At 38.5% G+C, this 522,939-nt stretch overlaps 7 protein-coding genes, 3 long non-coding RNA genes and 1 pseudogene across 28 annotated transcripts in view; 4 read left to right on the top strand and 7 right to left on the bottom strand.

Moving 5' to 3' along the window:
* Positions 1–22,434: 22,434 nt before the first annotated feature.
* Positions 22,435–60,443, bottom strand: LOC131500318 (zinc finger protein 570). Of its 3 annotated transcripts, none has more exons than XM_058709402.1 (5): positions 60,273–60,443; positions 51,061–51,144; positions 44,883–45,009; positions 44,462–44,557; positions 22,435–24,418 (listed from the first exon to the last, which is right to left on the bottom strand). In XM_058709402.1, the coding sequence occupies exons 2-5, from the start codon at positions 51,091–51,093 to the stop codon at positions 23,061–23,063; spliced, it is 1,614 nt and encodes a 537-aa protein (XP_058565385.1). In that variant the 5' UTR covers positions 51,094–51,144; positions 60,273–60,443; the 3' UTR covers positions 22,435–23,060. The 3 variants fall into 3 exon arrangements, with proteins under 3 accessions (XP_058565385.1, XP_058565383.1, XP_058565384.1); XM_058709400.1 differs by lacking the exon at positions 60,273–60,443 and adding an exon at positions 58,549–58,566; XM_058709401.1 differs by lacking the exon at positions 60,273–60,443 and adding an exon at positions 51,956–52,088.
* A 26-nt stretch (positions 60,444–60,469) lies between these two features.
* ZNF569 (zinc finger protein 569) lies at positions 60,470–94,779 on the top strand. The gene is made up of 6 exons (XM_058709380.1): positions 60,470–60,627; positions 62,110–62,265; positions 73,086–73,143; positions 85,812–85,938; positions 86,251–86,346; positions 91,662–94,779. Exons 3-6 carry the CDS (start codon positions 73,129–73,131, stop codon positions 93,485–93,487), a joined length of 2,064 nt encoding a protein of 687 aa, XP_058565363.1. The 5' UTR covers positions 60,470–60,627; positions 62,110–62,265; positions 73,086–73,128; the 3' UTR covers positions 93,488–94,779.
* Positions 94,780–116,557: 21,778 nt separating this feature from the next.
* Positions 116,558–148,373, bottom strand: LOC131500343 (uncharacterized). The gene is made up of 2 exons (XR_009256248.1): positions 146,699–148,373; positions 116,558–117,284 (listed from the first exon to the last, which is right to left on the bottom strand). It is a non-coding gene; the product is annotated as an uncharacterized LOC131500343 (long non-coding RNA).
* Positions 148,374–162,431: 14,058 nt separating this feature from the next.
* Positions 162,432–193,875, bottom strand: ZNF527 (zinc finger protein 527). 3 transcript variants are annotated; one of them, XM_058709396.1, is made up of 5 exons: positions 193,663–193,875; positions 190,127–190,201; positions 185,280–185,406; positions 184,357–184,452; positions 162,432–164,598 (listed from the first exon to the last, which is right to left on the bottom strand). In XM_058709396.1, the coding sequence occupies exons 2-5, from the start codon at positions 190,157–190,159 to the stop codon at positions 163,025–163,027; spliced, it is 1,830 nt and encodes a 609-aa protein (XP_058565379.1). In that variant the 5' UTR covers positions 190,160–190,201; positions 193,663–193,875; the 3' UTR covers positions 162,432–163,024. The 3 variants fall into 3 exon arrangements, with proteins under 3 accessions (XP_058565379.1, XP_058565380.1, XP_058565381.1); XM_058709397.1 differs by lacking the exon at positions 193,663–193,875 and having other exon boundaries at positions 185,290–185,406; positions 190,127–190,203; XM_058709398.1 differs by lacking the exons at positions 184,357–184,452; positions 185,280–185,406; positions 190,127–190,201; positions 193,663–193,875 and adding an exon at positions 168,026–168,130.
* Positions 193,876–203,533: 9,658 nt separating this feature from the next.
* On the bottom strand, positions 203,534–377,990 carry LOC131500199 (uncharacterized). Its single transcript, XM_058709017.1, has 23 exons — positions 377,600–377,990; positions 373,882–374,006; positions 306,302–306,614; positions 305,414–305,481; positions 292,515–292,575; positions 290,229–290,355; positions 289,825–289,920; positions 283,371–284,564; positions 280,239–280,300; positions 271,984–272,160; positions 271,075–271,324; positions 268,553–268,675; positions 264,368–264,687; positions 253,524–253,630; positions 253,127–253,305; positions 252,003–252,192; positions 242,235–242,271; positions 232,647–232,962; positions 232,180–232,326; positions 231,696–231,784; positions 218,663–218,789; positions 217,885–217,980; positions 203,534–209,224 (listed from the first exon to the last, which is right to left on the bottom strand). The coding sequence occupies exons 5-23, from the start codon at positions 292,521–292,523 to the stop codon at positions 207,462–207,464; spliced, it is 5,409 nt and encodes a 1,802-aa protein (XP_058565000.1). The 5' UTR covers positions 292,524–292,575; positions 305,414–305,481; positions 306,302–306,614; positions 373,882–374,006; positions 377,600–377,990; the 3' UTR covers positions 203,534–207,461.
* On the top strand, positions 275,948–276,323 carry LOC131500336 (large ribosomal subunit protein eL33-like; annotated as a pseudogene).
* On the top strand, positions 356,667–357,877 carry LOC131500329 (zinc finger protein 345-like). The gene is given in 2 exon segments (XM_058709477.1): positions 356,667–357,150; positions 357,152–357,877. Coding segments are annotated over 2 exon segments (1,053 nt in total). The 5' UTR covers positions 356,667–356,712; the 3' UTR covers positions 357,767–357,877.
* A 144-nt stretch (positions 377,991–378,134) lies between the features above and the next one.
* Positions 378,135–489,920, top strand: LOC131500309 (zinc finger protein 585A). Of its 15 annotated transcripts, none has more exons than XM_058709336.1 (7): positions 378,135–378,241; positions 381,075–381,290; positions 384,618–384,654; positions 384,905–384,954; positions 391,997–392,123; positions 392,383–392,475; positions 394,204–397,466. In XM_058709336.1, exons 4-7 carry the CDS (start codon positions 384,907–384,909, stop codon positions 396,537–396,539), a joined length of 2,604 nt encoding a protein of 867 aa, XP_058565319.1. In that variant the 5' UTR covers positions 378,135–378,241; positions 381,075–381,290; positions 384,618–384,654; positions 384,905–384,906; the 3' UTR covers positions 396,540–397,466. The 15 variants fall into 15 exon arrangements, with proteins under 15 accessions (XP_058565319.1, XP_058565317.1, XP_058565320.1 ...); XM_058709341.1 differs by lacking the exons at positions 378,135–378,241; positions 381,075–381,290; positions 384,618–384,654; ... (2 more) ...; positions 392,383–392,475; positions 394,204–397,466 and adding exons at positions 416,736–417,430; positions 419,599–419,675; positions 423,716–423,796; ... (2 more) ...; positions 438,331–438,426; positions 459,009–462,782; XM_058709349.1 differs by lacking the exons at positions 378,135–378,241; positions 384,618–384,654; positions 384,905–384,954 and adding exons at positions 380,089–380,261; positions 459,305–462,782 and having other exon boundaries at positions 394,204–396,506.
* LOC131500342 (uncharacterized) lies at positions 390,155–400,407 on the bottom strand. Its single transcript, XR_009256247.1, has 2 exons — positions 399,366–400,407; positions 390,155–390,620 (listed from the first exon to the last, which is right to left on the bottom strand). It is a non-coding gene; the product is annotated as an uncharacterized LOC131500342 (long non-coding RNA).
* LOC131500340 (uncharacterized) lies at positions 466,936–469,496 on the bottom strand. The gene is made up of 2 exons (XR_009256244.1): positions 469,191–469,496; positions 466,936–469,160 (listed from the first exon to the last, which is right to left on the bottom strand). It is a non-coding gene; the product is annotated as an uncharacterized LOC131500340 (long non-coding RNA).
* Positions 489,921–511,891: 21,971 nt separating the features above from the next.
* LOC131499327 (WD repeat-containing protein 87-like) overlaps positions 511,892–522,939 on the bottom strand; it is a 19,795-nt gene continuing 8,747 nt past the window's right edge. The window contains exons 3-6 of the mRNA XM_058707255.1: positions 522,427–522,594; positions 519,140–522,015; positions 518,418–518,677; positions 511,892–517,892 (exon numbers count right to left, since the gene is read on the bottom strand). Coding sequence (XP_058563238.1) covers positions 512,062–517,892; positions 518,418–518,677; positions 519,140–522,015; positions 522,427–522,594 — 9,135 coding nt within the window. The 3' untranslated portion in view covers positions 511,892–512,061. The remainder of the gene's footprint in view (positions 517,893–518,417; positions 518,678–519,139; positions 522,016–522,426; positions 522,595–522,939) is intronic.

The raw sequence follows: 522,939 nt of genomic DNA, 5'->3' as shown, positions 1-522,939 counted from the left end.
CGAGAAGTTTGGCGTTCAGAAGAAAAGAGATATGAAATAGTCACCAAAGTGAGACATTTAATGTAAAATATGATTGCCTGGCAACATTAAAGGGACAGAAAAATGAAAGCACAAAGGGGTCAGAAAGCAAAAGAAATTAGGCTTAAAACTATTCACACAAAATCTTTGACATCGTAATTAAACAGTAACAAATATTTTAAAAGCCCCTATAGTTTTTAAAGGAAATGTACTACCGCTAATGAAACCCAATCCTAGCCTGCAACCGCCTACAACTCAAATCCCCCAAACAATTCCCAAGTTGGAACAAATCCATCAGGAAATGACCCATTAATGTAATTTTTCCAAGGCTATATATATAAAACTGTATATGTTCGTATGCCTATGTACATGTATAGATCTATGTACATATGTACCTATATACACATATCTATATAGCTAGAGTATAGTTTCTCTTTTCATTTGCTTTTTAAAAATATGTATATTAAGCCAAGTTTTGGAGTGATTGTTATGCAGCAATAGACTGGAATGATTGCCAATATATGTAAATAAAAAAGTAAGGCAGGGTTTTTTTTCACTTACATGTTTTGGCAATCATTCCAGTCGGTATTGCTGCATAACAGTCACTCCAAAACTTGGCTTAAGATACAATTAATTTATTTAGCTCACACATCTATAAAAATTTGGACAGGGCCTGGCAGCAATAGCTCATCTCTGATCTACACAGCTTCAGATGGGGTGGTGTGAAAGGTAGGGGGTCACTTGATGGCTGAAGGCCGGAATCATGTGAAGACTCAAAAGCTCAGATGTCTGGCAGTTGATTCTGGCTATCTGCTGGACCTTAGTGTGGGTAGTGAGAATAGCTACATGTGATATCTCTTTGTGGCTGCTTAGCATGGTATCTTGGGTTCCAAGAGTGTGTCCCAAAGAACAAGGTAGAAGTGCATGTAATTTTAATGATCTAGCCTTGGAAATCATATAACCTCACTTGTGTCATACACCATTAGCTGAGGCAATTACAGCTCTATGAAAGAAGTGTCACATTTTAAGAAGAGGTTGCAGGATAGGATATATTGTGACCATGTTTGGAAAATGCAGTATGCCGTAAAGATGCTTCCATACCTAGCCTGGGAAGTTACATAATCTTGCTTCTGCCATTCTCTACTTGTTTAGGCAGCTACATCTTTTTTTTTTTTTTTGAATGTTTATTTATTTTTGAGAGAGACAGAGACAGAATGCGAGTGGGTTGGGGCAGAGAGAGAGGGAGACAGAATCTGAAGCAGGATCCAGGCTCTGAGCTGTCAGCACAGAGCCCAATGCGGGGCTCGAACTCAGGAGCTGCGAGATCATGACCTGAGCTGAAGTTGGACGCTCAACCAACTTCAAAAGATGCCCCATCTTTTTTTTTTTTTCAATCTTTACTTATTTTTGAGAAAGAGACAGAACATGGGCAGGAGAGGAGCAGGGAGAGAGGGAGACAGAGAATCTGAAGCAGGCTCCAGACTCTGAACTGTCAGCACAGAACTCAATGCAGGCCTTGAACTCATGGGCTGCAAGATTATGACCTGAACTGAAGTTGGACGCTCAACTGACTGAGCCACCCAGGCGCCCTAGGCAGCTACATCTTGATGGGAGAGTGTCATATTGTAAGTAGAGCATATGGGGTAGGCTATATTTTGGTGGGACTTTTGGGGAAATATATTCCGTCCCAGAGATCCTCTCCTATGTGAAGTTGCCTTGTTTTTATGGTGGCATATTATTGTTATAGCTATATATTCTTTGAGTGATATGCCATAATTTTGGTAGACTGCCAGAATTTTCCTTCTTTCTTTCCCTTCCTTCCTTCCTTCCTTCCTTCCTTCCTTCCTTCCTTCCTTCCTTCCTTCCTTTCTTTCTTTCTTTCTTTCTTTCTTTCTTTCTTTCTTTCTTTCTTTCTTTCTTTCTTTCTTTCTTTTTCTTTCTTTCTTTCCTCTCACTTAGCTGCCCTGATATGTACCAAATCTCCCATTCTCCCTTGACAGTCATGGCTCTGTGACTAAGTGAAACATCAGAAGTGATACATAACTTCCCTCTCATAGGCTCAACAATTTCCATAGGAGTATAGAAATAACTCCCAGTATACTGTTATTTACAGTTAGTATAAATATTTAATGTGGCTATTAAAGGATATATTTTACTTCCAGTTCTGGACCAAGATGGAGTATAAAGAAATATGAAGCTGTGGCAAAAGAGTTATGGTAAGAGAACTCTGAAGAGTACCCAAAGACTGAAGGAGAGTATCCAAGAAAGGATAAATTTTGAAAGTGGGCCTCATCTCTAAGTCTGGGGTTCAGATTTCATCATAGAAGGCGTGGTTTCAGCCCCACTGAATGGTGAATCTTGGTGGGGGTGCCAGGGCTAGAGCTATCTATACTTGTTGAGCAAGCAGGAGGCAAATCTTTGAAACACAAATGAGTTACAACAATAATAGTAGGGGACCTTAATATACCTCTTATATCAATGGATAGATCATCCAAACAGAAAATCAACAAGGAAACAATGGCTTTGAAAGACACATTGGACCAGATGGAGCTACAGATATATTCAGAACATTCCATCCTAAAATAGTAGAATACACGTTCTTTTCAAGTGCACTAGGAATATTATCCAGAATACATCACATATTAGGCTACAAAACAAGTCTCAACAAATTCAAAAACATTGAAGTCATTACCATGCATCTTTTCTGGCTACAACACTATGGTATTAGATATCAACCACAAGAAAAAAAAGGCCACAAATATATGGAGGTTAAATAACATGATACTAAACAATGAATGGGTCAACCAAGAAATCAAAGAGGAAATAAAAAAAAATACATGGAGACAAGTAAAAATGAAAATACAACAGCCACAAATCTTTGAGATGCAGCAAAAGCTGTTCTAAGGCAGAAGGTTATAGCAATACAGGCCTACTTCAAGAAGCAAGACAAATCTCAAAACAGCCTAACCTTCCACCTAAAGGAGCTAGAAAAAGAAAAACAAAACCCCAAACCAGCAGAAGGAAGGATATAATAGAGCAGAAGTAAATAGAAACAAACAAAAATAGAAAAGATCAATGAAACCAGGGCTTAAAACACTAGTCCCTCCATTGGTACATACCATAGAATACAGCCTATAGCTTCACAAATAAGTTCTTGATAGGACTTCCCTAATGGTCCTTGTAATAAACAGTTTCCCCTTCTCCCCAGAGCCTTCCCTTGGGTTACCCTTCTATAAGACCCCCATGAATTTTATGCAAGCCTCACCCTTTTGATTTGAATTAACCAATCTTCCCTTAGCATTAGGACCCTAAAACACACCACCTGCAGCCCCTAATAAAAGCATGTGCCCTAGGTCCTGCTGCACTGTCTGCATTCTGCCTGGACCTCCCTGCGTGGCCGCTGGACACGTGCTGTGTAACTCTTCCTGGACCTGTGAGTAATAAACTCTATTTCAATTCTTTTTTGACCTTTTGTTGAACTCCCACTCACCATCCAACACTGCGGTGCTCTACTTTACAAATACTAATTTAGCAAAGTTAAAACAGAGGTGTGCTAGTAACTTTCCCAGCTTTTATTTACCTGGAATATCATAATTGCTCTTTCATTTTTGAAGGTGAGTTTGGCTAGATACAGAATAGCTGTCAGGATTTTTTTCAGAACATTAAATATGTAATCTAATTTTTTTCTGTCTTCCCTCGTTTCTGATGAGTAGAAACTTACTCATCAGAGTAACAGTTAATTTTATTGAAGTACCTTTGTATGTAGCAAATTGATTACCTCCTACTGCTTTCAAGATTCCTTGTATTTGCTCTTCAATGATTTAATTGTGTAACATGTCTCAATGTTGATCTCTTTGAGTTTATCATCCTTGCAGTTGATTGAGGGTCTTGAAAGTATATATTTCATGTCTTTAAGTTTGGGAAGCTTTTGGCAGTCATTTCTTCAAATATTTTTCCTGCTTCTTCCTCCTTCTGGGCTCCTGTTATACATATAATGATATGATTGATGGTGTCATATAGCCCTCTCAGGCCCTTTTTTTTCCATTCTTTTTGCTTCTACTCTTCAGGCTAGATCATTTCAATTGCCTTACCTTTTAGTTCATGAAGTTTTCTGCCTCCTCATACCTGCCATTAAACTCCTCTAATAAGTTTTTCATTTCAGCTATCATACTGTTCAGCCTCAGAATTTCTTTTTCGTTCCTTTTTATAATTTCTATTTTTATTTATTTATTTTTTTATTTTTTTTATTTTTTTAACATTTTTTATTTTTTATTTTTGGGACAGAGAGAGACAGAGCATGAACGGGGGAGGGGCAGAGAGAGAGGGAGACACAGAATCGGAAACAGGCTCCAGGCTCCGAGCCATCAGCCCAGAGCCTGACGCGGGGCTCGAACTCACGGACCGCGAGATCGTGACCTGGCTGAAGTCGGACGCTTAACCGACTGCGCCACCCAGGCGCCCCAATAATTTCTATTTTTTGATCAACATTCATTTTTGGAGGCACCTGAGTGACTCAGTCGTTAAGCATCTGACTCTTGATTTTGGCTCAGGTCAGTTTGTGAGATCTAGCTCCATGTCAGGCTGTGTGCTATCAGCACAGAGCCTACTTCAGATTCTCTCTCTCCCTCTCTCTCTGCCCCTCCCCCACCTGCATGTGCACTTTCTCTCAAAAATAAAGAAATATAAACATTTTTTAAAAACCTTCATTTTTGTTCATATATTATTATCTTGATTTCCTTTAGTCTTTTCTCCAGTGTTTTACTTAGCTCATTTAGCATATTTTGGATAGCTGCTTTAATGTATTTGACTAGTAATTTCAATGTCTGGGTTTCCTCAGTGATAGTTTCTATGAAATTCTTTTTTATTGGGGCGCTGGGTGGCTTAGTTGAGCGTCCACCTTCGGCTCAGGTAATGATCTCTTGGTTCCTGAGTTTGAGCCCCACATCAGGCTTGTTCCTGTCAGCACGGAGCCCACTTCAGATCCTCTGTCCCCACCTCTCTCTGCCCCTTCCATGCTCTCTCTCTCTCTCTCTCTCAAAAATAAATAAAACATTTTTTATAAAATTATTCTTTTTATATATGAATGGAACATGCTTTCCTTTTTTAGTGCTTTGTAATTTGTTACTGAGATCTAGACATTTTGAGTAGTATAATGTAACTCTGGAAATCAGATTTTTCCCTCCTTGGGGATTGCTGATTTTTGTATGTTGCAGACTGAAGCCATCCATTTATTTAGTGAAAGTTTGTTATTTATTTATTTTGCAAAGTGTATTTCCCATGTTGCACGTTATCACCAACGTTTCTGTTACATTATCTCTGAGGTCAGGCAGAGATATTGATTAAAACTTCAATCTAGGGGTGCCTCGGTGGCTCACTCATTAAAGCATCTGACTTTGACTCAGGTCATGATCTCATGGTTTGTGAGTTTGAGTCCCATATTGGGTGAACTCAACCCCTGCTTCAGACAAGCTCAAGCCTCACTTTGGGTGAGCTTGTGCCCCGCATTGGGTGAGCACAAGCTCCACTTCAGGTGAGCATGAGCCCCCCTTTGGGTGCACTCAAGCCCCACTTTGGGTGAGCCTTGCTTCTCTCTCTCTCTCTCTCTCTCTCTCTCTCTCAAAAAAAAAAAATTTTTTTTTTTCAATCCAAACTTGAGAAACAAAATAGGTGAACATAAGGAAATGTGGGAGAAGAGAAAAGAAAGAAACAAACCACAAGAAAGTCTTAACAATAGAGAACAAACTGAGCATTGATAGAAGGAGATGGGTGGGAGATGGGCTAGATGGGTGATGGGAATTAAGGAGGGCACTTGTGATGAGTACTCGGTATTGTATGTAAGTGATGAATCACTGAATTCTCCTGAAACCAGTAATGCACTGTATATTGGCTAAAATTTAAATGAAAAAAAATAAATAAAGCCACTTCCCATAGTCAAAAAAAGAACTTCAATCTAAGTAAATATAATAATTATTAATAGAACAATTATAATCATATACACTGTCTTAGATTGGGCTTCTATAAAACAATACCATAGACTGACTGTCTTAAGCAAGAGAAATTTATTTTTCTTAACAGTTCTAGAGGCTGGAATTTGGAGATCAGGGTCCCAACATGGTCAGTTTCTGGTGAGAGCTCTTTTTCGTAATGAGAGCTCTTTTATTGGATTGCAGATGGCTGCGATCTTGCTGTGTGCTCACATGACCACTTCTTTGTCCAAGTGCAGAAATAGTAAATAAGCTCTCTGGTGTCTCTTACAATCAGACCACTAATCCCATCATCAAGGTTTGTCCCTCATGCCTTTTTCTAACCCAAATTATTTTCCAAAGGCCGCATCTCCCAATACCATCACATTAGGGGTTAGGGCTTCAACATATGAATTTGGGGGGCACACAGTCTATAATATGCATCTAACAACAGAGCTGCCAAATATTATGAAGCAAAAAGTGACAACACTGAACATTAGAAATAGTTATACAATCATACCTACAGCCTTGAATACTCCACTTTCAATAATGAATAAAACAATGAGTCCCTAAATTCTATACCTGAAGCTAATATTACAGTGTATGTTAACTAACTGGAATGTAAATGAAAACTTGAAAACAAAACAAAATAATGAATAAAACAATGAAATAGAAGATCAATAAGGAAATAGAGGACTTGAACAACACTGAGTCAACAGACATACAGAATACTCCACCCCTGACAGCAGAACACTGATTTTTTTCTTAAGTGCCCATGGAACATCCTCCAGGATAGATCATAAACCACAAAGCAAGTCTTAATACATTTTGAGAGAATGAAAATATGCCATATATCTTTACCAGTCACAATGGAAAGAAACTAGAAATAATAGTAGGACAGAGGGAAAGTCCACAAATATGTGGAAATTAAACAACACACTTCTTTTGAAGTGTAATTAATATGCAGTTAGTTTTGTTAGTTTCAGGTGTACAACATGGATTCAGCAATTCTATATACATTTCTCAGTGCCCACCATGGTAAGTGTATTAACCATACATTATTATAATAGTATTGGCTGTATTCCTTATGTTATACTTTTCATCTCTGTGACTTATTTATCTTATTACTGGAAGTTTATACCTTTTAATTCCCTTTATTTTGTCCACCCCCATCCCCACACCAACCTCTACTGTAGCAACCACAAGTTCCTTCTCTGTATTTAAGAGTCTTTTTTTTTTTAAACAACACACTCTTTAAAGAACACTGGATTATATAAGAATTCCAAAAATTAAAATTATAAAATAGCTTGAGATGAATGAAGATGAAAACACAACATACCAAAACTTATAGGATATAGTGGACCCAGTGGAATGAAACTAGAAATCAATAGCAGGAGAAGTGGAAAATCCACAAATATGTGGAAATTAAACAGACTTTTAATCAATGCATCAAAGAATAAATCACAAAGGAAATCAAAATATCTTCAGACAAACTGAAAAACAAAATGCACCAAAACTTACAGAATGCATCCAAATCAGGCTAAGAGAAATTTATAGCTGTAAATATTTACATTAAAAAAAGGAAAGATCTCAAAACAATAACCTAACTTTACTCCATATGATATTAGAATAAAGAATAATCTAAACCCAAAGCTGTAAGAAGAATAGAAATAATAAAGATTAGAGCACAGATAAACAAAACAATATTAAATAAAGATCAGCAAACCCAGAAGTCAGTTCCTTGATAATAACAGCAAAATTGACAAACTTTTGGCTAGGTTGACTATGAAAACAGACAAGAGAGAGAAGACTCAAATTACTAAAATCAGAAATGAAAGTAGGACATTACCAATTTTATAGAAATAAAAAGGATTATAATGTTATAAACAATTGTAGGCTAAACAATCTGATAACCTTGATAAAATGGGCAAACTCCTAGAAATATACTCCTAGAAATACACAAACTACATAAACAACCCAAGAAGAAATAGGAAATTTGAACAGACCTATAACCAAAAAGGAAATTAAATCAGTAAGCAAAAGCCTCTTAACAAAGGAAAGCCCAGGTTCAAATGGCTTCATGGTGAATTCTTACAAAAATTTAAAGAATTAACACCAATACTCCTCAAACTCTTCCCAAAACTTGTATTAGAGGGATCACTTCCAAACTCATTCTGTGAGGTCAACATTACCTTGCTACTAAAGCCAAAAAATAAATAAAAAAACAAAAAACAAAACAAAAACAAAAACAAAAAAACTACTGTAAGGAAATTACTATAGGCCAGTATCCTTTGTGAATATAGATGAATATAGATGCAAAGATCCTCAACATGACACTAGCAATAATAATACGCTAGTGAACTCAGTAGCCTAGTAAAAGAATTACATACTATGATCAAATGGAATCTATCCCAGTCCTTTGAGGGTGGTTCATTCAACCTATGAAAATCAATGTAATGTGCTACATTAATAGAATGAAGAGAAAAACTATATGATCATATCAATTTCTACAGAAATATGTCAGAACAAAAACTAAATCTCTTAGAACAAAATATAAGTGTAAATCTTTGTGACCTTTGAGTAATGTTTTCTTAGATCTGATACCAAAAGCATAAGCAACAAAAGATAAAATAGATACATTAGAAATTTTTGAAATTTTTTGTTTACAAGAGACAACCTACAAAATGGGAGAAAATATCTGCAAATAACATATCTAATAAGGGACTTGTCTAAGTCCTTCTGGCTACTATAAAAATTACTATAGTAGGGGCACCTAGGTGTCTCAGTTGGTTAAACATCCAACTCTTAATCTCAGCTCAGTGTCTTGATCTCAGGGTCATGAGTTCAAGCCCCCTGTTGGGCTCCATGCTGGGTGTGGAGTCTACTTAAAATTAAAAAATAAAAATAAAAAATAATTACCATAGCTGGGTGGCTTATAAACAACAGAAATTTATTGTAGTTCTGGAGGTTAGGAGGTCTAAGATCAAGATGTCAGCAGGTTGCATGTCTAGTAGGACCTGCTTTCTGGTTCATAGTTAGAGGCAAGGGGTCACTCTGGGGCCTCTTTTATAAGGGCATTAATTTCATTTATGAAAGATCGCCCTCATGACCTAATCATTTTCCAAAGCCTCCCATCATCCAATTACCATCACATTGGGCTTTAGGATTTGATGTATGAATTTGGGTGGGCTGGGATAAGGGGGGGCAACACAAACTTCAAACCATAGCAGAAGGTATGTTCAGAATATATAAAGAATGAATATATGAAGCTCAACAAAATGAGAACCCAATCATTATAGACTGAATATTTGTGTTCTCCCCAAATTCATATGTTGAAATCCTAACCTCCAATGTGATGGTATTGGGAGGTACAGGACTTGTGAGGTAGCTAGATCATGAAGGTAGAGCTCTCATGAATGTAATAGTGCTTTTATAAAAAGAAACATGGAGATGATTTCTTTCTTTTTTTTTTTTTTTTGAGAAAGATGATTTCTTTCTTGACCATGTGAGAATACAACAAGAAGATGGCCATCTACAAACTAGGGCCTTGGTCTTGGACTTCTAATATCCATAACTGTGTAAATATGTGTTTAAGTCACCCAATCTATGGTATTCTGTTATATCAGCCTGAACTGAGACATCAATTTAAAAATTGGAAAAAAGATTTGAATAGACATTTCTTCAAAGATATACAAATGGCCAATAAACATGTGATTTGTTTATTTATTTTTGTTTATTTATTTGAGAGAAAAAGCGTGTGCAATCAGGAGAGAGGAGTTGGGGGGGCAGAGAGAGAGAGAGAGAGACAGAGGATCCAAAGTGGGCTCCCTGCTGACAGCAGAGAGCCCCACACAGAGGGAGAGAGAGAGAAGGAGAGGGAGGGAGAGAGAGAATCTTAAGCTGGGTCCATGCTCAGTGCAGAGTCCAATGTGGGGCTGGATCTCATGATCCTTGGATCATACATGAGCTGAAATAAAGAGTCAGACACTCAACCAACCTAGCCATCCAGGCATCCCCCTTTTTTTGCCAATAAAGAAAAATGATTAAAAGATCACATGAAAAGAGGATTAAGGAAATGCAAATCAAAATCATAAGTAGCACTTCATACCCACTGGGATGGTTATACTCTAAAGGATGTACAATAACAAGTGTTGGTGAAGATATGGGGAAGTTGGAACCATTATACACTGGTGTTGAGAATGATGTGGTCACTTTGGAAAACACTTGGCAGTTCCTCAAAAAATTAGACATGGAATTACCATATGACCTAGCAGTTCTACTCTATGTTATATATACAAAAGAAATGAAAACATATGTCCATGTAGAGCCTCATACACAAATGTTCACAGCAGCAATATTCATGTAAGTCAAAATGTGGAATTAATTCAAATGTCCATCCATTGATGAATGGATAGATAAAATGTGTCATAGCCATAAATGGAATATTTTTTTTAGCAATAAAAAGGTATAAAGCTTTTAGCATATGATGCAGCAATCATCGTATGGTAGTGTTTACTCAAAGGAGTTGAAAACTTATGTACACCCAAAAACCTGCTTACAGTGTTTATATGAGCTTTATTCATTATTGCCAAGACTTGGAAGTGATCGAGATGTCCTTCAGCAGCAAAATGAATAAATAAACTGTCATACATCTAACAATGGAATATTATTCAATGCTAAACAGAAATGACATATCAAGCCTTGAAAAGACATGGAGGAAACTTAAATGCATGTTACTAAGTGAAAGAAATCAGTCTGAAAAAAACACACTATATTATTCCAACTATATAACATTTTGGAAAAGGCAAAACTTTGGAGACAGTAAAAAGATCTGTGGTTGCCAGTGGTCAGTTGGGCAGTGATGGATAAATAAAAGGAACACAGGGAAGTTTTAGGGCAGTGAAACTACTCTGTATAATGTAATGGTAAAAACATGTCATCATAAATTTATTCAAACACATCGAATAAACAATACCAAAAATGAACCCTAATGTAAATTATGTACTTGGGATGATAATGATATGTCAATGAAGATTCATAAACTATAACAAATGTACCACTCTAGTGGGGGATGTTGATAATGGGGCAGGTACATGTGTATGGGGACAGGGGATATATGGGATATCTTTGTACCTTTCAATCAATTTTGCTCTGAACCTAAAACTTCTCTAAAGCATAAAGTATTTTTGTATAAAAAGGAAAATGAATTTAAATGCTGCATGTTACATGCTACAGCATGGATGGATTTTGAATATATTATGCTAGTGGAAAGAAGCCAATCATAAAAGACGACATATTCTGTGATTCCATTTATATCCAGAATAGGCAAATTCATAGACTCAGAAAGTAGATTAGTGGTTGCCAGAGCCTGGCTGCCGTACTGTGTATGTGTGTGCATGTGTGTGTGTTTAAAATGCTGGATTGTATTTTTTTTTTTTTTAGTGTATATTTTTGAGAGAGAGAGAGAGAGAGAGAGAGCATGGGGTAGGGGCAGAGAGAGGGAGATAGAGGATCCAAAGTGGGCTCCATGCTGACAGCAGAGAGCCCCAAGCAGAGCTTGAACTCATGAACCCTGAGATCATGACCTGGTCCCAAAGTTGGACCCTTAACAACTGAGCCACCTAGGCGCCCCAATGTAAGACTTTTAAATGAGGCACATTGTTTTCTTCTAATCTACTTTTATTAAGATATAATCCACACACAATAAAATTCACCCTTTAAAAAGTACAATTCAGCAGGCGCCTGGGTGGCTCAGTCAGTTAAGTCTCTCTTCAGCTTGGGTCATGATCTCGCAGTTCATGAGTTCGAGCTCTGTGTCATGCTCTGTGCTGACAACTCAGAGCCTGGAGCCTGCTTCAGGTTTTATGTCTCCCTTTCTCTCTCTGACCCTCCCCTACTCATGCTCTGTCTCTCTCTCTTTCTCAAAAATAAATAAAAACATTTTTAAAAAGTCTTACAGCAGTTTACTAATTATCTATCTATAAAAACACAGCTTAAAGAATTATATAATCCTTTCTCCTTATTCCAATATCCTCTCATATCCTTGACATGATCCCATCACATTCACAAAAGATAATGGTAGCAATAAAATAATTTTATTCTTGTATTTTCCATCAGACTTCTAGTATTTCATTTTGAAAATTGGCATTAAAGTTTTAGGAACAGCTTTGAGCCTCAGATTTTTCTTTGTATAATAGGGATGTGAATGAAATCCCTTTCTCACAGCATTATTATAAACACTAAATGAGAATATGCATTTGCTTATCTCTTCTCCACAGCACTAAAGTGTTGAAATTCAGGAATCAGACTAGTAATGGCACATCACTTCCCTTGCTGCACAGGTTAATCAGCATTAATACCTCCTATGTATTTGTCTCTGTGTTAGAGTATGGATGATTTTCAGTGTATGGGTTCTTCATGAGAATCTACTCAGATCAGGAGACAGATATTGATAGTCATTTACTGGAGGTTTTTAAACGTGATTTACCCATATTCAATATATAAAAATCACCGTGGAGTGAGAAGACTATGGGCCTAATGAATACACAAAGTTATTTTTCCATGTAAGAGAAAGAAAGAGAGAGGGAGGGAGAAAGCTTCAATTTCAGACCAGGTTCCTCATAAACAAATAAATATATTTAATATCAACGTTTGAAGTGCTCTGGAGGAAAGAAATATGCATAATAAATAGTGGAATAATAACTAGTTAGAAAAACAGTGGGAATAATAACTGGTCAGAAAATAAAACTTTTTTTTTTTTGAGAAAGTAAAGGCCAGTGTGTTAGAAATATAGTCATGCTCAAAAACAAGAAGACAAAGTATCACCACTCACAAAACTGAGAAATCTTTGAGAGATTGAATGAATATAAAATGATATTAAAGAAAGGGATGCCTGGGTGGCTCAGTTGGTTAAGCATCCGACTCTTGGCTTTGGCTCAGGTCATGATCTCATGATTTCGTGGGTTCAAGCCTTGCACTGGGCTCTGTGCTGGCAGTGCAGAGCCTGCTTGGGATTCTCTCTCTCTCACTCTCTCTGTCCCTCCCCCACTCATGCGGTCTCTGTCTCTCTCAAAATAAATAAATAAACTTTAAAAATGTGTATAAAATTAAAGAGGTAAATGGCAGCTCAGACTATCTTCCTTCATACTATATTAACACCACAAAAGGCAGGCCCTGAGGAGTATCCCATAACCAGAATGAGTGGAAGCTGAAGTAGGAGGTGGCTAAATCCAAAATCAAGGGAAGGATTAATTTGGAAAGCACAGCAAGTGTATCCTGGCCTGCTGACCTCAGTGTATGTATCTGTTCACAAACACACTTAGATATAGATAGCAGCCCACTCAGAATTGACAGAAGTGTCTCTTCCCAGAGTTAAAGAAAACTAAAAATAGAAGAAAGAAAATAAAAGTAAGTTTAAAAATTAATGAACTAGAAAGTATAGCTACAAGAATGGACCGATACAGACAAAAGCTTTTTAATTAAGAGACTATTGAAGCATAGTGACCCTTGTACAAAATGGGTTTGAACTGTATGGGTCCACTTATACACAGATCTTTTCAATAACTAGGGTAAACTACTGTTAAAATATTTTCTCTTCCTTATGATTTTCTTCTTTTCTTGGGGCACGTGGGTGGCTCAGTCAGTAGAGCATCCAACTCGTGATGTCAGCTCAGGTCATCATCTCACGGTTCATGAGTTTGAGTCCTACGCTGTCAGCATGAAGCATATTTGGGATTCTCTCTCTCCCTGTCTCTCTGTCCCTCCCCCACTCACGTGCATGCACTCTCTCAGAAATAAATAAATTTTCTTTAGCTTACTTTATTGTAAGAATATGCTATGTAATACATATAACATAAAAAATATGTTAGTTGAAGGGCGTCTGGGTGGCTCAGTTGGTTGAGCGTCCGACTTCAGCTCAGGTCATCATCTCCAGCTCCAGCCCTGCATGGGGCTCTGTGCTGACAGCTCAGAGCCTGGAGTCTGCCTCAGATTCTGTGTCTCCCTCTTTCTCTGCCCGTCCCCTGTTTGTACTCTCTCTCAAAAAATAAACATTAAAATTTTTTTAAATATTACAAAAAAATAATGTTAGTTGATTATGTTATGAGTAAGTCTTCTGGTTAGTAGTAGGCTATTAATAATTAAGTTTTTGGAGAGTCAAAAGTTATACACAGATTTCTTTCTACACAGAGGGGTTGGCATTCCTAACTCCTGTGTTGTTCAAGGGTCAACTATGTAAGATCTGTTGACAGGGTTTTTGAAAACTAGAACAAAGCTACAAATACTTTTAGGAGTAAAAGTAGGGACACAACAAGAGATGCTGTAGAGATACACAAAATAAGAGAATATATGAAAAACTCCACACTAATAAGTTGGAAAATATAGTTGTTATGAAAAATTTCTCAGAAAAATAACTTCCCAAAGCTACAAAAAATAGAACATTTAAATAGATAATAAAGAATTTGAAAAACTACTTTAACACCTCCAAAAAGAAACATCAGGCCAGTTTTACTGTTGAGTTTCCCCAAGCTTTCAAAAAACAAATAATTACATTTATGTTCCAAATTTTCCAAAGAATAGGAGTAAATGCCCATCAGCTAATTCACTGTATAAAACCAATAATACCATAAAGGCAAAAATGGGGAGAAAAGTAAAGGAAAATTAAATATCAGTCATATGATTATAAACTCAAAAATAATAGCCAAATATTAGAAAATAAGTATGGCTTAAAAAAATTTTTTTATGTTTACTTATTTTTGACAGAGACAGAGACAGAGCAAGGAAGAGAGAGAGAAAGAGGGAGACTCAGAATCTGAAGCAGGCTCCAGGCTGTCGACACAGAGCCCGATGTGGGCTCGAACTCACAAACCATGAGATCATGACCTGAGCTGAAATCAGATGCTTAACCTACTAGGCCACCAGGCGCCCCTAAATATGGCTTTTATACACATATGTACACACATTACAACCAAGGTGGTCTGTCCTAGGAATGCAAGGCTAGCTTAATATTAGAAAAATCTGTTAACAGACTTAACCATATTAATTGCTTAAAGAATAAAAACCATATTAAGAATCTCAGAAAAAAATATTCGTTGGAGTTCAAAACTGTTCTTGTTTTTTTAAATTAAACCAGAAAGAGTGTAAATTTCTTAATCTGATAAAGGATATCTATCTTTAAAAACCTACAGTAAACATCATACTTAAAGTGTAACATATTAGAATTATTTTTCCTTAAAAATTAAAAATAAGACAAGGATATCTAGCAATACTACTTCTATTCACCATTATACTGAGGTTCTAGCAAAGCAAATAAAATATAAAAGGAAGAAGGGAAGAGAGGAAGAAGGGAAGGGAAGGCCAGAAGACACAATAGAAAGATTACTAAAAGAGAAGTTGTCATTATTCAGAGAAGATACAGAAAGCCCAAGAGAATCTAAATCAATAGAAAAAATATTAGAACTAAGAGAGGTGCAGAATATAATACTAAACAAAAATCCATTGTATTTTTATGTATCAGCATAAAAACTTTAAAAAACACAATTTACAAGGACACCTGCCTGGGTGGCTCAGTTGGTTGAGCCTTTGACTCTTGATTTTGGCTCAGGTCATGATCTCACAGTTCATTGGTTCAATCTACCTGAGAGCGTGGATTCTCTCTCTCCTTCTCTCTCTGCCCCTGACCCACTTGTGTTCTCTCTCTCAAAATAAATAAACTTAAAAAAACCCACAATTTAAAATGTAGCAAAGATGTGCTTGATCTTTATGGAGAACATTAAACTTGATCAGAAATTTCAAATATTGCATAAAATAATGGAGAATAATAATATTTCCATGTAATATTATTCACATAAGTTTCCAACAATAAAGGATACTATAGATGACAGCCTAGAAAACATTTGAAATTTTAGCTTTAAGCTTGATTGGAAGGGAAACTGTGACATTTACATACATATAAAGGGACATCAGAAGTGTTGGTTTGGTAAATACCTACACACACACACACACACACACACACACACACACACACACACACAATGTAATTGGCTTGGGAAACTTAAGGTTTGAGATTTTGAGATTTAGGGGCAAAATTGAAGTGGATAATTGAGACTGAATATCAAAACATCCTCAGGATTACAGATATGATTGTGGCATCAACCACATGCTTGACATTTTGGGAGGTAATGAGGTCAGTTATGAAGAATGAATACTGAGAGAAAAGACTTATGGGTGTCTAAATAAAATAGAAGAACTAAGACAATATGATTTTAGCTATTAAGAAGAAAGAAGAGAATAGTATATGAAAGGGAGTTAGAAAAGTACCAAACTCAGAAAAAGGGAAAGCCTAGACCTTTGGAATTACAAAATAAATGGTCCTTGGTGACAAATATTTCAAAGTAAAGTGACAAGACCAGAAGTTAAGAGTGAAGGTAGGAATGATTGAAGGCTTCTTCTTTGAGAAGTGAAGTGTTAATGAAAAAATTTTATTTTTAAAAAATAGTATTTTAATCATATTTTGTTTCCTATCCACCTTTCTTTCCATGCCTTTTATACTTATATTTCATTTTCACTACTCAGGGTGAATTTTTCTTATGTTTATTTGTAATGTACAAGGTAGATACATACATGGGCATGAATTGGGGTATTTGCATTTTATATTTTTGAAGATCCTACCAAGTTACTCGTCAAAGAGGTTTTATTTACACTCTCACCTTTAAGAGACAGTATCTTTTACCCGTTCCTGGTTTCAGTTCTTTTAGTGGTTTCTCACACAATAAATATTAAGGAATCCAGAGAAACAGTGAAAGAGAGAGGGAAACACAAGGATCCTGCACCATTGTTGGTTTGTGTCCCTCTTTCCCTTCTGCAGAGTATCTGATATTTTACTTCTTCAAATGAGGTTATTGGTACTCCTGCCATTTGATATTTAGTTTTTCAGAAAGTCATTAAAATAGCTACAATATCTATTCCGATAATCATTTTCTTTCTTTTTCCTTCTTTGAATCATCTTCGATTTAAAAAAAAAAAATTTCAGAACGCTCCCTTTTTAGTACACTGAGAATACAATTAGAGCTTTAGAAAAATTCTCTCCCTTTTTTTCTTTCAATTGTGTTTCATTGAGTATCATTTTTTCTATTTGGTGTCCTTCTGTTAGATTCCTGGAGTGTTTTTATATATTTAGCAGTTTTTCTCTACCTGCCTGTTCCTTCTGATAAAGGTCTAGTTCTAGCTATCCAATATGGTTACACTGGTCACATGGTTATTGAGCACTTGAAAGGTGGTCAGTCTGCATTAAAGAATGTAAAATGTCACACTATTTTTTTTATTACATGTTGAAATAATATTTTAGATATAGTTTGTAAAATATCTTACTATTAAGTTCACCCATTTCTGTTATGTTTTTGATGTGGCAACTAGAACATTTGACATTACATTTATTGTTCTATTGCTCATAATATATTTTTATTGGGCAGTGCTGATCTAGTTACTTCAGTATAGCTGAGAAGGAACCCATCAGAAATTGAAAAGACTCCTTGGGCGCCTGGGTGGCTCAGTCGGTTGAGCGTCCGACTTCGGCTCGGGTCACGATCTCGCGGTCCGTGAGTTTGAGCCCGCGTCAGGCTCTGGGCTGATGGCCCAGAGCCTGGAGCCTGCTTCCGATTCTGTGTCTTCCTCTCTCTCTGCCCCTCCCCCGTTCATGCTGTCTCAAAAATAAATAAATGTTAAAAAAAAATTTTTTTTTAAGGAAATTGAAAAGACTCCAGATAAAAAATGGCGAGAGCTTAGACTTATTTTAAGTATTCTCTGACAATTAGTAATGCAGTATTTTTTTTTTTTTTTTTTTTTTTTTTTTTTGTAATTCAGTAGGGCTAGAGATATATGGAGAATTGCCTTAGGAACTGGGAAGTTTAAATTTGGATTCTCTCTTTTGTATCTACTTGTCAGTCTAAAAACTTAGGAGTATATTCCTTCCTGTTCAATATCTGGCTGCCTGGTGAACATAGCCCACCTCAGAGCTGTTTATGAGCACAGACTATAAGAAGCACAGTGACATTCCAGATCCTAGGGACCTATGACAAAAGTATTTAAGTACAGTATTTCTTTCCTAAGCTACTATAAGGGACTGAGCTATAGTGCTGTGCATCTATATATTTCCATCTAAAGGTTATTAATGAGGTAATAGACATGAAATGAGGGCACTTTATTTTTTAACTGCTTTTACTAATTTTCATCCCCTGGACTGTGGTAGATAAGTGTTCTGCTTCATTCTGTCATCCTATCCCCTGTTAATATTCCCAATCATGCAGGCATATAGGTCTGGGGCTTCTTTTAAGTTCTGACAGTGGTAAATAAGTTCTTTGATATTTTAATTGCTTATGTTTACATTTGACTTATAAATAAAAGTATAGTGAAAAAATATAAGTCACAAGAAATAAAAATTATGCTGGACAGTGATTATAAACATAGTGACCAAGTTAATTTAGTCATACATCTTTTAATCCAGAGTTACTACATATCTTTGTTCCTGTGTGCTACATACCTGTCTTAAGTGAATTTCAATCTCCTGTTTCTACTATAATGACTTCACACCATTTCCCTTCTCCAGTTCCTTTTCCACTGCCCCCATACATTTTATAGAATAGTAACAGCTAACATTAAGCATTGCTAGGCATTAATATGTGTGATGATAATTCATACAACAATCCTATGAAAAAGGTATTATCTCCTTTTAACATCTGAGAAAAAGTTCTGAAAGGATAGTAATTGGCCTATGAAAAATCTAGACATTTAAAAATGTTGGAAAGAACAGGGAATTAATAAATCATGGTGCATACAGAAAGGTTCTCTGTAAATGTTAAGAATGATGATGGATTTATTTCTGCATATACAGTCAACTAGTTTTTTACTAAGTCACCAAGAATGCAATGAGGAATGGATAATCTCTTTAAAAAATGGTATTGGGGAAACTGGTTACCCATATACAAAAGATTAAAATTAGATCTTTATCTCATACCATACTCCAAAATTAATGCAGAATGTATTAGACTTTCATTTGGACCTGGAATCATTAAACTCCTATAAGAAAACATAGGGAATAAGCTCACTAAAATTGGTCTTGGCAATGATTTTTGTATTTGACACCAAAGCACAGGCAACATAAAGCAAAAATAAACAAATGGAACTACAACAAACTAAAAAGCTACTGCACAGCAAAGGAATCAATCAAGAAAATTAAAGGCAATCTATGAAATGGGAGAAAATATTAACCCCTTACCAGATACATAAAATATGATTCTACATATCTGGTAAGGGATTAATGTCCAAAATATATAAGGAACTAATGTAACTTAATGGCAAAAAAAAGCACAATAACAAAAATGGGCAAAGGACCCAAATAAACATTTTCCCAAAGAAGATATACAAATGGCCAGCAAGTACATGAAAAGTGCTCAACATCATTAATTATAAGGGAAATGAAAATCAAAACCACAAAAATGTCAACAAGTTATCACCTCACACCTGTTAGGATGGCTGTTATCAAAAAGGCAAAAGATATCTGTTGGTGAGGACATGGAGAAATGGAAACCCTTGTACGCTTTTGGTCAGTATGTGAATTGGTACAGGCATTAAGGAAAACAGTATGTAGTGTTCTCAAAAAATTAAAAATAGAACTGCTATATGACCCCACTTCTGCGTATATATTCCAAAGAAATGAAATCAGGATCTCAAATTTATCTGCATGCCCATCTTCATTGCAGCATTATTTACAGTAGCCAAGATATGGAAAAACCTTAGTGTCTGTAGACGGGTAAAGAAAACACACACACACACACACACACACACACACACACACACACACACATCCAATGGAATGTTATTCAGCCTTAAAAACAAAGAAAATCCTGCCATTTACAAAAACATAGCTGAACCTGGAGGACATTATGCTAACTGAAATAAGCCAGACACAGAAAAACAAATATTGTATGATCTAACTTACATGTAGACTATAATAAGTTGAACTCACAGTGACAGAATGGTGGTGATGAGTGGCTGGGGAGTGGGGGGATAGGGAGATATTGATCAAGAGGTATAAACTTTCAGTTATAAGGGTAAGTTCTGAAGACCTAATGTAAAGCATGGTAACTTATAGTTAATGTATACTTGAAATTTGCAGAGACCTCAAGTGTTTTTCACCACACACACACACACACACACACACACACACGATAACATGTAAGGTGATGGATATGTTAATTAGCTTGATTGTAGTAATCATTTCACAATGTATAAATGTATGAAAACATCACATTGTACACCTTTATACATACAGTGTTGTCAGTCACAACTCAGTAAAGCTGGGGAGGAAGAAAAAGACTGATGGGGGAAAATGTGTAATAAGTAGGCCACAAAACCGTCAGCATAAGAATACAGTCATTGTCAAAACACTGATATACCAAATTGTTAACAGTGATTGCATCTGAAATCAATTATGTGTCAGCTTCTTTCTGAAGAGAATGATGAATATGGATGGGAACACCAGTGGCATGCCTGAGATATAGTAAGGAAGTAACTTGACAAAAGCAAATACTTAAATGTTATTTTTTTATTATGAAGTAGTTTAAATATACAGAAAGATATAGAGAATAAGAACCTACCTATAAACCAACAACCAGCTTTATCAATTTATAAGAATTGGCTATGTTTGCTTATTTTTTAAAGAAGTGAGTGATTAACAGATATCTCCTTTTGCATCCTTTTCTCAAGCTTTTTCTCCCCCTCCAGAGGTCACCACTGTTTTGGATTTAATTATTATTTCCATGAATGTTGTTATACTAAATCTATATTGTATTTAGCCATGGAAAATACACACAGCATCAATTTGCATATTTTCAAACTTTATATAAATGGTACCGTATAATACAAAATACTGTCTAATTCAATTTCATTAATATTGTTTTAAGATTTATCCATGCTGACAGAAATATCTCTACTTCATTCTTTTTAACTTGGGATCTAACTTCTATTCACCCTAATGGTTATTTTGGTTGCTTTAAGCTTTTCATTCTTAAATAATACTGAAATAGACTTTCATGTATACTTCTCTAGACACATGAAGAGAGGAGAGACTATAAGAGGTTTAAGTGCGGAACTGCTGGGTCAGAGAGTATCTGCATTTTCAACTTTACTAGATATTGCTAAATTATCCTAAATACAACTACTTCCAATAGCACTGTATGAACATTCGTACTGCTCCACATCTTTCCAGTAATTGGTACTATGATGCTTTTGCCAATGTAATGATTTTGAAATAGTTCACTATGATTTTGTTTGCTTTTCCCTTACTGTAATGGATATAAACAATTATTCTAATAACCCCAAATCCATCTTTTCTCTATGGGTCTAAGCCATCTTAATCATATGCAGAATTTCTAGACATAGGTCAGACTCGACAGCTGTCTTGCTTAAGAGTTCACACTTCATAGATGAATTTAGAACAAAGCTGTGAAATTAAAAGGAAAAAAGACCTGAGGAATTTTGGTTCTAATTGGAGTGAATTTGTGAATTAGGAATAGCTGACAACTTTTATTAGGCTCTCTCTTCAGCTTAGACCATATAATACTCCTCAGTTGATTATTTTTCATTTTGCTAGGTCTAGAAAATCTATTGTTTTATATTTAAGTGTTAATGATTTTAGCCTTTGAAATTTAATTCCATGAAGACATAGTCTTATCATTGATCACTATTGTCTCCTTGTGTCTAAAACCATGTCCAGCAAACAGTAGGTACTCAATATTCACTGAAGGAGAAATTATATACATAATATATATATCATATATATATATGATATATATATATATCATATATATATATATCATATATATATATATAAAATATATATAGGAAACCCTATATATATTTGTCTGTAGCTTTTTACCCTCAATTCCTATTTGGTTTAAATTTTACAACCACTGGCTAAAACATTCACAAACTTTGTACTTTTCTGTGGTGTAGAACAATTTAAATGCTTCTTAAATTACTTAGATTCACCCATACAATTGCGTGGGCCTGGTGTATTTTTATGGGACAGTATGAATTTCTATGTTTATTGGTTTTTTGGAGTTGTGATCCTCTATTCTTTTCTTGATCTATATGTGAGTTCTGTATTCTTCTCAATCATCATTCTCCTTATATTGTTTATCCAATTCTCTTTAGAAACTTCCTAAAACTGGTTGTAGGTGTTAGTAGTTCTACTACTTGTCTATCCTGATTACATATCTAGAGTGCAAAGACTCCCACTTATGTTTCTAAAATGTTTAGGTTTTCTTAATTCTGACCTGCTGCTTCCCAGGGATGTTCTACTTTGTCCACTGAAGAATTTTGTTCTAGCTGTGGAGTAAGTAACTTAACATATGCTGAGTATGTAGAACAGTGCCTGGTGCAGAGTAGACACTCAATACACGTTAGCTATTATGATTTATTGAATATCTGCTATAATTGATGTGCTACGTGAAGCACTTTACATGCAAATTTATTCCTTTATATGCATCAGTCTACAACAGACACTATATCATTTAATAATCACAGTTCTACAATACAGTATCCTTTATTATCCCTATTTTAAGAATTAAAGAAAACCCTGAGGTTTAGATAAGTCAAACAAATTACTCAAAGTCGTACAATGCCACAGCAGTTGTAGAGCTGATTTTCCAGAATCTAAGCTCTTAGTCCTGGGAAGTGCCTAGTGCTCAGTGAAGGAGACTGGAATAAATAAAATAAGACTGAAAGGTATGTAAGAGCCAGATAATGAAGCACCTCATAGACAGTTTAAAGACTGAGGATATTAGCTTAAGAAAATAATAAGCCAAAAAAGAAAAAAAGTTTTAACTGGAGGCAGTGATGTATTCTTATACTCAAAAAAATCAGTTTGGGGCATGGTGGGAATGAATTTAAGGGGATCAAAAGTTGATATAAGAAGACCTCTTGGAAAGCTACAGTATGGTGATTGAGGTGAGATGAATCTACGGTGACTTTAGAGATAGAAAAAAAAGAATATAAATTCTGGATATATTTATGAGATAGTGTCTAGAGAACTTGGTGATTGACTGGATTGGGTGGTGAAAGTGACTCCCCAAGATGGATTCTCTGATGATGAGCAAGGTGTGCATGCTGCCTGAAAGTTTTCTTGCATTCCTTACATTCATAGGGTCTCTCTCCAGTATGAATTCTCTGATGTTGTGCAAGGGATCCACAGTAACTGAAAGCCTTTCCACAAACGTTACATTCATAAGGCTTCTCTCCAGTATGAACTCTCTGATGCTGAGTAAGGGATGAGTCATTGCTAAAAGCCTTCCCACACTTAATACATTCATAGGGTTTCTCTCCAGTATGAACTCTTTGATGTTGGGCAAGGTAGGCAATCTGGCTGAATGCTTTCCTACATTCTTGACATTTATAAGGTTTTTCTCCAGTATGAATTCTCTGATGTTGAGCAAGATGTGAATTCTGGCTGAAAGCCTTCCCACATTCCTTACATTCATAGGGTCTCTCTCCAGTATGTATTCTCTGGTGTACAGTAAGGTATGCACGAAGGCTAAATGCTTTCCCACAGACACTACATTCATAAGGTTTCTCACCAGTATGAACTCTCTGGTGTTGAGCAATGGATGATCTATTGCTAAATGCTTTTCCACATTCAATACATTCATAAGGCTTCTCTCCAGTATGAACTCTCTGATGTTGAGCAAGGTAAGCAAACTGGCTAAAGGCTTTCCTACACACTTTGCATTCATAAGGTTTTTCTCCAGTATGAACTCTCAGATGCTGAACTAGGTGTGCATTCTGACTGAAGGCTTTCCTACATTCCTTACATTCATAGGGTTTCTCTCCAGTATGAATCCTCTGGTGTTGAACAAGATTTGATCTCTGGCTGAAGGCTTTTCCACATTCTACACATTTATATGGTTTCTCTCCAGTATGAATTCTTTGATGAAGAGTAAGAGATGAGCTCTGGCTAAAGACTTTTTCACAGTCATTACATTTCAAAAGTTTTTTCTCTGTATAGATACTCTTGGGCTTAATGGCCATTAAATTTTTTTTAAAGCTTTTCTTATGTGTATCATGTTTATGCACTTTCTCCTCTTTGGTGGTTATCTGTTGTGTATGAAGCAGTGTGTTCAGATGGAAATTTCCCCAAGATTTGTTATATTCTTGTGCTCTTTTATTAACAAGGGGTTCTTCATGAGTGATTGTCTCTTCCTTGAAACATGCCTTCTGATTTACTGGCTGTGTCTCAAAATGGTCCTCACATTTCCATTCTTCTCTTAAACTGGAATACTCAAGGCCACAGCTTGTAAGTTTTTCTAGAATCTTCTGGGATGACTGTGCTTCATAAATATCTTGCTTTGAGGTTAATTCTTCAGTCTCACACCTAGATTCCCAGCCTGAAAAATAATTTAAAAACATGTCTCCTCTATGATGTACCAGAAGAAACATTTCTGAATTTACATTCATAAAGTGAAGTATGTGTATTTAATAACAAATAAAACCCATAAGAACATTGGCTTTTGTAGTTCTGATGTTTGTAAGAAACTGAAAATAGATCATACAGAAACTTGAAGAGGAATGATTAGAAATTATAAGAAAATTAGTAAGGTAGGGGTGCCTGAGTAGCTCAGTCGGTTAAGCATCCAACTTCAGCTCAGGTCATGATCTCGCGGTTTGTGAGGTCAAGCCCTGCATCAGGCTCTGTGCTGATAGCATGGAACCCACTTTGGATCCTCTGTCCCTGCCCCCCTCTCTGCCCCTCCCTCACACTTTCTCTCTCAAAATAAACATTTTTTTTAAAAATCAGAAAGGTAAATCTCATGTCAATAAGGAATTATGGAGATGGATGGACTTGGTTATAATTTTACGCATGTATGAATAATACAAGCACTGAAATAACATCCATTATTATAGTTGTTTCTTGCAAGAATATTTATCAAACCTTGTGCCAAAGTCTTCTAATGCTTTTGATATTAAACAAAACAAAGATCCTTACCTTTATGGACCTTATATTCTTGGGGGAGATAGGAAATAAATGCTAAATGAGTAAATTTTATTATATGTTAGAAGGTACTAAGTGCTTCAGAAGAAGAAAAGCAGGGTAAAAGAGATTAGGAATGTTGGTAAAGTCAGTCAAATGTTGGTAAATTAGGAATAATTAATAAATTAACATTTAAGCAAAGATTTGAAATAAGTGAAGAAGTCAGTCACTTAGATATTGAGAAACAGCACTGTGGGCAGAAGAAATAGCCTAAAAGTAGAAGCACATATGATATGTTTAGGGAATAGCAAGAAGGCCAGTGTGTCTGGAGAGGTGTTGTAGGAGATGAAGTCAGGAAATAAAAGATAAGATTATTTAAGGTTTATATACTTTCTAAGGAATTTGGTTCTTATCCTGAGTGGGATGGAAAGCCACTGAAGTGTCTGTGGAGTAGAGGAGTGATACTTATGTACAGTTCAATGAAAATACTGAATGGAGGCAAATATGGAAGAAGTAAGGGGACCTATGAATGTAGTAATCCAGGTGAAGATGATGAGGACCCAGACCAGAGAGCTATCAATGGAGGTATAGTGAGGTGGCCAGATTCTAGATGTATTTTGTAGGAAATGCCAAGAGGATATCCTGACAGATTGGATATGGAAAGTAACAGTAAAAAGAGATGAGCAAGCCTTCAAAGTTTATGTTCTGAGCAATAGAAGAATGGATTAGCCATCACCATTGATGGGAAAGGCCATGGGCACAGCAGGTTTAGGTGGGGATATATGTAAGATCTGGAGTTCAGTTTTGAACATAATAAACTTAAAGTGTTTTTAATTTTTATTTTTAAAAATATTTATTTATTTTGAAAGAGAGAGATGGCATGAGCGGGGAAGGGGCAGAAAGAGAGGGAGAGAATCCCAAGCAAGCTCCACACTGTCTGCACAGAGCCTGATCCAGAGCTCGAACTCACGAACTGCAAGATCATGACCCAAGCCGAAATTAAGAGTCAGACGCTTAACTGACAGCCACCCAGCCAAGTTGATTTTAGACATTGAAATGGAAATGCTGAGAAGGCAGCGTTATGGACCCATAAGACTGAATTTAAGATAGAAGTCTGGACTAGAGATTTTAAACTAGAAATTGCCAGCATATACATGGCAGTTAAAGAGAATATATTACCAAGAGAATGAGTATAAAGAGAAGAGAAAGGAGCAAGTAATGAACCCCAGAGCACTCCATCCAACATTAAGATATTTGGGAAAAGAGAACAAACCAAAAGAGATTAAGAAGGAACAAATGTAAACCAAAAAAATCATGGCTAAGAATATTAATATCACATGATATGAAATTAAATGTAATGAAAATCAACTTGTTCTGGGGTGCCTGGGTGGTTCAGTCAGTTAAGTATCCAACTTCAGCTCAGGTCATGATCTCACAGTCTGTGGGTTCAAGCCCCGCGTTGGGTTCTGTGCTGACAGCTCAGAGCTTGGAGCCTGCTTCAGATTCTGTGTCTCCTTCTCTCTCTGCCCCTACTCCACTCATGCTCTGTCCCTTTCCATCTCTCAAAAATGAATACATGTTAAAAAAATTTTTTTTGAAAATCAACTTGTTCAATGATTTATACTGAAAAAGATTAAAATACAGAATCACAAAACACACACAGTACTGGAATATTAGTCAAGAAATGTCACAAAAGTAATAATAACAACAGCTAATAATAGTGACCATTAAAAAGAATTATGAATATGTTGTGACTTGCAAAACACCAGAAATGAATCATACCATAAATAAAAGGCAAATAGAATGTAGAAGCTATGTAGAAGAAGGGAGATTACTATACTATTTATACTTATTTTTTTCAAATAAGATTGTATCATTTTGCAACTTCTGAATCAATTTTAAAAAGCAATAGAGGAAGGCATAAAGAAAATAACATCAGGAGATAACTAACATTGACAACAACAATGAAGAGGGAAAATACCCTAAAAATAAACTTTGCAAGAAATGAGCAAAAAGCCTTACAATTCTAATGAGGGACCTGGCCCCCCCCCTTAAATTTGAATAAAGGGAGAAGATGCATACTTGGTTTTTCTATATGAAGAACCAAAATGTAAAGCCATTAATTCTAAAATTAACCTATTACTTTCATTCAATTACAGTCAGAGTGTCATAGTGAATTTTTTAAAAAACTGGGTAATAAAGAATTTGGCAGGGTTTTGTCCATAGTTCCAAGAGGTAACCCTCTAACCACTCTAAGTTACTGGAAGGGGTATAATTGTGAGGCCTTGGACCATACCTGATAGTTTAATATTTTATTTACTTTTGAGAGAGAGAGAGAGAGCGAGCACGAATGGGGGAGGCAGGGGGCAGAGAGAGAGGGAGACACAGAATTTGAAGCAGGCTCCGGCCCTGAGCTTCAGCACAGAGCCTGATGCAGGGCTTGAACTCACGAGTTGTGAGATCATGACCTGAGCTAAAGTCAGACACTTAACTGACTGAGCCACCCAGGTGCCCCCATACTTGATAGTTTATAGCTATAGTTTATGACTCATGGCATGCCCCTAGATGGTTTTTGCTAATGTGATGACTTAGGATGGAGGCTAGCCATGCCAGAAAGACCAACCATGTGATTAAAGGGTTGGTGCTTTGAGCTATCATGGTATCAGTCTGGGAAGGGAAGGAGGATGGAGACTGAATCACATTGTGCATTGGGCAATGATCCACTCAATCATACCTACCTAGTTAAACCAAAACACAAACAAACAAATAACTCTGTAACACTGAAGCTCTCTTGAAAGCTTATTCTTTTGAATATTGAGATGTCTGGAAGGCCCTTTCATGTTTGCAACTCTGCCAGACCTTGCCATTGGTGGCTCTGCTTTTGGCTGGTTCTTTGTTATCTTTTGTTACAATAAAACTGTAATCATAATATGGTTCTTTCCTGACCTCTGGAGGTCACTGTTGTGAGTTATCAAACCTGAGGGTGACTGTGGGCACCCTCTTATCTGTAGCCAGCTAGTCAAATGAGAGTGGCCCTGAAGATCCCCAAACTTGCAGAAACTATCTGAAATAAGCACAGTCTTGTGGAGCACCATTCTCTCAGATTTTTCAGTTTGGCAAACTGACTTCAAGAATTTTTTTTTTAAATCCTAAAGTTTATCAAAATAGTAAACATGTATCCAGGATAAGACTATATGCTGTCCATAAAACATGCATTAATAAATTTAAAAAATTTTTAATGTTTTTATTTATTTTTGAGAGAGACACAGAGCGTGATGGGGGAGGGGCAGAGAGAGACAGGGAGACACAGAATCTGAAGAAGGCTCCAGGCTCTGAGCTGTAAGCCCAGAGCCCAACATGGGGCTTGAAGCTGTGAACTGCGAGATCATGACCTGAGCCGAAACTGGATGCTCAACCAACTGAGCCACCCAGGTGCCCCCGTGCATTAATAAATTTTAAAAGACTGAAATCATACAAATTATCTTTCTCAATCATAATGAAATGAAACTAGAAATCAATAGCAAAATAATACTGGAAAAATCCACAAATATGTGGAAATTAAACAACACACACTTAAACAACCAATGGGTCAAAGAAGAAATCACAGGGTATCTTGAAACCAATGAAAAGAAAAATATAACATACCAAAAATTATGGGAAATTATGGGAAATTATCAAAAGCAGTGCTAAAAGGGAAATGTAAAGCTGTTAATGCTTACATTAAAAAAGAAAGATTGCAAATCAACAACCTAACTTTACATGTGAACAAACTAGACAAAGAGCAAACTAAACCCAAAGCTAGGAAAAAGAATATACTGAAGTAGAGATCAACAAAATACATAGAAAAATAATAGAATCAACAAAACCAAGAGTTAGTTCTTCAAAAAGAGTGACAAAGCTGACAAACTTTTAGTTGGACTGACTAGGGGAAAAACAAGACTCAAGTAACTAAAATCAGAAATGAAAGGGGCCACATTACTACCAATTATAGAGAAACAAAAAGGATTATAAGAGAGTAGTATGGACAACTGCATGCCGATAAACTGGATAAAACGGACAAATTCTAAGAAACACACAACCTTCTAAGACTGAATCATAAAGAAAGAAAACCTGAACAGACCCATAACTAGTAAGTTGACTGAATCTGTAATCCAAAGCCTTCCAACAAATAAAGGCCTAAGACCAGATAGTGTCTGTGGTGAATTCTATCACAGGTTTAAGAATTCACATAATCCTCCTCAAACTCTTCCAAAGAAATGAAGAGGAGTGAAGACTTCCAAACTCATTCTATGTGGCCAGCATTACTCTGATACAAAAGCCAAAGTAAGATACCATAAGAAAACTAGAGACCAATATCCCTTACGAGCACTGATGTAAACCTCATCAACAAATACTAGCAAACTGAATTCAACAGCATATTATAAGGCTTATACACCATGAGCAAGTTGAATTTGTTGCTGGAATGCAAGGATGGTTCAGCAAAAATTAATGTAACACACATTAACAAAATGAAGGAAAAAACTCAAATGATGCAGAAAAAGCATTTTATAAAATTCAACACCCTTTTATGATAAAAACACTGAACAAACTGGCAACAAAAGGAAACTACTTCAACATAATAGAAGCCATATATGAAAAGCCAACAGCTAACATCATATTCAATGGTGAAGGACTGAAAACTCTCCTTTAAGATCAGGAACAAGGCAAGAATGCCCACTTTGACCACTTTTAGTCAGTATAGTACTAGATGTTCTAGCCAGAGCAATTAGTCAAGAAAAATACATTTTAAAAATCCAAATTATAAAGGAAAAACTAAAATTTGTAGATGATATGCTCTTATATGTGGAAACACTAAAGACTCTACATCACCCCCACCACTTAGAATTAACAAATTCAGCATAGTAGCAAAATACAAAGTCAACACACCAAAATCAGTTGTATTTCTATGCACAATCAACAATCTGAAAAGGAAATTAACAAAACAACTCTATTTACAATAGCATGAAAAAGAATAAAATAGGAATTAACGAGATGAAAAACTGGTACAATGAAAAAACTACAAAACTTTGCTGAAAGAAATTAAAGAAGATGTAAATAAATGGAGATATCCTGAATTCATGGTTACAACATTAATATTACTAAGACAGCCATACTACCTAAAGCTACCTACAGACTCAGTGCAATCCATATCGAAATTCCAATTATGTTTTTTTCAAGAAATAAGAAAAATTCATATGGAAACTCAATGGACCCTGAATAGTCAAAACAATCTTGAAAAGGAAGAAGAAAGTTGGAGATCTCACACTTCCTGACTTCAGAACTTTCTTCAAAGTTCTACAGTAATCAAAACAGTGTGGTACTGGCATAAAGAGACATACAGACTAATGGAATAGAAAACAGAAAGTCCAAAAATAAACCCTCACATGTATAGTCAAATGACTTTTGATAAGGGTGCCAACAAATAGGAAAAACCCACAGCTAATCTTATTCTCATTGAGGAAGAACTGAGCACTCTTCCACTATGGTCAGGAACAAGACAGGAATGTCCACTCTTACCACGGGTATTTAACATAGAACTGGAAGTACAAGCCACAGCAATCAGAAACCACAAGAAGTAAAAGGCATCCAAATTGGCAAGGATCTACTATTTGTAGATGACATGATACTCTATACAGAAAATCCAAAAGACTCCACCAAAAAACTGCTAGAATTGATACATGAATTCAGTAAAGTTTCAGGATACAAAATCAATGTACAAAAATCTGTTGCATTTGTATAAACCAATAATGAAGCAGCAGAAACAGAAATCAAGGAATCAATCCCATTTGCAACTGCACCCAAAACAATAAGATACCTAGGAATAAATCTAACCAAAGAGATGAAAAGACCTATACTCTGAAAACTATAAAACACCGATGAAAGAAATTGAAGACGACACAAAGAAATGGAAAAACATTCCATACTTAAGAATTGGAAAGCAAATATTGTTAACCTGTCTATACTACCCAAAGCAATCTACACATTTAATGCAATCCCTAGCAAAATACCAATAGCATTTTTCACAGAGCTAGAACAAACAATCCTAAAATTTGTATGGAACCACAAAAGACCCTGAATAGCCAAAGCAATCTTGAAAAAGAAACGCAAAGCTGGAGGCATCACAATTCCAGACTTCATATTATATTACAAAGCTGTAGTGATCAAGACAATATGGTACTGGCACAAAAACAGACACATAGATCAATGGAACAGAAAAGAAAGCCCAGGAATGAACCCAAAACTATATGGCCAAATAATCTTTGACAAAGCAGTAAAGAATATCCAACAGAATAAAGTCTCTTCAACAAATGGTATTGGGAAAACTGGACAGCAACACGCAAGAGAATGAAACTGGACCACTTTCTTACACCATACACAAAAGTAAATTCAAAATGGATTAAAGACCTCAATGTGAGGCAGGAAACCATTAAAATCCTAGAGGAGAACACAAGCAGTAACCTCTTTGACAGTGGTCGTAGCAACTTCTCACTAGATAGGTCTCCTGAGGCTAGGGAAACAAAAGCAAAAATAAACTATTGAGACTTCATAAAAATAAGAAGCTTCTGCACAGTGAAGGAAACAATCAATAAAACTAAAAGGCAACCTACAAAATGGGAGAAGGTTTTTGCAAATGACATATCTGATAAAGGGTTGGTATCCAAAATCTGTAAAGAACTTATAGAACTCAACAGCCAAAAAACAATCCAGTTAAGAAATGGGTAGAAAACATGAATAGACATTTTTCCAAAGAAGACATACAGATGATAAGGGTGCCAAGACCATTCAATGGGGAAAGGACAGGCTTTTAACAAATGCAGTGAAAATTCGATATCCACATGCAAAACAATAAAGCTGGGCTCTTGCTTTACATCATATACAAAAGTTAACCCCAAGTGGATCAAAGACCTAAATGTAAGACCTAAAACTGAAATATTTTTAGTTGTTAACATAGAGAAAAAAAAATCCTCATAACATTGACTTTAGCAATGATTTATTGGTTATAATACTATAAAACATAGACAACAAAAGAGGAAGTAAAAAAACGGAATTTCATAAAAATTAAAAACTTCTATGCATTAAAGATTAAAATCATCAAAGTAAAAAAGCAACCCACAAAATGGGGTGAAACATCTGCAAATCATGCATCTGAAAATGCATATATATCCAGAATATATAAAGAACTCCTACAACTCAGTAAGAAAACAATTTAAAAATAGACAAAGGTCTTGAATACACATTTTTCCAAAGAAGAGATACAAATGTCCAACAAGCATGAAAAGATGTTCAACATCACTAATCATTAGGGAAATGCAAATCAAAACCACAAAATGCCACTTCATACTCATTAGGATGGCTACTGTTAAAAAAAAGAAAGAAAGAAAAGGGTGGCTGGGTGGCTCAGTTGGTTGAGCATCCAACTCTTGATTTCAGCTCAGGTCATGATCCTAGGGTTGTGGGACTGAGCCCCATGTTGGGCTCTGAACTGAGTGTGGAGCCTGCTCAAGAGTCTCTCTCTCCCTCTGCCCTTCTCCCCTGCTCGCGCGCTCTCTAAAATAAAAAAGGGAAAAAAAAAGATTAAAAACAAACAAGAAAAGAACAGGTGTTGGTGAAAATGTGGGGAAACTGGAACCCTTGGCACTGTTGGTGAATGGTGAGAAATGGGAGAGCCTCTGTGGAAAACAGTATAACAGTTCCTCAAAAATTAAAAATAAAATTACCATAAGATCCAGCAATTCCACTTCTAAGTATATACCCAAGAGAACTGAAAGCAAGGTTTCAAACAGGTATTTTTACCCATATGTTCATAGGAGCATTATTTATAATAGCCAAAAGATGGAAGCAACCAAAACATATGTCATTAAATGGATAAACAAAATGTGATATATACATACAATAGAATATTATTTCACTTTTAAAAAGGAAAAAATTGTGGGGCACCTGGGTGGCTCAGTTAGTTAAGCATCAGACTCTTGATTTTGGGCTCAGGTCATGATCTTATGGTTCATGAGTTCAAGTCCCGTGTTGGGCTCTGTGCTGACAGCGTGGAGCCTGCTTGGGATTCTCTCTCCTTCTCTGCCCCTCCCTGGCTTGCTCGCTCTCTCTCTTTCTCTCTCAAAATAAATAAGCAAACATTAAAGAAAAAGGAAACTGTGACACATGCTACAAGATGAATGAACTTTGATTACCCCATGTGAAATAAGCCAGTCAAAAGAAGACAAACGCTGTATGATTCTACTTATGTAAGGTACTTACAGCTGTGCAAGTCACAGAGAGAAGGTGGAATGATGGTTATTGAGACTGGGGAAAGGGAGAATGGAGAATTACTGTTTAATGTGTATAGTTTCAGTCTTACAAGATAAAAAGAGTTCTATGGCAAGATGCTGGTGATGGTAGCACAACACTATGAAAGTACTTAATGATAGTGAATAGACAGTACTTTAAAAACAGTTAAGAGTAAATTTTGTTATATGTGTCTTACCATAATTAAAATAATTTTAATCTGTTTTTAATGTGAGACAAAAGAATAAAATCCTGAATAAGGAAGAGACCTTATAGATAAGTAAAAAGAACTATGGTCCATTAAAAGCAGACAAATGAGGGGCGCCTGGGTGGCTCAGTCGGTTGAGCGTCCGACTTCGGCTCGGGTCACGATCTCGCGGTCCGTGAGTTCGAGCCCCGCGTCGGGCTCTGGGCTGATGGCTCAGAGCCTGGAGCCTGCTTCTGATTCTGTGTCTCCCTCTCTCTCTCTCTGCCCCTCCCCTGTTCATGCTCTGTCTCTCTCTGTCTCAAAAATAAATAAACGTTAAAAAAATTTTAAAAACAGACAAATGATGTGAAGAGACAATTTTAAAAATAACTGGGTAATAAAGGCATGTAACAAAATCAATCTCATGTGTTCAAAGAAAACTAAGAAAACACATTATGATATTATATTTCATCTACCACGTTACCAAAAGGTGTAGATGCATCCTTTCTCATTCAGAGGGCGTGTATATGGGTATAAAATTAGAGCAACATGGTAGTGAGTAACTAGATCCTTTAACAGTACACAGGATCCCTGTCCAGCAATACAGCAGGCTAGTTAAAATGACAAACCAGACATATTAAAACAAACAAACTTAAGATGTTGTGTAAAAGAGAGAAAATATCTTTTTAGATGTGTTGCAAATCTGGCAAAAAATTAAGGTAAACTCCCAGAGGTCAAAAAGACTTCAAAAGTTACTTTTGAGTCAGTAAGGGGCAACTGTTTAACCTGGATCGGTTTAAAGCATCAGTTTAACCTGCATGAGAAAGAAGGTCATAGGCACATCTAACTGGAATTTTAGGAAAAGAAAATACAGTGAATAGGGGAGTAATAATATGTGAAGAAATAACCATTGATCATTACCCAGAAACTGTTAAGGCCAGAATGGTCAGATACAAGAATCATAATAAATCTTAAGTAGAGCCATTAAAATGAAATATGGGGCACCTGGGTGGCTCAGTTGGTTGAGCCTCCAACCTCACCCCAGGTCATGATCTCATGGTTCACAAGTTCGAGCCCCACGTCAGGCTCTGTGCTAACAGCTCAGAGCCTGGTGCCTGCTTTGGATTCTATGTCTCCCTTTCTCTCTGCCCCTCCCCTGCTGACACTCTGTCTCTCTCTGTCTCAGAAATAAGTAAAAACATTAAAAAAAATTTTTTAATGAAATCTACATTTAGGGGTGCCTGGGTAGCTCATTCAGTTAAGCATCTGACTTTCGCTCAGGTCATGATCTCACGGTTTGTGAGCTGGAGCCCCACACAGGGCTTCGCACTGACAGTGCAAAGCCAGCTTGGGATTCTTTCTCTCTCCCTCTCTCTCTTCCCCTGCCCCCACTCTCTCTTTCTCTCAAAACAAATAAATAAACTTAAAAAAATTACATTTAGATAAACCACAGTGAAAATATACAGTAACATGAACAAAGAGAAGGAAGTTTTTAACAGAAGCAAGGAAGAAAATATTAACAGAACTGACTTCTCAATAGTAACAATAGAAGGCAGAAAAGTATAGAGTGTTATCTTTAAGGTGCTGAGAAAAATAACTGTCAATTTATGAATGCATATATAAAAAGATTCTTACATGCATGATATCAAAATAAATATACAAAACAAATGAATAAATAACAAAATAGTTTATATAGTGTATTTATTGATAAAGGATTTGACACAGGTAAAAGTTCTGGTATATAGAGAAGAATGGTGAATGAAGAAAATGAAACATAGGTAAATCTAAACAACACTAAAATTAATGGTCTACTTTTGTAACTTCATAAAACAAAATAACCATTTATGAGATTAAAAGAAATAAGAACTGAAATGAGAGTAAGTGAAGTTAAAACATTCTAAGGTTCTTATATTTTTAAGGGAGGAAAAAATTAAGGTAAAGAATGATTTTAGACTTTGTTAAGATGATTATAGAGTTAAATTTTTTTAAAGATTTTATTTTTAAGTAATTGCTAACCCAATGTGGGGCTCTAACTTACAACTCCAAGATCAAGATTGAAGGCTCTGCTCACTGAGCTAGCCAGGTGTCCCATAAATGTTAAATTTTCTAAGCTAATCAATACAAGGAAAAAAAATAGACTGTATAACTTTCAAATTAGCAGATGGAGAAAAAGTCAAGAAACAAGAAAAAAATGGAAAAAGAATTTATTAAAAGAAAATAAGATGGTAGAAATAAGTCCAATTCAATTAGTAATACCAAAACATGTAATTGACTGCCATCATTTAGTTAAAACACAGATTATCATAGAATAAAAAACTTTTTAGCTATATATACTGTTTACAAGAGAAACACAGAAAATAAGAGAAAAAAGGGATAGAAAAACTACATCAAGTATTAACAAAAGAAGACTAATATAGCTACACTAATATCAAGCAAAATAATTAAGAGAAAAATCATCAGTAGATTTAAAAAGGGTAACAATAATATATGGAAGAATTTACCAGAAAGATAGAACAATCCAAAAACATATGACCTAATAAAATATTTTCAAAACAGAAAGAACCAATTGTCAGAATTCTAAAAAAATGTATATATTCATCATCAGAATTTTTTAAATAATTTTTTAATGTTTATTTATTTATTTTGAGAGAGAGAGAGAAATAGAGAGAGAGAGAGAGAGAGCGTACGTGCATGGCGAAGAGCCAGAGAGAAGGGGAGAGAGACAGAATTCAAAGCAGGTCTCCACAGGGTCACTGCACAGAGCCTGACATGGGGCTTGAACCCATGAAACCATGAAATCATGACCTCAGTCAAAAATCAAGAGTTGGATGCTCAACCAGCTGAGCCATCCAGGTGCCCCTCAGAGATTTTTTTTAAATCAATAAAGACACAGAAGATTTGATCAGCAAAATTAATGAGCTTAATCCAATGAACATATATCAAATGCTGTACACTCCACAACCAGAAACAGATAACATTTTTTAGGACACAACAACCACTTAACCACTAAGACATAAAATAAGTTTTCAAAGAATTTGAATTAAATAGACCATCTTCTGTAACCACAATGCAATTAAAAAATTTTTAATTTGGAACTTAAAAATTCTACTTAATTCATGGGTCCAGAAGAAATCAATGGAAATTAGAAAATGATTAGATATACATGACAACAAAAAGATGACATATCAAAACATGTGGAATATATCCCTAATATAGTCTTAAGTGCTTATAATAGAAAAAAGAAAGCCTCAAAAATAATGAATTATCTAACTTTAAAACTTAAGAAAAGAAGGGCACCTGGGTGGCTTAATTGGTTAAGTATCCAACTTAAGCTCAGGTCATGATCTAGTAGTTTATGAATTAAAGCCCCGCATCTAGCTCTATGCTGACAGCTCAGAGCCTGGAGCCTGCTTCAGATTCTGTGTGTCTTTCTCTCTCTGCCCCTCCCCCACTTGTACTCTGTCTCTCAAAAATAAATAATAAACACTAAAATTTTTTTTGAAAAAACCCAAAACTTAAAAAAAGAGAACAGCATAAATAAATGCAGGAGGAATTAACTAATAAAGAGGAGGAATAAATGAAATTTTTAAAAAGATAAATTAGAGAGCGTCAGTGAAGAGAAAAATGACTGAAAATACTAAAAAAAAATGATAAATCCATGGAAAAATTTGTTTCTCCCTTTTTGGGAGGAAAAAGAGGTCATAGTTACATATACTACCAACTTTAGATAAGAGAAGATAATGGACAACTTTAATAAATTTGAAAGTTTACATAGGACATAAAAATTCTCAGGAAAAAATGCTGTAACTTCATTACTATAGGAGAAACAGAATCTTAGAACAAACTGAATTAGTCTTTTCACAAGAAATTCTTTTTACAAGAAAATCACAGGACAAGATGAACAAAGTTCTACCAAACATTCAAAAAACAAAGAATTTTGATTTTACACAAATTATTCTAAGGAAGAAAAAGAGGAATACTCACCAATAGATTTTATGAGACTAGTATCTTGATTCTAAAATCTGACAAGAAGAGTTCATGAAGGAAAAACTGAAGGTCAACTTCACTGATTAACATAGATGCAAAAAATATTAAATATATTGGCAAAGAGCAAGTAGCCATGAATGAAAAAGCTGTAAAAATGGATTGGTATCAGGACTACAAAGTTGGTTCAACATTAAAAATGTAATATGTAATTCACCACATTAACAGATAAAAAACTAAAAACCATCTAATCATCTATGGATAAAGAAAAACATTTATTGAAACTCAAAAGCTTTCCACAATGAAACTCTAGCAAACAGGAACAAAAAGGTATCTACCAAAAACCTTTAAACATCAGAATTATTAATAACAAAATATGAAAGCACTCTCATTAAGACCAAAGGGGAAAAGAATGCCTGCTATCATCACACAACAAAAAGAAATAAAAGGCATCCAAATAGGCAAGGAAGAAGTCAAATTTTCACTATTTGTAGATGACATGATATTCTATATAGAAAATCCAAAAGACTCCACCAAAAAATTGCTAGAACTGATACATGAATTCAGTAAAGTTGCAGGATACAAAATCAATGTACAAAAATCTGTTGCATTTCATACACCAATTATGAAGCAGCAGAAAGAGAAATTAAGAAAACAATCCAATTACAACTGTACCAAAACCAGTAAGATACATTGGAATAAACTTAAGCAAAGAGGTAAAAGACCTATATTCTGAAAACTATAAAACACTGATGAAAGGAACTAAAGATGACATAAAGAAACAGAAAGATATTCCATGCTCATGGACTGGAAGAACAAATACTGTTTAAGTGTCTGTACTACCCAAAGCAATCTAAACATTTAATGAAATCCATAGCAAAATAACAACAACATTTTTCACAGAAGAAGAGCAGATAATCCTAAAATTTGTATATGGAACCAGAAAAGACCCCAAATAGCAAAAGCAACTTTGAAAAAGCAAAGCAGAGCTGAAGGCATCATAATTCCAGACTTAAGTTACATTACAAGGCTGTAATAATAAAAACAGTATATGGTGCCAGGGGTGCCTGCCTGGCTGACTCAGTTGGTGGAGCCAACTGACTCTTGATCTTGGGGTTGTGAGTTTGAGCTCCACATGTGGTGTAGAGATTACTTAAAAGTAAAATCTTTAAAAAAAAACAGTATGGTACTGGCACAAAAATAGACATATAGATCAACAGAATAGAATAGAAAACCCAGAAATAAACCAATAATTATATGGTTATCTAATCTTCAACACAACAGGAAAGCATATCCAATGGAAGAAAGATAGTCACCTCAAAAAATGGTGTTAGGAAAACTGGACAGCAACATGCAAAAGAATGAAACTGGACCACTTTATTACACCATACACAAAAATATTTGCAAATAACATATCTGATAAAGGGTTACTATCCAAAATTATATATAAAGGACTTATACAACTCAATAGCCAACCCCCAAATAATCCATTTAAAAAATGGGCAGAAGACATAAACAGACATTTCTCCAAAGAACATATACAGGTGGCCAACAGACACATAAAAAGATGCTCATCATCACTCATGATCAGGGAAATGCAATGGAAACTACAATGAGATATATCACTTCTTACACCTGTCAGGATGGCTAAAATCAACAGCACAAGAAACAACAGGTGTTGACAAAGATGTAGAGAAAAAGGATACCTCATGCACTGTTGGGAATGCACACTGTTGCAGCTACTGTGGAAAACAGTATGGAGCTTCCTCAAAAAGTTAAATATAGAACTACCTTATGGTCCAGCAATTGCATTACTGGGTGTTTACCAAGAATACAAAAACACTAATTCAAAAGGATACATGCACCCCTATGTTTATAGCAGCATTATTCACAATAACCAAATTATGGAAGCAGCCCAACTGTTCATTGATTGATGAATGGATAAAGACAATGTGGTATATATATACAATGGAATATTATTCAGTCATAAAAAAGAATGAAATCTTACCATTTGCAATGACATGGATAGAGTTAGATAGTCTTATGCTAAGTGGAATAAGTCAAAGACAAATACCATATAATTCATTCATGTGGAATTTAAGAAACCAAACAAGCAAAGAGGAAAAAAGAGAGAAAAAGAGACAAACCAAGAAATAGACTTAAATACAGAGAACTGATGGTTACTGGGGGTAAGGGGGGGTTGGAGGATGGGTTAAATAGGTGATGGGGATTAAGCAGTGCACTTGTGATGAGCACTGGGTGATGTATGAAATTTTTGAATCATTTACTGTACACCTGAAACTAATACATGATATGTTAACTAACTAGAATTAAAATAAAAACTTTAAAAAAAGAATGCCTGCTATCACTACTTTAGTTCATACTGTACTGGAGATCTAAGAGGGCAATAGGAAAAAGAAATTAAAGGTATAAGAATTTAAAATGATTCACAGATAGCCTGCCCATAGAAAAAAATCCAAAGAAATCTAAAAACTATTAGCATTAATGAGAAAGCTTGGCAGCATTGCTGGATATAAGGTCAATGTATAAAAGTTAAGTTCATTTTAAAACATAACCAACAAATATAAATATATATATATATATATATATATATATATATATATATATATATAATATTTTAACATAGTAACAAAACTAAGATGCCTAGGAATTATTCTAACAGAAGATATGCATGGCCTTTATGAAGAAAATTATGAAACATACCAAAGGAAAATTTAAAACCTAAATAAATGGAGAGATAAACTACAGAATAAAAAATTTACAAATAGAAAAATTTACAAAACTGATATAGAGTATAAGTAAAATTTCAATCAAAGCCAATCACTTTTTTTGTTGTTTTCTGGTGGAAATTGACAAGTTGGCTCTAAACTATTCAGATGGCCAATGGGCAAAGAAGAAATTCTGAAAAACATAAAACAAGGTGTAGGGGACTTGCCCTAACAGATATCCTGTTCTTTTTTTTTTTTTTTTCATGTTTATTTATTTATTTTGAGAGAGAGGGAGAGTGTACATGAGTAGGGGAGGGAGGGAGGGAGAGAGAGAGAGAGAGAGAGAGAGAGAGAGAGAGAGAGAGAGAGAGAGAGAGAGAGAGAATCCCAGGCAGACTCCATGCTCAGCATAGAGCCAGACATGGGGCTCCATCCCACAAATTGTAAGATCACCACTTGAGCTGAAATCAAGAGTCAGATACTTAGCTGACTGAGCCACGCAGGTGCTCCAGATATCCCATCTTATAATAAAGTATTTTAATTAAGAAAGTGTGGTACTGGCATAAGGAAACAGAGATCAATGAAATGGAATAGAGCTCAAAATCAGACCCATAAATATACTATAATCCGATACATTAAGATGCTTAGTCAGTTAAGCATTTGATTCTTGATTTTGACTCAAGTCATGTAACATTCTGAACAATGAGCAAAGAGAGCTCATTTCTTCAATAACTCTAGGACATTTGGTTTTCCACTAAGGCACAGAAATTAAATTCTTACTTCAATCTCAAAAATCAATTTCAATTGATTCAAGCCCTAAATATGAAAGGAAAATCTTTAGAAGACAATTTGAGAATATCTTTATGATTTTAGAATACAAAGTTTACTTAAAACAAAATACCAAAATCAAAAATATAAACTACAAGCATATATACAAAAGACAACCTTCCCCAAAATGAGCAAAAGACTTGAGCAGGCACCTCACAAAAGTGGAAATCCAAATCCAAAAGATGCCCAATTTATTTTGTAATCAAAGAAATTCAGATGGCAAGTATAGCAGATAATATTTCACACTCATCAAATTGGCAAAAAAAATTTTAATTGGTCAATTTTGAGTATAGAGCAGTGAGTACTCTCACACACAACTATGAGAAATGTAAATTAATACAAGCACTTTGGAAAGTAAATAGCATTATTTAGTAAATTCCTGGCTATGTTCTCTATACAAACTCCAGCATTTGTACACCAATAGTCACGTATAAGGTTCACAGCACTTAACATTTATAATAGCACAAAATGAAAACAACTCAAATGACCTTCAATGGATAAATTATGGTTTACATGGTGGAATACATTACATTTGAGCAGACAAAAATTCAGGAAACCATAGCTACTAAAATTAACACAGATAAATCTCAGGAATATAATTTTGAGTTTAAAAAAAGTCAGAATTACATGCATAATATATTTCCACATGTAAAAAGTTGAAAACACAAAAATATAATATTTTGTTTAGGAATATATGGTATACTAAAGAAAAGGCAAGAATGGGGCGCCTGGGTGGCTTAGTCAGTTAAGTGTCCAATTTTTTATTTCAACTCAAGTCATGATCTCACAGTTGTGAAATCAAGCCCTGAATAGTGCTCAAGCTGGGCATGGAGCCTGCTTAAAATTCTCTCTCTTGCTCTCCCTCTGCCCCTCCCCCATGCTCTGTCTCAATCTCTCTCTCTTTCAAAAAAAAAAAAAAGAAGAAGAAGAAGAAAAGAAAAAGAAAGAAAGAAAGAAAATGCAAGAAAAGATAACAAAATTGTAGAATAATGGTTTCTCCAGTGAGGGTTGGGGATGGATCATAGGTGGGGAATAGTATACCATTAGGCAGGGGCCCTCATGAGTCTATAATAACATTGACAATTTTCTATTTCTTTTTTTTTTTAAAGATTTTATTTTTTTTTTTACTGAGCCAGTCAGGTGCCCCAACAATTTTCTTTTTTTTTTTTTTTTTTTTTTGTTTTGTTTATTTATTTTTGAGACAGAGAGAGAGCATGAACAGGGGAGGGGCAGAGAGAGAGGGAGACACAGAATCTGAAACGGGCTCCAGGCTCTGAGCTGTCAGCACAGAGCCCGACACGGGCTCGAACTCACACACCATGAGATCATGACCTGAGCTGAAGTCGGACGCTTAACCGACTGAGCCACCCAGGCGCCCCCTCCCCAACAATTTTCTATTTCTTAAGCTAAGAAGTATGTACCTGGGTTTTTGTTCTATTAATATTTAAGCTATATACATATATTAATATACATTCCTGTGTGTGTGATTTATTTAATAATAATTAATAAATAAAATTTAACCATATATTCCTTGAAACTACAGTTCCACATCAAATATTTTTCTTAAAAAACTGAACAAGGACATAAAAGACTGGAGAGAGGTAGCGGGGGGTGAGGTGAGTTGGGGAGTGGTAGTGACAAGAGATGTTTACAATGTCCCTAATTTTCTTTTGAACTTTAGTCCTCCATTTTACCTTAATGCTTCCTATGTCTATCTAAAAATCCTTCCTTTTTTTTTTAAGTTTTTATTTATTTAATTTAAGAGAGAAGGAGACAGTGTGAGCAGGGGAGGGACAGAGAGAGAGGAAGAGAATCCTAAGCAGGTTCCTCACTGCTAGCACAGAGCCTGATGTGGGGCTCAAACCCACAAAACCAAGAGATCATGACCCCAGCCAAAACCAATAGTTGGAAGCTCAACAGACTGAGCCACCCAGGTGCCCCTAAAAATCCTTCCTATGCCACAACCCTAAACTCTTTAGTCTCTTCTCTCTGCAATGGTTTCTAGCTTCTGCCCTGTGTTTTTGTTGTTTTTAATTTGTTTTTATTTCTATTTCTATTTTTTATTTTTTGAGAGTCAGAGACAGAGCACAAGTGAGGTTGGGGCAGAGAGAGAGAGACAGAATCCGAAGCAGACTCCAGGTTCTGAGCTGTCAGCACAGAGCCCAAGGAGGGGCTTGAACTCCCTGGCTGTGAGATTATGACCTGAACCAAAGTTGGATGCTTAACCAAATGAGCCACCCAGGTGTTCCTGACCTGTGTTTTTGTTAGAGACCATCATCTTCTCAGTTACCCAGGTTCCTTGGCCTCTCACCTTTTTGTCTGATCGTCCTTATACCAGCTTTCTTTTCAAATATGCTATTTATAGTTAATACTGTATCTCTGCTACTAGTCTATCAATTGTTTGATTACTTATACAAATATGAAGCGCTCTAACATCTTGCATGTACTTTGTTTAAAAATTCAGTAAATGTTGGAGCACCTGGGTGACTCGGTCGGTTAAGCATCTGACTTCAGCTCAGGTCATGATCTCACGGTCTGTGAGTTCCAGCCCTGTGTCAGGCTCTGTGGTGATAGCTCACAGCCTGGAGGCTGCTTCAGATTCTGTGTTTCCATCTCTCTCTGCCCCTCCCCCCCTCAAAATAAACAGTAAAAAAAATTTTTAATTCAATAAATGTTGATGAAACAATGAATGAACTGACCACTGAGAGAAAAATGAGGCATTTGGAGATTCACTACTACTACAGCAATAGCAAGTAACAGCCTTTGAGTTCACAGTATGAGACAGGAACTCTTCAAGTACTTTAAAAGAATTATCCTATTTTATAGAAAGGTTAAGTAACTTGCCCAAAATTTTACTGCCTGTAAGTGTCAAGATCTGAACATGGCACTTGAGTTACAGGTGTCTGTAAAGTTCAAAAGCTTATCAGGTTAGGAAAAGATTTTTTGAAGACTGGAAGAGTTCTTAGAAAGGAGAGAGCAAAGTATTAAAGGAGAGATAGTTAAGAATAACAAATTCGGGGGTGCCTGGCTCAGTTGGTTAAACATCAACTCTTGATTTTGGCTCAGGCCATGATCTCACAGTTTGTGAGATCAAGCCCTGTGTCAGGCTCTGCGCTGACAGGGTGGAGCCTACTTAGGATTCTCTCTCCCTCTCTCTGCCCACTGCGCCCCCCTCCCCACCCCAGGTCTTGCTCTCTCTCTCCCTCTCTCCCAAAATAAATAAATAAACAAACATTAAAAGGAAGAAAAACAAATTTGTGAGAATGCTCTAAAAGGTACCAGTGTCTAGTAAAACCTAGAACATCCAAGAACATGCCACCAAAGAAGAGTGAAGGGGTGACACCTCTATGTCCAGCAGAGCTGTCACCTGCAGAGGTTTTTGCCTGCCTATTTCTATTTCCTCTTCACTCACCTGAGCACAAGCCTTTGGCCAGCTCTCTCGTCACCATCCAGGGCTCTTTCCCTTGTTCCAATAATAATATCACACTTGGCTTAGAAAAGCAAAGTCCTGCATATATGAAAAGAAACAATTTGGTCATGCTGTGATATCCCAGAACTCATAACCAATCCTTTGATTAACGGGGAAGAGGAAGCTTACAGTAAGTTGGAGACAAATGTGTAAAGACATGTGTTCAAAGTACAGGAAAGCTAAAGCTTCCAACACAGATTAATAATAGACCCATCCACTGGCAACTCCACAAATATTAAACCATTACTTTGGCACAGCAACAGATATTCTGCCAAGCACTGAGGATGCTATCCAAAGATTCATAATGGTGGTAGCAAAGAGGCCCTTATGAGTAGAAACTCAATTTTGGAAGAAATATTCTTACCTAGGGACACCAAGATCCTATAATTCTCCAACATCACATTACTGTACAGATGCCTTTGAGAAGAATTTAGACAATCCCACTCTTCTCTGGAGAAGTCTACAGCCACATCTCTGAAGGTCACCAACTCCTGAAATGAAATCAATAAATGAAGTGAAATAAGTTCATCTGTTAACATACTCACTTTATTTGTTCTGCCCCAAGCATACTGGGCTCTCCTTTATATTACATCCTCAACTATATGTCAAGCATGTTCCCCCTCAGGCCTTTTGTACTTCTCAGATCGTTCTGTATAAAAATAGCAAACTCTTACCCCTGTTCCCCATTTCCTAGCCCTCCTTTATTGTTCTCCATGGCACTTAATTATTTTGTTATTGTCTGCCCCAACCTCCACTGACATGTGAAGTCCATAAGGGTAGAGTACATTTTTGCTTTGCTCACTGCTATATCCCTAGTTATAGAAGAGTATTTGGCACACATGAGGCATTCAAATATTTGCTGGATAAATTGAATTAATGAAAGAATGGTTTGAAAAGTTGAAGAAACTATGAAAGGATCAAAAATGAGACCAGAAAGTGCTTGCTATATCTCTGAAAATTGTGCTAGACCAAGCAGAGAAAATCACCAGTTCCATTAAAATTCAAATACTTTGGGGTGCCTGGGTGGCTCAGTCAGTTAGGTGTCTGACTTCGGCTCAGATCATGATCTCACGGTTCATGAGTTTGAGCCCTGCATTGGGTTCTGTGCTGACAGCTCAGAGCCTGGAGCTTGCTTTGGATTCTGTGTCTCCCTCTCTCTCTGCCCCTCCCCTGCTCACACTCTGTCCCTCTCTCTCAAAAATACATAAACATTAAAAAAAAATTTTTTTTTATCGAAGGAAACAATCAGCAAAACTAAAAGGCAACCAATAGAATGGGAGAAGATATTTGCAAATGACATATCAGATAAAGGGTTAGTACCCAAAATCTATAAAGAACTTATCAAACTCAACACCCAAAAAACAAATAATCCAGTGAAGAAATGGGCAGAAGACATGAATAGGCACTTCTCCAAAGAAGACATCCAGATGGCCAACCAACACATGAAAAAATGCTCAACATCACTCATCATCAGGGAAATACAAATCAAAACCACAATGAGATACCACCTCACACCTGTCAGAATGGCTAACATTAACAACTCAGGCAACAACAGATCTTGGCGAGGATGTGGAGAAAGAGGATCTCTTTTGCATTGCTGGTGGGAATGCAAGCTGGTGCAGCCACTCTGGAAAACAGTATGGAGGTTCCTCAAAAAATTAAAAATAGAACTACCCTACAATTGCTCTACTAGGTATTTATCCAAGGGATACAGGTATGCTGTTTCAAAGGGGCACATGCACCCCAATGTTTATAGTAGCACTAACGACAATAGCCAAAGTATGGAAAGAGCCGAAATGTTCATTGATGGATGAATGGATAAAGAAGATGTGGTATATATATACAATGGAGTATTACTCGGCAATCAAAAAGAATGAACTCTTGCCATCTGCAACTATGTGGATGGGACTAGAAGGTATTATGCTAAGTGAAATTAGACAGTCAGAGAAAGACAAATATCATATGACTTCACTCATATAAAGACTTTAAGATACAAAACAGATGAACATAATGGAAGGGAAGCAAAAATTATATAAAAACAGGGAGGGGGACAAAACATAAGAGACTCTTAAATATGGAGAACAAACAGGGTTATTGGAGGGGTTGTGGGAGGGGGGATGGATTAAATGGGTCAGGGGCATTAAGGAATCTACTCCTGAAATCATTGTTGCACTATATGCTAACTAATTTGGATGTAAATTAAAAAAATAAAATTAAAGAAAATTTTTAATTCAAATACTTTAATCCAGAGTACTTAAAATTTTGTGCAAAGAAATGGGTGTTCTGCTTATAATACTGGTTCTACCTACAGGGCCTGGGCAAAGTTCTTAAAAACTTGGGCTATGCTGTGATTAAGCTGGATTCTGGATTTCTAGATGTCTATAATGTGACCACCTGCTGATGAAAACTAACATATGTGTTTGTGTGCATGTATGCATACATTTATATATAGGTAACTATGTATTACAAAATTAAAAGAGGTGAATCTGTCAAGGCAAGAAAATATTTATTGGGCATTTGATAAAATTTTGTCATAGTTAAACTGTCTCTACAGAATAAAAATTATTGAAGTGTTTTACAACACTCAATAAGTTTTTTTCTTATTTAATTATATGAAGTAGATTGTGAGTTTCTTCATCTCTGCTCTACCAACAATAACATCCCTCATATGTTACATATATGCTTCCAAAAACATTTTCCTTACCTTATATAAATATATATAATAAATGTATAATTATTTTTAATATATGACATACATGTTTTCAATGATTCTGTTTTTTATTATTTTTTTTTATTTTAGAGAGAGAGGGAGAGAGGTGGGAGAGAGAGGGAGGGAGGGAGGGGGAGAGAGGGAGAGAGAGAGAGAGAGGGAGAGAAACTTAAGCAGGCTCCACAGTCAGCGTGGAGCCCAACATGGCTTGATCCCACAACCCTGGGATCATGACCTGAGCCGAAATTAATAGACGCTCAACCAACTGAGACACCCAGGAGTTACCCCTCAATGATTCTTTTGATGAAATTTAATGAAAATAATGACAATGTCAATATAATGAGCTTAAAGTATTACTTTCAAATATTTGACCTCTAACAAATGATCTCTTAAAATATTTGACCTCTATATATACAATGGAATATTATTTAGCCATAAAATGGAATGAAATCTTGCCATTTGCAGCAACATGATAGATCTAGAGAGTATAATACTAAGCAAAATAAGCCAGTCAGAGAAAGACAAATACCATATGATTTCACTCATATGTGAAATTTAAGAAACAAAGCAAATGAACAAAGGGAAAAAGACAAACCAGAAAACATTTTATTTTATTTTATTTTATTTTATTTTATTTTATTTTATTTTAATCCAAGTTAGTTAACATATAGTATAATAGTGATTTCAGGAGTAAAATTCAGTGATTTATCACCTACATATAACACTCAGTGCTCATCCCAACAAATGCCTTCCTTAATGCCCATCACCCATTTAGCCTGTCCCTCCACCCAACACCCCTCCAGCAACCCTCAGTTTGTTCTCTGTATTTAAGAGTCTCTTAAGGAAAAACAGATTCTTAAATATAGAAAACAAAAAGATGGTTACCAGGGGAAAGGTGTGGGAGGTAGGTGAAATAGATGAAGGGGATTAGGAGTGCACTTGTCTTGATGAGCACTGAGTAATGTGCGGAACTGTTGGATCACTATATTGTACACCTGAAACTAAGCACTGGAAGTTAACTACACTGCAATTTAAAAAAATAAATAAATGAAAATAAATAAATTTAACCTCTAACCAAATACGTGTGGTTTCAAAATCCATTCATAATTATAATCAAGCCAGTATGAAGAAAGTCAACAGTTCCCTTCACCTTTTTGCCTTCATAGAAACATGGCTCCCACCTGAGAGGACCTACTACTTCCCCTGAAGCCCTGTCATGTGGTGACTGTTTTATCTCCCACACTCCTTGTACCACAGCACCCGGAGACCTCTTTGCTCCTTAAATTTGTTTCTAGACCATTACCCCTCCCACCTACCTAAAAGCCACCTAGTTTTAAACATTCATGAAATCAGACTCTATCATCCCTGTTTTAGTTACCTACCAATTCCTGGTAGATACCAATAGTCTGTCATTCCTTTAACACCTCAGCACCTGACTCACTGTCACTCTCTCCAGCACTACTCCTATCATATATAATCTTTGGTCCTTTCAATATCTATATAAATAATCCTCCCAACATCCAGGGCTCTCAGCTGTGTCGCTTCTCTTCTCCAGTAGTCTTGTCTTCCACACTTGTATAGTCATTCACTTCTATTGCCATGCCCCAGACTTTGTCATTACCAATAAGTAGCAAACCCTCCATAATCTCAACTCTCCTACCCTGACTTCTTCCTCCTATATTCCAACTTTTGCCCTCTAGTACCCCAATTAGGAAAATTCTCTGACCCCACTAGAACCTACAAATCACGTTCTACTTACCACATTTTCAATGTTTCTCAACCCCACATTCCCTCACTTCCTACCACAACCATTTGTTATGGATATACCCTCAGTTTCCCTGCCCTTAGTCACCTGGTTAAACCACAGCCATCTCTCAGAATACTCTACTTCTGTACCCTGAACAGCTGAACTTTGCTGGAGAAAGTCACACCAATCATGCTATCTGGTCTCACTTTAAATTCATGACACTAACGTCAAGTGGACCAAAATGCTACCTATGTGATACATTTCTCTAGTCCATTCATTTCCCCACTCTCCTAAATGACCATTACATACGTTTTCCTCTCTCCTCAAGTCTTCAATATCTCCTTCCTCATCCTTACTAGTGATCTTGCTGTTTCACTAGAAAAACCAAAAGCCATTCAAAGAGAATTTCCAGAAATTCCTACAACATCTACACATATTTCTGCATCTGTCCTACATACTCTAACTTGCTCCTATTACTACTCTATATGAACAGCCACTCTCCTAATAAAGGCCAACCCTTCCACTTGTCCACTAGACCTCAGCTCCTCTCACCTACTCAAGCAGTGTTCCATCACTCCCCTCTTTGCTTCTCTTCATCTTCAAATTTCCCTTTCTACTGAATCTTGAACATCAGCATACAGATATAAACCCATCTTTAAAAAACCTTGTTGTTGGGGCACCTGGGTGGCTCAATTGGTTGAGTAACCAACTCGTGGTTTTAGCTCAGGTCGTGATCCCATGGTCATGGGATAAAGCCCACACTGCGCTCCATGCTGAACATGAAGTCCGTTTGGGATTCTCTGTCTCCTCTCTCTTAACCCCTCCCCAACTCACTTGCACATGTACACTCTCTCTCTCTCAAATAAACATTAAAAATTACAGTTCAAATTAAAAACCTTGTTGACCAGTTTATCCTTCAGATACCACCCATCTCTCTTACTTCCTTACAGCTAAATTATTTGAAAGAGTTGTCTATATTTTCCATTATTTCTATTCCTGCAAGAATCACATAACAGAACATGGGTAACAGAATCACTTTGACTGCTTTGTTGAGAATAGACTAAAAGAAGGGTGGAAGCAGACATAAAAGTTAGAAGACTATAGCAGTAATCTAGGTAGGAGATGACAGTTCAGACCAGAATGGAAGCAGCAGTAAAAGTCGTCAACCTCTGGATACATTTTGAACATAGAACAAATAGAACTTCACGATTGGAAGACTTTTAAGTTGAGCATCTGAGATAAGGAAGTATGTGAGAGTTTCCTAATTGGTTTCCCTGTTTCTATCCTTGTTCCATTTGGTTAATTCTCAATAGTAGCCAGAGTGATTTTATTAAATGAGAGTTAGATATGTCACTTCTATGCCCGCAAACTTACAGTGGCTTGTTTCACCAAGTTTGAGACGTTTGAGTTTGACATATCTACTATATAACCAAGTGAAGATACTAAGTCTAGTTGGTTGGATATAGAAGTCTGGATTTCAGGAGAGAGGACTGGGCTGTATATAATTTGGTGGTTGTTAGCATATAGATGGCATTTAAAGCCATAAGACAGACTGAGATCTCCAAAGGAGTGAGTGTAGATAGAGAAAAGAAGATAGAGGACCAAAGACTAAGACCTTTTACTTAATAGGTGCTTAATAAAAAAATGTTGAGTGAATGAATGTTTGGACAGAGACTAATGAAGAAGCTGGTCTGTATCTTGGGGAACAGCATTCCAGGCAGAGGAAACAGCAAGTGCCAAGGTCATGAGTCATGAGTTAAGAACGTACTCAGCAAAAAAAAAAAAAGAATGTACTCCGTTCACTACAAGGAAGCTAGCTAGTGTGGCTAGAACTGAGTAGATGAGTTGCAGAGTGACAAAATGAGGTCAGAAGGATAGTCAGGGACCAGATTATGTATGGTCTTGCAGGCCAAGGCAAGGACTTCAGCATGTATCCTGAATGAGGTGGGAATCAACTGCTGGAGAGTTTTAATAAGTGACATGAGATTAGTTACTCAGTAAAGTGTCAGCATAAGCAAAGTTAATGTCTGCTTTGACATCTGAAGAGCAGGAAAATCATTCAGGAAATAGAAAACACCAACTCACCTGGTACATGGCTTTAAGAAGTCCAACAGCCATTCTTTCCTCTTCTTGGCTCTTCTCTTGGGAAATGGCAGTGTCCTTGGATGACTGAGATGGGGAAAAGAACAAGAAAAGGTAGGGTTTCCCTATAGCATCCAGAATCACCAGCCTAGAATTTTTCGGCTTCTCTTTCCTCTGTTACACCCTTCCTTCCAATAGAAAGAAAGCATACTGGAGACCTAGAAATTTGTTTGCATACAAGTTAACCCATGCCTAAATCACTTCCTTATTATTTTAACGGTAGATTTTCTCGATTTTTACAAATAAAGACTCTGAGGAATGTAATCATTTACATAAAGGCACACAACTAATGACTAACTGTACCAAGATCAAATAAAGGTCTTCTTGACTCCACACTCTCTCTCCTCTCCAATAGACCAGTGGTTCTGAAACTTGGTGGCACACCGGCATCACCTGGCTGGCTTCATAGTCTCAATCAGTCCCCCCACATACTCATTCTTAAAAACTATAGCGCCAACCACCGTCTGCTGACACAGAACAGTCAGCGGCCACGACCGTCACGCTCTCCCAAAGCTTGAAGTCTCAAACACTAGAGTATCGCAACCGACGTTCACTCTCACAACCCCAGTCACAAAGAGGCCGAGGGTACTGGAACAAACGGGGGACACAATACCCTCCACCACCACCACCCCCCACCCCCCCACTTACAGTCTCACTCTGTAGCATCAACTATCGACTCACTCGCACCCACAGTCACAGATACGACGTGCACAGGCACATCGGATGACAGTCTCACATTGTATGACAACCAACCACGATCTCGCACCTAGAGTCACGCCGAGGGCCCGGAAACCGACGACCGGGTGACCCACAAGCCATTCCTCAGCCCATTCCCTACCTGCAGAAGTAACTGCGGGAAGATCCCGTCTCCGCCCTGAATGCTCAGGCAATCTCTACCCCGGCCCACCTCCTGCCCTAAGAGTCTGATGGAACCCACCCCCGCGGGCCCGGAAAGAAGCTACTGGGCCTCCGGAGGACACAAAGGGGCCGCCGGCCCAGTAATCGCAGGGGCCACTGGGAAATGTAGTCCGGACCAGAAAAAGCGGCGCTGCAGAGTCCGACTACACTGGCGCGTCTCCGCTGGGGGATTCGTAACACCGCCCCTCTGCCCTGGGTCCTCCCACGCTGACTTTTTCCTGGCCCTACAGTGGGAGCCCAGATCTCACTTCGGAGCCTGGGTCCGCCGCGGGAACGGGGTAGAGTGTCAACTAGATGGCCTACGATTGAAGTGCGCAGACACAAGTGCTCCGTCCACCTCTCTTAGCAACCAGGCGCAGAACTTAGAGTCGCGGAGCAGCCGCAGGGGGTGCGGTTCGGGAGCGCGCGCCCACACAAACGGAGTGAGGGGAGAGCACCTACAGTTGTGCTGGGGTACCCGAAAAAGTGTGTGGGACAGGGAGGGCAGGGAGTAGAGTGTGCAGGTCCCGACTTCCCTAGAGCGTTTCAGCTTCGGAAATGGTTACCTCGAAGATCAGAGGGAAAGGGTCGGGGTATAAAGTGTCACCCTTGCATACCGTTCTTGTATTTGTGATTTGGTGATGATGGGTGTGAATGTGTCCTCCCTTCCTAAAATGGCTCTTCTACCGGGTGTCTTCCAAGTTCTCTTATTCTGTCCATTCAGATACAAATGTCACATCTCCAAAAATGCCTTCCCTGATCACATCACTCTGACCACTTTAATCTGACTCTATACTCCCTTAGAATGGTGTTTAAATTTGAACAAGTTCTGTAACCTGGCTAATTTTGTGAGTGGTGCCACGACCCTCTGATTCTGTCATTGTGTGTCCGTGTAAAACCCTAGGTGTTGGGGCGGGCATGCTGTTTTTCTGTGACCATGTGTGAGATTGTGTTGTGTGTGAGAATGTGCTATAATAGAAAGGGACTGCCTGGTGTAAAGTGGAGTAGAAGTGTGATATAATAGTGTGTGTGGACAGATCCTGAGGATTATACTAGTGGATGTGGATGATGTGTGGAATTTTTCCTTGTGGTATCAAATTAGCACCTAGTGGGTGCCAGATGCTCTTGGAGGTGCTGGGATAGACATAAACAAAATAACCTTTTAAAAATAGCAAATAGAGGGGCTCCTGGGTGGCTCAGTCAGTTGAGCATCTGACTTTGGCTCAGGTCATGATCTCATGGGTGTGGGTTCAAGCCCAGCATCAGGCTCTGTGCTGACAGCTTGCTCAGAGCCTGAAGCCTGCTTCAGATTCTGTGTCTCCTTCTCTCTCTGCCCCAACCCTGCTCATGCTCTGTCTCTGTCTCTAAAAAATAAATGTAAAAAAATATATATTAATACAAAAGTAAAGATAAAAATAGCAAATAGAAAGTGAGTAGAAGGGTAACCTCAAGAGGCTTAATACATGTGTAATTTTGTTTTAATGTTTACTTATTTTGATAGAGAGGGCAGGGAGGGGCAGAGAGAGAGGGAGAGAGAGAGAATCCCAAGCAGACTCCATGCTACCAGTGCAGAACCATGAAACCATGAGCCCCTAACTGTGAAACCAAGAACCGTGAAACCATGACCTGAGCTGAAACCAAGAGTTGGATGCTTAACTGAGCTACCCATGGGTCCCTACATGTATAATTGAGTAACAAATAGAAATCTGGATCCAGGGACGCCTGGGTGGTTCAGTTGGTTAAGCATCCGACTTTGGCTCAGGTCATGATCTCACGGTTTATGAGTTCAAGCCCCGCATCAGGCTCTCTGCTGCCAGCGTAGAGCCCGCCTCAGGTCCTCTGTCCCCCTCTCTTTCTGCCCTTCCCCCACTTGTACTCACTCGCTCTCAAAAATAAATAAACATTTAAAAACAAAAATCTGGGGGCACCTGGATGGCTCAGTCGGTTAAGCATCAGACTTTGGCTCAGGTCATGATGTTGCAGCTCAGGGGTTCGAGCCCCACCTCAGGCTCTGTGCTGACAGCTGTGAGTCTGGATCCTACTTCGGATTCTGTCTGTCTCTCTCTCTGTCCCTCTCCCGCTCACACTCTGTCTCTCTTTCAAAAATAAATGCACATTTAAAAAAATTTTTTTAAATAAATAAAAATCTGGATCTACACAAGGAATGAAGAGCATCAGAGATAATAACTACTGGGTAAATATGTAAGACTTTTTTTTATATTATTTAAATCTTGTCCAAAGATAAATTATTGTTTAAACAAAAATATAAACAATGTAGTTTAGGATGTGAATGTAAATCATATGACAACAATTGCACAAAGACCAAGAGAAGAGAAGTAAATGGAAATAAACTATTGGAAGTTTCCTCTGTTCTGTGTGAAGTAATATCACTTGAACAAACACTATAAGTGAAAGATGTATACTCTAAGTCCTATAGCAACTACTAAACTAAGAAAACAAAAAGTTATAGCTAATAATCCAACAAGGGAGATAGAATGGAATCATAAATTATCATAAATCACTCAATCCAAAAGAAGTCAGATAGAGAAAGGAACAAAAAACAGATGGGAAACAAATTGCAAGACGGAAGGTTTGTATCAATAATCAGATTAAATATAATTTATCTGAAAATCCAATTAAGAGGCAACAGAGTGTCATAGGGGATAAAAAAGCATGACTCAACCATATATTGCCTATGAGAAACTGAATTTAACTCCACCAATAGGTTAAAGGTACAAGGATGGAAAAAGATACACCATGCTAATGCTGTGTAGAGAAAGCTGGAATGACCTTGGATTTGGCAATGGATTCTTAGATGCGACACCAAAAGCACAAGCAACCAAAGAAAAAAAGAGATATCAGACTTCACCAAAATGAAAAACAGGGGTGCCTGGGTGGCTCAGTGAGTTAAACGTCCCACTCTTGATTTGGGCTCAGGTCATGATCTCACAGTTCGTGGGTTGGAGCCCTGTGTCTGGCTCTGTGCTGACAGCTCAGAGCCTGTGTCTCCCTCTCACTCTCTGCCCTTCTTCCACTTGCGCTCTGTCTTTGTCTCTCAAAAATGAATAAATATTTTAAAAAAATTTTTAAAGAAAACAGTTTGGCAATTCTTCAAAAGCTTAGCATAGTTTACCATATGACCCAGCAATTCCACTCCCAAAGGCAGTAATAGCAAGAACTTGAACAGATACTTGTATTCTAATGTTCATTATACCATTATTCAAAATAGCCACTAGGTGGAAACAACCCATGTCCATCAACAGATAAATTGACGAACAAAATGTAGTACATATATGCAATGGAATGTTATTCAGCCATAAAAAGGAATAAAGTTCTGATAATATGGTACTACATGGATGAATCTTGAAAAAATTATGCAAAGTGAGCTGAACCTACACAAAGGACAAATATTGTATTCTGCTTATATGAAATATTTGGATTAGACAAATTCATAGAGAAAGAAAATAAGAGGTTACCAGGGGATGTGGGGAGGGAGGAATTGAGAGTTGATTGCCTAGTGTGTTTAGTGACTACAGAGTCTTCATTTAAGTTGATAACAATTTTGGGAGCGCCTGGGTGGCTTAGTCGGTTAAGTGGCTGACTTCGGCTCAGGTCATGATCTCATGGTCCGTGAGTTGGAGCCCCACATCGGGCTCTGTGCTGATAGCTCGGAGTCTGCAGCCTGGAGCCTGGAGCCTGCAGCCTGGAGCCTGGAGCCTGCTTCTGTTTCTGTGTCTCCCTCTCTCTGCCCCTCCCCCGTTTGCGCTATGTCTCTCTCTGCCTTTCAAAACTGAATGTTAAAAAAAAAAAAAAATAAGTTGATAACAATTTTGGAAATAGATAGTATTGGTGATTGTACAACACTGTGAACATACTTAATGCCACTGAATTGTACACATAAAAAAAATTCTTAAAATGACAAATTTTGTGTTATACATTTTATGGTCATATAAAAATTTAATAATGTAACATACCACAAATGGAAGTGTATACTTTAAACGGGTGGATTGTATGACATGTGAGTTATATCTCAATAAAGCTATTAAAAAAAAAAACTGGAGTAGGTGTATTGATATCTACAAAGAAGATTTCAGAACAAACAATAGGGATAAAGTTAATTTCATAATAATACAGTGGTCAGCTCATCAAGAGGAAATAACAATTGTAAATGTTTAATGCACCTAACAATAGTTTCAAAATACATGAAACAACAACTGATAAAACTAAGAAAAGAGAAAATCCACAGTGGTAAGTCAGAGATTCCAATACCACTCTCAGTAAATAAGCTAAAACACAGAAGATTTGGAAAACACTGTCATTGAGCTAATTGATATTTACAGAGCAAAATCAAAAATAGCAAAAAAATACTCATTTTTTTCAAGTGTACCTGGAGCATTTACAAAGGTAGAACATATACTGGACCAGAAAACAAGCCTCTTTCCACAATGAAACTGAATTAGAAATCAGTAACTGAAAAATATGTGGGTAATTCTCTAATATTTGGAAACATATACATTAAAATATTTTTAATGTTTATTTTTGAGAGCATACAAGCAGGTGGGGGGGGGCAGAGAGAGGGGGGAAAGAAGAACCAAAGCAGGCTCTGTACTGACTGACAGCAGACAGCCCCATGTGGGGCTCAAACTCAAGAGCCACAAGATCATGACCTGAGCCAAAGTCAGAATTCAGACGCTTAACCAACTGAGCCACCAAGGCACCCCAGAAACATATACATTTCAAAATAACCCATGGGTTGAAGAAGAAATCAAAAAGGAAATTAGAAAGTATTTTGAACCAAAAGAAAATGAAAACTATATAAAAATTATGGAAGGCCACTGAAGCAGTATTCAGGGAGAAATTTATAGAAACAAATACTATATTAGCAAAGAAGAAATCAAAGTCTCAAATCAATGACTTTTCCATTTTGACATACTAGAAAAAGAAGAGCAAATAAAACACAATGTAAGTAAAACAAAGCAAATGATGAATATCAGAGCAGAAATTAGTGAAATAGAAAACTGACAAATAAAATAAATCAATGGAACCATAAAGTGGTTCTTTGAGATTAATAAATATGATAAAACTAGCCAGACTGATGAGGAAGGAAAGGGAAATAACATAAACTACCCATATCAGGAATGAGAGAAGTGACATCTCTACAGATTCTACAAATATTAAAAGGAAAACAAAGTATATCATACCAACCTTAATCCAGTAAACACAGAGCCTGCTTCAGGTCCCTGGTCCCCTTGTCTCTCTGCCCCTCCCCTGCTCTCTCTCTCTCTCTCAAGAAAATAAATAAATATTAAAAAAAAAAAAAACCCTCCCTGCCAGTCTCCTTTCCTTCCTCTTGCAAACCATTTGCAGACTTTCTTGGGAAGCCTGTCCTGCTTTTCCTAGGAAGCTTCATTATGTGAGTAATAAAACTTTTCATACCCTCTTGGTGTGTGTATGGCATCAAGAGTCTCAACACCCCACCCAAATTTTGTGGGTGGTACCTGCATACTGGAAAATAAATGGGTATCACAATTCACAACAGATAGGAAAAGGTACCAATGTCTTTTTTCACAGGTGACAATCATTTAATGTAGAAAATCCAATGGAATCTCCAAAATTCTAGTAGAAACACTAAGCGACTTTAGCAAATTAATAGGTTCCAAGATCAAGGTACAAAAATCAATTGTGTTTTTATATGAAATACAAGGTACAATCAGAAATTGGCAAGGAACAATTGGAAAGTGAAATTTTTAAAAATTCCATTTAAAATAGTATCAAAAACTATTGATACTTAGGGGTAAATCTGACAAAAGATTTCATTACTTTTATGTCAAAAACTACAAAATATTGCTGAGAGACATGAATGAAGATCTAAATAAATGGAGATATATACTATGTTCATGGGTCATGCGATTCACCATTTGAAAGATGGCACTTCTCCCCCGATTGATCTGTATTTTCAACACAATCTCAATCAAAATCCCACATAGTTTTTTTTTTTCATTTGTGCTTTTGGTATACATTGACAAATTCCTTCTAAAATCCTTCCTACGTGTTTACCTAAAAGAAATGAAAATTTATGTTCACACAAAAAACTGTACATGAATGTGTACAGCAGCTCTAGTTATAACAGCCAAAAGTTGGAAACAACTCATGTTCTTCAGTGAGTGACTGACTAAACAATGTGTGGTATATCCACATGGAATACCACTCAGTAATAAAAATGAATTACTTATACATGTAAAAACATTTATGAATCTCCAGGGAGTTATGCTGCATGAAAAAGCCAATGCCTAAATTACACATTATATCATTCCATTTATATAATATTCTTGAAAGGTAAAATTACAGAGATGGGAGAACAGATTAGGGTTGTGGGGCCTTAAACAGGGGGCTGTGGGCAGGAAGGAAGTGGGTGTGGCTACAAAAGAACACATGAACTATCTTTGTGATGATGTAAATATTCTAAGCCTTCACTGTATCAACGTAAATACCCAGGTTGTGACACTATATATAATTTTGGAAGATGTTACTTACCATTGGAGGAAACTGGATAAAGGGCACACAGGATCTCTGAATTCTAGATAATCTAGAATTATCTCAAAATAAAAAATTAATATTAAAAGCTAGGCCAAAAAAGAAAATATATTCTAAGGTGGTAGACCAAAATCCAATTACATTAAATGTAATTCACTAAATATGTCAAATTAAAGATTAAGATTGTCATTATTGATCTTAAAATAATGCTGTTTAATAACAGACATGCTTTAAAAATAAAACAGGTTAAAAACAAAAGGATAGAGATAAACCATGCACTAACCAAAAGAAGGATGGTGAAACTATAGTAATATCAAAATAGACCAAGAATTTAAAAAAAAAAAGCCATTATAAATAAAGAGTAAACTCCAACAGGACTGATCCAACAGGAAATTATTACAATTCAAACAACTCAAAATGTATACCATCCAATAAGAGAGCTTCAAAATATATAAGGCAAAGTTAACAGAAATAAAAGGAGATCTAGACAAATCTCCAAGTATAAAAAATCAGGAAGCTGGATGGACATAGAACACCCAATTCTGTTCTTTTATCATCTCTTAACAAAATGATAAGCAAAAATAATTCTTACAGAAGACAGGAAAAAATTTACTACTGGTAAAGACAAAATACAAACAAAACTCATTTGGAGGGCACGTTCCTTTTATGTAGTGTTTGGGAGTTTCTTGTCCCTTCCCAGACCAATTCACACTCTCTGAAACAGCGCCCAATATCATCTAGTGAAAGGAAGACATCCTAGAGGTACCATAGTCCTACGGGCTTTATATAGCTTCATGGTAAGCTTATGAGTCAGTAGCCTCTCTGATAATCTCCAACAACTACAAGTTCCTGATATTTAGCATGCTGTAGTCTGCAGCATTTTGTTCTCATTGCCAGCCTATCATAGCAGAAAAGCATTGGGCTAGTGTTTTCAGAGGCATTTTCTCCATTTTAGTCTCTTCTGCAAAATTACTGCAGTCTTCAACTTTCATTGTCAATGGTTTTTTATTTCTTCTCAAGTCAGAGCCTGACCCATATGAAATGCTGGAAAAAAAGGAAAAATCTTTAGGGCAGTAGTGGAGTAACAGAGAATAAAAAAGCATGGGTGTTTCAGTTACATGGATTCACAAACGTTTAAAATTCCTCCCATTTAATATCTTGGTGACTGTGGTTTATAAACGGAACCTTGTAAGTTTCAATATTGTAGCAGGCTCGAGTCCGAAAAGCAGAAACACACAAAGAATTGACAAAAGCACACAGTATCTGAAAAAACTGCAGGGTCAGAATCAAACGGTCACAAGAACATACAACGCGACCATTGTCATACAAATGGTCGCAAATTCGCACGACCCTCAGTCACTGGACCTGAGAGTCTCTGGACTCCATAGACGCCCTACCACCAGGTCCACGGCCTAAATCTGCCACACACGTTGACAACACCACTCCCCTCTTCTGCCTGCCAGGAACTTGAGGGTCAAGCTGGTCCATCTCGTCCCGCCACGGGCCCCTGACTTTTCCCAGTCTTCACCCTGCTGAAGTCCGTGTGGGGCCCGGACAAGACGGAACTAAACCCACTCAGCGGAGCTTCCTTCACGTATCAGGCACCGTAACACCGGGAAACCGGCGACCCAGCCAACCGTAAGAAGGCAGGCACTTTGCGCAGAAAATAGACTTGGCCGTGAAGGCCTCTGGGAAAGGTAGTCCTCGGCCGAAAAGTTGCTAACCTTTTCAGATTCTTTTCAACACCAACTTGCACTTCCAGGCTCCTAGTGGAGTGCCGGGCTCAAGTGAAGCAGCTGCAGCAAAACTGTTGAGCCTCCAGGGCAGATCTTGGCGCCCTTAAACGCAGCGGTACGCTAATTACCGCTACTCGCCAACAAGAAAGCCGGCCCGCCCCCACCCTCGTGAGCCGCGGGGGCCTCTGGGAAGTGTTGTCCGGCGTCTAACGGACCGAGGCTTGTGCTGCCCTCAGTCACAGCCGACGCTGACCTTACAGGAGCCTCCGACTCAGCCCGCAGGGGTTGTGCCACTTGGGCGGCATTGAGTTGTGGGATTGGGCCTGTATCCGCGGGCGCCTTGGTGAGTCTTCGGGAGGCCTCGAGCTCTGAGCCCTGGACCCTTTGTGCTGGTTGGGAGTAGGGGCCTGCGGACCCCGTGCCTGTGTGCTGGAGGAGGATGCCGGCAGGGCTGTGCAGGTGCGGGTGGTTCCCTGCGGCCGTGGGAGTGGCGCGTGATAGAACTGTTTGCCAGACATTTGTGACTGAGTGTGGCCGTGAGAACGTGTGTGTAAGCGGATTTTGTGGGTGTGCTTTTCCTTTTACGTTTCAGTATGAATGTGGGTGCGAACGTGCGTGATTGTGGGATCGTGAGTGAATGATAAACTCGGTGGATGAAAGGTAGAGCACGGTTGTGTGTGTAGGTTTGTGCGACTGTATCAGTGCCTCATTTCTTTGGTTATGGTAATTGAAAATGTGTTTTTATGTGAGATATCGATAGCCCCAACACTTGGTATTTATTTACGTTAAATTTTATTTTTGTGTATTAGCCTCGTTGTTTGCGTACCAACTTCATGCTCCTTGCCCCCGACTCCCCGCCCCAAATCGCAAAATACAGAAAAGGTCATGGAAAACAACGTTCATAATTCTGCCAGCCACCGTCAAAATTTACTTCTCATCTTTTCACTCCTCTGTGAATACATTCATGCATTGCTATATTATTATATATGTCCATAATAGCTAAGAAATTGGTATCACACTACACATACAGTTCTGTAACCTGCCTTTGTCATTTAACAATACACAATATCTTCCCATTTAAACATTTACAAATGTATGTCGTCATTTTAAAGTTTTTCATGCTCTACAGTTTAATACATTTACCCCTGTTGATGGGTAATTTGTTTTTTCCAGTTTCTTGCCATTATGAACAATGTGTTTATCACAACTAGTTGTCATATGTTATAATGCACTTACTAATTTGGGGGAGGAGGTGGAGGGGTAGGCTTCTAGAAGGGGAACTGACAGGTCAAAATGTATGTGGTTATTAAAGGCTCCTTAAAGCTATCCAATTATTCTCCTGTAAGGTTCCAATAATTTACAGTATTATTGGCATAGTATAAGATTGCTGTATTCATACACCCTTGATAACAATGGTTATCCACTATTAGTAATCTTTGCTAACCTCATAGATGTAAAATTTCATTAATTTGCAGTTTGGTTACATTTTATTTATTTTTATTTATTTATTTTTAATTTTTTTTAATGTTTATTTATTTTTGAGACAGAGAGAGACACGGCATGAACGGGGGGGGGGGGGGGGGGGAGGGTCAGAGAGAGGGAGACACAGAATCTGAAACAGGCTCCAGGCTCTGAGCTGTCAGCACAGAGCCCAACGCGGGGCTTGAACTCACGGACCACGAGATCATGACCTAAGCCGAAGTCGGCCGCTTAACCGACTGAGCCACCCAGGCGCCCCTGGTTACATTTTAAAAATCTTTGTGAAATAGGTGTTTTCTAAAATATTTTTCTGAAGCAGTATTCTCTTTTCAAATTTATTTTCTAGATTCTTCAGGTACTAATTCATTTATCCATCAGCACTCCCTTTATTGAATGCTGTCTATGTGAAAGGAATAATTCTAGATGCTTGGGATATAGCACTGAACAAAAGAGAAACTCTCTGCTGTCATGGTACTTACATTGTCGTGGACCAGATAATAAGGTAAGTGAGTTAAGTATAACATACATTCAGTAGTGAAAAATATTAAGAGAAAAAGTAAAACAGAAGGGTATATACAGTGAGAGAAGGGAATTCAAGTTTTAGATGGTATGGCTAGGGAAGGCATCCTGAAAAGGTAATAAAGATATGATGGAAGTGGAGCACCGGGGTGTCTTAGTCAGGTAAGCATCCAACTCAGTTTTGGCTACTCTCATGGTTCATGGTTTCGAGCCCCAAGTCAGGCTCCATGCTGGCATTGCAGAACCTGCTTGGCATCCTCTCTTTCCCTCTCTCTGCCCTTCCCCTGCTTATGTGGGGGAGAGCTTATGCTCTCTCTCTCTCAAAATAAATGTAAAAAACAAAAGATATGAAGGAAGTAAAGGAGCTATTTATGCATGTAATTGAGGGAAGGTTATTCCAGGCAGAGTGAACAACAGTTATAAAAGTCCTGAGGTGGGAACCTGCTTGTTAACAGCAGAGAGGCTGGTATGGCTGAAATAGAGCAAATGAGATGGAGACTAGTGGGAAATGAGAGAAAAAAGGTAAGTGGAGGGAAGAAGGGTAGATCAAGTTCATAACATGGGCCATATTATGATTTGGCTTTTACTATGAATGAGGTGGGAAGCTGTTGGAGAGTTTTGATCATGGGAGTGACATTATCTTGGCCTACAATGTAAGAGTATCACTTTGGCTGCTCTGATGAGGAACTATACGAAGAAGGATGGGGGTGGGGGGACAAGGGTAGAAGAGACCATTCAGGAAACCTTTACAATAATCTAGGGAAAAGATGTCCGTGACCTGGAACAGAGTAGTAAAAATGGCGAGAAGTAGTCATGTATTGGATATAATTTAAAGATAGAGCTGATGGGGTTTGCTGAAGGAACTGATGTGGAGTATAATTGTGACAAGAGGACACAGTATTTTTCAATCTGGCACACTTGAAGAACAGAGTTATTAACTGAGAAAGGAAAGAAAGGAAAAACTGACTTGGGGCAAAGGGAGATAGTGAGATTTCAGTTTGGAATATAGTATATGAAGCATGAGATGCCCATTGGACATTCAAGTAGAGATATTAAGTTGGCAGTGGGATATACAAGTCTGAAGTTCAAAAGAAGAATCTGAGGGGTGCCTGGGTGGCTCAGTGGTTAGGTTAGCACGGAGTCTGCTTGGGATTTCTCTCTGTCTCTCTCTGCCCCACTGCCGCTCTCATGCATATCTGTGTGCTCACACGTGCACACTCTCTCTCAAAAAATAAATAAACATTTTTAAAAAAAAATTATGTGAGATCTAGGCTAGAGACATAAATTTGGGAATTACCAATATGTAGATATTTAAAGTGAATAGACTGAATGAGATAGAAAAAGATAGAGGTAAAGGACTTATATCTGGGTCACTCCAACAAAGCCTGGGAAATGAGAAGGAACAAGCAAAAAGGACTGGAAGGGACTAGCTAGAATGGTTGGAGGGAAGCTAAGTGAGTTTGATACCCTGGAAACCAAAGGAAAAATGTGTGTTAACAAGAACTGTGTCAGTGCTGCTGATAGGCCAAGTGAAAAGACGACTGAGAAAGGAATGTTGACTTTAGCAACATGAAAGTCATTGGTGACCCTGAAGAGGAGTTTCAGTGGAGTATGGGGCTAAAGAGAGAAATAGAGAAAAAAGTTTGGAGATACCTGTTATAGATAACTCTTTAAGTTTTTCTTTAAATGGAAGAGGAGTGAAATAGAGGGGTAGATGGAGTTGGATTTAACCAGAGTGTTGATTTCATGAACTAATTAGGAGTAATGTGAGGCAAGGGTGTCTAAGTTGGCAGGAATTAATTATATTGATTGACTGAATTTTAGGCCAGGTAAGTAGAAGAGTGAGGATAGGAAGGAGGTGAGGGACAGTGAAAAATTGGTAGAATGAACGAAGTTCCTGATGGGGTTGAAGGACTGTTGAGTTGAAATATTAGAGGAAGTAAGGTAGAGAGATGGGATATTTTTCCTTTACTTGTCAAATGTTTTCAAAATAGAACAATCCCTCTTTTTACCACTGTATCAGTTTAAGAAAACATGGAAGATTACCAGCTATATTTCAGTAGGGGTTACAAAATGATATTTGGTATAAATGGTGTTTGAGTTCTGCATTCCTTCTTCATTTACTGGCTGGAATATTGTAAAGAAAAAAATTTCCCTCATCAACCCTTTGGTTACCTTGAAGAAAGTTTTTATAGGAAAAGCAGAATAAACTGATTCTTTCCCTTTATAGGTTTTCAGGCTATTGAATTGGTTCCTTAGCATTTCCCAATGAGTTGTTATTTTTACTGTTATGTACTCATAGATTTTAGCATATTTGATGTAATTCAAACCATTGTGCTTATTTTCTCTGTTAAGCTCAAATTTTCCCATCTTTGGTTGTCTTTTCAAGATGTCTTTTAAGTTGTTGTTGTTGTTTTTTTTTTTTTAACACATCTCTGGAAGTCTTTGATAGTGTCCTACATTTCTGGTATGAAGGTTATCCCAAGATCATTTTGGATATTTCCTGCCTTAGGCATGGAATCAGGCATTTTTTTTATGGTGCTCTGGTTCCTTTTATTAGGAAATGATATTTTGAGACTACCGTTACAGTGCTTATTGTTATTGGCAGGGTCATTGTTTCTAGAGGTTTTTTTTTTTTTTCCTTTTTGGTGGACAGAGCTAGGAAATACACTCTTTTATTTTTTAATAGTTGATAATATTTTATCCATTTAAAGTGTACAATTCAATGTTTGGTTTTTTTTTACTATATTCACAGGTATACCCATCATCATAATGTAATTTTAGAACATTTTTGCCCCTCCTAAAAGAAATACATATTAGCAATCAGTCTCCTATTCCCCTTCTTCATCCCAGTGTAATCAACCATAATCAGCTTTCTGTCTCTATAAATTTGCCTTTTCCAGACATTTGGTATAAATGAAATCATACAACATATCATCTTTTGTGACTGGCTTCTTTCAGTTGGCATGTTTTCAGTGTTCATTAATGTTGTAGCAGGAAGTATATTCTTTTTTTTTTTTTTTTTTTAATTTTTTTTTTTTTTTTTTAATTTTTTTTTTTTCAACGTTTTTTATTTATTTTTGGGACAGAGAGAGACAGAGCATGAACGGGGGAGGGGCAGAGAGAGAGGGAGACACAGAATCGGAAACAGGCTCCAGGCTCCGAGCCATCAGCCCAGAGCCTGACGCGGGGCTCGAACTCACGGACCGCTAGATCGTGACCTGGCTGAAGTCGGACGCTTAACCGACTGCGCCACCCAGGCGCCCCAGGAAGTATATTCTTAACAGAATGGACTTCATGAGTTCATATTGCTATTTCCAATTTTAAAAATTCAGAATTACCCACTTTTTACTTTGGTTTTATTAATGTATCTTCTGTTTGCTCATTTATTCATCCATGTTTGTATTTCTGTGGTGTTAGTTATTTCTCTTCTCTCATTTGTGATTTTATTTATTTGGGTCCTGTCTCTTTTTTTCTTGATAAGTCTGGCTGGAGGTTTATAATTTTACAGTTTTTTTCAAACAACCAGCTCCCGGTTTCATTGATCTGTTCTGTTGTCTGGTTTTTATTTTTGTTTTTAACTTTAGTTAACATACAGTGCAATATTGGTTTCAGGAGTAGAGTTTCTATATCATTTATTTATGCTGTAATTTTATTATTTCCTTCTTTCTGCTGGCTTTAGGCTTCATTTGTTTTCCTAGCTCCTTTAGGTGATTGGGTTGTTTATTTTAGAGTTTTCTAGCTTCTTAAGATAGGCTTGTATAGCTATACATTTTCCTCTTAGGACTGCTTTTGTTGTATTCCATAGGTTTTGAACTGCCATGTTTTCATTTTCATTTGTTTCCTTGTATTTTTTTCTTTATTTCTTCTTTGATTTCCCATGTTGACCCGTTCATTGTTTAGTAGCATGTTGTTTAACCTCCCTGCATTTGTGGTTTTTCTTGTGACCCATTTCTGGTTTCATAGCATTGTGGTCAGATAAGGTAAAGAGGTCTTGTTTATATTATATTTGTGCCTCTATTACCTTGTTTCTCTCTACTCCTATTAGTAACTTTAAAAATTTTTTTAGTTTTTTTGGGTTCTATTCCGTTTTTTAATATGAGTAAATATGCTTGATATGTGTATATTCATATCATCCCTCTTAGATAAATTTTAGGGTTATTTTTAATCTCACTTTTCTCAGATCATCTTAAATAAATTTGAAGATTGACTTGACAAGTTGAATGAAAAGTGTTTTTTGAAAGGTTACTGGAATTATGTTAATTTTATAGATAATATTGGGAAAGGTGTCATCATTACCATGCTCACTTCTATTTTAAAGCATGATATTTATTTAAGCCCACTTTTTTTTTTTTTCAACGTTTTTTTGTTTTTTTTTTGGGACAGAGAGAGACAGAGCATGAACGGGGGAGGGACAGAGAGAGGGAGACACAGAATCGGAAACAGGCTCCAGGCTCCGAGCCATCAGCCCAGAGCCCGACGCGGGGCTCGAACTCACGGACCGTGAGATCGTGACCTGGCTGAAGTCAGACGCTTAACCGACTGCGCCACCCAGGCGCCCCAATTTAAGCCCACTTTTAATGAACATCAGTAAATCGAATAAATGGCTCTTACACAGCTTTTGTTTGCATTATTCTTAGTACCTTAGTGTTTTTCTTGCTTTTGTGATTGTGAATAGGTTAGTTACAATACCACAGAGATCTCCTACTGTGTTTAATTCACCTCTCTCCTGATTAAGCATTTACTTGTTTGTATCCTTTGACTGTCTTCCAGAGTTACTATCAGGCTGATCCTGACAGGTTTTGCTAGTTTTTTCAGTTTCTGAACAGACATGGACCCCTAGAATTTCCTACTCTTTTATTTTTGCTGATGTCACTCCTGTTCCTTTGCTTTTAACCTATCTGATGTTTATATTTAACATGTGTTTCTTGTAGGCACATATAGTTGGGTCTTGGTGTTTTTACCCACTGGTAACAACCTGTTTTTCCATTTTTGAATTTTGACCATTTATACTTCATATTATTTATTTATATATTTATTTGTTTATTTATTTATTTTTAATTTTTTTTTAACGTTTTTATTTGTTGTGAGACACAGAGACACAGAGCATTAGCAGGGGAGGGTAGAGAGAGGGGGAGGCATAGAATCTGAAGTAGGCTCCAGGCTCTGAGCTGTCAGCACAGAGCCCGACACAGGGCTCAAACTCACAAACTGTGAGATCATGACCTGAGCCAAAGTCGGTCGCTTAACCAGCTGAGCCACCCAGGCACCCCCATATGATTATTTATATAGTTGAATTAATATCAGTCATCTTTGTAACTCTTTTCTGTTTGTTCCATTTGCTGTTTCTTTTTTTCCCTTCTGGACTTCTGTCTTTCACTGAGCATGTTTCCATTTTGTCCACTCTTTTACTGTATCATTTATCCTTGTGAAAAGAAAATTGGTATTACTCTAGAGTTTATATATATTTTTATCATTCTTTTTTGTTTAATTTTTTAATGTTCATTTACTTTTGAGAGAGAGACAGAGCACAAGCAAGGGAGGGGCAGAGAGAGAGACAGACAGACAGACAGACAGACAGACGCAGAATCCGAAGCAGGCTCTAGGCTCCGACCTGTCAGCATGGAGTCCGATGCAGGGCTCGAACTCAGGAACTGTGAGACCATGACCTGAGCTGAAGTTGGACACCTAACCAACTGAGCCACCCAGGTGCCCCTACAATATATATTTTTACCTAATCTGAGTTCACTCTCAAAAAATGCTATAGTGCTTCAGATAAAGTGCAGGGAGCTTTATAACAGTACAGTTGACCCTTGAACAATATGGAAGTTAGGTGTGTCAAACACTGTGAAGTTCAAAGTCCACCTATAGCTTTTAACTCCCCCAAAACTTAATTACTAATAGCCTGCTATTAACTGGAAGCCTTACTGATAATGTAAACTATTGATTAACATGTATTTTTTTTAAGTTATATGTATCATATACTGTATTCTTACAGGAAAGTAAGCTAGAGAAAAGTTATTAAAATCATGAGGAAGAGAAAATACATTTACAGTATTGTACTGTATTTTTTAAACTTTTTTGTTGTTTTGTTTATTTTTGAGAGACAGAGATAGACAGAGCACAGCAGAGGAGGGGCAGAGAGAGAGGGAGACACAGAATGTGACGCAGGTTCCAGGCTCTGAGCTGTCAGCACAGAGCACGACGCGGGGCTCAAACTCATGGACCGCGAGATCATGACCTGAGCTGAAGTCGGATGCTTAACCAACTGGGCCACCCAGGCGCCCCAGTATTGTACTATATTTATTTTTAAAAATCCCCGTATAAGTAGACCCAAATAGTTCAAACCTGTGATGTTCAAGGGTCAACTGTATTCCGAAGTCCTCCCTCTCATTCTTGTGACATTCCTGTCATTCATTTTACTTGTGCATGTGCTATAAAATCACCTAATACATATAATCACCTAATATAATTATTTCTTTAAATAAACATTTCTCTTTTAAAAAAATTAAGAATGAAAGAGCCAGAAGATTTTGTTTTAACTTCATTATCCCTTCTCTGATACACTACTTTTCTTTATGTAGGTCCAAGTTTCTGACCTATATCATTTTTCTTCTGCCTGAAGAACTTCTAACATTTTTTGCAAGGCAGGTCTACTGGTGATAAAGTTCAGTTTCTGTTCATTTGAGAAAGTCTTTATTTCTCCACTTTTTTTTAAAGTTTTAATTTAAATTCCAGTTAGTTGACATACAGTGTAATATTAGTTTCCTTTGCTTTTGAAGGATAATTTCCCAGGTTAGAGAATTCTATGTTGGTAGGATTTTCTTTTAATACTTTAAATATTTTACTCCACTGTCTTTTTGTTTGTATGGTTTCTGATGAGAATTCTGTTGTAATTCTTATTCTTGTCGTGTTATACATAAGGTGTTTTCTTTTTTACTGGCTTCTTTGAAATTCTTTTCTTTTTTGATTTTCCATGAGTATGATATCCTTATGTATGGATTTTTGCTGTTTAGCCAGCTTGGTGATTTTTGAACATCCTGAATATCGGAGTAAAGTAGATCCAGATAATATCCAATGGGATATTATTCAGCCATAAGAAAGAATAAAATCTTGCCATTTGTGACGATATGGATGGACCTCGAGGGCATTATGCTAAGTGAAATAAGCCAGACAGAGAAAGACAAGTACTGTATGATTGCATTTATATGTGAAATCTAAAAAAAAATTAAAAATGCCTCCCCTCCCCAAAATACCAAGGTCATAGGTAAAGAAAACAGATTGGGGGTTGCCAGAAGCAGGGGTAGGGTAGGGGATAAGACAAATAGGTGAAGGTGGTCAAAAGGTACAAACTTCTAGTTACAAGTCCTGGGATGTAATGTATAGCATAATGACTATAGTTTGCAATACTCTACTGCATATGTGACAGTTGCTAAGGGAATAGATCTTAAAAGTTTTTATCACAAGAAAAAAATTGTAAGTATGTAAGATGATGTATATTAATTAGACTTATTTTGATGATCCTTTCACAGTGTACCCAGATATCAAATCGTTATATTGTACACCTGAAACCAATATAATGTTATATGTCAATTATACCTCAGTAAACAAAAAAACTTTCTAAAAAGGAAACTATACACCCAAATAATTTCACAAGTGAAATAGCAAACATCTAAGGAGGAAACTGTAACAATTCTATATAAACTCTCCCAGAAAGTAGAAGAAGCAGAACACTTTCCAACTCATTTTATGAGACCAGCCTTACCCTGATATCAAAACCAGACAAAGACATGACAAGAAAAACACAGACCAGAATTTTTCACGGACTTAGATACAAAAATCCTTAACATTGAATTGAAAAATTGAATCTAGCAATATAAAAAGGATAATATAACATGACTAAATGGATTCATGTTGGGAATACAAAATGAATTTTAAGTTCATTATTTGAAAATCAGTGACTGTACTTCACCAAAAGAGAGTAAAGAAGAACCATATGATTATCTCAATAGATGCAGAAAAAGCACGACAAAATTCAACATTTATTCATGAAAAAATAATTCTCAGCAAATTAGGAGCAGAAGGGAATGTTCTTTACTAAAGGTCATCTAAAAAAACCTGAATACTGGAGTTTGCATTATACTTAGTGGTGAGATAATGCTTTACCTCTAAGATTAGCAACAAAGTGAAGATGTCCTCTATCACCACCGTTATTTACCCTTGTATTGCAAATCCTAGCCAGTGCAATAAAGCAAGAGAAAAACAAAGATATAAATCGGAAAGGAAGAAATACGGCTGTTTCTATTTGCGGGCAACGTGAGTATCTAGATAGAAAACCCCAAGGGGCGCCTGGGTGGCTCAGTCGGTTAAGCGTCGGACTTCAGCTCAGGTCATGATCTTGCGGTTCATGAGTTGGAGCCCTGCATTGGGCTCTGTGCTGACAGCTCAGAGTCTGGAGCCCGCTTCGGATTCTGTGTCTCCCTCTCTGCCCCTCCCCCGCTCATGCTCTGTCTCTGTCTCTCTCTCAAAAAAATAAACATAAAAAAAAAGATATGTATTTACATAGTTTGAAACTAAAAAATTAAAAAAAGAAAACCCCAAAGAATCTACAGAAAAGCTCCTAGATCTCTTCAATGAATATAGCATGGTTGCAAGATACATAATCAGTACATGAAGTCAAATCATTTTTACATTCCAGCAATGAACAGTTGGAATTTGAAATAAAAAATTTAGTAACACTCCCCAAAATAAGATACTTAAAAATAAATCTCACAGAATATGTGTAGACACTGTATGCTGAAAACGAAAAAAAAAAAAAATACCGTGATGAAAGAAATAAAAAATAAGTGCAGAAATATACTACATTCGTGGATCGGAAGACTCATGTTTTCATGTCTCTTTGATCTGTAGGTTAAATGCAATCCCAATCAAATTCCTAGCAATCTTTTTTATAGATATCAATGAGGATGGAAGTAGAACCCAAAATGCGAGGCAGAATGAGACAAATATATTTACCTGTACTGTAATATAAATGTGGCATAACTTCATTGAAGGTGATGGGGAAGAAATCCTCTTTAAATAAGAGCTCTCATTTCTTTTCATCATTTGTAAGTCCTTAACAATATATAAAGTCGTTTTTGTTGAACCATCCTTCCAGTTCACATACTGCTATTAGAAATTCTACAATGAAATTCATCATAAGGTGCCTCAAAGAAATTTTGGAGTTTTCTCTCCACTTTCCGTTTCTTGCCTGTACTTGAGAAATTTGATGATTCAGAGAAAGAAGAGAGACAGTAGGAGGGAGTCCTGATTGGGGTCTTCTGTCTGGCTAGTTGACGACTTCAGTTCACCTTAAGCAAATGCCCTTAATATGATAATTCCTCTTTTAACCTATGCCCACATAGACCCACGTCCACTACGAGAGCCAGAACTGTCTGGACAACAGAATGTGCTGGTATGCACCCTCAGGCCAAAGGGGCTGTGTGCAAGAGATATGTGCAGGGGGGAAAATATATATATATATATATATATATATATATATATATATATATATATATATATATAATCTCACAAATTTTTCCATAACCCTTCTCCTCTTAGCCAATATTTTTGTCACATTGTAACTCATAGCTGCAGGGGATGCTGGGAAAGTGAGTAACTGGCAAAGGGAAGTAGGATTGCCCTCATTGACCTAGATCAATCATGATTCATCCTTGGGAGAAGGTATATTGGCATGTGAAAAAATTAAGGTTTATTTTTCAAGGAATAAGATGAGGGCAATGGCTGTTGTTAGTAACATTATCTGCCACATGTGGCCTTTCAGAGTATGCTGGTTCTCTATGCTTAGCGAAGTATCAAATTTTCTTTCCAGAATTTTGTACTGTTGGTGCTGGGAAACTACTGAGATACCATCTTATTCTGTCCTCTCTTTTTTTTTGTTTGTTTATTTTGAGAGAGCACGTGCATGAGCGGCAGAGGGGCAGAGAGAGGAGAGAGAGAACCCTAAGCAGGCTCTGTGCTGTGAGTGCAGAGCTTGACGCAGGGCTTGAATTCTTAAACCGTGAGATCATGACATGAGCTGAAATCAAGAATTGGCCACTCGACTGACTGAGCCACCCAGGCACCCTAATATGAATTTTATTTAAAAAAATGAAATAGTGCTACTAGACTTGAAATAAAAACAAGGAAAACTGTACTGTTTTTTTTTTCCCATCCCTAATTCCTATTGCCAGAAAAAAACACTTTCACCTTTTTTTAAACCTCTTTCAGCTCTTGTGTGATTTCTTATATATTTTTTTTACTATGGCAAAAAAGAAATTCTCTTACCACCACCAATCTCCAATAAATATCACACAGACACAAACTTCTCCTTACTCCTTCCTTGAAAGGATATAATTATATTACCATTTTGTTTAAATTCTCATTCAGTTGGTAATGTCTCAATACATTAAAATACCTTAGGTGTTTTGTCAGTTTTCTGATTTTCTTGGTTATGTGTGTTCATGAAGCTGTGTGTCTTCCTGCTTCCTGTGAACTATTTATTTTCTGATGCAGAGCTATTGACAGATTCATGGGACATCCCCCACATGTGAAATCGTATTCTTATCCACCTTATGCCTAAGCTATACATGATCTTACCAGTCATCCTTATACCTCTCAGCACCTCTGGTGTGAATATTCTTGGCCTTTCTGATGGATCCAAGAATCATTTTGCTACAGGTTGACCTTTAATCCACCTTGTGGGTACAGGTTTCTGAAACCACAAAGCACACCTGGTCTAATGGCTTTTCTTCTCTTTCCCAGCTCTGCCTTTTTAAGCCCTGTCCATTACCAGACAGAAGAGGAAATGACTGAGTCCCAGGTAAATTTTAAATAGTATATTCTCTCCTTTATTCTACAGTGTAGTTTAAGGGGATTACAGTAATCCATACAGTAAATTGGAAAATCGTATATACATAAGCATTTTCAGAGGAAACAGAGTTGGAAGTTTAAGACCAGGAAAGAGTGAAAATGGTAATACTAACATTCATTCAGAGAGATTAAAGTTGGGCTTCAACTTTCAATTTCATTATTATTACCAAACCAGAGCAGAAATTCATTACATACTTTGCATTGTAAATAAGAATTAAAATGAACATTTCTTAGAAGTATGTTTGTCATTGGCACCTATTGTTGTAGGTCAGTGAATATATTATAGTGTGACCTCTTGTAGTTGAAAAACCCAGCTATTTTGATGGTCTGTTTTGATGAAGGAGAAAACAAAGAATGTACGTTAAAATAGCCAGCAATGGAAAGAATGGAAATGAAGAGTATCAGGAAAAATGATAAATTATCTCTTCCATGCAAAGGGAGACCACACAACAATAAAAAAATGGCAGATACTGGTTAGTCACAACAATATAGGTAAATTCACAAACCAAAGATATGGTTCCATTTATATGAAGTTTAAAAGCTGGGAAAACTAATCCCTTGTGATAGAAATCAGAATAGTAGGTACCCCTACGATATTTACTGGGAGGGGATATGAGAGAATCTTCTGGAGTGCTGAAAATGTTCTTATTTTGACCTAAGTACACAAATATATAAATGTATAAAAATGTATCAGGTTATGCACTTAAGATTAGTATATTTGCCATTTGTTCTATATGTATCATACATAATAGTAAAGAAGAATACTAGAATATCCTAAGAAATAGACAAGATGTGTGTCTTTCAAATGACCCTACATAATTATATCTTTCAATGGGTATTTGCTATAGATTGGGCCACAGTCTAATAATTTCTTGTAAATTCTTATAATTTTAGTCCACTGAAATGTGAACAGAGAGTATTTTTTATTTGGCTACTTATATATCTCCAGCCCCTAGAACATTCTATGCCTGGTATACATAGTTTTTGTGAGTATTTATGGTTTTAGTGAATTGAATCCATGTTTCCTTGTTTCTTCTTTATTTTACTCTTAGAATAAGTGATGTTTGCCTCCTCTTCAAGGATAATTCCTTTTCCTCAAAACTTCATCTTTTTCTTTATACTTCCTTTGGAATCTTTCTCTTTCAGGTTTATCCTGCACTCTTAGCTGTTAAACATATCTCACTTGACTGCCTTTTCACCCTCAGCTCAAAGCTTTCCTATACTGACATGTACCTTTCTTTGACGGTGTGTCCCTATCTCGCAGTTTCTCTGTATATCTAGTTTTTTCCTGAAACTCAGTTAATTTTCAGTGAACACACTGTGTAACCTGCATAAGCAGTAGATCAAGAAATAGATCTAACAAACCATGAGATTCCTTCTGCACATTTCCAAGGCATTACTCCCACCCCAGGGTAACCACTATTCAACTACTGTCACCATAGATGATTTCTATTATTCATCTATATACTTTGTGTCTGATTTCTTTTGCCTAATACTATGTTTGTCAGGTTCATGTTGAATTATTGCATGTAGTTGTAGTTCAGTTAATTTCAGATTGCTGTATATTATTCAGTTATGTAAATAAACCATAATTTTATTTATCCATTCTGTTATTGATTGCCATTTAGGTAGTTCTTATTTCAGGACAATTACAAATACTATTGCTATGAATTGTCTTATAGATGTCTTTTGTTGCATATATGTACACATTCTTTTGTATATAAACCAAAACTAGAATTGCTAAGTTATAGACTATATATATATATATGTCACCTTTTATTGATACTGACAAACAGTTTTCCAAAGTGGTTGTCCAGGGGTCCTGGGTGGCTCAGTTGGTTAAGTCTCTGACTCTTGATTTTGGCTCAGGTCACGATCCTCAGGGTTTAGGAGTTCAAGCTCCACATTTGGCTCTGTGCTGATAGTAGAGAGCCTGCTTGGGATTCTCTTTCTCCCTCCTCTCTCTCTCTGCCCCTCTCCCACTCACACATGCACATGCTGTCCCTCTCTCTCTCAAAATAAATAAACTCTAAAAAAATAAAATGATGAGTGCAATAGCTAATAAAGATAAATGGCTTAGGACTGCTTCTTTATCAAGTAACCTGCAGCAAAATTACTATAAAGAACACTGAAAATAAGAAGATACATATCCATAGGAAACTTTCATTGATCTGTCTTAGCTCATGCTAGATAAACTAGACCAAGAAAAGAATGTATTTACCAATAATAATTTGATAGAGTTGGGGCACCTGGGTGGCTCAGTCATTTGAGCATCTGACTTTGACTCAAGTCATGATCTCACAGTTCGTGGGTTCAAGCCCCAGATTGGGCTCTGTGCTGACAGCGCAGAGCCTGCTTCAGGTTCTTGCTCTCCCTCTTTCTCTGCCCTCCCCACCCCACGTGCACATACTCTGTCTCTAAAAAATAAAAAGTTTTTAAAAAATGGTAAAAAAAAATTTGATTGAGCTACTAGATTAAGATAGTTTATAGCCTGGAAACAGTTACTATCCCTTATTTGGATATGTAGTAATCTGAAAACTGACCATGTATTAGGCCTGAATAAAATTTAATAAATTTCAAACATAGAAACTATACATGTGATAGTTCTACAATACAATTAAATATGAAGTAAATAATAAAAGATTCAAAAAGAAAAACATTCACATAGAAATTTTTAAACTAAGATAAGCAACTCAAATCAACAGAGACATAAAACTTTATGTTACAGAACATCTTAAAAAATAAAACAATACATGGAGCGCCTGGATAGTTCAGTCCGTTGAGCATCCGACTTCGGCTCAGGTCAAGATCTCACCACTTGTGAGTTCGAGCCCCGCATCGAGTTCTGTGCTGACAGCTCAGAGCCTGCTTCAGATTCTATGTCTCGGGCTCTGTCTGCCCCTATCCTGCTCGTGCATGTGCGTGCGTTTTCTCTTTCTCTCTCAAAAATAAAACATTAAAAAAAATTTTAATAAGTAAAGCATTGCACAGGCTGAAAACAATATGTTAATAAACAAAAGAATGAAAGAGCAAAATACACAGTTCTGGTAATTGGAAACAAAATAAGAAAATAAAGGAATTGGTAAGAATAAAATACAAGTCAGTTAGAAAAACACAAAATAGTATAACTAATAAAGAGCTGCTTCTTCCTCTGTCTCTCTCTTCTCTTCCTTTCTTTATTATTTGAAAATCTATGGGGCAGCTCAGTTAGTTGAGTGTCCAGCTCTTGATTTCAGTTCAGGTCATTATCCCAGAGTCATGGGATTGAGCCCCACTCAGGCTCTGCACTGAGTAGGGAGCCTGCTTAAGATTCTCTCTCCCTCTGCCCCTGTAGCCCGCTCACGCACGCTGTCTCTCTCTTAAAAAAGAATCTAGGAAGAGGGAGGGAGAAGTAGAATAAATGGCCACATACCCAGCTCCCCAAATTAGCATATTTTAGTATTTTGTCCTTTTGGCCTCAAGATCTTTTTCAACAGAATAATTAGAATATTACAGATACTTTGTCCCCAGATGCACTCTCATGAATGTTACCTATATCCGTAGAGTTCATGGGTTTTTTTGTTTTTTTAATTTTTTTTTTTTAACGTTTATTTATTTTTGAGACAGAGCATGAACGGGAGAGGGTCAGAGAGATAGAAAGACACAGAATCCTAAACAAGCTCCAGGCTCTGAGCCGTCAGCACAGAGCCTGACGTGGGGCTCGAACCCACGGACCGCGAGATCATGACCTGAGCTGAAGTCGGACACTTAACCGACTGAGCCACCCAGGCGCCCCCATAGAGTTCATGGTTTTATATTCTTATCACACAGATTTGTATATGTGAACACTACATATGTTGCTCTGTGTTTGAGATTTTTAAATAACTGAGAACATAATGGGCTTACAGTTCTGCAGTTCCTTTTTTTTCACTCCACATTGTGTTTTCAGACCTATTCATGTTAATATATGTATCTCTGACTTTTATGTCCTTTTCCATTGTTTTGATTTCCTTATGTCACTCCCACTGTATCTTAATTACCATATATTATAAATCCTGATCTGATAATGCAAATGAGTCCTCCATCTTTGTTCTTCTTCGGCATCACCTTAGCTACTTGTAGCTATTTATATTTTTCATATAAACTTTAGAATTGCTCTGTTTCCATAATTAAAACTACTGAGGTATTGACATTGAATTGAATTAAGTTTACAAATATGTCCATTAATTTCTTTTATGTATTTAGGTGCTCCTGTATTGGGAGCATAGATACTTAAATTGTTATATCCTCCTATTGGACTTACCCCTTTGTCACTATGTAGTACCCTTGCTGCATTTGTCTTAAGCCAAGCCAGTTGCAATGACCTGCCTTGCTTGTTGTGGGCACAGTGGGCAGGGTTTGCTCCCTGATTTGTTGAGAGGCCTGGCTGCCACCAGCATGGGCTTGTTGGTGAGTGGGGCCAGCTTTTAGCCTGTCGACCTACAATTAGCCTCTCTAAACTGCAGGTGCACTCAAGGGCAGGTTTGCTCCCTGAACAAAGGGCTAAGAGACTCTGCTGCAGAACCTGATGTGCACTGATATGCGGGGGCAGGAGTCCATTGGAGTGGCACCAGTCTGTTCAGAGCTGCCTGCGAGGATGGGGAAATAGGAGCTGCTTTGGAGGGATGCCTTCTGAGGTAGATGAGTTGGACGGAGAAGGTCAGTAGGGGAACATTGTGTTGGGGCACCAGCGCTAGCAGGTAGATGGAGAATGTTAGTGTTGGCTTTTGCCAGCCTCTGGCTTATCTAGGTTGGGAAAGGGGAAGAGAAATGGCTCCCACCGGCACTTTTGTTCCTGTCCCTCAAGCACTTCCTAAGATTAGTCAGTAATCTTCTTCACATATACCCAAGGTGCTTTTTAGACTGCTGTTTCTGTGCTTTCTCTCAGACCAACTTATTTAGTATGCTGCCTCTTTAAGGGCAGTTTCCTGTTGCCCTCCAGCTTTCCCAGAGTTAATCCCACTGATTTTTAAAGATCCCGGAGTTAAGCCTTCCCGGTTTTCAACACAGGCCTTACTAGGCCTCATGTTCGCAGTGCATGTCTCCAGTGTCTGGTGTGTCTGGTGTGTCTGGTGTGGTGTCTGATCCTAACGCTTCTCTGTGCTTATGACGTCCCTCCATTTTGCGGTTAGTCACACCAGGGGTTTGGTTCTCAACCACATCTCCACCTCTCTTATCCTTTTGAAAGTGGCCCTCTCTCTATGTGATTAGCTGTGGAAGGCTTGTTCTACCAGTCTCTACCAGTCTTCAGATTGCTTTCGGTTAGTTGCATAAATGTATGTAGCTGTTACCTCAGTGTGTCTGTGTGACAAAGTGGTGAGCTCAGGATCATCTTACTCTGCCATCTTTCCTCCTTCCTCCCAAATTACCTTTGAAATTATTCATTTCCTTGAAATTTTTCATTGAGATTGTTTCTGTATTTATTTTTAATTATGTTTTTAAACATCATTAAACGTGTTTCTGTCATTAAACTTGTTAAACATTTGCTGCCTGTATTATTTATGCTTAAAATATCAACTTTTAAATATAGAGATTTATGTATATAAGTTCTGGACTTCTAATTTTAAGACATTTATATTTTCACATTTACTAAATTTTTTCTTAAATATTTTTTAATTTTAATAATTTTTTTTGAGTTCTCTCACTCTTGAGCAGTTAGAATTTTCTTGCCAAATCTGTGGTGTTGGTTTTAAAACTTTATTTACTAGTTTATTGATCCATCTTCCTGAGGAGAAATCTGAGACTGAGGCAGTGTTAGCAAGAATTCATCTTATATGCTCCTGTCCTTCAGTGTGATTAGTGAAGTTACTAGGACCAGCTTTCTACATTTTGTTTTCTCTTCAACCCTACTTCTTAACCAGGTGCTTTGTTCAAGCTTAGTTTGGTCTTTATCCCAATTAAGGGGAATTCCCAACAACTCCCTGAATTTTAGGGTCTTAAAAATTTGACAGTTTTCTTTCTTTCTGCAGCTTTATTGAGCTATAATTTACATATAATACTGTGTTGTTTTAAATTACAATGATGGGTCAAATGGCTGGCTCAATTTATAGAGCATGTGACTCTTGACCTCAGGGTCACGAGTTCAGTCCCCACACTGGGCACAGGGATTCCTTAAAAAATAAAGTATACAAAAGTGTCGATTTGATATATTTGTATATTACAAAATTATTACCACCACAGGATCAGCTAACATCTCCATTCCGTCACATAATTATTTCTTTTTTGTGTTGAGAACATTAAGACCTACTCTCTTAGCAACTTCCAAGTATATAATATAGTATTCTTAACTATAATCACCTTGCTGCACATTAGATTTCTAGAAATTGTTTTATAATTAGAAGTTTGTACCCATTAACCAACATCTCCCCCATTGCCCCCAGTCCCTGGTGCCACCACTCTGTTTCTGAGAGTTGGCTTTTTAAGATTTCACATATAAGTGAGATTATAGGGTATTTGTTGTTCTCTGTCTCATTTATTTCACTTAGCATAATACCCTCAGAGTCCACCCATGTTGCAAATGGCAGGATTTCGTTTTCTCATGGCTGAGGCTGAATAACACTGTGTGTGTGTGTGTGTGTGTGTGTGTGTGTGTGTGTACCACATCTTTATTTATTCATCCATAGATAGGTTGTTTCTATATCTTGGCTGCTGTGAATAATGCTGCAGTGAACATGGAAGTGCAGATATCTTTTCAAGATCCTGATTTCTTTTCCTTTGGATATATGCCCAGAAAAATATATGCTGGGTCATATGGCAATTCTATTTTTAATTTTGTAAGGAAGCTTCATGCTCTTTTGCATAGTGGCTGTACCACCAACAGTGCACAAGTGTTGCCTTTTTTCCACGTCCTCATCATCTCTTATCTGTTGTCTTTTTGATGACAGCCATCCTAACAGGTGTGAGATAAACCTCATAGTTTTGAGTTAATCATCATTTCCCTTATGATGAGTGATGTCATATATCTTTTCATATACCTTTTGGCCATTTGTAGGTTTTCTTTGGAAAAGTGTCTTTTCAGGTCCTCCAATCATTGTCTGATATATATATATATATATATATATATATATATATATATATAGAGAGAGAGAGAGAGAGAGAGAGAGAGAGAGTATATATACACACACACACTCTCTCTCTATATATATATATGTGTATATATATATATATATACATATACATAAATGTTTATTTTTACTTTTGAGAGAGAGAGTGTGTGAGTGGGAGAGGGACAGAGAGAGGGGAGGACAGAGGCTCCAAACCGGCTCTACCCTGACAGTGGCGGGCCCGACGCAGAGCTTGAACTCATGAGCCATGAGATCATGACCTGAGCCAAAGTCGGACACTCAACCTACTGAGCCACCCAGGCATCCCAAGAGATTGTTTGATTTTTTTGATATTGAGTTGTATGAGTTTTGTGTATTTTGGATGTTAACCCCATATCAGATACATGTTTTGCAAATAATTTCTCCCTTATTCTACTGATCCCCTTTTCACTTTGTTTATTGTTTCCTTTGTTTTTTTGTAGAAGCTTTTTACTTTATTGTTATCTCAATTATTTTTGCTTTGGAGGTCATATCCAAAAAAGTCTTTGTCAAAACTGATGTCAAGTTTTTTCCTTATGTTTTCTTTGAGGAGATTTATAGTTTCAGGTCTTATGTGTAAGTTTTAACCCATCATGAGTTAATTTTAGTGGCTGTTATACTAGGGGTTCAATTTCATTCTTCTGCATGTGATTATCCAATTTTCCTAACACCATTTGTTGAAGAAACTGTCCTTTGACTCCCTTGTCAAATATTAATTGACCTTGTATACATGGGATTATTTCTATATTCTTGATTCTAATTGGCCTATATGTCTATTTTTATGCCAGTACCATGCTGTTTTGATTATTCTAACTTTGTATTATAGTTGGAAATCAGGAAAGGTGATGTCTCCAGCTTTGTTCTTTCTCAGGATTGCTTTGGGTATGTGGGGTCTTTTGTGGTTCCATACAAATTTTAGTGTTTTTTTCTTTTTCTATTTCTGTGAGAAAAAAGCTGTTGGAGGGGCGCCTGGGTGGCTCAGTCAGTTAAGCGTCCGACTTCGGCTCAGATCATGATCTCACGGTCTGTGAGTTCAAGCCCTGCGTCGGGCTCTGTGCTGACAGCTCAGAGCCTGGAGCCTGTTTCAGATTCTGTGTCTCCCTCTCTCTGACCCTCCCCCGTTCATGCTCTGTCTCTCTCTGTCTCAAAAATAAATAAACGTTAAAAAAAAAAATTTAAAAAAAAAAGCTGTTGGAATTTAATAGGGATTTAATTGAATCTGTAGATGATTTGGGGAAGTATGGACACTTTAACAATATTAATTCTTCTGATCCATGAACATGGGATGTCTTTCCATTTGTGTCTTCTTCCATTTCTTTCACCAAAGTGTAATATTCACTATACAGATCTTTCATATCCTCAGTTGAATTTATTTCATAGTATTTTATTGTTTTTGATGATATTATGGATAGGGTTTTCTTTCATACTGTTACAGTTGCTTTGTTGTTAGTGTATAGATGTAGCTGAGTTCTGTATGTTGATTACTGAATTCATTGATTAGTTCTAACAGTTTTTTGTTGGAGTCTTTGGGAGTTTTTTTATATGTAAGATCATATCATCTGCAAAGACAGTTTTACTTCTTTCTTTTCTATTTGGATACCTTTAATTTCTTTTTTTTTTTTTTTCAACATTTTTTATTTTTATTTTTGGGACAGAGAGAGACAGAGCATGAACGGGGGAGGGGCAGAGAGAGAGGGAGACAGAATCGGAAACAGGCTCCAGGCTCCGAGCCATCGGCCCAGAGCCTGACGCGGGGCTCGAACTCACGGACCGCGAGATCGTGACCTGGCTGAAGTCGGACGCTTAACCGACTGCGCCACCCAGGCGCCCCGTCTTTTTTTTTTTTTAATGTTTTATTTTTATTTTTGAGACAGAACATGAGAGGGGAGAGGCAGAGAGAGAGGGAGACACAGAACCTGAGGCAGGCTCCAGGCTCCAAGCTGTCAGCACAGAGCCTGATGCAGGGCTTGAACTCACGAACTGCAAGATCATGACCTGACCGAAGTTGGATGCTTAACTGACTGAGCCACCCAGGTGCCCCATGATACCTTTTATTTCCTTTTCTTGCCTGATTGCTCTGGTTAGGACTTCCAGGACCGTGTTGAATAGGAGTGGTGAGAGTGGGCACCTTCACCTTGTTACTGACCCTTTACCATTAATTATTGTGTTACCTGTAGGCTTGTCATTTATGTCATTTATTAAGTTGGTGCTCTTTAGTGCATTTTTCATTTCATTTTTTTGTATTCTTCTTCAGAATTTGTTTGGTTCTTTTTAATGATTCTTTCTGAAATTTATCATTTTGTTCATGTATGTTTTTCTGATATCAAATTCTGTTTCTGTGTTTTCTTATAGCTCTTTGAGTTTCCTAAAAACAACTATTTTGAGGGGTGTCTGGGTAGCTCAGTCAGTTAAGCATTTGACTCTTGATTTCGGCTCAGGTCATGATCTCACTGTCTTGAGATTGAGCTCCATGTCAGGTTCTGCACTGAGCACAGAGCCTGCTTGGTATTCTCTCTCCCTCTCTCTTTCTCTGCCCCTCCCCTACTCATGTTCTCTCTCTCTCTCTCTCTCTCTCTCTCTCTCTCTCTCTGTCTCTCTCCTTCCCTCTCTCCCTCCCCTCCAAATAAATAAATATTAAAAATAAATAAATAATGGGGCACCTGGGTGGCTCCATCTGTTAAGTGCCTGACTTCAGCTCAGGTCATGATCTCACAGCTTGTGAGTTCGAGTCCCGTGTTGAGCTCTGTGCTGTCAGCTCAGAACCTGGAGCCTGCTTTGGATTCTGTCTCCCTCTCTCTCTGTCCCTCCCCCACTCATACTCTCTCTCTCTCAAAAAGAAATAAAAATTAAAAATAAATAAAAATCAAAAATAAATAAAACAGCTATTGTGAATTCTTTATTGAGTAAATTGCATGTTTCCATGTCTTTGAGATCAGTTTCTGGTAGATTATTGTGATTCTTTTGTGGTATCATGTATCCTTGAGGTTTTCATGTTCCTTAAAGTTTTGCATTGCTGTCTTCACATTTGAAGTAGCAGTCACCTCCTCCAGTCTTTACGTTCAGGAGAAAAATAACTTCTGTCAGCACTGCTGGGATTTTGAGGCTTTCTCAGATTCTATGGATGTACCTGCTCCGCTCTTCTTGCTCCTCCTTGTGGCAGAATTCTGAAGCTTGGATGCCTTCTCTTGATCTGCCAGCACACCACACAGGGTGCTTGCTGACAGCTTCTTTTTTGTTTTCCCAAAGGTGGCACTGAAGCTCATGTTTGTGGTCTCTCCCTGGTCTGCACTCAGATTGGGGCTCTCTGCTACAAGCTAGGAGTGGGAGGGGGGTGAAGCCTACAGAATTCTGAGGGTGCCCATGGGGGAGGAGGATCTACAGGCAAAGTACATGCAGCAGTTCATGAGTAGGCTTCTTAGTGGAGTTTGCAACACAGTGAGATCTGGATCCCTTTTTTTTTTAATGTAATTTTTTAAATGTTTGTTTCTTTTTAAGTGAGAGAGCAAGCATGAGCAGGAGAGGGGCAGAGGGAGAGGGAGAAACAGAATCCGAAGCAGGCTTCAGGCTCTGAGCTGTCAGCACAGGGCTCAGTGCGGGACTTGAACCCACGACCGTGAGATCATGACCTGAGCCGAAGTCAGACACTTAACAGATGGAGCCACCCAGGTGCCCCAGATATGGATCCCCTTAATGCCCTTTGAGACTCCTATCTGTCGCTTTCCCATACTCATTCTACCCTTTAGTCATGTAGCCCAGAATTCAGTATTCTGGATGGGGTAAGAGAGAGATGAGCCACTCTGGCACTGTCCCACATAGCTAGGAAACCAAGTCACTCATACACACTCCACAGATGAATTCCTTGGCCAAGAAAATCCCTCATGGTCCTAAGCTGTGCAGCCTTGAGGGAAGAAAAACTCTTCCTCTTACCCTCTGTGATGAGTCCAAACTCCTCCAGTTTTTGCTCTGACAATATGCTGGAACTTCTCTGCTGCAAACCTGGATTTCCACAAAAGTTCTGTTCTCCATGGGTGATTGTTTAAGACAGTTTTTTTCCAGGAGTCCTGGACCACAGCCAAGAGGGGCTAGAGTTGGTTCATGGGTCACTACAGGGTCCACACAGGGGCTGAGGTCTTGTATGCCTGTTACCCAATGCATAAGTAGGCGAGTCTCCCCCTGAGTCTCTTGACATATGGTGCTCTACCCAACAGCTCCCGCAAAGGTACTTCATGTCCATAGATGGAAGCCAGATTGTTGCAGAGGCAGGGAAACAAATGAGGGATGTCTTATTCAGCCATATGGCCTTTGGTTTCTTAAACTTGTTTATTTCAAAGGCCTTGATACTTATTAGGAAGGATTCCAAAAGAGGATTTGTATCAATCCCACAGCCTACTCTGAACCCTTAGTGTTAGTAGATGTTCATATTCACTGGGTCCTTTTAAACCTAGAAATAAAATGCTAGAAACACTGATTGTGAATTAGCTCCCTTTTTATCCCACCCAGTCTCTCAGAAATTCTTCAAAGGGCAGGAAATTTAGACAGCCCTCTTTGTTCTATTGCTGTTGAAGATTTTTTTCCTTATGTTTATACTCTTCTGAACATTTCAGTTATTGCTCTCAAGAAACTTGTCACCAGCATCTCATTTCTGGAAAGTATTCTAAAGCTTTCTTGATACTATTTTCTCATGGTTTTAGTTGTAATTCCAGTTCAGACTATTTAAAAAACTTTTTTAATGAGTTTTTAAATTTATCTGTTGGTATTTGTATGATGCTGTCTATTGTCCTCTTTTTTTCAATATATGTGAACTTTGTTAGCAATCATATCCCGTTTTCATTCCTACAGGCACTTATTTTAGGCTTATGAACAATAAATCCTAATTTTTCTAGATTTCTCCTAATGAACCATACTTTCGGCTACTACTGTACTTCAAATTGTGCATACCATTCTCTCCCTGCTTCTGCTTCCATCCAAACAAGTTTTCATTTTCTCTTGCCTCAGTGAGTCACAGGCATCCAGTGAGTTCCCAGACCAGTTAAGTTTTATATTCCCCCATTTTCTATACTCAGTTATAAATTGGTCCCCCGGATCTCTTTAACCCATGGTAGGTATTAAAGATACGTGCTTGTTGGGGTGCCTGGATGGTTCAGTTAGTTAAGCGTCTGACTTTGGCTCAGGTCATGATCTTGCAGTTCGTGAGTTTGAGCCCTGGGTTGGGCTCTGTGCTGACAACTCAGAGCCTAGAGCCTGCTTCAGATTCTGCCTCCCTGTCTCTCTCTCTGACCCTCCCCTGCTCGTACTCTGTCTCACCCTCCCTCAAAAATAAACATTAAAAATTTTTTTTTGTGAATGAACATAAACTGACAGAATGTTGCTAATGTTTTTTCTTTTAGAAAATAGCAAAACCAGGAAAATTTTTAAATAACATCTTACCTTTGCATACTGTGAGAACATGGTTCAATTTGTTTTGTCCACATCATTTAAGATGGATGACTTCAGGTTGAGTAGGAGTATGTTGTTACAGGGGACAGTGACATTCAGAGATGTGGCTATTGACTTCACCCAGGAAGAGTGGCAACAGTTGGATCTTGCTCAAAGGAACCTGTACCGGAATGTGATGCTAGAAAACTACAACAACTTAATCACAGTGGGTAAGGGTAGTTTCCTGTATAACTCAAATTCTGGGAGTGAAGTACCTTTTTTTCTCCAAATTTCTGAAATTTGTGGAACCTTTAAATGTTAGAGTGAGTTTGGCCTTTAGGTGCCTTTGCTCGTATGAGTGTGCATGCTGCAGCTTTTAAAATAAAATGTCATCCTTGCTTATGTTTCAGAGGCAGCATCCCCAAAACCACACTTTTCTTGTCCTTCAGAAAGCCTGGTTTGTCTGGGCTAGCCTCAGTTCTTGAATGATTTTTTTGTTCCTGGTATTTGTGCCCAAACATTATGTTACTTCTCTTTGATAGGCTGTCCATTCACCAAACCTGATGTGATTTTCAAGTTGGAGCAAGAAGAAGAACCTTGGGTGGTGGAGGAAGAAGTGTTAAGGAGACACTGTCCAGGTTAGTCAGGGAGGGAACCAGACAGGTGAGAAGGGGCCATGCCCCTTTAATGGTTAATCCATGACCCTCTGAAATATTCTTCAAAAATATTTTCTTAAAGATTGTAGACTTTAATAGAGATAATTTCTGTGAACTTCTGAATTCTTTACTAATTTAAGATGTCTTTTCTAGATAACATTCTTCTTTCCTCAGAACTTAAAGGACCAGTTGGCCTTTTTACTTGTGTGCTAGATATCAATATTTCCTAACTCATTTCCATCTTTAGTTAGACAATCATTCTATTATTAGCATCTTCAGTCTCTGCCCACCTTATTACATAGGATCCTTTCCCTTTGCATTCAGATATTCACAGAATTGTAGTTGTTCGGATACTGTTGACGTTCATAGCCCTTTCTACTTTATCTTCTCCTTTCATTGTAAATGCCATAGCATTATATTTTGTACTCATAGGCACATTTCCCAGTGTATTTTTAGCTTTTGCTCTCATACTTTAGTAATGGCTACAACCCTTTTACTCAGTAAGTTTTTAAAGTCTGTGATACTTTTCTCTTAGCTTCCATTTTCTGCTACATTTGTCATGTATTTGTGCACACATTTGTTATACACACATGTATACATACATACTTCTATATACATGCATCACATGTAGACAATGCATACATACATTTATACATATATTTCTAGTTTGGTAGATATTGCCAAGTCTTTTTTTGCCCTCCAAGGAAACGTTTTTATTTCTACCAAAAATTTCTGCCAACACAGTCTTAGAATTTTAAAAATTTTTGCCAATTTAATAGGTGAAAAACAATTTATTATAGTTTAAATTTGTATTTCCTTTATTATGGTATTGTCAAGGATGTTTTCATATGCTTAAAAATGGTTTCTTTATAAATAGTTTGTCTTTTGCCCTTTTTTCTGTTGAATTCTTAATTTGTATGAATATATTGATGTGATTAGCCTTTTATTTGTTGTATGTTGTTCCAGTGTTTTTTCACAGTTGGTCATTCCTCTTTGAAGTACTCTTTGCCACCCTAAGTTTCTTTAATGTTCATTTAGTTAAAATAACAATTTTTTTACAGATTATCCTGTGATCTTTTCCTTTTATGTATATGCGTGAATTATGTTTACACATTGCTTAGTAATTACTCATCCTCACATATTTGCCATGAATTTAAATAATTGTTCTAACTTTTTCAGGCTTTGAAGTCAATTTTACTCTGGTTTCCTAAATAGAATTTAGAACCATTTCTTCTTGTTCTGGAATACTTATAATAGCACTGGTGTATAACTCCCTTAAAGTTTTGGTTTATCTTACTTGTTTGCCCATTTGGACCTTTTGGATTATCAAGGGAAAGTGCTTTGACGGCTTTTTTCCATTATTACTTTATAAATTGTACGCAGATGTTTTGTCTCTTTTGGCATTAGTTTTTGACATAATAGGTTGTATTGTTCTAGAAAATTACTTAATTCTGGTTTTCAAATTAATTTTCACAGAATTGAACAATATAATTTCTATAAATATTTAAGTTTGTTCTCTATCTGTAAAGGTTTACCATATACTAAAGTTCCAGGGTAGTCTGTATAACAACTTATTTTATCTGTATTCTCCAATCTGTTGGTATAAAATTACCATAGTATTTTCCTGTTTTGTCCTCATTAATTCTGCACATTCCTCAGCTAACATCATCAGATATTGGCTTTTCTTCATTTTCTCAACACTCTCATTCTGGGACTCCTAAAGATAGAAGCTAGATCTTTTTTCCTCCATATTTTTGTTTCATTTCCTTTATTATTTTTTGCCTCCTTATTTCTCTATGTGGCCTTCTCAGTAATTACTTCGGATATATCTTCCAAATTACTCTTCCCTCTGCAGCTCCCTATTAACTCATTTGCTTTAAAAAAAAAAAATTCGGTAGCAGTATTTTGTATTTTTAGAAATTCTCCTTTATTTTGTTTTTGGCTTTTTTTCCCCTACATCTTTCTGGCCCTTTCACTTCTGTTGGGATAGTACTTTGGCAACCTAATTGTACCTTCTTCAAAATCTTTTGCTTAATTAAGCTCTTTTTTCCCTAACTGAAGTGACCCAAAAGCTTAGTATTCTGCCTTCTTTTCTACATTTGTAATCTGCAACCAACTCTCTAACTTTACCTGCTTTACAATTTCACAGTAATTTTTCCCTTCCTTTATTATCAGTCTGGCAGAGAGAGAGAAAAATCTCCATTTTCCCATCTCGGATCTAAGAAGCAACAGGGAACTGAATGTAATCCTTCAGTACGTAGACTTGCACTTATTCTCTCTATGCTGAGCCAGTTCCTTTTCTCTGTATTCCTCTGCCTCATGTCCCTGACTCTACAGCATGTCTGCTTCGTTTTTTTTTCTCTTTTAAATGTTTGTTTAGTGTGTGTGTGTGTGTGTGTGTGTGTGTGTGTGAGAGAGAGAGAGAGAGAGAGAGAGAGAGAGAGAGAGAGAGAGACTGAGCAAGCGGGGGGAGGGGAATCCCAAACTGAGCATGGAGCCTGTCACAGGGCTTGGCTCGATCCCACAACAGTGAGATCATAACCTGAGCCTAAATGAAGAGTTGGATGCTTAACCTGACTGAGCCATGCAACCGCCCCTCTGCTTTCATTTCTTAAGAGATCCTCCATCTCCTTTAGGGTAGAGTGGTCTTTGTCTTTGTTAGTTGATATGTTTTTCCTTCTTTATCTCACATTGGTGTGCTTGGGAGTGCGATGAGATAAATTCATGTATTTCTTCTACCGTATTTAAGCTCAATTTTTCACTCTTTGTTTTCCCTTCTGCTCACAGTACATATGTATTCCCTATCCAGTCATGCTAAGTAGGCTCTTCCAGTTTTATGTTCCAGCTCTCTGATCCAATTTTAACCTGCCCTTTTTTTTCTCACTTTATTACTGCAGTATTCAGAACAACTTTATTTACTTTTTAAAATACATAATACATGCTTATAGTACAAAAGGACACATTGAAAAGTAGTTATTCTCTTATACATTTCCTCTCTAAGGTGACAACCGCTATCTTCATTTTCCTTTGAGCTGTTACTTACCAGTATTTTCAAACATTTTTATTGAAATTAGGTTAGCCTGTGAGTAAGTGTTATTTTCGGTATTGAATGTTCTTTTCCAGCAATGTGATAATGCCTTTATTCTTAGCTTCCTAGAGCTGCCATAACAAAGTACAACAAATTGGGTGGCTTAGAATGACAGGAGTTTAGGGGCATCTGGGTGACTCAGTCAGGTTAAGCATCTGACTTCTGCTCAGGTCAGGATCTTGTGGTTCACGAGTTCGAGCCCCACATTGGGCTCTGTGTTGACAGCTCAGAGCCTGGAGACTGCTTCAGATTCTGTGTCTCTCTCTCTGCCCCTCGCCTGCTCACACTGTCTCTCAAGAATGAATAAACATTAAAAAAAAATAATTAAGAAAAAAAAGAATAAGAGGAATTTATTCTCACAGTTCTGGAGGCTTAAAAATACTAAATCGAGGTGTTGGCAGGCCATGCACCATCTGAAGCCTGTAGTGGAAGGACCCTTCCTTCGTGTCTTTCACCTTCCAGTAGCCCCAGACATTCCTTGGCTTGTGATACCGTAACTCCAGTCTGTCTTTATTTTCACATGGTGTTCTGTGTTTCTGTCTCTTCACATTGAATCCTTTTTTGCAAGAACACCAGTCATAGTAGATTGAGTCACCCTAACTCCAGAATGACCTCATTTTAACTAATTGCATCTGCAGTGATCCTCTTTCCAAATAACTTCACATTCTGAGGTATGGGCATTAGGAGTTCAATATATCTTTTTTGTGGTACATTCAGTTCAGCCCATAACACCTTTCCATTTGGTCACATCTGTGTGTGCATTTTAGTTTTCTGTAATTTTGCAACATTTCTTATTAAATTTGTTCACATATTTTTCATATTTTTTGTTGTGATTATGATTCTTATGTTTTCTAAATAGTTGTGTATATATGAATGTTATTGAAACTAAATATTAATTTCCTATATATAGTGAATATAATGAAGTTTTTATATTTTATAATGATTTTTCACTCTTGATTTTGTAGGTAAATTGTTTTATTGTTGACCAAAATGTTAATTTTATACTTTCCTTTCCAAGTTTTTATACCTCTGATTTCTTCTTCTGTTAATGCACTATCCAGTACTGTAGTGGTGGTAGTACTAACTTTAATGTTAATACTTTGGGATTTTCCTTTTTGTGGAGGGGGGGATTTTTCTTATTAAAAATTGTGATTTAAGTGTACTGTAAGTGTTTAAGCTGTACTGTACTTTTTCTGAAGTTAAATAAGTAGTCCCATTTTTTGAAGGTTTCTTTATGGAAAATAGATACTTAGTTTTATAACTTTTAAATATACCTTTGGAAATGATTACTTGATTTTTTACTTTTGACCTATTAATGTATTTGCTGATTAGAAACAGATTTTTCTAGTAGCAAAACATATGTATGTACTTGGAAAAAAACCTACTCAATTATGATGTATCTTATATTTAATGTGCTCTAGGTCACTTTTTTTTCCTTCTGGGTCATTTTGATATTTTAGGTAGAATTTTTACATTGATATTCATAAGTAAAATTGGTATATAGTTTGCTTTTTTGGTTGTCATCTTTGTCAGATTTTGGTGTTAATGTTATGTTTGTTTCACATGCACAAAAATGGGAATTCTCCTTTTTTTTTCTTTTATAACATTCTGCAGAGCATGAAAGCAAATGTCCCCTAAATGTTTGTTCAAATGCCCATGTGAACCTCTCTGGACCTTTTGATTTGTTTTGTTTTTGAGGGATTGCTTTTTTGTATTTTTCTGTTCATTTTGTGGAAGTTGGTTTATATAGGTTTCTACCTCTTACAGGTACAGTTTTGGTAATTTGCATTTTCCAGAAAATTACTTATGTCAAGCAGTTTATAAAGTTATATTTTAATAGAGTCCTGCAAAATAGTTTTATGATTTTTAACTTCCTGTTTTTGTTTTTTCCTGTGTCATTTCTAACTTTATTTGTACATCTGCATTCTTCCTTTTATTTATGCAACAGTTTATCTGTTTTGTTTCAGATCCCATTTTTAAACACAATCAAAGCTATTTGTATTCCTAACTATCTTCCTCCACTCGTATTTTTCCTGGAATTTCCTAAAGCTAAGGAAATAGGAGATATATGCACTTGGAATTTGCTTTATAATGGGAAACTACGTCTTAAACCAAGAATCAATCCCATGATAGCATATTTTCTGAAATTTTCTTCACGTTACAATACTGGAAAATACTTCGAGTGATATTTATTTGCAATCTGTTTTAGGAGAAGTATGGGGAATTGATGAGCGTCAGAAAATCCAGGACAGACTTTTGACACAATTTGAAGATAAATTCACAAAAACACTGACTGAAGAAAAAGTCATTGAATGTCATAAGAAATTTGCCAATGCATTTCCTCTTAACTTGGACTTTTTTCCTTCCAGTCACAATCTCTATGAATATGACTTATTTGGAAAGTGTTTAGAACATAATAACTTTGACTGTCATAATAGTAATAGAATCTTTATAAGAAAGGAACATTCTGAATATAATGAACCTATGAAATCATTTGTCATTAATCCATCCCATCTTGTAGTAACCCCCTTTAAATGTAATCACTGTGGGAAAGGATTCAGTCAAACTTTGGACCTCATCAGACACCTCAGAATTCATACTGGAGAGAAACCCTATGAATGTAAAAACTGTAGAAAAGCCTTCAGCCACAAGGAAAAACTCATTAAACATCATAAAACTCATAGTAGGGAGCAGTCTTATGAATGTAATGAATGTGGGAAAGCTTTCATTAAAATGTCAAATCTCATTAGGCATCAAAGAATTCATACTGGGGAGAAACCCTATGCATGTAAGGAATGTGGGAAATCCTTCAGCCAGAAATCAAATCTCATTGATCATGAAAAAATTCATACTGGAGAGAAACCTTATGAATGTAATGAGTGTGGGAAAGCATTCAGTCAGAAGCAAAGCCTCACTGCACATCAGAAAGTTCATACTGGGGAGAAACCTTATGCATGTAATGAATGTGGTAAAGCCTTCCCTCGAATTGCATCCCTTGCTCTTCACATGAGAAGTCATACAGGAGAAAAACCTTATAAATGTGATAAATGTGGAAAAGCTTTCTCTCAATTTTCCATGCTTATTATACATGTAAGAATTCATACGGGTGAGAAACCCTATGAATGTAATGAATGTGGAAAATCCTTCTCTCAAAGTTCAGCCCTTACTGTACATATGAGAAGTCATACTGGTGAAAAACCTTATGAGTGTAAGGAATGTAGAAAAGCCTTCAGCCACAAGAAAAACTTCATTACACACCAGAAGATTCATACTAGAGAGAAACCTTATGAATGTAATGAATGTGGGAAAGCTTTCATTCAAATGTCAAATCTCGTTAGACACCAGAGAATTCACACTGGAGAAAAACCGTACATATGTAAGGAATGTGGCAAAGCCTTTAGCCAGAAATCAAATCTCATTGCACATGAAAAAATTCATTCTGGAGAGAAACCCTATGAATGTAATGAATGTGGTAAAGCCTTCAGCCAAAAGCAAAACTTTATTACACATCAGAAAGTTCACACTGGAGAGAAACCTTATGATTGTAATGAATGTGGTAAAGCCTTTTCTCAAATTGCATCCCTTACTCTTCATCTGAGAAGTCACACAGGAGAAAAGCCTTATGAATGTGATAAGTGTGGGAAAGCCTTCTCTCAGTGCTCATTGCTCAACTTACATATGAGGAGTCATACTGGTGAGAAGCCCTATGTATGTAATGAATGTGGAAAAGCTTTCTCTCAAAGAACTTCTCTTATTGTGCACATGAGAGGCCATACAGGTGAGAAACCCTATGAATGTAATAAATGTGGAAAAGCCTTCTCCCAAAGCTCATCCCTTACTATACATATACGAGGTCATACAGGTGAGAAGCCCTTTGACTGTAGTAAATGTGGAAAAGCCTTCTCTCAAATCTCATCTCTTACACTTCATATGAGAAAACATACAGGTGAGAAGCCTTATCATTGTTATGAGTGTGGTAAGGCTTTCAGCCAAAAGTCACACCTTGTTAGACACCAGAGAATTCATACTCAGTAGAACACTATGAATATTGTGAATATGGAAAAGCCTTTAGAGAGAATTAGCATCTCCTTTCACATAATCAGTTCTAGAACAGAAAACTATGACTGTGGAAAGCCTTTTTGAAGAAGTCACACATGTATGAAACAAGGAGTATTTTTACCAAGGTGACAAATTGTGAAACAAGCTGAACATCAAAAACCTTCACAGATATCTAAAGATACTTATTCAGCATTCTTATTAAAATGTGAAACAAGATATCTACTATCAGCATATCAATATTACAATTGAGCTCCTAGCCAATGTGTTAAGTAAGAAGAAGATTGGGGGGAAAGAGAAGCTATAAAAATAACCTCTTACACAAGAAATATTTGATTCAAAAATATGTTGATATAAAATGTCTAAGGATAAACACAACAGTGAATTACCAGGCACACATATATACATATAAAGTTATAAAACATTTTCAAGGGCACAAAATAACACCTGAAATTTTGAGAAAAATAACATTGTCTGAAAAAGGTGACATTTTTAAAAACAAAAATTCTCTCATCTCTAAGGTATTTCCACTCAGAGTTTTCGCTAATTATATTTTAAGAATTTCGCAAACTGATTTAAAGTTTTACATAGGAATATAAAGGACCACAAATAGCAGAGACAACAGTGAAAAAAGAGAAGGCACAGTCTACTAGATAGCATCACGTACTTTTATTTAAAGCTGGTGTCTAAATGTGTTCTTGTTAAGTAAATTAGCAGATACAAGGATTGGAGAAAGGAGATATGGAAATTTTGTGTATGATAGTGCTACTGAAGTCACTGGAGAAAGAATGGCCTATTCAATAAATGGAAGATTCGTATGAACAAAAAATGATAGCTCTCTATACCATATACAAAAATAAACTCCAGATAGATTGAAGACCAGAATATAAAAAGCAAAATTCTAAAACTATGATGAAAGTAAAATAGATTTATTATTTTAGAGTAAAAGGATTACTCTAAGAACACATAAATATGAAGCTGTCATTTCTCTTTTGGTGTATTGGCCTCAGAGGCACACATACAGAGGCACGAGATACACATCTCTGTTCACTGCATTGTGGTTTGTATTACACTAAATTGGACATAAATTCTCAGTAGAATGATAAATTAATACCATGTAATTATTGCTATGATAGAATACAATATTTAGAAGGTATAAATGTGACATATAGTTACGTAGATCACAGTATATAATATTGAGAGGAAAAAGCAAAATGTACAATGAGAAGATGTAACATTTGTATAAGTTTAATAAAATAATGCAAAGAACAGTACTGTGTATTGGTCATAAATCCACATATGACATTGGTTGCCTTTCAGGAAATGGGAGAGTTTCAGATGGAATTGTTATATTTACCTGTAACATTTCTTTAATAAAAAGGAAAGCAAATATAATGGTGGTAACAAATCAGGTTGTCAAGATTATGTTGCTATTTTTGTATTCTTTTTTGCCTTTCCTTATTTTCCTAATTTCTCTAAAATAAGAACCAAATGGGACACGACCTATAGAAACAACTTAAAAATGGATTCTTTATGGTCAAAACTAAAATTTGTAGGAAATTCTCTTTACTGATACACAAAACCTGAATTACGATGACACTTTGCTTACCCTCTCCTCACAATGTTGATTCAGTGTGTGTGTGTGTGTGTGTGTGTGTGTGTGTGTGTGTGTGTTTGTGTGTGTATTGATGCCAATTTTAAAATTGCTTATTTCAAACACAAATTCTTCCTTAGCTGAAGGCAGTGAAGAAACTAAAGAAATAGTTAATTGTTGGAATAACTGGCTCTCCACTTGGGGAAAAAAACCCAAAACCTGTATTTGGCTTGGTTTCAGATTGAGTAGGGGCCATTCATACCTACTGTAAAATGTGAATAATGTTCTGACATGTCAAGCAAGCCAAGGATAGATGCCTGCATCAGACCAGAGGGAATTTTCGCATATCTCAACAAAGCTTTATTTGGTTTCTGAATCCTTAAATGGTCATGCACATGCTGGTGATTTTATATGTGTGACGTACGTGCCCGGTGGGTGTGAAAGCTCTTCTTGTACCACATCTAAAATGTTATATATTCAGACCTTTCAAATATATGTGGAACTCAAATTAACTTTTCTGTGAATAGCTCATTCATATATTTTGTCTATTTGTTTTCTACTGGGACTTTCAAAAGATGTTTTTATTTAGAAATACAGGTTTATAGGAAGTTGCAGAAACAATACCCTATAGTACTGTTTAGCTTGTGTGCCCTATGTCCGATTTTCCCTAATGTTAAATCTTACATAACTACAGTGCAATATCAAATTTAACAGTGGCACAATCTGTACATTAGTAGATTTCACTGGTTTTGCATGCACTTGTGTGTGTTAATGTAGTTCTATACAATTTTATCTCCTAACTACCACTCCAATTTTTTCTCTGCCACCACAATCAACATACAGAAGTTCTGACACCACAAATATTCCTTGTTCTGTCCCTTTGTAGTCACACCCATAACCCTTTTCCCCTTCGTGCTTCCCACTCCTTACTTTTGGCAAGCACTAATATATAATCTCAAGATTATTATATTCTATAATATACCGTTTAATATCAAGAGTGTTTTATAAATGGAACCTACACTATATAACCTTTTGAGATTGGTGTTTTTTATTCAACCTGATGCCCTGAGATAAATCCCAGTTATTACAGATAAAATTTTTCTGGTTTTAAAATTTCTCAAGTAGTTTTCCATGGTATCAATATACCATGGTTTCTCTAACCATCGAGCCTTTGAAAGACATTTGCATTTCCAGTTTTGGGTTATTACAAAAACCTGCTATGAACATTGATCTGCCATTTGGTTGTTTTGTTCTGTCTATTTTGTTCCTCTGTCACTTTTCATGCCTTACTGTGGGTTACTTCATATTTTTTTAGAATTCTACTTTAGAGTTCTTGAGTGTATCTCTATGGATTTTTTAGTAGTTGTTCTAGGTATTAACATCATACATATATAACTTCCACAATCTGTCATTTAACCAGTTCAAAACCTTATCTCAACTAAGATTCTTTATTTTCCCCCTTTATTATTATATAATTGTACCAGGTATTTCCCCTATATACCATAAGAACTATATGAGACAGTGTTAACCATTTTTTGCTTTAACCATCTAGCATAATTTAGGAAACCACAGGAGAAAGGTATTCTATTAAATGTACCCATATCTTTACTGTTTCTGTTCTATCCTCATTCCAGATGTTCTATACTCCTTCATCATTTCTGCTGAAAGAATTTCCGTCAGCCACTCTTTTAGTATAGGTCTCCTGGCAACAAAAAGACTATCTTAGTTATCCTTTGTCTGAGTATGTTTTCATTTCACCTTCATTCCTAAAGGATGTTTTTTTGCTGGTAGAGAATTCTGGTTGACAGATGTTTCAGTACTTGAAAAAGGGACCACTTCACTTTGACCTTTTTTTTTCTGATAAGAAACCTCTTATCTGAACCATTCCTCTATAGGAGGAATGTGTCATTTCTAACTGCTTTCAAAAATTGTTTCTAGTCTTCAGTATTCTTAAGTTTGATTATCATGTATCTCAGCATGAATTTCTTTGGGTTTATACTGTTTAGGGTGTGCTCAGCTTCTTGAATCTGAAGACTTAGGTTTATTGCCACAGTTGAGGAATTTTCCGCTGTTATTTCTTTTACTGCTTTTCCAGCCTCACACTTTTTATCCTTCCCTTGTAAGACAACATGTTTTTCCTCTTGTTGTTCATATTAGGTAATTTATTTTGTTCTATCTTCAAGTTCACTGATACTTTCCTCTGTACTCTCCATTCTACTCCTGAACACATCCATTGAGTCTTTTGGTTACTGTAATTTTCATTTCAAGTTATTTCATGTTCTTTATATTTTTCTTTGTTGAGCTTTTTTTTCATTTGTTTCAAGTGTGTACATGATTTGTTCACCTGAAGCACTTTTATGATGGTTGCTTTAAATTCCTTGCCAAATAACTCCAGTTACCTTAGTATTGATGTCTCTTGATTGTCTTCTCATTAAGCTTGAGATTTTCCTATTCCTTGATATGATGTATGAATGATTTTCATTTTTATCCTGAACATTTTGTGTGTTGTGTTCTGAGACTCTAGCTCCTACTTAACCTCCTGTCTGCAGGTAAGTTTAGGCATAGCTTTAATGTACAGGTGGGTGTGGATGTTCCTGCTGAGCCCCACTGACTCAACCCAAGCAAAAGTGGAGCACTGATACCCACTTCATATTCAGTGGGAAGGGATAGAAGTTCAACCTCCCCATTCAGCCCAGCTAAAACAGAGGTGTGGAGGATGGAGAGGAAACAGTGATAACACCACACCTTGTTGCTAGACCTTGTTGGGTAGGAATAGAAACTTAATTCTGCACTGGGCTCTGATAAAGGGGAGGGTGAAAAGCTGATTGCTTTTTTTTTTTTTTTCTTAATTGAAATGACCAGAGCTACAACCGAGCTGAGTTGTTAGGATTTGAATCCCTTGTGCAGAAGATACATGAATGTCCCAACAGGTACATGAAAAGATGCTCAACATCACTAGTAATTAAGGAAATGGAAATCAAAACCACAATGAGATAATACTTCACTCCTGTTAGAATGGCTATCATCAAAAAGACGAGATAAATGCTGGCAAGGATGTGGAGAAAGGGGAACACTTGTGCACCGTTGGTGGTATCATAATTGGTATAGCCACTATGCAAAACAGTATGCAGTTTCTTTAAAAAAACAACAACTGTATAATCCAGCAATTCTATTTCTGGGAATATATCCAACGGAAACAAAAACCCTATGTTGAAGTATGTGCACTCCCATGTTCATACCAAGATAAGGGAACAAACTAAGCGTATGGATTGGATGGATGAACTGGATAATGAATTTGTGGTGCGTGCACACATACGCACAGTGGAATACTGAGCCATAAGAAAGGAAATCCAAAAGAAGGAAATCCTGCCATTTGTGACAACATGGATGGACCTTGAGAGCATTTTGCTAAGTGAAGTCAAATGAGAAAGACAAATACCATACGATCACACTTATCTGTGGAATCTAAAAAATAAAAACAAAAAAACTCCTAGAAAAGGAGGTCAGTTTTGTGGTTACCAGAGGCGAGGAACAGGGCAAAGAGGAATTGAATAAAGGTGGCCAAAAAATACAAACTTCCAGTTGTAAGATAAGTACTAGGGATGTAATGTACATGAAGACTACGGTTAACACTGCTATATGGTTTTATTTTTAAGTCTGAGAGAGTGGCAGAGGGGCAGAAAGAGATGGAGTGAGAGAGAATCCCAAGCAAGCTCTGCACTGTCAGTGCAGAGCCTGATGTGGGGCTCAAATTCATGAACTGTGAGATGAGGACCTGAGCCGAAGTCAGACAGTTAACCAACAGAGCCACCCAGGCTCTCCTGCTATATATTTTAAAGTTAAGAGCGTAGATCCTAAAAGTTCTCATCGCAGTTTTTTTTTTCTTACCTATAGAAGTGTTGTTTCACAACATAGGTAAGTTCATTATGCTTTATATCTTATACGTGCAGTGTGCTGACTGTATCACAATAAAATGGAGGGGGAAGAATTTCCATTTTCTAGTTAATAATCTGGGTAAGTAGATATTTTCAGTAGATACTTTTAATTCAGCTTCATTTCCCTGTTCTTTATCAAAATCAAATAAAAAGCCAACCAGAAGACAAACCAAATGTATGATTTGCAAACATTTTCTCCTATTCTGTATGTTTTCATTTTGATAAAGTCCTTTCATAGACAAAAGTTTGTAGTTTTTATGAACTCCAATTTGTCTTTTTTTGCTTTTGGTGTCAGATCTAAAAATCAATGGACAGATCCAACATAAGGAAGATTTACTTCTGTTTTCTAAGAGTTTTATACTTTCATTCTTTTTCCCCTTCTGATTAAATTGAAGAATTGACATACAATGTTAGTTTCAGATGTACAACATAGTGAATCAATATTTATATACATGACAAAATGGTCACCCCTGTAATCTAGTTATTATCTGTCACAATACAAAATTCTTACGGTATTATTGACTATGTTCCCTATGCTGTACATTACATCCCATCTTATTTTATAACTGAAAGATTGTACTTAAGACCCTTCACTATTTTGTCCAAACTACATTCTGCCCACTAACCATCAGTTCTCCATATCTGAGTGTTTATTTCTATTTTTTGTTTTTTTATATTTCACCTAGAAGTGAAATAATACAGTATTTTTTTCTGTCTGACTTATCTCTCTTAGCATATCATCTAGGTTTGTCCATGTTGTCACAGTTGGCAATTTTGTTCTTTTTTATGGCCAAGTAACATTCTGTTGTATACAAACCATGATCTTTATCCATTCCTCCATCAATAGACATTTAGGTTATTTCCATATTATGGCTATTATAAATAATTCTGTGATGAGCGTAAGGGTACAAATATCTTTTTGGGTTGATACATTCATTTTCTTCAAGTAATTACCTACTACTAGATTTTATGGTAGTTCTATTTTTAAATTTTAGAGGACCTACACAGTATTTCCCATAGTGACTACACCAATTTACATTCCCACCAACAGTGCATAAGGGCCCCCTTTTCTCCATATCTTTACCAACACTTGTCATATATATATATATATATATATATATATATATATATATATATATATATATATGCCATTCTGATAGGTAGATACAAAGTAATATCACATTGTGGTTTTTATTTGCATTTCCCTGATGGTTAAGTGATGTTAAGCATGTTTTCATGTGTCATCTTCCTTGGGAAAATGCCTATTCAGATTTTCTGCTCTCTTTTAATTGGATTATTTTTATACTGAGTTGTATGAGATTTTTAGATATTTTGAATGTTAACTGTTTAATGGATATACTACTGACAAATAACTTCTTCCATTCAGTAGGTTGCTTTTTCTTTTTATTGATGGTTTCCTATGCTATGCAAGAGCTTTTTGGTTTGATGTAGTCCATTTTTATATTTTTGTTGTCCTTGCCTAAGGAGATCCAGAAAGGGATTGCTAAGACTGGTGTCAGAGTTTACTGCCTGTGTTTTCTTCTAGGAATTTTATGGTATCAGGTCTCAAATTTAAGTCTTTAATCCATTTTGATTTTATTTCTGTATATGGTATAAGAAAACTGGTGCAGTTTTCCCCACATCACTTATAAAAGAGACTTTTTGCCATTGTATATTCTTGCCTCCTGTATCATAAATTAATCGACAGTATTAACCTGGGTATATTTCTATCTATCTGTTGTTCCACTGATATATATGTCTGTTTTTGTGCCAGTATCATTCTATTTTGATTACTATAGCTTGGTAGTATAGCTAGAAATCAGTATACCTCCAGCTTTCTCAAGATTGCTTTGGATGTTTTGGGGTGTTTTGTGGTTCTTCTCAAATGTTAGAATCATTTGTTCTAGTTTTGTGCAAACCACCATTGACATTTGGGTATAGATTCTTCCAATCCACAAGCATAGTATTTTCCCCTTGTTTGTGTCATCTTCAGTTTCTTTTTTTTCTTTTTTAATGTTTTTAATTTATTTTTGAGAGAGAGGGAGACAGCGTGCGAGCAGGGGAGGGGCAGAGAGAGAGGGAGACAGAGAATCTGAAGCAGGCTCCAGGCTCTGAACTGTCAGCACAGAGCTCGACACTCAGGAGCCGTGAGATCGTGACCTGGGCCAAAGTCAGACGTTGAATTGACTGAGCCACCCAGGCACCCCATTTTCAGTTTCTTTCATCAGTGTCTTACAGTTTTCAGAGTACAGGTCTTTCATCTCCTTGGATAAATTTATTCCTAGGTACTTTATTCTTTTTCATGCAATTGTAAATGAGACTATTAATTTTTTTCTGATAATTAGCATATAGATAGCCAACAGATTTTTGTATATTCATCTTTTTTTTTTAGGTTTTTGTATATTCGTTTGTATCCTGCAACTTCACTGAATTCATTTATTAGTTTTTTGGTGGAGTTTTAGGATTTTCCATATGTAGCATAATGTCATCTGCAAGTAGTGATGGTTTAACTTCTTCCTTTCTGATTTAGATGCCTTTTAGTTTTCTTGCCTAATTACTGTGGCTAGGATTTCCAATATTATCATGAATAAAAGTGGTGAGAGTGGGCATCCTTGTCTTCTTCCTGATCTCAGAGGAAAGCTTTTAGCTTTTCACCACTGAATATGATGTTAGTTGTGGTCTGTCATATATAGCCTTTATTATGTTGATGTCCATTCCCTGTATAATAAACACTTCGTTGAGAGTTTTTATCATAAATGTATAATGAATTTTGTCAGATGCTTTTTCTGGATCTGTTGACAATCTCATGATTTTTATCCTTTGTTTTCTTAATATGGTATATCACATTGATTTGCACATATGGAACCATCTACTTGATCATGGTGTATGATTCTTTTAATGTATTTTTGAATTCAGTTTGCCAGTATTTTATTGAGGATTTTAGCATCCTTGCTCATCAGGGAAAATTGCTGCTAACTTCCTTCCTTTCTTACTTCCTTCCTTCCCTCCTTCCCCCCACCCCTTTCCCTCCTGACTGGTTTAGGTATCAGTATAATGCTGGTTTCATAGAATGAGTTTGGAATCTTTCCTTCCTTTTGTTTCTTGAGGTGGGCCTGTATTGATATAAACTTTTCTTACAACAGTTTTTGCTGCATTCCACAGATTTTGAGTACTGTGTTTTCATTTCTATTTGCCTTAACGTATTTTTAAATTTCCTCTTTGATTTCTTTGTTGATCCATTGGTTTAATAGCCATGTTGTTTTGTCTCCACATATTGTTTCTTCAGTTTTCTTCTTCTACTTAATTTCTAGTTTCATACCATTGTGGTTGGTAAAGATGCTTCATATGTCTTCAATCTTTTAAATGTACTGGGACTTGTTTTCTGCCCTCAAATGTGATTTATCCTGGAGACTGTTCCATGTGCACTTGAGAAGAATGTGTATTCTGGAGTGGCATATCCTGTATGTATCTGTTAAATCCATCTGTTCTAATGTGTTTAAGGCTAATGCTTGGGTTTTTTTTTTTTTGTAATATATGAAATTTATTGTCAAACTGGTTTCCATACAACACCCAGTGCTCATCCCAAAAGATGCCCTCTTCAATACCCATCACCCACCCTCCCCTCCCTCCTACCCCCCCCCCCATCAACCCTCAGTTTGTTCTCAGTTTTTAAGAGTCTCTTATGCTTTGGCTCTCTCCCACTCTAACCTCTTTTTTTTCCTTCCCCTCCCCCATGGGTTCCTGTTAAGTTTCTCAGGATCCACATAAGAGTGAAAACATATGGTATCTGTCTTTCTCTGTATGGCTTATTTCACTTAGCATCACACTCTCCAGTTCCATCCACGTTGCTACAAAGGGCCATATTTCATTTTTTCTCGTTGCCACGTAGTACTCCATTGTGTATATAAACCACAATTTCTTTATCCATTCATCAGTTGATGGACATTTAAGCTCTTTCCACAATTTGGCTATTGTTGAGAGTGCTGCTATAAACATTGGGGTACAAGTGCCCCTATGCATCAGTACTCCTGTATCCCTTGGGTAAATTCCTAGCAGTGCTACTGCTGGGTCATAGGGTAGGTCTATTTTTAATTTTTTGAGGAACCTCCACACTGTTTCCCAGAGTGGCTGCACCAGTTTGCATTCCCACCAGCACTGCGAGAGGATTCCCGTTTCTCCACATCCTCTTCTGCATCTATAGTCTCCTGATTTGTTCATTTTGGCCACTCTGACTGGCGTGAAGTGATGTCTGAGTGTGGTTTTGATTTGTATTTCCCTGATGAGGAGTGACGTTGAGCATCTTCTCATGTGCCTGTTGGCCATCTGGATGTCTTCTTTAGAGAAGTGTCTATTCATGTTTTCTGCCCATTTCTTCACTGGATTATTTGTTTTTCGGGTGTGGAGTTTGGTGAGAGCTCTTTATAGATTTTGGATACTAGCCCTTTGTCCGATATGTCATTTGCAAATATCTTTTCCCATTCTGTTGGTTGCCTTTTAGTTTTGTTGTTTCCTTTGCTGTGCAGAAGCTTTTTATCTTCATGAGGTCCCAATAGTTCATTTTTGCTTTTGATTCCCTTGCCTTTGGGGATGTGTCAAGTAAGAAATTGCTACAGCTGAGGTCAGAGAGGTCTTTTCCTGCTTTCTCCTCTAGAGTTTTGATGGTTTCCTGTCTCACATTCAGGTCCTTTATCCATTTTGAGTTTATTTTTGTGAATGGTGTGAGAAAGTGGTCTAGTTCCAACCTTCTGCATGTTGCTGTCCAGTTCTCCCAGCACCATTTGTTAAAGAGACTGTCTTTTTTCCATTGGATATTCTTTCCTGCTTTGTCAAAGATTAGTTGGCCATACTTTTGTGGGTCTAGTTCTGGGGTTTCTATTCTATTCCATTGGTCTATGTGTCTGTTTTTGTGCCAATACCATGCTGTCTTGATGATGAGAGCTTTGTAGTAGAGGCTAAAGTCTGGGATTGTGATGCCTCCTGCTTTGGTCTTCTTCTTCAAAATTACTTTGGCGATTCGGGGCCTTTTGTGGTTCCATATGAATTTTAGGATTGCTTGTTCTAGTTTCAAGAAGAATGCTGGTGCAATTTTGATTGGGATTGCATTGAATGTGTAGACAGCTTTGGGTAGTATTGACATTTTGACAATATTTATTCTTCCAACCCATGAGCACGGAATGTTTTTCCATTTCTTTATATCTTCTTCAATTTCCTTCATAACCTTTCTATAGTTTTCAGCATACAGATCTTGTATATCTTTGGTTAGATTTATTCCCAGGTATTTTATGCTTCTTGGTGCAATTGTGATTGGGATCAGTTTCTTTATTTGTCTTTGTGTTGCTTCATTATTAGTGTATAAGAATGCAGCTGATTTCTGTACATTGATTTTGTATCCTGCAACTTTGCTGAATTCATGTATCAGTTCTAGCAGACTTTTGGTGGAGTCTATCGGATTTTCCATGTATAATATCATGTCATCTGCAAAAAGTGAAAGCTTGACTTCATCTTTGCCAATTTTGATGCCTTTGATTTCCTTTTGTTGTCTGATTGCTGATGCTAGAACTTCCAACACTATGTTAAACAACAGCGGTGAGAGTGGACATCCCTGTTGTGTTCCTGATCTCAGGGGAAAAGCTCTTAGTTTTTCCCCATTGAGGATGCTGTTCGCTGTGGGCTTTTCATAAATGGCTTTTATGATGTTTAAGTATGTTCCTTCTGTCACGACTTTTTTGAGGGTTTTTATTAAGAAAAGATGCTGAATTTTGTCAAATGCTTTTTCTGCATCGATTGACAGGATCATATGGTTCTTATCTTTTATTAATGTGATGTATCACGTTGACTGATTTGAGAATGTTGAACCAGCCCTGCATCCCAGGAATGAATCCCACTTGATCATGGTGAGTAATTCTTTTTATATGCTGTTGAATTCGATTTGCTAGTATCTTATTGAGAATGTTTGCATCCATATTCACCAGGGATATTGGCCTGTAGTTCTCTTTTTTTAACTGGGTCTCTGTCTGGTTTAGGAATCAAAGTAATACTGGCTTTATAGAATGAGTCTGGAAGTTTTCCTTCCCTTTCTATTTTTTCGAATAGCTTGAGAAGGATAGGTATTATCTCTGCTTTAAACGTCTGGTAGAACTCCCCTGGGAAGCCATCTGGTCCTGGACTCTTATTTGTTGGGAGATTTTTGATAACTGATTCAATTTCTTCGCTGTTATGGGTCTGTTCAAGTTTTCTATTTCCTCCTGTTTGAGTTTTGGAAGTGTGTGGGTGTTTAGGAATTTGTCGATTTCTTCCAGGTTGTCCAGTTTGTTGGCATATAATTTTTCATAGTATTCCCTGATAACTGCTTGTATTTCTGAGGGATTGGTTGTAACAATTCCATTTTCATTCATGACTTTATTTGGGTCATCTCCCTTTTCTTTTTGAGAAGCCAGGCTAGAGGTTTATCAATTTTGTTTATTTTTTCAAAAAACCAACTCTTGATTTCATTGATCTGCTCTACAGTTTTTTTAGATTCTATATTGTTTATTTCTGCTCTGATCTTTATTATTTCTCTTCTCCTGCTGGATTTCGGCTGTCTTTGCGGCTCTGCTTCTATTTCCTTTAGGTGTGCTGTTAGATTTTGTATTTGGGATTTTTCTTGTTTCTTGAGATAGGCCTGGGTTGCAGTGTATTCTCCTCTCAGGACTGCCTTTGCTGCATCCCAAAGCGTTTGGATTGTTGTATTTTCATTTTCGTTTGTTTCCATATATTTTTTAATTTCTTCTCTAATTGCCTGGTTGACCCATTCATTCTTTAGTAGGGTGTTCTTTAACCTCCATGGTTTTGGAGGTTTTCCAGACTTTTTCCTGTGGTTGATTTCAAGCTTCATCGCATTGTGGTCTGAAAGTATGCATGGTATGATCTCAATTCTTGTATACTTATGACAGGCCATTTTGTGACCCAGTGTGTGATCTATCTTGGAGAATGTTCCATGTGCACTCGAGAAGAAAGTATATTCTGTTGCTTTGGGATGCAGAGTTCTAAATATATCTGTCAAGTCCATCTGATCCAGTGTATCATTCAGGGCCCTTGTGTCTTTATTGACCACGTGTCTAGATGATCTATCCATTGCTGTGAGTGGGGTATTAAAGTCCCCTGCAATTAGCACATTCTTGTCAATAAGGTTGCTTATGTTTGTGAGTAATTGTTTTATATATTTGGGAGCTCCCGTATTCAGCACATAGACATTTATAATTGTTAGTTCTTCTTGATGGATAGACCCTGTAATTATTATATAATGCCCTTCTTCATCTCTTGTTACAACCTTTAATTTAAAGTCTAGTTTGTCTGATATAAGTATGGCTACTCCAGCTTTCTTTTGACTTCCAGTAGCATGATAAATAGTTCTCCATCCCCTCACTTTCAATCTGAAAGTGTCCTCAGGTCTAAAATGAGTCTCTTGTAGACAGCAAATAGATGGGTCTTGTTTTTTTATCCATTCTGATACCCTATGTCTTTTGGTTGGTGCATTTAGTCCATTTACATTCAATGTTATTATAGAAAGATATGGGTTTAGAGTCATTGTGATGTCTGTAGGTTTCATGCTTGTAGCGATGTCTCTGGTACTTTGTCTCACAGGATCCCCCTTAGGATCTCTTGTAGGGCTGGTTTAGTGGTGATGATTCCTTCAGTTTTTGTTTGGGAAGACCTTTATCTCTCCTTCTATTCTAAATGACAGATTTGCTGGATAGAGGATTCTCGGCTGCATATTTTTTTCTGTTCATCACATTGAAGATTTCCTGCCATTCCTTTCTGGCCTGCCAAGTTTCAGTAGAGAGATCCGTCACGAGTCTTATCGGTCTCCCTTTATATGTTAGAGCACGTCTATCCATAGCTGCTTTCAAAATTTTCTCTTTATCCTTGTATTTTGCCAGTTTCACTATGATATGTCATGCAGAAGATCGATTCAAGTTACATCTGAACGGAGTTCTCTGTGCCTCTTGGATTTCAGTGCCTTTTTCCTTCCCCAGATCAGGGACGTTCTCAGTTATTATTTCTTCAAGTACACCTTCAGCACCTTTCCCTCTCTCTTCCTCCTCTGGAATACCAATTATGTGTAGAGTATTTCTCTTTAGTGCATCACTTAGTTCTCTAATTTTCCCCTCATACTCCTGGATTTTTTTATCTTTTTCTCAGCTTCTTCTTTTTCCATAATTTTATCTTCTAGTTCACCTATTCTCTCCTCTGCCTCTTCAATCCGAGCTGTGGTCATCTCCACTTTATTTTGCAGCTCATTAATAGCATTTTTTACCTCTTCCTGGCTGCTCCTGAGTCCCTTGATCTCTGTAGCAATTTCTCTGTTGTCCTTTATACTGTTTCCAAGCCCAGCGATTAATTTTATGACTATTATTCTAAATTCACTTTCTGTTATGTTGTTTAAATCGGTTTTGATCAGTTCGTTAGCTGTCATTTCCTGGAGGTTTTTTTGAGGGGAATTCTTGCGTTTGGTCATTTTGGATAGTCCCTGGGGTGGTGCGGAACTGCGGGGCACTTCCCCTGTGCTGTCTTGAATAACTTGCGTTGGTGGGCGGTGCCACAGTCAGACCTGATGTCTGCCCCCAGCCCACCGCTGGGGCCACAGTCAGACTGGTGTGTACCTTCTCTTCCCCTCTCCTAGGGGCGGGATTCACTGTGGGGTGGCATGGCCCATCTGGGCAACTTGCACATTGCCAGGCTTGTGGTGTTGGGGATCTGGCATATTAGCTGGGGTGGATCGCAAGGTGCACAGGGGCGGGAGGGGCAGGCTCAGCTCGCTTTTCCTTCAGAGGTCCGCTTCGGGAGGGGCCCTGCGGCACCGGGAGGAGGTCAGACCTGCCACCGGAGGGATGGATCCGCTTCAGAAGCACAGCGTTGGGTGTTTGCGCGGTGCAAGCAAGTTCCCTGACAGGAACTGGTTCCCTTTGGGATTTTGGCTGGGGGATGGGTGAGGGCCATGGCGCTGGCGAGCGTCTTTGTTTCCACCAAGCTGCACTCTGTCACCCGGGGCTCAACAACCCTCCCTCCCATTGTCCTCCAGCCCTCCCACTCTCCAAGTAGAGCTGTTAGCTTATAACCTTCCAGATGTTAAGTCCCACTTGCTGTCAGAACATACTCCATCCGGCCCCTCCACTTTGCAAGCCAGACTCGGGGGCTCTGCTTTTCCGGTGGGCTGTCCCTCCTACCCGGCTCCCTCCCGCCAGTCCGTGTAGTGCGCACCGCCTCTCCGCCCTTCTTACCCTCTTCGCTGGGCCTCTCGTCTACGCTTGGCTCCAGAGAATCCGTTCTGCTAGTCTTCTGGTGGTTTTCTGGGTTATTTAGGCAGGTGTGGGAGGAATCTAAGTGATGTGCAGGACGCGGTGAGCCCAGCGTCCTCCTACGCGGCCATCTTCAAGCCATTCCAGACCTTGCTTATTTTTTTTTTAATTATTTTCTATATGGATAATCTATTCACTGATGTAAGTAGGGTGTTAAAGACCCCTACTATTAGTGTATGGCTGTCCGTTTCTCTCATTGTGTCTGTTTAATATTAGCTTTATATATTTACATACTCCAATGCTGAACACATAAATATATACAAGTGTAATACCTTGTTGGATTGATCCATTTGTTACATAATGCCCTTCTTTGTGTCTTGTCACACCTTGGTTTTAAAGACTATTTTGTTCAATGAATATTGCTACCCCAGTATTATTTTCATTTCCATTTGGTAGAATCTTTTCCCAACCATTTTGCTTTAGTCTGTAACTTTTATAACTGAAGTAAGTCTCTTGTAGGCAGAATGTAGGTTGGTCTTGATTTTTAATCCATTCAGCCACCTTATCTCTTGATTGGAGCATTTATTCCATTTACATTTCAAGTAATTATTGATAGGTATATATTTATTGCCATTTTGTTGGGGGTTTTTTGTCATTGTTTTAGTAGTTCATTTCTTCTCTCCCTTCCCTTCTGATATAATGACTTTATTTTTTGTTGTTTGCTTATTTATTTATTTATTTATTTATTTATTTATTTATTTATTTATTTTGAGAGAGAGAGAGAGAGCACGAATAGGGAAGAGGGGCAGAGGGAGAGGGAGAGAGAGAATCCCAAGCAGGCTCCAGTGTGTAACCCAATGTGGGGCTCACTCCCATGACTGTGAGATCATGACCTGAGCCGAAATCAAGAGTCAGATGCTTAGCTGACTAAGCCACCCAGGCGCCTCTTTTAAGGCCTTTAGTGTTATGTTTGAATTCCTTTCTCTTTAGTTTTGTATACCTTTAGTTTTGGTTTGTGATTACTATGAGGTTCATATATAACAACCTATGTATATTTTCGGTTGGTGGTCACTTAAGTTCAAATACATTCTAAAAGTACTACATTTTTTCACACACAACCCCATATATTGTTTATGTCATATTTGTTTTTTTTTTGTGTGTGTATACATTAAATGCTTTTGCCAATGAGATTTTCTCTTTCATATATTTTATTTCTAGATATGGCCTTTCCTTTCCTGATTAAAGAAGTCCCTTCAATATTTCTTAAGCTCATTTAGTGGTAAATAATTCCTCTAGGTTTTGCATAGCTGGGAAACTCATTATTGCTTCTACAATTGTTTTTATACTTTTCTTATTTAACTGTAGTTGACACACAATGTTACATTGTGTTCAGGTGTACAACATAGTGATTCAACTTCTCTGTTATGCTATACTCACCAGAAATGGAGCTACCATCTGTCACCATAAAATGGTATTACATGATCACTGACTACATTCCCTGTACTATGCTTTTTATTCCCATGACTTATTCATTCCATAACTGAAAGCCTGTATCTCCCACCACTCCCTTTCACCTATTTTTTCCCATACCCCCAACCCACCTCCCCTCTGGCAACCATCACTTTGTTCTCTGTATTCATACGTACGATTCTATTTTTGTTTCTTTATTTGTTTTTTTAGATTCCACATATAAGTGAAATCTTATGGTATTTCTGTTTCTCAGTGTGACTTACTTCACAGCATAATATCTTCTAGTTCCACCCATGTTGTTGCAAATGGTAAGGTCTCATCTTTTTGTGGCTACATAATATTCCATTGTATATATGTACCACATCTCCCATATTTTAGCAGTTGTAAATAATGCTGCCATAAACATAGGATACATATATCTTTTTGAATTAACTGTTTTCATTTTCTTTCAGTAAATACTCAATAGTGGAAATATTGGATCATATGGTATTTCTATTTTTAATTTTTTGATGAACCACCATACTGTTTTCCACAGTGGCTGTACAAATTTACATTCCCACCAGCAGTGCATGAGGGTTCCTTTTTCTCCACATCCTTACCAACACTTGTTTTTGTCTTTTTTATTTCAGCCATTCTGACAGGTGTAAGATGATTGCTTATTGTGGTTTTGATTTGCATTTCCCTGATTGTGTATTCTTTTGAAAACTATTCAGGTCATCTGCCTATTTTTTCATCATATTATTTGTTTTTAGGTTTTTGATTTGTATAAGTCCTTTATATATTTTGGATATAAACCCCTTATCAGATATGTCATTTGTAAGTATCATCTCCAATTCATTAGGCTGCCTTTTTGTTTTGTTAATGGTTTCCTTCACTCCACAAAACTTTTATTTGGTACTCCCAGTTGTTTATTTGTGCTTTTGTTTCCCTTGCCTTAACAGATATATATAGAAAAATGTTTCAATGCCTGATGTCAGAGAAATTACTGTCTGTGTGCTTTTCTATACTTTTTATGGTTATAAGCCTTACATCTATTTTAACTTTCTTTTTGAGAGAGACTGAGACAACGCAAGTGGAGGATAACCAGAGACAGAGAGAGAAAGAGAGGAATCCCAAGCAGGCTCGACACCATCAGCACAGAGCCCAACACAGGCTCAAACCCACAAAGCCGTGAGATCATGACCTGAGCCAAGACCAAGAGTTGGACACTTTTAACCAACTGAGCTATCCAGGTGCCCCAAGTCTTACATTTAAGTCTTTAACTCATGTTCAGTTTATTTTTATGTATGGTTTTAGAAAATGGTCCAAGTACAATTCTTTTGCAGGCAGCTGCCCAGTTTTCTTAGCACCATTTATTGAAGAGATTGTCTTTTGCCCCGTTCATCATAGATTAATTGACCATATAAGTGTGGGTTTATTTCTGGGCTCTCTGTTCCATTGGTCTATTTTTGTGCCAATTTCATATGGTTTTGACTATCATTGCTTTGTAGTATATCTTGAAATCCAGGATTGGAATACCTTCAGCTTTGTTCTTTTTCAAGATTGCTTTGGCTTTTCTCAGTCTTTTGTGGCCCCATATAAATTTTTCTAATTCTGTGAAAAATGCTGTTGGTATTTTGATAGGGACTACATTCAATCTGTAGTTTGCTTTGTGTAGTATGGACATTTTAACAATATTCTTTCAATCCTTGAGCCTGGGATAGCTTTCCATTTGTTTGTGTCATCTTCAATTTCTTTCATCAGTGTTTAGGGTTTTCAGAGTATAGGTCTTTCATCTTCCTAGTTATTTGTTTTACTCTTTTTGGTGCAACTATAAATGGAATTGTTTTCTTAATTTTTCATTCTGCTATTTTGTTATGAGCATTATAGACACACAACCAATTTCCAGGTATTAACTTTGTATCCTGCAACTTTACTGAATTCATTTATTCTCGTAATTTTCTTGTGGCATCTTTGGGGTTTTTATGTATACTATCATGTCATGTGCAAGTAGTGACAGTTTAATTTCTTTTATTTATTCTCTAACTGCTATGACTAGAAATTCCAGTACTATGTTGAATAAAGGTGGTGAGAGTGGGCATCCTTCTCTTGTACCTGATCCTAGAAGAAAAGCCTATTTTCACTATTGAGTATGATGTTAGCTGTGGATTTTTCATATATAGCCTTCATTATGTTGAGGTATATTCCCTGTAAATCTGGTTGTTTTTATTATGAATGCATGTTCAATTTTGTAAATTTTTTTTCAGTATCTCCTAAGATGATCATATGATTTTCATACCCCCCATTTTCTTAAGGTGATGTATAGCCTCTCAACTCTACCCCATTGGTCTCTATGTCTGTCCTTATAATAGTAACACACTGTTTTGATTACTGTAGTGTAGAAGTAAATACTGAAGTTGGGAAGTGTGTCTTCCAACTTGTCTTTCCTTTTCAATGTTGTTTTGGCTGTTTGGGGGCTCTTGAAATTCCATTTGATTTTGAGGATCAGCTTTTCCAATTTGCAAAAAAAAAAGACTGTGAATTGTGATAGGAACTGCACTGAATCTCTACATTACTTTGGGGAATGTTGCCATCTTACCAGTTGTTATAAACTGAATTGTATCCCCAAAATTCATATGTTGAAGCCTTAACCCATAGTGTGACTGTATTTGGAGATAGGGCCTCTAAGGAGTCAAAGTTAGATGAAGGCATAAGGATGGGGCCTTAATCCAATAGGAATAATGTTCTATTAGGAAGAGGAAAACACACATAAAGAGAAAAGGCCATTTGTCTTTGGTCAAGGAGAGAGACCCCAGGAAAAATCTGCCAATACCTTGATCTTGGATATCCAGCCTCTAGAACTGTTAGAAATAAATTTTTTAAGCCATCCAGTCTGTGGTATTTTGCTATGGTAGCCCTAGAACATTAATACAAGATTATGTCTTCCAATCCATGAAAATGAAATGTCTTTACATTTAATTATGTTTTCAATTGTGTTCAGAAATATTTTGAAGTTTTCATTTCTTTAAATTCATTCCTAGGTATTTTCTTTTGGACACTATTATAAATATCATATTCTTAATTTCCTTTGGAGTCGTTGGTGAATAGAAACACAATTGACTTAAAAAGTTTTTTTTTAATGTTTATTATTTTTGGGAGAGAGAAGGGAGAGAGACAAGCAGGAGAGGGGCAGAGAGAGGGAGACACAGAATCTGAAGCAGGCTCCAGGGTCTGCACTGTCAGCTCAGAGCCCAATGCGAGGCTCAAACTCACAGAATGCAGATGACCTGAGCTGAAGTTGGACGCTTAACTAACTGAGCCACCCAGGCACCCCAACACAAGTGATTTTTATGTGCTGATCCCTGTACCTTATAATTTTGCTCAATTTGTTTATTAGCTCTAATAGTTTTTGTGTGTGGATATTTTAGGGTTTTCTATAATGAGAATCAGGTCATCTATAAGTAGAGTTAGTTTTCCTTCATCCTATCCAATTGGGATACCTTTTATTTATTTTTCTTGACTAATTTCTTGGGCTAGGATTTCCAGTACCAAATTGAGTATTGGTGGTGAAAGCTAATATTCTCATTTTTATCCTCATGTTAAGGAGAAAGATTTCAATCTTTTACTATTGGGGAAGATGTTAGCTGTGCGTTTTTCATAAATACCCTTAATCTTATTAAGGAAATTCCCTTCTATTCCTAGTTTGCTGAGTGGTGCTACCTGAAAAGGTGCTGAATTTTTCAAATTCAATTGGGAGGATGATATGGGGTTTTTTCCCCCTTTGTTCTATTTAATGTATTATATAGATTTATTTTCATATATTGAACCACTTTGCATTCCTAGCAAAAATCCCACTTGATCATGTGTAGAATCCCTTTAATGTGCTATTGGATATGATTTGCTAATATTTTGTTCGGTATTTTTTTATCTATGGCCATGAGAGATATTCATCTATAGTTTTCATTTCTAGTGGTACTTTTGTCTGGCTTTGTTATTAGGATAATTCTAGCCTCATGGTTAGGAAGCATTCCTTCCTCTTCTTTTGAAAGAGTTTGAGTAGGATTGGTGTTAAATTTTCTTTAAATGTTTAATTTCACTGATGATGTCATGTAGTTCTTGACTTTTCTTTTTTGGAGCTCTTGAACTACCAACTCAGTCTTTTGTTATAGGTTGCTTTAGATTTTGTTTCTTTTGAGTCAACTTTGGTAATTTCTGTGTATGTAAGAATTTTATATATTTAGGGGCGCCTGGGTGGCGCAGTCGGTTAAGCGTCCGACTTCAGCCAGGTCACGATCTCGCGGTCCGTGAGTTCGAGCCCCGCGTCAGGCTCTGGGCTGATGGCTCGGAGCCTGGAGCCCGTTTCCGATTCTGTGTCTCCCTCTCTCTCTGCCCCTCCCCCGTTCATGCTCTGTCTCTCTCTGTCCCAAAAATAAATAAAAAACGTTGAAAAATAAAAATTTAAAAAAAAAATAAAAAAAAGAATTTTATATATTTAATCTACATTATTTAATTTGATGGTGTACAATTGTTTATATTCACCTATATCCTTTTTAATTCTTGTAAGGATGGTAATGTTCTCATTTCTGATTTTAATTATTTGCATTATCTTTTCTTTCTTAAACAGTTTATGTAAAGTTTGTCAGTTTTGTTGATCATGTCAAAGAACCAACTTTTGGTTTCATTGATTCTATTTTTTTATTCTACATATTGTTTATCTGTTTTCATCTATTTTCTTCCTTCTTCCAGCTTTGGGTTTAGTTTGCTCATTTTCTAGTTCATTAAGATGTAAAGTCAGGTTGAGACTTTCTTTTTTAAGTAGGCATTTACAGCTGTAAATTCCCTTCTGAGCACTGCCTTCATTGCCTCTCATAAATTTTGATGTTTTTGTTGTACTTCATCTCAAAGTATTTTCCAGTTTACACAGTGATTTCTTTGACTAACTGGTTAAGACTGTAAGTCCCATACATCTGTGAATTTTACAGTTTTCCTTCTATTATTGATGCCTACCCTCATTCTTTTTTTTTTTTTTTAAATAAACGTTTATTCATTTGTGAGACAGAGAGAGACAGAGCATGAATGGGGGAGGGTCAGAGAGAGGGAGACACAGAATCTGAAACAGGCTCCAGGCTCTGAGCCGTCAGCACAGAGCCCGACGCGGGGATCGAACTCGCGGACCGCGAGATCATGACCTGAGCCAAAGTCGGCCGCTTAACCGACTGAGCCACCCAGGTGCCCCAACCTACCTTCATTCTATTGGTCAGAGAAGATACTTTGTATTCTTTTAGTTGTTTTAAATGAGAATTGCTTTATGGCCTAACACACAGGCTATACTGGATAATGTTCATGTGCACCTAAGAATGTATAGCTGCTGTTGTTGATGGGGTGTCCAAATGTGTCTGTTGGGGCTAGCTGGGTTTTAGTGTTCAAGTCCTCCAGTTACTTACTGATCTGCTGTCTATATGTTTTATCCATTATTGAAAGCGAAGTGTTTAAGTCTCCACCTGTTGTTGTGGAACTACTTCTCCCTTCAATTCTGTCCAGGTTTACTTCATATATTTTGAGTGTCTGGTGCATATATCTTCTTGATGAATTGACCCTTATATAATTTTCTTTGTTTCATGTAAAAATTTAAGCCTAACACCCATTTGTATACTAATAGAGCTACCCCAGATCTCTTTTGGTTGTTATTTGCATGGAGTTTCTTTTTCCATAACTTAATGCTGTATCTACTAGTGTCTTTGGCTCTAAAATGAGTCTCTTGTGTGCAGCATACAGTTGCATTGTTGGTTTTTTTTGGTTTTTTTAACCCACTATGATTCCTGTTTTTTAATTCATAAGTTTAGTTCATTTACATTTAAAATGATTACTGATAATGCAGGATTCATTCTGCTATTTGTTCCTCAACTCTCCTAATACTTTTTTTTTCTAGTGTACCATTTTTATTCCTCTTTATTTCTTTTTAGTATATTCTTTATTTTCTTAGGGGTTACTATAGGTATTACAGTTAACACTCTTAACTTATACCAATCTACATTGAATTGATACCACATTAGTTCAATAACACAGTACCTCTGTTCCTGTCCAACTCCATCCCAAATTTTTGTTGAAATTTCACAAATTACATCGTTATACATTATGTGCCCATTGACACAGGTTTCAAATTATTGTTTTATGCATTTGTCTTCTTAATCATGTAGGAAACAAAATGAGATAAATTAGAAATACAGTAACACTAGCTTTCATATATACACCTGTGCAGTTACCTTTGTTGGTAATCTGTTTCTTTGTATGACTTGGAATTACTGTCTCATGTCCTTTTATTTCAGCCTTTAGAACTCCCTTTAGCATTTCTTGCAGGGAGGTCTAGTAGAGGCCAATTCTCTTGCCTTTTGTTTATCTTAGTTTTTCCTTCATTTTTGAAGGGCAGTTTTGCCAACAGAGACTTGGTTGAAAGTGCTTTTTCCCCCCAGCACTTTAATTTTTTATCCCATTGCCTTCTGGGCCAGATGGGTTTCTCATGAGAAATCAGCTATTAATTTTATTGGCGATCCCCTTGTCTGTGACAAGTCTCTCCTCTCGCTGCTTTCAAGATATTCTCTTTGTATTCCAACAATTATACTGTGTCTCAGCATGGACCTCTGAGATTATCTACCTTAGAGTTCATTGAGCTTCTTCAATGTGTAGTTTCATATAATCTGGGACACTCACTATGGCTCACTTATATGGATGGCAGTTAATGCCAGTGGTTGATTACCTCAACTGGTGCATTTGACAACACTCACATACGACCCCAGGGTGGGTTTTGGCTTCTTTTTTTTTTTTAATGGTGGTTCGGTTCCCATGTGGAGCATCCCAAGATTGAGTGTTCCAAGACAACTAGGCAGAAGCTACAGGCTTCTTATAACCTAGCTTCAGAAATCACAGAGTATTACTTCTGCCATAATCTACTGGTCAAGCAAACCATTAAGAACACCCCAGATTCAAGAGGCAGAATTGGAGATCTCTTCACAATGAGAAAAATGTCAAATGATTCCTGGCTCATTTTTAATCCATCATTATACCTTGTTGATTCTAAGAGAGTTGCTTCCAGAGCAAGCAAATGACAAAGAAATGTCAAGGGTAGGTTTGACATTTTGTGCGTGGGAAGAGCAGGATGTGGAGTGTCCTGTATCTGTACTAGTAGAAGGACAAGCCCTGCATTAAAGACAGAGATACAGGAAAGTTAGGGGTGAAAAAGAAATAATATCCTGTCTCCCCAGGATAAGAGAAAAAAGTGCTACCTCAGTGATGCTCCTTGGAGTGTGAAGGGGAAAGGAAAAGTAAGGATAGCCTCTAGGAAGTCAGAATATTTGAGCCTCTGATATGGCTAAAGCCTCCATCATCAAGGCTTACCTTCACCTTCCAGGTACCCTGTAAGCAACCATGTGTTGAAGGCTCAGGGGAGAGAACACTGCCTGCCACTCTTGTAGGTCAGTAAGTCTGAGAATGTTCTGGATGAGGCAATTGAGGCTGCATGCCATCTGGAATACACATAACCACATTATTAAATATAACTTATTAAATAACCTTCTAATTTAGTCAAATGATTTTACTCTGAAGAATATCTAACTCACTTTTCACCAAGAATCCCTACTCACCCCCTATACCCAAATACTGTGCATCCTGTCTTTAATAATAATTGCTACCAATTCTTGGTGCAGTTTGCTTAGGTCTTTTTCCAGTTTGATTCTCACAGCTACCCCATTTCACAGATAAGGAAATTGAGGCTTAGAGATATAAGTTTTTCCCAAGGACATGGAGAAAATGGCATAGCAAGGAATCAATTTCATATCTAGTTGGCACCACAGTACAGTTACTATACAATGTTTTGTCCTTAAGACTCAATAAAACTATTTGTCATAAGGATGGTCTATATGATTAATTCGGCAATTTTTTGGTAATTATCCCTGCCTGGGAATATATCTTCTGCCACTGTTGATGTAAATAGGTACTTAAACATGTTTAATGCATGAAACTCCAAGATGGTGATGTAGGAAGACATTGAACTCACTCCCCAGACAGACCAGAATCAATACCTATTTACAGATCATTTCCTCCTAAAAAACTGATGGATAACTGAATAGCTTCTGCAAAACAAAAGCTAAAACAACAGAGAATAGCATGAGAGATTGTGACATGGTAATGTCCAAACAAGTAAACTGCAGTGCAGAGGGATAGTACAGGGGGCCAGAAGCAAATTCATCTGCCCTGGGGCACAAATAAAAAGCCATGGCTTAAAAGAGCAATTAATACATAAAAGATCCAGCCCTAGAATCCACTGAACAGTAGAAGAGTGACTTTAACTCTCTCCAGGTTAGAGGGGTTGGTGAGCACTATGGTTTATACTACTCTTCCACCTTGAGAGTGCAGACTGCAGCAGGGTCCAGATATGTAGCTGGCCTGTCACCTCACTGAGCCCCACGTTCCTAGCTTACACCAACCCCAGATACGCTGGGGCATGGAAAAAAAGCCAAAATTTATTTTTATTTTTTTAAAGTTTAATTAATTGAGAGAGAGAAGAGAGAATCCCAAGCAGACTCCACACTGTTAATGTGCATAGCATGATGCAGGGTTCAAACTCACAAACTGTGAGATCATGACCCTGAGCTGAAATCAAGAGTTGGATTCTTAACTGACTGAGCCACCCAGGTGCCCCAAGAAAGCCACAATTTAAAAGAGCAACTAAGGGGAGCATCTGGCTGGCTCACTCTCTAAACAAACAAACAAACAAACAAACAAACAAACTTAAAAAATAAAAAAAGAACTGATACAACTCAACACCCAAAACACAGATAATCCACTAAAAAATGGGCAGAAAACATGAACAGACATTTCTCCAAATAAGATATACAGATGGCCAACAGACACACGAAAAAATACTCAACATCACTTACCATCAGGGCAATGCAAATCAAAACTACAATAAAATATCCCCCTCGAACCTGTCAGAATGACTAAAATCAATAATACAAGAAACAACAAGGTGTTGGAGAGGATGTAGAGAAAAAGGAACATTCGTACATTATTGATGGGAATGCAAATTGGTGGAGCCACTGTGGAAGACAGTATGGAGGTTCCTCAAAAAATTAAATATAGAACTACCCTACAATCCAGTAATCACACTACTGGGTATTTACCAAAAAAAAGTACAAAAACACTAATTCAATGAGATACATGCACCCATGTTTAGAGCAGTATTTACAATAGCCAAATTATGAAAGCAGCCCAAGTGTCCATCAATAGGTGAATGGATAAAGAAAATGTGATATATCTACAATAGAATACTATTAAGCCATAAAAAAGAATGAAATCTTGCCATTTGCAATAACATAGATGGAGCTAGAGAGTATAATGCTAAGTGAAATAGAGAAAGACAAATACTGTATGATTTCACTCATATGTGGAATTTAAGAAACGAAGCAATGAAAGAAAAAAAAAAGACAAACCAATAAATAGACTCAACTATAGAGAACAAACTGATGGTTACCAGAGAGGGGGTGGGTGGGATGATGGGTGAAATAGTTGATGGGGATTAAAGAGTTCACTTACAATGATGAAAAAAAATTTTTTAATGTGCTGGGAAAACTAGACAGCTACCTGCAAAAAAATCAGACAAGTTTTATATACCATACATAAAAGGATCAAAATGGATTAAAGACCTAAATATGAGAACTGAAACCACAAAACTCCTGGAAGAGAACACAGGCAATAATTTCTCTGACATCGACCATAGCAACATTTTTCTAGATATGTCTCGTAAGGCAAGGTAAACAGAAAAACTATTGGGAGCATATCGAAATAAAAAGCTTTTGCACAGTGAAGAAAACCAACAAAACAAAAAGGCAACTTACTGAATGGGAGAAGATATTTGTAATGATATATATGATATGGGGTTAATATCCAAAATATATAAAGAACTTAATCCAAACCCAAAATACAAATAATCCAATTACAATGGGCAGAGGACCTGAATAGACATTTTTCCAAAGAAGGTAATACAGATGGCCAACAGACACATGAAAAGATGTTCAGTATTACTAATCATCAGGGAAATGTAAATCAAAACCACAATAAGATATCACCTTACACCTGTCAGAATGGCTAAAATAAAAAGGACAAGAAATAACAATTGTTGGCAAGCATTTGAAGAACAAGGAACCCTTGGGCCCTGTTGGTGGGAATGTAAATTAGTACAGCCACTCTGGAAAACAGTATGGAGAGTCCTCAAAAAATTGAAAATAGAAATGCCTTACGATCCTGTAATTCCACTACTGGGTATTTACCCAACAAAAACAAAACACTAATTCAAGAAGATATATGTACCCTTATGTTTACTGCAGCATTATTTATAATAGCCAAGATATGGAAGCAACCCAAATATCCATCAATAGATAAATGGATAAAGATACATACACCTGCACACATGGAATATTCCCCAGCCATAAAAAGAATGAAATCATGCCATCTGCAATAACATGCATAGAACTAAGTGATATTATTCTAAGTAAAATCAGTCAGACAAGGGAAAGACATATAGCATATTATTTCACTCATACATAGAATCTTAAGAAACAAATGGGGTGCCTGGGTGGCTCAGTTGGTTAAGTGTCTAACTTTGGCTCAGATCATGATCTCACTGATCATGAATTTGAGCCTCACAAGGGGATCTCTGCTGTCAGCACCAAGCCCACTTCAGATCCTGTGTCTCCCTTTCTTTCTGTCCCTCCTTCACTCACACATGTACTCTCTCAAAAATAAACATTAAAAATTTTCAAACAAAACAAACAAAAAGCAGGATCAGATCTATAAATACTGAGGACAAAATGATGGTTGCCAGAAGGGAAAAGGGAGGGAGGATGGGCAAAATGTTGAGAGGGAGGAGATAACAGGCTTCCAATTATGGAATCAATCAGTCACGGGAATAAAAGAGCACTGGGAAGGAAGATAGTCAATGGTATTGTAATATCATTGGGTGGTGGCAGATGGTAGCTACACTCGTGGTAAGCATAACATAACATATAGCTGTTGAAGCACTATATTGTACACCTTAAACTAATATACCATGTGTCAACTACACTTAAATTAAAATTTTTTTAATTTATTTATTTTGAGAGAGAGGAAGCATCCAAGTGGGAAAGGGGGTGAGAGAGAGTGAGACAATCCCAAGCAGAGCCTGGCACAGGGTTCGATCCCATGAACTGTGAGATCATGAGCTGAAATCAAAAGTCAGACAGTGAGCCACTGAGGTGCCCCTATACTTAAAATTTTTTAATGTATATACAAAAAAAGGCAAAACATTTAGATATGATCAAAGAATATATACAGATTTCAAATAAACATCAACATGTTCAACATTCTAACATCATCAGTTATTAGGGAAATGCAAATTAAAACCACATGAGATACTTTATGTACCTATTATAATGTGTATAAAAAGACCATACCATGTGTTGGCAAGGATGTGGAGGAACTAGTTCTCATATAATACTTTTGGGAATATAAAATGGTAAACCACCTTGGAAAACAGTTTAGAAAACTTTTTAAATATTTTTAAAGTTAAACATGTAACTACCATATGACTGAAGCATTCCATTCCTAGATATTTACCAAGAGAAATGAAGGCACATATCCATATCAAGACTTGTACAAATGTGCAAAACAGCTATGTTTACAATAGCCAGGTCCTAAGGGGAAGAGAAACCACAATTGCATCAATAGGTAAATGGATAAATTGTAGTATCTACACAGTGGAATTCCATTCACCAATAATTACAAGGAATGGATTATTGCCACATGGATGGATCTCAAAATAATCATGCTGCATAAAAGAATCCAGATATTTATAGCAGCGCTATCAACAATAGTCAATTATGGAAAGAGCCCTCCATCAACTGATGAATGGATAAAGAAGATGTGTGTACATACATACACAAAGGACTACTACTCAGCGATGAAAAAGAATGAAATCTTGCCATTTGCAACAATGTGGATGGAACTAGAGGGTATTTAAGTCACAGAAAGATATATGATTTCACTTGTGGAATTTGAGAAACTGAAGAGGTGAACATAGGGGAAGAGAAGGAAAAAAAAGAGGGAGGCAAACCATAAGAGACTCTTAAATACAGAGAACAAACTGAGGGCTGCTGGAGGCAGGGGAATGGGTTAACTGGGTGATAGGCATTAAGGATGGCACTTTTTGGGATGAGCACTGGGTGTCATATGTAAGAAATAAATCCCTGGCTTCTACGCCTGAAGCGAAGACTACACTGTATGTTAACTAACTTGAATATAAATTTTAAAAAAAGAAAGAAAGAAAACACCATATATATACAAAGGAAGCCAGATAACTTGAAAAAAACTTGAAGAAGAAAAAAAAAAGAAGCCAGATGAAAGGAGAGTACATATCATATGAGTCCATTTATAGAAAACTTTAGGAAATGCAAATCATCTATTGGGACAGAACAGGGATTTGAGAGGAGGTACAGGGGGATAGGAGAGTAGGATTACAAAGAGGCACGAGGAAACTCTCAGAGGTAATGGATATGTTAGCAATATTGTAATGGTTTCACATGTGTATACATATTTCAAAATGTACATTTTGACTTGTACATTTAAATATGTGTAGTTTATATTTGTTAATTATACTACAATAAAGACTAAAAAAACATAATTCTCACCATATGACTTTTGTTATAAATTCTACATTTTCCATAAAGAAACTGACAACTATAAAAGTACTATGTGTAACAACCTTTTTAGTTCCTTCTATTTATTCTACATCAGGTGCATGCATTTTAATCTCAAAAATACACAATTAGGTTAAAGTTATTGCCTTCCTTTTACAAATAAAGAGCCAAAGCTCAATGGAGGTTAATTCCATACCTTAGTTAATTCCACACCACAAGATACAGAGCTAGCATTTTAAGAACAGTCATTTTAGGACTTCTGGTTAAGCATAATAAATTGACTACATGTCTTCTTCCTGGAAACACATAAAATAACAGTAGGAATTAATTCACATGGAAAAAGAGAACAAGTAAGGAGAAAACATGGGTAAAGATTTCAAATATTGTCAGTTCTGTAATAATCCCTTTAAAATGTATTAACATGATTATAAGGAAATAATTGGAGTTTACTATGGATTTTGATTTGCTTAAGTGTAATTTCATTTGAGAAACACTAAGTGAATGCAAAAAGTGCACTCAGCTGAACCAAGCTATATAGAACACTAACCACATATAGACACCCACCTCATAAAAACAATGAACCACACTCATGCATGTGTTACAACTTTCCGTCCAATTTCAGATAAGCATCCTCCCACCACTTCACAGTAACAAGATGGTCCTCAGGGCCTTGCAGCCTCACACCTCCCTTTCATTTCCCCTTCTTTCTTCTCAACCTGTTTGGTATTTTCCCTCTGTCTTTTGCTGTATTTCTGTCTTTTCTGTTACTGTTATTCTCTCTCTCTTTCATTTACTTCTTGCACATGGGGTGGTGGGAGTGACAGCGGGATTGGCTGGCCACTGAGAGTGTAGATACCCACATCCAAAACTTCAGGTCTTTTTCAAGGTGAATTACTATATATTGTAATACTTAATGTACTTAGCCATTTAAAACTGTGCTGCCATTTTTATTAAGTTCCTGTATTTTCTAATGAGTCACTGGTGAAATTTTTGGACATTGTCCCTTTATCCTTGTTTAAAAGCCTTCTGGTTTTTATCAGGTAACTTAGCATAACATGATGATTTTTAGGACTGCATATGTTGCATATAGAGACTGTATAGTTTTTCAAAGAAGATTAAAGTATGTAATACTGATGATTGATTCAGCATAGCATAAAATTCTGCAATTTAGTACATGTAAAAAGACATACCAGTGTGAAATTTGAGGTGATTTGCCTCAACAGAGCCCTAGACTCGGGAGATGCAAGAAAAAGGAAGCTGAAAATAGGAAGTTTGTTTCAAATCTGTATTCAGAACAAATAGATTTCCAAGTTTGCTGTCATCCACAAAGCCAAAAAACTACACCCACAAGGAAACTGATGACACCAGCCTAGGTGGCAAGGGCAAGGAGGCACAGAAATTAAATAAGAAGTAAAATTCTGAATATTGTATAGTAATAGGAAAGAAAGTCAGAAATAACAACAAAGGAGACATTAAAGAAATAAAATATTAGGAGCCACTATACACAATTAACTTTGAAAGCCAAAATGAATTGGACAAATTATTTATAATACAAAACTAGGTACAAGAGGAAATAGAACACTAGAATGTATCAATGACCTTTAAAGGAATTTAAATAGTAATCAAAGCCTACTTCTCATTCAGGTAAATTTTATTCTAGGACTATAAGAATGGTTCAACACACCAAAAGCCAACTAAATAATTCCCCACATTAATGGTGTAAAGGGAAAAAATACAATTATCTCAATAGGTGAATACTGAATTGATTTAATTCAAGAACTAGTCACTGGGGAGTTCCGGAAGATGGCGGCGTAGGAGGACGCTGGGCTCACCGCGCGTCCTGCTGATCACTTAGATTCCACCTACACCTGCCTAAAGAACCCAGAAAACCGCCAGAGGATTAGCAGAACGGAGTCTCCGGAGCCAAGCGCAGACGAGAGGCCCACGGAAGAGGGTAGGAAGGGCGGCGAGGCGGTGCGCGCTCCACGGACTGGCGGGAGGGAGCCGGGGCGGAGGGGCGGCTCGCCGGCCAAGCAGAGCCCCCGAGTCGGGCTGGCAAAAGCGGAGGGGCCGGACGGACTGTGTTCCGACAGCAAGCGCGACTTAGCGTCTGGGAGGTCAGAAGTTAACAGCTCTGCTCAGAAAGCGGGAAGGCTGGAGGACAAAGGGAGGGAGAGCTGCTGAGCCCCCGGACGGCAGAGCTCAGCTTGGCGGGGAACAAAGGCGCTCGCCAGCGCCATCTCCCCCGCCCATCCCCCAGCCAAAATCCCAAAGAGAACCAGTTCCTGCCAGGGAACTTGCTCGCTCCGCGCAAACACCCAACTCTGTGCTTCTGCGGAGCCAAACCTCCGGCAGTGGATCTGACTCCCTCCCACTGCCACAGGGCCCCTCCTGAAGTGGATCACCTAAGGAGAAGCGAGCTAAGCCTGCCCCTCCCACCCCCGTGCACCTTGCCTACCCACCCCAGCTAATACGCCAGCTCCCCAGCACCACAAGCCTGGCAGTGTGCAAGTAGACCAGACGGGCCCCACCACCCCACAGTGAATCCCGCCCCTAGGAGAGGGGAAGAGAAGGCACACACCAGTCTGACTGTGGCCCCAGCGGTGGGCTGGGGGCAGACATCAGGTCGGACTGCGGCCCCGCCCACCAACTCCAGTTATACACCACAGCACGGGGGAAGTGCCCTGCGGGTCCTCACCACTCCAGGGACTGTCCAAAATGACCAAACGGAAGAATTCCCCTCAGAAGAATCTCCAGGAAATAACAACAGCTAATGAACTGATCAAAAAGGATTTAAATAATATAACAGAAAGTGAATTTAGAATAATAGTCATAAAATTAATCGCTGGGCTTGAAAACAGTATACAGGACAGCAGAGAATCTCTTGCTACAGAGATCAAGGGACTAAGGAACAGTCACGAGGAGCTGAAAAACGCTTTAAACGAAATGCAAAACAAAATGGAAACCACCACGGCTCGGATTGAAGAGGCAGAGGAGAGAATAGGTGAACTAGAAGATAAAGTTATGGAGAAAGAGGAAGCTGAAAGAAAGAGAGATAAAAAAAATCCAGGAGTATGAGGGGAAAATTAGAGAACTAAGTGATACACTAAAAAGAAATAATATACGCATAATTGGTATTCCAGAGGAGGAAGAGAGAGGGAAAGGTGCTGAAGGGGTACTTGAAGAAATTATAGCTGAGAACTTCCCTGAACTGGGGAAGGAAAAAGGCATTGAAATCCAAGAGGCACAGAGAACTCCCTTCAGACGTAACTTGAATCGATCTTCTGCACGACATATCATAGTGAAACTGGCAAAATACAAGGATAAAGAGAAAATTCTGAAAGCAGCAAGGGATAAACGTGCCCTCACATATAAAGGGAGACCTATAAGACTCGTGACTGATCTCTCCTTTGAAACTTGGCAGGCCAGAAAGGCTTGGCACGATATCTTCAGTGTGCTAAACAGAAAAAATATGCAGCCGAGAATCCTTTATCCAGCAAGTCTGTCATTTAGAATAGAAGGAGAGATAAAGGTCTTCCCAAACAAACAAAAACTGAAGGAATTTGTCACCACGAAACCAGCCCTACAAGAGATCCTAAGGGGGATCCTGTGAGACAAAGTACCAGAGACATCACTACAAGCATAAAACATACAGACATCACAATGACTCTAAACCCGTATCTTTCTATAATAACACTGAATGTAAATGGATTAAATGCGCCAACCAAAAGACATAGGGTATCAGAATGGATAAAAAAACAAGACCCATCTATTTGCTGTCTACAAGAGACTCATTTGAGATCTGAGGACACCTTTAGATTGAGAGTGAGGGGATGGAGAACTATTTATCATGCTACTGGAAGCCAAAAGAAAGCTGGAGTAGCCATACTTATATCAGACAAACTAGACTTTAAATTAAAGGCTGTAACAAGAGATGAAGAAGGGCATTATATAATAATTACAGGGTCTATCCATCAGGAAGAGCTAACAATTATAAATGTCTATGCGCCAAATACCGGAGCCCCCAGATATATAAAACAGTTACTCATAAACATAAGCAACCTTATTGATAAGAATGTGGTCATTGCAGGGGACTTTAACACCCCACTTACAGAAATGGATAGATCATCTAGACACACAGTCAATAAAGAAACAAGGGCCCTGAATGATACATTGGATCAGATGGACTTGACAGATATATTTAGAACTCTGCATCCCAAAGCAACAGAATATACTTTCTTCTCGAGTGCACATGGAACATTCTCCAAGATAGATCATATACTGGGTCACAAAACAGCCCTTCATAAGTTTACAAGAATTGAAATTATACCATGCATACTTTCAGACCACAATGCTATGAAGCTTGAAATCAACCACAGGAAAAAGTCTGGAAAACCTCCAAAAGCATGGAGGTTAAAGAACACCCTACTAACGAATGAGTGGGTCAACCAGGCAATTAGAGAAGAAATTAAAAAATATATGGAAACAAACGAAAATGAAAATACAACAATCCAAACGCTTTGGGACGCAGCGAAGGCAGTCCTGAGAGGGAAATACATTGCAATCCAGGCCTATCTCAAGAAACAAGAAAAATCCCAAATACAAAATCTAACAGCACACCTAAAGGAAATAGAAGCAGAACAGCAAAGGCAGCCTAAACCCAGCAGAAGAAGAGAAATCATAAAGATCAGAGCAGAAATAAACAATATAGAATCTAAAAAAACTGTAGAGCAGATCAACGAAACCAAGAGTTGGTTTTTTGAAAAAATAAACAAAATTGACAAACCTCTAGCCAGGCTTCTCAAAAAGAAAAGGGAGATGACCCAAATAGATAAAATCATGAATGAAAATGGAATGATTACAACCAATCCCTCAGAGATACAAACAATTATCAGGGAATACTATGAAAAATTATATGCCAACAAATTGGACAACCTTGAAGAAATGGACAAATTCCTAAACACCCACACTCTTCCAAAACTCAATCAGGAGGAAATAGAAAGCTTGAACAGACCCATAACCAGCGAAGAAATTGAATCGGTTATCAAAAATCTCCCAACAAATAAGAGTCCAGGACCAGATGGCTTCCCAGGGGAGTTCTACCAGACGTTTAAAGCAGAGATAATACCTATCCTTCTCAAGCTATTCCAAGAAATAGAAAGGGAAGGAAAACTTCCAGACTCATTCTATGAAGCCAGTATTACTTTGATTCCTAAACCAGACAGAGACCCAGTAAAAAAAGAGAACTACAGGCCAATATCCCTGATGAATATGGATGCAAAAATTCTCAATAAGATACTAGCAAATCGAATTCAACAGCATATAAAAAGAATTATTCACCATGATCAAGTGGGATTCATTCCTGGGATGCAGGGCTGGTTCAACATTCGCAAATCGATCAACGTGATACATCACATTAACAAAAAAAAAAGAGAAGAACCATATGATCCTGTCAATCGATGCAGAAAAGGCCTTTGACAAAATCCAGCACCCTTTCTTAATAAAAACTCTTGAGAAAGTCGGGATAGAAGGAACATACTTAAAGATCATAAAAGCCATTTATGAAAAGCCCACAGCTAACATCATCCTCAATGGGGAAAAACTGAGAGCTTTTTCCCTGAGATCAGGAACACGACAGGGATGCCCACTCTCACCGCTGCTGTTTAATATAGTGCTGGAAGTTCTAGCATCAGCAATCAGACAACAAAAGGAAATCAAAGGCATCCAAATTGGCAAAGATGAAGTCAAGCTTTCGCTTTTTGCAGATGACATGATATTATACATGGAAAATCCGATAGACTCCACCAAAAGTCTGCTAGAACTGATACATGAATTCAGCAAAGTTGCCGGATACAAAATCAATGTACAGAAATCAGTTGCATTCTTATACACTAACAATGAAGCAACAGAAAGACAAATAAAGAAACTGATCCCATTCACAATTGCACCAAGAAGCATAAAATACCTAGGAATAAATCTAACCAAAGATGTAAAAGATCTGTATGCTGAAAACTATAGAAAGCTTATGCAGGTAATTGAAGAAGATATAAAGAAATGGAAAGACATTCCCTGCTCATGGATTGGAAGAATAAATATTGTCAAAATGTCAATACTACCCAAAGCTATCTACACATTCAATGCAATCCCAATCAAAATTGCACCAGCATTCTTCTCGAAACTAGAACAAGCAATCCTAAAATTCATATGGAACCACAAAAGGCCCCGAATAGCCAAAGTAATTTTGAAGAAGAAGACCAAAGCAGGAGGCATCACAATCCCAGACTTTAGCCTCTACTACAAAGCTGTCATCATCAAGACAGCATGGTATTGGCATAAAAACAGACACATAGACCAATGGAATCGAATAGAAACCCCAGAACTAGACCCACAAACGTATGGCCAACTCATTTTTGACAAAGCAGGAAAGAACATCCAATGGAAAAAAGACAGTCTCTTTAACAAATGGTGCTGGGAGAACTGGACAGCAACATGCAGAAGGTTGAAACTAGACCACTTTCTCACACCATTCACAAAAATAAACTCAAAATGGATAAAGGACCTGAATGTGAGACAGGAAACCATCAAAACCTTAGAGGAGAAAGCAGGAAAAGACCTCTCTGACCTCAGCCGTAGCAATCTCTTACTCGGCACATCCCCAAAGGCAAGGGAATTAAAAGCAAAAGTGAATTACTGGGACCTTATGAAGATAAAAAGCTTCTGCACAGCAAAGGAAACAACCAACAAAACTAAAAGGCAACCAACGGAATGGGAAAAGATATTTGCAAATGACACATCGGACAAAGGGCTAGTATCCAAAATCTATAAAGAGCTCATCAAACTCCACACCCGAAAAACAAATAACCCAGTGAAGAAATGGGCAGAAAACATGAATAGACACTTCTCTAAAGAAGACATCCGGATGGCCAACAGGCACATGAAAAGATGTTCAACGTCGCTCCTCATCAGGGAAATACAAATCAAAACCACACTCAGATACCACCTCACGCCAGTCAGAGTGGCCAAAATGAAGAAATCAGGAGACTATAGATGCTGGAGAGGATGTGGAGAGACGGGAACCCTCTTGCACTGTTGGTGGGAATGCAAATTGGTGCAGCCGCTCTGGAAAGCAGTGTGGAGGTTCCTCAGAAAATTAAAAATAGACCTACCCTATGACCCAGCAATAGCACTGCTAGGAATTTATCCAAGGGATACAGGAGTACTGATGCATAGGGGCACTTGTACCCCAATGTTTATAGCAGCACTCTCAACAATAGCCAAATTATGGAAAGAGCCTAAATGTCCATCAACTGATGAATGGATAAAGAAATTGTGGTTTATATACACAATGGAATACTACGTGGCAATGAGAAAAAATGAAATATGGCCTTTTGTAGCAACGTGGATGGAACTGGAGAGTGTGATGCTAAGTGAAATAAGCCATACAGAGAAAGACAGATACCATATGGTTTCACTCTTATGTGGATCCTGAGAAACGTAACAGAAACCCATGGGGGAGGGGAAGGGAAAAAAAAAAAAAAAAGAGGTTAGAGTGGGAGAGAGCCAAAGCATAAGAGACTGTTAAAAACTGAGAACAAACTGAGGGTTGATGGGGGGTGGGAGGGAGGGCAGGGTGGGTGATGGGTATTGAGGAGGGCACCGTTTGGGATGAGCACTGGGTGTTGTATGGAAACCAATTTGACAGTAAATTTCATATATTAATAAATAAATAAATAAATAAATAAATAAATAAATAAAAATAAAAATAAAAAATAAAAAAAAAATAAAAAAAAAGAACTAGTCACTGAAAAACAAAAGCAAAAAAAAACTCTAACAAATTACAGATAAAAGAGATCTTTGATAATTAGATGCAGCTTACCAAAATCGCATGGCAAAATGTAATTCATAATGAAGAAACCTTAGAGTCAGTCTTTTAAATATAAATATAGGACAAGAATGACCACTACTGTAACATATTACTAGAATTCCTGAACAATGCTCTAAGACAGTAAGATGTGCAAGGACTAGAAAGGAAGGAAGAAAACTATCAATGTTTGAAGAAACTAAGATCATCTACTTAGACAATCCAATCAAATCAACATGTAAACTATTAGACAATTAAAAGAATTTAGCTAGTTTGCTGGATTCAAGATTATTTTATTAGAAACAACAGCATTTCTCTACATGAGCATTGAGTAGGAATTAACACAGAACACACAAACCTCTATGGAAAAACTTTTGAATTCTTAAAGGATAAATTTTGAATAAAGATAAAGATATTCTATGTTCTTGGATCAGATGACATAGCAAAATAAAGATACCAATTTTCTCTAAATTAATATATAAATCCAGTGAGATTCCCAAGAAGATTCCAGTGGGACTTTTGAGTTATCTTAATATCTTATTCCAAAATCTATTCAGAGGAATAAAATCCATGAATAGCTAAGTCAACTGCAGAAAAGAATATCAGGAAGTGACTTGCCTTACCAGATTAAAAACAAACTACAAAGCTGTATGTAGTAATGAAAATGGCATTGTACTAGCATAAGATCAGACAAATAGACTGTGTAGTAAAGAATTTAACCTTGCCCAAAAGGAGTTCTGGCCTTTTCTCTTGGCTTCCAGGAGGTAGTGTCTAGGCCCTTATGTGATGAGAAAACATCCTTTGAGGAAAACAACTTTGTTTTTCTGAGGTGCTGCCTCGGCATTTTATAGTACGATAACCCTGCTCACACCCAGAGTCTAAACATTTAGATAAGGACTTGAGTTTAGGATGCCGAACACAAGTTCCCACTTTATTTTCGAGGCACCTTTTTAAATGACCACTTAGAGGTAAGCCTATGAAAAGTTAGTGACCTCCACCCCAACCACCTGGTAAGTAATAGGTGCTCACTACCCTCCTCATTACCTCCTGCTTGCTCCTGACCTGGGATGGAGGACTCCCCTTCCCCCTGGCTTCCAACTTCACCCTTTCACTTCTGGGATCCATAAGTGATAATAAATCTTGTGACTCTACTTCCTTTATGTGGGGGTACTGAAACTACACTTTCAGTCAAAATTACCCTGTGGGTCCCATTTCCCCAGAAGGGGAGCCTGGATGCTGAGAGAACTACCTATCAATCCCATGTGGGTGGCCTGTGCCCCCTCATTCATCAGGTCATAATCTCCATATTCTTTTTTTTTTTTTTTTTTTTTAATTTTTTTTTTTCAACATTTTTTATTTATTTTTGGGACAGAGAGAGACAGAGCATGAACGGGGGAGGGGCAGAGAGAGAGGGAGACACAGAATCGGAAACAGGCTCCAGGCTCCGAGCCATCAGCCCAGAGCCTGACGCGGGGCTCGAACTCACGGACCGCGAGATCGTGACCTGGCTGAAGTCGGACGCTTAACCGACTGCGCCACCCAGGCGCCCCCATAATCTCCATATTCTTAATTCAATACACTAGTTCCAGCCTCTCAATATATCTTTGAATGTCATGCATGGTAGGAATGTCTTTGCTTAGGGGCTTTAGATCACACTGGAGAGTCTAACAATGTGATTTAAAGTGGGAGTTTCAGGCATGTGGGCTCAATCAACCTCTGGAGGGGCTGGAAACAAGAGACTCAGAACTACCACATGCACAATCAGTGATGCCTATGTGCTGGAGCCTCAGTATAAACTCTGAACACCAAGGCTCAGGTGAACTTCCCTGATTGCAGTACTCTCTGTGTATTATTACACATCAGTGTTGGAAAAACACTGTCTTGACCTCATAGGGAGAGGACAACAGAAGCTTCACATCTGGTCCTTTTCCTGGACACATTTCTATGTACTTCTTCCCTTGACTTATTTTAATCTATATCTTTTCCCTGTAATAAGTCATACCTGTGAATATAAAAGCTTTCAGTGAGTTCTGAGCCTATCTAGCAAATTATGAGAACTGAGGGTAGTTTTAGGAGCCCCCCCAACTTGCAGTTGGTATTGGAAGTGAGTGTGATTTTGTGTGGACTCTTTCCTCTAACTTAATAGTTGCTTACTTTCTGTAGGAGGAGGTCTTCAAGACTCCAGTTGACCCATGAGTGGACTCAGACACTTGGAGGCTCCTTACCTCCTTCCCGCCCTTGGGATGTACATTCCACCACTCTTCCCATACTAGAAGCCACTTCAAGGACAAGCCTTGAGTCATGTGTTGTTGAGACCATCTGGATGGTATATGTGACTGAATCCTGTTAAGGTCTCTATATAAACCTTTAGGATTCTGGCAGGCAGATGCGGGGATCGACTGGTCTTGCAGCCACCCAAGACAAGCCTCATATGTAAATTCCCTTGCTTATTAAAACTACCACCTAAAAACAAAACAAATAAATAAAAATAAACAACAACAACAAAACCCTGCCACCTACCCAATCTGGAGTGGTGGGCCTCTTTCTTGAGTCTCTCCTTGCCCTCTGTGTATAGGGGCCAATTTCAAATTTCACATGGGGAACTATAGAGGTTGAGAACCAACACTTAAACATAGACCGATGGAATGGAATAAATACACACACTCTCTTTGTCAATGAGGAAATGATAAACTTTTAGAAAATAGTATTAGGAAACTGCTCATTACAGAGAAAAATAAAAGTGAGTTATTACCATGTGCCATATACAAATAACGATTCCATGTGGAATAAACTCCTAATTGTGAAAGATAAAATTAATGGGAGAAAGTCTTATAGAATATTTTTGTGACCTAAATTGGGGAGATCTTAAACAAGAGCCAAGAACAGCAGAAATTGTAAGTAAAAACAAAAGGAATTAATGGCTTTTACTACATAATTAATAGTTAATAACAAAAAATAATAATTAATTTACTAATAAATTAATGTTTATTAAGCAAAGCACCCCAAAGTTACTAGGAAAAAAATGACAGTCTAAGAGAAGATATTTGTAACATCTAACACTAACATAAATATCAACTAGTCTATGAAGTAGAATACACAGCTAAGCTATACAAACCAAAAAGAAAAAGATAAATATCCCAGTTAAAAAAAAAAAAAAAAGATATGAGAAGTCAATTTATAGAATGGGAAAACCAAATAGTTAACAAGTCAAATAAACAATATTTGAACTTTTCAATAGATAAATAAAACTTAAACAAGATACCAATTATACTTACCTGAATGTGAAGAGTTAGAAAGCTAGATAAATGCCAGATGTTGATTAGTAGTGTGGTAAAGAAGAACTCCTGTATGCTACTGGCAGGAATAGCCAGCCCTTCTCTTCTGGAAAGTGGCCTGGCAGTTTTTAGTCAAATGAAGCACAAGTGAGCCCTATATTACAGCAATTCCATTCCCAGGTATATAACCCAAAGAAATTTTTACATTTCCGTAAGAGAGATATAGAAGAATTTTAATCAGTCTTGTTTGTTGTGTTGTTGAAGGGGTGGTGTTTGATGGTGGGAGAGAAGCAATCTAGTATCCATCACTCAGGCAGTGGGCAAGTAAAGTTGCAATGTTATGGAGCAGTTAAATAAAGAACTAGACATAGTTTTGCTGGGTAAAAGAAGTTTAACACCAAAAAAAAAAAAATCTGATTAAAAAATGGGCAAAAGACTTAAATAGACATTTTTCCAAAAAACGACATACAGATGGCCAACAAACACATGAAAACATGCTCAGCATCATTAGTCATCATGAAAATGCAAATCAAAACCACAATTAGATATCAACTCACACCAGTCAGAGTGGCTAATATCAAAAAGACAAGAAATCTAACAAGTGCTGGTGAGAATGTAGAGAAAAAGGAGCCATTGTACACTGCTGGTAGGAATGGAAACTGGTGTAGTCACTATGGAAAACAGTTCTTCAAAAAAATTAAAAAGCAAAATACCATACAACCTAGTAATTCCATTTCTGGATATTTACTGAAGAAAACAAAAACACTAATTTGAAAAGATATATGCACCCCTATGTATATTGCAGCATTATTTACAATAGCCAGGATATGGAGGCAACCTAGATGTCCATAGATGAATGGATAAAGAAGATGTGGTATACAAAGAATACAAAAATACTAGTTCAAAGGGATACATGCACCCCAATGTTTATAGCAATGTTATCAACAACAGCCAAATAATGGAAGAGCCTGAATGTCCATCGACTGATGAATGGATAAAGAAGATGTGGTGTGTGTGTGTGTATATATAATGGGATATTACTCTGCCATAAAAAAAGAATGAAATCTTGCCATTTGCAACAACATAGATGGAGCTATAGAGTATCACGCTAAGTGAAATACATCAGAGAGAGACAAATACCATATGATTTCACTCATATATGGAATTTAAGAAATAAAACAAATGAGCAAAGGGGGGGTGAAAAGAGGCAAAACAGGAAACAGACTCTTAACTATAGAGAACTGGGTGGGGGGGATGGGTTTAAATAGGTGATGGGGATTAACGAGGGAAATTGTTGTATGTAAGTGTTGAATCAGTAAATTGTACACCTGAAACTAATATTACACCATATGTTAACTAACTGGAATTTAAATAAAAACTTAAAAAAAAAAAAGATGTGGTATATATACACAAAGGAATGTTAGCCATAAAAAACACGGATGGACCTTGGCAACAACACGGATGGACCTTGGCAACATCATGCTAAGTGAAATAAGTCAGAGACAAACACCATATTATTTCACTGATCTGTGGAATCTAAAAACAAAACAAACAAAAAATAGAAGCAGACTCATAAATACAGAGAACAACTGGTGGTTGCCAGAGGAGAAAGGGAAAAGGGCTAGGCAAAATAGGTGAAGGAGATTAAGAGATACAAAAACTTCCAGGGTGCCTGTCTGGCTCAGTTGGAAGAGCATGTAACTCTTGATCTTGGGGTCATGAGTTCAAGTCCCACATTGGGGGTAGAGATTACTTGGATAAATAAATAAAACTTAAAAAATATTTTTAAAAAAGAGGTATAAACTTCCAGTTATAACATAAGTAAGTCACAAAAATGAAAAGTATAGAGAATATAGTCAATAATACTGTAATAGCTTTGTATGGTGACAGATGGTAACCACTTATTGTGGTATCTCATAATGCACATTATTGCCAAATCGCTATGTTGTACACCTGAAACTAATATGTCAGCTACACTTCAATTTAAAAAAAAAATAATAATAAGGGAGGCTGGGTGTCTCAGTTGGTTAAGCATCTGACTTTGGCTCAGGTCATGATCTCATGGCTCGTGGGTTCAAGTCCCTCATTGGGCTCTGTGCTGACAGCTTGGAGCCTGGAGCCTGCTTCATATTGTGTCTCCCTCGCTCTCTCTACCCCTCCCCTGCTCATTCTCTGTCTCTCTCTGTCTCTCAAAAACAAATAAACATTTAAAAAAATTTTTTTAATTTTTTTTACTACAAATATTATTTAAATACAATTTAATTTCTGGAGTATTCTGGTTCATCGTGGTGAATATTAGCTAATATTTTTCCTAGTGACATTTTTTGTTTAATTTTTCTGTGATTTATTTCAAAAAGTAGGAATTTTTTAAATATCTACCTATGTCAAGAGAATGAGAAAAAAAGCAACAGATTGCAAGAAAATTTTTGCAGAAGATATATCTGATAAAGGAGTTAAACAAAATATATAAAGACCTCTTAAAACACAACAATAGGGGCGCCTGGGTGGCGCAGTCGGTTAAGCCTCCGACTTCAGCCAGGTCACGATCTCGCGGTCCGTGAGTTCGAGCCCCGCGTCAGGCTCTGGGCTGATGGCTCGGAGCCTGGAGCCTGTTTCCGATTCTGTGTCTCCCTCTCTCTCTGCCCCTCCCCCGTTCATGCTTTGTCTCTCTCTGTCCCAAAAATAAATAAAAAAAAAAAAAAACAAAAAAACACAACAATAAGAAAACAAATAACCTGATTTAAAAATGGGCAAAAGACCGGGACACCTCACCAAAAAAGACATACAGATGATAAAGCATATGAAAAGACGCTCCATATCATGTCATCAGGGAAATGAAATTAAAACAAGATACCACCGGGGCGCCTGGGTGGCTCAGTCGGTTAAGCGTCCGACTTTGGCTCAGGTCACGATCTCGCGGTCCGTGAGTTCCAGCCCCGCGTCGGGCTCTGTGCTGATGGCTCAGAACCTGGAGCCTGTTTCAGATTCTGTGTCTCCCTCTCTCTCTGCCCCTCCCCCATTCATGCTCTGTCTCTCTCTGTCTCAAAAATAAATAAACGTTAAAAAAAAATTTTAAAAAAAAAACAAGATACCACCACACACCTATTAAAATGGCCAAAATCCAGAACACTGACAACAAATGCTAAAAGGATGTGGAATAGGAACTCTCATACATTAATGGTGGGAATGCAAAATGGCACAGCCATTTGGAAGTTTGGCAGTTTCTTACAAAACAAAACATACTCTTTTTTCATTTTTTAATGTTTATATATTTGAGAGAGAGAGAGAAAGAGTGTGAACATGGAAGAGGCAGATAGAGAAGGAGACACAGAATCCAAAGCAGGCTCCAGGCTCTGAGTGGTCAGCACAGAGCCTGATGCGGGGCTCGAACTCATGAACCACGAGGTCATGACCTGAGCTGAAGTCAAATGCTTAACCAACTGAGCCACCCAGGTGCCCTAAAACTAAACTTACTCTTAACGATCTGATCAAGCAGTCACACTCCTTGGTATTTACCCAATGAGCTAAAAACTTATGTCCACACAAAAATCTGTACACAGATGTTTATAGCAGCTTTATTCACAACTGCCAAAACTTGGAAATAACCAAGATATCCTTGAGTAGGTAAATGGATAAATAAATTGTGGTACATGCAGACAACAGAATATCATTCAGCACTAAAAAAATGTATTAAGAAGCCATGAAAAGACATGCAAGAAGCTTAAATGCATATTACTAACTGAAAGAAGTCAATCTTAAAAGTTTATATACAATATGATTCCAACCATATGACATTGTGGAGAAAACAAAACTACAGTAAAAAGATCAGTAGTTGCCAGAGATTGGGGGGGGGAGGGGTGGTGAGGGATGCACAGAGTATTTTTAGGGCTGTGAAAATACTCTGTATGATACTATAATAATGGATACATGTCACTATACACTTGTCCAAACCCAATGACTGTACAACACAAAGAGTGAACCCTAATGTAAACCAGGGACTTGGGTGACATGATGTGGTAGTGTAAGTTCATCAACTGTGTACCACTCTGGTGGGTGATGTTAGTAATAGGGAAAGCTATGCACGTCTTGGGACAAGATACATATGGGAAATCTCTGTACCTTCTTCTTAACTTTGCAATGTACCTAAAACCGTTCTAAAAAATAAAGTCTTGGAGAAGCCAAGATGGTGGAACAGCACGGAAGGTTTTGTTGCATCTTGCATCCATGAAATACAGTCAGATCAACACTAAACCATCCTGCACACCTAGAAAATTGATTTGAGGATTAACACAACAATTTGCACAACGTGAGCCACAGATCTCAGCAGGTACACGGTGTGGAGAGGTAAACTGGGGGAGAGAGTAGCCGCAGAGGGCAGGGAGTTGTTTTTGCTTGCAGAGAGAGGACAGAGACTGGAGGAGAGTATGGGAAAAGCACTCTCCCAAAAAGCAGCTGGAGAGAAAGTGGAAAAGTGGAAACAGTCACAGGGACTGAACTAAAAAGGGAGAAAGGAGAATGGAGAGGGTTTAAATTCCACTAAGACTCTATAAACAGGGGGAGCACAGAGTCTGAAACTCCGCAGCTCAATACCTGGTGGTGTGCTGGTAGGAAGGGCGAATCCCCAAGAGCACAGTGAAGTCCAGGCAGTCCTCGGGCAACATGGGGAGAGGCGGTTCCCCTGCTGGGAGGACATTTGGTAGAAGCTGTGTGGCCCCCCTACAGGCAAAGGTGCCAGCAGACCCCAGAGGAAAACCACATTAGCTGGTGCTGGAACAAGGTCACTAAGGGTGAAGCCTGGTGCCAGATGTGTGTTATGATTTTCCATAATCCTGAAATGCTGCTGCTACACAGTCGCGTGAATGTTTTCTGGGGCGGGCTGGCACTCAGCTGCAGTCTCTGGGCATTGGCAGCAGCACAGTCCCTCAAACGTTCCTGGGTGTGGTCGGCACCCAGCCATTGCTCAGTGAGACCCTCCCCCAGAAGGTCTGAGTGGGACAAAGCCGCAGTCTCTCAGAAGTGAGGGGTTGGGAAACACAGCCACATCTGAGATAAAACTCAGGAGGGAGGTGCCGCCTGGCAACCTGATGGCTCAGTGACAGTGTAAAAGCAGGGAGTGACAGAAGCCGGAGACAAAGGACGGGTGCGCAATTGCTGATCAGGGAGAACAGAGTTCTGATACTAAAGACTGGGTAGCTGGGTGATCCATTTTCACCCCTCCCACGCATACACATACACACCTACAAGCGCCACAACCATCCACCCCAGTAAGCTCAGCAGTGGTATCTAGTGGAGAATGGAACCATTACACTAAGCCCTGCCCAACTGGGCCAACCTCGCTCTTCAGGAACACCACAAGTTTCTCTGCTTGCTTAGTTTACGGACTATAAGTTGCTTCATAGTTTCACTTGTAGGGGAAAATGATGTAATTTCAATTGTATTTCAGTCTGTTTGCTGGTCCACCTATTCAATATTCTTTTTTTTGTTTTCTTTTTTTTTCTCTTTTTCATTTCTTTTTTCTTGAATACAGAAAGAAAAAATTTCTTTTTATTTTCAATTTTTATTAAAAATGTTTTCCCTTAATTCTACTATATTTTTTAATTTTTTTGTAAATTTTTCAAATTCTATTTTACTTCCATCATTTCATTTTATTCTATTTCATTGTGTTCATTTTTTCAAATTTTCAAACTTTTTTTTTCTTTTTTCCCCTTTTTCTCTAATCTGTCAAGCTCCTTTCAACAACTAGACCAAAACACACCTAGGATCTAGCATCATTTATTTGATTTGTGTGTGTGTGTGTGTGTGTGTGTGTGTGTGTGTGTGTGTTGTTTTTAATTTTTTAATTTTAATTTTTTTACCTTATTAACTTCTTTCTCCTTCAAAATGACAAAATGAAGGAATTCACCCCAAAAGAAAGAGTAGGAAGAAACTACAGCCAGGGACTTAATGAACACAGATACAAGCAAGATGTCTGAACCAGAATTTGGAATCACGATAATAAGAATACTAGCTGGGATTGAAAACAGATTAGAATCCCTCTCTGTGGAGATAAAAAGTAAAACCTAGTCAGGATGAAATAAAAATGTTGTAGCTGAGCTGCCATCTCAGATGGATGTCACAGTGGCAAGGATGGATGAGACAGAACAGCCAATCAGTGATATAGAGGACAAATTTATGGAGAATAATGAAGAAGAAAAAAAGAGGGAGACAAAGGCAAAAAAGCACGATTTAAGAATTAGAGAAATCAGTGACTCATTAAAAAGGTACAACATCAGAATCACAGGGGTCCCAGAAGATGAAGAGAGAGAAAAATGGGTAGAAGGGTTATGTGAGCAAATCAGAGCGGAAAACTTTCCTAACCTGGAGAAAGACACAGACATCAAAATCCAGGAAACACAGAGGACTCCCATTAGATTCAACAAAAACCGACCATCAACAAGGCATATCATAGTCAAATTCCAAAAATACTCAGGCAAGGAGAGAATCATGAAAGCAGCAAGGGAAAAACAGTCCTTAATCTACAAGGGAAGAGAGATCGGGTTTGCAGCAGACCTATCCACAGAAACTTGGCAGGCCAGAAAGGAGTGGCAGGATATATTCAATGTGCTGAATAGGAAAAATATGCAGCCAAGAATTCTTTATCCAGCAAGGCTATCATTCAAAACAGAAGGAGAGATAAAAAGTTTCCCAAACAAAAATTAAAGGAGTTTGTGACCACTGACCCAGCCCTGCAAGAAATTTTAAGGGGGGATTCTCTGAGGGGAGAAAAGATGGGGGGGGGGAAAAAGACCAAAAGCAACAAAGACTAGAAAGGACCAGAGAACACCACCAGAAACTCCAACTCTACAAGAAACACAATGGCAGTAAACTCATACCTTTCAGTACTCACTCTAAATGTCAATGGACTAAATGCTCCAATCAAAAGACATAGCATAACAGAATGGATAAGTAAACAAGATCCATCTATATGCTGTTTACAAGAAACCCACTTTAGACCTAAAGACACCTTCAGATTGAAAGTAAGGGGATGGAGAACCATCTATCATGCTAATGGTCGACATGAGAAAGCTGGAGTAGCCATACTTACATCAGACAATCTAGAGTTTAAAATAAAGACTGTAACAAGAGATGAAGAAGGGCATTATATCATAATTAAGGGCTCTATCCACCAAGAGGACCTAACAATTGTAAACATTATGCTCCAAATGTGAAACACCCAAATATATAAATCAATTAATTACAAAAATAAAGAAACTCATTGATAATACCATAATATTAAGGGATTTTAACACCCCACTTACAGCAATAGACAGATAATCTAAACAGAAAAATCAATAAGGAAACAACAGCTTTGAATGACACACTGGACCAGATGGACTTATCAGATATATTCAGACCATTTCATCCTAAAGCGGCGGAATATATATTCTTCTCCAGTGCACATGGAACATTCTCCAGAATACATCACATACTGGGATACAAATCCGCCCTCAACAAGTACAAAAAGATCGAGATCATACCTTGCATACTTTCAGACCACAGCACTGTGAAACTCGAAATCAACCACAAGAAAAAATTTAGAAGGATAACAAATACTTGGAGACTGAAGAACATCCTACTAAAGAATGAATGGGCTAACCAAGAAGTTAAAGAAGAAATTAAAAAATACATGGAAGCCAATGAAAATGATAACACCACAGCCCACAACCTCTGGGATGCAGCAAAGGCAGTCATAAGAGGGAAGTATATAGCAATCCAGGCCTTCCTAAAGAAGGAAAAAAGGTTTCAGATACACAACCTAAGCTTACACCTTAAAGAGCTGGGAAAAGAACAGCAAATAAAACCCCAAACTAGCAGAAGACAGGAAATAATGAAGATTAAAGCAGAAATCAATGCTATCGAAATCAAGAACACAGTAAAACACATCAATGAAACCAGAAGCTGGTTCTTTGAAAAAGTTAACAAAATTGATAAACTGCTAGCCAGTTTGATCAAAAAGAAAAAAGGAAAGAACCCAAATGAATAAAATCAAGAACGAAAGAGACGATCACAACAACACAGCAGAAATAAAAACAATAATAAGAGAATATTATGAGCAATTATACACCAATAAAATGGGCAATCTGGAAGAAATGAACAAATTCCTAGAAACATATAAACTACCAAAACTGAAACAGGAAGAAATGGAACTTTTGAACAGACCCATAACCAGTAAAGAAATCGAATTAGTCATCAAAAATCTCCCAAAAAACAAGAGTCAAGGGCCAGATGGCTTTCCAGGGGAATTCTACCAAACATTTAAGGAAGAGTTAACACCTATTCTCTTGAAGCTGTTCCAAAAAATAGAAATGGAAGGAAAACTTCCAAACTCTTTCTATGAAGCCAGCATTACCTTGATTCCAAAACCAGACAAAGACCCCACTAAAAAGGAAAACCAGTTTCCCTGATGAACATGGACACAAAAATCCTCAACAAGACATTAGTGAACTGGATCCAACAATACATTAAAAAAATTATTCACCACAACCAAGTGGGATTTATACCTGGGATGCAGGGCTGGTTCAATATCCACAAAACAATCAATGTGATTCATCACATCAATAAAAGAAAGGAAAAGAACCACATGATCGTCTCAATAGATGCAGAGAAAGCATTTGACAAAATATGGCATCCCTTCTTGATAAAAACCCTCAAGAAAGTAGGGATAGAGGGATCACACCTCAAGATCATAAAAACCATATATGAAAGACCCAACGCTAATATCATCCTCAATGGAGAAAAACTGAGAGCTTTCCCCCTAAGGTCAGGAACAAGACAGCGATGTTCACTGTTGCCACAGTTATTCAACATAGTATTGGAAGTCTTAGCCTCAGCAATCAGACAACACAAAGAAATAAAAGGCATCCAAATCAGCCAGGAGGAGGTCAAACTTTCACTCTTTGCAGATGACATGATACTCTATATGGGAAACCCAAAAGATTCCACAAAAAAACTGCTAGAACTGATCCATGAATTCAGCAAAGTGGCAGGATATAAAATCAATGCACAGAAATCAGTTGCATTCCTATACACCAATAATGAAGCAACAGAAAGAGAAATCAATGAATTTATCCCATTTGCAATTGCACCAAAACCATAAAATACCTAGGAATAAATCTAACCAAAGAGGTGAAAAATCTATATGCTGAAAACTGTAGAAAGCTTATGAAAGAAATTGAAAAAGATACCAAAAAATGGAAAAAGATTCCATGCTCCTGGATAGAAAGAACAAATATTGTCAATACTACCCAAGGCAATCTACATATTCAATATAATACCCAGCAAAATAACACCACATTCTTCACAGAGCTAGAACAAACAATCCTAAAATTTGTATGGAGCCAGAAAAGACCCTGAATAGCCAAAGCAATCTTGAAAAATAAAACCAAAGCTGGAGGCATCACAATCCCGGACTTCAAGCTGTACTACAAAGCTGTCATCATCAAGACAGTATGGTACTGTCACAAGAACAGACACTCAGATCAATGGAACAGAATAAAAAACCCAGAAATGGACCCATAAACATATGGCCAACTAATCTTTGACAAAGCAGGAAGGAATATCCAATGGAATAAAGACTATCTTTTCAGCAAGTGGTGCTAGGAAAACTGGACAGCAACACGCAGAAAAATGAACCTGGACTATTTTCTTACACCATACACAAAAATAAACTCAAAATGGATGAAAGACCTAAATGTAAAACAGGAAGCCATCAAGATCCTCTAGAAGAAAGCAGGCAAAAACCTCTTTGACCTCGGCCGCAGCAACTTCTTACTCAACACGCTTCCAGAGGCAAGGGAAACAAAAGCAAAAATGAACCATTGGAACCTCATCAAAATAAAAGACTTATGCACAGTGAAGGAAACAATCAGCAAAACTAAAAGGCAACCAATGGAATGGGAGAAGATATTCGCAAACAACATATCAGATAAAGGGTTAGTATCCAAAATCTATAAAGAACTTATCAACTCAATACCCAAGAAACAAATAACCCAGTGAAGAAATGGGCAAAAGACATGAATAGATACTTCTCCAAAGAAGACATCCAGATGGTCAACCAACACATGAAAAAATGTTCAACATCACTCATCATCAGGGAAATACAAATCAAAACTACAATGAGATACACACAGGTCAGAATGGCTAACATTAACAACTCTGACAACAACAGATGCTGGTGAGGATGCAGAAAGAGAGAATCTCTTTTGCACTGCTGGTAGGAAGGCAAACTGGTGCAGCCACTCTGGAAAACAGTATGGAGGCTCCTCAAAAAAGTTAAACATAGAACTACCCTATGACCCAGCAATTACACTATTAGGTATTTATCCAAGGAATACAGGTATGCTGTTTCAAAGGGGCATATGCACTGCAGTGTTTATAGCAGCACTATCAACAATAGCCAAAGTATGGAAAGAGCCCAAATGTCCACCGATGGATGAATGGATAAAGATGTCGGGGCGCCTGGGTGGCTCAGTCGGTTAAGCGTCCGACTTCAGCTCAGGTCATGATCTCACAGCCTGTGAGTTCAAGCCCCGCATCAGGCTCTGTGCTGACAGCTCAGAGCCTGGAGCCTGCTTCTGATTCTGTGTCTCCCCGTCTCTCTGCCCCTCCTCTGCTCATGCTCTGTCTCTGTTTCAAAAATAAATTTAAAAAAACATTAAAAAAAAAGATGTGGTATATATATACAATGGAGTATTACTCAGCAATCAAAAAGAATGAAATCTTGCCATTTGCAACTACGTGGATGGGACTAGAGGGTATTATGCTAAGCGAAATTAGTCAGAGAAAGACAAATATATGACTTCACTCATATGAGGACTTTAAGATACAAAACAGACGAATATAAGGGAAGGGAAGCAAAAATAATATAAAAACAGGGAGAGAGCCAAAACATAGGAGACTCTTGAATGTGGAGAACAACCAGAGGGTTGCTGGAGGGGTTGTGGGAGGGGGGATGGGCTAAATGGGTGCGGGGCATTAGGGAATCTATTCCTAAAGTCATTGTTGCACTGTATGATAACTGACTTGAATGTAAATTTAATAATAAATAAATGAAACAAAATTTTAAAAAATAAAAAATAAAATCTTTTAAAAATGATTTTTAAAAATGGTTTTATTGTGAAATTTTTCTAATATACAAAGGAAAGCAATGAACAGGCTCATAATCATCACTTATATTTAATGATTGTTCACATAGTGCCATATTTTATTTATGTATATTGCTAAACTACTTTAAATTAGATATGACTACATTTCAGCTCTAAATAGTTTAGATTACATCTCTAAAAAATAGCATCTCACAAAATGGCACCACACTAACAAAATTAACAATAAGTCTTCACATCACCTAATATCCAGTCTATATTCAGCTGTAATTGTGAACAATCAAATATGATTTATGGCTGTACAAAGTTCTATGGTATGTACAAATTACTTAGCTACATGTTTGTGGTATGTATAAATTACTTAGCTATACATTCACAGTTATATACCAATTTAGGGCAAGATTATTGCAAACACCCTTGCCAGTTCTTACAGTATAGTCTAGGGGTTCTTAACACTTTGGGGGTTGTTATGGACTGAACACATCTTCCCAAAATTCACATGTTGAAATCTAATACCCAATATGATGGTATTTGGAGGTGGGGCTTTTCAGAGGCAATTAGGCCTTGGGGATAAAGCCCTCATGAATGGGGGATGGGGGGGCAGGTGCTTTATATAAGACAAAAAAGGGACCAGAGCGCCCAAAGGGATTCTTTGGGCGATGTGAGGATATAAGAAGTTGCCAGTCTGCGGCCTGGAATAGGGTCCCTACCAGAACCCAACAATGCTAACACGCTGAATCTGGCTTCTAGACTCCAGAACTGTGAGAAATGAATGTTATGTAAGTCACCCAGTTTATGGTATTCTGTTATAGGAGCCTGAACTAACACAGGAATTATATATCTCTTTAGGAATCTAAGCCAAATTTCAGACCTGGTGCCTAGAAAAATACAGCTAGGCCCCAACATGCAATATATACAACTCACTGTGCATACATCGAGAGTTCATGGGCCTCCAGGAACTTGTCTAGGGAGTCCCCAAACTTCAGGTTAAGGAGATCATCTCCCTACTTGTCACTTGTAACTGTCCACCACCACACCCTGACGAACTGGGGAGGCTGACCCAGAGTTGCACATACATGTTCACTGCCCAAACCTTCAACTTTAACCGGACCCTTCAGAAATAATAACGAACTCTGTGCTTCATCTCCCATCAATTCTCTGCCCAAACTTACCTGTTGACCCACATCTCTGTGCTAAAGGCCTCAATCACAAACCTTTTAAATCCCTCCTAAAGCAGGTGGCCCCTGTCAGGTGTCAGGACTATCTCCTTTGTGGCTTTAAAAACTGCTATGCATGATGCTGGCAAGGTTACTGTTATTTCATTAAACTGAACTGACTGAAAAACAAGCATCCCAACTTCAGAAATGTTAAAATGCAAAGAGAATGTGTCAGTCTTAGAGCCTTACAGATTGATAAAATGGTTGGTAAACAGCTGCTGCACCAACCACCCTCCAAACTGAGCTATTCAAATCCCCTTCCCCAATTTCCCCAATCTTGAAACTAAAGGTTAACATCAGATCTAGCAGGCGGCTTCCAAGGCCTTGCTTCATCCGGGACCTGTGTCTTTCTGGCTGGGTAGTGCCTGTGGTTCATAGGCTGGTAAATACTCCAGATGACCCCACAAGTTGCAAAGCTAATTCTCTCCAGGGTATGTATTTCTGCACCATCAGAGCTGTGCAGAGCACCGAGTTCCCTGGATGTGTGGAATAATTTCCGAATTACATGAAGACAGGGTGGGGAGGGAAGGAACAATCAGAGTGGGGAGTGGGCTAATTGCAAGCATATCTTTAGCCCTCTCACCCACTGTAGTGAGAGGACTGAGGACCAACTGCCCAGAGAAGCCTGTCAGGATAGCAACCTTTAGACAAAATATGGAGCATAAATCATGAAAAATAAGACGGTGTTTGAAGAAAGAGGGAAGATACAACTCACCTGGCCAAGACTTTAAGGCTTTAAGTAGTGCAAACTTCTTCCCTCAGGCTCCTCTTGTTAGGACTAGAGTTCTAGAAGTCTGGAGGAAGAAAAAGGAGACAGAAGACTCCACACCTGTCTCGCAGCTTCCAAACATGCATGATTTCAAACTCATTCCGCTTCCTTCTCTGGCCCCTGATACACATTAAGATTCTTCACGCCCCCCCCCCCCCCCGCAAAAAAACCCCAAAAGTCTGGTTTTGAGTCACTCAAACACCAAAGAGGGCCTGCATCCGGGTCAAAACGGCTGCATTCTTCCACAGAACTTGCCCCTAGGCTCTGGGAGTTTGAGTTCACAACTTTTTTTCCTGACGGGGAGTGGGAGGGAGGAAGAGGGGCAGGAGGCCGCACCACCTCACGTGCAGCAGGAGAGAAGCAGCGCCCAACGCCTTTGCGAAAATCATACCGAAACACACACACCCCGCCCCCTCCTCTCACCTTAAAGAAAGGCCAGGCACTCAGGCTGCCACGCGCTTCAGAGGGCTCGAAAGGGCCCCGGCGGACTCTGGGAAATGTAGTTGGGAGAAGGCTGGAAACGATCCGTCTCGAAGGACGTTGGGGCTCATAGTTCAGGAGGGAGAAGCAGGTGCTCCGAGTGATCTAACCCGCACAACTGGCGGGCACTGGTGCGCCCCAGAGCCAAATCCCCTCGGCTTCCGGTTCCAGCCAGCCAAGCTAGGGCTAGGGCCTCAAGTGGTGTTCTTGCACAAGAGAAGGGGTACTGGCGGGGGGCGGATGAAGGGCACCGAAGTCAGAGGTGGAAAGGAATCAACTCTGAAGGGTGGAGGAAGGACAGTTCTATGGACCCCTGCCCACCAGTGCAGCCCCCAGGTGCTGTTGTCAAGAAGCCCTGGAAGTGTGAGGCTCCTCCTGGGAGAGGAGCGCTCTAGTGGGGCTCGTCCAAAGGTACCAGTAAGCCAAGGAGCCCGAAGTTCATATTAATTTTGGCAGCTTCTTGCCTTATGACCTAGCTCAGAAGCATGGAGATAAACTTTGGGAGGCTTGGTTTTCCTGGTGTCACTGTTCGACTCAGACCGGGCAGAGCAGAAGAAAGACTTGTGAGAGCTGCGGAAACAGCAGTGAAAGTATCTTTCTTGAAGGAGGCAGAACTCCTGTCTCCCAGATAGGAAAGGAACCCATGAGGAAACACTATGCCAGGGCAACTCATGATGCAGTACAGTCTTTCACGGGTGCTGGGCTCCTGGGGGGGATTGTGGATGGGGACATCCTGGGGACTTCCAGCATTGAGGCTCACCAAGCTTTACTCCAGGTGCAACCCAAAGCAAGGTAATGGTCAACACCCCCATATGCCCAATTTTTCTGCAAGAATTGGGGGTATCCAATCTCTATCTTGGGACCAGAATAAGCTACATACCTGAATGGGTAGGAGGGAAAGGATTTCCCCCTTGATGACACTGGGGAGGAGGAGTTAGCAAAAGGGACAAAGAAGAAATGGTCCAGGTCATGGTGATTCCCAACCTTCATCACGGCACAAACAGAAACAAAATGAATATTTGTATGGCACACTGAGGCAGTATAAGCTAGGGTCTAGATTAAGCTGATATAACAAAGACCCCAAAACACAGTGATCTAAAAAATATATATCATATAATACATATATGATATATTTTTTAAGTTTATTTATTTTGTTAATGTTTACTTTTGAAAGAGAGAGACAGACAGAGAGAGAGAGAGAGAGAGAGAGAGAACCCGTACGAGTGGGGGAGGGGCAGAGAGAGGGGGAGACACAGAATCCAAAGCAGGCTCCAGGCTCTGAACTGTCAGCACAGGGGCGCCTGGGTGGCGCAGTCGGTTAAGCGTCCGACTTCAGCCAGGTCACGATCTCACGGTCTGTGAGTTCGAGCCCCGCGTCAGGCTCTGGGCTGATGGCTCAGAGCCTGGAGCCTGTTTCCGATTCTGTGTCTCCCTCTCTCTCTGTCCCTCCCCCGTTCATGCTCTGTCTCTCTCTGTCCCAAAAAATAAAAAAAATAAAAAAAATAAACGTTGAACTGTCAGCACAGAGCCCACCGCACGGCTCGAACTCACAAACCATGAGATCATGACCTAAGCCGAAGTCTGATGCTCAACCGACTGAGCCACGCAGGTGCCCCCAAAGTTTATTTATTTTTGAGAAAGAGAAAACACAACCAGGTGAGGGGCAGAGAGAGAGGGAGAGGGAAAGAATCCCAAGCAGGCTTCACACCATCAGCGTGGAGCCCGATGTGGGACTCAAACTCACAAACCATAAGATCATGACCTGAGCAGAAATCAAGAGTTGGAAGCTTAAATATATATTTTCTTCCTCCCTCATATGAGAGTCTAGGGAAGAGCAGTCCACGACTGGTGGAATTGCTCTGCTTTTCCTAACCAAGTAATTTCCATCTTTGGGGCAAAAAGGGATGTTAAAATTCTCAGTATTTCCCAGCCAGTAGGGCAGAGGAAGGTCAGAGAAAGCAGGCACAGAAACGACAATCATCCCCTTTGCTTACATCTCATTGTTCAAGTAAATTTGGCTTGATAAAAATTTAAAACTACTGTGCACTAATGGACATCATCAAGAAAATGAAAAGATAACATACAGAATGGGAGAAAATCTTTGCAAATCTTTTACAGACGATAGGATCTAGAATCCAATATATATAAAGAACCCTTTATGACCCAACAACAAAAAAGATAAATGACCCAGTTAAAATTTGGGCAAAGGACTTGAAAAGACATTTCTCCAAAAAAGATATACAGGAAAAGTTGTTTAACATCATCAGTCATTAGGGAAATGCAAATCAAAACCACATGAGGTACCACTTCACATCCATTACTATGGCTATAATTTTAAAAAGGAAAATAAGTGTTAGGGTATGGAGAAGCTGGAAACCTTGTACAGTGCTGCTGGGAATGCAAAATGCTTCAGCCGCTGTAGAAAAACAGTTAGCAGGTCCTCAAAAAATTAAGCACAGAATAACCATATGAGCCAACAGTTCTCCTAGGTATATATCCCAAAGAACTGAACATGTACATGCATGTTCATAGCAGCACTACACTATTCACAATAGCCTAAAGGTGTAACTATCCCAAATCTCTACCAAAATATCAACAGATAAACAAAATGTGGCATATACATACAGTGGAGTATTATTCAACCATAAAAAAGGAGTACAGAAGTAACAGATAAGGCTTACATGAACGAACCTGCAAGCCATTATGCTAAAGAAGTCAGATACAGAAGGTCACATATTATATGATTCCATCTATATGGAATATCCAAAATGGATAGATCACACTTTACGTGTTCCTTTTTTTTTTTTTTTTAACCTCCATGTATCTGTGCTCCTTCCACATTTTTTCTCGTAGTTGATTTTTAGTTTCATAGCGTTGTGGTTAGAAAAGATGCATGGTTTGACTTCAATGCTTTAAATTTTTTGAGAATGTTTTGTGCATAATATGTGATATATTCTGGAGAATATTCCATGTGCATTTGACAAGAATGTGTATTCTGCTGTTTTAGGATGGAATGTTCTGAATATATATGTAGATCCATCTGGTCTAGTGTATCATTCAAAGCCATGGTTTCCTTTTTGATTTTCTGTTTAGATGATATGTCCATTGATGTAAGTGGGATGTCAAAGTCCCCTACCATTATTGTATTACTATCAATTATTTCCTTTATGTTTGTTATTATTTGTCTTATGTATTTGGGTACACTCATATTGGGTGCATAATTATTTACAATTTTTGTATCTTCTTATTGGATTGTCCCCTTTGTGATTATATAGTGTCCTTCTTTGTCTCTTGTTACATATAGTCTTTGTTTTAAATTCTATTTTGTCCAAACAGAAACCCATGGGGGAGGGGAAGGAAAAAAAAAAAAAAGAGGTTAGAGTGGGAGAGAGCCAAAGCATAAGAGACTGTTAAAAACTGAGAACAAACTGAGGGTTGATGGGGGGTGGGAGGGAAGGGAGGGTGGGTGATGGGTATTGAGGAGGGCACCTTTTGGGATGAGCACTGGGTGTTGTATGGAAACCAATTTGACAATAAATTTCATATATTAAAAATATAAATAAATAGGGGCGCCTGGGTGGCGCAGTCGGTTAAGCGTCCGACTTCAGCCAGGTCACGATCTCGCGGTCCGTGAGTTCGAGCCCCGCGTCAGGCTCTGGGCTGATGGCTCGGAGCCTGGAGCCTGTTTCCGATTCTGTGTGTCCCTCTCTCTCTGCCCCTCCCCCGTTCATGCTCTGTCTCTCTCTGTCCCAAAAATAAATTTAAAAAGTTGAAAAAATATAAATAAATAAAAAATAAAATGCAGTACAGACAGAAAAAATAAATAAATAAATAAATTCTATTTTGTCCAATATAAATAATGCTATCCTGGTTTTCTTTTGACATCCATTTATTCAGCACTGTTTTTAGATATATCATGTTCCTCTATGGACAGTCACCTAATGCCATTATCACTTCTAACACTTGCACAGTAATTAATAGTATATATCTATTACGTTTTATTTATTCTTTTCTGGCTGAAGTGAAGGATACAACTCCTGGCTGCAACAAAGAACGTTCCAGAGTGTATCCCCTTGCAGATCTGAACTAGTTTAGAATATTTACCCAGGAGTATTGCATCTGCTTTTTTGTTTTTGTTTTTTTTTTAACACAATTTTTGTAGGTACAACCAGCTTACTTTCTATAGTGGCTGCATCTGTTTACATTCTCACCAGCAGCACCTTTTTCTATGTCCTGGTAAAACTTAATAATATCTTCCTTGGTTGTTTTTGTTTGTTTGTTTGTTTGTTTGTTTAGTTTGCATTCTTATTGACTACTGGTGAGTTGGAGCATACCTTCATATACTTCTAAGTCATTTGGACTCTATCAAATGTTGTTTCTTACCTTGTTTGTCTCCTATCAAATATGTAAACAACTGCATTCATAAAAGTTTGGTTAAAATTTACTTGTAAATCTATCTGGGCTTAAGGTGTTTTCCTTTGAGGAACTGTTTGTATACCATTTCAACTTATCAGGCTTACTCAAATTTTCTGTTTCTTATGCCAATTTTGGTATTTTTTAAGAAATATATTCATTTGTCTAAGGTATAAAATTTGTAAATAGTCATTCATAAGATTCTTTTATTATTCTTCTAACTTCATTTGGTTTCTTATTAATTTTCTTTTTTAAATAATTTATTTATTTTTAAATTTATATCCAAGTTAGTTAGCATATAGTGCAACAATTATATCAGGAGTAGATTCTTTAATGTCTCTTACCCATTTAGCCCATCTCCCCTCCCACAACCCACCCCCCCCAGCAACCCTCTGTTTGTTCTCCATATTTAAGAGTCTCTTATGTTTTGTCCCCCTTCCTGTTTTTATATTATTTTTGCTTCCCTTCCCTTATGTTCATCTGTTTTGTATCTTAAAGTCCTCATATGAGTGAAGTCATATGATATTTGTCTTTCCCTAATTTCACTTAGCATAATACCCTCTAGTCCCATCCACATAGTTGCAAATGGCAAGATTTCATTCTTTTTGATTGCCGAGTAATACTCCATTTTCTATATATACCACATCTTCTTTATCCATTCATCCATCAATGGACATTTGGGCTCTTTCCATACTTTGGCTATTGTTGATAATGCTACTATAAACATCGGGGTGCATGTGCCCCTTTGAAACAGCATACCTGTATCCCTTGGATAAATACCTAGTAGTGCTATTGCTGGGTCATAGGCTAGTTATATTTTTAATTTTTTAAGGAATTTCCATACTGTCTTCCAGAGTGGCTGCACCAGTTTGCATTCCCATCTTACTCATTTTCTTATTTGCATCTTTGTACTTATCATCCTTGACAGAGGTTTATATAACTTATTGATCATTGATCTTTTAAAAACCTATCTCTTGGTTTGCTATTCCTTTCTCTTATTTCTTCTAATTCTCTATTGATTTCTGCCCTTTATGTTTATAATTTAATTCTTTGTTTGAGTGTGCTCTGTCCCTACATTTTTGAGTTGCGGATTTAGATTTTTTTGTTTTTCTTTAAAAAAAATTTTTTTAATGTTTATTTTTGAGAGAGACAGAGACAGAGATAGAACATGAGCAGGAGGGGCAGAGAGAGAGGGAGACACAAAATCTGAAACAGGCTTCAGGCTCTGAGCTGTCAGCACAGAGCCCAACACAGGGCTTGAACAGCTTGGGAACAGTGAGATCATGACCAGAGCCAAAGTCAATCCCTTAACTGATTGAGCCACCCAGGTGCCCCTGCTGCATTTCCCTCTACTATATAAGTTGTGTCCTACAATTTAGCATTTAGTGTTTTCACTGTTACTCATTTCCACATTTTGGAACTTGAAAATGAAAATACAATGGTCCAAAATATTTGGGCTTCAGCAAAAAGCAGTTCTAAGTGCAAAGTTTATAGCAGTATAGGTCTCCGTCAAGAAGCAAGAAAAAATCTCAAACAATCTAACCTTACACCTCAAGGAGCTAGAAAAGATCAAAACCCAAAACTAGCAGAAGGAAGAAAATAATAAAGATTAAAGCAGAAATAAATGATTTAGAAATTTAAAAAACAATAGAACAGATCAATGAAACCAGGAGCTAGTTCTTTGAAAAGATCAACAAAATTAATAAACCTTTGGCCAGACACATTAAGAAAAAGAGAGAGGAGGAATGAAAATAAATAAAATCACTAATGAAAAAGCAGGAATAACAACCAACACTATAGAAATACAAACAATTACAAGAGAATATTATGAACAATTATATCCCAACAAATTAGACAATCTAGAAGAAATGGATAAGGTCCTAGAAACATATAACCTCCCAAAATTGGAGCAGGAAGAAATTGAAAATTTAAACAGACCAATTACCAGCAAAGAAATTGACTCAGTAATCAAAAAACTCCAACAAACAGATGTCCAGGACCAGCCAGCTTCACAGGGGAATTTTACCAAACATTTAAAGAAGAGTTAATACCTATTCTTCTCAAAATATTCCAAAAAACAACAAACAAACAAAAACAAAAAATAGAAGAGAAAGGAAAACTTCCAAATTCATTATATGAGGCTAGCCTTACTCTGATACCAAAACCAGATGAAGACAACACCAAAAAAAGAAAACTACAGGCCAATATCTCAATAAATATAGATGAAAAAATTCTCAACATTATACTAGCAAACCGAATCCAACAATATGTTAAAAAAAATCATTCACCACAAGTAAGTGAGATTTATTCCCAGGATTTAAGGGTGGTTTAATACTCAGAAATCAATCAACATGATACCTCACATCAGTAAACTAGAATAAAAACCATATGATCATTTCAATAGACACAGAAAAAGCATTTGACAAAGTACAACATCCATTAATGATTAAAAAAAAAAAAACCTCTAAAAAGGAGGTTTAGAGAGAACATACCTCAACATAATAAAGGCCTTATATGAAAAGCCCACAGCAAACATCATATTCAACAGGGAAAAACTGAGCTTTTCCCGTAAGCTCAGGAACAAGACAAGGATATACTCTCTCACCACTTTTACTCAACATAGTACTGGAAGTCCTAGCCACAGCAATCAGACAACAAAAAGGAATTAAAGACATCCAGATTGGCAAGGAAGAAGTAAAAGTTTCACTATTTGCAGATGACATGATACTACATATAGAAAAACCTAAAGAGCCTCCACCCCCACACACACTACTAGAATTGATAAATTCAGTAATGTCACAGGATACAAAACCAATGTATAGAAAACTGTTGCATTTCTATACACTAACAATGAAGTAGCAGAAAAAGAAATTAAGAAAACAATCTCATTTACAATTGTATCAAAAATAATAAAATATCTAGGTGAAAGACCTATACTCTGAAAACTATATATAAAAAACATTGATGAAAGAAATTCAGGATGACACAAAGAAATGGAAAGACAATCCACACTCATGGACTGGAAAAACAAATATTGTTAAAATGTCCACATTACCCAAAGCAATCTACAGATTTAATGTGATCCCTATCAAAATACCAACAGCATTTTTCATAGAACTAGAACAAACAATCCTAAAATGTGTATGGAACCACAAAAGACCCAAATAGCCAAAGCAATCCTGAAAAAGAACAAAGCTGGTAGTACCACAATTCCAGACTCTAAGTTATATTACAAAGCTGTAGTAATCAAAATACTATGGTACTGGCATTAAAAAAAACTACATAGATCAATTTCTTTTTTTTTTTTTTTTTTTTTTTCAACGTTTTTTATTTATTTTTGGGACAGAGAGAGACAGAGCATGAACGGGGGAGGGGCAGAGAGAGAGGGAGACACAGAATCGGAAACAGGCTCCAGGCTCCGAGCCATCAGCCCAGAGCCCGACGCAGGGCTCGAACTCACGGACCGCGAGATCGTGACCTGGCTGAAGTCGGACGCTTAACCGACTGCGCCACCCAGGCGCCCCTACATAGATCAATTTCTATTGACCAGAATAGAAGTCCCAGAAATAAACTCACAATTATTGGTTAATTAATCTTCAACAAAGGAGGCAAGAGTATGCAATGGGAAAAAGACAGTCTCTTCAACAAATGGTGTTGGGAAAACTGGACAGCTACATGCAAAAGAACGAAACTGGACCACTTTCTTACACTACGCACAAAAATAAACTCAAAATGGATTAAAGACTTAAATGTGACACCTGAAACCAAAACCATAAAAATCGTACAAGAGAGCGTAGTCAGTAACCTTTGGTATCAGCCATAGCATTTTTCTAGATATGTTACCTGAGGCAAGGGAAATAAAATCAAAAATAAACTCCTGGGACTATGTCAAAATAAAACACTTCTGCACAACAACAGCAACAACAAAAATCACAAAAACTAAAAGGCAACCTACTGAATAGGAGAAGATAAGGGACGCCTGGCTGCCTCAGTCAGCAGAGTATGTGACTCTTGACCTTAGAGTGTGAGTGCGAGCCCCACGTTGGGCATGAAGCCTCCTTAAAATTAAAAAAGAAAAACCTGGGAGAACACATTTGCAAATAACTATCCAATAAGGGGTTAGTATCCAAAATATATAAAGAACTGATACAACTCAACACCCAAAAAGCAAATAATACAATTAAAAAATGCACAAAAGACATGAACAGACATTTCTCCAAAGAAGACATACAGATGGCCAACAGACCCATGAGGATCATCAGATACTCAGGAAAATGCACATCAAAACTACAATAAGATGTCACTTCACCCCTGTCAGAATGGCTAAAATCAACAACACAAAAAACAACAGGTATTGGCAATGATGTAGAGAAAAAGGAATCTTTGTACACTGTTTCTAGGAATGCAAACCAATGAAGCCACTGTGGAAAACATTATGGAGTTTCATAAAAAAATTAAAAATAGAACTACCCTATGATCTAATAATCACACTACTAGGTATTTACCTCCAAAATACAAAAACACTAATTCAAAGGGATACATGCACCCCTATGTTTATCACAGCACTATTTACAATAACCAAAATATGGAAGCAGTTCAAGTATCCACTGACAGATGAATGGATAAAGAATATGTGGTATATATATAAAACAATATTATTCAGCCATAAAAAGAATGAAATCTTGCCATTTGCAACAATAGGAATAGAGCTAGAGAGTATAATGTGAAGCAAAATAAGTCAATCAGAGAAAAAAAATACTATATGATTTCACTCATTTGTGGAAATTAAGAAACAAAACAAATGAGCAAAGGGGAAAAAAAAAGAAACCAAGAAAAAGACTCTTCACTATAGAGAACAAACTGATGATTACCAGAGGGGAGAAGGGGGCAGGGGAATGGGTGAAATAGGTGATGGGAATTAAAGAGTACATTTACTAAAACATAATATTACATGTTAACTCTACTGAAATTAAAATGAAAACTTTAAACACACACACATACACACATACACACACACACACACACACACACACACCCCACAAACAAAAACAGTGAATAGGAAAAAATGACACTTTTATAGCATAATACCATTGGTATAAATTTCAAGCATATATGTGACTGATTTTATAAGCGATTTATACACACTTAAGGATGCATGCCTATGGAGAATCAGAATTGGGAATTATGAGGGAAAAAATAAACCAAGAAATGAGTGTTGGACTAAACAATTTTGATAATGTACTATGAAATCCAAAAATATAAATGGAAATTTAAATAACCAAGAGCCATACCTTCTTGGCCTCTATCTTAATAGAAGGCAGAGTCCTAACAGCCTCAAACATCCAAACAGAGGGAACTCTGAGACTCTGGAGCTGCAAATTCACAGGGGCTGAATTTACAGTTCTGTCTCACATGAGCAGCTGGCTCTCAGGCATGCAATTGAACTTTCTGCTTGATTTCATGATTAATAAATCCCATCTTAACTGTTTACACATATTACATTCTTTCAAGTAATCCTTACAAAAACTTGAAAGGCTAGAATTATCACTTCAGTTTTATAGTTAACTAAATTGAGCTTGAAAGAAGTAGTCAGGGACATGTGGGAGGTTCAGTTGATTAAGCGTCTGATTTTTTTTTTAATTAAAAAAAATTTTTAACGCTTATTTATTTTTGAGACAATATGAGAGACAGAGTGCAAGCAGCAGAGGGGCAGACAGAGGAAGACACAGAATCCAAAGCAGGCTCCAGGCTCTGAGCTATCAGCCCAGAGCCCGGCACGGGACTTGAACTCACAAACCATGAGATCATGACCTGAGCCAAAGTTGGACACTTAACCGACAGAGCCACTCAGGCGCCTCATGTGTCTGATTCTTGGTTTCATGGCTGAAGCCATGATCTCACGGTCATGGGGCTCTGCACTGAACATGGAGTCTGCTTGGGATTCTCTCTCCCTCTCCCTCTCTCTCTCTCTGACCCTCCCCCTGTACTTGCTTGCTCTGTTTCTCTCTCTCTCTCTCTCTGAAAATAAACATAGAAAGAAAGAAAGAAAGAAAGAAAGAAAGAAAGAAAGAAAGAAAGAAAGAAAGAAAGAAAGAAAGAAAGAAAGAATAATCACTTTTTAGTTTTTCCTAAAAGAGTTGACATCCATATGAAGGTCTAACTCCAACACCTCTACTTGTGCCAATAAACAAAAGAGCAGATCTTTTCTGGAAGAATATGTGATGAATGATCATGCAAGTGCCTTTAAGAAAGCTGACCAGTCAGTTCTCTGTCACTAATATATCCTCACCTCATGGCCTCAAGGAATCTGCTTTTCTCCACCATATAACCCATTGTCTCTCTTTTGAGCTTTATGGACAAAGTAGAAAATCTTAGTAGGATACAGCAAATTAACATGCTAGGTAGGAACTCAAAATCAATATGAAATTATATTCAAAAAAGGAAACATTTTTCCAGCTGTCTCTAAAAGAGGCCCTATCATAATGACAGCAATTTTGCCCTAAATTCACGCAAAGTCCTAGCATACAAATATAGTAACTACAAAAAGGTACAGGACTCTGTGGGAAATTTACGTATATATCAAAGTTTTGTATTGTGTTTGCTCAGGAAGAGAGATCTGGAAAACTTTAGAAAAGGATGGAAAACGTCTGTGTGCAGAAGAGAACAAGTGGAATCATAACACACCTGAAGAAGCTTAGCCACATTTCCTTTTGACTCATTTACAACAGTTGAGGTAATTTTAAATTATCATTAATTTTAAATTGGTAATTTTAAACTTAAAACAGTGTTTCAAAAATTCTGAAACAACTTCAAGTTTTATAAAAGGTAATTAATACATAGTTCTTATTAGTGTGAGCTTAGTATATACTTATTTAAAGTAAGTTCTACCATGAAATTGGGATTTTTCTTGTTGGGCAACAGGAATGATAGAAGATACAGTACGTATGGCAAATGCAATCTTACTTTACACTCTTTCTTAGGTCCCCAAGTCTAGCTAGCAATACCTTTAACTGAAGAACATTATTTCCTTTCATAAGGGGAGAAACGACATCCAGATGGCTAACAGACACATGAATAGATGCTCAACATCACTCATCATTAGGGAAATACAAATCAGAACCACGAGATATCACTTCACACCTGTCAGAATGACTAAAATTAACAACTCAGGCAACAACAGATGTTGGTGAGGATGCAGAGAAAGAGGAACCCTTTTGCGCTGCTGATGGGAATGCAAACTGGTGCAGCCACTCTGGAAAACAGTATGGAGGTTCCTCAAAAAATTAAAAACAGAATGACCCAGCAATTGCACTACTAGATATTTATCCAAAGGATACAGGAGTGCTGATTCAAAAGGGGCACATGCATCCCAATGTTTATAGCAGCGCTATCGACAATAGCCAAAATTTAGAAAGAGCCAAATATCCATTGACATGTGAATGGATAAAGATGTGGTGTGTGTGTGTGTGTGTGTGTGTGTGTGTATATATATATATATATATATATATATATATATATATATATATATATAATGGAGTATCACTCCGCAATCAAGAATGAAATCTTGCCATTTGCAACAACGTGGATGGAACTAGAGTGTATTATGTTGAGAGAAATAAATCAGTCCAGAGAAAGACAAATATCATATGATTTCACTCATATGAGGACTTTAAAATACAAAACAGATGAACATAAGGGAAGAGAAGCAAAAATAAGATAAAAATAGAGAGGGAGACAAACCATGAGACCCTTAAATACAGAGAACAAACTAAGGGTTACTAGTGGGGTGTTGGGTGGGGGGGATGGGCTGAATGGGCGAAGGGTATTAAGGACACTTGTCGGGATGAGCACTGGGTGTTAAATGTAAGTGATGAATCACCAAATTCTATTCCCAAAATCATTATTACACTATATGTTAACTTGGATTTAAATTTTTAAAAAAGAGGGAAATTTATCTTTCTGATTTCATATCCCCTTTGGAATGCATGCTTGTTTTCTCCCTCCTTAAATTCCTTGCAAGGTAGCTAACTTCATGACTTTAGGCAGGAAACAATGATGATGGGCCTGGAACATCCTATTATTGCCAGAAAGTAAGGATGCTTGCAACAATGTCAGAGCAGTGCTGAAGGGAGCAAAGAGTTAGCCTAAAGTGCCTCCCAATGGTTCATTCTGACAATGAGCATCAAAAAATATACATAATCAATTGAAATGTATTAGGATTTTAAAAGACCATGAATGCATGAAACTAAAAAGAAAAATGTTAAAATGCAATAATGCAAATACAGAGGCATAATAAAATATGAGAATGAATTTGGTAAGTATAAAGTGTAATATTTACACACATGGATTACATATATATAAATATATCTATATGGATTATCTTTCCAATAGGCATATAACTCTGTGTGTGTGTGTGTACACAGTATAGGTAGACAGATCTCTTACCTTTCCCAGGTCTTTAATCAAAAGTCAACTTCAAAGGTGGCTTCCTTCCCTGGCCATACAATCTAAAATATCAACCCAGTCCCCTACCTCTTCTTTCATCTTCTTCTCCTTAGAATTTTCTCTCTTACATACTATATTTTTTCATATATATATATATATATATATATATTTATTTATTGTTGGTCTTCCTCACTAGAAATTAGCTCTATAAAAAAGCAGTGATTTTTGTCCGTGTAGTTCACTACTGTATCTCCAATGCCTAGGTTAGAACAAAGCCTGGCACACAGTAGGTACTCTATACAAAGTTTTTCAATAAAACACACACACAGGCACACACCCCTCCTGTTTAATCAAGAGTAAATAAAAGAAAACTTTTAAATATGAGAAGCAAAAATTGCATAAACCAACAAGGCAGAAAGATATGTTCAGCATAATAACCAGATTAAAAAAGGAATCCAATAGTTCCATCACCATTGATCATATCGAATAACCATGTGGAAAGGGTTTTGCCATTGTGTTTAAATCAATTAGTCCATGTTCTAAAGAGAATTCACTGAACAAACTCAAACCACATCTCTTTGGACAAGAAATCTCTAGATGATCCTAATAACTCTAAGATACTAATAATGCATAATTTTTTTTATTTTTTTCAACGTTTATTTATTTTTGAGAGACAGAGAGAGACAGATCATGAGGAAGGGAGGGGCAGAGAGAGAGGGAGACACAGAATCTGAAGCAGGCTCCAGGCTCCAAGCTGTCAGCACAGAGCCCGACACAGGGCTTGAACCCATAAACCATGAGATCATGACCCAGGCCGAAGTCAGACACTTAACTGAGCCACCCAGGCATCCCAATAATGCATAAGTTTTTAATAATGCTAAAAGATCAAGTCACTATATCACAATAAGACAGTGGGTTGTATAGTTGCAGATAAATAAAATTTAATACCTCACTGTGAGGTAAAACACCAGATATAAGTACAAACACCTATGCTAAAGGCATGGGTGTAAAAGATTTTACAACATTACAAGTGAAGTTTAATTGAAAAAACAATCAATCAGAGGAAGAAATCAGGTGCCATACTTAGATCAGAATCAGTTAGTGAATAACTCAAACTCTTCTTTGGTCTGAGTCATTATTCTTTTTCCTTTAGGCCTGTTAAGTTTACTGTAACCTTGGGGAGTGTTCCAAAATAAGTTATTACTCAACTCTTAGAAAGTATTAAAATAAGTATTTCTATACACCTAGGAAATATAAGAAAGAATAAAGAAGTGACATGGATTTTTAGCATATGATTTTGACATTTTAGGTTAGATGTGGTATGTTTGGCAGCGTTTTATAATCATTTTTTTCTGTTCAAGGTTTGAAGTATTAAATCATACTAAATCTATGGTTTAAGTTGTTTCAAGGCCATTTGTCTTAATATTTGGGAAATTTTCAGATTTGTATTAGATATAAGAATAAGTTGACTAATAAAGAACTTTTAAGAGTAGTAGTCATTGTTTCACTCCATGTGCATATATAAATCCTTTATTCTTTCATAATTCCTTTGTTCTGTTGTTTTCATAGATGCTGTCCAGACAATGTCCAAAATTCTAATGGTTCTAACTGTTCAAGGTGGCCCCATTACCATATCATCAAAGTTGACTTCCCTACATCCACTCAAATAAAATAGGAATATACTGCCCTATACCCTCATATGCCTTATTACTCTGAAGAATGGTAATAATTTATGCCCTCAAAATTTTACGCTCCAACTGTTTTACCTTCGCCATGAGTTGAAAATGTCTCATCCTTTCTGCCAGTAATGTCTGTCTGAATCTCTAGTTCCAAACAAGATAAAAATTTCTTAAACCAAAATTATAATCTACCCACAAAAGAAGACCTCATTTACAATTCTGTTATATTCTATTACACAGTATATTTAAATCCATACTGTAAACAGAAAATCAAATAATTCCTTTAAGATGAAGAGCCATTCATGAACTTTTCTCTCAGCTTGTCATTCTTTCTTTAAAGGCCTACGGTGAGTCATTACCACAGATGATTTTAATTCCTTATGGGAAAGCCTGTTAAGGAGTTTTACTAAGTGAATTTTTAAAAAAACTATCCTTATTATGAAGCAGTCTAATAAATACTAACTTTTATCAACAAATAAAATGTAAAAATTCTCTCAGCTTTGTGAAGGCTGTATATTGAACTTCCATAAACTTGTTTCAGCAAAAGGTTTCTCAGGATAATTACACCATATAAAATATTAAGGCTTTCTCACATGTAGCAAATACAGGGTGCGTGAATCAGTACTATAATTCCAAGAGGCAAAAATCCAATTCAAATTAACTTAAGCAAAAAAAGGAAATTTATTGTATCACAAAAATGAAAAAGTAAAAGATGGTATAGACTTCAGGCATGATTGAATTGAGAAGATAAAACAATGTCATCAGATTTCTGTCTCTCTGTGTTGGACTGATCCTGGGAAGGCTTTCCTCATGTGGTGGCAAAAAGGCTACTGGTGAGTTTTTAACCTGGAAAAAAAGTCCTTGCAGCTTGCAATTCCAGGAAAAACATTATCTTCTCTGACTATCCATAACAATACCCTGTTATAGGGTTCTAGTGGTCCAGACAAGGCCATCTTCCAATCCCTTATTAACTAGCTTGTGGCCAGCCCATGACCAATCCACTGCTTTCCCTGATTAATAGTTTCATCAGAATGATACACAATGAGGGTGAGGTAAATTTCAAACAGGGCATAGAACAGATCCAAAAGTAACAGATGTCTACTATTCAGGCTATTTCAAATAAGGGATGCTCATAAACTGAAGGCTTTTTCCATATTTACTACATTCATAGAATCATTAACCAAAGAATTAATTGACTGATATTTATTTAGTAAGGACTGAGTGGTGACTGTTTTCTTCCTTATACTTGTTATAATCAGAGAGTTTCTTTATTATGAATTTTCTGATGTCGTCTAAGGGCTGAGGCACAGCTAAAATTAGTCCCACATTCACTGCAGTTATAGGGTTTGTCTCCAGCATGAATTCTCTGGTGTAGCCTAAGGGACAAGATCTGATGGAAAGCCTTCCCACATTCATTACATTCATAGGGTTTCTCTCCAGTATGAATTCTCTGATGTTGATTAAGGTATGAGCCACAACTGAAGGCCTTTCCACATTTGTTACATTCATAGGGTTTCTCTCCTGCATGACTTCTCTTATGATGAATTAGAACTAAAGCATCACTGAAGGCTTTCCCACATTTACTGCATTCAAAAGGTCTCTCTCCAGTATGTATTCTATGATGTCGATTAAGTTGTGAGTCAGTCCTAAAAAACTTCCCACATTTGATGCATTCATAGGGCTTTTCACCTGTATGAATTCTCTGATGTTGATTAAGGTGTGAGCGATAGCCAAAAGTCTTCCCACATTCGTTACATTTAAAGGGTTTCTCTCCTGTATGAATCCTTTGATGCAGAGTAAGGGCAATGCGTCTGCTGAAGGCTTTTCCACATTGATTACATTCATAGGGTTTCTCTCCAGTGTGAATTCTCTGATGTTGATTGAGGTGTGCGCTCTGTCTGAAGGCTTTGTTACATTCCTTACATTCATATGGTTTCTCCCCTGTGTGAATTCTCTGATGTTCAACAAGGAAGGCATAACGGCTAAAGGCCTTCCCACATTCATTGCATGCAAAGGGTTTCTCTCCGGTGTGGATTCTCTGATGTTGAGCAAGGTGTGCACTCTGTCTGAAAGCTTTGTTACATTCCTTACACTCATAGGGTTTCTCTCCAATATGAGTTCTTTGATGTTCACTGAGAAAGAAGTCATGGCTAAAGGCTTTTCCACAGTCATTGCATGTGTATGGTTTCTCTCCACTGTGAATTCTCTGAGGTTGAGTAAAGAATGAGTAACAGCTAAAGGCATCATCACATTCATTGAATCCATGTGGTAATTTTCCAAAATGAGTCGTCTGATGTTGAGTAAGTAATGAATGGAAACTTAAGAGATTTGAAAAATCATTACTTTCATAAGGTTTCTCCCCAGGAGGACTTCCTATATCTTTACTAAGGTATGTATTCTGGTTGAATTCTTCACATTCATTATCTATCAAAGATTCTTTCTCAGCAGGTAATCTTTTATGTTCAATTAGGATGGAATGTGGGGGAAACATTTTATCATAAATATCAAATTTATGCATTTGCTCTACTGTGGGAACTCTCTCTTGTGTTGAAAGTACTGACTTCAAGAGAACACTTCTCTCGGAATTGTTATATTTATTGTCTCTTTTCACAGCAGAGATTTCCCTAAGAGTTGTCACTTGCCTGAAATGCCTCTCCTGATTTTGTTGATGCCGCTCAAATTCACCCTCGTATTTCCAGGCTTCTCTGAAACTGGAATATTCAAGGTTATAACTTGTAAGTCTTTCCATTACCATGCCCTGGGATATTTCCTCTTCATCAATGTACCATTTTGGAGGTAATTCCTTGATTTCATACCAAGACTCCCAGTCTGAAAAATATCAAGAAAGCAAATGTGTCCTTTTTTTTTCCTTTGCAAGGAGAAAACTGTTACAGAAGAAATAAGAATTTATTTGGGGGGGGATGGAGGGGAGAAAGTACGTGGTTTTGACACCTTTCAAATATGGCCATGCAATATGAACAAAACACAAAGAAAGAAGAACGAAGAGAGCTGATAAAGGAAGATATATGTGTTGGTGATGGTGAGGAGGTGATAGAGGAAACGTAGGGCACAAAGCACATTTATATACAGATAAAATGTAGGGTACTTAGATGCAGACAAAGGTAAAGGCTGAGAAAATAAGAAATTGAAAACAACTGATTAGATCATAATCAGTTTCCCTGCCTTGAAGTCTCAAGTCCTATTCACTATCTAGTCCTATTCATAAGACTAAAAGCTCCATGAGTCAGTGACTAACGTTTACTTCTTTTTCTTCTTATTGCTGCATTTAGTGCCTAGGACAATGGTAGCATTTTGTTGAATGAATGAATGAATGAATGCTAACAAAAAGCTCAACAACTTCTAAGATTTTATCAAGGACCAGAAAAAAATTATCATGGTTTTGGGTTTGTTTTTTTTTTAGGTGTCTAGAATAAATCTGGAGGTCAGCTTTTCTCATCATTGAGAGAAAAATGCTACCTACAGAACAGACACTTGATATTTTCAGGAGAGGATGTTGGTTGAGACAAGATGGAAAGAAAACTGTTTTTAAAAGATGACCTCAACAAAAAAAGGCAAATGAGGGGAGCCTGGCTGGCTAAGTTGGTGGAGCATGGAGCATGCAACTCTTGATCTCGGTGTTGTATGTCTGAGCCCTATGTTGGGTGTGGAGATTACTTAAAAATAAAATCTTAAAAAAAAAGGAGGGGTGCCTGGGTGACTTAGCATCTGACTTCAGCTCAGGTCATGATCTCGCAGTTCTTGAGTTCAAACCCCGTGTCAGGGCTCTGTGCTGACAGCTCAGAGCCTGGAGCCTGCTTCATATTCTGTGTCTCCCTCTCTCTCTGCCCCTCCCCTGCTTGTGCTCTGTCTGTCTCTCTATATATATATCAAAAATAAATAAACATTAAAAAAAGGAAAATGAAAAAGTCCTTTTCTTTTTTTTTTTTTTTAAAGTTTACCCATTTTTGAGAGAGACAGAGCATGAGCAGGGGAGAGGCAGAGAGAGAGAGGGAGACACAGAATCCAAAGCAGGCTCCAGACTCTGAGCTGCCAGCACAGAGCCCGACGCAGGGCTCGAACTTATGAACCGTGAGATCATGGCCTGAGCTGAAGTTGGATGTTCAATCAACTGAGTCACCCAGGAGCCCTGAGAAAGTCCTTTTCATGTCACACACAATAATCAGCCAATATATTCAACTGTACAGAATCTACTACTATGTGCCCAGCATCCAGTAGAGGAAAAAAAGTCTGAGACACACACAGGTCCTTCTCCCTTTTTTAAACTCTAAGGAGGTGAAACTTGTGCATACAAAAATTCAACATGACACATAATGAAGGACTAGCTAATATGATACAGATTATTAGTAGTATAAGTGTCAGAAAAGAGGGATCAAAACTCACTAGTTTTGTTGAGGAATAATTCCTGGAGAATCTGAGCTTTATTTTCAAGGCTATGATCAAGCTTCCAAAATGCAGTGATTATTTTATTAACAGTCACTTTCATGTTTTGATATTCACAGGGATTATTTTAGAACTGTACATGTTAGCTTTTTTTTTTTTTTTTAGTTAATTAGATATAATCTTTTCCAGAACCGCATCCCATCTATTGAAAGAAAAGCTGCTTCCAGCCCAGGTCAGCACAAATTAAAAAGCAAAGAACACATTATGCATCTGTATCTTTCTTCTTTCCAATACAGCCTCCACTCAAGGAAAGCCCAATCCCTACCTATCCCTCCTATGCACAGCCACAGATTTTCTCATACTTGGGGCTCTATCTCAACCAAGGCCTGAGAGGAATTTGTTCACTTATCCTCTGTTAGGTCTACACTGTTGTTCTTTTCTTTCTTTCTTTCTTTCTTTCTTTCTTTCTTTCTTTCTTTCTTTCTTTCTTTTTTTTTTTTTTTTTTTTTTTGGCAGAAACTCATTCTGTTCCCTCACCAACTCTCCTAGAACCTCCTTTCCTATATTCATCACCTAGGGTCACTACATTTCCTCTTACCAGGAATAAACCTATTCTCTATTCCAGAAGCTTTACACAATACCTACTGTAATGCTGAGTAAAAGAAGACTGATGGGAGAAGACTACAAACATTTTCCAACATCAGATGCCTAGAGCTCCAACCAGATGCCTAGAGCTCCAAGCTTTTTTGTGGAAAAAAAAAAAAAAAGATATTCTGTACTTAGGCAAATGAATACTATAGGGGAAGGAACTCCATATAGGGCACTCCAGGGGAAAGTATAGAGTATAGCCTAGGGAAAGTATACAGCAAGAAGTAAGTATGAAGGAAGACATATTCATTATGCTTGGAGTAGAGAAATACTTAGAAATCAGTGGTATTAAGATATTATGGTGACATTCAGCAAAAGAGAGAAGACAACTCACTCATATCAGTGATTGAGGGGAAAAGGGAAGTTATGGATTCAGGTAAATTGGGAGAGAGCCAAATGGGCATCCATGTGTCACAATGGAAACAACATAGGGTTTGGGGTCATAGGCGAGTTTAATCCTACTTCTGCATCTAGCTAGCTAGTTATTCTACCTTTAACAAATTGATTAACCCACCTCTTAAGCCTCAGTTTCACAGCAGGCAAAATGAGGTGACCTTACTAGTATGGTATAAGAATAAAGGATAATAAATTTAGAAAATATCTAGGAGTATCTGGTTCATTATAGGTATTCAGTGACACTTATCACACAATGAAACAAATTAATATGTATTCATTCAGTTATTCTTTTTTAAATTTTTTTTTTTCAACATTTTTTTATTTATTTTTGGGACAGAGAGAGACAGAGCATGAACGGGGGAGGGGCAGAGAGAGAGGGAGACACAGAATCGGAAACAGGCTCCGGGCTCCGAGCCATCAGCCCAGAGCCTGACGCGGGGCTCGAACTCACGGACCGCGAGATCGTGACCTGGCTGAAGTCGGACGCTTAACTGACTGCGCCACCCAGGCGCCCCTCATTCAGTTATTCTTATACGTACACCATTATGTCTGAAAAGGGATTATGAAATAGACTGATGGTCAAGTGGCAAGACACAGAATGAGAGAAGTAAACCCTTTGGGGTTAAAAATATATCTAGGCAATTAGAGATGTGTGATTTCAATTAGAGATGTGTGATTTCCAACTAATTATAATCTACAAATGGATGAAATTAAAAATCAAAGAATGATCAACTTTGGAATCCAATCAGAACTGCACAAAAAGTATTAAGCATTGTTATTTATTGTTGGAAGAGGAAAAGTTCTTTCTTACTAGACTGTAGAGTCTCTCACATGCTGAGCTGATGAGCAGTAGACAAACTGGTAGATATCCTGATGAAGTAAGTAATCTCCTGGCATGAAACCTAGAAGATTCTAGTAGGAAATCTGGGGAAAAAAGGACAGGACCTAAGGAGAAATCTTAAGGAGAAAGTTTACTGCTAAAGCCCAGAATTCATGTTCCAATGAATAGCCTGACTGACCAATGACCCATAGACTTAGAGATTGGATCTTCACCTTTAAAAAGCCATATAGAGGGGAACCTAGGTGGCTCAGTCAGTTGAGCATCTGACTCTTGATTTCAGCTCAGGTCATGATCCCAGGGTGATAAGATTGAGCTCCGCATCAGGCTCCACACTGAGCATGGAGCCTACCTGGGATTCTCTCTCTCTGTCCCTCTCTCCTACTTGTGCTCTGTCTCTCTCCAAAAATAAAACCAAAAAGCAAAAACAAAACCTGTATGGAGCTATGCTGTCCAATATGGTAGCCACTAACCACATATGGCAATTCAACACATATTTAAATTCATTAAAATAAAAAAAAATTTAATTCAGTTTTTCAGTAATTCCTCGTCATATTTCAAGTGCTCAACAGCCAAATATGGCTAGTGGCTACAATACTGGAAAGCACAAACACAGATCATAACCATCCTCACAGAATGTTCTACTAGACAGCACTGGATAGAGATCCAAAGTAACATGACAAAGATCTTATGTTTGAATGAGGAAAAGACAGAAAAATAGGGACAGGAGTAGGTTAAAGGGAGAGAGAAACAGAACTTTGGACAGAGAAAAAGGATAGCAGAACTATCTTATACATCTCAGTATGCTGACAAGTAGAAAAATAAAGATACCTGGATTTAGCAAAATTAGAGGGGTAGAAGCCAGACTGCAAGTGGTAAGACAATGCAAGAGAATTTGAAGTAAAGGAAATGAGATTACAATTGGTACAGAAGCGACTGGAAGAGAGAAGGGAACATGGTATATAGAAACACCAAAAAGGTCCCATAAAATGGTATGAAATTATTTCAAAGATTTTTTCAAAGAAGATTTAAGTAAATAAAAATGTAAGATATAACTGTACCAAAAGAAAAAAAAAATGGATACACATGCTTGTTTACCCCAACTTAATTTGTATCAGGTCAGTTTCAATCAGAATTTTATTTTTATAAAATCAAGGATTTTATTTCTGAATTTATGAAATTATTTTAAAGGATTCATGGCAAAAAATGAGCAATAATATAAAAAAAAAATTCTGAAGAAAAAAAGTTTCCAGACCAATAATATGACCTAAGCATTGCATTTTATACCTTCATTTCATTAAAATCCCTAGGAAAGGACTCAACCAGGGTGACGTGTAAAATTCTCTAATATTATAGGGAAATGTCAAGAGAAACACCTGAAGCATGCAAGCTTATGGGATGTAGAGAACAGAGCAAAGAGCTCTGTAGTTCATCCCCTTCCCCACTTCTCTCTCACAACCATAAGTTTGTTCTCCATATTTATAGGTCTGATTCTGCTTTTTGTTTTAGTTTCTTTAGATTCCACTTCTGAGTAAAATCATATGGTATTTGTCTTTCTCAGTCTTATTTCACTTAGCATAATGCCCCCATCAGTGTTGTCACAAATGGCAAGATTGTGTCTTTTTATGGTTTCGTAATATTCCATTGTGCATATATACACCATATCTTACTTCTCCATTTGTCTATTGATGGACACTTAGGTTACTTCTATATCTTGACTATTACAAATGATGCTGCAATAAATATATGGGTGCATATATCTTTTTGAATTAGTGTTTTCATTTTCTTCAGGTAAATACTCACTGGTGGAATTATTGTAACATATGGTATTTCTACTTTTAATTTGGGGGGGAACTTCTATACTGTTTTCCACAGTGGCTGTACCAGTTTACATTCCCACTGGCAGTACACTAGGGTTGCTTTTTCTCCACATCCTCATCAATACAATGTTTTAAGTTAAAAAAGTTTTTTTAAGCAAGTTGAAAATAGATGCATATAAAAATTGTGTGTGTGTGTGTGTGTGTGTGTGTGTGTATCTGTGCAAGAGACATTGTAGAAAAATACAGATCCAACCATGAATAGGAGTGGTCTTTGGATGATATCTTGAGAGAGTATACTTTCTACTTTATACATTTGTTAATTGCTTGAATATTTTCTAATAAATATTATTTCTATTTAAAAGAAAAAAGGAGGGGCGCCTGGGTGGCTCAATCAGTTAAGCATCCAATTTCAGCTCAGGTCATGATCTTACGGTCCTTGGGTTTCAGCCCTGCATCAGGCTCTGTGCTGACAGCTCTAAGCCTGGAACCTACTTCGGATTCTGAGTCTCCTTCTCCCTCTGCCACTCCCACACTCACATTCTGTCTCTGTCTCTCTCTCTCTCAAAAATAAACATTAAAAAAATTTTTTTAATAAAAGAAAAAAGGAAAAGGGTGCCTGGTTGGCTCAGTCAGTAGAGCATGTGACTCTTGATCTTGGGATTGTAAGTTCAAACCCCACATGGGGTGTAGAGATTACTTAAAAAAAAAAAAGGGAAAATGTTAGCTGGTCCTTAGCTGCACCTCTCATACATATTCAGATACATATGGAATCGTTCCATGTGTTTTTTCCATAAGATTCCCTTCAACTAAGTGTGTTCAGGATGATGGAGTTTACTCAAATAAAAAAATATATATTTTAAAAAACTTAAAATACTGTTGGGGTGGATGGGTGGCTCAGTTGGTTGGGTGTCCAACTTCAGCTAAGGTCATGATCTCACGGTTTGTGAGTTTGAGCCCTGCATTGGGCTCTGTGCTGACAGCTCCAAGCCTGGAGCCTGCTAAGGATTCTGTGTCTTCCCCTGTCTCTGACCCTTCCCTGCTCATGCTCTCTCTGTCTCAGAAATAAACATCTTCTTATTGTTACTTTATTTTTTAAATTTACATCCAGATTAGTTAGCATATAGTGCAACAATGATTTCAGGAGTAGATTCCTTAATGCCCCTTACCTATTTAACCCATCCCCCCTCCCATAATCCCTCCAGCAACCCTGTTTGTTCTCCATATTTAGGAATCTCTTATGTTTTGTCCCCATCCCTGTTTTTATATTATTTTTGCTTCCCTTCCCTTATGTTCATCTGTTCTATGTCTTAAAGTCCTCATATGAGTGAAGTCCTGTGATATTTGTCTTTCTCTAATTTCGCTGAGCATAATACCCTCTAGTTCTATCCATGTAGTTGCAATAAATAAACATTTTTCAGAAAAAATTTTAATGAGTGTTGAAAGAGATTTTAAAAAAATGTTTTTGAGTATAGCTGACACATAATGTTACATAGTTTCAGGTACATAATCACATCTAGTTAAAACTCACTACATTCTGGCCAAGGACCAAACACTGCCCACTGCAGGCAAGGAGAGCCTCTGCAGATGACTGGCCTGAAAGAGCAGCCAAAAAACTTAACAACAGAGGGCACATAGTACACACCAGAGACATTCCTTGAAGCGCCATGCCCTGGACACTATATGAGCTCTTCTTCATAAAGCCATTACTCTCAGGAGCAGGAAACATAACAGGCTTTTCTAACATACAGAAGAAGTCAGAGACAGAATGTCAAGGTGTAGGAATTCATCCCAAAAGAAAGAACAAGGTCAGAGCCAGAGATCTAATGGAAACAGACATAAGTAATATGCCTGATGGAAAATTTAAAGAAACAATCATAAGAATACTTACTGGGCTTGAGAAAAAAAATGGAAGACTTCAGGGAGGCCCTTACCACAGAGATATAAGAGTTAAAAAACAATCAGTGGGAAATGAAAAATACAATAACTGAGATCCAAACAGAATAGATGTAATGACCACAAGGATGGAAAAAGCAGAGGAACAAATAAGTGATATTAAAGATAGAATAATGGAAAATAATGAAGCTGAACAAAAGAGAGAAAGAATTATGGATCAAAGAATAGACTTAAAAAACTCAGTGACTCCATCAAAAGTAGTAACATTCATATTACAGGAGCCACAGAAGAATAACAAATGTTGTTAAAATGTCTATTATTACCCAAAGCAATCTACACATTTAATGCAATCCATATCAAAACACCAACAGCATTTTTCACAGAGCTAGAAAAAACAATCCTAAAATTTGTATGGAACCACAAAAGACCCCGAATAGCCAAAGTAATCTTGAAAAAGAAAAAGCAAAGCTAGAGGCATCACAATTCCAGACTTCAAGTTATATTATAAAGCTGTAATCAAGACAGTATGGTTACTGGCACAAAAACAGATACATAGATCAATGAAACAGAATAGAAAACCCAGAAATGAACTCACAAGTATATGGTCAATTCATCTTCAACAAAGCAGGAAAGAATATTAATGGAAAAAGACAGTCTCTTCAACAAATGGTGTTGGGGAAACTTCACAGCAACATGCAAAAGAATGAAACTGGACTAGTTTCTTTACCATACACAAAAATAAATTCAATATTGGTTAAATGTGAAACCTGAAACCATCAAAATCCTAGAGGAGAATATAGGCAGTAACCTCTTAGACATCGACCATAGCCACTTCTTACTAGATATGTCTCCTGAGGCAAGGAAAACAAAAGCAAAAATAAACTATTGGGCTTAATCAAAATAAAAAACTTCTGCACAGAGAAGGAAACAATCAACAAAACTAACTAAAAGGCAACCTACAAAATGGGAGAAGATATTTGCAAATGATGTATCTAATAAAGGGTTAGTATCCAAAATATATAAAGAACTTATCAAACTCAACACCCAGAAATCAAATAATCCAGTGAAGAGATGGGCAGAAGACATAAATAGACATTTTCCCAAAGAAGACATACAGATGGCCAACTAACACATGAAAAGATGCTTATCATCACTCATCATGAAGGAAATACAAATCAAAACTGCAATATCACCTCACACTAGTCAGAATGGCTAAAATGAACAACTCAGGAAACAAGTATTAACAAAGATGGGGAGAAAGGGCAATGCTCTTACACTATTGGTGGTAATATAAACTGTTGCAGCCACTATGGAAAACAGTATGAAGGTTTCTCAAAAAGTTAAAAATAGAACTACCCTACAAATCAGCAACTGCACTACTAGGAATTTACCCAAAGGATACAAAAATACTGATGTGAAGGGATACATGCACCCTGATGTTTACAGCAGAGGTACCAACAATAGCCAAATTATGAAAACATCCCAAATGTCCATTGACTGATGAATGGATAAAGATGTGGTACATATATACAATGGATTATTACTCAGCCATAAAAAATGAATGAAATGTTGCCATTTGCAATGCTGTGGATGGAGCTGTAGAGTGTTATGCTAAGCAAAATAAGTCAGTCAGAGAAAGATACAGACCATATGATTTCACTCATGTGGAATTTAAGAAACAAAAACAAATGAATATAGCAGGGGCAAAAAACAGAGAAGCAAACTAAGAAACAGACTCTTAACTACAGAGAACAAACTGATGGTTACTGGAGGGAGGTGGGCAGAGGGATGGATTAAATAGGTGATAGGTATTAAGGAGGGTACTTGTAATGAGCACTGGGTTTGTATGTATGTGATTAATCACTAAATTCTACGCTTGACACTAATATTACACTGTTTGTTAACTAACTGGAATTTAAATAAAAATTTGGAGAAAAATAATTTTTAAATACAATGTTACATTAGTTTCAGGTATACAACACAGTGATCCAAATTCTGTATACCTTATGCTATGCTCCCCACAAGTGTACTTACTATCTGTCACCATACAATGCTACTATAATATCACTGACTGGATTCCCTATGCTGTGTGTTTTATTCCCTCCCATGACTTACTCATTCCATAACTGGAAGCCTGTATCTCCCACTCCCCTTCACCCATTTTGCCCATCCTTCCATTTCCTTCCCTCTGGCAAATGTCAGTTTGTTCTCCATTCTACTTGAGTTCTCTGATTCTACTTTGAGTTTGTTTCATTTGTTTTTTTTTTAGATTCCAGATATGAGTGAAAACATATGGACCTAAAGGGAATTATGCTAAGTGAAATAACTCAGACTGAGAAAGACTAAGAAAGTTGTTTTTTAATGAAAACTAAGTTGAAAGTTTTTAGAAAAATAGGCTAAAAGTGTGTCACTTAAAAACTTGCTTTTGTATTCCATGTGGAAAAGAATTGTGAAAGGCTATTAAAAACGTTAAAATCTCTACAAAGATTCTTTACTCACATTGGTTTGAAATGTTATGCTTTGCTTAAAAAAAATGAGCAATAGATATTGTAGATAGTGCATCACGAGTGTGGCTTATATAAGGAGGACAGTGCTAAACTCCAACAGATCATATTCAAATAAAGGCTTTATAACTATATCAGAAAATTAATGAATATTTATATATATGTTATACAGTTAAAATAAAATGTCTCACGTGTGTATTTTTCATGATTCCTCATAACCAACTTTTTTTTTTTTTTTTTAATTTATTTTTGGGACAGAGAGAGACAGAGCATGAACGGGGGAGGGGCAGAGAGAGAGGGAGACACAGAATCGGAAACAGGCTCCAGGCTCCGAGCCATCAGCCCAGAGCGTGACGCGGGGCTCGAACTCACGGACCGCGAGATCGTGACCTGGCTGAAGTCGGACGCTTAACCGACTGCGCCACCCAGGCGCCCCATAACCAACTTTTTAAAAAAGTAATCACTTACAAATCAAATAAACAGCAGTCTGTTTTGCACAATTTTATATTTATATAGATTTATAAAAGAAGAATTAAATAACACTATATAGATACATATTTTAACTATTAATATCCATTGTCAAACTGCCCTCCAAAATAATTCTTATCAATTTGCATTACTACCAGAACATAAAGTACATGTCATCAAACTCATCTATCCTAACATCATTCTAAAATCTTTGCCCCTGTAAGGAAAGAGTACTTCATTATTTTATAATTTCCAAATTTCTGATTATAAAAAAGAGGATTTTTATATATTGATATAAAATACATGTACTGACTATGTATTTTGTGGTTTCATCTTTGGTGAATTCTTTATTCATATCCTTTACACATATTTTAATTGCACTAGCATTTTCTTTTAAGTGGTTTAAAGAAGTCATTTATACATTTATGGCATTAAGGCTTTATAATATTTTTTTCCCTCAAATTGCCACTTTTTTCAAATCATCATTTTTTTTTTTTTTTTTTAATTTATTTTTGGGACAGAGAGAGACAGAGCATGAACGGGGGAGGGGCAGAGAGAGAGGGAGACACAGAATCGGAAACAGGCTCCAGGCTCCGAGCCATCAGCCCAGAGCCTGAGGCGGGGCTCGAACTCACGGACCGCGAGATCGTGACCTGGCTGAAGCCGGACGCTTAACCGACTGCGCCACCCAGGCGCCCCTATCAAATCATCATTTTTTATGGTCACATGTCATCTTCATTTATAGTGCTTTCGATAAAATTTTTGAAAACATGTTATGAAGTCAAATCTCCCAGTTTTCCATTATAGAGTCTTGCCTTGATGTCATTTTAAGAAAGACTTTCCAAAATCCAGTATTATAAAAATACCATCCTTAACTTTAAAAAAAATCTCTCCATGCTGCTGATTGGAAAAGCTACCTTTATCAAATACTAAGTTCTCATGTGTACATGGGTATATTTCTGTACTTTCTCTGTTGTTCCACTGATCTATTTCACTGCCTTTATATCAGACTATTCTCCCCCATAGATAACAGGCAAAACTTTAAATATTAAAAACTGAACCAAGCACTATATTGAATGAATAATACACAGAAGCAAGTATGCAATCCAGAAACATAAAAATAGTTCAGCAAGAGGAAATCTTTACTATAAATTCTTTTTTTGTTTGTTTTTTAAATTCTTTTTTTAAATGTTTATTTATTTATTTTGAGAGAGAGACAGAGAGACAGAGAGAGAGCATGAGTGGGGGAGACAGAGAATCTTAAGCAGGATCCATGCTCAGCATGGAGCCCAACGCAGGGCTTGATCTCATGCTCATGAGATCATGACCTCAGCCAAAATCAAGAGTTGGACGCTTAACCAACTGAGCCACCCAAGTGCCCCTATTATAAATTCTTATAGAATTTTTCTTCTATAACTCTTATAGAAGAAAAAATAGTAAAAGAGAAAAAAATAATTGCCTTGAAAGATGCTGAAAATATATAAAATTCAAAAGCCTCTCATGCTTAAAATATATACATCCATACATACAATACATAGTGCTAGGGATAGAAAAAAATAGGCACATTTAGTTTGAAACACCTGAAAATGTCCCATCATATCAGAAAGAAAAAAATTATAGCAATTGTTCAACACAAATATGGAAACTGTGGTTGATAAAGTAGAATTAAAATACGAAAAGGGAAAAGGGAACATATACACTGGAAAGGTATTATTACATCCAGCAAATAGTTTGCCTTTTCCTCTTAAGTCCATAGAAACATCTCCCAGACTCCCTTGCAACCGAGTGACTGAATTCTGGCTAATCAGAAGTGATAGATGCCACAAATGGTACTTCCAGACCAGTCCATTAAAAACGTCCTGAGAGATCCTTCATCCATTTGTGTGTGTGTGCGTGTGTTTCTATCTCCCCCTTTCTTTCTCAGTGGCTGGCTTCAGAGGATTCAGCAGAGGACTTCCAGGCAATGGTGAGTCCTAAGAGATGACACAGCCAACAGATGAAATAGAGCTGTATAGCTGAATGACAGCACGCAGCAGAGGCCCAGGATAACCTCACACTGGACTGTGACATGTGCAAGAAACAATCCCTATTGTTTTTATTCACTGAGGCTTTGTTAAAATAATTAGATTTATGTTGACTAATACACTCAGAGAATTGTTGAAAACTTACTACAAAAAAGAGTATATTGAACTGGCTAGATAGATGATACAATAATGCAAATTAATACTTTTTCTATATACCAACAATAACCAAACATCTAAAGGTATATAATGCTACATAGTAAGGAAAATAGTATAGCATTGGCTTAGGAATAAGTAAATAGATCAATGTAACAAAAAAACAGAGGACAGAAACAAGATTCATGCAAACATAAGGACTTAGCATATTTCAGAGGTGACATTATAATTAATAGAGAAGAAATGGACAAAGAAACAGTACTGGGAAAACTCCATGTGGAAAAAAAGGCCTAATACATCATATTTTAAAATTAAAGCTCAGATGGATTGTAGGAGAAGACTGTAAAAGTACGGAAAGAGCCCAAATGTCCAATGATGGATGAATGGATAAAGAAGATGTGGTATATATATACAATGGAGTATTACTCGGCAATCAAAAAGAATGAAATCTTTCAACTATGTGGGACTAGAGGGTATTATGCTAAGTGAAATTGGTCAGAGAAAGACAAAAATCATATGACTTCACTCATAGGAGGACTTTAAGAGACAAAACAGATGAAAATAAGGGAAAGGAAACAGAAATAATATAAAAACAGGGAGGGGGACAAAACAGAAGAGACTCATAAATATGGAGAACAAACTGAGGGTTGCTGGAGGGGTTGTGGGAGGGGGGGATGGGCTAAATGGGTAAGGGGCACTAAGGAATCTACTCCTGAAATCATTGTTGCACTATATGCTAACTAATTTGGATGTAAATTTTAAAAAATAAAAAAGAAAATTTTAAAAAATAATAAAAAAATAAAACAAAAACAAAACACACACAAAAGAACCTCTGGGTGAGTCGGTAGGTTAAGGGTCCAATCCTCTGTCTCCCTTTCTCTCTGCCTCTCCCTATTTCGTGCTGTCTCTCTCTCTCTCTCAAAAATAAATAAACATAAAAAAAAAAAAACAAAAAACTGGGTGAGAGAAGGCACCACAATGGTAAAAGGCAAGGGAGAGTCTGGAAAAGACGACAAAAACACGTATCATAGAAAAATGATTAATACTCAGAATATGTTTAAAAAAAGTTCTAGTGGTACCTGGGTGGCTCAGTCAGTTGACTGAGGTCATTTTGACTCAGGTCATGATCCCAGGATTGCAGGATCGAGCCCCAGGTCAGGCTCCACATTCAGCATGGAGCCTGCTTAAGATTCTCTCTCTCTCCCTTTCCCCACCCCACTCCACTCACATGCACTTTCTCTCTCTCTAAAATAAAAAAAAAAAAAAAAAATTTTTTTAACAAAAAGAAATTCTAAAAGTCAGTAAGAAAAAGCCAAATAACCTTACCTGAAAGAATGGGTTAAAAATATGAGAAGGTAATTCACAGAACAGAAATTCTGAATGGACAGTGCATTTCCGGGAAAATGCTCAGTCTTACTAAGCAAATTAAAACAACTTCAAGAGCATTTCTCTTTCATCATACTGGTAAAAATTTATCAAGGGCAATATCACAAACTTAAGTTGGAGAATATCAAGGGAATAAGGAAACTAGAACTCTCAGATATTGTTAGTAGAGGTATAAGTAATACCATCATGTTCAAGAGCAGTTTGAGTATCAAGTAAAACAAAGTGTGCACTCCTATGCTCCAGCAATTTTACTACTATGTACAAATCCTTGACAAACTCTTACGTGCATGTGCATAGAAACATACCCTGCTACTATGTGAGTTAGCAAAAAATAGAAACAATCTAAATGGCCATCTATAGGGAAAGAGTTGCATAAAATGTGGCAAATTCAAAACATGCAATAGTATACAACAGTTTAAAAAATGGAAATATATTACATATAGATTTACCAAGGATAAATCTCAGGAAAATGTTGAGTAATACAAGCAAGTTGTAGAAGAAAATGTAAAGAATACTACCTATGAAAATAAAAACTCTTGGAGTGCCTGGGTGGCTCAGTCAGTTAAGCAACTGACTCTTGGTTTCAGCTCATGTCATGATCTCACAGTTGTGGGATTGAGCCCCACGTCAGTGCAGAGCCTGCTTGGGATTCTCTCTCGCCCTCTCTTTCTGCCTCTCCCTGGCTTGTGTGTGCATGCACACATTTTTTCTCTCTCAAAATAAATAAACATTAAAGAAAAGAAAATAACTTTTTTCAACAAATGCATAGATATTTACAAAATATGTTTACAAAATGAATTAGAAGGACATATGATGAACTCATGACTGTTGTTGCTTCTCAGAGCAAGAAGCAGATGAGGAAAAATGAACTGAGAATGAGAAACAAAGAGAACTTGTACTTAAGACAGTTTATCTCTTCATCAAAAAATGAAAATATGTCAAAACATTAACAATGATCAATTCCGGGTGGTAGCCATTTATTGTATCAGTGACTGTACTTTCCTGTATTCTTCACTTTGTCTATAAAAAGACATAAAAATATGTCCTGAAATAAAAACTCGATTCTACATCCTGAAAGACAACACACATTTCAGGAAAAAGTGATCCAAAATTGTCAGACTGAGACGTATCTAATTAAATAACTTTAAAATTAAAGAACCATCAGGGTGCCTGGGTGGCTCAGTCGGTTGGGCGTCCGACTTTGGCTCAGGTCATGATCTCATGGTTTGTGAGTTCAAAACCTGCGTCGGGCTCTGTGCTGACAGCTCAGAGCCTGGAGCCTACTTTGGATTCTGTGTGTCTCTCTCTCTCTCTGCCCCTCCCCCGCTCATGCTCTGTCTCTATCTTTCAATAATGAATAAATGACAAAAAAAAATTTTTTTTAATTAAAGAACCATCTAGGAGACCAGAACAAAATATAAAGCTAATTATATACTTAAATGGAAAATATCAAGTTGGCATCAGACTTCTTCATAAACAATATTCAACATTAATACTATGCTATAACAAATTTAAGGAAAGAATGGCCAATTATGAACAAGATAGAACTTGGGGGAGGGGACATTATTTTCATGAGCTCTTTTTGAGGAAACTGCTAGAGGACAATCTAGAGAAATTTCCAGAGAAATTTTAGCAAAAGGATCTAGTGAAAAACACTGAATATATTAGCCTAAAAGACAAAATGAAAGGCTGGAATAAATGTGACAGAACAGCATGTAAATATAATATGCTGTGACAATATAAAAAACATACAACTAACAAAATTTGAGAAGAGAAGGTGTGACATAAACCTACTTGTTGACTCATCTGTAATAGATTAAAAAATCAAGGGCTAGTTTATTTAAAGCCAACTTATTAAGTAATAGAAAGAATAAATATTGTATATAGAAACAGAGCACAATAACACTAGAACACAAGGGGATGCCTGAGGGGCTCAGTCAGTTAAACGTCCAACTCTTGATTTTGGCTCAGGTCATGATCTCAGGGTCAAGAGATGAAGCCCCATTGAGACAGGCTCTGCACTGGGCATGGGGCTGCTTAGGATTCTCTAACTCTGCCCTTCTCCTGCTGTCTCTCTTCCCCCGCAAAAAAAAAAAAAAAAAAAAAAAAAAAAAAAAAAAAATTCAAAGACAACACTAGAACAACAACAACAACAAAAAATCTTCTTCATTATTATAAAAGCTATAGTATTAGATGACCAAAATAAAGGCTAGGAAAACAGACAAGTGAAAGTCTTTTTTAAAAACTGTAAATACCAGAAAACATCACATAAAACAATATACAGAGTTAAGCCCAAACATATCAAAAATGTACCTGGATTTTCACCTATTAAATTGAAATGATACTTAGATTGGTTCACAAAGCAAGACTCAATTCTATACTGTATGTAAATGCCACATGTAAAATAAAGTGGTTTTTTTTTTTAATGTTTATTTATTTTCCAGAGAGAAAGAGAAACAGAGTGTGAGCAGGGGAGGGGCAGAGAGAGAAAGACACAGAATTCAAAGCAGGTTTCAGGCTCTGTTAGCACAGAGCCCGACACAGGGCTCGAACTCATGAACTACAAGATCATGACCTGAACTGAAGTCAGATGCTTAACTGACTGAACCACTCAGGCGCCCCTAAAATAAAGTGATTTTTAAAAATTAAAAATAAAAGTCTGAGTAAAGGTCCTAAAAAAAGCATAAAAAAGCAAGAAACCGATTCTTCCCTAGGGCATTCACAAAAAAGGCAGGCTGCTGACTTTTTTTTTTTTTTTTTGGCTGACATCTTGATTTTAGTCCTATAAGACCCATTTTCTACTTCTAACCTCTAGAGCTATAAGATAATAAATTTCTGTTGTTTTCAGCCACTAAATTTGTGGTACTTTGTTACAGCAGCAATACAAAATTAATACAGAAGTAGTCTGGCACAACCTTTCTGGAGGGGAATGTGGCAACTCCTAACAAAACTACATATGCACTTACTCAGGAATGCCATTTCCAATAATCTCTCCTGAAAACACAGCCTTGACATTATGAAAATATGTATGAACATGGTTATTTACTGAAGCACTGGATATTCTCCATGAATCATGGAGTGATTGCCTGTGTATATAGTTAAGTGAGAAAAGTAAAATGCAAAGTGTATCTACAGTATGCTACCCTTCATGTAATGTACAAAGACTTACAAGAAACTATACATATGTTGGCTCATTTGTACAAATGAAACATAAAAAGGACAAACCTGAAAATACAAAGATTGGTATCTACAAGAAGCAGATAAGAAAGAGATAGGAAGAAGTTAAGGAGATAAAAATAGGATAGTGGGGATGAGGAGAGAGTAACACATTTCTGAGGACGTATTTTTGTATAGCTGATTCTTAAAAGCATAATAATGTTTCAGATACCAAAAAAATAAGTAATTAAAATCAACCAGGATGTGGTAAGAACCCAAACAGAATACAAACAGTAACAAATGAACCTAAAAGAACTAACCTTTTTTTAAATGTTTATTTATTTCTGAGACAGAGAGAGACAGAGCATGAGTGGGGGAGGGGCAGAGAGAGAGGGAGACACAGAATCCGAAGCAGGCTCCAGGCTCTGAGCTGTCAGCACAGAGCCCAACACAGGGCTCAAACTCACAAACCATGAGACCATGACCTCAGCCGAAGTTGGTCGCTCAACAGACTGAGTCACCCAGGCGCCCCTAACCTAAGTAACTTTGAAAAATAGTATTTTGGCTAAATACTATAAGACTAAAGACAAAAGGAACCATATATGAATAATGTAATCTAGTTAGTAAATTTGTTTCTCACAGAGGAGTATCTTGGAAATTCTGAAATTTTGTGTATGCTAAAATTGAGTAAATAAGTAAATACATTGTTTCTTATTGTTAGAACAACAAATTACAGACAAGGAAGAAGGCTACAATAAGCCCTATGGAGTAAAACTAGAATCAAGATATCAAAATAAACTGGTAATTTTAATATATATTAAAAAAACTGAGACAGAAATAAATATAGAAGTGTCTGTGTACCTGTGTGTGTTGGTATATATACATATATTTTCCAGCTCAATCTGCTGTGAGGGTCTAGGAGCAAAGACATCCCAGTAGCAATGAGCACTCATAGCACCTACACCTTGGTTTCTAAACATCATTTCCCAATAAAAGGAACCAGAGCTCCTAGGAGCAGGACCTGATTCAAGGCTGGGGCAAGGAAAACAAGATGAACCGGGAACACCCAGAGCTGGGGAGGAAGGAAGTGCTCAAAAATGGATAGGAGCATGTTAAAAGGTCAAAGAAACCAACTGGAATGAAATCCCAATGGTCAAAGCTAGGGCAATTTGAGCAACAAAATAATGATTTATTGGCTTTATCTCCCTCAGAAAAAATAAAAATCCATGATTCCATAAAGAAATAATTGAATAAATAAACAAATGGGAGAAAAGAAACAGTTTTTCTAAGACAATCCTAATTAATATATGTAAAGGAGGGAAATGGAAAAATCAACATTAGGTCAATATCACAGTAATAACTATTGCAGACAAGATCCAATGGGGCAATGGATGCTAAAATTAGTGGGCAAAAGTTTCAAAGACACTGAATAGCCTCAAAGTATCTCCCCTAAGATACTTATTAATTACAAATAGAAAAATAGTAACTTTACATTGGAGAAACCAGACAGACACTACCTTACCAAGTGATCAAAGACATCAATATTATGAATCCAGTATGTTGCACTGAGTGGAACTTAACATTATTTCTGTTGCACTTTTTCCAAAAATGTGTTACCTCAATCTAATCACGAGAAAACATCAGGTAAACCCCAACTGAGCACAAGCAGATGTAATGAGCGATTTGTCCAGACTGAAGTATATCTGAAGAGTCTGGGAGAGATTCCTCCAAGATGATAAAATCAATAGATTAGCTAATGTGTCTGACTGTCTTAAGAGATTTAGATAGTTGATGGAGAGTTGGGAATTGAGTGAGGAATAGGTATACAGAAAATCAAGGGGGAAAAAAACAAACAAATAGACAACCCCACCCCCACCCCAGAAATTATTAACTCCAGGAAAAATAAAAAGTTGTATGGAGGGGCACCTGGGTGGCTCAGTTGGTTAAGCGTCTGACTTCGGCTCAGGTCATGATCTCACAGTTCTGAGATCGAGCCCTACATCAGGCTCTGTGCTGACAGCTCATAGCCTGGAGCCTGTTTCAGATTCTCTGTCTCCCTCTCTCTCTGCCCTTTCCCCACTCATGCTCTCTCTCTCTCTCTCTCTCTCTCTCTCTCTCTCAAAAATAAATAAACATTAAAAAAAAAGTTGTGTAGGAAAAGTAATCTTTGTATATACACAGAATGGCTATGACTAGCACTTAATAGCCACAATAATACAAACACAATAATATAAACCCTGAACAGTGATTCAATCAAAATTATGATACTGAGGAGATGGGAAGTGTGTGTGTGTGTGTGTGTGTGTTTGTGCATGTGTGTATGTGTGTATGTGTGTGAGCACATACATGTATTTGATTTAGGATAAGAAAGTATTAAATTCTTATTTTCAAAAACAAAATTCTTATTTTCTTAGAAGACACTGGTTGAGGACTAAACCTGAAAAAGTAATTAAGAAATAGCAACATATACGTATTTGTTAAAGAAATGAAGAAAACATCAAAAAAGTTGCAAAAGTAAAGAAAGTTGGTCCATTTAAGGAGAGGGAAGCTAGGGAGGTGGACAAAATACTGCCTTTTTAAAGGGAATATGCCTTGTAAACCTACTTGACTCGTTAAGAAATGTGCATGTATAACTTTTATAATAACTTGGATAAAAATAAAAACTGTAAAATGAAATCTGGAAATGTACACATTTCCGATCCTAAAAGGAAAAAAGCTGGCAAGGACTGAGATTTGGGTTATTTCTAGACGAATCATAGAGCATATACTTTGATAGAAATAGAGAGAAACCCACCCCCACCAAGCCCAGGGTAGCCTCCTCAAGTGCAGGGAAGCATTCTCATGACCAGTTGGGCTGGCACCTTACAACAACACTCCTTGTCCAGTTCCCTGTCACTCACCAGCATATTGACCATCTGACATCTCTTTCTCCACCATCCAAGGTTCCTTCCCTTGCTCCAATAAGGAGATCATGTTGGGCTTAGAAATGGAGAGTCCTGTTTACAGGAGAAGAAAAATGAGAGCAAGAAAGAGACACACAGAGACAATCAACTTGCTTTAGCCTTTCTAGGACTCAAACGCAATCTTTTGGTCATTAAGCAAGAAAGGCAATTAGAGGAAGGGCCAGAGAAGGGAATGATGTTGGTATGAAGGATGATGGTTCTCAAAGTGCTAGAGCAGAAGCACCACCTCCTAGGAACTTATTAGAAATGCAAATTCTCAGGGCGCCTGAGTGGCTCAGTCAGTTAAGAGTCCTACTCTCGATTTCAGCTCGGGTCATGATCTTATGGTTTGTGAGTTCAAGCCCCAAGCTGGGCTTCACCCTGACCGATAGGAGCCTGCTTAGGAGTCTCTCTCTCTGCCCCTTTCCTGCTTGCTCAGCACACATGTGTTCTCTCTCTCTCTCAAAATAAATAAATAAACATTAAAAAAAAAAAGCAAATTCTCAGGCCTCAACCCAGACCTACTGAATCAGAAACCACAGTGGTTCTCAAACTTTAATGGGCATCAGAATCATTAGGAGGGCTAATTAAAACCCAAATTACTAGGCCTATTCCCAGAGTTTCTGATTTTGTAGGTCTATAGTGGGATCCTATAATTTTCAATTTAACAAATTCCTACGCCATACTGATGCTGCTATTCCAAACCATCCTTCTCCAACAATGGGAACTATTCATTTCTAACTCTTTGAAACTACTTCAAATTATTTCCTGGGAACAGGAAGAAGAAATTCAGCTAAGCACTTAAGATGACCTAAATGTCCTAATGGAGGAAGCAAAAACACCTGAGGGAAGATTCTGAATTATGGGGGAGACATCCTTACCAAGCCATACCAAGTTCCTGTAGTTCTCCAACATGACATCTCTGTATAAATCCTTCTGAGATGGGTCCAGCCATTCCCATTCCTCTTGGGAAAAATCTAGAGCCACATCTCGGAAGGTCACCAAACCCTGAAATTATAAAAAAAGAAAAAAGAAAAAAAATCTCATTTGCCAAGTGCTCCCATATGGTCCTGGCAGAAAAGATGAATTCTGCCAGAGTTCTCTAAGTGGTCCAAGGAAACTGATTATTGGGGAGCAAGTACATGTCCAGGTTTGTCGAATATTTTGAGAGAAAAACATTTCACATTTTTGTAAATAAAAAAAGACCTATACACAGGAAAAAAATAGCTTATGGCATGAAACATGAGTTTATAGCACGCAAGTATGTGAACAAGGCTGTTTTATGTTACATACACTATGTATCAGGAAATTCTTATAGGGATGATTCCTTTATATTCCCCAAACTGGGATATCACATGGGTCAGAGAAGTGAAGAAAGGCCTTAAATTGGGCTTTGACTAAAGGGTATGGTCTGAAACTTAGACTCTATAGGTAAGGAAAAACTTCCAAAAATGTGTCCTGAAGACATAATAAAGTATATGTGAAGATATTTAGATAGAATTTTCATTGGAAGGTTACATCTGGAAAAAAACTTACATATCAAAAAATAAGAGTTTAGCCTACACCACTGAACTATAACCTGTATGAGGGAAGGAGATCTGTTTTACAATCTCTTGATTATCCAGTGTCTGTTATAAAACCGGTCACATTGTAAACAGTAAATATTTGCCACTCAGTGTATAAATGGTAGTTTCCTATAGTATATCCATAGGAAGGAAGAGTACTCAATGCTTAAAATGACATTTTAAGTTCCGTTTTGCAGAGTATGATCTCATTTTTTATTAAAAATAATAAAATCTCTATCAGTGCCGAGAATGAATCTAGTGCCAAGATCTCAGACGCCAGCCAAATCAACCTGCAAGTGGGTTCTTCTAAACACAGCAGCTTCGGGCCTGCTATGTTAACTCTTTCTTGCACATTGCTCTATTTAGTTTTCTATTTTTTGAGCTGGTTTTTATATTTTAAATTTATGGAGAAAATAATCTCTTTTGCTAGTGCTTTCAAATTAAATGTTCTATTGTTGTCCATCAAATTGCAAAAATAAATAAATATTAAATATGGTTATTCTACATAGTAGAAATGTGGGTGAATGTGGCCAGAGAAAAAACATCAGACAAATACATACTGTTGTATAACTTCTGTGTGCCCCTCTACACTTCTCTATGTCCTGTGAGGTTGACCTGTATTAATTGCATTAATAGACTCCCTTTCCCGACCCCATCTTCAGTTGGGTTCAGCCACAGACAAGAGATGAGAGAGAGGCAAGCGAAGCACAATTTTTACTCTGCTGGCACCCGCCTTGCAGCTCCGCCCTGTGTGGCCCCTGTCCTTCACTCCTAGGTCACAATGTCTGTCAGTGGCCCTCTGCACTCAGATCTCTCTGTCTCTGGGTTCAGGCCCAAGTTTTATTGTTATGAGTCCCAGGGTATAGCACTATCCTCTGTGGTTTCTTTATATACTGATCATAGCTTATAAAGAGTCCCCTTTTGAGTTTCTTGCTGGAACCCTGACTGATAAAATGTTAACCCAATGTACTTCTAGGATATGACCAGAGATTCCACAAAAGCACCACTACACTTCCCTAATAAATTCACTTTCCAACTCTCATAGTTTCTGTCTCTTTTTCTCAAACTACCACCAACTCTGTTCTCACTTTGAACTTCCTCATCTTCTTGTTCATTACAAGTCCTTGCTGCCCTGTATCCATACTCATATATTCTGTCTTCCCTCTGTTTCAATGCATAAAACTCTAGGCTCCTATCTATGACCAATCCCTTCACTTGTCCATACAAAGACACTGTCACCTCTCTCCCTTGTAATTATCAGGAAGATATAAGATATCTCCCTTATCGGTATTTTCTCACTTTACTAGATTATTTCTATCAGTATACAAACTGATGCAATACCTTTCATCTTATAAATAAAGTCCCTTCCACAACCTCACTGTAGTTACTGTCCCATTTCCTTACGGCTCTTAACAAAACTCTTCCAGGGGTGCCTGACTGGCTCAGTCAGAGAAACATTCAACTCTTGATCTTGGGATCGTGAGTTCAAGCTCCATGTTGGGTGTGCAGATTACTTAAATGAAACTTTTAAAAAAATAAGAAAACTCTTCCAAAGAGTTGTTTACATCAGCAATATCCAATAGAAATACAATGTAAGCCACGTAATAAATTTTTTTAGGGGGCGTCTGGCTGGCTCAGTTAAATGTCCCACTTCTGCTCAGGTCATGATCTCACAGTTCATGGGTTCAAGCCCTGCGTCAGGCTCTGTGCTGACAGCTCGGAGCCTGGAAGCTGCTTCAGATTCTGTGTCTCCCTCTCTCTCTGTTTCTCCCTCACTCACACTCTGTCTCTCTCTCTCAAAAATGAATAAATGTTGAAAATTTTTTAGTAGCTACATCAACAAAGCAAATAGATTTAATAATGGAAAAAATAAGAATAACTGCTATTTATATTCTGCTATTTATTGCCCAATTACTACACTTCAGACACCCTAATAAGCATTTTACAGTTATTATCTCATTTAATCTCACTGTAAAACTTATTTTAAAAAAGTAAGAAAAAAGTATAAAACACGTTTTATAGATGTTTAAGACCAAATGTCATGCTGAATCACTAGGTTATATTGCAAAAAAGGAAAAAAAGGTAAACAGAAATAGGTAAATTTAATAATATACTTAATTTAACCCATTATATCTAAAATATTATTTCAACATATACCCAATCTAAAAATTATTAATGAGATGTTTTACATTCTTTTTTTGTACTAAATCTTCAAAATCTGGTATATATTTGGTGCACTTGGGTGGTTCAGTCGGTTGAATGTCTGACTCTTGATTTCAGCTCAAGTCATTATCCCTGGGTCCTGGGATCAAGCCCCACATCAGGCTCCTTGGAGCATGCTTAAAATTCTCTCTCTCTCTCCCTTGGTCCCTCTCCCTGACTTGTACTCTCTCTCTCTCTCTCTTTCTAAAATAAAAAAATAACAATACTAATAAAAATTAAAAATCTGGTATATATGTTATAGCACATCTTAATTCAGAGCAGTCTTATGTGGCTACTGGGTACATTTCTGGGCAGTGTAGGTCTAGACTCATCTGTATTCTCACCTTTTAGGCCAGTGTTCCCTCATGAACCCACTGTAATGGTGCTTTCATCTCAACCCCTCTATGAAGTAGCTCTTGTCAAGAATATCAGTAGTTTCCATGTTACCAAATCCAATGGTCAGTTCTCAGTCTGCATCTTCCTCAGAAGAATTTAATTCTGTTGGTCACATCCTCTATAAAATACTCTGTACTTTTGACTTCCCCACTCTTCTGGTTTTCCTTCTACATCAGTCCTTCTCAGTCTCTCTTGCTGGTTCCTCTTCTTCTTGTCAGCCTCTAGATACTGAATACCTAAATTGAGTCCTTGGGCATCTTTCCTATAGACACTCACAATCAGATAATCCTATCCTGTCCTACGGCTTTAAATACACTAATCATTCTCAAATTCACACCCCCAATCATGATTCCAGTGTATAATCAATATTGTACTTGGATACCCAATCTCACAAACTTAATATATCTAGAACCCAATTTTTGTTCCCATCTCATTCTGCCCTGTCTTTCCATCTCAGTAAATGGCACAACCATTTGTACAGTTGCCCAGGTCAAAAATCTTTGTAGTTATCCTTGACTTCTTTCTTCCTCTCACATTCCGCAACCCACCCCTGACCAAATCCCACATTTTCTATCTCCAACATATACCCCAATCCCAGCAGGTCCAATGATACCACCACGGTCCAGGCAGCTATCACCTTCCACCTAGATTACTGTGGTAGTCTCCTAACTGATCGCCCACTCCACCCTTAATTCCTTTCTATTTTCCTTTTAAAATATAAATCAAATTGGGGTGCCTGGGTGGCTCAGTTCATTAAGCACCTGACTTTGGCTCAGGTCATGATCTCATGATTCGTGGGTTGGAGCCCCGCATGGGGCTCTATGCTACCAGCTCAGAGCCTGGAGCCTGCTTCAGATTCTGTGTCTCCCTCTCTCTCTGTCCCTCCCCTGCTTGTGCTCTGTGTGTGTCTCTCTCTCAAAAATAAACATAAAAAAAAAATTTTTTTAATATAAATCAAATTACATTACAAACACTCCAATGACTCTCCTTCACCCTTAGAACAAATCTCAAAGTTCTGGTCATGAGTTTCAAGGGCCTATATAACTTGTTCCCCAGCTACTCCTCTGATCTCATAGTGCTCATTTCCCTCTGAGGATACTGGCTCAATGATATTCTTAGAGCTCATCAAACATGTTCCCACCATAATAACTTCATATTTGCTATTCCTTCTACTTTTAAAGGTCTTCTCCAAATCTCCACGCAACCTAATCCCTACTTTCACTGAAGTTTTTCTTTGCTTAAATGTCACTTCCTCAGAGAGGCCATCCTTGACTTCCCTATTTAATAGGGCGCTCAATAATCACACCTCTGTCCTTTATTCCACCTGCACTAATCCCCAGCATAACAAATCATGAGCTATCTAAAAAGGATAGTTCTCTTCCATCACATATTTGAGCACAGCACTGAGTAAAAAAGATACTAAATGATTTATAGAGAGATTATATGAAGTAGTTGAGAGAGACAAGTGTGAGAGTGCTCACTGGGCTATTTGTGACTTTCTGAAGTCACAAAGTCCTAAAAAAAGAAGTAGAATTTCTGGAAACAAAGTGAAAACACCAACTTACTTGAGACATGGCTTTACAAAGTCCAACAGCCATTCTTCCTTTCTTCTTTAATCTTCTCTTTTGGAGAACAATGTCCTGAGAAACAAGAATTAAAGGGAAAAAAAAAAATGGCAAACCAACCCCAGATTGCTGATCTGAGATTCACAAAGATAGAACACTTGTCCCTTTATGGTCTCCACAGCCTCCTTACATAGGCCAGCCCTAAGCCTTCTAAGATCTGAGAAAAGGCCACAGATTAATTTAACCCCTGAAGTCCTCACTGGTATTAAGAACATATAGCTTGAACTCAACAAAATCTAAATGGCCAACAAGGTGGTTTATGATCTGGCCCTTGGATGCCCCTTAGACTTCATTTCCTATCCTCATTCCGCTTGCTCACCCCACTCCAGGCACACAGGTTTTCTTACAGTTCCTCAAACACTGTGCACAGTCCATCTTCAGGGCTGTTACCTTTGATTTTCCTTCTGCCTGGACATGGCTCACTCCCTCTCTTCATTCCTGTTTGTGCTCAGTTGTTACCACATGAGAGGCACTTTCCTGAAAATTCTATCTAAAGATAACTTCCCTTCCAGTCTCTTTTTCCTTATTGTGATTTTTCTTCGTAGCTTTTGACACCATTGGACATGTTACTTTTTTTCTCTTGTTTATTGTTGTCTCCCCAAACAACAGTGTGGGATCTAATAGAACTAGGATTTGTTTGGCTCACTGATTGTATCTCTAGTGTTAGAATAATGCCAGAACCTTTGCAGGCACTCAAAAATTATTTGTTAAACGGAGGCGCCTGAGTGGCTCAGTAGGGTTAAGCATCCAACTCTTGATTTTGGTTCAGGTCATGATTTCACGGTTCGTGGGATCAAGCCCTGCATTGGGCTCCCAGCTGACAGCATGGAGCTTGCTTGTGATTCTCTCTCTCCATCTCTTTCCGCCCCGCCCTCCCTCACTCATTTTCTCTCTCTCTCTCTCTCAAAATAAAAGCTTAAAAAATATTTATTAAATGAATAAATCAATCTTACTGGGCCTCCTGTAATATAAATAGCGATGTTACACATGTTGTACATGCCATTATCTTTTTTTTTTTTAACATTTATTTGTTTTGAGAGAGAGAGCGCGCACGCACACGAGCAGAGAAGGGGCAGAGGGAGAAGGAAAGAGAGAATCCCAAGCAAGCTCTGCGCTGTCAGCAACCCCTGAGATCATGACCTGGGCTGAAACCAAGAGTCAGATGCTCAACTGATTGAGCCACCCAGGCACCCCTACATATGTCATTATTTTCTTTATTCTTCACAAAACACAAAGGTAAATATTATTATCCTTATCTTGCCAACAAGTAAAACTGAGGTTCAAAAAGCTAAAGCAACTGACTCAAAGTCATAAGAATCAACTGCAACGGACTCAAAACTGGTCCTCTTTCAAGAGCCTACAATGTCTGAATGGGAATTATTTAACATAACCTGGGGAGTCAAAGCCATGTATCTACTAGAGAGGCATTTTCAGAGATGCAGATATTACCTTTATTACTTCACAGAAATAGAGCTTGAGGCAGGCATTGCTAAATTTTAATACAAACCAATAACAAATTGCACAGCCTGAAATATTCGTTGTTCTCTCAAAGCCAACATTTCTTCAATCTGAAAATGAGGACAGTCATGTTTGACCTAGAATTCAGGATATACGACTTCCTAAACCTGGGCTACTCTACACTGGCCAATCAGTCTCTGAGAAAGTTATTTCCTTAGTGCAACACAGCTTGAAATTGTCCATAAAAGCCTTTGCAACCTGAGAGGAGAATCAATGAAGCCTTCTCTGCATCTGGGAGCCCTACATAGCATCTGCATAAAAGAAATGTCTTTTACTTTTTTATTGTTTTAGAGAGAGAGAGAGAGAAAGAAAGCGCAAGCAGGGGAGAGGGGCAGAGGGAGAAAGAGAAAGAGAGAAAGAGAGGGGGGGCGGGGAATCTTAAGCAGGCTCCACACTCAGCACAGAGCCCAACATGGGGCTGGATCCGGGGACCCTGGGATCACTACCTGTGCTGAAATCAAGAGTCAGAAGCTCAAGTGATTGAGCCACTCAGGCGCCCCCCAAAAAATGTCTTTTATATTTCTGTCTGCAAAGAGTGGTGCATCACTTGGGTAATATTTCCAAAGTTTGAGATAAGCCATCAGTCTCCGAAAGAAAGTGATGTTAAAGACTTGGGCTTCACATAGCCCCCAGGCGCATGGTGACTCTCCACTCCTTCATTCATTGGCTGCATGACCTTGGGCAAGTTACTCCATCTCTCAGAACCTTTCTTTCCTCACTGTCTCACTGCCAACTGCTGGTGTAAAGAAGTGCTACCTTCGTTCCTGCTTACATTCTCTACACACATCTGGAAAGGAAATGAGACCATTTTTCTTTATTAACTATGAAAGTCAGAAGCAAAATTTAGCTAACTTGGTATATCAGAAAAAGAGCCATGGATTGGCCTCTCTCAGCACCAAACATGGAAGAGTTTTGACAAAGACAAAGCTAAAATCTGAAACTGCATGGCCTAAGGTGAGGAAGACCTGGCTTTCAGACTGAGCTTTCCATCCCCAGAGCAGTCAGTTTGAGGATGGTCTCACTACAATGTCTTTAGACTGGGTTCTGTGACTCACAAGGGGACTGAAGGACGAGACCCACATTAAGTTCCCATATCCTGACAGTTCCTCGTCCAAGACCAGGGACAATCCTCTCCAACACCCTCAGAATCCAAGGCCCCCAGTTTTCACTCTCACAGTATGGGAAAGACCAAGAGAGTTTAGTAATTAAAAGCAAGGCCTCTGCCTAGGCTCAAGACCCTGTTCTGTCACTTATAAACTGTCTGAACTTGGGCAAGTAATTTTAATCTTTCTGTGCCCACAATCACACACTAGGTCCCACACAATCAAGCCTTCAGTCTCACGTACACATACAAATTCTCACCCAGTCACACACATACACTATACATGGTCACACAAGCTCACCTGTAATGTCAAACACATACACAGTGGCATTAACCCAAAGACAGAGATGATGATTCACAATTACTCCGACAGACAGTCCCATGCAATCTCGCAGTGACTTAGGACACAAGGTCACACATCCGGTCACCATTACTCATACAAATTTATACCTGCAGAGAAAGATGCTCATGGGTTCGCAATCACACCTGCTGTCACACACATTCAAACACTGTTATATCCACAGAGACAAGTAGTCAAACATAATCACACATATTCATACAGCGACACAATGTCACACCCGCTGTTTCTCACAAACCCATATACAGTAACACATAGTTACACCTGCAGAAACAGACACACACACACAGACACACACAGTTTTATACCTGAGACATACAATCTTTCATAATCACACACACGGTGCCACACAAGATCACATTCTGTCACATCGCGACCTCTCACACAGTTATACAGGAACCCCTGAGGGCACCCCCCTGGCCCCATCCCGGTCCCTGACGGTCCACCTCAAGCCCGGCCCTGACCTCTGGCTCCCGCGCTCAGCCAGGCCCAACTCACCTCCCGGCGCCGCGGGCTCTGGAAACCCGCCCAGCGACCCGAGACCCACGACGTCCCCTCCCAGAATGCCCCGCGGAGCGAAGCGGAGCAGGGACTGAGCCGTGCGGGACCCCGAGCTCCTCTGGGGACACATCCAGCTGGACTGGACGCAGCTCAGCTTTTCCTTAGGACCCTTCGAACCACCAGCCCCAGAGAGCTTTGCGCCGCGGCCTTCATTTGCTGAACTACATTTCCCAGAGGGCCCCAAGGCCCGCCTCTACTCCGCGCCTGCGCAGGTGGCCGCAGCCGTGGGAGTCTTGACCCGAGAACCGAGTGCCACCCTGGCGGATCTTGGGCACGCAAGTGACTGTGGGCGGCTGTGCGTGAGGAAACCGTGAATTTGCGCACGTCCGTGATTGTTACTGAATTCTCAGATGTGGCGATTTCTGTGTGACCGTCGCTGCACACTTTTGTGCTTGTGCACCATGGGGCGAAGCCTTCTGTCAGTGCAGTCAGCTTCTGTATTTAAAATCACGTCCCGTGATTGTGGGTCGATGTGTGACGCCGAGAATGTGAGGGTGCCTGTGGGTTTGTGACAGGGACAGTGCCTGAAATGGACGAGCATTTCTTTGTGTTCTTACCCCAGAGGTCGAAGGAGTTTACCTGTGACCAGAGGTGGAGCTTTATTCGTTTCTGGGCTGGCTTTTAGTGTTGAGCCTGTGGAAGAGGTTTCTTTGTGTGCCTTTGTGTGTGACTGTCTCCAGATCTAACTGTTCTCCCAGCCCCCCACGCCACCCCTCATCCCCGGCCATGGGCGGGGTCACTGCTACCTTCATGTTTATATCCCTTTTCTACTAGGACCTAATGTGATACCACAGAAGGGTGATTACATTCCGTTTGTTAGGGAGACGCTCATTTGCACCAGAGCCCTTTATAATATGATAGCCAGTAGCTCTGGGGGTGCTCCTGATGCTGTTTCCACCTTTTTACCTTACAACTTCAATTAGGGTCCAGCTTCAAGAAAACTATCCACAGTCAGGAAGACAAGAAAGCGAGGCCCTGAGTGATGATAAAGAAAACCAAAACTGAACAGTAGTTAAAGAAGTTCAAAAATAGATTTTATTCAGGAACACTGCAATAGGGGAGAAGAACTTCAGCATAGAACCAGGCTCAGTTCCAAATACAGAAAGAACAAATAGGGTTTATATGCAATAGCAAGTTGGTGGGAGTGGGGGGAAGTCAGTGGATGGAAAATTAAGAGGAGACATCAAAGGTAAGGGGAAATTCTTGCTGGACTGACCAAGAGAGTTCTTGATATCAGATATCGCCTGGGTGGATGAAGACTTTAATTAGATATTAAGAGTAATGAGATATCAAGAGCTCTGGCTAAACTGAGTTGACAGAATTCTTGCTAAAACTGGGTAATGCAAAGACAAACACTGAAGCCAAAAGTTGAATCCTAGTTGAGAAGAGAGTCCAGAGGAGCCTAACTAAAATTTGGTCAAGGAGGAAGTATTTGACAGTCAATATATTTTTTTTCTTTTCTTTTCTTTTCTTTTTTTTTTTTTAAATTTACTTATTTTTAAGAGACAGAGAGAGACAGCACAAGTGGGGGAGGGGCAGAGAGAGAAGGAGACACAGAATCCGAAGCAGGCTCCAGGCTCTGAGCTGTCAGCACAGAGCCCGATGTGGGGCTCGAACTCACAAACCCTGAGATCACGACCTGAGCCGAAGTCAGACGCTTCAGCAACTGAGCCACCCGGGTGCTCCAACAGTCAAAATTCTGAACAAAGCAGCATTCTTCCCCACCCCCAGACCCTGGAAGATCTGGAAGGTGCACCCAAGTCAAGATCTTGGTAAATAGAGGTATGTGGAAACAAGGGGGGAAGTTCTTGAAATGAGAACCAATCTTTGGAGAATAAATCCTCCGATCCCCATCCCATCAAGAAACCTCTAATAGCTAAGGCTGGAGAGTTGGACAAAAAGAGTGTGGCTAGTAGGGTTGAACGATTTGCTGTTTATAATGTGAAATTGGGCACTGTTACTTTCAGAAGAAGTCAAGCACCTTTTTTTTTTTTTTTTTTTTAAGGCTCTAGAACATTTAATAATTGGGTTGCTTCAGTGGGGAAATGTACTAGGTAAGTGTTCTTTGGATAACTGTGATTGGCTACTTGACCAATACATCAAACAGCTCTTCCCTGGATCTGATTATCAGTGCAGGATAGAGATCATCTTGGACATTTCATACTAAATGCTAGAAATTTAAGATACTCCATTCTTGACTGGCATAATATACCTTCAAGAGAAACTTTGAGGGCACCTGGGTGGCTCAGTCGGTTAAACATCAGACTTTGGCCTAGGTCATGATCTCGCGGTTCTTTAGTTCAAGCCCCATGTCGGCCTCTGTGCTGACATCTCAGAGCCTGGAGCTTGCTTTGGATTCTGTGTCTCCCAGTCTCTCTCAGCCCCTCCCTCACTCGCACTCTGTGTGTGTGTGTGTGTGTGTGTGTCAAAAAATAAGCATTAAAAAATTTTTTTTAAAAGAGGAAGTTTGTGTACGACTATCTCTTCAAATGTCAGTAATTGATCATAGGAAGACTTTTTGTCCCTTATTTACTTTTCTTATGTCATACCACCAAGTCCAACACTGGTTTGAGTCTAGTCATCTCCAGTAGAGTAGGACAGTGGTCCTCAAAGTATTCCCACAAGTAAGCAGTTGTACTGCTAAAACAAATTGTGGTTAGGACTGTGTCCATCAGGATATAGTAAAAAAAAGCAGAACTATACTGGTAATTTCAAACAATATTTAATTACAGGAAATTGATTATACAATGTTGGATGACTGAAAGAGCAAAAAGGGGACAGATTTGTAACTTCAAGAAACAGCTAACACCATAGAGCTTAGGGAACAAAGGAGAGAGGAAGGATTTACCAGAACCTAAGAGTTTGGAAGAGGAGTCTGTTAACATGGCTGTTAACTGGGTTTAGCAGTCTGGTGCTGAGAAAGCAAAAAGAATTTGCAGGTAAGCTATAGCCCTCCTCTACTGCTAGAGATACTGAAAGAACTGGAAAACAGAAGTGAGTTCCTTCTCCCTTTCTCCTTTTCTTCTCCCTACTGAGCCTTCCAGTCTCCCTTTAATGCCTCCATTGGCAAACTATAACAGTAGCAAGGGAGACTGGGACATCTTTGTCAAAGTCCCAGCTCCAGCATCTCAGAATAGAGAAAGGCATGCTTGAAGCCAAAACTATGACAGGGAAATTATAGTCTATGATCCTTTTTAAATTTTCTGGAAAATAAATTAATTCATATAATTTTTCATGTTACTTTTTCTTCGTAGAAAGTTTTCTTAACATTGTCACTACTTCCTTATAAAGGAATCCTATTAAATAACAAAAAATGGTGCATATTTAGTAATAGTATCTTAATAACAAAGCAATTCAAATTCTGAAATAGCTATCAGTATATAACATGTAGCTATTTGGATGAACTCATGTTTTTACCTATTTTGTTGTAATTTTGATAATAAATATTGATTTATACATTTTCTAACTTTGTGTCATCTAATATAAATATTTCATGGTGAACCACTAATTGCCCCCATGACTTAACAGTTCACAATATCCTAATAAGTGTGAAATTCATGGTATGTGATTTTTTAAAAATAAACTTAGATTATATTAGTTATTTCTTTTTTAAATTGAGATATAATTGATATATAATATCATTTTCAGGTGTACAACATAATGATTCAATATTTGTATATATTGTGAAATGATCACCACAATAAGTGTAGTCAACATCCATCACTATACATAGTTACAAAAGTTTTTTTTCTTGTGATAAGAACTTTTTAACTCTTAGCAACTTTCAAATATGCAATACAGTATTAACTATAGTCACCATGCGGTACATTACATCCCCATGATTTATTTATTTTATAATTGGGAGTTTGTACCTTTTGACCCCCTTCACCTATTTCTTTTTAAGTTTTACTTAAGTAATATCTAAACCACATGGGGTTCTAACTTACGACCCGGAATCAAGATCTGCATGCTTCTCCAACTGAGCCAGCCAGGTGCCCCTTCACCCATTTCACCTAGATTGCATACCCCGCCTCTGGCAACCACCAATTTGTTCTGTATCATTCATGTGTTTTTTTTTTTTAATTAAAAAAATTTTTTAAACCCCAGTGTGAGGCTTGAACTCATGACCCCAAGATCAAGAATTGCATGCTCTACCTACTGAGCCACCCAGCTGCCCCTCTTTGATGTGTTTAGGTTTTTTTCTTTTTTTAGCTTTTTCTTATTTGAAGGCAGTCATTCTGAATTGAGAATAAAATCAAATTTAGAATGAAGAAGCCAAGAAAGATTTCTTGTGTTAGTTATTTTGATTGACCACCCATATTCTTTTTTTTTTAATATATGAAATTTATTGTCAAATTGGTTTCCATACAACACCCAGTGCTCATCCCAAAAGATGCCCTCTTCAATGCCCATCACCTACCCTCCCCTCCCTCCCACCCCCCATCACCCCTTAGTTTGTTCTCAGTTTTTAAGAGTCTCTTATGCTTTGGCTCTCTCCTACTCTAGCCTCTTTTTTTTTTTTTTTCCTTCCCCTCCCCCATGGATTCCTGTTAAGTTTCTCAGGATCCACATAAGAGTGAACACATATGGTATCTGTCTTTCTCTGTATGGCTTATTTCACTTAGCATCACACTCTCCAGTTCCATCCATGTTGCTACAAAGGGCCATATTTCATTCTTTCTCATTGCCACGTAGTACTCCATTGTGTATATAAACCACAATTTCTTTATCCATTCATCAGTTGATGGACATTTAGGCTCTTTCCATAATTTGGCTATTGTTGAGAGTGCTGCTATAAACATTGGGGTACAAGTGACCCTGTGCATCAGTACTCCTGTATCCTTGGGTAAATTCCTAGCAGTGCTACAGCTGGGTCATAGGGTAGGTCTATTTTTAATTTTTTGAGGAACTTCCACACTGTTTTCCAGAGTGGCTGCACCAGTTTGCATTCCCACCAACAGTGCAAGAGGGTTCCCGTTTCTCCACATCCTCGCCAGCATCTGTAGTCTCCTGATTTGTTCATTTTGGCCACTCTGACTGGCTTGAGGGACCACCCATATTCTTTACACTAGAATGTTTTTCTCTAATCCCGCCTAGGGACGGATAAAGCACAATTTTACCAGGGCTTACTTAGCACTGCCTATTGGGGCATTTGTAAAGAATCCAGACCCTACTATTAATGCTAGTGAAGAATCTTCTCACACCGTAATTCATGAATGTCAAATCCAGATAAATAAAAAACCCATGGCTGACTTCTGGGGAATGTCTAAGATCCAAACACTGTGCAATTTCCTTTATAAATGTTATTTCATTTGTTCTTCACAATAGTACAAATAAATATTCCTATCCAATTTTTCAGTTGGGGGACTCAGGAGTGTGACAACTTGTAAAAGTTGAGATAGCTGGTATGAGATAGGAGTCAACCTCATTTACTTCTCTTTAGCATCACGTGTCTGTGATGGTACACCTTGATACATCATTTACTAAACCTGATCTTCTTTTATCAGAGTAGTGGTCTTTCAAATGTTTTGCTACCTTTCCCTTACAACAGTTTCAAAAACTAATGTATCCCCTTTTACATTATTGACATCTACAGTATTTTCTTTATAAGTTTAAATGACTCAAAGATACCATTGTAGCATATTTTCTATACCAATATCAATTAAACATACATAAGCTTTTTTAACGTTTGGAAAGTGTGCACTGTGCCTTTTTCTTGAAATCATTTCCATTCAACTTTCACCACTGAATTTTGTCTTAATGCAATAATTGCCTATCCTTAAAAATCTTTTACTAATCATCTTGATTTACTTCTCTGCAGAAAAAATGAAATTTTAATTTTTCCCTGTGACCAAAACACTCTATAAGTGTCAAAAAGATTTTTAAAGATTCGGTTAATACAATTATCAGTATCTAGTAACAAATATATTTTACATTTTAATAATTATTAAACATACAAAGGGTCACAGTTTGGCCCTCATTTGGCCAAGCCCCTTTCCTTCCTGGTGAGAAATCGAGATGCAAAGACACATTCGTGTCCAGAGCGTGAAACCTCCTTTAGACCGTGCTCAGGGTATCTGCGAATTTTCCACTCAAGTAGCTTCAAGGCTGCTACCAGAGTCTGTGCCTCTTCTGTGTCCAAAGCTCCCTCCCTCCATCTGTCCTCTGGAAGGTCAATGTGCTGCCTATGTGCACAAGGTGGCCAAGTGGTAGCTACATGGTGAGACTAGACAGCTTAGACATACAATCTGGAGTGCCCACAAATGTGAACATGAGGCCCCTTTTTGGTGTGGGACAAAGGTGGAGATGGTTAAGAGAAGGGAACTGGCTGGCGACTTCTACTTGTATGTTGACCCAGGTCTCTAAATGTCAGTGGCAGGTTTGCTTCCTCTACAATCTGTTTGGACACCACTGATTTTGTTAAGATAGGGTGCTTTGAATTAGGGAAGTAAATGTTGGAGGCAATGAAAAATGGTCAAAATGATACAATTTGAGTGTAGAAGTAACAGGAGTGGCTGGCTGATGCTTGGATGTGAATAGGAAGGAAAGAAGTTAAATACAATGCTTAAATTTTCATCCCGAACATCTACATGAATGGTAGTTTCATTTACTAAGATGGTAAACAGTGACTATGTAGGGTGAGGTCATGTTAAGCTTGAGATACTTGTTGAATGTTAAAGAGGTGATATCAAGTAGGCATTTAGACGTGGATGTAGCTCAGTGGAAAGGTTGGCAGTTGGAGTAAGAATGTGGGAATTTCAATTAAGATGCTTTTAGCTGGAAGTTATATAATGCCCAAGTGGAAGTGGCTTTTACAATAAAGGTATTTATTTCTCCACTTGGCAAAACGTTCAGTTGGCTTAGCAGCTGAATGATTATATCAAAAGTATTTTATATCATTTATTTTCATAGTAGATACCTTTTATCAAATGCAGTTGGTTGAGTAATTGCAAAAATTTGGCTTTAGTGTGAAATCATGAAAAAATGATACATGCCAAAACCATTTGAGTTTTATCCTAAAATATTTAAATGCATATTCATTTACCTGTATTTTGATGTATCACAAGGAATTTATATGACTTTCTTCTTCTCTCAAGAGCCTTCCAGCTTTTTTTAACCTAATTTTCATTGCAGCTTCTGCATGTTGGCCGAGAGAACCTAATTCTTGCAGTATCTATTTCTTGTTGGCTTTGGCACATCAGCCCACAGCCAGACATTCTGATGCCTTGAGTCCAAATCCAGAAGGGGAAGAGCATATGGGGAGGGGAGGGAATAGAAGTGATTGAGGGAGTTATACTTCCCTGAGTGAACTGTTTTGTGTAGTTTAGACTTTTAGAAATGTTAGTGTTTCACATATTAAAAGAGTAGATAAAATTAACAAATATTAGTTTTCTGTTGTTATACAACCAATTACTACAGACCCATTTATTATCTCAATTTCTGTGGGTCAGGAATCTGGGCTTAGCTGGCTCTTCTACTCAGGGTCTTACAAAGCTGAAGTTAAACTGTCAGGTGGGCTGCAGTCTCATCAGTAGGCTTGACAAGTAAAGGGTTAGCTTCCAAGCTCTTTTAGGTAGTTGGCAGAAATAGTTTCTTTGTGACTATAGAATTCAGGGCAGTCTGTTTGGAGTGCCTGTGTGGCTCAGTCAGTTAAGCATCTGACTTGATCTCAGCTCAGGTGTTGATCTCAGGGTCGTGAGTCAAGCCCCACATTGGGCTCTGTGCTGGATGTGAAACCTACTTTTAAAAAGAATAGAAAGAAAAAATAATTTATGGCAGTTTGTTTCTTCAAAGCTAGCAATAAAGAGAAAATCTTTGATTCTCAGAGTCTCTCTTTTTTTTTAAGTTTTTAAATGCTTATCTATTTTGAGAGAGAGTGGGGGAAGGGACAGAAAGAAGGGAGAGAGAGAGAATCCCAAGCAGGCTCCACACTGTCAGCACAGAGCCCAACTCAGGGCTCTTTTTTTAAAGTTTTTATTTATTAAGAAAGAGAGAAAGAGTGAGTGGGGAAGGGGTAGAGAGAGGGGGAGAATCCCAAGCAGGCTCTGCATTGTCAGCAAAGTGGGGCTTGAACTCATGTACAATGAGATTATGACCTGAGCCAGAAGTTGGACGATTAACTGATTGAGACACCCAGGTGCCCTGAGGCCCTCTTAAAGTGTTTACCAGATTAGGTGAGCCACCTAGTATAATTTCCCTTTCCCCTACGTCGTCAACTGATTAGGAACCTTAATTACACTTGCAAAATCCCTTCACTTTTGCCATACAATTTAACATAAAAACAAGAGTGATATCCCATAATCTTTACCATATTCTGTTGGTTAGAAGCTGCTCATAGTCCCACCCACACTCAAGGGGAGGGGATTACTCAACAGTGTGGTTATTAGGAGTGAGAATCATGGGAGACACCCTAAATGTGTTCACAACAGCAAAGATGAAGAGAACCCTAAAACTAAACACAAACAGAAATCAAATGAATAACATAACCACAGTGAAGGGTGGAAAAAGAACTAACCCAAGTAATTCAAATGTAGTAAGTAATTTGTCCTCAGGCCAAAGACAAAAAGATCTACAAAAATAATGAACTCCAATGAGTAGGTATGCTTATCACAATTGTATGCATTAGCAATTCTGAAACTACTTAATATGTATTCCAAGAATGAGCAAATAAGTAAATATATGATGGATAATGAGAACCAGGTTTTTCACTATAAGAAAATGGAGTTACAGGGGCACCTGGGTGGCTCAGTCGGTTAAGCATCCAACTTCGGTTCAGGTCATGATCTCATGGTTTGTGGGTTTGAGTCCCGCATTGGGCTCTGTGTTGACAACTAGGACCCTGGAACCTGCTTCAGATTCTGTCTCCCCCTCTCCCTACCCCTTCCCTGCTCATGCTGTCTCTGTCTCTCTCAAAAATAAACAAACGTTAAAAAAGAAAGAAAAGGGAGTTACAGATGTGGAAAGGAAGGTTAGAATAAACATTGTGATGTTGGATTGAAATTGGAAGTATCCATATGAACTGATTTTTTTTTTCAGATATAAACAGGTATTTGTGTACACACACACACACGTAAATTTCCTAGCTCTGTCAGCAGAGATGGTCTAAGACCAATAAGCACACCTATTACCTAGGTCTTGGTTCCTAAATATCATTCTCCACTGAAAGCAACTATAATTTCTTAGAGAAATGGTGAATTCCAGGGCCGGGGCTGAGAAAGTACAAAATGAGCCTTTACTATCTGTCAGAAATTAAGGAGATGCTTAATGAATGATGGAAACATGTCAGCAAGACACAAGAGGCCAGCTTGAAGGGGCTCCCATTGGCCAAATCTAAGAAACTTTGAGTTAAATGGTATATAGTACTCATACCCCCATGGGCACCCAATTCATTACTCAGTGGCAACCCATCAGCCAAGATCCCTCAAGAAACCAGAATTCTCTATTTTCTCGGATTTTTGTTTGTTGATCTTGTACTCTATAACTTTGCTCAATTTGTTGATTAGCTTTATCAGTTTGAGTTCACTTGGATTTTCTATATATAAAATGATGTCTGTAAATAGAGATGGTTTCACTTACTCCTTTCCAATTTAGATGCTTTGTATTTATCTTTCTTACCTAATTGTTCTGACTGTGGCTTCCAGTACTTGAATAGGATGCTCTATTCACAAAACAAGAATATCAAGATGAAAATGAAAAAGTGAGTATAGCAAATACTACCAAAAAAGGCAAATGCAAACAGTACTGAGAACGGACTAATTAGAAGCACTGAATGGGACCTGGGGTTGCTCAATGGTTTTAAAAGAGAAAATCCATCAAGAAGAAATTTTATTAATTTCTGTAGATCTAAATAAAATAGCCTTGAAATGTATTAAGCAAAATTTGATGGCAATACATGGAGAAATGTTTCTTAACATGACCATAAATTTATTTACTATTTCACTTACAGAAATGGAAGTGCTAAGTTTTTAAAAATAATTAAGGCTTACTACTTCTTCTGGGGTGAGTACAATGGTGCTTATTCTGTTAATATTACTTGTATCTATATTTACATTACAAATCTAATTTCACATGTTAACATAGAAATAAATATGAAATTAATACAAAACAACAGAATAAGGTAACGATATAGAAAAACATCAGCATTTATAACCTTTTGTGTTAATTTTGGTATAATATTGTTAAAATACACATACTCATGTTACATACTTGCTTTTTAAGATACTCATGAAAACTGGGGTGCCTGGCTGGCTCAGTCAGTTAAGCATCTGACTCTCAGTTTCAGCTCAGGTCATGATCTCATTTTGTGAGTTCAAGCCCTATATTGGGCTCTGCACTGACAGTGTGGAGCCTGCTTGGGATTCTCTCTCTCACTGTCTCTCTGACCCTCCCCTATTCTCTCTCAAAATAAATACACTAAAAAAAAAAAAAAAAAAAAAAAAAAAAAGATATACATGAAAATTCAGAGCCTGATTAGATTCAAAACTAAACTTTATGAATTAAACTGGAAGTCCACTCTGGAAAACAGCATGGAGATTCCTCAAAAAATTAAAAATAGAACTACCCTATGACCCAGCAATTGCACTATTAGGTATTTATCCAAAGGAATCAAAAACGCTGATTTGAAGGGACACACGTACCCCAATGTTTATAAAGCAGTGCTATCCACAACAGCCAAAGTATGGAAAGAGCCCAAATGTCCATCCACAGATGAATGCATAGAGAAGATACATACATACATACAATGGAATACTACTTGGCGATCAAAAAGAATTAAATCTTGCCATTGGCAACAATGTGGATGGAACTAGAGTGTATTATGCTAAGCAAAATAAGTCAGAGAAAAACAAATACCATATGATTTCACTCATATGTGGAATTTAAGAAACCAAACAAATAAACATAGGAGAAGGGAAGGAAAAATAAGACAAAAACAGAGAGGGAGGCAAACCATAAGAGACTTTTAAATACAGAGAACAAACAGGGTTGCTGGAGGGGAGGTGGGTTGAGGATGGGCTAAATGGGTGATGGGCATTAAGGAGGGCATTTGTTGGGATGAGCACTAGGTGTCATATGAAGTGATGAATCACTGGGTTCTACTCCTGAAGCCAATACTACATCATATGTTAACTAACTTGAATTTAAATAAATACATTAATTTTTAATAAAATAAAATGGAAGAAACTACAAAAATATATTGACTATGCTATAAAATTTAAAAAAACTAAATACTAGGAGAGTGTAAAAATGAATACATCCATCTAGCCATTTGTAGAAATAGTAATTCTTGGCTAAAAGAGAAAATAAAGAAAAAATTATAACTGATTTGACTTTCAGAAGAAAATAAAAAGGAAAAGGTACAAAAACCTGAAGTATGATTGAATAAGCTTCAAAAAGCAATTAATAAAAACTAGCTTCAAGATATTAGTAAATATTAACAAAAATTAACAAAATATAAGTTAAAAACACATTGAAAAGATTAAAAGAATAGATTTTAATAAAAAATAGAAAAATTGGCAAGAATATTCAGGAAGAGACATAGCGACAGGCACAGAGATTAAGTAATTATATAATTTAGTTCTAGCAATGAGTATTCCCCAAGATTTGTGTGTTTTGTCTAGATAGAGCAGCATACTTAAATTGTAGGTTTACATCTGCCAGTGGGTGTTAACAAGCATATCCTTTGCATTTGTGTTATTTGGTAATTTTCTTCTATGCCTAGTTTAATTTTTTTAATTTTTTTTTTTTAGTAATCTCTACACCCAACATGGGGACGAAATCATGACGCAGAGATGAATATTCTCATGCTCCACCAACTGAGCCAGCCAGGTGCCCCATGCCTAGTTTAAATTATATTAAGTATAATAGCATGTTAGGTAACTTTTTTTTTTGGTGTTTAAGTGTGTGTGAAGTATTTTTTGCTGTGAGATATAGACCATAAACATCTAAACGTTTTGTTGTTAAGCTCCACACCCAACAGAGGACTTGAACTCATGACCCTGAGATCAAGAGTCGCATGCTCCACCAACTGAGCCAGCCAGGCAACCCCAAACCTGTTTGTTTTTTTTTAAAGACTTATTTTTAAGTAATCTCTACACCCAGTGTGGGGTTTGAACTCACACCCTGAGATCAAGAATCACGTGCTCCACTGACTGAGCCAGCCAGGTACCCCAAAACCATAAACATCTAGAAACAATGCACTTTAAATGAGAAGTAAAGTGCTTCACTTTCACTTGGGTTTGAATATTTTCCACCAAAAAAATTTAAAAAAAATAGATCAGTGAGAAGAGTGGCATTATCTTGTATTTTTGAAAATCTCTTTAATCTTAATATAGCTAGTATTTTATATGTGCTCTTGCATTTAATTTGCTGAGATAAATAATATGACCCCACATGTACAAATTTAAAAAATGGAGATGTATCTTAATGACCTTTTCAGATATTTGTTAGTATTATTCTTTGACTATACCAAAGTATACCAAAAGTCAACAAGTGATCATTTTTTAAAGGTTACTGTAATGTGGAATCTGGCCTTTATCTCTCTTTTTTTTAAAGATTGGTATTAATTTTAATTTTTGTTTTTGGTTTTTCTTTTCTTTTTTAAAGTAAACTCTATCCCTAAATGTGGGGCTCGAACTCACAACTCCAAGATCAAGAGCTGCATGCTCTACTGACTGAGCCAGCCAGGTACCTTTATCTTTTAAACTGAAATCCATTTGCCTACCTTATACTTTAATATCACCATGGATGATTTTGTAGCATCACACACTAATCATTTGGAAAATACTTGTTCAGTGAGTTAGGCAGATCTTCCAAATGTTTACATATTTCATTATATGGTATTACAAAATCACATTCATTAATATCATCAGCAATCTTGTCACAAAAGACTAAGTAGTGGAAAGCTGTCAAGTTCATGGCGACAGTTGTTTTTCAATATTCTAACTTTTGGTTTGAAAGTCAAATTCACAAAAATTACTACCAGTTTTCTTCATAAAAGCATATAATACATTTCTAGTCTAAATACATCGGTAAATAAGAATATCTTCAGTATGGATTCAACCTGGAAACCAGAGACAGCCCCTGGAAGCAAGCAAAAATGGATACTTCCTCCCAAAACCCAGAGCTAGGACAGTCATGGTCTTTCTCCCTTGTAAGCCCTTTTGCATAATAAAACCTTCTTCTACCCACGTACTACCTCTGTCTCCATGAATTCATCATTTCCCAAACTTCCCTGAAACTGACTGCTGCTGGGTCCTGCTCTGGGAAAGCAAGATTAAATCAGCAATGGTCTCTGTCAAGTCCCTTGTTCTCAGAAAGTCGGACAGATTTTAAGGGGCGAGCTCTATTATTGCTGTTATCTCTAACATCCAGGCTACTGTGTAAGGAGGGTTTAAATATTCTCAGGAAATGACATCAGAATAGTCTCCATTCCTTTATTTCAATCTACTTCTAAGTGCTCCCTCCATCAAGTGACCTGATCTTCCACAACCCATCATCCCCACTAGGGGAAGCCAGAGCTCCTGAAAATGAGCCAGTAGTTCTCCTTCAGGCGGACTGGAGATGTTGACTCTTCCCATTGGGCTCGTGAACATTCCTGTCACACGTAAGTAGCTGTCTCCACTTTGGTGTCTGGTAATGGCTGACTTCTTACTAAAACCACTAGGTGTGACTTCTGGCATCTTGTGAAATAGGACTCTTGACTAGATTTCACTACACTCGCTGTACACACAAGGTGTCTATCCTGAGTGTGTCCTCTGATGTCTGATGAGGTTTGATTTCCGACTAAAGCCTCGCCCACACTTCCTACAAATGTAAGGCTTCTCTCCTGAATGTATCCTCTGATGTCTAACGAGGTGTGACTGCCGGCTAAAGCCTTGCCCACACTCCCTGCACACGTGAGGCTTTCCCCCGGAGTGTGCCTTCTGGTGTGTGACGAGAGTTAACTTATCACAAAAGCCCTGCCCACACTCTTTGCACACAAAGGGCATATGACCCAAGTGTGCCCTCCTGTGCCTAAAGAGGTTTGGCTTCTGGCTAAACCTTCTACCGCACTCCCTGCACACAAAAGGCTTTTCCCCTGAATGTGTTCTCTGGTGTGAGATGAGGGTTGACTTATCGTTGAAGCCTCGTCCACACTCCCTGCACGCAAATGGCTTTTCCCCTGAGTGTGTCCTCTGGTGTGTGATAAGGGTTGACTTCCGGGTAAAGCCTCGCCCACATTCTCTGCACACAAATGGCTTCTCCCCTGTGTGTGACCTCTGGTGTTTGTTGAGGTTTGACTTCAGGCTAAAGCACTGCCCACACTCCAGGCACACATAAGGTTTAACCCCGGAGTGCGTCCTCTGGTGTGTCTTGAGGTTTGATTTCCAACTAAAACGGCGCCCACATTCCGCGCACGCATAAGGCTTCTCTCCTGTGTGTGTCCTTAAGTGTCTACTGAGATGTGACTTCTGGGTAAAGCACTGCTCACACTCCCTGCACACATAAGGCTTCTCTCCTGAATGTGTCCTCTTATGTCTGATGAGATGTGAATGCTGGCGAAAGCCACGCCCACATTCCTTGCAAACATAAGGCTTCTCCCCAGAGTGTGCCCTCTGGTGTGTGATAAGGTTTGACTTCAGGCTAAAACTCTGCCCACATTCCTTGCACATATAAGGCTTGACCCCTGAATGTGTCCTTTGATGTGTGAAGAGGTTTGACTTCCAAGTAAAGCCTCGTCCACACTCCTCGCACACATAAGGTTTCTCCCCTGAATGTGTCCTGTGGTGTGTGATGAGGTTTGACTTCCAGGTGAAGCCTCGTCCACACTCCTCGCACACATAAGGCTTCTCCCCTGAGTGTGTCCTCTGGTGTGTGATGAGGTTTGACCTCCAGGTAAAGCCTCGTCCACACTCCTTGCACACATAAGGTTTTTCCCCAGAGTGTTTCTTCTGGTTTTTGATGAGGATTGACATGTTGCTAAAGCCCTGTCCCCACTCAGTGTACATGTAAGGTGTCTCCCCTGTATGCATCTTCTGGAGGCTGAGCAGGTTTGACTCCCTCAAAAAGCCTCGCCCAAACTCCCCACATTTGACTGCCCCAAATCTTGAGACTTCTACACCACGCGATCCTTTGTCTGATTCCTCAAGGTCTGTCCTCTGGCCTAGGCTGGGCCCTATATCCAGCACCGTGTTGTCTTCCCTGGACCTGACTGGCTGTTCTTGCAGTGGGCTGGACAACACCTCCCAAGGGCCTCTTCTGCTTACTCTCCTGAACAAGGGCTTGGAGTCTTCTGTCTCTTGAATTTCTGCTTTGTCACTCAAGCAGGCTTGATCAAAGAGTTGTTTCTGCTGCTGTTTCTGATCTTCTGGATAGGGTTTCCCCGGACGGAGATGATTTCCTGCACAGTAACCTGAGAAGAGCTGAGGAAGATGCCTGAGCCACACATGTTGGCTGAGGCCTCGCTGACTAGAGAATGCCAGCGGGCAGGGGGGATAAGGTTCAATTTCTAGCTTTGATCCTGGTGAAAAAAGAATATATTTAGTCAGAGTAGCCATAGGTAGGGTTGCCTGGGCCATTTTACTCTGCCTGTTAGTCATTCATAATATGTTTATATCACAGCATGTCTCCCACTCAGACATCCTTGCATCCATAAAAAATGGCTATTTTTCATTTGAATTTAAACATTACATTTTTAAGTACAGGAGTTAGCAAACTTGTCTAGTAGGCCAAATTCAGCCTGCAACCTGTTTTGGTATGACCCACCAGCTAAAAATGGATTTTATCTTTCTAGGGGAGGGAAGGAAGGAAGGAAGGAAGGAAGGAAGGAAGGAAGGAAGGAAGGAAGGAGAAAGAAAAAGAGGGAGAGAGGGAGTGAGGGAGAGAGGGAAAGAGGGAGAGAGTGAGGGAGGGAGGGAGGGAGAGAGGGAGGGAGGGAGGGAGGGAGGGAGAAAGGAAGGAAAGAAGGAAAGAAAGAAAGAAAGAAAGAGGAAGGAAGGATAAAAGAAAGAAAGAAAGAAAGAAAGAAAGAAAGAAAGAAAGAAAGAAAGAAAGAAAGAAAGAAAGAAAGAAAAGAAAAGAAAAGAAAAAAGAAAGAAGAGAGAAGGAAGGGGAGGGGCAAGGGAGGGGAAGGGGAGGGGCAAGGGAGGAGAGGAGAGAAGAGAGGAGGAGAGGGAAGGGGAAAGGAAAGGAAAGAAAGAAAAGCAAGCCAACCAACCAACCAATGGGGCACATAACTTGGAAAGCTTAAAATATTTACTAATGTAGCCCCTCACAGAAAAAGTTTTTGACCCTTGTTCTATGGCAATGTGGAAAACTCATACTAAAAACTTATTTTCACAATACCTGACAGACTACAAAGTTTAATTCCAGAAATCAATCAAAAACCTACAATAACTTGAGAAGTGTTTATTCACGAAAAATACTGAACTCCAGATAAGAAAAGTGGGAATCTGTAGCATTGTTGCCTGGAGCTGTTCTCACCCTTCCAATCCCCCAGCTTGGTTGGTGTGGTCGTTATACTAGGACAGGCCATAGAATGATCAATGCTGCTGCTGCCAGAGGGGCAGTCACTTGATTTGACAGGAGGTGAAAAACCAATGCCCAGTGGAACTGTCCATAAATGTGATCTAGGTGGTAAATGAACACGGAAGGCCACCAGGGACTGCTGTCTGAGGTTCAGTCTTGGTTGGGAACAACAACAAAAAAGACTGGTAGACCATCCAGAAATGTAGCAAGGGAAGCCTGAAAGTGAGAGAGCCAGGGAAGGGCTTGATAAACTCTCCACACAATCCTGGCTGACTGAAAGGCTGTTTGCAAAAGCAGGGAAGATTGATGTGATTGATGCACATAACCCTGCCTGATAGAGAGGCTACAACCAAGTAAAGAGGAAAACATCAGAGGGGTCAGTGGAAAGAAAAGGCTTGAAAGCTATCTGAACTTAGAGCTCCCCACCCCACACACTCATCCAGTGGCAGAGGCAGGAAGCCTTACTGGCTCAAAGTCTTTGAACACAACCTATTGCTAATGTCACAGTTCACTAAGCTCTGCAGACACAAGGTTGAAAACAGGAAGCCAGGATTAAAAATAAACACAAGAATAAAATAACAAATCACGCAGAAACATCATCTTCACAGAAAAAGCATATTCCCTGTATTAAGGTTAGAAATGTTTCTAAACCAAAAACAGCAACAACATCTAGGCAGGAAACATGAGATACCAGAAGGGATACAATGCAGTATCTAAAATATCCAGTTTTCAAAGAAACAGGAAAGAGTGACCTATGTGGAGGAAAAAATGTAGCCAAAAGAAACTTTGCTGGGTGGCCCAGATGTTGATGTACGAGGGAAAAAGAGCATTCAAGGCTGGTATTATGAATATAATTAAAGAACTAAAAGAAACAGTGAGTAAAAACTTAAAGGAAAGTATGACCACTTAAGAAATAGAAAATCTCAATAAAGAATAAAAACTATTAAAAAGGAGTAAAAGGAAATTCTGGAATTAAAAAGTCAAATAACTGAAATTACAAAATTACTAGAGAGATCCAACAGCATATTTGAGTTGGTAACAGAAACAATGAAGTTGAAGATAAATCTATAGAAATTACCTAAACTGAAGAACAGGTGAAAGAAAGATCGAAGAAAAGCAAAGAGCCCCAGAAACCTGTGGGACACCATCGAATAAACCAATCTATGCGCAACGAGGACACATGAAGGAGAAAACAGAGAGAAAGAACAGGAAAAAAATGTCCAAAGAAATAGTAACTAAAAAGTCTGAAATTTGATGAAAAACATTAATCTGCAAATCCAAGAAGCTCAACAAACCCCAAGAAAAACATAAAGTCCTAGAGAGACACATCATAGCCAGATTGTTGACTATCAGAAAAAAAAGACAAAGAGAAAATCTATCTTAAAACCAGTAAAAGGAAAATGATTCAACATGCACAGGAGGAAACAGTATGATTAGTGCTAACTTCTCATCAGAAGTAATGGAGACCAAAAAGCAGTGGAGTGATTTATTCAAAGTGTTGAAATAAAGGTTAAAAAGTTAACAAGGAAGGGGACACCTGAGTGGCTCAGTTGGTTAAGCTTCCAATTTCTGCTCAGGCCAGGATCTCATGGTTCATAAGTTCGAGCCTGCATTGGGCTCTGAGCTAACAGTATAGGGGCCTGCTTGGGATTCTTTCTCTCCCTCTCTCTCTGCCCCTACCCCACGTGCATGTATGTGCACACTCTCTATCAAAATAAATAAAAAAAAAAAAAAAAAAAAAGAAAAGCTAGCAAGGGAGAATTCTATTCTTACAAAAGTATCCCTCAAAAATGAAATTGATAGGGGTGCCTGGGTGGCTCAGTGGGTTCAGTGTCCGACTTCAGCTTAGGTCATGACTTCACGGTTCATGAGTTCAACTCCTGCATCGGACTCTGTGCTGACAGCTGGGAGCCTGGAGCCTGCTTCGGATTCTGTGTCTCCCTCTCTCTCTGCCCCTCCCATGCTCGCTCTCTCTCTCTCTCTCTCTTAAAAATAAAATTTAAATTTAAAAAAAAGAAGAAAAAAATTGATACAAAGATATTCACAGATTAAAAAGTACTCAGAAAGTATCTATTGCTGGCAAATGTGCCTTACAAAGAAATACTAAGTAAGTCCTCCAGGCTGAAAAGAAATGACACCAGACACTAACTCAAATCCACAGGAACAAATGAGGACCATCAACACTGGTAAACATGTAAATGAATATAAAAGACTATGTCTGTATATTTTTCTCTTTTCTTCTCTCAACTTCTCTAAACTGCCTAAGATTATCATAAAACGCCTATAACACCATATTGTGGGCTTTATAAAATATCTATTTTACTGAAACTATTAACTAGATTGTGGTAAATTAGATGCATATTTTAATTCCTAGAGCTGCACTAAGAAAATAACTGCAAAAACTCCATATTTGTGCCAAAAGGAAGGGAGAGGAATAAAAAAAAACCATGAGACATATAAAAAACAAATAGCTAAATGGCAGACTTAATGCAATCAATAATTGTATTAAATATGAACAAACCGAACACTCCAAACAAAAGGCAAAAAAGTTCTTAGTTACACCACCAAAAGCACAATCCATTTAAAAACTGGACATCACTAAAATGTAAAACTTATGCTTGAAAAGACACCATTGGGGTGCCTAGGTGGCTCAGTCGGTTGAGCAACCGACTTCGGCTCAGGTCATGATCTCATGGTTTGTGAGTTCGAGCCCCATGTCGGGCTCTGTGGGGACAGCTCAGAGCCTGGAGCTTGCTTCGGATTCTGTGTCTCTTTCTTTCTCTCTGCCCCTCCCCCACTCATGCTCTGTCTCTGTCTCAGAAATAAATAAACATTAAAAAAAAAAATTTTTTTGGGGCGCCTGGTTGGCGCAGTCGGTTAAGCGTCCGACTTCAGCCAGGTCACGATCTCGCGGTCCGTGAGTTCGAGCCCCGCGTCAGGCTCTGGGCTGATGGCTCAGAGCCTGGAGCCTGTTTCCGATTCTGTGTCTCCCTCTCTCTCTGCCCCTCCCCCGTTCATGCTCTGTCTCTCTCTGTCCCAAAAATAAATAAAAAGCGTTGAAAAAAAAAAAATTAAAAAAAAAAAAAATTTTTTTTAAAAGAAAGAAAAGACACCATTAAAGAGAGTGAAAAGCCAAGCCACAGACTTGTCTTCTGAAACTTCATTTTATAGAGTGGAAAGTATGTGAAAATCGTATATCTGATATAGGACTGTGTCTAAAATATATGAACAACTCTTACAAGTGAAAAAGAAGACAAAACAATCCAACTGAAAAATGGGCAAAAGAACTGAATAGCTATTTCATTAAAGAAGATACGTAATGGTTCTAAGCACATGAAAAGATCAACATCATCAGTACTAGGAAAATGCAAATTAAAACCACAGTGAAATACCACTACACATCCACCAGAATGTTTATAATCACAATTAGAGACAATTCCAAGTGCTGACAAGGATGCAGAGAAAGTGAAACTCTAACATCCTGCTAACAGAAAATATAAAAATAGAAAACGGAAATGTAACATAGAAATGCTAATAGAAATGTACAGCCACTTTGGAAAACAATTTGCAGCTTCTTAAAAAGTTAAATATGAACAAAGCATACAATCCAGAAATTTTATAGCCACTTATCTACCCCAAAATGAAAATGTATGCCCACATCGAGACTGGTACATGATTGTTCTTAGCAGCACTATTCACAATAGCCAGAAGTAGACACCACCCATATATCCATCAACCTATGAATGGGTAAACAAAATTGCTATATTCATACAATGGAATATTATATGGAAATAAAAAGGAATGGATTCCTGATACATGCCACAACCCGGATGAACTCAAAAACATTATGCCAGATACAAAAAGCTATATATTTTATGATACCATTTATAGAAAAAGTCCAGAAACAGCAAATCTAGAGAGACAGCATATCAGTGGTTCCCTAGAGCTCAGACAGGAGGAAGAATAGATGCAAATGGGCAGAAAGGAACTTTTTGGAACAATGGACTATTCTAAAGTTAAATGGAAGAAATGATCATACAACAATAAACGTTTACCAAAAATAATGCAACTTACAATAAGTAGATTTTATGGTATATAAATTATATCTCAATGAAGTTTAAAAAAAAAAACAGCAACTGTAAGACTGTGTATTTCTAAAGTGTCAGTGTCCAAAAGACAGGAAAGGTTACTGAAATGATCTGTATTAAGGGAGATTAAATAGACATGACATGTCAATGTGCTACCTAAACCTGGACTGGATGTTCTGCAGAGTAAAAAAAGATATTACTGCTTCTACTGACAAAATTATAATATGAGAAGTAGATATTAGATAACATTACTGTATCAAAGTTAGATTTATTGACGTTAATAACTACCATGGTTATATGACAACACTGCCCTCCTTAAAAAAATCTTTTAACAAAATGCACATATGAACCTACATGCACACATATATATACATAAATATATCCACATACATCTGGAGAGGGGAGAAGGCGATGGGAGAACAAGTACATAAGATAGCACACAAGTAAATGTAAAATATTAATAGGTAATTTTATGATGCTATTTTATAATAACATATATGCCATATATATTTACACATATGTGTGTGTAGAGGATATAAGGTATTCTTTGTACTAATTTTATTTTTTAATTTTTATTTAATTTTGAGAGAGAGAGAGAGAGTGGCAGAGAGGGAAACAAAGAATCCTAAGCAGGCTCTGCACTATCAGCAAGCCCGATGTGGGGCTCGATCTCACAAGCTGTGAGACCATGACTTGAGCCGAAATCAAGAGTTGGATACTTAGCCAACTGAGTCACGCAGGTGCCCCTGTACTAATTTTATTTTTGCAAATTTTCTGTAATTTTGAAATAATTTCCAAATCTCAAGTCCAAAATACATACATTGAATTGGTCACAAGAATCCCCTACAGAAAACAATGATGAAACTGGATAAATACAAGAAATAATTACTTAAAGTCACTGGAAAACACTCAAAAGCAACCAGAAACTGGTTGGAGGAGAGAGTTTACACTAAAAAAGCAATGGAAAGGGAAGGGTAAGAATTTCGTTTGTGAGTTTCTTGCTAAAGAGCACTCCTGACACACACAACCACAGCAGTGGAGAAATAGTGATGAAACACAAAGCCTTATGGGCTCAAGGTACCAGAGGTAAGGATTCAGAGGTGGAACAGAAGCTGCAAATATGTGTTAGGGATACAAGGACATCTATAGTCTTAAATCCTTATACTAGACAAGAAGGAAGGCTGAAACGTAATAATGTTAAGCATCTATCTGAAAAACAGAAAAAGAATAATAAAATAAGCCCAAAGTAAGAAGAGAAAGGAAATATTAAACAGAAGTTCAGACATAAAACATACAATAGACATGATCAACAAAGACAAAAACAACAACAACAACAAAAGGCAAAATAAACAGGTAAAACAGTTGTCTACGTATGAAACTCCAAAGAATATACACAGGACAAATTATTGAATTAATTAAACCACTCAACAAGGCCACTGGGTATATGATCATTATGATGAAATGAATTTTAGTTACATATTTTAACAAAGAAATTATACAAATTTAGTTTGTAAAAATATAACTCTCCAAAAAAATAAGCCTATGTATAAATTTAAAGATGTACATTTACAGAAAGTTATAAAGCCTACCAAAAGGTAGCAATAAAGATGTATTAATAAATAAGTGAAGGAATACACCACACTAAGAGAAAGATTTAATATTGTAAAAGAGGTCAATTTTCTCCAAATTAATATATTAATACATGTATATTAATTAATATATAAATTCAATGCAACTACAACAAAATCCTGACAAGATACTTTATGAAATCTGACAAGTTGATTGTAAAAGTTCAATGGGTAAAGCTACAAAGACACGTGAAGAATAAGATGGGAGGACTTAACCTACCAAACACTAAGACTTACTGTAAAGCTGTAGGAAATGAGGGGCGCCTGGGTGGCTGAGTTGGTTGAACATTTGACTCTTGGTTTTGGCTCAGGTCATGATCTCATGTCGGACTCCAGGCTGACAGTGACAGTACAGAGCCTGTTTGTGATTCTTTCTCTCCCTCTCTCTCTCTGCCCCTCCCCTGCACACTAAGTAAATAAATAAATAAACTTAAAAAAAAAAGAGTACCTGTAAAAACTGACAAAATCTGAATCTGATTAAAGTCTGCAGTTTATTTAATAGTACTGTACCAATGTCAACTTCTTGGGTTTTGAAATTGTAGAAAGCTGAGAGAAGAGTAGATGGGAACTTTCTGCATTATTTTTAGATTAAGACTTCTATTATTTCAAAATTAAACAGCTTTTTGAAAAGCATATAGACAGCCCACAGACTGGAAGAAGATGGACATAATACATTTATCATTTCCAGGATTTATTTAAATACTTCTGCCAATGGACAAGAAAGAGAAAAGCAGGCAAAAGATTTGAACAGGCAATTCACAGAATTCAATGCTAATCAACGTATGAACGTTTGAAAAGATGCTCAAACTCCGTGCTAAGCAAATTAAAACTAGTGTGAGATGCCATTTCATACCCAAAGGATGGTCAAAAACTAAAACCTTTTGTGATGGCAACCCTGCAGACTAATGAAACAAGTGTTGAGGGCCAGTTGGCATTGCCTAGGCCAGATGGACAAGTGCACGCTCTTTGACTCAGCTACTCTACTCCTGAGCACATATCTTAAAGACACAAATGCTTCTATGCTCAAGGACACCTGTATGATAATGTTTATAGTTGCATTCTTTAATAGCCAAAATTGGTAAAACCACAGATGTCCAACAAAATAAAATGGATAAATGAATTTTGTATTTTAATTATGCATAGACTACAATAAACACGATATAGTAGTGCAAATGAATGAACCAGAACAACCTATATCAACACGGATGAATCTTATAAACTCAGTGTCAGTGAAGAGAGCAAACTACAGAAGGATATACATATTATGATGATGTTAATGTAAAGTTTAAAAATATGCCAAACAACTATAGATAGTTGAGGGATTCATATTTATGAAGCAAAACAAAAAGCCATGCATAAAATTATAAATCCCTAATTTTGAAAAAACACTACTCTTTGGGCAGAGGTGTGGGAAGGTATAGGGTAGAATCTGGGAAAGGGAAATAGGAACTTCAATTGTTTAGGTAATGTTTTATTTTTTAAGCTAGGATGTTGGCTCATGGGAACTTAATCTTCATTACTGAGTAATGCATTTTTTAAACTATGGGAATTGGACATGTAGAGATAATCGATTATGTTTCGCCTAAGAGAAACTGGAAAGTACCTGAAGAGTAGCAGACTTCATATCCATGGGGCAGGTACAGTTTTTAAGATCACGATGAGAGAAAGAAGCCCACGCATGAGGAAAGACTAAACACGACGAAGAAGGCAAGCCAAGTAAGAGGAAGGGAGGCTTCCTGGTAGAGGAAAGAGACAAGGAAACCAAGAAAGTCCCTCCCTCAACTGAAAATGATATTCTGGAAGGGAACTCATGCCAGGCAGACTTACCAACGACCTAGGAGACCCGAGAAGAGCTTCTTTCCTGTACCCGAGAGATGCGTCCTCCTTCCCTATCTGTCAAACTGCAGATGGTCCCATCTTCCCTGTGTCATACTTACCTGGACAGAGGACCAGCGGACATCGTTTCTCCTCAATCCAGGGCTCTTCTCCTTGCTCCAGCTGAGAAATGAGTTTTGGTTTGGAAAATGGAATTTCTGTTCACAGGGGGAAAAAAACAAACAAGGAGATTTTTGGTTATGGGCTCAAGGGGCCATTCCAGAACTCAGAGCCAAAATGGGGAGGGAAACCCAAAAGGTGGTACAAAGGACCTATAACAGTGAACTCTCAGGGTGCCTGGGTGGCTCAGTTGTTTGAGCATCGAACTTCGGCTCAGGTCACGATCTCACGGTTCATGAGTTCAAGCTCCACATTGGGCTTTGCACTGACAGCCTGGTTGGGATTCTCTGTCTCCCTCTCTCTCTGCCCCTCCCCTGCTCCCCCTCTCTCAAAAATAAACAAACATTAAAAAAAAAAACCATTAAAAAATAGTGAACTCTCTACAGAAGAAGAGTTGAGTAAGTAAAGGTGACTCTAATCAGAAAATCAGCATATTAATACTTGGTGAATGAAAATCTCCTAGGTTTCAAACAATGTAAAGTAAAAAGAGAGGAGAGCCCCCAGACTTGAGAAAGAGGACTGGAAACACAGTATTATATGCAACATGAGTAAATCCACCTGTTTCTAATTCTAATAAATCCAGATTTACCCTGAGGGAAAATGTAAATTATTGTTTTTAAGCCCAACCCTAGGACAGTTGCTTCATGGTAGGCTTTCCTCATGGTGTGTAGAAAATACTCTGTGGGACAGATTTTAAGTGCTAAGGGAAGCCATCCTTACCTAGTGAGACCAGGTGGTTGTAGGTCTCCAGCATCACTTCCCTGTGCAGGGTCCTCTGGGCAGGGCTCAGCAAACTCCATTCCTCTCGGGTGAAGTCCACAGCCACATCCCTGAATGCCACGAATGCCTTTAACACAAAACACACTGCTGCTCATCCAGGAGTTCGCCTTGCTCACAACTCAGGATGAGGAATGAAAAGGCTTCCCTGTGGGAGGCAGAGATTTCTAAACCCTACTTTGTAAATGAAGGGTAACAGGATATGCCACTATGCCATTTTGACGTAAGTATTATTTTTTATTAATTTTTATTTTTGAGAGAGAGGGAGACAGAGTGTGAGCAGAGGGGCAGAGAGAGAAGGAGACAGAATCCGAAGCAGGCTCCAGACTCCAAGCTGTCAGCACAGAGCCGGATGCATGGCTCAAACCCACTGTGAGATCGTGACTTGAGCCGAAGTCGGGTGCTCAACCGACTGAGCCACCCAGGAGCCCCTGAAATAAGTATTATTTTGAGCTGAAGGAAACTGAGCAGAAGCAGATACAAGAAAAGCTCTCTGCACTCCTCCTATCTTCCTAAAACAAGAACATAAATTTGTGAGGGTATTCCCCTCCCTCCCCCCAACCAGGAAGAATAGAAGTTAGTCACTGGAAACAATTTATCAGCCAGGAGATGGCACCAGAGGAATTTATACAACAAACCTTACTAACTAGCCCCTACCTTCCATCAGTTCTCCCATGTATTTACCTCCCCACAACTTGCCACCTTGGAAACTCAAAATCCTTTTCCTTTGTCTTGTCACATCTCTAAAAAGTTACTGTTCTTTTGTTAAGATGCTATATGAGCCCAAGTTCTAACCACCCCTTTGAGTTACTCAACACTGAATATTCCCATGAATAGGTATGAGGTACATATTAATAAACTTCTGTTTTCCTCTTGTTAATCTGTCTTTTTGTCAGTGTAATTTACAAGGCCCTGGCCAATGAACTCAAAACAGGTAGAGGAAAACTGATTTTTTTTTCTTCCCCTATATGACCTTAGTGCCAAGGGTTAAAAGACCATTATTCTGGGGACACCTGGGTGGCTCAGTTAAGCTTCTGACTCTAGATTTTGGCTCAGGTCATGATCTCACGGTTTTGGCTCAGGTCATGTGAACTCGAGCTCCACATCAGGCTCTGCACTAACAATGTGGAGCCTGCTTGGGATTCTCTCTCTCTCCCTCTTTCTCTGTTCCTCGCCTGCTTGTGCTCTCTCTCTCTCAAAATAAATAAATAAAAGACCATTATTCTCCTATCTTTATCCAGCTGGCACCATTTGTGCACCTATTACTGCCAACATCTTAGACTAGCTGCTATGGGGAATAAAAGCAAAACACAAGTCCCTTCACATTGGGAGCTTTAAATCTAGGTAGAAAGAAGAGGAAGCCATCACAGGCACAAACTTGAACAATAAAAAATAATCATCTTACTGAGTTTGAAGGATATAAGAGACTACTTGATCTAAGCATTTATGTTCTACCTGCTTGAAGCAGCTGAGTGTCTTGAGGGGGTGAATACCAACCAACAGGGGTATTGGTTGGGTATTTGTAGCAGGACCCATCCCTCCCTCTCCCTCACATTGCCACTGCCCTGATGTGGCCTGAAGAGTGCAAGTGGGTGGTTGGGAAGACCGTGGACTCAGATCACACTGTCCCCAACTAGATTTGGAACTCACCTGTCCCCAACTAGAGTACTCTTCAGCCAATTAGTTAACCTATCAGCACTTCCGTTTCCTCTGTGAACCAAGAAAAACAGCATTTATCTTACTGGATTATGCTGAGGATCAGAGAAGTTGGTAAATGTAAGGATTCAAGACAAATGTCTGCTGCACACAGTGAGTGCTCCAGAGAGGAATTCCCTGGCCATTCTATGAAAATTCTTCCTTCTCATTCAGGTTCTTATTCCCCTCTCCTGCTTTAATGTATCCCCTTCACTCTAGATAACGCACATGTTACTCATATTTATTTTCTGACTCTGTGCTAGACTCTAAGTTCCATATGCATTGTTCACAGGGCTATTGCCCTGGTGCCCAGAACAGAGTCTGCAAACACTAAGCAGTCAAGTATTTTTAGATGACTGAATGTGCATTTATTATTATTATTCCCTGAACAAAGTTTCAAATGGCCTTCTACTACCTAGAACGCTGTACTTTGGAAGGTGGGAATATATAATGGCCCTTGGCATGGAAGTACCGGTGAGGTGTCTTGGCTTGGAGGTGTGCAGAAACCAAGCTCCAAGGAGCGTAGGTATCCAGTTCTGAGATTCTTCCTACCCCATCAGTTTTTCTGTCTTTTAAAAAATGGCAAGGGATGGGGCGCCTGGGTGGCGCAGTCGGTTAAGCGTCCGACTTCAGCCAGGTCACGATCTCACGGTCCGTGAGTTCGAGCCCCGCGTCAGGCTCTGGGCCGATGGCTCGGAGCCTGGAGCCTGTTTCCGATTCTGTGTCTCCCTCTCTCTCTGCCCCTCCCCCGTTCATGCTCTGTCTCTCTCTGTCCCAAAAATAAATAAAAAAAAAAAAAAAAAAAAAAAAAATAAATAAATAAATAAATAAATAAAAAATGGCAAGGGATGCCTGAATGGCTCAGTGAGTTAAGCATCCAACTTTGGCTCGGGGCATGAGTCTCCCATCAGGCTCTCTGTTGTCAGCTCAAGCTGGCTTTGGATCCTTTGTCTCCCTCTCTCTCTGCCCCACCCCCATCAGCGCTCGCGCTCTCTAAAATAAAGATTTATTTATTATTATTATTTAAAAATTTTTTAAATGTTTATTCATTTTTGAGAGAAACCAAGCACAAGCAGAGGAGGGGCACAGAGAAAGGGAGACATAGAATCTGAAGCAGGCTCCAGGCTCAGAGCTGTCAGCACAGAGCCCGACGTGGGGCTTGAGCCCATAGACCACAAGATCCTGACCCGAGCTGAAGTCAGATGCTTTATCGACTGAGCCACCCAGGCACCCCTAAAATAAATATTTAAAAGAGGGCAAAACTTGCAGTCCACAGATAGGGTTAGTTTGAGCCATACAAAGCATTAAAAGTTTTATTTATATTACTTATATAATGGATGATTTCACATGAAAATATCAACTTATGAGTCCTGTTAAAAAAAATCCATAAATCTGACTACTCTGGGCTTTGCACTGCTGCAGGGCCACAGTTGGCTGAACGTGACTCACACTGGGGGTCCATTACCCTAGGCATGTTATTGGCAGGTTGCTGCAACTCCTACCTTATCTGTTTCATTTAGCTACCTGCCTGTTCCCTTTGGTGATTTGACTTTGCATCCTTTCTCAGAACATCATCACTCCTTGAGGGATGATACTGTGTCTCTCCCCTCTCAGGGGACCCTTCCCCAAATTTCCTGTCCCCTATCAGTGCAACTGTTCTATACTGGTTGTAGAATGGCTTTAAGACAGGACCCCACTTTGTCCCCCGCCTACAGTAATCCCAGAACCAGCCCTCCACCAAACTAATGACTATAAATAAAACACAGACAGGATGAATGAGAGCTATGGTTCTTACCTCTCATCCCTAGCTCTTCCTTCCTTCATTCCCTCCCTCCCTTCTTCCTTTCTTCCCTCCTTCCTCCCTTTCTCCCTCTCTCTCCTTCCCTCCCTCCCTCCTTTCTTTCCTTCTTTCCTTCCTTCCTTCCTTCCTTCCTTCAGAGTGTGAGTAAGGGGAGAGTGGCAGAGGGAAAGAGAGAGAGAATCTTAAGCAGGCTCCATGCTCAGCATGGAGCCCAATGTGGGACTTGATCCCAAGACCCTGGGACCATGAACTGAGCCCAAATCAAGAGTCAGACGCTCAACCGATTGACTCACCCAGTTCCATAGGGGTGCCTAAGTAAGGGCACCTGGGTAGCTCAGTCAGTTAAGTGTCTGACTCTTGGTTTTGGCTCAGGTCTCATGATCTCAAGGTTCATGAGTTCGAGTCTCACTGTCAGGCTCTGTGCTGGTGTTATGGAGCCTGCTTAGGATCATCTCTCTCAGCTCCTCCCCTGCTCTCTCTCTCTCTTTCAAATGGATAAATAAACTTAAAAATGAATGAATGAATGAATGAATGAGTGAAGGATCCTAAGTACAGCCATGGCTTAAAATCACTGGGTCAGAGGAATCTCAGGATAGAGAGATGAGACCAGGTTTTATGAGAGGAAGGTATGATCTTGGTCTTAAAGGGCACACAGTATTTTGAAGGGTCAAAGAGAAAGAACCGAGGTGGGCACTCCAGAAAAGACATATAGAATGGGAGGAAATAAAGAATGAAAAGTGACTAGCTATGGGGCTCCTGGGTGGCTCAGTCAGTTAAGCATCTGACTTCGGATGAGGTCATGATCTCACAGTTCACGAGTTCGAGCCCCACATTGGGCTCTGTGCTGACAGCTCAGAGCCTGGAGCCTGCTTCGGATCCTGTGTTTCTGTCTCTCTCTCTGCCCCTCACCTGCTCACGCTCTGTCTCTGTCTCTGTCTCTCTCTCAAAAATAAATTTAAAACAAAAATTAAAGAAAAAAAAAAGAAAAGTGGCTAGCTGGAAAAGACAGTAGGTAGTTTGTAACAGACTACAGAGGGTTTGAAAGGCCAAAGGAATATAAAATCCTATCCTGTACTGCGCATTTAAGGTAGTATTTGAATAATACCCTTGAACTGATGGTAGAGGAATGTACATGTGGATAGACAGGTGGTAACGTACATGTAGCAAAATACTATTGAATCTAGAGGTGCCTAGGTGGCTCAGTCGGTTAAGCATCCAACTTCGGCTCAGGTCATGATCTCATGGTTCATGAGTTCGAGCCCCGTGTCAGGCTCTGTGCTGAAAGCTCAGAACCTAGATCCTGCTTGGGATTCTGTGTCTCCCTCTCTCTCTGCCCTTCCCCCACTCACGCTCTTTCTGTGTCTCTCAAAAATGAAACGTTAAAAAAAATACTATTGAATGTAGGTGGTGGGTGTGTGAGTCAATGTTAAAGTCTTTGTATTTTTTCTGTAGATTTGAAACTTTTCATAATTAAATATTGGAAAGAAAAAGATTACTCCTTCAGATACCTGCCTAGTCCTTCTGGTGATTCGATTTTACAACCCCTTCTTAGAATGAACACACACACACACACACACGCACGCACATACACACACAAATACTTTGAAATCTCTGACAAAGTAGCTACACTGGAGACCAACTCACATTTTTTTCAACAAGTTTAACACAACTGGTATTCTTGCAACCCTGGAAAAATTCATGGTTTCTCTGTTGGAGCACCATACACATAGGGAGTGTGCTAACTCTAAATGGATGACACTCCATGACCTGTTCCAAACCTCTCTCACTGGCTAGCAACTCAGCTGGCAGCGTGGGGCGCTAAAGCCAAATCAAGGGGAGGCCACACTGGTGTAAAAGCAATCTGTCCCTTTGTCAGCTGAAAAATGGATCTGAGGCTGATGCTACCTGACAAGACACAAGTAGCCTGTTGCTGGATCCTAGCAGAAGACTTCATTTTTCAGATGGAGTGACAGGGAGTCCATCCTTTTTGTGATGCTCACAAAGGTGGGCACAGATGACCCAACTGAGGCAGTAGAGATAAGTGCACTGGCTTTAAGTGTGGTCCCTGAACCCACAGCACCAGCACCCCTGAGGAACTTGTTAGAAATACAAATTCCTAGGCCCCATCAGAACCACTGAATCAAAAATTCTAGGGTGTGGGGCCCAGCAATCTGCTTTCACAAGACTTTTCAGTGATTCTGATTCACAGAAAAGTTTGAGAAATAGTAGCTACAAGCACACTTTGGAGACAACCATGTTTAAATGACAGCCCTCCTTCTTCCATGACTTTGTACCAGTAACATGACATTTCTGTGTCTCAATTTTCTAAAAATGGGTATTTGAATAATATTACTTTTAGGGTTGTCGTGAAGTTTAAAGTTGCTATTAATAAACATCCTATGACTGTGAGGGGAACCAGCCTGGATGAGGCTGACACTGTGAGCAGAGTCGACGAGAGGAATGAACTACTCCTAGTCCTTGATAAGCTTATGAAGCGAGAGAACCAACCCCTCCAAGTGTACCCTGGCTCTGAACTTTCTTTTTATTTTTTATTTTGAGAGAGAGAGGGAGAGACAGAGTGTGTCCAAGTGCATGAGCGGGGGAGGAGCAGAGAGAGACAGGGTGAGAGAGACAATCTTAAGCAGGCTCCATGCTCAGTGCAGAGCCCGATGGGGCTGAATTGCACAACCCTGGGATCATGACCTGAGCCAAAATCAAGTGTCAGGGGTTCAAACAATTGAGCCAACCAGGCGCCCCTGGACTTTCTTTCTTTTTTTTTTCTAATGTTTATTTATTTTTGAGGGAGAGAAAGAGAGAGACAGACAGAGCACGAGTGGGAGAGGGCAGAGAGAGAGGGAGGGAGACACAGAATCTGAAGCAGGCTCCAGGCTCTGAGCTGTCAGCACAGAGCCTGACACAGGGCTTGAACTCACAGACTGTGAGATCATGACCTGAGCCAAATTCAGACACTTAACTGACTGAGCCACCCAGGTGCCCCTACCCCTGGGTTTTATTTTAGGTGGGCTCAGTTATTGTTTAGAATAGCTAAGTAGAGTTTCCTGTTGCCTAGAGCCAAAAAGGTATAACATCCTATCTTGTATGGATGGCCCCCTACTCACTCATGCCTCTCTTTTTCTACCCTTTATGCATTTTCAGCCTGAACTAGTTCTAGGCTTGGCCATGTGACATGATTTAGCCAATGAGACATTAGCAAACACGATGTAAGTAGAGGTTTGAAAAGCATTTGGGTTCAGGGTTGGCTTTGTTTCTCTCTCTGCAGTAAACCTTGAGGCTACCATGTAAATAAACTGAGCTTGCCTGCTAATGAGACCACAGAGAGAACCAAGAACTCAGGTACCTCAGCTTGTCAACCACCAGACATGGAAGGCCATTCAGCTCTCGCTGAGTAGCCGGCTGACCACAGCCACATGAGTAAGGCCAGGTAAATCAACAGAAGAGCCACTCATCTGTGCCAAGCTTAATGGCTGACCCACAGAATTGTGAGCTAACAAATGATTTTTGTTTTAAGCCCGATAGAAATGAAGAAATGAAGAACCGATAGATAGAAATGAACTACCATAACAAATACCGAAAACACATGGCATTAGCTTTGGGAACAGGAACAACAGAGGCTATTAGTAGGGCCACCTGGGTGGCTCAGTTGGTTAAGCATCCGACTTCAGCTCAGGTCATGATCTCATGGTTCCTGAGTTTGAGCCCTTTGTCAGGATCTGTGCTGACAGCTCGGAGCCTGGAGCCCACTTCGAAATCTGTGACTCCCTCTCTCTCTGCCCCTTCCCCGCTCATGCTCTGTCTCTCTTTCAAAAAATAAATAAACATTAAAAAAAATTGTTTTTAAAGCTTCTGCACAGCAAAGGAAACAATCGGCAAAACGAAAAGGCAACTGACAGAATGGGAGAAGATATTTGCAAATGACATATCAGATAAAGGGTTAGTATCCAAAATCTATAAAGAACTTATCAAACTCAACACCCAAAAAACAAATAATCCAGTGAAGAAATGGGCAAAAGACATGAATAGATACTTCTCCAAAGAAGACATCCAGATGGCCAACCAACACATGAAAAAATGCTCAACATCACTCATCATCTGGGAAATACAAATCAAAACCACAGATACCACCTCACACCTGTCAGAATGGCTCACATTAACAACTCAGGCAACAACAGATGTTGGCGAGGATGCGAAGAAAGAGGATCTCTTTTGCACTGATGGTGGGAATGCAAACTGGTGCAGCCACTCTGAAAAACAGTATGGAGGCTCCTCAAAAAACTAAAAATAGAACTACCCTATGACCCAGCAATTGCACTACTAGGCATTTATCCAAGGGATACAGGTATGCTGTTTTGAAGGGGCACACGTGCCCCAATGTTTATAGCAGCACCGTCAACAGTAGCCAAAGTATGGAGAGAGCCCAAATGTCCATCAATGGATGAATGTATAAAGAAGATGTGGTATATATATACACACAATGGAGTATTACTTGGCAATCAAAAGGAATGAAATCTTGCCATTTGCAACTATGTGGATGGAACTAGAGGGTATTATGCTAAGTGAAATTAGTCAGAGAAAGACAAATATCATATGACTTCACTCATATGAGGACTTTAAGACACAGAACAGATGAACATAAGGGAAGGGAAGCAAAAATAATATAAAAACAGGGAGGGGGACAAAACATAAGACTCTTAAATATGGAGAACAAACAGGGTTACTGGAGGGGTTGTGGGAGGGGGGATGGGCTAAATGGGTAAGGGGCATTAAGGAATCTACTCCTGAAATCATTGTTGCACTATATGCTAACTAATTTGGATGTAAATTTAAAAAATAAAATTAAAAAAAATTTTAATATAAAAAAAACCAGGCTATTAGCAAAAGTTGGAAAAGTAGTAAACAAACTGTTAGTGCAGACTAGAAGTGTAGCGAGGAAACCACTATGGCGGCTTGAGAAAGGGAATGCATTCTACATGCTGGCAAAAATGTCACCTGTGCTAGTTTGGAAAATAGAAAAAAACACTTCATGATTTTCAGATCTGGCTAAAGAGATCTCTGGGAACCCCGTTATAGGCTTCCGTTGGATGCTCCTAGCTACATACGATAAGAAAGAGAAGAGCTTGGGGCGCCTGGGTGGCTCAGTCGGTTGAGCGTCCGACATCAGCTCAGGTCACGATCTCGCGGTCCATGAGTTCGAGCCCCGCGTCAGGCTCTGGGCTGATGGCTCAGAGCCTGGAGCCTGCTTCCGATTCTGTGTCTCCCTCTCTCTTTGCCCCTCCCCCATTCATGCTCTGTCTCTCTCTGTCTCAAAAATAAATAAATGTTTAAAAAAAAATTAAAAAAAAAAAAAGAAAGAAAGAAAGAGAAGAGCTAAAGAGGCAACTAAGCAGTTTATAAGTATAACATAGAGAAAATACAGACCCGTGGGGAAAAAACAAGCCGAGCACCCTAATCAACTAGCCCGGTAACGGTCATGCATGGATGGTCTCCAGTCCCAAACTGCCCCCCAACTGCAGCAACATGAGCAAGCCCAGGTGAAACCTGCAAAACACCCATCTGTGCCCAGTTCAAAATGCTGACCTAGAAAATTGTGTGCGAATAAATTATTTTGTTTTAAGTCCATAAGCTTTGGGGTGGTCTGTTACACAGCAAAGGCTCACTGATAAACTGATAAAGGAATGTCATGTTAGATGAAAAATACTTTACAACTAATATCATCCTTGACTTGCTGTGATGCTAATGCTGTCAGAAACTCCTTAGATTTGGCAAGGAATAGATTCAGTCCTGCTGTTTTTCTCTCACTCTGGAGCATGAAGTCATTACTTGGAAAAGAGGACAGATTCATCTGAATGACCTGAACAGTTATTTTTTTCCCTTTCTTCAGCCAAGTGCCTAAAAAATGAATTAATCTAAGTTAAAAGTATATATGATGGCTCCACTGTGTTGGCAATAAACACACTTACAGAACTAATAATCAGACCATGTCAGAAAAGGACCACACATTTGAAATGAAGAGTGTCCTGAATATCTAAGACACTGTCATGAGCCACTGAAGGAGGGTTTCTGAACAGAAAACTGATGCTACCGTAATGTTTGGGGAAAATGAGAATCATAGAAACACGCAGTGAGTAGCAAAGGACTATATCAACACGCGGAAACAAATTGGGACACGATTGTGAACATTCACATGAGAAAAAAGATCTGCACTGGCAGGTCTACCCTGGGGATGTAAAACTACACAGTATGACAATAAAAACAAAAACAAGAAAACTGCACAACATGAAGCAGACATCGTGATGGAAGAAGGGGGCCTCAAAAATGGAAGAAATAATCCACAGTATCAAATGTTTTAGAACAGGCAAAGTTCCAAAGCTCCAACTGGTGTGAGTCCCCACTGCTTCAAAACAGTCATTTCCATTTACCTTATCATATTCCTGTTATGAGAGTAAATACAAATCTATAAAAAGAATTGCATGCACAAGATTGATCATAGAAGCAAAATTTACAATAATTAAAATAACTGCGAGCAAGTTAAATGTTCCCCCAAAGTGGACGGAACCCTCTTATACTGTTGGTGGGAAAGCAAGCTGGTGCAGCCATTGTGGAAGACAATATGGAGGTTCCTCAAAAAGTTAAAATAGGAACTACCATGCCATCCAGTAATCACACTACTGGGTATTTACCCAAAACAAAACAAAACAAAACAAAATAAAACAAAACAAAAACATGAACTCAAAGGAATACAAACACTCCTATGTTTATAGCAGCATTATTTACAAGAGCCAAATAATGGAAGCAGCCCAAGTATCCATCATAGATGAATGGAAAAAGAAGATGTGGTATAAATATATAATGGAATATTATTCAGCCATAAAAAAGAATGAAATCGCGCCATTTGCAACAACATAGATGGTACTAGAGCATATATAATGCTAAGCAAAATAAGTCAGTCAGAGAAAGACAAATACCGTATGATTCACTCATATGTGGAATTTAAGAAACAAAACAAACAAGCAAAGGAGACAGAAACTGAGAAACAGAATCTTAACTACTGAGAACAGACTGATAATTACCAGAGGGGAGGTGGGTGGCAGGATGGGTAAACTAGGTGATGGAGATTAAGGACTGTACTGGTGATGAGCACTGGGCGATGTATGGAATTGTTAAACCTCTATATTGTACACCTGAAACTAACGTAACACTGTATGTTAACTATACTGCAATTAAAAATAATAATAAAAACGTTCCCCCAACTTGGTTAATAGTGGATGGGTTCATCCACTCATTGCACTATTATATAAATCACATCCAGTGGGATAAGTGTTGGTAACCCTAACCCTCCACCTATGAAAAATCTGTCTGGATAGATACACTGTACTAGCTTTAACATAGTGATTTTATCATTAAGGTCTATCAAAATGTGTATGTGCGAGTGTGTGTGTGTGTGTGTGTAAAATTAAACAAAAACCCCAATGGTAACAGAATCCCAAAACGAAATGGAAGACTCGTAAGTGTGCAGGCTGTGCCCCTCCACATTACTGAATGTTGTCCACCAAGTACTCTGCACACAGCAGACATTCAGCAAATTTGTTCAATGAAATCAACGAAAAAATGCTGAGGCTTAGCAATACCCTGTGCCTGCCAGCCCATCTCATTTGTTACAAATTCTCATTTGTTCTCTCAGGCAAAGGTCCCTGGCAGTGACACCTAATACCCTACTGCACATTTGTTTAAATTGGTTTGTATAACTCAGCTGTCATGCATATCAGAGTACCTGCATGGTCTATGCAAACCCCCTGAAACATGTAGTTAATTATGCGCCCCAAATAACATAACAATACAAACAACAGAAACTCCTTTGTTACTTAGTTCCTTCAAATAAATTTATTTAAATTTGTGGTTCCTCTATGCACCAAACATTTAGTATGTGTCAGGTACTCCTCTAGGCACAGAAGTTTCATCTTAAACAACTTATCCATTCAAATGCTTGTACCCTTTGATCAATTTTTCCTAATACTTTTTTTTTTTTTTAAGTATTAGGGGCAGGAAAAATCAGCCCACACAAATATTTAGCTTTTCCCAGAAATCATAACGCTTTCCTATTAACATTACGAGGTGGTGAAGAAAATACACACAAAAGACTCAATGTTACGTTAGGTAATGTCCTCAATTAGATTTATTATGCATTCTTGGTACTAACACTTTCAAATGAATGAAATATTTTACAAATGAGAAACACAGAACTCTCATAGTTGTTCTGATAACATCCAGGAAATTGTAAATCACTACCACAGAAGCTCAGGATTAAATCAACGTCTCATTTTCTGTTTAAATTTTCCTGATTTGTTTTTATATGGATAGTCAAAGCAGATCTGAAATAACCAAGTAATGTGTGTCAAAAATCATAGTAAACCAGCCTGGCAACTGTGTTGGTGCTCGATAAATGTTAATCACATTCAATTAAGGGAAGGTCATCATAGCTACCATTGACAGGGGTTAGAAAGTTTCCCCTTAAATCCCTATACATCCATGCCTTTGATTTCCTTATGTCAAATTCCTTTTCAACATCCTTCAAAACCTAGCTTACTCAAAGACAAAATCTACACGCCTCAGTCTGGCACTCAACCTAGCCACCCAGACTCAGAGGTGAAAAATGAAAATCCTTCAGGGGCAAGATAGGTAATAAATGAGAGAGGCAGGCAAAATGATAGCTGGTCAATAGTTTCAACCTCAGTTTGGAAGATATTGTGAAAAGTGCAGCAAGTAAACTCGGCAGGACCTGTCCAAATGATGAAGACACTGTTCAGTGTGAATTACCTGACACCAGAGTTAAGTGCAGTTTATTTTCAGAGAAGCAGGCAATCCAGAATTTTTGGTGAAATCTCCAAATGCTGAAAAGGCTCTCAATGTAAAATTCAGGTCAGACCATCAAACTCCTCTCTGTTCCATGCGTCTGTATCTTCACCAGCACATAAAAATCAACCTGAAAGCATTCCATTAACCACTACAACCTTGCCACACTGTGGCGAGGGCAGTGTGCCCTGCCTCAGACTAACCATGCTTCCTGCTCTCCTCCCTGCTCTGCCAACTCTCCAACTTGCCAAACCCTCAGGGGCAGTTCTGACAGCCCTTCTTCTGGAAGCCCTCCCTAACCACCTCAGGTCACAAGCATCTCTGCTGTTCCTACCCTTCATCCTTATCACTGGACAATTAAGCTTGGATGTTCCTGTATTTTTATTTAAACTGTTTTACGTGTGCTGTTCAAACTGACCATTTCGAGGATGGCCGAGGTATGGAAGAAACAGAAAGGAATGGTGAAGGGGGGATTCTATGTAAGATGAGCCACCACGCCTCCACGAACAGGAGTGAACTTGGCCCAATACCAACAAGGCAGTCTGCAGTGCAAGAAAAAGGAACAGAGCCATTCTGTTGGCAGCCAGCATGGAATTTGATGAAAATTCTCACCTCTTTTTTGGCTTTCAGGAGCCCCGTGGCCATTTTCCTGGTCTCCTGAATGCTCTCTCTGGAGAAGGGCAAAGTCTCAGAAGACAGATCTGGGGATGTGAAGAGAAATGCCCCTATGGAGAAGCCCCTCCCCAAGAGTCGGGGGGGGGGGGTCGGCTCCGGAGCCCCACAACTGCGGGTTGAGAGTGTCCAGAAACCACCAGCACAACCCAATTCCCATCCAGAGCCCTGGGAAAAGGGTCCAGGGTGACCGAGCACCCTCACGTTCAGCCCCAAGCTCTGGCCAGGGAGTGGAGCCCATGGCCCCCTGCAGAGGCGTGGGGGGTCCGTCTCTAACCTTATGGGCTGGAATGAAAATATAAAGGCCTGGAGGTGCCTACAGAAGAACGCCCGAGTACAGAGGCAGCCTGTTCCCCCACGAGTAAAACAGGGACAAGCAGAGGGATGCGCTGACTGGACGAGGCAATGGTTATAGGGCACTCACGGAACGCGGGGTGCACGTTGCCGATCCTGAGGCTGAGACTCGGAAACGAAGTGCAGAAGTACAGGAAAATCCCGAATGAAGTGTCGACGCCACTTCCAAACAGCGAGCGGCGGATCCCACGGACCGGAAATGCTCCTGCTACGTCAACTCAAAAACAGGGGGAGCGGAAGGGACGGCGGAAGTGGCCGCACGGGCTTCTGGACTGTGTAGTCTTTGAGACAGAGAGGTGGTGGGTGAGTAGGCTTGCTAACTGCAAGGTGACTTTGACTTCTGCACCTCTCATACAACCAAGTTTAGGAGCCCACTGTTAAGATGCCCAGACCGCAAGGTGCACATATTTCTCCTCCGAAGGGCAGTGAGATCTTGCGGGCCACGAGAGAGTCGCAGAAGTGCCCGAGGATTTTAGGATATGTGATCCTGGCTTCCCGCCGGTGCTACGGAGGCGGGTGGCCAGGCTGTGCACTGACGGTCAGCGGCGCGGACGAACTGGGGTAACTCATGCCAAGGCGCCGCCCCGTGTGCCCTTCCCGTAGCAGAAACCAGGGTCCAGATTGGCGCGGGTGGGCGCCGGTCACGGCAGAGCACTTGAAGGATGAAGCAGTGGAGTGATGCTTTGTTGGGACTCGGGGATAAGAGCGACACCGGCCTTGGTCCCCGGAGGTAGGAGGGGCGCCAGTATGGACAGGGAACGCCAAGGCTATTTTTGAGGAGAGCGGGATTGGCTGGGCTAACTCCAAGCTTTGGTCTTGTGTCCCCGGGGTTTTGGTAGATAGGGAGGCTGGACTTGAGGCCAAGAGCATAAGGCCCCCTGGTGGTAGACGTAGTCCCTGGGTTTTTTGTTTTTGTTTGTTTGTTTGTTTTTGGTGTTTGTTTGTTTGTTTTTTAATTGGTAGCTAGGTGACAGGTGACACTTAGAATAAATTTACCGGGGTTGTGGTTGGGAGGTTGGGGGGGGGGGGGGAAGCATAATTTGACAGTTTTGTTCATCATGATTTTTTTGCATGAATTCTGATTTTCAAAGATACTACCTTAAACTATTTATCTTGAATACTGAACTTTTATGGTGCCCCTTATATTTTGCCCCCCAAAGTCCTGGCTGTAGGGAAAGGCATGAATAGATCTGACACTATATGAACCTCATTGGCACCTACTGGCTTGTAGAGTTGATAGGAGATGAAGGCCTGGCTTCTGGGCATTAAGTAGCCAGAAAGAGCCCTTAGGGAGCTTACCCTGAATGGTTGAATTGGGTTATCTTTTCTTTCCTGATTTCCTTAGTATCTACAATTTCCTGATAACTGAACCTTCCAAAGCCCCACCCACAAAACACCTCCACGACCTATGATGGTGCACATATTCGAAGACTACTCTTGAATCTTCACACCCTACTCCAGAATATCTTCCAATATCTCTTTACCTGAAGGAGTAAAAAAACAAAGTTTGCATGTTAGTATCAGCCTTCCCCATTGGATGGTGTTTAGGAAGGAGGATCGGCCCAGTGACCTATTCCAGTCCTGGTGGCATACCTCACCAAGAGTTTCGTATCCATGAATGTGAAATGCTTGTTAACAACTCATTATGAACCAAAGTCAGGCATGGGGCTGTGAAGAGCATACATGAAATGGAGGGACTGAAAGCTTTAGAGAAAGGATTGGGGTGCTGGTGGGGGGAGGTGACTGGAGGTAAGATTCTGAGATTATCCAGATCCCTATGTGTAGACATGTGTGTACACAGTCAGTGAAGAGAAACCTAGGCTGATAGGCTACCTGTAATAAGTCAAACATAATATAACACAGCAGGTCAGGTGAGGGGTACTTGGGTGGCTCTGTCAGTTAAGGATCTGACTCTTGATTTTACTCAGGTCATGATCTCATGATGCATGAGTTTGAACCCCCCTGTTGGGCTCTGTGATGACAGTGTGGAGCCTGTTTGGGATTATCTCTTCCTCTCTCTGCCCCTCCCCTGATCAGATGAACACTGCTCTCTCTTCTCTCTCTCTCTCTGTCAAAATAAATAAACATTAAAAAAAAAAAACAGGTCAGGTGATGATGTGACTCTGCAAACTTACTCATACCCCTTTCTCTCCTTCGGGGAGGGGAAAGGGGTTGGAGGTTGACTCAATCGCCAGTGGCCAATGACTTAATCAATCATGCTTGCCTGTGCAAAAACCCAAAAAGCCTTCATAAAAAGCCAAAAAGACGGAGTTCAGAGAGCTTCCAGGTTGGTGGAGATTCAGGAAGAATGGTCACTCAGAGCATGAAAGCTCTGTGACCCTTATCCATACCTTGCCCTATGGCTGTTCCATCTAGCTGTTCTTGAGCTATATCCTTCTATAATGAACTGGTAATCCAGTAAGTAAAATGTTTCTCTGAAATCTGTGAGCCTTCTATCAAATTAAATAAACCTGAAGAGGGAGTTGTGGGAGCCTCCAATCTATAGCCAGTTGGTCAAAGCCCAGGTGACAATGTGGACTTGTAATTGGCATCTTAAATGGGGGGATGGGAGGGAGTCTTGTAGGACTGAGCCCTTCACCTGTGCCATGTGATACTGTCTCCAGGAAGGTAATGTCAGAATGGAGTTGAAATGTAGGACACCCAGCTGGTGTCTGAGACTTGCTTGAATGTGTGTGTGTGTGGGGGGGGGGGAAGGGTGGGGTGGGGAAACCCACAGTTGGAATTAAGGTGCAGAACCCCTTTATCTTTTTTTTAAATTTTTTTTAAATTTTTTTCAATATATGAAATTTATTGTCAAATTGGTTTTCATAAAACACCCAGTGCTCATCCCAAAAGGTGCCCTCCTCAATACCCATCACCCACCCTCCCCTCCCTCCCACCCCCCATCAACCCTCAGTTTGCAGGACCCCTTTATCTTGAACCTGAGTTTCCTTAATAAATCTCAGAGCTTTGAGATTTAATCTCTGTGCTTTGAGGAGTCCTATTTCCCATACTCCTAATTGCACTCTGAGGCTCAGAGATGTGAAAATCCATTTAAATTATAAACACAGTGGGGGGAAAAAAAACTAGTCATGCCCATCTAGGAAAATCAATTAAGAAGAAAAAAATTGAAGAAATATTCTTTGAAATTAAAAGCCAGACAAACTACTGTGTCACTGATGACAAAGAAGAAATTGACCTGCAATCTATTAAATCACTGGAAGAAACAATGGTGAAAATACTAGAATAAGGCTACTTTGGCACCCAGAGATCTTAAAAACAGTGCCTCCCCAAAAGCACTATAGGAAGAATTTCTAGTTGGAATAAACTCAGAAAGTTTAAATAAAACTGATCACAAAAAGGGAAGGACAAAACTCCATAACTGGACAGTGAGGGGGTGTGGGTGAGTCTAAATCACCAAAAAGTCAAATCATTAAAAATTAATTTCCAGTGAATGATCATGAGTAAAAATGATGGTTAGAGGGAAGTTTTTAGCCTGAAAGTAATCTGTGACTTAGACATTAAGGCAGAGGCAGAAAACTAAGGAGCTAGCAATCACCTCTTAGGTCAGAAAATGAACAGGAAAACAAGGATATGAGGGAGTGAAGAAATAATCAGATGAGGGTGGGTGGGGGCACTTATGGGAATGTAGGAGGCAGAAGTGCAGTTTGTGCATAAAGTCATTACAGAGACAGTCCTTGGGGAGGGGGGTACACAAAGGATCATACTAGATGTGGAAGATGACAGTTACCCCTGGAAGGTATATTCAGGGGTTGATATTAGATTGTTTAAAAAAAAAAACAAAACACGAAAGAGTCAAGTGTAGAGCCTTTCCCATCCTATGCACAGATGGGAGGGCAGCATGAGTGACATCAGCACATGATGGGCAAATGGGGTAAATAAATAAGTAGAGGAAACAGCCCTCAAGAGTGAGATGAGGGGGGCACCTGAGTGGCTCAGTGGGTTAAATGTCCAACTCTTGGTTTCAGCTCAGGGCATGACCTCACAGCTTCTTCATGGGTTCAAGCCCTATGTCAGGCTCTGCACTGATGGTGAGGAGCCTGCTTGGGATTCTCTTTCTCTGCCCCTCCCCCATTTGTGCCATCTCCGTCTCTCTCAAAATAAATAAACTCTTAAAAAGAAAGAGTGAGATGAGGAAAATGTGCACAATCCTGTCCTCGGAAAGACACACCAGTAAAATACTCATGTGGGAACTCTGGGGTTCGAGGGTAAGAGATGGCTGCCCACACCTCTGCTATGTCCCTGCAGCCACAGGCTAGCAGGCAACACCTTCTGCTCCAACAGAGTTGGCCAGAGAAGGCAGTTAGAGCAGAAGTCAGGGAGGAGCCAGGGCCTCCCAAAGGGCCGGGAGACCTGCTGGTGCCACAGTGACTCCCCAGCGGGGAGGAGGCTCCACAGTGAGAGAAAAAACACAAAGTAAACACAGAATTTGTATATTTTTATAATAAAATATTTCATATACATTCAAGTATAGGTGGGTACAGTGGCAGAAAATAAGACAGAGGAATCAGCTAGACACCACAGATGTGTAATGATGGATAAATAAATTATATGTAAGGAGAGTTTATCCACATATGCAGGCTTTATATGTTCATAAATACTTATATTTATGCCCCATAGAGATGCATAAACCAGTAGAGATGTTCACACAAACTGCACTCACACTGTGAAGTCAACAGAAGATGAAGTAAAAACAAAGCGGTTAGAGAGCATCAGTCTATTTTGTGAGACACACACAAACACAGCTTCTCACCTCCCTTCTGAACACCACTACTGCCTGCAGCAGTAGAGGCCAATTCCAGCCCGGGCTGCTTCTACAATGTCATAAACATGGATATACATACCACAGACCTCACTAGAAACTAAAGCCAGGAAGTGCAGAGACTGCGGAAGACAGACTTCAAGTAAGAGGGACTACAAAGTCCAGGAGAAGGCACTGGGGAGTAGTGATTCCAAGAGGATCCAGATGCCTGTGCAAGGGCCAAGCAGTGAGCAGACACATGTGACTAGTACTAAGTTAGCATGAACTCAAACATCATCTAATTATAGTGCTTCTCAAATGTTGGTGCAACAGATCCACTCGGAGGGCTTGTTAAACAACAGATTGCTGGGCCTCACCCAGAGTTTCTAATTCACTGGTCTGTGTGGGGCCTAAAAATCTGCTTTTCTAACATGTTTCCAGGTGACACTGATGTTGCTGGTCCAAGGACCATACTAAGATCTAGTCTAACACTAGGGGCACCTGAGTGGCTCAGTTGGTCGGTTAAGTGTCCGACTTCAGCTCAAGTCATGATCTCACGGTTTGTGAGTTTGAGCCCCAAATCTGGATCTATGCTGACAGCTCAGAGCCTGCAGCCTGCTTCGGATTCTGTATCTCCCTCTTTCTATCTCTGTCTGCCCCATCCCCGCTACTGCTCTCTCTCTCTCTCTCTTTCAAAAATAAATAAATAAACATTAAAAAAAAATAGATCTAGTCTAACACCAGGTCACGAGGAGGTACTAAAGAGCAAAGAAGCAACAGAAGGGACTTAAAGACTACGTGGAGGGGCTTCTCTGTAAACTCCTCAAACGTAAAAACCTTCAAGACGCTGAAAGAGCATTTACAGCATCATGCCTACAATAAAAGGTACCATGGAGGGAGTGCTCTGTCAAGTAGAGTGACAGGCCCAAGCAATGTACCTATGGAAACCTTCCCCAAAACCTGTGACCCTGGTGCTCTGAGAAATCCTACTTTCCACCCTCTCTCATTGAGATCTGACACTCTGTTTGCTGATAACATCCCATCACAGCACAGGAAAGAACATCATTGATATGCCCCATTTTATGGTATTTATGGACTTTCTTAGGTAAAAATACCAATCATGTAGAAATTTTTAAAAATAAATTTTTCTTTTTCATATATAAGAACACAAAATTTCATATCAGTTTAATGGAAATCCTAAAATACATAGAAAAGATATAAAAATGATTATCAAAAATACTCAACGAGGCAAAGCAGTACTTAAGAGTGAGGTCTTATACATCCTAAATTATATATAGCTACATATGATATTTTAAAAATCAAGGCAGGGGCGCCTGGGTGGCTCAGTCGGTTAAGCATCTGACTTCGGCTCAGGTCATGATCTCACGGCTTGTGAGTTCAAGCCCCATGTTGGGCTCTGTGCTGACAGCTCAGAGCCTGGAACCTGCTTCAGATTCTGTGTCTCCCTCTCTCTCTGCCTCTCCCCTGCTCACACTCTGTGTCTCTCTGTCTCTCTCTCTCTCTCAAAAATAAATAAACATTAAAGAAAATTTTTTTAATCAAGGCAAAAACATAAGGGGTGCTACACACCTCTAAATTTATGCATTCCAGTTGTCCAGTTTAACGCTAGTTAATTTGGAGATCTGTCAAGAAAGATACATTTAAAAAAATGGGGAAATGGGAACCCTCTTGCACTGTTGGTGGGAATGCAAATTGGTGCAGCCACTCTGGAAAACAGTGTGGAGGTTCCTCAAAAAATTAAAAATAGACCTACCCTATGACCCAGCAGTAGCACTGCTAGGAATTTACCCAAGGGATACAGGAGTGCTGATGCACAGGGGCACATGTACCCCAATGTTTATAGCAGCACTTTCAACAATAGCCAAATTATGGAAAGAGCCTAAATGTCCATCAACTGATGAATGGATAAAGAAATTGTGGTTTATATACACAATGGAGTACTATGTGGCAATGAGAAAGAACGAAATATGGCCCTTTGTAGCAACGTGGATGGAACTGGAGAGTGTGATGCTAAGTGAAATAAGCCATACAGAGAAAGACAGATACCATATGTGTTCACTCTTAGGTGGATCCTGAGAAACTTAACAGAAACCCATGGGGGAGGGGAAGGAAAAAAAAAAAAAAAGGAGGTTAGAGTGGGAGAGAGCCAAAGCATAAGAGACTCTTAAAAACTGAGAACAAACTGAGGGTTGATGGGGGGGTGGGAGGGAGGGGAGGGTGGGTGATGGGTATTGAGGAGGGCACCTTTTGGGATGAGCGCTGGGTGTTGTATGGAAACCAATTTGACAATAAACTTCATATATTGAAAAAAAATGGGGAAAGTGTCTAACTCAACTAATGGGGCAAAGGAAATAATCATTAGTAAGTAACTGCAAATAAATACCCAACCAAGACAAAAAAGCATGTCACCTCCTATGGGAAAAGGCTGAAATGAGGGTTACAGGAAAAAACTATGACCCTCAAAGAAAAGCAAGACAGAATAAATCAGGCCAAAATGTTAAGGAACTGGAAATGAGTCTCCAGATCAGAAAAGAAACACGACAAATGAAAAGAGAGAAAAGAGGGAGCAACAGGGATGTTGCTCACAGACTCCAGGGATGTAGAGGTCCATGAGAATAACGGACACTGCAAGAGAGGTGGAGTGTGTACATAGAATCATTCTCTAGAGCTGTGCTGTCCAATAATGTAGCCACTCTGAGCACTTGAACATGGCTAGGCCGAATTGAGAAATGGTATAGGTACAAAATACACTCCAGATTTGAAGACACAAAAGGATGCTAATTAAGGGGCACGTGGCTGGCTCAGTCTGTGGAGTGTGCAACTCTTGATCTTGGAATTGTGAGTTTGAGCCCACGTTGCGTGTTACTTAAAAATAAAATCTCAAAAAAAAGTCAATTAACTCATTAATAAGTTTTATATCAATTAAATGTTGAGACCATACTATTTTGGAAATATTGGGTTATTCAAATGTTAAAATTAATTTCACCTGTTTCTTCTTAATCTCCCAAAAGTAGCTACTAGAAAATTTAAAAATACATATGAAGCTTGCATTATATATCTATTTAAAAGCACTGTTCTGGAGAGAAATGGTCTCTAGCAGGGTAGGGTCATAGGGACATAGGAGAGGTGGGTGGAGGGAAGTGACAGAGACACCCCTGGTAAGCAGCTTCACTTGCTGGCACTGAGGGACACTGGCGATTCAGGTGTGGACATGCCTCATTTATGCATAGCAGCAGGGTTAGCATGGGTGACACCAATGGGTGCTAGGCTGACATATGAAACTACCTAGTTTTACAAAACTTTTTTAAAAATACTGTTATATCAATGACAGCTCACAGAAAAAAATTATAATTGAAATAAGAAATACTTAGGACAAATAATATATACATACACAGCATCAACACTATCTGGCTAAAAACAGAGTCCCACTTCTCCACACCGTCCCCCTCCAATTCCATTAAAGTACAAATTATAAGAGAATTGAAGCTCCAAACCAATAAGCTGAGATTGTGAGAATGTTTCTGTTTGGAGCAGGAATCTCACTTCCCCAGTGGGGTTGAAGGTGCCTTCTACTGTTATCTCTGCACTGTGCCCTTTTGACTAAGTTACCGCTAATGTTGAGTTAGAAATCAGTAACAGAAAAACTAGGGGAAAACCTAATTTGGATGTTTAAGAAAACAAAGTTCAAAATTCACTGCTAAGGAGAATGAATCTTCATGGGAAATATGAAATACTTTTTCATGAAAATTCAAGAAAATTCTAACAACCGAAACTTTTGGAATTAGGGTAACCCAGATGAGGTTTTAATCCCCCTGAAGGACTTAATTTCCTACGCACCAAGAGCGCTTTACAGCTAGAGGTGGAAAATTATCTTTATAACTTCTCACAAAAGATTGAAACTAAATATCCAAGATCAGGTTTTCCTACTCTGATAGAACTGCTCCTGAGAACAGAAGAAGCCTACAGATCTGGAAACTACTCAAGGAATCTGTATTGCTCCTTCATGGCATACCCACAATGGGAACCTAGCAATAACAACAAAACAAAACAAAACAAAACCAGACAACTCTTGTAATATGGTTAGAATCTGAGGTCTTCAGAGGTGCCTGGGTGGCTCAGTCTGTTGAGCGTGTGACTCTTGATTTTGGCTCTGGTCATGATTCAATTCATGAGTTCAAGCCCCATTATGGCTCTCCACTATGAATACTTGGGATTTTCTCTCTCCCTATCTCTCTGGCCCTCCCCTGCTCTCTTTCTCTCAAAATAAATAAATAAACTTAAAAAAAAATGAAGTCTTCAGCTGGGACATTTTCTATCCTGGAGTCTAAACAAGCCAAATATAACCCCTTAAAATGATGTGAATAAAATTAAAGAAGGCATTGGGAGAGAAAGACAGATGAGAGGTTTAAAGGAACACTTGCTTTTTTACTCCAACTTTCAGGGCTCCTCACTGATGAGGGGTCCAGTCCCAGCTCTGGACCAAAAAATGGGAGAATTTTAACATGATTAGTGGTTTCTCTATTATCTATAGTTATAAAAATATTCTCAATAGTTTGTGTAAAAAATAACAACTATCACAGGTGACTAAGACATAAAAACTATCTCCCACTCACCTACCCACAAGCTGAAGAATTTTAAACTGGTAGGGTCATTGTCTCGATTATCACCAAGACATGAGATCAAAACCAAATCAGCAGGTGCCATATAACCTGGATGTCTCAACTGAAATAAATATATGCTGTGCCTGATGAGGCAACTGAACTTACCCACTGGGGCAGCACACCAGGAGGTGCCACACATGCATCTAGGTGTGCATTTGAACAGAGGGATCAAACACTCACCCCACAGCTGCTCTGTCCCTCACTGGCACTGCAAGGGTGGAGCTGGGAGGGAAACCCACATCTTAACAATACCATGGGGAAAGAGATACTTTGGAATTTTGCCCTGATTTCTGAAGGGCATTTTCTCTTCTCCCTCTGGGTTATGTTTCAATCCTCCTGTTGTCCACTCATCTACCATTTTGCCACCCCAAACTACAGCCCAAGTCATCTCCTGGGCCTTTCTTGGTGTGAATGTTTTTTTTTTTTTTTTTAATTTTTTTTTCAACGTTTTTTATTTATTTTTGGGACAGAGAGAGACAGAGCATGAACGGGGGAGGGGCAGAGAGAGAGGGAGACACAGAATCGGAAACAGGCTCCAGGCTCCGAGCCATCGGCCCAGAGCCTGACGCGGGGCTCGAACTCACGGACCGCGAGATCGTGACCTGGCTGAAGTCGGACGCTCAACCGACTGCGCCACCCAGGCGCCCCTTCTTGGTGTGAATGTTGAAAGCTTAGCCTTACCTCTTCAATCTCTACAAGATTTGCCCAAAATTCAGACCTGAAAGAATAAAAAACAAGATTTGCTTGAGAAGGTTCAGTCTCTTCCTTCTTAGAGGAACCTTTAAAGAACTATTAGTCCAAGGAGTTGACATGGTGCAGTAGTAGGGGCACTCTAGGCTTTCCTTGTCTCTCAAACACAGCTCTATTGAGGTCAGATCACTTGGAACACCCAAGAAATCAAACTGAAAGTGGCAGAAAGATCTCCACAGTTGGAGGGAGACAGCTTGGCAGATGTGAAGTGCGTGGATGTGAACTGGGAGAAAAAATGGCAGTGCCACAGAGGGGGAAGGAACCCTTTCCATGGAAAGTCAAAAAAGAGAGAAAGAGTTGAGTTACTGTGACATCAAGTTAGCACAACAGGCAAACTTTTCTGGACCACAGACTGGGGAGAAAGAAGTACTGAGTGTCCCAGATCTTTTTTACAAACAGCTTTTGGAGCTCAAACTCTTGGGTTTTGAAAGTGCATGACTTTCTCCAGAGCAGAGCTGTGGCGGGTGCTCCTGGGGAGGAGGGAGCTGCCCCCACAGTGCATAGTGTGGTGTAGAGATCGCCAGGGTGCACTGGGAGAGAACAGTCCCCTTCCTGGAGTATTTCTGGAAAAGGATATATTGCTTCCCCAAGGACAAGAGACCCTGGAGGTGCCAGCCAAAGGCCTTTCATGAGCAGGGTGGAGAGGCTCTACTCCAGATAAGGGGAGCAGATCTGTGCCTTGCTGGGTCCTTTAAGACTTTGGGTTTTGGTGGTGCCTGGGTGGCTCAGTCAGTTAAGCCTCCAGATCTTGGTTTTGGCTCAGGTCATGATCTCATGGTTCATGGGATCGAGCCCTGTGTCGGGCTCTACACAACAGTGCAGAACCTGCTTGGGATTCTCCCTCCCTCCCTCCCTCTCTCTCTCTTTCTGCCTGCACCCCCCTCTCAAAATAAATAAATAAACATTAAAAATTTTTAAAAAACACTTTGGGTTTTGAATCCCAGCCACACACCAAATAAAAAAATGCAGGAGAACTGTGGTGCAGGGCAAGCTAACTGCCCTCGCTATTCTGTTAGGGCTGTATGAATAAGCAGGGGTTGAGATCCCTGGGCAGGGACGAGACATTGGGTGGTGCCATTTCCGCCCCCCAAAATCAACACTGTGGGACCTCAGAGAGCAACACAGAAGCCCCCAGTGGAGGCGGCATCGCTTAACACCAAACCCTGACACTCTGTGCCTGGCAACTGTTTATTTACTGGGGCAAGACTGACTCTGAGCCAACACAGGCAGCCTCTCCTACAGACCATCACAGCCAGCACTCCACATGCGCCAAAAGACAACTCTTTTTTTCTCTCCTCCTCCTTTTTTTCTTTTGGTTTCAGGCTCATAGTTTCTTATCTGTTTTTTTCTTTTTTTTCATTTTTCTTTTCTCTTTTTTTGGGGGGGGGGGAATCAGTCTTTTTTATTCTTTTATTTTTCCTTCTTTTTCTTTTCTTGTACTTTTTTTTCCCCTTTCTGTTTTTTTGGAATCAGTTTTATAGTTTTTTGCTTCTCTGTTTGGTCTTCTTTTCTCCCCTTTCATTTTTCTCTTTATATGGGATCAGGCTCCCTGCCCCCCTTTTTCCTTTGTTTCCAGGGTTATTTCAACAAACAAATCAAAGCACACCTGCTTGAAGGTCCAAACATTCCATCACTACAAGCAAGGAGGAGTTCTTCAGGGGACTGACTGACCAGTGGGAAAGAGAGGCCAAAAATGCAACAGCAGAGTGCATGCAACATACACCAGAAACCCTTCTTGAAGTGCCAGGCCCTGGACAGTGTATGACCGCTTTTTAATATGGTAGTACTCTCAGGTGCAGGACACATAACAAGCCTTTAAAATATGCAAAAGACAGAAACTTAGCCAAAATGACAAGAGGGAGGAATTCTCCCCAGAAGAAAAGTCAAGAAGAAATCACAGCCAGGGACTTGCTCAAAGCAGATATAAGCAATATATCTGAACAAGAATTTAGAACAATAGTCCTAACACTACTAGCTGGGCTTGGAAAAAGCATAGAAGACACCCGTGATGCAGAGATCAAAGACCTAAGAACTAGTCAGAATGAATTAAAAAATGCTATAACTGCGATGCAAAATAAACTGGACATAGTTGACAACGAGGACTGAAGAAACAGAGGAGGGAATGTGTGAAATAAGATAAAATTATGGAAAATAATGAAGCTGAAAAAAAGAGGGAAAGCAGATTATTAGATCATGAGGGGAGACTTAGAGTAAGTGATTCCATGAAACAAAATAATATCCGTATCATAGGAATTCCAGAAGAAGGGCAGGAAATGGGGGGAGAAGGTTTATTGGAGCAAATTATAGCAGAGAACTTCCCTAATCTGGGGAAAGAAACAGTCATTCAAGTCCAAGAGGCACAGAGAACTCTCTTCAAAATCAACTCCCCTCAAAATACAAAGATAAAGAGAGAATTCTGAAAGCAGCTAGGGACAAAAGGTCCTTAACCTAGAAGGGTAGACACATAAGGGTAGCAGCAGACCTGTCCACTGAAAACCTGGCAGGCCAGAAGGAAGTGGCAGGAAAGACTCAATGTGCTGAATACAAAAAATATGTAGCCAAGACCGCTTTATCCAGCAAGGCTATCGTTCAGAATAGAAGGAGAGATATAGACTTTCCCCGACAAACAAAAACTAAAGTAATTAATGACCATTAAGTCAGCCCTGTAAGAAATTTTAAGGGGGACTGAGTGGAGGAAAAAAAAGAAGACTAAGGCAATGAAAGAATACAAAGGACCAGAGAATGCCACCTCAAACACCAACTCCACGGGTAACACAATGGCACTAAATTCATATCTGTCAATAACCACTCTGAATGTAAATGAACTAAATGCTCCAATTGAAAGACCGGGGTTGGGGGGGGGGGGGTGGGTGGGAGGCACCTGGGTGGCTCAATTGGTTGAGCTGCTGACTTTGGCTCAGGTCCTGATCTTGCAGTGTGTGAATTTGAGCCCTGCGTCGGGCTCTGTGCTGACAGCTTGGAGCCTGGAGCCTACTTCAGATTCTGTCTCCCTCTCTCTCACTGCCCCTCCCCCACTCACACTCTGCCTCTCTCTCAAAAATAAATAAACGTTCAAAAAAGACATAGGGTAGGGGCGCCTGGGTGGCGCAGTCGGTTAAGCGTCCGACTTCAGCCAGGTCACGATCTCGCGGTCTGTGAGTTCGAGCCCCGCGTCAGGCTCTGGGCTGATGGCTCGGAGCCTGGAGCCTGTTTCCGATTCTGTGTCTCCCTCTCTCTCTGCCCCTCCCCCGTTCATGCTCTGTCTCTCTCTGTCCCAAAAGTAAATTAAAAAAAAAAAAAAGTTGAAAAAAAAAACAAAAAAGACATAGGGTATCAGAATGGATAAAAAGTAAGAGTCATTTATATGCCACCTATAAGAGACTTGTTTTAGACCTAAGGGCACCTGCAGATTGAAAGTGAGGAGATGGAGAACCATCTATCATGGTAATGGAGGTCAAAAGACAGATGGAGTAGCTATATTTATATCAGACAAACTAGACTTTAAAACAAAGGCTGTGACAAGAGATGAAGAAGGGCATTATATCATAAATAAGTGGTCTATCCATCCAGAAGAGCTAACAATTGTAAATATTTATGCTCCCAACTTGGAAGAACCCAATATATAAATCAATTAATCACAAAGAAACTCATTGATAATAATACCATAATAGTAGAAGACTTTAATACCCCACTTACAACAACGGACAGATCATCTAAGCAGAAAATCAACAAGGAAACAATGGCTTTGAATGACACACTGGACTAGATGGACTTAACAGATATATTCAGAATATTTCATCCTAAAGCAGTAGTATACACATTCTTCTTGAGTGTATATAGATTATTCTCCAGAGCAGATCACATACTGGGTCACAAATCAGCCCTCAACAGGTACAAAAAGATCGAGATCATATCATGCACATTTTCAGATCACAACACTATGAAACTTGAAATCAATTACACAAAAAAATTTGGAAGGCCCCCAAATACATGGAGGTTAAAGAACATCCTACTAAAGAATGAATGGGTTAGCCAGGAAATTAAGGAAGAAATTTAAAAACACATGGAAGCAAAAGAAGATGAAAACATGACAGTCCAAACCCTTTAGGATGCAGCAAAGACAGTCCTAAGAGGAAAGTACATTGCAACTCAGGTCTATCTCATGAAGCAAGAAAGGTTCCAAATACACAACCTAACCTTACACTTAAAGGAGCTAGAAAAGGAGCAGCAAATAAAGCCCAAGGCCAGCAGAAGAAGGGAAATGATAAAGATTAGAGCAAAAAATAAACAATATAGAAACAAACAAACAAAAAATACCACAGATCAATGAAACTAAATGCTGGTTTTTTGAAAGAATAAATAAAATGATAACCCCCTAGCCAGACTTCTCAAAAAGAAAAGAGAGGTCCCAAATAGATAAAAATCACAATGAAAGAGATCACAACCAACACCACAAAAACACAAACAATTGTATGAAAAATTATATGCCAACAAACTGGACAATCTGGAAGAAATAGACAATTCCTAGAAACTCACACACTACCAAAACACAAACAGGAAGAAATAGAAAATTTGAACAGGCCCATAACCAACAAAAAAATTGAATCAGTTATCAAAAATCTCCCAGCAAATAGGAGTCCTGGGCCAGATGGCTTCCCAGGGGGATTCTACCAGATATTTAAAGAAGAGTTAATACCTCTTCTTCTCAAACTGTTCTAAAAAAAAAAATGGATGGAAAGCTTCCAAACTCATACTATGAAGCCAGAATTATCTTGATTCCAAAATCAAAGACCCCACCAAAAAGGAGAATTATAGTCCCTGATGAACCTGGATGCAAAATTCTCAACAAGATACTAGCAAATTGAATTCAACAATACATTAAAATAATTATTCACCATGATTAAGTGGGATCCTGATCATGCCCTGGGCTGCAGGGCTGGTTCAATATTCACAAATCAATCAATATGATAAACCACATTAATAAAAGAAAGGATAAGAACCATATGATCCTTTCAATAGATGCAGAAAAAGTATTTGACAAAATACAGCATCCTTTCTTGATAAAAACCCTCAAGAAGGTAGGGATAGAAGGAACATACATCAACATCATAAAAGTCATATATGAAAGGCCCACGACTAATATCATCCTCAATGGGGAAAAACTGAGAGCTTTCCCCCTAAGGTCAAGAACACAACAGGGATGTCCACTCTCACCAATTAGTTCAACATAGTACTGGAAGTCCTAATCTCAGCAATCAGACAACAAAAAGAAATACAAGGCATACAAATTGGCAAATAAGTCAAACTTTCACTCTTTGCAGGTCACATGATACTCTACATGGAAAACCTGAAACACTCCACCAAAAAACTGCTAGAACTGATACATAAATTCAGCAAAGTCACAGGATATAATATCAATGTACAGAAACCAGATTCATTTCTATACACCAATAATGAAGCAACAGGAAGGGAAATTGAGGAATCAATCCCATTTACAAATGTACCAAAAATCATAAGATACCTAGGAATAAACCTAACCAAAGAGGTAAAAGATCTGTACGCTGAAAACTATAGAAAGCTTATGAAAGAAAACACAAAAAAATGGAAAAGCATCCCATGCTCATGGACTGGAAGAACAAATATTGTTAAAATGTCTATATTATCCAAAGCAATCTACACATTTAATGCAATCCCTATCAAAGTAATACTAGCATTCAAAGGGCACCTAGGTGGGGTGGCTTAGTCGGTTAAGCGTCCGACTTCAGCTCAGGTCATGATCTCACAGTTTGTGAGTTTGAGCCCCGCATCCAGCTCTGTGCTGACAGCTCAGAGCCTGGAGCCTGCTTCTGATTCTGCCTCCTTATCTCTCTGTTCCTCCCCCTGTTCACACTCTGTCTCTCTCTCTCTCAAAAATAAATAAACATTTAAAAAATTTAAAAAATAATACTAGGATTCTTTACAGAGCCAGAACAAACAATCCTAAAATTAGCATGGAACCAGGAAAGACCCCGAATAGCCAAAATAAAAAGAAAACCAAAGCTGGAGGCATCACATTCTGGACTTTAAAGCTGTACTACAAAGCTATAATCATCAAGACAGGATGGTACTGGCACAAAAACAGACACATAGATCTATGGAGCAGAATACAGAACCCAGAAACGGACCCACAAACATATGGCCAACTAATCTTTGACAAAGCAGGAAAGAGTATCCAATGGAAAAAAGACAGTCTCTTCAGCAAATGGTGCTGGGACAACTGGATGGTGACATAGAGAAGAATGAAACTGGACCATTTCTTACACAATGCACAAAAACAAATTCAAAATGAATGAAAAACCTAAATGTAAGACAGGAAACTATAAAAATCCTAGAGGAGAAAACAGGCAACAACCTCTTTGACCTCAGCTGCAACAACTTCTTACAAGACATGTCTCCAGAGGCAAGGGAAACAAAAGCAAAGAACTATTGGGACCTCATCAAGATAAAAAGCTTCTGCACTGCAAAGTAAACAACAAAACCAAAAGCCAACTGACGGAATGGGAGAAGATATTAGCAAATGATATATCGGATAAAGGGTTATCCAAAATCTATAAATAACTTACCAAAGTCAACACCCCAAAAACAAACAATCCAGTGAAGAAATGGGCAGAGGACGCAAATAAACACTTTTCCAAAGAAGATAACCAGATGACTTATGGACACATGAAAAGATGTTCAACATCACTCATCATCTGAGAAATACAAATCAAAACCACAATGAGATATCACCTCACACCTGTCAGAATGGCTAACATTAACAACTCAGACAACAACAGATGTTGGTGACAATGCATAAAAAGGATCTCTTTTGCACTGCTGGTAGGAAGGCAAACTGATGCAGCCACTCTAGAAAACAATATGGAGGTTCCTCAAAAATGTAAAAATAGAACTACCCTACGATCCATCAATTGCATTACTAGGTATTTATTCAAAGGATACAAAAATGCTTATTCAAAGGGGCATATACACCCCAATGTTTATAGCAGCACTATCAAAAATAGCTAAACTATGGAAAGAGCCCAAATGTCCATCGACTAATGAATGGATAAAGAAGATGTATATATATAGAATGGAATACCACTCAGTCATCAAAAAGAATGAAATCTTGCCATTTGCAATAATGTGGATGGAACTAGAGTGTATTATGCTAAGCGAAATAAGTCAATCAGAGAAAGACAAATATCAGATGATTTCACTCATGTGGAATTTAAGAAACACAATAGATGAACATAGGGGAAGGAAGGAAAAATAAGATAAAAACAGAGAAGAAGGCAAACCATAAGAGACTCTTAAATACAGAGAACAAACTGAGGGTTGCTGGAGGGGAGGTTGGTGGGAGGATGGGCTAAATGGGTGATGGGCATTAAGGAGGGCACTTTTTGGGATGAGCCCTGGGTGTTATATACTAGTGATGAGTCACTGGGTTCTATTCCTGAAACCAACTACACTATATGTTAACTAACTGGAATTTAAATAAATAAATATCAGTCCAGTGTCTTCCCATCTCTCTCAACAACTCTTGTGACCCTCCTTCAGGAGCAGAAGGCAAAATCTTACCCAGGTCCACCTGCCTCCATGAACTGTAACACAGCACAGAAACTCAATATAATTTAACATAATACAAAGTCAGGAAGGGATGCCCACCATGAAATATTAAATCAATAAAGTTGCAGTGATGGGGATGGGGGAGGAGTCATACAAGACTCTAGGGATGGGCTGCAAGTGGGTCCTGAGAAATTCCACATTCTGGCAGAGGTAGGAGGTGGGCAATCAGGCTTTGAAGAGAAAGGTAAGCCAAAATTCTATCAGTGCAAACACACACAATTAAGATCACACGAGGTCAAGTGAGGTGGGTTAAGAATGACAAAAAGCAGAGGAAGCAACTGAAAATGTGAAGGGGTTTCTCCATAAGCCATTAGGAGAGTAAATGCACCTCCAGGAAGTGTTTATAGCAGTATTTCTTCAATTAACAGGGCAAAGGTTGGGGCAGCAAGGAGCAGGCACTTCCCCTGGATCATCAATGTGAACCTGGCAGCCAGTCACTCTGAATGCTACCATTTTCCCTATGACAAATCAAAGCCACAGAGAGGTTCATTGGTAGGTTCAAGGTCAGACAGGTAATAAAGGCTGGATATGTGATCTGAATGAGGCTGTTGGCCTCCCAGGACTGTGCCCAATGCTCAATGAGTAAAAATCAACCTCACATAGTGATAAGTACAATCAAAATATCTCTCCAAATCCATCAAGTTATTCTTTTTGGTTAGTATTTCCTTTGTGAGCTAGACAAGACAGAAGAAAAAGGAGAAAATGAAAACTCAGTAAACACATTTCTTTTTTTTTTTTTTTTTTTTTAATTTTTTTTTTTTTATTTTTGAGACAGAGAGAGACAGAGCATGAATGGGGGAGGGGCAGAGAGAGAGGGAGACACAGAATCGGAAACAGGCTCCAGGCTCCGAGCCATCAGCCCAGAGCCTGACGCGGGGCTCAAACTCACGGACCGTGAGATCGTGACCTGGCTGAAGTCGGACGCTTAACCGACTGCGCCACCCAGGCGCCCCAGTAAACACATTTCTAAACTGATGCATGGTCAAAGAAGAAAATGCAATATTCCCAAGGAAAAAATTTCATTTGGCATAGGGACCTAAGCCTATATGAGGTCTCTCACCCAAAGTCATGAAATAAATCCTACCAAAATAAGAGATCCACTGAGTAATATTTTAAAGGAAGGTAGTGGGAAGGCCAATTTGGGAAGATAGTGCTATCACCTATTACTAAAAGAGTCAAACCAGGGGTTTTTGTTTTTGTTTTTTAAACAAAACAAAAATCTCTAAACCTCCTTAACTAGCTGTTCCTTTTACAAAAACCACTCTCTATATATCTCTTCCCAAAAAATAATATTTTAAAGAAATTGGGGAATTATTACTAAAATATAAAAATCAGTAACGTATTTTCCCTTAAAACAAACAAACTTCCAAAGTAACTTGCTGTGCCTTTCACAGCAATTTCTCAAAATAAATGTTATGAAGCCTAGGACAATCAAAACTAAAAGCTGGGTTAAAAAAAAAATTTTTTTAAACATTTATTCATTATTGAGAGACAGAGAGAGACAGAGCACCAGCAGGGGAGGGGCTGAGAGATGTGGAGACGGGTAGACACAGAATCGGAAGCAGGCTCCAGGCTTTGAGCTGTCAGCACAGAGCTGGACGCGGGGCTTGAACTCACAAAACCTCGAGATCATGACCTGAGCCAAAGTTGGACGCTTAACCGAAGGAGCCACCCCGGCGCCCCAAAACTAAGAGTTGGTTTTAACATAAAATCCCCCAAGCCGCTATAACTGGCTGTCCTTATCACAGACATTCCACTAAATAATAGAGCTAACGAGAATGGAATTTTTTTAAAGGCTGGGCGCTATAGTATCAATACATTCTAAACCAGGAATTTATTTAATAAACTTGAACCCACTGGCCAACTGTTCCTGAAGGGCGTCCTGCAAAAAACACCTGCCGAAAAATAAAAGGATGTTTTACCCGGGTGGACTGAAAAATGCTCGCTTTTACCTTTAATATCAAGACCCTGCCAGTCGGTGGTCGGGAAACCACGTGGAGCAGTCCCTGCGACGGCGCCCAAATCCGGTTAGAGCAGGCAGAACTGAAGGTTTACCTCTGGGATTTGGAACCCTCGCGACTGCTGAAATCCCAGGCACGCACTACGCACCCGGAGGACTTCAGGGTGGCTGCGTCCCTCGTCGGGCGGTCTCTTGCCGGGACAACGCAAAAATGTGCAACAACGCTCAGCGCCAGTACGGCTTCTTCCGGCCCCGCGCTCGCCTGTGCCTTCGCGTGGGGACGGGCTTTCGGAAACGGTGGTCAAAGGGAAACCCGATTAAATGTTAATACACTGTACTCGGTTTCAAGGCCACACCGAAGAAGGGAAGAATGAAGGTATCTCAAACATAGAGTCCTTAGCCAATGGATGTGCAAGGGAAGAGGGGTTCTCCTCTTCTTGACAAATAAAAAGCGTTTGCGGCCACCCACCTACAAACAATAACAAAAGTTTCTTGCGGGACCCTGGGCAAGAACGCTTGCCCTGGGCGCAGCATCTCGGCTTGCAATCATGTTTCGCGCTTTTGGCTTCACCTTCTCGGAGATTTGCACTCGGCGCAGGACTCAGGCCTTGTTACGACCCGTAAACTCCGAGGCTCGACTTTGTACACGGCAGGTCTCTACCAATTGGCTAATAAATCATAAATAATAAAGGAAATGGACAGAGAAGATATTAATGAATAAAATCAGACGCTTACGGTGAAGGGCCCCTTCTTTCCAAAAACCAAATCCAGGGGCAAGTTGCAGGTTTCCAACCAGCAATCAGAGTACAGAGGGGGCAGGTAGCAGGGCTTTGCATTTGATTCAAATAACTTGTCAGTAAAGTCCCAGGGTCTGCAGCCATTTTAATGTTCTCCAGTTTGCCTCAGTTCTGGGCGCAGCGCTTCGCTTATAGGAAGCAGTGACCAACGGGTTTAATTTCAGCAAACTCCTCTTTATGTAGGTATCTGGAACTCTCTTTGGAGGGAACAGTTTAAAATTTCCATTTCAAAGGGTCTTGGCCTTCTTGCGTTTGTTTCCTGGCCTTCCCTGGGACCCGCGAGCCACTCGACTCCAATCTCCACCCACAGAATTCAGAGCCCTATTCTGCTCCGCGACTGTTTTCCAAAAAGAGGTAACAATATCATGCAGACTGGCTCTCTGGTTCTGATCTGGGCATTTGCGTTCAAGTCCAGACAGTGCCATGCACTTGGACTGTGGTTTTGAGGGACAGGAGGACGGAAAGAGACCGTGATTGACAGACCAGCGCTCCTAAGGCTGGATCTTCCAACAGCAAAGGCGCTAAGGGGAGGCCTGCGAAGCCGGGCCAATCAGGCTGTGAGTGACCGGTGGGGGCAGGTCCTTGCAACAGCAAAAGGTCCCTGGGAGGGAATCCACCGCACCAAGGGACGATGAAGCGTTGCTTTGGGAACCAAGGGCCTTTCAGGTCTTGATTAGATCATTTCTCCGAGAATTTTTCTGTTACTGGCTCATCTCCCTATTAGGTCCCAATGTGCCGATTTCCGCAGTGGAGTTTTCTCTAGTCTCGGGACTATTTCCTAAATCACTGCGCTAATCTCACTCGTCTGCGTCTGATTACCCGCTAGTATTTGTCGCGTGCTGGCCCTTGTCCCAGCTAGATTGGCTGTTTCGCTCGCTTCTCAGAGGGCATTTGGGATTTTGGAAGAGGGGGCAGGTCCGGGGTACCTATTGTGGGGTAGGAGGGGAGGAGGGGGGACGGGCTTCTCCACACCTTTGCCCACGCAGGATCCCCAGGCTGTGACAGAAGAATCATTGTCTTTTCCGGAAGGTTTTAAATATGAGATACCTGGGAAGAGGGCAGAATTGGAGCCTGGTAGGAGCTGGGGAGGGGAGAGCATGGAAGGGTGGGATATGCGCCAACTAAGGCGGTGTCTTTATTCCGCTATCTTTATTTTACACCATACCTTTGCCTAGTCAGGTTTCCCACTCTGTACTAGGCACACCTCTCTCTTCTACGGGGATCTGAGGGGGATATTAGTCCCCAGTCTCTCCTCCCTTGACTGGATTGGAATTGGTCCCAGAGGTTTTAATCTCAATTTACACATCTTGGGTGGAAGGGGTGGCGTCTTTGAACTTTTAAAATATTCAGTTTTTGCTGTTATATTTATCATTCTCTTCCTTTATGGATTCTGAATTTCGTTTCTTACATGCAAAGGTATTTTCATCTTTCGTTTAAAAAAAAAAACAACACCTTTAGGGGCGCCTGGGTGGCTCATGGTCATGAGCCCCTCCCCGTTCATGAGTTCTAGCCCCCTGTCGGTCTCTGTGCTGACAGTTCAGAGCCTGGGGCCTGCTTCAGATTCTGTATCTCCCTCTCTCTCAAAAATAAATAAACATTAAATAAAAATTTTTTAAAAACCCTTTATTTTCTTCTAATTATGTTAGAGTTCTGATTCTTAAATTTCTTTTGGAGTTGATTTTGGGGTACCATGTGAGGTAGAGATGAAATTGGGTGTCATCCTTGAGCAGGGGCCATGCTAATCTCTGTCATTCCAATTTTATGAGACCAGTGCTCTCACTCCTGAGCTAGGGAGCCTGTCATTCCAATTTGAGTTATGTGCTGCTGAAGTGAGCACAGTGTGAGGTAGAGATGTAACTTTTTTTTCCCAGATAGACAATTGTCCACACACCATTTACAGAACAGCCATTCTTTCCGGCTTTCTTTACATTAGTGTTCCTATCCCAATACCACTCTGAAGCTTTATGGAATATCTGGCTCCTGATAGGGCAAGTCTTTCCATTAATGTAATTACCTTCCAAAACTTTTCTGGCTCTTCAGGCCCATTTTGTCTTCCAACTGAGAACTGGTATGAGCTAGTGAATTCTATTTTTTTGATGCTGGCATTCTGATTGCGATGGCCTAGAACTTAAAGATTACCTTAGAAAGAACTGACATTTTAACACTAAACCTATCTAGAATTGTGATATCTCTTTCCCTATATTCAGGTCTTTTATGTCCTTCAGTAAAATTTTATACTTTTATTTATACAGATCTACCATTATTCTTTTTAGACTTCTCTCAGGCTTTATTCCAAGACTTATTTTTAGACCTGTCTAAGGTCTTATTTGTATAATAGTTTATATTGTGATTATATACTACATTTTCTAAGTGATTGTTACTAGTGTGTACATTTTTAAGAGTTGAACTTATTTATATTGAGTATAAAACATGTAGAAATAGGTAGTTTTGGGGGTGGCCTGGGTGGCTCAGGCGGTTGTGCGCCTGACTCTTGATTTTGGCTCAGGTCATGATCCCAGGGTTGTGGGATTGAGCTCTATGTCAGGCTCTGTGTTGAGTGTGAGGCCTGCTTAAGATTCTCTCTCTCTCTCTCTCTCTCTCTCTCTCTCCCTCTGCCCCTCTCCCCTGCTCCCACACTCTCACTCTCTAAAATTAATAAAGGAATTAAATAAATAAATAAATAAATGAAATATGTAGTTTTGTTTTGCTTAAATAAATTACACATACTGTTTTGTACTTGTTTTGGTTAGTTAACATTATTTCTTGGGAATTTTTCCATCTCAGTACATACAAGTATTTCAGTTTTTTTTTTTTAAACTGGTTAGTTTGGGGGCACCTGGGTGGTTCAGTTGGTTAAGCATGCGACTTGGTCTCAGGTCATGATCTTGCAGTTTGTGAATTTGAGCCCGTGTGGGGCTCTGTGCTCACAGCTCAGGAGCCTGGAGCCTGCTTCAGATTCTGTGTCTTCCCCCTCTCTCTGCCCCTCCCCCACCTGCACGCGCTTTCTCTCTCTCATAAACATTAAAAAATTTGTTTTAAACTGGTTAGTTTCACAGTAAAGATGAGCCATGGTTATTTACCCATTCCCTACTGGTGGATATTTAAATTCTTTTCAGTGTTTTGATTTCACTGCAACACTGTAATGAGTATTTTTAAAGTGTTACCTTTTTTCATTTATGTGATGTGACTTTTGCTTTAGGTTGGAATTGCTCACCAAAGAGTCTGTGCATTTTGACTTTTCATAGGCACTGTGAGACTGTCTGGTCAAATATTCTTTCCCAGAAGCCACCTATTAGGATGTCTGTTTCTACCACAGCTGCCAACATGACCACTCAGGACCATTTGTGGCCCCTTGGACTAGTGGACTCCCATTTGTCTGTAGCTGGGGACAGAGGTGGGGGGCGGGGGATGAAGAATATGCTTCTGTGTTTTCCTCCCCTTGTGTTGGCTGCTCTTTCCTTCTGGAATTTCTCTAAGATGAGAACATAGTAGACTTTCAGAATCCTCCATGCCCTTCATTTGTTGCTTCATAGCTGTCAATTGCACTGAATCCAGAAAAGTTCCTCAGATCTATCTTCCTGTTCAACATATGCATTTAAACTGTATTCATTTTGGGGAGCCTGGGTGGTTCAGTCTGTTAAGCAGCTTACTTCACCTCAGGTCACGATCTAGGCTCAGGTCATGATCTCGCAGTCCATGGGATCGCGGGCCATGGGTTCGAATCCCTCGTGGGGCTCTGTGTTGACAGCTCAGAGACTGGAGCCTGCTTCAGATTCTGTGTCTCCCTCTCTCTCTGCCCTTCCCCCGCTTGCATTCTCTCTCTCTCAAAAATAAATAAACATTAAAAAAATTTTTTTAAATAAACTGTATTCATTCTTCCATCCAGCCCATTTATTACGCTTTTAATTTCAACAAGTTCATTTTTATTTTCCAAGTTATTTTAAAGTAATAACTTCTCATATTTCACTGATTAGAGTAATTAGACTCATTCTAATATTCTGCCCTGTTCTCTTTATTAGCCATCTGCCTCGGTTCTGTAAGTGCTTAACTTTTTAACCACAACCTACCATAGAAGACGCAAAAATAGTATAGAGACCTTCTGTGTGTTAACATCTTCCCCTAAATATTAACATCTTATAGAACCTCGGTATAATTATCAAAACCAAAAAATAGGTAGCTTTTTCCTATTAGGGTATTTATGTTTAACATATTTGTATGCTTAATATTTAAACTCACTGCTCCCTTCATATTCAAGAAATCCTATTTATTTTGCTTTCTTGTTCTTTTATTCCTGACTTTTGTTTCACTCATTTTAGTTTCTTCCCATATAGTGATACAGAATTTTAATCCCTTTTTCTTATTTAATATTATTCCTTGCTTCCTATTTGTCTGATATTATTGCTACACTTGAAACTATTTTGTTAACACTTTCTTGTGATACCATTTTAAAACATCTTTTTATTTTTAGCGTGTATGAATCTGTTTTGGCTGTCTCTTATAAACACCATGTAGCTGGAAGTTTCTTTTCCAATGTTAGAGTCTTTCTCTTTTCATTCAATAATTCAACATTCTTCTAAGGATTCAAAAGTATTAGTTTTTTTAAAAGCAATGTTAAGCTATTACTACACAGCAGGCTCATGTACAGATTTTACATGGATTGTAAAAAAAAAGGACTATGCCATTCCATGCTAAAATATATATATAGGGGCACCTGGCCAGCTCAGTCAGAAGGGTGTGTGACTCCTGATCTCGGGGTCATAAGTTTGAGCCCCATGTTGGGTGTAGAGATCACTTAAATAAATATACATATATTTTATATATATATGAGAAAGAGAACATATATGTTCTATATATACATATATATGTATATATATGCATATATGTATATATACATATATATATATACATATATATATATATATATATATATAGAGAGAGAGAGAGAGAGAGAGATACAATTACTCCTATTATTTAAATGTATAAAATAAGACCAGAAAAGGCATTAGAAGAATTTGCCTCATGTAACACAACAAATGGAAAGAATGGATTTGTACCCACAAAGACTGGCTTCTGAGTCCACAAGCTTGGTCACCATGATATACTGCTACATTTTTAATTTTTTTTAAAGTTTATTTATTTGAGAGAGAGAGCACGCGTGCAAGCAGGAGGAGCGGCAGAGAGAGAGGAGAGGGAATCCCAAGCAGGCTCAGCACTGTCAGTGCAGAGTCTGATGTGGGGCTTGAACTCATGAACCGTTGAGATCATGACCTGAGCTGAAATAAAGAGTCAGCTGCTTAAATGACTGAGCCACCCAGGTGCCCCTATACTGCTACTTTTATACTCTTTTTAAAATGTTGCTGTATTTTTCCCTCTCCCTTTGGGCATTTTTAATCAGTTTTCTTCACCTTTCCCTGTTTAATTATATACGGAAAAGTCAGTATTTCCCCTCCACTTCATCCTCTAACTCAATTCCAATGTTAACAAGATGATGAACATCTTTCCACAATGTTCTCCAGGATTCATATAAGTATTTGAAAACATTCAAAAGTATACATAAAGTTTTGTGTTTTCATTATTTTATTATAAATGATTTCAGTTTTTTCATATAATAATTTACCATGGCTATCACTTCAGAACAGTAGATAAAACAAACAAACAAAAAGAACAGTAGATAATGAGCAAACTCATCCCTTGTAAGAGTTAAAGTATCCTTCATTGTATGATAGGCTATAATAGGATAATAATAATAATTTAAGATGTTGAAATACTTTTGTCACTAAAACTAAAGCTTCAATAAATTATTTTTACTTGTATCTTTATGAGTTTTGTTTTTTTTTTAATTTTTATTACGTTTCTTTATTTTTGAGAGACAGAGCGTGAGTGGGGGAGGGGCAGAGAGAGAGGGAGACACAGAATCCAAAGCAGGCTCCAGGCTCTGAGCTGTCAGCACAGAGCCCGACGTGTGGCTCACACCCACAAACTGTGAGATCATGACCTGAGCCGAAATCAGACGCTTAACCGACTGAGCCACCCAGGCGCCCCTTTATGAGTGTTTACTAGAGAAGGCCCTAAGATTCACCTCTGATTTACCTTCAGGCTCTATCCAACCAGGAAGTGAAAATAAAGGCATAGTTGCCAAATGCCTAAGTGTTGAAAGTGTGCCACAACACACACACACACACACACACACACACACACACACACACCCCATCTGCAAAGACTAGGGCATTATTTCTGGTCCCAGGGAAAGAAAATTTCTATTGAATCACTAGTTCACCAGTAGAACAAGAGACTTCTATGGCCACATACAACAATGAATTTAGACTTCACAAAATTAGTTCAGAAAAGCCAGTAAATGAACAAATATCAACAACTATAACAAGCAACCAAAGTAAACCCGGGGAACGGGGCAAATATAATCTCTAGAGTTGTCATAATAGTCAGGAGTTCTGGTTTTTAACGAAAAATTATAAGGGGAGAAGTCCTTTAGACTTAACCAAAATGTCACTACACAATAACTCAATCCACATAAAGAAATAAAGAATACTTCAGGCACCTGGGTGGCTCAGTCAGTTGGGTGTCCAATTCTGACTCTTGATTTCAGCTCAGGTCATGATCTCATGGTTCATGAGATAGAGCCCTTGTCGGGCTCTGTGCGGACAGCTCAGAGAATGGAGCCAGCTTTGGATTCTTTTTCTCCCTCTCTCTGCCCCTCCCCGACTTGCATGCACATGTGCTCTCTCTCTGTCTCTCTGTCTCTCTCTCAAGGTAAATAAACTTAAAATAAAATAAAATAAAATAAAATAAAATAAAATAAAATAAAATGGCAAAGGACTTGAATAAACATTTCTCTAAAGAAGATATTCAAATAGACAATAAACACATGAAAAGAAACTCAACATCATTAGTAATTATAGAAATGTAAATGAAAACCACAATAAAATATCAACAGCCACCAACACAGCTATGATTTTAAAAAAAGGGGGGGAGGGTGACAACAGGGTAGCTTTAGTCGGTTGAGTGTCCAACTTCGGCTCAGGTCATGATTTCACCGTTGGTGGGTTCAAGCCTGCATTGGGCTCTGCACTGACAGATTTTGCTTCGGATTCTGTGGCTCCCTCTCTCTGCCCCTTGCCCACTCACACACTCTCTCTCTCTCTCTCTCAAAAGGAAGTAAATATTAAAAATATTTTTAAATACAATCTATTATCTAAAATGTCCATTTCCCAACAAAAATTGTGAGGCGTGCAAATTAACAGAAAAGTATGACTCATACCCTGGAAAAGCAGGCAAGAGAAACTGCCTTGTCAGATTCATCAGAAAAAGACTTCAAAAGAGCCATTACAAACATGCTCACAGACCTAAGGCAAACCATGATTAAAGAAGTAAAGGAAAGGCACGAGTGGAGGGGGAAATAGGGAGTTATAGTTCAATGGGTATAAAATTTCAACTTTGCAAGATAAAAAAGTTCTCAGGCTGCCTGGGTAGCTCAGTTGAGTGTCCAACTTCAGCTCAGGTCACTATCTCATAGTTTGTGGGATCAAGCCCTGCATCTTGCTCTGTGCTGAGTGAGAAGCCTGCTTGGGATTCTCTCTCCCAGTCTCTCTGCTCCTCCCCACCTCACTCTCTCTCTTTTTCTCTCAAAAAAATAAACATTAAAAAACAAAAAACAAAAACAAAAAAGCTCTAGGAGCTCCTGGGTGGCTCAGTTGATCAGTCAACTCTTGGTTTCCATTCAGCCATGATCTCAGTTTGTGAGTTTGAGCCCTGCGTCGGGCCCTGTGCTGACAGTGCAGAGCCTGCTTGGGATTCTCTTTCTTACTCTCTCTGCAGCCCTCCCCCCTCAAAATATATAAACGAACTTTTAAAAATAAATAAATAAATAAATAAATAAATAAATAAATAGTAAATATTTCTGAAGATTAGTTGCACAACAAAGTGCATATAGTTAACACTATTGTACTAGTGTTCACTGAAAAATGGTTAAAATGGTTAATTTTGTGTTATGTGAGTTTTTTTTAAGGCTTTATCTTTTAAGAGCAGTTTAAGGTTCACAGAAAAATTGAGGGGAAAGTACAAAGATTTCCAAAATATCCCCTGCTTCCACACATGCATGGTCTCTTCCATTGTCAGCATCCCCACTGGATATATTTGGTACAATTGATGAACCTACATTGACACATCATAATCACTCAAAGTTCATAGTTTCCATTAGAGTTCACTCTTGATTTTGCACATTCTATGGCTTTGGGCAAATGTATAATGCTATGTATCCATTATTACGGTATCATATAGAGTATTCTCACCACCCTAAAAACCTTCTGCGCTCTACCTATTCATCACTTCCCATCAATCCCTGGTAACCGCTGATCTTTTTACTGTCCTCATAGGCTTTGATATACCTTCCATATGACATATACATATGACTTCTCAAAAAGAAAAGAGAGAGGACCCAAATAGGTAAAACCATGAATGAGAGAGGAGAGATCAGAATATGCGTGCCAAAGTAATTAGGGATAAAAGACATGATGATGTCTGCAACTTACTCTCAAATGATTCTGAAAATTATAAATATATAGAGATACAAAGATAAAGAAACTGGGCAAAAGTTGGCAATTGATGAATGTGAGTAAAGGGAATATTGGTGTTCTTGTACTATTATTGCAATTCATCTATAAACTTGATGCTAATTAAATTTTAAAATCTTCTGCAGTAAAAAACAAAAACAAAAGCAAAAACCTCAACAAGGCCTACAAGCCCTCAAGAAAAGACAGCACTTCTCAATGTACACAGCAGACACTGGGGCTTGTGGAAGAGATACTGAATCATTTGTGAACTAAATTAATGGAAAGTAGGGGCAAAGGTTAAGGTGTGCCAGGGTTCCGATATGGTGGTGAGGTAGGGAGAGTACATTGAGGAGGGAAAGAGGACTTTCCTAAAGCTGTTCCACGTTTCATATTTGTCTTAGAGACTTAGTGGGCTCTGCAAAGCAGTAAATAAACACATGTCATCTAACTGGGGGAAGAGATTACTGCATGAAAGAGGTTAAATCCCACTCACTGGGGTCTCGCTGCCAGGAATCTAGGGGCCATTTTCTCCTCTTTTCACAGATCTCTCAGGGCCAGCAGATTCCAAGAGGGCAGAATAGGGAGGTAGGAGCAGTGAGGATTGAGTCACATGCCAGAAATCCTCATACCCAGTCTTTGCAGATCCACCCTACCTAAAAGGAAAATAAAAGTATTAATATAAAGTCCAGAAATAAACCCACAATCATATGGTCTATTAATTTTTGACAAAGCAGGAAAGAATATCCAATGGGAAAAGGACAGTCTCTTCAACAAATGGTGTTTGGAAAACTGGACAGAAGCATGCAAAATAATGAAACTGGACCACTTTCATCACACACAAAATTCAAAATGGATTAGAGACCTAAATGCGAGATCTGAAACCATAAAAATCCTAGAAGAGAATACAGGCAGTAACTTCTTTGACATCAGCCATAGCAACGTCTTTCTAGATGTGTTACCTGAGGCAAGGGAAACAAAAGCAAAAATAAATGATTGGAACTACATCAAAATAAAAAACTTCTGCACAGCAAAGAAAACAATCAACAAAAACTAAAAGGCAACCTATAGAATGGGAGGAGATATTTGCAAATGACCTATCCAATAAGGGGTTAGTATCCAACATAAAGAACTGATATAACTCAACACCCTAAACACAAATAATCCAATTGAAAAATGGGTATTAGACGTGAACATATATTTCTCCAAAAAAGACATACAGGTGGCCATCATGAAAAGATGCTCGTCATCACTTATCATTAGAGAAATGCAAATAAAAACTACAAAACTACAATGAGATCACCTCATACCTGTCAGAATGGCTAAAATCAACAACACAACAACAGGTGTTGGAAAGGATGTGGCAAAAAAGGAACCGTCTTGCACTATTGGTGGGAATGTAAACTGGTGCAGCCACTGTGGAAAACAGTATGGAAGTTCCTCAAAAAGTTAAAAATAGAACTACCTTGTGCAATCACACTACTGAGTATTTACGCAAAGAATACAAGCACACTAATTCAAAGAGATACATGCACCCAATGTTTATAGCAGCATTATTTACAACAGCTAAGATATGGAAGCAGCCCAGTGTCCATCAATTGATGGATAAAAAAGATGTGGGATTTATATTTATATTTATATTTATAATGAACATTATTCAGCCATAAAAAAAGAATGAAATCTTGCATTGTAATTACATGGATGGAACTAGAGAGTATAATGCTAAGCAAAATAAATCAGAAAAAGACAAAAACCATATGATTTCACTCATGTGGAATTAGGAAACAAAACAAAGGGAAAATGAAAGAGAGAGAGAAATCAAGAAACAGACTCTTAATTATAAAGAATTGATGGTTACCAGAGGGGAGAGGGTTGGGGGATGGGTTAAATAGGTGATGAGGATTAAGGAGTGCACTTGTAATGAGCACTGGGTGATGTATGGAAGTGTTGAATCACTATATTGTACATCTGAAACTCATATAATATTGTATGTTAACTAACTGGAATTAAAATAAAAACTAAAAGAAACCCAAAAAACAAAAACAACCTCCACCTGCAAGTCCATAAAGAATGTAAAAGAATCTCTGCACAGCCAGGCTGTGACTCAGGGCTCATCTGTTACTAAACTCACACCTCCACCTTTAACATGTGGAGCTATAACTTCCACTGGGACAACAAAGGTAAAACAACATCTCTACAGCCTTTGTGGCCAAGAGTACAGGGAATTCTCTTTTGCAGATATCTGTGCTGGTGATTATAAGGTGTGATACTCCTGGCTTCACTACCGCCAGAAACAAGTCCCCAGGATTAGGTCTTTTAACTCCACAGCACCTGGGTGTGTAGCGAAGCTGCTGACCCCTTTGAGCTCTGGGGCTTCTCAGATGCAAAGTAGGGGCAGTCTTTTGGCAACCCACAGAGGGCCTGGCCAAAGGAACAGCCCACCCTGGTGTCCAGGACAACCTGCCCATCGCTCTGATAACACATCCCCTGGCCCACTTTCGGAAAAGCCCTCTGAGTCAGAGGTGAAGGTGGTCTCATAGGAAGGAACATCTACAAGGAAAGTGGGGACTCTGACCCCCCTCCTCAAAGTCCAAGCCACATCTCCAAATCCTGGGATGCCAGAACACATTCTCACCCTGAAGACCCCACCACATCCCCAAACCAGGGGCATCCACTTCCTAACTTCTCCCTCATCTCCCAAACCCCAAACTACACAGATCTAGCCACGAACCACAAACACCTAAGAACATACAGCCCCAGACGGTCCCCCAAATCCCTGTACTACCTACCTCACTGTCCTCTCCCCCAACCTGGGGTTGTCGTGTCGCAGTTGCCCCCAAACCAAAATACCCGGCGAGATTTGTCCCTTAAATCCAAGGACCCCTGGCTTCTGCCCCCCAACCCAAGGATGCGGACAGCCCACCAACCTGGGAACACAAAGTCGTAGCCATCCTCCACATCTCAACAGAACCAAGAAGATCCTATATCATCCCTCAGACCTCGCGAGCGCCGAACGTTTTTCGTTCGTCCTTCGCACGACCCGGGTACTCTCGGCTATTCCTGCCGCCATCAGCGCCCCCGTAAGATTGGGGGACTCACCTCTCCAGGTATCCGCCTGGAGGTCTTGGGCACGGAGACCGCCACTAGACTTTCACGGGGCGCGTCTCCCGGAACCAGCCCTGACCACACGCACCGCGGAATAAGACCCAGCGGCTGGTGCCTGCCGCGGTGCACGGAGGTGCGCGGGTCCGGCGGATGGACCACATCTCCCAGAAGCCCCCGCGCAGGACGGGGGCGCGCAGGGAGCCCCTCCCGGAGATCCGGGCAGACCCGTGCAGGTGAACCCAGTCTCAGCAGGGGACGTCCCCTTTGGCAGGGCTGGACCCGCAAACACAAAAACGGACACGTGCCTCCACCGTCTGCAATCAGGTATAAAAAATACCAGTAATTACTCTATCCAGAGATAGCTGTATATAAGCTTATATCCTTTATATGAATATTTATGTCATCTTAACCTGCTTTTTAAATCAAAAATATATTGAACATTAAGTGTTCTTCCACAGTATTTTGTAAATTCTACATGCCACTTATGTAATTGTCTTATCTTCTTGTCATTAGGTTTTTTCAAATTACCGGTATTACAGCCACCATAACGTGTGTTTGGCAGAGCTCAAAGGCAGGCACAGGAGTGGGAAAACTTTATAGTTGAAAAGAGAAGGCTTCAGGGATACATTGATTGGTTATTGGTATAGAGAAGCTGGAGGTGACTAATGAGAAGCAGTCCCATTTTATATGACTGGTTTGAAGATAGAATTTGGCTTTCTGTGGTTGGTCCTGAACTAGATGCAGAGACAGAGGAAAAAAAAAAAACAAACAAAATTAAGGAAGCTAGCAGTCATTGTCCAAATCCTGGATGTTGTGGGCTGATTGCTGCCAAGGTCGTAGGTTGGTTTCCTGTTGGAAACTGGTTGGCTGCTGCAGAGTTTGTAGGTCAGAATTCTATTTTATATACTATCTGTTTGTATATATCCACTCTGTCAAGTTTAATGGTTCCAAACAACAGCACTCATTTATTATCTTTTGTGGTTTCTCTCGATCAGAAATTCTAGAACAATCTGGCTGGACAGTTTGTGCTGGAATTTTTCATGATAGCTGTGCACAGTTCCGGGAGCCACTGGGGGCTGGCTGGGCATCTCTCTTATTTCATGTAATCTCTGGGTTTCTATGTGGTCTTTCTGTGTGGGCTACTTTGGGCTTCTTAACAGCATGGTAGCCTTGGACATCTTACATTGCAGCTCAAGGTTCTAAAGGCAAGAGTCCCAAGAAAGATCCAGATGGAAGCTGTATCACTTTTTACGCCTAGCCTCAAAATCACATAGCATCATTAACACTGTGCTCATGACTTAAAAGGCCTATCCAGATTCAGTGAAAAGGGAAAGTGCCTCTACTTCCTTACGGGAAAGTGGCAAGGTTCTGGAAGACCATCTGACATGAAAAATATAGTTGTGGTCATTTTTGGAAAATGCAATTTGCCAGGCACCTGGGTGGCTCAGTGTCTTAAGCGTCCGACTTTGGCCCAGGTCATGATCTCGTGCTTCGTGGGTTCGAGCCCTTGTCGGGCTCTGTGCTGACAGCTCAGAGCCTGGGGCTTGCTTCGGATTCTGTGTCTCCCTCTCTGCCCTTCTCTGCCTCGTGCTCTGCCTCTCTCTCCCTCAAAATAAATAAACATAAAAAAATTAAGAAAAAGAAAGAAAATGCCATTTACCATAAACTACAAACAGATAGAAGCAGAGGAATAAGTCTTAATTTTCACTGAAGACTGAACATTTATTTATATTACTGAGCTGAAACTGTTTGTAGTAGGTAGGAGTGATTAAAAAAAAATCATGACCTCTAAATAAAATTTTCAGCAGGATTAGGGAAAATCTAGCTCCACCTGACATATTTAAAGTGACAATGAGAGATAAAAATGAAGCTGTTTTCTTTTTACTCTCCTTGAGTATTGCTTGATCAACTTGATGATTACATAAAAATAGATCCATTGATACATAAGAGATAGAAAAAGAAATGATAAATAGCCTATAAAGTTGTAACCAAAGTATTACCAGGTGATTTGGGTTTTTCCCTTTCGCCTAAGCATGCATCACTTAAGCATGCTTGTTGCTACTTCTGGTACTATCCATATAAAAGATGATTTTGCTTTGTTTTAGTTGTTAATAGCTCTTCCCAGATTCATTTATTTAAAGAGGTGAAGAAGTGGCTCATTCTTTCTTTAAAAAATGTTTATTGATTGATTGATTGATTGATTTTGAGAGGGGGGAGGGGTAGAGAGAGAGAGGGAGAGAGAATCCCAAGCAGGCTCTGCACTGTCAACTTGGAGCCTGATGTGGGGCTAGACCCCATGAACTGTAAGATCATGACCTGAGCCGAAGTCAAGAGCCAGATGCTTAACCAACTGAGCCATCCAGCATCCCTGAAGTAGCTCATTCTTAAAAATTATTTTTCCTTGGGCAAAAGTAAAAGCTTGCTATTCTTAAAAACAGCTTTCATGGGGTATCTGGGGGGGGGGTGGTGGTGGTGGCGCTCAGTCAGTAAAGCATCCAACTTTGGCCCCGGTCATGATCTCACAGCTCGTGGGTTCAAGCCCTGCTTCAGGCTCTGTGCTGACAGCTTAGAGCCTGGAGCCTGCTTCCGATTCTCTGTCTCCCTCTGTGCCCCTCCTCCACTCGTGCTTTGTCTCTCTCTCTCTCAAAAATAAATAAACATTGCAAATTAAATAAATAAGTAAAAGCAGCTTTTGTAATTTGAATGGTTTTTCATTGTGCTCATTAGTTCTCAATATTGAAAAAAAAACTGTGTTTCTAAGCATTTGGGTGTGTGTTTCCATTCTGTCTAAAAGTTAACTCCCGGGGCGCCTGGGTGGCGCAGTCGGTTAAGCGTCCGACTTCAGCCAGGTCACGATCTCACGGTCCGTGAGTTCGAGCCCCGCGTCAGGCTCTGGGCCGATGGCTCGGAGCCTGGAGCCTGTTTCCAATTCTGTGTCTCCCTCTCTCTCTGCCCCTCCCCCGTTCATGCTCTGTCTCTCTCTGTCCCAAAAATAAATAAAAGTTAACTCCCACGTCCTTCAAACTGTGTCGTGGGTGCGCTGGGTGTTCATGTTGTTACTTTCTCACATCTCTTTTTCATGGTGGTCTTCTTTTTTCTTCTGATTGAGCCCAGTTAGCCATAATACCCTAATGGTGAAGAATAATCTTTGTTGATAATTATCACTTTGGACCTACTATAATCAGAAATATGACAGTATCAATAGCGATAGTTTTTTTTCCCCACAAATTCCAATACTGTCTGCATAGTTCCCAAGAATTATAAGGTTATAGTTTTTCTTTCTTTAATGTTTATTTATTTTGAGAGAAAGAGAGAGAGATAGAGCGTGAGTGGAGGAAGGGCAGAGAGAGAGGGAGACAGAGGATCCGAAGCAGGCTCTGTGCTGACAGCAGAGTCCCCGTGAGAGGCTGGAACTCACCCATGAGATCATGACCTGAGCTGAATTCGGATGCTTAACTGACTGAGCCACCCAGGTGCTCAAGGTTGTAGTTTTACTTGCAAGCAGAATGAGGTTTTCTTTTCAGAATTCTCACGAGCCATCACTACTGTATTCTAGTGACATTTTCCATACATTGCATTAGATACAGTTGTTTCTGCATATTTTTGTTTTATATCATTGGTTGCACTACAAGCCACTCAATGGTATCATTTTCATGTATAATCTCCGCAAGTACTTAAAGCAAATTATTACGTTTCAAGTAGTACTTATACATGTCTGATAGTTGAGCAATAGTTGAAAACCCATAGTTTATTTCTTTTAGCTTCAATTTAATATTCTATTTTCTCAATATATTTCAGTTTATGTGTTCATTATGATACCAGAATATATATACATTTTTCCATTTTGTGCTCCTACAAATAGAATATTTTGGGGAACAAACATTTAAAATTTTATTAATTAATGAGAAATTTCTTCCCAGTGTGCTTGCATAGATTTACACTCCCACCAGTATAAATGTATGAGTTCCTACTTCCCAACTTTTCAGTTCCGGAAGATTTTACCTCCCTATGTCAGTCTGCCATTTCTACATAATAATCTGCCCTTAAGTTCTGGTGTAAAACAAGTATTTATATTCACACGTGTGGAGGTTGGTTGGGAGACCGCTTTTCTAGGCTGGGTTAAGCTGAGGTGACTTGACAGGCAGCTGTCCTTGTCCTAGGATAGTGGGGTAACCATACATTTGATGGTGACCACTTCCTTGAGACCATTCCACCAGATGGTACAGAGTGATTCAAACTCATCCCATTCTGTCATGTCTCCTAAATTAGGAAAGAACAAATTCAGGCCTTTGCCTTGTCCACCTGAGAGAGAAATATGAGAACTATGAGCAGTGGTAGCATGCCCAAAGCAGAGGGCTCTATGAAGCTCAGAGGGAGAAAAGTATATTTAGTTCAGGGCAAAGTCATCCTGGTTTATCTGAAAGTCTTGTGTTCCATGAAATCCCTCATCCTGGGAAAACCAGCAGGGTTGATCACTCTAGATTAATCCTTGGTTTGATAGGAAACCGTCCCAGAAGGAACCATCTTTGAGATAAAGCTGGTTAAAGCAGTCAAGTCAATTCAGATATGCATTGATAATACTGTTGCACCAACTGTTATCAGAATCAATGTGGTGGGATCTTGGTCTTATGTGTTTCATTCTAATTGGAGTGAGGGATAATATCAATATGCTGTGATAAAGAGCCGCCTCCTTGGTAGAAAGGACAGCTTTGGAAAGGGAAATGAATAACCATGAACACATAGTGAGGATAAATACAACGTGTGCTAGTGATGGTGTCCAAGGGAGACATGAGCGGTTGAACACAGGAGAGTGTGAAGAAGGACTACTATAACAAAATGAGTTTAGTAACAAGCAGAATTGGAAGCGTTTTGTAGCTGACTGAAAAAAAAATTGACAGTGTTTATTCCTTAGGAAATGAGTGCTTGGACTCTTGAGATAGAAAATAGTCTTACAAACATAGATTTTTCTTTGTCCTTATTGTGGGTACTTCACCAATCAATTCTCTGAAGTTTTATTATGCCTTCAATGTAATTTTGTCGAATTCATAACAAAACATATCCCTTTACCATTTGCTCAGCATTTTTAGTTACATCGATTCACCCATCTTCATGACCACTCTATGAGGCAGAAGGTATGGTTATGTTATATACACTTTAAGCCAGAATATACAAAAGCCCAAAGAGGTTTAATTTTGCCAAAGACAATACACATTGTTAACTTAGCTGCTTAGTACCTGGAACCTCCTGGAAAACATTATTTTGAAGAACTTGCAGAACTGAGAACCAGACAAGAATTCAGACTGGTAGTATAGGGCATGATTATCCTATCCTTGTTTAAATGAGCCTCTGTAGGTGTATGTAACCCTGGGAAATAAATTATTTTATTATTTTATTTTATTATTTTTTAGTTTTTTATTTAATTAATCTCTATACTCAGTGTGGGGTGTGAGCAGGGGAGAGAAAGAATCTTAAGTAGGCTCCACGCTCAGCACAGAGCCCAACATGGGGCTTGATCCCAGGACCCTGGGATCATAACCTGAACTGAAATCAAGAGTCAGATGCTCAACTGACTGAGCTGTCTAGGCACTCCTAAGCTAATTCTTGGTGACAAATATAAATGGGATGTTTTTATTCTCTTTTTACTCATGAGGAAAATAAGACCTTTAGAACAATATTTAAATGCTTCAGGACACATCACCAAAAGTGATGGTTATTGAATAAGTTTAATGTACATATGGGGTGATTAGGTTGAAATGCTGAATGTTTTACTTTATTATGTACTGTTTCGAATCATTGTATGGGAGAAAAAAAAGTGTCAGTAGTCATCAGTCGCAAAAATGCTTAGTTTCATAAATAAACCCCTGTTTCACCAAGAAGGCAAAATAGTTTAATCAAATGGATGGCCTTAACTTAGTTGTCTTACAATAACAAGAGAAAACACTAATATAAATAATGTCAGGGACTCTTCTAAGTATTCCATGTATATTAACTCTTTTAATCCTTGCTACAACCCTATGAAGTATATTCTATCATTATCCTCATATTCAATGTCAATAAACTGAGGTTACAGGTAGGTAATTTGCCCAACCCACAAAGTTACAAAGTGGTAAAGCAAGAATTTGAACCTAGACATTTCTGACGTGAGTGTCCATGTTATTGTTTTTCCTCACAGCTTTATTGTGATATAACTGACATATAACATTGTGTAAGCTTAAGGTGTAAAATGTGGTGATTAGATACATGTATATATTGCAAAAAACGATTACCACAATATGGTTAGGTAACACATTCATCACGTAATTACCATTTGTGTGTATGTGTGTGTGAACATTTGACATCTACTCTCTTAGCATATAGTCCCATGCTATACATCAGATCCCCAGAATTAATCCCTCTTAAAACTGGAAGTTTGTACCCTTTGACCAACATCTCCCTGTTTTCCCCACCTTTCCAGTGTCCCATGTTCTTAATCTCTACAATACCCTGCCTCTGAGCCAATTAAGAAAATTTTCCCGTTTCTAATACAATAACCTTGGATGGGTAGGCCTTAGGAGACCCAAGTGGCAAACAAAGGGGGATTTTGTTTTTCAATAAAAAAAACAGAGAGGAGTCCTAGAAATTTACCCAGATGGTTGCAGTTAATATTCTCCCAACAGTTCTGAGGATGCCCTGGGACCATTTCCATTCCCCTGACTTTCTACTAGAAAGTAGCATGGAGCAGAAGGGGTTCCATTCTGCCAGTCTAGAGTCCACCAGCTGCCTGTCACAGCCATCAGCCTCCCCGAAGGGGATTTGTGGCTGTTGCCAGGAGCTTCTCTGGGCCTGAGTGACTTCAAGCCATGGTGATAAACCTTGGGGAAACCAAGACTGCAGTTCTCTCCAGCCCAACACAGCAGAATCCTGTGACTCCCTGGAGGCTGGGATTGATGTGTAAAACTCCCTGGACTGGAACTAAAAGGAGCATTCACGTCCACTTTCTGAGTAACTTATGCCGTTGTTTCCCAAGAGGTGTTCTCCACTGTTCATTTTTGGGTCTTTCATCCTTCTTGCCAAGGGTTTCCTATCCCATCACCTCCCTCAAGAAGAGTTTAAAACGACTTCACAACAACCGAAGCTCCATCTCTCAAAACATGGATGAGGGTGCCTGGGTAGTGAGTCACTTAAGCGTCCGACTTCAGCTCAGGTCATGATCTCGCAGTCTGTGAGTTCAAGCCCCGGGTCGGGCTCTGTGCTGACAGCTCAGAGCCTGGAGCCTGCTTCGGATTCTGTGTCTCCCTCTCTCTGCCCCTCCCCTGCTTATGCTCTGTCTCTCTCTGTCTCAAAAATAAATAAAAATATTTTTTTAAATATTTTTTAAAAACATGGATGATTTTGTTCGCGCCCATAGCTTCTGTCAACATCTAGGGTTCAAACTTCTGACACTAATCAGGATACTTCTAGAGAATTTGGGGATCAGTCCACCCAGGGACCTTTCAAGCCTGTCCAGGTAGACATCACGCAGACACTGCCCACCCAGCCCAGTGAGAGCACTGTGCATGCGTGCGGGCTGCCCACATGCGTGCACAAGTCAGTGGGTCCACCGGGGAGCCTGCTCTGAGGCTGCCACATACTCCGGCTTGCGAGGACATCCTGACCGAGGCATCCTGAGGGGAGGCTGTGCACAAGGCAACAGCCCTGACAGTCTTCAGCTCCCCAGTGATGGTGGCGCTGGTCTGGGAGCAGGAGCCCCAGCTGCCTGTGCGAGGATGGAAAGGCTGAGACCAGAGCTGCTCCGCCAAGGCTGAAAACTGGGGGTAAAATGTATTTGTATACGAACATGAAACATCGAGAGACCATCCTCTCTCTTACCGCTTGCAACCTTTGGTTTGGTTTGGTTTGGTTTTGCTTTTCTTTGTTTTGTTTGCATGAGAGAGGCCCCCTTAGGTGTATGTATTTGAGGCCAGCATTACTCTTGCTTCCGGTACCAGCAGTTTATGACCACATGTTGTGATCAGTGTAATAAATGGGGACAAAAAATTAAAAAATAAGACTTTTAGATTGGTCTGGGATTGGCACTGACTCTTCTTTTTTTAATTTTTTTTTTATTTTTTAAATAATTTTTAAGCTTTTTATTTCATAATGATTATAGACTCACAGGAAGTTGCAAAAATAGTACATTCAGTCCTGAACCTTTCACCCAACTTCCCCAGAAGTGATACTGTGGTACGATATCAAAACTAGGAAATTGATCTTGTACAATTCTGTTAACCAGGCCACACACCCTACTCCCCATTGTCATCAATTTGTACATTTGCTCATGTGTGTATGTGTGTGTTTGCAGATTCCTGTAACCACCACCACAATCAGGAGATAGAACTGTTCCATAGCCACAAAGGGACTCCCTCTGCCACGCCTTAATAGCCAGACCCATTCAACCCCATCCAGGTTCCTGTCCCCTGAGAACTGCTCATCTGTTCTCTGTCACTAGAGTTTTGTCATTTTGAAGATGACAAATGGAAGCACACAAAATTTACCTTTTGGTATTGGCTTTTTTTTCCCTCCATTAAGCGTAATGTCCTTAAGTCCCATCCAAGTTGTTGCACATATCCAGAGCTAACTCCTTTTTATTGATGGGTATTATTCTATTGTATATATGTGATCTGTGTTTTCTTAGAGTCTGTATTTGTCTATTTGGCATCTATTCATCACAGGATTAATGGCATTAACTATATTTTCTTATTTTCTATATTATTGATGGTCTGGCATTTGGGAGCCTTATAGACCTAGAGAGAGATTCCTTCCTAGGGCTAACCAATTCTTAGAGAAAGCAAGGGGCTTGGTCAGAAGCATGTCTTGTATATACAAACCAACCAAACCAGAGTCTATAGACCCCAACCATCTCCTTATCTAACTACACGAAGTCAATATTTCCTCTAACCTAAATCATCCCAGGACCAGGTACCAGGCAACTAAAGACCACTGCTGTGTTAAAATTGAACTGGGTAAAATTTAAAGATCTTACTGGCTTGGGGCACCTAGGTGGCTTAGTCAGTTAAGTGTCTGACTCTTGGTTTCAGCTCAGGTCATGATCTCACGGTTCATGAGTTTAAGCCCCATGTCAGGATCTCCAATGACAGTATGGAGCCTGCTTGGAATTCTCTCTCCCTCTCTCTGCCCCTCTCCTGCTCATGCGCTCTCTCTCTCTCTCTCTCTCTCTCTCTCTCAAAATAAATAAATAAACTTAAAAGAAAAAAGACCTTATTCAATATTCATTAATCGGGCAGCATTCAACCTAGCAGGTAAAAAGGAGCTCCAAAGAGCCATACATAGCAAGAGATTTTATAGGCAGAAGGGAGCAGGAACGGGTAAGTTGTACTTGGCAAAAAAATTAGAGTAGTTGTTGCAAAGTTACTTTCCTTTAAGGCGTATCGGGAGTCCATCGAGCAGATTACCTACTTAGTGCTGATCAGGCAATTCCTGAATAACTGGTTTAAGATTCCATTTCTGGGAGAGCCACACACCTACCAGGATGGCTAAAATATTGTGACAACAGCAAATGGGGGTGAGGATGTGAAGAACTAGATCACCCATATATTGTGGTACATATGATATAGTAATACAGCCAGCACATCCACTGTTGAAAATAGTTTGGCAGTTTCTTATAAAACTCAAAATGCACCTACCATGTGATTCAGCAGTTGAACTCTTGTGCATTTATCCCAGAGAAATGAAAACTGTGTTCACACAAAATCTGTACACAAATGTTCATATTAGCTTTATTCATTGTATCCACAACTTGGAAATCATTCAAATATCCTTAAGTGGAAGAATAGTTTTGTTAGGCTGGCTGGTGATGCACGTGGCGAAGAATTGCACAGAGTGGAGCAAAAGGCAGGACGGAGTTTATTCACTGTCCAAGGGAGGAGAGGGGTCAGACATCAAGAGAAATGCCAGCCCCGAGTTTCTGTCAGTCTGGGCCTTCGAAGGGGTTTTGAAGGATGTGAGAGGGTTAAAGGTGTGCCCATGGAAGGATGTGGGGAGCAGGTGGATCGACTGGTAGAGCAGAAGGTGGCAGGTTTTTGAGGGACTCTGTTTGAGGCCTGCTAGGGATGTGGGTTGCGGTCAGGCTAGAGAAGAGTATGTTTATTATTTTTTTAATGTTTATTTTTCAGAGAGAGAGAGAGAGAGAGAAACAGAGTGTGAGCGGGGGAAGGGCAGAGAGAGACACAGAATCTGAAGCAGGCTCCAGGCTCCGAGCTGTCAGCACAGAGCTCGACATGGGGCTTGAACCCATGAATCGCGAGATCGTACCTGAGCCAAGGTCACACGCTTAACTGACTGAGCCACCAAGGTGTCCCTAGAGAAGAATATGTTTAGTAGTTGGGGTCTACTTTCCAAGAGTGTAGGGGACTGTGACATAGAAAAACAGAGTTAGGGGGCGCCTGGGTGGCGCAGTCGGTTAAGCGTCCGACTTCAGCCGGGTCACGATCTCGCGGTCCGTGAGTTCGAGCCCCGCGTCGGGCTCTGGGCTGACGGCTCGGAGCCTGGAGCCTGTTTCCGATTCTGTGTCTCCCTCTCTCTCTGCCCCTCCCCCGTTCATGCTCTGTCTCTCCCTGTCCCAAAAATAAATAAAAAACGTTGGGGAAAAAAAAAAAAAAAACAGAGTTAGGACCAAGTGTAGACACCTGTGAGTTTTGCCTATAAGCATGGCTGCAGGGGGAGGGGTGCTTTGAATAGATTCCTTTCAGTTTTTAAATTGTGGCACATTAAAATAAAAACAGATAAAAAATTGTGGCACATTCACACCATGGAATACTACTCAACAATAAAAAGGAACAAACCACTGGTACATGCAACAACTTGGATGATTTCAAGGCTATTAGGCTGAGAAAAAAGGGGGGGAAAGCCCCTCATGAGAGGTTACATATGTATGCCTCCATTTATATAGCATTCTTGAAATTTTAAAAATTATTAAAATGGTAAACATATTAATATAAGTTGCCACAGCTTAAGGATGTGGGAAGGGGTGGCATGGCTATAAAGTGGTAACATGAGGTAGCCTTGTGGTGATGAAACAGTTTTGTGTATTGTGGTGGTGGCTACATGAAACTTACACATGACAAAACCATATAGAACGGTTACATACAGAAATAATTGCATATAAAACTGGTGAAATCTTTTTTTGATATTGTACTATAGTTACGCAAAATATATACCATTGAGGGTAACTGAGTGCCGAGTACATGAGACCTCCTTCTACGATTATAAAGAAAATTATTACCATGGAACTTATAAAATTATTTGAATTAAATGATAATCAAAATAAAACATAAGAAACAAGATGAGGTAAAACTTATAGGAAATTTATAGTCACAAATAAACACATTGGAAAAGAAGAAACGGGGAAAATCAATGAAATTCACCTCAATTCCTTAAATTACATTAAATTAAACCCAAAGATGAATAAGAAAATTATAAATGATTAAATAAAATAGAATATAGTCACATAATAGAGCCTATCAAGAGAGCAAGCTCTTTCCACTATCTTGGAACTTGTGGAGGCCTGCTGGGAACAGGACTCCTGAAACGACAAATATGTCTGGAAGGCTGTGATCCAAAGCCATTTTTGCTGGCTATAAGCGGGGTCTCCGGAACCAGAGAGAGCACACAGCTCTTCTTAAAATTGAAGGTGTTTATTATGCTCGAGATGAAACTGAATTCTTTCTAGGCAAGAGATGTGCTTATGTGTACAAAGCAAAGAACAACACAGTGACTCCTGGTGGCAAACCGAATAAAACCAGAGTAATCTGGGGAAAAGTAACTCGTGCTCATGGAAACACAGTGGCATGGTTTGCACCAAATTCTGAAGCAACCTTCCTGCTAAAGCCATTGGCCACAGAATCCTTGTGATGCTGTACCCCTCAAGGATTTAAACTAACTGAAAAGTAAATAAATAAAGGTGTAGATTTGTTTTCTTGAAGAAAAAAAAAGTCATTCCTTCAAAAGACTTCAAAAGTGGTTTATTAACCACTGCAAAAACTAATCAAGCGGAAAAGACAAGGCACAAATAACCAAGAGCAGGAGTAGAATGCACAATATAATACAGATTTCGGAAAGAGTAAGACTATACCTATTGATCTAAGGGATGTACAAGATAGGCTATTGCTTGAGCAAAGAAAGTTAGAAAACCAATGCAGAGCTTGGTGCCATTTATTTATTTAAATAATCCCTACACCCAATGTGGGGCTCAAACTCATGACCCCCGAGATCAAGAGTCCAGTGCTCTAACTGACTAAGCCAGCCAGGTGCCCCTAGCTTGGTGCCATTTAAAAACTTGAACAAGGACAAATCAAATCTAACATGTAATGTTGATATGAACAAGGAAAAAGGTATGAAAAGATAAATAAGCTTTGTTGAAGTTATAGATAGGTCTGAAAGAATTGAAGCGGGGCATGATATTTATTTATATGTCTTTTCATTGTTGTTTACTAGTTGTGAAAATATATTACTGCTGTAATTTTGGTAGAGAAACATAATAAAAGACATATTAAAAATATGTACATTCGAGGAAAAGTAAAGTTCAATTTTGGATAGTTCCTATTCAAATTTTCAAGTAGAAGTATAAACAAAGCCAGAGCTGAAATTCCAGATACTTCTGTCTTTTTAAAGTCTTGAGGTGTTTTTCTTCCTTAGAACATAACTGCTGATTTTTTCAAACATTTGTAATGATGCAATTTAATGTATTATCATTTTTCCTGTAGAAATTACCATAATTCCCAAATATCATGTTCAAGAAAATCTCTCTCACAGGATCTGGCTGGACAGAAAGTTATAGAGGAAGGAAAGACTTATGACACCTTTGGTGAGGGACATTTCCTTTTGCAGAGCAGGACCAGTCTCTCGGACAAACCAGGGCCTGGTATTAGAGCCCTGGAAAAACCTCTAATGCCAGATACTTAGCTAGCTACCTACAGCAATCTCCTAAACTTTATCCTGCTATTTATGCATTTTAGTCAAGTAAATCCTTCCCAGTTGTGTTTCTCACAAATGTTAGTGGCCATTAGGAGGAAAATGGTTTTCTTCATCAAATTAATTTTTTTTTAAATTTATTTTTGGGACAGAGAGAGACAGAGCATGAACGGGGGAGGGGCAGAGAGAGAGGGAGACACAGAATCGGAAACAGGCTCCAGGTTCCGAGCCATCAGCCCAGAGCCCGACGCGGGGCTCGAACTCAGGGACCGCGAGATTGTGACCTGGCTGAAGTCGGACGCTTAACCGACTGCGCCACCCAGGCGCCCCAAATTAATTTTTTTAATGTTTATTTATTTTTGAGAGAGAGAGAAAGACAGAGAGAGAGTATGTGTGTGAGCAGGGGAGGGGAAGACACAGAATCCGAAGCAGCTCCAGGCTCTGAGCTATCAGCACAGAGCCCGACGCAGGGCTTGAACTCATGAACCGTGAGATCATGACCTGAGCCAAAGTCAGACACTTACCCCACTGAGCCACCCAGGCGCCCCTTCATCAAATTAATTTGTGACATGCTGGAATATACAAGTTGAACTCTGGGGCTTACTGCTATTTCTGGACGTTATTCTACTGCATTGACCTGTTTGTCTATCCTTAGACAGCCACTACAGTCTTTCTTGCCTTATCTTCTGGCTAGTCTTGAAATCAGATGCCATAAGTCATCCAATTTGCTTTTTCTCAATGCTTATTTTTAACTGTTTTAGGTCTTTGGGTTTCTATACCGTAGCTCCCCACTTATCCGCGGTTTCCCTTTGCCCAGGTTTCAGTTACTCTGTTATAGTCAACCACAGTCCCAAAATGTTAAATGTAAAATTCCAGAAGTAAACAATTCATGTTTTAACTTGTGCACCATTCTGGGTCGTGTGATGAAATCTCCTGTTATTCCGCTCCACCCCACCCGGGATGTGTCCCTTTGTCCAGTGTATCCACACTTTCTATACTACCTGCCTGTTAGTCACTTAGCTGTCTAGGTTATCAGATCAATTTTTGTGGTATCACAGTGCTTGTACTCAAGTAACCCTTATTTGAGTTAATGGCCCCAAAGCACAAGAGTAGTGATGCTGGCAATTTGACAATGTCAAAGAGAAGCTGTAAACTACTTCCTTTAAGGGAAAAGGTGCAAGTTCTTGACTTCATAAGGAAAGAAAAAAAATCAGATTCTGCACTAGCTGCAGTTTCAGGCATTCACTGTGGGTCTTGGAACATATCCCTTACAGATAAGGGAAGGGGAACTACTGTACACATCTTAGAATAGATTTACCAATGAAAATTTAAAAAGCATGCTGGTATTTTGACTGGAATGGCATCAAATCTACAGATAAATTTGGGGAAGTTTGATGAAAGATACTGAGTTTTCCGGCCACAGCCATAGCATCTCCATTTATTTAGATCTTGTCTTACTTCTTTCAGCAATGTTTTGTACTTTTGTATATAAAGGTCTCTCATATCTTTTATTACACTTATTCAACTAAGTATCTTATATTCTTCAATAAACTATATTTTGCTTTTTGTTTCATTTACACTTGTATATTGCTCATGTAAAGGTATACATTTATGGTCAATTGATTTTTTTTTTTATTTATTTTTTTTTCAACGTTTTTTATTTATTTTGGGGACAGAGAGAGACAGAGCATGAACGGGGGAGGGGCAGAGAGAGAGGGAGACACAGAATCGGAAACAGGCTCCAGGCTCCGAGCCATCAGCCCAGAGCCTGACGCGGGGCTCGAACTCACGGACCGCGAGATCGTGACCTGGCTGAAGTCGGATGCTTAACCAACTGCGCCACCCAGGCGCCCCTATGGTCAATTGATTTTTGATAACAGTGCCAAACCACCTCAGTGGAGATGGAAGTCTTTTAACAAAAAGTACTGGAACAACTGAGTATCTATGTGAGGGGGGGAAAATGAACCTCAACCTGTACTTTATCCCATACACAAATATCATTTCTAAATGAATCACATACCTAAAGTGAAAAGTTAAGACTATCAAGCATCTGGAAGAAAACAGGATTTTCTATATAATCTTTAATCACTGAGCTCTGTTTAGTTCTGCACTAAAGAACATAATCTGTATGATGTTAGTCTGTTGACAGTTACTGAATGTTTTACGGCCCGACATGTGGTCTGAGTGTTTCCTGTACAATTGAAAAGCAAGTATATTCTGTGGTACAGAGTACAGAGTATCATTAAGTCAGTTAGGGAAAGTTGGTTAATAGTGTTGTTTAATCTGGATTTTAATCCATCCAGAAAGTCCTCAGTATCATTGTAGGCTCTAATTTCTCTTTATCTCTGCAGTCTCTTTATCTGTACTCCCTTCATCCACCCATATCCATTCCCATCCCCATCCCATGCACCGCACCCAGGTATGGCAAGTCACATAGCAATCTGGTCATCTGAAAAGGGCTTATTCTATCAGAAATTCAGTTCAGTACTTCCTTGCCTCCGCCACTCTTAGTCCCATAGGAAACTATTACTTTTATCCTGTCAAGGTTTTTCTTGCTGTTGTGGAAGTAAAGGCCTTTCGTACCCCTCTATATTCTAATTTCAATGAAAGTTGAAATTCTGTGTTTAATAATCTCTTTCCCACCTCCCACTTCACCCTCGTACTAACATACATGGCAATGATTGCGTTCGTTGGCTGTTTTAAAGACTTCAAGTGCGAAGTAGACAGGGTATAAATGGATGAATGCTGTGGTTTTGCAGCAAGTAGGATAACTCTTTATTTATAAAATAATCCCATTCTGTCAAATACTGCTAAGAAAAAACAAGAAGAGTGCATCCAGAAGGCATTGGGGCTTGATAGTGTATTTTCACTTGAAGTGCTTTAGTTATTTGAACTCTAGAAATTCCATGTCACTTACCTTGTATTGCATTCCAAGAATTCCTTGCTCTCCCAATCTATTTGGTTCCTGAGTTTCTGATACTAAGGGATACCATGTTATCTAAATCAATTTGATTTTCAAGTTTCAGAAAGCAAATAGGAAGTTTGGATAACGGTTTATCAGAAACATTTTGTTCCTAAATCCAGATTATGACAGATATTTGTTTTCTTTCAATAGATTACTAGATTTTATTTACTAATTTATAACACTGCACATTTTAATTACCAATTCTGGACATATTGTCTATTTATGTTCTTGTGGCAAGTTTTAACACTAGGATTGTAAGTTCAGAAAAACAGATAACTTGCTATCTCAGTCTGTGTCCTAAAAGAGTTCCTAAAACATTTCATAGATTTCATCTATTAAATACATCTAATTTGGTGTCTTCCTTAGTAATAGCTCTGTGACATTTAATTTTGGTCTAATTTTAAAATGTTCCTTTTGGGCTGCCTGGGTGGCTCAGTTGGTTAAGCATCAGACTTCGGTTCAGGTCATGATCTCGCGGTTCATGGGTTCGAGCCCCACATCAGGCTCTGTACTGACGGCTCGGCACCTGGAACCTGCTTGGGATTCTGTGTCTCCCTCTCTCTCTGCCCCTCCCCTGCTCATGGTCTGTCTCTGTCGCTCAAAAATAAACGTTAAAAAAAATTTTTTTTTAAGTTCCTTTTGGAGGAGAATCTATTAAGATTTTATACGTTTTCTGTAGTCAATTCTGATGTCAATTCAATTTCTTTATAAAAGTCACATACTTCGTCTAGATTTTCAGATATGGTATAAAAATATCTATTGTACTTTTAAGTTTTTTAACTGAGATTAAAACTCATATGCTATTATATTCACCCTTTTAAAGTATATTGTTCAGTGGTTTTAGTGTATACACAAAGCTGTGCAACCCACTGTAATCTCAGAACGTTGTCATTATCCGAAAATATATAGTCCTTTCAAAATTAAATATGTAGTCATTTCAGTCTCTAATTCACAATGCTGTTCATTTATCATCCTTACTTCCCCACACAAATGACTAAAGTATGTCTACCTTTTTTCTGTCAAATAATCAGAGCTTTGGTTTCAGATCTTTTACTTCTTTCTTCCATTTATTTTTGCATAACTAACAATGCCTTTCTCTACCCACGTTTTAGACTTATTTTTGCTTGTTTAAGCTCCTTGGGTTCTATATTGAAATTATTAATGATGTCTCTATAAGAGATATACGTGCATATTGGTTTATAAAACTTCCAATACAACCTGCCGTTCACAGGTTTTTCATTCGTGTTCTCATTTTCATTCACATTTAAATAATACATATGTTAAGGACTTAGTTCCTTAACCCATGTTAATCAATAGGGGGCACTAAGTTAAAATTCAGATATTTGATGGGTATCCTATTGTTACTGTTTCTTCCCCTGATTCTGGTAAAAAAAAAAAAAAATGTGGCTTGTATGTTTTCTGCTTTGGGGGTAACTAATTATTAGGAAAAATATACTTATCTCTTCTTGTTTTTTGACAGCTGTCTTTTTAACTACTCATCATTATATCCACAGGGTTTCAGACTGACATTAATTTTTGTGCAGCATAGAAGATGAAGTCTGAAGGAAGACTATTCATACATTCTTTTTCTTTTCCTTTTAAATTTCCATGCGGGATAATGAGTGATGAGAAAAGCTTTCCAATACTTATTTCATTCATTTCTCTTTTTTCATTATGAATTCTTTGATTTAGACAAAGGTAAAGAACATGGTTAAAATCCTTTCCACAAATAATAATGAAGAAAACTATGAAAATGTATCATTGATGATAGTGGACTTTCACTAAACATTTACTATGTGATAGGAATAGTTCTAAGCACTTTACATTTATTAATTCATTGAATCTTCACAACAAACCAATACATATAGCATGATTATTTTTACTAATACATGAGAAAAAAAAGTCACTAACATATATAAGTAAAAAGTAAAACCAAACCAAAACAAAACTAGAAGGATAAACACTTTGATAACAGTGGTTTAATTATCTTTCTAGTATGAGACTGGGGTTAGAGCTGATGAAAAGGAACAAAACAGTTTATGGAGAGAAAATGTGGATAATTTCAACAATTAAAACAGATGTTTTGGGGCACCTGGGTGGCTCAGTCAGTTAAACGGCCAACTTCAGCCCAGTTGATAATCTCACAGTTCGTGAGTTTGAGCCCCACATCAGGCTCTATGCTGACAGCTCAGAGCCTGGAGACTGCTTCAGATCCTGTGTCTCCTCTCTCTGTCCCTCCCCAACTCTCTCTTTCTCAAAAATAAATAAACATTTAAAAAAATAAAAATAAAACATATTTTAAAAGAAAGAAATATCCAAAGTTAAATTTTTGGCCATACGAATCAGGGCAGATTTCATAACTGCAAATGTTCAGATGCAAACAAAACATGAGTAATAAAGTCATTTTAAAAAGTCATTAAGTGTATATATATATATCATTTTAAAAACCTATATTTACTGAAATGGCAACCATATTTTTTTGGCATGATCAAAACAGGTGAAGGGATAACATGTATACCATGACTTCTTTAAAAACAAAATCTGGTAGGATTTGCTCTACCAACTTAAGAGTAGTCATCTATAGCTGGTATGATTACAATTAATCTTGGCTTTTCAGTTTCTGTTTTTCTGACTTTCTGTTTTATGTAAGAAAGTATAAATTTGTAACATGAACAAATGATTAATACTGACTTCAAAACCAAGGATATAATTCCACAATTAAAAAATAACAAGGTCACACAATTTTAAACACTGTGATATTGGTATAAGCACAAATATATAGATCGGAGAAGAAAAACTACAAGCAAATATAAACAAGAATATAATGTGTCACCAAGAAGGCAGAACAAAATAATGGGGAAGGAAAGAATTATTGAAAAACTGCCCTTAGTACAGATTGGGGGACAGAGAATATGCAAATGTCAATTTAGAATCTTAATTCATAATTTAGAGTGAAATATATCTGGATTAAAAAGAAATATAAAATAAAATTTAAAAATAAAAAATAGTGAAAGGGTAACTATCAAATATGAATTTCTTTTCATTTAAAATACGAGGAAAGTGACAAGAGCTTTAACTTTTATTATTCATCAGTGTGAATTCCCTGATGACGAATGAGATCTGAGCCACTACTAAATGCCTTCCCACATTCCTTACAGTTATAGGGCTTTTCACCACTATGAATTCTCAGATGTCGTGTGAGGTTTGAGCATTTATTAAAGGCCTTTCCACATTCATTACATTCATATGGTTTTTCATCTGTATGAATTCTCTGATGTTGAAAAAGTTGTGAGTTCTGAGTAAAGGCCTTCCCACATTCAAGACATTCAAAGGGTTTCTCACCAGCATGGATTCTCTGATGTTGACGAAGTTGTGAGCTCTGAGTAAAAGCTTTCCCACATTCCTTACAATCATAGGGTTTCTCCCCGGTGTGAATTCTCTGATGATTAGTAAGTGCTGAGCCACTACTAAAGGCTTTGCCACATTCTTTGCATTCATAGGGTTTTTCACCAGTGTGAATTCTCTGATGCTGAACAAGCTTTGAGCTCTGAGTAAAAGCTTTGCCACATTCCTTACATTCATAGGGTTTCTCACCTGTATGAATTCTCACATGTTGGAAAAGTTGTGAGCTCTTAGTAAAGGCTTTCCCACATACTTTACATTCATAGGGTTTTTCACCAGTGTGAATTCTCTGATGGTCAATAAGATTTGAGCAATAGCTAAAGGCCTTCCCACATTCCTTGCACTCATAGGGTTTCTTACCAGTATGAATTCTCTGATGTTGAGAAAGGTATGAGCTACAACTGAAGGCCTTTCCACATTCCTTACATTCAAAGGGTTTTTCACCAGTATGAATTTTCAGGTGTCGAGTAACATGTGAGCCACAACTAAAGAATTTCCCACACTCCTTACATTCATAAGATTTTTCACCAATATGAATTCTCTGATGTTGAATAAATTGTGAATTCTGACTAAAAACCTTTCCACATTTTTTACATTCATAGGGCTTTTCTTCATTATTAATTATTTGATGTAGAGTAAAGAATGTCTGTTGAATAAATGTGGGCATGTATTCATGAGTGAATATTTCTTGGCTTAAATGCCCACTTTGATATCCCAGTTGTTTTTCAAAGTGGCTTCTATATTCCAAAATGTCTCTAAAACTGGAGTACTCAAGGCCATGCTTTGTAAGTCCCATTATCTCCCTCTGGCATGATTCTATTTCATAAACTTCCTTCTTCAGAGATAATAACTTGTTTTCACACATTGATTCCAGATCTGAAAGAAAATGAAATGATAAATATTCTCCTCCCCCTGCCTCCCATTTGTGAAAAGTTAAACTTTTATAATAGAAATGGAAAAGTTAAAGTGAAAATATGATCTGGTAGCAAATGACATACAGTTATCAAATATATCTGTTTAATCTGAGAATGGACCAAAAGAATGCATTGAAATTAATGAGATATAATGCAGAATGTGGAGGGAAGAGACTACAGAAACAGGAAACCACAATGATTCTCAAATATTGATATGGATCAGAATCATAAGGAAAGGATGATAAATATACAATACTTGGGCATATTAAGAGATTACAAATTATATATACATCTATATAAGCATGGATGTATGTGTGTATAAGAAACCACAGTGTACCATCATACTATCTGTATTACAAAAAGTGAATAATTTTCTGACCTCCATTAAAGATTTCCTAAGAGGAATAAATACATATAGGGGAAGATTCTTGGGCCCTGTGGTATCATAAAGAATAAATTTGGTCTTTGTCCCAGAGCTTCAAAAACCCTTGGAATTTCCTGAGTGATAGGAGTGGGTTTTTTGCTATGCTAATGAAGTGATTCTTGGCAGATCCCTAGATAGCTACAGAATGGGGACTGGTCACCAGAAGGATCGAGCATGTTGTTAGAGGGTAGGGACTTTCAGCTACTTGACCTCTGGGGATAAGAGAGGAGCCAGAGACTGAGTGGCCAGTGACTCAATCGATCATGCCGAAGTAATGAAACTCTAAAAAACACTCTGGACACCAAAGCTCAGTGGAGTTTTCTGGTTGGTGAACACACTCGATGTGCTGGGAAGGTGACACACTTTGATTGCACAGGGAGAGGGCATAGAACCTTTGCATCTGGAAGCCCACTAGACCTTGCCCTAATATGTATCCTTCAGAGTAAAACTGCAGTTATAAGTATAGAGCTTTCCTGAGTTCTGTGAATCATTATAGCAAATTATACTTGCAGGAAATTATTATATTCCTGGAAATCCCCAAATTTATAGCCAGTTGCTCACAAGTGTAGGCCTCTAAGAACCCCAAGACTTGCAGCTGGCATCTAAAGTGAGGGCAGTCTTTGGGTGCCTGGGTGGCTCAGCCGGTTGAGCATCCAACTCTTGACTTCAGCTCAGGTCATGATCCCAGGGTCATGGGATCGAACCCTGTGTCAGGCTCCACTCTCAGTGTGAAGTCTGCTTGGGATTCTTTCTCTCTCTCCCTCCCCTGCTCACACTCTCACTCTCTCTCTATAATCAAAAAATTTTTTCAATAAATTAACAAAGACATGGGGCACCTGGGTGACTCAGCTGGTTAAGCGTCCAACTCTTGGTTTTGGCTCAGGTCATGATCTCACAGTGAATGAGTTCGAGCCCTGCATCACGCTCTGCACTGACAGCATGGAGCCTACTTGGGATTCTTTCTCTCTCTCTTTCTTTCTCTGTCCCTCCCCTGTTCTAGCTCTTTCTCTCTCTAAGATAAATAAATAAACATTTAAAAAAAAACTTAAAAAAAAGAAAGGGAGGGAGGGCAGTCTTGAGTACAACCCTACTGTGTTGTGGGGTCTATGCTAACTATGCGTACTTAGTATCAGAACTGCAGCACTCCCAGTTGGGGTGGAAACAGAATAGGTTCCAAAGTAAGGATATATTAGCCGCAATTTGAAAGAGAGAGGGCTAGCCACAAGGGAGAAGAGCCTAAAGTAAGTCTAAGGTTTGGAACTAAACTGATGCGAGTAGCCTATAGGGAAGACTCAGAATATGTTATGTTCTAGTGATTCAGTAAAAATACTGCTTGCCTTGGAGTTTTGTGGTGCTGATCTCGTGAGAAGAGAGAGACTTGCTCATGTACCGCTGCAGTGACTGACAGAGGAGGCAGCTAAAGTTTGAGGCAGACAGAAAGAAAAGAAGACAGTGCAAAATACTGTCATGGTGGGACACCTGGGTGGCTCAGTAGGTTAAGCATCCGACTTTAGCTCAGGTCATGATCTCACGGTTTGTGGGTTTGAGCCCTGCATCGGGCTCTGTGCTGACAGCTTGGAGCCTAAAGCCTACTTCGGATTCTGTGTCTCCCCCTCTCTGTTCCTCCCCCACTCACACTCTGTCTCTCTCTCTTTCTCAACAATAAATAAAGGTTAAAAAATTAAAAAAAAAATACTTTCATGGAAAGATGACAGGAACCAGAAGCAAACTGACTGGAGTGGAATTCCAACTCTGACAGCCACTCACTGTATGTTCCTGGGCAATTATTTCATCTTTCTAAGTCCCCATCTCCTCTTCTACAAATGGGAGATAATCCTTACCTAATGATTACTGGGAGGGTAAGGAATAATGCATGTAAATGTCTTTGAGTAAAGTGCTCAGTATTTGATAGCTATTATTATGAAAGAATTTTTTACCCAAAATGGGGATTTTAGGCAAATAAAATGGAGCCTAACAGACCATCTCAAGCCAGAAACAAGGAATCCATTCCAGCATAAACTTTTTTCTTCTATCCCCATATGATCTTTCAGCAACTTTCACCTAGTTAAACTCCTAAGTAATTTTTAAAACTGTCCTCTTCTATGTCCACTGCCAATGAATGGCCTCTTCCAAACCAGAATCACCTCCTACTTAGACCACTGCAGTAGCCTCCCAGCCCATCACCTCACCAAGTTCTCAGACTCTTTAATCTATTCAGCAACCAAAATTAATGTGGCCTGGCCTTCCACTGCTCAAAACCAAATTCCCCATACTCACTGGCAAAGGCTAAATGATCTCCAGCCTTGACTCACACTCCTCTCTCGCTTGCTCATGGGCCCAGTAACACTGGCTTTCTTTCAGTTCTTCAAACACACCAAGCTTTCCCCTCCTAGCAGGGCCACACAGGGGTTCTTCCTTCTGCCTGGAGTTTTCTTTATATCTTAAATAGTAAGACCTAGCACTGAGCCTAGTACTACAGTAATTCTGAAATACTGATGAGCACAAATGATTTTTCACTATGTCTACATTAACAGTAAAATCAGGGGCGCCTGGGTGGCTTAGTCAGCTAAGTGTCTGACTTCAGCTCAGGTCATGATCTCACAGCTCATGGGTTCAAGCCCCGCATCAGGCTCTCTGCTGTCAGTGCAGAGCATACTTTGGTTCCTGTCTCCCTCTGTCTCTGCCTACTCCGTACTGCCTAAAGCTTGTGCTTTATCTCTGTCTCAAAAATAAATAAAAACATTTTTTAAAAACCCACAACAGTAAAATGATATGAAAATATCTGTGATTTCCATTCATGTCAAAATCATAGGAACTCCTAATACTGCTATGGTTTGTTTCATACACCATAATAGAAAGATATGCTAAATTTCAATTAGAGGATACTAAATATAAAGATGCATTTTTTTTCTTTTCATCCAGGTTCATGGACTCCCTAAATTTTATCCAAAAGAATCCAAAATCAGCAACCTCTGAGTTAGAGTCATCCTTTAAAAACATGATGTCGGGGCGCCTGGGTGGCGCAGTCGGTTAGGCGTCCGACTTCAGCCAGGTCACGATCTCGCGGTCCGTGAATTCGAGCCCCGCGTCAGGCTCTGGGCTGATGGCTCGGAGCCTGGAGCCTGTTTCCGATTCTGTGTCTCCCTCTCTCTCTGCCTCTCCCCCGTTCATGCTCTGTCTCTCTCTGTCCCAAGAGTAAATAAAAAACGTTGAAAAAAAAAAAAATTAAAAAAAAAAAATAAAAAATAAAAATAAAAACATGATGTCACTCCTCTGCTCAAATCATCTCATTCAGAATAGAATTCAAAGCCCGTACCAAGGCCCACCACACCCCAAATCATCTGCAGGTATACCTACTTCCCACCTGCACCTAATACACAAACACAAACACATGTACATCCTGCTACTTTGCTGATCTCCTTTCACACAAGTCCCTCTTTGCTTATTTATTCTGCTCCAACCATAACGGGAGGAGCCAAAAAAGCTCCCAGGGACTTTGTTCTTCCTTTTCCTTCTGCCTAAATCTCTTCTACCAGATATTTACACTACTTGTTCCCTCACTTTCTTCAGGCCCTGGTTAAAATATTACCTCATCAAAGAGGCCTTCTCTACCCTCCCTTCATATCACTTACCACCATCTGACATTATGAATATATCTATTTTTTTCTCTCTCACCTTATAGGACATAGGCTTCAGAAGAGCAAAACTCTGAATTTTTTGTTCAGTGCTGTAATCCCAGCACAAGGACCAATGCTTACTAGACAGTAATGCTCTCCTGGAGCCTTTAAGATAAGGTAACACTTTATCCTAAATCTCTCTTCCTCTGCCACCTCTCCCTTTCCGTTATGGGCACAGACCTTTCTGTTTTTCCCAACACTGTCCATCATAGATGGTGACTACAATCACATACAAGACTCTCAACTACTATTTCAGTATGGATTTTCTTTTTTTTTCTTTAATTTTTTCTAATGTTTATTTATTTTTGAGAGAGAGAGAACAGGAGTTGGGGAGGGATAGATATAGAGGGAGACATAGAATCTGAAGCAAGCTGCAGGCTCCAAGCTGTCAGCACAGAGCCTGACGTGGGGCTCGAACCCACCAACCATGAGATCATGACCTGAGCTGAAGTTGGATGCTTAACCGACTGAGCCACGCAGGTGTCCCTCAGTATGGGTTTTCTACTTCTGCATATTTAGCCTCTGACTTTCTGCGAAGCTTCCTGATTCTCTTTACTAGATTCTACTTTTTTATGGATATCCTGATTTTTTTATGGATATATTTTAGCCCTACTTTTTTGACTCCAGTTCTTAGTAACATACATAATTAGCAAACTGCAGCACCTGACAGACTCCCTTGCACAAATTAATAAATGAAAAACATTGGGTAAAGGAAAAACGCACAACAAACTGATAAAACAAGTCACTAACAAGTAATATTAATGAAGACGAGTACTTGGAGGAGGGGCAGTGCACATACACATGTTTTTTGGGGGGGTGGTAACAGAAAACATTTAGAGGAGTCCAAGAGGAAGAAAAGCTAGCAAGAAACTGATTCTAAAATACAGGTAAGAGTTTTACTGGAGGGGAAGTAAAGGGCACCTTCTACCTGAAGTTACGAGGGGTGTCGGCAAAAAGTAGTAGAAAGAGTAGTAAGTGAGAGAAGGAATGAAACAGGTCATTTGTAAACTCATGCTAAAAGGACTTACTTTTTCCCCACCAGTCTAGATAACACCCAAAGGTGCTGTTCCTTTACGGATCAGCTGTAGTGCCTTGCTCCTGCCCAATCATTTCTCACTCACCTGAACATAGGCCTTTTGTCAGCTCTCTGCCAACCATCCAGGGCTCTTTCCCTTGTTCCAATAAGGAGATGACTTGAGGCTTAGGAATGTAAAATCCTGCTCACAAGAAAAGATATGGAACATGGTTATGCGGTGGGTAAACCAGATCCAGAAATCAGATCCAGTCCCTTGATGACCAAAGAAGAGATGCCACTACAGGAACAGCCAGAGAAAAAGGATGACGCTTCAGCCACAGTCATTGCAGTTGCCCATTTCCAACTCTTCCTTTTCATTGCAGCTCAAACCATTTTTTTGGGATAGGGAGCAGAAATTCAGCTGGTAACTTGAAAAGCAGCTGGGAAATTCACTGTGGAAAAGAAACACTCCAGAGGAGAACTCTAAATTACTGGTATAGGAGCCCTTACCCATTGACAGCAGATTGCTATAGTTCTCCAACATCACATCTCTGTACAAGTCCCTCTGACCAGAGTCCAGGCACTCCCACTCCTCCTGCGAGAAGTCTACAGACACATCACTGAACACCACTGAGCCCTGAAACAATAAATATATGTATTACTTGTGTAATAAGGGAAACAATTCAGAGGCTACTGCATTTGTATTGTGGGGTAAAGAAAATGAGCAATTACATTGGTATCACTCAATCATTACCTTTTAGGATCTTAAAAATAGATGCAAGAGTAATCAGTTTATTTTGTAATAAAATATTTGGGGGTGCCCGGCTGGCTCAGTCAGTAGAGCATGGGACTCGTGATGTCGGGGTTGTAAGTTTGAGCCCCACATTGGGTGTAGAGATTACTTAAAAAAAACCACAATCTTTAAAAAAAAAAAATCTAGGAATAAACAAGAGGTGAAAGACCCATACTCTAAAACTATAAAACATGAAAGAAATTGAAGAAAACAAAAACAAACGGAAAAGACATTCCATGCTCATGGGCTGGAAGAACAAATATTGTTAAAATGTTTATAATATCCAAAGCAATCTACAGATTTAATGCAAACCCTATCAAAATACCAACAGCATTTTTCACAGAACTAGAACACCCCTAAAATGTGTATGGAACCACCAAAGACCCTGAATAGCTAGCCAAAACAATCTTAAAGAGGAAAAAAAATGCAGGTATCACAATTCCAGACTTCAAATTATATTGCAGAGCTGTAGTAATCAAAACAGTATAGTACTGACACAAAAATAGACACATAGATTAATGGAACAGAACGGAAAGCCAAGAAATAAACCAATAATTGTATAGTCAATTAATCTATGACGAAGGAGGCAAGAATATCCAATGGGAAAAAGACAGTCTCTTCAACAAATGGAGCTGGGAAAACTGGACAGCAACATGCAAAAGAATGAAACTGGATCACTTTCTTACGCCATGCACAAAAATAAACTCAAAATGGATTAAAGACTTAAATGTGAGATCTGAAACCATAAAATTCCTAGAAAAAAATACAGCAGTAATTTCTCTAACATCAGCTGAAACAACATCTTTTTAGATATGTCTCCTGAGGCAAGGGAAACAAAAGCAAAAATGAGCTATTGGGACCTTATCAAGATAAAAATCTTCTGCACGGCAAAGGAAACAATCAGCAAAACTAAAAGGCAACCTATGTAATGGGAAAAGATATTTGCAAATGACATATCCGATAAAGGGTTAGTATCCAAAATATATAAAGAACTGATCTGACTCAATACCACAAAAAACAAATAATCCAGTTAAAAAGTGGGCAGAAGATATGAACAGACATTTCTCCAAAGATGACATACAAATGACCAACAGACACATTGAAAAGATGCTCAACATCACTCATCATCAAGGAAATGAAAATCAATACTACAATAAGATACCACCTCACACCTGTCAGAATGGCTATAATCAAAAACAAAAAAATCACAAGTGTTGACAAGGATATGGAGAACAAGGAACTCTCTTGCACTGTTGGTAGGAATGCAAACTGGTGTAGTCACTGTGGAAAACAGTATGGAAGTTCCTCAAAAAATTAAAAATAGGGGGCACTTAAGAATGGTAAAGGATTGGTGGGGCACCTGGGTGGCTCAGTCGGCTAAGCATCTGACTTTGACTGGGGTCATGATCTCGCGGTTTTTGAGTTGGAGCCACATGTTGGGCTCTGTGCTGACAGCTCAGAGCCTGGAGCCTGCTTCACATTCTGTGTCTCCCTCTCTCTCTGCTCCTCCCCTGTTCACACTCTGTCTCTCTCTCTCTCAAAAATAAATAAACATTTTAAAAAATTAAAAAAAAAATAATGGTAAAGGACTGGGACACCTGGGTGGCTCAGTTGGTTAAGCGTCCGACTTCAGCCTAGGTCATGATCTCATGGGTAGTGGGTTTGAGCCCTGCATCAGTCTCTGTGCTGACAGTTCAGAGCCTGAAGCCTGCTTCAGATTCTGTGTCTCCCTCTCTCTCTGCCCTCCCCTACTTACATGCTGTCTCTGTCTGTCTCTCAAAAAATAAATGTTAAAAAAATTATTAAAAAAAAAAAAAAAAAAAAAAAGAATGGTAAAGGATCATCTGGTTAGACTGAAGAGAAAAGGAGAAAAGGGGACCCAGGATCCTGAAGGGCAAACCTGATAGCTAGAAATTTCAGGAGTAGGAAAACAAATACATGACCATTAAAACATTTTTTTTAATTTGAAACTAAATGTCAGGAAAGAAAAAGCATCAACTTACCTGGGCCATGGCTTTCTTTCAGTATTGCAGGAGAGGATCAGTTCTCCTTGGGGCTGTTTTCCTGAGAAAGGATAGTGTTTTGAGAAAGCAGAGCTGGGGAAGCAAAGAGTGCTGTAGAAATCACACTGGCTTTCCAGCTTTCAGGTGACTACTCTGGGTCTTAAAACTGTGGTTAGTGGGAGTATGGGATAAATCCGACTCCTTCAATCCCAGAAGCCCCTGGCTTTAGCTACAGTATGATAGATCCTGGCTAGTGGATTCAAAGGAATATAGACTGAGATTTCCTGTCCTTCATCGGATTAACCCAGATTCTTGCCTCAGCCACATGATTCAGGCCAGACTTTGTCCCACCTCAGTGATGTTGCTCTGAACCCAAGACACAGCTGCTGTGACCTGCCTCAGCAGATCCCTCCTCTGCAGCCCTCACTCAGGTCCCCAGGCACATTTACCCAAATGATACTGTTTGGCCAAGAACACAGTATGCTTCGATCAGAAGGACTAAGACTTACCTAATCAAGTCTTCTTACTTCCCAAGCTGAAGATAGTCTGTCAACTTCCACCTCCCCAAACCAACCCCCCACCCCCACCATACACAAAGGCACTCCTCATTCTTCCCCTGTAGCTCTTAAAAAAACAATTTTGCTTATGTGTGTTTATCATGCAAAACAAAGTGTCAACTTTCATAGCTTTTGGGTAAGAAAATTTTTCTGACTTATGCATATTTATATAAACTTCTCTTTTTTAGGGGCACCTGGGTGGCTCAGCCAGTTAAGCATCTGACTTGGGCCCAGGTCATGATCTCACAGTTCTTGAGTTCAAGCTCCGCATTGGGCTCTGTGCTGACAGCTCAGAGCCTAGAGCCTGCTTCAGATTCTGGGTCTCCTTCTCTCTCTCTGCCCCCACTAGTGCCCTGTCTCTCTGTCTCTCAAAAGGAAAACATAAAAAAAAAATTTTTTAACTCCTCTTTTTTAACGCTTTTTCAACACTTAGGTCTTTAATCAACTATTATTTTATTTTGGTATAATATTATTTAATAAAAGACTATAGTATAAGATTATAAATTTATGATATATCAGTTAAGAATCCTACTTAATTTCTCTCACAGAAGAGGCTGGCTACCCAAGTGTATCAAAGTCACATGTGAATAATATATCTGACTTAAAATTCACTATTATTTTCTATGCCACTAAGAAAGAAAAAAAAAACTGTATAAGATATATCCTGACTTTAGATATGTTGAAACAAGGAGGGGGAAAAGTGAGCCTTACAGCAGGTGACTACAGCATTGATTTAAATGCTATGCCATTATTATAGATGATACATGTTTGGATTTATTTGTGGTTCTATTTTGATTCAGTGATCCATCCTTATTTTTTGGCCAGCATCACACTCTCTATTTACTATAATTTAAAAAATATGTTGTGTAATTTAAAAATATGTCTCAATAAAAGGCTGCTTCCATTACATACCTATTAGAATGGCCAAAATCCAGAACCCTGATAACACCAAATGCTGGTGAGGAGCTACAGGAACTCTCATTCATTGCTGGTGGGAACGTAAAATGGTACAGCCACTTTGTAAGACAGTTTGACAGTTTCTAACAAAACTAAACATCCTCTTATCATATGATCCAGCAATCATGCTTCATAATATTTACCCAAAGGAGCTGAAAACTTATGTCCACACAAAGACTTGCACACAGATATTTATAGCAGCTTGATTACTAATTCCCAAAACTTGGAACCTTTAGTAGGTGAATGGTTAAATAAACTGTGGCATATCCAGACAACAGAGTATCATTCAGTTATAAAAGGAAGTGAGCTATAGAGCCATGAAAAGCTATAAAGGCAGCTTAGATGCATATTACTAAGTAAAAGAAGCCAATATGAAAAATGGCTCAGACTGTATTGTGGTAGGTCCCCTTCCTAAGGAAAGAAAAAAAAACCCTCAAGGCAATCTTGCTATTACTGTACTTCACAACATCCCTAATGACCTTGTAACATGAGACCACTTAATCAGACTACATGTTTGTGTGTTACCATATATGGGAGACAAAGAAGTAAAAATATATTAAAAAACTGCAGCACGTGGCATTTGGGGCTCAGTTCTTTGGATATGAACTCAACTGAGCAGTGCCTGCAGGAGTAAAGTTGCTTCCTGGAAAGAAAAGCCTCAGTGTCACGACTCTGTGCAAGAATCCTGCTACAGTATGACTCAAACTATATAACAATCTGGAAAAAGCAAAACTATGGAGATAGCAAAAAGAACAGTGATTTCCAGGGACTGGGAGACGGATGAATAAGTAGAGCACAGAAGACTTGGAGGGCACTGAAACACTCTGTACGACACTATAATGATGGATACATGTCATTATGCATTTGTCCTAACCCACAGAATGTATAAGAATGAACCATAATCTGAACTGTGAACTTTGGATGATCATGGGGTGTCAGTGTAGGTTCGTCAGTTGTACTAAATGTACTTGGTGGGGGATGTTGATAATGAACGAGGAGGCTTTGGACATATGTGGGAAAACTCTGTACCTTCCTCTTGATTTTATTATAAGCCTAAAACTGCTCTAAAAAAATAAAGTCTTTAAAAAACAAAAAACAAAAAACCTTGGATACCCTGAAGCCAGACTGTCTAGATTAAAAATAAATGGGGGCATATGGGTGCCTCAGTCAGTTAAGCATCCTACTCTTGATTTCAGCTCAGGTCATGATCTCACAATTGGTGAGACTGAGCCCCATGTCGAGCTCTGCACTGATAGCATTCAGCCTGTTTGTGATTTTCTCTCTCCCTCTATCTCTGCCTGCCCCCAGCTCATGCTCTCTCTCTCTCAAAATACATAAACTTTTTTTTTTTTAAATCCATAAAAGGGGCGCCTGGGTGGCTCAGTTGGTTAAGCATCTGACTTCAGCTGAGGTCATGATCTCACAGTCCGTGAGTTCGAGCCCTGTGTCAGGCTTTGTGCTGACAGCTCAGAGCCTGGAGCCTGCTTCAGATTCCGTGTCTCCCTCTCTCTCTGACCCTCCCCCATTCATGCTGTGTCTCTCTGTCTCAAAAATAAATGAACGTTAAAAAAAATCCATAAAAGACAGATTCTATGTGACCCCTGGGTGTCTCAACCGGTTAAGCATCCAACTTTGGCTCAGGTCATAATCTCACGGTTGATGGGTTTGAGTCCTGCGCTGGGCTCTGTGCTGACAGCTCAGAGCCTGGAGCCTACTTCAAATACTGTGTCTCCCTCTCCTGCCCCTTCCCTGCTTGTGTTCTCTCTTTCTCAAAAATAAATAAACTTATAAAAAAAAAAGATTCTCTCTCTGCCCCTCTTCCCCACCTGCACACGTTCTCTAAAAAAATTAAAAAATAAATATAAATAGGGGCGCCTGGGTGGCTCAGTTGGTTGAGCGTCCGACTTTGGCTCAGGTCATGATCTTATGGTTCGTGAGTTCAAGCCCCACATCGGGCTCTGTGCTGATGGCTCAGAGCCTGGAGCCTGTTTGGGATTCTGTGTCTCCCTCTCTCTGCCACTCCCCTGCTCCTGCTCTCTCTCTGTCTCTCAAAAATAAATAAATGTTAAAACATTAAAAAATAATAATAATAAATAAATACAAATAAAAATTTAAAAATAACCCCTCATTACTCATCTCTTCCAAAAGTTTCGTGATATTCTGACTTACTTTCCCATATGAGCATAAATCATTTTAAAAAAAAGGTACTGGTATTTTTCTTGGGGCTGCATAAAATGAATACGTTAACTTTAAGGAGTTTTGACACCTTTATGATTTTGAGTCTTGCTTTCCTAGAACACGGAATACTTTTCAATTTATTCAAGTCAATGTTTGTGTCCTTCAGGAACAATGAAGTTTTCTCCATATGTATCATGTTCACTTCTTTTTCAGATATTCCTGGGTATTTTATACTATTTTTGTGGCTGCTATTAATTATATGTATACATTGTAAGTACAGTAATTAATGCACATGTAATATAATAATTATAAGTATATAAATTAACGAACACAATATTTATCTAAAATTACATATTTATATTATAATGTTTATTTATTTTTGAGAGAGAGAGAGAGCGAGCGGCAGAGGGGCAGAGAGAGAGGGAGACATAGAATCTGAAGCAGGCTCCAGGCTCCAAGCCATCAGCACAGAGCCCGACATGGGGCCCAAACTCACAAACTGAGATCATGACCTGAGCCAAAGTTGGATGCTCAACTGACTGAGCCACCCAGGCGCCCCTATATTTATTATGTTATATATAAATATGTTATACATATACATTATTATTTACTTATTGTTATACTTTTTCCAATATATCTTCCATCTATTTTTAAGTATACAAAGTTCTATTCATTTCTGGATATTGACTGTGTACCTTTTTGAATTCTCTTATTGTTTGTACTAGTTTTCAGTCTGTAATAGGATGTTAAACTATGCCTCTCTCATTCCCAGTTTAGGAGAAGCCCTGGAGAAGAACAAGACAACAGGGACCATGAAACTCTCCATTCCACAGTAAGAACCCTGGCCATCTTATGTGTCCTGCAAAAGGAGCTGACTGCAAACTGACTGTGTGCCTTTGGTTCAATTCAACATCTATTCTAAAGGTATTTTGGAGATTGGAGCATGTATGAGAGAAGGCTGTCTTTGAGAGAAAGATCTATTTCTGGAAAGCACTGCTGTGCTCTGTTATTTCTCCTACCTCACAAGGACAGAAAAGTAGGACCCAAGTGCCACCAGGGTTCCAAGTAGAATGTGACAGGAGTTCTTGGGAAAACTTTCCTTATGTTCCAGAGTTTAGAAAGCACAAAGACTGTGGGGCCTGATACCCTCTTGGGACTAGATATGGGCCCCACAGTAGGAGTGGGCAAAGGTCTAGGTTTATTCTAAACCTACCAAAAGGATTTCCAGCTCTAGAGAAGAGCTCCATGGAGGACTGATGCCCAAAGCCTGAATGTAGGAACTGTAAGCAGCTACCTGGAGTAGAGCCATTGCCCTCTCCTTAGAAGTAGGCAGATGTGGGGTGCCTGGGTGGCTCAATTGTTTGAGCGTCTGACTTCGGCTCAAGTCAAGATCTCGTGGTTTGAGAGATCTTCAAGCCCTGCATCAGGCTCACTGTTATCACCCTGTCAGGGCAGAGCCCACTTTGGATCCTCTGTCCCCCTCTCTCTCTGCCCCTCCCCTGCTTGTGTTCTCTCTGTTAAATAAATAAAACATTAAAAAAAAAAAAAAAAGGAGTAGACAGATCTGAACATGGCCCAAAGCAACAGAGAATAAGCATCCATACAATTAAGATTTTTCTTTTCCTCTCTTTTTGCTGCTTCCTACTTCAAGGAGTTGTCTAGTGTGACAGAGAAAAAAGAGAAGCAATCATCAAGCTTTTTCACTGGAAGCTTCCAGTTCAAGGACCCAGGAGGTTAAAGTTTTATCTTTTTTTTTTTGAGAGAGAGAGAGCGAGAGCACATGTGCTAGCAGGGGAGGGGAAGAAAGAGAGGGAGAGAGAGAGAATCTTAAGCAGGCTCCATGCAGAGCCTCATGAGGAGCCCCAAGAGGTAGGGCTCAATCTCATGAACCATGAGATCTTGACCTGAGACAAAATCAAGAGTCAGACGCATAACCAAGCTACTCAGGCACCCCAGGAGGTTAAATTTTTTAAAAAGTTCACAGCATTGATTAGTACAGTGAAATGAACATTCTAATTACTAAAATGAGACCCATTTTTGGACTGAAAGAAACCAGAGGACTGTTTATTATCCAACCATAAATGAAACACTTATCCATAGGCAGAAAATGAACTGGCCTAGAGAAGCGTGATACTAGAAGTTATAGGAAAAAAATAAAGCAATTGTGTTTTAGTTATTTCCTATGAAGTACTAGTTTTCTAATGGATTTAGAAAAAAAAAAACCAAAAAAGGTTAAATAATAACTGCTGAAATTGCTTTCTCCCTGATTTTATTGTGAATATTTCTGGTATTTCACCATTAGGCCTTAAGTTAGTTTTGCTTTTTTTTTTTTTCTTTTAACTTTAGTTTTTAATTTAATCCAAGTTAGCATATAGCACAATAATGATTTCTGGAGGATTTTTTTTTTAACTTTTTAATACAGAAGTTTCCAAACATACACAAAAGTAGAGTTTAAATAGTATGAAAACCTTCCATATACCCATTAGCTTCAATAATTATCAAGTCATAGCCAATCCAGACTCTCCTCCACTAATTTTAGGTTAGCTGTGATTTTTGTTTTAATAGTTTTATTGAGATAATCTTCAACATACTGTATTAAGTCAATCATTTAAAAAATTTAAATTCTATGTCTTTTAGTATATCACCACAATCTAATTTTAGAACATCTTCATTTCCCCTAAAAGAAACCCCATTTACAGTCTCCATTTTCCCCTCCTTCATCAGCCCTGAGCAAACACCAATCTACTTTCTGCCTCAATGGACTTGCCTATTCTAGACATTTCATATAAATGGAACCATATGATATGTGGCCTCTTGTGACTCGATTCTTTCATTTAGCATGTTTTTATATCCATGTTATAGCATGTTATCAGAACTTCATGACTTTTTATTGCTGAATAATATTCCATTGTATGGATATATTACATTTTGTTTATGAATTCATCAATTGATGGGCATTTGGATTATTTCCACTTTTTGGCTATAGTGAGTAATGCTGCTATGAACATTCATGGACAAGTTTTTGTGTGAATAAATGTTTTCAGTTCTCTTGAGTATATACCTAGAAATGGGACTGCTAAATCATATGGCAACTGTTTAACTTTTTGAAGAACTGCCAAACTGTTTTCTAAAGAAGTTGAACCATGTTGCATTCCACCAGCAATTTCTCAAAATCTTCATCTTGTTATTATCTTTTTCATCATAGGCATCCTTGTAGCTATGAAGTGGCATCTCACTGTGGTTTTAATTTACATTTTCCTTATGACTAAAGATGCTGAGTGAAGTTAGCTTTTAAGAACCCAGTTCTTGAAACTGAGAACAAACTGAGGGTTGATGGGGGGTGGGAGGGAGGGAAGGGTGGGTGACGGGTATTGAGGAGGGCACCTTTTGGGATGAGCACCGGGTGTTGTATGGAAACCAATTTGACAATAAATTTCATATATTGAAAAAAAAAAAAAAAAAAAAAAAAAAAAAAGAACCCAGTTCTTTAGAATGCTTTCTTAATGTAATTTCCACGACAGTCCATTACTTTCCCCAAGGCATTCCCATTCATGTTGGAAGAGGCAACAACTCTATTTCCTATTAAGGACAAGGAAATTGAGGGTGGTATGAATATTCTGAATGGCTGATGGGACAGGGGAACCAGCACATCTTTGCATGGTTTTGGCTGGGAGAAGGGATGATGGAAGTAATTAAGACAGAAAGGGCATAGGCCCAATAAAACTGGGGAGACTGACACTAATCTTGATTCTCTTTAGTAAACTCCAGGCATTCAGTTCATTTTTTCACCTGTACAACCCATATTACTTTAATCTAGAGTAAACCTGCTCAAAACACTGAGTGCTAATCTTGAAAAAATACTATCTGTATTCTAACTCTCCTACTCTTGTGGCTGCTAATTTTTAGGTAAATAGAGTCATAAGGAAAGTTAATAGTCTTATGAAATCACAGAGTCACCATTGGAGTTTTCAATCACTGTGTAATGAAGCTAATATTTAACAGGGGCACATACCTGTTGTGCCCATAGCTCCTTTCCTGAGGAAGAAGGTGCCCACCCGAATATAAAATTTAAGTCTTGTTTGATCATTTTAAAAAAGCAAATTTTGGGGCACCTGGGTGGCTCAGTCGGTTAAGCGTCCGACTTCGGTTCAGGTCATGATCTCGCAGTTTGTGAGTTCAAGCCCCGTGTCAGGCTCTGTGCTGACAGCTCAGAGCCTGGAGCCTGCTTCAGATTCTGTGTCTCCCTCTCTCTCTGCCCCTCCCCCATCACACTGTCTCTCTCTCTCTCCTTCAAAAATAAATAAACATTTAAAAAATTTTTTTAATAAAAATTCTATTCCATAATAGACATTTCTTGGGGAAATATCTCAAATTTAATTACTTCCTCAATTAACTGCTAACCCCTTGCCCCCAATAATCTATCAAAGTATGAGAAAGTTTTGAAGGTTGAAAAAATGACTTACCACAAGAAAGCCAAAAAAAAAAAAAAAAAAATCAATGTGAACACTAACTAAACCTTAAAAAAACTTTTGAGCTCTGGCGCCACTTAAAGTAGCCCAACAATAGCAGCACTTTTGCTCAACATAAACTCTCAGGTATAAGAGAGTCTTTTGTATTTGGTCGTTTATTCAATTCCAAGTAGGAAAGGAGAGAAGTGAAGAAAAAAGAAAAGAGGGTTCCTGAATAGTAGCTGACTCCATGTCTTAGAGCAGAAACAAAACTGGCATGTGCTGCTGCTGCTGCTGCTGCTGCTGCTGCTGCCAAAAGATGCTACTCTCAAAGTATCAAGCGCTCTGCTGAAAGGATTCCCTTTAAGAGTCTCCTAAGGGGAGCCTGGCTGGCTCCATCAGTAGAGCATGCAACTCTTGATCTCAGGGTTGGGGGTTCAAACCCTACACTGCAGGTAGAGATTACTTAATAAATAAAAGTTAAAAAAAAAAAAAAAGACTCCTAAAGGGGGCCCTCATTGGCCACACAGTGAAAATTTATACAATATACTATGAATACCTCTCCTGCCACTCCTCCTTGTATTATGATGGAGTCTACAAGAACCAACAGTTGATTAAAACATTGAAAAATGCTTTAAGTCCATAATAACATGTGAGAGAAAAATATAAAGTGCGCAAAAGAGAGTGAATAAAAAAATTTTTCACTAGCCATAATTAGTGATTATAGGTATGTGTATTCTTTCTCATCTTTTTATATTTCTGGTATAAGTGCTTGTTTCCACCTATATAATCTGAAAAGTATAGACTCAAGGAACTTTGAAAAAAAAAAACAGCCTTAGAAATAGGAAAAACTGGGGTGCCTAGGTGATTCAGTCAGTTGAGTGACTGACTCATAATTCTGGCTCAGGTCATGATTTCATAGTTGTGAGATGGAGCCCCATATCGCACTCCACGCTGGGCATGGAGCCTGCTTAAGATTCTCTTTCTCCCTCTGCCCCTCCCACCTTCCAAAAAACGAAATAGGAAAAACTGTACTGAAACCAGGAAGGACCCATCACACCTGTGGCCTCACACAATAACCCTGGATAGAGGGTACTTCACAGTTAGTCGGCACAAGTGGGCACGCACAAATCCAAATAGAAATAAGGTATGATAAAATAATAAGCTGAATGTCCCAAATGAGAGCTCACTGCAAACTCAATTCTTATTATCACCTATGAAATAAACACTTTATTAACAAAATTAAACCCCGAATAATTAAATAGTGATATTAATTAGGAAGATTTAGTTCTTTTTAAGAACACCTAGCCTAGCCCAGTACATCTTCATGACAGGACAATGAGCTGTGATGACATTGCAGACCATGCAAAACTTTAAACACACATCACATCCAATAGAAATCTGTATTAAAAGCAGAAATGTACATGTCTGATGAAGTATAAAAAGGGACTCAGCATGATGATCACTAGGCTCAGGTTCTAATCATCTTATATTGTGCAACTAAGTCCCAGGTATGAACCAAGAATTAAGTGAGAACTCAGCCTTTCTCCCATCTGACTTGGTAATCTGTGTCTTCTTTTTTTTTTTCTTTACATTTTTCTAGAGGTTTATCAGTTTTATTAATTCCAAAGACAAAATTTTTGGCTTTATTAATTTTCTCTATTGTACATTCATTTTGTATTTCAATATACATAAATTTTTATTTGAGCTCTAATTCTTATTATTTCCCATTTTTTGCTTTCTTTGGGTTTTAGTATACTTTTTCTTAACATCTTGAGTTAGATCACTAATTTTTCAATGTTGTTTACTAGCAGATCTATATATTTTCCTCAGGTTCAGCTTTAGCAACACCACACATTGTGATATATTTTCATTGTCGTACAGTTAACAATATTTTTTAATTTCCATTGCAATTTCTTCTGTGGGTCACTTGTTATTTATAAATACATTGCTTAAATCCCAAATATTGCGGATATTTCTAGGCATCTTTTTGTTATTGACATCTGGCCGAATTCCACTGTGATCAGAAAACATACGGTATGGGGGCACCTCGGTGGCTCGGTTGGTTAAGTGTCTGACTCTTGGTTTCAGCTCAGGTCATGATTTCATGGTTTGTGGGACTGAGCCCCGTGTTGGGCTATAGGCTGACAGAACAGAGCCTGCTTGAGATTTTCTGTTTCCCTCTCTGTCTCTGCCCTTCCCCCACTCACTCTGTCTCAAAAAAAAAAAGTAAATAAACTTTTTAAAACTTTTTAAAAAGAAAACATACAGTATTATTTCAGTCCTTTAAAATTTATTGAGATTCCCTTTATGGTCCAGCATATGATAAATGTCTCATGCATCTGAAAATAATGTATACTGCAGTTGTAAGGTACATTGTTCCACATATGTCAAGTAGGTCATTTGTCAATTACGCTGTTCCAATATTATACAACTTTACTGGTTTTATATTGATTGTTCTGTCAGTGAGAAGTGCTGTGAAAAGTGAGAAAAGTGCTAAATATCCCCAACTATGATTGTGATTTGTCCAACTACATCTTTTAGTTCTGTCAAATATATCTGAAACACTTTACAATGGTATGTACATTTAGGAGTGTGATATCTTACTGGCGGACTGACCTTTTTATTATAAACTATTTTTCTTTCTAACAAAGCTTCTGTTCTAAAGTCGGTTCTCATACAATGAAGTGAGAGTGTAAATTGATAAAAATCTTTTAGGAAAACTATCAGTGTATTTTAAAGCTGAATATATGCATAACCTACAACACAAATATTGCACTCTTATGGATATACCCAACAGAGTGCATTCATATGTGTACCAAAAGACATGTACAAGAATATTCAGAGTAGCCTTGTTCATAATAGGCCCAATCTGAAATCTTGAAAATAACTCAAATGCCAATCAATAATGGAATGGATAGGGGCGCCTGGGTGGCTCAGTGGGTTAAGAGTCGGACTTCGGCTCAGGTCATGATCTCGCGGTCCATGAGTTCGAGCCCCGCATCGGGCTCTGTGCTGACAGCTCAGAGCCTGGAGCCTGTTTCAGATTCTGTGTCTCCCTCCCTCTCTGACCCTCCCCCGTTCATGCTCTGTCTCTCCCTGTCTCATAAATAAACATTAAAAAAAAAAATGGAATGGATAAATTGTGTTCTATTCATACAATGTAATTTTAAACAGCAATAATAATGAATGACCCACAACTACATGAAGCAACATGGATGAATCTTGCATATTCATACTACATAATATTATTACATATTACATTCATATTACATGTGAAATAAAATGTTAAACAAAAAAAGCCAAGCACAAATTGTGTGGTACTATTTATATAAGATTCCAGAACAGGGAAAATTAATCTATGGCTGCAGAAGATAGAATAATGGTTATATTTGGGAGAGGTGAGTAGTGAATGGGTGGGACAAGAATCAGGCTTCTAGAATGCTGGTAACGTTCTATTTCCTAATCTGATTTGGGATCTGGTTAAATGAATATGCTTACTTAAAAAAATTCATCAAGTCGTATATTCTTTGATTTCTCTACTTTTGTAATGTATTTTATACCTAAAAACAATATGACATACCTTCGTATCTGCAGAGAAAAAAATTAAAATGCCAAGGTATTAGAGAGAAAACAGATGACTATGTTTATAAACTGCTGGTAGGAATTTAACTGGTACAACCATATTGAAAACCAGCTCAGTATTATCTAGTAAATTTGAAGATATACACATATCCTTTGGCTTAGCAATTCCATTTGTATGTTTCTACCCTAGGAAAGCATGCATATGTGCACCAGAGTACTTATAAAAATATGTGTAGAGCACCCCTTTCAAATCAGCCCCAAACAGGAAACAACCAATATCTAAACATATAGCTGTGGTATAACAATAAGGGTAAGTCTAAGAAATACAATATTGTGAGGAAAAACAAGACTCAAAACAACACTACCCAGCAGAATTTAATTTCTATAAAGTTAAAAAGGAAAACCTAGACTATATTGCTTAAGGATGTGTAGATATGAGGTAAACTTTTTTTTGTTTTTAAACATCAACAAGAAAATACATTATCACCAAAGTCAGAGTTACTTAAAGAGGTAAAAAGAAGTTTATTCTTGGGGCAGGACTAATAGAGGCTACTGGAGGGCTGACACAGGTTCCTGTTATATTAGAGGTGCCCTTTATAATTACTTCTTAAAATGTCTATATTTTAAGCACTTTTGTGTATCTAATATTTAGGAATTTTTAACAAAGGAAAAATTAACTATATAACAGCTATAAATTTTTCCTGAAAACATAAGATATGAAATGATGAATGCTATGAGATTCCAATCTTGAAAATAATGTATACTGTATGTACATAAGGAAATGTATTAGGAGGAAATTGACGAAAATATTGACAGCGGTTATATCTGGGTAGTAGGAGCTTACTTTTGCTCTCTGTAACTTTCCATTTTCCAAATTCTTTAATCATGGGGTGGGTGGGTGGGTGGGTGTGTGTGTGTGTGTGTGTGTGTGTGTGTGTGTGTGTGTGTGTTTAAAAGAAGCAAAAGCTTAATACATAGGAGAAATGGAGCTATTTTCTAAATTAATATGTGAACACTATGTAGACGGAAATGATGGAGAATACTGGGATTGTGTGCCCACCCTACAGCATCTCATCATTTTTTTTAATGAGAATTTGTAGGAACCAGGTCACTTGATGAGTCTATGTTAAACAAGGCCAACCAGAAGAAAAGCAAAAAGTAAACCTCATCGCACCTTTTATTTGGCTTGGTCAACAGCCATTCCTCCTTCTTCCTCTGGGGATCTATCTGAGAAGAGCAGAGCTGAGGAAGTAGAAAGGAATCATGAGATGCCAGGCCTTCCTTGTGGCCCAAACGACCAGAGCAGTAGTAGCTCTGGACTCACACCTACCACTCATGGAGAGAGATCAGAGTCTATGCTGTTGGGAGCATTCCAGTCTGAGCATGTCAGAAGGGGAGAAGCCTCTGCTGTCCAAGACCAAAATCTTGTCTTGACCTCACACAACCACTGGGACAACGCACACTGCCACCCTGGCAACAATGACAGGCACCCTCCAACTGCACACACGGTGCCACAAAAAATTACATGCTCATACTTACACATCCTCACATAGTCACAGATATGCAGTAGGCTTAGTTTTGTTAACGCTCATAAACCACAACCACACATACACATACACCCCTCAGGCAACAGTCATAGTCGCATAATCACAAGTTCTGTACACTCCCCACCTCCTACACACAATGTCACACAAAACGAACGCACACTATCACAGACCTACCATGGGGACAGCCACACCGACACACAGAGCAGCACAGTCAGAACCACACATTTACAACTGACATCTCCAGTTACACCTGCAAACAGAGGTCCGCGCATGGTCAGTCGCAATGACACACCCACCACAGAGACAATCACACCCCTACACAGAACGCCGCACAGTCACATAAGGTCACAGTCGTACACATGGAATCCTGTTCCTCTTGCCCCTTCCCCCAGTCCTACCAAGTCACACCTGCCGAGACTACGGACCCGCCTAGACCGCACCTTCAGGTTGCCCCGGTCAACCTACGGACGCACCTGCGCAGCCTGGTGGAGCCCCCCAAAACTTAGGCCGCTCACCTTGCAGTTACCCTTCCCGGGAGGCCGACGGTCGGGCTAGCGAGTGAAGGAGCGGCCCTGCTCTTGCGAGGCCTCTGGGAAATGTAGTCCGGAAGGAGTCGGCTCAGACAAGATGGCGCCTGGTGTTTCGATTTCCTGAAGGCGCAAAAACCTGGGTGAAGCCAATATCCTTGCTCCCCTCTCCATATCGCATCAAGGGGCCGTCCAGATCCACGCTCAGTCTCCAGGTTAGGCTCCCACAGGACACAGCCCACATATCCTGGAGATAAGCTTCCTCCATGGAGCTTGCCAGTCCCTGGGAGCCACATATTTCCTAAACATAGAAAAAGGTTGCTGGGTTCCCACGGAAGTTGATTAGAGCCGAAAGAACTTCTGGGAAATGTAGTCTAGAGGTGGAAATGGTGAGACTGCGTCCCATGTAGAGTGTCTTGCATGACTGAACTTCACCACAGTGAAGAGAGGAGCCTCACCCAAGACTTTTTTGGGACTTGTATATGTTAACCTTAAAAACAAAACTGTCAGGGGTGCCAGCGTGGCTCAGTGGGTTAAGCCTCCAACTCTGGATTTCAGCTCAGGTCATGATCTCTTGTTGGGGAGGTAGAGCCCAAGTGGGGGTCCAGGCTGATAGCAGGGAGCCAGCTTGGGATTCTCTCTTTCCCTCTCTCTCTGTCCCTCTCCCACCTACTTATTCCTAATAGAAAAAAGAAAAAAAAGAGGATGGCTATTAAAATGTAAAAATAGCTAAAAACAAACCAAATCAAAAAAAGACACTAAAGTTTTGGCTGAGCCTGATACGAGTGGAAGAGGATGAAGGAAATAAAGTAAAATAAGTAGGACTTGGTGGAACAGAGTTTTCATGAGAATTCTGTAGGACCGGAGAGTATGGGTGCAGCTATTACAGAGATGAGGGTAGAAAAGAACTATGAGGAAGAAAGTAAAGTGTGAAATAAAATGGCTTGTTATGAAAATTGTATGCTTCAGATCATGACAAGCCTGAGATTCAAATCCTAGTCCTGAAAATTACCATCTATGACCTTGAACTAATGATTTGTGCTGTCTGCACAACATATTCTACATCATCAAAAATCTTGAACACAGTATTTTTTTTTTCAGGAGTGTCATATGGATTAAGAAAACATGTGTAAAGCTTACACAAAATAAGTTCTTAAAGGCTATTACATTAAACACTCCCCAACTCATTATTTGAGGCCAGTATTAAATATAGAGTTACTGTATGACCCAGTAATTCCAGTCCTATACATAGATCCAAGAAAATTGGAAATGTACATTCATGCAAAAACCTATACACAATTGTTCATTGCAGCATTATTCACAATAGCCAAAAGTGGAAACAACCCAAATGCCTGTAAACAGATGAATGGATAAAGAAAGTGTGTTATATCCTTACAACAGAGTATTATTTGGCAATAAAAAAAACATGCCACAACACAGATGGCCCTTGAAAAAATTATTCTAGGTGAAGAAGCCAGTCACAGAAGACCACATTTCATTTATAAAAAATGCCTAGAGTATGCAAATCTGTAGATACAAAGAGTAAATTCAAGTTACTTAGGGTTGGCAGGGTTAAGAGGAATTGGGAGTGGTTGCTGATAGGTGTAGGGTTTCTTTTTGGGGTGATAAAATGTTCTTGGATTAGATGATGAAGATAGTCATACAAACTCTATGGATGTGCTAAAAGTGACTAACTTGTACAACTTAAGAGTTAATTTTATGGTTTGTTAATTATATTTATTTATGTGCATACTTTTAAAAAGTTTGTTTTTAGTAATCTCTATATCCAATGTGGGGCTCAAACTCATGACCTTGAGATCAAGAGTTGTATGCTCTTTTGACTGAGCCAGCGAGGCTCCCCTATGTGCATTTTTTTTTAAATCAACTTTACTGAGTTACAATTTAGGTGCAATAACATGCACTCATTGTAAGTGAACAATTTGATGAGTTTGAACAAATGTAGACATCGTATATCTGAATTTGTGTAAACATTGACGGGTTTATGCACTTTTGAGTTGTTTCCATATTGGCTAATATAAATAAATCTGTTATGAAGTATTTGTGTACAAATCTTTTCGTAAACATATGTTTTCATTTATATTGGGAAATACGTAGGAGTGGAATTGGTGGATTATATGATTAGTGTATAATTTTAAAAGAAACTGCCAGGTTGTTTTACAAAGTTGTACCATTTTACATTCTCACCAGAAGTATATGAAAATTCCAGTTGTTTCACATCTCACATCCCTTCTATATTTGCTATTGTCAGTCTTTTTAATTGTAACCATTTGAGAGGGTTCAAATTGTGGCATCAAATTGTGGTTTGATTTGCATTTTCTTTTTTTTTTTTTTTAATTTTTTTTTTCAACGTTTTTAATTTATTTTTTTGGGGACAGAGAGAGACAAAGCATGAACGGGGGAGGGGCAGAGAGAGAGGGAGACACAGAATCGGAAACAGGCTCCAGGCTCCGAGCCATCAGCCCAGAGCCCGACGCGGGGCTCGAACTCAGGGACCGCGAGATCGTGACCTGGCTGAAGTCGGACGCATAACCGACTGCGCCACCCAGGCGCCCCTGCATTTTCTGATGACTATGGATTTCAGCATATTCATACACTTATTAACGGTTCTTTTATTTCTTTTGTGACATCTTAAATTTTTTTCCATTTAAAAATTGGTTGTGTTTTTATTATTGAGTTGTAGTAGTTTTTACATACTTTGATAAAAGTCTTTTGTCAGACATACATATTGTAAATATTTCTCCCTGCCTAAGGCTTGCCTTTCTCAATTTCTTAATAGTGTCTTTCAAAAAGTAATTTTACTTTTGATAGAATCTAATTTATCACCTCTTTTCTTTAATGCTTTATGCTCTTTGTGTTCTTTCTAAGAAAACGTTGCCTATCCCAGTGTTATTCTCCTCTGTTTGTTCGAAAGTTTTTATAGTTTTATTTTTTATCTTTAGATCTATGGTCCACTTGAAGTTCATTATTGTGTATGGTGTGAGGTAATAATAAAAAATACTTTTCCATATGGAAATCCAGTTGTTCTAAGCTATTTGCTGACAGTTTGTTGAATTACCTTAATGTCTATGGTAAGCAAGATATTAGGCTCCCCAGAATGTCCACATTTGAATTCCTGGAACCCATTGTTACATGGCAGTGGGGATGAAAAGTTGATATTTAGCTGACTTTAAAATAGGGAGTTGTCCTGAATTATATGGTTGGGCTGAGTGTAATCACAGGATCCTTAAATGGGGAAGAGGAAGGCATAAGTGTCAGTGTCAGAGTGGTGTGAGGGAAGACTCAGTCATTACTGGATTTGAAGATGAAAGGAGGCCATGAGCTGAGGAAAGCAGAGTTTCTCAAAGCTGGAAAAGGAAGGAAACTGATTCTCTTCTAGAGCATCCAGAAAAGAATGCAGCCATGTCAACCGTTGACTTTAAGCAGTGAAACTCATTTCAGACTTTCGACCTAAAGAAGTATGAGATAACTATGTGTTGTCTTGAGCCACTAGGTTTATGGTAAATTGTTACAACAATAGGAAACTAATACATCGACTTTGTAAAAAAAAAAAAAATCAATTAACTATGTATGTGTAGGTCTAATTCTGGAATCATCTCTATGTTTATTCTTAGCAAATATTAATGTAAATAATTTTTATCGAGATATAACAGACAGCATGAAATTCATTTTAAATTTAACAGTTCAGCAGTAGATTTTATTATATGCACAAGGTTGGGCCATCATCACTGTTATCTAACTCCAGAATATTCTCATCATCGAAAAAAGAGACCATGTACTTGTAGCACTCACTCTCCATTCTCACCTTCCTCCATCACTAGTTTCCAAAAATATACTTTCTGTGTGAATGGTGTTGCCTATTCTGGACACTTCATATAAATACAATTATACATTTTGAAGCCATTTGTGTCTGGCTTATTTACTGATGCATACTGTTTTCAAGATTAATCTAGGATGTATCAGTACTTCATTCCTTTTTATTACTGAATCATATTCTATTGCACAAACATATACATTTTGTTTATCCATTCATCAGTTGATAAACTTCTGAGCTGTTTCTAGTTTTGGGAAATTATAAATAATGCTGCAATGAATATTCATGTACAAGTTTTTGTGTGAATATATGTTTTCAGTTCTCTCGTGTATATACCTAGGAGTGGAATTGCTAAGTCATACGGTAATTCTATGTTTAACTTTTTTTATCACACTTTTTTTTTTAATTTTTTTTAACGTTTTTTATTTTATTTTTGGGACAGAGAGAGACAGAGCATGAACGGGGGAGGGGCAGAGAGAGAGGGAGACACAGAATCGGAAACAGGCTCCAGGCTCCGAGCCATCAGCCCAGAGCCCGACGCGGGGCTCGAACTCAGGGACCGCGAGATCGTGACCTGGCTGAAGTCGGACGCTTAACCGACTGCGCCACCCAGGCGCCCCTTTATCACACTTTTTTAATGTTTATTTGTTTTTGAGAGACAGAGAGAGACAGAGCATGAACGGGGGAGGGGCACAAAGAGAGGGAGACACAGAATCTGAAGCAGGCTCCAGGCTCCAAGCTGTCAGCACAGAGCCCCATATGGGGCTCAGCTCGAGCTCATAGACTAAAAGATCATGACCTGAGCCCAAGTCTGACGCTTAACCGAGCCACCCAGGTGCCCCTGTGTTTAACTTTTTGAAGAATGGCTAAACAGTGCACACTGGCTGCACTGTTTCACAATCCCACAGGCAATTGTTTGAGGGTTACATTTTCCACATGTTAAAAACACTTGCATTTTTCCATTTGTTAAAATTATAGCCATTCTAGTGAGTGTGAAGTGACATATCATTGTGGTTTTAATATATATTTCCCTGATCACTAATGATGTTGAATGTCAGTTTCATAGAAATGTCTATTCAGATCCTTTCCCATTTAAAAATTGAGTTGTCTATTATGGAGTTGTAAGAGTATATTTTGGATAGAAGTTCCTTAATAGATATATGATTTGCAAATATTTTCTTTCATTTGATGGGATGTCTTTTCACTTCTTAGATGGTGTCCTTTTTTTTTTTAATTTTTTAATGTTTATTTTTGAGAGAGAGACAGAGCATGAGTGGGGGGAGGGGCAGAGAGAGAGGGAGACACAGAATCCAAAGCAGACTCCAGGCTCTGAGCTGTCAGCACAGAGCCTGATGTGGGGCTCAAACCCACAAACCATAAGATTATGACCTGAGTCAAAGTCGGACACTCAACTAACTGAACCACCCAGGCACCCCTACATGGTGTCCTTTGAAGCACAAAATATTTAATTATCTTGAAATGAAAATTATCTAATTTTTTTGTTGGTCATGCTTTTGATGTTATATCTAAGAATCCTTTGGCAATCTGAGACCATGATGATTTGCCCCTGTGTTTCCTTCAGAGAGTTTTATAAAAGTTTTAGCTCTTGAATTTATCAGTTTGATCCATTTGGGGTTAATTTTTGTATATGATGAGAGATAAGGGTCCCACTTTATTCTTTGCAGGCAACTATGCTGTTGTTACAGCACATTTATTTTAAAAGCCTGCTCAAATTTTCTCAGTCGAATCATCAAAATTGATTGACCTTATAGATGCATGGGTTTATTTCTGGACTCTCAATTCTATTCCATTGATCTACATTCCCATCCTTATACCAATATAATAGTGTGTAATTGTCCTTACAGTAACTTTAAATAGAGAAGTAAAGGGGCGCCTGGGTGGCTCAGTCAGTTGAGCATCTGACTCTTGATTTCAGCTCAGGTCATGATCTCAGGGTTGTGGGATCAGGCTCTGTGTCAGGCTCTGTGCTGAGCATGGAGCCTGCTTAAGAGTCTCTCTTTTCCTCCCTCTGCCCCTCTTCCCTGCTCACACTCTCTCTTGCCCTAAAGAAAACTTAAATAAAATAGAGACGTAGGAGTTCTCTTACTTTGTTTTTCTTTTTCAAGAATGTTTTGGTTCTTCTGGGTGTCTTGCATTTGCATATGAATTTTAGAATCAGCTTGTCGGTTTTTACAAATAAGTCAACTGAGATTCTATAGAATTGTTTCAAATCTGTGGATCAACTTGGGAAGTACTACCATCTTAACAATATTACATTTTCCTAGGGGCACCTGGTTGGCTTAGTTGGTAGAGCATGTGACTCTTGATCTCGGGGTTGTAAGTTTGAGCTCCACACCAGGTGTGGAGATTACTTAAAAAAAAATAAAGGAGGGGCACCTGGATGGCTCAGTCAGTCAAGCATCTGATTCTTGATCTCAGTTCACGTCTTGATCTCAGGGTCATGAGTTCAAGCCCTGCATTGGGCTCCACTCTGGGCGTGAAGCCTACTTAAAAAAATATATTAAGTCTTCCTATCTATAATCTTGGGATGTCTTTCCATTTATTAAAGTCTTTTAAAATTTATTTCACCAAATGTTCTATAGTTTTCTAAGTTTTACACTTCTTTTGTTAAATTTATTCCTGAGTATATTATTGTGAGGCTATTGTAAATGGAATTTTTTAGTTTTTAATTTCATTTTCAGATTGTACATTGCAAGTGTATATGAATACAACGGATTTTTTTCTACTATAGAACAAGTCAATATTTGTATATATTGTGAAATGAACACAATAAGTCCAGTTAACATCTATCACTAAACATAGTTACAACTTTTTTCTTGTGATAAGAATTTTTAGATATATCGTCTTAGCAACTTTCAAATATACAATACAGTAGTATTAACTATTGCCATCATGCTGTATATCATATCCTTAGAACTTATTTATAACTAGACTTTTGACCAACTTCATCCATTTTACCCACCCCACACTCCTCACTTCTGAAAACCACCAATAGGTTCTCTGTGAATTTGGGTTTTATTTTGTTTTGTTTTAGATTCTACATATAAGTGAGATCATACAGTATTTTTCTTTCTCTGTCTGACTTATCTCACTTACATAATGCCCTCAGGGTCTATCCATGCAGTTACAAATGGCAAGATTTCCTTCTTTTTGTGGCTGAATAATATTCCACTTCCCAAGTATACCACATTTTCATACATCTTTTTGACTTAGTGTTTTCTTTTCCTTTGGGTAAATACCCAGAAGTGGAATTGATATATCATATGGTAGTTCTACTTTTAATTATTTGAGAAAAATTCCATGCTTTTTTTCATAGTGGTTGCACCAGTTTACATTCCCACCAACAGTGCATAAAATTTCTCCTTTCTCCATTTCCTTGTCAAACACATATTTCTTGTCTCTTTGATAATGCCATTCTAACAGGTATGAGGTGATATCTCATTGTGGTTTTCATTTGCATTTCCTTGATATGGTGAGTACATCTTTATGTAATTATTGATCATATGTATGTCTTGTTTGGAAAAATATCTACTTGGGTCCTCTGCCTATTTTTTAACTGAATGTTTTTGTTTGCTTAGGTATAGAGTTGCATGGCTTCTTTATATATTTTAGATATTAATCCCTTATCAAATATAAGGTTTGCAAATATTTTCTTTCATTCATTCAGTTGCCTTTTCATTTTGTTGATGGTCTCCTTTGCTGTGCAGAAGCTTTTTTCATTTGATGTAGTCCTACTTTTTTCTGCCTTTGGTGTCAAATACAAACAATCATCATCAAGACCAATGTCAAGGAGCTAACAGCTGTTTATTTCTAGGAGTTTTATAGTTTTAGGTTTTTTTTTTTAACCTTTCCAAATCAGAATATTTGATATAGTCATAGTAACATCATCATCATCATCATCATCATCATCATCATCATCATCATCATTATTCCTTATATCTATAGTATTTTATAGTTTTCAAAGCAAGTTGAAAATATTCTCATACATTAATGTTCCATTTATTTAAAAGTCAGAGTTTTGACAGCACTTAGTTTCACGTTTTACATTCAAGTTGTTAACCCATTTTGAGTTAATTTTTAGGTATGTAGTAAGAGAGTGGTCCAGTTTAATTCTTTTGCATGTGGCTGTCCAACTTGCGAACATCAAAAATTACCATATAATCTAGCAATTCTAATCTTAGAAAGCCTCTTCTTTTATGTATATACCTAAGAGATATTTGTACACCCAAGTTCATAGCAGCATTATTCATAGTAGCCAAAAGGTAGAAGCAACCCAAGTGTCCATTAATGGATGAATGGTTACACAAAGTTTACGTAGAATGGAGTATTATTCAGCCTTAAAAAGGAAGAAAATTCTGTAATATCCCTCAACATGGATGAACCTCAACGACATTATGATCAGTGAATGAGCTGGTCACAAAAAGACAAATATATATGATCTCACTTACATGAGGCACTAAAAGTAGTCAAATCCATAGAGACAGAAAGTAGATAGTGGATGCCAGGAGACGGATGGGTAGCAGGAGGAATAAAGAGTTGTTGTTTAATGAGCGTAGACATTAAACATGCAAGACAAAAAGAGTTCTGGAGAACTCTTAGTTGTACAACAATGTGGATGTATTTAACACTACTGAACTGTACACTTAAAGATAGCTAAGACGATAAATATTATGTATACTTCATAACAATTTTAAAAACCCTGAACATGAATATAGCATTTTATAGCAGTTTTATTTATAATAGCTAAAATCTGGAAACAATCCACATATCCTCCAGTGATAAATGGTTACAATGTGGTATATCCATACCATGGAATACTACTCACCAATAAAAAGAAATGAACTATTGATTCACACAATAACCCATCTGAATACATAGAGAATTGTACTGAGTGAAAAAAAAAAAAAACAGTAAAAGATTATCTACTATGTAATTCCATTTTATATAACATTCTTCAAATGACAAAATGTAGAAATAGAGAACAGAGTAGTGGTTACCAGGGATTAAGAAGGGGGTGAAGTTGGGAGGAAAATAAGTATGACTAGGAAAACATAAAGGATCCTTATGGTAATGGGCATATTCTGTATCATGACTGTATACTTAGAACTTGTGATATTATACCATGGTTTTGCAAGATGTTACTATTGAGAGAAACTGCATTAAATATACACAAGATCTCTGTATTACTCTTACAACTGTGTGTGAATCTCTATCTCAAAACACAAAGTTGAACTAAATAAGGTGGGGAGAATTTTTTAAAAAAGAAATTAAAGTCTTTCCATTTGTTCAAGTCAACTTTTTTTCTTACAAGAGTGTTTTAAGGCCTATCTCCTACAGAAGGTACATTTCTTAAGTTTGTATCTAGATATTTTATATTTTGTGCTTTTTTTAATGGCTTATTTTATTATTTATTTTTTTTCCAATATATGAAATTTATTGTCAAATTAGTTTCCATACAACACCCAGTGCTCATCCCAAAAGGTGCCCTCCTCAATACCCACCCCCCATCAACCCTCAGTTTGTTCTCAGTTTTTAAGAGTCTCTTATGCTTTGGCTCTCTCCCACTCTAACCTCTTTTTTTTTTTTCCCCTCCCCTCCCCCATGGGTTTCTGTTAAGTTTCTCAGGATCCACATAAGAGTGAAACCATATGGTATCTGTCTTTCTCTGTATGGCTTATTTCACTTAGCATCACACTCTCCAGTTCCATCCACGTTGCTACAAAGGGCCATATTTCGTTCTTTCTCATTGCCGCATAGTACTCCATTGTGTGTATAAACCACAATTTCTTTTTTTTTTTTTTTAATATATGAAATTTACTGTCAAATTGGTTTCCATACAACACCCAGTGCTCATCCCAAAAGGTGCCCTCCTCAATACCCATCACCCACCCTGCCCTCCCTCCCACCCCCCATCAACCCTCAGTTTGTTCTCAGTTTTTAACAGTCTCTTATGCTTTGGCTCTCTCCCACTCTAACCTCTTTTTTTTTTTTTTTTTCCCTTCCCCTCCCCCATGGGTTTCTGTTACGTTTCTCAGGATCCACATAAGAGTGAAACCATATGGTATCTGTCTTTCTCTGTATGGCTTATTTCACTTAGCATCACACTCTCCAGTTCCATCCACGTTGCTACAAAAGGCCATATTTCATTTTTTCTCATTGCCACGTAGTATTCCATTGTGTATATAAACCACAATTTCTTTATCCATTCATCAGTTGATGGACATTTAGGCTCTTTCCATAATTTGGCTATTGTTGAGAGTGCTGCTATAAACATTGGGGTACAAGTGCCCCTATGCATCAGTACTCCTGTATCCCTTGGATAAATTCCTAGCAGTGCTATTGCTGGGTCATAGGGTAGGTCTATTTTTAATTTTCTGAGGAACCTCCACACTGCTTTCCAGAGCGGCTGCACCAATTTGCATTCCCACCAACAGTGCAAGAGGGTTCCCGTCTCTCCACATCCTCTCCAGCATCTATAGTCTCCTGATTTCTTCATTTTGGCCACTCTGACTGGCGTGAGGTGGTATCTGAGTGTGGTTTTGATTTGTATTTCCCTGATGAGAAGCGACGTTGAACATCTTTTCATGTGCCTGTTGGCCATCCGGATGTCTTCTTTAGAGAAGTGTCTATTCATGTTTTCTGCCCATTTCTTCACTGGGTTATTTGTTTTTCGGGTGTGGAGTTTGATGAGCTCTTTATAGATTTTGGATACTAGCCCTTTGTCCGATGTGACATTTGCAAATATCTTTTCCCATTCCGTTGGTTGCCTGGTAAAGGCCATTCTGATGAGGTCTCAGATGGAAATAAAGAACATGTTAATGGAGACAAGAGGAAAGGTGATCCTTGCTATAAAGCAGCAAAGGGCTTTGCTGAATTGGATTCTTGTCTTGGGGTTTTGTGGAAGGTAGAGAACTTGTGAGTGATGAAACTGGATATTTGACTGAGGAAATATTTCTAAGCCAACTGTTGAAGGAGTGGCCGAATTCTTCTTGAATGCTTATAGTAAAATGCGACAAGAAAATGATTTAAAGATAGTTGATCAAAGAGGAAATAGAACCTAAAAATCTGGATACTTTTCAGCATCTCCATATTGAAAGAAATGGGAAAGTCTGTTCAAGAGAGGACAGGGTGTGACCAAACCACCTTTTGATTAAGGGGTCAGTATGGGTTTGAACCAAAGAGTTAGGTAGCAACTGAAGAAGGAAAAGTCCATGTGAACTGAAGAGGAAGGAATGAGGCTGGCTGTTGGACTTGGATTTTACAGGATGGGATCTTAGAGCTATGGCTATGACATCGGGCAATTCTTCAAGGCAAGGAGGAAGGACCCTTCTCAGCTAAGAGCTCTCTTATCTTGCTTGCTTGAACTCTAAATTTCATGAGCTGGGACTCCAGAGCCACACATCGTTCTTTCCAATCTACTGGTCCTTCTGTCTCAGTAAGCTCTGCCATCTTTATTCTCTGCTGCGGGACCCTGGCTGCAGTGCCCGAAGTCCTGGCCGCGCCTGGCGCGGGGCTGCCGGGACTCTCCGCGGGTGCCCGCCTTGCTCCAAGCCTGGAGAGGGCCGGGGCCTAAACCACAATTTCTTTATCCATTCATCAGTTGATGGACATTTAGGCTCTTTCCATAATTTGGCTATTGTTGAGAGTGCTGCTATAAACATTGGGGTACAAGTGCCCCTATTCATCAGTACTCCTGTATCCCTTGGGTAAATTCCTAGCGTATTTTGTGCTTTTGTAAGTGGTTTCTTTTCTATCATATTTCTTAACGTTGTTTTTTATATATAAGAAGACTATTGGGTTCTGCGTACTGTATCTTGCTATGTTACTACATTTTCTTATTTTAGGATTTTCCCATTGATATTCTTAAATTTCTTACTGTCTGCCAGTAGAGAGAGTTTTAACTTTTTAAAAAAGTTAGTTAGTTAGTTAGTTTGTTTGTTTGTTTATTTATTTATTTATTTATTTATTTATTTATTTATTTAAAGTAATCTCTACACTCAATGTGGTGCTCCAACTCACAACCCTGAGATCAAGAACTGCATGATCTTCTGACTGAGCCAGCCAGGCACCCCTCCATTTTTGCTGGGGAATTTTATAACTCAGATTGTTCTCTGTTTCAATTGCATTGGCTAATACCTTTAAAACAATGTTAGGGGCACCTGGGTGGCTCAGTCGGTTAAGCGTCCAACTTCAGCTCGGGTCATGATCTCACATCACAGTTTGTGAGTTCAAGCCCCGCGTTGGGCTCTGCTGACAGCTCAGAGCCTGAAGCCTGCCTCAGATTCTGTGTTTCCATCCCTCTCCCCCTCCCCTGCTCACGCTCTCTCAAAAATAAACATTAAAAAAAAATTTGTTTTTAATAAAACAATGCTAAAGTAGTGTTGTAATAATAAGCATCCTTGCCTTGTTTCTGACTTAGCAGAAATGCTTCCTTAAATTAATTATTAAGTAAGGTAAGACGTTGACTTTTGGGCTGAGATTGAGAATATACATTTGGTAAGTATTAATAAAGCATAAAATCCTACCCTTCTTTTCCATTTCTTTTTTTTAAAACTAGATTTTGAAGGGGCACCTGGGTAGCTGAGTCAGTTAAGTGTCCAACTCTTGATTTTGGCTCAGGTCATCATATCAGGGTTTGTGCGTTGAGACCCCACATTGGGCTGTGTGCTGACAGTGCAGAACCCGCTTGGGATTCTCTCTCTCTCTCTCTCTCTCTCTCTCTCTCTGCCCCTCCCCTGCTTGTGTGCTCTCTCTCTCAAAAATAAATAAAAAAAATTTTTTTAAAAAGGAAATAGGTTTTGAAGTTTTTCAAATGCCTTTATAAGATATATGGACAATTTCCTCCTTAGGTCTATTAATACTATAAATTATATGAAAGTTTCTTTCCAGATGTTGTCATTCTTTCATTTTTAAAATAAAACTCACTTGGGCATTCATTGCATTTAAACAAAATTCCATTTAACTCTCCTTGCCACTATTTGATTTAAAGATTTTTCATTAATATTCATTACTATGATTAGCCTATATAAATTTTTATGCAATTATAAACAAGATTTGAAAGTACTTTGAAACAGGAAACACATGTGAGAGTTCTATTTCTTTCTCCTTACTTTTTGATAGTGGGACATTTGGCTTTTTTTTTTAATTTTTCTTTTTTTTTTAACGTTTATTTATTTTTGAGACAGAGAGAGACAGAGCATGAGCAGGGGAGGGTCAGAGAGAGAGGGAGACACAGAATCTGAAACGGTTTCCAGGCTCTGAGCTGTCAGCACAGAGCCCGACGCGGGGCTCGAACTCACGGACCGTGAGATCATGACCTGAGCCGAAGCCGGCCGCTTAACCGACTGAGCCACCCAGGCGCCCCTGGCTTTTAATCTTTTAATAGAATCTGTGCAAAACCTTGTGTGTGTATTTATCAAAGATAAATCTGACAATTTTCTCTATTCTACGTATAGTGGTCTATTTGGACTTTCTATCTTGGCTGGGATCAACTTTGGTAAATTACATATTCCTACAAAATTATCCATTTCAACTAAATTTTTCACATTTATTTACACAAAATTGTATGAAGTAGTCTCTTAGGACTAAAACAATTTCTCTCTTCCAATGATTATTCCTTTCTTGTTATTTCTCAGTTTGTGTACTTGTCTTTCTCCCCTTTTTCTAGATTTGGTTAATCTGTGGTTCTTCTTTTTTGTTAACACTCCCCACTAGTTCCTGCCCTTTGGGTTGCTAAAAAAGAAACAACTGGTTCAAAATGGAATCACTTGTGCTAAGTCCACTGAGACTTAATTCCTAACCTAATTGCAGTTACAGTCTCCCCCAGGAATGGGGGGAGGGTTTTCTGGTTTTCTGGTTAACTGGTTTTCTGGTCAGCACCAATGAGGTCATCTGCCACATAAACCAAAGGAAGATGAGATAATCCTTTCTTTATCCTTTCCCCTTTCACAGAAATACTTTCTGTTTTGCATAGCTCCTTTGAGCTCCTATTTGTTAGATGGGATGCTGCCCAACTCATGAATGATTCTGTGAAAATTAGTAATGGGAAACCTAACCAAAATGAGTTCAGGAGTTTTGGGCAGGAGTGCTACTGCCCTACCATTGCTAGTCAACTGCAGACCCAACAAGAAGAGACAAACTTGACCTTGCAAGTGGAAACTACTATTCCAGGTAAGGAACACACTTTTCCTTATGTCCATGGCAACAGCTTAGCCACTGAAAAGCCACCATACTTTGAACTCCCTCTTTAATCCAAGGGACTTTTCCTTTGTCACAGTCTTCCCAATTTACCCTTTCTCCTTAAAAACAGCTCACCACCTATATCCTCTGTTCCCTGGACTTGCTTAAGGGTTTTGTCTCAGTTTGTGATTATCTTTTATTCCTAAATAAGCCCATCTTTGGTGATAAAATAACTGTTCAATAAAGCCAATCAAATCTTAAAATTTACTCAGTTGAATTTTGTTTTTTTAACAGGGTCTGAGAAGCCCAGTGTTTATCACCCACTTGGCTAAGCACACATCTCAAGGCACCAAAAAAAATGCCTACCAAAGGAGTCAGCCTATGAATAACCCTAGTAAGGACAAGTCCCAAGCCTGGATTCGTGGACTACAAAGTCCCTTCCACCAGATTCCAGGTGTTTTTATCTCCAGACTACAGTTTTCAGATAGCTCTGCAACTTCCCGCATAAAGTTCTTTCAGGAACTTGGAGTTCTTTCCTGCTTCCTGGTGCAGCCCACACTCAGGCCGGTGGGCCACGCCTGGGGGGCCGTCGCTGGGATTCTAGACCAGGATTCCCGAAGCGTGGGGATGGGGATTCAGCGGGGATCCCAGCCCGGCGCCATTTTCTTCGCTCAGTCTGGCTCCAGTCTACATTTTCCAGAGGTCCTGCGGGACCTACTGCACTTTCCGTGACATCTCTGGGTCTCTTCCCACGGTGGCCGGACTTTAACCCCTCGCCGAGAGCCGCAGGAAACTGCGGTAGGCTTGGCTCAGCTTGGTTAACCCTGGAGCTAACCCTGGAGTGGCTTGAGGTGAGGCAGGCAGCCTGTGCCTGGGTGGAAGCAAAGCTGATCCACAGCTTCTGGCGGCTAAGAATGCAGCGGGCTGAGGGATAGCAGTTGCGGATGGGGGTGGTGTCAGTGACTGTGACGGTGTGCGGTGCCTGTGACGCTGGGTTTGACAATCACGATGTCCCCGTGATGGGTGTATGATTGTGACGCGTTGTGTGGCTGTGTGTGTGTGTGTGTGTGTGTGTGTGTGTGTGTGCGCGCGCGCGCGCGTGTAGGTGCGGGGAGCCCGTGACTCAGCAGGTGTAACTGTGTATCCCTGGTTTGGTTCGTGTCCGAGAAACCGCATGTACGAGCGTTTGGTGCCTATGACCGTGCAGGTGTCGTGTGTGTGAGGTGAGTGTGCGATTGTTACCGTGTGACTGTGGCATTGCGTGTATGGTTATGGATTACCTTTGGCTGCCCTTGTGACTCCAGTGCTCTGTCCCCGGATTCTAACCACTCCTTCCCTGAGACAGCTTCATGGGACCTCCCACCTCTCTTGATGGGAGGAATGGGGCTGAGACAGGGCTTGGGCACGGTTTTTGTTGGAAAATTTTTAACAGACCCTCTTAGCGGTAGCCAGTTCTGGCTTGAGATCGGGCAGCCTTGTTCCGGACTACATCTACTTGATTCTGTAGATCAGGAGGAGTAAAAATACGAAGTAGATTGTGATGGCGCTTGCAAATAAGAGGATGGTCAGTGTATTGAAGTGAACTAGAGCAGTAATTATTAAGCTTAGAGTAGTTTACAGGGGATGAAAATTCCCTTCAATTCAAACTATAACCACAAATTTTGCAGCTACTTGATTCTGTGCTTCCCCCGCACCCCTGTACTTTCCTGAGAATCACAAGGAGGGAGGTGACCCCATGCCAAAATAATAATAAAAATTTTTTTTTAATGTTTATTTTTGAGAGAGAGAGACAGATTCAGAATATGAGTGGGGGAGGGGCAGAGAGAGATGGAAACACAGAATCCCAAGACTGGACCCCCATGCCAAAATAATAATAATAATAATAATAATTTTTATAATATTTATTTATTTTTGAGAGAGAGACAGAGACAGCGTGAGTGGGGGAGCGGCAGAGAAAGATGGAGACAGAATCCCAAGCAGGCTCCAGGCTCTGAGCTGTCAGCACAGAGCCTCATGCCGGGCTAGAACTCATGAACCGCCAGATCTGCCAGACCCCACCAACCGTGAGACCATGACCTGACCCGAAGTCCGAAGTCCGTACTCAACCTACCTAGCCACCCAGGAGCCCCTGTATAATACTAAAAATTTTAAAGTAAAAGACCAGACCTAAAATCAAAGTGTTGGAATGACTTTTAAGATGATAATATCCAAACAGTGGAGATGTGGTTACATTAATCCAGGCTATATCCATGTAATATAATTTTTTACAACTAATACATAGTTTTCAGAGTTTGTGTAATTTTTTTAATGTTCTAAAATATGTCATGTTATTTGCTTCAGTCAAATTGATTTTCTTAATGGCCCATATTCCTGTCCCTGGCACGTGTTTATGGCCTATTCATAATTTTCTTACCATTTAGGATGCATCTACCCTGTCTCTGGTGGTTTTTTCCCCCACAACATAAAAATGACTTTGTAGTCTGTTTTCTGATGAAAGTATTACAGACTTAATGAAAAAAATCAGAAACTTGAGATTGTAAAGAATCAGAGTTAAATTACCTATAATTACACATCATCCAGAAGTAATCATTATTTTCAAGAATGTATTTCCAAATTTTTACTTGCATGGCCTTATAATTTAATAGGGTGAGATTACAATACACTTATCTTCTGTTACTTGCTTTCCCCTCTCAATAATACAGAAGAGAGACCTTATCCTCTTTGTGAATAAGCACTATCATAATTAATAATTGTGTTGAATTGTTATCTTAATGTACCATAATTTATTTGACTAGTTGCCTAATTGAAGTCTGTGTTTCCAGTAAATTTTTCCCTGTCAAACATTCTTATAAATATAATTTTGTGTTCATTCATAATTATTTCTTTAGGATTGTTACTTAGAATTTGGAATTTTGCAACAGGTAAAACCCTGTTCTAGTACTTGGGGAGGGGCATGGTTTTCATAATACACTGTAAGTTAAGTTATTGTTTGCGGACCTTTCTTTTTGTTTAGGATAGGCATTTATAGCTATAACTTTTTTCCTGGGCACTGTTTTTGTTTTTTCCTATAGGCTTTGGCATGTTGAGTTTTTGTTTTCATTCATCTCAAAATATTTTCTAACTTTACATATAATTTCATCTTTGACCCATTGATTGAAAATGAGTTGTTTGGGCGCCTGGGTGGCTCAGTCCATTGGGCATCTGACTTCGGCTCAGGTCATGATCTCATAGTTTATGGATTCAAGCCCTGTGTTGGGCTCTGTGCTGACAGAGCCTGCTTTGGATTCTGTGTCTCCCTCTCTCTCTTTGCCCCTCCCCACTCAGGCTCTGTATCTCTCTCCTTCGGATATAAATAAACATTAAAAACATTTTTAAAAAGAATGAATTGTTTAATTTCTACATATTATTAATTTCCAGGTGTATTAGAGTCATTGATTTATAGTTTCATTCCATTGTGGCTGGAGAACATATATGATTTCATTTCTTTTTAATTTATTGAGATTTCTTTTAGGACCTAGCATGTGCTAGAGACTGTCCTATGTGTACTTGCAGAGAATGTATATTCTGCTGTTGTTGTATGAACATGGTGGTATAGATGTATTTAGGTCTAATTAGTTTATATGTTGTCCTAGTCTTCCCTTTCCTTGTTTTACTGCATTGTTGTTCTATCCACTATTAAATGTGGGGTATTGAATCCTCCAGTGATTTTTGTTGAACTATCCATTTCTCCCTTCAAATATGTCAATGTTTGCCTCATGTATGTTTGGGTCTGTTGCTAGGTTCATGTATAATTTTTATATCCTCCTGAGGGACTGACTTTGTCACTATAAAATTTCCTTTCCTCTAGTTACTTTGTTTTAAAGCTTATTTTGTCTGATATTTGTATAAGAACACCAGTTTTCTTATAGTTTCTCTTTGTTTGGTATATCTTTTTACATCCTTACGCTTGCAATCTGTTTGTAGCTTTGAATCTAAACTGTCTCCTGCATTAAAAAAAAAAAATTAAAAAAAAAAATTAAAATGGGGCGCCTGGGTGGCTCAGTCGGTTGAGCGGCCGACTTCAGCTCAGGTCATGATCTCTCGGTCCGTGAGTTCCAGCCCCGCGTCGGGCTCTGTGCTGACAGCTCGGAGCCTGGAGCCTGTTTCGGATTCTGTGTCTCCTTCTCTCTCTGACCCTCCCCCATTCATGCTCTGTCTCTCTCTGTCCCAAAAATAAATAAAACTTAAAAAAAAAATTTTTTTAAATAAAAAAAAAATAAACTGTCTCCTGCAGACACCTTGGAGTTGGATCTGTTTGTGTTTTTTGGTTTTTTTTAATCAAGTCTGACAGTCTCAGCCTTTCAATTGCATTGTTGAATCAATTCACACTTAATGTAATTATTGATATTGATGGCAGGCATAAATCCAACCATTCTATCCATATTCTCAACAACATTTGTTGTTCTCTGTTTTGTTTGTTTTTTGTTTTTTTATCCTAATGAGTGTGAAGAGGTATCACATTGTAGTTTTGCCTTGCATTTCCCTAATGATTGAACATCTTTTCATGTGCTTATTGGCTATTTGTACATCTTTGGAGAAATGTTTATTCAGTTTTTTGCTCAGTTTTGAATCAGGTTGTTTGTATTTTTGTTGTTGAGTTTTAGGAGTTCTCTATATATCCTGGATCTTAATCTCTTATATGTGATTTGAAAGTATATGCTTCCATTTTGTGGGTTTGCCTTTTTATTCTGTTGAGAGTATCTTTTGATGCACAGAAATTTTCAAGTTTTATGAAATACAATTTGTCAACATTTTCCTTTAGTTGCCTCTGTCTTTCATGTCATGTCCAAGAAATCATTGCCAACTCTGATATTGTGAAGCTTTTGTACCGTGTTTTCTTCCAAGACTTTCACTGATTTAGGTCTTTTATGTATGTGTGGGTGGATGGATGGATTTATCTTACAGTTTTTATTTAAATCCCAGTTAGTTAACATACAGTGTAATACTAATTTCAGGTATACAATACAGTGATTCAGCACTTCCATACATTACCTGGTAGTCATCACAAGTACACTCCTTAATCCTCATCACCTATTGAACCCATCCCCCACGCACCTCCTCTCTGTTAACCATCAGTTTGTTCTCTATGGTTGAGAGTCTGTTTCTGGGTTTGTCTCTCTCTCTATCTTTTTCCCCTTTGCTTGTTTGTTTTGATTCTTAAATTCCACATATGAGTAAAACCATATGATACTTGTCTTTCTCTGACTTATTTCGCTTAGCATTATACTCTCTAGCTCTATCCATGTTGTTGCAAATGGCAAGATTCCATTCTTTTTTATGGCTGAGTAATATTCCGGTATATATATACATCACATCTGTATCCATTCATTAGTTGATGGACACTTGAGCTGTTTCCATAATTTGGCTATTGTAGATAATGCTGCTATAGACATCAGGGTGCATGTATCCTTTCAAATTAGTGTTTTTGTAGTCTTTGGGTATATACCTAGTTGTGCGATTGCTGGATCATAGGGTTGTTTTATTTTTAACTTTTTGAGGAATCTCCATACTATTTTCCAGAGTGGCTGCACCAGTTTTCATTCCCAACAGTGCAGGAGGGTTCCTTTTTCTCCATATCCTTGCCAACACCTGTTGTTTCTTGTGTTGTTGATTTTAGCCATTCTGACAAGTGTGAGGTGATACTTCATTGTAGTTTTTATTGCATCTCCCTGATCATAAGTGATGATGAGCATATTTTCATATGTCTGTTGGCCATCTGTACATCTTCTTTGGGAAAATGTCTATTCATGTCTTCTACCCATTTTTAACTAGATTTAATTAGATTAGTGGAGATTAGATTAGCTGAGTTTTATAAGTTCTTTATATATTTTGGATACTAACCCTTTATCATATATGTCATTTGCAAATATATTCTCCCATTCTGTAGGCTGCCTTTTAATTTGTTGATTGTTTCCTTAACAATCTGCTGTGCAGCATCTTTTTATTTTGATGTAGTCTTAACAGTTTATTTTTGCTTTTGTTTCCCTTGCCTCAGGAGATGTACTGTGGCCGATGTCAAAGAAATTACTACCTGTGTTCTTTTCTAGGATTTTTAAAAACATTTTTAATGTTTATTTATTTATTTTGAGAGAGAGAGAGAGAGAGAGAGAGCGAGCAGGGGAGGGGCAGAGAGAAAGGAGGAAAGAGAATTCCAAGCAGGAATTCCACACTGTCAGTGCAGAGCCGGACGTGGGGCTCGAACTCATAAACCATGAGATAATGACCTGAGCTAAAACCAAGAGTCAGACACTTAATCTGCTGAGCCTCCCAGGTGCTCCTTTTTCCTAGGATTTTTTTATGATTTCAGGTCTCACATTTAGATCTTTAATCCATTTTGAATTTATTTTTCTGTATGGTGTAAGAAAGTGGTCTAGTTTCATTCTGTTACATGTAGCTGTCCAGTTTTCCCAACACTATTTGTTGAAGAGATATCCTTTTTCCTATTGGGTATTCTTCCTGCTTTGTTGAAGATTAATTGTTAGGTCTTATGTTTAGTTCTTTGATCTATTTTGGATTAATTTTTGATGTTAATATTTTAATGGTGTTGGGTGAGGGCACAACTTTATTCTTTTGTATATGGATATACAGTTTTCCCAGTATCGTTGTGGAAAAGGTTTATTTGGGTACTATTAACATTCTTAATATGTTAAGTCTCCCAGGGTGCCTGGGTGGCTCTGTCAGTTAAGTGGCTGACTCTTGGTATTGGCTCAGGTCATGATCTCACGGTTTATGAGTTGGAGGCCTCATCAGGCTCTACACTGACAGCATGGAGACTGCTTGGGATTCTCTCTCCCTTTCTCTGTCCCTTTACCCACTTCTCTCTTTCTCAAAAATAAATAAATGAACATTTAAAAAATGTTAAGTCTCTTACGTGGATGGAACTAGAGGGTATTATGCTAAGCGAAATTAGTCAGAGAAAGGCAAATATCAAATGACTTCACTCATATGAGGACTTTAAGACACAGAACAGATGAACACAAGGGAAGGGAAGCAAAAATAAGATAAAAACAGGGAAGGGGACAAACATAAGAGTCTTAAATATGAAGAACAAACAGAGGGTTATTGGAGGGGTTGTGGGAGGGGGGAAGGGCTAAATGGGTAAGGGGCATTAAAGAATCTATCCCTGAAATCATTATTGCACTATATGCTAACTAACTTGGATGTAAATTAAAAAAAATTAGTTAAAAAAAAGACACCCCCCCCAAAAAAAGAAAAAAAACGTTAAGCCTCCCAATCCATGGACATAGGCTGTTTCAATTATTTATGCCTTCTTTAATTTCTTTCAGCAATATTTTTTAGTTGCTTTCTACAAGTCTTTTCCTTCTTGGTTAATTCCTAAGTATTTTATTCTTTTTGATGCTATTGTAAATGGAATTGTTTTTGTAATTTTCTTCTCAGATTCTTCATTGTTTTGTGTATAGAAATGCAACTGATTTTTGTGTGTTGACTTTGTATCCTGCAATTTTGCTAAATTCATTTATGCTAATAGGGTTTTTTTTTATGGAGTCTTTAGATTTTCTACATATAAGATCATATGGTCTGCAAACAGAGATAATTTTACTTGTTCCTTTACAATTTGGATGTACTTTTTATTTCTTTTTCTTGCCTAGTCCTCTGGTTAGAACGTTCAGTACTATGTTAAATAGCAGTGGTAAGAGTGGACGTCCTTGGGGTGCCTGGGTGGTTCAGTCAGTTGAGCATTTGACTCTTGATTTCTGCTCAGGTCATGATCCCAGGGTCGTGGAATGGAGCCCCACATTGGGCTCCACACTGAGCACGGAGACTACTTAAGATATTCTCTACTTTCTCCCCCTGTCCCTCTCCCCAGCTTGCATGCTCTCTTGCTCTCTCTCTTTCTCTCTAAAAAAAAAAAAAAAAAAAGAAAGAAAGAAAAGAAAAGAAAAGAAAAGAAAAGAAAAGAAAAGAAAAGAAAAGAAAAGAAAGGAAAAAAAGATAAAAGAGGGCATGCTTGCCTTGATCCTGATCTTAGAGGACAAGCTTTCGGCCTTTCACCATTTTGTATGGTATTCATTATGAGCTTTTCATGTATAGCTTTTGTTAATGTTGAGACAGTTTCTTTTTATTCCTATTATATTAAGTGTTTTGTCATGACAGGGTATTAAATTTTGTCAATTGCTTTTTCTGCATCAATTAAGATGATCCTGTGTTTTTTCCCCTTTATATTGTTGATGTAGTATATTACATTGATTCATTTTCTTATGTCACACCATCCTTGCATTTGAATTTTGTGTTATTTCTTGAGAAATAAATCCCACTTGGTCATGGTGTGTAATCCTTTTAATATGCTGCTGAATTATGTTTACTGGTATTTTGTTGAGGCTTTTTCCTAAATGTTCATAATGGATATTGGTCTGTACTTTTCTTTCTTGTAGTGTCTTTTTCTCGCTTTTGTATTAGAATTATGCTGGCTTCATAGAATAAGTTAGGAAGTAGTCCCTCCTCTTAATTTTTTGGAAAAGTTTGAAAATAATTGGCATTATTTCTTAAATGTTTGGTAGAATTTACTAGTGAAGCCATCTGTTCCAGGTCTTTTATTTGTTGGAAGATTTTTGATTAATTATTCCATAGCCTTACTAATTATATCTATTTCCTTGTGATTTAGTCTTGGTAAGTTTTGTGGTTTTAGGAATTTGCCCATTTCATCTAGGTTATCCAATTTGTTGGCATATAATTGTTCTTAGTACACTTATAATCTCTTTTTCCCCCCTGTAGAATTGGTGGTAAATGTCCCCACTTTCATTTATGATTTTAGCAATTTGAGTCTTTTTTTCGTAGTCTATGTAACTAAAAGTTTGTCAATTTTGTTGGTCATTTTGAAGAACCAACTTTTGGTTTCACTGTTTTTCTCTATTCTCTATTTCATTTATATTTGCTCTGATTTTTACTATTTCCTTCTTTCTGCTAGCTTTGGGTTTAGTTTGTTCTTTTTCTAGTTCCTTAAGTTATAAAGGTAGGTTGTTGATCTCAAATATTTCTCTCTCTCTTTTTTTTTAATGTTTATTTTTGAGAGAGACAGAGACAGAGCATGAGCAGGGGAGGGGCAGAGAGAGGGAGACACAGAATCTGAAGCAGGCTTCAGGCTCTGAGCTGTCAGGACAGAGCCCAATGCAGGGCTCGAACTCACAAACTAGATCATGACATAAGCCGAAGTCGGACACTTGACCAACTGAGCCACCCAGGCACCCTGTTCTTTCTTGCTTTTTAATATAAGTATTTATAGCTACAAGTTTCTCCCTTAGCACTGTTTTGCTGTGTCCTGTAAGTTTTGGTATACTATATTTTTGTTTTCATTCATCTCTCAGTATTTTCTTTTTTCCACCTCTGAGTATTTTCTAATTTCCCTTGTGATTTCTTCTTTCATACATTGATTGTTTAAAATTGTGTTGTTTAGTTTTCACAATTTTGCGAATTTTCTAGTTTTCATGTTATAGATTTCTGACATCATCACATTGTGGTCAGAGAAGATACTTTATATGGTCTATCTTTTAAATCTATTGAGATCTAATCTGTGTCCTAACGTGTGGTTTATCCTGGAAAATATTTCACGTGCACTGAGAAGAAGAATGTATATGCTGTTGTTATTGGGTGGAATGTTCTGTATATGTCTGTTAGTTCTAATTGGTTTACCTTGTTAATGGTCTCTATTTCCTTCCTTATGTTTTGTCGTGTTCTATCCATTATTGTGAGTGAAGTAATGAAGTCTCCAATTATTATTGTAGAACTATTTTGCCCTTTAGTTCTGTCAGCTTTAGTTTCGTATATTTTGATGGTCTGTCATTAGGTTTATAAACGTTTAAAATTGTTATATCTTCTTGGTGTATTGAGCCTTTTATTAATATACAATGTCCTTTGTCTCTTGTACCTTTTTTGAATTAAAGTCTGTTTTGTCTGATACTAGTATACCCAGTTCTGATTTCTTTTGGTTACTATTTGCATGGAATATCTGTTACCTTCCACTCACTTTCAACTGGTTTGTGACTTTGGATCTCAAATGAGACTCTTGTAGACAGCTTATATTTGGATCATGTGTTTTTCTCCATCATGCTGATCTCTGTCATTTGATTGGAGATTTTAATCCATTTACCTGTAATCACTGAAAAGGAGGGACTTACTTCTATCATTGTGCTAATTGTTTTTATAAGCTCTGTAGCTTTTCTTGTCTCTCATTCCCTGAATTCCTGTCTCCTTTTGTGTTTAGTTGATTTTTTTTGGTAGTGAAAAGTTTAAATTCCTTCTTAATTTTCTTTTGTGTATATTCTCCAGCTATTTTCTTTGTTATATTTAACATCCCACAGTTACAATATTCTAATTTGAATTTATAGCAGCTTAACTTCAATGACATACAAAAGCTTTTCTCCTTTACATCTCTATCCCCACCCCTTTTGGTTGTTGATGTCACAGAATTACATCTTTATACATTGTGTGCCCCCAACCATAAACTGCTAATTCTTTTAAATGCATTAATCTCCTAATTAACCTAGTGTAGAGATACACACTAAAGTCACAGTAATACTAGCTATTACAGTAATAATTGCTTTTTTCTATAAATGTATTAGTCTCTTAAATTGTGTAGAAAACAAAAAAGTTACAAGCCATTGTTACAATAATACTAGCTTTTATAATTTCTCATTTATTTACCTTTATTAAGATCCTTATTTGGGGGCACCTGGGTGGCTCAGTCAGGCATCTGACTCTTCATCTCAACTCAGATCTTGATCTCAGGGTCATGAGTTCAAGCCCCGCATTGGGTGTGGAGCCTACTTAAAACAAAACAAAACAAGAACCTTTAAGATCTTAATTTCTCCATAGACATTCAAGGGGTACTGCCTAGTGTCCTTTTTTTTTCTTTATGCAAATATTTATTTAAATTTGAGTTAGTTAACATACAGTGTAATGTTAGTTTCAGACGTAGAATTTAGTGATTCATCACTTACATACAACACTCAGTGCTCACCACAAGTGCCCTTCTTAATATCCATCACCCATTTAACCCATCCCCCTGCCCACTTCCCCTCCAGCAATCTTCAGTTTGTTCTCTATACTTAAGAGTCTGTTTTATGGTTTGCCTCTCTCTCTCTCTCTCTCTCTTTTCTTTTCACCTTGAAGAACTCCCTTGAACAGTTCTTGGATGGCTTGTCTAGTGGTCACAAGTTCCATCAGCTTTTATTTATCTGGGAATGATTTGATTTCTCCTTCACTTTTGTAGGACACTTTTGCTGGGTATAGGATTCTTGGTTGACAGGATTGTTGTTGTTGTTTTTCCATTGAGCACTTTGAATATATCTTCCCATTGTCTTCTGGCCTTCTGTTGAATAATCCTATTGAGGATCCCTTGTATGTGATGATTCACTTCTCTCTCTCTACTCTGAAGATTCATTCTTTGTCTTAATCTTTTGAAAGTTTGATTACAGTGTGTCTCATTGGAGGTCTTGAGTTCATCTTACTTGTAGTTCATTGAGGTACTCGCATATTTATATTCATTTTTTTCATCATATTTGGGAAGTTTTCAGCCATCATTTCTAATATGTTCTCTCTGCCCCTGTCTCTGTTCTCCTTCTAGGACTCACATGACTTGTATGTTGGTCTTTTTGATGGTGTCCCATAGGTCCCTGAGACTCCATTTGCTTCTCTTAAATCTTTTTTTCTTTCTGTTCGTCAGAGTTGATAATTTCCATTGTCTTATCTTCAAGTTCATTGATTATCCTGCTTGCTTAATCTGCCTTTGAATCTCTCTATTGAAATTTTCATTTCTGTTATACTTTTTGGCTCCAGAATTTCTTTTTGTTTTCTTTTTAGTTTTCTATCTTTTTCTTGATATTTTCATTTTGATTACATATTGTTTAATTGACTTTCTTCAAATCTTTAGTTCTTTGAACAGTCTAAGGCCATTATTTCAAATGCTGTCTAATATATCTGCCATGAGATATTTTTTAGGGACAGATTCTGATGAATTATTTTTTTCCTTTGAATGGGACATACTTTCCTTTGTTTTTGTATGCCTTGTGATTTTTTTGGTGAACACTGGACATTTGAATCTAATAATGTGGTAACTCTGGAAATCAGATTTTCTTCTCTCCTCCAAGGTTTGCTGGACTTTGTTGTTGTTGTTGTATAGATTGATTGATTGGTTGGTTGATTGTAGGCCATTTCTGTGCCAAAGATAAGCTGGGTGTGTAAACTTAAAGTCTTCTTATGTTTTTTCTGAGCCTTTCTTTAGGTATGCACAGTAACTTTCTAATTTTTCCTGTATGTGCAGCTATTTTCTTTTGTTTTTTAAATTAAATTTTTAATTTTAATTCCAGTATAGTTAACATGCAGTGTAGTATTAGTTTCAGGTGTACAATGTAGTGATTCAGCAATTCTGTACATTACTCAGTGCTCATGATGAAAAGGATACTGTTTAATCCCCATCACCTATTTCACCCATCTGCCCACTCATCTCCCTTTTGGTAAGCATCTGTGTGTTCTCTATAGTTAAGACACGGTTCCTTGGTTTGTCTTTTTTTCCCCCTTTGCTCATTTGTTTTGTTTCTTAAATTTCACATATAAGTGAAAGCTTATGGTATATTTGTCTTTCTCTGGCTGACTTATTTTGCTTAGCGTTATACTCTGCAGCCCTATCCATGTCATTGCAAATGGCAAGATTTCATTCTTTTTAAGGCTGAATAATGTTCCATTGTATATATGTATGTGTAGATACATACATACACACACACACACACACACACACACACACACACACCCTGCATCTTCTTTATCCATTCATCTATTGATGGACAGTTAGGTTACTTCCATAATTTGGCTATTGTAAATAATGCTGCAATAAACATACGGATGCATATATCCCTTTGAATTAGTGTTTTGTATTCTTGGGGTAAATACCCAGTTGTGTGATTGCTCGATAATAGTGTAGTTCTATTTTTAAGTTTTGAAAGAACCTCCATACTGTCTTCCACAAAAGGAAATAGAAGCAGAACAGCAAAGACAGCCTAAACCCAGCAGAAGAAGAGAAATAATAAAGATCACAGCAGAAATAAACAATATAGAATCTAAAAAAACTGTAGAGCAGATCAATGAAACCAAGAGTTGGTTTTTTGAAAAAATAAACAAAATTGATAAACCTCTAGCCAGGCTTCTCAAAAAGAAAAGGGAGATGACCCAAATAGATAAAATCATGAATGAAAATGGAATTATTACAACCAATCCCTCAGAGATACAAGCAATTATCAGGGAATACTATGAAAAATTTTATGCCAACAAAGTGGACAACCTGGAAGAAATGGACAAATTCATAAACACCCACACACTTCCAAAACTCAATCAGGAGGAAATAGAAAGCTTGAACAGACCCATAACCAGCGAAGAAATTGAATCATTTATCAAAAATCTCCCAACAAATAAGAGTCCAGGACCAGATGGCTTCCCAGGGGAGTTCTACCAGATGTTTAAAGCAGAGATAATACCTATCCTTCTCAAGCTATTCCAAGAAATAGAAAGGGAAGGAAAACTTCCAGACTCATTCTATGAAGCCAGTATTACTTTGATTCCTAAGCCAGACAGAGACCCAGTAAAAAAAGAGAACTACAGGCTAATATCCCTGATGAATATGGATGCAAACATTCTCAATAAGATACTAGAAAATCGAATTCAACAGCATATAAAAAGAATTATTCACCATGATCAAGTGGGATTCATTCCTGGGATGCAGGGCTGGTTCAACATTCACAAATCAATCAACGTGATACATCACATTAATAAAAGAAAAGATAAGAACCATATGATCCTGTCAATCAATGCAGAAAATGCATTGACAAAACTCAGCAACCTTTCTTAATAAAAACCCTTGAGAAAGTCGGGATAGAAGGAACATACTTAAACATCATAAAAACCATTTATGAAAAGCCCACAGCTAACATCATCCTCAATGGGGAAAAACTGAGAGCTTTTTCTCTGAGATCAGGAACACGACAGGAATGTCCACTCTCACTGCTGTTGTTTAACATAGTGTTGGAAGTTCTGGCCTCAGCAATCAGAAAATAAAAGGAAATTAAAGGCATCAAAATTGGCAAAGATGAAGTTAAGCTTTCACTTTTTGCAGATGACATGATATTATACATGGAAAATCCGACAGACTCCACCAAAAGTCTGCTAGAACTGATACATGAATTTAGCAAAGTTGCAGCATACTGTCTTCCACAGTGTTTATATTCCCACCAACAGTATGTTAGGTTCCCCTTTCCTCATATCCTTGCCAACACTTGTTTCTTGTGTTTTCTATTTTAAGCCGTTCTGTCAGGTGTGAGGTGATTTTTCAATTTTGGTTGTGATTTGCATTTCCCCGATGATAAGTGATGTTGAGAACCTGTTCATCTGTCTGTAGGCCATCTGTACGTCTTCTTTGGAGAAATTTCTGTTCGTGTCTTCTGCCATTTTAAAATTGGATTGTTTTTTGGCTGTTGACTTATATAAGGTCTTTATGTAGTTTGAATATTAACGCTTTATTGGATATGTCATTTGCAAATATCTTCTCCCATTCAGTAGGTCTTCTAGCTTTGTTGATTTTTTCCTTTGCTGTGCAGAAGTTTGTATTTTGATGTGGTCCCAACAGTTTATTTTTGCTTTTATTACCCTCATCTCAGGACACATATCTAGAAAAACGTTGCTACAGCTGATATCAGAGAAGTTATTGCCTGTGCTCTCTCCTAGGATTTTTATGCTTCAGGTCTCACATTTAGGTCTTTGACTCATTTTGAGTTTATTTTTGTGCATGGTGTAAGAAAGTGATCCGGTTTCATTCTTTTGCATGTTGCTGTCCAGTTTTCCCAACACCATTTGATGAAGAAACTGTCTTTTCCCCATTGCATGTTCTTTCTTTGTCTAAGGTTAATTGATCATATAATTGTGGGTCTATTTCTGGGTTTTCTATTCTGTTCCATTAATCTATGTGTCTGTTTTTATGCCAGTACTATAGTGTTTTGGTTACTTGTAATATTACTTGAAGTCTGGAATTATGATACCTCCAGTTTTGTTTTTACTTTTCAAGATTGCTTTGGAGATTTGGGATCTTTTGTGGTTCCCTACAAATTTTAGGAATGTTTGTTCTACTTCTCTGAAAAATACTATTGGCATTTTGATAGGGATTACATTAAATCTGTAGATTGCTTTGGGTAGTGTAGACATTTTAACGATATTTGTTCTTCCAACCCATGAGATACATTTGTTTTTTAATGTACCAGACTTTAATGTCTGACTCTCCAAAGGGGAAAAGTGAAACATGTGAGGCGAATAGAGGGACACTGGCCTTTTAAATCTCTTGGAAGTCATTTCAGCTGGAGAGGGAGGGCTTGCAACAAAGGAGGAATTGCAGCAACAATAACCTGCTTCTTTGTCTGCATCTTTCGGATCGGAAGCAACAATCAGCAATCAGAGCACAAATTCCTGACATCTGGAGGACAGCATCCTTTTCTTTCACCCTAGCTCTTGTAAGCTATGTGCAAGCAGCTCCAAGGAAGTGCACAGGTGCCTGCCACTTGGCTGGGGATGGATATCTGCTACTTTTCCTACAGCTGAAATTGGCTAAAATTGACTGTAATTTACTATCCAATTCTTTCCTTGCAAGCCTTCAACAGACTCCGGGATTCTAAAAACAGTTACATCAGGCAGATTCTGCCAGCAAAATTGTCCTCTAGGTGGGGAGACAGATTCTGGTCCTTCCAACACCACCATCTTCCCATAATCTGAGGTCTTCTCTATTTCTTCATTTCAATAATGTTCACTCTTGCTTGTTACAGCAGAGTCATAAAAGCTTCTTTAAAGTAATTGATAATTTTAACCATCCGTTTCATTTTAACATTCCCATGTATTGGTTGTTTTTCTCTTATAAGTTGAAGTTTTTTTGGTTCTTTTACTGTGTGTTTGGAAAGCCATTCCTTCAAGAGCTTCAAATCCTTAGTGTAGGGGACAGCCACTAAGTTCTACATTCCCTCATATGATCCTTGTGTTTATTATGTTTGTTAGTAGTTGGCATGGACAAGGAGAAATGGAATAGGAAGGAGAGAGAAAATGATAGTTCTGTTTTAAAAAATTGCAAAATGTAACAAATAAAGAAAACTGCCATCTTGGCATCATGATGTATAAATGTATACAGTATAAATGTTTAGCTTAATGAATTATTACAAGGCAAATATTCTTGTAGTAATGGTAGTTGTATGTAACCTGATGATTCAGAGAGGTGTTAGCAAGTCTGATTTCTCGCTTCCCTTTCTTTTCCTTTCTTACTTTTGTCTTCTTTGAACTCAGCCTGTCTTCAAGGGAAGAGAGAGTAAAGCTGAAGAGAGAAGAAAGAAGAGTGGAACTGAATAGTATTTGTAATTCTAAGTCATGGCTGAGGTTATTGGTATTTTTTTCTCTTTTTCCAAGATTACAATAATTTCTTCCCAGGCCATTATATAAAGTTTCCTTATACTGAAACTTTCTTTCAAACTGAGCCCCATCCTGGAGCCTCGTTCCAAGCTCCTCCCTCCCAACAGTGGTGGGACTCATAGTCCAGAGCCTCAGTCCATACCATTCTCTTCTTTTTACACCTTTCCATATTCATTCAGTGAATCAATGAGCAAATATTGGCTCAGTCTTTTAATAGGAGCACTTCCCTTAAGGAACCATGAAGTCATCCCTCATCAGATTTGGGCTTTAGTGAAGTAGAGATATATGATGAATTTTATAAGTAATGCATAGCTTTGTTTCTACAGCAGGTAGTGATGTTCAGGGATGTGGCTGTAGACTTCTCACAGGAAGAGGGGGAATTTCTGGACCTGAAGCAGAGAAACTTGTACAGAGATGTGATGTTGGAAAACTACAGCAACTTGGTCTCATTGGGTAAGGACACCCCTCTCCCATCTCCCAGTAATTAAGATTCTGCTTTATGTACAGATCTTTGTATAAACAACTTTTATGTATGCATATAGGACAGCTTTTTTGAACTTAGTACATAAAAGTACTTGATACTGAAAAAAAAAAAAAAAACCCTGTTACCTAGAATGTCTCCATCCTCTGCTGTAAATTTTCTAGATGCCTTTCATCTTCCCCATCCTTTAGACAATCTTGACATATTTATCTGATTTTTCCCTTCTTCACCAAGGAATTAGGTCTGAATTTTGGATATCCTTGACAGAACTAAGTCCTGTTTCCTTTTTTATTGTTTTCAATAGGACTCTCTCTTCCTAAACCAACTTTGATCTCCTTTTTGGAACAAGATAATGAGCCTTGGATTGTTGAGAGAGAGTCACCAAAAGGCCTGTACCCAGGTAGGTGAGGGAAATTTAGAGAGGGGGAAGCTGTGCAAGAATAGACCACCTGCTCAGTGAGATGATAGCCCTTAGTTGAGAGCATCCAGAATGTTCTTCAAAGAGGGAGGTGTTCTCTTGCGTTCTGGCTACAATTAAGATCCAGTTCTTTCCCTGTTTCTCTTTCTCTTTTGGTCTTAAATAGTTTCTCCATCTCCTGGTGTATGTATTTTCTCTAAATATTACTCTTATTTTAGCTACTTTCCAATAATCTGCACCCATTTCTTTACTAGTTTTTCTTTGATTCAGTGTTTCATTTATTCCATTTTTTGTCAGATCATAGAATACATTCATTTTTCTATTGTGGTAAAAAATACCCACATACATAACATTTGCCATTTTAACCATTTTTAAGCATTCAGTATAGTAGTGTTAATGATATGCACATAAGTTGTCCAACAGAGCTATAAGATTTTTTCATCTTTCAAAATTGAAATTCTATACCCATGGAACAACCACTTCCTTTTCCCACCTTCTCATCCCCTGGCAACCATTTTACTTTCTGTTTCTAAGAGTTTGACTACTTTAGATATCTCATATAAGTAGAATCATGCAGTATTTGTCTTTTTGTCACTGGGCTATTTCACTTAATGTCCTCAAGGTTTATCGATGTTGTAGTATATGACAAGTTTCCTTCTTTTTAGGTCCCAATAAGATTCCATTATATGTATATACCATATTTTCTTTATCCATTCTACTGTCAGGACATTAGGTTGCTTCTACCTCTTGGCTATTGTGAATAGTGCTACAGTTAACATGGGTGTGCAAACATCTCTTCAAGATCCTGTTTTCAATTCTTTTGGATATATACTCAGAAGTGGAATTGCTAGAGCATATGGTAACTCTAATATATTGAGGAACCTCTCAGGTTTCCATAGTGACTCTACCATTTAACATTCCCACCAATAGGGCATGAGGGTTTCAATTTCTTCACATTCTTGTCAACACTTATTATTTTCTGTTCTTTTTTTGATAGCACCCATCCTAATGGGTATGAGGTGATATCTTGTGGTTTTATTTTACATTTCTGTGATGGTTAGTGATACTTTTCATGTGCTTGTTAGCCATTTGTATTTCTTTTTTGGAGAACAGCTATTCAAGTCCTTTGCCCCTTTTAAATCAGGTTGGTTTTTCTGTTGTTGTTGAGTTGTTGGGATTCTTTGTATATTCTGGCTATTAACTCCTTATCAGATATATGGTTAGCAGATATTTCTCACATTCTGCAGATTGCCTTTTCACTCTCTGGACTGTTTTCTTTGCTGTGTAGATGTTTTTAAGTTTGATGTAATCCAGTTTTTGTGTTTTTTGTTTTTGGTGGCCTTTCCAGGAAATCATTGCCAAATGCAATGTCACAAAACTTTCCCCAGTATTTTCTTCTAAGACTTTCAAGTTTCAGTTTTTATGTTAGGACTTTAGTCTATTCCTAGTTCATTTTTGTGTATGGTCTAAGGTATGGATCCAACTTCATTCTTTTGCATGTGGATATCCAGTTTTCTCAGCACCATTTTTTGAAAAGACTGTCCCTTCTCTGCTGTGTAGCCTTGACATCCTTGTTGAAGATCACTTGATGATATATGAGTTTTTAAATTTATTTTCACCAGCCTACTTATTTTTGAAGTTAAAGTGCTAAAATTTGTCAGATGCAGAGAAAGCAATCCAAAGAATTAGATAAAAAAGTTGGAGGGGCTCCTGGGTGACTCAGTCGGTTAAGCTTCTGACTCTTGATTTCAGCTCGGGTCATGATCTTGCAGTTTGTGAGTTCAAGCCCCGCATCAGGCTCTGCACAGCCTGCTTGGAATTTTCTCTCTCTCCCTGTCTCTCTGTACCTCTCCCACTTGTGTTCTTTCTCTCAAAATAAATAAATAAACTTAAAAACCTCTGGGTTATCATTCTCTTCTCTCAGATACAAGTTGTTTTTATAACTCAATTTAATATAACTTAATATATACATATGTCTGTATATAATCCGGCCAAATGATACATTTATTGTTTTCACTTTTTATCTTAAAATTTTTGAAACATACACAAAAGTAGACTGAATAGTGTGACCATCCCCTGACCCAACCCATGTACCATTCAGCATTAATAGTTATCAACTTTTTGCCAATCTTAGGTCTTTTCAAGTTTATTTATTTATTTAATTAAACTCAACACCCAATGTGGGGCTCAAGCTCACGACCCCAAGATCAAGAATCACATGCGCTTCCAACTGAGCCAGCCAGGCACCCCTCACCAATCTTGTTTTATCTAGTCCTAAGTTGTTGTTGTTGTTGTTTTCTGCAGTATTTTGAAGCCTGTCCCAGACATTACAAATAAAGTCTTCAGTACAAACAATATGTTTCAATGACAATATTCTTAAAGCTTAGTTTTTAATAATTCATCCTATTGAAACCTCTTATGTTTATAAATGCTTGTTTTACCATCATAATTGTAGAGTTATTCATAGATAAGAATATATAAGTATATACGCTTATTGGGGTTTTGTGGTAACTATTTTCTTTATCTGAATTTTAATTTCTTTAGAACTCAATATTGTATTAGTACAACATCCCAAGAATAATTAGGAGTTTTAGAAAATATACTTAGGATCACATTGTAAAGAACATGGTCATGTTGATTTAAGAATATAACAGAAAAATATAACACCTTAAAACTTTACCTAGGTAGGGGCGCCTGGGTGGCTCAGTCGGTTAAGCGTCCGACTTCAGCCCGGGTCACGATCTCGCGGTCCGTGAGTTCGAGCCCCGCGTCGGGCTCTGCGCTGATGGCTCAGAGCCTGGAGCCTGCTTCCGATTCTGTCTCCCTCTCTCTCTGCCCCTCCCCCGTTCATGCTCTGTCTCTCTCTGTCTCAAAAATAAATAAACGTTAAAAAAAAATTTTTTTTAAAAAAACAAAAAACTTTACCTAGGTAATGTAAGTATAACTGTGTAGGTCCACATAATTTGCAGTATTGTCTGAGGTTTATAAGAATCAATTTATGGGGCGCCTGGGTGGCGCAGTCGGTTAAGTGTCCGACTTCAGCCAGGTCACGATCTCGCGGTCCGTGAGTTCGAGCCCCGCGTCAGGCTCTGGGCTGATGGCTCGGAGCCTGGAGCCTGTTTCCGATTCTGTGTCTCCCTCTCTCTCTGCCCCTCCCCTGTTCATGCTCTGTCTCTCTCTGTCCCAAAAATAAATAAAAAACGTTGAAAAAAAAATTAAAAAAAAAAAAAGAATCAATTTATAAAGATGAGTTATTTCAATCACAACTAATCTAGGTATACACCCACATTTATGCATATTTATATTTATGTAATCTTCAGTTTTAGTGCATGTAGTAACTTCTCTGGTCCATAACACAAGTAAATACTTAGCGTGTTCTATTTAATGTAGGCTTTTTAAAAAATTTTATTTATTTTTTTAATTTACATCCAAATTAGGTAGCATATAGTGCAACAATGATTTCAGGAGTAGATTTAGGCTTTTTTGTTTTTTACAACAGTTCAGTCTTATAAGAACTAAAATGTTATTTTATTTATATCTGGGAGAAGAGCTTAAAGAAAATGAACTGAACTATAATTACTTGGGCAAAACATTATTAGGTAAGGCAGTGAATCAGAATCATAACTCTCATAGAGGTTATGGGTTATTTCCACAAGATATAGCAATGATCTCTGAAGGTAAGGCCTGTTGTTGTTTAGGACTCATTTGTGAAAACTAGCATTGGTGAGGGCTATTTTATGGCCTAGGAAGGCTGTCTGATGTTCTCTACAGGTACAGCATAGAGAGGTCATGAGTTTTTCATACTCTTGATGCATTTATTCATTGATTTCCTTTTATTATCAACTTGAACAAACATGCTGGGAAAAAAATTAGCTTTTTATCATATGTACTCAGATACTCTTGACAGACATTGTCACATATTTTATTTAAAAAAAAATTTGGGGGGGGCACCTGGGTGGCTCAGTCAGTTAAGCGTCCAACTTCAGCTCAGGTCATGATCTCACGGTTTGTGAGTTCGAGCCCCACGTTGGGCTCTGTGCTGACAGCTCAGAGCCTGGACTCTGCTTTGTATTCTGTGTCTCCCCCTGTCTCTACCCCTTCCCCACTTGTGTGCTCGCTCTCTCTCTCTCTCTCTCAAAAATAAATAAAATGTAAAAAAAAATTTTTTTTTAATTATTTTTGACAGAGCAAGACAGGGTGAGAGTAGGGGAGGGGCAGAGAGCGAGAGGAAGATACAGAATCTGAAACAGGCTCCAGGCTCTGAGCTGTCAGCACACAGACCAATGCAAGGCTTGAACTCGGGAATGGGGAGATCATGACCTAGGCTGAAGTCAGACACCCAACACACTGAGCCACCCAGGCACAACCTTGTCACATATTTTAAAAATTAACTTTACAAAATCTTTTATTGAAATAACACATGGTATCAGTTTAGTCCAAATTGCCTTCTTACCAAGCAACGTTTATAGACTACTTCTTTCTTTGCCATTTTTTTTTTTTTGTACTGCCACCTTGAGCATTTATTCTTAAGCAGATTAATTTTCAGAGTCAGGTTTTCTGTTCCTTTGGTTTATTAGCTTTTACCTCTTTTTCTCTCTGCCCACAAACCAATATTCTGTTCTTATTTACAATCAATTAATACTTGGTAGAAGTAAATCCTTTTTGTTTTGGGGAATACTATGTAGCATTATTCTTCTTTACTTTAAAAGTTTATAAATGCTTAGTAAAATATTTTTTTAATATGAAATTTATTGTCAAATTGGTTTCCATACAACACCCAGTGCTCATCCCAACAGGTGCCCTCCTCAATGCCCATCACCCACTTTCCCCTCCCTCCCACTCCCATCAACCCAGGAGGGAGAGTAAATGCTTAGTAAAATATTAAGAAAATGCAGACCTTAAAAAAAAAAAAAAAAAAAAAAAAGGGGCGCCTGGGTGGCGCAGTCGGTTAAGCGTCCGACTTCAGCCAGGTCACGATGTCGCGGTCTGTGAGTTCGAGCCCCGCGTCAGGCTCTGGGCTGATGGCTCGGAGCCTGGAGCCTGTTTCCGATTCTGTGTCTCCCTCTCTCTCTGCCCCTCCCCTGTTCATGCTCTGTCTCTCTCTGTCCCAAAAATAAATAAAAAACGTTGAAAAAAAAATTTTTTTTAAAAAGAAAATGCAGACCTGTAATTATATCAACTAGAGAAAACCACAGGATTGCTCTGGGTGAACTTTATTGTATCATGGATAACTACTGGTTTATAAACCTAAGTCTGGAATTTTTTAGTTTTTAGTATTTTTAGTTTCTTAGTATTCTGTTGTATGAATATTTTTCAGTTATTTAACCAAAATCCCAATGATAAATACAGACACTGTCTAAAAATTTTTGCTATTAAATATATAACTTTACCACTTCGTACATACTAAAACGGCTATACTAAAAAAGATAGGAGCAAGTGTTGGGATGTGGGGAAAAGGAACCCTCATACACTGCTGGTGGGAATGTAAAGTGGGGCAGCTATTTTGGAAGACTAACCACTCCTCAAAAAGTTAGAGTTACCATTTTACTCAGCAATTATACTCCTAGGTATAGAAGAAAATTGAACATCCACAGAAAAACTTGTACGTGACTATTCATTACAGCATTATTCACAATCACTAAAATGTAGAAACAACCCAAATGTCCATCAGCTGATGAGTGGACAAATAAAATATGGTATATCCATACAATGTAACATTATTTGTCACTAAAAAGGAGTGAAATACTCATATATACCACAATAGGGATGGCCCTTGAAAACGTATGTTAAGTGAAAGAAGCCAACACAGAAGAACATATATTGTATGATTCCATTTACATAAAATGTCCAGAACATTTGAAATGTCAAATCTATGGAGATACAAAGTAAATTAGTAGTTGCCTAAGGCTGGTGAGGTTGGGGGACAACAGGAAGTTACTGCTGAAGAATACAAGTTTCTTTTGGGGATGATGAATATGTTCTAAACTTGAGTGTGGTGATGGTTGTAAACTGTGTAAATATACTAAAAACCACTGAATAATGCACTCTAAATGAGCAAATTATATGAATTATATCTCAATAAAGCTGTTATAAAAGAGTATTATCTCTATTACTCTGTTCTTGAATAATTATTTCTTTGATTTTTAAAAATTATTTTTAATTACAAAAGGAATACATACATACATTCTTCTTTGTAAAATCAGAGATGTTACATTGGTTGATTGACTAACTGGCCATCTGTTGGCCATCTTTGGTCATCTTTAGTCACTCTTTAAAGAAGACATTTTTAGGTTATCTGCCCATTTTTTAACCAGATTGCTTGTTTTTTGGTGTTGAGTTATAGAAGTTCTTTTTAAAAATTTTTTTTTTGGGGGCGCCTGGGTGGCTCAGCCGGTTAAGCATCCGACTTCAGCTCAGGTCACGATCTCATGGTCCATGAGTTCGAGCCCCGCGTCGGGCTCTGGGCTGATGGCTCAGAGCCTGGAGCCTGCTTCCGATTCTGTGTCTCCCTCTCTCTCTGCCCCTCCCCTGTTCATGCTCTGTCTCTCTCTGTCCCAAAAATAAATAAATGTTAAAAAAAAAAATTAAAAAAAAATAAATAAAAAAAATAAAAAAATAAAAAAAATAAATAAAAAAAAAAAATTTTTTTTTTCAGGGGCGCCTGGGTGGCGCAGTCGGTTAAGCGTCCGACTTCAGCCAGGTCACGATCTCGCGGTCCGTGAGTTCGAGCCCCGCATCAGGCTCTGGGCTGACGGCTCGGAGCCTGGAGCCTGTTTCTGATTCTGTGTCTCCCTCTCTCTCTGCCCCTCCCCCGTTCATGCTCTGTCTCTCTCTGTCCCAAAAATAAATAAAAAATGTTGAAAAAAAAATTAAAAAAAATTTTTTTCAATGTTTATTTATGCTCTGTCTCTCTCTGTCCCAAAAATAAATAAAAAATGTTGAAAAAAAAATTAAAAAAATTTTTTTTTCAATGTTTATTTATTTTTGAGACAGAGAGAGACAGCATGAACAGGGGAGGGGCAGAGAGAGAGGGAGACACAGAATCTGAAACAGGCTGCAGGCTCTGAGCGGTCAGCACAGAGCCCGACGCGGGGCTCGAACCCACGGGCCGTGAGATCGTGACCTGAGCCGAAGTCGGACACCCAACCGACCAAGCCACCCAGGCGCCCCAGAAGTTCTTTATATATTTTGGATATTAACCCTTTATTGGATATATCATTTGCAAATATCTTCTCCCATGCAGTAGGTTGTGTTTTTGTTTTGTTGATGCTTTCCTTTGCCTTGCAAAAGCTTGTAGTCCTAACAATTTATTTTTGCTTTTGTTTCCTTTGCCTTAGGAGACATATCTAGAAAAATGTCACTATGGCTAATGTCAGAGAATTACTGTTTGTGCCCTCTTCTAAGATATTTATGGTTTCAGGCCTTACATTGAGGTCTGTAGTCCATTTTGAGTTTATTTTTTTATATGTTGTTATAACATGGTCCAGTTTCATTCTTTTGCATGTTGCTGTCCAGTTTTCCCAGTACCATTCATGAAGAAGAGACCATGTTTTCCTCATTGGATACTCAGATCAATTGACTATATAGCATGGGTTTATTTCTGGGCTCTCTGTTCTGTTCCACTGGTCTATGTGTCTTTTTTTGTGCCAGTACCATATTGTTTTGAGGACTACAACTTCATAGTATATCTTAAAATCTGGGGGCGCCTGGGTGGCGCAGTCGGTTAAGCGTCCGACTTCAGCCAGGTCACGATCTCGCGGTCCGTGAGTTCGAGCCCCGCGTCGGGCTCTGGGCTGATGGCTCGGAGCCTGGAGCCTGTTTCGGATTCTGTGTCTCCCTCTCTCTCTGCCCCTCTCCCGCCCGTTCATGCTCTGTCTCTCTCTGTCCCAAAAATAAATAAAAAACATTAAAAAAAAAAATCTGGAATTGTGATACCTCCAGTTTTGTTATTCTCTCTCAACATAGCTTCGGCTATTCAGGGTCTTCTGTAGTTCCATACAAATTTTAGGATTATTTGTTCTAGTTCAGCAAAAAATGCTGTTGGCATTTTGATAGGGATTGCACTAAATCTGTAGATTGCTTTGGGTAGTATAGACATTTTAGCAATATTAATTCTTCCAATCTGTAAACATGGAAGATCTTTCTATTTGTATTGTCTTCAATTTCTTTCATTAATGTTTTATAGTTTTCAGAGTACATGTCTTTCACCTCCTTGGTTAAATTTATTCCCAGACATTTTATTTATTTATTTATTTATTAAAAAAAAATTTTTTTTAACGTTTATTTATTTTTGAGACAGAGAGAGACAGAGCATGAACAGGGGAGGGGCAGAGAGAGAGGGAGACACAGAATCTGAAACAGGCTCCATGCTTTGAGCTGTCAGCACAGAGCCCGATGCGGGGCTCGAACTCACAGACAGTGAGATCATGACTTGAGCCGAAGTCAGACGTTAACCGACCAAGCCACCCAGGCATCCCTATTCCCAGACATTTTAATATGAATCAAAACCACAATGAGATTACCTCACACCTGTCAGAATGGCTAAAATTTACTACTCAGGAAACAACAGATGTTGACAAGAATGTGGAGAAGGGGGAACACTTTTGCATTGTTCGTGGGAATGCAAACTGGTACAACCACTCTGGAAAACAGTATGGATGTTCATCAAAAAATTAAAAATAGAACTACCCTGTGACCCAGCAATTGCACTACTAGGTATTTATCCAAAGGATACAAAAATGCTGATTCAAACGGGCACATGCACCCCAATGTTTATAGCAGTGCTATCAACAATAGCCAAATTATGGAAAGAGCCCAAATGTCCATCGACTGATGAGTGTATACAAAAGATGTGGTGTATATATACAATGGAATATTACTCAGCAATCAAAAAGAATGAAATCTTGCCATTTGCAACAATGTGGATGGAACTAGAGGGTATTATGCTAAGCAAAATAAGTCAGTCAGAGAAAGACAAATATCATATGATATCATTCATGTGTGGAATTTAAGAAATACAATAGATGAACATAGGGGAAAGGAAGGAAAAATAAGATAAAAACAGAGAGGGAGGCAAACCATAAGAGACTCTTAAATACAGAGAACAAACTGAGGGTTGCAGGAGGGGTGATAGGTGGGAAGATAAGCCTAATTGGGTGATGGGCATTAAGGAGGGCACTTTTTGGGATGAGCACTGGGTGTTATATGGAACTTATGAGTCATTAAATTCTACTTCTAAAGCCAATACTACACTATATGTTAACTGACTTGAATTAAAAAAGATTTATTCCCAGGTATTTTATTATTTTTGGTGCAATTATAAATGGAATTGTTTCCTTAATTTCTCTTTCTGCTGCTTCATTATTAGTATATGGAAATGCTACCGATTTCTGGGTATTAATTTTATATCCTATAACTTTACTGAATTCATTTATTGCTTCTAGTAGTTTCTTGGTGGAGTCTAGCATTGTCTATGTATAGTGTATCATCTGCAAGTAGTGACAGTTTAACTTCTTTATCAATGTGGATGCCTCTTGTTTCTTTTTCTGGTATTATTGCTGTGATTAGGACTTCCAGTATTTTGTTGAATAAAAGTGGTGAGGTGGATATCCTTGTCTTGTTCCTGATCTTAGAAGCTCTCAGATTCTCACCATTTAGTATGATGTTAGCTGTGGGTTTTTCATATATGGCATTTGTAACATTGAGGTATGTTCCCTCTAACCTACTTTGTTGAGTTTTTTTTCCTGGATGGATGTTGAATTTTGTCAAATGCCTTTGCTGCATCTATTGAGATGATCATAATGATATTTATCCTTCCTTTTATGGATGTGGTATATCACATTGATTGATTTGCAAATATTCAATCATCCTTGCATCCCCAGAATAAATCCCACTTGATCGTGGTGAATGATCCTTTTAATGTACCGTTGGATTTGGTTTGCTAATATTTTGTTGAGGATTTTTGCATTTATATTCATCAGGGATATTGGCCTGTAGTTTTTTCGTGTGTATGGTGTCTTTGTCTGGTTTTATTATTAGGGTAATGCTGGCTTCATAGAATATATTTGGAAGCATTCCCTCCTCTTCTTTTTTTGGAATATTTTGAGGAGAATAGCTATTAACTCTTCAAATGTTTGGTAGAATTCACCTGTGAATTCATCTCAGAGATATTACACTTAAAACAATTGTCCCTTTGATTTACCATAACAATCCCAATTTTTAAAAAAGTTTTTATTTAAATTCCAGTTAGTTAACATACAGTGTAATAATAGTTTCGGGTGTACAATATAGCGATTCAGCACTTCCATACTAAACCCAGTGTTCATCACAACAAGTGCACTCCTTAATCCCGGTCACTTATTTAACCCATTCCCCCCACACCTCCCCGCTGGTAACCTTCAGTTTGTTCTCTATAGTTAGGAGTCTATTTCTCAGTTTGCCCCTCTCTTTTTTTCCCCTTTGCTTGTTTTGTTTCTTAAATTCTACATATGAGTGAAATCATATGGTATTTATCTTTCTCTGACTACTTCGCTTAGCCTAATACTCTCTAACTACATCCAGGTCATTGCAAATGACAAGATTTCATTCTTTTTTGTGGCTGAATAATATTCCATAATATGTATATACAAATATATACACATATACACACACATACAAATACCACGTCTTCCTTACCCATTTATCAGTCAATGGACACTTGGACTGTTACCATAATTTGGCTATTGTAGATAATGCCATATAAACACTGGGATGCATGTATCCCTTTGAATTAGTATTTTTATATTCTTTGCATAGATATCTAGTAGTGAAGTTGCTGGATTATAGGGTAGTTTTATTTTAACTTTTTGAGGAACCTCCATACTGTTTTCCACAATGGCTGCACCAGTTTGCATTCTCACCAACAGTGCATGAGGTTCTCCTTTCTCCACATCCTCACCAACACCTGTTGTTGATTTTAGTCATTCTGACAGGTGTGAGGTGATACCTCATTGTAGTTTTGATTTATAGTTCCCTGATGATCAGTGATGATGAGCATCTTTCATGTGTCTGTTAACCATCTGTATGTCTTACTTGGAAAAATGTCTATTCATGTCTTCTGCCCATTTTTAAATTGGATTATTCATTTTTGGAGTGTTAAGTTTGATAAGTTATTTATATATTTTGTATACTAACCCTTTATCAGATATATCAGTCATTTGCAAATATCTTCTCCCATTTTGTAGGTTGCTTTTAGTTTTGTTGATTGTTTCCTTCACTGTGTAGAAGCTTTTATTTTTATGTAGTTCCAATTGTTTAATTTTTCTTTTGTTTCCCTTGGCTCAGGAAACGTATCTAGAAAGACGTTGTTATGGTTTTGGCCATAATTAATTCAAATAATTCTACTTGTCTCTCTCTTCTCCTTCTGGTATTCTAATTTTGTGCCCTCTTGACATTATCCCGTAAGTCTTGGATGATCTGTTCTGTTTTTTGTTTGTTTTGTTTTTAAATTCATTTTTCTTTTTGCATTCATTTTGGCAAGTTTATATTGACCTTTCTTCAATAGGGAAGAGGGAATCAGAATTCAGTCAAGATGCATACTTTGCATTTGGTGGTTCTATGTATTTAATCTCTTTGGATCTAGAACCATTTTTTTCCATGATAGTAAATTTTTAAGAGTACATGTCAGTTGTCTTATAGAATATTCCACATTCTGGGTTTTTCTAATTCCTCACTTATAATATTCTTTAACTTGTACCTCTGTATTCTGTACTACCTGGAAGTTAGATTTTATAGCTTGTTTGGATTCAGCTTAAACATTTGTGGTAAGAATACTTTAAAGATGATGCTGTGTATTTTTATATTGCATCACATTTTCCATCCACCCTTAGTAGAAAATAGAGGTAAATATCTTTCAGACCTTGAGGTGGGAAATGACTTCTTTTTTTTTTTTTTTTCAACTTTTTAAATTTATTTTTGGGACAGAGAGAGACAGAGCATGAACAGGGGAGGGGCAGAGAGAGAGGGAGACACAGAATCGGAAACAGGCTCCAGGCTCCGAGCCATCAGCCCAGAGCCTGACGCGGGGCTCGAACTCACAGACCGCGAAATCGTGACCTGGCTGAAGTCGGACGCTCAACCGACTGCGCCACCCAGGCGCCCTGGGAAATGACTTCTTAAATAAGATGCAAAAATACCTGACTATAGAAGAGGATAAATATAGCAAGTCGTTACTGAATTCTCAAGTATGCATGGCTTTTATATTGTTTCTATTTGCATTTTCACTTAAAAATCCTGTTTTTATAAGCTGTTTTATAATTTAATATCTAATAATATAAGAGCCCCCATTTTATTTTGTCAGAATATTATCTATGGTTGTTATATAAATACCCTTGTATATACATTTTTAATCACCTTGTCAAATATTATAAAAGTCCTTTTGGGCTTTTCATTAGAGTTAACACCAAGTTTTATATCAATTTGGCAAGAGTTGACATTTTTCCTACATTGAGCATCCCTTCCATAAATGTTGCATATCCATCCCTTTATTGGGATCTTTTATGATCATCATTAAGAATTTTAAATTTTATAGTTTTATCCATGAAAATCTTTGAACATCTCTGCTAAGAGTTATTCCTTAAAACTTGAGAACTTTTGTTAGTTATTATAAACAAAATCAGGGGCGCCTGGGTGGCGCAGCCGGTTAAGCGTCCGACTTCAGCCAGGTCACGATCTCGCGGTCCGTGAGTTCGAGCCCCGCATCAGGCTCTGGGCTGATGGCTCGGAGCCTGGAGCCTGTTTCCGATTCTGTGTCTCCCTCTCTCTGTGCCCCTCCCCCGTTCATGCTCTGTCTCTCTCTGTCCCAAAAATAAATTAAAAAACTTAAAAAAAAAATTTCTTCTAAACAAAATCATTTTCCTGTTATAATTCCTAATTGATTATTACTGACATACAATTTATTTTTCACAGCTGTTTTTTTATAATCCTTTCATCCTTGCCAAATTGGCTTATTACTTCCATTGGTTTATGGGGTTTGCAGTTTTTTTTTTTAATTTTTTTTTAACGTTTATTTATTTTTGAGACAGAGAGAGACAGAGCATGAATGGGGGAGGGTCAGAGAGAGAGAGGGAGACACAGAATCTGAAATAGGCTCCAGGCTCTGAGCTGTCAGCACAGAGCCCGATGCAGGGCTTGAACTCACGGACCGCGAGATCATGACCTGAGCCGAAGTTGGACGCTTAACCAACTGAGCCACCCAGGCGCCCCAGGGGGTTGCAGTTTTTGATACCTGATTTCCTTTGTCTTAAGAACCCAGGCTCCTTTCTTGCTGTTTTCCTATCTTAATGTATAGCTCTGATAAGGAGTCTCCTTCTTTTTTTTTTTTTCTTTTTTTTCTTTTTTTTTTTTCAACGTTTTTTTTTTTTATTTTTATTTTTGGGACAGAGAGAGACATAGCATGAATGGGGGAGGGCCAGAGAGAGAGGGAGACACAGAATCGGAAACAGGCTCCAGGCTCTGAGCCATCAGCCCAGAGCCTGACGCGGGGCTCGAACTCACGGACCGCGAGATCGTGACCTGGCTGAAGTCGGACGCTTAACCGACTGCGCCACCCAGGCGCCCCAGGAGTCTCCTTCTTTGACCAAAGTTTAGTCAGGCTCCTCTGAGCCCTCTTCTTGAGTAGACTTTATTTTTTGGCCTTCTGTCCAAGGTCTGCTGAGCCCATTTCAGCAAGAATCCTGCCAAGGCAGTTTAGCAAGAATTCCCACACTCCTGATACCTAACCAAGTTACTCTGAGTAATTTTCTATCCAGTGACTCCTTCAATCTGCCTGTTGGGTATAAATCCCCAGATGTCCCTGTTGAATTTAGAGTTGAGTTCATCGTTTCTACCCTTGGAATAGTTCAGACCCTTACTGCAGTAATCTTGAATACAGTCTTCCTTGCCTGTTTAACTTGCAATTTTCTTTTTTTTTTTTTGTTTCTTTTTTAAACGTTTTGTTTCTTTTTTAAGTCTTTTTAAAAAATTTATTTTTATTTTTATTTTTTTTAACGTTTTTATTTATTTTTGAGACCGAGAGAGACAGAGAATGAACGGGGGAGGGGCAGAGAGAGAGGGAGACACAGAATCTGAAGCAGGCTCCAGGCTCTGAGCCATCAGCCCAGAGCCCGACGTGGGGCTCGAACTCACGGACCAAGAGATTGTGACCTGAGCTGAAGTCGGATGCTTAACCAACTGAGCCACCCAGGCGCCCCTTTTTAAACATTTTTTAATATTTATTTATTTTTGAGAGAGACAGATTGTGAGGGGGGGGGGGCGGGGACGGGCAGAGAGAGAGAGAGACACAGGAATCTGAAGTAGGCTCCAGGCTCTAAGCTGTCAGCACAGAGCCTGACGGGGGCTTGAACTCATGAACTGTGAGATCATGACCTGAGCTGAAGTCAGACGTTTAACCAACTGAGCCACCCGGGTGCCCCAACGTTTATTCATTTTTGAGAGACAGAGCATGATCAGGGGAAGGGCAGGGAGAGAGGGAAACACAGAATCCGAAGCAGGCTCCAGGCTCTGAGCTGTTAGCAGAGAGTCCAATGTGGGGCACGAACCCAGGAACTGCGAGATCACGACCTGAGCCGGTCAGAAGCTTAATCAACTGAGCCACCCAGGCGCCCTACAGTTTTTCTTTGACATTCCCATCCTCAAGGTGATCTCATGATCTGAAAAGCCTACTGCCACTCCAGCAAACACATCTGCATTCTGAAAAGAGGAAGGAAGAAAGAGGTGGTAGAGGACAAGAAGTGTACATCTGTCCGTGGGGTCAGCTCTCTTCAAGTAATCCTCTCAGAAAATACCATAGAAAGTACCACACAAAACTTTTGCATATATCTCAGGGACCAGAACTTAATCACATGGACACACTCAACTGCATGGATAGTCTTTCAGCTGGGCACATTGCTGCTTCATTTAAAATCAGGATTCTGCAGGTACCTGAGTGGCTCAGTTGGTGGAGTGTCCAACTCTTGGCTTCGTCTCAAGTCATGATTCCAGGGTTGTGGGGTCAAGCCCCATGGTGGCGCAGAGGCTGCTTGGGATTTTCTCTCTCCTCCTCTCTCTGTCCTTTCCTCTCCCTCCCCCTCTCTCTCAAATAAATAAAATGAAAAAAAATTTTAAATCAGGATTCTGTTATTAAGGAACAAAAAGGAAGATGATATATTGGGTATCAAGTAGCAATCATTGCCACTGGTGGTGGGGGTGAAATTAAAGAGACCACACAGGAGTTACTGCAATTCAGATGAGAGATTAATTTTTTCAGCTTTACTGAGATATAATTGGCATATAACATTGTGTAAGTTTAAGATGTACAACATAATGATTTGCCACATGTATATACAGTGAAATGATTACAATAAAGTTAATTATCACATCACCTCACATAATTACCTTTGTGTGTGTGTGTGTGTGTGTGTGTGTGTGTGCGTGTGCATGGTGAGAACATTTAAAATTTACTCTCTCAGCAAGTTTTAAAAAATTTGTATTTATATTTGAGAGAGATAGAGACAGAGTGCGACCTGGGGAGGGGCAGACAGAGAGGGAAACAGAATCTGAAGCAGGTTCCAGGCTCTGAGCTGTCAGCACAGAGCCTGACGCGGGACTCAAACCCACAAACCACGAGGTCATGACCTCAGCTGAAGTCAGACGCTTAACCGACTGAGCCACCCAGGCGCCCCACCTCTCAGCAACTTTTAAGTATACAATATAGATTAACTATGATCACCATGCTGTACATTAGATTCCAGAACTTATTTATCTTATAACTGGAAGTTTGTACCCATAGATCAACATCTCTCCATTGCCTCCACCCTTAGCCCCTGGCAAGCACCAATCTACTCCCTGTTTCTATGAGTTTGGCTTTTTAGATTTCACATATAAATGAGATCATGAAATACTGGCCTTTCTCCATATGACTTATTTCACAGCATAATGCCCTCAAGGTTCATCCATGTTGTCACAAATGGCAGGATTTCCTTCTTTTTTATGGCTGAATTACATCCCATTGTATATGTAAACACCACATTTTCTTTATTCATTCATGTGTCAGTGGACACTTAAGTTGTTCCAGGTCTTGGCTTTTGCAACTAATGTTGCAATGAACATGGAGGTGCAAATATCTCTTCAAGATAGTGATTTCATTTCCTTTGAATACATACTCAGGAGTAGGATTGTTGGATCATATGGTAATTCAATTGTTAATCATTTGAGCAACCTCAAATTTTCCACAGTGGCTGTAACAATTTACATTCCTACCAGTAGTGTGCAAGGGTTCCCTTTTCTCCACATCCTGGTCAGCACTTGTTATTTCTTGTCAATTTGATAATAGCCATTCTATCAGTTGTGAGGTGATATCTCATTGTGGTTTTGATTTGCATTTCCCCAGTGATTAGTGATGTTGAGCATATTTTCATGGACATTTGTATGTCTTCTTTGGAAAAATGTCTGTTTAGGTCCTTTTCCCATTTCTTAATCACACTATTTTTTTTTTTTTTTTTTTGCCATTGAGTTAAATGAGTTCTTTATATGTTTTGGATATTAACCCCTTATCAGATAAATTCTTTGCAAATATTTTCTTATTTGAGAAATCATTTATGCTTCGGTTTGAGTATTGGCAGTGGATGTCAAGAAATGAGAAAAAAAAAAAGTGAAGACCTGTTTAAGAGCTAGACAAGACTTTCTGAATGTTGAAGAAGTTGATGCCAGAATAATGTTTACCTTTTGGCTTATGCCTCTCAGCCTGGCACTACTTTGATGTCTTCAAAATAATTTCCCTTGTCCACTTTTGTCATTTTTGTGAAAATATTTTTTTCCTTTATTGTAATTACTACTTATTTTTTCCAGGGACTTTACCCAAGTTATTCTCTTCTTTTCTTTTTATTACAGAAATTTTCAAATATTTGCAAAAATAATGATGTACCTATCACTGAGCTTCAAACAGTTACCATTATTTTTCTCAGTCTCGCTCTAAATTACTGTTAATTTTAGCAATTAACCTATGTTAAGCGTTACCATCATTTCACAGATATGGAAATGGTACTTACAGATTGTAAGTAATTCTTCCAGTGACATAAACCTTGTAATTAGAGAACTGAGACTTGAAATCCAGTCTCTATGATACAGTTCCTTGGATCTTCCCACCATGCCACTGTGCATTTTATTCTGTCATGCTATCTGAAGGTTGCTTTTACTTCAGACTGTCAGTGGCTGTTGCCATTGGTGAGGCTACTTGTTTCTTATCCTTGGCCAATATCGTCACATGCCAGGCAAATGGTGTTTTATATAGTATCTACTCTAGACACAAAAACTACCTCCTTGTTATCTGCTCATAGCTGACTCATTCCACCCTTTGAAATTTCCCCAGGATATTCTCCACTTTGTATTGCCATCATCTTGCCCCATCAACTAAGACCCAACATTCTTTTTATTACAGTTTCTAGCTCATTAGCCACTGAGACACCCTTTGTCCCATTGGAGGGTATCCTCTAGTTTTCCTACATCAACAAATCTATATGTTCATAATTACATGAAACTTTGGTTATATAATTTTGCCACAATGCATAAAACACCATAAAGATTCTTCTAAAATAATGACTGTGGAACTTAATTGTTTTCCCTATTAATTTCCTGATATTTTCCTATATTCCCATTCTAATTCCTTTTCCTTAATCCTCACCATTCAATAGCTATTTATTGAACACCTGTTATATGGTAGATATTGTGCTAAAAGCTAATTAAATAGTAGTGAGTTAAACAGACACGATGCTTTCCAATAGGAATCTTATAGTCTAGCATAGAAAATGAGAAAAAATAGATGAGAAAAATCGTGAAGGTTATGATTAGTCATTTGGGCACTAGAATAAGATTTGGTGTTGTCCGACACAGTTTGAGAGGGGGGATTTTTAGTGTTATTTGTAATTATATTTACACTGAGACAAGAAGGGTGAGAAGGGGCCAGCCATACAAGGACGGACAGTACCTCCAAATGGGGTGCCTGGCTGGCCCAGTTGGAACAGCATATGACTCTTGATTTCAGTGTCTTGAGTTTGAGCCCCACATGGGGTAGAGAGATCACTTAAATAAAATTTTTAAAAAATTGAAAAACAAAAACAATACCTGCTAGAGAGAACAGCAGTGGAAATCACACTAATATACAAAAGTATTTTATCTGCTCTTGGAACATAGCATAGTGAACTGGGGAAGAGCATAGTTCAGTGATATGTTAGCCAGGGCCAGATCATGACATCACCTTTGAGTTAATGGTAAGTTATTCAAGTGTTATACTAAGTACAGAGGAAAACCTTAATGATTTTCCAACTTCAGGCTACATCAGAATTACTAGAGATTTTTCTTTTCTTTTCTTTTCTTTTTTAATGTTTTTTAATTTATTTTTGAAGGAGAGGGAGAGACAGAGCATGAGCGGGGGAGGAGCAGAGAGAGAGGGAGACACAGAATCCGAAGCAGGCTCCAGGGTCCGAGCTGTCAGCACAGAGCCCGACGCGGGCTCGAACCCACAAACCATGAGATCATGACCCAAGCCGAAGTTGGACACTTAACTGACTGAGCCACCCAGGTGCCCCTAGAGATTTTTCTTAAAGCTAAGGTCTATTCCTGTAGTTTGATTCAATTGCTTTGAAGTGATACTTGTATCATTTCTGTTTTTAACAAGTTTTCCAGTAATTCTGATCTGAAGCAACATTTTAGAAACAGTTACCCTGCTTCTTTAATCACCTCTGTGTCCACACTATGCTCACCTTCCATAGTTATATTTGAGATCTTGTCAAGCCATTAATTTCTTATAGGTAATGTGTTCATATTCCTATTCAGAAATTTTGTTCTTCCAGGAACTGGAAAAAAATGCACATTTTCTTTTTCATTACTTCTCAGATATGAAATCCCAATGTGCAACAAAGGAGTTATCACCAAATGATGACAATTATAAAATAAAGTCATCTCAGTGGAAGATAATGGAAAGACTTCCAACCCATGAATTTGGATGTTCCATTTTTCAAGATGATTGGAAGTATAATCACCATTTTCAGACAGAACAGGGAAATAAAGAAGAATATCTTAAACCTGTGACAGTCACCCATGAAAATATGCAAAGTCTCAGTCAACAAACATCCTATAGTCTACATCAGATATATCATACTAGGCAAAAACCCTATGAATGCAGAGAATGTGGGAAAGTCTTCAATTACCACTCACTGCTAATTCACCATGGGAGAAGACATACTAAAGAAAAATGCTATGAATGTAAGCATTGTGGAAAGGCTTTTAACAGTTGCTCAAAACTTACTGGACATCAGAGAATTCATAATGGAGACAAACTCTATGAATGTAATGAGTGTAGGAAAGCTTTCCACCACCCCTCAAATCTCATTCGACATCAGAGAATTCATACTTGGAGAAAGACCCTATGAATGTAAGGAATGTGGAAAGGCTTTTAGTCGTGGCTCACACCTTACTCTACACCAGAGAATTCATACTGGAGAGAAACCCTATGAATGCAAAGAATGTAGAAAAGCTTTCAGTTACCACTCATCCCTCATTCGACATAAAAAAACACATACTAAAGAAAAACACTATGAATGTAAAGAATGTGGGAAGGCTTTTAGCAACACTTCAATTCTTAAGGGACATCAGAGAATTCACACTGGAGAAAGACCCTATGAATGTAACAATTGTAATAAAGCCTTCCGTTACCACTCAAATCTTATCGGACATCAGAAAATTCATTTAAGAGCAAAACTCTTTGAATGTAAGGAATGTGGACAGTCCTTTAGTCATAACAGGGAACTCGCACACCATCAACGAATTCATACTGGTGAAAAACTTTATGAATGTAAGGAATGTGGCAAATCTTTTGTTCAAGGATCACAACTTATTCATCATCAGATAATTCATACTGGTGAGAAACCCTATGAATGTAAAGAATGTGGGAAAGCCTTTATCTGTGGTTCATGTCTTATTCGACATGAGAAAATTCATATTGGAGAAAGAAAATCTCTAGTACTGTAATGAATGTAGTATTTTGCTTCTAAGTAAACTCTTATGGGACATCAGAGAATTACCAGATGAGAACTCTGTGAATATAGCAAGTATAGGAAGGCATCAGAGAATTCATTCAGGAGAAAGTCCACATGAATATAATATGTAATAAATTTTTATTTATCTTAATTCTTATTTATCATGTCAGTGATTTATATTAGCATGAAATTATACTCATGTAAATAATGAGGAAAAACTTAGTTTAAGTTTATACTTTATTCTATAAAGAGTCTTTATAATGAATGTAACAAATGTAGGAAACAGTTACCAGGATTTTACTTAACATTAGGGCATTATAAAAACATTCTTTGATATAAAAAATATAGGAAAGTCATCAGTAACCACTTATCTTTTATTGAACATCAAAAGAAAAACTCTGACAGAAAGGCAATAAGATGATAAATCAAATAAAAAAGTTGATCTAAAACAAAATAGTACACTATCAACTTGGTAATTTAAGGAAGAAACTAAAAGTAAACAATACAGAATTTTTAGTAATGAATGGTATTGAGAGTAGTACATATCAAAAGCTGTGTAATGTGATCCAAATCTGTACTGATAGGAAAATGTATATCCTTTGATACATGGATATAATTTAATAAACAGAAAAACAAACTATGCATAAAACAAGGTAGAAAGCAAATAAAATAACTTTCAAAACAAGAAGATAAGAATAAAAAATAGAGATTAAATCAAGTCAAGTTTAGATTTAGTCCAAATCCAGAAGTGTTCTTTCTAGAGGTCAGAATATGGGCGTGGTCAAGAAAAAAACTAAAAACTAAAGACATTATAAATGAGGAATTTTATTTAACTCTATAAACTGAGATTCTTCTTAACCATTCTACTACTTTATACAAGTAAATTTGAACGTCTAGAGCAGGATTTTCACACTGCTGACATTGGGATCAGATAACTCTTTGTTATAGGGGGCTGTCCTGTATAGTGTACAGTGTTTAGTAGCCTCCCTGTCCTCTGCTAACTAGATGTCAGTATTCTCCCCTTCCCTCTAATTCTGACAAATAAGAATGTCTCCAGACATCGCCTAAAGGTCTGGAGTAGAGTGGAGGGTAAAATTACCCCCAGTCGGCAACTACTGATCTACATGAAATTAATCATTTTCTAAGAAAATAACCTAATTTTAATCAGGAAGAAGTAGAAAAGCTGAATAAAACATAACCAACAGGAAAAAGATTAAAATATTTAACAATCTAACCCCTTAAAAAGCCAGATGTTTTTAAGAACACAGAATGCCAATACTCCAAGTAATAGATAATTTACATATTATATAAATTCTTCCAGAGCCTGGGAAAAAAAATAGAATGCTTACCAACTTATATAAGAGGTCACTAAAACTTGGATAGTTAAATGGGGCAAAGAGTATGTTATAGTTTGAATTATGTCCCCCCAAATCCATGTTGAGGACCTAATCTCCAATACCTCAAAATGTGACTCTGTGTGGAGATAAGGCTATTAAAAAAGATGATTAAGTTAAAATGAGTCCCTTAGGGTGGATCCTAATCCAACCTGACTGATGTCTTTATAAAAAGAGGAAATTTAGACACACAAAGACACCAGGAATACACGTGCACAAATGAAAGACCAGGTGAAGACCTAACAAGAAGGCAGCCATCTGTAAGGCAAGGAGAGAGGCCTCGGAAGAAACCAAGCCTTGATCTCAGACTTCTAGCCTCCATAACTATGACACAATAGATTTCTGTTGTTTAAGCCACCCAGTCTGTGATACTTGTTATGGCAGCCCTAGCAAGCAAATACAGAGTACATAATTAACATTAAAAGCCAATTTGGCGGGCACCTGGGGGGCTCAGTCAGTTAAGATCAGACTCTTGATCTCAGCTCAGGTCTTGATCTCAGAGTTCTGAGTTCAAGACCCACATTGGGCTCTGCACTGGGTGTGAAGCCTACTGAAAAAAAAATGTAGGGGCACCTGGGTGGGTGGCTCAGTTAGCTAAGCGTCTCTTGATCTCAGGCTTGTGGGTTCAAGCCCTGCTCTGGGTTCCACATCAGGCATAGAGCCTACATTAAAAAAAAAAAAAAAAGGCCAATGTAAAGGACTTTTTACATCTTTATTTATAAAAAGAGATGTAGGGGCATCTGGGTGGCTCAGTCAGTTAAGTGCCTGACTTTGGCTCAGGTCATGATCTAACGGTTCATGGGTTCAAGACCCTTGTAGGGCTCTGTGCTGACAGCTCAGAGCCTGGAGCCTACTTCAGATTCTGTATCTCCCTCCCTCTCTCTGTTCCTCCCCTGCTTGTGCTCGTGCTCGTGCTCGCTCTCTCTCTCTCTCTCTCTCTCTCTCTCAAATAAATAAACATGTTTTAAAAAATACAAAGAGGGATGTAAAAATCCTAACTGATAATTAAGAAATCAAACCTACCACTGTATTACTACCATATAATTTACCCAGATTGTCCAGGACCTAACCTGCTCTCTTTCTTTTTTTACTTTTGTTTGTTTCAGGAGTAGAATTTAGTGATTCAACACTTACATATACCACCCAGTGCTCATCATAACAAGTCTCTCCTTAATACCCATCACCCATTTAGCCCATCTAACCTGCTTTCAATTAATGATATATCTAGGGTCTGTTATATCTCAAATCTAAGAAAACACAATTTTCAAAAGACATGATCTAACCCCATCTTCTGGACTCATTTGTTGTATATTTATATAGTCTAAAGAGTTGCAATGTGTAATGTTTATTTGCACAATTTAAATTTTGAAGTATTACAGTAACTAGAATATACAATATTTTTAAGAATTCACAATATTTTTAAACATGGTAATCCAAGCTCCCACCACGCTTTTTTTCTTTTTGTGCCTAATCTCAGGTATTTGTTCTTCTATTGCTTAGAATTATATCAACTATTTATATTCATTGAATTTTTATTTTTCTTAAATGTTCATTTATTTTCGAGAGAGAGAGAGTGAGCACATGTGCACAGGAGGGGCAGAGAGAAAGGGAGGCAGAGGATCTGAAGTGGGCTCTGTGCTGACAGCAGAGAGCCTGATACAGGGCTTGAACTCATGAACAGTGAGATCATGACCTGATCTGATCCAAAGTCAGATGGTTAACCGACTGAGCCACCCAGGCGCCCCTATTTGAATTTTTATTCTATTAAATCTTTCCAACAAGAAACATGGCTGGGGCATTGGTTAAGTGTCCAACTCTTGATTTCCACTCAGGTCATGATCTCATGGTTCGCAGGTTCGAGTCCCACATCAGGCTCTGTACTGATGGTGCAGAGCCTGCTTGGGATCTCTCTCCTTCTCTCAGCCCCTCCCTGGCTCTCTCTCTCTCTCTCAAAATAAATAAATAAACTTAAAAAAAAAAAAGAAACACGGTCTTTCACACTGATTTTTCAGATCTTATTATATTCCCTTTAGTAAAATTTTGTAATATTTCATATGATCTCATTGCTTTCTTGTTCAGAACTTGTGTTTCATAACTTTGAAACTAAATATATATAGCTATATAGATATAGATATATAGATATATGTAATTCATTTTAACTGATTATAGCTTATATAGAAAAGTGTTAATTTTTATATCTGTATCTTTTTTTTTTTTTACTTTATTTAAATCCAAGTTAGTTAACATATAGTGTAATAATGGTTTCAGGAGAATTTTTTTTTTTTAATTTTTTTTTTCAACATTTTTTTATTTATTTTTGGGACAGAGAGAGACAGAGCATGAACGGGGGAGGGGCAGAGAGAGAGGGAGACACAGAATCGGAAACAGGCTCCAGGCTCCGAGCCATCAGCCCAGAGCCTGACGCGGGGCTCGAACTCACGGAGCGCGAGATCGTGACCTGGCTGAAGTCGGACGCTTAACCGACTGCGCCACCCAGGCGCCCCATGGAGAATTTTTTTTTAATGTTTATTTATTTACTTACTTATTTTTTTTAATATATGAAATTTACTGTCAAATTGGTTTCCATACAACACCCAGTGCTCATCCCAAAAGGTGCCCTCCTCAATACCCATCACCCACCCTACCCTCCCTCCCACCCCCCATCAACCCTCAGTTTGTTCTCAGTTTTTAAGAGTCTCTTATGCTTTGGCTCTCTCCCACTCTAACCTCTTTTTTTTTTTTTTTTTCTTCCCCTCCCCCATGGGTTTCTGTTACGTTTCTCAGGATCCACATAAGAGTGAAACCATATGGTATCTGTCTTTCTCTGTATGGCTTATTTCACTTAGCATCACACTCTCCAGTTCCATCCACGTTGCTACAAAGGGCCATATTTCATTTTTTCTCATTGCCACATAGTATTCCATTATGTATATAAACCACAATTTCTTTATCCATTCATCAGTTGATGGACATTTAGGCTCTTTCCATAATTTGGCTATTGTTGAGAGTGCTGCTATAAACATTGGGGTACAAGTGCCCCTATGCATCAGTACTCCTGTATCCCTTGGGTAAATTCCTAGCAGTGCTATTGCTGGGTCATAGGGTAGGTCTATTTTTAATTTTCTGAGGAACCTCCACACTGCTTTCCAGAGCGGCTGCACCAATTTGCATTCCCACCAACAGTGCAAGAGGGTTCCCATTTCAGGAGAATTTACTAATTCATCATTTACATATAATACCCACTGCTTATCCCAACAGGTGCTCTCCTTAAATATATCTGTATCTTATATTTAGTCATCATACCAAAGAATATTTTCCTAAAGTGTCTTGGTTTATACAGATGTGCAAATATATGATTTAAATAGAAATAATTCTGACTCTTCCTTTCCATTGTTTACCTCAGGTATTTTTTATTTATTTTTTTTAACATTTATTTATTATTGAGAGACAGAGAGAGACAGAGCATGAGCATGGGAGGAGCACAGAGAGGGGGAGACACAGAATTTGAAGCAGGCTCCAGGCTCTGAGCTGTCAGCACAGAGTCCGATGCGGGGTTCAAACTCACAAACCGCAAGATTATGACCTGAGCCGAAGTCAGGTGCTTAACCGACTGAGCCACCCAAGTGCCCCTACATCAGTTATTTTTTAGACCTATCGATTGCTTTACATTTCTAAAGCCATGTTTAATAGCTGCAATAAGTGTACTCGTCCTCATCTCTTTTCTGATATAAATGGAAATGGCTTCAGCATTTCAATGAGTAGCATATTGCCTGTGGGGTTTGGTAGACAGCTTTGATCATAGTAAAGGGTGGCCTTTTTATCTTTATATGAATTTTATTAGAAATGACAACTCAGTTTTTACCATATGCCTTTTGGGGATAATCATAATTTTTTTTTAATTTTTTTTCAACGTTTTTTATTTATTTTTGGGACAGAGAGAGACAGAGCATGAACGGGGGAGGGGCAGAGAGAGAGGGAGACACAGAATCGGAAACAGGCTCCAGGCTCCGAGCCATCAGCCCAGAGCCTGACGCGGGGCTCGAACTCACGGACCGCGAGATCGTGACCTGGCTGAAGTCGGACGCTTAACCGACTGTGCCACCCAGGTGCCCCAATCATAATAATTTTTATCCTTTACCTTATTGAATAATAAATCATTTCCTGATATTAAATAAGTACACTTTATTACAACAGAAATTCTATTTTGCTATAATATGAAAGCTAAATATCCCATGTGTTAAGTTTTAAGACAAAGACTATTACAGAGTTATTTAATTTTTAGCATTTTGATTGAAGGGCAAAGTTGAGGATATAATAAATCTGAAACCTTTCTGCATATCTAGGAAAATCCAGGTATTTATAACTTGGGTTATGGTCAGTTCCATTGCAGAAGGCAGCTAGTTAGCAAGCCTTGGAGACTGACAGCTCTCTTGCTAGGCAAATAGCACTGAACTGTTGGAGATCAGGTGTGTACAAGAGAATGTTCACCCATGTTATCACAGTGCAGTAAAACCTTGGATTGTGAGTAACTTGGTCTGCGAGTGTTCTGCAAGATGAGCAAACATTTCTAATAAATTTTAACTTGATAAATTAGCGGTCTTGCAATACAAGTAGTACATGATGCCAAATGTCACATGATCACAACTGAGCCAATGGTTCGTGAAATTCACTTTGATATACAAGTGCTTTGGATTACAAGCATGTTTCCAGGACAAATTGTACTCACAAACCAAGGTACTTTAAGTAGAGAAGTACACCAGAAAGTGTGCAGAATACAATCATCTCATCTGATAACTGGGGTATATATATATCTGATAATCTGATAACTAGAGTTCTTTTTTTGTTTTTGTCTATCTCCAGTTCAATATTTTAATATTCTTAGTCTCTAGCTTTTGCAAAAAATGTTTATAAATTGCTGCTCTGCTCAGAATTTTGTTGCTGACAATACTGACTCTTTTTTACAAGCTCATATTGTACAACTCCAGCTTCAGCCAAGACTGAACAAAAATAACTTATGTGTGTGTGTAATAACATATATGTTATAACACACATCCATATAACATATACATATAGCTAGTAGACAAAGAACTGAGAAAGAATATAGTAATCAGAGTTCTACATTAAGAAAATGTGAAATTACAACTTTCTGCCTCTCCATAGATGAGTTATTTTTTTAGATGAGTTATTTTAATAACATACATTATGTGATAACATTTAGAATTTTTGCATCTTTATTTATTTAATGTTTTATTTCTTTTTGAGAGAGAGAAAGAGACAGAGACAGAGCATGAGTGGGAGAGGGGCAGAGAGAGGGAGACACAGAATCTGAAGCAGGCTCCAGGCACTGAGCTGTCAGCACAGAGCCCAACTCAGGGCTGGAACTCATGAACTATGAGATCATGACCTGAGCTGAAGTCGGATGCTTAACGGACTGAGCCACCCAGGTGCCCCTGCATCTTTATACATAAGAGAAATTGGTGTGTAAATGTGGATTTTCTTCCTATTTCAAGACTTATTTTTATCATAATTTAGGACTAATGCTTATTTTCAAAAAATGAACTGGGGAGTGTTTCTGTCTAATCTGGAATAATTTGGTGGTCTTAAAGTTAGCCTAGTCTAGCACTTAACTAGAACTTCCAGTTGAATGTGGGCTCTGTTAAGGGCCATACTGTATTGTCGTGTCCAGACTTAATGTGAATGCCTCTAGGGGCACCTGGGTGGCTCAGTCGGTTAAGCGTCTAACTCTAGCTTTTGGCTCAGGTCATGATTTCACTGTTCGTGAGTTAGAGCCCCACGTCAGGCTCCCCGCTGGCATTTTTGTGGAGCCTGCTTGGGATTCTCTCTCTCCCCTTCTCCCTCTCCAGGCCCCTCCCAGCTCACTTGCTCGCTCGCTCTCTCTCAAAGTAAATAAAATAAAACTTAAAAAAAAATACCTCTAGTATTTCATCCTAAAGTATGTAATACATTTTGGGTTGTTGTTAGAAATATTTTATCAGGTTTAAAATGTTCTCTTCTATATCAGGTTGGGTAAATTTTTTGTTTTGTTTTCAAATTAGGAAGTCGCATTTAATATTATCAAATTCTTTTTTAAAAGTTTTAATTTAAATTCATTAGTTAACATACAGTGTAATACTAGTTTCAAATGTTTTTTTCTATGTCTACTGGTGTGCCTTCTAGAGTTTTCTTATTAAGGAAGATGTTTCCAATGGGTTTTATTAAGCTTTTATGAAATTAACAAGTTGTCCCCTATTTCTAGTTACCCAAAAGGGGCTTTCCCCGCTCTTATCATGAAGTAATTTTGAATTTTATCAACTATTTTTGCTCCTTTTGCTGAAATACATGATTTGTCTTCATTAATCTGAAAGTGTAGTTTGTTCAGCTGATATATTTCCTGATATTAAATTTACCTTTGCATTTCTGGAATAAACACTACCTTGTCACAGTATGCCTTCTTTTAACTCACAGCTATAATTTATTTCTTAATATTTTATCTAGGATTTTTGCATATATGATAATAAATGATATCAGTGTATAATTTTTTGTTCCTTGGGTTTTCTTTGTGTATCTGTCATGGTTATAGTAATCTCAAAGTGCATTCAGTAGCTTTCTTTTTGTAGTCACTGAAACAATTTTTGTAAGATTTGAAAGTATCTTTTCCTTGGAGGTTAAAAGCTTACTTATAATCAGGGCACCTGGCTGGCTCAGTTGGTGGAGTGTGCGACTCTTGACCTCAGGGTTGTGGGGTGGGTTCAAACACTAGATTAGGTATAGAGATTACTTAAAAATAAAACTAAAAAAAACCAACCTTACCATTTATGCAAGGTATGTTTGGCTGGAGAGTTCTTAAACTACTATTACTTTTCTTCAATGGCTAGTGGCCTATTGAGATTTTGTTTCTTCTCGAGAAACTTTTGATAATTTTAAAAAGTTGGTCATTTAACCTAGGTATTTAAAACATTAGCATTAAATCCATTTACTGATTTTTTTGAGGGTGCAGCAGGCAGAAGGCGAGGGAGAAAGAGAATCCCAAATAGGCTCCATGCCCAGCACAGAGCCCCACCAGGGGCTCAATGCCATGACTGTGAGATCATGACCTGAGCCAAAATCAAGAGCTGGACACTCAACTGACTGAGCCACCCAGGCACCCCTCCCTTTACTGATTCTTAATACCTCCCGTAACTATCTACAGTTAGTTAAATCTCTGATAGTCCTAATTTTTATAGCTTTCCTTTTGCTTGATGAATTATATTAAAGTTTTGTTTATTTTTTTCCCTCAAAACCAGTTTGCATTGTTATAAATGATACCTTCAGTATTTTTGCTTGCTACTTATTATTTCATTAACATCTGATGTTTATTATTTCATTTCTTCTTTCTTTGAGTTTCCTTTTTAAAAACTATTTGAATAGAAAAATGCTTTATTTTCAACTTGTTTTGTAGTTAATGTATTTGAAGCTATTAATTTTAGATGTCCATTTTGACATAAAGTTCTTTTTAGTTTCAAATGTTCTCTGATTTCCTTTACAATTGTTTTTTAACCTATTAAAATTTTAAGATTGTTCTGAATCTCCAAACATATGTGCCTTATTTATTTATTTATTTATTTATTCCAATTTAATTATCTTGTAGTCTAACAGGTGGGCCATAGGATATTTAATCTCTGGAGTATGGGCAATTTCGGAGAAATACTGTTTCTGCTTGTGAAAAAGTATAAAAAAGTATTTTTGCAGAGAAGCTTTCAAAATATAGCTTATAAATCAAGATAGTTGTGTTAAATTTTAATGTATTCTTACTGTTTCTAATTAATCTATCAGTTTATGGACTTATGTTAAAAAAATCTATGATTGTAGATTTGTTAATTTTTCCCCTTGTAATTCCCTCAAGTTGTGCTTTACATACCTTGAGATTTTATTAAAGCCATACACGTTCTTCACTATTAAATCTTTATGGTGGAGTATTTTTTTGCATAGGACATTTTTTCCTTTACTTTCAGTCTTTATTTTTCTTTCAATCTGCTCTTAATGTTTATCTTTTATAAATACTATATACCTAGTTTTGTTTTGTCACCTTTCCTATAATCTCTTTTATTTTTTTAAGATGATTTATTTATTTTTTGAGAGAGAGAGTACACGTGCGCACGTGAGTGGGGGAGGGGCGAGGGAGGGAGAGCGGGGGGGGGGGGTGGGGGTGGGGGGGGGGAGAGAGAGAGACTGACTTAAGTGGCTTCACGGATGTGGGGCTCAATCCCACCACCCCAGGATCATGACCTGAGCCAAAATCAAGAGTTGGACGCTCAACTGACTGAGCCACCCAGTCGCCCCTAATCTCTGTCTTTTAATAAGTGAGGTTAATCTCTTTGTATTTATTGTAAGTATGATATTTGAATTATTTCTGCCATCTTGTTTTGTTTTTCCTTTAACATGTTTCTTGTTTCATTTATTCCCTTCTTGCCTTCTATGAGTTGACAATATTTTCTCTTGTACTATTTTTAAAGTTAACTTATTTATAAGCTATTGATCTTTTTCAAGTGCAGATTCTCAAATTACACACAGTCTCCTTTTCGCAACAAATATTTTATTACAACTCTTTGCCTTCCTAAAATTAAGTTCACAGGTAGTATAATCCCTCACCATTCATAATTTTTTAAAACTCAATATAATGCTCTAACTTGACATAAATAGGAACATTAATGGAAAGAAAATTGTAATACAAAAATGCCCAAGACAACTAACATATTGTTACACCTGTATATACACTTCCATAAACATTACAGCTACAAATGCAGACTTCTACACATATGTTGGTGATGTAAATACTGTAAGCAGTGTTGCCACCATTAATGTGATTTTTCCAAAACGACAAAGCTCATGATAAAGTTCTGAATAGAAAGTGCAATTTTGCCTCAACTGCCTTGGTAGTTACATACCTAGAAAATTTGGTATGTATTGAAACCATCTAAAAAAAAAAAAAAACCACTGTGTTTATATGTAAAATAGGCTATAGGCTCAGGTAATCATTAGCAGGTTTTCACCTATTTAAATATCCAGCAGGATATTAAAAAACTGTGGTGGTGTGGGACAATTCTTCATTTTACAAGAATGTTTTTTGCATTTCAGGACATCAGCATTTGTGGGCTCCCCACATTTAATGGCAGCACAAATGTCCAGCTCCTCATTCTTGGATTGGTTTCACCCTTACTGAGAATCCCTGACCTTCATGAACGTTCAGTAATGTATTCAAAAGAAAGAGAGGGCACACAAGCAGCAGGGGCGGGAGTATGGGGGGCAGAGAGGGAGGGAGAGAGAGAATCCCAAGCAGGCTCCATGCTGTCAGCACAAAGCCCAAAACGGTGCTCAAACTCACGAGCCATGAAATCATGACCTGAGCCAAAATCAAGAGTCAGTCACTTGGGGCGCCTGGGTGGCGCAGTCGGTTAAGCGTCCGACTTCAGCCAGGTCACGATCTCGCGGTCCATGAGTTCGAGCCCCGCGTCAGGCTCTGGGCTGATGGCTCGGAGCCTGGAGCCTGCTTCCGATTCTGTGTCTCCTTCTCTCTCTGCCCCTCCCCCGTTCATGCTCTGTCTCTCTCTGTCCCAAAAATAAATTAAAAAAAAAAAAAAAAAAACGTTGAAGAGTCAGTCACTTAACCATCTGGGCCATGAAAACTCCCCAGTATTTCATAGATTTCCATGTTTATTATTTCTTGTATGAGTTCTTCCTGGTTTCTCTTGTTTACTATTCTTGCGCTTGTGGTTTCATGTTCATTCACACTTGTCCATTTACCTGGTATATTCCTCACTCACAAGTATCTTTATAATTTGGTCCCTCAATCAGGATTCTGCTTTCTTCTTACCTCCTCAGAATGGCTTCCTCTTGGTCAATCATCAATTGAGAATACCTTCATCTGCTACAAACTATAAACCAGGGCAACTTTTCTTATATAACAAAAAAATCTGCGGAGAGACACCCCAGGCGGGAACAACATAACCACGATGTCATCTGTGTCCCAGGCTCCACTATTTCTGCTCTGCCATCCTTTTTTTTTTTTTTTTTTTTTTTTTAACATTTTTTATTTATTTTTGGGACAGAGAGAGACAGAGCATGAACGGGGGAAGGGCAGAGAGAGAGGGAGACACAGAATCGGAAACAGGCTCCAGGCTCCGAGCCATCAGCCCGGAGCCTGACGCGGGGCTCGAACTCACGAACCGCGAGATCGTGACCTGGCTGAAGTCGGACGCTTAACCGACTGCGCCACCCAGGCGCCCCATCTGCTCTGCCATCCTTAGTGTGAAGTGTAATTTGTCTTATGCCATGTCCCCATATCCCTGGACAGTAACTGTGGCTTTTTTTTACACACACACCCCTTTCTTGGGCAGCATCCCACACTCTACTTCCATACCTAATTTCCCTTTCATTTCCCACTGGGGGATGCGGTGCCATGCAGAATTGATCCTTATGAGCCTGATGGCAAGGCCATCAGCATTCAAGTGCAGCAGGTCTCTGTGGTACCAGCTTTGCACTGTGTGCCTAGCACTGGCGGTGCCTGTGCCCAGCATCAGCAGCAACTGTTCTCCTTGGAGGGGTCTAATGGTTTAATTCCTGACCACATAGCCTCCAAGCCTCATTCTCTGGCCCTCATACACAGAGAGTGAGATATTCAGTATCTTTTAACAAATCCTGTTTGGGGTTAAAATTAGCAAGAGTAGGTTGTTCTGTTTGCATCCAAGTACTGTGACTAGTACAAAGAAGTGGCATTGGATGTGATAGCAAGCAGCAGACCTTAAGGAAATGAGATTATGGGACTGTTTTTGTGGCCTGGTTGGATTTAAAAGCCAGCAGAGACCAAGAAAAACAATTAACAGCTAGAAATAAGGTGGTTACAGTTAAGGGCAGCAGGGTCTGAAGGTTGATTAATGATAATTTAGGCTGGGACTAGGATGAGGCAAGTGAGATACTTGCCATGGGTGTAAAATGTAAAATCACACCAAAAAAACTCAGTAATCAAAATAAATAATATTTTAACTCAGTATTTTTTTAATTCAAAATTAGTACCCAAAAGCCCCATGAACAAAATATCAGTATCATGCCAAGCCATATTGAAGCCTGAGGCTAAAAGAAAACATTAATACTGATTCTGTCTTTCTTTAAAATTTTGATATTTTGCACCCTACTCTCAATTTGACCCACAGGGACCATTAGCACTGAACGGACCACAAAATCCAACTTGACCTGTACAGCAGTCAAAATCTAGCTCTGGTGGTGAAGGCCTTGCCCAGTTTCAAGCATGCCAATAAGACCTGGAGAGTAGAAAATAGCAGCTTTTTAGCTGCATTGGTAAGACAAATGAATGAAGGCGATAGGAAATAAAACCCCCAATTACACAGAGACTTGTATTTTCATGGGCTTTCTGCTGCCAGATGTCAGGGTATCTCTCCTCCCAAGGTGAAAGAAAAGTTCCTGAACTTCCCACCATATATCTGTTAAGACAGAGGGACAATGCTTGTTTTCTTTGGATTTTGGAGAGCAGCATGGTTGGGTCTATTTACTCTGTGCTTCATAAGGCTATATGGTCTGAGTGGGACTCAGAGAAAGAGAAGGCTTTGCAGATGGTCCAGGCTGCAATACAAGCTCTTTGACCACTTGGTCCTTAATCAAGGATCCAATGGTATTGAGAATGTCTGTAGCCAATCAGGATGCTGAAGGAGTTTGTGGAAATCCCAAGTAGGAGACACTATGGCAGAGGCCCCTAGGATTTTGGAGTAGATCCACACTCACTTGATTAAGAAATTATCATCCTTTTTTGTGAAATAGCTCTTTTCTTGCATTGGGTCCCTGGTAGAGACTACACACCTATTTATGGTACACAGACAACTGCAACCTGGGTCCATATTATAAGCAGAATGTCATCTGGTCTACCATGTTATTAACAACATTTCATCAAGTGGAGGGTTATAAATAGGAAAGGCCCAAGCAAGTCCTAAAATGTCTCATACCCCCAGTGTGTGTACTCTCATTGCTACTTCTGCCTCTCTCAGAGCTACAGATTCATGAAGAGTTCTGTATGACCAGTTGCAAAAAGTTGAGCCTGATCTCTAGATAATGGCACAATATGCTGACAACCACTAGAAATATACTGCTGGAGATTTGCAACCCCTCATAGGGAGTTTTATAGACTGATTGGGAAGGGAAATTCACCCAATGGCCAGAACTTGGAGAGCTAAATCTCATGTGTGTTCTACATTTAAAAAAGACAGCATGAGGTATCTACACTGATTCATATCCAGAGGTTAGTTTTGAGGATAAATGACTTGAAAAGAGCACACTTGGGAGTACTGATAGCGAGTGCATTTGGGAAGAAGTATGTGGAAGGACCCTTTGGAATGTATCGAGAGAGTGAGAATATTTGTATCTCTTCTCTTTGTCTTACCTCTGTAGAAGTGTTTTGTGATTAAGAGGTGAGGATGACATGCTCTGTGGATATTAGCTTCATCCAGCCACCCCAATGCTTGCTCATTGGGTTCATGAACCATATAGTTATTCACAGTATTAACAATGTGGATTTACCCTTACTAAGGATTACCTCACTACTGTCAGTTTGCTATAGTATCCAACCATGAGCAACAGGATTATGTCATCACCATGTTGACCAGTCAGCTAGATTTCTTCCACTATGAAAGAGGTGATGATTTTTTTCTCCTTACTGGGGTAGATACTCCTTGGAAATTAAATTTGCTGCCAGCTATGGATATTATGAATTCCTTATTCATGATCATGCTTCCCACATAATGTTACTTTGGACCAAAGAGCTTCTTTTATAGTGAAAAAAGTAAAGCAATGGGTTGATGCTCTTGAGATTTGCTGGGTTGATGCTCTTGAGATTTGCTGGTTTTATTCAGTGCCTCATCACCCACAAAGCTCAGACATTTTAGAGCTCTACTATTCTAAAACTGTTAAAAACTGAAAAAGAGTACCATCTAGAAGACTATACCTTGCAAAGGTGGGTATTGCCCTCACATCCAGTACATGGTCTCATCAGAACCAATATGTGGTATTTTTTTAGGGTCTGGGTACCCAAAATGGAGACTGGGATAGCACCTATTAGTATTAACACCTAATTATCTACTACTAAAATATTTGCTCCCTCCTATTTAAAAAATTACCATCTATGGGCTTTGCTGGTGAGGTCTTAATGTTCAAGGAGAAACTATTCCCTCATATTTATTCCATTGAATACGAAATTGAGAGTGCCACATAGCCATTTTGGTGTCCTCAAAATCACTGAGTAACATGATATAAAGAGGGTTCAGCATTTAATGATTAATTCTGATTTGCACAAGGAAATAAGGTTCCTGCTACCCAAAAGGCAGGTAACAGGTTTTCCAGGTAGTTTTAAAAGGTTATTGGCTCGGGGCGCCTGGGTGGCTCAGTCGGTTGAGCTTCCGACTTCGGCTCAGGTCATGATCTCACAGCCTGTAAATTCAAGCCCTGTGTTGGGCTCTGTGCTGACAGCTCAGAGCCTGGAACCTGCTTCAGATTCTGTGTCTCCCTCTCTCTCTGTCCCTTCCCTGCTCATGTTCTGTCTCTCTCTGTCTCAAAAAGAAATAAAAACATTAAAAAAAAAAAAAAAGGTTATTGGCTCTACCTATATTTTCTTTCATACTTTGTCTTCTACAGATTCATAATATATTAGAAATTTATTATTACCTGTCACCCATCCCCTATTATTTTATAAAGGGGCATATTATTTATATCTTAAAAAAATTTTTTTGGGGCGCCTGGGTGGCGCAGTCGGTTAAGCGTCCGACTTCAGCCAGGTCACGATCTCGCGGTCCGTGAGTTCGAGCCCCGCGTCAGGCTCTGGGCTGATGGCTCGGAGCCTGGAGCCTGTTTCCGATTCTGTGTCTCCCTCTCTCTCTGCCCCTCCCCCGTTCATGCTCTGTCTCTCTCTGTCCCAAAAATAAAAAAGAATTAAAAAAAAATTTTTTTATGTTTATTTATTTTGGAGAGAGAGAGAGGCAGAGTGTGAGCAGGGGAGGGGCAGAGAGAGAGAGGGAGACACAGAATCCGAAGTAGGTTCCAGGCTCTGAGCTGTCAGCACAGAGCCCGACATGGGGCTTGAACTCATGAACCACGAGATCATGACCTGAACCAAAGTCAGACACTTAACTGACTGAACCACCCAGGCACACCATATCTTAACCAATTATTCCACAAGATAAGATTGTGACAGAACCAGGAAATGGATGAACATCACCTAGAAATTCCAAATGTGAAGTTAGATGTATTCACTAATGTTACCTGGGATTCACTCTTTTGGAGACTGCATATTTTGATTTGTACAAGTTACAGTTGCATTATTTGAGGGAGCATTTTTGTTTATTTGCTTGTTTATTTGGTTTATGTTTGGAGGGAGAGTACATACTGATATTGGGCAACAAAGGGATGGACTGTAGTGGGCATTAGTCATGCCTTCTGGCTGCCTGGCACATTTTGCACACCCTATATTCACGGGGTTTGCTACATCATGAGACCCATCTCCTGAAGCTCCTAACCAGAAACTCCCCTCAAGGTAAGGTACCCTTGGCTCAGAGAAGAATGATGTGGAGAATAAAGACATACATAGAACTGATTCTGCTGAGTGTCAAAAAGATGCACCAGAGGCCATAGTCCTAACTGCTATACCCCATATCTTTGTTAGCAAAACAAGCTGTGGTACCTGTGCACAGTGGAGGTAGAAGTAGCAGTAGGCAATCTGGGCTACTGCAGAATCTTCCCAACTGATCTTCTTGCTTTTTCCCTTGTCTTCTTCCCCTCAACTCATAAAAAGCAGCAAAAGGGATCCTGTTAAAAAGTTAATTAAATGATGTCACTCCTCTTTTCAAAATCCTCTATGGGTCTCATTCACAGTAAAAACTGATGTTTTTGGGGGTGCCTGGGTAGCTTAGTTGGTTAAGTGTCTGACTTCAGCTCAGGTCATGATCTCATAGTTCATGAGTTCAAACCCCATGTCAGGCTCTGTGCTAACAGGAGCAGCTAATCTGGAGCCTACTTCAGATTCTGTGTCTCCCTCTCTCTCTGCCCTCCCCTGCTTGGATGCTCACTCTCTCTTTCTCTCTCTCTCTCTGTCAAAAATAAATAAACATTAAAAAAAACCTGACGTTCTTTTAAAAATTTTTTTATTTAAGACAGAGAGAGACAGAGCATGAGTGGGGATGGGGCAGAGAGAGAGGGAGACACAGAATCTGAAGCAGGCTCCAGGCTCTGAGCACAGAACCTGACGCAGGGTTAGAACTCACAAATTGTGAGATCATGACCTGAGCTGAAGTTGGACGCTTAACCAACTGAGCCACCCAGGTGCCCCCCAAAACTGACATTCTTAGAATGGTCTTCAAGGTCTGCAACCTGGCTCCCTCATCACCTCTTTGACCTCATCTCCTCATCATTTTTATCCTGGCTCACTCTACTCCCACTGCACTGGATTCTTTGATATTCCTAAAAGTCTTTGTATCTGTGGTTCGTTCTTTCTGGACACTCCCTAGACGCTCACATGATTCATATAATATTCATGTTTTATAATATTCATAGTATTGGCTACATAAGTTTCCTCTTCTATGAAATGCCTCTTTGTATCTTTTGCTGTATATGTATTGGGTTTGTTATGCTTTACTTTTTTTTAAGATTTTATTTTTAAGTAATCTCCACACCCAACGGGAGGCTCGAACGGACAACCCCAAGATCAAATGTCGTATGCTCCACTGACTGAGCCAGTCAGGTGCCCCTTGTTACGCTTTACTAAATGATTTGGAGTTGTTCCTGCTACCAGTCTCCTATAGGCTTGTATTCTATCTGTCCCAGTTTATAACTTATCTTTTCATTCTCTTTACTGTCATTTGAGGAACAGAAGTACTGATTTTAAGATAGTCAAATTTATTACTCTCATATTTCTTTTGTGTTCTGTTTAAGAAATCTATTACCATAAGGTCTAAAAAATATTTGCTGATATTTTTTACTAACAGTTTTATTAAAATTATGTTTTGACATTTGAATCATTAATCCTTCTAGGGTTGATTTTTTCATATGGTGCCAAAACCATTTTCTTTATGGTTTTTGGCCTGTCCAGCTTCCCTTCATATGGCAATTTCTTCCTCTATGCTTTTTTTAGAAAGCTTTGTATTTCAGTAAGGCTTTCAAAGTCATTACTCAAAATAACCATAGAATTCTGACTTTCAAATTCTTTCTCTATAGGAATGTCCCCCTTTCTTCCTAATGTTGTTTGTGTGTATCTTCTCTATTTTTTTTTTCATCTTTCTTAAAAATGACTTCACTCTTTTACAGACAACGAGCTCATGGTTTTATTATTTCTAGTAGGGTTTTTTTCCTATTTGTTTTATTAACATCTGCTTATCACATTGATTACTCCTTCCCAATTTCTTTGGGAGTATTTTTTTAAAGTTTATTTATTTATTTTAAGGGGGGGGGGGAGGGAGAGCAAGCGTGTGAGCAGGGGAGGGGCAGAGAGGTAGAGAATCCCAAGCAGGCTCCGCACTGTTAGTGTGGAGCCCAGTGGGATCCAATCCCACGAACCACAAGATCATGATCTGAGCCTTCCTTCATCAAGAGTCAGAGGCTTAACTGAATGATACACCCAGGTGCCCCTCTTTGGGAGTATTTAATAGGACTTTAGTAGAATGTGATGGAATTAAAGCTTAATTAATGTTTTCAGTCCTCCTGGCATCCTAATTTTAAGTTAGATTTTCTTCTGGATATCACTTTGGTCCATCCCTTAGATTTTTCATGTATATAGTACTATCATTTCCCTCTTCATTCTAAATAGTTCGCAACATCCCATATTATGTTGTCCTTAACCCAAGGGTTATTCAGATGTGTGTATTTTAATGTACATGCATTTGGAACATTTTACATATTCTGTTGTCTGTTGTTGGTTTCTATCTTCATTTTTATGTAGTCTGAGACACGGCATATGTGATATCAGTTTGGGGGCTTTACAATGTCTTTTATGGCCTACTTTTTGGAGAATTTTTATGATTGTTCCATGTATGTTTGAAAAAATGTAATTTTCTGGTTAAAAATAAAAATAAAACGTAGATACATATCAAACAAATTAGTTATGTTATTCCAATATAGTCTTATACCTACTTTTCTTCTATTTGATCTGTTTCTGAAAGATATGTTAGTTATTGCGATTGTGAGTTCCTCAAAATTTCCCTGTTTTACCAGCTTTTGCTGTATATATTTCAGACCTATATTGTTAGATAAATTTTATTAGTGTTGTATGCTCTTGGTAGCTGCATCTTATTAAAACATGGAACATCTCTGTTAATAGTGTTTGCTTTGAAATTTGTATAATCTAATACTATCAACACACCTGCTTTCTTCTTGATAATATGCCCTTGTAAATGATTCTTAAATTCCTTTTTAAATTTTTACTGTGAAATTTTCACACAAATACTAAAGAAATGAGAACATTATAATGAGCTTCATGTACCTGTCAGCTGCTTTCATCATTTACCAACATTCTGTTATTTTTGTTTTATCCTTTTACCCTCCTCAATGAAGTTTTTTAAGCTGACATTTTGCTAGTATTTCCACACAAATCACTAAAAGATTAAGTCTTCTTGTAAACATAATCATATTACCAACAAAATTAACAGTAATTCTTGGGCCTCTGGTAAAAATATGCGTTCACTAATAGACTTCCACAGATTTTTCCTTAAAGCAGTTTTGGGAGAAGAAAGACAAGCTGGTGAAAGCACAGTCCAACCCTGTAACTGGCCCAATTTTGAAGCTAAAGCCCAGAGAGGGGCATAAATAGCCTGAAGATACCCAGCATGCCCACATCAGAGCTCAGGTCTGGTTCCCTCAAAACACTTCCCACCGCTGCGACTGCTAAAAGACTTTCAGTAGAACCTCCTACCACTGTCAGATAGAACGTCCTGGCAGAAGCCAGTATTTAGCTGGGTTTTAAAGAATGTTTAGGAATTCGCCAGATGAAAGGAATTGTGTCTCTACAACCTCCCAGTCATAAGCACCCCCGTGGACTTTAGGCTTCATTGACATAATAATGACGTTGTTCTTAGATTTTAATTTACAAATAAACAAAAATAGCAGTTTCCCTTAGGTGCTTTTTGTCACACGTTGACGGTATTAAAAACTATTATTATTTTTATAATTGTCGCTACTAATGGAAATTAATGAGGATTCAAGGCTCCATTTCCCTCCACCAGCCCTTTGGAAAGTGCCGTCTTGCCCTGGCGGCATCCCTCAGGAGAGAACTAGACCACACCGACTAGTACCTTATATCCCCGGAGGGGTTTCTCCCACAAAAGGCTAAACTACCCAGCCTGCAGCTGACTGCCCATTCTGACATCTATGTTGCCGGTGGTTTCGCCCAGAAACGGGGCTCCCACTCTGACCTCTCCACATTCTCCCCGAGGGTGTCTCCAAAAATCAGATTGTACTGTCGTGACTTCTCCCCTCATCCGCCGATTTCTCCCAGGATTCAGCCGTAGCATATAAGACGTTTGTCCTTATAACTTGGTGATTTTTCCTCCCTTGCTCCCCTCATCCCCAGTGGTTTCTTCCAGCAGAAAATTAACTCTCAGCCGAGAGGTTTATCCCGGAAGGCAAATAGCTTTTCTAAATATGACACAGAGCATCATACACCATAGCCAAGACCTCCCTCCTCCCAGAAGCCTACCTCGACCAGGGCCCCACCCCTGTATTCTACGTTGCAATCCCCGCCTCGCGCTGAGAAAACGCGCGGGAGGCCTATTCCTCCGCCGTACGGAATGGACACGCCTCAAAGATGGCGGCTCGCGCTCAGAAGCACCATTAGGCGAGGCCATGTTCTCGGCCCAACAGCGTCTCTTACGGAAACTACGCCATGTTGGCTATTGGCATATGCGGCTTCCAAGGTAACTCAGAGCATGCGCGATAGCGACTGCCCGTGAGAGCAGGTGTCGAAGGTCAAACCGGAAGCGGAAGCGGTCCTCGAATGCTTTTTAGCCGATGATGTCCGTAGCTTCTCCGCAGTTTAATTCCGAGAGGTCTCTGAGGTGATTTGGTTGGTCGTGATTAGGGATTCTGGGGGTCCGTGACGGGTGTGTTGTCCGTGGAGTGAATGATGGTGGTTTCTGGGTCTGTGGCATCCGTTGCTGTGAGGGCAATGATAGGAGTCTCTTGGTTCAATGATGGGGATCTTGAGATGAGTGTGGGATTTGTCGGCTCAGTGATGGGAGTCTGTGGTCAGTGACTGATCTGTGGCGTCAGCTATGGGGCTCTGTGAGAGCTGTGATGAGCTCGCTTTCTAAGCATTAGTAAGCTGTGGTGTGTAGCATTTTATTGTTCAAATCTAAGTACTGTTTTTTTCTTCAGTTTTAGTTATTTTTTTCTTTCAGTCATGAGTTATTTAGAAGTGCATTCTCTATCTCAAATAATGTCTCTGGGTAATGCTCGAATTTAAAAATTGCTTTACGGTCTGGTTCATGGTCAGTTTTCATAAATGTCATTTCTATTACATCAAAGCAATGTGTGTCCTCTATTGTGTTTCATATATAGTCTCACAGTTTATCTTGTTTGCTTAACTAATTACAGAGAAAGGTGAACTCGTGGAGGTGATATGTTCACTTGTCCTTTCTGCTGTCAGTTTCTGCTTTGTATATTTGAAACTACTATTAAGATCGGTTGTTTATTTTTAATAATAAATATGACTAATAACTAAAAAGATACAGTAACAATTCAAGCTGTCACCAATAATTTATAAAAGGGGTCATTTTCCCAATTTCCAGCACTGGATTTTTTTAAAATAAGTTTTTACTATTCTGAGGTGAAATTATATCTAATTGCTCTAATGCATTTTCCTATTAGTAAAATGGTATCTTTTTGGTTACTTACCATTTAAATTTCCTTTTCTGTGAATTTTCATATCCTCTGTTCAGTTTTTATTTTTCCGGGGCTTTTTTTTTTTTTCCATATTGATTGCTAGATTTTTTTTTAAATTCAGAGATAATCTATTTTCACATTTTGAAAATATATATATATATCTTCATTTTTATTTTTATTTATTTATATATCTTTTAAATTTTTATTTATTTTTGAGAAAAAGAGAGAGAGAGCATGAGCAGTGGAGGGGCAGAGAGAACAGGGACAGAGGATCCAAATCAGTCTTCATGCTGACAGCAGAGAGTCATGCAGGGCTAAAGTCACCAATCCTGAGATCATGACCCGAGCCAAAGTCAGATGCTCAACCGACTGAGCTACCCAGGCGCCCCTTCATTTTTATTTTTAAAGTATGTTTTAACATGTAATTAGGAAATGCCATCTAACCAGAAATATCTGTTTTTTTTCTTTTACAGCATCTGGGTTTTCTCACATGTGTACTAAAAATTCCTCCCACCCCACCACAATGTTGATACAAACATATACTACTAAAATTTATTTCATTTTTTAAATACAAATACTTAAAATGTTTAGTTCTGCTGGAATTCAGTCTAATATATAGTGTGTGATGGCAATCTGGTTTGTTTTTTTCTAGGTGGATGATCAATTATATCAGTGCCACTTGTACAATAAATGTTCTGTGCGCACTCAGTTGAATGCCATTTTTATTACATACATAAGTCAGTACTGTCTGAGCTATTGTTTTCTCTGTTTTGATTACATTGTTTTTATATTTAAGTTTTAATATCTAATAGAGAATGGTAATTGCCAATATTTATTGTATGCCTCTTGTGTGCCAGGGAGATGTTGAATACTTTACAAGCATCATCTCATTTAATTTTTATAACCTTTTTTTTTTAATGTTTGTTTATTTATTTTGAGAGAGAAAGAAAGTGAGCAGAGGAGGGGCAGAGGGAGGGAGGGAGGGAGGGAGAGAGAGAGAGGGAGAGAGAGAGAGAGAGAGAGAGAGAGAGAGAGAGAGAGAGAGAGAGAGGGAGAGAGGGAGAGAGGGAGAGAATCCCAAGCAGGCTCCATGCCGTCAGTGCAGAGCCAGACACAGAGCTGATCTCATGAACCATGAGATCATAACCTGAGCCGAAATCAAGAGTCGGACGCTTAACTGACTGAGCCACCCAGGTGCCCTTAATTTTATAACTCTTGAAATAGGTACTTTCATCCTCATTTTTGAAACTAAAATGGAAGTAACTTGTTCGTATTCTCATAGCTGAAAGTTAGCAGAGCTGCAGTTCAAATCTTAAGGAATATTACTCCGTATCTCATTGACCAGTACTCATCACAGGTTTTGTTAAACTTTACGTTCTCCACAGCAGTGGTTCTCAGAGTGTGGTCCCTGGACCAGCAACATCAACATGACCTGGGGACTACTTCAAAATGCTAATTCTTGGGCCCTGCTATGGTCTGAATGTTTATGTCCCCCCAAAATTTATATGTTGAAATCCAGAAATACCGTATAAGGAGGTGAGATCTTTGGGAACTGATTAGGTCACGAAGGTGGACTACTCATAAATGGGATTAGTGCTCTTGTAAAATAGATCCCACACAGAAGGTGCTGGCTGTGAAGCTTTAGTGAGGTCTCTCACTGAAATGTGACCACACTGATGCCCTGATCTTGGACTTTCCAGCCTCCAGAACTGTGATCAATAAATCTCAGGTGTTTATAGGCTGCCCAGTCTGTGGTGTTTCATTATAGCAGTCTGACTGTACTAAGAAAGTTGCTACCCTAGGCCTATTGAATCAGAAACGGAGTGAGATGGAGGGTTTTTACTGTATCTTAACAAGCCCTCGAAGTGTTTTGAATCCACATTAAAGTTTGAGAGCCTCTGCTCTCTGTGTCTAGTTCAGGGAACTTCACCTTGGTGCCTTGGTGTTGGCAGGAAATGTTTATGTGATGAATATTGAGTATGTGACCATGTGGACATTGTCTTCTAGGTTTCTTGTTGTCTCTGGGGAGCCCCTGGGTTAGATCTTTCTCCAGACTCCAGCCTGCCTCCCCCCAGCAGCTCTGCTTGGATTTACAGATGCCTACCAGGCTTTAGGCTCCTGAGAGAATAAAGTTTGAGACCTACCATGACGATGTCAGCTAATCAGACCTCTCCCCATAAATCCCTGATCCTGGTTCCAGAGGAATATGACAGTTCATATGAGGTGAGAAGGAACAATGTCGGGGGTAAGAATTCATCCTGGGAGTAGATACCTCTGATATGTCACCAGAGCCTCTGGGCAGTGGCAGATGGGCCACAGGAAGCAGCCACACTCTCTTACTACCCTGAAGCAAATCTTGATCTTTCTGCCAAGAATAAGAAACACATGGGTATTGTCTCCACATCTAGAGACCAACTGTATGATAGTGGAGAGGTGAAATGTCAAAAACTGTCTTTTATTCTGTCCTCATGCTATATTGATCTTTTGGCTGAGGATAAACTTTCCTGATTAGAAATAATTTTTGTGCACGGTGTTGAAACTATTTCTCTATTTCTTCTTAAACTGCTTCTCCCCACATAAATATTTCTCTATTCTCTTTCTGAAATTTAGATGTCAGTTCTCTGTTGATCATTTTTATGAGCTACTTCCAAAAACTTATTAATCCTGGCAGATAAAAAATATGAAACTTTGCTATAATATTGATTTTATTCTCTAACCAAGAGCATTAAATTAGAAATAAGAAGTAAAAGACTTTTGCACGGAATTGGGAATAGACTTAATATCACTGAACTATACATTTTAAAATGGTAAATTTCGTTATGTATATTTTACCACAATTTAAAAAAAGTAAAAGGCTAGCAAAAGAAACCCCTATATGTGAAAACTTTGAACATTTTTTTTCTACATAAATATTCTTTAAAGGGAAAACCATAAAGTGTCTTAGAAAATTATTCGAGTTGAATTTCAGTTAAGTAAAGAACTACATTTTAAAGTTGGTGGTGAAGCTAAACTACAGAGGAGCAAATCATAGATTTAAATGCCTTTTTAAGGAATCCTTGAAGTTTAGGGGGGAAAAGACGTAAGATATGAGTAACGCTTAAAACTGAAGAAGTTAAAAAAAGAACTCAATAAATAGAAAGTAACAATAAGGAGTAAAAAACAGTTAAGGGAAGAAATTAGTCACATGGAGAACAAAACTAATTGATGAAGATGTCTGATAGAAGCATAAGTGGCTTCTACACGCTGATAATCAAGAACAGAGAGTAAAGATACACTTAAAGAGTGTAACAAAACATCGGAGACAGTTACTGCTTCATCAAAGATTAAAACCATTGTAAAAAAAAAAAAAAGATGAAAACAATTGTGAATGAATATTATATAAAATCGTATAAACAACAGGAATATAGCTTTACAAAAACTAAATGTCAAAATTGGTGGATACAAATGGTTCAGAAGCCTTTCAAGAAATTAAAATGTTTATTGAACACACAGTTAAAAGTGGTGGTAAACTTCATGGGTATTTACATTTGACCCGTATGCCAAAGTTTGGGTAAAGATGGTATCTAAAAATATTTCCAGCCTTGTTTGTGGTATTTGTTTTATTTTGTTTACTACCTTAAACTTGATGCCCAAACTAATCAAGGACAGTAAAAAACAACAACTGGAAATTATGAACATAGATTCAGAAGTCAGATGTATTAATTAACTGAATTCAAGAATACATGAAAACAGTAGCCAAATAGGGCTTATCATAGGGACACATGTGAAGCCGACACTACTTTCTCATTTAGTAGTCACCTCCAAATCAAAGAAGTTAAGATAGTAAAATATTTAAAACAACAATAATAACAATACTGTATATCAAAATATGTAGCAAAACAGCATTGAGAGATAATTTAGAAAAATAATTTGTGTCACGCAAATAAATGTAAAAATCTAGATGAAATGGATGATTTTCTAGAAACATAGTAAATTTCTCACCAAATCTTTAATTACTGTTTTCCACATTTTCACTTTTAGATATTAAGATTTTTATTTAAGTAATTCTGTTTTTTTATTTTTTATTTTTTTTTAATTTTATTTTTTATTTTTTAAAATTTACATCCAAATTAGTTAGCATATAGTGCAACAATGATTTCAGGAGTAGATTCCTTAATGCCCCTTACCCATTTAGCCCATCCCCCCTCCCACAACCTCTCCAGCAACCCTCAGTTTGTTCTCCATATTTATGAGTCTCTTCTGTTTTGTCCCCCTCCCTGTTTTTATGTTATTTTTGTTTCCCTAAGTAATTCTATTTTTAATAAAATTAGGATTGCAGCTTTGGAGAGATTTATTTGCACTGATTTTATTCTGCTTCTTGGAATGTTAAGTTTTGTGTAAAGTGTGTACGTGTGTGTGGGCAGATTTTATGTTCAATATTTCTGAATGTTACATAGGCACCTGAAAAGACTGTCTCAGGATACAGAATTTGCTGTCTTATCAATAAGCTATCTTATGTAGTTATGAAGTTTTACAAATGTGGTTTATTTATTTTTTCCTTTATCTGTTGATACTAACAGATCTGAGAGATACTAAGTATCTTGATACTAACAGTATCTGAGAGATACTAAGTTTCCCACCATGAATATATTTGTCTATATTTATCTGTAGTTTCTGTGAATGAATTTGGATGCTATGAAATTTGTGTAGTGATAGTAATGACATCTGAAATTAATTTTGGATTATGTTCTTGTTATGTTTAATATTTTTTTCCCTAGAATTCAGCCCTATCTGTTTGGAGGCTCGTTTCCTTCCTGTTGGCATTTTGAGATACAACTTTTGCTCATCCTTTTTCTGTCCTCGGAGTCCTTGTGAACTTTTTTTGTATAGCATTTAGAAAATATATATTTTATGTACACTTTTGATAAAGATAGTTCTTTTATAGATCTTTCACCTTAGACCTTGTATTCTTGCTTTTGTTTCTTTGTCCCTTTCAGTAATTTGGAAGGTTTGGTTTCTTTTTTGTATGGTTGGCCCTTTTAGTGTGATCTTTATCACATTAACGTCTTGAACTAAATCTTTTCTCTTGTTTTAGACAATATCTATTAAATTTATACTGTGAAAAATGATAAAAGTTCTATGTTTCCACTTCAAGGATTCTTCTGTTTATTAGATGTTTTTATTAAATTCTATTTTTTTTCTATTTTCCTCTAAAAGTTTCACGTTGCTCAGTTGTCTTAATCTTATCCTTGTCACTTTTTGTGTTTTCACGTGATGTTTTATTGCTTTCAGAGAGACCTCCATTTTTGTGTTGTTTTTCTTTTTCACTTCTTTACAGAGTGCTGCCAATTTATTTTTCAAAAACTTGAATAGCCATTTGCTTTAGCCTGTTTTTCCATTATTTCTTCCTTGGACTCTGAGATTCCTATTTATTTTAGGTAGTTTTTTTGTTTGTTTTAGTGAATTCCTTGAAATCATGGTGAATGTGTTTTCTTCTGTCATGTGACAATTTATTTCTAGCATGTTCCTTTTAATTTCTTCTTTTTTTTCTCTCATTCTTTTTACTTATAGTATCTTTGTACATCAGGAGATGTTTATTATTATCTTTTTTTTTTTTTTTTTTTTTTTTTTTTTTTTTTCAACGTTTTTTATTTATTTTTGGGACAGAGAGAGACAGAGCATGAACGGGGGAGGGGCAGAGAGAGAGGGAGACGCAGAATCGGAAACAGGCTCCAGGCTCCGAGCCATCAGCCCAGAGCCTGACGCGGGGCTCGAACTCACGGACCGCGAGATCGTGACCTGGCTGAAGTCGGACGCTTAACCGACTGCGCCACCCAGGCGCCCCTATTATTATCTTTGAATGAGGAGATTTTTTCCTGGACAAACTGTTTATAAGAAGCTCATTTTGGTAAGGAGTCAAAGCTACTAATATAACATCTTCTTTATTCGCCATTAATTCTGATGATATTGGGTTTGGGGGCTGGGGTTTTGGTGTATGTAGGGTATGACTATGCCAGTGTGTGAAAGAGAAAAATCGGAGCACATGTATTTTTGCAAGTATATAGGGAACATGTTCAAAGAAATGACAGTGTTTTAAGCCCCATAATCAACACATCATAAAGAAGCAGACTATAATCTCTGAACACAATTAAATGAAGAAATAAAAAAGATAGCTTTCAAATAACATAATTTTAGTCATTAAAAGCCACAGGTATCTAAGATATACTTCCCAAAGAGAGAGATATACTTCTGTATTCCCTTGTCCTTCCTCTATGCTCATTCCCTCCCCTGAATTCAGTGGCCTGCTGTGTACATACAACTCCTGAATCTTTATCTCCATACTATCTCTCTATTCAACTACTTAGTATATACCCTTATATATGTCTTATCACCTAAATTTCAATACGTACAAAATTTAAATCATTATTTCTTGTTCCCCCAGCCTCCTCCTCTAATCCTTAAATCCATCGGTGACCCCAAAATCTACAGTTGGACTGAACTAATAACTGATATTGGACTGAACTAATAACTAATATTTATTTGAGTCCCTTTTTCTCACCTTCACAGCTGGTGTCAATCTTATCTTCTTAATATCAATTCCTTCTATAGCCTTACTACTCCAGTCTTAAGTTTAGTTAAGTAAGAAATTCATATTCTCTCACATGAATTGTGCAGTGGGTCTCATGACTGATTTTCCACTTTTGTCTATTCCAAATGTTCTGTTTTAAGAATACACTTTCTTCAATATATTTTTTTAAACTTTTTATTTATTTTGAAACAATTATAGATCCTAAAAGGGCATTGCAAAACATAGTACAGTGGTGGTGCACGATTCTTTTTTTTCATTACTGGTTGTAATTTGGTAATATTTTTTGAGGATGTTTGCATGTAAGGTCATGAAAGATAGTGATCTATAGTTTTCTTTTTTGTACTATCTTTGTCTAATTTTGATATCAAGGTAATGCTGGCCCCACAAAATTATTTGGGAAGTGTTCTCTTTTGTTTTCTGGATAAGACTGTAAAAATAAGGCTAACTCTTCTTTAAATATTTAGTTGAATTCTCTAATAAAGCATTCTGGGCCTGGAGATTTCTTTTTTTCAGGAGCTTTTAAATTAAGACTTTAATTTCATGATTATAGGATCATCTTTTCTGTTCCATAATAGTTGTGTTTTGTTAGTTTGTGGTTTTTGAAGAAGTAATATATTTCTTCTAAGTTTTTGGATCTATTAGCATAGAATTTTTATATTCTCTCTATTTCCTTTTAAATGGCAGCTGCATCTATAATATTTCTTTTCCTTTTTTTAAGTATTTATTTATTTTGAGACAGAGCATGCGCATGTGCACAAGTAGGGGAGGGGTAGAGAGAGAGGGAGAGAGAATCCCAACCAGACTCCTAGCTGACAGCATGGAGCCCAACTTGGGGCTTGATCTCACAAACCACGAGATCATGACCTCAGCCAAAATCAAGAGTCAGATCTTTAACCGACTGAGCCACCCAGGTGCCTCAGTATTTCTTATTTCGCTCCTGACATTGGTGATTTGTATCTTGTTTTTATCTTTGCCAGTCTAATAGCTCAGTCAACAGAGCTTATCAATTTTATTGATTTTTTTCAAATAACTGCATTGTATTTTATTGATTTTTCTTGTGTTTTTTAAAATTTTTGTTTTTAATTTCATTGATACCTGCTGTTTATTATTTTTTTTCTTCTCCTTGCTTTGAGTCTATTTTGCTCTTCTTTTTCTAGTTTCTTGATTTAACAATTTTCCCCTTTCCCTTTTTCTTAATTGATACATACTTGACATAAAATATTATATTAGTTTCAGGTATATAACATAATATGTTTCTATATGTTGTGAAATCATCACCCCAATAAGTCTAGTTAACATTCATAGTTACATATGTTACATAGTTACAATTTTTTGTGTGATGAAAATTTTTTAAGATTTACTCTTAGCAACATTCAGTATACATTACAGTATTACTAACTGTAGTCACCATGCTGTAACATTATAACCCCATGATATATTTATCTTATAACTGAAAGTTTACCTTTTGACTGCCTTCACCCATTTTGCCCACTACCCATTCCCCACCTCTGGTAACTACCAGTCTGTTCTGTGTATATGTGACTTTAGGTTTTTTTTATTTTGAGATTCACATATAAATGAGATCATATGGTAATTGTTCTTCTTTCTGACTTATTTCTCTTAGCATAATATCCTCAAGGTCCATCCATGCTGTTGCAAATGGCAAGACTCCTTTTTTACGGCCAAATGGTATTCCATTGTATATATATACCACATTTTCTTTATCCACTCATCCACTGGTGGACACTTAGGTTGCTTCCATGTCTTGGCTGTTATAAATAACGCTATAGTAAACATGGAGGGATGCATATATCTTTTTGAGTTTGTTTTCATTTCCTTTGGATAAATATCCAGACATGGAATTGCTGGATCATATGGTAGTTCTAGTTTTAATTTTTTGAGGAACCTCCATACTATTTTCTGTAGTGGTTGCACCAATTTGCATTTTTTTAAAAAAATTTTTTTAACGTTTATTTATTTTTGAGACAGAGAGAAACAGAGCATGAACGGGGGAGGGGCAGAGAGAGAGGGAGACACAGAACCAGAAGCAGGCTCCAGGCTCTGAGCCATCAGCCCAGAGCCCGACGTGGGGCTCGAACTCACGGAATGTGAGATCGTGACCTGAGCTGAAGTCGGACGCCCGACTGACTGAGCCACCCGGGCACCCCTGCACCAATTTGCATTTTTACCTATAGTGCACAAGGGTTCCCTTTTCTCCACGTCTTCATCTGTACTTGTTAATTCTTATTTTTTGTTTTGTTTTGTTTTTTGATAATAGTCGTTCTAACAGGTGTAAGGTATCTCATTATGGTTTTAATATACATTTCCCTGATGATTAGTGATGTTGAGCACCTTTTGGCCTTCTATATGTCTTTGGAAAAATATCTATTCAGATCCTCTGCCCATTTTCTAAATTGTTTCCCCTTTTCTAATGTAAACATTTAGTGCTATGAATTTCCCTTTCAGCATTGCTCTATCTGCATCCCACAGATTTTGATACATTTTCACTTTCTTTCAGTTCTGTGTATTTTCTAAATTTCTTTTGAGAATTCCTCTGTGATTTATAGGTTATTTAGAAATGTGTTACTTCATTTCCAAATATTTTGTGGCTTTCCGGATAGCTTTTGTTACTACTTTGTAATATAATTCCTTTGCAGATTTTTCTGTTGTCTTTGTTACCGATTTTTGGTTTGGTTCCATTATGATCAGAGATGCTATGTGTTATTTTAATTCTTTTAAATTTGTTAAAGTTTGTTTCACAGCCTAGGTTATGGTCTGTCTTGGTCATTCTTCTGTAGGTGTTTGAAAAGAATGTGTACTCCACTGTTGTTAGATGGAATATTCTGTAAATTTCAGTTAGATCCTATTGTTTGTTTCTTCTATATCATTGATTATTTCCTGTCTACTGTTTCTATAAATTGCTAAGTGTGGGTATTCAGGTCTATATAATTCTTTTTTAATGTTTTTTTTTTTTTTTTTTTTTTTTTTTTGAGACAGAGCATGAGCAGGGGAGGGTCAGAGAGAGAGAGGGAGACGCAGAATCGGAAGCAGGCTCCAAGCTCTGAGCTGTCAGCACAGAGCCCGACGTGGGGCTTGAACCCACGGACTGTGAGATCATGACCTGAGCTGAAGTCGGACGCCCAACTGACTGAGCCACCCAGGCGCCCCTATAATTCTTTTTTAAAATGTTCATGACTTTAGGTAGAAATAGCCATTCCTTCAATTATGCATTTACAGATGAAATTTTTTAAATATGGAGGATCATGTTTTTAAAAAACATTTTATTATGAAAAAAGTAAACATATACAAAAGTCAAGAGAATAGTATCAGGAGCCCTTGTATTTCTCGTGCCTACCACCTAGCTTTATTAGTCATCAATATTCTGCCATTTAAATTCCATCTATAACCACCCCCCCCCCCGCTCCCTCAGCTGCTGGATTATTTTAAAGCAAATCCCAAACACCATATCTTATCTGTAAATAATTTGACATGCATTTTTAAGAGATGAGAATTCTTTTTTTCTTTCTTTTTGTTTAACATAACCACTAAGTCTTTATCACATCTAAAACAACAGTAATTCCTAGATATCATCTAATACCTGGTTATGGTATTAGATCATCATCATAGGGGCGCCTGGGTGGCTCAGTCGCTTAAGCGTCCGACTTCAGCTCAGGTCATGATCTCACGGTCCGTGAGTTCGAGCCCCGCGTCGGGCTCTGTGCTGACAGCTCAGAGCCTGGAGCCTGCTTCAGATTCTGTGTCTCCCTCTCTCTCTGACCCTCCCCCATTCATGCTCTGTCTCTCTCTGTCTCAAAAATAAATAAACATTAAAAAAATTTTTTTTTAAATAAAAAAATAAAACCCATCATAAATATCTTTTTAATGTTGGTTTGTTTGTTTGTTTTTTTAATTTTTTTTAATGTTTATTTTATTTCATTTAAAAAAAATTTTTTTTCAACGTTTTTTATTTATTTTTGGGACAGAGAGAGACAGAGCATGAACGGGGGAGGGGCAGAGAGAGAGGGAGACACAGAATCGGAAACAGGCTCCGGGCTCCGAGCCGTCAGCCCAGAGCCTGACACGGGGCTCGAACTCACGGACCGCGAGATCGTGACCTGGCTGAAGTCGGACGCTTAACCGACTGCGCCACCCAGGCGCCCCTTTAATGTTTATTTTTGAGACAGAGAAAGACAGAGCATGAATGGGGGAGGGTCAGAGAGAGAGGGAGACACAGAATCTGAAACAGGCTCTGGACTCTGAGCTGTCAGCACAGAGCCTGACGTGGAGCTCGAACTCACGGACCGTGAGATCATGACCTGAGCTGAAGTCGGATGCTTAACCAACTGAGCCACCCAGGCGCCCCAATGTTGGTTTGTTTTAATGAAGGGCCAAACAAGGTCCTCAAGTTGCATTTGGTTAGTATGACTCTGAAGTTTCTTTTAATAAAGAAAAGCTTCCCTCCTATTATTTTTTCTATTGTAATTGATTTATTTATTAAAGTTTATGTATTTTGAGAGAGAGAGAGAGATAGAGAATCCCAAGCAGGCTTTGTACTGTCAGCGCACAGCCTGATGCAGGGTTCAAGCCCACGAACTGCAAGATCATGACCTGAGCCAAAATCAAGAGTTGGGCACTTAACTGCCTGAGCCACCCAGGTGCCCTTATAATTTATTTTTTGAAGAAAGGGGTCATTTTCTGCCTTCTGGATTAGCTTACGTTTCAGTCTTAATATTGTTCAATATGTTTCTCTCACTTTCACTTTACCTGTGAATGATTTGTTAGATTTAGAGGCTGAATGAGATTCAGGTTGGATTTTTCTTTTTCTTTGTTAAGAATACTTAATAGATGGTATAATGAAATCAATTACTATATAATGTCAGGATGCACATATTTGGTTATCTCTCTTTTTGTGATGTTAAAATTGATTGTTGAATGTAGATGTTATTAGCTGGTCTATCATTGTAAACATCTCTTCAGTCTTTCACCTGAAACAGTTAAGCAATTGTTTACTGAATTAGTGAATACTGAATAAATTAATGATTACTGAATAAATTCATTATTTCATTAGGAATTACAAAATTATGATATTCTAATTCTACCCTAACAACTTCATTTATTTGCTAGAATTGTTATGTAAGAAACTTCCTTCATCATTTATTTGGTTATCCTGCAATAGGGAGCTTCTATGGAAAAAAATTCACATAAATCTGATTACCTTAATCACCTTTACTAAAAGTAAAAAAAATCCCTGTTTTATGATCAAACTGTTTTTTCCATAATCACCTTCCTGACATGTCATGCAGACTTCTCTCCATTATATATATATATTATTGGTGTTCCCCAAACTCATCATGTATTTTCCTGTCTCCTCACCTTTGCTTCTGTCTTCTCTGGGAAGTGACCTCCTTTACCCCCCATTCTGTATTACACTTATCATATTTCAACTTAAATTCAACTAATACAAACTCACTGCCCCATGTCGAATACACTTTTTCCTTTTTTGGGTCCTCAGTGTGTTGTTCCATTTGAGAGATTTACTTTTTGACACTTAAGTGAACTTGTGTCTATTTTTTCCCTTCTTTTAAATCTTAGGTCTTTTAAGTTGCTAGAAGATTAGAAACATAAATAATCCATTTCTTTGTTCTCAGGACTAGCATAATGGCTGGTCCTAAATTGCTCAGAAACTGTATAATAGGTCATTCATCCACTTGCTAGAAGACTAAGAGAGAGCCTATTTCATTCTTCAGTTTTGAAAAATAAGTAATTAACTGACTGTAGTATAGAATAAATGGCAGAAATTCTTTCTTAGATTTCTTTCTCCCACAAAATGATTGTGTAAAACTAGATATTTTAATATGCACCCTGAATGAAATACCATTTTTTAAAAGTTTCTGTACTACACAGGTGTAGGCATTTATCAGAACTTCAAATGGTACATTGTGGATTTGTACATTTCATTGTGTGAAAATTTTACCTTAAAAAAGGTAAACAAACATTATACTCTAGTTAAATGATTTACATTCTGACGTATTTAGGATGAAGTGTACTGGCATCTACACTTTACTCTGAACTGCATAAAAATGAGATGGATTGATGATAAAAGGATGGATAAATGTATGATAAAACAAATAGAGCAAAATGTTAATGATAGATTCTAAGTGGGGAAACAGGTTTTCACTCTACAAATTCTTTTAAATTTTGTGTACGTTCAAAATTTTCCATAATAAAATGTTAGGGAAATGGGAGGTGAGTTTTTAGAAAGAGGAAATAAATTAATAACAACAAAACCCACATTCCATATTCCTAGTCTCCATCCCCCAAAGCTAACTATTCATATTGAACAGGAAATGTTCCCTTACAGGGATCGGTGTCCTTCAGGGATGTGGCTGTAGATTTCAGCAGAGAGGAGTGGCAGCATCTAGACCTTGCTCAGAGAAACTTGTACCGGGATGTGATGTTGGAGACCTACAGTCACCTGCTTTCAGTAGGTAAGCACAGTTACTCAGATCCACAGTGAGAGTATTTCTGTTCTCAGTTGCTGAATGCTGTGAGATATCTGAAGTATGTAATGTTTTTGACTTTGATTTGTCTAGGGTTCTTTATCCCCTTGGGCATTCTGAACATTACTCTGTTCCAAGAAATAAATGGTTACATTCCTGAAGAACAAAACTTCATTGAACAAGACTATTGATTACATTTTGAAACACAATTAGCTGGATCCAGTCTTTTATCATTTCTCATAAACAGGGTATGAAGTTCCCCAACCAGAAGTTTTCATGTTGGAGCAAGGAAAGGAGCCCTGGGCATTGCAGGGTGAGAGCCCACATCAGAGCTGTTCAGGTGAGTGTGCATGACCAGACAGGTGGGAGAAAGGGGAGCTCTCAGCTGTCTTGAAAAAGACTGGCATCTTTAAAATGCTATTAAGATGACTGTTTTGGAAGGTTCTAATTTTTTTGTTCTAATTTACTGCTTGAGGACCCTTGACATTGGCCTCTCAAATAACTAAATGCTTTCATCATTTCTAACCATGTTCTTTGGCTTTTTGGAGTCTGGATCACATGCTAATCTGCCTCATTAAGGATTTTTTTTTTTCTTTCTGTCTTCCCCATTGTCTATGATTCTTTATGCATTCAGGCATTCATGGATCTGCTTTCGTTCAAACTTACTATATGTCACACTCCCATTCTCATAGTCCTCTATCCTTTCTTTTTTTCGACTATGAGATGCTTCAGAATATTATGTCCATCCAGGCTCTCTTCCTATTTTCTCCATAGGCACTGACATAAGATTTCTTATTTCCTTGTTCCCCATGTCTTTCACCCAACTGATGACTTGGGGGTAATTGTCACTTAACCTTTAGAAGTACTTTTCTGCTATTTCCTTCCAATATTGGTTGACGTTACACTAACTGGGGTCTCTCTGCCTCATTGCCTGATTTTTGTAATTGCTTTATTTCTATACTTCACGTGATGAAATTTGAGTTTAATTGTGGTCCTCATTCAGGGCACACTGTCATTATTAGTCTGGGTAAAGATTCTCTATGACTGCAGTTTCACTTTTTATGGTTTTCATTACCCACAGTCAGCCATGGTCTGAAAATATTAAATGGAAAATTCCAGAAATAAACAATTTACAAGTTTTAAATTGTGTGCCTTTCTGAGTAGCCTTGTGAAATCTTATGCCATCCCACTCCATCCTGCCCACGAGTTGAATCATCCCTTTGTCCAGCATATCCACGCTGTATATACTACCTGACCACTAGTCACTTAGTAGCCTTCTCGTTTGTCAGATTGACTGTCACATTGCAGTGCTTCTGTTCAAGTAACCCTTATTTTACTTAACAGCGGCCCCAGAGCAAAAGAGTAGTAATGGTGGCAGTTGTGGTATGCCAAAGAGAAGCCATAAAGTGCTTCCTTTAAGTGAAAAGCTAAAACGTTCTTCACTGAATAAGAAAAAAAATCAGGTTTGGTACCTCTGAGGATTCAGACAGACATCCAGTGAGTGTCTTGGAACATGTCCTGTTCCGATAAGGGAAGGGACTCCTGTATTTTGTTTTTTGATTTATTCCCATTTCTTTCTTTTCCCCACACCCATCTCACTTCTCACTGTAGGCAACTGTTTTATGTGATGGAAACATATTTTTTAATTCGTGCATATTCTTTTAAAATTTAAAGTGACTTGGGGTATGTATTATTATATAAATGTTACTGTGCTATATAGCTTGGGTTTTGCCTTACTTTTTCTACTTCTGTCCATGGTGGATTATGTTCATAAAGTTTATTCCCTCTAACCATTTGATTGTATCCCAGAATGTTCCTATCACCACTGTTACCCGCCTCCTCCTCAAATGAGTCACCCTCACCCTTTTCTCTGTGTTCAACTTGGATGATCCATATGACCCTCCCCTCTAGCCTCTGCTAGCTGCTCTTTCAGCTAAACCATCATTCTCCTCTGTGAAGGAGAGTTTAGATTGCAGACTTCACAGCAGAGAATCCATGAAAAAGCTTCTTTTCTACATTGAGAAGGAAGGTGATGCTACAAGTGATATTTTGTTGTATTTCATTCTAGAAGAATTGTGGCAGATTGATGACCAGACAGAAAGCTATCAGCAAAGAGAAAACAAATCTTTAAGAGATGTTGTTTTCATCAAGAAAATACTGACTGCAAAGAAGGATTATGAATATAAGGACATTAGAAAAATAATCCATGTGAGCCAAAACATTCTTTCCCCCAAAAGAGCCCATCAGTGTGATTCATTTGGAAACGCTTTGAAGCATAATTTAGATTTACACAGTCATTATAGAAACAGTGCATCAAAGAACATGAATAAGATTACTGAATATGGTAAAATTTCTTCCTCTACTGACCCTGAGTGTTCTCCAACAGGAGAGAAGTTATGGGACCATAATCAATGTGGAAATATCCTCAGCTATAAACAAGCACCCTCTCAACATCAAAAAATTCATACTGGGGAGAAATCTTACGAATGTGCTGAATTTGGAAAGATCTTCACCCAGAAGTCACAGCTCAGGGTACATATGAAAGTTCATACAGGAGAAAAACTCTATGTGTGCATTGACTGTGGGAAAGCTTTTGTAAAGAGGCCAGAATTCATTATACATCAGAGAACCCATACTAGAGAGAAGCCCTATAAGTGCAGTGAATGTGGAAAAGCTTTTTTCCAAGTATCTTCTCTCTTAAGGCATCAAAGAATTCATACTGGAGAAAAACTTTATGAATGCAGTGAATGTGGAAAAGGCTTCTCTTACAACTCTGATCTCAGTATACACCAGAAAATTCATACTGGAGAGAGACACCATGAATGCAGTGATTGTGGCAAAGCATTTACACAAAAGTCCACGCTCAAGATGCATCAGAAGATTCACACAGGTGAGAGATCTTATATATGTATTGAATGTGGACAGGCCTTCATACAGAAGACACACTTGATTGCACACCGAAGAATCCATACTGGAGAAAAACCATATGAATGCAATAACTGTGGGAAGTCCTTCATTTCTAAGTCACAACTCCAGGTACATCAACGAATTCACACAAGAATGAAACCCTTTATATATACTGAATATGGGAAGATCTTCAACAATAGTTCCAATCTCATTACACATAAGAAAGTTCAAATTAGAGAGAAATCGTCCATATGTACTGAATGTGGTAAGGCCTTTACGTACAGGTCAGAACTGATTATACATCAGAGAATTCACACTGGGGAAAAACCTTATGAATGCAGTGATTGTGGAAAAGCCTTTACTCAGAAGTCAGCACTCACAGTGCATCAGAGAATTCATACAGGAGAAAAATCTTACGTATGCATGAAATGTGGACTAGCCTTTATCCAGAAGGCTCACTTGATTGCACATCAAATAATTCATACTGGAGAGAAACCTTATAAATGTGGCCACTGTGGGAAATCCTTTACTTCCAAGTCACAACTCCACGTACATAAACGAATTCACACAGGAGAGAAGCCTTATATGTGCGCTAAATGTGGGAAGGCATTTACCAACAGGTCAAATCTCATTACACATCAGAAAACTCATACAGGGGAGAAGTCCTATATATGTCCTAAATGTGGAAAGGCCTTCACACAAAGGTCAGATTTGATTACACACCAGAGAATTCATACTGGAGAAAAACCTTATGAATGTGGTACCTGTGGAAAAGCCTTTACCCAAAAGTCACACCTCAATATACACCAGAAAATTCATACCGGAGAAAGACAATATGAATGCCATGAATGTGGGAAAGCCTTCAATCAGAAATCAATACTTATTGTGCATCAGAAAATTCATACAGGAGAGAAACCTTATGTATGCGGTGAGTGTGGTAGAGCTTTCATCCGGAAGTCAAACTTCATTACTCATCAGAGAATTCATACTGGAGAGAAACCTTATGAATGCAGTGATTGTGGGAAATCCTTCACGTCCAAATCTCAGCTCCTGGTGCATCAACCAATTCACACAGGAGAAAAACCGTATGTGTGTGCTGTGTGTGGGAAAGCCTTTAGTGGCAGATCAAATCTCAGTAAACACCAAAAAACCCATACAGGAGAAAAGCCCTACATCTGTTCTGAATGTGGGAAGACCTTCAGACAGAAGTCAGAGTTGATTATACATCATAGAATCCACACTGGAGAGAAACCTTATGAATGCAGTGACTGTGGCAAATCTTTCACTAAGAAATCACAACTCCAAGTGCATCAGCGAATTCACACAGGAGAAAAGCCTTATGTATGTGCTGAGTGTGGGAAGGCTTTCACAGACAGGTCAAATTTGAATAAACATCAGACAACACACACTGGAGACAAACCCTATAAGTGTGTAGTCTGTGGGAAAGGCTTCGTCCAGAAATCTGTGCTCAATGTCCATCAGAGTATTCACACTTGAGAAGAACAGTGTGAGAAAACCTCAGTGAGATCAGGTCTGATTGTATATCATTAAATTTGTTAGCAGAAAAATATGCATATTATAAGTAGAAATACCCCATCAAAGTGTCTCACATTATTGTAAAGAATAGGGCCCTGAATGAAGGGGGCCCTTCCCACATTACCACCACCTTCATTAAACCTTGAAGCGTTCATACTAGGAAAATTGATAGAAGGCTTCTCATAAAAATATGATGGGACATTGTTACCAGATTCTGCATAAGAGAGGTTATATTAAGTCATGTTAATGATAATCCTGTTTACTGTGGAATAGGTAGATTACCAACAGGTTGAATGGTACAACAACATAATGTATATGATAGTGACAGATCCTGAGTTCTGTGAGATGTTTGCTGCAGAACACATTATCTAACACCGTTTGGGGTGTTTTCTCATTCTTCTGCTGAATCTAACATGGTTGTGTGTGTCTGGTCCCCCATTGAGTATTTCCATCAAGAAAGAGATAACTCAGTAAAAAAGTTCTTTATGTATGCAGACACAAACCTCCGGGTGTATGTTGACCCATTATCCTCTAGCATCATGACTTGTAACCCCACCCCTTATCATCTCTACCACTAAAGTGTATTTGACCCTCATTAGTTCCTAGAATATTGTCTTCTGACACCCACATAATTGCATTAGTGCTAAATACTAATGTCTGCTGACTGCCATTATCTCATTTAGCTCCCAACATAGTGTTTTGTGAACCTCCACTACCCTCAGGAAAGCTTCTCAAAAAAATTTTCAGGTCATTTTGGTCAACTTTTCATCTCCATCTCCCTTTTGCTGTCATAGTTCTTCCAGCTTATTTGTCTGCCTTAATGCCCTGACATTTATAATAATAACAAATTAGAAACTCATACTAAAACACACCTCAACATTTGTTCAAGTCTTCTCTGTGTCCCATCTTTATGCCATGGACCCCACAAGCACCTTCTCCCCATGTGCCTCAAACACATCAGTTCAGGTCCTGCCTCAGGGCCTTTGCATCTACAGCACTCATATCTGTGTAGTTAGCTCCTTCATGTCTTCCAATGGCACCTCTTCACAGAGGCTTTCCCTGTGCTTTCCTGCCTGGTTTAAAATTTTGACCCTCTCCCCTCTATCCTTTATCCTTCTCCATAGCACTTATTGCCACAATGCCCTGTATATTTTACTTGTCTGTGGCTCCTACGTTAGAATGTTTTTCTGTTTTGTTCACCACTTTGAACCTTGACCCGTGCCTGACAACAACAGACATTCCATGAATGCACACTGTGAAGTGTTGACCCTGCTCATCACAACTTTCCTTTAATCTTTTCTGTATTGCAGCATACGATGCTGCAATGGGGAGAACCAACTTGCCTAAAACACCAGGCTTTTTCAGCTTGTTTTTACCTGGCCTCTGCCTCCTTTCCCCAAAGCTGAAACATTATTATAAACCTTTTGCCTGATGCCAGCCAATTTAAAGAAGGGAAAACTGAGACAGGAAATCCCGCATAGATGCTTGGTGTTCAGGATTTCCTACCATGATTGTGAAATTCGCAGCTCCAAATACCCCACCCCAGACCCTCACCTATAGACCCACTCCTCATGTCCCGACAGGCCCACAGCTAATAGTATGAAGGGGCTGAGAGCAGGGCAGACCTTCCTGGGAAGTTAGGTGTCTGACCCAAGACTGGCAGCAGTGGTCTCTCAAATGCAGGCAGAGGGTCTGACTGAACACTCAGCTGTTGGGCAGCCAAATTGGAAAGAGCAGAATGGTTCCTCTAGGTCAGTCCACTGGTAACAACTGGGAGTGGCAAGTAATGGGGTTGTGCAAGGTGCTGTTGCCTTTGTGAATAACAGCATTGTGGTTGGGGATGGGGACAGAACCTTGTCAGGGGGCAAGGCTGGGAATACTCCTGAACCCTCTCACCCAAATTTGGTAGTGCCATTACTCCACCTTGGATCGATGTCTGATCCATCACTAACTCCCTTCATCTCACCCTTTGACAGTATCTGATGATCCACCATACTCTTACTCCTATCTTAGAACAATGTATGGTAGGTGATCCACTGTTAACCCCCTTTATCTCATTCAGTACTGTATCTGGGGCTTCACTAAATGTCTTGCAACCCACTATTATGCCTCAATTTATGACAGTGTTTGCTGACCCCCTCAAGAGAGTGTCTGAAGGACACCCCCCCCACACACTTCTTACCCCACTGCAGCACAGTATTTGCACACCCATTATCCCTCTTTCACTCAGTACTACGTTTATCACCCCTCCTTAATTCCAGGAAATACTGTCCTGGAGATGTCATTACCTCCTCCACAACTAACCTCCAGCATGATGTCTGTCACTTCACTTGTGACAAAGCCTAGTAATCTCCATATTCCCCATTTATTCCCACTTTTCATGTAAGTAGTAACTGATGACCACTTCCTACAATCTTCAGAATAGGAAGTTGTGATATACCCCACCTAATCCAACTATTAATATCTTCTGATACTTTTACTACACTTCTAGTAGGATGCTTTGTGATCCCCCTTCATTACTTGTCCATTGCAACAATGGTGACTAATGATCTCCCATTTCCCCATCTAGCAGTGTTTGTAACTGTCCCCAACCCAGCATGTGGTGATGCCCTCAATACCTTCTCTGAACACTGGTGTCATTAACCTGCTTCCCTCCACACAAGTAAGGGCAATGACTGGTAATGCACCATAAACTCCACATTATCCATCTGCATTTTGGAGCCTCCACTATCCCCCTCTATAGTACCTACATTAATAACCAGCAAAAAGTCTGCTGATGTCCATTACCTATTAAGAGTGTCTGTGAACCTTCCATTAAACCTTCCATTAAATACTGGTAGTTTGCTTTTCCCCATTGGTCTCCACTAACATAATGCTGGTTCCCCATTGCCCATATTGCTTCATGAGGCCCCTGTGTGGCTACTGCCAAGTTCTCCAGCATCGCTTCTCCACATCCCCACTGTTTACATGGACAAGAAACCTGGAAGAGAGAGAAGGGATGAGGATGAGGTCCTAGCCTCATAGGCCCCTCTGGGGAATTAGTGACCCAGAGTGGGCTGGGGAGGATCTGAGGGGCCCAGGAGACCACCAGCTGGGATTCCCATGATGCAACCAGAATAGAGTAGGCTGTGGATGTGGATTCAAATCCTGGTGCCAACACTGATCTGCTGAGGATTCTGGGCCAGTCCAGCAAACCTTCCCCCTGAGCCTCAATTGCCTCACCTGTAAAATGGAATTACTGAGACTGAAGTGACTTAATCAGGGCTGAATAAGGGAGCAGGGCTAGTGGTTACCAATTAGGGTATCCTGTTGTTGTTAATATCATTACTATTTATAAATGGACACAGCATCTGACCAACATCTGCATGACTGTGCCCAAACCTCACAGAGGGAAACATGTTATTTTTTTTTGGTCAATTCCAATTATTTCTCTTTTATATGTATTATGATATTATAGTACTGAGATATTTTTAAAGTCAGACTTATTGAGGTGTGGATAATCACCCTTTTTAGTGTAGAATTCTGAGAGTTTTGACAAATGACAATTATGTAATCAACACCACAGTCAAGACAGAGAACATTTCCTTCACTCCCCAGCATTCCTTCCTATCCCATTTTAGGCAGTCTCCCTACTTCCAGCCTCTTGCAGTCACTAACTTGATCTGTTACTGGTCTCTATAGTTTTGCCTTTTCCACGGTGTTACAGAAATATATGGGTATCTGTATGTACATATGTATGTATCCTTTTGAGTCTGACATCTTTCATTTTGTGATGTATTTGAGATTCATCCACATGGTGGTATGAGATACAGGTGAAAATAAGCTGATGAAAAGATGCTCAACGTCATTAGTCAGGAGAATGCAAATTAAGACCGTGATGAGATACTACTACACGCTTAGAATGGCTTAAAATAATTTTTTTTTAAATAGTACCAAAAGTTGTCATGGATGCAGAGCAATGGACACTTTAATGCGTTACTGTTGGGAAGGTAAAATGATATATCCACTCTGGACAAAAATTTAGCAGGTTCTTATAAAATTAACCATATACCATATACTATGAACCAGCAGTTCTGCTCCTCAGTATTTAACCTAGAGAAATGAAAAATTATATATGGACTCAAATGTTGACAGAAACTATATTCACTTGCCAAAAGATTGGAAACAACCCAAATGTAGTGGGTGAATAATTCAATAAATTGTAGGACATACAATGAGATACTACTTACACATAAGAAGGAATAATTTATTGACACAAGTTACAATATGGATGAATCTCAAAAAAGTATGTTTTACCATGTGATAATTTAAATTATATTTGATAAAAGATTATTAGATATTAGATTATAAATATAGGTTTGGATAATTTTATATGTGCATATTACTATTATAGTAATGTATATTTACAATATATAGCACATTATATTTATTGTATATTAAAATGTTTATTTATATAATATCTAATATGTATGATTACTGAATTATGTAACTTTTATATCAGACTTTCACACTTAAGTTATTTATATTTTTACATGTTTACATTTAATGTTTATAGTGTAAAGTTATAACTATAATAAAAGGGGCATACGGTCTCTGGAGAGCCTGCGGTTGTAGCTGGTCAGCATTTTTATTATTTGTCAGCAGCTCAAGCATCAAGAAAGCTTGTTCCACTGTGGACCTTTGCTCAGCTGTGTTCTCTGAGAGTACTCTGCTTCCCCAGCGCCCATGCTGCAGCTTGCTGTCCTTTTCTATTCTTTGGAGAACCCCCTGCCACCACCATCTCCACCATTAGTGGAGTAACACACTTCTTGGGATCACTATTTTGTACTATATTTGTATTGCAAGTACCACTATCTGACCTGATATTAAATGTTTCTGGTTTGGGTTTATCATTTCCCCCCTCCCCACTGGACTGTCAACCTCATGATGCCCAGGCTTTGTCTTCTTTCAACTGTGTTCAGGGCACCCAGCACAGCACTAGCACAAAGTAGACACTCAGTATAAGTTTAAGTGGAAAAATGAATGATAGTAATAACAGTTGACCACGTGCCCCACACTGAGTGAGCTAAACTCCAGGGGTAGGGGATGAGGAAGGGAGGGTGGGTTGGTTACAGTCCCCTAATTCAAGATTTAATGCCCCTCCCCACACTTCAGCACACCTAAGCCCTAACCCTTTCTCACCCAACCACCCATCCTTCCCGTCCCTAGTGTATCTGACTTGCATCCTTCCCCAGTGTCCACAAGGTCCGTGCTGTCTCCGTACTCAGTCTCCTGGTTGCTGTGGGTAGGCCATGTAAAATGGGAAGGGACAATAGTGGGGAACCAACAGGGAACCATTCTGTCAGCATCCACCCCAGAACTTCTGTATCCCATCATTCCATGTGGTCTGCCCTCCATGAGGTCTACCTCCTCCACCAGAGGAACCACCAGTGGATATGAAACCCTGAGGACAAGAGGAATGTGGCAGGGCTGAGGTTTCCCAGCCCCAAGCACATTGCTGGACAATAAATATGACACAATGTGGCAGGTGTTGACATTTATGGCAAGGTTGGGTTAAAGCCATGATTGTTGGGGTGCCCGGGAGGCTCAGTCAGTTAACTGTCCGACTTCGGCTCAGGTCATGATCTCACTATTCATTGGTTTGAGGCCCGCATCAGGCTCTGCTGACAGCTCAAAGCCTGGAGCCTGCTTTGGATACTGTGTCTCCCTCTCTCTCTGCTCCTCCTCTGCTTGTGCTCTGTCTCTCAAAATGAATAAATGTTAAAAAAAAAAAAAAAAAAAAAGCCATAATTGTCATGGGCACTTGCCCTAATGGCAGGATAGGCTGAGCACACCAGCCTCAGCCATCAATTGGGACTACTGGTGCTGGTGTGGCTGTTACCTATATTATACCCTACCCCGCCCCACCCTACTTCCCATGCCATACATCATACCATACCATAACCATACCATACACTTACTAACCATTTTACATAATTCCATAATTATATTAATTATATTATTGTACTGAAGTATAATTAATATAATTTAGAAAAGCTCTGTCATTATTTGCACTATGCCTGTAATTATTAAGATACCATGTTTAATACCAACTCTGATGCTAAGAAGTCCTGTATCCCTTCCGCCTTCTGCCACCTTCAGGTGGCAGTGACGTTTGCACTATATTTACACCATAGTGCTACCTCTAGAAGTGACGTTTTCCCCTCTGTCAAATGAGCTCTATTAGATTACTCCCTTAGTGATATTATAATTGTACTATTTTAATATTTATTATAATAGCATTGCTATTAAAACAAAAATTGGTGTTTCCATCCGTGAAATGGGACAATGTAATCACCACTTTAATACAATCATTTGAATTACATTAAGGTTATGACTATAATTGGGGTGCTTGGCTGGCTCGGTTGGTAGAGCATGTGACTCTTGATCTTGGGGTCATGAGTTCCAGCTCCATGGTGGGCATAGGAATTACTTTTTAAAAAGTTTATGACTATAATTAATGTCAATTCTGAAAACCTATGGTGTGTTCCATTACACTCTGGAAAATGGCATGTTTATAATGCATCCCTGACTACATTATTAATTGCTATGTAACAAGCTACTCAAAACCTAATGACTTAAAACAATAAATATTTATGCTCTCAGTTTCTGAGGGCCAGAAATTTGGGAACACCTTAGCTAGGTGGTTCTGGCTTAGGAACTCTCAAGAGGTTAAGTCATACTGTCAGGAATGATGACAATTTTATAAACTAGAGGGAAATAGTCCACATATTACAAGGTCTCTGTGAGGTTTAAATGACAGAACCCAGTACACAGCACTAATAGTGATTGATGATGATGGTGATAATTTATTAAGTGAGTGCACCAGTCCCTGTTCTAGGCACTTTAAATCTATAATAAATCCATCCACACAACTGCTTAAGATGGGCTCATTATTCCCATTTCATAGATGAAGAATGTGAGTTGTAGAGAAGTAAAGTGTCGTGGACTCTGGGTCTGGGATTCTCTCTTGTCCAGCAGGACAGCAGACTCAGGATTGAAATGTGAGAGGCTAATGTCTGGGAGGAGACAAGAGCCTCGAGTAAGAGTTCTTGCTCCGTTTTTATTTGGATCAGAAAGCTTACAAGTGTGATGGACGTGCACAAAGAGACAATGAAACCATGAACATTAACTCATGGGTATGAGGGAAAGGGGGTTTTGAAGATATGCAGTATTAGGGGTTTGGATCAATACAAAACAAAATCCTGGCACCAACATCCTTGCACCGGGCAGATGGTTTCTTCATTTATTTTACAGCAGGCATGAGGCGCCAGCTCTGTTTACCTAAACTGGCCTAGGGTACAAGAAAGACTGAACATGCTACCTCAGGGTCAACAAGGCATGTTTCTTTTGCTAATTAGCTCCATTCTGGGCAATTTCACCCTGCTGCGGGTCTATAGCCTTGTTTACTAATTTGCCTATGTTGATCCTTCCTTCCTGTGAACGCAGCTTTCTGCTATTGTACTAAATTGGGGGGTGCTTCCACCCTGAATACCTAATCTTGTTTACCTAATCTTGGATGTTTTCATCCTGAGATTTTCTATTCCTCTACCTTTGTCCTATACTGGGGGCCTTTGCCCTGTTTACCTAATCTTGTTTACCCAATCTTTGGTGTGTTCATCCTGTGGCTTTCTAATTCTTTATGCCTTGTTAACCTATCGTGCAACCTCAGGGAATTCCTAAACTTATTCCCCACAGTAAAGGAACTTGCTCAAGATAAAAAGCTAATAAATAGCATAGGGGGATTCAAGCCCAAGCCCGTTGGCTGCAAGATCCATTATATTAATCCCCTTGGAATGCTGCCCCTTAAAAGTCATCATTAGTATAATCACTTACAATTTGAATTATAGTATATACAACTATAGTTAAGGCGTGGTTGTAATACTTCTCTCCGAATAGGCTGGTTATTCCTATACCCCCACTGCACCCCAAGAAATAGTACATCATTAACATCATTATTATCTTAATATTATAAATGGTGTAAGCCTGGGGGATTCCTAAGCTTATCCCCCACACTTTACAAAGAAGAGTCACAAGTATTCACACCCTGGAGAGAATGTAGTTATATACTGACCCATCATTCCTGAAGCAGGGAAGGCAGAAGGTCAGGGTCAGAAGCAGTTAAGAGATTAAGGGTGACACAAACTGGAAAATGGCATCAACCTCCCATCACCAGAAGCCTCCTGAGACTGTTTTGTTGACACAACATGGTAATGAATGGCTTAATGACATTAGTGATTATGATTACACCAGTTCTAGAAGCTGTTGAGAAGAAAGGACATTTTCTGTTTCTTATGCTAGAAAGTAGTAGGAAGGCCTAGAATTATTAAACTTGAAACACAGAAATTGCATAGTGAGTGCTGACTGCAAAGGGAGCTCCCTAAGATACTTAAACTGTGGACAGGGATGAAGAGGATGCACACAGAAAGAATTATACTGGGGTTCTCTAGGATGTTTGTTTGTTGTTGTTTTTAATTATTATAGCTGAGTACATTGATATTGGGCCTCACTACTCATATCTAAATTATCTGGATGATTTTTTAATATATAGATTTCTGGGCCCCACCACCAGTTTCTGTTCTAGCATATGTGAGCTGGGGACCAAGAATCTAAATTTCTCACAGGTTCCCAGGTGATGGTGATACTGTTGGTAGTCAAGTCTCACTGTGAGCAACAAAGACCTAGAGAGGTCAGTGGTTCACTCAAAGGCATAGAGCTTAGTAAAAGGTAGATGGCAACTAAAGCCAGCAAGTATGAGTCTAGAAACTAAGGGATATCTAAGAGAGAGGATGGATGGCAAAAGTTCAACAAATATCCTCCTGTCAGAGGCCTGGTAAGATTGATCCAAGGAATCTTTCCTGGTCCCCCAGACAACTCAATGAAGTTGAAGAATATGTCTGGGGCAATCAGTCTTTAGTGGTTAGGAGGGCACTGGAAGCAAACTTAGTTGTATTAAAGATGAGATGTTGGACTGCCTAGAAGTGGATAAATGTGATGAAAACCATGACTATGCTTAGAAGAGACAGATGTAAATCTTTGTAAGCCTGGATTAAGCAACAGTTTCTTAGATGACGTTTAAGCACAAACAAAAAACAAGTAAATTAGACTTTACCAAAATTAAATACTTTTGTGAGTCTAAGGATGTTATCAGGAAGATGCAAAGACAATCCACAGAATGGGAACAATATTTTCAGATCATCTCTCTGATAGGAGTCTAGTATCCAGGATATATAAAGAACACTTAGACAGTAAAAAGACAACTCAATCTCAAAATAAGCAAAGAATTTGAAGACATTTCTTCAAAGGAGACATACAAATGAGCAATAGCCCATGGAAAAATGCCCAACATCATTAAAGAAATGCAAATCAAAACCACAACAAAATACTATCTTGTACCCATTAGGATAGCCATTTTTTAAAAATGGGAAATAGTGGAGTGCCTGGGTAGCTCAGTCAGTTAGGCATCCAACTCTTGATCTCACAACTTGTGAGTTTGAGCCCTGCATCAGGTTCTGTGCTGACAGTGCGGAGCCTGCTTGGGATTCTCTCTCCCTCTCTCTCTGCCCCTCCCCCACACTCTCTCTAAAAAATAAATAAACTTTTTTAAAAATGGAAAATAGTAAGTTTTAGTGAAGTTGTGAAAAAAATTGGAACCCTCACAAGATTGCTGACATAGATTTCATATACCTGTTGGCCATTTTTATGTCTTCTTTGCAGAAATGTGTATTCAAATCTTTAGCCCATTTTTACATAGAGGTACTCAGTAGATTTTGTTTATTGTCTTGCTATTAAGTTGTAGGAATTTCTTATATATTTTAGAAATTAACTCCTTATCTGATATGGTTTGCAGTTATCTGATATTTTCTTCTAGTCCACAGGTTGCTTTTCACTGTGTTATTTCCTTTGCTGTGCAGAAGCTTTTTAATTTGATGCAGTCTCACTGGTCTGGTTTTGCTTTGGTTGCCTCTGCTTTTGGTGTTGTATCCATGTTGTAAAGCTTTTCCTCTATGATTTCTAGGAGTTTTATAGTTTCAGAACTTACATTTAAGTTTTTAATCCATTTTGGGTTGATTTTTATGTATGGTATAATACATAGATCCAATTTCATTCTTATGTAGGTGGAGATTCAGTTTTCCTAACGTAACAATTTGTTAGAGACTGTCCTTTTCCCATTGTGTATTCTTGCCATCCTTGCTGAAGATCAATTGATCTTGTACGTGTGGATTTAGTTCTGGGCTCCCTGTTCTGATCCGTTGGTCTATAAGGTCTGTCTATATGTCTGTCTTTTTACCAGACCATAATGTTTTAATTACTAAGGCTTTGAAATATATTTTGAAATAAGGAAGTGTAATGCCTCAGTTTTGTTCTTCTTTCCCAAGATAGTCTTGGTTATTTGGAGACTGTTTCCATGTGAGTTTTAGAATTCTATTGTAAGAAAGTAGCCCAGTCTCATTCCTTTGTATGTAAAAATTTTCCCAGCACCATTCATTGAAGAGACTATCCTTTCCGCCATTGTATTTTCTTGGCTCCTATGTTGTAAATTAATTGACCATCTACATGTAGGTTTATTTCTGGGTTCTCTATTCTGTTCCATTGAACTATATGTCTGTTTTTATGCCAATACCGTATACAGTTTTGATTACTATAGCTGTGTAATATAGTTTGAAATCAGGAAGTGTGATGCCTATAGCTTATAGTTTTCTTAAGAATGCTTTAGCTACTTGGAGTCTTTCAGTTCCATCAAATCTTAGGATCATTTGTTCTATTTCTGTGAAAAGTGCCATTGGAATTATAAGAGGGATTACATTGCATAGTATGGAAATTTTAATGTTAATTCTTCTAGTCTAAGAACATGGAATATCATTCCATTTATTTGTGTCTTTTTCATTTACTTTTATCAGTGTCTTACAGTTTTCAATATGCAGGTCTTTCACTTCCTTAGTTAAATTTATTCCTAGGTATTTTATTCTTTTCAATACCACTGAAAATGGGATAGTTTTCTTAATTATTTCTGATAGTTTGCTACGAGTGTATAGAAATGCAAGTGATTTTTGTATATTGATTTTGTGTCCTGCAACTTTACTGAATTCATTTATTAGTTCTACAAGGTTTTTTGGTGAAATCTTTAGGGTTTTCAAAAGATATGCTCCTGTCATATGCAAATAGTGATAGTTTTATTTCTTCCTTTCCAATCGAATGTCCTTTATTTCTTTTTCTTTCCTAATTGCTTTGGCTGAGACTTCCAACATTATATTGAACAAAAAAGGTGAGTGTGGGTCCTTGTCCCTGATCTTAAAGGAAAAGTTTTCAGCTTTTCACCATTTAGTATGATGTTGGCTGTGGGCTTGTCATACATGACCTTTATTATGTTGAGGTAAATTTCCTGTCTACCCAGTTTGTTGAGAGTTTCATCATAAATGGATGTTGACTTTTTCAAAGGTTCTTCCTGCATCTATTGAGATGATCATATGATTTCTGTCCTTATTTTTGATAGTGTGGTGTATTACATTGATTCATGAATGTTTAATAATCCTTGCATATCCGGAATAAATCCAGGTCATGGTGTATGATCCTTTTAATGTATTGGTGAATTTGCTTTGCTAATACTTTGTTGAAGATTTTTACACCTATGTTCATCAGGGATCTTGACCTGTAATGTTCTTTTCTTGTGGTGTCCTTTTCTGGTTTTAGTCTCCCACTACTGCTGGCCTCATAAAATGAGTTTGGAAGAATTTGAGAAGGACTGGTATTAATTTTTCCTGAAATATTTGGTGTAATTCACCACTGGGGCCATCTGGTCCTGGAATTTTGTTTGTTGGGAGGTTTTTGATTACTGATTCCATTACCTTACAAGTAATTAGTCTGTTTAGATTTTTGTTTCTTCACGATTCAGTATTAGTAGATTGTATGTTTCTAAGTATTCATCCATTTCTTCTAGGTTGTCCAATTTTTTGTGTGTATAATTATTCACAGTAGTCTCTTTTCTATTTTTTTTTAATATTTAAAAAAATTTTTTTAACGTTTATTTATTTTTGAGACAGAGAGAGACAAAGCATGAATGGGGGAGGGTCAGGGAGAGGGAGACACAGAATCTGAAACAGGCTCCAGGCTCTGAGCTGTCAGCACAGAGCCCGACGCAGGGCTCGAACTCATGGACTGCGAGATCATGACCTGAGCCAAAGTCGGCTGCTTAACCAACTGAGCCACCCAGGTGCCCCCACAGTAGTCTCTTATAATCCATGGTATTAGGTGTAATGCGCCCTTTTATATTCTGGTTTTGAGTCCTCGTTCTTTTTTTTTTCTTTTGTGCATGTGTGTATGTGTTGCTAAAGTTTCCATTTATATTTTTTAAAAACCCAGCTCTTAGTTTAACTGATTTTTTCTATTGTTTTTAGTCTCTATTTCATTTATTTTCACTCTAATTTTTGTTATTTCTTTCCTTCTACTAACTTCCAGCTTCATATGATATATTGCATTTCCATTTTCTTTGTCTCAAGATATATATATATCTTTCAACATACATTTTAAATTTCACTTTTTATTTCTTCTTTGATCTATTGGTTGTTTAGTAACATGTTGTTTAATCTCCATATATTTGTGAATTTTCCAGTATTTTTTTTTCATATAATTGGATTCTAGTTTCACATTATTGTGGTCAGAAAAGATGCTGATATAATTTTAGTCTTTCTAATTTATTAAGACTTGTTTTGTGGCCTAACATGTGATCTATTCTGGCAAATGTTCCACATGCACTTGAGGAGAACATATATTCCGTTGCTTTTGGATAGAATATTTTGTATATGTCTGTTAAGTCCACCTGTTCTAACATGTTGTTTAAAGCCAATGTTTCCTAATTGATTTTCTGTCTGGATGATGTATCCAGTAATTAAAGTGTGGTATTAAAGTCCCACAGTATTACTGTATTACTGTCTATTTCTCCCGTTAGGTCTGCTAATATTTGCTTTATATATTTAAGTTCTCCTATGTTGGGTACATAAAGATTTACAAATGGTGTATCTTCTGGTTGAACTAACACCTTTATCATTATATAATTGACCTTTTTGACTCTTATTATAATCTGTGTCTTAAAGTCGATTTTGGCTGATATAAGTATAGCTGCCCCAGCTTTCTTTTGGCTTCTCTTTGCATAAAATATCTTTTTCCATTCCTTTACTTTGAGCCTATGTGTGTCCTTTCTCTGAAGTTAGTCTCTTGTAGGCATCATGTAGATGGGTCTTTTTTTTTTTTTAATCTATTCATCCATTTACATTTGAAGTAATTATGGGTAGTTATGTGCTTACTGCCATTTCATTTATATTCTGGCTGTTTTGTAATAATATATAATCTTAATCTAATCAAAATATTAATCATAAAATGTCAGACAAACCCAAATCCAGGAATAATCTATGTAATAACTGACCAGCACAGTTCAAAAGTGTTAAGATCATGGAAGAGAAAGGACTTATCTAAGAATGAAGAAGACTACAGAGACATGACAGCTTAAGTGAATTGTAGGATCCTGGATCAGTACAAGTACACTACCATGATAACTGGTGACATTTGAATAAGGTATACAGGTAATTTTTAAAAAAATTTTTTTTTAATGTTTATTTTTGGGAGAGAGAGAGAGACAGAGCATGAGCAGGGGAGGAGCAGAGAGAGGGAGACAGAGTCCTAAGCAAGCTCCAGGCTAGGAGCCGTCAGCACAGAGACTGACACGGGGCTCAAACCCATGAACTGTGAGATCATGACTTGAGCCCAAGTCGGATGCTTAATCGACTGAGCCATCCAAGTGCCCCAAGGTATACAGGTAATTTAACAATATTGTATCAAAGTGCACTTTCTGGTTTAGATCATTGTACTATGCTTATGTGAGTTGTTATCATTAGGGGAAACTGGCTGAAGCGTAGAGTCTTTGCTTATGGCTTAGTTCTAACTCTAGAATAACTTAAAAATAAAGTTTAAAACCTGGGCCTCATAAAAGCTTCTAGATGAAAAAATAATGAGAGGGTTGGAATGTCGTCATATTAGGCTGATTTAAGAATCACCAGGAACAAAGAAGAAAACACCATGGAAGGAAGGTCTTATTTAAATTTAAATATACATGGGGCACCTGGGTGGCTCAGTCCGTTAAATTTAAATACACATGGATTCTATCGCTAGTTATTTTGGTAAGAAAAACAAGAGGTTTCACGACATAACTAATGGTTCTTCCTGTGAAATTTCTTTAATATTGAAAGGGCAGGCCTACGCCGGCCGACTCCATCTTGTTCTGTGTCCTTCACCTAGACCACGCCTCCTCCCCTTGAGTAACCTCCCGCTCACCTGTTCAAACTTCCTGATCAAAACACACCCAGCGACCTGCGTAACAGGACTCTGACCCTTCCCCAGCCAATCAGCTGAGGCCATGACCCTTCCCCAGCCAATCGGCTGAGGCCACAGCCATTACCTCACCAACTGCCCCTAGGCCCCCAAAAAACCTTTGTGCTTTTGAAACTCGCTCTCTCCCTGGTATCTCACCGATGCGATGCGTCGGTGCAGGTAGGGGATTGAGCTCGAGCTAGCTCGAATAAAGGCTCTTTTGCTTTTGCATCGGACTTGGCTCCCTGGTGGTCTTTGGGGATCACGAATTCTGGACATAACAATATTAAGTGCAAAATGCCTAGAATGTAGCTTTCAAACACAAAAATACCATGGTATGGGTTTCCCTAAAATTTATATAATTAAAGTAGGAAAGTCAATTACATACATAAAGAGCCAGAGGAAGGTGTGAAAGTCAGTGATAAAAGATATGAAGGTGACTGAGAGAGATGTTATTCCACACAACAAAGCTGAAACCAATTTTCTAAAATAGGGAACATAAATTTAGATATTTAATGCAGCCTTAGAATTTCTTTTTTTTTTCTTTTTTTTTTTTTTAATTTCTTTTCAACGTTTTTTATTTATTTTTGGGACAGAGAGAGACAGAGCATGAACGGGGGAGGGGCACAGAGAGAGGGAGACACAGAATCGGAAACAGGCTCCAGGCTCCGAGCCATCAGCCCAGAGCCTGACGCGGGGCTCGAACTCACGGACCGCGAGATCGTGACCTGGCTGAAGTCGGACGCTTAACCGACTGCGCCACCCAGGCGCCCCCAGCCTTAGAATTTCAATGGAGAGAGTACTGTATCTTCTGAATTATAGGGGAACAAATGACCTTACCCGGTGATGATACAAAGTTGCTATAGTCTCCAGCATCACATCTCTGTATAAGTCTCTCTGAGCAGAGCTCAGACATTCCCACTCTTCCTGAGAGGTCTACAGCTACATCCTTGAATGTCATCAAACCCTGAAAGGAAAAATCCATGTAACATCTCTAATAGTAAAACAAAAACAAAAACAAAAAACCCTGTATTTCAGATCAACAATAAGAATATAAAAAAGCATTTTCCTGGAGGGATTCTATAGTAAACAATAGGCTGGAATGGGATCCTTAAAACACAGGAAGGGGAAGTAAGGAAATTAATACATCTATGTTGAATATCACTGTGCTTTGGTGTGGATATAGCCTCCTGCTACTGTGGGAAACTTCTGAGTCAGACGTGTAGTGAAGCAAACAAAGTAAAGCATGACCGTTAAGATTCATTAGTTCTATAAACATGCTAAACACCACATTCTTCTGTAGAGTAAAGGGTTAACTCAGCAGGTTAGGACAGCTCAAACCATACACATTCCAAGAAAGGACTAGCCTTTGACTAGTTCCTGGAAGGTAATTTTTTTTTCCTGGAAGGTAATTTCTGAGCCCTTATAATAGCCTGCCTGATAAAGTATTTTCATATGCCGAGGAACTTGGGCCATAACAATTTGGTCTCTATGGGTCTACAGGCTGAATAGCTAAGGTCCGATGGCTGCTGGGAGCCCTGAGAGCCAATAAATGGGTCCTGATAGGAATAGACACATAACATTGGACTAGACTTTGCATGGTAGATGTAAATGCTCAAAATACTATAAAAGAACTTGAATAGCAGACTGTATCAGTTGAGACCACTGTGTTATATTTCTTCAGACCGGGAAACACACCTTACACCCCCAGTGTCCAATAATGTACTAAGAGGTACCATATCAAACGGACATATTATGTTGCATATCATCCTCAGAGTAGTAGTGGTTTGATAAAGAACTGGCAACAGGAGAGTAATATACTTGTTAAGACACGTTCTCCATGCCCTCTGCCCACTTAACAGATGAGGTCAGAGAGACACTAGCGTCTTCTACTCATCTTTATGTCAAAAATAAAGTCAAGGTTGAAGCTACAAAAACCAGGGCTGCAAACTCCTCAGAGGTCCCAGACATCAATCTGGGGGCAGTCCTGTCTTGGGAGGGTTTCTAGGAAGTATAATTTCTTCTATAGAGCTCCCAGAAGGATCTACTCTTCCTCAGGTGTCTCTCCTTGATATGGGGTCTCCTTCAGCTCTAAAATTCTAACCCAAGAACAAAGCTGAGGCTCAGGGTTAATGAATTTTGGCTGTTAATCTCACCCTGTGGAATGATGACTGTGAGAACATCCTCTGCTCACACCATCACCCTCTTCTGTATCAATCTATCCCCTAACCCTGACTTCACCCCACAAACTCACACTTCATCCCATGCCCTCCATTCCTACAGAGCCAATAATCACAGTGTGAACTATCTGCAGAGAGCTTCCCACATCACACTCAGAGGTTTCTCTGTGGACCTGCCCACCTCACAACCGATACAAATGAAGAGGTTCTTGACCTGCTAATTCCAGGTCCAATGGCCTCTAAGAACATAAACTCAAACTGAGAGAAGTCTCAGAAACATCAAACAGTTTCAGCAGGCATGGGTTGGGTACATGTGTAGGTTCTGGAGAGAGATGTTGCTCTTGGCGTGAGTCTCCCAACACAAAAAAGACCTAGGAATTTAACACTTGGGTCCCTGAAGCTTTGGAGAATTCTGGCCCTAACTCAGAATGCACATGCACTTTCTATGGCAGCTGCTTCCTGGCTGAGCTTTATTCTGGTGGGTGTTTGGCCCTAGCCTTGGCATATGCCCTTAGGTCGCATTATTCTGAGTGATCATGTACTTGCAGGCATGTTTATATTTTTGCTATACTGCTCTGTGTGATGCTTTTTCTTGTTTTGTCAAATTGGCGATGAGATGATTAGGATTTGAGACTGCACACGTTAGAAGCTTCAAAGAGTAGTTTGTAAGTTTGACTTTTGAGACTTAAACATTATCCTTGGATCCAGCAGATCTAAGATTCCATCCTTTGGAATCCTTCCATGCTTTGATGGGCCAAATTTTTATTTATGTACTGATTAGAAAGAAAATGAAATGGTGACATAATCCTTTCTTTATTAATTAGCTTTTTTCTTCTTGGCATTTTTAATTATTTTTTTTTAAAGTTTATTTATTTTTGAGAAAGAGAGATAGGGCATGAGCGGGAGAGGGGCACAGAATCTGACGCAGGCTCCAGGCTCTGAACTGTCAGCACAGAGCCTAACGCGGGGCTTGAACCCATGAACCGTGAGATCATAACCTGAGCAAAAGTTGGACACTTAACCGACTGAGCTAACCAGGCGCCCCTTATCTTTTTAATGTCTGCAGGATTCAGAGTGACCATAGTTTTCTCTCTTACTCTTTCTCTCTGTCCATCTGATGGAAATGGAAAAGTAACGTGGCATGTTTTATACAAGGAAAAATAAATGTAGCATTAGGACACAAAAATGAATAATAAATAACCTAGAACTACATGCAACAGCATACAATGGGTGAATCACACAATGTTGAACAAGAGAATTCAGACACAAGAGTATATACTATATACTGTGTAATTCCATTAATATAAAATAAAAAGATTGCCAAGCCAATTTTTGCTGTTAGAAATTTGGATACTTTATGATGCCGAAAATGTCCTGTGTCTTGATCTGGATAGTGAAATAAATGGATGTGTTCAGTTTCAAAAAATCATCCGGCAGTACTTAGGCTGTATGTGCTTTTAGGTATGTATATTACACATCAAAGAAATTACTATTACCAAATCAGGAGGGCTTCTGCTGTTTTGCTCCAAAATGTAAAGAGCTTATAAATGATCACTACTACCCTCACAGCAACAAAAGTTAAGCAAACTGAACACCAACTGAGTGTGGACCAGCTTGAGAGTTAAAAACTTCTACAGGCCCCCACTGTCTTGAGTTTGACCTCTGAGAACACCACCACTTTCTCAGAGAGAAAATCGGAGGACATTCCCCACATGCTTCTAGCAGAGGGGAAAGTAACCATTTTGAAATATTTCTAGATATTCTGTTGTCCACCTGCCCGCAGGTGATGAGAGAAACAAAGACAAGAGAAAAGTAGCATGAGTTAACCTCCTTACAGCTTACCCACTGACAGACACCTGAAACATGCAGAGCAGAGAGTGACCTTCCTCAAGCACCTCATGGATGCCTTATTTCCTTCATGTTTTTGTTTCATTAAAGACTAAAAGAAACCTTATCTTAGCAGCAGCTAGTCCTTCAAGGTCCTGAAAGCCTTGCTTCCAAATGCCTTAGAGCCTTACTTTATCTCATTCCCTCCAACACTTCCCACAAACCTAAAAATATATAATCAGTCACTCCTCACAACCCCAGGGCAGCTCTTTCTGTCCCGCACCCGTCCTGTCCCCGTGCTTTAATAAAATCACCTTTTGAACCAAAGACATCTTAAGGATGCTTTCTTAGCCCTTTGCTCAAGAACCCCATCAAAGGGAAACTACCAGAGACTAACCAATGTGAAAGAAGGGAAATACCCAGCCCCCTCTAGCCATCATGTGTCACCTAACTGGTTGGGGGAGGAGTGGTCCTGAGAAGAACTTGTGCAGGTTGCAGCTCAGGGTCGCAGGCAAATTGAGAGAGGAAGACCCAACCATACTAGTCTAAAATGTTTCCCCAACCCCTACATTGACACGACTCCTGTGTAAAAACAGGATTAAAGCTGAACAAAGAAAAACCGATGATTATCTCAATTGATCAGAAAATTATTAACAAAATTCAACGCCCTATCATCATAAAAACATTCAACAACAAAACCCTTGCTAATTTGTGGATATCGACAAACTAATATTAAGGTTTATATGGAGAGGCAAAAGACGGTGAATACCCAATACAAAACGGAATGAGAACTAAGTGGAAGGTCGACAAAGAACCGTCCAGTCAAATCTTAATATATATATATTACATTTCTCTTTGGTTATGCTTAGAAAAACTATTCCTACACCGATATTACAAACATACAAAATTTTCACCAGATCACTTTTACATTTAATTAAGTCCACATTGAATATAAAAGTATTAACTAAATACTACTTCACTCCTACTCACTATTATTAAATGTAGCTAACACGATGTAGTGAGAAAGCCAGCCCATTTCTGGCAATATCAAAAGTTATTTTCCTGTATGTTATCACCAGGTTGCAGCTACCTTAGGGAACACTACACCAGAGTCCCCGCCTTGGCCCTGGGGGCCGCAGCCAATGACCCAACTTTGAGGCTCTGCACCCACAGGCCTGAGGCTTCGGACAGCCGCCAGTTCCGGATCGCCCTTCTCTGCCTTCTAGCCTAATCTGGACCACCAAGACTCGCACACTGCGCCCTCGTCTGTTTCCAGGCGAGCCCTACCCGCCCTCGCGTGACGCGTCGCCCGGCCTGGGAGGTTCCCTAGGCCGACTAAAGTTCTAGCAAGGCTGCTGGGATTTGGGCTATTTCTCCCATGAGCCATCACGGCCACGGACAAGCAGGCCCGAACTACATTTCCCAGAGGGCAGCGGTCAAGCGGATCTTCAGCTTCTCTTCCATTTTCGCGCCATTCTGGAGCTGTGCAAGGTGAGTTGAACTCCCCTCGGGATGTAAGAGGCACGGAGTGCCGACAGGCTGGGCTCTGGACAACCAAGTTCATGAGGGGTGTGGGAGGAAGTCTTTGAAGTATGGAAGCCAGTAGTAGGGGCGACTAGTTGTTACCTTGATCTCAGGCCTGAGGTTCAAGCAGCACAGGGGAAGGTGGTGTGTATCGGTGGGGCCAGATTGGGGGCATGGGGGGCGTGTGTGTGTGTGTGTGTGTGTGTGTGTGTGTGTGTGTGTGTGTGTGTGTGTGTGTCTGTGTCTGTGTCTGTGTGTTCGCGTGCCGGGACGTGCCTCCGTTAGAGTGAGTGCGATCGTGAAGTGAGGCTGAGACAGGTGCGTGGCTGTGCTCTGTGACGTGCATTTGGTTGCATGTCCTCTACCTGTGTAGCGATTGTTGTGGCTCTGTTGTGTCATTGTCCCGTGGTTCTAGGTTCCCTGCTGCTTCCTTCGTCTTCTCTCCTCACAGCTACTTGCGGCTGCCACAGAGGAATGGCCGTAAGAAAGAAGTTGGAGGTTGGGAACGCCTTGGAAATTCTTTACTTGGGAGCTCTGAGGGGCAGCCACGTGTCTCAGGACCACGGCGTTCCCACAGATCTGACCACAGGAACTTGCTGTAAACCCTACACCGACTCCACGCTGTCCCTCTTCCATCTGTCTTTGTGTGTGAGCAGGGCGGGCGTGGACCTAGAGAATATTGTACAACGAAGTCATTCTGTGCTCCAAGAAAAGCCTGGCGTCCTGTGACTCCCTATCTGGTCCTGCCATTCCCCAAAAGAAAGACCCTGATGAGGAGGAAAGAATTGTTACATCCAAAAAATCATTGTGTGAGCTAGTTTTTCTATCATAAAGCTATTGGTTTTAGGGCATGCTTTCCTTTGTCTGAAATGTCCTGATCGTGATCTTCTTTCTTCCCAGTGGATGTTGGGTGCTATTCAGGTAAATCTTGCTAACATTCTCATGTTCATTGGGCTACCATTCATATCCTCCTGTGTATTCTCTTATTGTAAACAGAACCCAAACAGTTTAATTTTTTTTTGGTCTAGAATCAAGGATAATTTTCTGGTTTATGATGATGGAAAAACTAATATTTAGGATTATGGAACTGTTTAATGATTAATTAGCCCATATGGTTGAATATTATGCAGCTAATAAGATTATGTTTATACAGAGTTAGACTTAAGGAAAACATACACTCTAATGTTAAGCAATATTCATGTTTAAGAACAGTAATACCCTGGAAATTTTTAAATTATATATGAATCCCACTTTAAGAAGGCCATTGTGAGAAATTTTGCAAGGAGTCCATTAGAAGTAATATTTTAATTGTGTTGAGGAAGTGTGGTAGTGTAGCTACATTTATCAAGCATGTACTGTGCACCAAACACTCTTCACCTTTATTATATTCTCTGTTGCAATCTGCAAGTGCCATTTACCTGTATTTTCATTCTCAGTACAATCTTGATAATGAAAGTGTTTATATTGAGCATATATAACCAAAAGATATGCAAAGACTGTAGGTGTAATTTGTTTCCCTTGTAATGTGTCCCCATGTCATCATAGGGTTCAGGTTTCATAAATACAAGAATGAACAACCTGTTGTAATTTTTTTGCTGTAATCTTTTAAAATACATTTGTCATATGTTGAAATGTCTTTTGAAATATTTTGTAATATGTCAGTTTCTGGTGATGGCATTACTGAAGGCTTGCTGTAAAACACAGTATCTATCCTAAGGAACTTCTGATAAAGTATAAAGTACTCTTATTCCCACCACCTGGAGATTGCTGTTCATATGTTTTCTATTTAGTATATATGTATTGTTTTGTTTTGAAGAATATGATCACATTAAGTATAAGAGTCAAACCATAAAGAAATAAGAATCTTGAGTTTGCAAAAAGAGTCCATGAGTTTTATTAGATGAACATGTGAGTGGAGGAGAGAAGTGACAATTTCTGGTTTAAAAACTTTCCAGATATTTACACCTTTTAGATAATAGAAATAACCATTAAAAATTAATTAACCAGGGCAGTGAGTATCAAATAAGACAGTCTTTCAGAGTTAGGTTTTTTTTAAGAGGTTTTTTTTTAAAGAAATCTCTACACCTACCATAGGGCTTGAACTCACAACCCCAAGATCAAGAGTTACGTGTTATATCAACTGAGCTAGCCAGGCGCCCCCTGAGTTAGATTTTTAAAAAGCTATTTAAGATTGGTTTAACCAAATTTTGGAATAATAACTGATTCCAGGTGATTAGGTGTCTTCCAAATAACATTTCCAAGTATGGATTGTGATGAGAGAAAATAACTAATTATTCACATTTCTTTCTTTCACAGATTAAAGGTATTCGAGCCTCTTATTAATGTTCTCACTTTATGAGATACTTGATTGGATCAGATTCTTTGAGCAAGTTATGATTCAAAAAAGTGTCTTTTATGCTGGTGCAGTTGGGGAATAGGGCAATTTCCTTCTCTTTCCTAGATACTTGTCTTTCTTTTAATGTTTATTTATTTTTGAGAGAGGGACAGAGCACAAGTAGAGGAGGGGCACAGAGAGAAGGAGATACAGAATCTGAAGTAGATTCCAGGCTCTGAGATGTCAGCACAGAGCCCAAGATCTGGGGCTCGAACTCAAGGACCACGAGATCATGACCTGAGCTGAAGTCAGACTCTCAACTGACTGAGCCACCCAGGCTCCCCTCCTAGATACTCTTAATGTTTTATTAATAAGAAATGAATTCTCAAACCAAGGTCCTCAATTGTGTGTGTGTGTGTGTGTGTGTGTGTGTGTGTGTGTGTGTTTGTGTGTTAGAAGAGCAGAGATGAGAAGCACAACTTTACTCTAAAAAAGAGATAGAATTGTTTCTTTTGTAATAGTGAATTAGAGAACATGAAATGTTCTTCAGTAAAATAGCTAACATATTAATATAGTATTACAGCATATTATTAAGTTTTTATAGAGATTATCTTTCTCCAAGATATTCATATTTAGTAGGTGATTTTCATACTCTGGATTTTACAATGAGAAACCAAGGCAATCAAATCTCACAGACTCTAAGAACATTTTCACATTTAGAAAATCTGAATAGATTCTGTCTTAAATTCAACAGGATACCTACCTTGGATACATAATTCCTACATTATGTATACTTATTTTAAGCCTGGACTGATATCATGATGAATAATGGTATGTATACCATCATATAAAGAACCAAATTAACCTGTTACCTACTGTTAGATTTTTGTGTAGATATTTAATTAATATAAATTCCTAGGAATAGAATTTGGGACAAAAAAATCAGACTCTTGAAGTGCCTGGGTGGCTCAGTCGGTTAAGCCTCTGACTCTTGATCTCAGCTCAGGTCTTGATCTCAGTGTGGTAAGTACTGGCCTCACACTGGGCTCCATGCTGGGCTTGAAGTGTGCTTAAAAAAAAAAATCAGATTCTTACTAAATGCTTTTAAGATATGCCTAACCATACCATCTTAGTATTTGGGTTGATAAAAAGACTCGAATGACATGGTTGATATTTTTATGTTCCTTTTGGTAAGTAAGGCGAACACTGAATGGAAATAAATGCATCTAAGTCCACTAGGGAGGTTCAGATACTGTGCCTTGGGAATTCATAAGGCAATGATGTTACTCAGAGTAGCCACCACCGTCCGCTTACTATCAAATTATCCTGACCTAAAAAAAAGCACTGTGATGGTAAGGAATTTCTGTTATAAATTTTTATCTTTTTAAATAGATATAATTCTTTAAGATACACCTTATTTTCATTTATTTGTTTGTTTACCCATCCACCCACTCAGCATGGAGCCCAACACAGGGCTTGGACTCACAACCCTAAGAGCAAGATCTGAGTGGAGATCAAGTGTATTCAGTAGTCTTTAATGTAGTCACAGGGTTGTATAACCAGTACCACTGTTAATGTGCCACTATTAATTATGTATAAGTACTTCATTTGTTTTTTTATGTAGTAAAGTGTACATAACAAAGTTTGGGGCACCTGGGTGGCCCAGTCGGTTAAGTGTCTGACTTCGGCTCAGGTGGTGGTCTTGCAGTTTGCAGGTTTGAGCCCCGCATCTGGCTCTGCACTGGTTGTGCGGAGCCTGCTTGGGATTCTCTCTTTCCCTCTCTCTCTGTCCCTTCCCCATTTGTGTTCTCTCTCTCCCTCAAAATAAATAAGTAAACTTAAAAAAAGTATACCTAACAAAATTTGACATTTTAACCATTTTAAATGCACAGTTCTGTCACATTAAGTACATTTGTGTTGTTCTTGCAGCCATCACCACCATTCATCTTCAGAACTTTTTCATCTTCCCCAACTGAAACTCTACCCATTAAACACTTCCCATCCCCCATCTCCCCCTAGTCCCTGGCATCTACTTTCTGTTTCTATGAATTTGACAATTCTAAGAATCTCATATAAGAGGAATCATACAATATGTGTCCTTTTTTTTTTTTTTCTTTTTTTTCTTTTTTTTTATTTTTGGGACAGAGAGAGACAGAGCATGAACGGGGGAGGGGCAGAGAGAGAGGGAGACACAGAATCGGAAACAGGCTCTGGACTCTGAGCTGTCAGCACAGAGCCTGACGTGGGGCTTGAACTCAGGAACCGCGAGATCGTGACCTGGCTGAAGTCGGACGCTTAACCGACTGCGCCACCCAGGCGCCCCTGTCCTTTTCTTTTAAATATTTATTTTTGAGAGACAGAGACAGAACGCGAATGGGGGAGGAGGAGAGAAAGGGAGACACAGAATCCAAAGCAGGCTCCAGGCTCCGAGCTGTCAGCACAGAACCCAATGCAGGGCTCAAACTCACAAACCGTGAGATCATGACCTGAGCTGAAGTCAGCCACTTAACTGACTGAGCCACCCAGGCACCCCAATGTGTGTCCTTTTGTGACTAGCTTATTTCACTTCACATAATGTCTTCAAGATTCATCCACGTTGTAATTGGTATCAAAATAACCTTCACTTTTATGGCTGCATAATATTCCCTTGCATGCATATACCACATTTTCTTTATCAGTTTATGAACATTTGGGTTTCTTCCACTTTTGGGCTGTTATAAATGCAAACATTTGTGTAAAAGGTTGTGTGTGTGTGTGTGTGTGTGTGTGTGTGTGTGTGTGTGTGAATGTATTTTTTATTCTTGGGTATACACCTATGGGTGGAATTGCTGGATCACATGGTATCTCCTTCATTACATGTTTTATTCTTACGATGTTACATTCGGCAGCTTTCTGGAGCATGTGACTAATAGTTCTGTAAAGTAAACTTCCCTAAGGATATAGCAGTGAGACCAGCATCAATACAAGACTATTCTCAGAGACTATCCATATTTTTAGGCAGTAATCCAACAATAAGCATACATAAAAATCTTATAGAACATCATATTACTGGTAACTGAAGAAAACAAGAACCATTTAGCAAAATAATTCAAATTTACTGTACTCCTCCAAGACCAAGTAAACACTGTTTAAAAGAATGAACTTTGCACATTTTGGAAAACAGCTTCCACTTATAACAAATGTTCATAATGCATATATATTTTAAGACATGGCCATTGAACTGATAACTTCATATACTTAAGTTCTCATCAAAATCAAAATATATTGTGTATATACACGGGAATATTATTCAGACATTAAAAAGAAAATCTTACCATTTGCAACAATATTGGTGGATGTTACCCTAAATGAAATAAGTCAGAGAAAGACAAGTAGCAATACTGTATGATCTCATTTATATGAGGAATCTAATCCCCCACCCCTCAAAAAAAACCTGAACTCCGATACAGAGAAAAGATTGTAGTTGCCAGAGGTGGGGGTTGGAGGGTGGGTAAAATATGTGAAGGTGGGAAAAAGGTACACACTTCCAGTTATAAATGAATCATGGGGATGTAATGTACAGTGTGGTGACTATAGTTAATACTGTATTATAATAATAATACTATATTGTATATTTGAAAATTGCCAAGAAAGCAGATCTTCAAAGTTCTCATCACAAGAAAAAAAATAACTGTATGGTGATGGATATTGACTTAACTGAGGTGATCATTTTGTAATATATAAACAAATTTTGAATCCTGCTATATGCCTGAAACTAATATAATGTCATATGTCAGTTATCTGTCAAAAAATATGTAAGTTTTAGGTTAAAGTCTAATGCAACAGTATACTATCTCAAAAAAGTGGTTACTGAGGCACGACCTTCTTGAGGTTACCTTAGGTATTTTCTGTCAGCTTTGTTTTCTAAGTATCTAGTTATTTGATCCCTGGTGAAATTTTGAGATTTTATGATTCAGATAACATAACAATATTTTGGAACACAGACACATACACACGTATACACACATGTATATACACACACACGCACTTTGGCTAAGATTAACCATGTGAGCTTCACCTTTCTTTTATTCATCAGTACTATGAAATGTGTACATCAAAAGAAATCTTCAAACATATATGTCATTGAAACAGCAAAGAAACCTGTCTCTTGTATGTAGGCAATTATTACTTTTCAAGAAAAAAAAAGATCAAGAGAAAAAGACAAGCACTGTTAGTGTATGGGTGTTTTGCTTTCTGGACTTTCTCTGTCTACTGAAATCTGATGATCTGTCAGTCTTTCAATATTGAAGTATGCATGTATCTTACAAATAATATAGTGTAAATATGGTTTCATAATGTGATTTTTCTACTGACAGTATTTCTGGAATATTTTCCATATCTTCATTATTTTTCCCTTACTTCACATTTGGTATGTGATATATTTCAGCAGTTTTTCTGGATTGTTGTACCCTGCCTGACCCAATTTAATGTCTTTTCTAACCTGTATACTTTTTCAACCTGTTCACCCTCACCTGATCCCAAAGCCAGGAAGTAAGGTGTGGTTTGGATGATGTAGGTCCTTTTCAGTCCTGAAAGCCGTGAATGAAGGGGGAAGCATGTTCAGGGCAGGACTGAGCAGCACAGTCTCAGGTGCAGAACAGCTTTCCCAAAATGGAGCACTGACCAGAAAGCTGTCTGCTGAAATATCTGGATTTCCTGGGGATTAGGGAAAGAGTTTCAATTTATCTAAAATCCTTCTAATCTTTTGCAGTTGTGTGTGTTTGTGCTGAAGGAGATATTAAATAAAATGGAATGGAGAAGCAAACCATTTAAGTTGTTACATAGTAACACTAAAGCATGCTTGCTCTCACAATCTCTTTTTCCTTTCCCAGGTCTGGATTCTCTGTTTTTCTCCAGTAGGGAAACCCATAGGAGAACGGATCAGTTTTTGCAGACATCAAGCTATGACATATGTAAGTTGGTGTTTCCTTCTTGTTGAAATAATGTGATATAAATGTTTTCATTAGTTGTCCTAGAAGCTTCCTACCTAAAAGAACCCCAGTCAATTATGAACAATGGTTCCAGATAACCTCATGTTCTCCGTATGTGGCCCAGTCTCCTCCAACCAGTGTTTATGTATATACTGACCAGAGTATTCATTATCTCCTCTGTGCCTAACTTATTTTAAGAGCAGTGAAGGGAGAATGAAAAAGTAAAGTCCTGTAAAGAAATGATTTGAGCTTTGCAAGTCAGGATTATAGTTGATGAATTAGAGATGAGGATCCCATATGGCCAAACTTCTAAAGATTCTGACATTCGCACAGACGTGAGTTTTCTAGGTACATGTGACAAAGCCTGGTAATAAATGGTATCTGTCTTAGTGTAGATTGAGATTAATACTTTGTGAGGCTTTTAAAATTGAATAGACATGTGATTTAGAACTTGCAAATATATGGATCATGGGTTTTACTATTCGTTTTTATTTTATTTTGTGAGAGAGAGTGAGGAGGGAAGGGGCAGAGAGAGAAGGAAAGAGAATCCCAATAGGTTCCACGCTGTCAGTGGATGATGAGCCTGATACTCAACTGACTGAGCCACCCAGGCACCTGTAGATCATGGGTTTTAGTAAGGAATTTCTAAATGATAAATATCATGACTACTGCTGACTAGATAGGCTGAAACTAAATGACTGATATAATTCTGGATCAATCTTAGTATCCTCTAACTCAGAAACCAGTAGAGTGTTAAGTGAGGGATTGCTGATGGCCATAAAAGAGAATAAAATCATAATTAGTAAGTTAACAGAGATCAAGAACTGTGTAAAGACCCTAGAAATGTTGTCCAACCTAATGCATACACCTAATCATCTCAAGATGATTAATTATAATTCTTAAGTTAGAATGCTATGCAGTCATTCAAAATATTTGTCAAAACAAGAAAACTGTGTGATAGGATTTAACATAAAGAACTTGAGGACTGAAGACATTCCTTAGTTTTCTCAAACTATTGTTTTTCTATCCCTTGTGACAATGTCTTTTTTTTTTTCAAATGTAGTGTTTAGTCCATTTACATTTAATGTAATTACTGACACAGTAATCCATTTTATTTTGTTTGTTTCCATCTGACTTTTGTTCCCTTGTGTCTCAACTTTGTCTTCTCTTGCATTAAATACTTATTTAAAATTCCATTTTAACTTGTTTTCACTATGCTTTGTGCATATTTTTAGTGGTCACTGTCTGTATTAAAATATATATTCTAAACTATTCACAGTCTACTTAGAGTTAATATTGAACCACTTCACGTAAAGTGTAAGAACCTTGCAATGCGTAGGTCCATTTATAGCCCCTATCTTCTATATTATAGTTGTCATATGTATTGTATCTATGTTCATTTAAGACTATAATACCATGTCTTTAACAACATCTCTATTGACATGTAGTACATGGCACATATTTAAAGCATACAGTTGGATTCAATTTTTTTAATTGAGATATAATTGACATATAACATTATACATGGTTCCCAACTGAATTTTTCAACTTTATGATTGTGTGAAAGCAATACCCACACAACCATTTTGTTTTTCACTTTCAATATAGTATTAAGTAAATTACATGAGATATTCAACACTTTATTATAATGTAGGCTTTGTGTTGGATGATTTTGCCCAACTATAGGCTAATGTAAGTATTCTGAGTTAGTAGGCTAACTGTGATGTTCAGTAGATTAGGTGTATTAAATGCATTTTTGATTTATGAGATTTTCAGCTTACAGTGGGTTTATCAGGATGTAACCCCATCATAAGTCAAGGAGCATCTGTGTATTAGTTTCAGGTATACAGTATAATGATTTGATATTTGTTTACGTTGTGAAATGATTACTACAATGAGTCTGGTTAACATCCATCACCACACAGAGGTACAAATGGATTCATTTTGAAATGTGTATATATTCATATATAGATAATGAATATAATCAGAATAATGAACAAATTCACTGCCCCCAAAAGTCTTTGCAATGCTTCCCTCCCAGCCCTCCCTGGCCCCTCCCACTCTGCTTCCAGGGAATTACTGATCTACTGTCTGTTAATAAATTAGGTTGCACTTTCTAGATTTGTATGTAAATAGAATTGAACAATATGTACTTTGTCTTATTTCTTTCATTCAGCATAAATATTTTAAGATTCATCTATGTTGTTGCCTGTATCAGTTCAATCCAAAATATGGTTGAATAGTATTCCATTATATGGATATATCATAATGTATTCATCCTTTCTCCTGTTGACATTTTGGTTGTTTCAGTTTTGTGTTATTATAATGAAAGCTGCTAAGACCATTGCTGTGAAAGTTTTTGGGTGGGTCTAAGTTTTTATTCCTCTTAGGTAAACTCTTAGATATGAAGTTGCTAGGTAGTATGATAGTTATGTGTTTGACTTTATTTTATTTTTTTAAGTTTATTTTATTTTGGAGGGAGAGAGTGCATGTGTATGCACGAACCAGGCAGGGGTAGAGAGAGAGGGAGAGAGAGGGAGAGAGAGGATCCTAAGCAAGCTCTGCACCTGCAGTACAGAGCCTGATGCAGGAATCAAACTCATGAAACATGAGATCATGACCTGGGCCAAGTCAGAAGCTTAACCAACTAAGCCACCCAGGCGCCCCATGTACTTGACTTTAGAATGAATTGCCAAGCTGTTTTCCAATTTTTAAACCTATTTCATAGTCTCCTATTAATATGTAACAGTTCCAGTGACTCCACATCTTTGTCACTTATTTTCAGTATTTTGAATTTTAGCCACTCCCTTTAAGCCCCCCCCCCCTTTTTTTAGCTGAATGTCACAAATTTTGATGTGTTATCTGTTCATTATTATCCAGGTGAACTTCTCAAGCTGTGGGTAAATGGAGAGAGATCACTCAGAGCGGATTCCAGATACAGAGACTTGGAAGGCCAGGGGGCAAGAAAGAGGATAGTTAAGAGGTGAAGGGGAAATCACAGGAATGTTAATTCCTTTGAATCTAATTAACTAACACCCAATACACAGAAGGCTCTATTCTAGTTGATGAGAACATAATGGTGGAATAGACAAAGTCTCTGCCTTCATGGGGGCTCTGTTCCAGTGAAAGATGTGTGGAGATAGTGCTTAAGGTTGGAGCTGGGGTGGGAAGCCTTATTCTTAGGCATTTATATAAACAAAAGGGTGAATTAAAAGTTTGTCTTGATAATGGCGGAGATTTGAGTTCTCCTGAATGAAGAGAAAGGATGAGACCTGACTGTGACCTGTGCATTGAATTTAGAAACACCTGGGTTCCAATCTGTATCTATCCTTAAACACTGATTTGATCTTGATAGTTATCTATCAATTTTCTCATCTTCAAATTTGAGATACAGATACCCACACTCCAAGAGCCTTTTGAAAAAAATTTTTAAACGTTTATTTAGTTTTGAGAGATAGAGACAGAGTACAAGTGGGGGAGGGGCAGAGAGAGAGAGACACAGAATCTGAAGCAGGCTACAGGCTCAGAGCTATCATCTCAGGGCCAGATGCCGGGATCCCAACACACAAACCATGAGATCATGACCTGAGCCAACGTTGGAAGCTTAACTGATTGCGCCACCTGGGAGCCCAAGCCTTTTGAAATCTTAAAAAAAAAGAGGCCCTATAAACTGCCTAACATGTATTTGTTGTTGGGTCATTGTTTTGTATTGACTGCCCTCAACATTGTATCTGAAATTAGGAAGATACTATTTTGTTCCCAGCTGAGCTCACTTAGTATTTGGAGGATTCCAGATATTTAACTGAACCTTACTGAGCCTTGGTTTTCTTGTCACTGAAATGAGGTAAAAACAGCACCTAACTTGTAGTGCTATTGCTGTTTGTCAACGGACATTTGAGAAGCTCTATATGCATAGTAAGAATTAAGAGTCAGGCTGTGGTCTTTCAGCCATGGTTTCAAATATGGATTACATAGCATACTAGAAATGTATGATATAGGGCAGGTTATTTAACCAACTTCTACAAAATAAGAATAATAATAGAATTCAGTTCCTTGTGTTGAGGAAAGTAAAGTGTAAGATCACTGCCCTTCACACTTTAAACCCTGACAGTTAAACCCTGACTATGTTTTTATATTGCACAGTCACACTCCTTGGCACATAAAGGAATGGCTTGGATTTGAGGTTTGAAATCTGTCAAAAACCTGTACCCAAGAGGCATAGGGAAAACCCCAATTTCTGGCACATTACGTAATGAGCTTTCCTAGTCAATAAATCTATCCAGGGCTATCTGAGAAAAATCCTTATCTGTAGGGCACCTAGTCCAGGAATAGGGGCAGCACCAGAGACTGAAATACAGTAAGTACCTTGAGGTGGCGAGGCTCTCACCTAGAAGATGGCCGCCACACTCCGGGTCCCTCCCACACACCCCTGGCCATTAGGATAGCACTGGACAGCTGCCCGAGGCCCCAGACATGCCTACACGGCTTCAGACTCCACAGTCCCCTTTGGCTTTCTGGAAAGACCAGCCGATTTACTGTTGCAGCCTCAGCAGGAAGCGCCAGCAGCTCTTTGCAGACACGGCTTGGCTTGTTTAGGGGCGGGTCCAAAATGCAGTAAAGCCCTTTGAACATGAGGCGCCCACAGCCAAGAATTCTCTTGAAGGCCACATTTCCCAGAGGTCACTGAGGCCGAATTAACGCGGTGGTGGGGGGGGGGGGGAATGGGTGGTGCCCTGGGGATTATGGGGCCACAAGGTGCGATGGTGGTGTCAAAGGAAGAAACCACTGCGGGATGTCCTGTACCTATAGTCGATGCCAGACCTAAACCTGCAGTGAGATTAGAGGTCGAAAGTTTAGAGCTGCGCTAGGTTAGAGGGCCTAGTGGGTAGACACAATGTGTCACATTTGCATGTGCCTGAGAAGCAAAAGAGGGGATTGTGAGACAGGGTGACGGAGGGTGGGAGCGAGCGTGCGGTGTGCGTGTCTATGCGTGTAACAGGCCCCGGGTGGGACTCCGGTGACGGCCTATGCCATTGTGACCCCCGAAGGAGTGTGTGATTGTGTGCCTTTGACTAGGAAGAATGGCCTTTATGTGAGCATGCAGTGTGGCCTCTGTGCGTGTCTCTGTGCCCAGTGGTTATGTACTGGCTCCTCTACCCTTTCATTGCACAGCCACTGTGCAGCTGCAACAAAGAAATGACCCCAAGAGAGGTCACATTTTGCACTAGCATAAGATGAAGGTTTCCAGCAAGAAAGCGCACACCTCAACTTGGGGTAGTAAATTTTAGAGCCTCAAGGTGCCCTTTAGACCAGGCTCTTGTAAAGACATTATGGGGCCATCAGAGTCACACACTCTGGTGGAAGCCCTGCCCTTGGTGCCTGTGGGAACAGCTACAAGTCCATGACGGCAGCATTGCCACAGGTCTGACCCCAGGCACCCACGGTGAAATCAAATACAGGTTTCAGCACCCCTTCTGTTTCCGGGTTTGTATGTGAGGTTATGATTCACTTCTCCATTCTTGCCATTCTCCAAAAGAAGCAACACAAGGAGTAGGAAAGAGATGTTGCATTGTAATGCACGTTAAATATTGTTGATGCCAAAAAAAAAAAAAAATCAAACTTCAGGTGAGTTTCCTTGTTCACACAAAAAAAATTTTTTAATATTTATTTATTTTTGACTGGGGGAGGGACAGAGAGAGAGAAAGGGAATTAGAGAATCCCAAGCAGGCTCTGCACTGTCAGCACAGAGCCCAATGTGGGGGCTCGAACTCACAAACCATGAGATCATGACCTGAGCCAAAGTTGGACGCTTACCCGACTGAGCCACCCAGGCGCCCCACAAAATTTTTATTTGGGTGTGGAACATTTGATTTTCTTTGTCTGAAGTGGGCTAGGTGGAGACAACCTTACGCCTCCCGTCCCCAGTCCGTGATGGAAGTCATCGAGGTAAATCCTCCCTCAACAGTGGCTCTTATTTTCTCTGTCTTCTCCAGGTAATAATCACATATTAATTGAATGTCATTTGAATTATACAGTTGGTCTTTATTTTAGTTGGTGATTAAGCAAGGCAGCAGAGTTTATGGGGAATCACACACCAGATATCTTTGATTTTCTGCAGAGGCCTACTAATCAGCAAATGACAAAGGCATCGGCTTTGTGAAGCTTTTGGAAGTGGGATTATAATTGGGGATTTGAGGGTAGAGATCTGTGCCAACGGTGGAAGGAATGTGTTCAGGTGATCTCTAAGTTATAATTAGTAGTACTAGTCAGGTGTTAACTTGTGGTCTGGCAGCCTGAGTGTTTTCAGGTATACCATTGTGTGGATTGTGAGGGGCAACATGGTGTGATATTGAGGAGGATGGGCCCTGAATATCCAATATTTGGTTTGAATCCTGGCCCTGCCACTTCCTAGCTGTATGAGCTTGGTGTGTCCACACAGCCTCTGTGTTCCACAGTGCTCAGATGTACGTTATAACATCATAGGGATATAACAAAGATAAAAATGTAAAGCTCATGGCAACAGAGCTTGGAACATAGGAGTGTTCAATACATATTAACTGTTGTGATTCTGGGTGATTCCCCTTCAGGGTCCAACGACAATATGAAGGTAATTGATGGTTATTTGCAAGGTAAGAAAATTATCCAGAGGCTCAACTGGTTAAAAACAGAGGTTCTAGGGGCACCTGGGTGGCGCAGTCGGTTAAGCGTCCGACTTCAGCCAGGTCACGATCTCGCGGTCCGTGAGTTCGAGCCCCGTGTCAGGCTCTGGGCTGATGGCTCGGAGCCTGGAGCCTGTTTCCGATTCTGTGTCTCCCTCTCTCTCTGCCCCTCCCCCGTTCATGCTCTGTCTCTCTCTGTCCCAAAAATAAATAAAAAGACGTTGAAAAAAAAATTAAAAAAACAAACAGAGGTTCTTGATCTTCAGTTCTTTGATTGCTCTTATGAGCTTTCCAGGGGCCCACAGATCACTTGAAATGGTATTCAGAAATGTGTATTTACTGATTATCAAAGGTAAATATAACCAAAATAATTCAGAAATATTGGTTTGGAAACAAAATGGTAATAATGGGTACAATCTTGTATAAAATGTTCAAAATTACAGAAATGGTTGAGTAAATCCCACTACATACTATATACATACATGAGATAAAATAACGTACAGCTAATGAAATTATACTTATAAAGATTCTTCATAAGAAGGAAAAATATATAAGGTAATATGAAGCAATATCCATAGCTATGAAAAGTATTACTCAAAAGCATTTTTAAATTATGTATGAATCTCATTTAACACTAGAGAGTTATATAAGACATTTTGCAAGGTTTGTATCCAAAATGGCATTTTAATTATATATGTGTGAAGGAGACATCTGTATCTACATTTATTGAGAATCTACTGTGTATAAAACTCTTTTCTATCTGCTTTTTACACATTCATTCACTCTGCTAATTCCACTTACCTGAATTATGTTCATTCACAGAAAAATCTTGATAGTGAAACTTTTGAATCATACTGATGATATTACTCAAGGATTGCCCCAGAAATGGTAGGTGAAATTTATTTCAATAACACTGTTTTTCCAATTCAGAGTTAGAGTTCATAGTTTACTTTGTAAGTGGAAAGATTCTCCCTATAATTTTACTTTAAGAGATATGTTGGATAATATTGATGCTGTATTTCCAGGTAGGAATTATATCTGACTGTTGCAGGAGAATCCAGTAACCTAAAGAATTAATGAACAAGCCAGGTGCCTGAATGGCTCAGTCGGTTAAGCGTCCGGTTTCGGTTGAGGTCATGATCTCACAATTCGTGGGTTCAAGCCCCGCATCAGGTTCTGTGCTGACAGCTCGGAGCCTGCAGCCTGCTTTGTATTCTGTGTCTCCCTCTCTCTCTGCCTCTCCCCTGCTTACACTCTCTCTCTGTCTCTCAAAAATGAATAAACGTTAAAAAAATTTTTAAATTAATGAACAAGGAAAATAAAATTACCCATGGTGTGTTGTCATCATGTCCTTCTCCCTCCCTGCCCCCCCACCATTAATCACCAATTATATATATATTTTTTCCAGTTTTTATCTTGATTTGATTATGTAAGGTGACAAAGAATTTCCTACTCTCAATTTATAAAAGGAATCCATAGATTTCATTATGCCTCTGTGCATGTAAAGAGAAGGCCCTTGGTTCCCTTCTTACTTGAAAAACCTTTCTGATTTTTTTCATCGCCTAGGAGTATAGATTTGTCAGTTTAAATCAATTACCAGAATATGGGGTTATTAGCTAACAGCATTTTAAAATCAATTTTTTAAAAATGAGATTAAATATCATTTCACAGAGCATAGAAAAGATCTGGGGGGCACCTGGGTGGTTCAGTCGGTTAAGCAACCAACTCTTGACTTTGGCTCAGGTCATAATCTCACAGTTCACGGGTTCAAGCCCTGCATCGGGCTCCATGCTGATAGTGTGGAGCCTGCTTTGGATTCTCTCTCTCCGTTTTCTGTCTCTCTGTCTCTCAAAATAAATAAACAGTGGCACAAAAATAGACACTAAGATCAATGGAACAGAATAGAGAACCCAGAAATGGACCCGCAAACGTATGGACAGCTAATCTTTGACAAAGCAGGAAAGAATATCCAATGGAACAAAGATAGTCTCTTTAGCAAGTGGTACTGGGAAAACTGGACAGCGATATGTGGAAAATGAACCTGGACCCCTTTCTTACATCACACACAAAAATAAACTCAAAATAAATAAACTTAAAAAAAAATCTGATGTCTGGATTATTCCAAGTATCTGTTGTATGAACAGTATTTCCAATGATGGATTTATATTAACAGAAACATGGGATAGATAGTAAAAGTTATGAATAATCAGATAAATCTCCACATTGTTCCAAAAAACAGTATTTAGACTCATGAAAGTTTTAATTTGCACCTGATCAGATTCTCTCAACTCCTTCAGGATACTGAAATGGTTTTTCTGAAACTGCCTGGGGCAGAGGCATATGTTCTCCCAACGTGTTTGAGAATATTTTTTGTTTATATTGTGTATTGAGAATTACATGCTTAAAGCCAGGCTTTGACATTTTTTAGTTCGCGTTGTAAGAATGCAGACCAAAGGAACTTAAATTTTATTGTAAGGAAAAATGGAATTAGCAGAATTGTGTTTCTTTTAAAACAGTAAATTAAGGAACTTGGAAGTTTCTCCACTTCAATTAGTAATAACTAACTTTAAGCAATTATTTTATTACATATTTTATATAGATTACTTAATCTTCAGACTATTTTATATGCTGTATGATATTTTTCCCCAATTTGTCGATGAGACTTCAACGGACTGGCATGTTAGTAAATATCAGAGTTTAAATCTGAAATTCATGTCCTAAAAGTCTGACAGTGTCTATATTTATTACAGCAAGAGACTACCTCCCAAATATTGATTATTTTTAAAAGCTCCTTGCCTCAGTCAGTAATTCATCACACGTGTCTTTTCTTCACTTGTGTGAACCAATCTCATAATTATTGATAACCACATAGTATGCCAGAAGGTATTACAACATAATTTTTTTAATGTTTATTTCTGAGAGAGAGAAAGCGTGGGTGGGGAAGGGGCAGAGAGAGAGGGAGAGATGGAATCCCAAGTAGTCTTCGCGCTGTCAGCACAGAGCCCAACACAGGGCTTAATCTCATGAACCTGTGAGATCCTGATCTGAGCCAAAACCGAGTTGGCCACATAACCGACTGAGCCACCTAGACGCTCCAACAACATAACTCTTTTTTTTTTTTTTTTTTAATTTTTTTTTTTTTTTAACGTTTATTTATTTTTGAGACAGAGAGAGACAGAGCATGAACGGGGGAGGGTCAGAGAGAGAGGGAGACACAGAATCTGAAACAGGCTCCAGGCTCTGAGCCATCAGCCCAGAGCCCGACGCGGGGCTCGAACTCACAGACTGTGAGATCGTGACCTGAGCCGAAGTCGGACGCCCAACCGACTGAGCCACCCAGGCGCCCCAACATAACTCTTTTAATATGTTGCCTACTGTTACACGTTTTCAGTTTTCTGTTATAAAAAATTTCTCTGAAAAAGTTCTTCTGCATATAATTTGTGTACTTTTATTTTTATTTCCTTAGGATAAATTTTTAATAGTGGACTTTCACATAAGAAATCAGACATTTTAAGGGCCTACAATATTGTCTGATCCTGTAATATTAGCATTTGGCTTGATTAAATGACTAAACGTACTTAGCTGTTACTTTTAAATGCCAATAATCCAACAAGGGACATAAACTATGAATAGAAACAAATGTAAATCAGTGTACAGTAAATACCACAAAAGACAGTCAGGTGACATACCTTGGGAATTCATGGGAAAGTGACATTGGTTGGATTTGGGCCATTACTGTAACATTGGAATAGGTTATACTGAGCCCATGGAATCTCTCTGAAGATAAGTGGGATTTATTCTGTAAACTTTGCCTTCTAATTTTTTTTCCTCAACTGATGTTTAGATGCAAAATGAGAGTGATGGGCGTATGAAAGACATTGTTGCTAAATGTCAAAATAAAGCCTCCTTAGGGTCAAGAAGACTCAAGAGTTTTTTTCCAAGCTCAAGAAGAGTGTTTTAAAAATAAATGAAGTCTCTACTTTTTGGAGAATAGCTTCTTTTAACACATACATTTGTGTACGTATAAATTTTTAAGTTAACATATGGCCACTGTTAAAATAATTATGAAGTATATTTATTTTTTAATTATTTTTTTAAATGTGTATTGAGAGAAAGTCAGAGGGTGGGGGGAGGGGCAGAGAGAAATCCCAAGCAGGCTCTGCACTGCCAGTGCAGAGCCCGAGGCAAGGCTTGAACTCACAAACCCTGAGATCATGACCTGAGCCTAAATCAGGAATCAGGCTTAACTGACTGAGCCATCCAGGCTCCCCAATTATGAAGTATATTTAAAACCAAAAGAAAACCAAGATTACATCTGTTTAAAAATAGTCATGGTAACATAGGATTGTATAACATAACAAAATGGAAAAATTACCAAACCTTTCAATCTGTTGATATCCTATGCCTGTCTCCCAATGTCTGTCTCTTTTTAAATGATCTAATCATGTTGTTCTATTTTTTAAACTTATTTTTCTATTAATAATATTTGGAAATGCCCTTAAATATGTTTTCCTATTTAGCATTTAATGTTTATTTATTTTTGAGAAAGAGAGAGCGAGTGAGTGGGGGAAGGGCAGAGAGAGAGAGGGAGGCACAGAATCCAAGGCAGGCTCCAGGCTCTGAGCTGTCAGCACAGCGCCCGACGTGGGATTCGAACCCACAAACCATGAGATCATGACCTGAGCTGAAGTCGGATGCTCAACCAATGGAGCCACTCAGGCGCCCCTCCTATTTAGCATTTAACGGTTGCTTTATAGTCTGTTGCCTGTATATTTGGTATTTAACTAGTCAGCTTGGCTGGACTCAAAACACAGATCCTAGGCCTACATAATTCTTTCTATGTTGTGTTCATTGCCCATATGTGGACCAACTTCAACTGACCCTGAGGCCGTAAAAGAGCCTCTAATTTGGATGATGAGCCTTTTCTCAAGCTTGGAAGGTGGGAGTGAAAGAGGTTGATCCACTCATGGAAAGACTGAGCAGCCCAATCTCAGGCCTAGATCAGCCTTCTCAACATGGGATCTTGTCCAGATCTCCTGCTCCTGTGTTTGGATCTGGCTTCAATGCCAGAAGTGACTTATTCTACAACTACTTTTGTGTAGTCTGGTGTTTGGGACTTGAGAGAGATCTTAGATCCATCTTCTATTTTCCCTAAATTCTGTGTTAGTACTGGAGGCTAATTTTGGAAGAAGAATGGAGGAACAAAAAGCCCTTATTAAATTAAGTCATATTGGGAACAGTAAAACCTTTTTTCTTCTCTCAGCTCTGGATTCTCTGGAGTTTGCATTTTTTTCCAGTGGAGGAACACTGAGGAGCACTGATGAGGTCTTACATTTCTAAAACTATGACCTGTGTAAGTTGATGATTCCTGTCTCCTTTCAATATTACAATGTTAGTCTATGTGGCTTTATTCATTAATTAACCTAAAGCTTCCTACTTAAGAGGGCTTCATTCGGTTATTTGCTCCACAGTTTGCCCTAAAATCAAAAAGAGTGATAGCAAATAGCTCAGTTTCCTGCTGATAAATGTTTGCTATCCAGTGTTTTTGTATTTATTATCCAATTTACTCAATCCACTTCTTGCACTTAGTCTTTAATCAAAGGCTATGATGGAGCAGTAAAAGAGTGGAGTCCCATGAAGGACATAATTGAATTTCCTTTATAGGTCTCTGGTTTGATGAATTAGAGATGTTGATCCCATTTAATTACCACAGGTAGACTTTCAGATCCTCCACAGACCTGAATATTCTAGGCAGATGAGATGGAAATTGGAAGTTGGTCTCATTCTTAGTATGTGATGGTATCTCATGTTCTTGAGAATTGTACAATTGGTTGGAAGCTTTTATATTCTGCATCTTTCTGAGAAATTATTGAGAGACAAATATATCTATTTTGTGGTAGAATGTGATCTGTTGAATTTGGATAACGTTTATTTGATTATGGCTCATCCTTCATCAGGGTATGCTTAGGAACAAGAAAAAATATTGAGTAACTGATGGACGATAACAATGAATGAGAATATTATCCTAAGGAATGTAAACGTGTTGATTTCTAGAATTGATGAAGACCTTTGAAATTTTGTCCAACCAAGTATATAAATGTCAGGGATGGATTAAATCTAAGATATCTACAATAAAATGGATTGTGACACAGCCAAAATTTATTTGTCAAAACAAAGGAAAATACTTACAATATATTCTCACAGAAGATGAACTCAATGCTTGTAGAAATGTCAAACTTTTTTGAAAAGCATTTTTTTTTAACACAGAAATTCTTACATTCAATATAGGAGGAAAATCCTATCTTCTTTTAACTCTATAGGGAAATAATTTAGAACTTCACGTTTTTTGAGAATTTCTACATCATGCAACTAGCTGACTACATGATTATGCGTTATACTTTATTAAATAGGAAAACTTTAGTTTCATCCATTCCCCAGTAAGTCTGAGTTATTGTGATAGCTCACAACCTGCAAAGACTTATCTGTAGCAATAAGGTTCTTCAGGAATATGTAGACACTCTGCTTGGATTTTTCTAGCCCACTTGTACCTTATCACTCCCTTTCTCTAATTCATTCCTATAATCTCCTGTCTTTACATCTTGAAAATGTTTTTTTCAATTTCATACTACATGGGTTTGCAGTTTCAGGAATTAGTGACATTCAGGGATGTGGCCATAGACTTCTCTCGGCAGGAATGGGAATACCTGGACTCTGTTCAGAGGGACTTATACAGGGATGTGATGTTGGAGAACTATAGAAACTTGGTCTCACTGGGTAAGTTCATTTGTCACGAGAAATTTAGAATGTGCCCTGTGGTATGTTAACTTTCAACACAGTGAATTTCAAAGCTGCCTTTCAAGACATAAGCTGAATGAATACCTTTTTCTTGTTCCCAGAGGAAGGTTTGAGGTCTGTCAGTTTGTCAGTGCCTCTGCCATTAACCATGGTCATTTTCTCTTTTGGTGATATTCACATCTCCCTCTGGCCCTTCTTGTCATTGCCTCCCTTTCTTACTGGCCAAGGGGTGGACAAAAATTCCTTATATTGATTCCATTTATAGCTATTGTCCAAGAGCCTGGTTTCCCATTATGTTTACACTGAATATTGCTATAGATTTGCTGTGTCTTCCACCTGTAGGGCAATTGTTAGATGTAGATTTGTAATTGGCTGTGACAATGAGAAGAGTCTTTATAACTTATATAGTGGTGGATTGGATAAACAATATTCATTTAAAACTGAAGAGTACACATTTCATTTCCAATTTTATATGATTTATGGTTGAAAGTTACAATTCATGAACATGACATTTATAATTGAATGAATATTTTGTAAGTGAATCAGGGTGCTTCTTATTTTCCTCTTAAGGCAATAAAATAATTATAATTGGTATTATGTCCCAGAAACTCTTCCTTGGGAGGGGGGAGCAGGGAATATATATACATACATACAAATTTAAGCATCAAATAACCATGTGATAATAGTATTATACCCATTTTACTTGCCAACATTGTGGAACAGTGTGTTAAAATGACTTCCTCAAAATCATAAGGTTGGTAGGTATTAAAGGAGAAAGAATTTGTGCTCAGGCCCTCAGCTCTAAAGAATGTTCTCAAACATTGTTAACTTTTCAATCACTTTGTTAAATGTCCTCTTAAGAGGAAGAGTCTGTATTAAATTAAAATAAAATTTCATCATACCTGCCTGGTTCCTTAAATCATCTCATCCTTCTATTATCTGAAATCTGTATCGGTAACATTTAACCTCTATTTCATTACAAATTTAAAGAAAACTAAAGATTTTGTGAGTTTTGCTTATATTTCTATACCATGTGGCTTTTTTTTTTTTCCTTGCAAGCAGGACACTCCATTTCTAAGCCAGATGTGGTTGACTTACTGGAGCAAGGAAAAGAGCCCTGGATGATTTTGAGGGAAGAAACACAAAGACAGTACACAGGTAAGGAGGGCAAAAGGAGGCCATCAGGGCTGGTAGCAGCCTACATGGTAATGGGGAGGCGTACATCTCTGTGTTGTTTGTAAAGCCCTCCAAGGCACGAAGACTTGGGGAGCATGGGCTTGTGACCTGGGGAAGAATTAAAGGTCTCAACATGAACTATGGAGGAAACTTCAGTTTTATTTACCAAGCACGTTATTTCTCTTACATTTCAAACCCATTTTCAGTGACAAGGAATCTCATTTTTCATTAGTGCCATCTTTTACCTACATGTTGGATTCAACTGCTCTCCAGCTCCTCTTTTACATACACACACATATCAATGCAATGATAGTGAACACGACTTATCAAGTCCCTGCTCTCATGGAATTTACATTGTATTAGAGTGAGGATAACAGTAAACAGGTAAATAGATAAATAATATTAGGCAATGGAATGAGCTATGACAGAAAGTAAGAAGAGATTGGGCCATTTGAGATAAATGGTTGGGGATGACTTTTCTGAGGTGATAACATTTGAGAGGAGACATGACATAAGGGCCCAGGACATGTGTTTGGGAAGAATATTCCAACCTAAATGAACAGCTTAGAAGACTCAAGAGGTGGCTGGGGGCAGTGAGGGAAAGGAATGAGGAGACTGGAGGGAGAGGGCCAGAGAGAGCTTTGTGAGTTTGAGCAGCACCATTGTAGACCAGAATAGAATGCCTAAGGGGAGCGTAGTAAGTAATGAAGCCACACTACTGTTAAGAGTCAGATCATATGAGGTTTTATTGGATTTGAATTGTTAGAAATAATAAGTATTAGAATCAATTATATCATCTGTTTTTATTTAATTAATTTATTTTTTAAGTCTTATTTATTTTTGAGAGAGAGAGAGATAGACTGCAAGCAGGGAAGGGGCAGAGAGAGAGGGAGACACAGAATCTGAAGCAGGCTCCAGGCTCTGAGCTGTCAGCACAGAGCCCGATGTGAGGATAAAACTCACAAACCGCGATATCATGACCTGAGCCAAAGTTTGACACTTACCTGACTGAGCCACCCAGGTGCCCCTTTTTGTATTTAATTAACTTTTTTTTTAATTCTTGTTTTTAAATTTTAAATTTTATATCATTTATTTATTTTTAAAAGTTTATTGGGGCACCTGGGTGGCTCAGTCGGTTAAGTGTCCGACTTCAGCTCAGGTCATGATCTCGCGGTCCGTGAGTTCAAGCCCCACATCAGGCTCTGTGCTGACTGCTCAGAGCCTGGAGCCTGTTTCGGATTCTGTGTCTCCCTCTCTCTCTGACCCTCCCCCGTTCGTACTCTGTCTCTCTCTGTCTCAAAAATAAATAAATGTTAAAAAAAAATTTATTTTTAAAAGTTTATTTATTTTAGAGAGAGAGTGAGAGAGAATGGGGGAAGGGCAGAGAGCGAGAGAGAGAGAGACTCCCAAGCAGGCCCCCCACTGCCAGCACAGAGCCCAATGTGGGGCTCAAACCCACAAACCATGAGATGATGACCTGAGCTGAAATCAACAGTTGGACGCTCAACCAACTGAGCCACCCAGGTACCCCTAAATCATTTTTTTAATGTTAGTCAGGGGCGCCTCGGGTGGCTCAGTCAGTTAGGCATCCAACTTTGGCTCAGGTCATGATCTCATGGTTCAGGAGTTCAAGCCCCACATTGGGCTCTGTGCTAACGGTTCAGAGCCTGGAGCCTGCTTCAGATTCTGTGTGTGTGTCTCTCTCTGCCCCTCCCCTGCTCTCTCTCTCTCTGTCTCTCAAAAAAATTAACAAATGTTAAAAAAAAAAATTAAATTAAATGTTAGTCAAATACAGTGACATCTGGGTGGCTCAGTCAGTTAAGCATCTGACTCTTGATCTCAGCTCAGATCTTGATCTCAGGGTCATGAATTCCAGCCCTGAGTTGGTAGTGTCTCAAAGGGGGAAAGGCAAGGATGGATGTTATTGACATGGAAGTTTTGTTTAGGGCCAGTTTTTCAATGTGGACACTAGGATTGGGTGAAGATCAAGATATAACAGTGGGAAATTAGTGGAAATTACGTAAGAATTTTGAGGCTCAGGATTCAAAGAATCCTAGAGCACAAATTCTGTTGATGTTTTCCATTGAAGAGTTGATGGATCTTTCCTGGTAATGAACTTTCTGGTAATGAACAATCAAGCCAATTGCCTGTATAAGAAACTCCAGGAAAGTAAAATTGTGCTGTGAAAACAGTGGGATAATTACATCGTGTTAATGTAGACAGGAGGGTACATTCAGGGATTGGCAGTTCTCTGTGTCCAGGCTGAGTTGAGGGGAGCATGTCCTTGCAAACACCCTGAAAAGTATGCCTAGAGAATCCTTACGTCAGACTTTGTAACCATCTGTGGAGCAGCCCACTTCTTAAGTCAGGGCAGTTCCCCCTCTGAGACATTACCAAAGCTCTTTAGAGGTGGTGTTTTCCTTTACCACATAAAGGGGACATGTGTCTTGTTATATTAATGAAAGTGATGGGCACCTGAGTGACTCAGTCAGTTGAGTGTCCAGCTTTGGCTCTGGTCATGGTCACACGGTTCGTGAGTTTGAGCCCTGTATTGGGTTCACTGCTGTCAGTGCAGAGCCCACTTCAGATCCTCTGCCCCCTTTCTCTCTGTGCCCTTCCCCCACTCACGTTCGTTCTCTCACTTTCTCTCTCTCAAAAATAAGTAAAACGTTTTTTTAAAAAATGAAGGTAGGGACACCTGGGTGGCTCAGTCAGTTAAGTGTCCAACTTTGGCTCAGGTCATGATCTCCCAGTTCATGTGTTTGCGCGGTCTGTGAGTTCAAGCCCCGTGTGGGGCTCTGTGCTGACAGCTCAAAGCCTGGAGCCTGCTAAGGATTCTGTGTCTCCCTCTCTCTCTGCCCCTCCTCTGCTCATGCTCCATCTCTCTCTGTCTCAAAAATAAATAAACATTAAAAGAAAATTATGGGGCACCTGGGTGGCTCAGTTGGTTGGTCGTCCGACTTCAGCCAGCTTAGGCCATGATCTCACAGTTCACGAGTTCAGGCCCCACATTGGGCTCTGTGCTGACAGCTCAGAGCCTGGAGCCTGGTTGGGTTTCTGTGTCTCCCTCTCTCTCTGCCCCTCCCCCACTCAAGCTCTGTCTCTGTCTCTGTCTCTCTCTCTCAAAAATAATAAATAATCATTGAAAAAAAATTTTTAATTAAAAAAATCAGGGTGACTTCTGGATCCCACCCAAGGGCAGGGGCTGGAGGGCCAACCATGTGTTGGAGGGTTTCGGTCCCAACCCCCAGACTCTTGGGAGGGGAGAGAAGCTGGAGGTAGAATTAGCCAATGGCCAATGAGTTAGTCATGACTATGCAGTGAAGTCTCCATAGAAACCAGAAGGACTGTGTTCTTCTGGGTTGGTGAACAAGTGTAGATATGGGGATAGTGGCACACCTGGAGAGGACATGGAAACTCCAAGCTTGCCCTATGTACCTCTTCATCTGACTATTGATTCCTATCCTTTAATAAACTGATTAACATAAGTACACATTTCCCTGAGTTCTATGAGCCACTCTAACAAATTAAAAGAACCTAAGGAGGAGGTCATTGGAACCTCCAATCTATAGCTGTTTGGTCAGAAGCACAGGTAATAAACAGCCTGGGGCTTGTGACTGGTGTCTGAGTGGGGGATGGAAAGCAGTCTTGTAGGGATTGAGCCCTTAACCTGTGGAATCTGATGCTATCTCCAGGTAGGTTGTGTCAGAATTGAGTTGAATTCTCAGACACCCTGCTGGTATCAGAGAATTCTTGGTGCTGGGGGTGGGAGGTAGGGAGGGGAGGAAGGGAGGGCAGTGCTTCTCCACCACCATGTTGGAATTGTGCTGGGAAACTGAAAGAGTTGATGTCAGTAAAACTATATATTGGCGCCAGCTCTTTTCTCGTATGCTTCTACACTTATGTTAACAGACACATATCTTAAGGAAGACTTTAGTTGAAGGACACATTGGGCCCAGTTTAGTTTCAGTGAATTAAGCACAGGGCCATTCCAATATGCTTCTATGGATAAGTTTACAAACACCTACATCTCAGTGAATGAAGAGGTTACTTGCAAAAAAACCCAAAAAACTATAATATTCTTACAACATTATGAAAACCGTTGGGTGATCTGGGCAAAAGATTAACAAAACACTTTCCCATTCTGTATAAGGATTTGGTCTTCTAACTCTGCTTCCTTAAAAACAGACAAGCCAGAATGTGTTGACTATGTTAATCAGTCTCATTATTTACGGTAGAATTGACCCAGTTGCTGAATTGCACCTGGCCAGACGGAGAGAACACCGTATTTTGGCTTCCTCTAAAGACAGTATTTATTTAAGTACATTTATCAAAACTAAGTAATGAACGTTTGTACCATACTATTAATACTATTTAATCATAGACTTTGTTCAGATTTTACCAGTTTTCCACGAATGCCTTTTTTTCTGTTCTCCGATCAAATCCAGGATGCCATTTGGTATTAGTCAAAATGTTTCTCTAGTCTTTACCAATCCATGACAGTTTCATGGGCTTTCTGGTTTTTCACATCCTTGAAACTTGCATTTATTATTTCAGATATTCCTGAAGTCTGCTATTGGACTGCTATTTACTGATAAGTACATTTTTGTTCATTTTTGGTGACAGTCCCACAGAAGGGATGGCATGATCTCAGTGCATATTAGAGGGTCCATGACATAGATATGTGTTGTTACTGTTGCTGTCAATGTTAAACATTCTGTTAAGGTACTATCTGCCAGGTTTCTCTACTGTAAAGTGACTATTTTTCCCTTTCTAAATTTTTTTTTTATGTTTTTGTTTTATTTTTGAGAGAGAGACAGAGTGCAGGCAGGAAAAGGGCAGAGAGAGAGGGAAACAATGCTTAGCAGGCTCCAGGCTCAGCGTGTCAGCACAGAGCCCGATGCTGGGCTTGAACTCACAGACTGCGAGATCGTGACCTGAGCCACCCAGACACCTCCTATTTTTCTCTTTCTAATTGATAAACATCTTGGGGGAGAAACTTTGAGACAATGCAGATAACCTATTTCTCTTCCAATTTTCACTCGGTTTTCTGCAGCCACTAGTGTGGATTTTGCTTGGACTCATTTCAAAATTTTCAACCTCTTTTTCTATGGGAAGCAAATTTTACTATCCAGAATACAATATTTGCACAGTTCTCTTTGCCTTTAGCAGTACAGTATCCAGTCAAAATGATGTTTTCTAAAATTGTTTAGTTCTTCATCCTCTTCAATGTGATTATATTATCCATTTTTTGTAGAATTAGCTCAATTTGTTATTTTAGGTACCTCTCCTGCCCTATATCCTGTTTCATATTTATTTATTTATTTATTTCAGGTGTATGTGAACTATTACAGTGGTTCTAAGAGTAAGAACTATACAGAAAATAATTCTCATGGGGCGCCTGGGTAGCTCAGTTGGTTGAGCATCTGACTTCGGCTCAGGTCATGATCTCACAGTTTGTGGGTTCGAGCCCTGCATCAGGCTCTGTGCTGACCTCTTGCTTAGAGCCTAGAGCCTAGAGCCTGCTTTGGATTTTGTGTCTCCTTCTCTCTTTGCCCCTCCCCCACCCATTCTTTGTCTCACTCTGTTTCTCAAAAATAAATCAATGTAAAAAAATTAAAAAAAAAAAAAAGAATTCTCATGAAGTGTTGTTGCCCTTTCAATTTTGTTTTGTTTTGTTTTTATTTATTCATTTTGGGAGAGAAAGAGCATGTGCAAGTCGGGGAGGGCCAGAGAGAAAGAGAAAGAGAGAGAGAATCCCAAGCAGGTTCCACACTGCCAATGCAGAGCCTGATGCAGGGCTGAGACCCACAAACCACGAGATCATGACCTGAACCAAAGTCGTATGCTCAACCAACTGAACCACCCAGGCACCACCCACCCTTCAATTTTGATACCCTGGTCTCATTTTTTCTACCCTATTCCCACTCCTTCAAAGTAAGTGATCCCATCAGTTTCTGGTTTATTCTTCCTGATTTCATTTACATAGATACTTTTATGAGGTCCCATTCTTACATTGAACCTTAGCATATCTTAGATTCTCAATTACTCCTTGCTATTTTCCCTTAATAATTTATCCTGGAAATTACTTCTTACAGCAGATAGAGAGCTTCCTCATTGCTTTGTGACTGCTTAGTACTCCTATATGTGGATGTGCCATTGTTTATTCAGTGACTTTCTTCTGTTTAGGCTTTTAGGTTGTTTTCAATGTGTCGTGGTTATAAACAACACAAAAGCAAATAGTCTGGCCCGTATGTATTTTTGTAGTATCATTGGAAGTTTAGCTTCCAGGTTGATTCCTAGAAGTGTGGTTTCTGGTTCCAAAGGTACTTGCTTATGTGTTTTGTGTGTGTGTTTTTTTTTTTTATTTAAATCTTTATTTTAAGTAGGCTCCATGTCCCATGTGGGGCTTAAACTCATGATCCTGAGCTCAAGAGTTGCATGCTCTACTGACTGAGGCAGCCAGGTGCCGATGCATATGTGTTTTTGTATGATATTGCCAAAATTACCCCCCAGTCGGGTTTTACTAGTTTGTGTTTCCACCAGCCGTGTATGAGAGTATCTTAACAACAGTAAACATACCTATTGTTCAGATCATAAAAAAATACTCTGAATAAAAACTCAACAACAGAATATATTGTCATACTTTTAACTTTTTACAAACCCAACAGGGAAAAAATGGTATCTCATTTCAATTTGCATTTTCTTTATGAGTCAGGGAAACATTTTTTCATATGTTTAAGAGCGATTTCTGTCTATTTCATGAGTTGTTGGGTTTGTATCTCTCCCCCATTTTCTTTTTGTTTTTTAAAGTTTATTTATTTTGAGAGAGCTAGACCAAGTGTGTGAGGGGCAGAGAAAGAGGGAGGGAGGGAGGGAGAGAGAGAGAGAGAGAGAAGGAGAGAGGGAAAGAGAATCCCAAGCAGGCCCCACCCAACTCTGGGCTCACTCTCACAAATCATGGGATCATGACCTGAGCTGAAATCAAGAGTCAGACGCTTAACCAACTGAGCTACCCCGACACCCCTTTATTTTTTAAGTAGGCTCCAGGCCCAGCATGGCACTCAACACAGGGCTTGAACTGAGATCAAGAGTCCAGTGTTTAACTGACTAAGCCACACAAGTGTTCTTGAAGATTTTATTTTTACGTAATCTCTTCACCTAGCATGTGGCTTAAAGTTACAACCCTGAGATCAAGAGTTGCATGCTCTTCCGACTGAGCCAGTCAGGCGCCCCCGAGAGTGATTTTATATATTAAGAGTATTAGCCCTTTGTCTGAAGTGTATGTTGCAAATATTTTCTCCCAGTTTCTCGATTGTTTTTTTTATTTTGATTATGGGAGTTTATTTATTTTTTAATATAGTCAAACTCATCAGTCAGTCTTATTATCTCTGAATTTTGTGTCGTGGTTAGAAACTATCTCAAGGTTAAGGATAAATATACATATTTTCTTCCATTACTTGTATGGTTTTATTTTTTACATGTAAATCTGTAAACCATTTGGAAATTATTCTTGTGTATAAAATAAGGTCCTGGGGCACCTGGCTGGCTCAGTCAGTTAAGCATCTGACTCTTGGTTTCGGCTCAGGTCATGATCTCACCGTTCACGAGTTCTGGCTCTGAGTCAGGCTGTCTGCTAACAGTGCAGAGCCTGCTTGGGATTCTTTCCCTCTCCCTTTCCCTCTCCCTCTCCTCCTACTGCGTTCATGGTCTCTCTCTCTCTCTCTCAAAAACAACTTAAAAAATAAGTAAAAAACATAAATAAAGTAAGTATGGGTCTAATGAAATCTTTTTCCGTATGGCTACCCCAGTTGTCCCAACACCATGTATTTAAACATCTATCTTTGTTCCCTTCGTTTGAAATGCTACCTTTATCAAATAATAAATTTCCATATATTCTTGGGTTGTTTTCTGAGCTTTCTATTCTGTTCTGTTTTATTTGTGTATGCATGTACCAGTACTGCATTGCTTTTATTATGGGTACATTGTAGCACATTTTAATGTTTGTTAGAGCTAGTCCTCCCTTTTAGATTTTCAGTGTTTTTCTGCCTATTTTTGAATGTTTGTTTTTCCATGTAAACTTGATTATTAACTTTTCTAACTCCATGAAAAGCTTGTTGGTATTTTATTTGCATTGCACTAAATTTACAAATTAATTTATGAGGAACTGAGATCTTTATAATGTCTTCCAATCCAAGAAGAGGGGTTGTTTCTCCATTTGTTTGAGGCTACTTCTATGTCTTTCAGGAGTGTTTATAATTTTTCTGAAATAGGTTTTACGTATTTTTATTAATTTTATTCTTCAATGTTTAATCTTGTTCTTTACTGTTATAAATCACATTTTCTCTCCCATTTTGTACTTTACCTAGTTATGGTTTTCCAGTAGAAAGACTCTCAATTTTTTCAACAGGTTTATTGCTGTATAATTTATGTAACATGAAATCAGTCTTTGAAAATGAACAAGTAAAAAAAAAATTTTTAAGTTTTTATCATTTGTTTTAAATGTTTATTTATTTTTGAGAGAGAGAGAGACAGAGTATGAGAGGGAGAGGGACAGAGAGAAAGAAGGATGTATAGAATCAGAAGCAGGATTCAGGCTCTGAGCTATCAGCACAGAGCCTGACACGGGGCTCAAACCTACGAACTGTGAGATCATAACCTGAGCTGAAGTCAGATGCTTATCCAATTGAACTACCCAGGCACCCCATTTTTTTAAAAAATATTCATTTATTTTTGAGAGAGGAGAGAGAGTGTGTGAGCAGGGAAGGGGCAGAGAGAGAGGGAGACACAGAATCCGAAGCAACCTCCACGCTCTGAGCTGTCCACACAGAGCCCTACGCGGGGCTTCAACTCACTAACCATGAGGTCATGACCTGCGCCTAAGTCAGTTGCTTAACCGACTGAGCCACCCAGGCGCCCCCTGCCCCACCCAAATTTTTCTTAAACAAAATGAACAAGTCAGGGGTGCCTGGGTGGCCCAGTTGGTTAAGCGTCTGACTTTGGCCCAGGTCATGATCTCCCGGTTCGTAGGTTCAGGCCCCACAACAGGCTCTGCACTGACAGCACTGAGCCTGCTTCAGATCTTCTGTTTCCTTCTCTCTGCCCCTCCCCAGCTTGCGTGCTCTCTCTCTCTGAAAAATAAACGTTTAAAAAACACAAAAAGGGCAAAAAGGCTCTTTCTTAAAGTGAACAAGTCAGTGTTTTTTTATATAATCCATTTTGTGCAGCCATCACCAGTGTATAACCCATCACCCCATGAAGAAACCTGATACCTGATACCCACTAGCAGTCACTCTGTATACCCAGCATCTGATAAACCACTAGTCTACTTTCTGTCTCTAAATATTTGATTATTAGGAATATTTTTATATACATAGAATCATGTAATATGTAGCCTTTTATGAATGTCTTTCATAATATTTGAGATTCATCAACATAATATGAAGCATCAATACTTTATTCTTTTTTGTGGCCGAATAATATTCCATTCTATTATTTCTTTTGTTGCTTTGCTTTTAGTATCATACTTAGGAAATCATTGTGTTATCCAAAGTCTCAAAAATTTACTGCAGTGTTTTTTTTCTAAGCAGTTATTAGTTTTAGTTCTGACATTTGGCCTTTGATCCATTTTGAGTTAATTTTCATGTGCGCTATACGGTGTGAGGTTCCAACTTCATTCTTTTGTGTGTGAATATCCACTTGTTCCTAACACTGTTGCTTAAGACTTCATTGAATTTTTTTGGTTCCCTTTTCAGTAATGAATTGATCATAATTTGAGATTTTATTTCTGCACTCTGCATTCTATTCCATTGATCTATATATCTGTATATGCCAGCATCATACTGTCTTGATTTATTGTAGCATTGTAGTAAGTTTTGAAATCAGGAAGTGTGATTTCTGTTATTTTGTTCTTTTTTGTTTGTTTTCAAAGTTATTTTGGCTATTTGGAGCCTCCTATATTTCTTTTTTTTTTTTTAATTTTTTTTTCAACGTTTTTTATTTAGTTTTTGGGACAGAGAGAGACAGAGCATGAACGGGGGAGGGGCAGAGAGAGAGGGAGACACAGAATCGGAAACAGGCTCCAGGCTCCGAGCCATCAGCCCAGAGCCCGACGCGGGGCTCGAACTCACGGACCGCGAGATCGTGACCTGGCTGAAGTCGGACGCTTAACCGACTGCGCCACCCAGGCGTCCCTCCTATATTTCTATATAATCAGATTGTCATTTTCAGCGACAAGAGCAGTTGACATTTTGATGCAATGGATTGCATTGCATCTGTTGATCAGTTTGTGGAGCATTGTAATCTTAGCAGTATTGTCCTTCATGAACCTGAGAGGTCTCTCCTTTTATTTAGGTATTTAATTTCTTTCCACAGTATTTTAAAATTGTCAATGTATAGATCTCAGGCTTCTTTTGTTCAACCTATTCCTACGTATTTTATTCTTTTTGGTATAGTTGTAAATGGCATTTCTTTCTTAATTTTGTTTCTGGATTGGTACCCTTGGTCTTATTTTTAAAAAGTTTTACTCTTTATATCCTGGTATACTATTATATCATCTATAAATAGGGATAGTTTTATTTGTTCTTTACCTCTTTTCCTATCTCTGATTTATCTTGTCTAATCGAATAGTTAATATCTTTAGTACAGTTAAAAAAAATTTTTTTTAATGTTTATTCATTTTTGAGAGACAGAGAAAGAGCATGAGCAGGGGAGGGGCAGAGAGAGAGGGAGACACAGAATCTGAAGCAGGCTCCAGGCTCAGAACTGTCAGCCAGAGCCCAAACCGGGGCTTAAACCCACAAACTGTGAGATCATGACCTGAGTCAAAGTCAGACGCTTAACTGACTGAGCCACCTCTTTAGTACAGTTTTGAATAATTGCAGAGATAGTCAGCTTCCTCGATTTGTTCTTGATCTCAGCAGAAATCCTGTTTCCCCACCTAATAAGATACTAGCTTTAGAAATGAGAGAGAGAGAGAGAGGGAGAGAGGGAGAGAGAGAGAAAGAGTGTGTGTGTGTGTGTGTGTGTGTGTGTATTTTATGTTGTGGAAGTATCCCTGAGCTCCTGTTTGCTTGGATTTTTCTTTGTTAGTATTTTATATGGTCTCTCTTGATATTCAGAAGTTATTTTGGCCCATATTTTCTTTTAGTGTCTCTTATCAGGTTTAGATATTAATATTTTTTTCATAAAAATTATAAAAGAATTAGGAAGCTTTCCTTCTTTTTCAATGACCTGGAACAATTTATGGAGCATTAGCTCTATAGCTAAAAGCAGTCATGGCCTTCTGCAACTTGTCTCCCAATAGGTCCTCCAAAAAGGACAAATGAATGAAAAAGTAGTAAATCTAGACAATCCACATCCTAGCATATCTTTAAGGCAATATACCAAAAGTTCCACATATCTGTAAGAAAAGGACTAAAGGTAAAAACTCCAGGACACTCTCCCAGTAAAGGTGGTTTTTCTTGCTCTATAATAGTAAAATTAATTAGTATTCAAAGTGCAAAACCATGAAAATGATTTTTACATAGATCACCAACTGGTAAGATTTTGCCATATCTATTTTATTTCTTTCTACACTACATTTATGGAGGTATTTGAAGGCATGTCTTAGGCATCATGACTTGACCCATGAATCATTCAGCAAACGTCTCCTGAGAATAAGGATAGTTCCACAAATAAGGGTATTTTTTTCTTTTTTTTTTTAAGTGTATGTGTATATATGTTTGTATATAATCTCTACACTCAACATGGAATTCAAACTCATGACCCAGAGATCAAGAGTCACATGCTCTTCTGACTGAACCAGGCAGACACCCCAAGTGTGTATGTCTAAAAATTAATATAAATATTTTTCACAGAGCGGAGGTTCTGTTTTACATAATTGCTAAAATTATTCTCAGGAATTATTCTTTCTGCATTTATTGACATAATCATGAGATTTTTTTTCTCCATTGTTCTGTTACTGTGTTGGATTCTGTTTATTGACTGAATTCTGGAATCCAGTTCTAGTCATGGTGTGTTCATATATTATCCCTTTTCAATATTGTTAGATTTGAATTTTTAATATTTCCTTTATGTTTCATGAATGAGATTAAACTATATTCTTACTTTTTAAGATTGGATATAATGATTATGTTAGCTTTATGAATGTGTTTAGGAGAATGTACCCTTTACCCCCTTTTGACATGGTTGGGTTGATGAAATATTCCAGAAAAACCATCTGGACCTTCAGTTACCATTGTAGATTTTTTTAAAAAACTTACTCAGATTGGGGTACTGGGCTGGCTTGGTTATTAGAGCATGTGACACCCGATCTTGGCATTGTAGGTTTGAGCCCCACACTGTGGGTAGAGATTACTAAAAAAAAAAAAAAAGTTTTTTTAAATAATAAAACTCAGATTACACCATGCTAGAATTGTTGAAGTTTTCTGTGTGTTGATTTTATAGAGGTTACTTTCTAGAGATTTATGCATTTCATCCACATTATTAACATAATGGGTTTTTTTCATGATGTCATTTTACTGCATTTGAGGTGTGGAGGGCTGATAAGTGAGGTCCCTCTTAGCTCTCATCCCTGCGTTGGATATTGCTGCAGTCTCCTTCCTCTTTATCAGTCTTGAGAGAATCACATTAGTAACATTGCTTTGAAATACAATATCGGCATTGTGGATCCTCTATGGTTTTTGTGGGCTCTATTTTGTAAGATGACTTCTATCTTTCTTTCTAATTTGTTTTTATTTTGTTGCTCTTTTTCTGGCTTCTTGCAATAAATGTTTAGGCGATTAATTTTCATGTTTTCTCACATGTATGCATATCTGTTGTATAATTTTTTTCTACTGTAACTACATTAGATTGGAATGGATGCAGATAATATAATTTGGTTTAAAATTTCTTTGTTGTTAATGTTTATTATTTTTGAGAAAGAGATGGAGTGTGAGTGGGGGAGGGAGAGAGAGAGAGAGAGAGAGAGGGAGACACAGAATCCAAAGCAGGGTCCAGGTTCCAAGCTGTCAGCACAGAGCCCAACACTGGGCTCAAACCCATGAACCGCAAGATCATGACCTTAGCCAAAGTCAGATGCTTAACTGACTGAGCCACCCAGGCACCCCTTGGCTCAAAATTTCTGTATAAAAGTTTAGGAAATACTACCTTAGGTCCACTATTTTCTTTCTCCCAGCTTTTTGTTTTTAAAATTCATCAAGCCAAATGAGAATATTAAAAACATATATGTAGTTGAGGTGCCTGGGTGGCTCAGTCAGTTAAGCATCCAGCTCTTGATCTCAGCTCAGGTCTTGATCTCAGGAGTTTAAGGTCATGAGTTCAAGCCCCATGTTGAGCTCCATGCTGTGTGTGAAGCCTACTTAAAAAAAAAAAAAAAAAAGTATATGTGTATATATGTGTGTGTGTGTGTGTGTGTGTGTATGTATGCATATATATGTTAGTTAATTAGCCTTCACACAGATTTAACTTTGGGTATTAACATTTGCCTTTTTCTCTCTATATATGCACCTTTCTTCTTGGCTCACTTGATGGTAAGTAGCAGTTACCATTAAATTTTAACTCTCAAACACTTCTGTATGCATTTCCTAAAACTAAAAACTTCTATGTAGTCACACTATTATTATCATAGCAATTCAGCCCTACATCTAACATAGAGTCCATATTTCAGTTTTTGAACTTTTCTCCAAAAATGCCATTTGTAAAATTTGTTTCCAGGATCCATTCCAGACTCATATACTGTATTTGGATGTGAGGCTTTGTATCTTACTGTCATCCTACCTTTTTTTTTCCCCTTTGAGTTTGATTATTTTGTAGCATCCAGTGTAGTTTTCTCATGGAATATCTGCTTTCTAGGTTTGATGTTTTCTTCTTATGATTAGAATAAGGTTAAACATTTTTACCCAGACTATTACAGAGGTGGTATGTAATTATCTTTTTTTAGTAAACTTTATTTTAGAATGATTTTAGATTTATAGAAAGTTACAAAGACAGTAGAGAGACTTCTGTATATATCTCTCCTGATTTCTATCATTGTTAACATCTTAACATCATTCAGATACATTTGTCAAAACTAAGAAAATGACTTTCATATTAACTAAACTCTAGATTCTATTTGTGTATTTCACCAGTTTTTCCATTAATGTCATTTTTCTGTTCCAGGATCCTTCCATTCTGGGTACCACATTGCATTTATTTTTCATGTCTCCCAGTCTCTCTTCTAGTCTCTCCTGGTTTGTGACAGTTTTTTAATCTTTCCTTGTCTTTCAGGAATTTGACTGTCTTGACAGACCCTACCAGGTCCTGCAGAATATTCCCTATTCTGGGTCTGTTGTTTTTCTCATGCTTACACTGGAGATAGGGGTTTTTAGAAAGACTGCAGCAGAAGTGAAATGTCCTTTTCATCGCATCATGTGCGGGGTACATGATATCCACTGGTGATGTTAACCTTCTTTCTCCCCTCCAAAGTTACTATTTTTCCTTTTCTATACTCTACTCTTTAGAAGCAGCTCACTAAGTCTAGCTTACCCTGGGGGGCAGGAGGCCTGGATTGGGAATTAAGCTTCTGTAGGGTAGGAAATCTATATATTTTATCCGGAATTCTGTATAAAAGATTTGTCTCTTGGGGCACCTGGGTGGCTCAGTCAGTTGGGCGTCCAACTTCAGCTCAGGTCACGATCTCACAGCTCATGGGTTCAAGCCCGCATCGGGCTCTGTGATGACACCTCAGAGCCTGGAGCCTGCTTTGGATTCTGTGTCTCCCTCTCTCTGCCCCTCCCCTGCTTGTGCGTGCTCTCTCTCTCTCTCTCAAAAATAAACAAAACATTTAAAAAATTAAAAAAAAAAAGATTTGTCTCTTCCCCCTTTATTTCAGTGTGGGCTTATCCATATTTATTTTAGACTTTGAGTTACAATTAAATGTTATTTCTTTTGCTTTGAACATTGATAGCTCTTTTAGTTTGGTTCTTGTGTCCATATAATATCCCCATCCTTTTGTTTTTTGAGGATTTCTTTCCTGGTACTGTTTTCAGATTCATTTTGTTTTTTCCCCTTCCCTGGTCCTAGAATCAGCCATTTCTCTTAGGAGCCCTGGTTTCTTTTACTGGAAGATAGTATTTAGAAACCAAGATCTGAGAACTAGGTATACTAATTGCTGCTGGTATGCCATTGCTTCTATGCCGTCTAAACAACCTAGCTAGGTAATAAATGTCTGCATAGTCACCCATGTATATATACATGTATCTGTAATTATTTTATTATCTATCTGTCTGTATTTACATTAAGCTAAACATGAGTTCTTACTGATGTCTGCAACTCCCATCCAGTATTTCAGGATGCATTCTAGCCTTCTTGTCTCGTTTATCTGTAACTTTCTCCTCCAACAGTGACAAAACTGGCTTCTAACTTCCATCATCCATTTACTTATTTGTTCACCCCCAGTGTACATGGAACATGGCTTCAGAATTGTTTTCCCATGAGAAACAAATTTACTAACTTGGTAGTGCTTATGTGCAGTTAGTTCCATTTGCTTTTAATTTTCAGTCAAAACATTGATTTTTAGATTTTTTTTTCAACGTTTTTTAATTTATTTTTGGGACAGAGAGAGACAGAGCATGAACGGGGGAGGGGCAGAGAGAGAGGGAGACACAGAATCGGAAATAGGCTCCAGGCTCCGAGCCATCAGCCCAGAGCCTGACGCAGGGCTCGAACTCACGGACCGCGAGATCGTGACCTGGCTGAAGTCGGACGCTTAACTGACTGTGCCACCCAGGCGCCCCAAAACATTGATTTTTAAAGTTTATAACTATTATTGTAGTGTAGGGCACAGTTTGTTTTGGTGCATTGATCAACTACAAGCACTTCTTAATTTCCCAATATATGTTGATAATATATATTTTTTATAATATTAATTTCTAGTATAACTTGTGATCAGACAAGATAATTTGTATGCTTTTGATCCTTTGAAATATGTAGAGACTTGATTTATAGCACAGTTTATGGTCTGTTTTTATAAGTAATTTGTGACTGAAAAGGAACTGAATTCTGCAATATTTGGCTTATAGCCATTAAGTTCTAGGTCCACGTTTATTAAATGTCGCACCCAGAGTTTGGATTGTGTCAATATTTGGTTTATTTCAGGCTGTGTTAATAGATGAACACAAAATTAATAACCCTTATTAAACAATCCTCCATGTGCATTGTAGAAAATTAGAAAATAGAGACAGGCAAAAGTGTTTTCAAGATATTAAAATACCTTATTCCTACCACTTTAACACCTTAGTGGATATAAGACATACATGCATATACATGTTCCTCTTTTTATTAAAGAGACATCATATTCTTACTGTTTTATAACCTGATTTCTTTATCAGTGATTTTTCTATTTTATATTTCTATTACATTTTTATTTTATTGCATCTTCAAAACCCAAATTCTATTCATATTACCCCATTTGGCCCAATCTGATTTGTTCAAATCAGTATCCCAATGCAAGACTGTGCATTGTCTCTTTATCATATCACTGAAATCCCTCTTAATCTAAAACATTCCCTTTATTTCTAATACTAACACTTTGAAGAGACAAGGCCACTTATATTGCAAAATTTGCCATCTTTTGAACTTATCTCAGTACTGTCCGTGGTATAGTTTGTTTATTCTCTACCCTTTGTATTTTTGTAGATTGGAAATTATTTTCTCTCTTGAGGGATTCACATTAAACATTTGTGGCTCAAGTACATCATAGGCAGTTATGGGTACTCTATCAAAAGACACAACATGTATTGGATTACACTGTTAGTTTTGGAATGTTAAAACAGCTTGATTCCTTCATCATTCAGTTATATTTTTTGCTTTTGTAACTGAACAGAAGTCCCTCTGATCTTGCTTCGGCATTATGACAGCAATCAGTTCTGCAGCAATTACTCTCTTCATAGTTGTAAGAACAGTATACTTAATACGATTGGGAATTGTAAGGTAGTTGTTTCTTTCAATTCTATCATGATTTCTACAGTTTTTTATTGACACGATCTATTTGGCTATTTGGTTATGTTGAAATATAAATTGATTGGAATGCACAGGAAAATATATTTGAAAAAAAAAGAAAGAATATATTTGATTTTTCGTTGCACATTAGTTAATGAAAAAATAACTGGGAAATGGCTTCTGTTATCTGAAAAATAATATTTTTTTTTTATTTGAGAGAGAGAGCAGGGGAAGGGCAAAGGGAGAGAGAGGGAATCTTAAGTAGGCTTCACACTCCGCGAAGAGCCTGAGACAGGATCATTCCTACAACCCTGGGGTCATGACCAGAGTCGAAATTAAGAGTTGGTGGCTCAACTGACTGAGCCACCAGGGCACCCCATCATTATATTTTTATCTATCTTTCATTTACTTAATATGTTTAATCTAACATGATCGCTTTTCCTGCTTTTTTTTTTTTAATTTTCACAATTATGACCAAACACAGCATAATATTCAGAAGCGTGTGTTTTTCAACAAAGCCATAAATCTTTTAAACTTTCCTTACTTTTTTAGCCCAAGATTTGTGAGCATTATCTTGTATCTTCCCTGCCTTGGTCTTGGAATCCAACATTTCTAGGGGCGCCTGGGTGGCTCAGTCAGTTGAGTGTCTGGCTCTTGATTTCAGCTCAGGTCATAATCCCAGGATTGTGGCATCAAGCCCCACATCAGGCTCCACACTGAGCGTGGAGCCTGCTTAAGATTCTCTCTCTCCCTCTCTCTCTCTCTCTCTCTCTTTCTCTCTCTTCTCATAAAAATAAATAAATATTTCTTTAAGGATTCTCTGATCATAATATTGGATATTTAGAGATGACAGTGTAAATGATCAGGGTGCTGATTGCTATACTAGCCTTTTTTTCCTTTTAGAGAGAGTGTGCACGTGAGTAGGGAGAGGAACAGAGAGAGAGAGAGAGAGAGAGAGAGAGAGAGAGAGAGAGCATCTTAAGCAGACTCCACACTCAGCGCAGAGCCCACCACAGGGCTCAATCCCTTGACCTGAGTCAAAATCAAGAGTTGGAAGCTCAATCAACTGAGCCACCTAGGCACCCCAGCTACTAGCCTTTTTGACATTTTTTTCTATTCCATGAAAATTGACCTGTTTCAGATTTTTGTCCTTTGTAGGATAGTTTTTGATCAATATTTTTCTCTTTGTCTTTCCCTTTCACAATTTAAATTTTTTGTTTGTTCTCCCTTTTGTTAATTAGTTTAGCTAGTGTACCATCACATGTTGATTTTTTTCCCCAAGAGATACCTTTTTGAATTTGTATGTTGATTTTCTGTTTCCAAACTCATTAAAGTCTGGTTTTTTATCTTTATTCTTTTTGTTTTCCTCTCACTTACTTTGATGTTTTTTTCTAAGCTTTTATTAGTAAATTATTTAATTTGTGTCAAGGTGACAGCTTTTCTCTGGGCATTAGGGCTGGATGTTGTACCTTCTGAAATGTATTTTCATCTTTTGCCTGGTTATATTTCTCTAGTTTCACTGTTCACCTTAGTACAATAAAGATACTCTGTTTTTTTATTTTTGACTGCTGACAGCTTTCAAGCCCCACCTCTCCTTCTGCTCCACTTTTGGGGAAGTTGATAAAAAGCCTGAGAGCTCCCTACATTGGTTCCCATGGAAAGTTCAAACCATGCAAACCCCTGCCCAGGAACCCTCAGCCCTGCACCACACCCTAACCAGCATAAAAAAAAACAAACAAAAACCTAAGTCAATCTCTTTCAAATCACTCAAGTCCTTTTCAGATGTATTTAAGAACCACTCTGCTCTTTCTAGGAAGCCTCATTATACGAGTAATAAATCATTTCACACTTAACATGATGTATGCATGTCATCATCAGTCTTGACGTCCAAGTCAAAATTTGTGTGGTTATCCATTCTGCCTCTGCTGGTTGTCCACTACATTTATTGATCTAGCATTTAATTAGTAAAGAGCCTTTAGTTTTCTAGATGGAGTGCTTTTTGTTTTCTGATGTTGCTCTTATTTTCAGCATTATTTTCTGAGGTCAGAGTATGTATCATTCCACCTGCTATACACATCCCACAATTGAGTCACAGATGAATACTCTTTGCCCTTGACTCATGCCCCCTTCATTCTGCACTGATACTCCTGAGTCTTTTCCTGAATCTCGATTGCCATCTTCCAGCTTATATCTGATATTTCCTTTTAACAGTCAGTCCCAGACACTCTGGTACCCCAAAACATTCCTCCATATTATAATTTCTTGATTCTTTCCAGCATCTCCACATGGAAGGAATTTCTTATTTGATTTGAGTACATATCTGTGAATTGACTGAAAACATATCAAAATACTTATCCGGGAAGTAGAAGGATGGCTGGTCTTGAAAATAAGGGAAAGGAAGAAAGGATGTGGTAAAGGAGATGAACCAACACAGATTTAGTATATTTAGAATGGAGAAGGAATAACAGAACTGAAGATAAGATCAATTAATTATTTAGCACCTATAATACATCATAACCCTGTAATTCAGTGATGAAAAAGGAAGAATTGTGTCTGCTCTGGGGGAAGTTTAGGGAACTGTTTAGAATATCAAATAAGGAGGGGCGCCCGGGTGGCTCAGTCAGTTAAGCATCCAACTTCAGCTCAGGTCATGATCTTGCAGTTCATGGGTTCAAGTCCTGCATTAGTCTTTGTGCTGACAGCTCAGAGCCTGGACCCTGCTTCGGATTCTGTGCCCCCCCCCCTGCCCCTTCCCTGCTCACAGTCTGTCTGTCTCTCTCTCTCAAAAATAAACATTTAAAAAAATTTTTGTATCTTAAAAAAATATATCAAGGAAATTAATGATATCATAATTGGAAACAAAGGGATGGTGGAAGGAATGAAGTGCTAGACCATAAAAAGGGAGACATGGGTATAATACTTAGAGTTAGCAGGTGCAGCCTTTCTAAGGATAGGATATTCATCCTGAGACTAAAGGATGAGAAGGATCAACCTACAAAGTGCTCAGGTCTAAGGATTCTGGTCAGATGAAATCATCTGTGGAAAGCATCAAGTGATAGGGAAGTTTGTACCATATTCTAAATGCTGAAAAGAAGGAGACAGGGCGCAGAGGGGTCGGTGTTTGGACATGATGCCATATAGGTAAGGAGGAGTCCTGCTATCCTCAGAAAGGGGTTTGGATCGTATTCCAGGAGTAAAGAGAAATCACTGGACAAACCTAGGATGAATTCTTAACCTTTGATCTGTATTTAAATCAGTGATAGATTCAAAATAAAGATGCCATCCAAGGTATTTTTTTTCCTCTCACTTCTAATGTAGTTGTCCGTGACACAGGCAGGATATCAGATTTATAACAAGCTTGCCAAAGATCGTGGTCCACACCTAAATTTCAGAAACTTCACTATCTTATGTAACTTCACATACATCTCTGAATTTCTTGACCTTTCAAAAAGTTCATAGCCATATTTTACAATTCAGTAAGCGCTTCATTTATTACAAGTGTTGGTTCATATTTCTTTCACAGAAGTCCCATATTCTCTGTATAAGAAATATAAATATTTTTTTGTTTTCTTCTTTTCTTTCAGGTTTGGATTTACATTGTGAGGTAATCAGCTATGTAGAAATGCCCACTTATGAAAAAGATGTATCTTCTACACAACATCAGAGCATATATAACAGAGAGAAACTCTATGAATGTAAGAAATGTCAGAAGAAATTTAGTAGTGGCTATCAATTTATTCTACATCACAGGTTTCATATTGGCGAAAGACCCTATGAATGCAAAGAATGTGGGAAGAACTTTCGTAGTGGCTATCAACTTACCCTACATCAAAGATTTCATACTGGTGAGAAACCCTATCAATGTTCAGAATGCAGGAAGAACTTTAAAAGCGGTTATCAACTTACTGTACATCAGAGATTTCATACTGGTGAGAAAACCTATCAATGTAGGGAATGTGGGAAGGCCTTTATTTATGCCTCACACATCATTCAGCATGAGAGAATCCACACTGGCGGGAGGCCTTATGAATGTCAGGAATGTGGGAAGGCCTTTAGTCAAGGTGGACACCTTAGAATTCATCAAAGAATTCATACTGGTGAGAAGCCCTATAAATGTCAGGAGTGTGGGAAGGCTTTTAGTAGGCGCTCAAACCTTGTTGAACATGGGCAAATCCATACTGATGAGAAACCTTATGTATGTGAGAAATGTGGAAAGGCCTTTAAAAGAGGTCATCAACTTACTGTACACCAGAGTGTTCATACTGGTAAAAAACCATATGAATGTAAAGAATGTGGAAAGGGCTATACCACTGCCTCATACCTTATTCTACATCAGAGAATTCATAAAGGTGGGAAACCATATGAATGTAAGGAATGTAAGAAAACCTTTACCTTGTATAGAAATCTTACTCGACATCAGTGTATTCACACTGGCGAGAAACTTTTTGAATGTAGGCAGTGTGGGAAGGCCTATACTACTGGCTCAAAACTTTTTCAACATCAGAAAACTCACACAGGTGAGAAGCCTTATGAATGTAAGGAATGTGGAAAAGCCTTTAGCTTATATGGATACCTTCATCAACATGAGAAAATTCATACTGGTGTGAAACACTTTGAATGTAAGGAATGTAAAAAAGCCTTTACTTTGTCTAGAAATCTTATTCGACATCAGAGTATTCATACTGGTAAGAAACTTTTTGAATGTCAGGAATGTGGGAAGGCCTATAGTACTGGCTCAAACCTTATTCAACATCAGAAAACCCATACTGGTGAGAAACCCTATGAATGTAAAGAGTGTGGAAAGACCTTTAGTTTGCATGGGTATCTTAATCAACATCAAAAAATTCATACTGGTGTGAAACCCTATGAGTGTAAAATATGTAGGAAAACCTTTACTTTCTATAGAAATCTAACTCTACACCAGAGTATTCATACTGATGAGAAACCTTTTAGATGTAAGGAATGTGGGAAAACCTTTAGACGTAGTTCACACCTTACTGCACATCAGAGTATCCATGCTGATAAGAAACCCTATGAATGTACGGAATGTGGGAAATCCTTTAAAATGTATGGATACCTTACACAGCATCAGAAAATTCATACTGGTGGGAAACCCTATGATTGTAAGGAATGCGGGAAGACCTTTAGTCGTGCTTCAAACCTTGTTCAACATGGGAGAATTCATACTGGTGAAAAACCCTACGTGTGTAAGAAGTGTGGAAAAGCCTTCAGATATGGTTCAGCCCTTAAAGCACATCAGGGAATGCATACAGATAATGAAACTCTAAGAACATAAGGAATGTGAGAATGCCTTTAGGTATGGCCCAAACTTTTTTAATATCAGCCAGTTCACACTGGTGAGAAATTATTGAATGTTAGTCTTTATAGGTATGTCTTCACCAAATGAGAGAATTCATAATATAGTTATGATTTCAGTGTCACTCCTGTTTTAATGGAATATCTGACTATTTAAACAATGGCAAATTAAACCCTGAATAGCCAAAGCAGTCTTGAAAAAGAACAAAACTGGAGGTATCACAATCCCAGATTTCAAGATATACTACAAAGCTGTAGTAATCAAAGCAGTATGGTACTAGCATAAAAACAGACACATAGGTCAATGGAACAGAATAAAGAACCCAGAAGTAAACCCATGACTATATGGTCAATTAATCTTCAACAGAGGAGGCAGAAATATGCAACTGAAAAAAAAAACCAGTCTCTTCAATAAATGATGTTGGGGAAACTGGACTACTTTCTTACACGATACACAAAAATAAACTCAAAATGGATTCAAGACCTAAATGTGAGATAGGAAACGATTAAAATTTTAGAAGCCAGCATAGGCAGTAATTTCTCTGACATCATCTGTAGCAACATTTTTCTAGATAGGTCCCCTGAGGGAAGGGAAGCAAAAACAAAAACTATTGAGATTACATCAAAAGAAAAAGCTTTTGGGGTGCTTGGGTGGCTCAGTCGGTCAAGCATCCAACTTTGGCTCAGGTCATGATCTCACAGTTTGTGAGTTCAAGCCCCATGTCGGGCTCTGTGCTGACATCTTGGAGCCTGGAGCCTGCTTCGGATTCTGTGTCTCCCTCTCTCTGCCCCTCACCTTCTTTTGCTGTGTCTCTCAGGAATAAAAAAACATTAAAAAAAATTTTTTTTAATAAAAGCTTTTGCACAGCAAAGGAAACAGTCAACAAAACTAAAAGGCAACCTACTGAATGGGAGAAGATATTTGCAAATGACATATCCGATAAAGGGTTAGTACCCCCAAAATATAAAAATTTACAGAACACACACACACAATCTAATTAAAAAATGAGAAGACATGAACAAACATTTCTCCAAGGAAGACAAAATGACCAACAGACATATGAAAAGATGCTCAACATCACTCATCATCAGGGAAATGCAAAACAAAACCACAATGATATACCATGTCACAACTGTCAAGATGGCTAAAGTCAGCAACATAAGAAATAGCAAATATTGGTGAGGATGTGGAGAAAAAGGAAACCTCAGGCACTGTGGTGGCAAGGCAAACTGGTGTAGCCACTGAAGAAAACAGTATGGAGTTTCCAGAAAAAATTAAAAATAGAATTAACATAGCACCCAGTATTTTCACTACTGGATATTTACCCAAAGAATACAAAAACACTAATTCGAAAAGATGTATGCACCCCATGTTTATTGCAGCATTATTTACAATAGCCAAACTATGAAAGTGGCCCACGTGGCCATCAACTGATGAATGGATAAAGATGATGTGGGCATATCTACAGTGGAATATTACTCAGCCATAAAAAAAGAATGAAAATTTTGCCATTTGCAATAACATGGATCTACAGGATATAATGCTAAGTGAAATAAGTCAGAGAAAGACATACCATATGATTTCACTCATATGTGAAATTTAAGAAACAAAACAAGGGGCACCTAGGTGGCTCAATTGGCTAAGCATTCAACTCTTGATCTCTGCTCAGGTTACCATCTCATGAGATCAAGCCCTGTGTCAGACTCTGCACTGACAGCACAGAGCCTGCTTGGGATTCTTTCTCTGCCCCTCCCCAGCTTGCACATGCTCTCTCTCTCAAAACAAAATAAATAAACTTAAAAAAATAAGAAACAGATGAAGAAAAAAATAGACAAACCAAAAAACAGACTCTTAACTATAGAGAACAAACTGATGGTTACCACTGTGGGGAGTAGGGGAGAATGGATAAAACTGGTGAAGGGGACCAAGAGTACACAGATCATGATGAGTACTGAGTAATCTATAGAATTGTTGAATCACTATATTGTACACCTGAAGGTAATAAAACACTATGGTAATTATACTGTAAAAATTTATTTTTTATTTAAAAAAATTTTTTTAACGTTTATTTATTTTTGAGACAGAGAGAGACAGACCATGAACGGGGGAGGGTCAGAGAGAGAGGGAGACACAGAATCTGAAACAGGCTCCAGGCTCTGAGCTGTCAGCACAGAGCCCGACGCGGGGCTTGAACTCACAAACTGCGAGATCATGACCTGAGCCTGAGTCAGACGCTTAACCGACTGAGCCACCCAGGCGCCCCTAAAAATTTTTTTTAAATAAACAGTGACAAGGGAAAAAAATAGGAATCTCAATTTTTTCATGCCTACAACGTGCATGGAATTTTCAGTTAAATTTTTGGCAAGGATACTACATAGGTGATGCATTAAAAAGTATATTAGTGTTGGGTTTTTCCAGTATTAAGGAGGCAAGATGTTATGGTTATAATGGTGACTGGTAGATGTTGCTACCGTAGAGATCTATTTTGTCATTTCCTTTTCAAAGTTTATAATATCATGTATATGCCCTGAAGTAATGGGAAATTTAAATTGAAGTTAGGGCCAGAAGAATGAAAATCAAAGTCCCATGTATCAGTTGGGAAATTGCCAGTCTCCTACTCTTTGGAGATTCAAGGCATGTAGGGAGCTGAGAATGAATGATAGAACTTTGTTTCTGTTCACTAATCTATTTCCAAAACCTATTCAATGCGTGTTATTTTGCTGGCTTGGTAAAATTGATAAAATGATGAATAAGCATTCAATGTACAAAGCTAGAAAAATAAACTCTCAGCCAATATAAAGCAACAGTGGATACAAATAAAGAATTAGAATTTAATGATAGTAATCAAAATAGCATTCTTTCAAACATTTTCCCTGTGAAAAGCAAGGAATACTCAAAGGGCGGTCCTACGCTGGCCGACTCCATCTTGTTCTGTGTCCTCCACCTTGAGTAACTTCCGGATCAAAACATGCCCGCTGACCTGCGGAACAGGACTCCGACCCTTCCCCAGTGTGGCTGGGGAAGGCCACGACCCCCAGCCAATTGGCTGAGGCCACAGCCATTACCTCACCAACTGCCCCTAGACCCCAATAAAACCTTTGTGCTTTTGAAACTCGCTCGCTCTCTCTGGCATCTCACCACTGCGTCAGTGCAGGTAGGGGATTGAGCTCGAGCTAGCTTGAATAAAGGCTCTTTGCTTTTGCATCGGACTCGGCTCCCTGGTGGTCTTTGGGGATCATGAATTCTGGGCATAACAAATATGTCTAGAAGTACATTTTAGTGATTTGAAGATGAAAGTAATCTTCGGAGGTGTGCCACTGGTCTCAGACCTTGCTGGCTTGATGATTTGCTACAAGGACTCATGATTTAGACTCAAAATTTAGAAAAGTTGCTCTACTTAAGTCTAAAGTTTATTAGAGTGAATGATAATGATTAAATAAAGGGGAAAGATGAGCAGTGTCTGTGAGGCACTAGGTCAGCTTCTAGGTGTCGCCTCTTATTAGAATTACATGAGGATGTGCTAATTTCTTCCAGCAATTATGTGTGATAACGGGCTTAGTGCCAAATATAGAAGCTCATCTGAACCTGTGTCCCTGGCTTTTACTAGGGCTCTTGTAGACATGCCGTACCCACATGTCTGACCTGAGCTTCTCAATCTCCAGTTCCTCAGAGGTCAAACTGATAATGCTGGCTGAGGGCTTTGGGCATACAAAAGCAAGCATTCACCCTAATTTGCATTGTTAGTATTAATTATCTGGTCAAACCAGTACAGCATATCAAGGCAACTATTCCAGGGACTCAAAGGTTTTTTCCCAGAAGCCAGTCAAGGGCCAGTTTTCCTTAACATAGATCTGTCTTTGGAATGCAGAGTGTTTAAGCACCCTGAATCTGCTGGATAATCCTTTATTGTACAATCAGGCAGTTTTCAGCATTCTGATCCAAATCACTTGATTGCTTAAATACATTATAAAATACCCAGGCAAGAAATGATAGGAAAAAAAATTATTGAGGACATGGAAAATGTGTCAGAAAAAAAGTCAGTAGAAAAATCAGGTTACAAACTATATGTGCTATATACTATTTGTAAAATGTATGCAGGATTCAATACAGAATTACAGACCGTTAGACTTAACTAGGACAAAGAAGTCTTGAGTGTTATAAACCCATATATTAACAATGCTTACGTTTTTGTTTTGGTCTTGGTAGAGTTTTTTTTATTTAAATATATCATAATTTTTGGTTCAGTGCCCATGCCTTACTTGAAGTATATATGTGTGTGAACATTTTTTATGTTTTAAGAGGAAGCTATTCTTCAAAGAAGTAGAAAGTTCACTTATTGAAACCATCTATACTTGGTCTTAGACAAATACATTAAATTTGGATTTTTTTCTGTATTGCTTTTGGTTCCTTCAGTTTCTTAGTACCTAAATCTCTAGGATTTCTATATAAATTCATGCATGCCAGATTTGTCTAAAGAAACAAACAAAAACAGGTGAAGTCCCTGCATAGAGTCTCGCATATATTGATGCTGGTCTCGCTGCTACATCCTTTTCCAGATCTTCTTTACAGAAATATATCCCAGTCATGATATTAGTCATGATAATATTAGTCATGATATAAGCCAGGCAGCTGCTGAATTGTTTCCTTGTTCTGCTTTTTATCAACATGAAACATTGTTTGCCATTCCAACTTTTCGATCAGAGAAAATTCCTATATTTTTAGCAGTTGTAGACATTCACAAGAAAATTGAGTTTCCTTGCAGCTTTGAACCTTAATGAATTCTTTAAGAAGGTATGGAGAACCAAAGTTTTCCTCAGCAAACTGTATAAAAGCTTTGCTGTTAACTGTCCTGCTTCTAATCTAGAAGAACCACATATCTGATTCTGTATTTTCAAAATAAGTAATAGATTTTCAAAATGATTTAGAAGTATTTGGAATTCTTATGCTTGGAACACTATCCCTATGGTGGAAGTCTGGGCTGGGAAAATACCTTGAAATCAACCTAATAAAGCTTCCGTCTGTTGTCCTGTTCATTCCCCTGCAGCTGAAAATGTTATGGAATTTACCCAATATCCCCTTTTGGTTCCAGGTGATTTTTTTTTTCCAATTCCAGCAATCACTGAGGCATCTGAGTCTCACATTGTTATCTGGTGCTCAAGGAAGAAGTAAGTAAACCAGCTAGCAGAATGTGATCTTGATGAGATCTAGTTCTCTTGATGTTTAACATGACTTGATAATATGCCCCTTCCAGAAAAGATAATCACGTAGATGTGGCAATCCATGAGTACCTTTTGGTTTTTACTCATTGTTGGCTTTCTTTTATACTTAAACTAGTAAAAGAGGTAAAAGAAAAAAAAAATAGAATTGACAGAGGAGTAGGTTCTCTTTGACTTTGAACAGAGTTCTTAAAATCTTTAGAACTCCAGGCCTTCCCTCCTGCAATGATTCCCTCTGTGATTGCATTTCAAGACTCACTGTCCAAAACTATTAAAAAAAATTTTTAAGTAATCTCTACACCCAATGTGGGGCTCGCACTTAACCCTAAAATCAAGAGTTGCGTGCTGCACCTACTGAGCCAGCCAGGCACCCCTGTCCAAAATTATTAAAAGAAATGGTAATCAGATATAGTAACATAGGATACTGAGAGCCAAAGCAGATGTTACATACTGATAGGTGTTTTTGTTTTTAATGCACGCCAAAAAATCCTTACAATGCACATACTAGAGTATTCTGGGAAGATTCTGTAGTAGAAAGCACCAGGAATCTGTCCCTCCACTTGAACAATTCCACTGGCAGACTCTGTCTGATGTGATGATTTTCTAGCTCTGGAGTCTACTGAGGACGTAGTTGAAGTCTTGGTTAATTTCAGGGATCTGTGCTCTAAAGATGGTGAAGATGGTAAATTTTACGTCTGTTTTACCACAACAACAAAAAAAAAAATTGGAAAAGCGGCACTTGGGTGGCCCAATTGGTTAAGCATCTGACTTTGGCTCAGGTCATGATCTCTCAGTCTGTGAGTTTGAGCCCCGCATTGGGTTCTGTGCTGACAGCTTAGAGCCTAGAGCCTGCTTTGGATTCTGTGTCTCCGTCCCTCTCTCTCTGCCCCTCCTCTTCTTGCACTCTGTCTCTCTTAAAAATAAATACACATTAAAAAAAATTTTTTTAATTGGAAAAAACACTCTAAAATATCATACTGATTTTTATAGTACAGCTTTATTATGAATATTTAATCTGCTTTTCAGTTCCAAATTTTGAAATAATTTTTATAATGAAATTACTAAAGAGCAATTATTTCATGTTTCTTCCTTCTTTATTCTGTATTTTAAGGCCTAAAATTTCACCTGTTGTCTTAATATCTTTAATATCTTAATGTCTTAGCCTCACAGGACCCCCAAAGGCCTACCCGTGAGTTCCCTTGCTCTAACCAGAGATGCCCCAGTCAGTAGGAAAAGCTCTCAGCCAGGTAATCCAAATATTAGCTAGATCAGCTGCACCCTAGTCCTCAACCTAAAGGCTTTCACCTCCCTACTAGCCCACAAAATTATTCAAGCAAACCAATCACATCTTCCCATGGAAATAAGGGGGCACCTATCTTGCTGCTACAAAATCAGCCTCCCACAGCCCCTGCTGGTTTACTCTGCTCCCTAGTGTAACCACCCCCATGGTGTATGGTGTCGTCCTTCCCTGGGATGTGAGGATATATGATTAATAAACTGCTATCAATCTCATTTATCCAGTGTCTAGATATCATGTGTTCAGACATCTCCAGAACCCTAGGGTGGGACTTCTGTCACCAAGGAAGTGAGGAGGAGGCCAAAAAAACCACCTTCCTACTCATTTGTACTACTGTTTCATGAGCTTTCTGTGCCCACACTGCGTAGGATTTTTATAAAACTCAAACTTCAAATAGAGATGCTATCCTGTCCTCAGCCTAGTTTTTATGTGTTGTCTGAAGTTGAGCTACCTAAAATAATCTTAGAAATAGGTCTTTGATTGAAATTTCATTTTGCTGAGTCTACAGACTTAACAGAAATATTATTACACTGTTGTCCTCTTTATAAGACGTATGAGGCTAAAATTACAGGTGTAGAAACCTCATTGAACTTGATTCAAAGGAAATAGATGCTTTTTCAGGCTTGGAGAAAGTGGAGCATTAGAATAAGAACTAGGCAAAATGAGTTGCGTTGAGTATGGAAATAAATACTCCATACATTACTGCAAAAATGTAAAATGGTACAGTCATGTTAAGGAGAAATTTGTCAACATCACAAGTCAAAATTCACATAACCCACTTTTGAGAATTTAATTTACATATCAACCTAAAAATAAGCAAACTGATGTATATGTAGGAATACTGATTAGAGTATTGCTTTTAACAAAGGAAATTCTTTAAAATACTTAGTAGAAGACTTGTTTCTTAAATTAGGGTGTAGCCATACTTTGCGCCCTTAGGCAACTGTTGGAAATTATGACACTATGTACTGATTTGGAAACACATTTGTGTGAGGAAAATACAAACGTATATGCATATAACATATAAATGTACTTGAAATTATGTATATGTGTTTGTGTATATATGTGTATATACACACACACACATATATACATTTTATAGTAAATGTGAGTATTTGTATGTGAAAATAACTTCCCCAGAAGGATACACACCAACAAAATCAAAACGTTGGAGACTCTAACGTGAGCTACCGTATGACTGAGATAAATATAAGGAAAGGTTGCTTACCTTTTTAAACATGTTAATACCTTTTGAATTGCTACACATATTTCAAATATGTAATAGTGATAAAATACTTCAAATATGTAATAGTGATAAAATTTGGGCATCCTTTGACTAACTTTATATTTCCCATTTGGTAAACTTATGATTCTAAATACATATGGACACAACCCTGATTCTTATGATAGCACCTTCTTTCTAGATTTTTTAAGTCTGTAGCCAAAATTTATCTTATTGTCCGTCTGCCTGAGACGGAAAATATTTTTCAATGGGATCTCATGACCAGGAACACAAGTTAAAGATGTTAGTTCACCTATGGGCTTCTTTACGGTCAAGCCGACATCATTCACAACACAACAGAAAGGGATGAAAAAATTCCCTGTCACAAAAGTCCGTTTCTGGTGGGCACAATATCGTGAAACGTGAATAAAGTATTTTTTTCTGGATAGTCTTTAAAAGGACCCAAGTTCACTCTCTCTTTCCCTACAAAGAAAAGGCATTATACAGTACGGTCTCACATTATCCACGTTATCTCACCTGGAAACAAAACTTTGCCACTAAACTGTATAACTTGTACACAGTATGTAACCTCCTTTTATCTCAGAAGCTTCAATTCTAAAATGGAAACATAATAGTACCTGTGACATTTCAGGTGTAATGAGGTTTTAGTAAAGAGATACACACCTGAGCATGCATACACGTATACACACACACGTACACACATAGTTTGGCTAGACTATGAACCCACGTTCAGATGTTCACACCCATGCAAGCACGCCACGGTCCTCAGAGCCACGTCGCCGATTCTACAAGGCGGATCCTCACACACAGGCCTAAGGCCTCGGAAGGGAAGAGCTCCGCACACCCTTTCTCAGAACTCCCTGGTACAGGACCATCAGGGACTCGCCCTCTCCCCGCCAGGACCAGCGCAGAACGCGCCCTCAACCTCAGGTCCGGGGCTCCAGCAGTTCAGTGATCTGCGCCTGCGCACGCCCGGGCCGCGCAGCCGTTCCCAGAAGTCTCCGGGGCTCGGGCTGGGGGCGAGCCGATTTACTTCGGGACTTTTAATGACCCTGCTTTCCGGGTCCCACAGTCGGTGTGGTAACTTGGACACGGGGCTCCTTTGGCATGTCCCTTGTTGCGTGCCGCGCGTGAGCGGCCCCGTCCGAGGAAGAAGTCGGCGTGAGTCGCTACGGAAAGGGCTGTGCAGACGTAGCTTAGAGCCCACGTGGACGGGGAGCGGCGGTGAGAGTGGGATTGCGTGAGGCGCTGTCAACACGGGAGCCGGGAGCGCGGGCTGAGTCTTCCCGGGGCTCAGGCTTGTGGGTGCTTGAGCAGCAGAGGAGGGTGCTTGTATCCCTGTGAGAAAGACGGGAAGCGAGTGTGTCTATGTGGGAGGCGGAGCTGGGGGTGCAGACTAGGGTAAGGCCAGGAGAGGTGTGTGGGTGCCCTCGTGTGACGGAGACGTAAGGATGCGTGTCCTTCGTGTGAGCTTGGGTTGTGGTGGCTCTGTGGTGTCTCTCACACACTGTGGCTCTAGTTTTGCGGCTGCTTCCTGGGACTGTCCTTCCTGGGAGTTCTCTGGGGTTCGTTCACATGTTTGAGAATGTCCGCATTCTCTGAGCCTTATAGGCAAGAACCAGCTGTGAACGCTCTTGCTTTATTCTGTTTATCTGTATGAGGTTACAGCAGGTGTAGCCATGGAGAGTAGAAGAGAAATGCTCAGCATTGTGGTGACTCTGATTATTCCCCTTCAGGTGTTTGTAGTTAAGCAACGAAAACATGAAGTTCATTGTGACGTGTGTTTACAAGAGACTGAGCCAGAATTCAAGTGTCCGAGAACAGGAGTTCTTAACCAGGCGTCCTTTGTATCTATGGGTGTCGAGGGAACCACAGCTCCCTGAAATTGTGTAGATAATTGCTGCATATATTTGGAAACTTTCATTTTCATAATTCAAAAGGTTTAGACCTGGTTTTATTTAGAATCAAAAAGAACAATTTTGTTATACCTTGTGACGATTTTGCACAAATCAAGAGATTTGATCAAGAGCTTGATCAAGAGAATGGGAGTGGTTAAGAAAGCACATGACATCAGTGAGACAGTATTATGCAGATAATACGATTTCTGTTTATAAGAATTAGTCATTATAAAGAAAGATTTAAGTAAACCATCTTCATAGTTGTGGATAATAGTATTCAAGAAAATTTTAGAATTAAAATTAAAATAGAATGAAATTGAAATTAGAATTAAATTATAATTAAAATAAAATTAAAAATAGAATTTTGTAAAACCCTTTTGGGAATATTGTATCCAAAATGACATTTTAATTGGTTATTCAGAGAATAATGGAAGGTATGTAGTCATATTTATTGGGCAACTTCTCCGTGCTCAACTTTCCTGCCTACTTTACATACATAGTCTTATTAATCTGCAAAGCCTATTTCCCTTCTGTTAATGGAAAAATCTTTATAGTGAAATATATCTGATTATATCAGTGTAGTACAGCTACAGGATATTTAAGAACAGGTAAATGGTGGCTGTTTCAATCACTTTTTTCACAGCTGGCCTCATATGTACAGATTTTTTTTAACGATGAAAATATAGCATCTGCCATAACAGTGACTTAAAATATTTTAAATACTTTCTAATATCTTTATGTCGTATTTATGATAGAATAAATGCAGAATTACTGCAAAAGAAATTAATGTCCTAAGAAATTTAAGAAAATAAGAATACCCTTAATCTTACTGCCTAGAAATAATCACTTTTAATATTTTGGTGTATGTGTTTCCAATTTATTATGTGTGAACATTTCTGTGTGGCTTTGTTTTGACAAAACATAACTGGTGAAACAAAAGACGCAGAGTCCTACTCTTAGTTTGAAAAACAAATCTAGCCCAATCATGGGGTTTCCTTTTACCTCTGTTAGGGAGGAGGAAATGCCAGGGATCTCCTCGTTTGAATAACATTAAATTTTCACCTTTTAGATATGACAAATGTTACTGAAAATCTTGTAGCACCAAATTACTAAATAATGCATACTTTCATAATTAATAATTTAGTGCTGGACACAGTGGTGCGTGCCTATAGTCCCAGGTACTTTGGAGGCTGAGCTAGGAGGATCACTTCAGCCCAGTAGTTCTGTCCTGTGGTGTGTCATGCCCATAGGGTGTGTGCAGTAACTTCAGCATCAGTATGGTGACCTCCCAGGAATGGGAGACCACCATATTCCCTAAGAAGGGATGAACTGGTCCAGGTCGAAGATAGAGCAAGTCAGAATTCCTGTGCTGATCATAATAATTTAGAGATTTAAGGTTACTTACAGAGAAAATAACACTAAATTCTAATTTAGTGTCTGGCAAGTACAAATAATATTTCCAAAGGTAGTTATTATAACAGAAAATAAAGATTGTAATATAAATCCCCCTATTATGCAGAGTAAGATTCACTCATTTGTTATGATTGCATTTTATCACATTCCAATTATATATATATATAACATTCCAATATATATATCACGTGAGATCTCACGTGATATATATATATATCACGTGAGATCTCACGTGATATATATATCACGTGATATCATGTGAGATATATATATATATATATATATATATATATATATATATATATACACACCCTTTATCACTCCCTAATAGCTAGAGAGAGCAAGAAAAACTGCATTCAGCATCATAAACCACACCTGTGTGTGTTTATATAGCAGCTAGGGAGTGAGGAAAGAAACATACTGTCTTTTCCTGCCTGGTAATCTCTCTGTCTCTCTTATGTTACTCATGATTTTATTAAGAAGAATTATTTTTTCTCAAAGATAGGAACTGAAATTTTTTATTTTTTTTTTAATTTTTTTTTCAACTTTTTAAATTTATTTTTGGGACAGAGAGAGACAGAGCATGAACGGGGGAGGGGCAGAGAGAGAGGGAGACACAGAATCGGAAACAGGCTCCAGGCTCCGAGCCATCAGCCCAGAGCCTGACGCGGGGCTCGAACTCACAGACCGCGAGATCGTGACCTGGCTGAAGTCGGACGCTTAACCGACTGCGCCACCCAGGCGCCCCAGGAACTGAAATTTTTTAAATTTTTTTTTTCAACGTTTTTTTATTTATTTTTGGGACAGAGAGAGACAGAGCATGAACGGGGGAGGGGCAGAGAGAGAGGGAGACACAGAATCGGAAACAGGCTCCAGGCTCCGAGCCATCAGCCCAGAGCCTGAGGCGGGGCTCGAACTCACGGACCGCGAGATCGTGACCTGGCTGAAGTCGGACGCTTAACCGACTGCGCCACCCAGGCGCCCCAGGAACTGAAATTTTTTAAAAGAGAAAGCCCAAGAAGCACAAATTTTCTATGAGAATAACATGATGCAGCAGAATTAACTTCCATGTATAATAATGGATTAAGGGTAATATAATGACTTTGATCTTTAGTAGTGATTGATAATTTACATTAGCCATCTTGTTATACTTTTTAGTGTTAATATGGATTGCTTTGTTATTCTTCAGAACAGTCATAGGTAGTAGGTAATATTCTCTTTAAAAAAAATTTTTATATATATTTTTAAGTTTATTTATTTTTGAGAGAGAGAAACAGAGCATGTGCAGGAGGAGGGACAGAGAGAGAGACACACACACAGAATCTGAAGCCGGCTTCAGGCCCTGAGCTGTCAGCATAGTTGGGACTCGAATGCCGGACTCGAACTGTGAGATCATGACCTGAGCCAAAGTCAGACACTTAACTGATTGAGCCACCAAGGCACCCCTGTAGTAGGTAATATTCTTAACTTTTCTTTGCTGATTTTGTAATCAACAGAGGCACTGAGGTATTATTAACTCTGACAGTTTAAGCTCATTTTCAATTCCTCAAATCTGACAACAGAGCTTGTGTTCTTAATTTCAACAGGATATCAGCTACATTACGCAAACCTTTTAATACCTGCCTTCTTCACTGACTTAATATTGTTTTCCATCATTTCATCTGGATTATTAATGAAGCCACAGTATGTCACCATATTGCAGACCATATATGTTTAACCTGTTGCCTTCTATGAGATAGTTCTGTTTTTAATTTTTGGTTATCAAAAATTATTCTTTGATGCACCATGCCTTACATACTGCTATAGTTATTTCCTTAAAAAATTTCCTAGAAATGGAATTTTGTGGTAAAATCAGACTTTTATTAAGTGCCTACTATATGCTAGACCTAGAAATTGTAGGATTTGGGGTAATCATTGGAAAGACATAGTTGCTTCCTTTAAAATGCTTATTATCTAAAATGAGGTAAAATCTGAATAGAAATAATTGTAAGGCAGTGTGTGGTGAAGACCACTAGCTAGATTTAGGTGACCTGCCTTGTGAATTCACAGGAAGACACACCAGTCAGGATATAAACAAAATATACAGATTCTATGAAATATCTATGGTAATAAGTGGATTTTGTGCTATGACTTTTATATTCACCATTTTCCTTCTAATTTTGTTAGATGCACAGTAAAACTAATAGGATATCACAAAGCAGCAGCTGTCTGGGGGATATGATGGCTTAGCTGACAGGTTTATAAACCAAATAAACCCTCTGTCAAGAAGACCTGAAATAAAGCTGTATTGATATCATCAATTCATACAAGAGATTACACAGAGACGGGTTCCTATATCTTCTAGACAGAACTCCCTCATGCCTGAGAAGAAATGATAACATGAGTTTAGATAGATCCAAAGGAAGCAGACAAAAGATAAGCTGTTCAGTAAAACAGTCTAAATTTAGATAACAAAGGATTTTTTTTTATTTTCTTTTTGGATATCTTCCTGTTAACAAGTAAAGGAAAAATACACATATCTTTCAAGTTAACCTGTGGTCATTGTTACAGTAATTATGAAGTAAGCTTTAAAAAAAAAAAAAATCAAGGGGTGCCTGGGTGGCTCAGTTGGTTAAGCGTTCAACTTCAGATCATGATCTCCTGGTTTCTGAGTTCAAGCCTTGTGTCAGGCTCTGTGCTGACAGCTCAGAGCCTGGAGCCTGCTTTGGCTTCTGTGTCTCCCTCTCTCTCTGCCCCTCCTCCCTGCTAATGTTCTGTCTCAAAAATAAACATTAAACATTTTTTAACTAAAAAATAAAAACAAGATCAAAATAAAAAGATAAACACTGTTAAAATGTTTTATAACCTTCCAGATTTTTTAATCTACTGATTTTAATTTGTCTATCACTTTTTCTCTACACTGATTGACGTATTCATATATTTAAAAAAATAATTATATTGGCCAATCTAATTATTCTGTTTAAAAAATTTTTTTTAATGTATGTTTATTATTTTGAGAGAGTGTGCGTGGGGGTGGGGCAGAAAGAGAGGGAGACACAGAATCCGAAGCAGGCTCCAGGCCCCAAGCTGTCAGCACAGAGCCCTACGCGGGGCTTGAACTCACAGACTGTGAGATCTCACAGACTGTGAGATCATGACCTGAGCTGAAGTCAGACGCTCACCTGACTGAGCCACCCAGGCACCCCAATCTAATTATTTTGGACAGTATATCTGGAATATTTTCTCATATCCTTAAATATTTTACCCAACTTCACATTTGATGTCTACTTGGTATTGTAATACAGTGATGGTTTGTCATTTATTTAACTGGTAAGATTTTCTAGACTTAGAGTACAGAACACTGACTTTCCATCTCCAGTGTCTTAACCAACTTTACCCACTTCCTAAAGAGGTTCTCATTAAGATGATATAGGGCTTAGAAGATGAGAATAGAAGGAAGAGGATCTGCTCAGAGCAAGACTGCACTGCCCACTCTTAGGTCTGCATCTGCCTCACCAGAGTGATGCAGTGGCCAAAGAACTGCTGATATGTGCACATCTGACTTTAATGCACATATGCTTCTGTTCTTGACTTTGTTCATCAGAGACCCCTGGGATTTGGGGAAGGAAATGACCTTATCTGTAATCCCAATCTACCCAAATTGTGTGTGTTGGAAAGTAGATTTGGAACTTGGAGTGGGAGATCCTAACATTAGTTTATGTCCTGTTGGGAACACTAAAGCAAAACTGGTTTTAAGATCTTTCTCTTCTCCCAGCTCTGGCTTTCTGGATCTGTGCTATTCTGTTAGAGGAACCCTGAAGACTGATCCACTCTTGTAGGCCTAAAACCATGGCCCATGTAAGTTGATGTTTCCTCCCTTGACCTTTTTTAGGTCATGTGAATATTTTCATTACATTTTCTAGAGTTTACTACCAAGAAAAGGCCTCTCCAATAACCTTTTACCCATCTTTTGTTCTGGTGAAATGTGATGCTAAATTACCCAGCATCCTTTCCATGCGACCTGTTCTAAACTAACCAGTGTTCATGTTATTACTGCAGAGTTATTCAACATGTCTTAAGTGTTCATTCTTTTATCAAGGGCAGTAATGGAATAGTAAAGGAGATATGCCCTTTGAGGTATAGATTTGTGTTATGTGAGGTTGCACAATAGTGTGGTCAAATGGAAATAATGGTTGTATTTGACCATCCATGAGAAAACTTTGAAATTTTCCAGATTTGGGATTTCCAGATAGATAGGATAGAAATTTGGTATCAAAGGACTTAAATCTCAGTATAGAGTAAAATCTCATAATTTGTTTGAATTGGTATATGATTGTGATTTGCATATTTGGTCATAGACCTTGGCAGGAAATCTCCAGAGATAAATATGAAGACTCTTCTGTTGTTGGATGAGACATACTAAATTTAGGTGACATCTGCATAATTCATCATCCTTCTTAAGTATTCTTAACTCAATGTATTAGTTATCTATTAGCTATGTAACAAATTACCTCAACACTTAGCAGCTCAAAGCAGTAAACATTTATCTCACAGTTTCAGTGGTTCAGAAACCTGGACATGGCTTTGCTGGACTCTCCTGTCTGGATCTCTTACAAGGCTGTCAAGGTGTTGGTCAGGGCTGAAGTCATCTTAAGGCTAACATTGGTGTATCTGTTCCCAAGCTCACTCAAGTGGGTTTTGACAGGATCCAGTTGCTCATGGGCTGTTGCCTGGAGGCCACACTTAGTTGAGCAAGTGAGACATCCAAAGAGGGCAAGCAATATGGAATCTATCAGAAATAACATTTTGTCACTTTAGTCATATTCTATTTATTAAAAGCAAGTCACTCAGCTCAGCCCACACACGTGAAGGAGAGTACACAAGGGCATAAATACTAGATGATGATCACTGGTAACCTAAATGGAAGCTGCCTACCATACTCTCAGCTAAGCTAGCTGTTCAGTGACAGATGGTAGATGGCAATGAGGAAACTATATGTCATAAGTAGTAGGTGAACATAGAATCACAGAATTGGGGAAGACCTTACAAATGTAATACATCCTACCTGTATAAATGATTAAATCCAGTATGTCCCTGAATTATGTCATGTGCCAGAAAGTACATGGGTTTGTCAAAACAAGAGAGAATATTTGTGGTAAGATCTGAAATAATGAAAATTTAATACTTGAGGGAATTCTTAATTTTATACAAAGTCTGTTTTCTAAAATTGAGACTTCATACTACATTTTGAAAAATATTTGATTAAATTTTCTCTAAAAAGCAAAAATTTTCTTCAACTCATGTTTACTGAGAATTTATGTGACAGATAAACATTATGCTTGTATTCACTATTTGATTTAATAGTCAATGATTATTATTTTTATCCTCAAATGATTCAGATATTTAAGAATATGCTAGGAAATTTGGTCTATTCCAGCAGGCTTCTTCAAAAATATGTATATATTCTGCTTCAGTCCCCTCCTGTATTATATATTTTTAACCTACATATTTGCTATGTTGCTTTCTTTCTGCAATATAGTACTTCTCCTTCCATCTTCAAAATATTCCTCTAATTTCCCCACTAATACATGGGTTTGCCGTTTCAGAGATCTGTGACATTCAGGGATGTGGCCATACACTTCTCTCAGCAGGAGTGGGAGTATCTTGACTCTGTTCAGAAGAACTTGTACCGGGATGTGATGATGGAGAACTATGATAACTTGGTCTCATTGGGTATGTTCATCAGCCTCTAGTAATTTAAGATAATTTAGAAATAGGCATTTTTTAGGGGCGCCTGGGTGGCGCAGTCGGTTAAGCGTCCGACTTCAGCCAGGTCACGATCTCGCGGTCCGTGAGTTCGAGCCCCGCGTCAGGCTCTGGGCTGATGGCTCGGAGCCTGGAGCCTGTTTCCGATTCTGTGTCTCCCTCTCTCTCTGCCCCTCCCCCGTTCATGCTCTGTCTCTCTCTGTCCCAAAAATAAATTAAAAAACGTTGAAAAAGAAAATTAAAAAAAAAAAAAAAAAAAAAGAAATAGGCATTTTTTCCCACTATGACTTTCAGGGTTGCTTTTAGGAAACTAGATACATTTCTTTGTTGTTATCATTATTATTATTATTTTTTTTTTTTTTTGCAAAGAAATAAATGATTTGACTTTTGTCAGGTTGGAAATTGTAGCTCCATTAAACATTGTTGGGGAGGAAGAATTTTCCTTTATGCTTCAAGATTCTTCTAGCTAGTCTAAGAATTAAATTTATGTGAGACAGATTAACAGGAGAAAAAAACCAGAGTTTAATTATGTGTACACAGTCTCAAAAATGAAACTGAGACTTGAAGAAATGATGAAAGTAGTCAGTTTTTACACTTTTTAGAGAAAGAGACGACAAGCCTGTGAAGAATTGACAGGACAAAGAAAACTTATGTTCAGAGTTTCAATGAGTAAGGAATTCTAAACTGAATTTGGGCTGGGGTAGTAAATTAGTAAAAAGTATTTGGTTGTCGGGGCACCTGGGTAACTCAGTGGGTTAAGCTTCTGACTTCAGCTCAGGTCATGATCTCACAGTTCATAAGTTCAAGCCCCACATCAGGCTCTGTGCTGTACAGAGCCTGCTTCAGATATTCTCTCCCTCTGTCTCTCTCTCTCTCTGCCCCTCTGCTGCTCGTACTCTCTTTCTCTCAAAAATAAATAAACATTAAAAAAAAAAAAAAAAAGTAACAAGGGTTGTTAATAATAGCCTTCTCAGGTCTGAATTCCCTATATCTGTTATAAGGATGTCTTTTTATCTTCTGATACAGAGAGGGTACCTTCCATTAGGAGATTTATTTCTTGCTTTCTGGAGACTAAGTATGGATCATAGTGTTATTTTTGCATTTAACTTTTTTTTTTTTGGTAGACTCCATACCCAGTGTGGGACTTGAATTCATCCCTGAGATTAAGAGTCACATGCTCTAACTGAGCCAGCTAGGCGCCCCTACATTTACCCTTTTTAAAATTTTATTATTATTTTATTTTTGAGACTGAGAGCATGCATGCAAGCAGGAGAGGGGGCAGAGGGAGAAAGGGGGGGGGGTGGAGGGAGGGAGAGAGAGAAACTTGAACAGGCTCCATGTTCAACCCAGAGCCTGACACATCTGCATCTCATGACCCTGGGATCATGATCTGAGCCGAAATCAAGAGTCATATGTTCAACTAGCTGCAGGAGCCTTGCATTTAACTTTTAAAATAATCATCATGCCAAAGTAGCATGTTTCGGGATGGTCTGCCCTTGGCCCCTACAGCATCTTCATCTTCTCTGTCCAGTGATACTCATACCTCCTCTGCAGTGACCTCTTTTTCTTTATGAACAGGATCTTGTTTAGAATTCTCTGGCATTTATTATTATAACCATTGTTAAATGATTCAGTTTTCCTATTTATTTATGCTCAGAATGTCTATAGAGATTACATTTTATTACCCACTTGCAGGGAAATCAGCTTGACACAGGGTCCTGAATTACTCTCATTGCCCTAAAAGGGCCTCTACAATTTTTTTGTAAGTTTATTTTATTTATTTTGAGAGAGAGAGAGAGAGAGAGAGAGAAAGTGCGAGTTGGGGAGGGGCGGAGAGAGAGAGAATCCCAAGCAGGCTCTGCACTGTCATCCCAGAACCCAACCAGGGCTTGAACCCACAAACCATGAGATCATGACTTGAGCCGAAGTCAGATGCTTAGAGTCATCCATGCACCCCAAGAGCTCTACAATCAAAATAGTGGTGCATTAGATAAATGGAATTCATTGAAAACTGAGGCATACACACTCTATTTCATAAGAAATTCTTTCTGTTTTGTGGTTGAAAGTTGTAATCTGTGAACATTACATTTAAAATGGAAAGAATATCCTATGGAGAGCCCTTCTTTGTACTCTTTGAAAGACAGCAATATCAGTAAAATATTAATAGCTAACATTGTTCTTAGTATGTAATTGGCAACACTCTGAGCGTTTTACACATATGTATCAACTTGTTTGATCCTCCTGACAGCCCTATTCCCATTTTACAAGTGAGGATACTAAGGCACTGGGTTTAAGTGACTTTCCCAAGGTCAGACATAGGTGGAAGGTAGCAAAGACGGGAACTGAACTAAAGCTCCAGATTCTGTATTTTAAACTATGGTATTATGCATTCTCTCAAGAAAAAGAGGATTTATGAGTATATGTTAAAAAACAAAACAAAACTTATTATACCTGATTTCTTGTTCTTTCTTGTTCCTTTACCCTCTCTTCTCAAAAATGTTATTCAACATCATTTTGACCTTTAGTTTATTATTATAATTTTTTAAGCATCTCTTTTTTTTAAATACTTTTTTTGAGAGAGAGAGAGAGAGCATATGTGGGGAGGGACAGTAGGAGAGAGAGACACAGAAACCAAAGCAGGCTCCAGGCTCCAAGCTGTCAGCACAGAGCCTGATGCGGGGCTGAAACCCACAAACCATGAGATCATGACTTGAGCCGAAGTTGGATGCTTAACCGACTGAGCCACCCAGGCACCCCTATTACTATAATTTTAACTAAGCAATGTTTTGTTCTATATCATGTGCATTTTTTTCTTTGTAAGCAGAACATTCCATTTCTAAGCCAGATGTGATCACATTATTGGAGCAAAGAAAAGAGCCCTGGATGGTTGTGAGGGAGGACACAAAAAGATGGTGTACAGGTAAGTATGAGCAAGGAATATATCTGTGTAGGTAAAAGCTAAGTGGTTAAGGAGAGACCTTGGAAAACTCCATGTTGGAGAACATACTTGTGATCTAGGGAGGAAATCTATGCTCTGCATGAGCTAGCTACCCAATGAATTTCATCTTTACCCCCTTAACCACTCCCTTTGTTACTCTTGTCATATTTCCCTCCCAATTCAGTAATGGGCACTGTCCTTCTTCCTCATGCACCATTTTGTCTATATTTTGGACTCAACTGCTCTCCAGATCCTCTTGTGCACTTGGACTTATATATATGGCTTCACTGCGTAAAGATAAATGCATTCCTATATCTGGCTAATGAAATGCAATTTATAGTGTATTAGGGAAGACATAAAATAAACATATAAACAAATAAGTAGGTACATAACATCACATAGTGAAATACAGTGTCAAGGAAACTAAGGACAAGACAAATTAAGGTAAGATGGTCAGGAATGCTTTTCTGAGGAGGTAGGATGTGGAAGGTAAGGCCCAGGCCATTTGAGTATAAGAGGAAGAGCATTCCAAGAAGAGTAAACAAATGCAAAGGCCTGAAAGAGAATATGACTGTTGTTTGTTCACGAGCAGCAGGTAGATCAGAGCAGAGTTATTGAATAGTGACTAACAAAACAAAGTCAGTATGCTATGGGGGATCAAATCATGTTGTGTTGTGATTCATTAAGAAAAATTATAGTTGTTTTTAAGATTATTTCTAAAGATATGATTTGATTAAATTTTTTGTTATCTTCAATGTTCAAAAATCAAACCTTATAATTATGAGACTTAAAACAGAAATCTAGATAAAATAAACATTAAATGATTTTCCACTTTCTCTCATTTACTTGTTATTTATTTCTTAATTTTTATTAATTTTTATTTTTTTAATATATTAAAAAAAATTTTTTTTAACATTTGTTTTTGAGAGAGAGAGCACAAGCAGGGGAGGGGCAGAGAGAGAAGGAGACACAGAATCTGACGCAGCTCTAGGCTCTGACTCAGCACAGAGCTTGATGTGGGGCTTGAATGTGAGATCATGACCTGAGCTGAAGTCAGCCCCTTAACCAGCTAAGCCACCCGGGCTCTCCTTTCTTAATTCTTGTTTTAAAAAGTTTTATCCTAATATTAATCTACTGGGAGTTTTTTTTCTTTATAGGTTCTGAAATCATTCTGAAATCATTTTTTCTTTATCTCTGCTGTATTCCTGAGCTCTATCATTTCATTTCTCAGTTTTTCTAATTCCGATTTATGTTTTTTTAATTTCATATAACATTTTTTTAAAATCAGAATACTTAATATTGTTAAAATGGCAGGGTGCCTGGGTGGCTCAGTCGGTTAAGCATCCGACTTCAGCTCAGGTCATGATCTTATGGCTCGTGAGTTCAAGCCCCGGGTCGGCCTCTGTGCTGACAGTTCACAGCCTGGAGCCTGCTTTAGTTTCTGTCTCCATCTCTCTCTGCCCCTCTCCTGCTTGCACTCTGTCTCTCCCTTAAAAATAAATAAACGTTAAAATTTTAAAAATATATTGTTAAGATGGCATTACTACCCCAAATCCTATCAGCTTATTTGTAGAAACTGACATCCTGATCATAATATTCATGTGAATATGCAAGGGATTTAGAATAGTCAGAAAATCTTGAAAATTGAGAAAGTGGAATTTATATTTTCTAATTTCAAAACTTATTACACACCAAAACTTACGTGATGAATTGAAAGCAGTACTAAAAAGGAAATTTATAGCTTGCATTAGAAAGAAAATTCTTGGGGTGCCTGGGTGGCTCAGTTAGTTAGGTGTCTGACTCTGGATTTCAGTTCAGATCATGGCTCATGAGATCGAGCCCTATGTCGGGTCTATGCTGGCAGCTGCTTGGGATCCTTTCTCTTCCTCTCTCTCTGCCCCTTCCCCCCAAATAAGTAAGTAAACTTTAAAACAAACATAAAAATTAGAAAATTCTCAAATTAAAAACCTAACTTCATACCTCAAGGAACTAGGTAAAAAAGAACGAACTAAACCCAAAGATAGCAAAAGAAAGAAAATAATAAAGAGTAGAGCAGAGGTAAACAGAGAATAGAAAAATAATAGGAAAAAAATCAATGAAACCAAGAGTTGGTTCTTCAAAATAGTCAACCATAGTGAGAAAATGTTAGCTAGATTGACTAAGGAGGGGACTCAACTAAAATCAGAAATGAAAGAAGGGACTATGAACAATTGTATGCCCACAAACTGGGTAACCTAATGAAATCCTGAAGACATACAGTCTACTAATACAGAATCATGAAGAAATAGAAATCTAAACAGACTTGTACAGAGATTGAATTAGTAATCAAAAATAAACAGACATGTGAAAAGATGGTCAGTATCACAATCAGGGAAATACAAATAAAACAACAACAATGAGATATCATCTCACACCTATCAGAGTGGCTAAAATTAACACAGGAAACAAGTGTTAGGATGTAGAGAAAGGGAAACCCTCTTACACTGTGGGAATGCAAACTGGCCCAGCCACTGTGGAAGATAGTATAGAGGTTCCTCAAAAGGTTAAAAATAGAACTATCCTAGATCCTGCAATTGAACTACTGCATATTTACCCAAAGGATACAATGCTAAGTCAAAGGGATACATGCACTCCAATGTTTATAGCAGCATTATCAACAATAGCCAAATTATGGAAAGAACCCAAATGTCCATTGACTGATGAATGAATAAAGAAGATGTGGTGTACACACACACACAAACACACACGAGTATTACTCAGCCATAAAAAAGAATGAGGGGCACCTAGGTGGCTCAATCAATTAAGTGTCTGACTTTGGCTCAGGTCAGGTCATGATCTCATGGTTCATGAGTTTGAGCTCTGCATCAGGCTTGCTGCTGCCAGCCTGTCAGCATGGAGCCCGCTTCAGACCTTCTGTTCCCCTCTCTCTGCCCCTCCCCTGCTTGTGCTCTTTCAAAAATAAATAAACATTAAAAAAAAAATCTTGCCATTTGCAATGACATGGATGGAGCTGGAGAGTATTATGCCAAGCAAAATAAGTCAGAGAAAGACAAATACTGTATGATTTCACTCATATGTGGAATTTAAGAAACAAAACAAACATGGGGTGGGGTGGGAGGAAGAAAGGAAAAATCAAGAAACAGAATCTTAACTATAGAAAACAAAGTGATGATTACCAGAGGGGATGTGGGGCAGGAATGAGTTAGGTGATGGGTACTAAGGAGGGCACTTGTGATGAGCACCAGGTGTTGTGTACATATGTTGAATAATTAAATTCTACATTTAAGAATGGTATACTGTATGGTAAATAACTTGGAAAGAAAAAAATAACAAAAAATAACCCTGTTAAAGAATTAACACCACTTCCCCTCAAACTCTTCCAAAAATTCGAAGAGGAAGAAGAAACATTCCCAAATTTTCTCTATGAGGGTAGCATTACCCTAATATCAAAGCCAGACAAATCCAGTGCAAGAAGAGAAACCCATAGATCAATGTTCCTGATGCATATTAAGTGAGGCAAAAGTTCTCAACAAAAATACTAGCAAACTGAATGCAACAGCATATGAAAATGGAGTTTTTTTCTGGAATGCAAGGATGATGCCATATATAAAAATCAAGCATGCAATACACCACATTAACAGAATGAAGGGGGAAAAACACAGGGTTATCTCAATTGATATAGAAAAAGAATTTAACAAAATATAATATTTTTCATGACAAACACTTGAGAAACCAGGAATAGAAGGAAACTACCTCACCAAAATAAAGGCCATCTGTGTTAGTCCACAGCTAACAGCATACCCAGTGGTGACAGACTGAAAACCACAGGGTTTGCTGCATCCTATAAGGTTCAGTATATTTTCATTTCCATTTATCTTCAGATACTTTCTAATTTCCCGTGTAATTTCTTTTCTATTGCTAATTTAAGTGTGTGCTGTTTCCACATGTTTGTGTATTTTCTACTTTTCCTTCTGTTATTTGTAATTTTGTTCCTTTGTGATCAGAAAAGACACTCTCATTTCAATCTTTTAAATTTTGTTGATAGTTGATTTGGGTCTAATGTGGTGTATCTTGAAGAATGTACCACGTGTACTTGAAAAGAATGTGTATTCTGCCATTGTGTACAGAATATACATGTATGTTAGGTTCAGTTTGTTTAGAGTGTTGTTCAAGCCCTCTGTTTCCTTGTTGATTGGCCTGGTTCTTCTATTATTGTAAGTAGGATATTGCTACTGTATTTTAGCAAATTAGCAAAGCAATAAAACTTAGACTATATATTCTGTCCTGTTTATGGGCAGTAGTTTAATTCTCTGAGGCTTTGCTTACACTGGTTTGTGTCCTTCTCATGCATGTGTGATTCAGGTTTAGGCTAAGCTTTTTCAGAATGTTTTCTTCTCTCACTTTCCAGTTTGATAGTGTTCCTTATCATGATTCTTTTTTTCTTTTTTTAAATATTAGTTTGTTATTTTGAGAGAGTGTGAGAGTTGGGGAGGGCTAGTGAGAGGGAGACACAGAATCCTAAGCAGGCTTTAGGCTCTAAGCTGTCAGCACAGGTCCCAATGTGGGGCTCGAACCCATGGACAGCAGACCGGGAGATCATGACCTGAGCCGAAGTTGGAACCTTAACTGACTGACCCATCCAGGTGCCCCTGCCATGATTATTGTAGCAACAAATACGTCAGGGCTTTTACAGCCCATTTTTTGCCCCAGTATGACTGGGCCCCTCCCTTGTGGCAAGGTTGTGATATAGAAAATAGCAAGAGGGGTACCTGGGTGGCCCAGTTGGTTGGGCGGCCAACTTCGGCTCAGGTCATGATCTCATGATCCGTGAGTTCGAGCCCTGCGTCAGGCTCTGTGCTGACAACTCAGAGCCTGGAGCCTGCTTTGGATTCTGTGTACCCCCAATGCCCTCTCTCTGCCCCTCCCCCACTCGTGCTCTGTCTCGCTTTCTCAAAAATAAATCAATGTTAAAAAATAAAAAGAAAAAAGAAAATAGCAAGAAACTCACCCTAATGTAGTTTACTTTTTAAGGTTTTCACTCCTCTCTACAGGTCTTTTTTTTTTTTAATTTTTTATTTAAAAAAATTTTTTAATGTTTATTTCTTATTGAGTGAGAGTGCGAGCAGGGGAGGGACAGAGAGAGAGAGAGGGAGACACAGAATCTGAAGCAGGCTCCAGGCTCTGAGCTGTCAGCACAGAGCCCGACGTGGGGCTCAAACCCACAAACCATGAGATCATGACCTGAGCCGAAGTCGGACACTCAACCGACTGAGCCACCCAGGCACCCCTTTAATTTACTTTCTTTAAGTAGGCTCCACACACAACGGGGTCTTGGACTCACAACTCTGAGATCAAGAGTAGCATGCTGTATTTACTGAGCCACCCAGGTAACCCACTACAGTTGTCTTCTTTTGTTTACTCAAATTTACTGACTTCATGTGTTTGATTTTGTTATTTTGTCAAGCATTTTTAGTTGATATCAGAGAGGGAAATAACTATAAGGGATTTACATCACTGTGATGGAACTAGAACTTCTTCAATTAAGGAGTTATTTAACAGTGAAATTATATTTCATTTATTTTCTCTTCTGTCATTGTGGACTCGTTGCTTTTTATATTGTTTATATTTATCACAATCATTTTTATGCTACTATTTTCACAGTGTTGGCCAGTCATACTTCTGTAAGTCTTTGACGTTTTCATTTCTTTTTTGCCTAAGATTTCTAGGTTCACCTTTTTTGACCTGTTCTAAATTGTTTTCTTTATCTAACCATGCTATATCCATATAATGGACATTGTTTTTAGAAATGATAATTTAAAAGTTAAAGAATACTCATTACAACTATTTTTTTTGACAACTTTTTCTGTTCTATTGTAATTGGTCTGTTTAAGCCTTCTAGGTGATTTTTTGGTGAATTTTGATGAATTTTTCTAGAAAATTATCCATTCCATTATTTCAGAAGTGTTAGTGATGTATTCAAAGTATTCAAAATTTCAGTAAAATTCATTTTAGTTTTGCATTTCCCCCTTAATCATTTCTTCTTATTTTTTGTTTTTACTTCTTTTTGATTGGTTTGGCTAATGTTTACTTCCTGATTTTTAAAGCACCAGCTTTTTATTTGTTACTACTACACTTTTCTAACTCATTACGTTGTGCTCTTAATTTGTTTTTTCTTTCTTTTAGTTTGCTTGTTTTCTAAGTTTTGGAATTGGTTCCTTGACTCATTTATTTCTTCCATTTTAATAGCAACAATTACTTAAATCTTTGAATTCTCTGAGTGCTCAAATTGAATGCCTAAAATTCTGGTATGTACTTATTTTCTCTATTGTACCCTTTCCGTTTTTTTATTTCCATACTTTCCCAGTTTTATTCTGGAGAGGGTACTTCCGTTTCCACATCAAATGTGTTTTGGTTTTCTGGTATTGTTATAATTCCTGTTGTTACTTGGTTTTGGAGAGAAAGTGTTTGTATTATCTCAGAATTTGGTACATACTATACTTACAAGAATCTACTCCTGAAGCCAAAGAGTATGTATGTTAGCTGACTTAACAATAATTAAAAAAAAAAAAAAAAAAAAGATGGCATTTCTTGTCCCCAAGTCTCTTCCCACTCATTCAGCACATAGAAATTTTTTCAAGATATCCTTTCATATTTTTTGTTATTCTGCAGGCTATGTCTGTTCAAATATGTTTTTCACATAGTTCCTGTAACTCTTTTTCCAGATTTCTTTGCTCTATAGTTGAGTTTCACTTCTTTTCCTCAAAATACCCAACTGCTCAAAATCCATAAGACTTTTAGCAGGGTGTATACTTCATCCCTGTCTGAAAATTCATTGACAGACTTGTAGAAAAGGACCTGAGAAAAGATATGAAGAAATAAAACAGTTGGAAAATTTGTAGAATGGGTACCTAATAAGAAAAAGCTCAGTGAAAATAAGCAAACAAGAACTTTAATTATTTTATTTAAAATGAGAACAAAGAAATGCACACATGGCTGTGCATTAGAAGAAATGACCACAATATTTGTATTTTATTATTTTTTCTTAATTTTTTTTTATGTTTTTATTTTATTTTTGAGAGAGAGACACGGAGCAGGGGAGGGGCAGAGAGAGACGGAGACAGAGTTTGAAGCAGGCTCCAGGCTCTGAGCTATCAGTGCAGAGCCCAACATGGGGCTTGAACTCACAGACTGCAAGATCATGACTTGAACCGAAGTCGGTCGCCCAACCGACTGAGCCACCCAGGCACCCCAATATTTGTATTTTAAAGGGAAAATATAATTGGAGAAAGATCAGGTATAAATAGTTGCCATGTTTTACACACACACACACACACACACACACACACACACACACACACGGAAACTGATACTGGAGAGAATACATTAAATTATTGTAGTAATGTAATAAATGAGTTATGGAGACATTGTCAGTAGTAATGCAAACTGTATAGCTGATTTTGGAGAATACTCTCTAGAGTATTCATCTTTCATAGGTAATGTTTTTAATTTTTAAAGAAATTTACTATAAAATATTTATGTCCAGGAAAACAAAATGTTTTTCTCATTTCTTTTAGACTTGGAGTCAAAATATGAAATAATCAGCTGTGAAAAAGTACACGTTTATAAAAAACATTCACCTCTTACTCTACGTCAGAAAATTCATACTAGAGAGAAACCCTATGAATGTGACAAATGTGGGAAGGCCTTTAGTCGACATACAGACCTTATAGTACATCAGAGAATTCATACTGGTGAGAAACCCTATGAATGTGAGCAGTGTGGAAAGTCCTTTAATCGTGCATCCAACCTTCTGCAACATCAGAGAATTCATACTGGTGAAAAACCTTATAAATGTGAGCAATGTGGAATGATGTTTAGTCGTAGGATGGACCTGAGAGTTCATCAGAGAATTCACACTGGTGAGAAACCCTATGAATGTGAACAATGTGGGAAAGCCTTTAGTCGTGCCTCACATCTTACTCAACATGGGAGAGTTCATACTGGTGAGAAAGCCTATGTATGTAATGAATGTGGGAAGGCCTTTAGTCAGGGTGGAAGACTTAGAATACATCAGAGAATTCATACTGGTGAGAAACCCTATGAATGTAAGGAATGTGGGAAGGCCTTTAATCAAGCCTCTCATCTTGTGCAACATGACAGAATTCATACTGGTGAAAAACCCTATGAGTGCCATGAGTGTGGGATGACCTTTAGTCGTGGTATAGATCTAAGAGTACATCATAGAATTCATACTGGTGAGAAACCATATGAATGTAAGGAATGTGGGAAGGCCTTTAGACGTGCCTCAAATCTTGTTCAGCATGAGAGAATTCATACTGGGGAGAAGCCCTATGAATGTAAGGAATGTGGGATGACATTTAGTCGTGGTTATCAGCTCATTCCACATCAGAGAGTGCATATTGGTATAAAACCCTATGAATGTAATGAATGTGGGAAGGCCTTTAGTCATGCTTCAGCACTTATTCAACATGAGAGAATTCATACTGGTGAGAAACCCTATAAATGTAAAGAATGTGGGAAAGCCTTTCTTCATGGTGGAAGCCTAAGAATGCATCATAGAATTCATACTGGTGAGAAACCCTATGAATGTAAAGAATGTGGGAAGGCTTTTAGTCGCACCTCAAACCTTGTTAGGCATGAGAGAATTCATACAGGTGAGAAACCATATGAATGTAAGGAATGCTGGAAGGCCTTTAGTCATATTGAAAGCCTCAGAGTACATCATAGAATTCATACTGGTGAGAAGCCCCATGAATGTAAAGAGTGTGGGAAGGCTTTTAGTAGTGGCCATCAACTAATTGTACATCATAGATTTCATACTGGTGAGAAACCCTATGAATGTAAGGAATGTGGGAAGGCTTTTAGTGTGTATGGGCGACTTACTAGACACCAGAGTATTCACAGTGGTGAGAAACCTTTTGAATGTAACACATGTGAGAAGTCCTTTAGGCTTAGGTCAAGTCTTAAAGTACATCAGAGAATTCATACTGGAGAGAAGGCTTATGAATATAAGGACTGTGGAAAGGCATATATATGCAGTAGAGAATGTATAGTACATAAGTGATTTATAATACTGAGAAACAGTGTGAATGAAAGGAATATGGGAATACTTTTAGGTATGGTTCAGTTTTTATAAGGCATTAAGCAATTTATACTGGTGAGAACTCCTTAAAATGTAAATAATGTTTGGAATTTTTGTTATGACTCATGTTCAGATTAATTTATAATGTATTTTTATATAACAGGGAAGACTTTACTAGCATTTCTCTATTTACAGATGATCAGAATATTCATCTTGGAGGAAAATTCAGAGAATGTGGATATTCCCTTGTTTTTTATGCTTTATTTATAAAAGCTCTCCAGCCCTCATCAATTATTGTTAAATTTGAGGAAACGCATACCACAGAAAACCCCTGTTGATCTAACAAAAACCATAGTGATTGTCATTTGATGCTTTACAGCCTGTATGACATTGGGCAAGATATTATCCCTGTGGGAGTCATTTATAAGTGGTGATAACAGTACTTGCATTATAGTGCTGTTTTTGAAATGTAGAAAACTTGGAAAGCTATCTTAAACATAGTCTCTATTCAGTAAGTATTAGATACTGTTTTTAATATTATTTGTATTACTATTAGTGAATTAAGAGACCAAGTCAATATGGGTGTAATGAACTTAGAAAATCTTTATTCCTAAGTAATTACTTGTGCCTTTTTGAGTTTTAAGTATTTTTTTCTGCACAGTCTAGTAGAATATGAAAATCATGAGGATTTAAAATGTGAGTTTTATTGGAAGACTGACATTGATTTGTTTACATACCACTTATGGATGCTTTCATACTCCTCTGGCACAGCTGAATACCTGCAGCAGAGGCCATATGGCCAACAAAGCCTAAAATATTTACTGTCTGGTTCTTCACAAAAATTTTTGCCAGTACCTGTTTTAGAATAACATCCCCACCAATTTTTCATTACTTTGGATTTTCGAAGAGTATGAGAAAGTTGTCTTACTGAATGGTCCCATGTTCTGGGTTTTTAAAATTATTTCTTTGTGGGTCATTTATCCTGTTCTTCTATCTCTAATCGTTCTAGTAAATTAAAAGTTAAATGAAGAGGTTTAATTGAGTCAATGTTGTGAATGTTAAGAAACATATAATGTTGAGTTTCCCTACTTTTAATGATGCTGGATGTTAACACCTGGTTATAGTAATGACTGCTAGATCTCTCCATTGTAGAAATCCATTTTATAGTTACTCATCTGCATGGTAATATTTTATCACCTCCTTTTGCAAATTGATAATCCTCATGTATAAGTTCTGAATTAAACAGAGAATTGAAATTAGGGTCTATTCAGAAAGGAATGATAATGAAATGCTTATATGCCAGAACTTGGGGATGTTATCAGTTTTATTGTACTCATTGGAAATTTAATAAATTGCTCACGGCTTTATCCCCAGATCATACATACCCATTGTTTGCCACTTAGTAGGTATTGACAAAATTGATAAAATAATTAGATAACAATTAATTAAAAATTTGTAGAATAAAAATTTTACAAAGCTAGAAATAAAATGACTTAAATCTAAGCCAGTATAAGAAAGCAATTAATAAAGCTAAAATCATTAGAGCCTATTGATTATTAATCAGATAGTACTCTAACAGCTTTGGGTTTTTTCTGTGAAAAACAATACATCTAGAAGTAGAGTTTAGTGATTTAGAAATGGAACAGGAATCTTGAAAAAATGTTTTTTTTTAACTTTAAAATTTTTCTGTTAGAAGTATGTTAACATCAGATAGGCTGTGATAAATCTGGTCAAGATAAAAATAAGAATGATTACATTATAGTATCATTAATAAGAAAGGCGATACAATCACAAACACAGAGAATTTTAAATTAAAAGAAAATGCTGGGTGGCTCAGTTGCTTAAGCCTCTGACTCTTGATTTTGGCTCAGATAATTGTCTCATAGTTCGTGAGTTCAAGCCCACATTGAGCTCCATGCTGACAGTGTGGTGCCTGCTTGGGATTCTCTCTCTCTCCCTCTCTGCCCCTCCCTTGCTCGTGCTCTCTCTCAGAATGAATGAATGAATAAATAAATAAATTTAAAAAATCAACAGTAAATTTCAGGAGCTGAACTGGTACATTATTAGTAACTCAAGTCCATACTTCACTCAGATTTCCTTGGTTCTTACCACATGTTCTTTAAAAAAAAAAATGCTTCAGGGGCGCCTGGGTGGCTCAGTCAGTTAAGCGTCCGACTTCAGCTCAGGTCATGATCTCACACTCTGTGAGTTCAAGCCCTGCATCGGGCTCTGTGCTGACAGCTCAGAGCCTGGAGCCTGCTTCAGATTCTGTGTCTCCCTCTCTCTCTCTGCCCCTCCCCTGCTCATGCTCTATCTCTGAAAATAAATAAAAACATTTAAAAAAATGTTTTTAATGCTTCAGTTTTTTCCAGCATATTTAGAAATCTAAGAGAATGTATTGTGTTCCTAGGAAAAATGTAATTTATCAAAATCAAGATGATAGTGGATACTTAAAAAAAATTTTTTTTAATGTTTATTTTTGAGAGAGACCAAGCGTGAGCGGGGGAAGGGCAGAGAGAGACTGAGACACAGAATCAGAAGCAGGCTCCAGGCTCTGAGCTATCAGTACAGAGATGGACACAGGGCCCAAACTCATGAGCCATGAGATCACCACCTGAGCTGAAGTCGGACAATTAACCCACTCAGCCACCCAGGTGCCCCTGGACACTTTTAATTTTAATTTTTTTAAAGAAAAAGAAAATAACATCTTTCTTTTAAAATCACTGTGGGGGTGCCTGGGTGACTCAGTAGGGTTATTGAATATAGAGATATACACATCTAAAAAATTATGCCCCCAGGCACACCATTAGTGCTTTTTAAAAAGCACTATGCAGATGGGGAATTCATAGTGCTTTTAAAAAAGTTTTTGTGCTTAAATAATAAAATAATACTGAATCTCTACCTTTGAACAATGAAAAGCTTATATCAACCAAACATGATTAGAGATCTGTGGTAAAGAACATTTTAAAATATTACCAGGGCGGGGTGCCTGGGTGGCTCAGTCGGTTAAGCATCCGACTTCGACTTGGGTCATAATCTCACAGTCCGTGAGTTTCAGCCCCGCATCAGGCTCTGTACTGACAGCTCGGAGCCTGGAGCCTGCTTCACATTCTGTGTCTCCCTCTCTCTGACCCTCCCCTGTTCATGCTCTTTCTCTGTCTCAAAAATAAATAAACCTTAAAAAAAATTACAGTATTACCAGGGAATCTCCATTCCTAATATTTAACATCTCTAGGCAGATCCAAGGGGAGTGACTCTAAGGTTGGAATTATCCATCATTATTTCATGTTATTAGTGACGACTGGATTGCAGACAGCTCACTTTATGACCCATAGTTATCTTTGTTTTTCTGAATATACAGCTCTATTTTTCTACAAACTGAAATATATTTTAGCCCAATCTTTATATAAACATACCTCAATAAATTTAAATCTTGTCTTTTGACCATGATACTGTTGTTGACAATTTTTCATAATTACAAAAACAGTGAATAACTGTGCTCCTATATACTAGTATATGTGAGCAGCTGTCTGTAAATACTCAGGCCTAGGTAGTGTACATTTTCAGCTTTGGTAGGTATTGCTAACTTGTTTATTTTTGATGTCTGCATCTGGCAACTCAGTCAAAGACGACATGTGTTGTATGTTTCTCCCTCTAGTATGTGGTTTAGTTTTTAGTTTTCTAATTACTACTGAGTTGAATATTTCCCACATATTTTTATTGGCCAATCATGCTCCTTTTTGTGATTTTTCCTAGTTCTTTTACCCCTTTATCCTTTTTTTCTCCTAATTTAGAGATGCCTTAAAAAATACTCAATATCCAAATCCTTTGCTTGTTTTATTTGATGTCTTCATTTTTTTCCAGACTTAGGTTGATTTATGCTGCTTTTTACTAAGTTCAGTACCCCTCATACAAATATTTTAAATTTTGATATTTCAGTCCTACCAAATATTCTTATTTCTGTTCACAATTTTATTAGACTATTTAGTTTCCTAAATAATCAGTTATCTGAAAGTCAAAATGAAAATTCCTTTTCTTAATATTTATATGGATTATGTACTTTTATTGAAATGGCTTTGGCTATATTGTTTAATGGTAGTGATGTCATCAGTGGTATTGTATATTGGTAGCTATGATGTCAGTGTGATTGTCCTTTATAACCAACACTTCTGTGTCTATTTGTTGCAGATGGGGAATTCAGTAATCTATTCATTCACATCTGATAGTTAATACCATTGTCCTATACAAGTTTGAGAATTAAGTATAACATAAGACAGAATAATTAGTTTTTCAGGCTTCTGGTCTTTTTCTCCAATAGTGCAAATTATATCAATTATTTCATGGTTAATATATTGTTAGTAATTGGTTATGGGTAGTTCCATGTTGTACGTTAAGTAGTTTCCTACCTAAGAAATGCCCCATTTTTTCTAAATGCCATTTCATTATTGCTTTAGTTATGTACTATTCTTCCTTAATTTATTGATATATTAATGAATATTAATAGATTTCTTGTTCTTTAACCACTCCTGGGATAAGCTAATGGTATATTATTCTTTATACTGTTCAATATCATCTGTTAATATTTGATTTCGAATGTTTACATCTATATATGTGAGCTTGTATTCTAATTTCATTGTGTATTTTTCATGTTTGATATTGCACTTATCAGGTTTTTTTTTTTTTAACTTTAAGGTTTAAAGTCTAAAAGATACAATAGAACTTCTCTTTGGAAACTTATGGAGCTTTTTATATCTTATTTTCAATGTTACATCTTTAATTACCTTAAGTATCTTTCTTACATGAGACCCTCATGTATAGGTCAAGTAGCATGTGTTTTTGGCAATCCTAATTGGGACACCAGAGCTCCTCTGGAAGGACATAAAATGTAGTTTGGCTCTTTTACAAGGTTTGTATACTTTTCAGCAACCACAATAGAACTGATTATTTCATGTCTGAGATTTTATAAAGGGTTAATCAATGGAAATATTCACTAGTTAGCAATATTAGAAGTACTACTTTATAAGTAGTTACTAATTAGAAAGTTACTAATTTAGGGATATTTGCTATTTAGAAATACTGATATTTGCCTTTGTTTAAAGCCAATTTCTACTCTTTTAATCTATTAGCATTTTATTAAACAATCAGCATTTCTCTAAATACTTGCTCTATTTATATTGCTAACAAACCAAATCTTAAAGGTTTAACAAATGAAATGTCTTTAATTATATAGTGGTCAGTTGCAAATATAAGCTCTCTGAACATCTGCTAAAATCAGAAATTTAACTTTTTTTTTAATGTTTATTTTGAGAGTGTGTGCAGATGCACGTGTATAAGTGGGGGAGGGGCAGAGAGAGAGGGAGAGAGAATCTCAAGCAGGCTCTGTGCTCAAAGCTATGAGCACAGAGCCAGACGCAGGGGCCCAGTCCCACAAACTGCAAGATCATGGTCCAAGCTGCAAATCAAGAGTAGGACACTTAACCGACTAAGCCATCCAGGTGCCCCTTAAACATTTTTTCAAATCACCCCAAGTCTGTAAATGTTGAGATGACATTCATGAAAGATTGAAATATTCATAAAATTTATCAATGAATTTACAGTAATTTGTTTTCAAATATATTACTATAGATCCAGTTATTTTTTTTTTCTCTACTATGCTCTTTTAGTTATATTCTAATACCTTCCCACTTTTTCTTCGTTGGTCTTTTTTCCCCTTGGGAAAAATTTTGTAGTTTATAGTTTCAATATTCTTACCTGACAGACAACGTGGCAGGATCCGAGTGACTAAATAGTTGTTTTCTGTTTACTGGGGCTGGTCAGAGTCCATGTGATCCTGAACTCCTTTAGTAAAGTCTTTTTTTTTAATTTTCCAATTGTGGTAAAAGTACACATAATATAAAATTTACTGTCCTAACAATTTTTAAGTGTACAGTTTAGTGGTATTAAGTACATTCATATTGTTGTGTAGTCATCACCACTATCCATCTCTAGAATTCTTGCAAAACTGAAACTCTATACCCATTAAACAGTAACTCCTTTCCCACCTGTCCCCAACGCCTGGCAGCCATCATTCTATTTTCTGTCTCTAGGATTTGAACAATTTTAGGTACCTCATATAAATAGAATCATACATTTTTTTTTGTATTTTTGTGACTAGTTTATTTCTAGCTCCCTGCTTTCTTTCAGCTACTGTTTGCATGGAATATTTTTTCCCAGCCTTTTACTTTCAACCTATTTGTGTCTCTAGTGAGTCTAAAGTGAGTCACTTTCAACAACATATAGTTCAATATTTTTTTTTATCCATTCTGCCAAACTGTGTCTTTGATTGTAGAGTTTACTCTATTTACATTTAAAGTAACAACTGATAGGGGCACCTGGGTGACTCAGACTATTGATTTTGGCTTAGGATATGAGCTCACAGTTTCTGGGTTTGAGCCCCGCATCAAGCTCTGTGCTCACCGTGCAGAGCCTGGTTGGGATTCTGTGTCTCCCCCTTTCTCTGCCTCTCCCCCACTTGCTCTCTATCTCTCTCAAAATAAATAAATTTTTTAAAAATAAATAATAACTGATAAGGACTTATTTGTGTCATTTTGCTATTTGTTACATTCTACTTGCCTTACACCTTTTTTGTTTCTCATTTTTTTGCATTATTGTCATCTTTTGTGTTTAGTTGATTTTTTGCATTGAAAGGTTTTAATTCCTTGCCACTTATTTTTGTTTATATTCTATAGCTATTTTCTCTGTAGTTACCATGGGGTAATATTTAACATCCTAACATTATAACATTCCAAATTGAATTTATACCAACTTAAAGTTTGGGTGTCTTTTAATAAAGGTTGACAGATTCAGTTATAGGATATTTAAGTCATAATTTGTTCTTATTATCTAAAATTTTCTGTGATTTTTTTCTCCACTATTAATAATACATCAAACAGTTCAGTTTGCTTTTTAAAATGTGTTCTGCTTTTGGGGCGCCTGGGTGGCGCAGTCGGTTAAGCGTCCGACTTCAGCCAGGTCACGATCTCGCGGTCCGTGAGTTCGAGCCCCGCGTCGGGCTCTGGGCTGATGGCTCGGAGCCTGGAGCCTGTTTCCGATTCTGTGTCTCCCTCTCTCTCTGCCCCTCCCCCGTTCATGCTCTGTCTCTCTCTGTCCCAAAAATAAATAAAAAAAAAAACGTTGAAAAAAAAATTATAAAATGTGTTCTGCTTTTTAAAATTAATAGTTCTTGTAAAAGTAATTGGTAGAGGGGCGCCTGGGTGGCGCAGTTGGTTAAGCGTCCGACTTCAGCCAGGTCACGATCTCGCGGTCTGTGAGTTCGAGCCCCGCGTCAGGCTCTGGGCTGATGGCTGGGAGCCTGGAGCCTGTTTCCGATTCTGTGTCTCCCTCTCTCTTTGCCCCTCCCCCGTTCATGCTCTGTCTCTCTCTGTCCCAAAAATAAATAAAAAACGTTGAAAAAAAAAAAAAAGTAATTGGTAGATATCTCAACTCTTGAGAGATGACTGATTTAGTCTGTTGTTAGATATTCTCTTTAGGACATTTGGCACTTTTTTTTTTTTTTTTTTTTGGAATGTTATGGACTCCTACATCTATTTGGTTATTATTTGTGATCTACCTCATACTGATGACCTGTTGGACCCTCCCCCCCCCCCCCTTCTGTGTGGTTATTTTGAGTGATCATCAGTACTGATCATTTTTCCTTTACTTAGTACACTTCTTATTGCTTTCATGCCTGCTTGGAATTCCTGGGTTTATTTCCTTCCCTACTTAACACAGATTAGCAAAATTAGAAATGGGTATCTATACCTTCTTTTTTTTTTAATTTTTTTTAACATTTATTTATTTTTGAGACAGAGACAGAGTATGAATGGGGGAGGGTCAGAGAGAGAGGGAGACACAGAATCTGAAACAGGCTCCGAGCTGTCAGCACAGAGCCTGATGCGGGGCTTGAACTCACGGAGTGTGAGATCATGACCTGAGCCGAAGTCGGACACTTAACCGACTGAGCCACCCAGGCACCCCATAAATGGATATCTATACCTTCTAAACAAACAACTGATGATGGGGCATCTGGCTGGCTCAGTCAGCACGGTGTGCGACTCGATCTCAGGGCCATGAGTTCATGCCCCATGTTGGGGTGGAATCTACTTAAAAAATTCATCAGGTCTTTTTGCTAAACCAAATCACATTAAACTTGCAGTCCAGGGCATTCACTCCTCAGATATTAACTAAATTAATTGGCAACTGATGAGAGCAAAAAAATACCTATTTATATTAAAACGCTTTAACTTATTGGCGTGAACACAATACATGTAACTTATACATATCATAACTGATTTTGTACATTTTATATTAACTTTTCTCTAACCATCTCATTTCAATGTTATCATTTTATGCCTGATTATTAAAATATTACTGTCATTTGTGCTTAAATGGAACAACTTCACTGTAGCAGTCCTGTTACATCAACTCCTTTCCCTTTAGCACTGCCCATGACTTCCTTGAAAGCATTACATTTTTCTGAAAGTAGATGAATATGTAGTCCTGTCCTTTTTGCTTGTTTGCTTTCAATTTTGCCCTCAGGGAATCAGCCTCCTTCCTTATGCTAGATAACAACATCAAAAACCAAACTTTGTGTGTTGTCTGAGATGTGAAGTTGGGGAGGGAAGTGGCAGAAGATGATTGTTCTCAGATGCTCTGGAAGTGAACCTGTATGTCCTCATTTCCAGGATCTCAGTTGAGTTCAGTAAGTCTTTCCCCCAGTAATGGTCTCCAGGAAATCACTGAGTCCCACTGTGCTTAGTTGCATTAGCCAAACTTAAAACTGTGTCTTTGGCTCCTATAGTAGACAGTCTTATTTATAACCTGTGCAGAATTCATTATACTCCTCTTTTGAGGTATTTCTCCAATTGTTAATTGGTTAATGACCAGTTGGATCAGGGACTGCATTTATTGCTGCTAAGTGTAGCCATAGAACAAATGATAATCAACACACTGACATTGAGATATTCTAGCAGTTTCAGGGTAACGTTCTTGAAAGCATCTTGCTCAGATCCTTTAATCCTTTTTCTTCCCTTTTTCTATGCTATTGCCTGCATATATAGGTGCTATCCCTGAGGACATCACATATGCCATAGTCATATAGTTTCTTTGGACTTTTATGATAGGGAAATGCTACTGTCTGGTTGGAGCCACTAATTACTTTGTGGAACAAGGCTGGATAGGAAAACTCATGAAAGAAAATAAATGTTCCTAATTGTGTTAGTCTGCTTGGGCTACCATAACAAAATATCATAGACTGGGTTGAAATGAGAAATTCATTTTCTCAGTTTAGGAAGCCAGAAGTCCATGATCAAGGTGCAGCCAATTTGGTTTCTGGTTAGTACTCTCTCCTTGAGTTGCAGATGACTACCTTCTTGCTATGTGCTCACATGGCAGAGAGAGCAAGCCCTCTGGTGCCTCTTATAAGGGCACTAGTCCCATCGTGAAGACCCCACCCTTATGACCTCATCTAACACTTCCTCTCAAAGGCACCATCTCCAAATACCATCACATTGGAGTAAGGACTTCAACATATGAATTTGGGGTTGGGGGCACAAATATTTCATCCATAGTACCAGTCCTTGAAAAATGTAAGTATAGCAGATATGCAAAGTAGAGTCAGTAATTGATCTGATACATAGCTTTTTAAAAAAATCATGATAGCTGATCATTCCTTAACATTCCTCTCTTGTAGGTTAAGAAATAGGGCAGATCTTTGAGGCAGGCAGACATGAATTGTAGAAGTGAATGAAAGCATACATGTATTTATCAAAAGTGATGTACTAGAATGTTCATAGAAGCACTGTACATTAGAGTTCAAAGTTGGAAACTACCTGAATGCCCATCAACAATAGAATGGATAAATTCTGGCGTATTTACACAATAGAATAATATACAGCAATGAGAATGAATCATCTAAAACTACAGTCAGCAATGTGTATGGATCTCTCAGAGAATGTTGAGACATAGAAACCAGATACCAAAGACTGTTATACATAATTTCAGTTACAGACTAGGAAACTAATTTATGCTTTAAGAAATCAGGATAGTGGTTTCCTTCAAAGATAGTGACTGGAAAGAATCATAAACCAGTACCTTGAAGGTGCTGGTAATGATGTTACTCTTAATCTGGGTGCTGGTTACAAAAGATTGTTTTGCTTAAGAAAATCCATTGCACTGTTCTCATATATGTGCATTTTAGGTGAGAATCTCATGGGCCCTGAACAATTCTGCATATTATTGCTGAGTGCTTGGGGCTGAATTGTGCTCCCCCCTACGCCACATCCCCCCAAAGTCATGAAGCCGTAATTCCCACTACCTTAGAGTGTGACTGTATTTGGAGATAAGGCCCTTAAAGAGGTGATTAGCTAAAATAAGGTCCCTTAGGGTGAACCCTAACCCAGTCAGTCTGATGTGTTTATAACAAGAGGTTTGGACACAGAGACATGAACCATGTGAATACAGAAAGAAGGCAGCCATCTGCAAGCTTTAAAGACATCGGAAAAAATCAAACTCTGGCACCTTGATCTTCGACTTCTAGTTTTCAGAACTTTGAGAAAATAAATTTCTATTGTTTAAGCCACCTCATCAGAGGTATTTTGTTATGGTAGTAATAGCAAGCTAATACACTGGATATACCAAAACCACAAATCTCTACATTTTATCAGGACATTCTCAGGGTTGTACTTGCAGCAAGCAGATCAAGGCATGAGGAAATCTCTTTAGACAAAGAGGCTTACTCATAGGCTGCTCTTAAAGTAGTGAGCTCCCCAGGTTCAGTGTTCTCATCTGTAACATCTGTCTAGGCCCACCCGCTTCATGCAGATAGGACCTTGGGGGCATGGAAAACTGACACAAATATGAAGCTCAAGCTTATTCGTGTATTGTGAGTAAAGTCCTTTGTTTTCAACCAGAAATCACCTGTCTTCTGCCAGCTTCCATGAAACAGTAATAGGCTAGCTCAGTAGCCATACATAGGGTAAAATCTCAGCCACTTCAGAAACTTTGCTGGTGCATATTGTAAATATAATATATATATATTTAACTTCATGAGAGAATAGTCTTGACTTCTGTCTCCCAAACTGACTTATTTGAAAAAGTGCTTCTACAGCCCAAATATGTTGAGCAAGTCTGGACAGTAACCACTCCTTCAGCACCAGGGGTTTTGAGTCTCTTTCTAGAGTGGAGACTGAAAATAGCCATCTTCACGCATATGCCATGTTCATTCTCCCTCATAGTTTTCACAGAGGAGGCTCACAGCTTCCCTTACAACAAGGAAGGGTTCTGGGGATCCACATCAGGACCAAGAATTTCTTTTTCTATTTTTTATTTTATAAAAAAATTTTTTTTAATGTTTATTTTTGAGAGACAGAGAGAGCACAAGTGGGGGAGGGGCAGAGAGAGAGGGAGACACAGAATCTGAAGCAGGTTCCAGCACAGAGCCTGACGCAGGGCTCAAACCCATGAACCGTGAGATCATGACTTGAAGTCCGACGCTTAACCGATTGAGCCACCCAGGTGCCCCAGGACCAGGAATTTCTTGAACTTCCCTGAGCATAGCTTAGTTTGAGCAAGAGACTGAATTTACTTCCTTGGTATTCCAAGTATAGTAATTTTTGCCCTTATCTCTCTCTATTTAATGTTAGTGGCACTCCCTTATGGGCCTGAGTTGGGGGAAATCCACTCACCTTTTCTACAGATTTGTTAGCCATTCATTTCTCGACACTTCCAGGCTAGACTTATTCCTGTCAGTAAATAGAACTACTGCTTGGAGATTATAGTGTAACTATTAAAATGATAGGTGAAATAGGTATGAAAATGCACAGGGAAAGCAAATACTATTAAAAAACACGAGGCAGTTTTGAAAAAAAAAGACTTAAGGCAGTTAATTGGTTTGATACACCTGGGGCGGGGGGTGGTGGGAAGAGTGATTTAACAATTAGAGGAAATTAGAAGATGAGTTATTTTTTATAAAGATTTTTTAAACTTTTTTTTTTTTTTTTTTTTGAGAGAAGGGGAGAGGGGCATAGAGAGAAAGAACACACTCAGCATGGAGCCTGATTTGGGGCTTGATTCCGTGACCCTGGGATCATGACCTGAGCTGAAATCAAGAGACGCTCAACCAACTGAGTCACCCAGGCGCCCCAAAAAGAAGATAATTTAGATGTACAGAGATAGAAATTATGAGAGGCCAAAATATCATTGAATAAGTGCCAAATTGTAATCAGAGTTCCAGAGGAATCAATAGAGCAAACGAGGGTGAGGAAATAAGAAGAATGTTAACATTTGAGAATTTCCCAGTACTGAAGAAACACATGAATCCTGATGACACAGTTTAAAAAAATGTTGCCAAACACTTAAAAGAACCAATGCCTTCTCAAACTCTTCCAAAACATAGAGTAGGGAATACTTCCAAACTCATTTTACAAGGCCAGCATTACCCTGATACGAAAACCAAAGATACCACAAGAAAATAAGATTATAGTCCAATATCCCTAATAAACATGAATGCAAAAATCCTCAATAAAATATTGGCAAACCAAATTCAACAATACATTGAAAGGATCCTACACTGTGATCAAGTGGGATTTATTCCAAATTGAAAGGATAGTTCACCATCTACAAATCAATGTGATATACCACATTAATAAAATGAATAAAAACCATATAGTCATCTCAGTAGATGGAGAAAAGTCATTTGGCAAAAGTAAACATTCATTCATGATAAAAATTCTGAACAAAGTGGGTGTATAGGGAAGGTACCTCAACATAATAAAAGCCATATATGACAAGCCTACAGATAAAATCATACCAAACAGTGAAAAGCTGAAAGCTTGTTTTCCAAGATCAAAAACAAGACAAAAGTGTCCACACTCACCACTTTTTTTTTTAATTTTTTTTAAATTTTTTTTTCAACGTTTTTTATTTATTTTTGGGACAGAGAGAGACAGAGCATGAACGGGGGAGGGGCAGAGAGAGAGGGAGACACAGAATCGGAAACAGGCTCCAGACTCCGAGCCATCAGCCCAGAGCCTGATGCAGGGCTCGAACTCACGGACCGCGAGATCGTGACCTGGCTGAAGTCGGACGCCCAACCGACTGCGCCACCCAGGCGCCCCTGATTTTGTTTATAATAACAAAAGTTCTGAAGTTTTAAGGAATAACTCTTAGCAGAGATGTTCAAAGATTTTCATGGATAAAACTATAAAATTTAAAATTCTTAATGATGATCATAAAAGATCCCAATAAAGGGATGGATATGCAACATTTATGGAAGGGATGCTCAATGTAGGAAAAATGTCAACTCTTGCCAAATTGATATAAAACTTGGTGTTAACTCTAATGAAAAGCCCAAAAGGACTTTTATAATATTTGACAAGGTGATTAAAAATGTATATACAAGGGTATTTATATAACAAAGAATTCTAAACGTGTATTGAGGGGCGCCTGGGTGGCGCAGTCGGTTAAGCGTCCGACTTCAGCCAGGTCATGATCTCGCGGTCCGTGAGTTCGAGCCCCGCGTCAGGCTCTGGGCTGGTGGCTCGGAGTCTGGAGCCTGTTTCCGATTCTGTGTCTCCCTCTCTCTCTGCCCCTCCCCCGTTCATGCTATGTCTCTCTCTGTCCCAAAAATAAATAAAAAACGTTGAAAAAAAATTTTTTAATGTGTATTGAATCAAAATACTGAATAGCTAAAGCTGTCTTGAGAAAACAAAACTGGAGGCATCACACTTCCTGATTTCAAACCATCACAAAGCTATAGCCATCAAGACAGTATGGTATTGGTATTAAAACAGACACACAAATGGGTGGAATGGAATAGAGCTCAGAAATGTGCCATGCTATTATGGTCAATTTATGACAAAGGAACCAAGAATATACAATGGAGAAAGGATGGTTTCTTTAATAAGTGCTATTGGGGAAACTGGACCATGATCTTATACTCTATACAAAAATCAACTCAAAATGGATCAGAGACTTAACTAAGACTTGAAACCATAAAACTCCTAAAAGAAAACATAGGGGATAAGCTTCCTGACATTAGGCTTGTGGTTGGATTTGATACAAAAGCAAAGTCAACAAAAGCAAAACAACAAGTGGGAATACATCAAACATAAGTATCTACACAGCAAAGGAAACCAACAAAATGAAAAGGCAACCTACAGAATAGGAGAAAACATTTGCAAATTATATATCTGATAAGGGATTAGTATCCAAAATATGCAAAGAACTACAACTCAGTAGGAAAAAACAATCCAACTTAAAAAATGAACAGAGGAACTGAACAGACAGTTTTCCAGAAAAGATATATAAATGGCCAATAGGTGCATGGGAAGGTGCTCAACATCATTAATCATCAGGGAAATGCAAATTAAAACTATAATGAGATATTCTTTCACACATGTTATAATGGCTATCATCAAAAAGACAAGAAATAACAAGTGTTGGGGAAATAACCCTAAGAGTGTGGAGAAAAGGGAACTCTGTGCATTGTTGTTAGAAATGTAAATTGGTAAAGTCTCTATGGAAAACAGTATAGAGGTTCCTCAAAAAATTAAAAACAACTACCATATGATCCAGCAATTCCACTTCTGGGTATTTATCCAAAGGAAACAATATCTTGAAAAGATGTCTGCACTCCAGTGTTCACTGCAGTATTATTGTAGTAGTCAAGACATGGAAACAGCCTAGGTGTCCATCTACAGATGAATGGATAAAGATAATGTCACAGACACACAGGGATATTATTCAGCCATGAAAAAAGAAAGAAATACTGTCATTTGCAACAACATGGATAAACTTCGAGGGCACTATGCTAAATGAAATAAGAGACACTGTGTTTTCACTTAGATGCGGAATCTAAAACAAAAACAAAAACTGAATTCATGATACAGAGAACAAATTGGTGGATGCCATAGGCAAGGAGTGGGGAGTGGGTGAAATGGAAGAAGATAGCCCAATGGTACAGCTTCCAGTTATAAGTAAGTTGTGGGGATATAATGTACAGCATGGTAACTATAATTGACAGTACTGTATTATATATTTGAATGCTGCTAAGTGACTAAATATTTAAAGTTCTCATCATTGGAAGAAATTTGTAATTATATGTGGTGGTGGATATTAATTATACTGATTTGGTAATCATATATATATATATATATATATATATATATATATATATATATATATAAAACTCACTGTATATACACCTAAAACTAATACAATGTTATATGCCAGTTATATCTCAATTTTTTAAAAGCCCACAATGAAAGGGGTGAGTCAAAAGGATACAGGAGCCAACTAAAAAAGTTCCCAATAACTAGCACTGGAACAAATTAAGGAACAAAATACATAAAGTCATACTGGATTATAGCCCAGCATAAAAAGTAAATATCCAGAAGTACATGATGTAAATAAATGGTTTAATAAGTAAATGGAGGAGAATAAACAAATCTCCCATGCAGTAGAATTTCAAATAATGTATGTAGATAACTCCACCCTCAAGAACGTGCATTATAAAAACTTTCCATTCCCTGCATGTGGGCTGTGCATAATGACTTCATTCCAAATAACACAGTATGGAAACGGGAAAAAAGAATTAACTTTACAATGGAAAAATCTGACATATATAGCCTCAGGTTATCAAGTTAACTTCAGTGAAATTTTATGTCTGTAGTATTCTACTTGATTTGATTTGATTTGATGAGACTGGTACTTTACTTCTGTGGTCTTCCTCCTCCCCCCAAACCCATTAACCCACAATTGAGAAAAATATCAGACAAATCAGCCTCTCATGGGAGGGACATTCTACAAAATTCCTAACTAGTATTCCTCAAAACTTCCAAGGTCATCAGAAGAAAGAAAGTTTGATAAATTGTCACAGCCAGAAGAACCTAAGGGAACATGACAACTAAATGTAACATGGTGTCCTAGATGGGATACAGGAACAGAAAAAAAAAAAAAAAAAAAAGACATTAGGTAAAAATTAAGGAAATCTGAAAAAAGGTTATCAGGTTAATACTTTATCAGTATCGGTTCATTAATTGTGACAAGTGTACCATAATAAGGTAAGATAACAATAGGGAAAACTGGGTGTGTGGTTTATGGGAACAATCTCTGCTATCTTCACAACTTTTCTGTTAAAGTTTACCGACAAAAATTCAACACCCTCATGATAAAAGCTTTCAGCACACTCAGAACAGAAAGGAATTTCCTCAGCCTGATAAAAGGAATGTAGGAAAACATACAACTAACATATTTAATGGTGAACTTTTGAACACCTTCCCCTAAGGTTGGGAATAATGTAAGAATGCCTGTTCTCACTTGTATTCAACATCATATTTGAAGTCCTAGCCAGTGTGACATTATAATAAAAAGAATAAATATGAGAAAAGATGAAATAAAACTTTTTTTAAAGCAATTATAAGTTGAAGAATTTAATTCTTTAAAAAGCTAAGTAGCTAAGTAAACAAAAAAATGATGGTGATAAGACAAATCTCCAAATTGGGTCTCTCTGTCTTGACTGACAGCAAGTGTCCTCTGCTTACACTCTGATATAAAACTTTTATTTGCAAATAACGTGCTTACGTATGAAAATAACTCTAGAATATTTTTAGAATATTATTAATGAGTTTATCAACTTTCTAGGATATAAGGTTAATATACAAAATTCAACTATATTGCTATATTCTACCAACAATTGGAAAATGAAATGAACAATGCCATTTACCATAACATCAAAATCATCAAATTATTAGGGATTAAATCTGCCTAAAAGATGTGTTATGATCTCTATTTTGAAAACTAATTGACTATTGTTAGGATAAATCAAGGGAGACCTAAACAAGTGGGGGAGATTCCATGTTCACTGGATGGTTCAGTATTCTTAAAATGTCCATTCTTCCTAAATCTATGAAATTAATGCAACCCCTTTCAAAGATTCCAGCAGCCTTTCTTGAAGAAATTACTAGTTGATTTGAAATTTTATATGGAAATGCAAAGGATCTAGGAGAGAGAAAATAATATTTAAAAAAAAAGCAAAATTGGAAGACACTACCAGATCTTACCAGTCAAAAATAATGAAGGTAGTATGCCATTGATTTAAGGACAAATGTATCAATGGAACAGAGCCCTGAAATAATTACTGTCAATTAATTTTTGACAGAAGAACCAGTGCAAGTCAATGAGAAAGTTTTAACAAATGATATTTGGAACAATTAGCTATCTCTGTGGGAAAGAAGATTGAAACTTGGCATCTTACCCCATACACACAAATTAGAGATAGATCATAGAGCTAAATGTTAAACCCAGAACCATAAGGTTTCTAGAAGAAAACATAGACGGATATCTTTATCATTTTGGTTGGAGAAAGCAAAATTTTCTTGAACAGGACACAAAATGCACTAACCATGAAAGAAATGATATGTTGAACTTCATCAAAATATATCTGCTCATCATAAAACATTGGTAATAGACAAGAACATCTTTAAATCAAAATAAAAAGACAACCCAATTTAAAGGGGTGGGGCACAAATGACTTAGACACTTCACAAATGATATAAAAATGGCCAATAAGCGCTAGAAAAAAGGGGTCAACACAACTTCACTTGTTCTTAGCCAAAAGGCCGAGAAGCGATGGGGTCAACACAACTTAATCAGCACTAAGTCACAATGAAATACCTATGCCCATGAAAATTATCTATGCCTACTAGAAATAAAAGAACATGACAACGTGAAATGTTGGCAAGTATGTGGCACAACTGGAATGCTCATAAATAGCGTTGGGGAGTATAAAGTGATACCTCTTTGGGAAAATATTCTTATAAACCTAAATTCCATCCTGAAGTATTTGCCCAAAAGAAATGAAAACATCCATAGTAACACTTATCCAAGAGTGTTCATAGCAGCCTCATTCATGATACATCTACCTGGAGATAATTCAAACATCCATCAACATGAGAATAAATAAATCATGGTGTGTTCATACAATAAGGAAAAACTAATATGCACAATATAGATGCGTCTCAAAAAATATGTTAAGCAAAATAAGCCCCAAACAGGAGTTTACATACTTTATAATTCCATTTATATGGAGTGCAAGAACAGGAAAAACTAAAGGTAATAAAAGAGTGGTTACCTTGAAGGAGGGAGTTGGAAAAGTGACTGGAACAGGGCACAAAAGAACTGGAAAGGGCCATTTGGAAATACTTTACTTTGGTTTGTATGGTTGTTACAAGGGTGTATACAGTTGTCAAAACTCATCGAACTGAAAGTTTAATGGCTGTACCTTTCACTGCATGTTAATTACACCTCAATAAAATAATTTAAATGTTTAAAATAAAACAAAATTTTAAATACACATAAGGAGCCTTATACTTTATTTCAAAGTTTGTGAAACACAGATTTAGATTACTGCAGAAAGTCAGAAGACAATCACTAGAATGGACCCTAATGGTATTTTTAAAATTATACCAGCTGACCATTTCTAAAAAAAAATAGAAGTTCCATATGACCCAGCAATTCCACTTCTGGGTATATACCAAAAACAATTTTAAGATCTTGAAGAGAGGTTTGTACACCCATGTTCACTGCAGCATTACAATAGCCAAAATTTGGGTGGAAGCAACCCAAGTGCCCACCAACAGATAAATGGATGGACAAAATGTGGTCTATACATACAATGGAATATTGTACACCTGCTACAACACAGATGAACCCTGAAGACAGGGACTATGCTAAGTGAAATAAGTCACAAAAGGACAAATACTTTAAGTTTCCACTCATATCAAGTACTTAGATTCACAGAGACAGAAAGTAGAATGATAGTTGCCAGGAGCTGGAGTGGTGGGGTAGGGAGAATGGGGAGTTATTATATAATGGGAATGGTTTTTTGGGTTTTTGTTTTTGTTTTGTTTTTTTTTTTTTTTTTGCTTTTGAGAGAGCTAGAGAGCAAGCACATGCAAACAGGGGACAGGCAGAGAGAGGAAGAGAAAGGATCCCAAGCAGGATCCAAGCTCTCAGTGTAGAGCCCAACGTGGGGCTCAATCTCATGAACCATGAGATCATGACCTGAGCCAAAATCATGAGTGGGACACTTATTGGGGCACCTGGGTGGCTCAGTGGGTTGAGCGTCCAACTTTGGCTCAGGTCATGATTTCACGGTTTGTGAGCTCGAGCCCCACGTCAGGCTCTGGTGCTGACAGCTCAGAGCCTGGAGCCTGCTTCAGATTCTGTGCCCCCTTTCTCTCCACCCCACCCTGCTTGTGCTCGGTCTCTGTCTTTCAAAAATGAATAAACATAAAAAAATTAAAAAAAAAAAAAGAGTTGGACACTTATCTGACTGAGCCACCCAGGTGCCCCTGAGAACAGAGTTTTAATTTTGTAAGGTGAAAAACATTCTCTGGATGGACACTGGTGGTTGCACAACAATGTGAATGTATTTAATGCACTAAACTGTACACTGAAAATGGCTAAACTGGTAAATTTTGTTATGTATAATTTACCACATTTAAAAATTATTTTTAAAGTTGTTCTGATATAAATAAGTCAAGCTTAGTTTCTTCTATATGGCTCTATTATTTCTGGGATTGTAAAAAGCTTGGCAAAATTCCCTAGTGTTTAAGGAAAACAAATTTCTTCATTTCCCTGCTGTAACAAACCTTTTAGTAAACTATTAACGGTTTTCCTTACAGTAAACACAATTTAATACTTTTCATCTTGTTTTCCCCCTCTTCTGGAAATACATAGGATATTTGAGGAGATATTTGATGGGGGGGGGGCTGTCTTCTTACTCACACAACACTTTTGACATCAGATGTGTGGTTTTTTCCCCCACACAGACCAATTCTCCAATATGAACTTGGTGTCCTGCAGTTCAATTCTGACACTAACCAGAGTAAGCACAGACCCCCAAGGTCTCAGTCCCACAAGACTGCTCTCTGCTTCAGACCCCAATCGCCAGTAGTTGGTACCCAGGTTACCCAGAACTGTCTGACTTGGATAGAATTCACGGGCTCCCACAATCCTCTCCTCAGGTTCAATAATTTGCTACAACAGCTCACAGAACCCAAGAAAACAGTTTACTTACTATTGCTGGTTTATTATGAAGAATATGTTAAAGCATACAGCCAGAGAGATACATCGGGGATGCTCTGGTAGGGTGCCTAAGTGAAGGAGCTTCTGCCCCATGGAGTTCAGGTGCACCACCCTCTGGCACATAGATGTGTTCACCAACCTGGAAGCTCCCTGAACCCCACACATTGGGGGTTTTATGGAGGCTTCATCATGTAGCATGACTGATCATTAACTCAATCTCCAGCCCTTATTTAGAGAATGGGAGAGGTGGCTGAAAGCCCCAAGCTTCTATACATGGCTTGGTCTTTCTAGTGACCAGCCCCTTTCTAAGAGCCCACCAAGAATCATCTCATTAGAACAAAAAGAGTTTCCTATCTCCCAGGAGATTCCAAGGGACTTAGGAGTTCTGTGTCAGAAACAAGGGTCAAAGACCAAATATTAGCAGGAGCCAGAAGCAAAAAACATCTATATATAATTTACTGTTTCACAGGAGGGAATTCCCCCATGTGTAAGTATATGTTTTAAATCTTTGGAATTATTCAACTTATTCTGACCTTGCAGACTGCTTTTTGGGGTCTAGTTCCTTCCCTGGAAGCTTGCAGTCTTCTCAAAGTTTTGTTTCTTCCCTTTTCTCCTACCCTTCCCCATTGCACTTTGTGCACCTCTCTTAAGCTTCCAGGGATCTCCCCTGAGCTCTGGCTCCTTCAAGGGCTTCCTGGCTCCTCTAACCTCAAAATCTGCTTCTTCTGCTCATCACTTTTATGCCTTTGCTGAGCATGGGATCTGTTCCCAGGACTTCTTAGCTTCTGTACATTGTCAACTCCAGCTGTTCCCTTTGGGCTCTCAGACCTCTCCCCTGAGATCTGTCTCTTACTCCCAAGCTTCTGATCTGGACTCCCAAACTTTTTTTTTTTCCTCAGAATTTGTCACTTCCCTCAGCAGTCTGATTTCTGATGCCCAAGATCTCTTGGGCTTCCAAGCACCTCCTTTGTGCTTGAACTCCTCCCCTACTCTTGCAGACTGTCTCCTTGAGCTCTGTTCCCTTTCTCAAGGTATCCTCAAACTCTCTTGAGGTCCCAGGCACCTCCTTTAGCCCAATACACTAAAATGGGTGTAGCCAGAATCACACTTGAGCCTCACAATGAGCCTCATTTGCACATGATAAAACTGAGGCTTACAATAAACAATTGAAAATAAAAAAAAAAGCTGAGGCTTAGGTGAAATCACTGGCTCAAGATTATATGTCAAATTGAAAGGCAGGGATTCAAATCCTGTTTGAATCTTATAACCCACATTCTTATTCACACACTTAACTCCCATTAAAATAGCTACCTATGATAGAGAGAGAGAGGGAAAGGGAGGGAGAGAGAACTGTATTCCAGGAATTCTGTTAAGTGTTTCACTAAGGTAGTTGTTACTATCACCATTATACTTTGAGGAAACCAAAAGCTAAGATTAAAGAGCCAATAAATGGCAGAAAAAGAACTGGAATGAGAGTTTTTCTGAATTCAAAGCTGGCATTCTTAATCATTATTTCACTCTATTTCCCCATTATGTAGATGAGAACACTAAGGCTTAAAGATGTTCAGGAACTACAGATCAAAGTTTATGAAGGGGAAAAATTATGGGTGTTCTCTGCTTCCTCTCAAATTAATGCTAAATAAATAAAAGCCCAGCTGCACCAGACACTCTCCTCCTAGGAACTTTTTTTTTTTTTTCAACGTTTTTTTATTTTTGGGACAGAGAGAGACAGAGCATGAACGGGGGAGGGGCAGAGAGAGAGAGGGAGACACAGAATCGGAAACAGGCTCCAGGCTCCGAGCCATCAGCCCAGAGCCTGACGCGGGGCTCGAACTCACGGACCGCGAGATCGTGACCTGGCTGAAGTCGGACGCTTAACCGACTGCGCCACCCAGGCGCCCCTCCTCCTAGGAACTTTTGAGGGAGGAAATACTAACCAAAGAAAAAAGAGTTCCAGGACAGACTTTTCTATCAAAAGTTGATCAAATGCTGGCCCCTACCCTCCAAAGGATGTACTGACAAAAAACTGACAGTTTTATGCCTTTTATGCCTTTGCTGAGCATGGGCACTGACAAAAAAACAATCAGTCCTGTGAGGACAAAGATTATCTGTTTTCTCTATCTACTTTCTATGGGGATCCTAGGCTGGGGAAGAAAGAGAAATCAAAATGTTTGTTACAAATGAGAAATGTCATTTTATTCAGTACAAGGTAGCAGGTTTCTGGAGCCAAATGAATACAAATACTTGTTTAGGCCCACCTTGAAGTGGGTACAGGAGGCTTAAAATCTATGGCCAGGCTTATTTCCCAGCAAGGCCCCAAAGTCCTAATGTTAGGCCAAATCATAGAGTTGGAGTAGAGATGTTGGGCAGCCTCTCAATAAGGTAAGGACTGACTTGTGGTAGACTTTTCCAGGCAAGTTCTAGGAACCCATACTGGGCAATGCCCACAGGTTGGATAGTATGCACCTTGCTCTTCCCAGGCAGAGGTACAACATCATGGAACTTGAGAGGACCTGCAGGGGCACAAGAATGACCACAAAACAGGCCACAGAACAACCGTTCACCAAGTACCAGCTCCTTGGCTTTCAGGGCATTTTTATAGATGGTCTCTTGAGGTTGGAGTGCCTCTCTCTGCAGCAACTGTAGTAGGAGCCTCTGGATTTTGGGGGACTTAAATTGGTACAGATCCATGAGTTGGTAAAACTGTTCCATCCAAGCAGTGCGGTCTTTTGCATATTGTTGCTGCAATGTCCGCAAAACATAGTAGAGTGCCACAAATGTCTCCCATTGAGGCAGCTTTTCCTTTTTCTTAGAGACGGGCTGCGCCTTCTTCAACTTGGGCAATGTGAGGGGCCTGTCTTTTCCCTTAAAAGCTCTGAGATCCTTCTGAAACATCAATGCTAGAGTTTGTTTGTCCACAGAGTCATGGGCACCTGTGAAAATCTCACGTGCGATAGGATAAAAGTGTTGCATTTCCATCTCTTTGAGGGCATTGGATAACTGCTGTACCCGAGCACTCCTGTAAGGTTCTCCTAAAAGATGCCAGTTTATAGCCTTTGGGACTTGAATCCTCTTGGTGGTTGATGGGAATACTGGTGAAGGGATGGGCAGTGCTTCCTTCTCTGCCTTGTGAAATTTGGGGAGCTCTCCTTTCTCCCTCAAGACCTGGAAGTCTTTCTGGAATATCAAGTCCAGGGATTTTATATCCACAGAGGGATAGACAGTTGTAGGAACATCCTTTCTTACTGGATAAAGGTTCAACATCTGCTTAACAGCAGAAGATAACTGTTGTGCCTGCTTCTTCCTGTAGGACTCATCTAAGAGAGGCCAACTGAGACAGTGTGGGGTTTGAGGCCTTGTGGCAGCCAATGGCAACACTGCTTCAACAACAGGGAATGGTTCTAGCCGGCTGCATTTTTCTTTTCTTCTAATTGGAGGGATCCCTTTTAAGTGCACTGGACTCAAAACATCCTTATAGGGTTGTGATATGTCTGCATGACTTACTTCTAGGTTCTTCCTGAAGTGTTTAGCAATGGCTTTAAGATTGTATAGACGCATCCATTTCAAGTATCCCTTTGAAGTGAGGTTTCTGAGGAGCTGGTGCAGTCGATGGAAACTGTTCCTGGAAAGCTGCTCTCCTGCTTCCAGCCTTATTAAGGCATTGTTAATCCAGTCCTCATCTGAGAAGCTTGCTTCTGAGTAGCATGGCCTTTCAGCTGGTGCAGAAGTAAGGGATGGGGCTGAGGCTAGGGCTGGGCCTACGACCTGGCCCTCAGTTTTCCCCATTGGCAAATCCTGGGACTTCAAGAACCACTTCCACATGTCACCTTTGGGTCTATGTTCAGATTTCTGTGGTTTCCTGATCATATCAGATAAATGGGACTCTGGCCTATGGAGGCCTTCTGGGATCTGGGCCTGTAAGCCTGTTCCCCTCCCTTGTAAAAACATACCCCTAGCTTTCTCCAAGAGCACATCCTCTTGTCTTCTCCAAGAACTTGTCTCAGGGTGTGCTCCAAGAAGTTGACTTTCCTGACCTTTCAAATCTAAATGATCCCCTAACACTTTCCTGGGCATTCTCTGCTTTTCCAGAGCTACTGGGAGTGGCATTTTGAAGGGGCTTTTCAGAACTGTTGGCCACATGACTTTATCCCTAAGTGTGGGATCTCTCTTTCCATCAAGCAATCTTTCTTTCTTAAAAGTCATTTTCCTTCTAGTTGTACCTTTTCTTTTCTCAGCAAGAGACTCATCTTCTATTGTTAGCTTTGATAAGCTCACTTCCTCCTTGGAGAGCTCTGTTTTCAATACTCCCTCTTCTGGGAGTATCACCTCCATAAGTCTGCTCTCCCCATCCTTCTGTCTTTCCTCCTCCTTCTCCCTTTTCTCTATCTTCCCCATTTCCTCCTCCCCCTGGCTCAGGCTCTCCTCCTCCTCCTGGCTCAGGCTCTCCTCTTCCTCCTTGCTCAGGCTCTCCTCTTCCTCCTCATTCAAGCTCTCCTCCTCCTCACTCAAGCTCTCCTTCTCCTCCTCACTCAGGCTCTCCTCCTCCTCATCCAGGCTCTCCTCCTCATGTGGGCCCTCTTTTTTCTTCTTACTCAGCCTCTCGTTCTCTTGAGTCAACCTCTTTCCCTTTCTCCTTCTTTGGGATGAACTTTGTTTTTTATGCTTCTTAGCCAAATTCTCCTTCAATTTCTCTTCACTCAGGCTTACCTTCTTTTTCTTCTTCTTAATCACATATTTCCCTTTCTCCTTCCTGGGCAGAATCCCTTCCTTTTCTTCCTCAGTAATGCTCTCCTCCTCTTTCCCCTTCTTAGTTGGACCTTCCTTTATTTCCTTCCCAATAAAACTCTCAGATAAGCCTTCAAACAGAGTATCTCTGATATTCTCTAATAACCACTTCAGTGGAGTCTTTTTTAGTTTATTCTTCTCAATTCTCCTCAGAAGTTTCTTTAGCCGCTTTTTTCCTAACATATTTTGTTCCTGGACTTCCTTTAATATACTCTCTACCTGGACTCTATCTAATAGTATCTTTCCCTGGACCTTCTGTAGTAACTTTCGGTTCTCCTTCAAGCTCTCTCCATCAGTCAGTGTTCTCTCTCTGGTGGCCAGCCTATCATCTTCTACTTTTCCCTCTTCCTGACCCAGCTCCTTCTCTTCTTTCATTATTTCCCCCTGTTCCTTAAAAAATTCCCACTTCTGGCCATCCATTTCACTCTTCCCTGTCATGAATGATCTCTCTTCCTCACATATTTCTGTTTCTTCTGGTAGCACTATACTCATTTTTCTAACTGTTTTAGCCAGGATCCTGGACAGGTTACTCTCTTTCTTCCTTATATCTTTTAACCTGGAACTAGCCTCTTTGTCTTCAGAACAAATCCCTTTCTCCATATCCAGTTTCCTCACTGCCTGTATTCTCTCCTCTTTGGTTCTTTTCCTTTTTTTCTTGGCAACACCCATCTCCTTGATCCTAATGTCATAGGCCAATTCCCTCTCTTCCTGGGACAATTCCTCTTCTTCCACAACTTCTTTCTCTTCCTTAGTTTTTTTCTTTCTCTTAGTTATGCCAATCCCCTTTCTGGCTACTGCTTTTTTTCTCTTAGCAATATGCCTCTTCTCCTTGGCCAATTCACTGTCTTTCTGGGTCAGTCTTTTCTTCAATGCTTTTTCCTCATTTTCCTGGGATTTTTTCTCCACTTCACCAGCGTGTTCCTCCCTTTCTACAAAAATTTTCTCTTTTACCCAAGCCCGTTGTTTTTTTTTATCGCTCTCTTTCTCCTCTTTCTGACCCCATATTCTCTCTTCTTGGGCCCGTATCTGCTCTTGTAGGGCTAGTTGCTCTTCTTTGTGGGTCTGTTGTTCTTTTTTGTCAGTGGCTTTCCTGTCTTTCCCAACCCATTTCTCCTCTTTCTTAGCTTGTTTTTCCCCCACCATGGCCCGTTTCTCTTTTTGAGGGAACACTTTCTCAATTTCTTCTATCTTTTTCTCTTCTTCTGGGACCAGTTTCATCTTTTCTCTGGCCCATTGTTTTTTATCCTCAGCCTGTTTCTCCACTTTTTGAGCCAATTTTTCCTCTTTCTGATCCCATCTCTTTTCTTCCCGGGCCTGTTTCTTTTCTTCTTGTGACCATTTCTTCATCCCCCCAGCTTTTTCCTCCTCTCCTGAGTCTGCTTTCTTTTTTTCCCAGGCCCATTGCCTCTTCTTCTCAGTCGTTTTCTCCTCTTTCTGGGCCCTTCTCTCCTTTTCCCCCTGCTTCTCCTCTTGCCCTAGGCCCAGTTTCTTTCTTTCCCAGGATAATTGTCTGTCCTTGGCTTTTTTCTCCTCTTTACTAGCCTGCCTCTCTTTCTGGTCTTCTTTCTCCTGTTTCCCAACTTGTTTTTCATTTTCTTGGATTTGTTTCTTTTTATAGGCCTCTTTTTTCTTTTTTAACCATTTATTCTTCTCTGTGGTCAATTTAATTTCTTGCTCTGCCAAGCTGCCCCTTTCTGATGCCTGTTTTTCTTCTTCCCCAGACAGTCCCTCCTCTTCGCTAGACAAATGTTCCTCTTCCTGGGCTAATTCCCCCCTTTTCTGGGCCACTTCTTCAACATGTTTCTCTATACCTTGAATGTGTTTCTTCTTTTTGTGGGACTTTTTCTTCCTACCTTTAACTTGTTTCTTTAAGTCCAGAATTAGTTCCTCTTCATCCCAGGCCAGTTCCTCTTCTTCCTCACTTGGCTCTTCCTCACTGAACTCCTTCTCTTCCTCACAGGGCTCCTCCTCTTCCTCACTCAGCTCCTCGTCTTCCTCACCCAGCTCTTCCTCTTCCTGGGACAATTTCCTCTCTCCCCAGACAGGCAACACCTCTTCCTGGGGCCACATGTCTTCTTCATGGGCCATCATAATCTTCTCCCAGTCCCACTTACTCCTTTTCAGGGCTGCCCTCCCCTCTTTCTGGGTCACTCTCTTTCTTTCCCCTAGTCGTTTTTTCCCTTTTCCAGTATCTTTCTTTTCTCCTAAAACTAACTTCTGCTCTTCCTTGGTTAATGTCTTTTGTGGATAAGCCAGTAGTTTTTCCTCCCAAGCTATTTTTTCTTTCTGATGAGTCAGTTTCTTCATATCCTGGATCAGTTTCTCCTTACCCTGAATTAATTTCTTCTCTGGCTTACTCAGTTTCCTTTCTTCCTCAGCTATTTTCCCATCTTGCCTGGCCAGTCCCCGTGCTTCTTTTTTTAATTTCCTTTTCTGTAAGGCTAGTTTATCTAAGAAAGCAACTTTCTTTTTCTTGACTTGAGAAAATGCCTTGTCCTTCTCTAATGCTTCTTTTCCCCTTTGTCTTCCCAACTCTGTCACTTCTTCCTCCACAATCTCTTTATCCACCTTTTCTGTTATAGTGGATGGTTCTTCTACCACTCTTTCCTCCAATTCTGAGGAGTCCTTTAAAAGGGGGCAGATCTCTTGGAATAGATCCCAACTGGGCTCTTGGGGAGCAAGAATCACCCGAGCCAAGTCCACCAATTCTTGACCCAGATCCCTTAACATTCCTGGATGGGAACTTGCTATCCTTGCGGTGGCAAGATAGCAAATGTCATTCCGCCAAGACCTGGTGTCTGATTCACCCGTGTGTCCAGGGGCACCAGCCAAACCTTGGCCACCCTTTCCAAGTTTCTTCCTTGTATCTTTTTCTTGCTCAGCAATCTGCATGACTTTTTCTTTGGGCTCTTCTGCAGTCGTCTTTGAAATATCCTTCAAATTTTCTTTCTGTTTCAACTTCGCAGCTACTTTTTCATGGCTTTTTTCCACTGCCCTTTCCCAGAGTCTTTTCATGAGTTCTTGTCTTTCCAGCTTAGGGAATATCTCTCCATAATCTTTCATGTTATGTTGATCTATGGCCTTCATAATCTGTGTGGCTTCCACTGCCTCTGTGACTGCCATGTGGCCTCTTCCTTCTTCTGTGGCTTCCATAGCTTCTGTAGCTTCTGTCAAGACCTCCTTTGATTCAGCAACCTCTTCAGATTTGGCTGGGCTGAAAGTACTTAGTGGCAGCTCTGGCTCTAAGGCAACATCCTCAGTGTCAATTAGCTCTGATTTCTTGGCCTCTCTCTGTTCACCTTCATCCTCTGAAGGCACCAACATAGAGCTAAATTTTACAAGCTCGGTCTCTCTCTTCTTTCTGGAAACTCTCAGGTCCTTTTTAACTGCAGAGATATTGAGGAAAATATTTAAGAAAAAACAGAGGCCCTGAGTGGTATCCTTTGTAATATACAGTTCAATGAACTTCCATAAGAAGTACAGAGGCAAAGAGGACTGAGGCTTTATGGCACAGAAATGCTTGTCATTTTATCCCAGCTTCCATATCCTGAAGAAATAAGACCTTGCTATTTGTTGTGGTATATGTGTTTCCTTCCCAGGAAGGTTACTTTCCATGGAAAAGAATCTCTACGTAATTATGTTCCCACTGATATAATTTCAGATATCTTTTTTTTAATGTTTATTTATTTTTGAAAGAGAGAGGAGGACAGAGGATCTGAAGTGGGCACCGTGCTGACAGCAGAGAGCCCTACGCAGGGCTCGAACGAGATCATGACCTGAGCTGAAGTCAGATGCTCAACCGACTGAACCACCCAGGTATCCCCATTTTAGATATCTTGGCCTTACTGACCCTGTCTTTTGGTGTCCTAAGGTGGGCCCCAAATATACCCCATTTATTACCCCATACATACTAAGACTTTCTCTCTTCTCTTGAACATATGTCATTCTTTTCTTTCGTTTGGTGATCTCTTCAGGTATGAATGTTCGTTTGACAAAGGTCTCAGGTTCACCATCCATTGATATGTCTAAAGAAAAAGGAGGTTGTTGGTCTCTGTGTGACAAGGTCAGGTTTTCATTCAGCTGCTGCTCCACCCGTGTAAGTAGGCACTGGATGTCGTTAGCTTGGATCCCCAGCAGCTGGTCCAGAGAGGTTTCTCCAATAAGTTCCTGCCTATAAAAGTCAAGAGGAAAAAAGGATGATACCAAGCCAGTGATAAAACTAGATTTGAAGAAGAAGGAGGAAGAGGAGGGAAGGAAGAAAGGAAGACAGGGAGAAGGAGGAGGAGGAGGAGAAGAAGAAATTACAATTGAAGAGGCAGAGATAAAGTGGCTATTTAGGACAGAGTAGTCTGAAGTAAAGGGTTGGTAAAGAAGAAAGAATCAAAGATAGCAAAGAATCAAGTCATCAGGGAGATAAAAGATTTTTTTTTGGTTGGAAGGTTTGTAGACTTGAGTCTCGAGGAATCTTAAGGATCAGAAGAAGGGTAAGCACTGGGGAGAAAAGCAAAGAGAAACAAAGAACACAGTGGGAGGAAAAGAATAGAAAAGGTTATAGAAAAGGAGAATAAGCAACCATATTCTGGAGGTTAGGAGCTAGAAAAAACAGAAGGGGGAAAGCCACTACACAACTTACTGCATTTTTTGGAGGGTTTCTTGTTCCTTCAGCAGGCCTACCAGCATGCTCTTACTTTGGATGCCTGTGACTCTTATCATAAGGTACAAAGCCTTAGCCCGCACATTTTCATCACTGTCCATCAATCCCAGACTCAGTGGAACAGCAAAGAGATGGCTCATGATGCCAAGCATATCTAGCCCCTCCCAGGCTAGCTCACGGATGCATGGGTTGGGATGGAGTGTATCTTCCAGCAGGCGACAGGCAGTCTCAGAGCACAACCTTGGAGATACTTGGTAAGTGGCAAAAATTTGTGCCAGGGCACTAATATATGTCGTGTACTGGTCTATAGAACAGTAAACTGTGAGGCTGAGGATTGCCTCAATTAAATTATTTAGAAGTCCTTCATCAAGTTTTCTTCCTGCCCAATTTCGGTTTATAAAGCTTGTTAGAACATCATAGAATGTTCGTTTCCACCACTTGGATTTATCCCTCTCTCTCCTCATTGAGATGTTCTCTTCTGATAGAGGCATAGGTGACAGTGTCTGGCGTCTGATGGGTTCAGTCATGTCCCAGTCTGTATCTCGGTAGGATGGGTACAGGTCATGGCGTAAGAAGACTGGGGTACCGTCAGGCCAAAGGCAGGCACGGATAACTGAGTTGGGGATGTAGCCATCAGGAGCAAAGGGCCATTGCCGCCCTTTACCAAAGAAGCCATGCAGTTTATGATAGGGGTTCAACCCATTCCAGCCAGCCAGCCGTAGTTGAGCAGGAACCACATGTGGGGGACGATTATGCTTGGGGTCAGGAATAGAAAAAGCAATATCCTTATCCTCCAAAAAATGTAATTTGGGTTCCACTTGAATCAGAGAAGGCATACGTCTCTCTTCCTCTACAACATGGGGCACAGTATTGTCAAAGGCAATGACCCGTTTGTTAACAAGGGCCTCTAGCCCCTGTAATTCCTGCAGCCCTTGTCCAAGATAGACAAATTTGGGTACAAGTACTATTTCAAAAGAAAAGAAGAAGCTAGGCAGAAAGAGTTTAGGGTCTTCTTGTATTTCATCTGCATTATTTAGGATAGCTAGGTGAATCAGCCGAGCAGGAGGGAGCAATTTTAAGCATGATACCAGGTAAAGACTCTGGTTGAAAGTCAAAAGCAGGTCACCCCGATTATTGGCAAAGCAGAGTGGACCAAAATGCAGTGCTGAATCCAACTCAGTTATGAGTCTACCATGGAAGTCCCAGATCCGGACTGAGCCATCAATGCCCCCTGTGACAAAAAGTTTCAGGGAGGAGCAGACATCAAATGAAGTGATGGCACACCGGTGCAGGCATTTTGTCTCTTCAAACATAGAGCTTTGTTTTGATTCTGCAGATTGCAGAAAATCTTGATAGTGCCAGAGACGCCAGCAGTGGTTGTCAGTGATGGCACCCACAGAACCCGGCAGCAGTATCACGTGTTGTAGGGGGCAACTACAGAGAATTTTGCTTATGGACTGCAGGATTACCTTGTTCTTCCACAGCAAAGCTTCTGTCAGGTATACAGTATTATCCATGCCATAGGAACAGAGCAAGGAGTTTTCCTGGGGACCTTCCAGGGTAGACAGGGCCAAAACTGCCCCAGAATGAACAGTCTTTTCTATTCGGGCATAGCTATAGTGGGAGAGGATTCTCACAATGCCACTGTCATGCCCACAGAACATCAGTCCTACTAGGCCCATACCCAAATGGGACTGTGCGTAGGCCAGGCAACTTACTCTGTCCCTAGAGTTTACTGAAGTGCATACCATATACTTGGCTGTGCAAGGCGAGTGCGTTGCATCAAACACCAGCACCTCTGAGCTGCCTGTTGCCACAAAGAGCTCCTCATTGTCTGGGTCATAGGCCCAAGCCACAGCCTTATCCATGACAAGCAGAGGCCAGGTGAGAACCAGGAGATCTCCTGTCACTGGAGACAGGAAGCGCAACAAACCATCCTTAGTGGCACACAGGATCCGAGTCCAATTTCGGCCACAGCAGACCCGGTGCACCTGCTCAGGAGCAGAACCACAGACATTGAAGAGGCTATAAAAATAAGGCAGGTGGTGCAGTGAGAAAGCGTGCGTAGTCTGGCAGAAAAAAGTGGTGTTATCAATAAACTGCAGTTGCCGCAGCCCCTCACCAATATCCAGCTGCCGCAGCAAGTTCCCAACGGCAAGGTTCCATTCCCTTACTGTGCCTTCTCGGCCTGCTGTCAGTAAGGTGTGGATCTCTGGCCGGCTGTGAACACATATAACTGATGAGGAATGGGCCTGGAAGCTGTGGAGGAAGTTACCCTGGTCTAGACTCCAAGCATGGATCTCTCCATCCTTGTTTCCAGCATAGAAATATCCCTGAGAGACACAAGTGAAGGAGCAGGTGATGGAAGAGCCACTGCCTATGGGAGTGAACTTTCTTACCTCTTTCAGCTGGCCCTGACCCTGGTGGGTGAAGACCCTTACCTTATTCTCACAAAGGGCCAGGAGAGACCCCTTGGGGCCATTCAGGGAAAAGCCCTGTACAAGCTCATGACCAGACATGGGCACTGTTTGTGCCATCTGGAGGTCCCTGCCATTTGGTAAGATAAGCCAGGTAACCACAGCCCCCAAGGTACCAGACAGCAACACCTCTGTTTCTGGGTCATAGCAGAGGCAGCTGATGAAGAAACGACAGGGCACTGTGCCCAGGGATATGAATGCTCGATGGTGATCTCCAAAGAGCCACAGGTGCATGTCACCACAGTAAGCAACTAACATGTGGTAGGAACCTGTGTGGACCATTGCTTCAATGGGTGGTACTTGATCCATCACACAAAACATCATCTTCTCCATTGTTCCTTCTGCTTCTGTATCTTTCTTTTGTATCCAAAGTACTGCCTAGAAGAGGATGAGAGATGAAAGTTGGACCATGGAGGCAGATGATCTCCCAAGAGTAAGGGGTATGAAGGGTTGAATGTTTAGATCGCTGTTCCCTCTTGTAAGACTAAGGAAAGACCAAAGAACTTAACTTTGGGAGTTTCCTAATACTAGGATTTGGGTATGGGATAGAAACATGATTCTTAAGGCTCTTTCCTTGGCCTTCAGTCTGCTTTCTAAGGAATATGAATTCTCTGGACCTGAAACTAGAGGTGAAAAAGATCACTGCATCCAGGTCAGATTGAGAAACGGAGATAGATGTTAAAATGAGCTAACTCAGAATCCCCCTCATCATTCTGAGATGAGGACAGTTGAGGTATGATGAATATAAAGTGGATTAAGAAGGAGGAAAAAAAAGGGAGGTAGCTTTACCTGTATTTGGTTTGAATCTGGTTCCACCCAGTTTAAGGAGACAAAATAGTTGATGTTGATGGAATAGAAGCAGATGAAAGGCTTGCTCTGGGGATGGTGAGGCTCCTGGTACAGAGTCTCAGGCCAGTCACTCAGTACAATCACCTCATTCTTTGGTTTCTCAGCAGACTGAGAGAGAAGAGTGGCCTGTTAAAAGGCCTAAGTCGCCACTCACTCATTCATTTAATAAATATTTATTGAGGATTAGCAGACATTTGTTGTTTTTTCATTAACCAACATTTATTTACCCTACCACTGGAAAGCACTATTTGGGGGAGGCATCCCTCCCTCACCCTCACCCACATCTTAATTCAAAGTACCTCCCAGCCTTTTTCAACCAAGTTTCAGTAAGAAGTAAGCCCCAATGTCCTAAAGTATCCATTCTACATGAGGCATTAACTTCTCCCCTATGCGTCTAGAATGTTACTAGTTATGTATCATCCTTAAGAGAAATGAGAAAATAGCCCCTCAAAT

Source organism: Neofelis nebulosa, chromosome 17, assembly GCF_028018385.1.
Source record: "Neofelis nebulosa isolate mNeoNeb1 chromosome 17, mNeoNeb1.pri, whole genome shotgun sequence".
Lineage (NCBI taxonomy): Eukaryota > Metazoa > Chordata > Mammalia > Carnivora > Felidae > Neofelis > Neofelis nebulosa.
This window is presented reverse-complemented; position numbering and strand designations above follow the sequence as displayed.

Bases quoted from the DNA above. Each gene is read 5' to 3' on its own strand.
- LOC131500318 (XM_058709400.1), bottom strand. The intron at 45,010-51,060 runs GTGAGTTGGTGT...ATTTCATTTCAG, and splicing joins TTCTTAAAGCCATGTACCAG to GAGTTGGTGACCTTCAGAGA. The intron at 24,419-44,461 runs GTGAGTGAAGAG...ATTATTTTTCAG, and splicing joins GGCCAAAGGCTTGTGCTCAG to GCTGGGAATCTAGGTGTGAG.
- ZNF569 (XM_058709380.1), top strand. The intron at 85,939-86,250 runs GTAAGGGTAGTT...TCTCTTTGATAG, and splicing joins CAACAACTTAATCACAGTGG to GCTGTCCATTCACCAAACCT. The intron at 86,347-91,661 runs GTTAGTCAGGGA...AATCTGTTTTAG, and splicing joins GTTAAGGAGACACTGTCCAG to GAGAAGTATGGGGAATTGAT.
- ZNF527 (XM_058709396.1), bottom strand. From the start codon at position 190,159: ATGGCTGTTGGACTTTGTAAAGCCATGTCTCAA. The intron at 184,453-185,279 runs GTAAGGATGTCT...TCCTGTAAACAG, and splicing joins CAGGAACTTGGTATGGCTTG to GACTCTCCATTTCTAAGCCC. The intron at 164,599-184,356 runs GTGAGTGACAGG...GATATTTTTCAG, and splicing joins GTCAGATGGTCAATATGCTG to ACTGGGAGTCTTGGTATGAA.
- LOC131500199 (XM_058709017.1), bottom strand. The intron at 271,325-271,983 runs GTATGTGGCAGC...TGCTCCTTTTAG, and splicing joins GGATGTCCTCGCAAGCCGGA to TTCCAGTCCAGGGAGTTTTA. The intron at 253,306-253,523 runs GTAATCAGACGC...ATTCCCTCCCAG, and splicing joins CACGCGACAAATACTAGCGG to GGACCTTTTGCTGTTGCAAG.
- LOC131500309 (XM_058709349.1), top strand. From the start codon at position 381,213: ATGACGATGTCAGCTAATCAGACCTCTCCCCATAAATCCCTGATCCTG. The intron at 381,291-391,996 runs GTGAGAAGGAAC...GTTCCCTTACAG, and splicing joins AATATGACAGTTCATATGAG to GGATCGGTGTCCTTCAGGGA. The intron at 392,476-394,203 runs GTGAGTGTGCAT...ATTTCATTCTAG, and splicing joins CCCACATCAGAGCTGTTCAG to AAGAATTGTGGCAGATTGAT.